This window comes from Mirounga angustirostris, unplaced genomic scaffold (assembly GCF_029215605.1).
Source record: "Mirounga angustirostris isolate CCGP_5_RB_7025 unplaced genomic scaffold, mMirAng1.0.hap1 SCAF_9, whole genome shotgun sequence".
In the NCBI taxonomy this organism is placed as follows: Eukaryota; Metazoa; Chordata; class Mammalia; order Carnivora; family Phocidae; genus Mirounga; species Mirounga angustirostris.
The window spans coordinates 60453208-60998941 of NW_026991717.1; the positions used below are offsets into that span (position 1 = coordinate 60453208).

At 39.9% G+C, this 545734-nt stretch overlaps 8 protein-coding genes, 2 non-coding genes and 3 pseudogenes across 42 annotated transcripts; 7 read left to right on the forward strand and 6 right to left on the reverse strand.

Annotated features, from left to right (window-relative positions):
* Nucleotides 1-5218: 5218 nt before the first annotated feature.
* On the forward strand, nt 5219-162541 carry UBR1 (ubiquitin protein ligase E3 component n-recognin 1). 6 transcript variants are annotated; one of them, XM_064570570.1, is made up of 48 exons: nt 5222-5635; nt 20235-20491; nt 22811-22889; nt 37397-37507; nt 51358-51488; nt 54010-54148; nt 55721-55783; nt 56029-56152; nt 56471-56578; nt 57193-57281; nt 59513-59611; nt 61408-61565; nt 63959-64058; nt 64607-64735; nt 68265-68445; nt 71227-71288; nt 71569-71679; nt 74195-74260; nt 74520-74621; nt 78291-78354; nt 80543-80667; nt 82793-82845; nt 85702-85804; nt 86658-86706; nt 87315-87469; nt 88863-88962; nt 89776-89885; nt 93364-93450; nt 94420-94601; nt 99373-99578; nt 101043-101136; nt 101910-102059; nt 105766-105863; nt 108504-108597; nt 109619-109767; nt 113291-113346; nt 114396-114492; nt 115731-115798; nt 124314-124464; nt 131469-131556; nt 133165-133298; nt 135646-135754; nt 136881-136937; nt 139355-139432; nt 145492-145662; nt 154260-154361; nt 160404-160471; nt 162011-162541. In XM_064570570.1, exons 1-48 carry the CDS (start codon nt 5555-5557, stop codon nt 162142-162144), a joined length of 5322 nt encoding a protein of 1773 aa, XP_064426640.1. In that variant the 5' UTR covers nt 5222-5554; the 3' UTR covers nt 162145-162541. The 6 variants fall into 6 exon arrangements, 5 of the variants coding, with proteins under 5 accessions (XP_064426639.1, XP_064426638.1, XP_064426640.1 ...); XM_064570568.1 differs by lacking the exon at nt 162011-162541 and having other exon boundaries at nt 5221-5635; nt 160404-161167; XM_064570571.1 differs by lacking the exons at nt 160404-160471; nt 162011-162541 and adding an exon at nt 155445-156816 and having other exon boundaries at nt 5230-5635.
* LOC123862559 (U6 spliceosomal RNA) lies at nt 39461-39564 on the forward strand. Its single transcript, XR_006795263.1, has one exon. It is a non-coding gene; the product is annotated as a U6 spliceosomal RNA (small nuclear RNA).
* Nucleotides 51799-52215, reverse strand: LOC123861998 (prefoldin subunit 6-like; annotated as a pseudogene).
* On the reverse strand, nt 72321-73943 carry LOC129046553 (cell division cycle protein 20 homolog; annotated as a pseudogene).
* A 15809-nt stretch (nt 162542-178350) lies between the features above and the next one.
* TTBK2 (tau tubulin kinase 2) lies at nt 178351-329012 on the forward strand. Of its 4 annotated transcripts, XM_054513569.2 has the most exons (16): nt 178351-178714; nt 187133-187233; nt 212431-212566; nt 216782-216929; nt 257749-257822; nt 262582-262722; nt 264235-264339; nt 277413-277478; nt 280863-280955; nt 281571-281696; nt 292851-293008; nt 300936-301152; nt 306060-306271; nt 308252-308834; nt 318669-319942; nt 323354-329012. In XM_054513569.2, exons 3-16 carry the CDS (start codon nt 212498-212500, stop codon nt 323814-323816), a joined length of 3729 nt encoding a protein of 1242 aa, XP_054369544.1. In that variant the 5' UTR covers nt 178351-178714; nt 187133-187233; nt 212431-212497; the 3' UTR covers nt 323817-329012. The 4 variants fall into 4 exon arrangements, with proteins under 4 accessions (XP_054369544.1, XP_045756213.1, XP_064426654.1 ...); XM_045900257.3 differs by lacking the exon at nt 187133-187233; XM_064570584.1 differs by lacking the exons at nt 178351-178714; nt 187133-187233 and adding an exon at nt 178734-179411.
* Nucleotides 221295-223841, forward strand: LOC123861293 (heat shock protein HSP 90-alpha-like; annotated as a pseudogene).
* LOC123861295 (uncharacterized) lies at nt 328993-346268 on the reverse strand. 2 transcript variants are annotated; one of them, XM_054513573.2, is made up of 4 exons: nt 346042-346268; nt 345106-345328; nt 344865-345021; nt 328993-340771 (listed from the first exon to the last, which is right to left on the reverse strand). In XM_054513573.2, exons 1-4 carry the CDS (start codon nt 346266-346268, stop codon nt 340593-340595), a joined length of 786 nt encoding a protein of 261 aa, XP_054369548.1. In that variant the 3' UTR covers nt 328993-340592. The 2 variants fall into 2 exon arrangements, with proteins under 2 accessions (XP_054369548.1, XP_045756218.1); XM_045900262.3 differs by having other exon boundaries at nt 328993-343246.
* On the forward strand, nt 332176-344495 carry CDAN1 (codanin 1). Of its 3 annotated transcripts, none has more exons than XM_045900260.3 (28): nt 332176-332286; nt 332514-333004; nt 333232-333438; nt 333637-333806; nt 333907-334020; nt 334103-334181; nt 334575-334695; nt 334868-334977; nt 335444-335533; nt 336223-336298; nt 336802-337007; nt 337324-337444; nt 337581-337727; nt 337836-338002; nt 338329-338416; nt 338644-338733; nt 338886-338940; nt 339157-339293; nt 339383-339486; nt 339733-339891; nt 340260-340323; nt 340530-340608; nt 340770-340918; nt 342061-342168; nt 342297-342360; nt 342528-342709; nt 342931-343038; nt 343693-344495. In XM_045900260.3, the coding sequence occupies exons 1-28, from the start codon at nt 332197-332199 to the stop codon at nt 343816-343818; spliced, it is 3702 nt and encodes a 1233-aa protein (XP_045756216.1). In that variant the 5' UTR covers nt 332176-332196; the 3' UTR covers nt 343819-344495. The 3 variants fall into 3 exon arrangements, 2 of the variants coding, with proteins under 2 accessions (XP_045756216.1, XP_045756217.1); XM_045900261.3 differs by having other exon boundaries at nt 333235-333438; XR_010405036.1 differs by lacking the exons at nt 342528-342709; nt 342931-343038; nt 343693-344495 and having other exon boundaries at nt 340770-340871; nt 342297-342314.
* Nucleotides 346269-346616: 348 nt separating the features above from the next.
* Nucleotides 346617-474658, reverse strand: STARD9 (StAR related lipid transfer domain containing 9). Of its 13 annotated transcripts, none has more exons than XM_064570574.1 (33): nt 474547-474658; nt 469135-469204; nt 467396-467512; nt 417150-417266; nt 415948-415980; nt 415797-415858; nt 414069-414181; nt 401502-401571; nt 400030-400102; nt 394644-394711; nt 393260-393357; nt 392638-392847; nt 392358-392455; nt 391166-391243; nt 390663-390734; nt 387670-387849; nt 384394-384445; nt 383925-384062; nt 383188-383270; nt 382949-383052; nt 377968-378155; nt 377037-377502; nt 365330-375562; nt 364946-365143; nt 364352-364535; nt 363609-363746; nt 350034-350151; nt 349722-349843; nt 349428-349492; nt 349051-349253; nt 348755-348834; nt 348413-348571; nt 346617-347865 (listed from the first exon to the last, which is right to left on the reverse strand). In XM_064570574.1, the coding sequence occupies exons 1-33, from the start codon at nt 474591-474593 to the stop codon at nt 347764-347766; spliced, it is 14139 nt and encodes a 4712-aa protein (XP_064426644.1). In that variant the 5' UTR covers nt 474594-474658; the 3' UTR covers nt 346617-347763. The 13 variants fall into 13 exon arrangements, 10 of the variants coding, with proteins under 10 accessions (XP_064426644.1, XP_064426643.1, XP_064426647.1 ...); XM_064570573.1 differs by having other exon boundaries at nt 348737-348834; XM_064570577.1 differs by lacking the exon at nt 467396-467512 and having other exon boundaries at nt 348737-348834.
* LOC123862750 (small nucleolar RNA SNORA31) lies at nt 471552-471685 on the forward strand. Its single transcript, XR_006795420.1, has one exon. It is a non-coding gene; the product is annotated as a small nucleolar RNA SNORA31 (small nucleolar RNA).
* Nucleotides 474659-484607: 9949 nt separating the features above from the next.
* On the reverse strand, nt 484608-497421 carry HAUS2 (HAUS augmin like complex subunit 2). Of its 5 annotated transcripts, XM_045900267.3 has the most exons (6): nt 497289-497420; nt 490273-490365; nt 489859-489928; nt 488465-488597; nt 487132-487240; nt 484608-485624 (listed from the first exon to the last, which is right to left on the reverse strand). In XM_045900267.3, the coding sequence occupies exons 1-6, from the start codon at nt 497379-497381 to the stop codon at nt 485415-485417; spliced, it is 708 nt and encodes a 235-aa protein (XP_045756223.1). In that variant the 5' UTR covers nt 497382-497420; the 3' UTR covers nt 484608-485414. The 5 variants fall into 5 exon arrangements, with proteins under 5 accessions (XP_045756223.1, XP_064426657.1, XP_045756224.1 ...); XM_064570587.1 differs by lacking the exon at nt 490273-490365 and having other exon boundaries at nt 497289-497418; XM_045900268.3 differs by lacking the exons at nt 489859-489928; nt 490273-490365 and having other exon boundaries at nt 497289-497414.
* Nucleotides 497422-497776: 355 nt separating this feature from the next.
* On the forward strand, nt 497777-515488 carry LRRC57 (leucine rich repeat containing 57). 3 transcript variants are annotated; one of them, XM_045900265.3, is made up of 5 exons: nt 497777-497909; nt 498016-498154; nt 498728-498996; nt 501974-502159; nt 502576-504114. In XM_045900265.3, the coding sequence occupies exons 1-5, from the start codon at nt 497826-497828 to the stop codon at nt 502615-502617; spliced, it is 720 nt and encodes a 239-aa protein (XP_045756221.1). In that variant the 5' UTR covers nt 497777-497825; the 3' UTR covers nt 502618-504114. The 3 variants fall into 3 exon arrangements, with proteins under 3 accessions (XP_045756221.1, XP_064426656.1, XP_054369549.1); XM_064570586.1 differs by lacking the exon at nt 502576-504114 and adding an exon at nt 513562-515488 and having other exon boundaries at nt 497810-497909; XM_054513574.2 differs by lacking the exon at nt 502576-504114 and having other exon boundaries at nt 497810-497909; nt 502020-502158.
* On the reverse strand, nt 507436-543097 carry SNAP23 (synaptosome associated protein 23). 4 transcript variants are annotated; one of them, XM_054513576.2, is made up of 10 exons: nt 542977-543059; nt 527919-528057; nt 523927-524030; nt 523352-523393; nt 522890-522938; nt 522027-522144; nt 517007-517039; nt 511360-511518; nt 509426-509570; nt 507436-508272 (listed from the first exon to the last, which is right to left on the reverse strand). In XM_054513576.2, the coding sequence occupies exons 3-10, from the start codon at nt 523981-523983 to the stop codon at nt 508207-508209; spliced, it is 669 nt and encodes a 222-aa protein (XP_054369551.1). In that variant the 5' UTR covers nt 523984-524030; nt 527919-528057; nt 542977-543059; the 3' UTR covers nt 507436-508206. The 4 variants fall into 4 exon arrangements, with proteins under 4 accessions (XP_054369551.1, XP_045756225.1, XP_045756226.1 ...); XM_045900269.3 differs by lacking the exon at nt 527919-528057 and having other exon boundaries at nt 542977-543097; XM_045900270.3 differs by lacking the exons at nt 517007-517039; nt 527919-528057 and having other exon boundaries at nt 542977-543097.
* Nucleotides 543098-545734: the final 2637 nt, after the last annotated feature.

Genomic DNA, 545734 nt, shown 5'->3' on the forward strand with positions numbered 1-545734 from the left:
AGAATTGCCATACATGTAAATGAAAGAATAACTAATATATATCTATATATATCTTAAGCATCTAGGTTGGACTGAAGGTTTCTTTTTGTAAAAGTTGTCAAGTTATTTTTGCAACTTTAGCAAGATTATATCCCAGTTTCCTCTTATTCTTTCATTTAAAGTGCAATGAAATTGCAGAGGGAACAATTTTGCATGTTGGAAAATGAGAGAATCAGAAAACTTCTCAGAGGAAGTCATATATAAACTGAACTCTAAAAAATAAGCAGAGGGGCGACTGGGTGGCTCAGTCGTTAAGTGTCTGCCTTCAGCTCAGGTCATGGTCCCAGGATCAAACCCCAATTTGGGCTCCCTGCTTGGTGGGAAGCCTGCTTCTCCCTCTCCCACTCCCCCTGCTTGTGTTCCCTCTCTCGCTGTGTCTCTATCAAATAAATAGATAAAATCTTTTAAAAATAAATAAAATAAAATCTTTAAAATAAAACATACATACATACACACATAAGCAGAAATCCCTTTATAGGAAGAGGTGTTGTTATCATTGCTCTTTTCTGATCTAGACCAAGGTGTGGCTTGACCTACTTTAGAACAGAATTATGAATTTCTTTGATTCTTCTGCAAATACATATTTCTTTTTAAATTAGCATCAGCTCACAATAACTTTTGTGAGTAAGTTGCAAGGTCATTTTTCAGATGTCATTTTACTGTTTGAAGTGTCATCAACAGCTAATATACATTAATTAGTTTTCTCAAAGCCACAGAATAACACAATTAGGACAGCCATACTCAGAACTATGTTTTCCTTTTTGTAAAAGTTGTCAAGTTATTTTTGGGGGGTATTCTAGGCCAAAGGACTAACCTATGCAAAACTACAGAAGTATGAGACTGAATGGGATATATGTGAAATATGGTGTGGATTGTTTAAGGTGAGGGGTGGCAAGGGAGATTAGACTAGCAAAAAGTGTTTCAAGCCAGATTGAGAAGGGCTTTGAATGCCATGTTTAAGAGTTCAGTTTTATGCTATAGGGCAGTCATCTAATTTATTTAGGTAAGAGAGTCACATGACCATATTTATATTTACAAATAATTCTGGCAGGAAAATAAATGATGGATATGAGCAAGAGAGTGGAAATAGGGAGACCAGATGGGAAGATTGCTCTTTGCTAATCTGGATGAGGAATATCAAGGATTTGTACCAGACAGGTGGAATCATGTAGGCACTACTATCATCCACATAAGAAAATATCCCAGAAAAACAAGTCTATTAAAATAGAATCACTGAGGGTTTCTCAACTCTGACTGCTCATTAAAAACACTTGGGAGAATTTTTTTTTTTTTTTAATGGATATTCAGGTCTTATTCCTAATTAAATCAGAATCACTAGAGAGACCTGGTATTGGAATTTTTTTTAAAGATTTTATTTATTTATTTGAGAGAGAGAGAATGAGAGAGAGAAAGAGAGAGAGAGCACATGAGAGGGGGGAGGGTCAGAGGGAGAAGCAGACTCCCCACTGAGCAGGGAGCCTGATGCGGGACTCGATCCAGGGACTCGATCCCAGGACTCCAGGATCATGACCTGAGCCGAAGGCAGTCGCTTAACCAACTGAGCCAACCAGGCACCCCTGGTATTGGAATTTTAAAGAAGTTCTCAGGTGATCCTAATGTGTAACCAGGGTTAAAAACCTCCAACACAATCCATAAATGAGGAGTCTAAGGAAAATATAGTTCTGAGTATGGCTGTCCTAATTGTGTCATTCTTTTTGAGAAAACTAATTAATGTATATTAGCTGTTGATGACACTTCAAACAGTAGAATGACATCTGAAAAATGACCTTGCAACTTACTTACTCACAAAAGTTATTGTGAGCTGATGCTAATTTAAAAAGAAATATGTATTTGCAGAAGAATCAAAGAAATTCATAATTCTGTTCTAAAGTAGGTCAAGCCACAACTTGGCCTAGAGCAGAAAAGAGCAATGATAATTCATAAGTTTATATCTATTTTATCTGGTTCATGTCCTATAAAAAGTCTAATATAAGCATATCAGGATGTTAAATGTGTGCCAGATACCTGATATTTTTGTTTATTTAACAATAAACATTTATATTACAACACATAAAGTGGTAAAAGCGACTCAAAAAAATTTTTTTATTAGAGGTAGGATAGTGAAATGGTTAAAGACACACATTTTGAAGCCAGATAGACAGGTCTTGAATCCAGGTTTTGTCACTTAGTAATTGTGGATCTGAACAGTCTCACTTGTTTAATCTATAATTTCCTTGTCTGTGCAATAGCGATAATAGGAACGACATCATAGGACTGTTTTCAGAATTATACTTTAAAATGCATCTAAAGTCTTTAACATAGTAGCTGACATTTCTAAGTTTGTGTCTTGGCTCCTGCACTCAAGGAACTAACAAATTAGAGAAGGAATTAAATTAGGCCATGAAAAACTGTAACATAAGGCAGCATTATAGGTTATTAATAATAATTTAATAGGTAGGAACCTAACAGCTTCAGATAATAAAAACCACCTTTAACTATCTTAAGAAAAAAAGCACATCTATTGAAAGGTTATCAGAGACTCAAAGATTCTGCAAGAAGCTAGGGACAGGCTTAGAAGAAAAGCAGAAACCCAAGGAACTGCCATGGACCAGGAAGCCGGAGGCACAACAGTTGTTGCTTTTTTTTTTTCTCCAAGATTTTAGTTATTTATTAGCCAGGGAGAGAGAGAGAGAACACAAGTAGGCAGAGCAGCAGGCAGAGGGAGAGGGAGAAGCAGGCTCTCTGCTGAGCAGGGAGCCCGACACGGGGCTCGATCCCAGGACCCTGGGATCATGACCTGAGACGAAGGCGGCCACTTAACCAACTGAGCCACCCAGGTGCCCCATCACATACAGAATATTTAAAAGACTCAGGTTAAGATTTAATAATATTTTTACTGCTTCATCAAGGACATTGGGAAACATGCTTTAAATTCTTTTTTTTTCTTTTAACTGCAAGAGCATGGTGGTCAAGAAATGACTTCTGGATCGCTTTGGTGACTTGTTGAATTTAGTGCCCCTGCTTTTATTTTGTGCTAAGGGGCCAGCAGTTTCACCCATCATTGCTTCTGCTTCAGTTAGTACAAATACCACATGGTTAAAAAAAAAAAAAAAGCACATAACTTTTTTATTACCACAAAAGTTTTCACCTCACAAACTTCCTAAATTTGGGGAACTCTCAGTCTGTGGACCACTCTTTGAGAATCAACGTTCTACAACATATTTAGTGGCTGTAGAAAATTACATTATATGAGTGACCACAGTTTATTTAGCCAATGTCCTTTATTGAGGGCATTTGAGTCATTTCTAATTTATCTCCATTACCAGTAATGACATAGTTTAAACTTCATTTGCATCCTGAATTATATCTTTAGAGTACAGCCTTAAAAATGGAATAAATGGGCCAATGAAAAGCATTTAAGAAAAAATGGCTTCTGAATATTGCCTTCCTATAGTTTTACTAATGTACACGCGTATTTTATATGAGTATCCTTCCCGCTTACCAACATGGTGGTTATATATTTTTTAAAGATTTTATTTATTTATTTGAGAGAGAGATCGTGCACAAGAGAGGGAAGGGTCAGAGGGAGAAGCCAGCGGGGCTCCATCTGAGGACCCCTGGATCATGACCTGAGCCAAAGGCAGACTCTCAACCCTCTGAGCCACCCAGGCCCCCTGATGGTGGTTATTATTATTATTATTATTATTAAAGATTTTATTTATTTGACATAGAGAGAGGGAACACAAACAGGGGGAGTGGGAGAGGGAGAAGCAGGCTTCTCACTGTGCAGAGAGCCCGATGCGGGGCTGGATCCCAGGACCCTGGGATCATGGCCTGAGCAGAAGGCAGGCGCTTAACGACTGAGCCACCCAAGCGCCCCGATGGTGGTTATTTTTAAGGAAAAACAAAAACTGACCAAATTTACAAGCAAGAAATGGAACCTCATTTTAATTTGCATTTATTTGTTTATTAGTTAGGTTTTTTTCATATGTTTATAAAAATTATTGAGTTGCATATTTATGTATTTTGTCCATTTTTCTATTGATATAGTCGTCTTTGGGATTTTATCCGTTGGTCTGTCATGAATGTTGCAGTCATTTCTTCCCAATTTTTGTTTACTTTTTAACTTTGTATAGTTTATTTTTGTATGTTTTAAATTTTGATTAAATTACCTATCAGTCTTGGGGCGCCTGGGTGGCTCAGTCGGTTAAGCGTCCGCCTTCGGCTCAAGTCATGATCCTGGGGTCTTGCGATCGAGCCCCACATCTGGCTCCCTGCTCAGCGGAGGGCCTGCTTCTCCCTCTCCCTCTGCCTGCCACTCTGCCTACTTGTGCTCACTCTCTGTCAAATAAATAACATCTTTAAAACAAATTACCTATCAGTCTTTTTATATTTTCTGCCTTTGGTGTCATGCTTTAAAAAGCCTCCTCCAAAAACTTAAACAAATTTAAAAAAGGCTCCTCCATCCCAATATTATACAAATATTTACTTTTTCTTCTTTTTAGTAGGTAACTCTTCAATTCATTAAGAATTATTTTGATATGTATACTTTTAGGTAAAGATATGACTTAATCTTTTCCCAAATAGTTAACCTTTAATTCCTCAAGCGTGTTAGATTTATCGTTATTTTTCCCTTTGTTAAAAACATACTATTAAATTACTGGTTTGTAAACAACTTAACACGTAAAACAATATAGATAAATCTAAAGTAGCTCTAGACCAACTTCCTCCTATCCTGAGAGCTATTAGCTTGTTCTTTTCCCTTTCAGGCTTCTTCCTTCGCATTTTAACGCATATAAGCGGAAATACATAGTTTGCGGCAACTTGGGCCCCCACCCCCCCGCACACACTTAATTCATCTTTATCTTTCCACGGAAGTCTACCTTGTTCTTTTCGACACCAACGCATGGTGTTCCATAATGAGCACGACCATGTTTATTTTGTCTTCCCTCGACCGATGCATGACTACAAGGTTTCAATTTTAATATTCACCAGATCTCCTCAAAGCGGCCGGGGCCCGAGCTTTCTTGTGCGCATGTGCAAGTGTCCAAGGGCTACATTCCTAAACATGGAATAGCTTTGAGTATTTTTTCATTCTGTGGGTTCTGGGGAACCACTGCGGGTACGTAGGGCGACAAACACCCCCAGACCAAAACCTGGCCTGAACGAGACGCAGAATAGGTACTCAGCCCCTGACAGTCTTCCTCCTTTCAAAATGGACGCTGAAGGTATTTTTTACCTCGCAGATGCAACAGTTCGCAGCAGCGAAACCAGATGCACAACCATTCAGGCACTGGGGACTACAACTAAAAAATTAGGGGAAGAAAAACCTCCAGCCACACCTGCCGTGACGCTTGCTTCCGGGAAGCGGACCGGAAGCCGCTCCTCGATTCTGCGTCAAACCCGACTTCAGGGGCCGTCGTAAAAGTGTCGCCCCTCGTTTCTTGGACCGGCCACAGGTTTCCGCTCGTCTCCGGCCGGGGGTCTGGAACTGCGGGTGTCAGTTTCCCTCAAGATGGCGGACGAGGAGGCCGGGGGTGCGGAGAGGATGGAAGTCAGTACCGAGTTGCCCCAGACCCCTCAGCTCCTGGCATCTGTAAGTCCTTGTAGGCAAGTTCCTTTTGTCCCCCCCAAGTCCTTCCCTACCGCGCTCTGGAGGATGTCGGGCTTCACCCCCTTTCGCGGCTCTGGGGAGGGGGAGTCGTATGGATCGGTCTGGAAGGAAGCCATCGAATAAAAGTTAGTCATTACCCACATTCCTGCCGACCAAGTCTACGGAATATAATGCCTTTGTCATTTATTAGTCGTGACGAGTTCAAGCATGTCTCTATCCTTAAGTAGAAAGAACTGGTGATGTTATTAGATGGTCTGGTGTGGGGGCTGAGGCGGGATTAGAGGAAAAGCCATTTTTCGATAGACGCAGTGCCAACCCCTCTTGATGACAGGAATCCGGGACGCTGCACCTAATGTTATATTGTATAGCTGGCTGGGTGGGGCCTGATAATGGCAGGGAATACTGCCACTGTCAACTCGTCAAGATATCGGGTGTAGGAATTGTAGTCCCTCATTCTAGTGTCTTGAGAACCCCAAGCCTAACCCCTCAATGGAGAAACCCGTCGTTTGTCGCTCCTTATTAAGGGTGAAGAAACTTCCAGACATTTCGAATCAGAGCAGTACCATTAATTAATATCGCAATCTATACTCTGCCCTTGTATTTTAGAAAGAATGGGAAGGCAGAGACAGTGAGCAAATTTGAGTCTATAGTCTGGCCACAGGGAGAAAGCAGATGAGGAGGATAAGAGCTAGGGGGCAATATTGGGGAATGTTCTGGATGTCTCTGGACATCTAGTGGGGAGATATACAGGAAATAGTCAAATATTGATTTCTGCATGATATTAAGTCTTATCACTTTGTCTTTATTGCTGCATATAGAAAAATGTGGGATATACACCTTTCTGAAGTTTTTTGGTTTGTAGTTTTAATAAAAGCATTTTGGGACTATTTTAATCATGCAAACACTTCAGCATTGTTTTATGAGAGAATAAAGTGAGCTCCAGAATTAAGAATCCACCCCAGGGACTGGGGAGACTGGCTGGGAGATAGAAACCAGGTAGGGAGGAAATTGGAATAAGGATTTGGCCAACTATAGCAGTGCGTGCAACCATCTTCTATCTCAAATAGTAGCAACCTCACTTCACTGCCAGTATTGAAGGAGGAAGCATCTCTTTGAAATGAGAAGGTAGGGAAAATTGAGAACCCCTGAAACATCTTAATGGTAGCTTGTGCTTTCTACATCTTAGAAGCAGTACAGAAATTGTGTGGATAGAAGTGTTATTGTAATTTTGTATTGCCAAAGATGGCTAGTGTTTATTTAAAGCTTTGATATATTAATTCCTTCCAGGTGGTACAGTAAAACCTCATCAGTCTAGACTCCACTTATTTTTAATTGGAGATAATGGTACAGAAATCAAGGTAGAATTAGGTTGCAAACTCATTAATTCAAGAAATATTGGATTTCTTGGGGCAAGGCTGTAGGTTTTGCAAAGTAATGGGTAGATGTCAAGAGAAGTGTAATCGCCTGAGGGAACTCACAGTTTAGTGACACAGATAAGACAAGTGCTCAAAGAACTTTAATACAAGATAGGGTGATGTAAGTGGATGAAGAACTGTGACAGGCCTCATGATCATTTTTTTGGCTTGGATCGTTCTATTTACTTAAGGATTCCAGATATCTCTTTACTTTCCTTTTCTTTTTAAAGCTACTGTCTTCAATTTTATTCTGACAGTGGAGTAAGATACTGGCTTTCCAGTTTACTACTTATTTGCTGTTAAATAAAATAAGCTCAGAGACTCTTTAACATTTGAATGATTTGTATTTTAAATCACTATTGGGAGGTAGGGAAAACAAAAATAATAAATATAGGACAGTTACAAGATTTTAGAAATCTCACCAACTCCATTAGAGCCTTGTCCTTGGTTATACTTTGTTATCCTTAAATCAAACTTTCTTCTTAAACCCCAGGTCATTTCTTTGTCATACTGCTATCAAAAGCATGAAGGCTCTCCAATTCCTAATATCACCTAACATGCAATTAAGGTGAAATAACAGATATGAATTATTGGATATTTATAAAAGTCATTGCTTAAGAATCATTAGAGGCGTTGATTTTGTAGGTCTGGGGTGGGGAATTTTCACAAGCATGCCCAGCTGATTCTGAAGTCCTGGTCTGTGAGCCACACTTTGAGTAAGACTTAACTAGACATTTGGAAATTCTCAATAGAGTTGACAGTTGAGATTGTGGAAATGAAGATCTTTGAGGAGAAGAGTGTGTGTGTGTGTGTATGTGTGTGTGCACACACGCATCAGCACATACACACAGGTTCAGACACACAGGGAGAGAGGGAAAGAAGAGAGGGAGAGGACTAGGGACAGGAATGATTGAATTTCAGGGATAGAAGATGGAGGAAGAACCAGAGAAGGACCTAGAAAGGGAGCAGCCAAGCAAGTAGGAGGTGAGAGTAGTACGGTGCCATAGGGTCTAGTTTCTAGAAGAGGGTGGTTTATTGGGTTCAGAAGATAAGGACTGAGAAAAAACTGGGAATTCAGAGAGTATATGGGGTGGTTTGACAAAACTTCTGCCTTCTGTCTACTTTGACTGGATTTTCTTTCCTAAGTCAATCTCAGAAGGTATCTCCTGGCTTGGTACTAAGGTCTTTGCTTTTTCCTGTCTACACCCTCTGCCTATGTGATTTCATCCAGTTCTTTGGCTTTAAGTACCATTGGTATGCATTCAGTTCCCAAATTCATATCTCTAGGTCATCTCACCTCTGAACTCCAGATTCACAAATTCAACTACTTGCCTACTTGACATAGCTACTTGGATGTCTGATAAGTGTTTCAAACAGGGGGAGCAATTAGGAAGCTACTGCTATAACCTAAGCCTTAGCTGATGGTGGTTTGTACTAGAGAGACATCACGGAGATAAAGAGAAGTGGATAGATTTGAGAGAGATTTTGGAGGTTTGGTAGAAGCAAAAAGATTTGCTAATGGATTAGGCATGAGGATAAAAGGGAAGAAACAAATCACATCTGGATCTTCAGTTTTTGGCTTAAGCATTCATGGCCATGGTTGGTCATATTCTGAGAGAAAGGACCAGGTTTGGAGAGGGGAAAGAAGGGAGGCTGATCAAGAATTTTGTTATCCCTGTCTCATGGCACTTCTATAATAGCTCTCGAACACAAACAACTCTCTCTGTCTCCACTCCACCTCTCTAGTCCTAGCCACCATCTGTTGCCTAGGCAACTGGAGTGGCCTCTTAACTGGTTCTCTTTGCTTCCATTTCTGCCCTCTTCCAGTTTATTTTCCACAGATCACCAGAGTAATCTTTTTAAGACTAATTCAGATCATGTCAGCCTCCTGCCTAAATCCTTCAGTGGCTTCCCATTTTACTTGGAATAAAATATAAACTCATTACAAGTCTTTCAAGATCCTGCATGATCTGGCTCCTACATCTCCCCCTCATTTTCCTGTTATTTCTCCTCATTTAGTGTTAGCTACACTGGCCTGTTAGTTTCTAAAACAAGCACAAGATCTATCTTGCTCTAGGGCCTGTGCCTTTGCTTGCTGTTCTTTTTTCCAAGAGTGTTTTTCCTCTGCTTTTTCTTGATACTTACCCAGTCTAAAAGATGGGTTCTTCTTATCCTTCTGTGTGTAAGCACCCTGTTTATTTCCTTTACTGCACTTATTACAATCTGTAATTACTTTGTTGTCTTTATTATTTAAATATCTGTCTCTCCCACCAGAATGCAAGCTCCGTGAAGACAAGGATAATGTCTGACTTGTCCACTGATATGTCCCAGTATGCGTTTGAAATAGCAGACATTTACATACTCTTAATGAATAACTGAGAATCAACATTAGTGATTTATTTTAACAAGATTGGTAGTGGTTGGGGGAGGGAGTTGTGGAGGAAGGATGGGAAGAGAAATGAAGGAGCATATTAGGATAGTACCTAACACTGGGGTCCAGGTGAAGGTGGGGGGTGTAGGAAAAGCCAAAACAGGAATTCGGTGGGGAATTGATGGGATTTGAGTTATTAAAAGTTATGATGTTGACATAAACGGAAGACCTGAACATTATGGTCAGTAAGGGGTTTTGGAGTTTGAGAACATGGAGGCACATTCAGGTTTTGTAATGGTAGAGCCAGGTTAGATGAGCCTCTGTGCATTCCTAGAGCACCCTTTTCATACTCCTGTTGTATGCAGCATGTCTCAGGCTGTCCTGAGCATTGCCTGTTTGCTGCCTGTCTTTTCTTCTAGACAAGAAACTCCTTGAGAGCATAAGCTGTTTCTTGTTCACGCCTGTATCTCCAGTACCTAACACATTGCTTCAAAATTTTTGTTGAATGCATGCACGAATGAATGAATGAGAAGACAATAACTGAGGTGGAGTGGAGGTGGAGGTAATAGGAGTTGAGGCGATTAGGCTAAAAGGTTTAAAATTGAAAGAGGAATTTAAAAAAATTAACATTATCGCGTTATATTTTAAGTACAATAAAATGCTTCCATTTTAAGTGTTTTGATTGATGAGTTTTGATAAATGTATACACCTATGTAACTATTACTAAATTGGGGGTACAGAACATTCCCATTACTCCCAATGTTATACTGTCTCCAAATGGGGGGATTTTAGGTTTTTTTTTTTAAGTTTAATGTTGTTATGTTTGTGCAATAATCATTATGAAAATCAAGAAAAAATTTATCTACAATCTCATATATGTAGTGGATCTTTAAAAGATAAAAATTTGTTTTGATAGTTGACCTTAAAATACTGAGATGGGGCACCTGGCTGGCTTAGTCAATGGGGCATGTGACTCTTGATCTCAGGGTTGTGAGTTTGCGCTCCACGTTGCATATACAGATTACTTTAAAAAAAAAACAAAAACTTAAAGAAAAAAGTAAAATACTAAGATATAGGAGAAGGAAGAAGAAGTTATATGTTATTTTCAGTGGTGGTGATATTTCTTAGAAATTGAAATCTATATCATTTTAGGCCAGAGCACAGCTTTTTTTTTTTTTCCTCTCAAGATTTTATTTATTTGACAGACACAGCGGGAGAGGGAACACAAGCAGGGGGAGTGGGAGAGGGAGAAGTAGGCTTTCTGCCTAGCAGGGAGCCCGATGTAGGACTTGATCCCAGGACCCTGGGACCATGACCTGAGCCGAAGGCAGACACTTAATGACTGAGCCACCCAGGTGCCTGCACAGCTTTCTATAGTAAGGACACACTTACAATGAGAAAACTAGGATGAAAACCAAGGTCTCTTGAGCCCTGACTGAAGTGCTTTGTCACCAGATCATAGCAGGGCCTACTGCCTGTTGTTTTTTCATCATCATCTCCTAATTTTGGTTGTGGACAGCTAAAGAAAATTCTGATTTTCAGTATCAGACTCTGTAGACCCAAATATGAAGTTGAGGTGTAAAACTGCAGATTAGAGTGATAGATTCAGTCCCACTACCTGTAATAGTCTAGGGAAGAATAGTAATTTAGTGTGGATAAGCTGGTGCTGAAGATGGACTGCTTATGTTTAATAACAGACTCTGTCCTGCAAATAAAGAGGTTTTTGTCCTCAATAATGCATGGAGAGACTGGGTAGATATGTGTATAAATCACTGATACAGGATGAACCAATACAGTGTCCTGACCTATTCTCTTCACGTGTGCTGGCCTTGAGGGTTATTTCAGATTTCCCTTGACATCATTTTACCCATTTCTCTACAGGTGCTAATCATACACTGTGCTCTGTGAAAGTTTCTTTAAGCTTTTAACTCATTGCCTCAGGTGACTTAAGACAAAATATTAAGACTTCTTTAGTCCCAGGTAATCTACTGTGAACTCCTATATGTTCCTTTAAGGTATTCTGAATTAACATGCCTCCTATTGAAGAAACAATTGTTATTTGATGAATTTGGTTTTTTTTAAAGCATTTGGTACAGCCTTTTTTTTTTTTTTTTAATGTTAAGTTGCACCCTATAATACACTAAGTGCTTATGGAAATATGCTGTACTAAATAAATGTTACTGAATGACTCTAGAAGAGTTATTGTGCTTCCCTAAGTGCCTACTTACTATCCGGGAATGATATAGGCCCTGTCCAGGATGGAGTCTACTGTTAATCACTTGAATATAATAATTCTCCTTCTAATAGTTTACTTAATGCCATTCTTCAGAACAAAGTCTATTTGACTTGTTTGGAGGAGTGGGGCTTAACCACTTAACTGTGTCTTTATGGACTACTTTTAAAAATGCCTTTGAACGTTTGGTATTTATGGGTAAGCTAGAATGACTTGAGAACAGGAAGAAAAATCTTTTAATTTATCCATTTATTTTTTTTAAAGATTTTTTATTTATTTATTTGACAGAGAAAGACACAGTGAGAGAGGGAACACAAACGGGGAGTGGGAGAGGGAGAAGCAGACTCCCTGCCGAGCAGGGAGCCCGATGCGGGACTCGATCCTGGGACTCCAGGATCATGACCTGAGCCGAAGGCAGTCGCTTAACCAACTGAGCCACCCAGGCGCCCTATCCATTTATTTTTATATACACACACACTCTACTTTGTAGTCTAAGAAAGGATTTTAGTCCATTTGCAAATATATATTCAATACAGTAGAAAGAGGATATGGGATATGTACTCCACACTTTAGGAAAGCAGATTTCATTGTTCCAAAGATTTCAAGGAGAGCTTAGAAATTGGAGCATGAACCTATGATCAGAGAAGAAAAAGGAAGAGAATGACTTAGGAGGAACAGAATGCTTTTAAAAACTAAATTCTGACAGTATGCTTATGTATTATCTTAAAAGAAAAGAGAGGGGACTTATTTGTCACATGACTCTATATTTGACCCTGGCTTATTTTATCAATGCCATGAAGACATAGTATACTTACTTATCATATTTACGAACAACACAAAGCTGGCAGGGATAAGAAATACGTTATAGGACACATATACAAAAAGTGTCCTTAGTCTGAATATTGCATCAAAACTAACAAAGTGAAATTTAATTGTGGTGAAAGTACAGTCTTATACCTCGGGCTAGGTATTTGTATATAGGACCAGGTCTCTTATATGTGATTGACCTAAGGGTTTTAGTTGTCTGCAAACCTAAGTCATAATATGATGTGGCTGCCAAAAAAAAAAAAAAAAAAAGAATGTGACCTTTTTGAGCAGTTAAGTACCCTGGATAAGGAAGGTAAGAAACAGTCCCACTGCTCTATACAGAGGCACATTGTGCATGTTCCATAAAAGAGTAATCAACGTAGAGAGTAGTCTGAATACCATGGGATTAGGGATGGCCAAATGTCATTTCTAGGGATGGACAGATTTCTTTAGTTTCTGTGTTCCAGTGTAGCTCCAGAATAAAGAGACCGATGAGAGACTTATTAGTTATCTTATTTGAAAGGTTGTTCGATGAAAGAACAGAGTAAATTGTATGGATTATTTCAGGCAATATAGGATAAAAATTACAGGAGAGTAGATTTTGGCTGAATTATGAGCTGTAAGAATGGACATTGGCTGAAAGAAAGTGTTCAGACAGGCTTAGGGAACCAATTATCAGATATGTTATAGATAGGATGCCTCATGGGGTATGCAGTGGAACTAGGGGTTTTGCTGTTATTGTTTGCTTGTTTTTATGAAACTTTATGAATCTGTCAGATAGTATTACAAGAAAACTTTGTGTAACCAAAAGATTTCTTGATGCCTGTAGATACTCCAACTACACTCATCCAGTACTTGCTATGAACGATCCTAGAGCCTCTAGATTTTGTTACTACTTTAAAACAGAAGAGTTGGAAAAAGAGTTTCAGGGAATCTGAAGCCTTGTAGATGTCAGCAGTTGTCTAAGGAAGTGTAAGTTGTGGTTTGAACAAAAAGAACGTTCTAAAAGTACGTTCCTTTTTCAGAATGGTGTTCCCAAACAGGCATCCAAGTCCCTGGGTCAGAATTGAGAACATATCTTAATCTCCATGGGGATGAAGAAAATGTTTGGAATGTTTGGGAATTTAAATGTTGTGAGAACTTGTTTTTACAGAACAGTCAATTAAGAAAACCTTCTCTGAACTCCAAATGTCGAAAAAAAATTTTTTTTTCCTCCTGGACATTGAAATTAAAAGTTCTTAATTTTGTGATAGACATTGGGGAGGGTATGTGCTATGGTAAGCGCTATGAATTGTTTAAGACTGTTGAATCACAGACCTGTACCTCTGAAACAAATAATACATTATATGTTTAAAAAAAAAAAAGAAGAAGAAGAAGATAGCAGGAAGGGAAAAATGAAGTGGGGGAAATTGGAGGGGGAGATGAACCATGAGAGACTATGGACTCTGAGAAACAAACTGAGAGTTCTAGAGGGGAGGGGGGTGGGGGGATGGGTTAGCCCGGTGATGGGTATTAAAGAGGGCACGTACTGCATGGAGCCCTGGGTGTTATGCACAAACAATGAATCATGGAACACTACATCAAAAACTAATGATGTAGGGTGCCTGGGTGGCTCAGTTGGTTAAGCGACTGCCTTCGGCTCAGGTCATGATCCTGGAGTCCCAGGATCGAGTCCCGCGTTGGGCTCCCTGCTTGGCAGGGAGTCTCCTTCTCCCTCTGACCCTCTTCCCTCTCGTGCTCTCTGTCTCTCATTCTCTCTCTCTCAAATAAATAAATAAAATCTTAAAAAAAAAAAAACAAAAAACAAAACTAATGATGTATGGTGATTAACATAACATAATAAAAAATAAAAAAAAATTCTTAATTTTATTCTTATCTGAAGTGGGTAAAAATATTAAAACAACCAAACAAAAAATAAGAAAATCAAGCCTACTCCAGGCACCAATAATTCCTGAACATGTCACCCAGTAAAATACATGCTGTGTAGTTTTTCTTATCTGGAAACAAAATTAAAATCTTAGTTGAAAAAGATTTTTCATAGATGTGGCAGTCATCTAGGAAAAAGTCTTCATGACAGAGTGAAATTATACTTTATATCCTATAAGAATTTTATAGTTTTAGAAGGCTTAATGTCAATATTTGCTTTGTTCTCTCTAGCAAGAAATCCATAACATTCAGCAATGACTGAGAACTTTTTTTCTTCAAAGATTATTTATTTATTTATTTATTTATTTATTTATTTATTTATTTATTTATTTAGAGAGAGCATGCGATTGGGGGGGCGAGGGGCAGAGGGAGAGGGAGAGAATCTCAAGCAGACTCCTCACACAGAGGAGCACAGAGACTGATGTGGGGCTTAATCCCACAACCCTGAGATTATGACCTGAGCCGAAATCAAGAGTCAGACACTTAACCAATTGAGCCACCAAGGTGCCCCAAGAGAACTTTTGTTAAGTATTTGTGGTGGGCCTGTGGTGATACAGGGATTTGGAAGGCAGTGGTCCTCCCTTCAGGGAATTTATAGTCTGGGTGAAGAGGCTAGGTGTACACATATAAAGATAATTAATGTTATCTGACAGAGGTATTGGTACTGAATGAGTACCTCCTTCAGTAAGTGCTGTATTGGAGTTACAGGGGAGAGAAATTTTCTTAGGCTGATCAGTGTAGTAGTCAGAGAGGAGTGCCTTGAGTTTGATGGACCTTAAGGAATAACTCCCAGCGGGGATGGAAGGATGGAGAGCTAGTGGTAAGATCACTGGAGAGAGCATTTAAGGCATCAATACCCAGACATTCTGCCCAAATCAACCAACAGTATAAAGATAACATTTTAAAATATTAGTTCACACAGGGACGCCTGGGTGACTCAGTTGGTTAAGCATCTGCTCAGGTCATGATCCCGGGGTTCTGGGATCGAGTCCCACATTGGGCTCCTTGCTCAGTGGGGAGCCTGCTTCTCCCTCTGCCTGCTGCTCCCCCTGCTTGTGCTCTATCTCTCTGACAAATAAATAAATAAAATCTTTAAAAAAATAAGAGTAAGGGGTGCTTGGGTGTCTCAGTTGTTAAGCGTCTGCCTTTGGCTCAGGTCATGATCCCGGGGTCCTGGGATCGAGCCCCCCATGGGGCTCCCTGCTCAGTGGGAAGCCTGCTTCTCCCTCCCCTACTCCCCCTGCTTGTGTTCCCTCTCTCGCTGTCTCTCTCTCTATCAAATAAATAAATAAAATCTTTTAAAAAAATAAGAATAAAATATTAGTTCACACCAAGACATGTAATGACAGAGATACAATTTAAGAATATTTAGTAGTACACAGGAATGTTAGGCAGATGTTAGTGAAGAGTCTTCATTTGGAGGAAAGAAATAAAAAGAAGACAAAACTATGTTTCTTGTTTTGTTTTACGATTGAAATGAAATTGATTAGTTAAAAAAAAGAAGATAGTAGGAAGGGAAAAATGAAGGGGGGGAAATCGGAGGGGGAGACAAACCATGAGAGACTATGGACTCTGAGAAACAAACTGAGGGTTTTAGAGGGGAGGGGGGTGGGGGGATGGGTTAGCCGGTGATGGGTATTAAGGAGGGCATGTATTGAATGGAGTACTGGGTGTTATACGAAAACAATGAATCATGGAACACTACATCAAAAACTAATGATGTAATGTATGATGACTAACATAACATAATAAAATAAAATTTAAAAAGATGAAATTGGGGCGCCTGGGTGGCTCAGTTGTTAAGCGTCTGCCTTCGGCTCAGGTCATGAGCCCAGGGTGCTGGGATGGAGCCCTACATCGGGCTCCCTGCTCGGCCGGGAGCCTGCTTCTCCCTCTCCCACTCCCCCTGCTTGTGTTCCCTCTCTTGCTGTGTCTCTCTCTGTCAAAAAATAAAATCTTAAAAAAAAAAAAAAAAGAATAAGTAAATTTAAAAGTACTGTGTACTTACATTTGGTTGAGTACAGTGAGCACTGAACTCTAGGAGTTAGGATATCTAACTTCTATTCCTGACTCTGATACCAATTGGTTATTCAGTCTTGGAAAAGACAATTTACTTCTCTCTGTGACTCATGTTTTTCATCTATAAGATGCGAGACTTGAACCAGAAGATCCCTTAGGTTTTGGTGACTGTCAAATTTCTCATGTTCTTCAAAGTATTCTTCAAAAACTTGAAAGGAACTAATTCTGTGCCTTCCATAATTAGATAACAGAGAAAAATTTTTTATTTGGTGTATAGCAGTAAACATATGGGATTTTTTTTTTATTTAGTGCTGTTTGGAGAAAAGAACCTTAGGTATACCATAGAACATTAGGTATTCTTTATTTCATAGTTACAGTTGTTGCTGGATTTGTGGAGGAAACAAGTTGTTGGTCTGTGCGTACCCTAGAAAAGTTGGGAGTTAGAATACTGGAAGGTATAGATGTTTTTTTTTAAGGTTTTAGTAAAATATTTTTAATTTTACAATTAAAAAATTCCCCCAAATGTGGAAAATATCAGTAAGTATTATTCATATTAGGTAAGCAAATGTACACATTCTGTGAAAATATGCCAAACTCTCACTACCTACTGCTGTTAACATTTTGGTGTATATTCCTCCTGATTTTTTCCCCTCATATAAAATATTTAGCCACAGTGAGATTTTATACATACTGCTTCGTAACCTGCTTTACCAAACTGTGTATTATTAATGGCTTTCTATATTAGTAAATGATCATCTTCAGTTTTGGTTCTTTTTTCTTTTTATTTTGAACTCATTTTAGACTTACAGAAAAGTTGTGAAAATAGCAGAAACAGTTCTCTTATATCCTTCACACCTGCATTCCCTAATGTTAGCATCTTACATAACCATAATATAATTATCAGGGACAGGAAATTAATATTGATAGTAACTAAACTATAGACCTTATTTGAATTATAATAGTTTTCCCATTGACATTAAATATTTTTCTGTTCCAGGATCCTATCTAGTATCTCACATTACATTTAGTTATTTCTCCTTTGTTGCCTCAGGTCTCTAATAGGGTCTTATTTTCTTCATAGTCTTTTCAAGTTTATAACAGTATCTTGTTTTTGCCTTGTTTTTCATGACCTTGACATTTTTCAAGAATATTGAAAAATTATTTTGTAGTATGTTCCTCAGTTTGGATTGATGTTTTCTCATGATTATAATGAGGCTATGCATTTTTGGCAAAAATAACACAAAAGTGATACCATAGCCTTCTCAGTGTATCATATTCAGGGATTTTTGGTATCATTATTCTTATAACTGGTGATACTTATGTTAATCACTTGGTTAAGTTGGTATCTGCAGGGTTTCTCTACTTTAAACTTTTTACCTTTTCCCTTATAGTTAATAAGTATCTTCAGGGAGATATTTTGAGACTATTTGGCATCACTTTTCTTTTTAAGATTTTTTATTTTTAAGTAATCTCTACACCCCATATGGGGCTCAAACTTACAACCCTGAGATGAGGAGTCACATGCTCCACCAACTGAGCCACTCGGGCACCCCAGTGACTCTCCTTTTTATCTTTTAAACTATGTACTTTGAAATTTGCTTTTAAAATTTACATAAATTAAATAACTTTTTATTATACAATTCTGTGAGTTTTGATATTTGCCAGCAGTTGTGTAACTATCATCATAATACAGGTATGGAACAATTCCATTGCACTCCAAAATTCCCTCACTTCAGGGGCGCCTTGTGTGGCTCAGTCGGTTAAGCGTCTGCTTTCAGCTCAGGTCATGATCTCAGGGTCCTAGGATCAAGCCCCGTGTTGGGCTCCCTGCTTAGCAGGGGAGTCTGCTTCTCCCTCTGCACCTCCCTCCGCTCCTGCTTTCTCAAATTAATAAATAAAATCTTAAAAAAAAATATCCTCACTTCTACTTTGTAGTAAACCCCTGGCAACCACTGTGCAATCCTCCGTCTTGCTAGTAGTTTTGCCTTTTCCAGAATGTCATATAAATGGAATCATATAGTACATAGCCTTTAAAATTTTAAATTATTTTTTTAGAATATAACTTTAATGTGAACAAATACAAGACTATGTATAAATGCTAGTTTTTACATAACTATGAGACAAACATGAAATACCATAGCTAACCCATTTCAAATGAATAATATTAATTTAATTAGAAGGATGTTAAGTGCAGGGGCGCCTGGGTGGCACAGTTGGTTAAGCGACTGCCTTCGGCTCAGGTCATGATCCTGGAGTCCCGGGATCGAGTCCTGCATCGGGCTCCCTGCTCAGCGGGGAGTCTGCTTCTCCCTCTGACCTCCCCCCTCTCATGTGCTCTCTCTCATTCTCTCTCTCAAATAAATAAATAAAATCTTAAAAAAAAAAAAAAGAAGGATGTTAAGTGCAACTAAATTGTCAGTGTTGGGTTGATAGTAGAGATCTGTGCACTCAACCTTCTGTTTCCCTTACCTCTGTTCATTTAAGCTTGCTGTTACTGAGTGCCATTGAAAATTGGTCAGGCTGGGCTGGTCGGACAGTTTAGGGTAATCATACCTCACATTTAAGCCCAAATGAGTAATCCCCAAATGTCTTTTTTTAACAGGGCATTTCTTGATACTTGGAAAGCTGTCTTGTTTGAAGATAAGAGTGGAATGGTGGTGTTCTTGAAACCTGCATATAGTGTCTATGAAACCCCATGATGGGAATCAGGAATTTGGCACAGAGATGAGCTCTGCTCAGTTCACACAGATGCTGTCACTATGAACATGTCCCCAATTGCTAAGAGGCAGTACATAGCCTTTTGAGTTAGACTGCTTTTACAATAATAGATTTTGATGTTGCATGTATTGATAACTTACTCTTTTTATTGCTGAGCAGTATTCCATGGTTTGGCTGTAGCACAGTTCCTAATTCACCAGTTGAAGGACAATTGGGTTATTTCTGGGTTTTGGCAATTTAAAGCTGCTGTAACATTCGTCTTTACTTTTTTGTGTGAACATAAGTTTTCATTTATTAGGTAGATTCCTAAGAGTTTGATTGCTGGGTCATAAGGTAATATATGTTTAACTGTAAGGAAACTACCAAACTCTTTTATAAAGTGGCTATACCATTTTCAGTTCCTACCAGCATTTTCCTTTTCCAGTTTTCTGGATCCTGTTGATATTGTTAGTTTTATATTTTATTTTTTATCTACACCTTAATATAATAGGTTGTGTAGGGGTATCTCACTGTCATTTTAATTTGCATTTCTCTAATGACTAATGATGTTGAACATGTTTTCATGTACAAATAAGCCATCTGAAATAGTTTCTTTTAAAGAGCAGAAGGGTTTAGGTGTACTTTTTGATGAGTCTAATTTACCCATTTTCTTTTATATTTAGTGCTTTTGGCATTCTAAAAACTCTTTTGCACTCATTCATTTTTATCTCTCAGTAAATGTTATGGTTCCTTAAAACAATTAAACTAAGACTGGGAAATGTTTTGTCTGTACAGCACCTGACTGGTAATAGAATTGTCTTCACAGACCAGGAGTTGCCCATTCCAAGAGGGAAGGGTAATTCTCATCCAATACAGCTGCTCTTTTTTTTTCCAGGTATATGTGGTATGTGGGCAACCACTTATTTCCAAAGCTATTTTTTTTTTAATTACCCACTTTCCTTTTACCCACTTTCCTTTTGTATTGGTGAGGGATAAGATAATATATTGTAAATCACTTTCTCTGAAGTTACAGAATTATGCCAATATTTGTCCCCCTACATCTTCAAGAGGAAACTTGTAACAAAGTCTAATTTTTGATTTCTTTTCTTTCAGTGGTGGGATCAGCAAGTTGATTTTTATACTACTTTCTTGCACCATTTGGCACAATTGGTGCCAGAAATTTATTCTGCTGAAATGGACCCAGATTTGGAAAAGCAGGAGGAGAGCATACAAATGTCCATATTCACCCCACTGGAATGGTACTTATTTGGAGAAGATCCAGATATTTGCTTAGAGAAATTGAAACACAGTGGAGCATTTCAACTCTGTGGGAAGGTTTTCAAAAGTGGAGAGACAACATATTCTTGTAGGTAAGAATTAGAAATTTTCAGGATTGGTTATAATTTCAATTTTGGTATTTTGTACTTATTTATGATGTATTTTATTTTGTGTATTACTATTTATAATATACTTAATCATACTTAATTTCCTTTTATTATGCACTTATAAATCTGTTTTTGCTTGTATAGCTTGTTTGTGAATATATGACTTAAACAGTTGTCTCACTTTTCTGTTCTCTAAAAGTATTTCAGAGATGGACTTTTGCCTTGTTTATAATATAGTCCACATACTCTTATCTGACACCCTAGGGCCAGGTGTATTTCAGAGTTCTAAACACTTTTCCAGGAGTGTCAGGGCAGGATCCTATCATCAAACATAGCATTTCTGTAAGAAATCTATGAATATTCACAGCAAGTGGTATAAATAAAGTCTAGTCTTATGTCATTTCAGGTCAGTTTTTGCTACCAAGTGAGATTTGGTGTCAAGGGATGGTGGACCTGTAGGGACAGTTGAAATTCAGTTGAGTAGAAAAAGCCATTGGTAGGGAAACTGGAAGCAGCTTTAGGCTTTTTGTCCTTTGTAAGAGCAGTTTTTTTTTTTTTTTTAAAGATTTTTTATTTATTTGACAGAGAGAGACACAGCGAGAGCAGGAACACAAGCAGGGGGAGTGAGAGAGGGAGAAGCAGGCTTCCCGCCAAGCAGGGAGCCCGATGTGGGACTCGATCCCAGGACCCTTTGATCATGACCTGAGCCGAAGGCAGACGCTTAACGACTGAGCCACCCAGGTGCCCAAGAGTAGTTGTTTTAAACATCAGGGAGCACACAGAATGTTTTTATTCCCTACTTCTGTCTGACGTTTTTCATCTTTTAGATCTTAGCTGCACTCTAGTTTTAGTGGGGTTTTTTTCCCCTTTTACTAGAGGTAGTTCAGGTTAGGAGTGAATTTTTATACTTTATAAATTCAGAGAATTGTTTTTGGCTTCACTATAATTCTAGGTTTCACTGGTTTACATATAGTTTTTTTTTTTTTTAAGATTTTATTTATTTATTTGACAGAGAGAGACACAGCGAGAGAGGGAACCCAAGCAGGGGGAGCGGGAGAGGGAGAAGCAGGCTCCCCTTGGAGCAGGGAGCCCGATGCTGGGCTTGATCCCAGGACCCCGGGATCATGACCCGAGCCGAAGGCAGATGCTCAACGACTGAGCCACCCAGGTGTCCTTGGTTTACATATAGTTAACAGTTGTTTAGAACATAGTATCTTTATCCTCTTCTTTTCTCAGGAAAAAAGGCAGCTTTTGTATTTTGTGTACTATTTTGCTACATAGGTAGTAAGGTTTATTTATCTTCTTTATATATATTTTAGCTGAAGCCCAATGAGTTTCAGTTAAAACATAATAGACATTTGCAGATCTCACTTCTCCAAAAGTGTCATGGAGACATTTTAAATTGTCACAGCTGGGGCAATGGTACTAGCATCTAGTGGGTAGAGGACAGGGTTGCTGCTGAAGCATCCTGCAGCACGGGACAGTCTCCTCTATCCGCAATAAGTAATTACCCAGTTCGGAATGTCAGTACTGCTGAGGTTGAGAAATTCTGCTCTAAATAGGTCAGTAGATCATATATATTTTCAAGAGTATAGTTAGGCAATCTTTATTTCCTAATAGCCTTTAAAATCATTTTTTAACTTGCCAATTCCATCTCTTTGACTCTTCTAAATCAGATATTTTAAAAATTGATTTTGCACTTTTCACCAATTTATGTTGCTCTTAATGTTTTCCTGAAAAAGTTAAATAAGATAGTGACTTTCAAGAGCTATTATTAGGGAAGAGATTAAGAGAGATTGAATTTTTTTTGTTCATTCAATAAATATTAACTGAATACCTACCATGTGCCCGGCACTGTTCTAGGTACTTAGGACATAACAATATACAAAATAAAGAAACATTCCTGCCCTTATGCTGATTACATTCTAATGAATTTTGTCTCTATCCAAGCCTCATTTACCGGTGAACAGTCAGTGTTTATGAAAATATGTTTATAAATGCAGGAGGGTAAGATGATGACAGATAATGGAAAAAACAGCTAATCATTTGTTACAAAACTAATTTTAATATGCAACTTAGCAGTCTGAAATCAGGTAAAAGCTCGAAGTAACGAGGATGATTTAAGAAGCAAAACCAAACCTATGTATTCAAATGTGGCTAAAATTATTTGGAATTTAGTTTTTGAGACATTTTCATATTCAGCTTGTGCACCATACAGAAACTCATTCACATTATATTATAGTCGTACCTTAAACATCATTGGCATCCTCTAAATTTTGGAATCTAATTTTTAATCTTTTTCAGGGACTGTGCAATTGACCCAACATGTGTACTCTGTATGGACTGCTTCCAGAATAGTGTTCATAAAAATCATCGTTACAAGGTATGGAAATAGATCCATAAAATCTCTAAATTAGCAGGAACCTGGTGGCCATCTAGTCCAAATTCCTACCAGTACTTGAATTCCTTATGCAGTAGCTCTGATACATGAACATTTAGCTTTGGTTAAATAACACGATAGGAGAGCTACTACCTCAAGAGGCAGCGCTTTGTAAATTTTTTGTGAGATACATCATTTTTATACAAAAGACTGTATAAGGCATATGAAGAACTTAGAGAATAACTATGAAGCGAACATCTGTGTAACCACTACTTAGGTCAAGAATAGGCATTGTCAGCTCTCAGAGGCCTCCTGTTTATCCCTTCTAGATCACAGTCTTTCTCTTTCCCGTTGGATAACTTTTCTCCTGTGTTGTGTGATAATGGTTTTCTTGATTTCTCTTTTAGTTTATCACCCAAATCACACTGAATAGTTTTATCTGTTTTTGAGCTTTATATAGATGGAGTCATGCTGTATCTTTTACTTGCTGAGTAGCTTCTTTCACTCAGTATTATGTTTAATAGCTGTAGTTTGTCCATTGATCTTATAGTGTTCAATAATCCATGTTGTCTTTATTCATTGTACTGTATATGTAGATTGTTTCTAGTTTGGGGCTGTTATGAACAGTTGTGCTGTGAACATTCTTATTTGTGTATTTGGTACACATGTCCAGTAGTTTCTTTAAGGTGTATATCTGGAATAGAATGCTGAGTTCTAGGGTATGTGAATCTTCAGTTATAATAAATAATGTCACATTGTTTTCCAAAGTGGTTATACTAATTTATAGTCTCTCCAGCAGTACATGGGAGTTCCCATTGCTGCACATTCTTGGAAGATTTGGTCTTGTCAGTCATTTTAATTTTAGCCAGTCTGGTGGGTATATAATAGTATCACATTGTGGTCTTAATTTTCCTAATTACTAATGAGGTTGAGGGCTTTTTCCTTACTTTGTTACATTTTAGACAACTTTATTTTGAGCTGAAATGTATTTCTCAAATATTTGTATTGGTTGTATACTTTGTATACTCTGGACTTAGACAGATGTTGTTGATGTTATTGATGGTTCTCTTTAACATCCTGTTAAACAATGTCTAAGGTCCTGTGTAAATGTATATAACATCTTGAAGTTATGTTTGTGTCTTCCATAGAGTTGAAAGCGCTATTCATGTTATGAGACTGGCCTCAACATTACCACTTCTATTTCAGGAGGTGATGGGCTATAGATATAAATTATAGGTATTATTATAAGAGAATAAACAGATAGAGGAACCTATGATATAGTGTGGAATAAACAGATAGAGGAACCTATGATATAGTGTGGTTAAAATGTTTTCCCAACATTGCAAAGCTAATCACTGATGAGATTTATAGAGTTAAGCATTTGTTAACTTTATTCCATATTTCCATATTTCTTCATCACCTCCATTAATTATAGTATTTCTTATGCTGGAGAACCAAAGAAGGAATGCCAGAAGTAGAGACAGGAGGAAGTTGTTAATTTCTTCTCATTTTTACTCTGGGAGACTAATAGGGAAAGATGCTAAAAGTCTTAAGACCCAAGTTTTCCAGTTCCTCAAATTTAAAGACTTCTAAGCTTATGCTTTCCAGGCTTTGGGATTTTGTGGGTCAGTACAATTTGCAAAAGCTTTGGATGAGACATAGGGTTTTCAAATTTTTCTTTGGCCATGTAAGTTCAATTTTAATTTTAAAAAGGACACAAGGACAGCAACCAAATATACCTGCCATTTCCTATCATTTTGTAAAGGAAAAGACATTTTAATTCCAAGAAAGTAGGATAATCCCAGAATAAAGACCAGTCCTTTAAATTGTATCCATGTAGCTCTGTGACACAGCTCACTACATTTCTTCCTTTTCTGGTTTTTCTGTAGACTGGTAAAAACTTGTTTGTTAAATTTTGGGAACCTTTTCATCAAGCTACCTTTAAGTTTTTAAAGCTTACCAGTTTACATCACCACCATAAAGCACTCTTTTATGGAACATACTTAGGTTTACCATCTTGAGTTTCTGCAGAGTTCTTCTTACAGAAGAAGGTGCTTACATGGTTTACTCAGGAACCTTTGAGTCATCAGAAGGATGGGCTATTTTATGACTAATAAAAGATGATGTCTATAAGCTTTAAAAAATATTACCCATCACATGTGAGTGTGAAGGGACAGAACACTTTTGATGAGAGAATATATTGATAGAATCTCTCTGGAATACCTGTATGTGTGATGAAATTTCTAAAGAAAAGCGTATGAATGACTAATAAGCATAATACAAGTGAGTAGTAACTTCCAGGGCAGGTAAGAGAATGGGACTTTGGATGATCACACAGGCAGTTTCAGCAGTATTCATATTCTCTTGGGGTGGGTGCTGGGTTCACGGGTGTTCATTTCATTGTTATACTTTGTAACTTACCTATACTCTGTGTATATTCTTTTGTATAATAAAACACTTCATAAAAGAAAAAAGCCATTAAAAAAAAAAAAGATTGGAAGAGGTAAGAAGGGATATGTGTTGCTCCAGAGAAGAGGAAGAAGAGTGTAATGACAGGGGACAGACGGAAGATTGGATACTATGTGAAGAAGACAGGACCAAGAAAAACTTTTAGTGGCAGAACAGTCCAAAACAACTTGAGAACAAGAAAATAACAAAGTTGAAATTTTGAACTGTTTGTTCTGCTGTGTGTAATGTGACTCTTCATGATCTCTAGGTTCTCCGTAGTTTATCCCTTAAGAAAACCTACAGTAAGATAAATAAGGTCTTAAGATCTAACATACAATGTGGTGACTATAGTTGATAATGCTGTATTGTGTAGTTGAAATTTGTTAACAGAGTAGAACTTAGAGGCGCCTGGGTGGCTCAGTCATTAAGCGTCTGCCTTCAGCTCAAGTCATGATCCCAGGGTCCTGGGATCGAGCCCCACATCCAGCTCCCTGCTCAGCAGGAAGCCTGCTTCTCCCTCTCCCACTCCCTCTGCTTGTGTTCCCTCTCTTGCTGTCTCTCTCTGTGTCAAATAAATAAGAACTTTAAAAAAAAAAAAAAAAGAGTAGAACTTAAACACTTGTGGACACATTAAAAAAAGTAGATATAAAAAAAACATAATACAGTACTATTTTTTTTTAAGATTTTATTTATTTATTTGAGAGAGAGAGAGAGTACAAGCTGGGGAGAGAGGCAGAGGGAGAAGGAGAAACAGACTTCCTGCTGAGCAGGGAGCCCGATGCAGGGCTCAATCCCAGGACCCTGGGATCATGACCTGAGCCTAAGGCAGACGCTTAATGACTGAGCCACCCAGGTGTCCCAGTACTATTTTTTAAAAATAACCTGAAGCTAACCTCTGCATTTTCTCCTCAAAATAAACAAGCACCCACTGTTAAAGATTATTTTTAAATAGATAAATGTTTCCTTTATCTAAAGCAAGGAAAGTGAGTTACAACAAACAATATATAGGCATACCTTATTTTATTGCACTTAATTGTGTTTTGCAGATACTGTGCTTTTTACAGTTGAAGGTTTGTGGCAACCCTGTGTCAAGTCTGTTGGTACCATTTTTCCAACAGCATTTGTTCACTCCATGTCTCTGTGTCACATTTTGGTAATTCTCGCAATATTTCAGACTTCTCATTATTATTTTATTTGTTATGGTGATCAGTGATCTTTGATATTACTATTGTAATTGTTTTGGGCTGTCACAAATTGCACCCATATAAGACAGCAAACTTAATTGATAAAGGTTGTGTGTGTTCTTACTGCTCCACTGACTGGCTATTCCCCTGTCTCTCTCACTCTCTTCAGGCTTCCCTATTCCCTGAGACTGAAATGTACTGAAATTATGCTAGTTAATAACCCTGCGATGGCCTCTAAGTGTTCAGGTGAAAGGAAGAGTCACACATCTTTCACTTTAAATCAAAAGCTAGAAATGATTAAGCTTAGTAGGGAAGGCATGGTGAAAGCTGAGTGAGGGCTGAAAGCCAGACCTCTTGTGCCAGTTAGCTAGGTTGTGAATGCAAAGGAAAAGTTCTTGAAGGAAATTAAAAGTGCTACTCCAGTGAACACATGAATGATTAGAAAGCAAAACAGCCTTATTGCTGATATGGAAAAAGTGTGAGGGGTCTGGATAGAAGGTCAAATCAACTACAATATTCCCTTACAGCAAAGCCTAATCTAGAGCAAGACCATACCGCTCTTCAATTCTGTAAAGGCTGAGAGGAGTGAGGAAGCTACCGAAGAAAAGTTGGAAGCTAGCAGAGGTTGGTTCATGAGGTTTAAGGAAAGAAGCCATCTCCGTAACATAAAGTGCTAAAGTGCGAGATGAAGCAGCAAGTGCTGATGTAGAAGCTGCAGCAAGATCTCCAGGAGATCTAGCTGAGATTATTAATGAAGGTGGCTCTACTCAACAACAGATCTTCAATGTAGACAAAACAGCCTTGTATTGGAAGAGGATGCCATCTAGGACTTTAATAGCCAGAGAGAAGTCATTGCCCGGCTTCAAAGCTTCAAAAGACATGCTGACTTTTTTGTTATGGGCTAATGCAACTGATGTCTTGAAGTTGAAGCCAGTGCTCATTTGCATTTCTGAAAATCCTAAGGCCCTTAAGAATTACATGAAAACTAGTTTGCCTGTTCTCTATAAATGGAACAACAAAGCCTTGATGACAACATTTCTGTTTACAACATGGTTTACTGTATATTTTAAGCTCACTGATGAGACCTACTGCTCAGATAAAAGATTCTCTTCAAAATGTGACTGCTCACTGACAGTGCATCTGTTCACCCAAGAGCTCTGATGGAGATGTACAATAAGATTAATGTTGTTTTGATGCTAACAGAGCATCCATTCTGCAGCCCGTGGATCAAGGAGTCATTTCAACGTTCAAGTCTTATTTAAGAAATACATATCATAAAACTACACCTGCTGTAGATAGTAATTCCTCTGATGGGTCTGGGCAAAGTAAATTGAAAGGTTTATGGAAAGGATTCATCATTTTAGATACCATTAAGAACATTCATGATTCATGCAAAGAAGGAAAAAACATGAAAAGGAATTTGGAAGAAGTTGATTCCAACCCTCAAGGATGACTTTGAGGGGTTCAGGACTTTGTTGGAGGAAAATAACTGCAGATGTGGTAGGAATAGCAAGAGAACTAAAGCTTGAAGACATGACTGAATTGCTGCAATCTATGATCAAGCTGTAATGGATGACGAGTTGCTTTTGATGGGTGAGCAGTGGTTTCTTGAGATAGTCTTCCTGGTGAAGACTGTTGAAATGACAACAGATTTAGAATATTCCATAAACATAGTTGATAAATTATTGGCAGGGTTTGAGAGGATTGACTTCAATTTTGAAAGAAGTTCAAGTGTAGATAAAATGCTATCAAGTAGCATTGCATGGAACAGAAGAATTGTTGATGAAAGAGTCAGTCAACGTGGTATATATGCTTCATTGTTGTCTTATTTTAAGAAATTGCTACAGCCACCCCTTCTTCAGCAGCCACCACACTGATCAGTCAGCAGCCATCAACATCAAGGCAAGACCCTCCACCAGCAAAAAGATTACCACTTACTGAAACCTTAGATGATGGTTAGCATTTTAAACAGTAAAGTATTTTTAAATGAAGGTATATACATCATTTTTTAGATATAATGACAATAATTTAGATACTTAATAGACTACAGTATAGTGTAAATGTAACTTTTATAAGTACTAGGAAACCAAAAAAGTCATTTGACTCACTTTATCATGCTGTTTGCTGTTTTTCAGTGGTCTGAAGCTAAACCTGTATGATCTCTGAGGTATGCCTATATTCATACAATCATCCCCTTTAATCAGAAATAAATGTTTTCAAATGAAGCTTAAAAAGTTATGAAAGAAAAAAATTCTCATGGTATACTTTTATATGGAAAAAGCAAAATATATAAAATTATGCATTCAGTTTTTGGTGTTTCTTTTAAAACATTGTATATATAATACTTAACCATAATTTATTTTAATTGTTTACCTATTATTGGGGGAATGTAATTAGGATTGTTATTTTTTTTTTATAGTAAGCAGTGTTGCTATAAACATCTTTTTTTTATTAACATATAATGTATTATTTGTTTCAGGGGTACAGGTCTGTGATTCATCAGTCTTACACAGTTCATAGCGCTCATCATAGCACATAGCCTCCCCAATGTCCATCACCCAGAACATCTTTTATAGATTAGTAGATTAATAGATTAATAGATTAATCTATTTTAGAGAGCATGTGTGTGGGTGGGGGCAGGGGCAGAGGGAGATGGGGAGAATCTCAAGCTGACTCCACACTGAGCGTGGAGCGCAACCTGGGCTCAGACTCACCACCCTGAGATCATGACCCAAGCCGAAATCAAGATTCAGATGCTTAACCAACCAAGCCACCCAGGCACCCTGCTATAAATATCTTTATGTGTGAATCACTTATCTATATGTAGGATTATTTCCTTAGGATAGGTTCTCAGAGGTGGAATTACTGGATTGAAAAATATGGACATTTCAGGAAATAGAAAGACCAGCCACAGATTAGGTGAAAGTCTGCAATACATGTATGTGATAAAGGACTGGTATCCAAAATGTACAAAATACTCTTAAACAGTAAGAAAATTAACAACCCAGTTAAAAAATGGGCAAAAGATCTGAAACAGACTTCACTGAGAAGATATATAAATGGCCAACGAGTACATGAAAAATGCTTAGCATCACCTGTTACTAAATTAATACAAGAATGAAGTACCACTACACACCTATTAGAATGGCCAAAATCCAAAACAGTGACAACACGAAATGCTGATGAGGATAGGAGCAACAGGAACTCTTAATTCATTCCTGGGGGAAATGCAAAATGGTACAGCTACTTGGGAAAACATTTTGGCAGTTTCTTACAGAAGTAAACATACTGTAACCATATGATCCAGCAGTTGTGTTCCTTAATATTTACCCAAATAAACGGAAAACTTACACCCACACAAAAAACTGCACAGGAATGTTTATAGCAGGTTTTTTCACATTTACCAAAACTTGGAAGCAACCAAGATATCCATCAATAGATGAATAGATAAGCCACTTTGGTATACCAGTACAATGGAATTTTTTTTTTAAGATTTATTTATTTATTTGAGAGAGAGAATGAGATAGAGAGAGAGAGTATGAGACCGGGGAGGGTCAGAGGGAGAAGCAGACTCCCTGCTGAGCAGGGAGCCCGATGCGGGACTCGATCCTGAGACTCCAGGATCATGACCTGGGCAGTCGCTTAACCAACTGAGCCACCCAGGCAGGCACCCCTACAGTAGAATATTTTTCAGTGATAAAAAGAAATGAGCTACTAAGAGATGGCAGGACCGTAAATGCATGTTACAAAGTGAAAGAAGCTACTGTGAAAGACTAGATACTGTGTGGTTCTAGCTGTATCACATTCTGGGAAAGGCAACACTGTGGAGACTAAAAAGTTCAGGACCTGGGGGATGGTGGTGGGAGGGATGGAGGAATGAATAGGTGGAGCACGGGGGATATTTAGGGTAGTAAAACTATTCTGTATGATACTGAAGTGGTATATACATGTCATTATTAATTTGTTAGAACCAAAAAAGTGTACAACACAGAGAACCCTAATGTAAATTGTGGACTTCAGTTAATAATAATGTATCAAAAAATAATGTATCAACATTGACTCCTCAATTGCAACAAATATATCACTCTAATACAAGGTGTCAATAATAGGGGAAACTGGTCGGGGGAAGAAGGGGTATATGGGAACTTGGTATCTTCTGCTTAATTTTTCTTTAAACCTAAAACTGTTCTAAAAAACAAAGTCTGGGGGTGCCTGGGTGGCTCAGTTGGCTAAGCGACTGCCTTCGGCTCAGGTCATGATCCTGGAGTCCCTGGATCGAGTCCCGCATCAGGCTCCCTGCTCGGCAGGGAGTCTGCTTCTCCCTCTGACCCTCCCCCCCTCTCATGTGCTCTCTCTCATTCTCTCTCTCAAATAAATAAATAAAATAAAATAAAAAAAAAAAGTCTGTTAATTTTTATGAATTTCAAAGGTTCTTAGTGCATTTTGCCAAAGTGCTTCAGGAAAGAATTATACCAAATGTACTACAAGTAGTGGTATAGAATCCCGCAGAACCTGCAGAAACCTTTAAATAGAAACCCTTTAAACTAAAACCTTTCAAACTGAACCCAACTTAAAAAAAAATTTTCCCCACTTCATTGAAAAGTGTATTCCTGATTGTTCTAATGTTGTTTCTCGTTGCTTATTCTGGAATGGTGAATATGAAATACCCTTGCATTGCTACTTTGCCATCTTCCTGGATAAAAGGAACAGGCTGTTTGTTTTGCCATCATCCTTGCTGACAGGGCCAAGGTCATTGATTTGATAAGTAGATTAAATTACAGAAAGCCACGATCACAGTAATGTAGCTTTGATCAAACAACCAAAATAGTGGCTGAGTTCACCTAACCAGGGTCTTCTTGTATCTTGGAAACTGATACCAAAACCAGGTCTGCTTCTAACATTGGTGTCCTTTTATTGAACACATTCCAGAGTCAATTACAATAAGTCTGGAGAAGAAAACAAAGCCCACTATGAGTCTTCTTTTTCTTCTCCCTTTCCTGTGTAATGTTTCTATCTTCATTTACTAAATTGCAATGATATGTCTATGTGTCCTTCATCCCCATCTGACTGTAAACTCTCTAGGACAAGGCCCAGATCTGACTTTATACCTCCTATGTCTTTCATAGTACCTGGGACATAGAGGCTTTCAACAAACGTCTCTTGAAATGAAGTGTTAAGGGGCGCCTGGGTGGCTCAGTCGTTAAGCATCTGCCTTTGGCTCAGGTCATGATCTCAGGGTCCTGGGATCGAGCCCCCCATCGGGCTCCCTGCTCGGCGGGAAGCCTGCTTCTCCCTCTCCCACTCCCCCTGCTTGTATTCCCTCTCTCGCTGTGCCTCTCTCTGCCAAATAAATAAATAAAATCTTAAAAAAAAAAAAGAAAGAAATGAAGTGTTAGGATCAAGAAGACTAGATCATATATAGAGCTGATATCTAACATTTAATTATAAAAATAACCATGAAGGTCTATTTTAACATCAGCCTGCTGTAATCCTACATGATGAGATTTATTCTTATATTGTCTTTGAAACACAACAGCACTAAAAAATAATTTACCCAGGGAATACAATAAAACTATCTTTTTAAAAATTCAAACAGTACAGAAAAATATAAATAAAAATTATAGTTGCCATTCTGTCCCATTGTACTTTCTTTGTTAAACTAAATACAATTTAATGTATGTACATCCTTACAAATCTTTATGTATTTACAAACATGTACACACATTTATATGTTTAGGAGGGGTGTGTGTATGTGTGTATGTATATAGATGGGATCTTACTGTATATCCTATCTTGCAATTTGTTTTCAACCTAACAGTATGTCATGGGGATAATTCTATGTTGATACATATAACAACAACTCCCCTGCCTTATTTAATTGTTGCATATATTCCTTTGCGGGATTATATCATCATATATATATATATTTTAAAGATTTTATTTATTTATTTGACAGATACACAGCGAGAGAGGGAGCACAAGCAGGGGGAGTGGGAGAGGGAGAACCAGGCTTCCCCTGGAGCAGGGAGCCCGACGCGGGGCTCGATCCCAGGATCCCGGGATCACGACCTGAGCCAAAGGCCGACGCTTAACGACTGAGCCACCCAGGCGCCCTATATCATCATATATTTAGCCCTCTCCTTTTTTTAGATAATTATGTTTCCAGTTTTTCACTGATCAAAAATATTGGAGTATACACATATACCTTTGTTTTCATATGAACCAATGTATATATATATTCAAGAATGCCTGAGGCTAGATATTTAGAGATAGATTTTCTGGATTGAAGGGTGTATGCATTTAAAATTTTGTTAGATTTTTGCCAAATATTTTCCTTGAATTACCATGAGCTACATTCTCAGTAAAAGAATATGAAAATGGGAGCACCTGGGTGGCTTAGTTGGTTGCGGGTTTGTCTCAGGTCCTGATCCTGGGGTCCCAGGATTGAGTCCCGTGTTGGGCACCCTGCTCAGGGGGAGTCTGCTTCTCCCTTTCCCTCTGCCCTTCACCTCCGCTTGTGTGCTCTCTCTCTCTCTTAAATAAATAAATAAAATCTAAAAAAAAAAAAAGAATATGAAAATGTTCTTTTTCCACAACTGTCCCCAATCTTTAGTCTTTTTTTACATTTTGCCATCTGTTAGATAGATTTCAGATTATTGAAGAATGTCATTATTTTAATTTGCTTATGTGTAGTATTAACATCTTTTCGTATTTTAAGTGTTTAATTTCTTCTATGTATTGTTTATTTCTTTACTCATTTTTCTATTGCCTTTTACTTACTGCTATGTTAAATACTTTACAAATATTATCTTATTATGTTTGTCTTTTAAAAACTTGTTTTTGGGGCACCTGTGTGGCTCAGTAGGTGGAGCATCTGCCTTTGGCTCAGGCCATGATCCCAGGGTCCTGGGATTGAGCCCCGCATGGGGCTCCCTGCTCAGCGGGAGGCCTGCTTCTCCCTTTCCCACTACTTCTGCTTGTGTTCCCTCTCTCACTGTGTCTCTCTCTGTCAAATAAATAAATAAAATCTAAAAAAAATAAAATTAAAAAAACCTTGTTTTTAAGTGTGATTTATTGAGATATAATTTATATAAAATGAAATCTACACTTAAAGTGTACAGTTTGAAGTTACTGCAAACATTATACAGTTCAGTGGCCATCACCACAATCAAGACATGTTTTGACATCTGCCAGATACTCTTTGCATTCAGTTGCCTTGCCTCCATACCCCTAGTTCCCGGCAGTCACTGAACTGTTTTCTGTCCCTATATTTTTGCCTTTTGAGAATGTAATATAAATGAAATCATATAGTGTGTAGTGTTTCCTGTCTGGATTTTTTTCACTTAGCATAATGCCTTTGAAATCCTCTCATATATCAGCATTTTGTTCCTTTTATTGCCATTGTATGGATCTGCTACAATTTCTTTTCATCAGTTGGTGCACGTTTGTTTCCAGCTTTTATTTATTTTTTATTTTTTTATTTTTAAAGATTTTATTTATTTATATGACATAGAGAGACAGAGAGAGAGAGGGAACACAAGCAGGGGGAGTGGGAGAGGGAGAAGCAGGCTTCCCGCGGAGAAGGGAGCCCGATGCGGGGCTCAATCCCAGGATCCTGGGATCATGACCGGAGCCGAAGGCAGACGCTTAATGACTGAGCCACCCAGGCGCCCCTGTTTCCAGCTTTTAAATAAAGCTTCTTTTAAACATTCATGTACAAGTCTTTGGGGAAATGTTTGCATTTCTCGTGAGTAACCTAGGAGTAGGATTGCTAAATCTTAAGTGTATATTTGATTTTATAAGATCTGTTTTCTATCTTTTAACTTGATCTATGCTATCATTTGTCTTGACATTTTAAATACATATATTGTTAAATTTGCCAGATTTTTTTAAGGCTTCTAGATTTTGTGCCTTGCTTCTATGCCATTCCCTATTCTAAGATTATGCTTTTACTTTTTTTTTTAAGATTTTATTTATTTATTTGACAGAGAGATAGAGCCAGAGGGCACAAGTGGGGAGAATGGCAGAGGGAGAGGGAGAAGCAGGCTCCCCGCTGAGCAGGGCGCCCAAACGGGGCTCAATCCCAGGCCCCTGGGATCATGACCTGAGCCGAAGGTAGTTGCTTAACCATCTGAGCCACCTAGGCGCCCCTAGTCTGTCAGTTTTAATGGTATCTTTGATTTCCTCTTAATACCTGTGTAATAGTTGATAATCTTATTTTCTCTTTCCCTTGTCCCAATTTTTAGTTGTAGCCCTTCTGATTGTTAGATCATATAATGTTTACGTTCTTCATCCATGTCCTTACTTTTGATTTGTATCTTAACTCTGCAATTAAATTTATAAAATGTTCACCATCTGTCCTTTTTCTGAGGTCTTCCTAGTCACCTCTTGATCAGATGAAGCTCATCCTCTAAGGGTTGGTGAACTAGTTTGTGGGTCAGATCTGATTCACTGCCTGTTTCTGTATGGCCTGCAAGCTAAGTTTGTTTTTATATTTCTAGGTGGTTGGGGAAAAGATAAAGTAGTAATTTATGATACATGAAAATTATGTGAAATTAAAATTCCTATTTCATGAAAATTATATAAAATTAAAATTCTAGTGCCCATAAATCAAGTTTTATTGGAACATAACCTTGCTCGTGTATGTATTTATTATCTGTGGCTGTTTCTGCACTACAACAGTAGATTTGGGTAATTCAACAGAGATTATATGACCCGAAAAGCCTAACATATTTACTATCTGTTCCTTTTTTTTTTTTAAGTAGGGCTTGAACTCATGACCCTGAGATCAAGACCTGAGCTGAGATCCAGAGTCAGATGCTTTACTGACTGAGCATCCAGGCACCCCACTATCTGTTCCTTTATACATAAAGTTTGCTGATCTCTGTTCAAGTAGATTTCTCAGGAAGGGCTCACATATACAGTATTCCCGATGTTCCGACATGTTCAGAATTGTATTTTTATAGCTTAACAACTGAGCCACCCAGGCGTCCCACCAGTCTAATATTCTTATACTGTGTTATTTCATCTTTTTGCCAGAAAGCCTCAGGACATTCATCTTTAAAGTCTTAGAATTTTAGTAGGATATACTTCAGAGTTGATCATATTAGGTGAGTTTTAGTTACTCATGGGTGCTTTCAGTGTGTAGATTCAGGTCTTCTTTTATTTTAGGAAATTTCCTTAGATTACAGTTTTAAGTATCAGCTCTGTTCCATTTTTCAGATTTTCTTCTTTGGTGACTCCAGTTAATGCCTGTTTTCTGTTGCAACCCCTTTCTCTCTGACCTTGTATTTCTTTAATTATCGCATTTTCATCTCTTGATTGTTTCTCCTGCTTTGTTTAATGTTATTTATTAATTTTTCATTTGAATGTATTGTCTTGGACACCTTATAATTTAGAATTCATTTCTGATAGGATTTTCTAGTTCTCTTCTGTTTTTATTTTTTTTTCCTGAGTTCAGTCAGGTCTCATTTATTCCTTTTTTGTCCACTTCTGTTCTTAGTTTATTTCTAATTAAAGGTGCTTTAATCTGATTAAGGGTTTTCATATCCCCCAAATGCTCGTTTGAGGCTATGTAATTAAGTTTGAAACATTAGATTACAGTTTTCTTCAGCTTTGTGATTGGGTTTTGGCTCTTACTGCATTTTTTGCCTTTCTTTTTTGGTAATAGTTCTGTATGAATATGGTCTACTTCTTTTTTATTTCATGGACAGTGTCCACAAGTGCTCTCTTCTATAAGTTTGGTCCTCTTCTGTGTAATTTCTTTTATAGATGATGGTGGTGGTAGAGGTGAGGTGAGGAGAGTGGCCCTGTGTTGTTTCTCTCATTTCTGTAGGATCCTTAATTTTCCCTTTTTATTTCCTTTTTTCATTTACTGCCACACTGTTAAGGTTTATCACTTTTTTTAAATGTATTTCATTTTCCTCCAAAAGCAGTGCTTCTCTCAGGTTGCCACTTCTGGTCATGCTCACTTTTGATCTTTCCCTGGGAACTGCCAAGTCTCAATCTATGTTCCTCAACATTGGGTGTGACTTTGTGTATGCTTCACTTAAGTCCTCTGTACCTCTCTGTTTTCTTTCATGGAATCTCTTAAGCTCCTCTCTCGTCTGCATTTGTAGGCTTGAAGCGATAGGCAATAGGAACTCTAATGGAACAAGTCATTTGAAGGCCGTGGCATTTATTTTTCATCTCTCAGTAATGCTGCAGACATAAATCGTGTGGTTTTATTGCTCTCCTTGTTTATTTTATGTTTTGGAGAGGGAGGTTTTGGGAAAGATTCAAAATCAGGCCACTGTCATCATCCTATATCAGGATTCATATATGTCGCATCATTTATTTTTTTGTTTGCAGGAACCCTGAAAGGAAAAATACATAGTAAATGATAATAATAAAAGTAAAAGTAAATAATTTTAATTGCAGTGGAACATCAAATAGATGTAAATACTGTAAACATTTTTTAACTATATAAGTATTATAATGATTTTTAGAAGTGTGTTTAAGCAGAAAAATGTCATTACTCAAGCATTCTAGGTGTTGCATAGTGGGCTGTTTTGTTTTGTTTTGTTTTGTTTTTGCATACTTCACAGTCTGTTCTCCATTAGTACACAATTTTAAAAACTATTATTTAAAAGTTAGATGTTTCAAAGCATATTTGTTTCAAAATTTTGTCAGTTTTGAAGGCTCATTTTTGTTGTGATTAAGTATTCAGATTTTTATTTATTTTGGTTAACTAAAATGGTTTTTGGTTTATTTGGTTTCTATTATATTAATGGCAATTAAGGTTTAAGTATTGGGGAGCATTTATTATTTGAGTCATCTTCATCCTTCTTGCTTTGTAATATGTTTGAAATCAAGACAAACTCATTTTTCATTTATCAGATGCATACTTCTACTGGAGGGGGATTTTGTGACTGTGGAGACACAGAGGCATGGAAAACTGGCCCTTTTTGTGTAAGTCATGAACCTGGAAGAGCAGGTACTACAAAAGAGGTAAGAATAGTATTTTTAAAAATTGCTAATTATTTTAAGCTTGATGCACTTAGATAGAAAGAAATGTTATGTGTATGGGTTAAACTCAATTCCATTAAAAAGCCTGCTTTTTATGTTCCAGTATTTAAATGTAAGGAGTTTTATTCCACTCTGTATTCTTTGTCTAAAGAGTGAATTTCTTCTGCTTGTTAAGCAGTCAATTTGATAAGTAAGAGTAAACGACATATAAGGCTAAAAGAGCAAATGGAACAGTAGAACTGACATGTAACTTCAGTAATTCCTTTTCTTAAAGAAAAAACAGTCAATAAATTGATTATCTGCTATATATCCTAATCAAGAAAAGTGAGTAAGCCCAGATAAAGGCTATTAGGAAGGAGAATGAGGAAAAAACAAAAACCCACAGATACAGAAGAAATTAAAAGGGTATAAAAGACTCTTGATAAGACTGTGCAAGTACATTTGAAAAATGAATTATTTTATCAGACTGTATAAAATTTCATGATTTTTTTCAAACATGGAGAAAATTTGAACAGTTAATAACCAATGAAGAAATTTGGAATGTTGTTATAAGAAAGTACTTCCTAATAAGTACTTCCTATGTTCAAATGGTTTCACAGAGTAACCCTTTTCAGAACTGTAAGAAATAGTTTTTGTACTCTTTAAACTGTTCCAGATAATCCTCTAGCATTGAATACCCCTAGGGCCCAGATTTTGATCTCTTTAAGTACTATTACCCACTAAAAGAACTCAGGGCTTGTAAAAATACCTGACCAGGTCTGAGTCAAGGAATAGGTAAGCTTATGAGGATGGGTTTGTGTCTAAAGAATCTAGGACCCAGCTTGAAAGAGCTGTCATTGATCGGAGTTGGACAATTGGAACATCAAAATAATAATAATAACTACTATAACTGATTGAATCATAATATATGAAAATTCATGAGTGCCTAATAAAACTTGCAGAGAACTTAAACAAACAAATAATTTTGCCATGGCAGTGGTTCGTTGCTATGGCAATGGTTATTATATTAATTTCTCACTTTAAAAACTGGTAATTAAAGAGAATGAACTAAGCATTTATTCTACCATTTTTTTTTATTTTTTTATTTTTTTTAAAGATTTTATTTATTTATTTGAGAGAGAGAGAATGAGAGAGAGCGAGTACATGAGAGGGGGGAGGGTCAGAGGGAGAAGCAGACTCCCTGCCGAGCAGGGAGCCTGATGCGGGACTCGATACTGGGACTCCAGGATCATGACCTGAGCCGAAGGCAGTCGCTTAACCAACTGAGCCACCCAGGCGCCCTCTACCATTTTTTTTAAAGATTTTATTTATTTTAGAGAGGGAGAGAGCGTGTGTGAGAGCAGGAGTGGGGGGAGGGGCAGAGGGAGAGAGAGAATTTGAAGCAGACCACGTCCTGAACTCGCTCTGAACTGGGAGCCCTACTTGGGGCTCTATCCCACGACCCTGAGATCATGACCTGAGCCGAAATTGAGAGTTGGACGCTTAACCAACTGAGTCACTCAGGAGGCCCTATTCTACCTTTTCAATAGGAGTTGTATTTCATGGTAAACAAGTCTTTCCAGTTTATGAGGTAAAGCTCTTCTTTCTAGGTGATTGCTAGCTAGCTAATAGAGACGGGATAATAGAATTAGAATAATCAACATTTTGCAAACCTTGAGGAAATATTTGATTCAGGCAAGGCTCATTAATGGATGCTAAATCCATTAAGACATGAGTTGATAAAGAACAATATTCACATAGTTCTAAATTGTCATGTCATAGATTACTTGCTAGGCATACAGAAAAAAAGTGAAACTTTATAATGGAGATACCATATTGTCATCTCCTGAAACTGGTCATCAGTATTAGCATCATTACTAATAGTGGGGTGATATGGCATAATGAGCCTCCTCACAGGATGTAAAATAAAGTACATAGGTTAACATCTAAAAATCAGCTCACTTGGCAGCACATATGCTAAAATTGAAATGATAAAGAGAAGATTAGCATGGCCCCTGTGTAAGGATGACACACAAACTGGTGAAGTGTTCCATATGTTTATGATTTCACTCATATGTGGAATTTAAGAAACAAAACAGATGAACATAAGGGAAAGAAAAAAAAAAGAGAGAGGGAGACAAACCATAAGAGACTCTTAACTATAGAGAATAAACTGAGGGTTGCTGGGGGCAGGGGGATGGGCTAAATGGGTGATGGATATTAAAGAGGGCACTGTGATAAGCACTGGGTGTTATATGTAAGTGATGAATCACTAAATTCTACTCCTGAAACTAGTATTACACTATATATGTTAACTACAAGAAATTTGAAATACTGGGAAAAAATAAAATTTTCTAAAAACTGAAAAAAACAAAACCGCATGATCATCTTAATGGATGTTGCAACAACGTGGATGAACTAGAGGGTATTATGCTAAGCGAAATAAGTCAATCAGAGAAAGACATGTATCATATGATCTCACTGATATAAGGAATTCTTAATCTCAGGAAACAAACTGAGGGTTGCTGGAATGGTGGGGGGTGGGAGGGATGGGGTGGCTGGGTGATAGACATCGGAGAGGGTATGTGCTAGGGTGAGCACTGTGAATTGTGTAAGACTGTTGAATCACAGACCTGTACCTCTGAAACAAATAATACATTATATGTTAAAAAAGAAGAAGAAGAAGAAGAAAAAGATAGCAGGAAGGGAAAAATGAAGGCAGGGGGAATCAGAGGGGGAGACAAACCATGAGAGACTATGGACTCTGAGAAACAAACTGAGGGTTGTAGAGGGGAGGGGGGTAGGAGGATGGGTTAGCCTGGTGATGGGTATTAAAGAGGGCATGTACTGAATGGAGCACTGGGTGTTATATGCAAACAATGAATCATGGAACACTACATCAAAAACTAATGATGTATGAACACTTCATCTAAAACTAATGATGTAATGTATGGGGATTAACATAAGAATAAAAAAAATTAAAAAAAAAACAAAAAAACTAATGATGTATGGTGATTAACATAACATAATAAAATAAAATTTTAAAAAAAGTTTATGTGGAATTATAAGGGACACAGAATAGCCAAAACAACCTTGAAAAAGAACAAATTTGGAGAATTCATACTTCTCTATTTCAAAACCTACTGCAAAGCAACAGTAATCAAGACAGTGTGATATGACAATGATAAACAGAGAGATTATGAGAATAGGTTTGAGAGCCCAGAAATAAACCCACATGTCTGTGGTCAACTGTTTTTCAACCAGAATAGGAAGGGCATTCCCTAGGAAAAGAATAGTCTTTTTATCAAGTGGTACCAGAACAACTAGATATCCACATGCAAAAGAATGAGTCTGGATCCCTAGCTCACAGCATACATGAAAATTAGCTCAAAATGGATCAAAAACCTAAATGTGAGAGCTAAAACTATAAAACTCTTAAAAGAAAACATAGAGGTAAATCTTCATTACCTCATATTTGGCAGTGGATTGATAGATATGACAGCAAAAGCCTGAATAATACAAGAAAAAATAGATAATTGGACTTCATCAAAGGACACTGTCAAGAAAATGAAAAGTATACAGAATGGGAGAAATATGTTTGCAAATCATATTTTCTGACAAGGGACTTGTATCTAGAGCTTATAAAGAGCTCTTAAGGGGCACCTGGGTGGCTCAGTCATTAAGCGTCTGCCTTCGGCTCAGGTCATGATCCCAGGGTCCTGGGATCGAGCCCCGCATCGGGCTCCCCGCTCCAAGGGAAGCCTGCTTCTCCCTCTCCCACTCCGCCTGCTTATGTTCCCTCTCTCACTGTGTCTCTCTGTAAAATAAATAAATAAAATCTTGAAAAAAAAGAGCTCTTAAAACTCCATAATAAAAAGACAACCCAGGGCGCCTGGGTGGCTCAGTCGTTAAGCGTCTGCCTTCGGCTCAGGTCATGATCCCAGGGTTCTGGGATCGAGTCCCACATCGGGCTCCCTGCTCGGCAGGAAGCCTGCTTCTCCCCCTCCCACTCCCCCTGCTTGTGTTCCTGCTCTCGCTGTCTCTCTCTCTGTCAAATAAATAAATAAAATCTTTAAAAAAAAAAAAAAAGACAACCCAATTTTTAAAACAAGCAAATAGTCATTTCTTCATAAATAGTCATTTCTGGGGCACCTGGGTGGCTCAGTCGGTTAAGCATCTGCCTTTGGCTAGGGTCATGATCTTGGGGTCCTGGGATGGAGCCCCGTGTCGGGCTCCCTGCTCAGTGGGGAGCCTGCTTCTCCCTCTCCCCCTGCCTGCTGCTCTGCCTACTTGTGCTCTTTCTGTCTTTGTCAAATAAATAAATAAAATCTTTAAAAGTAAGTAAAAGCTTTCATCAAATTAGGAATAGAAACAGTGAAACAAGCAGAATACAAAATGGGCAAAAGACTTTAATAGACGTTTCTCCACAAAGAAGACATACAAATAGGCAATAGGCACATAAGAAGATGCTCAACATCACTTAGGGAATCCTTAAGGAAATACACATCAAAACCATAATGAGGGCACCTGGGTGGCTCAGTTGGTTAGGCATCTGCCTTCAGCTCGGGTCATGACCCCAGGGTCCTGGGATCGACCCCACGTTGGGCTCTCTGCTTGGCGGGGAGCCTGTTTCTCCCTCTCCCCCTGCCTGACACTCCCCCTGCTTATGCTCCCACTCCCTCTCTCTCTCTCTGTCAAATAAATAAATAAAATCTTTAATAAATAAATAAATAAAATTTAAAAAAGGAAAAAAAATGAAGTCATTTCTTCAAAGAGTGTGTACACACACACACACACACACAGCCAATAAGCACATGAGAAGATGCTTAGCATCATTACTCATTAGGGAAATGCAAACCAAAATCATGACATTCTTTTTCCTACCCACTAATGGCTATAATCAACAACGCAAATCATAACAAGTGTTAGTGAGAATGTGACAAAGTTGGAGCCCTCATATGCTGTTGGTAGAAATGTAGAATAGTGCAGCCACTTTGGAAAATAGTCTAGCAGTTCTTCAAATGATTAAATGTAGAGTTATCATACACCCCAGCAACTCCACTTCTAGGTATATACTCAAAATAATTAAAAACAGTTGTTCAAGCAAATATTTAGACATGAATGTTCATGGTAGCGTTATTCATAATATTGTTATAACAGTATTATTATAGAATAATATATTACTCGTAATAAAAAGTAGAAGCAACTCAATGTCCATCAACTCAATGTCCATCCAGCTGTCCATAAGCCTCCTTATCCCTCTGCCTCTGCCTCTCTCTCTCTCTGTCTCTCGTGAATAAATAAATAAAATCTTAAAAAAATAAAAATTGTGTTTAGCCTGAACTTAATAAAACCTTGAGGTTTAACTTCTAGGAAATACAGGGGAGACATGAACATGATAAAGAAGACCACAGGGAAGATAAATATAAATTAATGTAGGACATTTCAAGGCAAATCTAGAAGATAGGAGTTTTTATAGGAAGTATGGCCTGGTTTCTGTCATGAAGAACAAAAGCTGGAAGTGGGGATGGGAGATTCATTTAAATGTAAGTGATGTTGACATAATAACCAAATGCAGTAGATATTTTGGGAAGAATTAAGGAAATTGAATATGATCAAGACATTAGATATTTAAAAATTATTAATGTTACTAGATATAATAATGGTATTATAAGTATGTAAGAAAAAATTTTTTAGAGATACATAATTAAGTATTTAGGGGTAAAATATAATTAATTTTTACCTTAAAATCCTTGAACAAAAAATACATATATGGAAAAATAACTTATTGAATTTAGGTAAAAGTGTCCTGTTTTTCTGTATTTAAAAAATTTTACTGATTAAAAATAAAAATCAGGGATACCTGGGTGGCTCAGTTGGTTAAGTGTCTGGCTTCAGCTCAGGTCATGATCCCAGGGTCCTGGAATCAAGTCCCACATCGGGCTCCTTGCTTGGCTGGGAGCCTGCTTCTCCCTCTGCCTGTCACTCCCCCTGCTTGTGCTTGCTCTCTCTCCCTCTCTCTGACAAATAAATAAAAATCTTGAAAAAAAAAATAAAAAGAAAAATCACTCAATTAAACACCAAGTAAATAACAAAAACATAGAAACTGTCCTTAAGCATAGAAGGGGGGAAAGAGAAAGTTTCCAAATTTGTTACATAAAGCCAACATTATATTGACCTCATATCTGACAAAATAGAGAATTTACAGATCAGTTTTATTAATAATTGTTATGCTGAAATACTAAATAAAACATTACTGGGTGAAATCAAGTTTAAAGGAATCATGTAGCACTATCATGCTTACATTCCTGGAATGACCTCTTGGAATTCACTTGTGAAACCATTAATCCTGGCACTTTCTGGGAAAGTAGCTTCTTTTTTCTTCTCTTTTTTTTTTTAATTTAAAAAAATTTTTATTTAAATTCAATTTAATTAACACATACTATATTATTAGTTTCAGGGGTAGAATTTAGTGATTCATCAGTTGCATACAACAACACCCAGTGCTTGTTATTTCAGGTGCCTTCCTTAATGCCTATCACCCAGTTACCCCATCCCCCCACCCTCCTCCCCTGCAGCAACCTCAGTTTGTTTCCTGGAGTAAAGAGTCTCTTATGGTTTGCCTTCCTCTCGGTTTTCGTCTAATTTTATTTTCCTCTGTTTTTGTCTAATTTTATTTTCCCTTCCCTTCCCCTATGTTCATCTGTTGTGTTTCTTAAGTTCCACATATGATTGAAATAATATATTTTTCTCTGACTTATTTTGCTTAGCATAATAACCTCTAGTTCCATCCACGTTGCTGCAAATGGCAAGATCTCATTCTTTTTTTTTTTTTTAAGATTTTATTTATTTATTTGACAGAGACAGAGATAGCAAAAGCAGGAACACAAGCAAGGGGAGTGGGAGAGGGAGAAGCAGGCTCCCTGCTGAGCAGGGAGCCTGATGCAGGGCTCGATCCCAGGACCCTGGGATCATGACCTGAGCCGAAGGCAGACGCCTAATGACTGAGCCACCCAGGCACCCCAGGATTTCATTCTTTTTGATGGCTGAGTAATACTCCATTCTGTGGAATATAGCTTGTATATACATACATACACACACTACACACCACATCTGGGCTCTTCCCATATTTTGGCTATTCTGGACATTACTGCTATAAACATTGGGGTGCATGTGCCTCTTCAAATCCGTATTTTTGTATCCTTTGGATAAATACCTAGTAGTGCAATTGCTGGGTCATAGGGCATTTCTATTTTTAACTTTTTGAGGAACCTCCATACTGTTTTCCAGGGTGGCTGTACCAGTTTGCATTCCCACAAACAGTGTAACAGGGTTCCCCTTTCTCCACATCTTCACCAACATCTGTTGTTTCCTGAGTTGTTAATTTTAGTTGGGAAAGGGGGCGCCTGGGTGGCTCAGTCGTTAAGCATCTGCCTTCGGCTCAGGTCATGAGCCCAGTGTCCTGGGATCGAGCCCCGCATCGGGCTCCCTGCTCAGCAGGAAGCCTGCTTCTCCCTCTCCCACTCCCCCTGCTTGTGTTCCCTCTCTTGCTGTGTCTCTCTCTGTCAAATAAATAAATAAAATCTTTAAAAAAAATTTTTTTTTTAGTTGGGAAAGTAGCTTCTTTGATAACATTCTCAATTTCTTCCAGGATTATTGACCTGAAATCAAAAGTCATTAATCATGTTTGATGATAAAACACTAGGGTATTCCCATTATAGAGAGAAGAAAAGGAAATCCACTGCTGTTGTTATTTAACACTGTTGTGGAAGTCAATCAAATAGACTCACAGAACAGACTGAAATACATCAGTATTGGAGAGGAGGCAAAATCATCATGATACCTGGAAAACCCAAGAATGTTAACTGAAAAAGAAATAGAAAGTAGAGTTTAGTCCAGTTATTGGTTACAGAATTCATATTAAAAACCATTGGTTTTTCTGTTTAATGTATTCAACAAATATTACTTGAATGCCTTACGAGCAATAATATCTTTTAGAAAATATAATGGAAGGGGCACCTGGGTGGTACAGTTGGTTAAGTATCCAAGTCTTGGTTTTGGCTCAGGTTGTGATCTCAGACTCGTGAGATCAAGCTCCATGTTGGGCTCTGCACTTAGCATGAAGTCTGCTTCAGATTCTATACTCTCTTCCTCTGCCCCTCCTGCTCATGCACGCTCTCTCTCTAAAATAAATAAATCTTGGGGGGAAAAAAAAAGAAAATGTAATGGAAGAGGGGTGCTCGGCTGGCTCAGTCAGTGGAGCATATGACTCTTAGATCTTGAGGTCGTGAGTTCAAGCCCCATGTTGGGTATAGAGATTATTTTTTTTAAAAATGTAATGGAGGAGAAGATCTCATTCATTATAGCATGAGAAAAAATATACTTATGGAATAATACTTTGGAAAAAAATAAATCTGCCAGGTCTATTTTAAGAAACTTAAAAAGTATACTCCAATAGGCATGAAAGAAAGAAAAATCAGGAGATAGGGGCGCCTGGGTGGCTCAGTCATTAAGCATCTGCCTTCGGCTCAGGTCATGATCCCGGGGTCCTGAGATCGAGCCCTGCATCGGGCTCCCTGCTCCGCAGGAAGCCTGCTTCTCCCTCTCCCACTCCCCCTGCTTGTGTTCCCTGTCTCGCTGTCTTTCTCTCTGTCAAGTAAATAAATAAAATCCTAAAAAAAAAAGTATCTCTTTTAAAAAAAAATCAGGAGATATACTTCATTTTTGGATTGGAAGATTCAATATTACAAAAAAATATACAGTATCAAAATTTTTTCTAGAGTTAATCCACAAAATCAGTATTTCCCCAACCAGAATAATAGCCAAATACTCTTTTGGAACTTGACAAAGCAGAAGTTCTTCTGGAGAAATAATCTGTGAGAATTGTCAGGAAAAGCTGAAATAAAGAGTTATGAGTGTGAGTAGGTCTAACAGACTTAAAATGTACTAAAGAGCTGTAGTAATACAAATAATGTGACTCTTGCTACAGGAATAGACAGCAAAGAATGGAATAGGAAAGAGAATCTAAATCCAAATTGGTAGTAAAGATAGCATTTCAGATCGGTGGTGGTATGTAACTGGCTGCCCATTTGAGGGGAAAAAAATATAAAGCTTGATCAGATAAATTCCAGAAATATCAAGGATTTTTTAAAGCTTTTTTGTAAAGAAAAGAAATTATGAACTTGTTAGAAAGAAATATGGGTAAATTTTTAAAAATAATCTTGAAGTAGATTGGGCTTTTCTCAGATTTTTCTTTAAATTTAGAAGCCATAAAAAGGAAAAGATAATAAATTGCTTCTGCAAATATTAATAACTTCTTTATAGTAAAAACTTTGTCATGAGATTAAATGACAGACCAGAAAAAAACATTGCAGTGTATCATAAAGGATAATGATCTATCATTAAGAAACCCCTGGTATTCTGTATGTTTGTGCTATGTGACCACTTGTGTGTAGTGTACTCCATTTTACAAAACTCAGAATGGAAAGAAATGGAATTATATTTGGAGAGGTAAAATGTGTTGTCTTCTCTTGAGTAGAAGCATCAGAGGGCAACAGTATGGGCTCTAGAACAGGTGTCCTTAGTTTGTTTTAGAACCCCACTGATAGCTCTGTGACTTTGGCAGAGTTACTCAACCTTTCTGCCTTTCAGTATATCTCTAAACTGGAGATAATACCATCCGCCTCACAGGGCTGTGAGGATTAAATGAGATAATACATGCAAAGTGCTTAGCTCTAGAATTTGCCTGGGAGTATTCTAAGGGCCCAGTAAATGTTAGCTGTCGTCATTAGTATTAGTATTGCAGCTCCTACTACTTTTCCCATTACCTTTCTTACTTCTGATACTAATAATACCTCACATTTGTATGTTTTAGAATTAACAGAAATCTTTGACGCGAATTATATAATTTTATCCTCATTACTACTTTGTGAGGTAGATACAGGAGCTCCATTTTATAGAAGTAGAAACAGAGCCTCAGTAAAGTGACTTGCTCAGGTTTGCATTATCTAGTCAGTGGCAAAGTTGGACCTAAAATTCAGATCTTTAGATTCTGCGTTCCAGACGGTTTTTTAAAATCTTGAATTTAGAAATAATTTCAAATTTATGAAAAGCTGCAAAAATAAAAATAGTACAAAGAATAGTCATATACTTGTTACCCATTCACCAATTGTTAGCCTTTTCCCCCATTTACTTTACTATTCAGCATTCGATTTTTAGATTGCCTCTTCCCTCTTACTCATTTACTTGTCCTAATCTCAGATGGCCATTCCTTCACTTGACAAATACTTATCAAGTGCCCGTTTCTTGATTAAATATTACCAAATGTCCATTACCTGGAATACCAGTGTAACCCTTTCAATTTTATTCTCATTTTTGTTTTAAGGAACGCTTTTAATTCTGATTATTTCACTTTTCTAATACGTCAAAATATTTTGAAATCTTTTGGCACGTAGAGAGTGATTTATAACCTGTTCATTCCATAACTAGTCATTCTGCAAAAACTGTCTTTGTGTTTTACTTATTTATTTATTTAATATTTTATTTATTTATTTGACAGAGAGACAGTGAGAGAGGGAACACAAGCAGGAGGAGCGGGAGAGGGTGAAGCAGGCTTCCCGCTGAGCAGGGAGCCCAATGCAGGGCTCACGGGGCTGGATCCCAGGACTCTGGGATCATGACCTGAGCCGAAGGCAGATGCTTAACGACTGAGCCACCCAGGCGCCCCTGTCTTTGTGTTTTAAATACCTGAAGAATCCTTGGGAGTTAAGTTGACTCAGAGTTTACAAAACTAGCTTCCCTCCCTCTGCCTCATGGATTTCCAGTCCGTTTGGGGTTTTCCTGAATCATAGTGGCCTCAGAACACTGAATTTAGTCTTGAACTAAGCTGATCTTGGATTTAGAATTAGATTCAAAGGGTGATTGGTCGTTCAGACTTATCCAAAAAGTAAACCTGGATATTCTGGAACTTACTGATTATCTGGAGGTGAAAGAAGGGCACCTATGGCTAGCATATAACTAATCAATTCATGCAACACGAACAGTCCTGTGTACCTAGCGTTTGTTTCATCTTTGCTTTGATGAATGTGAAAGCCATACTCTACCAGGTGCATGGCATTGTGCCAGTCATAGTAGGGATCTACCAAGTGTAATCTGCTCTGGCTGATACTAATCAGCCAATCATCCAGCTTTTGGCAATGTCTTTTGAAGAGAGGCCTCTTTCCTGTATATATATAAAAGCAGTTTCTCTCTAGTTTTGCAGTACATTTCTGGGTTAATAAGTTTTTTTTTTTTCCTATTTAGATTATAGCCCTTTTGTTTCCTCTCACTGACCTTCTTCTTTTCTTTTTTTTTTTTTTTTAAGATTTTATTTATTTATTTGAGAGAGAGAGAGAGAGCACATGAGAGGGGGGGAGGGTCAGAGGGAGAAGCAGACTCCCTGCTGAGCAGGGAGCCCAATGCGGGACTCGATCCCGGGACTCCAGGATCATGACCTGAGCCGAAGGCAGTCGCTTAACTAACTGAGCCACCCAGGCGCCCTGACCTTATTTTCTAAGCGTTAATGCTTTGCTTGAAAGTTTCTTATATACTTACCAGACCTCTTCTAAAGGACTTACTTCTGATTGCTATGGCATGGAAGTAATGAGTTGATTCTTTTAACTCTTCACCTCGGACTACTATTTTGAAGAATTTGAAAGGATATACTGAGCTAAAAAAAATACATATATGTGTGTATTATATGTATTATATATATGTATATATATATATATGAAATAGGAATGTAGTGGACCAATATTGCTCTTAGTACTTTGGCACTCTTTGTATCTCTCTCTAGTAAATGCTTCTGAAAAAAATCTCCAGAGAGAAGGTGACATATTGAAGAGAAGGTAAAAATTGAAATCATAAAGCATTGGAGAGTGAGAAAGAATAGGTGCAAAATAGTAAAAATGTGTAGGTTAAAAGTTTGGTGAATGCAGAATGAAACAGTTCATTAGAACAGTCTGTAGCAGGTAGGTTAAAATTTAATATTAAAATCTTATATTGAATTTCTACTGGATTTTTTTGTCTTAAAGAGCTCCTTTGTTTTTTTTTTTCCTGTTTACTCTTTGTTTAAACAGCTTATTGAGATGTAACTTGATACCATATTAAAAAATTCTCCCATTTAAAGTGTATAATTCAGCACTTTTTGGTGTATTCACAGAGTTTTTCATCCATCACCTCAATTATAGAACATTTTCATCACCCCCAAAAGAAACCCTGTATCTATCAGCAGTCACTCTCCATTTCTTACAGACTCCCCAGCCTTAGGCAATCACTATTTTACTTTCTGTCCCTATACATATGCCTATTATGGACATTTTATATAAATGGGATCATATAGTATGTGGTCTTTTATGATTGGCTTTTTTCACCAGCATAATGTTTTCAAGGTTCATCCATGTTGTACCAGGTACTTTTTGGTACAAGTAATATTCTGTTGTATAAGAATTCATATTTTAGGGGCGCCTGGGTGGCTCAGTCATTAAGCGTCTGCCTTCGGCTCAGGTCATGATTTTGGGGTCCTGGGATCAAGCCCCGCGTTGGGCTCTCTGCTCAGCAGAGAGCCTGCTTCTCTCTCTCCCACTCCTCCTGCTTGTGTTCCCTCTCTCGCTGTGTCTCTCTCTGTCAAATAAATAAAATCTTAAAAAAAAAAAAAGAATTCATATTTTATTTATCCATTCATCAGTTGATAGACATTGGGGTTGTTTCCACTCTTTGGCTATTATAAATAATGCTGCTATGAATATTTGTGTATATGTTTTTGTTTCAGACATGTTTTCATTTATTTTGTATAGATATGTAGGAGTGGAATTGCTGGGTCATATAACTATGCTAAATATTTTGAGCATCTATCAGACTATTTTCCGAATTGGCTGCACCATCTTACATTTCCACCAGCAGTGTATAAACGTTCAAATTTCTCTCCATCCTGGCCAGCACTTGTTATTATGTGTCTTTTTTATTACAGTAACTGTAGCAGGTATAAAGAAGTATCTCATTGTGGTTTTGATTTGTATGAAAATCAAAAGAGCATTTGAATGGATTTTTTAGCTGATTGATTTCAGCAAGCCTTTTGTTAAGGAGGTAGTGGTCTGGAATAAAGAGAACATGTTTTTTTGTGGGAGCCAAAGACTCAGGTTTTAGTCATTCCTGCTATTTATAGGCTCTTTTACCTTGGATGGGTTCCTTATCCTTTAAATGTCGCTAATTCTTGGACATCTGGGTGGCACATTTCGTTAAGCATCTGCCTTCTGCTCAGGTCATGATCCCAGGGTTCTGGGATCAAGCCCGCATTGGGCTCCCTGCTCAGTGGGGAGCCTCCTTCTCCCTTTCCCTCTGCCTCTCCCCCCCTGCTCATTTTCTCTCTTGCATGTGCTCTCTCATGCTCTCTCTCTCAAATAAATAATATCTTTTTAAAAAATGTCACTAACTCTCTCCCTTTCTTACAGAGTGGGTATGAGGATCAGTTGAAATAATGAGAAAAGTTTTTTGTAAGGTCTAAGGGATAACCAAATGTTCTCTGATATTACCATAATTAGGCTACTCAGGAAGGCAGAGAACATTCATAAGGGAGAGCATCACTAAAAAGGGGACTCTGTGTTCTGTCTCCTTTCCTTTCTATCTGTAGCACCAACTTGGCCACAAGGAATTAAGCTAAACTGATGTGAATAGCAACCCTCTTGAGCTCAACTTGAATTTGTTCCTGAAGGATGGTGTAATGAAGTCATTAAAATAATTACAAATTAATAACATTTTCTCAACCATTTATTTGTATACAATGTTAGTAGTTATATTTTTTCTATATTGTCTTACAGAATTTACGTTGTCCATTGAATGAAGAGGTAATTGCCCAAGCCCGGAAAATATTCCCTTCAGTGATAAAATACATTGTAGAAATGACTATATGGGAAGAGGAAAAAGAACTGCCTCCTGAACTCCAGATAAGGTGAGGACATTTTTCAAAAGGGAGAAGTTTTAGCAAAGATTATAATTTATCGGCATTATGACAATTATGTAGAGAATTCTCTTTTGGGAATACTTCCAAAATGTCCATTTATATGAGATGCTCTGCACAGGCACTAACAGAAGGTAAGCCAAAAGAAAACCCTAAACAGGAGCTGCTGACTTTTAAGAAAGAGCATTCTGGGGGTCTTTTTTTTTGGTCAGAAAACATGAGGTGTTTTCACATTTTATTAGCTACAGTATAGACCCTAGAGCTGCTTCATTCCCTCCCCTCCCCTTCCCCCACCACGGGGTCAGGCCTTCCCAGAAGCCCCTGCCTTGGGTTGCCTGGGCCCGCTGGAACTCCTGCTGCAGCTGAGCCAGGGTCTCCTTCTGTTGCTCTGACTGCCGTTCGAGGTCCTGGAGCTGGGATTCATATCGCTTAATTTCAGCTGTGATACAGTCCAGCCTCTTCCCCACTGTGGCCTGAGCCTCTCCCAGCTCCTGTTTGACCAGCACAGGACGCAGAAATTTAAAGACCATGTTGGACACATCTAGCAGGGCCAGCTCCTCCTTCACAGTATTACTTTCTGTTAGTTGTGCCTCAAGCTTTGCCACCCTGACATGGATTTACTCAAGTCCTTCTGTAGCTGCTGATATTTCTCCCCCTTTCCCTGTAGCTTCTTCTGGATTAGCTCAGCCCATGGCGGGGATAAAGGCCTTTCTTTCATTATTTGGGCTGGGGGTCTTATTCTAAATGATTTATAAGGACCTAATAGCTACTCATCCCAGAAGAGAAGTAAATTGCCCAGTTTGATCCTGTCCTAGACCAACATCCAGATTCCCCAAGAGGTTTGTGATGGTAATAAGAAGATAGCCCTTTACCATGTGCTTTGATACCTAGGATTATTTCCCTACTAGTTGTAGGGATTTAACATTTTAAAACTAAAACCCAGCAATTTTTAACAGCCATAAGTCTTTCAGTGACAGATTTGCTCTTAACTTACAAAGGTACAAGAGAATTCCAGATCTGATATGAAGATACAGTTTGGGCCTTGTGGGAATTTTTCTATCCATGTAATATTAGGAATTTCACAAAATTGCGTCACAAATTCAAATACTGTTGTTCCTTTTATGGATTTTTTTTGTTTTAGGAGGGGAGAGAATTAATTTTAATTTATAAAGACATTAAATGTATTGTTTTGACTCTTTGTGGGCCATAAACTGCTTGGGGAAATAAAGGTCATCAAAGATTGCATCCAAAAAGGCTTTAATTTCAGATATGTGATAATGTCAATTAAACTCTTTAAGAAACTTTGTGTTGTTGGGGTGCCTGTGTGGTGGCTCAGTTGCTTAAGCATCTATTTTCAGCTCAGGTCATGATCCCAGGGTCCTGGGATCCAACCCCCACGTGAGGTGCCCTGCTCAGCAGGGAGTCTGCTTCTCCCTCTCTCTCTCAAATAAATAAATAAATAAATAAATAAATAAATAAATAAATAAATCTTTAAAAAAAGAAAAAGAAACTTTGTGTTGGTAAACATGATATAGCAATCTGCCAGCATGAAAAGGGAGAGTTGCTTGAGTTTGAGTGTATGTATAGCAGCACCAGACTTCAGATTCATAGATCTGAGTTTGAGGCCTTCTAACTGCTTTTTGGCATTGTGACCATGGAGAAGTTTTTTTGTTTTTTTTTTTTTTGTTTTTTTTAAAGTAAGCTCTACACTCAACATGGAGCTTGAACTCTTGACCCCAAGATCAAGAGCCAGATGCTCTACCGACGGAGGCAGCCAAGCACCCCTGTTTCCTGAGCTCTAACAGGCCTGAGAAAATCTGCCTCTTAGAGTTATGAGTTGGATTGAGTATATTATAAAAGCATACTGTAAACTATTTAAAACTGATAATAACATCTGACATTTGTGTAGCCCATGACAAGTGCTTTCACATTTTTTATGAGATCCTCACACCACTCTTGAATGTAGATATTATACTCTTTTTAAAGATGGAAGAGGCACTGTCATCTCAGCAAGCTTAAAAGCTTAAGCAGCCTGAGGTCCCTCAATCACATGGTAGTGCAAGCACTTTCAATCTGTACACCTTTTTTTTTGTTAAACTTAAATGTTCTATAAAACCAGTATCACTTCAAGTAAGTAGAAAGTAAAAGCAAAAACAAACTCAATAAAAATTAAGTGTTAATAAAATCTTACCATTTATCATTGCCTATCTGAAGGTCCTGAGCCTAGGGCTGTCTCCCTTTGCCGCAGTAAGAGTAGTATTAAAAACATATTGCCACTAAACTGAAAGTAATAATTTATATCTGGAGGTAATAAAAAAATGAAGTGGTATCAGGGTTTTTAAAATTTCATGGCACTGTAACACTTAAAATAACTTCCTTTATCAGTATTGCTGTGGTACTTTCTCATATATAAGAAACTACACGGTGGTTATATGTTATATATTATTTTAGTCTATTTTTCACATTTTCCTTTGTTTCAGTATCTGAATATGTATCTTTTATTTTTTAACAGGGAGAAAAATGAAAGATACTATTGTGTCCTTTTCAATGATGAACACCATTCATATGACCATGTCATATACAGTCTACAAAGAGCTCTTGACTGTGAGCTCGCAGAGGCCCAGTTGCATACCACTGCCATAGACAAAGAGGTTTGTGAGCTTCATTTGAATTCTTACGCTCCCCCATATCAGCTTCCTGGGAGTCAGGTGTTGACTGAGTCCTTGACAAGTGCTCTTCTGTATTGTGTTAGGAACAATCATACTCTTCTTTTATTCCTTATATCCTAGGTAAATTGGTTAAAACTTGATTTTTCTGTGTATTGTAATTGTAGATAAACTATTAGCTTTCTTCTTTTATTCTAAATAATTAAAAGTTACTGAATATATTTGGCAAAAAGTAGTTAAGAATGTCTGCTTTAGTTTGTTTCTATAATTATTTATTAAAATAGCATTCTAGGGGCACCTAGGTGGCTCAGTCGTTAAGCGTCTGCCTTCAGCTCGGGTCAGATCCTGGGATCGAGCCCCACATCGGGCTCCCTGCTTTGCGCGGAGCCTGCTTCTCCCTCTCCCACTCCCCCTGCTTGTGATCCCTCTCTTGCTGTGTCTCTCTCTGTCAAATAAATAAATAAAATCTTCAAAAAATAATAATAAAATAGCATTCTGTAATTATTGAGCATATGAATAAATGCATTAATTTTGACATTTTTATATTACAACTATTTTTAGCATAATACTGATGCTGTGGTTCGGCTTTTTAAAAAATATCTATCCAGGGCGCCTGGGTGGCTCAGTTGGTTAAGCGACTGCCTTCGGCTCAGGTCATGATCCTGGAGTCCTGGGATCGAGTCCCGCATGGGGCTCCCTGCTCGGCAGGGAGTCTGCTTCTCCCTCTGACCCTCCCCCCCTCATGTGCTCTCTCTCTCTCTCTCTCAAATAAATAAATAAAATCTTTAAAAAAAAAAAAATCTATCCAAAGCAAAATGTGTTCCTCAGGTATATAGAGGGAATATTAACTTAATCCTTGTCCTTGAGAGGAGTGTAATATAGTGGAAGAAGCAGCATGGCATTAGTAATTAGTGTAGTGGTGCTAGGGCTTGAGGAATCAATATCCTGGTCACACCTGTCATCCACTAGTGGGTGCCAGGTGTGTTGTGGAACACATGTTGAGGAACTTGTAAATTCATTCATGGAAAGTATTTATTTTTTAAAGATTTTATTTATTTATTTGACAGAGAGAGAGAGAGAGAAAGTGAGAGAGCACAAGCAGGGGGAGTGGGAGAGGGAGACAGGGAGCCTGACACGGGGCTCAATCCCAGGACCCTGGGATCATGACCTGAGCTGAAGGTAGACGCTTAACCGACTGATCCACCCAGGCGCCTCATGAAAAGTATTTAAAACAGATAGCAGGATTTTAGTAAAAACCTAAATTATTATTATTGGATAGAAATAGAGTACACTATAGCAAGTGAAGAACTAACATTCTTGCCAAGCAGGAAATCCAGCATCCTAAAGTATATTCTCTGCTAGCGGTATCAAAAGTTCTGAAGTTTCATAAAGATGTTAAACATTTATGTTTATCGTCCAGGTATTGCCCATCTTACTACTTTTAGGCAGTTGATAAATGATTAATAATTAAGAGCTCATTAGGCCTTTGGGCTACATATTACTTATTGATTGGGATTGTCATTCTACTACTTAATTCTCATGTTTGTTTATAATTAGGGTCGTCGGGCTGTCAAAGCAGGTGCTTTTGCTGCTTGCCAAGAAGCAAAGGAAGATATAAAGGTAATTTTCTGAATTAGGGACAAAAGAGAATTGTAAGAGGAATTCACATTACAAGAGCCGAAGTAGAATAATCACATTGTTGAAGTGGTTTGGTATCCTAAGTAAAGGTAGGATTGGGCCATTTAGACCCAGAGATCTGAAACTGTAAGTGTTATTATATAAGATTTTTTCTTGAAGAATAGATTACTTAGTTAAAACGAATTTTAAAACTAGTGTTTTGTTTTTAATATTCCTTTCATTTGTAGAGTCATTCAGAAAATGTCTCTCAACATCCACTTCATGTAGAAGTATTACACTCTGAAGTTATGGCTCATCAGAAATTTGCTTTGCGTCTTGGCTCCTGGATGAACAAAATTATGAGCTATTCAAGTAAGCATATTGCCTATTTTTCTTATTTCTCATAAAATACTGGTTTTTGAAATAGCCATGAATTTAAAAATGTCATTGAGTATAAAACAAAATTTCTTTCTCATTTTTGGTTTATACATTTTGATTAATTTTCAGATTTGTATCTCAAAATGCCATAAATAATATTTTATCAGCTTTTGATTCTTTGATGTTGACAGAATTATTCTTGATATTAAGCTGGGAAGATTAATGTTAATTTTTTCACATGTTATTGTAGGAAACGTACTTTTGGGAGGAATATTATGAAAATAAAAGTTATGTGACTTCTTTTGTTTGTAGGTGACTTTAGACAGATCTTTTGCCAGGCATGCCTTAGAGAAGAACCTGGCTCTGAGAATCCCTGTCTCATAAGCAGATTAATGCTTTGGGATGCAAAGCTTTATAAAGGTAGGTGGATCTTTGCTTATGCTGCTTGCCATGAAGCATGACCTTAAAGTGGAGCTATAATCTTTTTTATTAAATCAGTGCTCTTGATTGATAAGATATTGTACATTAAGAAAAAGTTAACCAATCAATATGTAGTCTTCTGTGTTAAAACTTAAGGATACTTTTAATTATAGTGTTTTTTCGTTTAGTCAGGGCCAGTAAAAAAGAGTATGTGTATATATTCATTTGGTGCCATTATTAAAGCTATGTTAATTTTCATTTTTAAAATCCAAATGCAGAACATACAGTGAAAGGTGAGAAAAAGGCTTAAGGAAAGGAAAAGGGAAGACATAGAGTAAGAGTAATTTTGAATGAAATAGAATAAAAAGGAATGGAGAAAGCTTGGGCAAGGTAGAGTGAAGTAAGGCAAAGCGGAGGGGCAGAAAGAGAGGGAAAAGGCTTATATATATGTATTTTAAATTCTAGCTATTATTGTGATAAATGCTACTCATATTTGAGTTCTTGAGGTCTGTTAGTATGTGAAATATTTTTATAGTATTCTGCCACTTCTAATAGCCGGAATGTTTTTTTTGCCTTGGTGATACTCTTCCACTTCCCCCAAAAATGATCTCTAGGTGCCCGTAAGATCCTTCACGAATTGATCTTCAGCAGTTTTTTTATGGAGATGGAATACAAAAAATTCTTTGCTATGGAATTTGTGAAGGTAATTGCTCTTTATAAATAGATATCAATAATAGAAAAAGAAAACCATTTTGGAAATGAAGTTGTAGAAACAAAGCAGATAATTATGAATCAGTTTAATTTTGTGATGTATTTCTTTTTTTTTTACATTTTTAAAATTTTATTATGTTATGTTAATCGCCATACATTACATCATTAGTTTTTGATGTAGTGTTCCATGATTCATTGTTTGCATATAACACCCAGTGCTCCATTCAGTACGTGCCCTCTTTAATACCCATCACCAGGCTAACCCATCCCCCCTCTAGAACCCTCAGTTTGTGATGTATTTCTTTTTCGAAAGTCCATTCATTTTCACATTTGGGAGTATGGAAGCAGTAGTCTTGGAGAGGAGGTAGGTGGAAAATGACCTGTTTTTTGCCTGGACAGAGCAATAGGAAGTTATCACATTACACATGCATTCATTCTTCTTTATCATTTGTCTGTTTTATAATAAGTAAAATTATAAGAGTAGAAGTGACTAGTTGAAAGGCATAGCATGGGAAAGGAACAGATATGCATGCTAAAGGGAGGCAGGAATGAGACGAGCAAGAGTTTTACTTAACTGAGGCTAAAACATAAAGATAAAACTTCACAGTTTTTTAATATTGTTTTATTGATCTATTGTCTGTCCCTTACATTGTTTTATATATATATTTTGTGGAGAGAGGGGTGTGTCTCTCAAGTTAGGTAAATACATGACAGGTACTTTTTGAATCTTTTACTTTTCCTTGTACACAGGTATCCAAGGGGCGCCTGGCTGGCTCAGTCAGTAGAGCATGTGCCTCTTAATCTTATGGTTATGAGTTTAAGCCCCAAGTTGGGCGTGGTGCCTACTTTAAAAATAAATAAATAAATAAATAAATATATGTGTGTGTATATATGGTACATATATATAAAAATAAAGTAACATTAAAAGAAAAAGGTATCAATAAATACTTGTTTCCTCTAATTTTGAGTTGTAGGCAGTTCTGTAAAAATTAGAACAGGTCAGAGGTAGGATCCAGGATAGGATTAGAAAAAGAGAATGAAATAATGACTGTTGAAGGCAAATGATACTGTGGGACAAGATACCTGCACTTGCTGGATTTTACAAGTAGAGTGTTAAAAGTAACACATTTAGTTTCTTGAAAGATGGTAACAACTCAAGCTATTAACTCTATTTTTCTAAAACTCTTAGAATATTGGACCATATCTGTGATCTGAAATGAATTTTTTTCCTTCTACAAAAGCAGTTCTCTCTACTTAAATGAGATTATTTTATACCATGGTTACTTCTTTGTAGGAATTCTAGTGGATAAAATTAAATATGTAGGTCAAGGATCTAACACTCTGCTTGTACATGAGTGGATGTATTATTATTTTTGTTTCCCACTGTATCAGGGTTGATTTTTGGCTGGTATGCATCAGTATAGTTAAGAAGTTATTTGCAGCCAGCATCCATTCTGTTTAAGGTTGGTTTGAATCTGATTGGTTGGTTTTCTGGGTCCTATCAGTTTTTAAATACTTAGAATATTGCCTCTGCCGTATACCACTGCAGTAGAATCTGCTAAAGATTGTCCCAGATTCTGTTTAGAGAAAGGATATACGGAACCACCACAGTCCTCTGTGACTCTTACGTGTGTGTGTGTGTGTTTTGTTTTTTGTCTTTTTATAGTTTTCACTTACAACTCTGCTAGATTGGGTAGCTGAGTTCATATTTGGTCTTTCGTTTGTTATTCTCTGATATATTTTTGTTCACTATATTATCTTCCCTTTATTTTTTTTTTTAAGATTTTATTTATTTGACAGAGAGCACGAGACAGAAACAGACAGAGAGCACAAGCAGGGAGAACGGCAGGCAGGGGAGAACCAGGCTCCCCGCTGAGCAAGGAGCCTGATGTGGGGCTCGATCCCAGAACCCTGGGGTCATGACCTGAGCTGAAGGCAGCCGCCCAACCGAGCCACCCAAGCACCCCGTCTTCCCTTTAGAAATAGGAATTATAGGGGCACCTGGCTGGCTCAGTCAGTAGAGCAGGCAACTCTTGATCTTGGGGTGGTTGTAAGTTCAAGCCCCACGTTGGGTGTAGAGATTACTTAAAAAATACATCTTAAGAAATAGGAATTATAATACTTTTAATCATATGCATAGAAATAAATCAGCAGCTATTAAAATTGGGATTTTAAAAGTTTTCAGTAATTTATAATTGATTTTCCATTTACTATATTTTTCAGTATTATAAACAGCTGCAAAAAGAATATATCAGTGATGATCATGACAGAAGTATCTCAGTAACTGCACTCTCAGTTCAGATGTTTACTGTTCCTACTCTGGTATGTATTGATCATTTCTTTGCAACCTTTGCAAGTAAAACCTGTTTTGCTTTTTAAGAACTTTGCAGCCACTCTGGAAAACAGTATGAAGGTTCCTCAAAAAGTTGAAAATAGAGCTACCATACGACCCAGCAATTGCACTACTGGGTATTTATCCCAAAGATACAAATGTAGGGATCCGAAAGAGGTACATGCACCCTGATGTTTATAGCCGCAATGTCCACAGTAGCCAACATGGAAAGAGCCTAGATGTCCATCAACAGATGAATGGATAAAGAAGATGTGGTATACACACACACACACACACACACACACACAAAGGAATATTGTGCAGCCATCAAAAGGAATGAAATCTTGCCTTTTGCAATGACGTGGTTGGAACTGGAGGGTATCATGCTGAGCGAAATAAGTCAAACAGAGAAAGACGTGTATCATATGACTCACTGATAGGAGGAATTCTTAATCTCAGGAAACAAACTGAGGGTTGCTGGAGTGGTGGGGGGTGGCTGGGTGATAGACATTGGGGAGGGTATGTGCTATGGTGAGTGCTGTGAATTGTGTAAGACTGTTGAGTCACAGACCTGTACCTCTGAAACAAATAATACATTATATGTTAAAAAAAAAAAAAAAGAAGATAGCAGGAAGGGAAAAATGAAGGGGGCGTAATCGGAGGGGGAGACAAACCATGAGAGACTATGGACTCTGAGAAACAAACTGAGAGTTGTTGAGGGAGGGGGGTGGGAGGATGGGTTAGCCTGGTGATAGGTATTACAGAGGGCATGTTCTGCATGGAGCACTGGGTGTTATACACAAACAGTGAACCATGGAACACTACATCAAAAACTAATGATGTAACGTATGGTGATTAACATAACATAATAAAAAAAAAGTAAAAAAAAAAAAGAACTTTGCCTACTATTGAATCAAATTAAAACAATGTCAGTACTATATTGCGCTAATTTCATTTGGAAAACTGAATAATAATTCAGTGGTATCTGCATGTGAAGTATACTTTAGTGGGACCCAAGGACAAGATAGCTTTGGAGTGGTAGTGATGGCATGACCATTGTCCAATAGTCCTGATCCCTGAAGGTGAAGTCCAGAACTAGTTTCTCAGATTCTAGACTAACTTGAGAGCCCTGTCTGTTCAATACCCAAACTACTTTTTTTGCTATTCTTTTATTCTTTAGTTATTGTTTGGGGGCAGGGGTATAGATTAAGATAAAACAAAGCAGGAGGAGAGACTACTCTCAAGCATTTGCATGAAATAGGTGCTGACATGGTACTGTATAGGCTTGGGAGGAGAGTGGAGAATTCTGCTTTTTTTTTTTTAATACTGCTACTTTTCATGTTTCTTCTGGATAGTTTGGTTAAATATTTTTACTTTCCCATTTCAAAGGCCAGAGAAAAGGATGGAAAAGAGACAGTGGATTAGGAGTGACAGGGAGATAGTAACAGATAGTAATATGATAGAATAGATAGTAATATGATAGAAGTCATGAAGTGTATCTGTGTTCTACTTTGCTCATTGTGTGATTATCGATGGTGAACATTTATGTAGGTAACCTATGTGATGGGCTTGGAGTGTCCAGACAGGTGTTACTGAGGAGTAGGGAATTTTTACTTTTAGAAAATAACTTCTCTGAATTTACTGTTCTGTGAGACTAAGGACTGTGTTTGATGCATTTATTTGAAACATTTATTTAAAATGACTCACTGACCAACAAATGAATGAATAAATTAAGTCCATACTATCATGAGTTAATAATAAAGAATATTCTTGAAATATTCTGCAGGCTCGACATCTTATTGAAGAACAGAATGTTATCTCTGTCATTACTGAAACCCTGCTAGAAGTTTTGCCTGAATACTTGGACAGGAACAATAAATTCAACTTCCAAGGTTATAGCCAGGACAAATTGGGAAGAGTATATGCAGTAATATGTGATTTAAAGTAAGTTGTTCAAGTGAAATGGTAAGGGTACCTGTTAATTACAGTGTGCTTATATATTCCATTTTATAAATAAACTTCCGATCCTTTTGGTTATTTAGAATTCTCCTTATAGTGATGGCAAGTACAAAGAACTGTTAACTGTCTCATGTCAATAAATGTTTTAAGTGAGGGCTTCTTAGAGGGTTACAGCCAGGCTAACAAAGAAGGTATTGAGGAGGGGCCTGTTACAGAAACTTTGGGTCTCTTGGGGTCACTAAATGAATCTCCATCATAACTGCCATGCCTTCCACTCACTCTCACTCATGCACTTTGGTTCTGTTTCTTTTACATAGTCTATTTGTACATAGTTTCAGATAATCTTGTTGATCTGAGTTTCTTTTTAACTCCCTTTTTCATACATACAACCAAATTATTAATGCTCATCAGGGGTTTCTTAAGTTTTTTTGCTGAAGAGGATGGAATTTCCTTTTAAACTAAAATTGGAATCACATGATAGATCACTTTTGGGATTGTTGGACTTAAAAGGAAGTAAGTTTCCATTTATTTTAGAATTGGTGAATATTATAAGGGTTGTGATATATCAAGTATTCAATAAACCACAAGCTTCAAAAAATTCTTTTAAATGGGCACCTGGGGGCTGAGTCGTTAATCGTCTGCCTTCGGCTCAGGTCATGATCCCGGGGTCCTGGGATTGGGCTCCCAGTCGGGCTCCCTGCTCAGCGGGAAGCCTGCTTCTCCCTCTCCCACTCCCCCTGCTTGTGTTCCCTCTCTCACTGTCACTTTCTCTATCAAAATAAATAATTAAAATCTTGGGGAAAAAAAAGAATATATTAAAACAAAATACATTTCATTTAGTTTCCATTTAAAGATTTTTTATTTATTTATTTGAGACAGAGAGAACGAGAGAGAGAGAGCACATGAGAGGGGGGAGGGTCAGAGGCAGAAGCAGGCTCCCCACCGAGCAGGGAGCCCGATGCGGGACTCGATCCCGGGACTCCAGGATCATGACCTGAGCCGAAGGCAGTCGCTTAACCAACTGAGCCACCCAGGCGCCCTAGTTTACCATTTAAAGTAAAGAGCTTCAAGGTGTATAGGATTAATTATTTCTAGTCCCCAGGGGGAAAAAATCATTCTAATTTTGTCTACCTCTTTTAGTGACCGGTTAGGGCATAGAGAGGTGGAAACAGTCTTCCAAACTAACCTAGAAATAGTTTGGTTTGCTTAAAAATACATTTGACAGGGGCACCTGGGTGCTTAGTTAAGTGACCAGCTGTTGATTTTGGCTCAGGTCATGATCTTAGGTTCGTGAGATAGAGCCCTGCACTGGAGGCTCAGCGGGGAACCTGCTTCTTTCCCTTTCCCTCTGTCCCTCCCCACATGCCAACCTCCTCTCTCTCTTTCTCTCTCAAATAAATAAATATTTTTTAAAAAGTACATTTGACAGATTTCTGAAATTATGCATTGGATCCTTGATATTACTAAGGAGAAAGTTTCCAGACCTTTTCAAATTTCTCAGTTTTTAAATATGATTATAAATCTTTCTCTAAAGTTCAGCAAATTATTACATTACCACAATTTCAGTACAGAGATGGTAGATGAATTCAGTAGTGAATCACTATTTAGCCAGCGTGCTTCACAAATTATGCATAAATTACATGTATGCAAAAACAAAAAAGCACAAAATGCACAAAAATGCCAAATGGCTGTACTTAAACTTAACAAAGTTAAATCGGTGTATTTATTATTCCTTGGTCTAATGTACAGGAAAAATCTTTTTACCATGGGCCTCATTCCTGTGAAATATTCTTGTAGCTGAGTTATTTTTTTATCCAGGGAAGTGGTGCATAATCACCTCATTGTTTTATCACATTTTATTTTATTTTATGTATTTCTGAATATAGTTATTCTCTACAATGAATAATTTGGAGTTAGCACATCCCTAGATACTTTACCGTATGTTAAAATTTTAGGGTTGCTGGTTTAGATGTTAACTTTAAAGTTTTCCCAGTCTTTTGGTTGTTATTACAACTTCTCTCCTACATCCTTACCTAAACAGAGAAATCTCTAATGACAAGGAAAAGGGGAAATTCACATATTTTGGGCAACTAGAAAATCTGTACTGTGGTTGTCCATCTGTGATAGGCTAGGTTGCTTCCAAGGATCATTAAGCAGAACAACTTCTGAGTAGAGAAGTCAGGCTTAACTTTGACAGCCGCCTCTCATAGAGCCTTCACATTTTGCTGGTATAATCCTAGCTCTGCCCAGAGCGTCTAATTATTTTAAGAAATTAGAATCCATAATGTTGATGAATCAACATTGTCTGTAGCTTTGAGAACTTTAAAATTATCTCAGAATGGGAAAGTGAAATATTTCTTTGTCTTTTGAAATGATAGGTATATCCTAATCAGCAAGCCCACAGCATGGACAGAAAGATTAAGAATGCAGTTCCTTGAAGGTTTTCGGTCTTTTTTGAAGATTCTTACCTGTATGCAGGTATGATAGTTCTTCTGTACATCAGTAAAATAAATTTATTTTTAAAAATTTAGCCCCAGTCTTTGTTTTAAGCAAATTCTGTTTGTTATTTGAGGAAGACTATATCTAGTAAAGTAGTAATAAAATTTAAACACTGCCTCACTGATCCTGCTTTAATAGATCTTTAATAGGTATAATTCTGTTACTTTAGTTAACTGCTGCTATTACTCTTGAATGTTTATTGAATGCTTATTATGTGATATGGTAGTAACCACTTTACATGCATTATCTCTGCTGAGCATCATAGCAATCTTATGAGGCTGTTACTATTATTATTTTCATTTTCCATATAAGGGAATTGAAGTCTAGAAATAATTTGACCAGGGTCACATACAGCTAGAAAGTGACAGCTGGGATTTGAACCATGCATTCTGACCTTGTATAATAGCCATGTTAAAAAAGCTATGCATATATGAATATGAATCCTAACAATTTTATATTTTGACAGTAGAGGAACAAAGAAAGAGGGTCTACTATATACATATATAGTAATCACTCTTTTCTTATAGGGAATGGAAGAAATCAGAAGACAGGTTGGGCAACACATAGAAGTGGATCCTGACTGGGAGGCTGCCATTGCTATACAGATGCAATTAAAGAATATTTTACTCATGTTCCAAGAGTGGTGCGCTTGTGACGTAAGTAAAATTTGTTAGTAGGATCAGTGCCTTTTTAAGTGCTCTAATGGTTATTAGTAGTAGAGTTTTATGTAGCAACTTGCTTGATGTAAAATTTTATTATTTAAGTAGTTGTGTATTTGAATTTGTCTTATTAAATTTAGAAGGAAAATCCAGTGTTGGTTTTTTTTTGTTTTTAAAGATTCTATTTATTTAGAGAGAGGGAGAAAGAGCATGAGCAGGGGGAGGGGCAGAGGGAGAAGGAGAAAGAATCTCAAGCAGACTTCCCTCTGAGCATGGAGCCCAACGGAGGGCTGGATCTCAGGACCCTGAGATCATGACCTGAGCCGAAATCAAGAGTCAGATGCTTGGGTGCCTGGGTGGCTCAGTCGTTAAATGTCTGCCTTTGACTCAGGTCATGGTCCCAGGGTCCTGGGATCGAGTTCCGCATCGGGCTCCCTGCTCGGCGAGAAGCCTGCTTCTCCCTCTCCCACTTGCCCTGCTCGTGTACCCTCTCTCACTGTGTCTCTCTCTGTCAAATAAATAAATAAAATCTTTAAAAAAAAAATAGTCAGATGCTTAACCGACTGAGCCACCCAAGCGCCCCAGAAAATCCAGTTTTTATACTTAATTAAAAGAATGTGCTCCATAGTAGTTTCATTTACCTCTGGGAATTGTGGGGTTTAAACAATACAACAAAACACTATTTACATAAGCACTTATTTCCTTGGACATGAATATTAATATGAAAATTAGGATCACATAGACTTTAAAGTATTTCAATAATAAAGAAGGGTGGATATTTATTCAATCAAGAGCTCTGTTATGCGTGTTAAACCATTAAGAAAATTAATTTCAAAATATAGAACTAATATATTTCCTTATGCAATAATTTTAGAACATAACCCTCTTGAAACACACAGTCCTACCCTAGATTCCCTTTCGGGAAGGGTGACCTCATTTATTTCTGTTTTGAGAAAACTGACATTATCTGCATCAAATTCTTTCATTTTCTCTAGTTTCTCTGTACCTCTCACATGACATAGTCTATTCATTAAGTTTGTGTCTTCACAATTGGTCCCTTTCTTTTCATCTCTTTCTTTCTAAAACTAAGGTCTCTACCTAGGCTCTTGGTCCTGAGCTACTTCTTCCTGGAGTTGGCTTCCTCATTTGTCTCCTCTACGATTTCCCAGACTTTCATTCATCTGCCTGTACACCCACAGGACTCCCCTATCCTTAAAATCAATAAGAATAAAAGCCCCTTCATTGTCTCTGCTACTTCTGTGAACTTTCTTTTCTCCTCCTTTCTTCTGCTTCACCATGAACAGTTGGTCACAGGTTCAGAGCCGTCATACAGACATGACAATTTAATCTAGCACTGTAGCTTTGTAGAACAATAAGGACAGGAAATATTGTCCAAACAAATTACTCTAAGAGGGAGGAAAAAGAATTACAAACCACTGGGAAAACATATTTGTGAAAGCATTTTTGAGTGGGTGTAAAAGAATATGCAGAATTTAAGTATGGGGAAAGTGGCATCATGAGCAGAGATACAGAGTAAACAGAGAAATAAGGGGAAGTCCAACTCCTGTTCAGGCAGTGTGGAAGAATAAAAACTAGATAAATCAAAGGATTTATGGATGAAATTAATGAGCAATTAAGCTGGAAATATGCCTTGGCATCAGTATGTGAATACACTGTGTCTAAAGTGTAACAATGTCAACACACTGCTTCAGGAAGAATTAATGGGTGTCACTGAAGATGACAGATTGGAGAGGGTAATGTTAGGAGACAAGGGAACCAACAGAAAGATTACCATGAAGTCTAAATCTAAGGTGACAGGATCTTAACTAGGGTGGGGGCAGTCAGGGAAAAAGAGAAAGAACCCAGAGGAAGTAAGGATTATAAAATAAATTTAGGATAAGGAAAACTCAAATCGGGGTGGTATGCCAGGAAGAGAAGAGTCAAAACTGACTTTTCAAGATAGTTTTTCTCACACTATTTTTATCCCAAAATAGGAATTCTATGATCAAATAAATTTTGGGAATATTCCATTTAGAAATCAGCACAGTGATTAATTAAAGGGTTTGAAAAGTTCAGTGGCATTTAAAAAAAATCTTACTTGATCTTGTTCAACCTAGCATTTCTCAGTCTTATGTGAACACAGAACATTTTTCCCCTGAAAAATCTGTTAACATCTAACACACAGAATGCAGTGGCTCTGAGATTTTCTGTGTGGATGAATGTATGAATCATAGTGTCATTAACAGAACAAGGGAAGTTGAGAAGGGAAGTACACAATGAAGCAGAAATGATGACAAACCAATTTAATATATTCTGAATTTGAAATATAAGTGTAAGACCTAAGCAAGAATGTCTAGCACATAAACAGAAATGATATAGCTTAGGAGAGTCATCTCTGCAGTTTTAATTGAGGTGGTAGAAATTAAAGACCTGTAAGAAGAGAATATTGGGAATGTCTCATTTAGTAGGCAGAAGGAATTGGGGGGAAAAAAAAAGGAATCACTGACTGAAATCTTTAATCAATAACAGAAGTATCAGAATAAGTAGGTTTGTAAAAACCAGAGGGAAAGAAAGTTTCAAAAAGATTAAGGTACTTACTCATCAGGGGTGCCTGGGTGGCTTAGTCGGTTAAGTGTCTGCCTTCGACTCAGGTCGTGATCCCAGGGTCCTGGGATTGAGCCCCGTGTTGGGCTCCCTGCTTGGCAGGGAGTCTGCTTCTCCCTCTGCCTGTGCCCCTACCCCGCTCTTGCTCTCTCTCTCAAATTAATAAATAAAATCTTTTTTTTTTTAAGATTTTATTTATTTGACAGAGAGAGACACAGCGAGAGAGGGAACACAAGCAGGGAGAGTGGGAGAAGGAGAAGGAGGCTTCCCGTAGAGCAGGGAGCCCGATGCAGGGCCTGATCCCAGGACCCTTGGGACCACGACCTGAGCCGAAGGCAGACGCTTAACGACTGAGCCACCCAGGCGCCCCAGTAAATAAAATCTTAAAAAAAAAAAAAAGAGATTAAGGTACTCAACAGAATACAATGCCACACACATTTTAAGGAAGATGGGGACTTGGAAAAGACCCTCTGAATTTGGTTACTACATAGATCCTTTGAATTTTTTTTCAAAAAGCAGTTCCGATCAATTGGTAAGGGCAGAAAGCAGACCCTAAAGAAGTTTCAGAAGCTAGAGTGACAACAGCAAATGTAGATGACTTCAGAAAGTTTGGTAAATGTCCAGATGAGCAACGCATACTTTGACCTCATCTTGAATAATTATGCATGCCTTCCATAAGATGAGGGTTGCCAAAAAATATGTGATATGGCTAGTTGCTATACCATTTACATGGTACTTAAAATGTGTTACTTTGATAGTGCATGTGTGTTTGTCTGTCTGATATTTCCACCTAGTTTGCAGATCCTCTGCAGGTATCCCTGCTATACATAAAATAATTTTGTGCTTATATTGACTAAATATTTATTGAATGGTGTGGTAAAGTAGATAACTTAATGTATTTGCATTTTTCTTTTTCTTTTAGGAAGAGCTCTTACTCGTGGCTTATAAGGAATGTCACAAAGCTGTGATGAGGTGCAGTACAAGTTTTATATCTAGTAGCAAGACAGTAGTACAATTGTGTGGTCATACTCTGGAAACTAAGTCCTACAGAGTATCTGAAGATCTTGTAAGCATACATCTGCCACTCTCTAGGACTCTTGCTGGTGAGTGGTTTTTTGCATGTTTCTATTAGCTTTGTTTTTTAGATATTCAGGGTAGTGGAATTATTTCTATTTTTGTTCTGTGCTCAGTATGTACAGACATACTCAGATCAGATACTGCAGTTAAGAGCTATCACTGTCCTTCAAAGAATATCTAATTAAGAATGCTTGTGTATCTGGGCCTTTTTTTAATCGGGATCAACTAATGGATCCTTATAATACACACTTAAGGACTAACTTGGTAACTCATCTCCCACTCAGACTTAAATATAGCAAAATCTTGTTGCTGGTTTGTTTCTGTTTCAAATTTTTTTTTTTTTAAAGATTTTATTTATTTATTTGACAGAGAGAGAGAGCACAAGCAGGGGGAGTGGCAGGCAGAGGCAGAGGGAGAGGCAGGCTCCCCGCAGAGCAGGGAGAGCCTGATGTGGGACTCTATCCCAGGACCCCGGGATCACGACCTGAGCCGAAGGCAGTTGCTTAACCAACTGAGCCACCTAGGCGCCCTGTTTCAAATTTTTATTTAAATTCTCATTTGGGTTTTTTTGCTTTTTTTTAATTGCAGTATAGTTAACATACATTGTTACTGGTTTTTAACATTCTTCTCTGCCTGATTACGCCAGTGTGTTGTGTGTGTCCTTGTTCCTTTCACCACTAAAAGAAAGAAATCATAGATTTTCTTTAATCGTTCTTTGATTTGCATTTCCGTGTAAATTGGCCCTGTCAGGTTTTTTTAAAGCAACTTTATATAAGTGCATTTATTTATTTATTTATTTTTAAACAATATTGATAGCAGCTTTCTAATTTAGTTAGTTGGGAAGTAAGGAGGCTCTACTCCCAACATGGGGCTTGAGGCTCACTATCCTGAGATCAAGAGTTGCATACTCAGGGAGCCTGTGTGGTTCAGTCAGTTAAGTGTCTGACTCTTGATTTCAGCTCAGGTCATAATCTCAGGATCATGGGATCAAGCAGGGCTCCGGTCTCAGCAGGGAGTCTGCTTGACATTCTCTGCCCCTCTATCTCCCTCCCTGTCTGCCTCTCCCTCCCCCGCCCCCTGGTCTCACACACTTGCTCTCTCTCTCTCTCTAAAATAAATAAAATCTTAAAAAAAAAAAAAGAGTCGCATGCTGTACTGACTGAGCCAGCCAGATGCCCTACATTTATATTTTTAATTGTGGTAAAATATGCATATAACACAAAATTTATAATTTTACCATTTTTAAATGTATAGTTCAATGGCATTAAGTATATTCACATTGTTGTGCAGTCGTCACTACCATCCATCTTCAGAATTTTTCATCTTCCCCTACTGAAATTCTGTACTTACTCAACATAACACCTCAATCCCCACTCCCTGCAGTAGCTGGCAGTCACCATTCTACTTTCCATTTCTATGACTTGACTACTCTAGGTACCTCACGTAATTGAAATCATACACGTATCCTTTATAACTGGCTTATTTCACTTACTACAGTGTCCTTAGTTTATCCATGTTATAGCATGTATCAGAATTTCCTTCTTTTTTGAGGCTGAATAATATTCCATAGTATGTATATATCACCTTTTGCATATGCATTCATCCACAAATGGATGCTTGGGTTGCTTCCACCTTTTGGCTGTTGTGAATAATGTTGCTGTGAATATGAGTGTACAAGTATCTCTTTGAGCCCTTGTTTTCAATTCTTTGGGGTATGTATCCTAAGTGGAATTACTGGCCCATAAGGTAATTCTACTTTTTAATTTTTTGAGGAAACTCCATACTCTTTCTCATAGCAACTGCACCATTTTACATTCCCACTAGCAGTGCACAAGGATTCCATTTTCTCCACATCCTCACCAACACTTCTTATTTTCTGTTTTTTTAATAGCCATCCTAATGAGTGAAGTGGTAGCCCATTGTGGTTTTGATGTGCATTTCCCCAATGATTAGTGATTATTGAGCATCTTTTCCTGTGCTTGTTGGCTGTGTTTATATCTTCTTTGGAGAAATGTTTATTCAAGTCCTTTGTATGTTTTTTTAATCAGATTTTTTTGTTGTTGCAGTTTTCTGTATATTCTCAATATTAACTGGATATCAGATATATGATGTGCAAATATTTTCTCCCATTCTGTGGGTTGCCTTTCTACTCTTTTGATAGTGCCTTTGAAATTATTGCTAAATCTAATGTCTTGAAGCCTTTTCCTTATGTTTTCTTCTAAGAGTTTTATAGTTTTAGCTCCTATGATTAGCTTTTTGATTAATTTAATTTTTTTTTTAAAGATTTTATTTATTCACGAGAGACAGAGAGAGAGAGAGAGAGAAGCAGAGGGAGAAACAGGCTCCCAAGGAGCAGGGAGCCCGATGCGGGACTCGATCCCAGGACCCTGGGATCATGACCTGAGCCGAAGGCAGACGCTTAACCATCTAAGCCACCCAGGCGCCCTGATTAATTTAATTTTTGCACATGGTGTAATTGATGTGATTTGTATGTCACTTCTCTTTTTATAAGAAGAAATACTTAAATTAGTTTTCAATTCTTTTGATGCTTATTTAAGAGCAGGATAAGGATATCTTGAGAGGCAACATATTATTTTTACATAATGTATAAACACAACTTGCACAATGTGGGATCTTAAATGTATTAATACTACTGTGTTTCAAAATTAGAAATCAAAAGTTTGCATTTCTAATCTCAATAAATGTATATTAACATCTCACAAGTTCCTAAACTTGAGGAATTAATGAGACAGATTAACTGGGTTTATTCCTTTTTCATTTTTCTCTCTCTTTTTTATAACTGTTAGGTCTTCATGTGCGTTTAAGCAGGCTGGGAGCTGTTTCAAGACTGCATGAATTTGTGCCTTTTGTAAGTGACTCTATTAAGTGTTGATTTACTTATATCCTATTTCTAAATACTTCTTGGTTGATGAGAGGGAAGAAAAATTTTGAAACCCACCTGAATAATTTCCATTCAGTACTTTTATGTCTATATGTAAGAACATTGAAATCTGAATCACAAGAACTTGGAATTATCTCATTCAGGTCCATCCATTTTACAGATGAGAAAACTGAGGACTGTTTAGTGCCATAACTTTGAGACACATCCAAGCCCTCTGAAAAATAACAAAATTGCTCATTTGTTTCAGGAGGACTTTCAAGTAGAGGTACTAGTGGAATATCCTTTGCGTTGTCTGGTATTGGTTGCCCAGGTTGTTGCTGAGATGTGGCGAAGAAATGGGCTCTCTCTCATTAGCCAGGTATGGCAAGGCCTGTTCACATTTATGAGTGTGTTCTATTTCTGATCATTTTTTCTTTAATTTTACCTTGTGTCCCTGGATTTTGCTGACTATTTACTTTCTGTTCTCTTATGTAAACTCAGAAATGAAAGTTCTAGTAACCATTAGACATTTGTTGTTTTATCCTATTGAGTGGATAGATTAAGTGAAAGCCAGTAGAAACCTGTCCATTAATATAGGTCTTTTCTGAAGATTTCCTTACTTGGGGACCTGTAGTCTTTTTTTTTTTTAAGATTTTATTTATTTATTTGGCACAGAGAGAAAGCATGAGTAGGGAGGAGGAGCCAGGGGAGAGGGAGAGGCAGCCTCCCCCCCTGAGCAGGGAGCCCAATGTGGGACTTGATCCCAGGACTCTGGGATCATGACCTGAGGTGAAGGCAGATGCTTAATTGGCTGAGCCACCCAGGCGCCCCCCCACCATTCTTAATTGAAGGCTACCTGAACAATTTTTCCTTCCATTCTAAAGCAAATAAAGAGGAATGTTTTTCCTAAAAGGTGGGAAACTGGACTTGTAAAGCTACAACTTGGGAGATAAATGGCTTTATGATTGTAGAAATTGGTTTACTTTTATTGAAATGGGCTTTTTTTTTTTTAAGAGAGGGAGATATGACTTTATTAGGAAAAAAAAACAAAACAACTGAGGTGATGAGTTGGTCCTTAACAGATGCCTTGGTGGGTGAGGCTGCTCTTGCCTGCACTGGCCTTCTCCTGCTCCCGCCACCGTGCAGGGTCCAACTCAAAGCAGTGCCATAGCTGCAGGGTCTCATCTGCTGCTGCTGAGTCCATGGTGGCCCCATCTGGGCTCATGGTCAGACTTAGGACCCGGGCAGTGTGACCTTTAAGCTCAGCCACATTGGCCATGGTTGGGTACTTCCAAATAACCAACTGGTTCTGGGCAAAGCCATGGCCTGAGATGAGCTCCTTGTAGTGGGGAGACCAGAGGATGGAGCACACCTGGGATTGAGCATCCACAGCACTCGGACAGGCCCCAGAGCAGACATTCCAGATTCGAATATGTCGGTCGCTGGTGCCCCCTCCAGTTGCCAGGACAATGGACTGCCAGGGACACCGAGCTACAGCCTTGACAGCCCCTTGATGCTGGGTGAATGTCTGCAGGAGAACCTAGCCACCCTCTCTAGGAGCACTAGGCCACACATTGACCAAGTTATCGTTGCCACCACTGGCCAAATGTTGGCCATCTGGGGCCCAGCGCAGCCCACACACCTCCTGGCTGTGGCCACTCAGTGTGGCCACGTGGTGTTCTGCCACCCAAACATCATGGTGGTGGATGTGGCCAGAACGTGAGCCACTGGACACGATATAGCTATTCCAACACAGGGAGCCCACACAGGCAGAATGACTGGTTCATGTTTCGAAGCCACTTCTGCTGCTGCACATCCCACAGCTGCACCTCCGCACTGCCACGTAGTTGCCCTCTTTCATCCAGGCCACAGAGGATATATAGTCCCCAGCCTGCTCCATTTGCAGCAGCTGCAAGATGTCACCAGAGCTAGCACTCCACAAGTACACACTGTTGTCCAACGCCATAGCCAGTACATTCCCAGAGCTCCAGTCCACAAGGTTCAGTCATTCTGGATTTCAGGGGCGTCCACGATTCGGTCTGGCCAGGGAAGGAATGTAACCGCAGGTCTTCCGGCTGGAGCCAGGCATGGCCTTCTGGCTGTAAAGCACTTTCAGTCTGTTCTGGTAACCCTCTGGGGCATTTTGTGGTTTTCCACTGAGCCGAAGGATCTTGGCTTCCTCCACATCAAAACCATTCAGGTTCAAAGCCCAGGCTTTCTGATGTTCCTTCTTGGTGGGCATCTGGCTATCTTTAGGCTGGTTTTCCTTGCTCAGGAGGAAACTGGCCACCTCCATCTGGGAAGAAATGCAATGGGGGATATAGCAGTCACTGCCAGGTTTGCTGGGACTGGTCTGAGCCTTGGAGCTGGATTTGCCAGGAGTTTGGCCTGGGGTCCTGCCAGCGCTGCCCGCATGGGTGAGGGAGCCGGCCCCGCGGCTTCCTTAGCTTTGCGCTGCCAGCGCGCGGGGGGTGGGGGGGTGCATTGGGGATAGGTGCGTCCAGTTGTAGCAGCGAGTGTAGTTCACTCTCGAACACGAACTGCGCGGAGCATCTGCAGAGGGAGGGGTCCTTGAAGTGGGTGCCCACCGAGTCCTTCAGCCCCCAGCAGGTTCCAATCCCAGACCGACTCTGAAGTGGGCATTTTTAACTTAGAGGAAATAAATTATTTCATTGTTGAGTAATAATATAGAGCATTTTAAACTCAAGTATTTTCATGCATATTTCCTTCAAAATCTCATCCCTTAAAATAATTCATAGATTTACAATTTTTTTCCCACTAAGGAGTTCTTGGAATTTTTTAGTTTTGAGAAAGTTTTAGAAATAGTTTTTGTTGAGAATTCTGTTTAAAATAAAATAATTCTTGTAGCTTCTATTCTACCTTTTATTTTATAGGTATTTTATTACCAAGATGTTAAGTGCAGAGAAGAAATGTATGATAAAGATATCATTATGCTTCAGGTACCTATTGAAATTACTTTGGATATTTATGTCTTAACTTTCCTTCTTAGATCCCTTGTAATGAGAAAAGATACTATAATTATTTTTAACTTTATTTAAAATTTTCTCATTGTTAAAACTAGGAATATGACATCATAAAAACGGAAGGGACTACTACATTATCTTCTGCAGACTTTATGCTATTTCTGACAGTCCTACTAGAGACAAATGTTTCTTCATTTAATACATGTAGAACTGTGATGCTGCATTTCTTTCACAGATTGGTGCATCTTTAATGGATCCCAATAAGTTCTTGTTACTGGTACTTCAGAGGTATGAACTTGCTGATGCTTTTAATAAGACTATATCCACAAAAGACCAGGTAAGCAACAGAAACAGACATGTGAATTAATTCCAAAGGAAATATTTTTGTTAACAATTTTAATCATATTTAGGATTTTTTATCTTTAGGTATATTTCCAAAAATCACACATATACATACAACATGTATATATATCTACATATGTACACATATACTCTTTATAAAAATTTAGAATATATAGATTAATAATAAGAAAAATCACATGAAACAGTCTGCCTCCTAGAAATGATCACTTTTTTTTTTAATGTTGTTAGTTAACATATAGTGCAATAATGGTTCTGCAGTAGAATTCACTGATTCATCACTTATATACAACACCCAGTGCTCATCACAAGTGCCCTCTTTAATACCCATCACCCATCTAGCGCATCCCCCACCCACCTCCCTCCATCAACCCTTCATTTGTTCTCTGGCATTAAGAGTCAATTATGGCGGGGTGCCTGGGTGGCTCAGTTGGTTAAGCATCGGCCTTTGGCTCAGGTCATGATCCCAGGGCCCTGGGATCAAGCCCTGCATTGGACTCCCTACTCAGCAGGGGAGCCTGCTTCTCCCTCTCCTTCTGCCTACCGCTCCCCCTGCTTGTGCTTTCTCCTGCTCTCTCTGTCAAATAAATAAAATCTTAAAAAAAAAGTCACTTATGGCTTGTTTCCCTCTCTCCTTTTCTTTTCCCCCTTCCCATATGCTCATCTGTTTTCTTTCTTAAATTCCACGTGTGAGTGAGATCACACGGTGTTTGTTTTTCTCTGACTGACTTATTTCTCTTAGCGTAATACACTTTAGCTCCATCCACATTGTTGCAAATGGCAAGATTTCATTCTTTTTGATGACTAAATAATATCCCATTGTATATATATATATACCACATCTTCTTTATCCATTCATCTGTCGATGGACATTTGGGCTCTCTCCACAGTTTGGCTATTGTTGATAATGCTGCTATAAACATCGGCGTGCATATACCCCTTCAAATCTGTATTTTTGTATCCTTTGGGTTAGTGCAATTGCTGGATCATAGGGTATTTCTATTTTTAACTTTTTGAGGAACCACCAGACTGTTCTCCAGAGTGGCTGTACCCACCAGACTGTTCTCCAGAGTGGCTGCACCAACAGTGCAAGAGGATTCCCCTTTCTCCACATCCTTGCCAACACCCGTTGTTTCTTGTGTTGTTAATTTTTGCGTTTCTGACAGGTGTGAGGTGGTATCTCATCATGGTTTTGATTTGTATTTCCCTGATGATGAGTGATGTTGAGCATCTTTTCATGTATCTGTTAGCCATCTGGTTGTCTTCTTGGAAAAGTGTCTATTCATGTCTTCTGTCCATTTCTTAACTGGATGATTTGTTTTTTGGGTGTCGATATTAAGTTCTTTATAGATTTTGGATACTAACCCTTTATCAGATATGTCATTTGCAAATATCCCATTCCGAAAGCTGCCTTTTAGTTTTGTTGATTGTTTCTTTCGCTGTGCAGAAGCTTTTTACCTTGATGAAGTCCCAGTCATTCATTTTTGCTTTTGTTTCCCTTGCCTTTGGTCACTATGGCCGAGGTCAAAGAGATTTCTGCCTGTGTTCCCCTCTAGGATTTTGATGATTTCCTGTCTCATATTAAGGTCTTTCATCCATTTTGAATTTATTTTTGTGTATGATGTACGAAAGTGATCCAGTTTCATTCTTCAGCATGATGCTGTCCAGTTGCCCTAACACTATTTGTTGAAGGGACTTTTTTCTATTGGATATTCTCTGTTGAAGATTAGTTGACCGTAGAGTTGAGGGTCCATTTCTGGGTTCTCTATTCTGTTCCACTGATCTATGTGTCTGTTTTTGTGCCAGTACCATACTGTCTTGATGACTACAGGTTTGTAATATAGCTTGCAATCCGGAATCGTGATGCCTCCAGTTTTGTTTTTCTTTTCTTTTCTTTTCTTTTTTAAAGATTTTATTTATTTATTTATTTACTTGACAGAGAGAGGGACAGCAAGAGAGGGAAAACAAGCAAGGGGAGTGTGAGAGGGAGAAGCAGGCTTCCCGCTGAGCAGGGAGCCCGATGTGGGCCTTGATCCCAGGACCCTGAGATCATGACCTGAGCCGAAGGCAGACGCTTAACAACTGAGCCACTCAGGCGCCCCTCCAGTTCTGTTTTTCCTTTTTAGAATTGCTTTGGCTCTTCAGGGTCTTCTGTAGTTCCATACAGATTTTAGGATTGTTTGTTCTAGCTCTGTGAAAAATGCTGTGGTATTCGATAGGTGTTGCGTTAAATGTGTAGATTGCTTTGGGTAGTATAGACATTTTAACAGTGTTTGTTCTTCTAATCCATAAGCATGGAATGCTCTTCCATTTCTTTATGCCTCTTCAGTTTCTTTCATAAATATTCTATAGTTTTTGGAGTACACATCTTTTACTTCTATAGTTAGATTTATTCCTAGGTATCTTCTTGTTTGTGATGCAGTTGCAGATGGGATCGATTCCTTGATTTCTTTTTCTGCTGCTTCATTATTGGTGTGTGGAAATGCAACAGATTTCTGCCATTGATTTTACATCCTGTGACTTTGCTGAATTTAGAAATGATCACTTTTTAAGTTTTGGTGTCTTGTTTTTACACCAAAAATTGGATCATTTTGTATGTGCTTTTTTGTAATTTGCTTTCTCTTCTTAATGAGATATTTGCTATATTTTTTCTTGTCATTAAATACATAACCACATCATTTTTTATGTCATAATTTTTAATGGCTATATATTATTGCACTGTATGATTGCATTATACCTTAGTCCCCTATTGCTGAAGCGGTTTTCTAGTTTTTTTGGTCTCAGAAACATCTCTGCACTTCAGTTTAAACACTTGCCTAATTATTTTGTTAAGATAAATTTTTAAGAATGGATTTGCTGAAGAAAACAATGTGCTCTTTCTTAAGACTCTTTTTTTTTTTTCTTAAGACTCTTAAAAGTTACTCAGATTTACACTCTTTAGCAGTTTGTACATCTGGTATTTTTACCAGATGTACCAGTATGGCACTGGTATTTTTAATCTTTGTTGATGCAGTAGTATCCCCCTTTCTGATAATAAATTATCTTTCTAGTCCTTCATCCTTTTTCTCTTTTTGTCAGAATTCCTTATTTAGTAAGGATATTCTTCATTTATTGTATTGTTGCATTTTTCACAATTTATTATTTGTTGTCCTATACAGTTTCATCATCCTTCATTGCTTTAAAATTTGATATGAACTTATAAATTAGTCCTTACCTACTTTGAATTTACAAATTTATTTTATGCTTTCACATTAGAAGTTAGTTGCAAAGAACCAAAGAATAGAATATAAAATACAAAGCTAATTTTTAGTCATGTTTTATACTCAATGTAAAAATGAGTATCTGATTTGCTACGTTGCTTAAATAAGAGATGTGTTAAGGACAGCTCCTGTCACCGTAGCTGGTATCTATTATTTGAAGCCAGTGTCCCACCAACCCAGATAAGAAGGAAGTCATTAGAATTAGTTTGTTGACTTAAGGCTCTATGGTAATGATAGTGAAAACAATAATATTTCTATTGAGTAAATCTGCTCTAGTCTGGAGGAAAATACTGGACTGCATGGGCCATGAGCCTGATCCAGAAATGTATGTTTTATGAAAGCTTTTGGTTCATATGTAACTAATTTATTCTTTTTTGATTTAATAGGATTTGATTAAACAATATAATACATTAATAGAAGAAATGCTTCAAGTCCTCATCTATATTGTAGGTAAGACTAAAACATGTTTGAAATAGGATATGAGTTCTTTTTAGAGAGAACATTAATAAAAACTGTAATTTATCATTTTACTCTCTTCCCAAACATAGCATAGAATATTAATGTGACTAATATGATTGCTATGTTTAGAAACCCAGCTTTTAAAAAAGCACAGCTCTATTATATCTTTATTTTTCAGTACCTGATTTATAATTGTTTGGTCTCGTTTGTAGAGGTCTGGAATACAATTATCCTACTTAGAAATGTAAATGAAAAATATCTGTACGTTGACTGCTGAAAATCTTATTTATATATGAAATTTCAGGTCTAAAATATATTTTCATCGTGTCATTCTATTAAATTACTTTGTGCAATACTGGCCATACTTTTATTTTTTATGTTCATTTTATAGTCTTTATTGATTTTATCAGCTAAGTAAAAGTTCTTAACTTCTCATTCTGGCTGTTGTTTCTTACTTTACTGCAGCAGACATGGCTTTATATTAGTAGTTCCTAGTGAGGATTCTAGCCATTAGTTAAATCTGAAAACATGGGTTCATTTTACTTGTTGTGAAAGAATTAGTTACTGACTGGCTGCTTGTCTCAGCAGGAAGTATGATAAACCTTAATTGCTAAATGAGATATACATGTGTAAAAGATTTTTAAATTAATGCTATACTTTATTAAATTACAAAAACTTGAGGGGAATTTTAATGTTTGTTCTTGGAATACTATATGCAGAATTTCTAGTACTGTATTAAATTTTTGCTATTTTATATTTTTACTGTTTTATTATTGCTACTGTTATTTTTCTGTTATTGTGTTTATCCAGATTTATTGGGTTTTTCCTCCTATGTGATTTGATTCTTGGTTAATACTTGCTATATTCGGGCACCTGAGTGGCTCAGTCGTTAAGCGTCTGCCTTCAGCTCAGGTCATGATCCCAGGGTCCTGGGATCGAGTCCCACATCGGGCTCCCTCCTCGGGGGGAAGCCTGCTTCTCCCTCTCCTACTCCCGCTGCTTGTGTTCCTGCTCTCGCTGTCTCTGTCTCTGTCAAATAAATAAATAAAATCTTAAAAAAAAAAAAATACTTGCTATATTCTTGAGTATAATAAGTTCATTACTTTCAGGAGTCAACATTTAATATATATCATTAATATATATGTGTAAGTAATATATATGTAATTATATAATATTCTATAGTAATTACATATTGTATTGTTATACATTATATTATTATACTTCCATTATTTATAATATATTAACTATCAAGAGCATGCCATCTATATTCTTTGGGTCTCAGATTCCTGACTTGTAAAACTAGAAGCTAATCTGTATGATCTCTAAAGTTCCTTCTAGCACTGAACTTCTAGGGAATATTGTTTTAGGTGAAAGAAAATTGAAAGTTACAAAGTGCTTTACAAATGTTAAGAGGAATGATCTGTTTGAAATGAATTCACTTCACAAAAAGTCATTCTTTGGCTAATGTGTAGAATTTATCAAATCTCTTAGGCAAAAGTTTCCTATCTTTAAAATAACCTTGTTATAAATATCATAGGACTTTTTATACATGCTGTAGTATTGAAAATCAGTGGTGACATAAGGCCAGTTATCGTAGGCCTTCTTAAGGCAATTAGAATTAGATGATATGACACCAATGAAGTTCCCATAGTTAACTGTATTTTCTCTCTCCATTTGGCAGTTTATTGAGATGAAAAATGGAAATGTGATCATGTGGGCATTTTAGCAACACCAGTCATTCCTGATACATATTATTTTAAGTATTTTGTTTTTGAGTTTCACTTTGTTCTTTCTTAAAATAACAAGTAGGGACAAAATTGAGGAAGATCTTGAAAGAAAAGCTATCGTTCAACAATGGCCACTGCTTTTTCAATGCCATGTGCTTTGTTTTCTGATTTAGAAGCACATGCTAATTTAATTGAGGGGCCTTGTTTCTAATGTGTATGTGTACCTCTGTGTTTGTGTGTGTATAAATTACAAGAAAGCCTGTGTTTTTAGATCTCTTCATTTTTCTTCCTCTGGCTTTTACATAATTTTATTCATATTTTTGAACATGTGCAAATAATTTGGTCCCTTTCTCATGGAGTTACTGCATTGTTCTGTGTAATAAGTGTTCCTGGTAGAAGAGATTTGAATAGAAAATAATTGTTTTACTGTTTCTTTTCATTGTTTGTATTAGGAGAGCGTTATGTACCTGGAGTGGGAAATGTGACCAAAGAAGAGGTCACAATGAGAGAAATTATTCACTTGCTTTGTATTGAACCCATGCCACATAGTGCCATTGCCAAAAATTTACCTGAGAATGTAAGTCCAATAAGGTTTTTTACTCCATTCACCTTAAGATGGGATTTTTTTTTCTTTTTTGTTAATTGGAAACTACTTTGAAGTTTGAGGAAAATCTATTTGGCAAATTTTCCAGATATAAACTTTAATTCTGGACTGCGGGGCATTAGGAAACATTTAAGAAACACTATAGCTATTTGGAAAACATCTTAGAACAAGAAATTCCCTGACTTTTTGTTTACCTTAAAATAAAATTTCTCCAGAGAAAAAGGGAGCTCCCTGAAATACTATTTGGGTAGTGTGTTAGTCTGGATCTTCCAAGAAGCAGATGTCAAGCCAAAACATACAAGAATTTATGAGGAATGATGCCTATGAGAGAAAATGGTGAGGGAGTTTGGAAAAGCTGGGGGAGCCATGAGACTGCCAGGAGAGGCTGATTTCAGGTGAAGGAAGGAAGAAAGGTTAGATAGAAGCATTCTAGACCACTGGGTAATCTACTCTAGGCTTGATGTCTTCCCCTGTATCCCAGAGTGAGCCTGCGTTAGTATCTCTGCTGCCTCTAACTGAGGCCTGCAGGGTGCTGTCTCAGGGCCACCTCAGGTGATACTTACGTGTTTGTATATACTGATTATCGAAGTAATAGTCCTAAAGATTATGAGTCTCATATTTTTTCTCCTGAGAGTTAATTATGAATTAGAACAATGATTTTTAAAAGAGAATTAGACTTATCTACTATCAAGGTGTTCTAGAGAAGTAGAATAGAGATAAGCTTGGACTATTGGTCATTTTTCCCAAAAAATATTTGTATCTTTTTCCAGTTTCATTGTTAACTGATTCTCAAGCTAACCATTTGGCATAACACCTTCATAATTTCTGCATATCTATCTACCATTTATTTATTTATTTGACAGAGAGAGACACAGCGAGAGAGGGAACACAAGCAGGGGGAGTGGGAGAGGGAAAAGCAGGCTTCCCACAGAGCAGGGAACCTGACATGGGGCTCGATCCCAGGACCCTGGGATCATGACCTGAGCCAAAGGCAGACACCTAATGACTGAGCCACCCAGATGCCCCAAGATTTAACTTACTTTTTTAAAGATTTATTTATTTGAGAGAAAGCCATGAGCACAAGAGTGGGGGGAGGGGCAGATGGAGAGAATCCTCAAGCAGACTCCCCACTGAGTGCAGAGCCCAATGTGGGGCCCAATCTCATGACCTATGAGATCATGACCTGAGCTGAAATCAAGAGTCAGATGCTCAACTGATTGAGCTACCCAGGCGCCCCTAACTTATATTTTTTCTTAGCATCTTTCTAGGCAGTACTATCAGTGAAATAGTAGGTTTAGATTCTGGATTTTTTTTTCCTAATTCATATTAAAATAAGTGAGTAACTATTCAAGATTTTTAAAATATGTAACTGTGTGCAACCTAAAATAATTTCACATACCACTAGTGATACATATACCGTACTTTGCAAAAGAAATCTTTAGGGCATATCCTAACTTCATTGCTTACCCCAAGTGCATTATTTTTAAAGGAGGTTAAATATCATAATTTTTGCAAAACTATAGGAATCTGTGAGCTTGCTTTAGTATCTTGACTATGTTCTTATCCTGATTTGAAGTGATTACATAAAAAAATAGTATTTCTTGATTAAGGAAAAGTTCCAGCCAGTCAGAAAATTATTATAATGCAGAAGCCAGAATACATTTGGGCATCTACATGTGTTTTGCTGTAGATCCCATTTATTTTATAACCTTAGTTTTAGGTGTTGGTACAGCATGGATATGTGCTTAAATGATGTGGATGATGAACATATTACATAAAGGAAAGCTCTTTTTCTTTGAACTGTTGGGCAGGTATGTGTGTGTTTGTGTGTGTGTATCTATATGTATACATATATGAGGGCAAACTTAGATAAAATTTCTTCCATAAGTAGTTTATTTATAGATTTTATTTCTGTTTAGAAATTGATTCCTCAAAACAAAGCTAACTGGTTTCAGACCTAATTTTTTTATATTGGAAGTTGTTTTTTTTATTGCTTACAAAGTACTTCAAGAATGCTGTTGAAATGTATTTCAGTTCACAGTAAGAGAAGGAAAAGTCGTAACATGAAGGTAAAATGACAAAAATATTGTTTCAACAGGAAAATAATGAAACTGGCTTAGAGAATGTCATTAACAAAGTGGCCACATTTAAGTAAGTACTTAATATTTATGCTTATTCTGAGAGATAGACCAGTCTTTGCTCTTGTACTTTGGATACTTTGTAGAAGCTCTGAAGTCCTTGCCTGAGCTCCCAAGAATAAGAATGGAGTACCGATTAGAAAGAGTGAAAGTGAGAGGCACACAATAAGCACTTAGTATGTGTTTGTTGAAGAAATGAGTATCTTTAACAGGTGTATGAGAAATACTCATTTATGATATTAAATGACATAGATAGTAAGTACAGTTGACCCTTCAACACGGGTTTGAATAGCATGGGTCCACTTATACATCGAGTTTTTACAGTACAGTACTGGAGGGTATTTTCTCTTCCTTATGATTTTCTTAATAACATTTTCTTTCCTCCAGCTTTATTGTACGAATATGGTGTATAGTACATTTAACATACAAAATACATTTATTAATCAACTGTTTAGGTTATTAGTAAGGTTCCTGGTCAGTAGTAGGCTATTGATAGTTAAGTTTTTGATTGATAAAAGAAATAGAAGATGAACAAACAAATGGAAAGATATTCCATGCTCATGGATTGGAAGAATTAATATTATTAAAATGTGCAAATTATTCAAAGTAATCTGTAGATTCAGTGCAATCCCTATCAAAATACCAACAGCATTTTTCACAAAACTAGAACAAATAATACTAACATTTGTATGAAACCACAAAAACCCAGATAGCCAAAGAAATCTTAAGAAAGAAGAACAAAGCTGGAGGTGTTACAATTCCAGATTTCAAGACATACTACAGAGCTATAGTAATCAAAATTGTATGGTCAGATTGGTTAAAATAAAAAATACAAGAAACAGCAAGTGTTAGTGAGGATGTGGAGAAAAAGGAACCTTGTCATACTGTGGGGTGGGAATGCAATCTGGTGCAGCCACTCTGGAGAACAGTTTGGAGGTTCCTCAAGAAGTTAAAAGTAGAACTACCCTACGATCCAGTAATCGCATTACTGGGTATTTACCCAAAAAGTAGAGAAACACTAATTCAAAGGAACACATGCACCCCTTTGTTTATTGCAGCATTATTTACAATAGCCAAATTATGGAAGCAGCCCAAGTGTCCATCGATAGATGGACAAAGAAGAGGTGGTATATATTATACAATGAAACATTATTCAGCCATAAAAAAGAATGAAATCATGCCGTTTGCAGCAACATAGCTGGAGCTGGAGAGTATAATGCTAAGCAAAATAAGTCAATCAGAGAAAGACAGATACCATATGATCTCACTCATATGTGGAATTTAAGAAACAAAACAAATGAACAAAGGGGAAAAAAGAGAGAGAAACCAAGAAACAGATTCTTGAAAATAGAGAACAAACTCGTGGTTGCCAGAGGGGAGATTGGTGGGGGGATGGGTGAAATAGATGATGGGGAGATGAAGGAGTGCACTTGTGATGAGCACTAGGTGTTGTATGGAATTGTTGAATCACTATATTTTATACCTGAAACTAATATAACACTGTTAACTATACTGGAATTAAACTAATAATAATAATAAAAACCGGTATGCTACTGGCACAAAAACAGGCACATAGATCAGTGGAATAGAAAAGAGAGCCCAGAAGTAAACCCATAATTATATGGTTAATTAAGCTATGGTGAAGAAGGCAAGAATATGCAATGGGGAAAACACAGTCTCCTCATAAATGGCACCAGGAAAAAAAATTGGACAACTCCATGTAAAAGAATGAAACTGGACCACCTATTAACACCATACACAAAAATAAACCCAGCATGGATTAAAAACTTAATGTGAGACCTAAAGCCATAAAAATCCTAGAAGAGAACACAGGCAGTAATTTCTCTGACATTGGCCGTAGCAGCATTTTTCTAAATGTCTCCTGACAAGTGAAACAAAAGCAAAAATAAACTATTGGGACTACATTAAAATAAAAAGCTTTTGCACAGTGAAGGAAACCATCAACAAAACAAAAAGGCAACATACTGAATGGGAGATTTTATAATTCTTTGATTCTTTGAGATACATGAAATGGAAATAAGATTTTAAGTGGATTAATTCTTAAAATTCAAAAAATTCCTACTGGTAGTGAATTTCTACTTTCTATAGTATTATGGTCATAAATTAGTGGTTTTAAATAACTTTTAAAATAGGATATAGCTTTTTTATGGTTTAATAATACTCAGTAACCTTTTTCACTTAAAAATTCAAAAGAAACTAAAAGCTGTTTAGTGTGCTGAACAAATATGAAGTATTCCTTTTGGCTTTGATGCTTTTCCTTATAGTGCTGTATGAAGGATTCAACACTGTTTTTTTCTTTTTTCTTTTTTTTAAGATTTATTTATTTATTAGAGAGAGCATGCGTGGAGGTGGGGAGGGGCAGAGGGAGGCAGAGAATCTCAAGCAGACTCCCCGCTGAGCATGAGCCCAGCAAGGGGCTCCATCTCATGAGCCTGAGATAGTGACCTGAGCTGAAATTAAGAGTTGGACGCTTAATTGAGCCACCCAGGTGCCCCAACACTGTATTTTCATCTCCGATTTGATATCTCACTACTGTTTTAGAAAGCCTTAGCAAATTAAGTAGGGCATCAATCAAATGAGGTCTGTATAATATAAAATAAGTTTCCTCAGCTTTATTTAAATTTCTTAATTATGAAACACAACTTGGCTGTTATAAGGACTTTGAGCTTGCAGTATAGGTTTTTAGTTTTACTGTTGGAATGAAATTAGTCATTTCAGTTTAAGCAAGCTAATTGATAAATGATTGTATTTCTTCTAGATTTTGACAGTTTGATTAATTTTTAGGTTCTTATTTTCAGTATTTTATACTACAAGAACACCACAGTTCATCTCTATATTTTCTGTTCAGGAAACCAGGTGTGTCCGGCCATGGAGTTTATGAACTGAAAGATGAATCATTGAAAGACTTCAATATGTACTTTTATCATTATTCCAAAACACAGCATAGCAAGGTAGGAAAGATATGCTTTTCAGTAAATAAGCCTAAAATGCTTTATGGTTTCTAACTCCACAGAAAATTTCCTGGTTTTTATGTAGTTTCATACTGGTTCTCACTAATAGGGCCATTATCTCACCCAAGAAATTAAAATTGAATCAGTAATGTTATCTAGTGTACAGGCAGTATTTAAATTTTTCTGATTTACCAGAAATATCCTTTATCACTGTCTCATGGGGAGGAGGATTCAGTCAAGAATCTTGCACTTCATTTGGTGTCATGTTTCTGTAATCTTTTAATTTAGGGTAGTCTTTTTGCCTGTTTAGTCTCTCATAATATTGCCATTTCTGTAGAGTATGGACTACTGATATTTTAGAATATCCTACATTCTGAATGTGCCTGATTATATTCTCATGGTTAGATTCAAGTTAAACTTTTTGGGGCAAGAATATTATATAGGTAATATATTGTATCACATCAGTAGGCACATAATGTCTATTTGTCCCATTAAGGGTAATGTTAAGTTTGATCACTTAGGGTGATGTCTGGACTTGTCCTTATAAATGTGATTGAATAATTTCCAGCCCATAGTACGATGCCCTGAATATATAATAGGCACTAAATGAGTATTGTTGACCGAAAGAATGGGGAGTAAAATCTTGAGGAGGGATGTTACTCATCTGGTTTGCAGTTGCTTTTCCTAGGACAGTCATTTCATTTCTGGCACAAGGTAACATTTTGAATACATACTTAGTATGTATTTTGGTAGGCTCCTGGATCTTTCCTGCCTGCTTCAAACTATTCCATTTGTTTCATGCTTGCCAAGCAGTATATTTAAAGTTACTCTTTTTTTCTTTTTTAATACAAAGGCGGAACATATGCAGAAAAAAAGGAGAAAACAAGAAAACAAAGATGAAGGTAAAAAGTGAGATTCCGAATTGACTCATTTTTTTAAGATTTTATTTTTTTATTTTGAGGGAGAGTGAGCAGGGGGAGGGGCAGAGGGGGAAGGAGAGAGGCAAGCAGACCCCGCTCTGAGTGCACAGCCTGATGTACGACTCGATCTTACAACCCTGAGATCATAACCTGAGCTAAAATCAAGAGTCAGACGCTTAACCAGCTGAACCCTCCCACCCAGGTGCCCCTGAATTGACTCATTTTGACTATTTTCTGTGGTTTTTGTATCAGCAAAGCGTATAGTGTTTTTCATTTTTGTTTTTGTTGTTTTTTAAGAGTGGGCAACTAATGGAAGTGTAAAGAACCCTTTAATTCTTGCCCTCACATTAAGTTATGGCTTACATCAATCGGGACAGAATTTTTAAATTTATAGCAATTAGAGTCTATTTTGAGTGATTAATATAGTGACTTATATTTCCCTTGACATTGATGTGTTCACTGCTCTAAAGGTAACAAAAATCATGTGTTGTTGCGTGTAATATGATTTTGACATATGCAATTTAGCATGTAGGATAACCTAAATAAAAATATACTTGTCTCTTCTGCTATCCATCTTCCACTCACTACAGCATTACCACCACCACCACCTCCTGAATTCTGCCCTGCTTTCAGCAAAGTGGTTAACCTTCTCAATTGTGATATCATGATGTACATTCTCAGGATCATATTTGAGCGGGCAATTGACACAGATTCTAACTTGTGGACTGAAGGAATGCTTCAGATGGTATGTATACTTGAAATATTTTTTCTACTTCCAATACTGTCTCTACATCGTAGGGTTTGTGAGGAGCCAGGGAAAAGATCTTTGGTCTAACTATGTAACTTCAGTCAGAACCACACTAGAGCACCTGAGACCTGGGGGTCATTAAAAATAGGTTAGATGTGGCATAGACTTTCTTAGTCATACATTCTCATGTTTTTAGTATCCTTACTCTTGAGAACCATTTATACTGGAAAAATAAAATAAAATAAAAAGCCTGCCCTGCTAATAATAAATCGGTATATCCTTATTGCATTATAATTTTCTACATTTCTTATTTTACTTGTATTATGAGCAAGTAGTGATTTGAAGACAGACTTGAATCTTGGGTTACCCCACTCCTATTTAGGAGCAAAGAATAATTTCTCCATTTTACTGGTAAGTGGGTATAAGTATAATTATTTCATAGAGTTTTTATGAGAATTAGCTCATTAAGTAGAAGCAGCTATTTTTTCTTGATATTGTTATAGATAAATTACTTAGTAGTGTCATCTTTGGTAGCTATAACTCGGTATTTAACTTAATTTAAAATTTAATTAATTTAATTTAATTAATTTTCTTTCTTCCTTGGCTGTTATTGGTCTGGAGGTTCTAAATACTGGTCATACTGTAATGTGTATCTCAATTTTTGTTATAACAATGGTAAATACATGAGTAAAAAATTTCAGGCCATGGAGATATATTTGAAATCAAAGGTTAAAATTTCTCTCCCTACCCCCTAGTGTCCTACCTAGGAGATAAGCACTGTTAAAGGTGTGTATCTTCTGGAAATCATTCCATTTTAGCACATATAGGCCTATTTCATTCTTGATAGATGATTGCTCCATTGTGTGGATATGTATAGTTCGCTTAACCAGTCTCCTATTAATAGACATTTAGGTTATTTTTAGGTCTCCGTGTAATAACACTGAAATGAACATCCTTGTACAAATATCTTTGCATACTTGAGTGTGTTGTCATACTGATTCTTAATACTAGGTCTGTACCTTTACATTTTTGATAAATATCGTCAAATTGGCCTTCAAAATGTTACACCAGTTTACTTTGACATAACCAGTGTGGTGGAAAGTGCCTGTTTTCCTGCACCTCAGCCAGCTCTGTATTTTACTGAACTCTAAAAATTTTGCCACTGTAATAGGTGAAAAACAGGATGGTCTTGTTTCAGTTCACATTTCTTCAATTTTAAGTGAGGTTGAACATTTTTCATATGTGTATTTATCATTTCTCTTTCTGAGAACCGCTTGTTTTTAACCTTTGCCCCTTTTTTACCTATCAGATTGCTTATTTTTACCTTCATTTAAAATATATTTACCTCTGGAAGCACAGTTTTATAGATCTTTTCATATTCCCCTTTCAGGCATTTCATATTCTGGCATTGGGTTTACTGGAAGAAAAGCAGCAGCTTCAAAAAGCTCCTGAAGAAGAAGTGACATTTGACTTTTACCATAAGGCTTCAAGTATGTTTTAGTATTAATTTTCAGCATAGCTTCAGCTAATTACGAATTTGTAAGTGAAAGTTTAGCTCTTACAGAGTGTTAATCTACCACTCCTTAAAGTATAGACAGTTCTGAAATTAATACTTTTCCTAGCATCTTTAGTTTTTAACTGATGTTTTCAACAATAAAAATATATTTTCAATCCCCTACTACAATCTTTCTCACTGCTTAACCCCCCCCTTTTTTTTGACTGTAGACGTCCAAGTGAATGATAGTGAGTTTGTCTTGCACTGTTTTCTTTCTGGCAGAACAGGATAGGTTTAGATTAGATTTTTACTAAGATGTATTTAGATTTATTTATTACATTAAGACAGTTTCATCAAAGCACATTCCAGGGACATTGATTACGAAACCAATAGGAGAAAAGCATCTCATATTCTGTTTACAGACTGTATTCTTTAGGTCCTTGAAGACATCCTAAACCTATTCAGTTTATGGATATAAAAAGGCCCCACTTTCATATTTTTGGGAGCTTTGGTTCTCATTAACTACTTTTACTAGACAGTGAGCCAAGTGGAGGAAAGGCGGGAGACAGATCATTAAAGGTAGCTTTTATTTAGCAACCCCAGTGGAAAATGTATTAAGAGTTTTAAAATAATTCAAGTTTTTCAAGTTGTTGAATTAAGTACTGAGTACTTCATGTCATTGCAGATTTTCCCATTGAAAAATGGGAGTGATTTTGAACTTTGGTTAGCAATGTGAATAACATAACACTATAGATTATAATTATAAAGGTTTTTATTTATGATTTGTAACTTTTGTGTTTTAAAAAAGGATTGGGAAGTTCAGCCATGAATGCTCAGAATATACAAATGCTTTTGGAAAAACTAAAAGGAATTCCCCAGTTAGAAGGCCAGAAGGACATGATAACATGGATACTCCAGGTGAACCTGATAAATAAACTGTATCATATCTTGGTTTAAATATTGAAGAATCCTCTGCCTGTAATGTTAAACCACTATTCTCCAATTATAAAGTCATTTACTACTGATTTCATGGTCACTCACATATTTTCATGTTTTAGTGGAGGTTTTTTTTTTAATAAATTAAGATTTATTTATTTGTGTCATTATTCAGTCAGCATCTGTTGAATGCCTATTATAGTGCCGTGGTCATTTCTAGACTCAACAACACAGATAAGGTGCTTGCTATCATGGAGAATACACTAGTTGAGGTACAGTCAATGAACAAGAAAAGGATAATTCAGTAGATGAATAGAGGGTAACTTCAGATGGGTAGTCAGAAAGGCCTCTTTTGGGGTGCCTGGGTGGCGTAGTCAGTTAAGCATCCAATTCTTGGTTTCGGCTCAGGTCACGATCTCAGGGTTTTGAGATCAAGCCCCGTGTCGGGCCTTGCGCTCAGGGCGGAGTCTGCTTGAGAGTCTCTGTCCCTCTCCCTCTGCCCCTCCTGCTTGTTCGCATTCTCTCTCTCTCTCAAGTAAATAAATAAATCTTTAAAAAAAAAAAAGTCCTCATTTAGGAGGTGACATTGAAACTGAATGACATGGAGCCAGACTTATAAAAATCTGTAAGAGTATTCCACAAAAAGGAGACCACACTGCAAAAGCTCTAAGGTGGCCAGAAAGAAGGCCAGTATGACTGAAGCACAATGAGGGAGGGAGAGAAGGTAGGAAACAAGGTCAGAGGGGCAGCCAAGAGCCAGATCATATAGGACCTGACAGGTGAGGGTAAAATGATGGATGTTATTTTTGAGGACAGTGGGAAACCATTAAAGGATTTGAGTGACATAATCTGGTCTCTCCTTCTGTAAGATCACTGTGGCTCCTATGGTGTAAGTGGATTATAGGGGACAAGAGTAAAAGCAGAGAAACTATTACAATATTGTTGCAGAGGGGCGCCTGGGTGGCTCAGTTGGTTAAGCGTCTACCTTCGGCTCAGGTTGTGATCTCAGGGTCCTGGGACCGAGCCCCATGTCAGGCTTCCTGCTCTGCAGGGAGTCTGCCTCTCCCTTTACCCTTCCCCCCTGCTCGTGTTCTCTCTCCCTATCTCTCTCTCAAATAAATAAATAAAATCTTAAAAAAAAAAAAAAAAAGAAAAGAAAGAAAACTGTTGCAGAAATCCTGTTGAGAAATGAGTGTGACCAAGGCTCAGGTGCAGATGGCAAGAAGCTGAACTGATTCAGATGTAATTTGGTGGCAGAATATATAGGATTTGTTGATAGATAATGGTGGAAAGGATGAGGGAGATCACAGAGTCAAAAATGACTTGGATTTGAAGCTTGAACTGTTGGGTAGATGCCACTGCCTTTGGGGAGGAGTGAATAAGGGGTAGTAAGAGAAGCCAGGAATATTACCTTAATGGGAAACCCTCCACATGGAAACATGAAGCCAAGACTATGGAGCTTCCCCTCACTGTATTTATTAAAAAATTCTGATGTGATCAGCTAGATACTGTTTTGATAACTAGAATATGGAGTGGTTATTTTCCATATTTACATCAATTGGAGATCTTTGTATTGATCTGTACTTCAAGAAGTCACCTTTTTTCTTAACTAGAGATGCTCCTTAAACATGCTTGATATAAGATAATGATGTTATTATTAAGGTTTCTCTTGGAGTAGAATTCACAAGTATTTAGTATTTGTGTTAAATTTGCCAATATAATAATTTTAAAAATATAAACCAAAACAGAAACAAGGTAGATAAGTATTCAACTCTTATTAAGAAAATAAATTGAGGGGGCACCTGTGTGGCTCAGTCAGCTAAGCTTCTGTCTTTGGCTCAGGTCATGATCCTGGGGTACTGGAATTGAGCCCCAAGTTGGGCTTCCTGCTCAGCGGGGAGTCTGCTTCTCCCTCTCCCTCTGTCCCTCCCCCTCGCTCATGTACACTTGTGCTGTCTCTCAAATAAATGAAATCTTAAAAAAAAAAAAGAAAAGAAAAGAAATCAGGGGTACCTGGGTGTCTCAGTCAGTTAACCATCCAACTCTTGATCTCAGCTCAGGTCTTGATCTCAGGGATTTGAGTTCAAGCCCCACGTTGGTCTCTACAGTGGGCATGGAGCCTACTTAAAAGAAGGAAAGAAAAGAAAAAAAATAAATTGAACTACATTTAGTTCAACATTTATATCTTATAGATACAATATTATATATTGGAGATCTGTTTCCAAAAGTTTATTTTCTTTTAATAAAAATAGAAGTTCATTGTCAAAATAGACAAAAAGTACAAGTATCAGCTCATACACTTACTAGGTATTTTCCCCAAATGTTTAATATAAAGTTGTGTTGTAAGTTCCTTGTGGGAGGTTTTTACACATGAGAATGTGACTCCTTCAAAATAAAAATAAGTTTTGTGGATGTACCATCCTATTGCTAAAACTTTGATTTTTGTTAAAAAGAATGAAACTGATCTATATAAGCTATTGTGGAAATATCTCCACAGATAAATGTTTAAGTGAAAAAGAAAGATAGGAAACAGTGTAAATGGTAGGGTTGCTTTTGATGAGAATATATGTAAATATAGAAAAATATATATTCTTTTTTTTTTTTAAAGATTTTATTTATTTATTTGAGAGAGAGAGAATGAGAAAGAGAGAGCACATGAGAGGGGGGAGGGTCAGAGGGAGAAGCAGACCCCCTGCTGAGCAAGGAGCCCGATATGGGACTCGATCCCGGGACTCCAGGATCATGACCTGAGCCGAAGGCAGTCGCTTAACCAACTGAGCCACCCAGGCGCCTGAAAAATATATATTCTGATAATTTTTTTTCTGCAAAAAAATAGTAATTTTTTTTTTTTTTTTAAGAGAAAGCAGGGGAGGGGCAAAGGAGAGGGAGAGAGAGAATCTTAAGCAGGCTCCACACCCATAGTGGAGCCCGAAGCAGGGCTCAGTCTCATGACCCTCACATCATGACCTGGGCCAAAGTCAAGAGTTAGTTGCTTAACTGACTGAGCCACCAGGTGCCCCCTAATAATCTTTAATTTAGTTAATTTTGGGGAGAGCAACTGGCTTCAGGAAGAGAGGGTTTCACTTTCCATTTTGTATTTTTGTCTTTATATGTCTTTGTACTAAAAATGTTATTTTAAATTAAAAAAAATTTTTCCCCTGGCAAAAGTAGAGGTACTCTCATACCTGCAGATGGAATCACCTGATTTTACTGCCTGCAACCTCCTCCTTAGCTGTATTGCTCATCAACTAGGGGAGGTGTTTGTCAGAGTCAGGAGTTACTTTTTATATACTTAAACTAATTATATAACTATTTACATGTGTAACTATTTGTGTGCGTGTATATATGTCAAATTTAAGTCAAAGATATTTGGTGACATGATGACAAAATCAAATTACTGAATTTTTCTGTGTCTGGTCAGTCTAACCAAATCTTTTAACATTTCATCTGTTTCTCACAGATGTTTGACACAGTGAAGCGATTAAGAGAAAAATCTTGTTTAATTGTAGCAACTACATCAGGATCAGAATCTATTAAGAATGATGAGGTAATAACATAATAATGGTGATGTTCTTCTCTGTCTTTGAACTTTACTGGTGTAAGAGAGCTGCTGCTTTTTTGTTAGAAGGAACCTGTTTGTTGTAAAGTTTGAGATGTCCATCTTCTTTTGTTCGTTGTGTTTCTATATCACAGGGATTAGTGGTATTTGACATATAGTTATCCAGTATAACATATGTATTTTATAAAAGCAGAGGAAATTGATGTACAGTGGAGCTCTGTTGGAAATACCATAGTTTATTAATTTTTGAAATATTTTAATATCTGAAATTGGGATATATCCTATAATGACTTCTTATAATTTAATCAGCAGCATTCTTTTCTTAGTGGAACATAAGATAATGCTACATCTTAGATTCAATGAAATGCGGTAATATTTAGGTTATGAATTTCTATAATATAATGAATCAGGTTTTGATTATTCTAATCTTAAAATTATTAGAATACCATTGTGATTTTTTTTTATTGTGATTTTTAACTAACCCTCCTAAAAGAAAAACACTGGACTTAAGTTAGATATAAACAAAAAGACACCATACATCTCAGTTGTATGTTTAAGTTCTCAGTCTTAGCAGTGCATCTAGTCGTAACTGTTAGATATCATCAAATTGGGTAAAATTGATTAAATGTCAGTGATTAAATGACTGACATATGATTTAAAATTTTTTTCTTTCAATTTTATTTCTTAACCTACCTGCATTGAGTATAAAATGCAATTTATTAGATATTTAAGGTACTTGGGGCTTTTACATTGAATTATTAAAATAACCAAAAGAGCAGTTAGTTGTATGATATGATGGAGCCTGTATGCTCATTTTGAGACATTAGATTGAGTCTAAGCTTAAGCGGTAATCAAAGTTTATCAGACTCTTACTCTAGGAAATTTTGCCTGACTGAACAGTATATGTAAATTTCAACAATGGATCTTACCTAATTTTTGTGGCTTCTTAATACCCAGATTACTCATGATAAAGAAAAAGCAGAACGGAAAAGAAAAGCTGAAGCTGCTAGACTGCACCGCCAGAAGATCATGGCTCAGATGTCTGCCTTACAGAAAAACTTTATTGAAACTCACAAACTCATGTATGACAGCACCTCAGAAATGTCTGGGAAAGAAGACTCCATTATGGAGGAAGAGAGGTAAAACCAAGCAAAACTAGAAATTAGCAACTCAGTTTTTTGGAGGGAAAATGACATATTCATTTTATATAAAATTTTTCCAAAATATGTTTCATAGTAAGACAAATTACATTTATTTTTAAACTACGAAAGGCACAGTGAAAGCTCTTAAGGTACTAATTGAATGTAAGTTTATGTTCATAAGCAGTTCAAGTGCACAATAGTTTGTTGAGAGGCTTTATGCATAAAAAGATACAAAATGGGAATGGCACAAATCAAAATCAACTTCTGTTATCTTGTATGTACAGGCTCTTTTATTTATTTTTTTATATTAAAAAATGTAAGTACTAATTGTACTTTTTGTGTTTCTTTGAACTTATTATTTTAATATTCTTTTATATTGACATAATATATTGCAGAGTGTATTACATATTGCACAGGCTTTTTTAGATGCACATTTATGTATCAGTTCAAATATTCCACATCATTTTTATGATTTCTGGTAAAAATGACTGCAGTTATAACAGATTGGAAAAAAAAATCCTTCACTTGAAAAAGGTTTATATTCGTTGTTCATTTTTTCTTCAAGAGAAAGAAGACAATGCCTATAGTTGTGGTCATGGATACCACATTAGAAAATGGGAATCGGGGTGCCTGCGTGGCTCAGTCATCTGCCTTCAGCTCAGGTCATGATCCCAGGGTCCTGGGATGGAGCCCCGCATCGGGCTCCCTGCTCAGCGGGAACCTGCTTCTCCCTCTCCCGCTCCGCCTGCTTGTGTTCCCTCTCTCGCTGTGTCTCTCTCTATCAAATAAATAAATAAAATCTTTAAAAAAAAAAAGAAGGGGCGCCTGGGTGGCTCAGTTGTTAAGCGTCTGCCTTCAGCTCAGGTCATGATCCCAGGGTCCTGGGATCGAGCCCCACATCAGGCTCCCTGTTCTGTGGGAAGCCTGCCTCTCCCTCTCCCACTCCCCCTGCTTGTGTTCCCTCTCTCGCTGTGTCTCTCTCTGTCAAATAAATAAAATCTTTAAAAAAAATAAAATAAAATAAATTTAAAAATTTAAAAATTTAAAAAAAAAGAAAATGGGTATCAGTAAATCTAGTGTTCTGGGTCCCACTGTGATGTGCTCTTGGGGAAATCAGCTAACCTGTTGAGAGTCAAACTCTGTGGGATGTTATATAGATACAGTGAGAAAAGGAGGCAAAATAAGGGTACCTTTAAAAGCATTCCAATTAAAAATATTGTAAATACCTCCTATGCTTATTTTTAAAAACAAGCTTCCACTGCTGTTTAAACAGTGTGTGTTGTGGATAGTTTTAGGAAATTGTGCCTTTGCAATAACAATAGTAACAATATACATAATATATCTGTATTCCTGAAGTTGAATATGCTAACAAGTACCAATAAGAATAAAGACTATATATTTTAAAGATTAAAAAAAAGATATAAAGGTTAAGGTATCCTTGGCTGATGATAGTAATAAAACTAGAAATTAACACAAAACTTTAAACAACAGAAGTTCTAGCCCTCTAGATATTACATATTGGCAGCATACTCCTTAGAAAGTAATGAAAGAGATTACCATATATTTATCCAAACAACAGGATATAAGCAAATATGTGCTCAGAGTTAATTAATGGCCTTAATATTTTTATTATTTATTTTTTATTGCCTGATTGATTGCATACATAAAATTGTGTTCTCATTGAAAACAATTCAAATAATACAGTTAGTTCCCTTTGACCATCCTCTACATTCCTTATTATTCTGCACAGATAACCATTGTTAATAAATAACTCTGTTCTCTACCTCTTTCTGTGCATTTATTAATGTGCACATAAATGAATTTTGTTTTGTTTTTTTAATAGGTTATTTTACCATGCCTTTTGTTCTGCAGATTGCTTTTTTACTCAGTGTCATAAATCTTTTCATGTCACTGCATATAGATCTATGGTATAGATTCTACATGATTCTTTATGACTACTGCATAGTAGTCCATAGTGTGTATATATAATATTTTATTTATCAGACTTGGAGCATTTAAGTTGATTTTCCCTTATTTTCCATTTTTCCCTTATTATAAACAATGTGTCAGAACATTTTTAGCTATTTGCTTTCTTGTACAATTGTATAAGTACTTCTCAAGGATGGAAATAATATGTGAAAGAGCTAAGTCATAATTATTTGAAATTTTAATAGATACTGCCACAGTGTCCTCCAGAATAGTTTTACCAATTCCTACTCCCAACAGTGTTTGAGAGTTTCTATTTCTTTCATATTCACCAATAATTACTATTATCAGTACTTGAAAAAATTAGATATAATCAACATTATAAGCCTGTACCAGTCAGAATTTCCCTGATTACTAGTTAGTATTAGGTTGAGCATCTTTTCATATGATTGTTCACTAGTCTGTTGTGTTTTGTCTTCTGGGAATTACCTGTTACTATCCTTTGCCCATCTCTTTTGGATACTTTGCTTTTGTTTTATTGATCTTTAGAAGTCCTTTCAAATTATGGATACTAAACTTTGTTGCATGTTTCCCATATTTTGTCCCAATTCTTTTATTAATTATAAAGTTAAGCCATAGAGAAGTTTTCAGTGTTGATAAGGACAGATTTATCAGTCTTTTAGAGTTTTAATTTTTTGTATCTTAAGGCTTTCTCAATTCCAAAGTCACAAATATATTTTCTTATATTTTTTAAAACAAAATTTTAATTACAGTTATATTGACACATTTTCCTTTTAAAAATCAAATGTTAGACATAAAGCTAAAGTTCTGTTTGAGCACTGGCCTAAACCCAGAACCCCTTTCTGCCCTTCCTCAGTAGATATTCTGGTTATAAGTTTTATGTTAATCCTGTTAGAATGGCTATTATGCTATTACATACAAATGTATGTAACTATAGAAATTCTATTGTATCATTCAGTGTTTGGTTTTATTTGCATAAGTGTTATTATATGTGTGTCATTCTGCAACTTGTCATTTTCACTTGGAAATCTATGCAATATGTTCTTACATACAAAAAGAGCTCAGTGTTTCTCAGTCTTGACATTTGGGCAGCAGTTCTTTTTCATGCTCCATGAATTGCAGGACAGTTAGCATCTCCAGCTCCTCATCCACTCATTCCAGTAGTGTTCCCTAGTCTTTGATAACCAAAAAAATAAACCTTACCCCACGTCTTGCTGAACACCTCCTATGAGGTTGTACCACACTTAGCTTTTTAAACTGCACCTTTTAAAAACTGCATAATATGGCGCCTGGGTGGCTCAGTCGTTAAGCGTCTGCCTTCGGCTCAGGTCATGATCCCAGGGTCCTGGGATCGAGTCCCGCATCGGGCTCCCTGCTCGGCGGGAAGCCTGCTTCTCCCTCTCCCACTCCCCCTGCTTGTGTTCCTGCTCTCGCTGTCTCTCTCTGTCAAATAAATAAATAAAATCTTAAAAAAAAAAAACTGCATAATATTCTGTATTATATAATTGCATTTCATGGATGATAAACATTTAAGTTATTTCCAGTTTGTTGAATGATCTGTGACATTTCAGGGAGCTTCTTGCACAGGGAAAGAGGCAGTATTGCAGAGTAGTTTAGAGCATGGCCGATGAAGTCAGATCACATGGGTTAAATCCTGACTCTGCTACTTCATAGTGATGAGTCATTAGGTAAGTCTCTTACTGTCTCTAGGCCTCAGTTTCTTCATCTTAACAATGGAAGGTAATATTAGGACCTACCTCATAGGATTGTTGTAAAGATTAAATGAGTTAACGTAATGTGAAGTATTTTAAACAGTGTACCTCACATTGCAATTGTGCTTTATAAATATTTGCTGTTATTATTACACACATTTGAGTACATACTAAGAATTGCTAAATCATTAAGATGTAAGTCTTTATTTTAATGCCTACCAAAATAGAATAGAAACTTAAATGCCTAGTAAGAGGGAATGGATAAAACTATTACCGGCACATATAGTAAGAGTACTGGGCAGGATGTGAGGGCGATCTGGCTGCGACATCTGTCACCCCATTGATCGCCAGGGTTGATTTGGCTGATCTGGCTGGCTAGGCGGTGTCCCCTTCCTCCCTCACCGCTCCATGTGCGTCCCTCCCGAAGCTGCGCGCTCGGTCGAAGAGGACGACCTTCCCCGATAGAGGAGGACCGTTCTTCAGGCAAGGGTATACGAGTAGCTGCGCTCCCCTGCTAGAACCTCCAAAAAGCTCTCAAGAGTACTGGGCAGCCATTTAAAAATAATGTTTCTGAGGAGATTTTAATGACATGAGAAAACAACTAAGATACAAGTGAATAAAGCAGGATGCAAATCTGTATATGTAGTATGATCTTAATTATGTAAAAAGAATGTTATAAATAGAACGTGAACTGGATGGGAATATATGAATGGTTATCTCTAGGTTGTGAGTGTATAATGCTTTTTATTTTCTTCTTTATACTTATCCAGATTTTCCAAAATTTCTTAATAAGCCTCCATTACTTTTATAATCAGAAAAAAAACAATAACCCAGCTTCTTGGTACAATAAATTAAGTATAATTATACAGTTTACTTTGTGGTCTGCTTTTTTTGCACTTAGCAGCACACAATGTATTTTCTAATAAGCAAATTAACTGATAAGAGTCAGAAAAATCAAGGGGAAAGATTTTAAGCTAATACTGCTAAGTTATTTTATTTTACTATTTTTGTCCTTAAAGTTCTTGCCCTACAGTTACTTAAAATCTACCAAAATATAAAGACAAGTGACCAAAACATGTGTCCTCATTTCTGGTCGTTTCTCTTGGTAGCACCCCAGCAGTCAGTGACTACTCTAGAATTGCTTTGGGTCCTAAACGGGGTCCGACTGTTACTGAAAAGGAGGTGCTGACATGCATCCTCTGCCAAGAAGAACAAGAGGTGAAAATAGAAAATAATGCCATGGTATTATCGGCCTGTGTCCAGAAATCCACCGCCTTAACCCAGAACAGGGGAAAACCTATAGAACTTTCAGGGGGTATGTATTGTTTAATAAATATCCTTTTGAGCATTTCTTTTCATACTTATGTAATTAGAAAAAATATTGAAAGAAGTTTGGGATTGAGACTGTATTTAGCTTTATTTAGTCAGATCACATTTTATCATGTGTAAAATGGACTCTGGGTCTTTACATGCCATGTTGGCTCCTTTGTTTTATTTTTTAATTTTAATTTTTGTTACACTTGGCCACATTGCTCAGTCTGTCTCTATCTACCTGTCTATCTCCACTTCTCTTTGCTGAACCTTTTGAAGGTAGGATGCAGGCATATGGCTTTCATCCCTAAATATTTCCATATGCATTTTCTAAAGCTAAGGATAATCTATTACATATCTATCATACCATTATAACATTTTAAAAGATGAATAATAATTCAGGAATATCACCTAATCCATATTTGGATTTTCCCAGTTGCCCTCAAAATATCTTTTTTTTTTTAGCTAGACTTTTCTTTTTTCAGGATCCAGACATGTTTCATGCATCGCTTTTATTATGTCTATTTTAGTCTAATTTAATCTAGCCTTAGTCACTTAACCTTTTTTTTTTTCATGATAACTTCTTTGAACTTCTTTGAACAATGCAGACCTACTGTTTTGTACAGTATCTTACATTGCGGATTTGTCTGTTGCCTCAAGATTAGGTTCATATTAAATATTTTCTTGGCAGGAACACTAATTAGGTAATGCTTTTGGTTTTTGTTTTGTTTTGTTTTTTGGGTTTTTTTTTTTTTACATTGCATCAGAGTTAGCTGCTTTATAATATACTCTTGGAATAATAATAATAATAATGATTAAAAAAAGACTAACATTTATTGACTATGTACTGTATTCCAGGCACTGATTAAGTGCTTTTTTGTGTATTTACTCACTTAATCCTCACAACAACTCTATGAGTTCGGTACCAATATTGGCTCCATTTACAGATGAAGGAACTGAGGCACAGAGAAGTTAAATAATTTGCCCAAGGCCATGAGTTATACATAATGAAACCAGATTTTGAGCCACTTCGTCTTTGCTTTGGATTTTTCCAGTAGATTATAATGCCTTAAATATCCCTTAAAAAGTAATTGAAATTACTCTTAAAATTACAAAAGCAAATTGTGCTTCAATCATAGAAAATCACTTCAACAACTAAGACAAAGCAACTTAAACCTAATGTTCAGAATAAAAGTGCAAATCAAAAATAGAGGATGTCATTAATTCATACTAATTTTAAATCCTACCTGGAAGTCTAGCTTTTATTTTTCTCTAAAATTTTTATTTACTATTAAGAATATATTTCCTGCTATCAAGATACTATGGCAGTTTAGTTGGACATTCCTAAGAAAGCTTACGGTTAGAAATTTAGACCTGATAATCTCTCTCTCTCTCTCTTTTTTTTTTTCCATTTTATGACCATGGGGGAGATGAATACATACCTCCTATTTTTGTCCTCCTGTACCAGAAACCGTGGACCCCCTTTTCATGGATCCAGACTTAGCATATGGAACTTACACAGGAAGCTGTGGTCATGTAATGCATGCGGTGTGCTGGCAGAAGTAAGTTGTCCTTCTGACCTGTTCTTGAAAGAAACTAGGAATAATTGAAGTTCACTAAAGGACACAAAAAGGCATGTTTTCTCATGTCTTCTTTCCTTCCTTTTTATGTGAATAAGTGAAGCAGTTTTAATTACTAATTTTGTTTGCGTGATACTCATTATCACCTTTAGAAATGGGTGTAAAAAGTTATCAACTTTAAATTTTCACTACCCCTTTGTATTCCCTCTCCATAAGCTAGTTAGTTGCTCTTGATTAGTATTTGTGTAAAAGAAGCTGTAATCTTTCTTCCTAAAAAGTCTCATTTCTCTGAAAACAGAATAAAAAGTACCTTTGAGATAAAATAGGACAAGAAATTCTAGTTCCACCTCTAAAAGAGAAAGATTCAGAAATATAATTCCTAGGAAATCTTTTCTATAGGGTTCACCCTTTTGACATTATTAAAATACATAATTTTCCTGTAACAGCCTTTACTATTATAGTTGACCATTGGAAACTGAGGGAAGTAGCATCTACATTGTATTTCCATGCTTTTGAGTTAGGAGCCACGTTATGATTCAGTAGAATTATTTTAAATTTGTTTCTGGCATGATATGTCCTCCATTTTGCCGCCAAAAGAATGGGTATCCCGTTTCTTCTGTAATTGTAACTTGGGTATTGGGGCATATAGATTCTAAAGACGTTTATTGAAGCAAAAATTCCAGATTTTTGTCTCTTGGATTAGAACAAAGATAAATGCATCATTCTGAATGGACACATGCCTTGGAATTTTGCAGGTATTTTGAAGCTGTACAACTGAGCTCTCAGCAGCGCATTCATGTTGACCTTTTCGATTTGGAGAGTGGAGAATATCTTTGCCCTCTTTGCAAGTCTCTGTGTAATACTGTGATCCCCATTATTCCTTTGCAACCTCAAAGGATAAACAGGTATATTTCAATTCATGTTTTGGTTAATTTTTTTACGAGACCAGTGCTCTAACCCCTGAGCTACGGAGCCGGTTAATTTTTTTAAAAGCTATCTTTAATCCTTTCATTTGTATCTGTTTTGATTAGATTGCTAGTTTCTTTTGCTATTTAAAGTAAGTAATACTTTTTCTTTTCATAACTTGTATTCTACTTTCTAAATATGATGAAAAGCCCCAGTTTTTGGTCTTTAAAATAACTGTAATGTTCATTAACTCAAATCTGTTATGTTGTGTGTGTATCTTCTAACAGCCATGAAAGCAGTAGAACTTGGATCTCTACCTTAGCATTCACATAAGGAGAGAAGATGCAGAGAAGATTCATTTCTTTCATATAGTCCTTTGATACCTCTATAGAGTTACTTTTTAGAATTTGGTTTCTCTAAAATCTTCGTATTATTATTTTTAATTCTATTTTTTCAGAAGATCCAGTTTTCTAGTTGTAGAGATGTGGACAAAGTGTTAAAGTAAAAAAAACACTAGATTCATTGTGTATCTTTGGATAGCCTTTGAATTTTTAGACTAAGTTTTTAAACTTTTGTTTTGACCATTTACAAATGGAATTTAACAGCAAATTTATTCATTTGTTATGATAACTATAACACTTAATTGTATATTTCTGTGTTGTCACTGTTGTATATGATGATAACAGTATTATTATTGTTACTTTATTTTTTTTTTACTCAACGAATTTGTAATAATCAACCTAAGTTTTGCTAAGGAAAAAGATTTTGTTGATAAAAACACTTTTAACATGTTTCCACAACAAAAGTGCTCAAGGGCGATAGGCTTGGCAATCAGGGTCAATAAGTAGTTGTTCTGTCTCTACTATTCCATGTCATTAGAAAACCTGATTTGGAAATTGTCTTCTACTCAGCATATTGGGACATAAAATGTCATCTTTTAGGAAGAAGGTGGCATTGGAAGCATTTATCTTTTTTGAGTAATTGATATGTTCTAGGCACTCTACCAAGCACCTGCTACATTTTTTTTTTTAATACTCAAATAGCCTAACAAAGGCAGGTACTGTTATTCCCATTTAAAAGATAAGGAATTGGAGACTATGAGTAGTTTTTACTTGTCCCAAGACAGACTCAAGATTTGAACCCAGACCTGACTCGAAAGCCTTACCTAACTATTACACATGAAGACAAAAAACAAATCATAATAAAATTAAGTGACTTTTCCAACTTCTTGTTAGCCTGTATAAGCCTTTTTTTTACACAGTGGTTTCCCAAGTAAGGATTATTAAACATGTAAATAATTCTTTAAAGGAATGTTCAGCACCTACTTGCCTTGATATCTTTAAGAGTAGGATGCTTCAGGGGCACCTGGGTGGCTCGACTGAGCTTCTGCCTTCGGCTCAGGTCATGATCTCAAGGTTCTCCCTGCTCAGCAGGGAGTCTGCTTCTCCCTCTCCCCCTGTCTCCCCCCACTTGTGCTCTCTCGTGCTCATGGGCTCTCTCTTTCTCTCTCTCTCAAATAAATAAAATCATTAAAAGTAAAAAGAAAGAACAGGACACTTCAGGGCAGTCCTTTCTGAAGTTAGACCAATCCTTACAACTGGGTCTCTTTGAACCTGTGACACCTTTAATGTGTAGTAACACCTTTGTTACTTAGGATACATAATTATACATAACATTTTTTTTTTTAAGATTTTTTTTTTGACAGAGAGAGACACAGTGAGAGAGGGAACACAAGCAGGGGGAGTGGGAAAGGGAGAAGCAGACTTCCCGCAGAGCAGGGAGCCCGATGTGGGGCTCAATCCCAGGACCCTGGGATCATGACCTGAGCTGAAGGCAGATGCTTAACGACTGAGCCACCCAGGCGCCCCTATACATAACATTTTTATTAGGCACTTGAACTTACCTATGTATTTGAATATATTTGCCTTTTTTGTTTTTAGAAAATCAACATGAGTATAATCTAAGATGTGAAAGTTAAGGGTGTATAAAAAATTCTTAGGACAAATTTATGTCCAGATATGTGAATTTTGGCACAGTTCATTGTATAATTTCACTTCACAAGACTGTCTTTTCAACAGTCCCTTTTAATAACATTGTTTCTAATCTTCTTGGTTGTTAATAAAAGTTTGGATCAGGCCCCTGCCCTTATGGAATTTATATTACAGAAAGGAGAGAACAACAATAAACATATGAATACAAAATGATTTCTACTATGACAAAACTAAAGCAGCAAGGTGAAGGGCTAGAAACAGATGGGGTGCATGAGACTATGGACACAGTCATCAGGGAGCTTCTCTTTGGGATAATGACATTTGAGTGGGACCTGAATGAAGTGAAAGACAAGTAGTGCTAATTTCTGGGAGAAGAGAATTCCAAGCACAGGGAATATAAAGAGCAAATGCCCTGAAGTAGGAATGTATCAGCATGTCGGAGGCACAGCAGAAAGGCAGTATGTTGGAATGGAAGAAGCAAAGAACCAGATCGTAAAAGGGCTTATAAGGTTAGAAATTAGAATTTTATTTTTAGTATTAAAAACACATAGTATTTTATGTGTGATGGGAAACCATTGGAGTATTTTGAACAGAGAAGTTATATCAGGTTTACATTTTAAAAGATCCTTCTGGCTGTTGTATAATGAATACATAGATAATAATGAAGCACTGTTGTGGAAACTTTGGAAGGACAGTTAATGTATTGAAATAGTTCAGGTGAGGGATAATGTAACTTGGATTAGGGTAGTAACAGTGGAGGTAGAAAGAAGTGATCAACTTGGGTTATATTTAGAAGGTAAAACCAGCAAGACTAACTGCTGGGTTCGAAGGTGGGCTGTGAGAGAATCCGAGAAATCAGTGATGACACCTAGTTTTTTATTTGAACGACTAGAATGGTGATTCCATTTATTGACATTTGTTACTTCTAGGTGTTGGGCCTATGAGTGGTATCTTATTCATTGTACTTGTAAAATTCTCCTCCCTCCTCAAACTACATTTTTTCTTTTATTTATTTATTTTATTGAAATATAGTTGATACACAATGTTACCTTAGTTTCAGGTGTACAACACAGTGATTTGACAAGTCTATATGTTATGCTGTGCTCACTACAAGTGTAGCTACCATCTCTCACCATACAACACTATCACAATACCATTGAATATAATCCCCATGACTTACTCTTTCCATAACTAAAGGCCTGTATTTCTCACTCCCCTTAACCCCTTTTGGCCCATTCCCTGCCCCTCTAGTAGCCATCGGTTTGTCTTTGTATATGGGTCTCTTTCTGCTTTGTTTGTTCATTTGTTTTGTTTCTTAGATTCCACATATAAGTGAAATCATATGGTATTTGTCTTTTCTCTGTCTGACTTACTTCACTTAGCATAATACCCTCTAAATCTGTCCATGTTGTCACAAATGGCAAGATCTCATCCTTTTTTATGGCTGAGTAATATCCTGTGGTGTATATATACCACATCTTCTTTAACCATTCATCTGTCAGTGGACACTTAGGTTTGCTTCCATATTGTGGCTATTGTAAATGATGCTAAAACTACATTTTTAGACATATGTGTTACTGTGACCTAGGAAGTTAATCTGAAGGAATTTGACCTTTTTTATACAACCATTTATCCATAGAAAGACTCTACAAGTTCAGCTTTTCAGTTTGAGTTGGTGCCAATGGCTTAATAATTTTTAAATGTCATTTTTCAGTGAGAATGCAGAAGCTCTTGCTCAACTTTTGACCCTGGCGCAATGGATACAGACTGTTCTGGCCAGAATATCAGGTTATAATATGAAACATGCCAAAGGTTTGCTTAAAATTATTTTATATTTAGTTGTGTGAGATTTAAGTGTCAGAGTCTTTAATTTTTTCTCTAGTACTAACTGCTCTAAAATACGGTTTGCCAATACAGATTTGTTGAATATCAGGAAGTAAAGGTTTTCAAAGGCAAGACTAAGTTTGGCTTAAATCACTTTATTTGATTAAATAATTTTTATACTGGCAAGCAATATAGACAGTGGTTAATCTAGAGTCACACTGCTTGGAGCTCACTGTCTCTGTGATCTCAGACAAGTTATTTAACCTCTCTGTGCCTCAACTTTCTTATTTGCAAGGTGGGAATAATAATAGTACCTATCTCACTGATTGAAGGATTGAGTTATCCTTTGTAAAGTGAAACAGTGCATGGTATATAGTATAGGCATTAGCCATTACTGTTACTAATTTCATTAATATGTTGTTATTAATAACAAAAACAACATTTAAAAACTGTTACCTCATTTATATATTCCTTACAGTTGAGAGATAAGACTATCTAACAACTCTGAGAAGTAAACAACAGCAGGCAGATTGAGGAGGGAAGTCAAAATTTGAAGAATGCTTGGCAATGAGTTTCCTGGGTTTTTTTCCTCCTGTATTTCCCAGCTTTGACCCCAGGGTAGCCTGAGTCACAGAGCTTTGCAATGGACATGAACAGCAAAAAAAGTCAAGAGAGATCCCCTTTTTAGCCAGAGGATCAGGAAAAGAAGCCTCTCAGACCTGGAGAGTGTAAAGGGAATTCCTGTTGTGGTGTTTTCATCTTCTGACCCTCTCCTGAGGTCAGCCCCAGTCATGGAGCTACAGTGCCATGGTGGCCATATAGACACGTAAAATCCCAACAGAAAAGCAGTATCTCTGGCTGGAGGAACTGGAAAAAAAGGGACCTCTGTGTTCCAAAGAAGGCAGGGTGAATCCTCATTATTTTTTTCTGTCTTTGCCTCACAGCTCCACCCCACAGGTAACCCCAGTCGCCTGAATCTACTTAACAACAGAGGATACTAAAACTGAGGGAAACATGTCATTTTGGCCAGAGGAACTGGGGAAAAGGGCCCCTTGGAGCTAGAGAATATGGGGGAAATCCCAGAGAGGAGAGAGCCTATAGAAGGGAAATCTCCTGTTTTTGAGACCAGCACAAATCTTGGGCTTGCCTCCAAGATGCACTTGTGTAGAATAGGCCCAAAGGAACAGCAGCATGGTTGAGAATGAAGCTGCATTAAACCACTGCTTAAGTCTCAGACTGACCCGAGTAGTACATGTACAGGCAGACCCAAGCAGCATAGCAAAGGCTCTAAGACTAACACTGGAACCACCATACACAGTGAGATAAAACTTGTTGAACCTAATTGGGTGGTTTGCCTACTGAAACAAAAAGAAAGGTACATTTTCCCAGAGAATTTTAACAAGAACCAAAACCTCACAATGTAATATTCAAAATATGCAAGATAAAATCCAGAATTACTCAGCATACAAAGAACCAGAAGAATCTGACCAACTCTTAAGGAAAAAAAAATCAAATGCCAATCCTGAGATGTTTTAACATTGAACTTTTTTTGACAAAAAATTTAAAACACCTATATAATCATTAAACATAAGGTAAAGGTGAACACTTTTGAAATGATTGGAAAAATAGAGTTCTCAGCAGAAAAAAATAGAAACTATTAAAAAAAAAAAGAACCAAATGGAGATAATAGAATTGAAAAAGTACTGTATGAAATAAAAATTAACTGGATGGATTCAATAGTAGAATGGAGATGGGAAGGGTAAGAGTTAGTGAACCTGAAATTATATCAGTGGAAATTCTCCAATCTGAGGAATAGACAGAAAAGTGATGGAGAAAAAAAAAAAAGAACATAACTTTAGAGACATATGGACCCAATTTTTTTAAATCCAATATTTATGTCCTGCAAGTCCCCAAAAGAAAAAGGATGATAGAGAAAAAAAATTCTTTTTGAAGAAATAATGGCTGAAAACTTCCCAAATTCAGCGAAAAATATAAATTTACATATTTAAAAAGTTCAGTGAACCTCAAAGATAAACTGAAAGAAAACCACACCTACATAGATCATACCCAAACTGTTAAAAATCAAAGATGAAGGGAAAAAATCTCAAAGGCAATCAGAAAAAGACAACTTGTTTCATATAGGGGAACAACAATTCTAATTTGATGAGGAAATGGAACCAAAGTAAGGTTAGTGTTCACCCAAGGTCTTAGTAATGGTGGCAGAGCTAGGATGCAAACCTAGGCACCTTGGCTCCAGATCGTCTGCTCTTATTCACTAATGTATACTGCCTTACTAATAGAATACTATGCATCCATTAAAAATGGAACTATAGAGGGGGAGTTACCAATGTGGAAAGACATTTATGATCCGTTGGTGAAAAAACAAGATACAGAACAGTACTGTGATTTTGTCTTTATAAAAAAATCTGTATGTGTAACATTCATATGGAGAACAGAAGAATATCACCCAAATGTTATTAGGGTAGAGAAATTTTAAATGATCGTTTATTACTTGTTAACATTTTCTAAGTATTCTAAAATGGTCATATATAATTTTAAAAAGCTAGGAAAGTGTGTGTCACGCTAAACCCTCATGATTTTTCTTTCTTTTTCTTTTTCATTTATAAGGAGAAAACCCAACAATTCCAGTCTTACTGGATCAAGGAATGGGCGATTCCACTTTTGAGTTCCATTCTATCCTCAGTTTTGGAATTCAGCCTTCGTAAGTATCTAAATAGTTAAAAGAAGTTTGTAAATGGCTGTGAAAATAAGAATGAAGAATAATCCTTCCTTCCATCCTCCCATCTCTCCTTCCTGCTTTATTTGTAAAATTATTTCTTTACCCCATTTTTATCTTGTTTTCTTTCTCCCTGAAGTTTTATTTGTACAATAAAATTAAGTGGTTTGAGTTATTAAAGTCCTGCCTACAATAAGAACAGCATTTAAGAGACTTTAATTAAAGTCATATCTAACCTGCCCTCTGACTTCTGAAAAGTCTCCAGTCACCCACCTCTCCAATTCATTTTTCTTGTTGGTAAAATTGAAACAGTAGCCTATTATCTTACATATAAGATTATTGGAAAAATACTTATGTGAAGACACTTTGAAAAATATAATGTATCCAAATCAGGTATTATTATTTATTAGATATTATCTGATGTACATTTTTTTAGTTGTGATCCTTGTTTATATTGCATATCTCATTGTTATTGAAAATACTTGTTAGAAAAGGAAGTTCAGGAAACCAGAAATTACCACTCCAAGTACATGACATACTCTTTTCTCTCTTTCTCTGTGTTTCTCACTCACGCGCGTGCGCGCGCGCACACACACACACACACACGTGTTAACACTGAAGTCCTTCTTAGTCCCTTTTCCAGACACTAAAACTTGTTAAGTCAGATCTGTTTCCTCTGAATTTTATTCCTTCTCTGCAGTTTGTCCTTAATTTGGACCTGGATCCTTTCTGCTGTGATCATTTACTGCATCTTTTACAGGAACTAAAGTTATATGGGCCATTATCATTTTGTAAGAGATATTTTTCTGCCTCTAAGAGATGGAGTTCTGCTTTTCCCATTTTTTCCTAATGAATAAATCTTCAGAGGCTCTAATCTCTAATTTGACAAAAAGCAGTTTACTTTGTCAAAAGGAGTTAAATTGTTACTTCAATACCTAATTGGACTTCTGAGTAGGTAACCCCATTTACTAAATTATTATATAAATTTTTCTTGTTTTATTTTTAGGATAAAATATTCTAATAGCATCAAGGAAATGGTCATTCTCTTTGCTACAACAATTTATAGAATTGGACTGAAAGTACCTCCTGATGAAACGGATCCTCGAATCCCCATGATGACCTGGAGCACGTGTGCTTTCACTATCCAGGCAATTGGTAAAGCCTATGAGAGACTGCTTTAGAGGGTTCATAGAAACAGAATTAACATTGATTCACCAAATTTTTCCTCTTTTTTCCCCTGATGGCTTAAAATAGCTTGAATTGTTGGAGAAGTATTAGTATTTCAGTGTATTAGTGTGGCCTGATGCCATTTAGTCTGAGAATTTTTGTATCAATCCCTTTTTAACTACAGTATTGGCCATATGCAAAATAAGCTCAAAATATTTGAAAGGTATAGCATGAAGCAAGCTATATTCAAAAGCTGGCAGATTTACAACACTAGAAAATCAAGAAAAAAGGCAAAGGAAGAAGAATCAAGCCAGAAATGTTCAGTAATTTTTGTTTCTTTTACACCTTGAGAGAAAAAGAATGGAAACCAAAATCACCTAAAACATTATCAGGAAAAGGAAGGGAAGACTGAGGTAGTCTAGTGGGCAGGAACTAAGAGGTCAGAAGGGAAGCCCACTGACAAAATCCCAGCCATATTGAAAGCTTCTTATAGAAAAGTGTAGCAATCAAATCAACATTTGTGTTTTTTGTTTTTTTAAGATTTTATTTATTTGAGAGAGAGCACAAGCAGGGGTAGTGGTAGAGGGAGAGGGGGAAGCAGGCTCCCCACTGAGCAAGGATCCCGACGTGGGACTCGATCCCAGGACCCTGGGATCATGACTTGACCCGAAGGCAGTTGCCTAACTGACTGAGCCACCCAGCCGCCCCTCAAATCAACATATTGTACACCTTAAATTTACACAGTGTTATGTGTTAGTTATATATCAGGAAAGCTGGGGAGGGGAGAAGAGTGTAGTTGTGAAGAATTGCTTAGATTTTAAAATTAGCATATTTGCTTATTACAGTCATGAGATACAATATTATCTGAAAAAGAATAAGAACTGTAATACTTTTATGTCCCCTTTATCCAAGACAGTTTCAATTTCCCTTTCCATTGTAAATTTTTAGCAGTTGTTTTTAATAGAGTCTACCGTTTTGTCTTTTTTTTAAAGATTTTATTTATTTATTTGTCAGGAGAGAGAGCACAAGCAGGGGGAGCGGCAGGCAGAGGGAGAAGCAGACTCCCCGCTGAGCAGGGAGCCCAATGCGGGACTCGATCCCAGGACCCTGGGATCATGACCTGAGCTGAAGGCAGACGCTTAACCAACTGAGCCACCCATCCCAGTCTACCACTTTTTCTTGATTTACATATATTTTTGTAGCAAGACACTATTTTGTGATTCAAATTAAGTAGTGGGAAGCCACTTCTTTCACAAAACCTTCCTGCATACCAGCTTCAGCCTCCTAAACAGATTTTAGGAGTTACATCCAAACCTGTCAGACTTAAATCATGGATAAAAGATAATATACAGGTTTATATTTACTATGATTAAATAAAACGGGAAATAGGAAGAATGAGATTTTTTTTTTTAAGATTTTATTTATTTAAATCTTTTTTTTTTTAATTTTATTTATTTATTTGAGAGCGAGAATGAGAGAGAGAGCGAGAGCATGAGAGGGGGAGGGTCATAGGGAGAAGCAGACGCCCCACTCAGCAGGGAGCCCGATGCGGGACTCGATCCTGGGACTCCAGAACCATGACCCGAGCCGAAGGCAGTCGCTTAACCAACTGAGCCACCCAGGCGCCCCTAAGATTTTATTTATTTAAGAGAGAGAGAGCATGAGCAGGGAGGAGGAGCAGAGGGAGAGGGAGAAGCAGACTCCCCTCCAAGCAGGGAGCCCGGTTCAGGGCTTGATCCCAGGACTCCGGGATCATGACCTGAGCTGAAGGCAGACGCTTAACCAACTGAGCCACCCAGGCACCCTGGAAGAATGAGATTTAAATAGAATAGAATCTGGGCATCTGGGTGGCTCAGTTGGTTAAGCGACTGCCTTCGGCTCAGGTCATGATCCTGGAGTCCTGGGATCGAGTCCCGCATCGGGCTCCCTGCTGAGCAGGGAGTCTGCTTCTCCCTCTGACCCTCCTCCCTCTCGTGCTCTCTGTCTCTCATTCTCTCTCGCAAATAAATAAATAAAATCTTTAAAAAAAAAATAGAATAGAATAGAATCTAAAAATAGAATAGAATAGAATCTATTGATAAGAATTTCTTATCAATAGAATTGATAAGAAATATAACATATTCTTTTAGAGTCATGATCTACTACTAAGTATCATGAGACCTTCAACGAAGGCATTTTACACTTTACTGTCTTTGGCAAGACAAACATAAGGAATCAGAAGTTTATATTTAGAGAGTTAACATTTAAAAAGTTCCGTTTTTGGGCACCTGGGTGGGCGCCTCAGGACCCTGGGATCGAGTCCCACATCGGGCTCCCTGCTCAGCGGGAAGCCTGCTTCTCCCTCTCCCACTCTCCCTGCTTGTGTTCCCTCTCTCACAGTCTCTCTCTCTCTGTTAAAAAATAAAATCTTTAAAAAAAAAATAAAAAGTTCAGTTTTTGTCATAAAAGTGATGAGAAGTTCACTGGAGAATAGGACTAAATTTTTCTGTGTGGTTCTGTAACCTAGTAATTGGATTTTATTTGATTACTATAGTGTTACACTGTTTTCACAGTGCTTTTTCCATCCAGGGGACATAGTGCTCTACTTTATTCCTAGTGCATAAGCAGCTAACTTACTCATTCCCTGTGGGTGTGGAGTGACATATACAGGATGTGTTGGCATGGTTAGGAACTATCGTTAAGGAATCAATATACAACATCTTTTATTAATGTCCATTCCAACTTGGAAAAAGAAAATAGGAAATAAGCCTTCCTTACTCATAGATGTATCTGCTGCCAGAAAGCAATGAAAAAACAAGTTATATAGCAATAAATACCCTAGCCAGCAAGGCAAAATGTATATGAATCCATGGGTTTTGGTTTTTTTCTTATAAATGTAATTCTTTTTTAATAGTACCTATAAGAGCAATAGTTACTTGCATCTGCCTATGTATTTTTAAAAAAATAAGTTGTGGGGCACCTGGGTGGCTCAGTTGGTTAAGCGACTGCCTTCGGCTCAGGTCATGATCCTGGAGTCCTGGGATCGAGTCCCGCATCGGGCTCCCTGCTCGGCGGGGAGTCTGCTTCTCCCTCTCCCGCTCCCCCCTCTCATGTGCTCTCTCTCTCTCATTCTCTCTGTCTCAAATAAATAAATAAAATCTTTTAAAAAAATAAATAAATAAGTTGTGATTATACATAAAAATCACTTGTTTAAAAATTGTTGGCATAGAAGCAATGTTAAAAGGATGAAAAATGAACCAGGATGCTTTGTTTTTCCCAAGTATTCTCTATAGATAGCTGCAGGGGCTTTATTATTTATAATAACAGTTTGTAAGTGATCTACATTTGCTTCTATAATATCTTCTCACTCAAAAATTTGGAAATTTTGGCATAGACATAAACATGCAACTTTGAGGGGGAAAAGTGCAAATCATCTGGTCAAAAATAGAATCAGTTAAAGAACATCTGAAGCCAAGTATACAATTGTAGCAGTATTCAGGATTTATTATTTTTGTTTTTCTTACTCTTTGAGAAAACCTCTTGGGAGATGAAGGAAAACCTCTGTTTGGAGCACTTCAAAATAGACAGGTGTGTATATTCCAGCAGGGTATGTGTAATTCGTGGTAGGCTTTTTTTGGTATAGTCTACAGTTAATTTACCATTTTTTTTAAATCATTTTTTTAATTCACTCCTTTTTCTATAAAAATGAGCAAAATTCTTTTTTTTTTTTTAAAGCTACTTCGGTCTCACAGGAGACTGAATGGCCAACATTGTGCGCTTTAGAGAGCTTACTCAATCTTGGTGGTTAAATGTAATTCATAGAGAGATTTCAGATGATACTCAGTTACTTTTTCTCCCCCTACTCTGTTTATTGCCAAGTCAGAAACCTCCTGTCTCCTACATTTTCCTTCCTCACTAATTTTGCCGCATCTTGTAACATTAAGTATTAGTGTTGGCTTAACTATAAATGAATCATCATAGTAAATTCAAGAATAAAACTAAGCCATGGCTCCTTGATGGGCACATCTTGGCACTACAGGACTATACTCCTATCTCCAGGCCTACGCCTCATATTGTAGGGGACCCTGGAAAATAGTGCTCAACAAATAGCCCCACGAAAACAGAGTGGGCAACCAACGATTCCCTAGACCATCCCCTCCTTGCCATTTCCCTCTTATTTTCCTGACAGCTGGCACAGGGGACTTGTAGTCCACAGTGTGCTTCCCTACAGTTCCTGGCCTTCTGGTTAGGAAGCAGAAGATCTGAATTCAATGGAACGTTTGGGGTTTTTTGCCATCGTTTTAGAATTTCTGTAATATATTTTTTTTTGCCCAGGCCTCAGCAGAGTAAATTAGTCCAGACATTTAAGAAATTGATGGGGGGAAATGAGTACTTAAAGGAGAATTGAAATAATTAATAGCTTTAATACCTCTTTGTCATGGGAAAATCTGTTAAAAACTTGATGAGTTCATAAAACTTTCTAAAAGTACTAAAAATATTGTAATTTATTTGCAAGAATGTAAAGTATATAATAAGTCTGCATCTAATTCTTGCAGACTGGGATTGAGTTCTACAGTGAGTGACTTCAGCCTATCATCATCCCTTATCTTTTTATGTTTCCCTCTCTTACCGTCTAGCATAATGGTCTGAAAGCATTAATGCAGTTTGCCATTGCGCAGAAGATTACCTGTCCTCAGGTCCTGATACAGAAACATCTGGTTCGTCTCCTATCAGGTAGTATCTTCTGAATTATTATTAAATTATTACTTATATGTCTTTTTCCATTGCATTTCTGGCAATGTATTTCATTAGGAAACAACACACTGCACTAATTTTGAACACTCACTACAGCAGCTTTACAAAAGAAAAAACAAGAGACCTGGATGCCCCTATAATACCTGCAATCTTATTTTATTTATTTATTTATTTATTTATATATTTTTTAAGATTTTTATTTATTTTTTGACAGAGAGAGACAGCGAGAGAGGGAACACAAGCAGAGGGAGTGGGAGAGGGAGAAGCAGGCTTCCCTGCTGAGCAAGGAACCCAATGTGGGGCTTGATCCCAGGACCCTGGGATCATGACCTGAGCCGAAGGCAGACACTAAACGGCTGAGCCACCCAGGCGCCCCCCTGCAATCTTATTTTAAAACTCAGTTTATTTTCCAAATGTTTTTAACTTACATCTACCCACCTAGGGGCCTTATTGAACCAACGTCCACAACCGCTAACATGTTTGTATCCTAATCTGGTTAGAAAAGGGATCAATGATATGGATAGATCATTTAAAAATAGGTTTAATTTTGCTGGATCAGGGGGATATTCCTCGTCCTCATTTCACTTGCACTGCTTTGCAAGCTCTCTCTGCTCCCCACTCCAAATTCTTCACATATTTTATGTATCACAAGACATTTAGAGGGGCGCCTGGGTGGCTCAGTCGTTAAGCGTCTGTCTTCGGCTCAGGTCATGAGCCCAGGGTCCTGGGATCGAGCCCTGCGTCGGGCTCCCTGCTCCGTGGGAAGCCTGCTTCTCCCTCTCCCACTCTCCCTGCTTGTGTTCCCTCTCTCACTGTGTCTCTCTCTGTCAAATAAATAAAAATCTTTAAGAAAAAAAAAAGACATTTAGAAATGCATAGTTTGGAAAAAAGTATTAAGGAACATTGGATAAAAGTAATTCTTACTATTCATTAAGTATATACTTATTGAATAATCTCTGTTTCCTTTATGCTATTTACCTTTTTTCCTCCTGGATCTTATCTTTCAACTCTTAAATTATATACAAGGCTTTCTAGGAATTTTTTGTCAGTTTAACTTATTAATTATGGTTCCCATATCTTAAAGGTGTGATGTGCCAGTTTACCAGTTTCTGTATTTTATAACCCTGTTACATTTTTGTTTTAGGTGTTTTACATAATATTTAACTACATTGCTACCTTACTGAATGAATTACACTGTTTCTTTATTTCTTTTTCAGTTGTTCTCCCTAACCTAAAATCAGAAGATACACCTTGCCTCCTATCTATAGATCTCTTTCATGTTTTGGTAAGTGTTCAACAAAAGTTCTTAAGTCTCTCAAGTTTATGATTTCATGTATTTTCCCATTCAAATTCATGTTCTTTGTTCAAGATTATAAATTATTAGTGTTCAAACTATAAAATTTAGTCTCTTGTCCATTCTATTTACAAATAGGTAACAGATTTGACTGAGACCGTCAAAATGACTTTAAAGGGTGCTTAGGTGGCTCAGTCGGTTAAGCGTCTGCCGTCAGCTCAGGTCATGATCCCAGGGTCCTGGGATCTAGTCCTGCATCGGGTTCCTATTCAGCGGGGAGCCTGCTTCTCCCTCTCCTCTGCTTGTGCTCTCTCTCTGTCTCTCTCTCTCTCACAAAAATAAGTAAATAAAAAATCTTTTTAAAAAATCACTTTAAAAATGAAAGCACATTTACTCTTTATTTTGTGACAGGTATCATCCTAGTTGATTATATTTAGTTGGTATCTGTCCAAGCAGACTTTTTCTTTTTCTTTTTTTTTTTTTTAATTAACATATAATGTATTACTTGTTTCAGGGGTACAGGTCTGTGATTCATCAGTCTTACACAATTCACAGCACTGACCATTGTCCCCAGTGTCCATCACCCAGCCACCCCATCCCTCCCACCCCTACTCCACTCCAGCAACCCTCAGTTTGTTTCCTGAGATTAAGAATCTCTTATGGTTTGTCTCCCCCTCCAGTTTCATCTTGTTTCATTTTTCCCTCCCTTTCCCTATAATCCTCTGTCTTGTTTCTCAAATTCTTCATATCAGTGAGATCATATGATAATTATCTTTCTCTGATTGACTTACTTTGCTTAGTATAATACCCTCTAGTTCCAGCCATGTTGTTCCAAATGGCAAGATTTCTTTTTTTTTTTTGATGGCTGCATAATATTCCATTGTATATATATACCACATCTTCTGTATCCATTCATCTGTTGATGGACATCTAGGCTCTTTCCATAGTTTAGCTATTGTGGACATTGCTGCTACAAACATTGGGGTACAGGTGCCCCTTTGGATCACTACATTTGTATTGTTGGGGTGAATACCCAGTAGTGCAATTGCTGGGTCAGAGGGTAGCTCTATTTTCAACTTTCTGAGGAACCTCCATACTGTTTTCCAAAGTGGCTGCACCAGCTTGCATTCCCACCAACAGTGTAGGAGGGTTCCCCTTTCTCTGCATCCTCGCCAACATCTGTCATTTCCTGACCTGTTAATTTTAGCCATTCTGACTGGTGTGAAGTGGTATCTCATTGTGGTTTTGATTTGTATTTCCCTGATGCCGAGTGATGATGAGCACTTTTTGAGGTGTCTGTTGGCCATTTGGATGTCTTCTTTGCAGAAATGTCTGTTCATGTCTTCTGCCCATTTCTTGATTGGATTATTTGTTCTTTGATAAGTTCTTTGTAGATTTTGGATACTAGCTCTTTATCTGATATGTCATTTGCAAATACCTTCTCCCATTCTATCAGTTGTCTTTTGGTTTTGTTGACTGTTTCCTTTGCTGTGCAAAAGCTTTTCATCTTGATGAAGTCCCAGTAGTTCATTTTTGCCCTTGCTTCCCTTGCCTTTGGCGATGTTTCTAGGAAGAAGTTGCTGCGGCTGAGGTTGAAGAAGTTGCTGCCTGTGTCCTCCTCTAGGATTTTGATGGATTCCTGTCTCACATTTAGGTCTTTCATCCATTTGGAGTCAATTTTTGTGTGTGGTGTAAGGAAATGGTCCAGTTTCATTCTTCTGCATGTGTCTATCCAATTTTCCCAACACCATTTGTTGAAGAGACTGTCTTTGTTCCATTGGACATTCTTTCCTGCTTTGTCGAAGATTAGTTGACCATAGAGTTGAGGGTCTATTTCTGGGCTCTCTATTCTGTTCCATTGATCTATGTGTCTGTTTTTGTGCCAGTACCATACTGTCTTGATGATGACAGCTTTGTAATAGAGCTTGAAGTCCAGAATTGTGATGCCATCAGCTTTGCTTTTCTTTTTCAACATTCCTCTGGCTATTCAGGGTCTTTTCTGGGTCCATACAAATCTTAGGATTATTTGTTCCATTTCTTCGAAAAAAGTGGATGGCATTTTGATAGGGATTGCATTAAATGTATAGATTGCTCTAGGTAGCATAGACATTTTCACAATATTTGTTCTTCCAATCCATGAGCATGGAACATTTTTCCATTTCTTTGTGTCTTCCTCAATTTCTTTCATGAGTATTCTATAGTTTTCTGAGTACGGGTCCTTTGCCTCTTTGGTTAGATTTATTCCTAGGTATCGGGGCGCCTGGGTGGCTCAGCTGGTTAAGTGACTGCCTTCGGCTCAGGTCATGATCCTGGAGTCCCTGGATCAAGTCCCGCATCGGACCCCGTGCTCAGCAGGGAGTCTGCTTCTCCCTCTGACTCTCCCCCCTCTCATGTACCCTCTCTCCCATTCTCTCTCTCTCAAATAAATAAATAAAATCTTTAAAAAAAAAAAGATTTATTCCTAGGTATCTTATGGTTTTGGGTGCAATTGTAAATGGGATCGACTCCTTAATTTCTCTTTCTTCTGTCTTGTTGTTGGTTATAGAAATGCAACTGATTTCTGTGCATTGATTTTATATCCTGCCACTTTACTGAATTCCTGTATGAGTTCTAGCAGTTTTGGGGTGGAGTCTTTTGGGTTTTCCACATAAAGTATCATATCATCTGCAAAGAGTGAGAGTTTGACTTCTTCTTTGCTGATTCGGATGCCTTTTATTTCTTTTTGTTGTCTGATTGCTGTGGATAGGACTTCTAGTACTATGTTGAATGGCAGTGGTGATAGCGGACATCCCTGCTGTGTTCCTGACCTTAGGGGGAAAGCTCTCAGTTTTTCCCCATTGAGAATGATATTCGCTGTAGGTTTTTCATAGATGGCTTTTCTGATATTGAGGTATATACCCTCTATCCCTATACTCTGAAGAATTTTGATCAAGAAAGGATGCTGTACTTTGTCAAATGCTTTTTCTGCATCTATTGAGAGGATCATATGATTCTTGTTCTTTCTTTTGTTAATGTGTTGTATCACATTGATTGATTTGCGGATGTTGAGCCAACCTTGCCGCCGAGGAATAAATCCCACTTGGTCGTGGTGAATAATCCTTTTAATAGACTGTTGTATCCTCTTGGCTAGTATTTTGGTGAGAATTTTTGCATCCATGTTGATGGGGTCTTTGTCCAGTTTTGGGATCAAGGTAATGCTGGCCTCATAGAATGACTTTGGAAGTTTTCCTTCCATTTCTATTCTTTGAAACAGCTTCAGAAGAATAGGTATTAATTCTTGAAATGTTTGGTAGAATTCCCTTGGGAAGCCGTCTGGCCTTGGGCTCTTGTTTGTTGGGAGATTTTTGATTACTGCTTCAATTTTCTTAGTGGTTATGGGTTTGTTCAGGTTTTTCTGTTTCTTCCTGGTTCAGTTTTGGTAGTTGATATGTCTCTAGGAATGCATCCATTTCTTCCAGATTATCTAATTTGCTGGCATAGAGTTGCTCATAATATGTTCTTATAGTTCTTTGTATTTCTTTGGTCTTGGTTGTAAGCTCTCCTCTTTCATTCATGATTTTATTTATCTGGGTCGTTTCTCTTTTCTTTTTGATAAGTCTGGCCAGGGGTTTATCAGTCTTACTAATTCTTTCAAAGAACCAGCACCTAGTTTCGTTGATCTGTTCTGCTGTTCTTTTGGTTTGTGTTTCATTGATTTCTGCTCTGATCTTTATTATTTCTCTTCTCCTGCTGGGTTTAGGCTTTATTTGCTGTTCTTTTCTCCAGCTCCTTTAGGTGTAGGGTTAGGTTGTGTATTTGAGACCTTTCTTGTTTCTTGAGAAAGGCTTGTATTGCTATATACTTTCCTGTTAGGACCGCCTTTGCTGCATCCCAAAGATTTTGAACAGTTGTGTTTTCATTTTCATTTGTTTCCATTAATTTTTTAATTCTTCTTTAATTTCCTGGTTGACCCATTCGTTCTTTAGTAGGATGCTCTTTAGCCTCCATGTATTTGAGTTCTTTCTGACTTTCCTTTTGTGATTGAGTTCTAGTTTCAAAGCATTATGATCCAAAAATATGCAGGGAATGATCCCAGTCTTTTGGTACCGGTTGAGACCTGATTTATGACCTAGGATGTGATCTATTCTGGAGAATGTTCCATGTGCACTAGAGAACAATGTGTATTCTGTTGCTTTGGGATGGAATGTTCTGAGTATATTGTGAAGTCCATCTGGTCCAGTGTGTCATTTAAAGTCTTTATTTCCTTGTTGATCTTGTGCTTAGATGATCTGTCCATTTGAGTGAGGGAGGTGTTGAAGTCCCCCACTATTGTTGTATTATTGTCGATGTGTTTCTTTGATTTTGTTATTAATTGGCTGCTCCCATGTTAGGGGCATAGATATTTAGAATTGTTAGATCTCGGGACGCCTGGGTGGCTCAGTCAGTTAAGCATCTGCCTTTGGCTCGGGTCATGATCCCTTGGTCCTGGGATTGAGTTCTGCATTGGGCTCCTTGCTCAGCAAGGAGCCTGCTTCTCCCTCTACCTCCCACTCCCTCTGCTTGTGCTCTGTCTCTCTCTCTCTGTCTCAAATAAAGATAAAAAACCTTTAAAAAAGAAAATAAATAAATAAATAATAAAATTGTTAGATCTTCTTGTTGGATAGACCCTTTAAGTATGATGTAGTGTCCTTCCTCATCTCTTGTTATAGTCTTTGGTTTAAAATCTATTTGTCTGACCAGGAGGCTCCATAGCTCAGGGGTTAGAGCACTGGTCTTGTAAAATCTATTTGTCTGATATAAGGATTGCCACCCCAGCTTTCTTTTGATGTCCATTAGCATGGTAAATGGTTTTCCACCCCCTCACTTTCAATCTGGAGGTGTCTTTGGGTCTAAAGTGAGTCTCTTGCAGACAGTGTATAGACGGGTCTTGTCTTTTTATCCAATCCAATACTCTGTCTTTTGATTGGGGCATTTAGCCCATTTACATTCAGGGTAACTATTGAACGATATGAACTAAGTGCCATTGTATTGCCTGTAAGGTGACTGTCTATATTCCTTTCTGGTCTATGTTACTTTTAGGCTCTCTCTTTGCTTAGAGGACCCCTTTCAAGATTTCTTGTAGGGCTGGTTTTGTGTTTGCCAATTCCTTTAGTTTTTGTTTGTCCTGGAAGCTTTTTATCTCTCCTTCTATTTTCAGTGACAGCCTAGCTGGATATAGTATTCTTGGCTGCATATTTTTCTCATTTAGTGCTCTGAATATATCATGCCAGTCCTTTCTGGCCTGCCAGGTCTCTGTGGATAGGTCTGCTACCAATCTAATGTTTCTACCATAATAGGTTACAGACCTCTTATCCCGAGCTGTTTTCAGGATTTTCTCTTTGAGACTTGTGAGTTTTACTATTAGATGTCGGGGTATTGACCTATTTTGAAGGGGGTTCTTTCTCTATGCCTCCTGGATTTTGATGCCTGTTTCCTTCCCCAAATTAGGGAAGTTCTCTGCTATAGTTTGCTCCAGTATACCTTTTGCCCCTCTCTCTCTTTCTTCTTCTTCTGGGATCCCAGTTATTCTAATATTGTTTCGCTTTATGGTATCAGTTATCTCTTGAATTCTCCCCTCGTGATCCAGTAGTTGTTTATCTCTTTCTCAGCTTCTTTATTCTCCATCATTTGGTCTGCTATATCACTAATTCTGTCTTCTGCCTCATTTATCCTAGCGGTTAGAGCCTCCATTTTTTATTGCACCTCATTAACAGTCTTTTTGATTTCGACTTGGTTAGATTTTAGTTCTTCTATTTCTCCAGAAAGGGATTCTCTAGTATCTTCCATGCTTTTTTGAAGCCCAGCTAGTATCTTTATAATTGTCATTCTGAACTCTAGTTCCGACATCTTACTAATGTCCATATTGATTAGGTCCCTGGCAGTTGGTACTGCCTCTTGTTCTTTTTTTTGAGGTGAGTTTTTCCATCTTGTCATTTTGCCCAGAATAGATGAATGAGAGAACAAAATGCTAAAAGGGTAACAACAACCCCAGAAAAATATACACTAAACAAATCAGAAGAGACCCGAAACTGGGGGGAAAAGAAAGGGAAAAAAAAGAAAAGAAAAGAATATGATCAGGCTGGTGAATAGAACAGAGCCACACACTAGATTTTGGGTATATTTTGGTCTGTTAGAAGAAATTGTCTCCCAAAATTTTTAGGAAAGAAAAACATATATATACAAAAATAAGGGTAAGTACAATGAAGGGATGAAATATGACTGTAAAGATGAAAATTAAAAAAGATTTTAAAACAGGAATTGTTGGGGTGCCTGGGTGGCTCAGTCATTAAGTGTCTGCCTTCGGCTCAGGTCATGATCCCAGGGTCCTGGGATTGAGCCCCACATCAGGCTCCCTGCTCCGCAGGAAGCCTGCTTCTCCCTCTCCCACTCCTCCTGCTTGTGTTCCCTCTCTCCCTGTGTTTCTCTCTGTCAAATAAATAAAATCTTAAAAAAAAAATTAACTTTGAAAGACTAAAGAATCATTGGGGAATTCTATGTGCTGTATTCCCCTAGTGCTGAAGTTCTGCTGTTCTCATTGATTGGTAAACTTGGTCTTGGCTGACTGTTCTTGCTTATCTTCTAGGGGAGGGGCCTGTTGCAGTGATTCTCAAATGTCTTTGTCCGAGGCAGAATTGCAGTGCCCTTGCCCGGGGCCAGGCTAAGTAATTTGCTCGGGTTTGCTGTTGTAGCTTTTGTTCCCTGAAAGCTTTCCTTACAGCTTTGGAGGATGAGAAGAAAAATGGCGGCCTCCCAGTCTCCACCCTGGAGGAGCCAAGAGCTCGGGGCCTCACTCCTCAGTGCGCTGCCAGAGAAAAGCAGTTAATCATTCCTTTCTCCCTGGTCTCTGGCCGCACTCCGTGCGCTCACCCACCCGGTGACTGAGCGTTTCTATCTCTGGCACACGACCCCGTTTGGAGTCTCCAAACCCAGCAGAACTGCACCACTCCTCCCCGGGAGAGGAAGGGTAGTCTCCCCAGAGCTGCTGCTTGTTGGGTCCCTGCTCAAAGAGCAGTGGCCCGACTGTGCTGCGGATCACAGTTTATGGCAACCCTGAGCTGAGAGCCCACTCCTCAGCTCCATCTCTGCAGCCAGCTTCCCGGCTCTGATACCTGGGAACTCTGCCACGCTCAGACCCCCCCAGTCTTCCTGTGACCCCAAGGGTCCTGAGACCACACTGTCCCAGCGAGGGTTCCACCCCCCCCCGCGCCCCCCCTCACCCTGCTTAGCCACCAGAGTGACGTCCCTCAGCCGAGCGAACTTCTAAAAGTTCTGATTTTGTGCTCTGCTGCTCTGTCACTTGCTGGTAGCCGGCTGACGGAGGCTCCCTCCCCCAGTGGTCTATCTTCCCGTATATTGCCTCGGATTCGCTTCTCCACACATCCTACCTTCCAGAAAGTGGTCGCTTTTCTGTTCATAGAATTGCTGCTATTCTTTTCTTCAATCTCCTGTTGAGTTTGTAGGTGTTCTGAATGGTTTGATAACTATCTAGCTAAATTCCTGGGACCAGACGAAATTTAGGTCTCCTACTCCTCCACCATCTTGCTCTTCCCCCTCCAAGCAGACTTTTTCTAAATAAATATTATGCTTTCCTCCTCCACCTTTTTCTTGTTTACATTATAAGCAGTAAATGACAGTGTGAGCTATCTTAAAATCATTGATTATTTGGTGTTGGGGACCAGGCCATTGACACATCTAGGCTTCCCCCAAACACCTGTGGATGGGTGGCAACTGTTTTGTGAGTTTCTTTTTTTTTTTTTTTTTAAGATTTTTTATTTATTCATTTGAGAGAGAGACAAATGGAGCACAAGCAGGTGAGGCAGAGGGAGAGGGAGAAGTGGGCTCCCAGCTCAGCGGGAGGACCCTGGGATCATGACCTGAGCCAAAGGCAGACACTTAACCATCTGAGCCATCCAAGCGCCCTTGTTCTGTGAGTTTCTTGCAGAGGTTTTTCCTCCCTGCAGTGACTTCATTCCTTCAAAATGAGTTCTCTAGAGAGATCATTGATGAGGTTAGGAGCATGGAGTTTGTGGATACGGGTTAGCCAGTATTCTCCATCCCTCATTGCCCAGGACTCTGCCCAGTGGTTGTCACTCCTGTCTTTTGGACTCTTTGGGGAAACTTTGAAAAGAATCCCAGTAACTGCTCCCTATACCCTGAGATTCTGATTTGATTGGACTGGCCTGTGAATCAGTGTTATTTTAAGAGCTCCCCGAGTTATTGTATTGTTGAATCTTCTGAGCCACAGAGAGGATTGAGACCACTACCTAGAACAAGAAGTTTCAGCAAAGGGATAACCTGTTTGGTGATGACTTTTGTTCTCCATTTACGGTACACTATATTCTAAGATATTCTGTTGAATAATTAGGAAAAATATGGTGGTTATAAAAAGCACACACAAACACACTGCAATATCTGATACATATAGTTATAAGATTAGCACATGCTGATCTTTGTTGTCACCCATGTTGATGTCCATTTTCTCTCACAGGTCGGTGCTGTGTTAGCATTTCCATCCTTGTATTGGGATGACACTGTTGATCTGCAGCCTTCGTCAATTAGTTCTTCCTATAACCACCTTTATCTCTTCCATTTGATCACTATGGCACACATGCTTCAGATCCTTCTTACCATAGACACAGGTAAACCTCCCATCACTTGTTAACTGTAAATAATATTTACCCATGGTTTATTGGCAAAATTAATTATTGTGATTAATCATATATATATATATTTCTAAGTTGTATGTTATATCTCTTGTTGAATGATCTTTATAGATGTTTCTTTATAGATGCTATTTAAATAAAAAGTCAGAAGAGCTGTGAAAGGGATAATTAGCTAAACCACTTGATTCTCTAACTTGTGGCTGCTCTCCAAATATACAGGGAAACCATTTGGACCTGCTGTACCCTTTTTCAGATTTCCTAATTTCAGTGTTGGGGATTAGTGTCTCCAATATTTGCCCCACCTCAGTACTTTCAGTCTTTTGATAAGCCTGTTTTTGAAACCATTCTTGATTCCTCCAGCTAGAATGATAACATCATGGAATTATGATGTAGTTATTCTCTTAGACTCTGCTCTTAGTTGAAAGCAAGGTCTGCTTCCTAGGTATCAGTGATCAAGAAGGGCTCCTGAAAATTCAGGTAATTTAGAAAACAGATAATTAAAGTGACTTTAGAACAATGCCTAGCAAAACTAAATATGCATTTATTCTTTGACTTACCAACCCCACTTCTAAGAATCTATCCCAAAGCTATACTGGCAAAAATATGAAAGGATATATGCACATTGTGGTATTATTTGGAATAACAAAAACCCCAGAGATTGGTTGAATATCCTTTGGTATATGCATATAATGGAATGTTCTGCAGCTGTAAAAAGGAATGAGCAAGATCTACTGAAGAAGTAATCCCTAGGAGATACTTACTAAGTGAAAAAAGTGGGGTACAGAAAAGTAGTTGTAGTATAATATCTTTGTATAAGGTATTCTAGGTATATGTATGCATATATATGCTTACATATATTCATATTTACTTACATTTTTTATAAATGAAACAATAGAAGTATAAGCCAAAAACTGAAGAGTTGCCTCTAGGTAAGGTAGAGAGTCAGAGATTTGAGCGAAGACTCTGTGAATGTCTTTTTAACATAGGTTTTTGTTTTTGTTTTTGTTTTAAGATTTTATTTATTTAGGGGTGCCTGGGTGGCTCAGTCGTTAAGCATCTGCCTTCAGCTCAGGTCATGATCCCAGAGGCCTGGGATCAAGCCCCACATTGGGCTCCCTGCTCCATAGGAAGCCTTCTTCTCCCTCTCCTCCTGCTTGTGTTGCCTCTCTTGCTGTGTCTCTCTGACAAATAAATAAATAAAATCTTAAAAATATATATATATTTTATTTATTTATTTGAGAGAGAGAGAGCACATGAGCGCAGGAAGGGGCAGAGGGAGAGGGACAAGCAGGCTCCTCACTGAGCAGGGAGCACTACATGGGGCTCAATCCCAGGACCCCAGGATCATGACCTGAGCCAAAGGCAGATGCTTAACCAACTGAGCCACCCAGGCGTCCCTAAAACACGGTATTTCAACTGTATTTCCCTAATAGGATCTATTCTGACCATAAAAGAACTAGCAAAAAAAAATCATTAAACTGAATTCATATTAGTGGTACAAATGGTATTAGGTACTAGTATTGTTATTTTGAAATTAATTTAGGTAATTTTCAGGATAAACCAAGTAAGTGTTTGTGTTAATGTCACTGGGACCCAAGATTTTCAATGTAGGAAGGAGGAGACATAAGAATAAATTCAGAACTGTGCATTCTGAAGTATGCTTCAAGTAATAGATATTCTTATTGAAAAATAATTAACTGAGGGTACTCATTTAAAATAAAGCATATCAAGGACACCTGGCTGGCTCAATTGTAAGAGCATGCAACTCTTGGTCATGAGTTCCAGCCCCACATTGGGTGTAGAGGTTACTTAAATAAATAAAACTTAAAAAATAAAATAAAATAAAGGGGTACCTGGTGGCTCAGTCGGTTAAGCATCTGCCTTCAGCTCAGGTCATGATCCCAGGGTCCTGGGATTGAGCCCCGCATCAGGCTCCCTGTTCAGCAGGGAGTCTGCTTCTCCCTCTGCCCCTCCCCCTGTTAGTCCTCTCTCTCTCTCAAATAAATAAAATCTTTTAAAAAATAATTAAAGCATATCAGAGGGGAGGTGAGTGGGGGGAATGGGTGAAATAGGTGAAGGGGATTAAAAGTACACATATAAGGAGCACTGAATAATGATGTATAGAATGGCTGATTCATTGTATTGTACACCTGGAACTAATCTAACACTATGTTAACTATGTTGGAATTAAAATGAAAAACCTTTAAAAAAAGAATAAATTCAGAAAAGTTAAGTAAAACCCAATAATTTCCCAGCCAGAATTCTAGCAAGTTATTATGTGGATATCAACAAATTGATTCTAAAGTTTATATGAAAAGGAGAAAGATCCAGAATAGCCAACTCAGTACTGAAGCAGAAGAACAAAGTCAGAGGACTGACATTACCTGACTTCAAGACTTACTATAAAGCTACTGGAATCAAGGCAGTGAAAAAACAGACCAAAAGATTAATGGACCAGAATAGAGAGCCCAAAAAATCTATACACGTCAATACAGTTAACTGTATTGTGTAACTTTGATTAAGGAGCAAAGACAAATGGAGCCAAGATAGCCTGATTTTCAACAAACGTTGCTGTAACAGCTGGACACCCACACATAAGACAGAGACACAGATCTTACAACCTTTGTAAAAGTTAACTAAAAATGGGGATGCCTGGGTGGCGCAGTCGGTTAAGCGTCTGCCTTCGGCTCAGGTCACGATCCCAGGGTCCTGGGATTGAGTCCTGCATCAGGCTCCTTGCTTAGCAGGGAACCTGCTTCTCCCTCTGCCTGCCGCTTCCCCTGCTTGTGCGCTTGCTCTCTCTCTCTCTCTGATAAATAAATAAAAATCTTTAAAAAAAAGTTAACTAAAAATGGTTAATTAAAAAAAAAAATGGTTGGGGCGCCTGGGTGGCTCAGTTGGTTAAGCCACTGCCTTCTGCTCAGGTCATGATCCTGGAGTCCCGGGATCGAGTCCCACATCGGGCTCCCTGCTCAGCAGGGAGTCTGCTTCTCCCTCTGACCCTCCTCCCTCTCATGCTCTCTGTCTCTCATTCTCTCTCTCACAAATAAATCTTAAAAAAAAAAAAAAAAATGGTTGATAGGCCTGAATGTAAAACACAAAACTATATAAAACTATTAGAAGTTAGTGTAGGAGAAAACCTAGATGACCTTGAGGTTTGCAGTGACTTTTTAGATACAAAGCCAAAGGTACAGTCCATTAAAGAAGTAATTGATAAACTGGACTTCATTACAATTAAAAACTTCTGCTCTGCAAAAGACAATGTTGAGAATAAAAAGATAAGCCACGAACTAAGAGAAAATATTTGCAAAAGACACATGTGATTAACTGTTCTATAAAATATACAGTTAACAATTCAACAATAAGAAAATAACCTGATTAAAAATAAGTAAAAGACACCTCACCAAAGAAGATCTGCAGATGGCAAGTAAGCTTATGAAAAGATGTTCAATATCATAAGTCATTAGGGAATTGCAAATTAAAACAAGATATCACTATGCACCTATTAGAATAGTTAAAATCCAGGGCGCCTGGGTGGCTCAGTCATTAAGCGTCTGCCTTCGGCTCAGGTCGTGATCCCAGGGTCCTGGGATTGAGTCCACATCGGGCTCCCTGCTCCGCGGGAAGCCTGCTTCTCCCTCTCCCACTCCCCCTGCTTGTGTTCCTGCTCTCGCTGTCTCTCTCTCTGTCAAATAAATAAATCTTTAAAAAAAAAGAATAGTTAAAATCCAAAACACTGACAACACTGAGTACTGGTGAGGATGTAGAATAACATGAATTCTCATTTTCATTGCTGAAAGGAAGGAATGCCATGCCATTTTGAGATACAGTTGGGCACTTTCTTACAAAGCTGAACATACACCTACTGTGTGATGCAGCAGTCGTGCTCTGTGGTATCTACCCAAATGAACTGAAAACCTATGTCCATACAGAAGCCTACACACAGATGTTTATAGCAGCTTTATTCATAATTTCCAAAATTTCGAAGCAACCACATGTTCTTCAGTGGGTGAATGAATAAACAAACTGTGGTACATCCAGACAATGGAATATTCTTCAGCACAAAAAGAAACAAGCATTCAAACAATGAAGAGGCATGGAGGAAGCTTAAATGTGTATTACTTCATGAAAGAAGCAGATCTGAAAAGGCTGCATACTATATGATTCCAACTACAATTGACCCTTGAATGACACAGGTCTGAACTGAGAGGGTCTACTTATATGGGTTTTTTTTTTCAATAAATGCAGTATAGTACTATAAATGTATTTTATGATTTTCTTAATAAATTTTCTTTTCTCTAGCTTATTTTATTGTAAGAATACAGTATACAACATACAAAATAGGGCTCCTAGGTGGCTCAGTCGGTTAAGCATCTGCCTTCAGCTCAGGTCATGATCCCAGTGTCCTGGGATCGAGCCCTGCATCAGACTCCCTGCTCAGTGGGGAGTCTGCTTCTCCGTCTCCCTCTGCCTGCTGCTCATCTGCTTGTGCTCTCTCTCTCTCTGGCAAATAAATAAAATCTTTTAAAAAATAAAATAAAAAATAACATACAAAATATACAACATGTAGCATATATATATAAAATACATATATAAAATATGTTTTAATTGACTAGATATGTTATCAGTAAGGCTTCCAGTCAACAGTAGGCTGTTAGTAAGGTTTTTAGAGCATCAAAAGATAATAGGTAGATTTTTTACTGTGCCAGGGGTCAGCACCCTTAGCCCCCGGTGTTGTTCAAGGGTCACCTGTATATGACATTCTGGAAAAGGCAAAGCTTTGAAGACAGTAAAAATAACCATGATTGCCAGAAGTTAGGGGAGAGAGATGGGTGAATAGGCAGAGCACAGAGGATTTTTAGGGCAGTGAAACTACTCTGTATGATACTATAATAGTGGATACATGTTACTATGTATCTGTGAAAACCAATAGAATGTACAGCACCAGGAATGAACCCTAATGGTAACTGTGGACTTTGGATGATAATAATGTATCAGTATAGGTTCATTGATTGTGACAAATGTACCACGCTGGTGCTAGGTGTCCATAGTCACAGATGATGATGGATTTGTGGGGACAGCAAGTGTATGGGAACTCTGTAATTTCCACTGAGCTCTGTAATGAACCTAAAACTGCTTTAAAAAATAAAGTTTATTAAAAAAAATAAAGTTTATTAATTTAAAAAAATCTTGTTACATGGGTGTTTGCATTTATCAAAACTCATCAAATGGTACTTTTAATATTTGTGTATTTCATTGCATATAAAATTTACCTCAATCATGTACAAATATTGAACTATTATATTTAAATTTGAAATATCAATATGATAATATATTTTAATCTTTTTTAAAAAGGGGTGCCTGGGTGGCTCAGTCTGTTAAACGTCTGCCTTTGGCTCAGGTCATGATCCCAGGTCCTGGGAACTAGCCCCGCTTCGGGCTCTCTGCTCAGTGGGGAGCCTGCTTCTCCCTCTTCCTCTGCTGTTTTACTGCTTGTGCTCTGTTTCTGTCTCTCTCTCTGTCAAATAAATAAAATGTTTTTAAAAAAATAAACTAGCCATTTATATCCTTTAAAAAAAAATAAAAAATAAATTTAAAAAGTATGTATTTCCTAAAGAGACCCTAATTGGAAAGGAGAAAAACTAGCAATATCCAACCAAAGTAAGAACGGGGTAATTTTAATTGTTGTCTTTCAGATGAATTAATGTATATTTTTAAAAAGCATTTTTGAAGCAAGAGAGTGCTATTCAAATGGGATGTAACCATCTTTTACATTGAACTACAAGGTTGGCATTTTTATCCCCATTTTAATATAATAAAACTGAAGTTCACAGAACTTAAGTGGCTTAACCAGAGTTTTAACTACTCTGTTGGGTGAGTTAGCAATTGCTGGAAGGGTTTAGGATGGTTTCCTTAAGGATAGATTAATGGAGGAAAATTACCTTACAAGGTTTTTTAATTTTTATTTATTTATTTATTTATTTATTTAAAGATTTTATTTATTTGACAGAGAGAGACAACAGCGAGAGAGGGAACACAAGCAGGGGGAGTAGGAGAGGGAGAAGCAGGCTTCCCGTGGAGCAGGGAGCCCGATGTGGGACTCGATCCCAGGACCTTGGGATCATGACCTGAGCCGAAGGCAGACGCTTAACGACTGAGCCACCCAGGCGCCCCGCAAGGTTCTTTTTAATGTGTTTCATTGCTTGAGCATGAAGGCAGGACAGCAACCTACTTCCCTTTCTAGAGTCTGAATTTCTACCTGTTAGCTAAGACTCCTAGGAACCCAGAGCAGATGACCACTAATTTCTTTACCTGGTCATATTACAGTGAGATAAATATTTATTTATTTTTTAAAGATTTATTTATTTGAGAGAGGGAGAGAGAGAATCTCAAGCAGACTCCCTGCTGAGCATGGAGCCTGATGCAGCACTCGACCCAGGGCTCGACCTTATGACCCTTAAGATCACAACCTGAGCCAAAACCAAGAGTTGGACACGACCAACTGTGCCACTCAGGCACCTCTGAGATAAATATTTATTAAATATCCATGTGATTCTGCCCTATTTGTTTCTTCACCTAATATACTGATAAAGTTTACCTAACAGTTCTAATATTTAAAATCAGCTATTTATCCATTCATAAAAAAATAAAATAAAATCAGTTTTTTTTTTTTTTTTTTTTTTTTTATTCATGAGAGACAGAGAGAGAGAGAGGGGCAGAGGGAGAAGCAGGCTCCCAAGGAGCAGGGAGCCCGATGCGGGACTCGATCCCAGGACGCTGGGATCATGACCTGAGCCGAAGGCAGACGCTTAACCATCTGAGCCACCCAGGCGCCCTAAAATCAACTATTTAGATTGAGAACAAGGAAAAGAACCTCAGTTGAGTTGACATTGTTTATTATCCTGGAACCATGAAATTGAGGTGTAATTATAAATTGAATAGCAAATTCATAGATTTATCTTTCAGAATTTCTTTTTCAGATCTTCCCCTTGCTCAGGTTCAAGAAGAGAGTGAAGAGGCTCGTTCTGCATCTTCTTTCTTGGCAGAAGTTTCTCAATATACAAATGGGTGAGTAGCAGCCCATTAGTCCAACCTATTTGAATGTTGTTTTAATAATTCTACCTTTTAGTTCAGTTGTTTGGCAGAATAACTTTTGAATCATTTTAATTCCAGTTTTTAAAAATTAGTTGAGGGTTTTTGAAATAACAGGTACCCATTTGTTTGTTTCTGAGACTGAAACAAGTTTGGATACATCTTTACTCTTGTAAATTGTTCTGGGAACATTGGCAAAAAATGATAGAATTTTAACAAATGTCAGCATTTAGAATTTAAATAAATGTAGAAAATAGAAAATAGGTCATCCTTTTAAAGCAATCTATACAGTTGATGCACTTTACTAAATAGAGGTTTTTTGTTTGTTTTTTTTTAAAGATTTTATTTATTTATTTGACAGAGAGAGGGAACACGAGCAGGGGGAGTGGGAGAGGGAGAAGCAGGCTCCCCACAGAGCAGGGAGCCCGATGCGGGACTCGATCCCAGGACCCTGGGACCATGACCCGAGCCGAAGGCAGTCGCTTAACCAACTGAGCCACCCAGGCGCCCTAAATAGAGGTTTTTTAAGACTGTTCTCTAACATGTGAAATACCTTGGCAGTGCAGAAGCTAAAACCAAAAATATAATAGGAGTGCCCTGCTGAGCTTCACTTGCTACCACACTCTCTCATCTTTGTTTTCACCTTCTTCACCATTTTTTATTTAGTTGGGTTTTCTGTTTCATTTTGGTTTTTCGTTTAGGCACTGAAGGTTGGGGGGGGGGGTTGCAGAAGAGAGAGAGAAAAAGAGTGTGTGTGTGTGTGTGTGTGTGTTACTAGACTTTATTTTTTAGAGCTGTTTTAGGGTTACAGAAAAACTGAACAGAAAGTACAAAGCATTCCCGTTTACTCCCTCCCCTCACAGGTTTCTCCTGTGATTAACATCTTGCATTAGTAGATTTGTTAAAGATGACAAACAAGTATCAATACATTGCTATTAACTAAAGTCTATAGTTTACATTAGGGTTCACTTTTTTGTGGTAGCATTATAAGTATCATATAGAATAGTTTCATTGCCCTGTGAATCACCAATTTGAATACAGAAATCAAGAAAGTATTAATTTTTTTTTAGCTAACTTAACTCCTTTGGTTAGTTATTGATAAATATATCTGATTCACATTTCATCGTAAGGGTTAGGAAAATGAAGATAATAGTTATTTGCCTTAAAAATCTACATGGTAAAAGATGCAAGGTCTGTGGTTTTCTTTAGGAAACTTAGAAGATTTAAAGACAGAAGCTACTGCCAGTTAAATATTTTGTATTAAATGGATAAAAAATATTTAAATATTTAGCTGTGTTTTTTTTTTTTTTTAAAGATTTTATTTATTTATTTGACAGAGAGAGAGATAGTGAGAGCAGGAACACAAGCAGGGGGAGTGGGAGAGGGAGAAGCAGGCTTCCCGCGGAGCAGGGAGCCCGATGCGGGGCTCGATCCCAGGACCCTGGGATCATGACCTGAGCTGAAGGCAGACGCTTAACGACTGAGCCATTCAGGCGCCCCTTTAGCTGTGTTTTTAAAGGGGGATGTGTCTAGAGTTTTAGTCTGATCAGTATTCTGTTCTATTCTGGAATTATTTCCCCCCAGCTGCATTGGATGTGGTGTTCCTGGCTGGTATTTGTGGGTCTCATTGAAGAATGGCATCACCCCTTACCTTCGCTGTGCTGCATTGTTTTTCCACTATTTACTTGGAGTAACTCCACCTGAAGAACTGCTTACCAGTAAGTAGGAAAATGAAATCTCAAAGTAGCAAATAAGGGATTTTTTTTTTTCTTTATCTTCAGCCTCAAAAATATAAGGTGGGGACAGGCAAGAACCACTTCTCTATTCCCTATCTTTTTCATCAGCGTTCACTCCCGACATATGTGCCTCTGCCTGGTGTAGGTTAAAGGTGAGACCAAAAATGAGATTAGCCTCATAAATATGCAAAACCTACTCATGGCTCCTATCTATGTATCGTTCATGTACTTAAGCTTATAAGATGTCTGCACACACAATATAACTGAAAGGATATGCAGAAAATTAGAAACATTGGTTACCTTTAGGGAAGAGAATGTTTTGGCTAAGTAGGAGGAAAACTTTATTGTATACTCTGTTATTTGAATTTTGAACATATGATTATTACAAAAGAACTAAAATGCTGCTAGGAGAGGCCTGTTGGAACAAACCCAGGATACGTATATCTGAGTAACAACCATTTCCTTTCTTCTTTACTTGCCTTAAATCTAGATCAAAGTAGACAAAGCTTCCTTGTGGCCTTGTATGGGTAAAAATCTGAACGTTTGTATGATTTGGAAGCTTCACCAAAATTGTTCAGAGAGTTTTGCTTTTGTCCTTTGAGATTAAGTTGAACGGGTCAGCTTTACTGGCTATCACCTTCTTTATCTTGAACTTAGTTCGGTAGGGCTTATTTGATCAAGGTTTGTTCTGATTCTATATACAGGCATACCTTGTTTTATTGTGCATCACTTTATTGTGCTTTGCAGATACTGTGTTTTTTACAGATTGGAAGTTTGTGGCAAGCCTGTGGCAAGCAAGTCTGTCAGCACCATTTTTCCAACAGCATTTGCTCACTTCATGTCTGTGCCACATTTTGATTATTCTTGCAATATTTCAAATTTTTTCATTATTATATTTATTAGGGTGATCTGTGGTGATTGATTATGACTGGCTGAAAGCTCAGATGATGGTTAGCATTTTTTTAGCAATATTTTTAATTAAGGTCTGTACATTGTTGTTTTAGACCTAATGCTCTTGCACACTAAATAGACTACAATCTAGGGGCACCTGGGTGGCTCAGTCATTAAGCATCTGCCTTCGGCTCAGGTCATGATCCCAGGGTCCTGGGATCGAGCCCCACATCGTCCTGCTCCGCAGGAAGCCTGCTTCTCCCTCCCCCACTACCCCTGCTTGTGTTCCCTCTCTCGCTGTGTCTCTCTCTGTTAAATAAATAAATAAAAATCTTAAAAAAAAAAAAAAAGACTACAATCTAGTAGAAACATAACTTTAATATGCCCTGGGAAACCAGAAGTTCACTTGACTTGCTTCACTCTGATACTAGCTTTATTGTGGCAGTCTGGAACTGAACCCGCAATTATCTCCACAGTATGCCTATAAATGGGGGGCTACTTTCCAAGTAGTTGTCTGTACAGATGTGTTGTTTGCATTTTTAGAAAATCATGTATTAATTTATCTAGCCGGTGCTGTAATACAACAGTGAGTAAGATTAAGTCTTTTACTGGGAGGAGACTAAATGTATACAAACAGATAAATGTATGTAATACAACGTCAAGTGGTGATAAGTGCTACCAAGAAAAATAAAGCAGGTTGTGGGGATAGAGAGTGCTGGGCTGGAGTAATACTTTTAGTAGATAGTCATAGAAGACTGCTCTTTGAGGACACTTCGAGCAAAGAGATGTTGAAATAAAGATGGGGTTGAACTGGACAGAGAGTTAAAGGAAGAGTATTCCTAAGCAGAAGGAACACTAAATGCAAAGGCTTTGTTTGACATCATCAAAGAATAGTAAAGAGATGAGTGTAGCTGAAGCATAATGAGAGGACGAGGGTGGTAGGAGATGAGGTTCAAGAGGCAGCCAGGGGCAGATCATGTAGGGCCTTTATGTGTTTTGATAAGGACTTTGTGTTTTTTCCCTTTTGGTGGTGTGACATTGGAGAAACCTTATCAGGAGAATGAATCAGATTTGTGTTTTGAAAGAATCACTGTGTCTTATTTGTCACCCAGTTTTATAGAGTATAGAAATGAACATAAACAGGGACGCCTGGGTGGCTCAGTTGGTTAAGCGACTGCCTTCGGCTCAGGTCATGATCCTGGAGTCCTGGGATCGAGTCCTGCATCGGGCTCCCTGCTGAGCAGGGAGTCTGCTTCTCCCTCTGACCCTCCCCTCTCTCATGTGTGCGCTCTCTCTCACTCATTCTCTCTCTCTCAAATAAATAAAATCTTAAAAAAAAAAAAAGAAAGAAATGAACATAAACAATGAAGAAATTCTATTCACAGGTTGACCAGATAAGAATAATGTGCTTATTAAATGTATTTTTATTCTCTTGCAGATCCTGCAGAAGGAGAGTACAGTGCACTCTGTAGCTATCTATCTTTACCCACAAATTTGTTCCTGCTTTTTCAGGAATATTGGGATACTGTAAGACCCCTCCTCCAGAGGTACTGTGAGGGCAAAATATCATTGTTGGGTCATTATACAGTTTGGAAATTTTAAATTAAAATTATTTGCTAAGCTTTTAGATTGATTAGACTTGATTAAAGTGGGTAACAAAAATATAGGAGATTCCTAATTCACACACTCAATGAATTAGACATAAGTCCAGCAGCCATGGGCAGCTGGACTTTGTACTTGTCCCACCGTGATTACCATTCCTTGTACTACTCTTCCCTGCAGCTGCCATTTCTTGCCAGTATCCACTATTGACCCCAGCCCCTGGGCTCTAATAACACCACAATTTCCTTTTGTTCCTCCAGCCTGGGAGAGGTGGTGGCTTCCTGTTATTGGCTAATCTTTGGGTCGCCTTGCTTTTTTCTCTCCTTCTGTCAGCCCTTGGATTGGATTTGCAGCCCTTCTGCCACCTTTATTACCAATTCCTGGTATTAAATTCCATCTTCAGAATGGTTTCTGTTTTTCTAGCAAGACTTTGATTGATTAACCCTTTAAAAAAGAGATGAATAGGGGTGCCTGAGTGGCTCAGTCGTTAAGCATCTGCCTTCGGCTCAGGTCATGATCCCAGGGTCCTGGGATCGAGCCCCGCATCAGGCTCCCTGCTTCTCCCTCTTCTCCCTGCCTGTGCTCTCTCTTGCTATCTCTGTCTCCTCAAATAAATAAATAAAATCTTAAAATAAATAAAAATTAAAAAGATGAATAAAAGAAAGGGGGAAAATAAATAGGCAGACACAAAAACGAAGGGAAGAAAAGCAAAGGGGTAAGATGTGAGATAGAAGTCTAGCTGAGGGCGGGCGCCTGGGTGGCTCAGTTGGTTAAGCGACTGCCTTCGGCTCAGGTCATGATCCTGGAGTCCCGGGATTAAGTCCTGCATCGGGCTCCCTGCTCAGCAGGGAGTCTGCTTCTCCCTCTGACCCTCCTGCCTCTCATGCTCTCTGTCTCTCATTCTCTCTCTCTCAAATAAATAAATAAATAAAATCTTTAAAAAAAAAAAAAAGTCTAGCTGAAGGAACATGGAAAGAAGGGACAGAAGGATTTGGAATGGGTGGCTCATTGATGAACATTGCGCTGAAGTTGTGATGACCTGTTTGCTTTTCTCTTGGCTCCCCCATATAGGTGGTGTGCAGATCCTGCGTTACTAAACTGTTTGAAGCAGAAAAGCACCGTAGTCAGGTTGGTTTTACTTCTCAATCCTCCCCTCCCCCTCAACCATCTACAGGTTGTGTTTCCAAAAGTAGTTGGTTTGTGGAACATGCTTTCCAGTCTGTCTTCTTCATTCTCACTCAGTACATTGTTTCCTACGTTTCTGTTAGGTCTTTGCCAGAAATTGGATTCTTCCTACAGTTGATTTTTTTCTTGGAGTGGCTATCCTTTCCCTCTTAAATTGTTTGACCCCACCAGCTCCTCTTCCTTAAGCTCGTACATGCTTTTTTTTTTTTTTTTTAAGATTTTATTCATTTATTTGACAGAGAGAGACACAGCGAGAGAGGGAACACAAGCAGGGGGAGTGGGAGAGGGAGAAGCAGGCTCCCCACGGAGCAGGGAGCCCGATGTGGGACTCGATCCCAGGACCCTGGGATCATGACCTGAGCCGAAGGCAGACGCTTAACGACTGAGCCACCCTGGCGCCCCTCGTACATGCTTATTAAAAGGCACAGGAGGAGATGGCATCTTGGAGCTGCCGGTTTATTAAAGTCAGAAAGTAGTAACAGTATTCCTATACACCACTTTTTTCCTTTTGAGAATAGTAAGATATAAATAGAACTATTCCCTCTTCCCCTTCCCTTCCGATCTGTATACTTAGAGATGACCCAACAAAACTGTTCTTCAGCCCTCCTATCTCCCTTAAGTTATGTCTCAATCAAAATCCACCTCTCCCTCAAAGACAAATTCAAATGTGACCTCCTCCTGCAAGTCTGCTCTAGTAATATCCTCTCAGCTGTGTGTGTGCATGTGTGCCTGCCAGCTCCACAAAGCACTAAACAGTAAACTCACCAGGGACCAGACTGCATGCTTATTTTCTTTGTATCCTCTCCTGGGCCTGCTTTCTGTTATGTATGTGTCTGATTTTTATTCCAGTTGAATTGCATCAGTAAACAAGCAGAGCAATTGACCCCCAACCTTAAATGCTAACATCAGTACCATTTTTCCATGGCTAAAGCAAACATTGTGACACAATGTGCATTTGCCACCTTCTCTTTTCATCTTTCTTACCCCTTGAACTAACTTCCCCTTTACTGTAAATGTACATATGCTACCTACTCCTAACCCAACTTTAGTGATTTAGAGATTATAGATCGGCTTTTATAACTTAAATACAGTAGTATTCACATCACCAAGAAAAGAAAGAGAGAAAAATTTAAAAGATCAGTACTTATTTTAAAACTGTTAATCTCACACAGTTTTCCCTTTATTTCAGTTCATTGTGTGCCTTTTAGAGAACTACTATTTCCTCAGCATGGTGCTAAAATACTTAAGGAGAGTTAAAAGACCTAACACAGCTTTTTGGTCATGGGTAATTTACAACCTAATTATGTACATAAACTAAAGACATAAAATAGTATATGGAATATATTGTTAATGCTATAGAAATTTAAAGAGTAAAAGATTCTTAATGATGCAAAGTTAGTCTTAGAGGAGATAATTTTTAGCTGAACTTAGAAGGAATTATAGAATTTAAGTTGATCTGGGAGGCGCCTGAGTGGCTCAGTCTGTTAAGGATCTGCCTTTGGCTCAGGTCATGATCTTGGGGTCCTGGGATCAAGCCCCGCATCAGGCTTTCCCTGCTCAGCAGCATGTCTGCTTCTCCTTCTGCCTCTGTGATCTCTCTTGCTTTCACTCTCTCTCAAATAAAATAATAATAATAATTTTAAAAAAGAATTCAAGTTAATTGGGGTTTGAGGATAGAATTTCCACGTGATTGAGATGATGTTCCCAGGGCATGCATGCAAGGCTTTTACTGTATCTGTATTGTGTGGTAAGAATGAATAATAATATTTGCAAACATGTTTTCAACATAATACTAAGTGTATTATGTTCCACTTCAATATCTTATTGAGTCTTCAACGGCTGTGAGTTTCCTCCATACTATTATTTATATTTAACATTTCTTAAATCAGCATGAGTCTTTATATTTCTCTCTCCCCACCATCTCAAAAATGTGTTATTAAATTGATGGTATGCCTTATGGCTGAGAAAGTATAATATGTCCATCCTCTATTTACAGACCAGGAAATACAGGCTAGGGTTCAGTGACTTGTCAGATATCAGAGAATTTAGGATTTGTAGCGAGGTCTGTCTGATTTCAAAGGCTGTGTTCTTTATATTACCTTCCTAGCCATCATGGAAATCTAGCTAGAACAATTTAGTCTTAGGAAATAGTGGAAGTTGAGTTTGGAAAGGAAACCAGATGATGAAAGATTTGAAATTCTAGGCTGAAAAACTTGGATTTAATGTAGTCAACAGGAGGAATTACTGTGGGTTTCAAGTATGGATCCTTTTGTTATTTTTAAAATACTCTTTACTTGGTCAATTTTTGGCATGGGCTTATTTACTCAGAAGTAAAATTGTCTTTTAAATTACATTTCTAGATACCCTAGAAAAAGAAATAGTTTGATAGAGCTTCCTGATGACTATAGCTGTCTCCTAAATCAAGCTTCTCATTTCAGGTAAGAAGAAATATATTTCTAAAAAATTTTTAAGCTTGCAGTTGGTATGCACCACCACTAGTAGACTTTTTTAAAGTGACCACAGAGCATCCTTTACAACAGTGATTGTCAATTTCTTTATTATTGAGGTGAGAACCATAAAACAAACAATTAATGATGATAAAGTATACAATTTAGTGCTATTTAGTGTATTCACAGTGTTGTGCAACCACCACCTCTCTCTGGTTTCAAAACTTTTTCACCATGCCAGAGAAACACCTTGTATCCACTAAGTAATTGCTCCCCATTTCCCTCTTTCCCGATCCCCTGGTAAGCAATAATCTGCTTCCTGTCTCTGTGGATCTGCCTACTCTGGATATATCCTATAAAAGGAGTCATATAACATATGACCTTTTGTGTCTGGCTTCTTTCACTTAGTATAGCTTTTGAGGTCATCCAAAGTTGTAGCATGTATTCAGTCCTTTGTTGGCTAAGTAATATTCCACTGTAGGGACACCTGGCTGGCTTAGTCGGTGGATCATGCAGCTCTTGATCTTAGGGTTGTGAGTTTGAGCCCCATGTTAGGTGTAGAGATTACTTAAAAATAAAATCTTAAAAATAACAATGATAATGTTCCATTGTATGTATATACCAGAGTTTGTTTATCCATTTATCTATTGATGAGCATTTAAACATCTTTTCATGTGCTTGTTGGACATTTGTTTATGTTCTTTGGAGAAATGTCTGTTCAAGTCCTTTGTCCATCTTGTAATTGGACTGTCTGTTTTGTTGTTGAGTTGTAAGAGTTCTTTATATTGAAGGGGAGGAAAGAGGGTCAGAGTGTCCTTTTTGCACCTGCTGTTTCTTAGGTAACTTTAATTCAAAATAATCTGTATGCCAAAGTGGCATATTTTGAGGTGGCCTCTTCTGTTCTCTTTCAGTATATTCTGGATATTCAGCCCTTATCAGATTTTTATTTTGCAAATATTTTCTCCCATTCTATAGGTTGTGTTTTCATATTCTTCATAATGTTTTCAATACATAAAAGTTCATTTTATCTATTTTTTTGTTTGTTTCTTGTGCTTTTGGTGTCAAAACTAAGACTTCATTGCCAAATCTGAGGTCATGAAGATTTACCCCTTTGTTTTCTTTCAATAGTTTTGTAGTTTTAGCTCTATATTTAGACTGTGGATTTGTTTTTTAAGATTTGATTTATTTATTAGAGAGAAAGAGCACAAGCAGGGGGGAGCGGGAGAGGGAGAAAGAAGCAGGCTCCCCGCTGAGCAGGGAGCCTGATGTGGGCTCGATTCCAGGACCCTGAGGCGAAGGCAGAGGCTTAACCGACTGAGCCACCCAGGCACCCCTACACTGTGGATTTGTTTGAGTTAATTTTTGGAATGAGACAGGAGGTCCAACTTCATTCTTTCTTTCATGTGGTTTCCAGTTATTCCAGCACCATTTTTTAAAAGACTTTGTTCCCTCATTGGATAATCTCAGTACCCACATTGAAAATCAGTTTGTCATAGATGTTTGGGTTTCTTTCTAAAGTCTATTCTGTTGGTCTATATGTCTATCCTTATGCTAACACCACACTTTTAAATTACCATAGCTTTGTAGTAAGTTTTGAAATTTAACCTGTCAGCCTTCCAACTTTTTCTTTTTCAGTGTTGCTTTGACTGTGAATAGGCCATACTTTCTGCTTCTTTGTAAGCTCTGTTAGTTTTGTTGAGAATTGGACATTTTGATTATTGTAGTAGCTCTTTAAATCAGATTCTACCCCCTCCCCAAGAATTGCCACCATTGCTTGATAAAGGCTACGGGTGTCTCTTCAGTGACTTTTCCAAACTCTTTTTTGCAAAGACTGTATTTCGTATTGTGTGTTCACCGAAGTCTCTGTTCCATTATCTCTGCAGTCAGCCAGTGAACTGACAGATTTCCTTAAATTTCTGGATCCAGTAAGAAAAGTGAAGAGAAGAAGAAAATATAAAGAATATTCTGTCTCTTTAAATTCCCTCTACCATCACTGCCAAGAAAGTCACTTCAGCCCATAAGGGTTGAAACAATGGCCAGTCTCTGCATCAGCCCTTCAGTGAGCTGCCAGGCAGAACTAAACACACAACCATGATTTTTGAGGCCAATGTCTCTATTACCCATCCTGGCACCAGCAAGCCACCACCCCCATAGCTACCTGCTATAGGGCTGGGGGATAGGAGGTGGTAGCCACTACACAGAAAGCCAAAATTCATTGAAATTTTCCAGCCTCTTCGTTAAGCACTGCTGTGGATGCTGCAAGTGTTCACCTAGATTCCAAATTCCAAAATAGTTGCTTCAGACAGTTCTTGCCAGATCAACAGTTGTATTGGTAAAGGAAGCAATTCCTGGAGCTCATAACTCTACCATCTTATAGGATATCTCCCCCTCAACTTTTTTTTAAAGCTACAGGAGCCTTTTTTTTTTCTTTTAGCATTCTAAGAATCATCATTTATTCGTGTATCTTTAAACAGTGTTTTACGTGTAGAATTGTGGTCAGTACATCCATCCACTGAAATAACACTGTTCTCAACTTCATAAACAAGTAGTTCTCTTAGAAATATCTTTTATGCATATCTCTTTAGCACCATTTTATGTACATTACAGTGAGGTGACCATATCCTCACTGAAATAACGCTGAAGAACCCTTTTTCTCCCAAGCAAAATCTTATATGGAATCCCATAGTAACAGTAAAACAGGTAATAGCATTGTGGCTCAAGTTTAAGCCTGGGTACTAGAGAGAATAGTACACCTCCTTAGCCTTTTCTGATACCATGTTCCCCCCTACCTCAATCAAATTAAACACCACACTAAAGCAGTGTTTCTCAGACTTTCTTTCATCTTCCTCTTCCCTTTCACTGATTACTTTCAAATAAAAAAAAATCTGGATGATGACTAATAAGAAGTACAATAAACAAGTTACATTATATTCATTACTAATATCATGTATGAATTACCTGTTAGTTGCTTTTGTAAGAAAACAGCATGAGCTTAAACACATGATTCTATATGCTAAAGTAATATCCTATAAAGTTAACAGTTTACACTTACCTTGCTATAATATGATGTAAGTTATTCAAATAACATAAATTCATGAGCTGCACACCACCAATATAATGTCCCTGAATGGAGAAATTATATTCATACCCACCTTAGCCATTGGTGTGTGAATATTTCATATTTGAATCACAGTGCATCATGTCTTAAAAATAATAGGCTAAAATTACTATTGATGCAATTATGTATCCTTGACACTGAGGTGGCATCACACCACCACCCATAGCAAATCATTAATAATGATGACATATTAGCAGTAACTTGTAATTAAAAGGCAAGAATCTGGGGTGCCTGGGCGGCTCAGTTGTTAAGCGTCTGCCTTCGGCTCAGGTCATGAACCCAGGGCCCTGGGATCGAGTCCCGCATCGGGCTCCCTGCTCTGTGGGAAGCCTGCTTCTCCTTCTCCCACTCCCCCTGCTTGTGTTCCCTCTCTCGCTGTGTCTCTCTCTGTCAAATAAATAAATAAAATTTTTTTAAAAAATTAAAAAAAAATAAAAGGCAAGAATCTCAGCAGTCTGAAAATCAAAACCTATTCAAGACTTCGTTGATGATATACTGGTAATACAGCATCTCTTCCCCAAATTGCAGGAATTCCAAAGCTCAGTTAGGAGTTTTGTAATATTAAGTAAGCATCGTACAGCAGCCAAACTTCTTAATAAACTTAATTAGAGCTCTCAGAAAACATAAATAACTCTTAAATTTTGCTTTAAGGGTACCAGTTAGTAATTCTAATGAACTGCCTTGGCGTACAAAGTGACTATTGTAGTCCTTAGTCATATTGTAAATAACTTGCTGTCATTTGAAGGGGCAAAGAAAGGGATTGCAGTTTATCATCATTTTGAGGGTTTGAAGAGCCCTTATGTGGCCCATTCTGAGAATCACCGCCCTACAGAAGTCTAAGGAAATTCTCCTATTCTGTTATAACCATTGCTTTGAACCCTGAAGCCGGGGAGTTTAACGGGCCCAGCAGGGGCTTGGGCAGCCCATACTCCCACCTCTGTTACAAGATAGAATTGGTCTTGGTGTTAGTTCCCTTGCTGTTTGTCCCATGCAGATTAAGTTCAGCCACCTAAAGAAATGGCTGAGCCATTTACCTTGCAGCCCTTAAAACGTGAGCTAGATGGGGGCACCTGGGTGGCTCAGTCGTTAAGCGTCTGCCTTCGGCTCAGGTCATGATCCCAGGGTGCTGGGATCGGGATCGAGCCCTGCATCGGGCTCCCTGCTCTGCGGGAAGCCTGCTTCTCCCTCTCCCACTCCCCCTGCTTGTGTTCCCTCTCTCGCTATGTCTCTGTCTGTCAAATAAATAAATAAAATCTTAAAAAAAAAAAAAAAAAACATGAGCTAGAGGATTTCAGAGATTGCATCCAGCTCTGAATTCCATGATTCTCCTATTTTTAGGGCTGTATTGCAATCCCAGTGAATAGATGTTATCTTCCCAGGATTAAAGAGTATCACTGTGGGCTCTTAGGAGGATCTGAGAAGAGTGTTAGTCATTAATCACAGTGAAGAGCCCCTTGGATGATATTACTACATACTGGTTTCAAGTAAAGTGAAAATAAATCTTATGATCTCTTCCAGTTTTATTGTCACCACCAGTTTCCATTAAGACTGAGCCATTTCTACTGTAGGAGGGTAAGCTGCCCAGTTACTATACTTTAGGTATCACCCCTGTTTTCCTCTATAGGATATTAGTGACTAGGACTCAGCCATCCTGTGCGAAAAGTGAAAGATTTTGGCTTTATCCAAAAAGAGCTAAAATTATGTTCTTCCCCCTGGAAGTGAAAATAGCCTCCTCATCTCCAGGAGATAGGCATGGAATACCTACGCACTGGGTCCTTCTGCTCCTATGTGGACAGTGATTTTCTTATCTTACCTGAGAAACGAGGGATCAGAGAATAAACCATTAATACCTTACTGGAGATGGAGATTCTTTTGGTGCTCTTTCTTCTGACCCCATTATAAGCCACATTGGATCTCAACTTAGTGGTTGCATTTATTTATTACTCCCCAAATAAAGGAATTCTTGATGTTTCTAATATGTCCATTATAAGGCAGAGAGAGGAGTGTAGAAAGCTTCTTTTTTAAAAGATAGCCACTATCGCTTTAATTCAGAGAGTGATACCCCTCTTTGAGGGGCATTATAGCAAGGCTGTAGCATACTACTGTGTAAAATGGTACATCTCAGTGTACTACTTGGTTCAATTCAAGCAAGTCAATTCTGTCACTTTTTCCTTCCTAAAGACTTGCTTTGTTTCCCAGATAGAGGTGTATGAACTCTAAGACTACAGTCTTTCATTTCAACCCTAAAGATCTCAATACTTACAATGGACAGGAAATGTGTCTAAACCCTTACTGCACATTTGTGATTAAAAAAAAAAGTACACCTAACAGGGTCATATTCCTCTAATATTGAGGACTTTAAGCTCGACTAAACCAGTCCAGAGGAGGGAGTTGACTATAAATTGGTCATGTCAGATGAAGACTAGATTCTATCAAAGTATCTCAATCTCAAGGCATATTTAATTGCCAAACTATGGGAATTATCAGGACACTGTATATTTAATAATACATTTTCTTACTGTGGATTAATCAGGAGATTTTTTTTTTGTTAAGGCCTTATTAAAGGGGAATGATCTAATTAAATGTTTTCTTGTGTTTTGGGCTGCCTGGGTGGCTCAGTTCATTAGGCATCCGACTCTTGATTTCAGCTCAGGTCATGATGTCAGGGTTGTGAGATGGGGCCCTGCGTCAGGCTCTGCAATAGGCATGGAGCCTGCTCTCTACGCTGGGCATGGAGCCTGCGTGGGATTCTCTCTTTCTCTCTCTTTCTCTGAATGAATGAATGAATGAGTGAATGAATTAATGAATTTCTTGTGTTTTAAGAGCTTTCTTTGCTGCAAAGCAGCCAGTGATGAACACAATTCATTGCTAACTGGATATATCATGCTTTTATTGTTTCTCCACCATACTGAATGTTTTCTTCCCCTTTGAGGTGCCCACGGTCTGCAGATGATGAGCGAAAGCACCCTGTCCTCTGTCTTTTCTGTGGAGCTATACTGTGTTCTCAGAACATTTGCTGCCAAGAAATTGTGAATGGGGAAGAGGTTGGAGCTTGCATTTTTCATGCACTTCACTGTGGAGCTGGAGTCTGCATTTTCTTAAAGTGAGTAGTGAGTGTTCTGGAAGCTTATAATGAACTTAAGGAATCTGGATCCAATCTGGAGGCTATTATGGTGGGACACTATGTTGATAGGAAATGGTCTATCAGAAGTTAGAGTATAGACCGGTTATTTACATGAAATTCCATTTGAGAAGATACTACAGAATTACAGAATAAGCTGGGGTGGAGCAAGATGGCGGAAGAGTAGGAGACCTGGATTTCGTCTGGTCTCAGGAATTCAGCTGGTTAGGGATCAAACCATTCTGAACACCTACAAACTCAACAGATCAAAGAAAAGAATAGCAACAACTCTGAACAGAAAAGCGACCACTTTCTGGAAGGTAGGACGTGCGGAGAAGTGAATCCGAGGCGATATTTGGGAGGATAGACGGTGGGGGAGGGGCCTCCGTCGGCCGCTTCTGGCAAGTGATAGAGCCGCGGAGCACAAAATCGGAACTTTTAGAAGTCTGCTCCGCTGAGGGACGTCGCTCCGGTGGCTAAGTTGGGGGTGGAACCCTCGCGGGACAGTGTGGTCTCAGGACCCTCAGGGTCACAGAAAGACGGGGGTGCCTGAGTGCAGCAGAGCTCCCAGGTATCGGAGCGGGAAAGCTGGCTGCAGAGACGGAGCTGAGGTGCGGGCTCTCAGCTCGGGTTTGTCATAAACCGTGATCCACGGCACAGTCGGGCCACTGCTCCTCCAGCAGGGACCCAACAAGTGGCAGATCCGGGGAGACTCCCTTCCTCCCCTGGGAGGAGCGGTGCGGGAGTGCACCACAGGGATCTGCTGGGTTTGGAGACTCCACACGGGGTCAGGTGCCAGAGATAGAAACGCTCGGTCACAGGACGGGTGAGCATGGACTATATCCGGAGACTGGGGAGACGGGAGTGAGTGACTGCTTTTCTCTGGGGGCGCACTGAGGAGCAGGGCCCCGAGTTCTTGGCTCCTCCGGGGCGGGGATTGGGAGGCCACCGTTTTCACTCTCGGCCTCCAAAGCTGTACGGAAAGCTTGCAGGGAACAAAAGCTCCGGAGATCAAACCCAAGCAGATTACTTAGCCCGGCCGGCAAGGGCGGGGTAATTCCGCCTCCAGCAAAGACATTTGGGAACCATGGCAACAGGCCCCTCCCCCAGAAGATCAGCAAGAACAGCCAGCCAAGACCAAGTTTACCCATCGATGAGAATGGCAGAACTCCAGCGCTAGGGGAATAATGCACATAGAATCCATGGCTTTTTACCATGATTCTTTAGTTTTTCTTTAGTTTTTTTTTTTATTTTTCTTTTTCCCTTTTTCAACCAACATCTTATCAAACCCTTTTTTAAAAAACATTTTTATTTTTCATTTTTAGAGTCACATTCTATCCCTTTGTAGTAATTACCTGTATTTTTGGCATATATATATATAAGTTGTTCTCTCTTTAAAATTTTGAGATAGTTTCTTCTAACAGATCAAAATATACCCTAAATCTCTAGCGTATGGTTTTTTCCTACTCCCCTGCCTGATCACATTCTCTCCCTTTTTTTTCTTTTTTTTTTTAAATCCTCTTCTTTCTTTTTTCAAACAACTTCTTATCAATTCCTTTTATAAAATGTTTTATAATTTTCATCTTTACAGTCATATTCCATCCCTTCATCATATCAACCCTTATTTTTGTACATATATAAGTTTTTCTTTCTTTAAAATTTTGGGAGGCACTTTCTTCTAACAGACCAAAATACACCCAAAATCTAGTGTATGGCACTGATCTATGTACCAGCCTGATCATATTTGATCATATTCTGGTTTTTTTTGTTGTTTTGTTCTGTTTTTGTTTGTTTTTATCTTTATCTTTTTCTTTTTTTTTCTTTTTCTTTTTTGTCTCTTTCCCTTTCTTTTCCCCCTGCTTCAGGTCTTTTCTGATTTGTTTAGAGTATATTTTCTGGGGACATTGTTACCCTGTTAGCATTTTGTTCTCTCATTAATCTATTCTCCTCTGGACAAAATGACAAGATGGAAAAAATCACCTCAACAAAAAGAACAAGAGGTAGTACCGACTGCCAGGGACCTACTCAATATGGACATTAGAACTATGTCGGATCTAGAGTTCAGAATCATCACTTTAAAGATATTAGCTGTGCTTGAAAAAAGCATGGAAGTTATTAGAGAAACCCTTTCTGGAGAAATAAAAGAACTAAAATCTAACCAAGTCGAAATCAAAAAAACTGTTAATGAGGTGCAATCAAACATGGGGGTGCTAACTGCTAGGATAAATGAGGCAGAAGAGAGAATCAGTGATATAGAAGACTACATGATGGAAAATAAAGAAGCTGAGAAAAAGAGAGATAAACAACTACTGGATCACGAGGGCAGAATTCAAGAGATAAGCGGTACCATAAGGCGAAACAACATTAGAATAATTGGGATCCCAGAAGAAGAAGAAAGAGAGAGAGGGGCAGAAGGTATATTGGAGCAAATTATAGCAGAGAACTTCCCTAATTTGGGGAAGGAAACAGGCATCAAAATCCAGGAAGCACAGAGAATCCCTCTCAAAATCAATAAAAATAGGTTAACACCCCGACATCTAATAGTAAAACTTACAAGTCTCAGGGCGCCTGGGTGGCTCAGTCATTAAGCAGCTGCCTTCGGCTCAGGTCATGATCCCAGGGTCCTGGGATCGAGCCCCGCATCGGGCTCCCTGCTCGGCAGAGAGCCTGCTTCTCCCTCTCCCTCTGTCTGCTGCTCTGCCTACTTGTGCTCTCTCTCTCTCTGTTAAATAAATAAATAAAAACCTTTAAAAAAGAAAACTATTAAAAAAAAAAAAACTTACGAGTCTCAGAGACAAAGAGAAAATCCTCAAAGCAGCTCAGGAGAAAAGATATGTAACCTACAATGGTAGAAACATTAGATTGGCAACAGACCTATCCACAGAGACCTGGCAGGCCAGAAAGGACTGGCAGGATATACTCAAAGCACTAAATGAGAAAAATATGCAGCCAAGAATACTATATCAAGCAAGGCTGTCATTGAAAATAGAAGGAGAGATAAAAAGCTTCCAGGACAAACAAAAACTAAAGGAATTTGCAAACACAAAACCAGCCCTACAAGAAGTATTGAAAGGGGTCCTCTAAGCAAAGAGAGAGCCTAAAAGCAACATAGACCAGAAAGGAACACAGACAATATACAGTAACAGTCACCTTACAGGCAATACAATGGCACTAAATTCCTATCTTTCAATAGTTACCCTGAATGTAAATGGCTAAATGCCCCAATCAAAAGACACAGGCTATCAGATTGGATTAAAAAACAAGACCCATCGATATGCTGTCTGCAAGAGACTCATTTTAGACCCAAAGACACCCCCAGATTGAAAGTGAGGGGGTGGAAAACCATTTACCATGCTAATGGACACCAAAAGAAAGCTGGGGTGGCAATCCTTATATCAGACAAATTAGATTTTAAACCAAAGACTGTAATAAGAGATGAGGAAGGACACTACATCCTACTTAAAGGGTCTATCCAACAAGAAGGTCTAACAATTGTAAATATCTATGCCCCTAACATGGGAGCAGCCAATTATATAAGGCAATTAATAACAAAAGCAAAGAAACACATCGACAACAATACAATAATAGTGGGGGACTTTAACACCCCCCTCACTGAAATGGACAGATCATCTAAGCAAAAGATCAACAAGGAAATAAAGACTTTAAATGACACACTGGACCAAATGGACTTCACAGATATATTCAGAACATTCCATCCCAAAGCAACGGAATACACATTCTTCTCTAGTGCCCATGGAACATTCTCCAGAATCTATCACATCCTAGGTCATAAATCAGGTCTCAACCAGTACCAAAAGATTGGGATCATTCCCTGCCTATTTTCAGACCACAATGCTTTGAAACAAGAACTCAATGACAAAAGGAAAGTCAGAAAGAACTCAAATACATGGAGGCTAAAGAGCATCCTACTAAAGAACGAATGGGTCAACCAGGAAATTAAAGAAGAATTTTAAAAATTCATGGAAACCAATGAAAATGAAAACACACCTATTCAAAATCTTTGGGATGCAACAAAGGCAGTCCTAAGAAGAAAGTATATAGCAATACAAGCCTTTCTCAAGAAACAAGAAAGGTCTCAAATATACAACCTAACCCTACACCTAAAGGAGCTGGAGAAAGAACAGCAAATAAAGCCTAAACGCAGCAGGAGAAGAGAAATCATAAAGATCAGAGCAAAAATCAATGAAATAGAATCTAAAAGAACAGTAGAATAGATCAACGAAACTAGGTGCTGGTTCTTTGAAAGAATTAACAAGATTGATAAACCCCTGGCCAGACTTATCAAAAAGAAAAGAGAAATGACCCAAATCAACAAAATCATGAATGAAAGAGGAGAAATCACAACCAACACCAAAGAACTACAAACAATTATAAGAACATACTATGAGCAACTCTATGCCAGCAAATTAGATAACCTGGAAGAAATGGATGCATTCCTAGAGATGTATCAACTACCAAAACTGAACCAGGAAGAAAAAGAAAACCTGAACAGACCTATAACCACTAAGGAAATTGAAGCAGTCATCAAAAATCTCCCAACAAACAAAAACCCAGGGCCAGATGGCTTCCCAGGGGAATTCTACCAAACATTTAAAGAAGAATTAATACCTATTCTTCTGAAACTGTTGCAAAGAATAGAAATGGAAGGAAAACTTCCAAAGTCATTTTATGAGGCCAGCATTACCTTGATCCCCAAACCAGACAAAGACCCCATCAAAAAGGAGAATTACAGACCAATATCCCTGATGAACATGGATGCAAAAATTCTCACCAAAATACTAGCCAATAGGATCCAACAGTACATTAGAAGGATTATTCACCCCGACCAAGTGGGATTTATCCCTGGGCTGCAAGGTTGGTTCACCATCCACAAATCAATCAACATGATACAATACATTAACAAAAGAAAGAACAAGAATCATATGATCCTCTCAATAGATGCAAAAAAAGCATTTAACAAAGTACAGCATCCTTTCTTGATCAAAACTTCAGAGCATAGGGATAGAGGGTACATACCTCAATATCATAAAAGCCACCTATGAAAAACCTACAGCGAATATCATTCTCAATGGGGAAAAACTGAGAGCTTTCCCCCTAAGGTCAGGAACGCGGCAGGGATGTCCACTATCACCACTGCTATTCAACATAGTATTAGAAGTCCTAGCCACAGCAATCAGACAACAAAAAGATATAAAAGGCATCCAAATCGGCAAAGAAGGAGTCAAACTCTCACTCTTTGCAGATGATATGATACTTTATGTGGAAAACCCAAAAGACTCCACCCCAAAACTGCTAGAAATCATACAGGAATTCAGTAAAGTGGCAGGATATAAAATCAATGCACAGAAATCAGTGGCATTCCTATACACCAACAACAAGACAGAAGAAAGAGAAATTAAGGAGTCGATCCCATTTACAATTACACCCAAAACCATAAGATACCTAGGAATAAATCTAACCAAAGAGGCAAAGGATCTGTACTCAGAAAACTATAAAATACTCACGAAAGAAATTGAGGAAGACACAAAGAAATGGAAAAATGTTCCATGCTTATGGATTGGAAGAACAAATATTGTGAAGATGTCAATGCTACCTAGAGCAATCTACACATTCAATGCAATCCCCATCAAAATACCATCCACTTTTTTCAAAGAAATGGAACAAATAATCCTAAAATTTGTATGGAACCAGAAAAGACCCTGAATAGCCAGAGGAATGTTGAAAAAGAAAAAGCAAAGCTGGCGGCATCACAATTCCAGACTTCAAGCTCTATTACAAAGCTGTCATCATCAAGACAGTATGGTACTGGCACAAAAACAGACACATAGATCAATGGAACAGAACAGAGAGCCCAGAAATGGACCCTCAACTCTATGGTCAACTAATCTTTGACAAAGCACGAAAGAATGTCCAATGGAAAAAAGACAGTCTCTTCAACAAATGGTGTTGGGAAAATTGGATAGCCACATGCAGAAGAATGAAACTGGACCATTTCCTTACACCACACACAAAAATAGACTCCAAATGGTTGAAAGACCTAAATGTGAAACAGGAGTCCATCAAAATCCTAAAGGAGAACACAGGCAGCAACCTCTTCGACCTCAGCCGCAGCAACTTCTTCCTAGAAACATCGCCCAAGGCAAGGGAAGCAAGGGCAAAAATGAACTATTGAGACTTCAAGATGAAAAGCTTTTGCAAAGCAAAGTAAACAGCCAACAAAACCAAAAGACAACCGACAGAACGGGAGAAGATATTTGCAAATGACATATCAGATAAAGGGCTAGTATCCAAAATCTATAAAGAACTTATCAAACTCAACACCCAAAGAACAAAGAATCCAATCAAGAAATGGGCAGAAGACATGAACAGACATTTTTCCAAAGAAGACATCCAAATGGCCAACAGACACATGAAAAGGTGCTCAACATCGCTCGGCATCAGGGAAATCCAAATCAAAACCTCAGTGAGATACCACCTCACACCAGTCAGAATGGCTAAAATTAACAAGTCAGGAAATGACAGATGTTGGCTGGGATGTGGAGAAAGGAGAACCCTCCTACACTGTTGGTGGGAATACAAGCTGGTGCAGCCACTCTGGAAAACAGTATGGAGGTTCCTCAAAAAGTTGAAAATAGAGCTACCATACAGCAATTGCACTACTGGGTATTTACCCCAAAGATACAAATGTAGGGATCTGAAGGGGTACGTGCACCCCGATGTTTATAGCAGCAATGTCCACAATAGCCAAACTGTGGAAAGAGCCAAGATGTCCATCGACAGATGAATGGATAAAGAAGATGTGGTATATAAGTACAATGGAATGTTATACAGCCATCAAAAGGAATGAGATCTTGCCCGTTGCAACGACGTGGATGGAACTGGAGGGTATTATGCTGAGCGAAATAAGTCAAACAGACAAAGACATGTATCATATGACTTCACTGATATGAGGAATTCTTAATCTCAGGAAACAAACTGAGGGTTGCTGGAGTGGGGGGTGGCGTGGGAGGGATGGGGTGACTGGGTGATAGACACTGGGGAGGGTATGTGCTCTGGTAAGCGCTGTGAATTGTGCAAGACTGTTGAATCTCAGATCTGTACCTCTGAAACAAATAATGCAATATATGTTAAGACCAAAAAAAAAAAAAAGAGAAGATTGCAGGAGGAGAAGAATGAATGGGGGGAAATCGGAGGGGGAGACGAACCATGAGAGACGACGGACTCTGAAAAACAAACTGAGGGTTCTAGAGGGGAGGAGGGTGGGAGGCTGGGTTAGCCTGGTGATGGGTATTAAAGAGGGCATGTTTTGCATGGAGCACTGGGTGTTATGCACAAACAATGAATCGTGGAACACTACATCTAAAACTAATGATGTAATGTATGGTGATTAACATAACAATAAAAAATTAAATAAAAAACTAAAAAAAAAGAATTACAGAATAAGTTTTTTTAAAAAAAAGAATTCTGTTCACATTTTAATTATTTGTGGTATATTTTAAGCATGATAGAGTTTGTATTAATTACTCTGGTGTTGTGTAACACTCAGGTGTGGTGAAAGGGCTTGGAGTCTTAACATTTATATTTAAAAAGTACGTATACAAAGTTGTCCTTTGAATATGTTCATTTTCTTCATTTCCTCTATCAAGCAACCATTGTTTTCCCTGGTTTCTCAGAAAAAGGCTGAGAGTGGAACAATATGTTTATGAAAGAAGAGTACAAGTTCCCTGAGATAAATAGGATTCAAAGTGGAGACGTGTGCTTTTTCTTTCCATTCTCCCCATGTAACATAGTTTCCGTTTATGTAAGCAAATATCTCACTAACTATGGAATATATAATTATTGTTTGTAGGCTTCTGTTGGAACAATGGTAATGAATTCATAGAAGCCACACCCAAACACCTATTTTCTTCTTTTAGGAAATATACAGCATATAAACCCACTACCTATTCCAACTATTTATGTCATGTTACTCTGTGGTACTTATCCCTTCTGTACACATGCACACAAACATTCTTTCTATAGCTTCATTTCTAGGCAATGAGAGTCCCAAGTAACTTCACAGTGGCGGTGGTTCTTTATAATCTGCACTGTTGGAGGCTGGCTCTAACAGGAAATGGCTTGACACTTCCCTAGCTGACCTTCTTTCTGGCCCACCGTTATCAGAACAAGAGATGTTGTTCTGTCCTTCTGTTAAGCTCCCTCCCCACTCTAGGTTGTAGGTCAGGAAACAACAGAAACAACCCCGGCCATCATTTTCCAGGGTATCTATGGCTCAAGTAGGACAGCTTCCTTCCTCTCTTCAATATATTCAGTCAGTATTAATGGTCCCATTTCCCTAAATCCATTGATACTTTCCCATAACTTCAATAAAAATAGCAGTGGTCACTCTCTTTTATTTAGACAAAATACAATTTAGTCTATTTGTCTATGTTTATTGTCTTTATACTGAATTCCTAACAGTATTGGCCATGTCTTTTCTCTAGATTAACTTTGATGTAGTGCCTATCATTTGCATATATGCACTTAATAATATTTCCTGTTACTGTTTTGTCCCTCAGAATCCGAGAATGCAGAGTAGTCCTGGTTGAAGGTAAAGCCAGAGGCTGTGCCTATCCAGCCCCTTACTTGGATGAATATGGAGAAACAGACCCTGGCCTGAAGTAAGATTGGTTTGTTTTTCATTTTAGTCACATTATTGTACATGGACGGTAACAGTTCTTTAAACACAGAAACTGATGCTAAATATTGAGAGATATTTTTAAATAGGTGCAAATTAAAAATATTAAGGATGATACCATTCTAAATGTAGCACATAATTTTGAACAACTTTGTGCTTCTCCAGAATGTGAGGGTAATACTTTCCCAAAATGAAAGATACAAACCATCCAAATGTTTGAATGTTATGTTATTTTTAATCAGCCTTTCTTCAGAATTACTTAGAAGGTTTAAGTATGGAGATAGTCTTTGGATTAAGGGAGAAAATAGCTGAATGGTGCTTTGCCAATGACTGAGGATAAGATCTGGGTTGTTCCAGAAAGGTGAGAAGAAGCAGAATTTTTTACTTAATTAGGCACCTTGAAAATACCCAACCAGCTGAGACACTTGAGTGCCTCCAGAATGAGAATCTCATAGTTCTCCATAATTGGAACAGCCAAACTTTAGTCATTTCGGGTTAACTGCTCTACAGTGTTACAAACTGTACAACCTTAGGATTGATGTGGAGTAGTTTTGTTTAAATAGTTGCTAATCACCAGCAAATTTGTTATGTCATAAGGACAACAATAAGCAAATATTTCTGGGCATCAGAATATAATTTGAGGGCTTAGTGTTATACCTCAGACTTAATCTCTACTATACAAAGACCAGAAATCAAAGCTAAATAAACTGTATGAGGCCAAAAGCCATTAAAGCCCCATCAGACTACCCAAAAAAAGAATAGAGCTGCTTCATGTTATAAACCTCACATTCAAACGGGGTCTCATAATGCCTATGATATACTTTGCCTATTTTCTGAATAATCAAGGAGTAAATTTCTGCTTCATCAGCTAAGTAATCTATTAATTTCATGGTGATTAGTGGTGAAGGGAGAATATCCCTTTTAAAGCTCTGTCGTTGTGATTCCTCCCAGCTCTAAGAACATCTCAAGAGTGTGAACTAATTTAGGCAATAAAGATGTGGCAGTTATTTGATTTGAACTTACGTGTTGGGTTTTTTTGTTTTGTTTTGTTTTGTTTTTCCTGAAGGAGGGGCAACCCCCTTCATTTATCTCGTGAGCGGTACCGGAAGCTCCATTTGGTGTGGCAACAACACTGCATTATAGAAGAGATTGCTAGGAGCCAGGAAACTAATCAGATGTTATTTGGATTCAACTGGCAATTATTGTGAGCTTCAACTCTGCCTTGGGACAATCACAAATGAAGACAGTAATGAAGACTGATTCAAAATTATAGAGATCTTTCTGAGGGCTGGGAGGGCTGGAGGGTCTTTTGCTCTATGTCCAGATTCACATACATCAATAAAATATTCCTTAACGGAGTATTGCTTTCAATTAGTGAAAATATGCTTAAAGGAGAAAAAGGACATTGATTAATCTGTTTTATGTTCCAGAACACTAAAAATGCTTCTTTACCCCAAGTGTCTGATTCTATCTCCAGAAAACTCATTTCCCTTCCTAATCTGTCCCACTTCATTTCATTTCATTCACCTGGTAAATGTAGTCACATTAAGCAGTTGTGGACGTTTTTATATGTTGGTTAACTCTTCTACAGTTTTGTATTTGGTATTTCCCACACACACCCAGGTTTAGTTTAGCTGACGTTGGAACACTGACAGGACTCTAATCTGTGGTAGTCTTCCTTGCAGCTAAACAGGAATTGCAGAAACCATGCAGTATACTTCAATTGAGAAAGTTTCCAAAAGAGTAAATTTTTTTTATTATTTCTCTTTTAAGGAAATACCTCTAATGTGCCACTTACTGTTTCAGCCAGAAATTAAACAAATCTTTCTCTGGGCAAAGTTGCCATTTCTAAGGAAAATTTCTGCTAGTGTGGAAAAGCTTTTTTCGCACTGTAGACCTCAAGAACAGGATAGGATAGGATAATGTATTCATTATTCATCCCTCATGGGCCAAAGAAACTATAGTCCTCACCTCTTACCACAAATAGCTTTGCTGAGTTTTGAAACTATACTTTCTATTTTCCAAAGGCAAATTTCTAAAATGAGTTCACTTATCTCTTGTTTGTGGCACCATCCTATTTGACTCTTAAAAACCTGATGCAGTTCTGATATAAGCTATCTCTAGAATGAGGATAAGAAAATTCCCCCAATGAATGGAGCATGGCAGCTGTCAATTAGAACAATCAGACTGAAGCCAATTCTGTAACTTTCTATGTCTTTGTAAAAGATAAATCCTTCAATTGTTATCTGTGTGCAACCTTTTCATAAACTCTGGTTTTATGACTAGTACAGACAACCAAAAAAGCCATGTGATCAGTGGTCATGTGTCCTGTTATAATATGCTGTGGTTGAGCCATCTTGTTTATAAATAATAGAGTTCTCCAGAATGTGTGCATAGACTTCTTGATTTTTGGCTTTAACTTTTTATATCGAGAACTTGTGATATAAACAGCAAACAGAAGATTAATTGAAACCTTCCATTTTAGCTTCTGTTGTTTCTGGAGTAATGTTAGGAATTTGAAAGATGCATTCAAAGACCATCTGATTTTGCCTTTGGTGACCATCGTCCTATATGTGTGTGAATGTTTTCCTATCTTCTTTTTGCTCAGCAAAGGCAAACAAATAAAAATACATTTGCAAAGTGATGATGCACATTTGGGGTTAGATTTTTTGGTATTTTTATGTAAAGTAAAGAAAAGGTGGGCTTTGCAGTAAAGGATTGGCATGAACAGGCATCAGAATCACAATCATGATTATCTACTTGAATAATTATTATTCAGAAGGTATCAGGAAACAGATACAATTCCACTGAACAATTTGTAACAAGTGATGAGTGAGGATCAGAAAATTCAGTATTCAGCTTGTCCAATTTACCAGTATGATTAAATGATTAGAACATTTCCCTTATTTCTGATAGAAATAATGGGTGGATTGTCTGGGAAATCTGAGCCAGAATAGGCAACAGAAGATGCTGACTTCTGCCCTGATTGGCCCCGGTTTAGCAAAGATAAACTGACTTTTTATTTCTAGTCTTTTTATATTCACTTCATAAACCCTGGGGTTATGCTCTTAAGCTGCCAGAGGGACTACCCTGTAATGGCCAGTCAGACCTTTATTGCCAAAGAACACATTTCATATTGAGCTCCACTTTGGAGATTGACTCAGACCCCTGCACTGGAGATGAATATGTGTCTTAGTGCTGCCCCCAGCCCTAGGGATTTCTAATTATATTCAAATATCATAGTGGTTTGCCTTCATCATTGCAAACAATTTAATCATGCTTATGGAGTTCACTTACAAATGAGCAAAAAGTCACTTTATTTTCATTAGTGTAGTATGTGCAGGAACTGGTTCAACAGGATGACTCCAAACCTGTGTTTTTCTAATGTTTTTGGTGAGGGGCTGACAGGAATTTTAATGACAGAGTGAAGAAAAACATGTATCTGTATAATTAATTTATTTTGCTGGTGTATGGGCTGTGAGTTCACCTGTTAGTGGTCATTTGTCATTTCATAACAACTATGCATTTGGTTCACTGTGATGATGATCTATATCTAGTGACTGCAACATGTTTATACCACTGATTCAAATTCCATCCATGATGAAGTTATACAAATAATGCATATATTGATATCTTTTATTGCAAAATGTAAATTTAAAACTTGTATAATGTTCTTGTGCTTTTTGAAATAAAATATCTTATATGTGTATATTTACAAAGAAAAAAGGGACTTCTCATGTTTGGGGATTTGGGTTTGAAGTATAAAATTCTGTACCTAGAAAGGAGCTCTTAATTAAATGTTACCTCTGCCAGCCCAGACAAATTCTTTAAAACACATAGGTATTGGGGTGCCTGGGTGGCAAGTCGGTTAAGCATCTGCCTTGGGCTCAGGTCATGATTCCGGGGCCCTGGGATGGAGCCCTGAGTTGGGCTCCCTGCTCAGCGGGAAGCCTGCTTCTCCCTCTCCCTCTGCCTGCCGCTCCCCCTGCTTGTGCTCTCTCTGTCTCTCTGACAAATAAATAAAAATCTCTTTAAAAATAAAATAAAAGACATAGGTATTCAGTGTAATGGTCAAACTTTCTGACCATACATTCCATCAGTAAATAACTTTTAAGCATGCACTATACATATAGAGAGAGAATTTTTTATATTCAGTACAGTACTAATGTATTAAGTACATTATAAATGATTGCCCAAAAATGGGAGTTTAAAAAATCAGCCGAAAAATAGAATATTTCTATTTAAAAACTTCCAGGTGAATCTGTGCATCTCTTTGGGTATGTACACCCCATTGTGGACACAACTGTCTAGAGCAACACTGTCCAGGAGAACTCTGCAATGATGGCAGTGTTCTCTGTTTGCACTCCAATATGATAGTCACTGTCCCCATGCAGCTATTGAACTTTTTGAGATGTGGCTAGTGCAACTGAGGACCTGAATTTTTTATTTCATTTAATTTTAATTAAGCTTAAATCATCATGTGTGGCTAGTAGCTACTATATTGGACAGCATAAATCTAGTTAATGGTTCTCAGACTTGACAGTGTTAGAATCACCTAAAGAGCATTAACAAAATATAAATGTCCAGATTTCACCCTTGATCCTGAATCAGAATCTCCCGAGATTGAGCCTTTACAAAACCATTATGATCTCCTGTTTCTAAACCAGTACCCTTAAATTTTAGAGCTTGCTTTCTTTTTACCTCAGTGATTTTAGTCTACGTGCCAAAGAGCCTCAGAGAGAAAAGTACATCAGAGAGGGGGAAAAGTGCCAAACTTGGATAGTTGTGTTATTTCATTGTGAGTTTCTGTGTAAGCTTTCATTTAAGGAAAGGGTAACTAGAGTTAAAACAAAAAGTCATTGCTTTAGTTTTAAGATTATACAATATTCTGGGAGGGTAGTAGCACTGAAGGCAATGAAGAAAGTGTTTTGGTTATGAAAATACAAGGCACTTGGAATTAGCAGGAAGAGGTCACTATGGAGTCTTCTCCATACTTAGAGTAGCTGGGCACTACTAGGAAAAACAAGTCATACAACCAGGCAAATTTTCACAATTTGCTTTAAAATTTAAAACTTCTGGGACACCTGGGTGGCTTAGTCTGTTACATCTTGAGTCTTGATTTCAGCTCAGGTCAGGATCTCAGGGTTGTGAGATTAAGCCCCGCATCGGGCTCTGCACTGGGGATGGGGCCTGCTTAAGACTCTCTCTCCCTCACCCTCTGCTCCTCCCCACCCATGGGAGCGAGTGCTCTCTCTCTCTCCTCTCTCTCTCTCTCTCTTTCCCTCCCTCCCTCTTAAAATTAAAACTTATGTACAACAAAGAGCACCATTAATAAAAAGATATCCAGAGTTAAGTGGTATAATCACATCAAGAGTACAGCTTCTGAATTTCCTCAAAATTCTTCCTGAAAACCATGTACACTAACCAGGATAACAAAAGAAAAAACCCAAAGTTTAACAAAACAAGGCAGCGGGAAATCTCCATGAACTCCCAAGTATGGGCAGATATATTCAAAGCACCAACAGCAGCAAAGCTGTGCAGTGGAAGTGGTGGAAAGTGAAAGGGGAAACTGAGTAAGAGTTGCAGAACTGGCGGCACTTGGGTGGCTCAGTCAGTTAAGCGTCTGACTTCGGTTCAGGTCCTGATCCCAGGGGCCTGGGATTGAGCCCCACGTCGGGCTCCCTGGTCATCGGGGAGCCTGCTTCTCCCTCTCCCCCTGTTCCTGCTCTCTCTCGCTACCTCTCTCACTGTCTCTCTCTCAAATAAGTAAATAAATAAAATCTTAAAAAAAAAAAAAAAGTTGCAGAACTGAGAAATTGCTAACCACCCCTGAGTGGGAAGAAACCCATTCAATAGAAAAAATGGACACTCAGGACTGAGAATTACCAGCAGAACGAACTGAAGTCCTCACATGCTGTGAGCATGGGTGAAAAACTGCTCAGTCTTGAGAGAATCAAACAAGGTGCTGGCATTCTAAATCCTCTACATTCTTATAAATAACCATTAAATACTGCCTTCATTACAGAAAGAGCCTCACCCCATGGAAAACTGCTAAAAACGGAAACCAGACTGAGAGTGGCAGTAATACTGTGGGTAAGAGAAAGTTCAGATTGTATGCAAAATGGATGAAAGACCTAAATGTGAGATGGGAACCCATCAAAATCCTGGAGGAGACCACAGACAGCAACCTCTTTGACATCAGGTGTAGCAACTTCTTACTAGACACATCCCCAGAGGCAAGGGAAACAAAGGCACAAGTGAGCTATTGGGACTTCGTCAAGATAAAAAAAACTTCTGCACAGCAAAGGAAACAGTCAACAAAACTAAAAGGTAGCTTTCTGAATGGGAGAAGATATTTTTAAGTGACATTATCTGATAAAGGGTTAGTTTCCAAAATCTATAAAGAACTTATCAAACTCAACACCCCCAAACCAAATAATCCCATTAAGAAATGGGTAGAAGACAAAAAGACACTTTCCAAAGAAAACATCCAGATGGCTAGCAACACATGAAAAGATGCTCAACATCACTGATCATCAGGGAAATACAAATCAAAACCACAATGAGAGACCACTTCACTCCTGTCAGAATGGCTAAAATTAACAACATAGGAAACAACAGATGCTGACAAGGATACAGAGAAAGGGGAACCCTCTTAAACTATTGGTGGGAATGCAAACTGGTGCACTCTGGAGAACAGTATAGAGGTTCCTCAAAAAGTTAAAAATAGAACTACCCAATGATCCAGCAACGATAGAGAACAAGCTAAGGGTTGGTGGGAGGGAGGTGGGTGAGGGATGAGCTAGGTGGGTCATGGGTATTAAGGAGGGCACTTGTTATGATAAATGTAAGTGATCTATGCGTATTTATGATTTATGTAAGTGATAAATCACTAAATTCTACTCTTGAAATCATATTACTCTGTATGTTAACTAGAATATAAATAAAAATTTGGAGAAAAAATATATTAGCAAAATGCTGCATTTAAAGATGTAAGTACATGAGAGTACTATCTGAGTACTTGACATTAAAAATAGAGGAGGTAATGGGCGCCTGGGTGGCTCAGTCATTAAGCGTCTGCCTTCAGCTCAGGTCATGATCCCAGGGTCCTGGGATCGAGTCCCGCATCGGGCTCCCTGCTCCACGGGATGCCTGCTTCTCCCTCTCCCACTCCCCCTTCTTGTGTTCCCTCTCTCGCTGTCTCTCTCTGTCAAATAAATAAAATCTAAAAAAAAAAAAAAAAGAGGTAACTCTAAGCTGTGAAGCTAAGAACGTTTTCTTGACCCATCCCTGTCCATTTGACAAGCTCCTCCCCCTGATGGTCTAGAAAATCCATCTCATTTAAAAAAGAATATAACTGTGCTGGTTAATTTTATGTATTAATTTGACTGGCCTAAGGGATGCCTGGATAGCAGGCACAACGTAATTTCTGGATGTATCTGTGAGGGTGTTTCTGGAAAAGATTAGAATTTGATTCAATAGACTGAGCAGAGAGATCTGTCCTCACCACAAAGAGATCTGTGGGTGGGCCTCATCCAATCCACTGGGGGTCCAAATGGAACCAAAAGGTAGAGGAAGGATGATTTCCCTCCCTCTCTTTGAGCGGGGATGTCTATCTTCTCCTGTTCTCAGACTTCGGAGCTCCTGGATCTCAAGTCTTTGGACTCAGACTGAAATATACCACCAACTTTCCTGGTTCTCAAGTTCGCAGACTGCAGACAGTGGGACTTTTCAGCCTCCAAAACCACATGCGCCAATTCCTGTAATAAATCTCGCGTGGGGTGTCTGGGTGGCTCAGTCAGTTAAGCATCTGCCTTCAACTCAGGTCATGATCCCGGGATCCTGGGATGGAGTCCCTCATCAGGCTCCCTGCTCAGTGGGGAGTCTGCTCCTCCCTCTCCCTCTGACACTCCCCCCTGCTCATGCTCTCGCTTCCTCTCTCTCTAATGAATAAATAAAAAAATCTTTAAAAAATAAAAAAATGAATCGTGTGTGTGTGTGTGTGTGTATTCTGTTGCTTACGTTGAGACAAGCGTAATTTTTAAATGGGTAAAATATTTGGATATTTCTCCAAAGAAGATACACAAATTTCTAATAAGTACCTGAGAAGATGCTCGACGTCATTAGTCATTAGGGAAATGCAAATCAAAACCACAATGAGAAACCACTTCACACCCACTAGGATGGCTATTAATCAACAAGACAGACAGTAACATGTTGGCAATAGGAGGTAGAGAAATTGGAACCAAATACAGGCAGTCCTCACTTTGTATGGTAGTGCAAACTGAAACCATACAAAACATTCTTAATAATATGGGAGAGATTGTGATTGTTCCATGCAGTTTACAAACTGTGGTGGAAACAAACTCTTCTAAGTGTGTAGGGAAATGAAAATAGTGAAACTAACATTATTGAGCACAGTGTGATTTATAACATTAAAAACATTGAAAATTAAAGTGTTTCATTTATTTTTGTAAAAACTTACCAAGAAAACAACATGAAGAGTGCTTGCCTTCTTTGTGTAATTTATGATACAGAGTCTCTTTTTTATGCCTTGGCAAGTTGTCATTCTTCTAAATTTGAATCCCCTTCCAACATTATATCCTTTGTGTTTTCAATGTTGTGAAATATTTCCAGGAGTTCTTTTCATGTGAAGTTTTGTGCCAGTATTGTTTTTTCTGGGATGTTTGCCATAACCACTTATTTATTTCAAGGAGTGTGTCTCCGCGAAGTTCCTCTGACTGCATATGGAGAGTTTCTCAAGCAGCAACAGTGTCCACAATCCCACAGTGTACGATTTCTTCTATAACTCCTGTATAACTTCGATGACTTTTATATTTGGCCCAGATTTCACTTCCTGCATTATCACTTTAATGTCTTTATGGCACTTTTATCTTTGTTGGCCAATTCCCTCTTTTGATTATCAATTTTTGTCAAATGTCTCATGGGCTTATCACTGGGAGACAAGGAGACAACACAACTACATGCTTTGCTCCCTGTCCCTGAACTCAATAACAGACGTGCCACGCTGATCACCAACAGACTTTGAAAGTAGTGACATAATTGGCCACTGATCATGACAAGCGTTGTTATTTGGTGATGTGTGAAGGGAAGAGCTAGCTGCAAAGTTCACACTTTATGCAATTACAATTAGCATACCATCTTAAATGAAATTTGAATCATTGTTGTTGAGGGACTGATGTTAACTTAAGTAAAACCCGGTAACTGAAAATTTTGCATATAGGAACCATACAAGCTGAGGATGCCTTGTAAGAGAGCAGCAACTTTTATAAAGTTAAAAAAAAAAGGCTAAATAGACACATTAATAAAGAGACTTTAACAAATATCTCCCAAACCTAAATAAAGCAGGCAAAAAAATTGTAAGTATATCGTAGACCCAAACAACATCGTGAGTGTGTCAGTCGGGTTAAGTGGGTCCTACAGTAAGCAGACACTGCGACAGATTAGGGAGCACACAAGGATTGCTGCACTAATCCACTCAATTACAACTGGGCAAGGGAGTACCGAGAAGTGCCCAAGCAGGTCATCTGAATTCCACAAGTAGTCCTCTCTTTATCTAACGAAGCCTTTATACTTTCCTGCTGATCAATGCCAATTACCCCTGCCAAGATGGTGACTCTTCTTGCTTGCTAGTCCCTGGTTATATGCAGTCCCAAAGGCCCAAGCTGCAGCCATAGTTTGTAGTCTGGCGCGATCGTTGCCAAGTCCTCTGGCAAGGGCAAGCCCCTTTTGGGGACTAAGACTTCTCGATCTCTGAAGAGCTCGGAGTTGCTGGGACAGAAAGCATAGAAGCCTCCAAGGAACTATTGGGAATGATGATGAGTGGAGCCACTGCTTGGCCCCTGGAACCCAGATATACTTCCTATTGGAAACAAAGCACTGTGTAAAGGTTTCTGATTCAGTGCATATACTGCATCCTAGAGGATAGCACCCCACCCTCACAGAGCATTGCCTCTAAGCCGATACCTGAACTGCATCTTCCGCAGGCCATTCCAACATTCTGTCAGCCCAGCTGCTCCTGAATGATGCAGCATGCAATACGACCAGTATATCCCAAAGCCATGGGCCCACTCCTGCACCTCCTTAGCTGTGATGTGTATTCACTGATTGCATGCATGATACGTTGTGTGGAATTGCATTCTAATGGAACACGCACTCTATAAGTCCCCAGATAGCAGTGTTACCTGCAGCTCTGTGGACAGGAAAGGCATACTTAGACCCTGAATAGATGCACAATCATGTGAGAATGAAGCATTGACTCTTCTAGAATAGAATCATCCCAGTGAAATTAACTTGCCACCAAGTAGCTGGTTGATCTCCTTGAAGAAAAATACCATATCAATAGAGCAATGGACCTTGTTGTTGGCAGGATGGACATTCAAAGGTGGCAGTAGCTCTAATGGTCTTGTTAAGTGGAAGTCCATGCTGTTGGGCACATGCTTAACCTCCATCTCTCCATTCGTATGCCTACTGTATCAGCTGCCAAAGGATGCTAATGTCTAAGTTGTTTTGATTGCTTCCTTGCTCAGTATGTCTTCTGTAATAGATGCTTCCTGGTGGGCATCTAAAAACATCTAAAGCAAAAATCTTCACACTTTGTGCACATACTATGTCCATCCATAGTATCATGCAGTGTGTCCTCTTTATGTCTAGCTTCTTTTGCCTATGAGATTCATCCACGTTGTATGTACCAGTCGTTCTTTTCTTTTATTGTATTCATCATTACATGAATACACAAAAATATATCCCTTCTATTGATAGACATCTGCATTGTTTCTAATTTGGGGCTATTATTAATAAAGCTATTTAAGAACATTCTCATAGGGGCGCCTGGGTGGTGCAGTCGGTTAAGTGGACAACTCTTGATTTCATCTCAGGTCATGATCTCCAGGTCCTGGGATCAAGCCCTGTGTCGGGCTCCACACTCAGCAGGGAGTCGGCTTGGGGATTCTCTCTCTCTCCTTCTGCCCCTCCCTCCCCCACGTTTTCTCTCTCTCTCTCAAATAAATAAATATATCTTTTAAAAAATAAACCAAAACACTTGTATAAGAATGTTCTTTTTTTAAGTTGTTTTTTAAGATTTATTTATTTATTTTAGAGAAAGGAAGAGAGAGTACACAAGTCGGGGGAGGGGCAGGGGGAGAGGGAGAAAGTCTCAAGCAGACTCTGCACGGAGCGCAGAGCCTGACGTAGGGCTCTATCTCACAACCCTAGATCACGACCTTAGCCGAAACTTAACCAACTGTACCACCCAGGCTCCCCTACAAGTGTTTTGTTTTAGATATATGATGTGCATTCATTTCTCTTGGAGACTACATGTGTATAAATATGTATGTGTATGTGTATATATTTAGTGATATATAATGAGATATGTAATGAAATGTGTGTGTGTTTTGTGTACTGATCCATGTTTAACCTTTTAAGAAATTGTCAAATATTTTCCCAAAGTTCCTCTTACTCCATATTCTTGTCAACACTTGGTATTGTCTGTCTTTTCAATTGTAGCCATTCTGGTGGGTATGTAATGGTAGCTCACTGTCTCATTAATTGTAATACTTTTTTTAGATGCTTTTGAAATTTACTATGTAGATGATAAATATATTTTTTTCTCTTCCCTTCCAGGATTTATACCTTATTTCTTCTCTTACAGGATGGGCTGGAGTATAGAGTGTGGTGGCTTAGTAGCAAGAGTGGAAAATGATCGTGAAGAGGTTTTTGTTTTGTTTTTTTTTTTTAAAGATTTTATTTATTTATTTGAGACAGAGAGAATGAGAGAGAGAGAGCACATGAGAGGGGGGAGGGTCAGAGGCAGAAGCAGGCTCCCTGCCGAGCAGGGAGCCCGATGCGGGACTCGATCCAGGGACTCCAGGATCATGACCTGAGCCGAAGGCAGTTGCTTAACCAACTGAGCCACCCAGGCGCCCCCGTGAAGAGTTTTGTAAGTGATGCTAAGGGCAATGAGGAATCACTAGTATTTTTTCATAGATGAATAATGTGGTCGAATTTGCATTTAGCAAAAGCCCTCTGGCTATAATGTGGAAAAAATAAAGACACCAGGGAAGGCCAGTTAAAAGGCTCCTGAAGTAATATAGATAAGAGGTGAGTGACCTAAGCTAGGAAAGTGGCAATTGGAGTGGAGAAGAATTGATTTTTAAAAAATAAAGTATGTCCAGGGGCGCCTGGGTGGTAAGAGAGATGACAAAAGCAGAAAATTTGAATGAATTATGCAAAAAGCAGATGACTTTTGGAGGATGTAACTCACTGAGCTCACCTAAGGCCTCAATAGCCCGAGGACTGCCTCCTTCTACCACTTCCCACATTGCTCTTGGTTTTCTTTCCTTTTGCCCTGAACTCTCCCCTTGTCTCATCGCCTTAGTGGATACCCCATGGCTTAGAGCTATGATTTCATCTCTAGGTGAAAAAATTTTTAAATTTATGTGTCCATTCTTGACCTCAGGCTGCATTTCCAACTTTTTACCTGGTAGTGCTGCTGGACCTTTGAGCTCAGAGTCTAAAATCAAACTCACCCTTGGCCCCAAACCAGTTCTTCTTCCTGCTTTTTAAATTTCTGTTAAAGATACCACTATTCTCCAAGTCATGCAGTTTTGACATCGAAATTATCTTTGACTCTTCCTTCCACAGGAAATAGCTTGGCAAACTGGCCAAGTCTCATCAACTGTTTCTTCTGATTATTCTCTGCTCTGTACTCTCACCTCCCCATTTCAGGCCCTTCTTCCATCATTGCGAGAACAGTTGCAGTGGCCTCTTTGCTGGTCTTCTTTCTCTAGTTTCTCACTTTTGTGAATTAATTCTGCATATCATCACAAATTTAATCTTCCTAAGCACAGATCTGGTAATATCTCTGATTGATACAGTGGCTTCTCAGTAGCAACCCCAAAATCTTCGATGGCTCATGAAACTCAAGAGCCTCTAAAACATGGCTCCAGGTTATTCTGGTTGTTTTTTCCCCCTTCCTTTGCAACCAGCTATGCTCTGACTTTTAGCCAATTTGTAAGAATAATTTTAACAAGTACTTAAAATTTCCCATTTCATCTCTACTCCTTGAGTATGAGCTGTAGATAGTGACTTTCTTCCAAACAATACAGTATGAAAGGAAGGAAAAAAGAATACAGTGGAGAAAACTGATAAATCCTAGCTCAGCCAGGTGATCAAGGTCAGTATCAATAGTGATAAATCATGTTGGTAGTAGGTATCTTGGATATGATGTGATAAAAATGGCAACTTACGTGCCTTTCCTCCCAAAAACCCTTAATAATAGGAAAAACATCAGACCAATTCCAAAAGAGAGGCATCCCTCAAAATACTTGACTAGTACTCCTCAAAACTGTCAAAACCATCAAAACCAAGGCTGTCATAGCCAAGGAAACCCTAAAGAAATGACATGTAAATAGAATGTGGTACCCTAGATGGGATCCTAGAGCAGAAAAATAAAATTAGGTAAGAATTAAGGAAATCTGAATAAACTATTAACTTCAGTTAACAATAATGAATCAATATTTTATTAATTAATTTTACAAATGTGCCATACAAACATAAGCTGTTAATAACAAGGAAAACTGGATGAAAAGATACATGAGAACTTTCTGTACTACCTTCTTAATTTTCCTATAAATCTAAAACTATTTCAAAGAATAGTCTATTTTTAAATCTTATTTCCAAATAAGTATTACACAATCATCAAAAAGAATGAGGCAGATTTTTATGCACTAATATTGAAGAAACTCTAAGAAAATATTGAAAAAAGCAAGTTGCCGAAGGAGCGCATCAAATCTGCTTGCTGTTTGTATAAAGAAAAAGAATTGATAGCTGTATTTGTTTGCAGACGGGCAAGAAAGCTACACAAGAACCCAGTAATTAGAGTAGGTGGACTGAGTGGCTGGGAGTCATGCATGGGAAGGAAGCTTACTCTTCACAATATACTGTTTTACTACTTTTCAAATGTTGAACCATGTGAATCTATTTTCCATTAAGCAAACAAGCACACCAAACGACAAAACCAGGGGGAAAAAAGATGGTCTGCCAAATCCTCCCTCTGACATTTTTAGTCAGAGTGGATGAGCATTTTTCCTGTCAGGAGAGAATAGGGCGAAGGCAGCTGAGAATAAGCCTTTGTAAGATCTTTTCAAGAGGAGTCTCTCGGCAGGTTTGTAAACACTGTGCAGTGAGGGACGTGAAAGCTGAGCCTTTCGCTCAGGCAGGTTAAGTTGCCCCATCCAGTGGCCTCCCCTGGATCTTGTCCCACCATCTTCCTTTTAAATGTTAGCTTTTCACCAGGTTCCAATTTTGCCCTCTGCCTTCTTTCTGTGTATGCTCTTCCTTGTGGATTTCATCCATGAGAGACATTGATTCTAATTAGGGGCAGGATCAAATGACAAAAGAGAGAGAGAAACTAAAACTATGGGCTGAACAGCAGCTAATATTGTTTGAAGCTCAGTTTTATGGTCTATGAGGGCTTCACACTTGGGGGAGTTGGCGTACAGTAGTTTAAAGGTGTATTTGTTTATTCCTGGATTCCTGTCATTCTTTTGCTTAGTGTGTGTGCATGACTCTGGGCTAGGCCCTGTGCAAAGGTTAGCAAGTTTACTCCTGCTGAGTGGGGCCTTAAAATTTGGAAAAGGCCAACACAGTTAGTGACCAATGTATACTACGGTACAAAGTCAAATCAACAATTAGAGGAGTTTCAAAATTAGGCCGGTTTGAATTTTTTTAAGTTGTTGGTTATAATTCTTAGCAGATACGGAAGAAACCATGGGGATTCTTGAAGGAATCCTGAACTTCTAACATAAAATTAAATGACTGATGCAGAAAGGACAAAAGCAAGAATATATCAATGAATAATATAATGAATGCAAATTAAAAGTTGCAAGAAAATTTGAGAGTGAACTCAAGTGTTACTTTTTCCAGGAAGCTTTTCTTAACTCTCCCTGTGGTAGGCAGAATAATGTCCCTTCTCTTCACAAGCTGTTCATTACTATCCAGGAATGTACAAATATGTTACCTTACATGGCAAAAGGGTATCTGTTGATGTGATTGAGGTTGTGGACCTTGAGAAGGGGAGATTAGCCTGGCTTATCCAGGTGGGCCCAGTCTAATCACATGAGTCCTTAAAAGTGGAAGAGGAAGATAGAAGAGTGGGTCAAAGGGATGAGCCATGAGGACTTTGCCTAATGGTGGCATTGACTTTGAAGATGGAGGAAGAGGGTCAAGATGTGGGCAGCCTTTAGAAGCTGAAAAAAACAAGGGATCTGATTTTCCTCTTGAGCCTCAGAAAAGGAACTGAGGCCTGCTGACACCTTGATTTTAGCCCAGTGAGACCCGCTTTGGACTTCTGACTTATAGAACTCTAAAATAATAAATTTATGTTGTGTTAAGCCACTATGTTTCTTGTAATTTGTTGTATCAGCCTAGAAAACTAATACATTCCCCTCAGCCCTGGGTAGAACTGAACAATCCCTAAATTCACATCCCCAGTGGATCCCATGGAGACATCTACCAGAGAAGATCCATTTCCAAAATGGCTCACTAACATGTTTGTGAAATTTTTTTTCAAATAATCTATTGTGAATATTTTCAAACATACCTCAAAGTTGAAAGAACTTTACAGCAATCATCTATATACCTAGATTCTACCAATAAAAATTTACTACCTAGGGGCGCCTGGGTGGCTCAGTCATTAAGCGCGTCTGCCTTCGGCTCAGGTCATGATCCCAGCGTCCTGGGATCGAGCCCCGCATTGGGTTCCCTGCTCTGCGGGAAGCCTGCTTCTCCCTCTCCTGCTCCCCCTGCTTGTGTTCCCTCTCTCGCTGTGTCTCTGTCAAATAAATAAATAAAATCTTAAAAAAAAAATTTACTACATAGATTCTACCAGTAATAATTTACTATCCTTGCTTTATCATATATCTACCCATCTATCCATCCCTCTATTCTTCCATTGATCCAACTTATTTCTTAGATGCATTTCAAAGTAAATTGCAGATAGGAATGCACATCCCCCTATATACTTCAGCATGCATGTAATTAGCTAGACTTCAATATTTGTTTACAGTTTTTTCCTTTGGCTATAAAATTTGAATGCAATGTACACATCTTATGTGTATATTCACTGAGTTTCGACAATATGCACCTGTGGAACTCAAAGCCCTGTCAAGATATGGAACATCATCATCACCCTTCATCCCCTGCCAGCCAATCCCTTCCCCCATTTCCTCAGAGATTGTAATCATTGTTGTAAAATTTCTTTTACCATAGATTAGTGTGTCCTGTGCTACAGCTTTATGTAACTGGGAGAATTTAAACTCTTTTCTGTGAGACGTTTTCATATAAAGAGAATCGTGTGAACTTTTTTGTGTAAGGTTTCTTTCCTTCAGCCTATTACTGTTGAGATTAGTCCATGTTGTTGTGTGTGTCGGTTCCTTCTTATTGATTAGTATTTCATTTATGAATACAGCACAGCTTGTTATCCATTCTCTTATTGGTGGACACTTGGGCTTTTTCTGACTTTGGGCTCTTCTCAATAAGGCCGCTCTGAACATTCTTGAATTGGTCTTTTTGCAAACACACATTTTCATTTCTCTTGGGTAAATATCTAGAAATCAGATTGCTAAAAATAGGGTAAATGTATGTGCAGTTTTAAAGAAACCTCCAGATATTTTTCCCCAATGTGGATGTGCCATTTTATATTTCAACGAACAATGTATGGGAGTTCTGGTTGCTCCACATCCTCAAACATTTGATGCTGTTAGTCTTTCTTAAATTTTAGCCATGTGGTATGTTATTTGGCCCATTTTTTGTTCTCCCCCATAACCTGGATTTTTAAGGTTTTTTTTTAATATATTCCAGATATTAGCTCTTACAGGTGATAAACATTCTAAATATTTCATCTTAGTCACTTTGACTTTCTTTAAGCTGTTTCATGCCATGGAAAGATATTTAAAGTTTTTTGTAGTAGTTTTTCAATTTTTTTTCATTACATTTGGATTTTGAGTCATAGTTTAAAAGCTGCTTTTCACACCCAGGCTCAAAGGAATCCAGCCATTGTATAGTTTCATTGTTTACATTTAGATCTCTAATCCATTTGGACTTTATTTCTGACTGCGATCCAATTTTATTATTATATTTTTCAAGTCGCTGTTTGATTGTCTGAACACAATTTCAATAAAGATCTATCCTTGTTTCACCTCTTTGAGATGTTACTTTTATCATATATTAAGTGTACTTGAGTCTATTTCCAAACTCCCTATTCCAGTCAACTAGGATTAAAGGTTTTAAATTTTAATTTTTTCAGCAATGGATTTCTTAAAAATCTGTGTGAGCAAGTAAAATGAAGCTTCAATTTACTAAACAAACAAACAAACAAACAAACAAACAAAAACACACCGAAGTATAAGGATGGCATCTTTCTGCAGGAGGGTAGGCTAGAGCTCATCTTCAACTGAATCTAGACACCCCCCACTTCCTTGCAACCCTGAATTAACCAGAGCAAGCTTACGGACACACATTGATGGGATGCAGTGCTGAGAATAGGCAGGGACTCTATTTGAATTCTGTGTATAAAGACAGGCTGGCCCAGGAACCTACAAAGTCCAGTTTCTGGCTCTAGTCTATTGTTACTTGTTCTAAAGTAAATTTAGTAGGATTTTTCTCTTTTCTCTCTCTTCTGTGACCTCCGAACTGGGATTTTTTTCTTTGTCATTTGTTTTTTAATAATCACCCTTTGTTGTTTCTGGGTAGGAATTAAGGAAAATCAAAGAGTAATGTATAGTTATCTTCATACAAAAGATACAGAAAAAGGCAAACCGACAGGTGTTGATAGCACTTGTTTGGAAGTTAATAGCACTTGTATTTTTGTATTCTTAGTATTTTGTATTATTTTCTACTATATTTAACTTTTTGCATTGCATTCATTCATTTAAAAATACTGAGTGTGGGGCGCTGGGTGGCTCAGTCAGTTAAGTGTCCAACTCTCTCTCTTTCTGTTTTTTTAAGCAGAGAGAGAAAGAGTGAGCACAAACAAGGGGAATGTCAGGCAGAGGGAGAAGCAGGCTCTCTGCTGAGCAAGGAGCCCAATGCGGGGCTCAGTCCCAGGACCTTAAGATCATGACCTGAGCCAAGGGCAGCCGCTTAACCAGATGAGTCACTCAGGCATCCCTAAGTGTTGAACTCTTGATTTCAGCTCAGGTCATGATCTCAGAGTCCTGGGATTGAGCCCCGAGAAGGGCTCATCACTCAGTCAGTGGGGAGTCTGCTTGAGGATTCTCTCTCTCTCTCCCTCTCCCCCTTGTCCCCGTGCACTCTCTCTCTCTCAAATAAATAAATAAATCTTTAAAAAAATTAAAAAATAAAAATACTGAACATATTTAATAGATACAGAGTAAAGAAAGTATGGAAAATATGCAGTATAAGAAATGATTCTTCTATACTTACAGAAAGAAATGATATATGTACAAAAACTATGATTCAAAGTTATCTATATAGGAACCACATCTAATATTTTTGAATCCTCCATAGGATATCATCCAGCAGTATCTTTTTTGTAGATACCCAATAAAGTTTTGGAAATTTTATTTGGCATCTGCAAATATATTTTATTTTGCAGAACATACAATGACCAAATACCACCACCAGAAAAATATTTTTAAAGATCATCTTGGTCACCATCATCATCAGGTTTCTAAAAATTATAAAAATCCCTAGTCACCGGATAGTCTGCTTTGGTCCGTTAAGATAGGAGACGAGACCATTCAGGGCACCTGGGGGGCTCAGTCAGTTAAGTGTCTGCCTTTGGCTCAGGTCATGATCCCAGGGTCCAGGGATCGAGTCCCTGCTCAGCAGGGAGTCTGCTTCTCCCTCTCCCTCTGCTCGTGCTTTCTCTCTCTCAAGATAAATAAAATCTTTAAAAAAAAAAAAAAAAAGACCATGAAAGACAGGAGAGACTAAGGAACTTTGACAGACTGGAAAACACAAAGAAGACAGGAAACTAATGCATTGTGGCATCCTGGATTGGGTCCCTGGAGTGGAAGAAGTATATTAGTGGTAAACTGGTGACATCCAAATAAAACTGACAGTTTAGTTAAGAGTATTATACTAAACTTAATTCTCAGTTTTGAGAATTTTACTAAGGTTATGAAGGATGTTGGGGAGTTGGGGATTACTGGAAGTAATCATGGGAACTTTCTGAGTTAATTTTGTAACTCTTAATAAAGCCCAAAATTATTTTAATAAAAGTTTTTTAAAGTTGAAAAAAAAAAAAAAAAGACTGTTTGGCTTTATTTCAATACAGGGGCAGTGGAATAGTATGATCACTAGGGTGCGCTATTAGCATCCTCAGCCAGTCAGCCTCTGGGCAGCAGAGCCTGAAAATCATAGAAAGTTCGTGGTCCAGTGTTTCCAGAAGCTTATTGCTGGACCAGACTGAAAGTCACTGAACTTCTTCCACACTGTCACAGGCACACATCAGGAATCACAACATTACTTCGCCACTTTCACATTTGAAAATTTTAAGTATACAACCATGCTATGCTACTGAATGACCTTGCAACAAAGAAGAAACCTAGAAGGCTGAGCAAATATGTATAGAATTAACTGTTCTAAAGGGATAAAACTTGGAAAACGTTAACTGTTAACATTCAATGGTATAGTTGTTTCGTATTTCATAAAAGTTAGGCATAAACAGGAAGTAGATCAAGAAATAACATAGTAAATATTTTGTAAAGGCAAACATTTAGTTTCTTTTCTAACTTTACTAGTTTTTTTTTTTTTAAGATTTATTTATTTGACAGAGAGCGACACAACAAGAGGGGGAACACAAGCAGGGGGAGTGAGAGAGGGAGAAGCAGGCTTCCTGCCGAGCAGGGAGCCTGATGCGGGGCTCCATCCCAGGACCCTGGGATCATGACCTGAGCCGAAGGCAGATGCTTAACGACTGAGTCACCCAGGTGCCCCTAATTTTACTAGTTCTATTTTTTTTTTTAATTTTACTAGTTCTAATCAGGGTTAATCTTCCCTGATATAATGCTCTATTTTAATCATCATCAAACACACACTGATATTCAGTATGTTAAAAGATAATAGATACAGGGGCGCCTGAGTGGCTCAGTCGGTTGAGTGTTGGACTCTTGGTGTCTGCTCAGATCCTGATCTCATGGGTCGTGGGATCTAGCCCCACATCGGGCTCTGTGCTCAGTGGGAGTCTGCTTGGATATTCTCTCCCTCTGTCCCCTCCCCCGCTCTCTCTCTAATAAATAAATCTTTTTAAAAAAAGATAATAGATTCATATACTCAAAATTGAGATTACCTTGCCTTATGTCCCTACTCCCAGATTTCTCTTGCTTATTTCTTTTTGAAATTTAAAAAATTATAAAGCTTTTCACAACAAAATAAAAGTTGAAGTTTTCAAAAACACAAATACTTGATTTGGCGTGAATGTATCTCTGTCAAAATGAGAATGCAGCTAACACTGGCTTAAAGAGACCATGCTCTCAGAGGACCCCAAGGATTTGACTGACCTGTAGGCTATAGCTTACTGACTCCTGTTCTAGAGCATCTATATGTGCCACAGAATATTCCTCTTTCAGAGCAGTTATTGCAATGCATTGTAATAGGATTTACATGTTTGCTGACCCATTGTGAAACAGGGACTGAGTTTATTCATATTTGTTTCCCCAGTACCTAGCAGAGTAGTTGGCATTAATAGGTCCTAAAATTTTTTGTTTAGTGGATTAAGCAAGATTCAAATAGAAACTCATAAGATTGATGAAAAATTTAAAAAACAGGGCTGTTTCCTGGTTTGTGGAAACACTTGAGCACCGGTCCACTATTGTTCATGTTTCAAAGGACTGTGCAGTTTTAAAAAACAGATTTGAGATATATTTCACATACCATACAATCCACCCATTTAAAATACATAATTCTGAGATTTGTTGTTGTTGTTGCGGTGTAATTGACATAACATTATACTGGTATCAGGTGTACAACATGAGGTTTGTTTTTGAAGAGACAGCAAGCAAAAGGGAAGGGGTCACATTTCCTTGACTTGCACACTGGTTTATACTGTGGTGTTCATGTGTTGTCCTTTTTTTTTTTAAGATTTTATTTATTTATTTATTTAAGTGGGGGGCGGTTAGAGGGATAGGAAGGGAGAGGGATAAGCAGACTCCCCACTGAGCACAGAGCTGGACATGGGACACGGGAAGTGGGATTCAATCTCAGGACCCTGAGATCATAACCCTGAGATCATGACCTGAACCGAAACCAGGAGTCTGTTGCTCAACCGACTGAGCCACGCAGTCACCCCTGTTGTCCTTTCTTCTTTTTAATTAAAGATTTTAATTTTTGTCAGAGAGAGAGCACAAGCAGGGGGAGTGGTAGGCAGAAGGAGAGGGAGAAGCAGACTTCCCTGCTGAGTAGGGAGCCCGATGCGGGACTTGATTCCAGAACCTGAGATCATGACCCCAGCCGAAGGCAGACGCTTAACCAACTGAGCTACCCAGGCGTCCTGTCCCCTGTTGTCCTTTTGATAATGATGTAAATAACCCATTTAGATCGTTTCCTGTTTGGATTAGGGGTAAGTTAGAAAGTGGTAAATCAATGGGTGTCTAAAGATGGGTAGAGGTAGCCACAAATGGAGAAAAGGAGAAAGAAAAAGGTTCTCAAATATGTTATTTATTCTGTGCTGGGAGAAAAGAAGCAGTGTTGAAAGGGTATTATGCTCTGGGTGGGGAATCAGTATAAATCTGAAATTTGCTCATTATCCTTGGAGATGCTCTAAGACTGATCCTAGGATGAGGCTCATTCTTTTTTTTTTTAAAGATTTTATTTATTTATTTGAGACAGAGAGAATGAGAGCACATGAGTGCTCTCTCTCTCTCATTCTCTCTGTCTCAAATAAATAAATAAATAAAAATCTTAAAAATAAATAAATAAATAAAATAGTAATTCTGTGAATACATTAATCAAAACCCTTTTGGGGGTACCTGGGTCGTTCAGTTGGTTAAGTGACTGGCTCTTGATTTCAGCTCAGGTCATGATCTCGGCTCAGATCATGATCTCAGGATTGTGAGATGGAGCCCCCCTGTCCCCAGGCCTCTGCCGTGCTGAGAGTGGGGCCTGCTTATGATTCTCTTTCTCCCTCTCCCTCCACCCCTCCCCAGACCCCCCCCAGACCCCCCCCCCCCAGCGGGCACACACACACTCTCTCTCTCCCCCCTCTTAAAAAAAACCAAAAACCCAAACCAAACAAAAACCTTATCCATGATAGCAGAGATTATATCTGGGTAGCTTGAAGAGAACACTGTATTTGCTGAGTGAAAAATACTCTCTTTGAATAGGGAATAGCTATTTGAAATATTGCCAGGCATAATTTCAATGAATCTGGACTTTTTTCCCCCTAAAAACTTATTTAAAGAAAAGCATTTGCAGAAACCCTAATCCCTTCCAATTCAAATTACTTGCCCAGTCAATATTGTGAACTATAGTCTGTGAGACAAAATAATGGGAAAAACAACTTGTGGTTTTAATCAGTGGAAAGGAAATGATTTGGCATCTTCTTTAAGTTTGAATAGAACAAGATGAGCTGCATCATCAATTGCCTTTAATGTACACTTTGTCCTGTTTTTCATCCAAGGATTTAGACATGACAGACAGTCGAGGTATCTGCTGTTTTTTAAAGAATGTCGAGAGGCTGTGGCATTTCCTGAACAAGAAGAAACAGATTCTATAACAGTTCAGAGATTGAATATAGGATTTATATTTAACCTTTCCATACTCCTAATTAATCAGCTTTAATCATAATGTCACTTGAGTGAAGAAAAAGATTTAAAATAAAATGAAGCTCACAAGTCATTGCATATTTTCAGTCCCTTGATTATTAAGTAAAAAAAGCATTGGGCACAGGAGTAAACTTAAGAGACCTGAGTTTTGGTTCTGCCAGTAGTTAGTTTTATAGCCTTGGAAAGTTGTTAAATCTCTTTGAGACTTTTCTTCTGTAAACTGGTGGGTGAGGATGGGAGAGGTTTAATCTTAAGGTTTCCTCTTCACCAAAGAGCTTGACACAATCAACACCTAATACAAATTCATCCCACACAACCTCTTTGCTCTGCTCTCCTCGTTTTTCCTTGAAAGTCTTCGAGGGACTCCCGCATTCCCGCGCTTAGATTCCCAAACTGGTGCTCGCAGGGGATGCTCATTGAACCCTTCGCTGGGGTGTTTTAAAAAGGGAAGGAAATCTCATTCTTCATGGGTTGCAGAAACCGTAAGGATACTTCGGGCTCCAGGCTGGTATTCTTTTCTGGAGGTCTCCGTCTCCTTTCCTCCTTATACCTTTAGGCCTCTCCCTAGTGATTAGCTTCTTGTTAGGCGGTTCTGGGGACAGCGCCAATTTGTCAGATCCTGGCAGCTCCGGTTCTGAGGAGGTGGCATGGTAGGGCCTCACGATTTGGGGCCCTTCTTCGTGACTGTCTCAGTGTGTAAATTCGTAATGTAACAACGCATTTCCGATTTTTTTCCAAAAAGCCCAATCCTGGGGTCACAATCATGCCCCTATAAGCAAGTTAACTACTGAGCTAGGAGGACACCACTGTGCGCCAACCACTAGTCTCAGAAGCTCTACTTCTTGACTCGGGACCGGCGGGTAGTTGCGGCTGTGGCTGGAACTACAAGGCCCAGAATTCCGGCGCACATGCGCGCTGCCATTGTGATGCTCCTTTCCCGGTAACTCGCCCTCTCAGGCAAACCTGAAGATAGCGGCAATTCTCCGGTGGGGGGCGGAGACGCTCCCTGCCTGACTCTCCGCCCACTTCGTGATAGGCAATGGGACCAGCCAACCGACGTGGCGGGCCCGGGACGCGCTCTCCAATCAGCACCTGTGGTGGGGAGGTGGGCGTGCGTACTGGCAGGGCAGGTGGGCTAGGCTGTGTCGGGTTGCGAAGGGGGAGAATAACGTCGGGTCGGGTCAGCGGGCGCTGCAGTAGTCGCCGCAGCGGCGATGGGAGCGGTGGGGACGAGGCGGGGGCGGCGGCGGCAGGAGGAGGAACAGGGGCTGGCACAAGAGCAGCGGCTGGGGGCGGCCAGCAGCAGCATTAACAGCAGCCGCCGCCGCCGCCAGTAAACGCGGAGGGTACCCGAGGGGACTGCCAAGCCGGCCGGCCCTCGAAGCCGCGCTCGGGTCCCGCCGCACTCGGCGGCGGGGGATGGGCAGGCGGCGGCGGTCCCGCCTGCCGAGGGTTGATATCTGCGGGTCCTGGCCCTGAGCTGGATCCGAGCCCTCCGCCCGAAATCCCTGCGTCCGCCACGGCCCAGGTAGGACACACCCCCCCGAGCCCCCAGGTCGCTGCTGGGGCGCACCGGGCCCCGCCCTCCCCCAGTCCTGACCCCCTCCTCCGGCCGCACCTCTCGCGGAGTGACCGACCCTGGTGCGGAGGGGAAGGGTACGAGAGACTCCTCGGTCGCTGCCCACGCCCTGGGCTTGTGCCAGACCTAGTCACTCCACCTCGGAGACCTTCTGCTTCTGCCCCCTTTCCCCGAAGGCTTGTGCCCCGTTTCCCGAGAAGCTTTTGGTGTCTTCACTGAACTTGGGAGGGTCACGAAGCTTCGTCTGTTTCTCTCTCTGTGGGTGACCCACATATTACTTGTATTCGTGCTGTTTCTGGTACCAGGACTGAACACAGAGAATTCTCAGGATACACCAAGCGCTTCTTTCGCACTCCGCTTCCCCAAATATAGTAGAAGGGGGCATGGGACTCTACAGTGCTCGCTGTGTAGTAACGACGATGAAGGCCATGACTTTTTGGTACTTAAGGTTCGAAGTAATGACCTGAGGGACTTGCCCGTCATTTGCCTTGACTAAGATGATGTTGACACTCTGGGATGCTGTGGGAGGGACAAAAGACTCCACACATATGTAATGTCAACTCAGGGAAGTAAATAATCCCCTGGGATGCCAGGATACTTTATCGCACAGTGAAGTTAATTTTGTTTCAGCGTGGCAGCATTAGAGGTAAAAATGACATTGAGTTGTACTTTGCTTTGAATTAAAGTTGATAGGTGGCAGCAATCCCGGTATTAACTCTTCTCATCCTTAGCTTTAGAAATTGTTCTTGCTTTGAACATTAAAGAGGGCAGTTTTCTTTTAACCTGTGTATTATGTAAAGATGTTCTGGTATTCAATAGAAATTGAGATTTTGTATGCATGTGTGAGGATCACATTATTATGAATGGGCGCATGTACATACGCAGGGAGGATCCACTCAGTGTGTTTTGTTACAGTGTTTGGTTCTGAGCCATTAATAACAGTTGCAGTGGTTTCCAAACACTGATTTCCCAGAATAGACCACAAAGATGTGTTTGCTGTTTTCTTTTGGCTAAATAGAATAGAGTAACGTTCTGTTTGGGGGAAAGGGGAAATAGGAGATTGATTTTAAAGTATTGAGGAAATTGAATGCCATGTATTATAAAGAAGGAGTAATGATGACAAATATTAGTAATATGAATAATCTTGAAGAATTAATATTAACTCTAGAAATTTTTCAAATAATGAGGACTTCCATGGCATATTGCAATCTATCAAATTGAAAAGATACCAAAAGGAATATTTAATTTAGAAGCTTATGTTTTCCTGTATGATACATTTTTTTTTTTTTTAAGATTTTATTTATTTATTTGACAGAGAGAGACAGCGAGAGAGGGAACACAAGCAGGGGGAGTGGGAGAGGGAGAAGCAGGCTTCCCGCCGAGCAGGGAGCGCGATGCGGGGCTCGATCCCAGGACTCTGGGATCATGACCTGAGCCGAAGGCAGACGCTTAATGACTGAGCCACCCAGGCGCCCCTGTATGATACATTTTTATCAAGGCACTGAAAGCGATGTTTGAAGCATGGTTATGAAGGAAAGTTTCTCTAGCACTTTTCCTTTATGATAGAATGTTAAGAAATGTTTTTCCTCTTTCAGTTTTAGACATATAAAGGAAATTGAAGTCCCTAGCTTCTTTAACTTAACTTCTAATATTAAATTGAAACAAATTTGATCTTCAGTAGGGGGCTAAGAATAATATATCTCGCTCATCTTGTACTATGGTTAATACATAATTTAGTGAATTCTCTATTGTACTGCATAGGACTTCAGATTTTGTGTCTTTTTTGACTTTAAAAAATACTGATTATTTTAATGCCTTAGGAAATCTTCATGAGATTAGGCTCATTTGCTTTAGCAAATTGAACTCAATTATGTAGGACTTCAAATGTCTTTAAATGTAGTGTTGGAAGTGAAGTTTGTATAATGTAGACAATTTTGAAGGTATTTTACATTAAAAAAAATGCACCAAAATGTGAGGATTGTAGTGATAGATTGTTGGTTTTTCAATGTAAATGAATGTTATGGAACTGAGTTCGCTATGATCATGGAATTTAACTTTGGCAGGGGCAGTCAATTCTTTGTTTTATAACTTTAAAAAGTAATATATAGAGATGAGAACTTGACTGCCACTCGAGAGAGACTTTGACCTGGAGCCACCCAACTAAGACACTCTTAGATTCCTAACCCTTAGAAACTCTGTGAGTTAATGAATGTTTGTTGCCTTTAAAAAAAAAAAAAAATACATAAGGGAAAAGGTTTAATGACCATATTGAACTAGTGTGGGCTGAATTGATTTGCAAAATAAAACAGGCTTTGAGAATTAATGGAGAATGTAGCTTACTTCCTTCCCCACTTAAAAAAAAACTCCTATAGAAAAATTCTTTAGGGGGGCCTGGGTGGCTCAGTCAGTGAAACTTCCCACTCTTGATTTAAGCTCAGGTGGTGATCCTCAGAGTCATGAGATCCAGCCCTGTGTCAGGCTCCACACTGAGCATGGAGCCTGTTTAAGATTCTCTTTCTCCCGCTCCCTCTGCCCCTCTCCCATTTGTGCTGTCTGTCTCAAAAAAAAAAAGAAAGAAAAGAAAATCATTTTATAGACGTGTGGCAAGCAGCTTTACAATTTGAGCATATGGGGTGCCTGGCTGGCTCAGTCGGAAAAAATGCAGCTCTTGATCTCAGGGTCATGAGTTTGAGCCCCATGTTGGGTCTAGAGATTACTTCAATAAAACTTTAAAATAAAACCTTAAAAAAAAAGACAATTTGAGCATATGTTACTCAAAAATATTCTAGTAATGTATTCTTTTTTTTTTTCTCTCTTTTTGAGGTTTTTTGCGAAATACTCAAAATATGCTGGAGGTTTGTCAGTTTATTTGATTAGTAATATTGCAGGACATCTTCAATATTTTAAAATTTTTGAAATTAAATTTTTTTGTTATCCAGTATATGGTAAACAATAGTGATGGCAGTGGTAGATTCCCCACGCCCCAGGCTTTAGTGGCTAGAATCCTTGTGTTGAAAATACTTTTATAGCTTTTATTCTATAAAATACTTAGTGTTTCAGGTTAAATGTCTTATTTCCATGTTTGATATGAGAGCCTTTAAGTATATATGAAAAAGTTGAGGTTTTTAGAACTGAATTTTCAGCATATGTACAACACATATAGTATTACCACTCAAAAGTTTCTATCTTCCTTAATATGTGGTGATCTTTGATTGTAGATTTAAAATACAGGGCGCCTGGGTGGCTCAGTTGGTTAAGTGACTGCCTTCGGCTCAGGTCATGATCCTGGAGTCCCTGGATCGAGTCCGCATCGGGCTCCCTCCTCGGCAGAGAGTCTGCTTCTCCCTCTGACCCTCCCCCCTCTCATGCTCTCTCTCTCTCATTCTCTCTCTCAAATAAATAAAATCTTTAAAAAATAAATAAATAAAATAAAATACAGATTGAGGGGCACCTGACTGGCTCAGCTGGTAGAACATGTGACTTTTTTAAAAAATATTTTATTTATTCATTTGAGATAGAGAGAGAGAGAGAGAGCGTGAGCAGGGAGAGAGGCAGAGGGAGAGGGAGAAGCAGGCTTCCCGCTGAGGCTCTATCCCAGGACCCTGGGATCATGACCTGAGCCAAAGGCAGACGCTTAACTATCTGTGCCACCCAGGCGCCCCAAAGAGCATGTGACTCTTGATCTCGGGGTTGTGACTTTGAGCCACATGTTGGGTCTAGAGATTACTTTAAAAAATAAAAGTCTTCAAAATACAGATTGAAATTAAATTATTTACATAATGTGAATGTCAATTTTGCCAGACCATTTCATCTTTTAAACAGGGTGATTTTTAAGCAGATTTCTTGGTATATATTTATTTATTTTATATGACTATGGTAGACATAATTATTCTTCTTTTTGTAATTATTTTATATGTTCTTTTTTTTTTAAAAAAGATTTTCTATTTATTTATTTGACAGAGAGACAATGAGAGAGGGAACACAAGCAGGGGGAGTGGGAGAGGGAGAAGCAGGCTTCCCGCGGAACAGGGAGCCAGCTTGACGTGGGGCTCGATCCCAGGACCCTGGGACCATGACCTGAGCCGAAGGCAGTCGCTTAACCGACTGAGCCACCCAGGTGCCCCTATTTTATATTTTATATGTTCCTGATTCTTAATTGAACTTTGTAAACGTTTGCAAACATTCTGAAATTTTTCCCATGTTTTGTTTTACCTTTGTATATAAGATTCTTGATGTTTTGGGATGTTGATAGTTCTCTTAGGTTAGGTTAGATATTGTATTATGAAATTTGCTTTCACTTTGATCAGAGTAAAGCTTCCCATGGTAAAAATGAAGTGTTCTTTGAAAAGAATCTGAGGTGTTTTAGTGTCTTCTGAAGAAGGGCGGTGGTGGCTTCTTGGCTCCCTCTGGTAAGCTGTCAAGATTTAACCTAACCTTGTTTTGTTTTGTTTTAAAGATTTTTTATTTATTTATTTGACAGAGAGAGAGAGAGAGAAGAGAGAACAAGTAGGCAGAGAGGCAGACAGAGGGAGAGGGAGGAGCAGGCTCCCTGCTGAGCAGGAAGCCTGATGCGGGACTCGATCCCAGGACCCTGGGATCATGATCTGAGCCGAAGGCAGCTGCTTAACCAACTGAGCCACTCAGGCGCTCCTTAACCTAACCTTGTTTTAAGAATCAGTATTTTTTTTTTTTACAGAAAGTTTGCAACTTTATTGAAAATAAGAATCAGTATTTTTAAATGTTTGAATTAGAAAACTTATTTGCCGTTGTATGTGTTTCTACCAAAATGCTTTTTATCATTATTTTGTTTTGTTTATTCATTGACATATGTAGTTGATATACAATGTTACATTAGTTTCATATGTACACAACTCTATATGTTATCTTGTGCTCACCGCAAGTGTAGCTACCATCTGTCCCCATACAGTGCTATTACAGTACCATTCACTGTATTCCCTATGCTGAACCTTTTTTCCCATGACTTATTCCATAACTGGAAGCCTGTACCTCCCACTCCCCTTCACCTATTTTGCCCATCCCCCATGTGGCAATCATCACTTTGTTCTTTGTATTTATGGGTCTGTTAATGCTTTTTTGTTTATTTGTTTGTTTTGGTTTTTTGGTTTTTGGATTCCACATATAAGTGAAATCATACGGTATTTATCCTTTTCTGTCTGAATTATTTCACTTAGCAAAATACTCCCTAGGTCCATCCACGTTGTCACAAATGGCAAGATCTCATTCTTTTTTATGGCTGAATAATATTCTATCATGTATATATACCACTTTTTCTTCATCCATCTATGGATGGACACTTGGGTTGCTTCCTTTTATCCTTGTCTTTTTTTCTTTCTGCAGTTTCTAGGTAATTGCCTTTTTTAAAAAGTGATTTTGCAGGCGCCTGGGTGGCTCAGTTGGTTAAGCAACTGCCTTAGGCTCAGGTCATGGTCCTGGAGTCCCGGGATCGAGTCCTGCATCAGGCTCCCTGCTCGGCAGGGGGTCTGCTTCTCCCTCTGACCCTCCCCCCTCTCATGTGCTCTCTCTCATTCTCTCTCTCTCTCAAATAAAAAAAAAAAAATCTTTAAAAAAAAAGTGATTTTGCATGGTTTCCCTTGTTTATCTAAATACTGTATTTTGTCTGACATTTAGTTTTCCGCATGTGTTGTATATTATGTATTAAGTTTGGGAAGCCCCTCTTTCTTTTTTTCTTTGATCCGCTAAGGGCTTCAGTTTCTAAAATACTTCAGAAATGGTTTTATCAGCATTTCCCAATGGCCAGGAAGGCAGAGATGAGGGGGAAGAAATAGGAAAAAATAAATAGCTAAAGAGATTCCTGCCTCTCATGAAATCTGATTTGAAAAAATCATCTGGAAACTAATTCGTATGGTAGATAGTAAACTAGATTAGGACTTCGATTCTGCTACATTTATTTAGCACTTAAAAAATTCAACATGTCCAAGACAAAAGTCAGCCCTCTTTCAAGTGCTTTAATTCTACAAACGAAGGTATTACTATTTAATCAGTCACCCAAGCTCAACAGTCTCATTATGTATATATGTTTTGGCTTCCTCTTTCCCCTGGTTCTGCTTGCACAAAATTTCTCCTTTTCATTTCCCTTGCTACCACCTTAATGTAGTAGCCTCTCTGCACCTCATTATCTCTCCTTAGAACTATTTTAATAGCTTTATCCGTTCGTTCGTTAAATATTTGTTACGCATCTACTGTGTTACTCTGCTAGGGGTTAGAGATTTGGCAGCGAAAAGGGCAAAAATAATGTTACTTTTAGAGCTTACAGTAGAGGGAGGGCAATCTGTTGTAGAGTAAGGAATTACAGGTGTTCAAGCATCATGAAGGGAAAATGCATGAACGTATTTACAGACAGACCTAACAGTCTCGGAAGTGGGTTCAGGGAAGTAGTCTTCTGTTTTGTCACCCACAGTTTATTCTACATTCTCTACCAGATTCCGAGGTTAGTAGATAATATTATAGGTGTAAGCAGTTAAATAATTAAAAATAATAAATAATAATAATATTTTTGATAATTAAATTTTAATAAAAATTTTTAATAAGAAAATGCTCACACAACTTTTGAAACAGCTTCAGACAAAATCCTTTCAGAACGCCAGAACACTTTGAAAAATTTGGTCCTACAGAGTCCACGTCTTCCTCCAATATGAGTTTCTACTTTGGGTTCTCCCAGGCTTCAATTGCTTGAGTATTGACAGAATTCCTATGTTATGTTTCACATTCTCTGCTTGAACCTCAGAAATTAGGACTAGGCATTACCAGTAGGAGGGTATGTATGGTTATAAGAAAGAGGTCTTCCAGGTAAGTAGAGAATTCTCTCTTAGCTAGAATCTAGCAGTTTATAGGTGAGTTATTAAATGTATAAGTAGGGGCGCCTGGGTGGCTCAGTCATTAAGCGCGTTTGCCTTCAGCTCAGGTCATGATCCCAGGGTCCTGGGATCGAGCCCCGCATCGGGCTCCCCGCTCAGTGGGAAGCCTGCTTCTCCCTCTCCTACTCCCCCTGCTTGTGTTCCCTCTCTCGCTGTGTCTCTCTCTGTCAAATAAATAAATAAAATCTTAAAAAAAAATAAATGTATAAGTAATTAGGATATAATTTTAATATCTTTATAAGTTTAAAATATATAATGCATTTATCAGAAAAAAAAATCCCTTATCATATGCTGGCACCTAATTTTGGATTAGAAAATAAGGTTAGAACTCTGGAAAACTGTATGGAGGTTCCTCAAAAAGTTGAAAATAGAGCTACCATACGATCCAGCAGTTGCACTACTGGGTATTTACCCCAAAGATACAAAAGTAGGGATCCAAAGGGGTACATGCACCCCGATGTTTATAGCAGCAATGTCCACAATAGCCAAACTGTGGAAAGAGCCAAGATGTCCATCGACAGATGAATGGCTAAAGAAGATGTGGTATATATATACAATGGAATATTATGCAGCCATCAAAAGGAATGAGATCTTGCCATTTGCAACGACGTGGATGGAACTGGAGGGTATTATGTTGAGTGAAATAAGTCAAACAGAGAAAGACATGTATCATATGATCTCACTGATATGAGGAATTCTTAATCGCAGGAATCAAACTGAGTGTTGTTGGAGTGGGAGGTGGGGTGGGAGGGATGGGGTGACTGGGTGATAGACACTGGGGAGGGTATGTGCTCTGGTAAGCGCTGTGAATTGTGCAAGACTGTTGAATCTCAGATCTGTACCTCTGAAACAAATAATGCAATATATGTTAAGAAAAAAAAAAGAAGAAGAAGAGGGTAGCGGGAGGGGAAGAGTGAAGCGGGGGAAATCGGAGGGGTAGACGAACCATGAGAGACGGTGGACTCTGAAAAACAAACGGGGTTCTAGAGGGGAGGGGGGTGGGAGGATGGGTTAGCCTGGTGGTGGGTATTGAGGAGGGCACGTTCTGCATGGAGCACTGGGTGTTGTGCACAAACAATGAATCATGGAACACTTCATCTAAAACTAATGATGTAATGTATGGGGATTAACATAAGAATAAAAAAATAAAAAAAATGTATGTTCCAAATTATCACACACACAAAAAAATAAAGAACCAAAAAAAAAAAAAAGAAAAGGTTAGAGCCATTAACCTCTTAAATTAATAAATGCTTACAAAATAAATGAATATAAACTGTTAATTATGCATCAAGATGAGATTTGAATGTATTATCATTTCTACTGTAACATATCATAGGACCTTAGATTACTTCATCTCTTTTCACCACAGTTTTGCATTTTTAAAAGGGGAAATTAATATACTTAAAATATAATTACAATGGAGATCATTACAGGGAAGTTTTCTGTATTGATGTTTTTTCCTTTGTTTTAGTGGGAAGATCATAGGTATAATGCTTTGTTTGGTTGATACGGTTACAGAAGATTTTACCCAAGGAATGGTCTTGTTTCGTGTTTTCATTACAATCTGGACATGTAAGTTACACCGTACTTTCTATAGTTGTTAGCGTTGTAGTCAGGGAGAATAGAACTAGATTGTTTACACTTTTATCCTGTTGTCAGTAATTGTAACCATACTGACTTGTAAAGTTTCTCTTTAATAGATATTTTACTTTCTTGAATATATTTATTGAACCCAGTAAGATTCCATGCTGCTGGAAGTGTAATTTACCTCCTGTAAAAGTTTAGAAGGAGCATTTGAAGTATGGGTGGTAACTAAATGTTCCTTTCCTTTTGCTATCAGCAAATAGGGTTATTCACAAATCTTCATCACTTTTTTTTTTTAAAGATTTTATTTATTTATTTGAGAGAGAGAGTGAGTGAGAGAGAGAGAGCCCAAGAAGGGGGGAGCAGGAGAGGGAGAAGCAGACTACCTGCTGAGCAGGGAGCCCGATGCAGGACTCAATCCCGGGACTCCAGGATCATGACCTGAGCCGAAGGCAGTCGCTTAACCAACTGAGCCACCCAGGCGCCCTTCATCACTTTTTAATAACCCTTTAGAGAGGCTCTTGCTAAAACCTGTGGGGTAAAACAAAAACAAAATCCTGTCGGTTTTATCCAATTCTTGACTCTTATTTCTGTTGTTTACATTAATATTATTAGATGTCTTGAAAACTTAACCTGTTGTGTAGTCTCTGAAAATTTGTGTCTGTATTTCAGCTTGTTTTAATACATAATTGAGATTATTTTTTATAATGTGAAAAATATATTATTTTGCCTTTTGAGATATATGAGATAGCCACTCTGCATCTAACTATATTTTTGGAATATAGATTATGTATTTTAAATATTATTTACATAATAAATCATGATTACTTTGAAAGCATCTGATCTTTCATTTTAATAATAGCGGGTGTTTAGTATATTTATAGTTTTCATCAGATTTGAAAAGATTTAAGACATTTCTCTTTAGATTTTTTTCCCCCTAAGCATGAAATCTTTCTGGGCCCAATAAGTGTATCTAGAAATTAAAATATCTACTAAAAGTGGAGAGAAACTTTATATAAGACAGTATGGTTACAGTAACTGACAACAAAGTAAAAGTGTAAACAATCTGTTCTTTCCTTCTGGGACTCCAGTTACATGTATGTTAGGCTTTTTGTTGTTAGCACTTAGCTAACTGATGCTGTGTTGGTTTGGTTTTTTTCTCTGTATGTTTAATTTTGGGTAGTTTTTTCCTCTTTCTTGAAGTTCACTAATCCCTTTTTCTATGGTAGCTAATCTGGTGTTAATCTTATACAGTGTTGGGGTTTTTTTTGTTTGTTTTTTTATCTCAGATAATCTAATCTACTTTTCATGTCTAGAATTCCTTGTCTACCAGTTCTATCATCTGTATCTTTTCTGGGTCTGTTTTTTACTTTTCTTTTTTCTTTCTCTCTTTCTCTCTTTCTTTCTTTCTTTCTTTTTCTTTTCTTTTCTTTTCTTTTCTTTCTTTCTTCTTTTCTTTTTTCACCCTTCCTTCTTTCCTTTCCTTCCTTCCTTCCTTTTTCTTTTTTTCTCTTTCTTTCTCCCTTTCTTCCTCCCTTCCCTCCCTCCCTTCCTTTCTTCCCTCCTTCCTTCTCTCCTCCCTTCCCTCCCTCAGTCCCTCCCTCTTTCCTTCCTTTGTCTTGAAGTATAATTAATACACAATGTTACATTAGTTTCAGGTGTGTACAGCATAGTGCTAAAGCAAGTCTAGAGTTATGCTATGCTCACCACAAGTGTAGCTTCCATCTGTTACCATACAATGCTATTACAGTACCATTGACTATATTTCCTGTGTTTAACCTTTCATCTCTGTGACTTATTAATCCCATTACTAGAAGCCTATACCTCTCATTCCCCTTCATACATTTTGCACATCCCACCACCGCCGTCCCCTGTGACAACCAGCAGTTTGTTCTTTGTTTTTGTGGGTCTGATTTTTTTAGTTATCTGTTTGTTTGTTTGTTTGTTTTTAAGATTCCACATATAAGTGAAATACGGTATTAGTCTTTATCTGTCTGACTTATTTCACTTAGCATAATACCCTCTAGGTCTATCCATCTTGTCACAGATGGCAAGATCTCATTCTTTTATGACTAATATTCCTCATTCCATATTATTCCATATATATAAGTTCTTCTTTATTCATTCATCTCTTGATGGACACTTAGTTTGCTTCTGTATCTTGGCTTTTGTAAGTAATGCTTCAGTAAACATGGGGGTGCATATATCTTTTTGAATTAATGTTTTCTTTCTTTTTTTTTTTTTAGGTAGATACCTAGTAGTGGAATTACTGGATCGTATGGTATTTCTAGTTTTAGTGTTTTGAGGAATGTCCATACTGTTTTCCACAGTGGCTATACCAATTTGCATTACACCAGTTGTTTAAGGGGATTCCTTTTTCTCCACAAACTTGCTAACACTTGTTATTTCTTATCTTTTTTAAAAAATATTTTATTTATTTATTTGAGAGAGAGAGAGGGAGAGCAGGAACACAAGCAAGGGGAGTGGGAGAGGGAGAAGCAAGCTTCCCGCCGAGCAGGGAGCCCGATGCGGGGCTCGATCCCAGGACCCTGGGATCATGACCTGAGCCAAAGGCAGATGCTTAATGACTGAGTCACCCAGGCGCCCCTATTTCTTATCTTTCTGATGCTAGCCATTCTGATAGGTATAAGATGATACCTCATTGTGGTTTTAATTTGCATTTCCCTAATAATTAGTGATGTTGAACATCTTTTCATGTGTATGTTGGCCATCTGTATGTCTTCTCTGGAAAAATGTCTATTTAGGACCTCTGCCCATTTTTAAACTGGATTATTTGGGTTTTTTTGCCATTGAGTTGTCTAAGTTCTTTATATATTTTGGATATTGACTCCTTATCACATATATCATTTGCAAATATCTTCTCCCATTCAGTTGGTTACCTTTTCGTTTTGTTGATGGTTTCCTTTACTGTGCAAAAGCTTTTTATTTTGGTGTAGTCTGAATAGTTTATTTTTAATTTCCTGTTCCCTTCCTGCACAGACCTATCTAGAAAAATGTTGCTAAGGCCAATGTCAGAGAGATTACTGCCTATATTTTCTTCTAGGAATTTTATGGTTTCAGGTCTCACAGTGAGGCCTTTAATCCATTTTGAGTTCATTTTTGTGTATGGTATAAGAAAGTGGTCCAGTTTCATCCTTTTGCATGTAGCCGTCTAGTTTTCCCAGCACCATGTACTAAAGAGACCGTCTTTTCTCCATTGTATAATCTTGCTCATTTTGTTGTTGACTAATTGACCATAAATGTTGGTTTTATTTCTGGGTTTTGTTTCATTGATCTATGTGTCTGTTTTTGTGCCAATACCACACCGTTTTGATTATTATAGCTCTGTAGTAGATCTTGAAATCCGGGATTGTGATACCTCCATCTTTGTTTTTCTTTTTCAAGATTGCTTTGACTTGGGTCTGTTTTTATTGACTGAAATTTCTCCTTATTTGCATCCCTGGTAATTTGTTTGAGTGCTAGGCATTATGATTTTACATTGTTATGTGCTAGAATTTTTTTTTTTTTTTTGCATTCCTTTAAATATTTTGGGGGTTTATTTTGGGATACAGTTAATTGAAAATAGTTTGATGTATTCAAGGTCCTGGATGTTTTTGAAGGCCTTTTTCACCCTGTCTGGTGAGTATGCAAACTATTTGCAGCCTTATTTGAGCATCAGAGATTGTTCTGCCTGCCCATTTCCAGTGATTTGAACCTAACTTTGATCACTTCACTTCCTTACACACATACACTTTTAAGTACTCAGCCAGAGTCTCAAGGGGAATCAGTCCTCTTTAGATAGCCACAGCTCATTGTGCTGATCTCTCCTTTCCAGTGTTTTGTCCTGTTTTGACTTCCCCAGAACTCTGAATTTTGTCTCCTCAACTCAGTGAGACTGTTGGTCTCTCTTTGTTTTCCCCATTCCTGTGCTGTGGCCTGGAAATTCCGTCCCAAGTGGTGAGTTGGGGACAATTGTAAGACTTGCCTTACTTATTTCCCTTTTCTCATGGATCCCTGTTCTGTAGTGCCTGTTTTCTATAGTGTCTAAAATCCATTGTCCTGGGGCGCCTGGGTGGCTCAGTAGGTTGAGCGTCTGCCTTTGGCTCAGGTTATGATCTCAGGGTCCTGGGATCGAGCCCCGCATCGGGCTCCCTGCTCGGCAGGGGGCCTGCTTCTCCCTCTCCCACTCCCCCTGCTTGTGTTCCCTCTCTCGCTTTCTCTCTCTCTGTGTCAAACAAATAAATAAAATCTTTAAAAATAAATAAATAAAATCCATTGTCCTTTTCTCTAGTTGTTGAAGGTGGGAGGGTAAATCTGGTCCCTATTACTTTATTGTGGCCAGGAACTGCAGTGGTCTGGTGAGTATATTTAAATCTCAAACAAAGAGGAGTCATATTTCACAGCTATGCTGTCATTAGAAATCTATGTATTATCTTTATGCCCAAATATAGTTTCAAAAATATCTTCTATACCGTTTAGACACGTCATAAGCTCTTCTGATGATTAATGCTAGCATTCTTTCCATTGGGATTAAAATTGTAGGTAAAAATAATTTTCCTGAGGCACCTGGGTGGCCCAGTTGGTTAAGCACCTGACTCTTGATTTTGGCTCAGATCATGATCTCAGGGTACCAGGATCGAGCCCCGAGTTGGGATCCCTGCTTAGTGGGCAATCTGCTTGTCTCCTTTACCCTCTGCTGCTCCCCTGCTCATGGGCACTCACGTGTGTGAGGTCTCTCTCTCTCTCAAATAAATAAATCTTTAAAATAATTTTCCTATTTTTCTATTAGAGCAGAATCTAACATAAACTATATATGGCACTACTTATAAAAACCACACTGTTTTTCTTTTGTGAATTATCTAGCTTCCCTTCCAAATAGGAGAATTTTATTACTTTAGTGTATCTAGATAATAGTAGTTCTAACTGGACTTCCTTTCCTATTGCTTTATATCCTCCCCATGCTCTGAAGCCCTTCAGTGGCTCCCTTTTGTCTCCTGAAATAGAATGAGTTCATTTTCTTCCTAGCCTGATTTTTAGTCTGAACTTTATCTTTCGCACGTATGTATTCTTTCTCTATGATCAGAACTTTTTTAGACAAATCTTAGTCCATTTAGACTAATGTACACATTCATTTTTCCCATGCACTTGTATGTTGTGTTCGTTTCCTCTTCTGTGCCTTTGCTTAGCTCCTCAGTTAGCTTTTGCCTTCAAACAAACCACCCCAAAGTTCAGAGGCTGAAACAACAATTTGTTAACTATTCGGTGGATTGGCAGTTTGGGCCCAGATGAATGGTTCTTTTTTTGGTGTTGTTTGGGCTCACTTATGTGAGGCAGTCACCTATCTTCGGTTTCTTCACAATCTAGGTTCCAAAACCAGCAAAAGAGGGCAAGTTCAGTGCTTACGTGCTTTTCAAGTTTCTGGTCATGTTTGCTAATGTCCCATTGATCAAAGCAAGTCACAGGACCAAGCCCAGTTTCTAGGATGGAGAAAGAAACTACCTCTTGTTGGGAGATGAAGCAAGGTCACAATGTAAAGAGATGTGTATACAGGAATGGGAGCAATTTGTGGCTATTTTGCAATCTACCGAACCATTGTAAATCCTATCCACCTCCTTTAAGAAACTTTGTGCGATCATCCTAGCCCGTGTAAACGTCCTGCAGTTCTGATGTGTCATATGTACTTGGCTCATACAATTTGATGTTGATTAACTTTTTATATTTTTTACCTTTTAATTAAAACGTAAATTAATTTTAATTTAATTTTAATTTTTAATTAAATTTAAATTTAATTAATCCAGAGATTAATGTTAATTTCTGTTTTTGTATTATGTATTCTATTTCAAAGAATAATTTGTTTACATTTTCTTCTTTCCTTGATGAAACTCATTGAGGGCAAAACCTACATTATACTTCTATCTCCTCTTCTGTGTATTCATAGCAATTTATTGAATGACTATATGTTGTATTTTCAAATCAACTCTCAATTATTTGCTGGAGGATGACTTAATTTCAGTTAGCTCTAAAGGAGGTGAAAGAAGTTTCATTCATTCTTCCAGTAATTAAACATTTATTAGAAAGATTGTTCTGTGGTTGGTATTACAGTAAGTACTAAGTACAAAGATGAGAAGAATTCTGCTTTTGACCTCAAGAAATTTATAGTCTATTAGGAAGACCTTGTAAATTATGTATATGTTTCTAAGCTTGTTTCTTTATTGTGAACCTAGATTTCTGCTCTATGCCCAGCTCATAGGTTAACTGGCTTTTCACCATTGCGTAGTTGGAACAGTCTCTTGCTGGTTAGTCACACTGCTAGATGGTTGTTGCCTAATCTTTCCTGTTCTGGCTATCCTTGCCTCTGGTTCATATGACTATTATCTGTTACTCTTTTTATTATAAGACATATCAATCACAGACTACATAAAACTTAGTTTTCAGTTTAACACATAATTATAAATGGTTGAGAAATAGAACATTACGTGCATCTCAGAAGCCCCTTCCTGATCTCATCTCCCTTTACCCCAAAGGAATCTATTCTTGTGATTTTTGTGAAAAATCGTATCTGTGGTTTTCTTTATAGACTTACTATGTTTGTATCCTTATTTAACATAATTTAGTTTTACTTATTTTTGAACTTTATATAAAAGGATTTATATTGTATATATATAAAAGGATTTATATTGTATATATTATATTTATATAAAATAATTTATATTATATACTTTATATAAAGGATTTTTGTCTTGCTTGATTTTTTTTCAATGTTGTTTAATTTGTTCCTGTAGTTCAGTGTTGCAGTAGTTTCTTCATTTCATTTCAGTACAGTTCTTGTGGTAGGTAGAAAATAGTCCCTGAAAGATATTCATGCCCTAATCCCCTGCAGACTGTGAATGTGTGACCTTATATGGTGGAAGGGACTTCGCAGGTGTGATTAAATTAAGGCTTTTGAGGTGGGAAGATTATCCCTGATTATCCAGGTTGGTTCAGTATAATCACAAGGGACCTTATAAGAGGGAAGCATATATGAAGAGCTGTGATGATGGAAGCAAAGGTCAAAGAGAGATTTGAAGATGCTACACTACTAGCTCAGAACATGGAGGATGGGGCCATGAGCCAAAGCATCCAGGCAGCTTCTAGAAGTTGGAAAAGGGATTCTCCCCCATAGCCTCCAGAAGGAGCATAGCCTTGCTGACACCTTGATTTTATCCCCATTAGAATCCTGGACTTCGGATCTCTAGAACTATAAGATTATAAATTTGTGTTGTTTTGCCACTAAATTTGTAGTAATTTGCTAGAATAGCAGTAAGAAACTAATACTTTTTTTTTTTTTTTACTCTATGAATATACTACACTTTATCCATTCTTCTCTTGCTGGACATTTGGGTTGTTTTTAGTTTTGGTTTTATGGATGGTGTGGCTACGAACATATTTGTGTATATTTCCTGGTGCACATGAGAGAAGAGTGTTTTTAGGATATATACCTGGGAGAAGAGTTGTTGGGTCATGGGGTATGCATATTTGCAGCTTTATAATATAGAACTATTTTCCAAAGTACATTCCTACCAGCAGTGTATGAGAGTAAGTTTTTATTTTTAAATAATTTCTTCTTTGATAGTCACTGTGATAATGCTTCCTTCCTTTATGTGGGCGGGTTCTCAAAATTTGCTTCAAGACCCATTTAGGAACTAATTTATACTGTTGCCAATCTAGAAATAGTAGGTGTCATTGATTTATTTTTATTCCCTTTTTGATCAACTAATTTTTCTATTAACTTTAAAAGCAAAAATTGTAACAATGCAAATGCTGTGATTTAATTTGTAATCATAGTTGTAGAGTAATAATTTTCTCTTGCTGATAAAAACGTTTTTATTTGAATTTTTTAAGTAGTAGTTGTATGATACGTTTAAATTCAGGGCCTCCATGCAAACATAATTTCTTTTCATCAGCATTCAAGCAGTATACAGGGTCTGTTTTGGACAGTAGTATGTCTGTGGATATGACGATTTCTCCTTCTTTTGGTTAAGAAGCATACGAAATGGTTTACTAAGTAGTGACAACCATTTATTGAGCATACTTATTGTGCCAGGCAGTATGATAAATAAGCACTTTACATATATCATATATTATCACTTTTAATCCTTAGATAGCCGCCATTGTTATCTCTTTTTTATGGATGAGGAAATTGAGGCCCAAAAAAGTTAAGTAATAGGCCTTAGATTACACAGCCAGGACTTGAATCTAGGTAGTCTGGTCTTAATGTTTATTTTGTGAGAAGTCCCTGGAGTTAGAAGACAATAAACACAAGGCAGTATTATGTTAATTTCTCTTACAGGGAGTTCTCTTCATTAGGTGTGGTTTGGTTTGGCTTATGTTTATGGAATTCTTATACAATTTTTTTATCCATTTGCCATTTTGCCTCTTATCATTCTTATTTTCATTTTCCCTTTATTTCTCCTTTTCCTCTCATCTTTCTGTTGTATTTGTGTATGTGAATCTATATGACCTTTAAATTATAGCTTGATGTCTCATTTTCAGCTCATCAACTTCATCAACTATCTATTGATTAACTGCAAAGTTTATATTTTTTTGATTATGGCAGAGGGTATGTGATTATGATATGGTCTTCATCTTCAAGGGATTTATAATCTAGGGGATTGTCAGTGTTACTAATTTGTTGCCTACTTGCTTCTCAATCTTTTCTATCTAGCAAATGTTTCCAATGATTTTTTACCACATGTTTTTTGGCAAGTTGAATCTCCCATTTAGTATGTTTTGTCCATATTTTTATTATCTTTGGGTCTTTTTTTTTTTTTTAAAGATTTTATTTATTTATCTGACAGAGAGAGAGACAGGAGAGAGGGAACACAAGTAGGGGGAGTGGGAGAGGGAGAAGCAGGCTTCCCGCTGAGCGGGGATCCCGATGTGGGGCTCGATCCTAGGACCTTGGGATCATGACCTGAGCCGAAGGCAGCCGCTTAACCGACTGAGCCACCCAGGCACCCTCTTCTTTGGGTCTGTTTTGACAACATCTCCACATTTAGCATCATTGTCTGAATTTTAGTATGCTATTTACTCCCTATTTTAGGTCATTAAGGATATCGTCAAGGAGGAATTTAATTTTTTTCTTGCTGTACCTAGTTTTCTTGCGTCAAGATTGATAAACTTATGTTACTGAAAAAATGAATTTCAATTATTTGACAGCATTGATACTGCAGCCAAATTCCATTAATTTTTTTAGATATAATCGGTGATGTGGAATCAAAAAGAACTTGTGGTTCATGTACAACTTTGAGAAACTATTGCCCCATGCCATTGAAGTCTGGTGCAATTAGTTACGTATTGCTGCATAACAAATTACCCAAAATTTAGTGTTTTAGAATAACAACATTTATTATCTCACAGTGTCTGTAAGTCAAGATTTTGGTTTTTGACTCAGCTAGGTACTCTGTTTTAGGGTCAATCACAGGCTGCAATCAGGGTAGCCTGTAGTTGTCACATGGCTCAATTGGGGAAGGATCTGTTTCCAAGCTTAGTCCAGTGGTTGGTATGATTCAATTCATTGTGAGTGGTTGGACCAAGGACCTCAGTTCTCTGCTAACTGTTGGTACCTATTGTAAGTGGAACCATATAATTCTGCTAGCAGGACCTGCCCTCAGTTCTTTGCCATGTGGGCCTTTCCTGGGGGTAACATGGCAGCTTGCTGCATCAGAGTAAACAAGTGGGAAGAGCCAAAGAGAGAGAATGTCAGCAAGGTAGACGTCACAGTCTTTTATAATACATCTGGGAAATGACCTCCTATCACTTTTGCTGTATTCTATTCATTAGAGGCAAGTCACTAGATTCACCTACACACGATGGGGGGGCGGTGATCAAAAGCATCAGATGGGGCATCATTGGGAGCCATTTTAGAAGCAGTGTAGTATACCTTGGTAGCTTATAGGATTCTGGGCTTTTTCCCTAGGGTTCATTTCCTAATTGGAACAGGTGTATTCTTAGATTTATTTCAGTGTTCTGTGAAGGACTCCACAAAGGTACCACTTTGTTCCTGGCGGTTTAGCGTGGGACAGTGAAAATTACTTGGCTTTTGTAGTTATATCTGAGGGGTACCTAGTGGTCATTTAAAAAAAAATTTTTTTTTTAAAGATTTATTTATTTATTTGAGAGAGTGAGAATGAGAGAGAGAGAGTACATGAGAGGGGGTAGGGTCAGAGGGAGAAGCAGACTCCCTGCTGAGCAGGGAGCCCGATGCGGGACTCGATCCCAGGACTCCAGGATCATGACCTGAGCCGAAGGCAGTCGCTCAACCAACTGAGCCACCCAGGCGCCCCTAAAAAAATTTTTTTATTGTGGTAAAATACATATAAGATTTACCATTTTAACCATTTATGAGTGTACAATTCAGTGGCATTAAGTACAGTAACATTGTTGTGCATGCATCGCCACCTGAACTTTTTCATCTTCCCCAAATGAAATTCTGTACCCAGTAAACAATAAATCTCTGTTATCCTGTCCTTGCAGCCCCTGACAACCACCAGAGAGAAACTACTTTTCTGTCTCTATGAATTTGCTTACTCTAAGTGCCTATTAAGAGTGGAATCATATATTTGACCTTTTGTGACTGGCTTCTTTCACTTAGCATAATGTCTTCAAGGCTCATTCATGTTGTGGTGTGTTTGAGAATTTCCTTCCTTTTTGAGATTGAATAATATGCCATTGTATGTATGTACTACATTTTTTTTATGCATTCATCTGTCACTTGGGATGGACACTTGGGTGCTTCCACCTCTCGGCTATTGTGAATAATGCTGCTATGAACATTGGTATGCAAATATCTTTTTGACTCCTTACTTTGAATTCTTTTGGGCATATACTCAGAAGTGGAATTGCTTGATTGTATTTTAATTCTACGTTTTAGTTTTGGGGGAACCTCCAATACTGTTTTCTGTAGTGGTTGCATCATTTTACATTAACATCAGCAGTGCACAAGTTCTGGTTTCTCATCTTTGCCAGCAGTTATTTTGTGTGTGTGTGTGTGTGTGTGTGTTTATAGTTGTCATTCTAATGGGTATAAAGTGGTTAGTGGTTTGATTTGCATTTCCCTAATAATTAATGATGTTGAGCATCTTTTCATGTGCTTATTGACCATTTGCATATTTTTGTTGGAAAAATGTCTATTCAAGTTGTTTGCCTACTTATTTATTTATTTAAGTAGGCTCCATGCTCAGCGTGGAGACCAACACAGGGCTTGAACTCATGACACAGATCAAGACCTGAGGTGAGGTCAAGAGTCAGAGGCTTAACTGACTGAGCCACCAGGTGTCCCTGTTTGCCCGTTCTATTTATTTATTTATTTATTTTTAAGATTTTTACCTATTTATTTGAGAGAGTGAGAGAGAGAGAGAGAGAGCACAAGCTGGGGTAGAGGCAGAGGGAGAGGATGTGGGGCTCTATCCCAGGACCTTGGGATCATGACCTGAGCCAAAGGCAGACGCTTAACCGACTGAGCCACCCAGGCACCCCCACCTTCTGTTTGCCCATTTTAAAATCATGTTTTGTTTTGTTTTGTTTTTAAAGATTTTATTTATTTATTTGACAGAGAGATAGAGAGAGAACACAAGTAGGCAGAGGGAGAGGGAGAAGCAGGCTCCCCGCAGAACGGGGAGCCGGATGCGGAACTCGATCCCAGGACCCTGGGATCATGACCTGAGCCGAAGGCAGCCGCTTAACCAACTGAGCCACCCAGGCGCCCAAAATCATGTTGTTTGTCATTTTGTTGTTGAGTTGTAGTTCTTTATATACTCTGGATATTAACCCCTTATCAGATATGATTTGCAGATATTTTCTTCCATTCCATGTTCTTTTCATTCTGTTGATAATGTCCTTTGATGCACAAAAGTTTTTAAATTTTTATAAAGTCCAATTTATCTTTTTTTTTCCTTTTGTTTTGGTGTTATATCCAAGAAATCATTGCCAAATCCAATGTCATGAAGCTTTTTACCTCTGTAGTCTAAGAGTTTTGTAGTTTAGTTCTTACATTTAGGTCTTTGATCTATATTCAGTAAATTTTTGTATATGGTATAAATTGAGGGTCCAGGTTCATTGTTTTGCATATGAATGTCTTGCTTCCCAACACCATTTGTTATGAAGGTTGTCCTTCCCTGTGGAATGGGTTTTGGCACCCTTGTCGAAAATTATTTGACCATATATGTAAGGGTTAAAATTTTCAACTTTTAAAAATAGTGTTTTTCTTCTTATTGTAAAAATATATACTTGCTGTAGTAAATTTATAGAAGAGGAGTCTTCCCCAAGAAAATAATCCTATTATATAGAAATATAATTGTTAATATGTTAATAGTTGGTAAACATGACTCAGGTTTTTTCTATATGTAATTAACGTGCACACTTTTTTTTTTTTTTAAGACTTTATTCAAGGGCGCCTGGGTGGCTCAGATGGTTGGGCATCTGCCTTCAGCTCGGGTCATGATCCCGGGGTCCTCGGATCAAGTCCCGCATCTGGCTCCCTGTTCCTCGGGGATCCTGCTTCTCCCTGCTCAGCAGGGAGCCTGCTTCTCCCTCTGCCTCTGCCTCTCTCTCTGTCTCTCATGAATAAATAAAATCTTTTTTTAAAAAAAGACTTTATTCAAGAGGGAGGGAGAGAGAAGAGAGCACAAGGGGAGGAGCAAAGGGAGAGGGACAAGCATACTCTGCGCTGAGCATGGAGCCCGACACGGGGCTTGATTTCAGGACCCTAAGAGCATGATCTGAGCTGAACCCAAGAGCCAGATGCTTAACTGACTGAGCCACCCAGGCACCCCAGTGTGCACACTTTTTTTAAAATACAAATGGGATCATACATATATGCTGTTTTATAATTCTTTCACTTAAAACATAAAAAACAACTTTTCATGTTTAAATGTCTTACAAGTTGCTTTTTAAATTTATTTTTTACTTTTTATTTTTTTAGAGAGAGAGAGCATGCAAGCGAAGGTGGGCAGGGAGAGGGAGAGAGAGAATCTTAAGCAGGCTCCACGCCCAGCACGGAGCCCAACGTGAGGCTCTATCTGACAACCCTGAGATCATGACCTGAGCCAAAATCAAGAGTCGGATGCTTAACTGACTGAGCCACCCAGGCTCCCCTTAAATTTATTTTTTATTTTTAATCAATTTATGCATATGAAGTTGAATGATTCTCTACACTTCATTACAGAAAAGAACAGTTTTCTGTCCTCCCCACCCTGCCCTGTTTCCAACTCTGCAGATGTACTCAATTTGAACTTTTTCCTGATTCTTCCAGTATTTAGCTCCATATCTCCAACTAATATGCTGTATTGCTGCTGATTAATTTTTAATTTTTAAAGTCATAATTTGTTGGCTTTCTACTATAGAAGATGGGGATTTAGTTTTTTTACTACTTATCTTATTAGTTAGGTGCTATTTTTCCAGTAATGTTATATCTTAATTTTGGTTATGGCAGTATTCAGACTTTAAGTTATCTTGACTCTGTAAATGCTTTGACATGTAGGTGAAATTTACTATCGATATAGAGATAAAGGTGGTGAGAATCTTTTCTTTCCTATATTGTTTTTAGTTTTTCCTGGAGCTAATAATTTTTTTCATTTGTTTGTGTGTTTGGTTGGTTAGTTTCCTAATCACTAATTCAATCCCAAACTTTCCACCAGTTGTACAGGTCTCCTCTTAATGTATTTCTGTTCATGTAGGTATTCTTTCAATAGCATCATCTTTGAGAAGTCTTTCCTAGAGCCACTCGTGTCCTACAGGCTAGGGACTGTGACTTACTCATTTAGTATTTCAACAGTTTTTGTCAGAGTCCTCATCAAATGTTTATTGAAAGAATGATTGGGGGGCGCCTGGGTGCCTCAGTCAGTTAAGCATCTGCCTTGGGCTCAGGTCATGATCCCAGGGTCCTAGGATCAAGCCCCATGTTGGGCTCCCTGCTCAGCGGGAGTCTGCTTCTCCCTGTCCCTCTGCCTGCTGCTCTCCCTGCTTGTGTGCACGCACACTCTCTCTCTCTGTGTCAAATAAATAAATAAAATCTTTTTTTAAAAAAAATAATGATAAAAGTTCAGATTGTAGAATTTAAAAAAAAAAGTTTACTCATTCAGGCAAGATAAATAAAAGCAAAAACCAATGATTAGGACTACATCAAAACAAAAATTCTCTGAATAGCAAAAGAAACAATCAACAAAACTAAAAGACAATCTACTGAATAGGAGAAAGTATTTGCAAATGACCTATCTGATAAAGGATTTAGTATCCAAAATATATAAAGAACTGATATAATACAACACCCAAAAAACAACCCAATTAAAAAATGGGCAGAAGACATGAGTAGACATTTCTCCAAAGAAAACATACTGATGGCCAACAGACACTTGAAAAATTGCTCAACATCACTTATCATCAGGGAAATGCAAATTAAAACTACAATGAGATACCACCTTACACCTGTCAGAATGGCTAAAATCAAAAACATAAGAAACAACAAGTGTTGGTAAGGATGTGGAAAAAAAGGAACGCTGTTGCACTGTTGGTGGGAAAACAAACTGGTGCAGCCACTGTGGAAGACAATATGGAGGTTCTTCAAAAAATTAAAAATAGAACTGTGATCCAGTAATTGCACAATTGGGTATTTACCCCCCAAATACAAAAATACTAGTTCAGAGAGATACATGTACCCATATAGTCATTGCAGCATTATTTACAATAGCCAAACTATGGAAACAGTCCAAGCATCCATCAATAGGTGAATGGGTAAAGAAGATACGGTGTGTATATATATATCCACACACACGCACATACACACACACACATATATGCAATGGAATATTACTTGGCCTTAAAAAAAGAATGAAATCTTGCCATTTGCAATGATGTGGATGGAACTAGAGAGTATTATGCTAAGTGAAATAAGTCAGAGAAAGACAAATACCGTATGATATAACTCATATGTGGAATTTAAGAAACAAAACAAATGAGCAAAGGGAAAAAAAAAGAGACAAACCAAGGAACAGGCTCTTAACTATAGAGAACAAACTGATGTTTACCAGAGGGGAGGTGGGTGGAGGGATAGGTGATGGGGATTAAAGAGTACACTTATCATGATGAAAACAAAACAAAACTACAAAATGGTATATTAGAAAACATCATAAAACAAATAAAAATGAAACTCTAAAAAAATTTACTCATTCAAATAACTTTGTGTACCATAAATCAAGATTTTTAATGGGGAAAAATACAGATCTCTGTAACATAATTTAGCTGTTCTCAAACTTTTTGGTCTCAGGACCTCTTACTATTCTTAAAATTCATTGAGGACCATAAAGAGTTTTTGTTTTTTTTTTAGCATGGATTTATATGTGATGATACTTACTGTATTGAGATTAAAACGTATTTTAAATTTACTTATTTTAAAATAATAAAACTATTACATGTTAACATGTAATAGGTGTCAAATAGTTTCCAAAACAGAAAAGCAAATTGCTGAAATGAGTGGCATTGTTTTATGTTTTTTCATGTCTCTTTAATGTCTGGCGTGATAGAAGACAGCTGGATTCTCATACTTCTGTGTTCATTCTCTTGCAATATGTTGCTTTGGTTGAAGCATCTGAAGAAAATATGGCCTTTACAGAGACACAGTTGGGAAAGGGAGGAATATTTTACTAGCCTTTTTAGATTGGGATTTTCTTTTTATAAATTAGAAATTTTTTTATTTAAAAAATAATACATGATAAATGACTTTTGGGTTCTACAGTTCTATGAGTTATAGTACGTGTGTAGATTCATGTAACCCTCACCATAATCATAATAATCATAATAGTTCATAATAGTATTCATACTAGCTCCAACACGTCTTGTGAACTCCTTCATACTATTCGTTTATAGTCATACTCTCACCCCGCCTGTAACCCTTGGCAACCACTGCTCTATTCTCTGTCACTATAGTTTTGTCTTTCTGAGAATGTCATATACGTGTAATTCTACCATATGTAATTTTTGGAGACTGGTGACTGATGTCAAACAACTCTTCAGTTATTTATTTGCAACCAGTATATCCTCTTTGGTGAAACATCTGTCTTTTTCCTAGTCTTAAATTGGTTCTTTTGTTTTCTTACTGTTGAATTTTAAATGTTCTCTATATGTTCAGACACAAGCCCTTGGTTGTGATTTGCAAACATTTTCTCCCATTCTGTAGTTTGTCTTTTCATTTTCTTAATAGTGTCTTTCACAGAGTAAAAGTTTTTAATTTTGGTGAAGTTCAGTTTATCAGTTTTTTCTTCTTCTGTGAATTGTGCTTTAGTATTCTGTCCTAAACTCTTTGCACAAAGATTGGCTCACAAGTTTATTTCTAAAACTTTTATATTTTACATTTAGATCTGTGATACATTCTGAGGTAAATTCTGTATAAGGTGTGAGGTTTAGATTGAGGTTAAGTGTTTTACATCTGGATATACAATTGTTCCAACACTATTTGTTAGAAATTCTGTCTTTTCTCTGTTGAATGGCTTTTGTGTCTTTGTCAAATATCAGCTGGAATAGGCAAATCCATAGACACAGTAAGTAGATTAGTGATTGCCAGGGGCTGAGGGAAGGAGGGAATAGAGAGTGACAGCTAATAGTGGGGGTTTCTTCTGGAGCTGGTGAAAATGCTCTAAATTAGATAGTGGCGATGATTATACAACCTTGTGAATATTCTACAGATCACTGAGTTGTATATTTTAAAATGATGGATTTTATGGTATGTGAATTATATCTAAATTTTTTAAAAGTTAAAAATTTAATTGACCGGGGCACCTGCGTACCTCAGCCGGTTAAGTGTCTGACTCTTGATTTCAGCTCAGGTCATGATGTCAGGGTCGTAGATCAAGCCCTGCATTGGGCTCTGTGTTCAGCGGGAGTCTGCTTGGGGTTCTCTCTCTCTCTTTCCCTCTGCTCCTCCCTGCGTGTGCTCTCTTTCTCTCAAATAAATAAATAAGTCTTAAAAGAAATTTAATTGACCATATTTGTGTGGGTTTATTTCCGGACTCTTTATTCTATTTCATTTATCTCTATATATGTCCATTCCTTGCCAGTAACATACTGGCTTGATTACTGTAAACTTATATCGTTAAGTCCTAAAATCATGCAGTGTGATTCCTCTGACTTTATTATTACTTTTCAAAAATGTTTTGGGTATTTTAGTTCCTTTGCCTATCCACATAAATTTACAATCAGCTTGTCTATATAGGGCCTTTTGCTTGGATTTCAACTGAAATTTTGTTAAATCTGTTCATCAGTTCAAGGAACTTTTTTAAAGATGCCCTTTATCAGGTTAAGAAAATTACTTTCTAGGGGCACCTGGGTGGTTTAGTTGGTTTGAGCGTTGCACTCTTGGTTTTGGCTCAGGTCATGATCTCGGGGTTATGAGATCCAGCCCTGAGTTGGCTCCTTGTTCAGCAGGGAGTCTGCTTGAGATTTCTCCCTCTCTCCCTCTGCCTACTCCCCCACCCCCTGCACATGCACTCTTTCTCTCTCTCAAATAAATAAATCTTAAAAAAAAGAAAATTCCCTTCTATTCCTAGTTTACTGAGAATTTATATCATGAATGACTGTTGAGTTTTGTCAAAAGCTTCTCACATCAAATGATAGATTGTGTGGTTTCTTTTTTAGACTATGAATCTGATGGATATATGAATTGATTTTTGAATATTGAACCAGTTTTGTTCACTCAGGATAAATCACATGGTGGTTAGAGTGTCTTCTTTTTATGTATTGCTGGATTTAATTTGCTAATATTTTGTTGAGAATTTTTGTATCTGTGTTCATGAGAAAGATTGCTCTGTTATTTGTATTGTTTTTGTTTTTATTTTTTGTTTTTATTTTATTGTTTTTATTTATTTTATTTTATTTTTATTTTTATAAAATTTCCACACCAGGCATTACATTTTTTCCCCCTAGTTTTATGACTGGTTTTGATGATGGGGTAATGCTGGCCTCATAAATGATTTGGCAAATGTTTCCTTTCCTTCTTTTTCTAGAAGAGATTTATAGATTTGTTTTATTTTTTCTTTAAATGTTTGAATGTGGTAGGAGTGCCTGGGTGGCTCAATCAGTTACGTGTCGACTCTTCATTTCGGCTCAGGCATGGTCTCACAGTTGTGAGATTGAGCCCTGAGTTGGGCTCCAAGCTGGGTGTGAAGCCTACTCAAGATTCTCTTACTCCCTCTCCCTGTGCGCCGCCCCCAAATGTTTGAATATGGTAGAATTTGTCATTGGGGGGAAAAAAATCTCTGGGCCCAGAGATTCTTTTTTGGGACGGTTTTAAATTATGGATTCAATTTTTTTAGTAGGACTATTCAGGCTCTTCCGTTTATCTTGGGTGAATTGTTGTGTTTATGGTTTTTGATGAGTTGCTCCGTTGTTGTCTGGTTTATGTGTATAGTGTTCTTCATATGTCCTTCATTATACTTTTTTTTCCAATTTTATTTTGTTATGTTAATCACCATACATTACATCATTAGTTTTTGATGTAGTATTCCATGATTCATTGTTTGCTCCATTCATTATACTTTTAATGTTTGTGGAGTCTATAGTGATAATTCCTGTTTCATTCCTAATATTGATAATTTGTGTATTCTCTCTTGGCAGTTTTTCTTTCTTTTTTTTTTTTTTCATTTTTTTATTCTTATGTTAATCCCCATACATTACATCATTAGTTTTAGATGAAGTGTTCCATGATTCATTGTTTGTGCACAACACCCAGTGCTCCATGCAGAATGTGCCCTCCTCAATACCCACCACCAGGCTAACCCATCCTCCCACCCCCCTCCCCTCTAGAACCCTGTTTGTTTTTCAGAGTCCATCGTCTCTCATGGTTCGTCTACCCCTCCGATTTCCCCCGCTTCATTCTTCCCCTCCCGCTACCTTCTTCTTCTTCTTCTTTTTTTTTTTCCTTAACATATATTGCATTATTTGTTTCAGAGGTACAGATCTGAGATTCAACAGTCTTGCACAATTCACAGCGCTTACCAGAGCACATACCCTCCCCAGTGTCTATCACCCAGTCACCCCATCCCTCCCACCCCAACCCCCACTCCAACAACACTCAGTTTGTTTCCTGCGATTAAGAATTCCTCATATCGGTGAGATCATATGATACATGTCTTTCTCTGTTTGACTTATTTCACTCAACATAATACCCTCCAGTTCCATCCACGTCGTTGCAAATGGCGAGATCTCATTCCTTTTGATGGCTGCATAATATTCCATTGTATATATATATACCACATCTTCTTTATCCATTCATCTGTCGATGGACATCTTGGCTCTTTCCACAGTTTGGCTATTGTGGACATTGCTGCTATAAACATCGGGGTGCACGTACCCCTTCGGATCCCTACTTTTGTATCTTTGGGGTAAATACCCAGTAGTGCAATTGCTGGATCATATGGTAGCTCTATTTTCAACTTTTTGAGGAACCTCCATACAGTTTTCCAGAGTGGCTGCACCAGTTTGCATTCCCACCAACAGTGTAGGAGGGTCCCTTTCTCTGCATCCCCGCCAACATCTGTCGTTTCCTGACTTGTTAATTTTAGCCATTCTGACTGGTGTGAGGTGGTATCTCATGGAGGTTTTGATTTGGATTTCCCTGATGCCGAGCGATATTGAGCACTTTTTCATGTGTCTGTTGGCCATTTGGATGTCTTCTTTGGAAAAATGTCTGTTCATGTCTTCTGCCCATTTCTTGATTGGATTCTTTGTTCTTTGGGTGTTGAGTTTGATGAGTTCTTTATAGATTTTGGATACTAGCCCTTTATCTGATATGTCATTTGCAAATATCTTCTCCCATTCTGTTGGTTGTCTTTTGGTTTTGTTAACTGTTTCCTTTGCTTTGCAAAAGCTTTTTATCTTGATGAAGTCCCAATAGTTCATTTTTGCCCTTGCTTCTCTTGCCTTTGGCGATGTTTCTAGGAAGAAGTTGCTTCGGCTGAGGTCAAAGAGGTTGTTGCCTGTGTTCTCCTTTAGGATTTTGATGGACTCCTGTCTCACATTGAGGTCTTCAACCATTTGGAGTCTATTTTTGTGTGTGGTGTAAGGAAGTGGTCCAGTTTCATTCTTCTGCATGTGTCTATCCAATTTTCCCAACACCATTTGTTGAAGAGACTGTCTTTGTTCCATTGGACATTCTTTCCCGCTTTGTCGAAGATTAGTTGACCATAGAGTTGAGGGTCCATTTCTGGGCTCTCTATTCTGTTCCATTGATCTATGTGTCTGTTTTTGTGCCAGTACCATGCTGTCTTGATGATGACAGCTTTGTAATAGAGCTTGAAGTCCGGAATTGTGATGCCACCGGCTTTGCTTTTCTTTTTCAATATTCCTCTGGCTATGCGGGGTCTTTTCTGGTTCCATACAAATTTTAGGATTATTTGTTCCATTTCTTTGAAAAAAGTGGATGGTATTTTGATGGGGATTGCATTGAATGTGTAGATTGCTCTAGGTAGCATTGACATCTTCACAATATTTGTTCTTCCAATCCATGAGCATGGAACGTTTTTCCGTTTCTTTGTGTCTTCCTCAATTTCTTTCATGAGTATTTTATAGTTTTCTGAGTACAGATCCTTTGTCTCTTTGGTTAGATTTATTCCTAGGTATCTTATGGTTTTGGGTGCAATTGTAAATGGGATCGACTCCTTAATTTCTCTTTCTTCTGTCTTGTTGTTGGTGTATAGGAATGCCACTGACTTCTGTGCATTGATTTTATATCCTGCCACTTTACTGAATTCCTGTATGATTTCTAGCAGTTTTGGGGTGGAGTCTTTTGGGTTTTCCACATAAAGTATCATATCATGGCAGTTTTTCTTTTTTTAAAATATTTTTATTTATTTGTGTGAGAGAGAGAGAACACAGGCAGGGAGAGCAACAGGCAGAGGGAGAGGGAGAAGCAGGCTCCCAGCCGAGCAGGGACCCTGATGCAGGGCTCAATCCCAGAACCCTGGGATCATGACCTGAGCCACCCAGGTCTGAATGTTTTTTTTTAATTTTTTAAAAAAATTATTTATTGAGAGAGAGAGAACATGAGCCAGGGCAGAGGCAGAGGGAGAAGCAGGCTCTCCAGTGAGCTGGGAGCCTGATGTGGGGCTCCATCCCAGGACCCTGAGATCATGACCTGAGCCGAAGGCAGATGCTTAACGACTGAGCCACCCAGGTGCCCCTATAGTTAAGTCTTTTATGGTTTGCCTCCCTCTGGTTGTATCTAATTTTTCCTTCTCTTCCCCTATGTTCATATCTTTGTCTCCTAAATTTCACATGAGTGAAATCATATGATATTGTCTTTCTCTGATTGACTTATTTTGCTTAGCATAATACAGCCTGGTTCTATCCATGTTGTTACAAATGGCATGATTTCATTCTTCTTGATGGCTGAGTAATATTCCATTGTGTATATATACCACATCTTCTTTATCCATTCATCAGTCGATGGACATTTGGGCTCTTTCCATGCTTGGGCTATTGTTGATAGTGCTGCTATAAATATTGGGGTGCGGGCGCCTGGGTGGCTCAGTCGTTAAGCATCTGCCTTCGGCTCAGGTCATGATCCCAGGGTCCTGGGATCGAGTCCCACATCGGGCTCCCTGCTCGGCAGGAAGCCTGCTTCTCCCTCTCCCACTCCCCCTGCTTGTGTTCCTGCTCTCACTATCTCTCTCTCTGTCAAATAAATAAATAAAATCTTTAAAAATAAATAAATAATAAATAAATAAATAAATAAATAAATATTGGGGTGCATGTGCCCCTTCAAATCAGTACTTTTGTATCCTTTAGATAAATACCTACTAGTGCAATTGCTGGGTCATAGGGCAGTTCTATTTTTAGCTTTCTGAGGAACCTCCATACTGTTCTCCAGAGTGGCTGCACCAGTTTGCATTCCCACCAACAGTGTAAGAGGGTTCCCCTTTCTCCACATCCTTGTGCATGGCCAATGATTTAATCACACATGCCTGTGTAATGAAATCTTGATATTAAAAACCCTGAACAACAAGGCTCAAGGAGCTTCCTGGTTAGTGAACATGTGTACTGAGAGGGTGGCACACCCTAACTGCACAAGGACAGAAACTCCTGTGGTTGGAACCCTTACCGACCTGCCCAGTGTACCTCTTCATCTGACTGTTCATTTGTATCTTTTTTTTTTTTTTAGATTTTATTTATTTATTTGTCAGAGAGAGACAGAGCACAAGCAGGGAGAGAGGCAGGCAGAGGGAGAAGCAGGCTCCCCGCTGAGCAAGGAGCCCAATGCGGGACTCGATCCCAGGACCCTGGGATTATGACCTGAGCCGAAGGCAGACGCTTAACCGACTGAGCCACCCAGGCGTCCCCATTTGTATCTTTTATAATAAAATGGTAATCCTAGATATAACACTTTCATTAGTTCTGTGAGTTCTTCTAGCAAATTATTAAACCTGTGAGAAGCTCCACATTTGTAGCCAGCCAGGCAAAGCATGTGTGGCTTTGGGACACCCAGGACTTATGGCTATACTCTGAAATTTGTGCAATCTTGTGGGACTAAGTCCCTTAACCTGTAGGGTCTTCACTGATTCTGAGTAGTTAGTGTCAGAATTGAACTGAATTGTAGGATACCCCATTGGTGTCAGAGACCTGAAACAGAGCAACCCATCAACCAAATGAAATTAACACTTAAAGACACTCAACCCGGGGCACCTGGGTGGCTCAGTTGGTTGAGCAGCTGACTCCTGGTTTCAGCTCAGGTCGTCCTGGGATCTAGCCCCGTGTCGGGCTCTGCACTTGGTGAGGAGTCTGCTTGTGAACTTTCTCTCACCATCTCCCTCTGCCCCTCGCCCAGCTTGCTCTCTCTCTAAAATCAATCAATCAGTCTTTATTTTTTTTATTATGTTCAGTTAGCCACTGTATAGTACATTATTAGTTTTCGATGTGGTATTCAGTGGTTCATTCGTTGCATATAACACCCAGTGCTCATCATAGCATGTGCCCTCCTTAATACCCATCACCCTGTTACCCCATCTCCACATCCCCCTCCCCTCTGAAACCCTCTGTTTCCTGGGGTCCATAGTCTCTTATGGTTCGTCTTCCCCTCTGATTTCCCCCCCTTCAGATTTCCCTCCCTTCCCCTATGGTCCTCTGTGCTTATTGCCTATGTTCCACATATGAGTGAAACCGTATGATAATTGTCTTTTCTGCTTGACTTACTTCACTTAGCATAATCCCCTCCACTTCCATCCATGTCGATGTAAATGGTGGGTATTCATCCTTTCTGATGGCTGAATAATATTCCATTGTATATATGTACCATATCTTCTTTATCCATTCATCTGTTGAAGGGCATCTCGGCTCCTTCCATAGTTTGGCTATCATGGACGTTGCTGCTATGAACATTGGGGTGCATGTGCCCCTTCTTTTTACTACGTCTGTATCTCTGGGGTAAATACCTAGTAGCAATTGCTGGGTCTTAGGGTAGCTCTATTTTTAATGTCTTGAGGAACCTCTATACTGCTTTCCAGAGTGGCTGCACCAGTTTTCATTCCCACCAACAGTGTAAGAGGGTTCCCCTTTCTCCACATCCTCACCAACACTTGTTTCCTGTCTTGTTAATTTTTGCCATTCTAACTGGTGTAAGGTGGTATCTCATTGTAGTTTTGATTTGTATTTCCCTGATGGAGTCTGATTTCTTTTAATAGGAAATGATATTTAAAGTCCACAATCTGAAGGCAGGGGTATTCATTGCTACTGGGTTATCATTGCTATTAGGCCTTTTTAGGCCATTCCTCATGCCAAATCTCTTATCATAATTTCTTGATTGTCTGATACTTGTTACATGGTTCCTAGGGGCATTTCCTGGGAATACTGTTCTTTGAGTTCTGTTTTTCATAACCATTTGTTTCCTTTAGCCATGAAAGTTAGTTTGGCTATATAGAACATCCTTGGCTTACATTTTATTTCCTTGGGTATTTAAATATATAATTTCATTGTCTGCTGGTGTAAACTGTTTGTGCCAATGTCTGTTGTTGGTCATTGCCAATGTCTTTTTGTCTTTCCCTTCTAAGTTATTTGGACTTACTGCACAGATGCCAATGAAATGTTTTTCCCCTTAAAATCCAGTAGTTTTATGAGACTGTGTGTTGATGTTAATCTTCTGAGTTGTTTTCCCAGGTATGTGATATACCATTTCAATATGCAGATTTAGCCTTTTTTTAGATTTCCAGAAATTTTTTGAATTATAGTGGCTAGTATTTATTTCATAGCATGGGTTTTCTTTTTGGGGGCCTCCTAGAATATCTATTTGTATTTACTTTGCCTTTTATTTATCACTTTTACTTTTAAATTTCTGTTTAATTTTTTTTCTCTTTTTTTCTCCCTTATTTGTATGGTGTCTTCTCTCATGTCTCTTCTAGTTGAGTCTTCATTTCTGATCCTTTTCTGAGTTAGCTCAGATTTCTTTTTATGTCTTCCTGTTGTCTAGCTTTCTCATGTAAGGGCTTTTCTAATTACAATTTATGTTGTTTTAAAGCTTTTTAAAAAAAGTTTCTTTTAGTTTGTTCTATAACGTAAAGTTAAAGTTTTCATCTCCTTTAGGCCAGATTTTTCTGCTGTATTTTCATTTTCTATAGGTATGCTATTCATATGACTATCCTCTTTTTCTTAAAGTATTGGAATTGATCAACTGCCCTTTTCTGTGGCTCATGTTTATTTTTGTGCACTTGAATGCATTATGTACAATATGTAACGTTAAAATTTTATTAGCTCTGGATGATGTTAAGCTCTAAGTTACAACCTATTAAACTATAAGGTGTTGTAAGTAAGTTAGGCACCATGTCTTTTTCTTTAGCAAGATGTTGTAGTTAGGACAGTGGTCTGTCTTGGTCAGTTGCCATTGATACCATGATTGCTCTATAGTCTAGCAATCTCAGTGATTGAAATTATATCTTTGTTGTAACGTAATGTCTTTGTAATATCTAGCTATTTCAGGGGCATCTGTAATGGAAAGATAAGTACTTTTATATGCACTAAACAGATTTTGAACCTGAGTTTTGTGGGGTTTTTACCCGTCTTCCAACAAAGCAACCTAATTAATGTATAGAACTAGTAGTGCTACTTGGCCCTGGGAATGTTTGTGTTACTTAATGAGCCCTGATATGCTGCTGCTGTTTTGTTTTGTTTTAGGTTAAATGGAAACCATCGTTGGGAGCTGGTTGCTTGTGTAGCCGTTTTATCACATCAGTGAATTGCAATGAGTGGAGGAGGAGAGCAACCGGATATTCTCAGTGTTGGAATCCTGGTCAAAGAAAGATGGAAAGTGGTGGGTACACACCTTAGAGAGAGAGGGAGAAAATGTCAGGGGATAATTTTTGGTATAGAAAATAATACATATATTGCATATATGCCTAAAGCATATTTTCAGTTATTTTCCTGTGATTTAGTCCTGTTTACACCATAATTCTTGCTTTATATTGTAGTAAATGTTGCTAACCTCTGATAGCTAATATTGAGTAAAGTAGAAAAAAATGTACTTAGGGAAAGACAAACCAACAAAAAAAATAGCGTACAATGAACTTCTCTTTTTAAAAATTTTTGAACTTTTTATTAAGGAAAATTGTAAGCATACATAAAAATAGCGAGACTGATTTAATGAAGCTTTATGTACTCATGCCCCAGCTTAAAGTTATCATTTTATAGTCAATCTTGTTTTCTCTTTAACCTCCCTCTGAGAATATTTTGAAGCAAATCTTTTACCTTAGCATTTCTTCTGTATGTATTTCAGTTATGTATCTCTAAAGGATAAAAATTCTTTTAAAAATGTAATCATAATAATATCACACCTAAAAAAGTAATAATTTTTTAATATCGTTAAGTATCCTTTCAACTTCCACATTTCCCCTATTGTAAATTATTTTTAATGGTTTGAATCATATCCAAGTAAAGCCTGGGTATTGCAGTTGGTTGACATCACTTAAGTTTCTTTTAATTTCTAGATTTCTTTTCATCTTTCTTTTTTTCCTTGCTGTTTTTTTAATTGAAGAAAATAGGTCATTTGCCTGTAAAATTTCCCATAGTTTGGATTTTTCTGATTTCTTCCATATGGCATTAACATGTTTCTCTGTCTCATATGTTTTATGTAAGTTGATATTTATTGAGGCTCAATTAGATCTGAGTTCAGGTTTGTTTATTGAGGTGGCATTTTTTTTCCATAAAGGGTATTGTGAACTGTCAGTACGAGGCCAACATGTCTTATCACCCATTAAGACATTGTGTGTCCTTTTGCCCATTGTCATTTTAGCACTATTGATCATTTTCTAGGTTTATTAATTGCAGATTGTGACATTCTGTCATTCCTTCATTATTTAGTTGAAGTACATCTACAAAGAGAAATTTCCTATCATCAGCTATTTGATTACCCTGAGATACATTTCGATTAGGGAAATAGAATAAATATTTAATTCTGTTTCTTAATTTATCAGTTTTCAGAATAACGAATTGGCTCCCTAGCATTTTCTGAAAGTGACCAGTGAGATTTTTAAAAATATACAATTAAGAATTCATGGATTTAAACATATTTCATGTGTTTCAGTCAGTTGTAGTTATTACCCTTATTGATTCCCAGATTGTCTCATTTCACTGGGGGACACCCTTCACGTTGTCTCTTGAGTCTTTTCAACATGATCCTAATAATAGTCTTTTAAAGTCTTCCTTGCCCGAGACCTGGAATCTGCCATCTTTCCTTCTCTTAAAGGAACAAATTTTGTTTTAGATATATTTAAATATATATTTTATTGCTACCCATTCTTTTATTAAAGTTTTGTTCCATTAGCAGGTTTAGCAAAGTTATTTTAGTGGTGTCCTTACTCTATCACAGATTGGAAAAAGAAGATTCTTCCTTTAGAAATATAAATGTTGTGTCTGGGTTACAGTGTTTTACCAATTAGGCAAATCAGTAGGCTTTGAAAATTTACTTGAGTAAATATAAGAACCATGTTGCCATCATGGATTAATACAGAGAAATTCCAACAATTAGTAGTCTTTTATGTAAGTCAGGAATGAGAGTTTCTTCGGTGAGCGCTTTGTATTAAGTGCTGTGATAAAGTTTGGCCATTTCCAGTAGACATATCAAAAGGTGACAAATGAAACTAGGCCTGGCATAGTTGCTCTGTCCAGATAATTAGAGCTAATGTATGTATGTAACATGTCCCCCAAATTTGGGAGGCATAGTGGCATTTTAGTAAGAAATCACAGGCTCATTATTACGGATGGTGTTTTGGTTACTACCATTATGAACAAACTACCTCCAAAAACTCAACAACTCAACAAACTACCCTTTATAGGCTTAAAAGAATTTTTAATTTGCTTACAATTTTGTGGATTAGGAATTTGAGAAGAGTTTGCTTGGGTGGTTGGTCTCTTAACCATGTAGCACTTGCAGGATTGTGTGGGTTAGAGGATCTACTCCCAAATGGCTTGTTTGGTGACTCGGAGGCCCTTCGTTCCCTTACTCAACCCGCTTCATCCCTGGTAGCTTCTTTTCTAGGCCCTCTCCACAGGTCTGTGGCTTCTCAGGATGGTCAGACTTTTTACATGGTAGCTGGCTTTTGAGAGACTGGAAACAGTAGCTGCAAGGCTATTAAGGGCTATTCTCAGGGCTGGTGCAGAATTACTTTGCTGTGTTCTGTTGGTCAAAGCAGTCACAAGATTTACCCAGATTTAAGGGGGTGGGGAATGGACTCTGCTTCTTGATGGGTGAGCGTCAAGGTCAAACTGAAGAAGAGCAAAAGGGATGGTTGATATTGTTGTGATCATCTTTGGAAAAGAAAGTCTGCCATTTACCTCTATACTTTCCCTAATCTGCATACCCTTATCATACTAAACTGTCTCTAGCTCTTTGCCTTGTAAGAATTGATGATGTCTTAGTGCTTTGCCAAGTTCAATAAAAAATATTGATGTTCCACTATTGTTGAAATGACTTAAGAATAGACCAAGGAGCAAAATCATTACTTTGGTGTAGATTTTTTGTTCTGTCATTTGGTAAGGTTTTTTTGTGAGGTAAAACATGAAGTTACCTCGCACCACAGTCCGTAATTAGAGAGATGTCTCTTTTGTACTGTTTATGAGTTTTTAAAGTTACACTAGGCTTTGTTTAATGGATAAATGTTAAGAATCCTAAGTATCGCTCAGGGCCCAACAAAAAACTGTTTAACTGAAATGAAGTTCTGGAACTTTATTTTAATCCTGAGTTCATACTGGAGCTCCTCGGGGTATCTCTTCCCATCACCCAACTGGAATAAAGGATTATGGCTCTTTATACAAAGCATTGAATAGCTATTTAGCAATAATTATGTAGTTACCACTTAGCCACTTGCTACAGGGGAAACAAAAAAATAGAAAGGAGTGGCTCTCTCTGAAGAAGCTTAGTTTCACTGTATGGGGCTAGGACATTGACAGTGGAAAGTTAAAAAACAGTACAGTGTATTAATATAAGTAATATCTGAGGTGTTTAGCCTAGTGAAATGATTAATTAAATGCTTAAGCAAATAATTCCTATAGAAATTCAGAAGATAGATAAATCAGCCTGGAGGCAGTAATCAGTACAGACCCAGTGTTGAAAGAAGTAGAACTTCAGGTGAGTCCTCTGGGGTGGTTAGGATTTAGGACCTTGTGCCTCTAGTGATGACTTGTGCATTATATCACATCCTAGTTGTTTGATAATGTGGAAAAGAGAAGACTTTCAGGAAATGGAAGAAGGCTGATTCCATGCTGTATCTAACTTGAAGTATATTATCCACCTTGGTGCTTGTAGCCCTGTAGGTTCAGTTGTCACTGACACTTGAGAATTTGCTTATATTACTCAAAGATCCTGGTATTCTTCGGTTAAGCTAACACATTTTATCAGGAAGGATAGTAAGTGTTGGTTTAAAGTGTTTTATTTGATTAGAGTTCAGTATTTGAGCATATGGTTAGAAAGCAAACTCTGGGATAGCTTAGAACAGGAGGTTTCTGTCTCTTCTTTGGAGCCGGCTGGGTGTCTCAGGGGGAGGATGAGTGGTGCTGCGAGGGCTGGGCTCTGGTTGCCCCACTCCCATCTCCCCACATACACATCCCAGCTGGGTTCCAGATAAGATTTCACTTGGCAAAAAGACTTCATGGTTTAAAAAGTCTTCAAATGATTGCCTTAGAATTAAAATAACATGTGGTTGTTGAGGGACGTTTGTGGGAAGTGAAACTTTCAGATACTGCACTTTTTTGTGACCTTTTTGATGCTGGCTGTAGATTAAATTTTAAAATTGTCTGTGGCTAAAATAATTTCATTACCTTTTGTGGCAAAACTGGGAAAAGGTTTTGATGCTGTTTCTAGGCATTTGTTTTCTTCTTGGCATATGTATAATTAATTTAACAATATTGAGATCTTTTATCCTCAAATAGGGATAGTAAAATTATATATATATTTTTAATATAAGAGATGAATTGATTTCCGATTAGAATGTTCTAGTAATTGTATGTGTGTATGTTCTTATTTCCTGTGCAGTTGAGGAAGATTGGGGGTGGGGGCTTTGGAGAAATTTACGATGCCTTGGACATGCTTACCAGGGAAAATGTTGCACTGAAGGTAGAATCAGCTCAACAACCAAAACAAGTTCTGAAAATGGAGGTGGCTGTATTGAAGAAACTACAAGGTAAGCTGCTTTGTATGATATGCCAGACAGCTTATAATTTATTGTTATCTTTCTGAACCTCATTACATCCTTTCACTATTGACTGAATAATCAGGTGTCAGCTCAGTATAAACAATGCTTAGCATTTTTCTCTTTGAAATTTTCTCACTAGCTTGTAGTAGTAGAAATATTAATTGCTTAGGCTAATTGGACTGTGGGAATTCCTTTTCATGGTGAGTAAGGATGAGAGAGTGAATTAGCTGAAACATTCTACTTTAGAATGTTATGGTAAAAATTTGCCTTCTTTTATTAAACCACTAAACATGAATACCTCTGAGTTGTTTCTACCCATGTTGTTGGAGGTAAATATGCTTTATTCACATTAAGAAAGCTGCCTTCAAATCACACTGCAGGGTTGATTAAAAATAATAGTATTTGTTATGTGATTTCATTAACTTCAAATTCATAGAGTAACTTTTTCTGGCCCTGTTGTCATTTTTGAGATCTGTTTTACTACTTGGGTTCCTATTTTTTACTACAAGGATAAATAACTTTTTTTCTCACTTTAACCCAGTGATGTAAAACCCTGAATATATTGCTAGTTTGTATTCATCTTTGTATTTTCAGTTTAATGATATAATCTGATATTACTCGTATTTAAATATTTTATCTGAATCAAAATTAGATGATTGGCACATTAAATGATCTTGTTAAGTTCTTGAAGGTTTGATATTGTTATGGGACATTCATTAGTATCTAAAGAAATTTAATACTAACATAGAGCAAAAGAAGTCGCTGGATTTAGTAGAAATAACTGTAGCTGGTAGAAATAGCAAGCACAAAATGCTGTGTAGCCTAGGACCTTCAAATTCATGGCTGTGTAGTCTCTAGGGTAAATGTGCTCTCGTTGTGAATTACTGATGTTTGAAATTCTAGTGAACTAGTTTGTGTTAAGTTGATGAAATGTGTATTATGTATCCTGGCATTGTCTGTTCTTTTAATCATTGTCCTTTGCCTAAGCTTTCTCATTATCCAGGTTTCTCTACCAATTGGCTCATCATTTGATTAGAGCCTGATGCTAATAAAATTATAGATCTGTTTAATAGTTATTTTTAGCCCAAACTTAGGTTTCCCAAAACATGGGAAATGAGGAAGGCAGTGGATAGATCAACACCTATTGTCACTACTAGGAAAAGTGTAACTCGAAAAGGAAGAATAGGGGAAAAGATGGCGCTCCCTTTTTTTTTCACCTTTTCTCCTTACTCCGTATTTCTTTGGAGCTGTTCTCAGCTCAGTGACATAGAGGCCACAAATAGGTGCAGCTGGAGCTACCAATTCCTGGTTTGCACAGATCCTAGGAGATCTGTTTGACTCTCAGACGAGCCCGTAAGGGATATGTCAGCATCAGTGTGGCCTGGAGCATGCCACTTCACCTTTCTCCTGCTTGGCCCTGAGGAAATGCTTCCAGGTGAGGCAGGATACAGCTCCATAGCCCTTTCTGTAGGTTCTCTGGCCTATTTTGGCTTTGATTTACCCAGGATTCTATGGGATAAAGCTTGAAGATAACTCCAGTGGATGAATTGGAGACCTTAGGATGCTAAGTCTCTCCTTCTATTTTATCCTTCATACTATTAACTAAAATGTTTCTCCTACCTACTTATAACTACATCCTACTCCTCACAAGTCTTCACTTTTCAAAAACAAACAGGTTTTTATCTTCTGGTCTGTATTTCTTCTTCTTCTTTTTTTTTTTTAAAGTTTTTATTTTAATTCCATGGCGTGTATTTCAGTGAGGCAGCCCTTGACTCTTTTCTTGGCTTCCTAACTTATGCCTTCTGCATATTGAATGCCTCACAACTTATTTTGGTTGAGGGTGCTTTAGAATCTGGGTCTTTTTGAGAACATTTTATGGGACTGACTTAGGCTTGCCTCCTTTTGGCATAATGACTTCTTACTGGCCCCAATAAAAAGGCTAAGTGTGTAAGAGAAGATATATAACCAGAGACTAACTCTTTAAAGGATTGGTTTTATTTATTTATTTATTTATTTATTTATTTATTTATTTATTTATTTATAAAAGATTTTAATTTTTTATTTGACAGAGAGAGACACAGCAAGAGAGGGAACACAAGCAGGGGGAGTGGGAGAGGGAGAAGCAGGCGTCCTGCCAAGCAGGGAGCCTGATGCGGGGCTCGATCCCAGGACCCTGAGATCATAACTTGAGCCGAAGGCAGGCGCTTAACAACTGAGCCACCCAGGCGCCCCGATTGGTTGGTTTTAAACTGATGTTCAGGGCGCTAGGTGGTGCAATCAGTTAAACATCACACTCTTGGTTTCCACTCAGGTTGTGTCCTCAGGGTCATCTCTCTCCCTCTCCTTCTGCCCCTCCCCCTGTGCATGCAAGCTTGCATGTGCATGCTCACTCTCTCTCAAATAAACCTTTAAATTGATGCTCAGTTTTTGATAGGTGATATAAGGATTTGCTTCTTTACAAGATAAAAAGATATTTTATGATGAATTTAGCCAGAACCCTAAGTTTTGTTCTTTGTCTTTTTTTTTTTTTAAAGATTTTATTTATTTATTTGAGAGAGAGAATGAGAGAGAGAGAGAGAGCATGAGAGGGGGAGGGTCAGAGGGAGAAGCAGACCCCCTGCTGAGCAGGCAGCCCGATGCGGGACTCGATCCAGGGACTCCAGGATCATGACCTGAGCCGAAGGCAGTCGCTTAACCAACTGAGCCACCCAGGCGCCCAAGTTTTGTTCTTTGTAATAAATCAGTTTCCCTTTTCAAAATTCTCACTGTTTTTTCCTGGATTCCCTCAGTTCTCAGTTTTCTCTCAGTCATTCCTGTACTTGCTAACCTTAGACTGCCTCAGCTCATGTATAACTCTGATTACTAGTATGATCCTGTCTCATTGGCTTTGAAGTGTGATGCCTTATTAGCATTTTACCCCATGTTTTCTTCTAAATGACCTCCCCTATGCTGCTACCTCAGATTACTCTCTTATCACAACTTTCTGAACCACTCTGGATGTACCTACAATTCTCTATTGAATCAAGTTAGACTCCTGAATTATATTTGGTTTTTACAAATGTGTTTGAATGTGTTAGTCACTACTAAAGGAAACAAACAGTAAGAGACTCTTAAATATAGAGAACAAACTGAGGATTGCTGGAGGGGTGGTGGGTGGGGGGATGGGATAATTGGGTGACGGACACTAAGGAGGGCACTTGATGTAATGAACACTGGGTGTTATATGCAACTGATGAATCACTAAATTCTATCCCAAAACTAATACTATACTATATGTGAACTGACTTGAGTTTACATAAAATCTTAAGAGAAAAAAAGACAACTAAACCATCTGTCTGTAGGCCTGTTAGGTAGTATTTCTCCTACACTTAGTTATTATTTTCTAAAGTATCCCTAGTACATAGAATCACAAAACATAATAAACTTTTCTTTTTATTAACATACATCTCTATGTATCCATTTATTTGTGTTTCCTCCTTGTCTCCATTTGGACTATACTGTCTTCACACCTTTGTCTTTCAGTTCATTTGCTTTGAAACTTGGAGCAAAGGGGATAATTGCCTCCCTAGGCTGTTAGATTCTTTTTTTCTTTCTTCTCTCGATAAGTGTTTTATGGTGATATCCTGGCTATCTTCACTTCTCCATTTTAATGAACTCTTGAGCTGTATCTCACCACACTGCTCATTTTTGTCTTTTTAATAAATACAGTTTTATTTTCAGTGCTGGTGTAAGAGGAAAAAAACTTCTGTCTTATGATTTCAAACTGAACACTAGTAATTCTGCAGTACCTGAGGAGCCTACCATCAATGCTGTTTAAAAAGATTCTTTTTATTTTTTCTAAAAGATTTTATTTATTTATTTGACGGAGAGAGACACAGCGAGAGAGGGAACACAAGCAGGGGGAGTGGGAGAGGGAGAAGCAGGCTTCCCGCCAAGCAGGGAGCCCAATGTGGGGCTCAGTCCCAGCACCCTGGGATCATGACCTGAGCCGAAGGCAGATAGTTAACGACTGAGCCACCCAGGCGCCCCTGTATAAGAAGATTCTTAACAAAATTTGATACATAGCTAGAATGCTGCAGCAAGACAGGCAAATCTTAAATTTGCTATTTTCCCTAATTTTTATTATGAAAAGTTTAAATATACACAAAAATGGAAATAATGATACAAAGAACATTCTTTGTACCCAGTACTCAACTTCAGTAAGTTATCAGCACTTGGCCAGTCTTGTTGCAGCTATATCCTGCTCATTCAACACTTTTTCCCACCTTGCTGGAGTATTTAAAAAGAAATGCTAAGGGGCTTCTTTGTCCTGGTGCTGTGTCGTCACGAAGCCCATGTCGTCCCTTAGCTGAGATGCCTGAGGAAACCCAGACCTAAGACCAGCCGATGGAGGAGAAGGAGGTTGAGACATTAACCTTTCAGGTGGAACTCACTCAGCTGATGTCCCTGATCATCAATACTTTCTACTCTAATAAAGAGATCTTTCTGAGGGAGCTTATTTCAGATTCATCAGATGCTTTGGACAAAATCAGATATGAAAGTTTGACAGATCCCAGTAAGCTAGATTCTGGGAAAGAGCTGCACATTAATCTCATTCCAAACCAAGATCGAACCCTCACTATGGTGGATACTGGGATTGGCATGACCAAGGCCAGTTTGATCAGTAACCTTGGTATTATCGCCAGATCTGGAACTAAAGTGTTCATGGAAGCCTTGCAGGCTGGTGCTTATTTCTATGATTGGCCAGTTTGGTGCCTGTTTGATTGCTGAGAAACTGACCATGATCACCAAACATAATGATGATGAGCAGTATGCCTAGGAGTCATCTGCAGAAGGATCGTTCACAGTTAGGACTGATACAGGTGAACCTGTGGGTCATGGAACAGAGGTTATCCTGTACCTGAAAGAAGACCAAACTGAGTACTTGAAGGAAAGAAGAATAAAGATGATTGTGAAAAAACACTCCCAATTTATTGGCTATACCATTACTCTTTTTGTGGAGAAGGAACGTGATAAAGAAGTCAATGATGATGAAGCTGAAGAAAAGGAAGAGAAAGAGGAAGAAAAAGAAAAGGAAGAAAAGGAGTCTGATGACAAACCTGAAATGCATGTTGGTTCTGATGAGGTGAAGGAAGAAAGGAAAGACGGTGACGAGAAAAAGAAAAAGATCAAGGAGAAGTACACTGGTCAAGAAGAACTGAACAAGAGAAAGCCTATTTGGATCAGAAATCCTGATGATATTACTAATAAAGAATTGGATAATTTTATAAGAGCTTGACCAATGAGTGGGAAGATCACTTAGAAGTGAAGCATTTTTCATTTGAAGGACAGTTGGAATTCAGAGCCCTTCTTTTTGTCCCAAGACATACTCCCTTTGACCTATTTGAAAACAAAGAAAAAGAACAACATTAAGTTGTATGTTCTGAGTTTTCATCATGGATAACTGCAAGGAGCTAATCCCTAATATCTGAATTCATCATTAGGGATGGGGTGGACTCTGAGGATCTTCCTTTAAATATTTCCCATGAGATGTTGCAGCAAAGCAAAATTTTTAAAAGTTATCAGAAAGAATTTGGTCAAAAGATGCTTAGAACTCTTCACTGAACTGACAGAAGACAGAACTACAAAAAGTTTTATGAGCATTTCTTTTTTTTTTTTAAGTAGGCTCCACACCCAGCATGGAGCCCGGTGTGGGGCTTGAACTCATGACCCTGAGATCAAAAGCCTGAACTGAGATCAAGAGTCAGACGTTTAACTGACTGAGTCACCCAGATGCCCCTATGAGCATTTCTCTAAAATATTAAGCTTGGGGGCGCTCCTGGGTGGCTCATTCATTTGAGCCTCTGACTCTTGATTTTGGCTCAGGTCATCATCTCAGGTTTGTGGGATCAAAACTCATGTCAGGCTCTGTGCTCACCGGGGAGTCTGCTTGGGATTATCTCTCCTTCTGCCCCATCCCCTCCTCACCACCAAAATAAATAAATAAAATTTAAAAAACATATTAAACTTGGAATACATGAAGACTTTCAGAATTGGAAGAAGCTTTCAGAGCTGTTAAGATACCACACATCTATTTCTGGTCATTAGATGGTTTCTCTCAAGGGCTATTGCACCAGAATGAAGGAATACCAGAAGCATATCTATTACATCACAGGTGAGACCAAGGACCAATAGCAAATTTGGCCTTTGTGGAATGTCTTTGGAAGCATGGCCTAGAAGTGATCTATATGATCGAGCCTATTGACAAGTACTGTGTCCAACAGCTGAAGGAATTTGAGGGGAAGACTGTAGTGTCTGTTATCAAAGAGGGCTTGGAACTTGCAGAAAATGAAGAAGAGAAAAAGAAACAGGAAGAGAAAAAAAGTTTGAAAATCTGTGCAAAATCATGAAGGATATCTTGGAGAAAAAAGTAGAAAAGGTGGTCGTGTCAAACTGGTGACATCCTCATGCTGCACTGTCACAAGCGCATGTGGCTGGATGGCAAATAAGGAAAGAATCATGAAGGCTCAAGCCATAGAGACAACTCAACCATGGGCTACATGGCAGCAAAGAAGCACCTGGAGATAAACTCTGACCACTCTGTGACTGAGACTTTACAGCAGAAGGCAAAATGACAAGAATGACAAGTCTGAAAGATGTGGTCATCCTGCTCTATGAGACTGTGCTTCTGTCTTCCAGCTTCAGTCTGGAAGATCCCCAGACACATGATAACAGGATGTACACCATGATCAAACTTGGTCATGGAATCGATGAAGATGACCCCACCGCTGATGATAGCTATGCTGCTGTGACAGGAAGAGATGCCACCTCTCAAAGGAGATGATGACATGTCATGCACAGAAGTAGACTAACCTCTGCCCCAAGGAGTACTTGTACATGTATACAATACTGTGTCTTTATTCCCTCTGATAATATATTTTCAAGGATGTTTTTCTTTATTTTTGTTGACATTTTAAAAATCTGTATGACATGACAATAACTACTTAAGGGGAAGATAAGGTTTCATTCTCTTTCTGATACTGTGATATTTAGGAACTAAAGCCCAGCTAGTTTTTCTTCTCTATAGTTTCATGTGGGCTTACTTTAACAGGACAAGGTAAAATTTGTTGTAAGATGTACGTAACCTAATGTTAACTGTGTGGTCTAAAGTGTTTAGCTATTGGGGAGAGGGGTGGGGGGATGGGTAAGCCTGGTGATGGGTATTGAGGAGGGCACGTATTGCATGGAGCACTGGGTGTTATACACAAACAATGAATCATGGAACATTACATCAAAAACTAATGATGAAATGTATGATGACTAACATAACATAATAAAATAAAATTTTTAAAAAAAAGTGTTTAGGGACGCCTGGGTAGCTCAGTCGGTTAAGCGTCTGCCTTCAGCTCAGGTCATGATCCCAGGAGATCGAGTCCCATATCGGGCTCCGTGCTCAGCGAGGAGCCTGCTTCTCCCTCTGCCTGCCGCTCCCCGTTGTGCGCATGCTTGCACTCTCTCTCTCTCTCGCTGACAAATAAATAAATAAAATCTTTAAAAAAAAAAAGTGTTTAGCTGTCAAGCGGATTCTTTAGTAAGACCAAATTTTTTGTCCCTGAAGTGTTCTGAGCTACACCTTGATGTTTAAAAGAAAAATATTGGTTAAAACAACTTTTATTTTCTAGGATCTACTTTTTAAATCTTATATCTCCTGTAGTTATGAAGTGCATGCATCAGGCCTCTAGAAACTAGTATGTTAAACTGAACCAACTTGATGGGAGTAACTATCTATAATAGGGTCTGTTTTCCAAAGAGCATTGTCTTTTTTTTTTTTTTTTAAGATTTTATTTTTTTGACAGAGAGATACAGCGAGAGAGGGAACACAAGCAGGGTGAGTGGGAGAGGGAGAAGCAGGCTTCCCACGGAGCAGGGAGCCCAATGTGGGGCTTGATCCCAGGACCCCGGGATCACGACCTGAGCCGAAGGCAGACGCTTAACGACTGAGCCACCCAGGCGCCCCAAAGAGCAATGTTTAGAGTAGCGAAGTTATAAGCCTACTTAGGTGTGTTGTGAAGCTGTTCAGAAAGTAAGCAAGTTTTGTGAGTGGAAATGTAGTGCTCAAGTCACAGTGTGCTTTAAAAGATTGTAACAGATACAAATGAACTTAAAAAAGAAATGCTAGACATTATATCATGTATAAATACTTCAGTATGTATCTCTACTTAATAGATAAGGGCTCCTTTTTTTAAATGAAAATATTCTTTATTACAGAGAGTCATGAATTACCAGCCAATTAGGGAATCTTGAGGTGGGGGTATTTGGAGATACATCAAAATTTGACAAGATATTACTTTGCCTATGAGAGCTTTGTTGATGATCAGGGATTTTGCGAAACCATTAACTTGCATCTGTGGGAGCCTAGAAAGTCTTATACACTTATCCTTCAAAAAAGAAAAAAAAAAGGAATGCTGTGAGAATATATTAGAGGTAGTTTATGTTAAACGTTAGGAAAACTTGGGACATCTGTATAATTGAAAAAGTGAAATAATAAGGCTCTGGAAACTCCTCAGGTGACCAGTTTTAAGAATGGATTAGAGAACTCATTGGAGAGGAAGCCCATGCTCAGAGTTTTACTTTTTTTAACTAATAGACTTTACTTTTGTAGCACTGTTCTGGGTTTACAGAAAAATTGAACAGAAAATACAGAGTTCCCATATTCCCCCTCCCCACCTACAGTTTCCCCTGTTACTAACATATTGTGTTAGTGGAATATGTTTGTTATAATTGGTGAAGTCAATATTGATACATTATTATTAACTAAAGTCTATAATTTACATTAAGATACTCCTTTTTTTTAATAACATAAGCACAATAGTTTTAAAGACCTAACAAAATTATTTCTCAATGCCATCTAAAATCTAGCCATTGTTTAATTTCTCCCATTGTCTTGGAAATACCCTATTGTTCTGTCTTTGAGGCATGTTGAGACCTTGTCAGCACTGATGGTGGGGTAGGGAAGCAACTGGTGAGTGAGGAGGACTCGGGGGGCATGCTTTGGCTATTGACTGTAGCATTGACCAGTGAGAAGTAGCAGAAGTACAATATATAGAGAAACATAACTTGGTTGATACAAAAAAGTGACACCTGAGGAGTCAGGACTACCTCCACCAACTACTGCCCATGTGAACCTACTCAGCCCAAATTCCCAAGGGTAATACGGGAACATTAATACACAAATTATAGGGGGTTGTGAGAATGAAGTGATAAATGTCAAGTGTTTAGCACAATGCCCTCAATAAATGTTAGATTGATTGAAAACAATATCCCGTTGTTGACTTGTTCAAATCAAGATTCACATACACTGTAGGCCCATTGCATTTGGTTGACTTCTCTCTTCAGTCTCTTAATCTGAGAGTTCCACACTTCCTCCCTCATTCTCTCTGCCTCCCCCTTTTTTTGGCCTTGCCATTTATTTGTTGAAGAAATGAAGTTCTTAGTTTGATAGAAGAGTCCAGATTCTGGATTTGGCTAATTGCATACTTGGGTGTCTTTTAACATGTTTCTCTAGCCTCTGTGTTTCCTGTGAACTGGTAGTAGATGTAGAGCCTTGATGAGATTCATATTGTTGTTATTGCTGTTGTTTTTAGGAAGAGTACATGGTCTAGATCTGTTGTTTCCACAGGGTTGGCGGTATTGTGATTTTTCTGATTCTTTTATTCCTTCCAAATTTCTGAACTGGAATTATTCTACCAAGTAGAACTTTATTTCATCAGCTGTTTGTTTCCCCTGAAGTGTAGTTACTATAAGAAGGGCAGTATAAAGGCTTGATTTTTCTTCCCTCTTATTTACTGATTCTCAGAAGAATGAGTTTTGTGCCATATATGACCAGTGAATTTGTTTTTGTTTTTGTTTTCAGTATCACTATGAAGTCATGGGTTTTATGTATTTTATTTCAACTCATTGTAGTCACTGTTATTTTGATGCTCAAATTTTCATGTATTTGGCTAGTGGAAGTCTTTTTAAGTTGGTTGCTGTGTCCTTCTAACTCCAATGTTCTTTGATATCATATTTCCTTTTTGGCACAGTCCATATTTCAGACTTTCCTTGAATTTTCTCTGTGTCGTTGTTGGAATCAGGAACTCTCTTTCTCCAAGAAGCCCTGTTTCCTTTCATTGAGAAATAATTGAAACCCTGTGCCACAGTATGGGCACAGGGCACTAACTGTTATTGGGCCAACACATTTCTCTCAATAGGTTTTAATAACTACTAGATTTTGTCTGGTTTCTTCTTCTTCTTCTTTTTTTTTTTTTTTAAAAGATTTTATGTATTTAGCAGGACAGCACAAGCAGGGGGAGCAGCAGAGGGAGAGGGAGAAGCAGGCTCCTGGCTGAGCAGGGACCCTGACGCAGGGCTCGATCCCAGGACCCTGGGATCATGACCTGAGCTGAAGACAGATGGCTCAACCAACTGAGCCACCCAGGCACCCCTGTCTGGTTTATTCTTATGTGCACTTTTCAATTGTTTGAATTGTGTATTTTTTAAATATATTTTTTTAAGATTTTATTTGTTTATTTGACAGAGAGAGAGACAGCGAGAGAGGGAACACAAGCAGGGGGGAGTGGGAGAGGGAGAAGCAGGCTCCCCACCGAGCAGGGAGCCTGATGCGGGGCTTGATCCCCAGGGTCCTGGGATCATGACCTGAGCAGAAGGCAGATGCTTAATGACTGAGCCACAGGCGCCCCTGAATTGTTTATTTTTAATATATTTTGAGTCTAGTTTTTTTTTTTTTTTAAAGATTTTATTTATTTATTTGAGAGAGAGAGAGCACATGAAAGGGGGGAGGGTCAGAGGGAGAAGCAGACTCCCTGCTAAACAGGGAGCCTGATGCGGGACTCAATCCCGGGACTCCAGGATCATGACCTGAGCCAAAGGCAGTCATTTAACCAACTGAGCCACCCAGGCGCCCTATTTTTAAAAATACACTTGTGTTCTCTTTTAAATTGCAAGCCACTTAAAGAATTATGTACATTTAAACTTTATATTATGCTTAGTGGCAAAATGATAGCACAAAGTAGTAAGGAATATAATGAGGGATAAGGGGTTATCCCTAACCTCTTAGTCCCAGAGTTCAACTACTGTGCTTTCCCATAAAAGCAGTTATTAGAGATCTCCTAACACCCTTTGATGGAACAGATGAACCTTGATGAGGGCAAGCACTTTGGAGTAACTTTCATAGACAGTCTTCCATACTGAATAGACCAGTAGTCTCATCCAAAATGACATATGTCATTCTTATGATTGGGGAGAGGTAGTAGTTGTACTTTGCAGCAGTAGCTAGAGACTTCAAGCAGGAAGGCAGAAGAGTTGCAGTTGCTCTTTTTTTAAAGATTTTATTTATTTATTTGAGAGAGAGAGAGAGAGTACAAGCAGGGGGAGCAGGAGAGAGAGAAGCAGGCTCCCCACTGAGCAGAGAGCCCGACGTGGGGCTCGATCCCAGGACCCTGGGATCATGACCTGAACTGAAGGCAGACGCTTAACCAGCTGAGCCACCCAGGCGCCCATGCATTTGCTCTTCTGTACTAATGACACTTTTTTCCAACTCTCAGTTTGTGCTCTGAAGTTTTCCTTTAGTCTTTTATAAACCTGTCGTCTGTCCTTTGGTTTATTTCAGCTTGTACATTTTTTTCTCTAAAGTAATTTTTTGCTTGCCCTGGGTTAAAGTTCACCTGTTCCATCAAAGGTGTGTTAGGAGATCTCTGAGAACTTTATCTGTTCAGTGTGTTTATTTTAACATTCTCTACTTGAAAGATTTAACGTTAACTGCTAGTTTGGGATTTGTCTATTCATTACTTTGTTTGGATTTAAGAAAATGATGTATAGGAAATAGAATAGGTCTAGGTTATCTTAAGGAGCAGAGATCCATTTCCTTGAAAGAGATTATAATATATATATATATATGTGTGTGTGTGTCTTTGTATACACATATATTTCTATGTGCTTTATAAGCACAATGAAAGTCTGGAATCATACAGAGCTCAGGAAGCTATTGAGAATGGTTATGTTTGGGTATTGGCATTAGGGGGCATTAGGGGAAGAAAAGGATCTTTTAATGTTTCCCTTTATGCCCTTCGGTGCTTAAGAAATTGAAAAGAATCACACAAACATTTCTTTTATAATAAAAACGTATAATGGTAATAATGAATATCCTCAAAATCCATTCTTACTCTTTATTTTCTATTTAAATTTCTGAGTACTTGAAAACACATGGTAAATTAGTGAAATGTAGTATAGAGTAATATAATAAAAAAGGCTGTTTTGTGTTGTGAACTTACTTTATAAATGGTTAGTAATATTTGTAGGGAAATCTGTAGCAGTGTTTGAGTGCTGACTCTATGCCAGAAAATGGGTTACTGAATGCTAGGCTCATTCATACTTATCTTGTTTTAATGTATCTAATTCATGTGTAAGACCTCCCTCTATTTTTTTACAACCCTTTTTAAAGGTGTAAATATTCACGCTAAAAGATTTAAAAATCAGACAGGAGAATAAAGTGAAAAGTAAGTTTGCTTTCTCTTAGCCCCCACTCTCCTCCAAAACTAACCACTTACTGGTTTCTTGTGTTTTTTTCTGGAAACATTCAATACATATCATGTCATCTATATATTTTTACACACACATATATAATGATGATCTGATATATATCCTATATATGTAAATCATATGGAATCATAATCATGTATAAAATCATATGATTACATATGATGATTATGTGCATGCATATGTATGTGAAACTTCCCTCTTTCCCATATCCCTCAACAACATGTGCAATCACACTATATGTGTATATATATATATGTTTTGAAACTTGATGTGACTCCTAAGATTCACACAGTAAGACTCGTATTTTACATACCTTTATGTTCTGTAGTGATTGTTCAAACATACCAGTTGGATCATGTCACTCCCAACATTTGCTAAAACACTTCAGGCTCTTCCTTTTCTCAGGTAAAGTCCAGCCACCTTAACCTGGCATACAAGACCTTGAATTGATTCCTGCCTGCTTTGCTAGCCTCTTTACTGGAAACTGTTGGCTTACACTTGGAGTGTTGGTCATCCTGAACTTTTTTCAGTTTCTTTTTTAGTTTTTTAAGATTTTATTTATTTATTTGACAGACACAGCAAGAGAGGGAACACAAGCACGGGGAGTGGGAGAGGGAACAGCAGGCTTCCCACTGAACAAGGAGCCCGACGTGGGGCTCGATCCCAGGACCCTGGGATCATGACCTAAGCCGAAGGCAGATGCTTAACGACTGAGCCACCCAGGCGCCCCCTTTTTTCAGTTTCTTAAACAGTTTATGCCCTCTCATCTGCAGTCTACTTCCTCTGTCTCGTACTTTGTATAACTGCTACTTTTTTTTCTTCTTTTAAAAAATTTATAACAGTCCTAGTGTTTATAAAAGTCCACAGGTAAAATAAGATTTAAAGAAATAAAGCAAAGTACAGTTAAAAACTTAACTTTTTTCCTAAGCATATAATGCCCAAAAGAATATATGCTTAAAAAAATGTTATCCTACTGGCTTGCTTGTTCCCTTTTCCACAATAAGGTTAATACAGGATCTGCTTATTTTTAATTTTAAATTTCGTGTAGTCAAAGTTATATAAATAGTTTCAATAATCAGTTCGACAAAGTGTATTATGAAAAACAGTAGTCCAGGTTCTGGTTCCAGATAAGATGGAGTAAGCACACTTCACCCTGTCTCTCCCACTGAATGCAGCTATAAAACCTGGACAGAATGCTTGGAGTGGCTATTTGAGGACTCTGAAAAATAAATAGTAGGAGGCAGATTGGGGAAGAAGACCAGAATTCAAAGTACCACTGAACCGGCGGTGAGTTTACCATTTTTTTTCTTCCGGTATGCCCCAGCCTGAACTTAATGTATCCTGAAACTTGGAAGTGAGCATTATTAACACGGACAGAAAAAGCACCAGGAGAAGCCCTCTGGTTCTGACTCAAGGAGCCGAAAGGGATCTCCTAATGTTCAGAGAAAGTGTGGCAATCCCACATCCTTCTTTTTTTTCTTCTTTTTTTTCCCTTTTCTTCAATTTCTTGCACCCCAGGCCTCAAGCAGACCTTGGCAGAAGCTGCAGTGGCCTCAGTGGGGGCAGGCAGGAGCCTAAATCTCAGAGAGAGGGGAACCTTTCTCCCAGATTGGAGGAGCTTTGGTGTCAAAAGAATGCAAAGCAAATCCCATTGCTTTTCTTCTCCCTCTGCTTTGGTGTCAAGAGAATGCAAAGCAAATCCCATTGCTTTTCTTCTCCCTCTGCTCTTCTGTTGCTTGGCCCTGATGTGGGCGCAGTCATGGGAAGTACATTGCAGAGTGGGGTTAATGAAGCCCCAGCTTTCTGCTGGAAGGCTGGAAAAGGGGAGCCCCAGGGAGCCAAAAGATTGCAAGAGAATGAGGGGCTTGGGAAACTGACTACTTAAAGTTGCTTATGGACTCATGAGCTGACTTCCAAGCTGTACATGCATGAGTCTGATTCCTAAACAGCATACAGAAACATCGAGGACTGAATTATGGGATAGACCACCCCTAACCCCCAAACTGGACACTGCGTGGGACAGTTATGAAACACATTCAGTATGACCACAAAGGGTTTGCAAACTGAATTGTAATTGGAAATACAACCCACAGAAGGCTGGTCAGAACTTGAAATGTGAACCCAACTGGGTCAATTACTGGCTAAAACAAATACACCAACATTCTCAGTGGGACTTAAATAAGATCCAGAGTGTCATAATATTCCAAGTGTCCAGAATACAATCTGGAACTACTCAGTTTAAAAAAGAACTAGAAAAATTGAACTCACATGGGAAAAGACAGTGAACAGATGGTGATGCCAAGATCACACAGATATTAAAATTATCTGAAAAATAGTTTTAAAATCAGCTATTATGACCATGTTCAAGGATTGAATGGGAAGATAGAAAGTCTCAGCAAAGAAATAGAAGATATGAAGAACTAAATGGAGATTTTAGAACTAAGAAATACAATGATGGAAATGAAAAGCCCATTAAAGGGCTTAGTAGCAGAGTAGACATGACAATGAAAAAGTCTATTCACTTGAAAATAGATAAACAGAAATGATCCAATTTGAATAAGGGAAAAGGTTAAAAATAAAGAAGTATATAGCCTCAGGGACCTATGAAACTATGATAAGGTCTTATATTTGTGTCATCAGAGACCCAGAATGAGAAGAGAATGAGTGTGGTCCATCAAAAATACTTGAAGAAATAATGGCACAGAGATTGAAAAGGAAGAAATAAAACTACCCCTATTTGCAGAAGGCATAATCATCTTATGTAGAAAATCCTAAGCAATCCACAAAAAAATTTTTAGAGTAAATGAGTTTAGCAAGTGATTCATGGTCAGCTCACAAAAAACAATCATATTTCTATATACTAGTGATAAACAATTGAAAACTGAATTAAAGATATTTACAATAGCTTCCCCAAAATGAAACACTTAGGCATAAATGCAACAAAATATGTATAGGATCTCTATGCTGAGAATTATAGAACCCTGATTAAAAAAAAACAAAGGGGATTTAAGTAAATGGAGAAACATGTATTTATGAACGAAGAATCACAGTAGTAAAGATGTTGATTTTCCCCAAATTGATCTGTAGATTTAATGCAGTACTGATAAAAACAGTCCCAACAGCACTGCTTCTGCTTATAAGCTGATTCTAAAATTTATTTACAAAGGCAAAGGGCCTAGAATAGCCAAAACAAATTTTTTTAAAGATTTTATTTATTTATTTGAGAGAGAACGAGGGGAGGTGCAGAGAGAGAGGGAGAAGCAGACGCCCCGCTGAGCAGGGAGTCCGTGTGGGGCTCAATCCTAGGACCCTAGGATCATAACTTGAGCTAAAGGCAGACGCTTAACCGATGGAGCCACCCAGGCACCCCCAAAACAGTTTTGAAAAAGAAAAATGTTGGAAAAAATCAAACTACATGATTTAAAAAAACAGCATGAAGCTATCATAATCAAGACTGTGGTATTGGCAAAGGGAAAGACATGTAGATCAATGAAATAGAATAGAGATTACATAAATAGGCCCACACAAATATGGCCAGTAATTTTTTACAAAGTGGCAAAATGGAAAAAGAATCTTTTCAATAAGTGGTGTTGGAACAATTGGATATCCACATACAAAAATAATGAACCTTGATCTAAACTACACATATTATATGAAAATGAACTTAAAATGTACCACACATCTAACTTTGAAATATAAAACTACAGCTTTTAGAAGAATACATAGGAGAAAATCTTTGTGCCCTGAATGTAGACAAGAAGTTATTTCACATCACACCAAAAGAATGATTCATAAAAGAAGAATTGATGAATTGGACTTCATCAAATTAAAACCATTGCTTGCAAAGACACTGTTAAGAGAATTAAAGGCAGAGTATAGGCTGGAAGAAAATATTTGCAAATCACATACCTGCAAAGGACTTATATTTGGAATATGTAAAGAACTCTGAAAACTCAATGGTAAGAAAACAAGCCACTTAAAAATGTTTGATACGCTTTGGCAAAGAGGATATAGAGTCGCACATCAGCTCATGAAAAGATGTTTAGCATAACTAGCCATTAGGGGAATGCAAATTAATGCAAATGGTGAGCTACCACTGTACATCCATTAGAATGACTTAAAACTGGTGACAGTACCAAGTGCTGCGGAGGATGTGGAGCAACTGGAACCCTCACATATTGCTGGTGGGGATGCAAAATGATTCAGTTCCTCGAAAACAATTAAGCATATACTTATCATATGTCAAATATGGATTTACTGTGTGATCCAGCAACCCTACCCCTAGGCATTTACCCTTGAGAAATGAAAATTTGTGTTCATGTATTTATATCAGCTTTATTCTTACTTGCCAAAAATGTATACTTCAAAAAGTGAATGGATAAATCAAGGGTGGTATAGCCATACAGTGGAATACTATTTGGCAATAAAAAAGGATGAACTACTGATTTGCACAACTCTTGATATCCTCTTCTTAGGGAAGTCTCTCCAGGGACCTCCTAGTCAGCTCTAGTCCAGCTTGGTATTTTGTCTACTCACAAATATCATCCTTGTATCACCTTTCAGTGTCTTCCTGGGGATTCTCTTTGATTCTCTTTTATGTTGTATGCCTTGTTGAATCCCTTTCTCTTGTTTGTTTATTCTCATTTTAGTAAATCACCTCTTCTAATAGTTTCCTGAGTAAAGGATGCATGGGAGGTATGTCTTTGAGACCTCTCTTCCAAGTCTGAAAGTGTTGTGTTTGTTTTTTTAATTTATTTTTATTTGGGAGAGAGAGAGAGCACAAGCAGGGGGGTGGCAGGCAGAGGCAGAGGGAGAAGCAGACTCCCTCCCAGAGGCAGCTTGATGCGGGACTCGATCCCAACACCCTGGGATCACAACCCGGGCCGAAAGCAGATGCTTAACCAACTAAGCCACCCAGGTGCCCCAGTCTGAAAGTGTTTTTATCCTACCCTGGTGTTTAAATGAAAGACTGTCTGGATATAGAATTCTGGATTGAAAATAATTTTACTTCCATAATTTGTCTTCATACTCCCTTGTAGCGGCTGAGAAGTGTAATTCTGTTATGATTCATGTTACTTTGGAAATACCTAATTTTTTCTCTTTTCCCCCAGGGTTTTGCAATTTCATGATGATATACCATAGTATGGGTGTGTTTTCATCTAGTGTGCCTGTCTTTGTCTTTTATTGAAACTTGTGATTTGAAGGTTTTTCTCAGGAAGGTTTTTCTCAGGAAGTGTTGATGATTTCCACCCCCTTAATTTTTTACCCCTTCTTCTCTGCAACACCTGCTATGCAGATATTAGGCTCCTTGGAATGGTTCCCCAGTTCTTGATCTTTTCTCTCCTATTTTTACATACATTTGTTCATATATTTTTGTAATAGCCAAGTACATTTTTTAAATAGATAGGGTGATGAAATTGTGTTCATTTTTTTCATTCTAACCACAAAAACCTGATAGTTTTAAATTGGCCATTGTGATAGGGTAGTTTTGTTTAAATGATATTAATTCCCTGTGGTGGTTATCTAGAGTGAAGAGCTTGGAAACTTCTTTTGCCTTTGTCTCCTGGTGAGCTACTAGAACCTAAGGAATTATTAGATGGGCATCCTCATGAAAGCTAAAAGGAGCCTTTGTTCCTTAAACTTCTTGGCTCGATTTTTTTTCCTGGGGACTTGGTTTAGAGGACTCAGCATTCTTTTTGTTTTACCATCAAGTTAACTCAGTAAGTTCCAAGCTCTGTGCTCTAAGCATTCTGATCCACCTAATCTACTGATTTCTCACAGTGCTTATTCTTTGTTCTTAGAAGCTATCATTTGATCTTATATTGTCATATTATCATATAGTAAGTTCATTTCTTTCAAAAAGATAGTAAATTCTTGGGCGCCTGGGTGGCTCAGTTGGTTAAGTTAAGTGACTGCCTTCGGCTCAGGTCATGATCCTGGAGTCCCTGGATCGAGTCCCGCATCGGGCTCCCTGCTTAGCAGGGAGTCTGCTTCTCCCTCTGACCCTTCCCCCTCTCATGTGCTCTCTCTCATTCTCTCTCTCTCAAATAAATAAATAAAATCTTTTAAAAAAAAAAGATAGTAAATTCTTTGAGGACAGGACTTATGCCTTATATTTTTCTTCTTCCTTGGTATAACTATTTCATGAGCTGTTATTGTTAGATTGGGTGTGGTTTGTCTGTTTGGTGGTGGTGTGAGTGGGTAAATAAGAGGAATAAATGATAGATGGGTGAGGAAGCTAAGACTGGTTTTGTTGTGTCCTTAGCAGTACAGTAGTCCAGCTTTGCAGAATTTCCCAGTATTTGCTAGTTTGCCATTGACCTGGAATTTGTTCTTTGAGTTCCAGATCATCCCCATTAGTGGGTTTGGGATACTTTTAGCTAGCTTTTCACTTTATTACTAAGTGGCTTTTTTTATTTAAAAAGGAAAATAATCAGTGCTTCTTTCTGATTGATTTACTTTTTTCTGGCATATAAAAATCATATAAAATAATATATTTGCCTTTTGTGTGGCATTGTTATGCATTAATATATAATGCTGGGACGTAGACCACCATACCATCACTTGTCATATCTTCTTAAGCTCTTGGATCGAAAGCAGGGGAGTAGATGATCATTTGAAATTGTAAGAACAAAAAGATCCATTAGGTTATATGCATTTATTTAATGTTTTTATTTTTATTTTTAAAAATATTTATATAAGGGAGACAGTATGAGTTCGGGGGGAGGGAAGGGGAGTGAGAGAATCCTCAAGCAGACTCCCCACTGGCACAGAGCCTGACGTGGGGCTCAAATCCCAGGACTCTGAGATCATGACCTGAGCTGAAACCAATAGTCGGCCGCCTAACTGACTGAGCCACCCAGGCGCTCCATATGTATTTATTTTAGAGTATAGCTTATCTATTCCTTTAAAAAAAAGATTTTGGACAGTAAGGAAGCGTTTATCACTTTGTGCCTCAGATGAATAAAAATCCTTTTTTCACACAATTAAAATCTGTGTTTAACTAGCAAGATGCTACCTTGCCTATAATATCTGTAGATATTATCTACCTATCTAAATTAAGTCTACTTCTTATTGTCTTTTTTGAGTGGAGATATCACTGATTATTTCTTTTTTGCACAGTTTGGTGACAGACCACAAACATTCCCTATTGAGTTAGATTATTCAAGAGCTAGAAGATAAAAGAGAAAGCCTTAGTGGTGGTATTTGGAGTGATTGGTAAAAATTTGGTTTGTATGTTCACGATTCCTTTATTTATTTATTTATTTTAAAGATTTTATTTATTTATTTGTGAGAGAGAGAGAGAGAGAGAGAGAGCACGCACAAGCAGGGATGCTGCAGGGAGAGGGCGAAGCAGGATCCCCGCTGAGCAAGGAGCCTGATGCAGGACTCGATCCCAGGACCCTGGGATCATGACCTGAGCTGAAGGCAGACACTCAACCAAGTGAGCTACCCGGGTGTCCCATCAGGATTCCTTTAATCTTTAAAAGGATTTCTTTAACATAAGAGACAGATAAGCAGGGAGTTAAAATTGATTTGTTGTATGTTTGCATACTGTGTTTTCTTGAGGTCAACAATCTATGACTCTTAGTGATCAGTGCTACCTTGCTGACTTTCTTCTTTCTCTCCTTCCATCTTTGCAGCAGACTTGATCACTCTTTCTCAACTCCAGAAACTTATTTTAATAGTCTTGTTTATTTTTTTCCCTCAGGGCTTTGCTGAGTTTTAATTGGTTGATATTACTTCCTATAGGGATATTTAGATTTGAGAGTTGTATTTGATTTGAGGAAGTGAGGTTGAGGGGAGTAATGTGAGCAAAAAAAATAGCACATTTTCACAGGAGAATAAAAAAACAAACTGACTTCATCAGAGTGTATGATATATGTTGAAGAACTGAAGGAAATGAAGTTTGGTAAGTAATGTAGAATGAATCGTGAATTCCAGGTTCACCATTTTATTTCATTTATTTTTCCAGAAAGTAAATTAAAAAATTTTAATTCCAGTATAATTAACATACAGTGTTATATTAGGTGGGTGTATAATATAATGATTCAACATTTATATACATTACTCAGTGCTTATCACCTGTTTGACCCATCCTGCTGGCCACCTCTTCTCTGGGTAACCAGTTTGTTCTCCATAGTTAAGAGTCTGTTTTTTGTTTCTTTTATCTTTGTTTTGTTTCTTAAATTCCACATATGAGTGATATAATATGGCATTTGTCTTTCTCTGACTGCTTTTGCTTAGCATTATACCCTCTAGATCCATCCATGTTGTTGCAAACGGCAGGATTTTATTCTTTTTAATGTCTGAGTGGTATTCCATCACACACACACACACACACACACACACATCACATCACATCTTTTTCTCTTCATCTATTTAAAAAAAAAATTTTTTTTTAACATATATTATTTGTTTCAGGGGTACAGGTCTGTGATTCATCAGTCTTACACAATTCACAGCACTGACCATTGTCCCCAGTGTCCATCACCCAGCCATCCCATCCCTCCTACCCCCCTCCACTCCAGCAACCCTCTGTTTGTTTCCTGAGATTAAGAGTCTCTTATGGTTTGTCTCCCTCTCCGGTTTCATCTTGTTTCATTTTTCCCTACCTTCCCCTACGATCCTCTGTCTTGTTTCTCAGATTCTTCATATCAGTGAGATCATATGATACTTGTCTTTCTCTGATTGACTTATTTCGCTTAGCATAATAACCTCTAGTTCCATCCATGTCATTCCAAATGGCTAGATTTCATTTATTTGATGGCTGAATAATATTCCATTGTGTGTGTGTGTGTGTGTGTATATATATATATATATATATATATATACACACACACCACATCTTCTTTATCCATTCATCTTTTGATGGACACTAGGCTCTTTCCATAGTTTGGCTATTGTGGACATTGCTGCTACAAACATTGGGGTGCAGGTGCCCCTTCGGATCACTACATTTGTATCTTTGAGGTAAATACCCAGTAGTTCAATTGCTGGGTCGTAGGGTAGCTCTATTTTCAATTTTTTGAGGAACTGCCATACTGTTTTCCAGAGTGGCTGCACCGGCTTGCATTCCCACCAACAATGTAGGAGGGTTCCCCTTTTGTGCATCCTTGCCAACATGTGTCGTTTCCTGACTTGTTAATTTTAGCCATTCTGACTGGTGTGAGGTGGTATCTCAGTGAGGTTTTGATTTGTATTTCCCTGATGCCGAGTGATGTTGAGCACTTTTTCATGTGTCTGTTGACCATTTGGATGTCTTTGCAGAAATGTCTGTTCATGTCTTCTGCCCATTTCTTGATTGGATTATTTGTTCTTTGGGTATTGAGTTTGTAAGTTCTTTATAGATTTCAGATACTAGCCCTTTATCTGATATGTCATTTGCAAATATCTTCTCCCATTCGGTCAATTGTCTTTTGGTTTTGTTGACTGTTTCCTTTGCTGTGCAAAAGCATTTTATCTCCATACAAATTTTAGGATTATTTGTTCTATCTGTTTGAAAAAAGTTTATGGTATTTTGATAGGGATTGCATTGAATGTGTAGATTGCTCTAGGTAGCATAGACATTTTGACAATATTTGTTCTTCCAATCCATGAGCATGGAACGTTTTTCCATTTCTTTGTGTCTTCCTCAGTTTCTTTCAGGAGTATTTTATAGTTTTCTGAGTACAGATTCTTTGCCTCTTTGGTTAGATTTATTCCTAGGTATCTTATGGTTTTGGGTGCAATTGTAAATGGGATCGACTCCTTAATTTCTCTTTCTTCTGTCTTGTTGTTGATGTATAGAAATGCCACTGACTTCTGTGCATTGATTTTATATCCTGCCACTTTACTGAATTCCTGTATGAGTTCTAGCAGTTTTGGGGTAGAGTCTTTTGGGTTTTCCACATGAAGTATCATATCATCTATAAAGAGTGAAAGTTTGACTTCTTCTTTGCCGATTCAGATGCCTTTTATTTCTTTTTGTTGTCTGACTGCTGTGGCTAGGACTTCTAGTACTATGTTGAATAGCAGTGGTGATAGTGGACATCCCTGCCGTGTTCCTGACCTTAGTTTTTCCCCATTGAGAATGATATTCACTGTGAGTTTTTCATAGATGGCTTTTCTGATATTGAGGTATGTACCCTCTATCCCTATACTCTGAAGAGTTTTGATCAAGAAACGATGCTGTACTTTGTCAAATGCTTTTTCTGCATCTATTGAGAGGATCATATGGTTCTTTTCTTTCTTTTATTAATGTATTGTATCACATTGATTAATTTGCTGATGTTGAACCAACCTTGCAACCGAGTAATAAATCCCACTTGGTCATGGTGAATAATCCTTTTAATAGACTGTTGTATCCTATTGGCTAGGATTTTGGTGAGAATTTTTGCATCCATGTTGATGGGGTCTTTGTCTGGTTTTGGGATCAAGGTAATGCTGGCCTCATAAAATGAGTTTGGAAGTTTTCCTTCCATATCTATTCTTTGAAACAGCTTCAGAAGCATAGGTATTAATTCTTCTTGAAATGTTTGGTAGAATTCCCCTGGGAAGCCGTCTGGCCTTGGGCTCTTGTTTGTTGGGAGATTTTTGATGACTGCTTCAATTTCCTTAGTGGTTATGGGTCTGTTCAGGTTTTCTGTTTCTTCCTGGTTCAGTTTTGGTAGTTTATACGTCTCTAGGAATGCATCCATTTCTTCCAGATTATCTAATTTGCTGGCATATAGTTGCTCATAATATGTTCTTATAGTTGTTTGTATTTCTTTGGTGTTGGTTGTGATCTCTCCTCTTTCATTCATGATTTTATTTATCTGGGTCATTTCTCTTTTCTTTTTGATAAGTCTGGCCAGGGGTTTATCAATCTTATTAATTCTTTCAAAGAACCAGCTCCTAGTTTCGTTGATCTGTTCTGCTGTTCTTTTGGTTTGTATTTCATTGATTTTTGCTCTGATCTTTATTATTTCTCTTCTCCTGCTGGGTTTAGGCTTTATTTGCTGTTCTTTCTCCAGCTCCTTTAGGTGTAGGGTTAGGTTGTGTATTTGAGCCCTTTGTTGTTTCTTGAGAAAGGCTTGTATTGCTATATACTTTCCTGTTAGGACCACCTTTGCTGCATCCCAAAGATTTTGAACAGCTGTGTTTTCATTTTCATTTGTTTCCATTAATTTTTTTAAATTCTTCTTTAATTTCCTGGTTGACCCATTCATTCTTTAGTAGGATGCTTTTTAGCCACCATGAATTTGAGTTCTTTCCAACTTTCCTCTTGTGATTGAGTTCTAGTTTCAAAGCACTGTGGTCCGAAAATATGCAGGGAATGAACCCAGTCTTTTGGTCCTGGTTGAGACCTGATTTGTGACCCAGGATGTGATCTCTTCTGGAGAATGTTCCATGTGCACTAGAGAAGAATGTGTATTCTGTTGCTTTGGGATGGAATGTTCTGAATATATCTGTGAAGTCCATCTGGTCCAGTGTGTCGTTTATTTATTTTTTTTTTTTTAAAAGATTTTATTTATTTGACAGAGACACAGCAAGAGAGGGAACACAAGCAGGGGGAATGGGAGAGGGAGAAGCAGGCCTCAGAGGGAGAAGCAGGCCTCCCGCTGAGCAGGGAGCCCAACGTGGGGCTCGATCCCAGGACCCTGGGATCATGACCTGAGCCGAAGGCTGACGCCTAACGACTGAGCCACCCAGGTGCCCCCAGTGTGTCATTTAAAGCCTTTATTTCCTTGTTGATCTTGTGCTCAGATGATCTGTCCATTTGAGTGAGGGGCGTGTTAAAGTCCCCTACTATTGTTGTATTGTTGTTGATGTGTTTCTTTGATTTTGTTATTAATTGGCTTATATAATTGGTTGCTCCCATGTTTGGGGCATAGATATTTACAATTGTTAGATCTTCTTGTTGGATAGACCCTTTAACTATGATGTAGTGTCCTTCCTCATCTCTTATTATGGTCTTTGGTTTAAAATCTAAGTTGTCTGATATAAGGATTGCCACCCCAGCTTTCTTTTGATGTCCATTAGCATGGTAAATGGTTTTCCACCCCTCACTTTATTTATTTATTTTTTTTAAAGATTTATTTATTTATTTGAGAGAGCGAGAATGAGAGAGAGAGTACATGAGAGGGGGGAGGGTCAGAGGGAGAAGCAGGCTCCCCGCTGAGCAGGGAGCCCGATGCGGGACTCGATCCCGGGACTCCAGGATCATGACCTGAGCCGAAGGCAGTCGCCTAACCAACTGAGCCACCCAGGCGCCCCTCCACCCCTCACTTTAAATCTGGAGGTGTCTTTGGGTCTAAAATGAGTCACATGCAGACAGCATGTTGATGGGTCTTGTTTTTTTTAATCCAATCTGATAGCCTGTGTCTTTTTTTTTTTTTTTTTTAAGATTTTATTTATTTGAGAGAGAGAGAATGAGAGACAGAGAGCATGAGAGGGAGGAGGGTCAGAGGGAGAAGCAGACTCCCCGCTGAGCAGGGAGCCCGATGTGGGACTCGATCCTGGGACTCCAGGATCATGACCTGAGCCGAAGGCAGTCGCTTAACCAACTGAGCCACCCAGGCGCCCAGCCTGTGTCTTTTGATTGGGGCATTTAGCCCATTTACATTCAGGATAACTATTGAAAGATATGAATTTAGGCCATTGTATTGCCTGTAAGGTGACTGTTACTGTATATTGTCTGTGTTCCTTTCTGGTCTATGTTGCTTTTAGGCTCTCTCTTTGCTTAGAAGACCCCTTTCAGTATTTCTTGTAGGGCTCTATTCATCTATTGATGGACACTTGGGTTGCTGCCATTATTTAGCTATGGTAAATAAAGCAAAAAACTTTGGGGTGCATGCATCTTTTCGAATTAGTGTTTTTGTATTCTTTGGGTAAATACCCAGTGGTGAAATTACTGGATTGTAGGATAGTTCTATTTTTAATTTTTTGAGGAACCTTCATACCATTTTCCATAAGTTTGCATTCCCATGAACAGTGCAAGAGGGTTCCCTTTTCTCCACATCTTCGCCAACGCTTGTTTCATGTGTTGTTTTTAGCCATTCTAACAAGTGTGAGGTGATATCTCATAATGGTTTTGATTTGCATTTCCGTGATGGTTAGTGACATTGAGCATATTTTCATGTGTCTGTGGGCCATCTGTATGTCTTCTTTGGAGAAATGTCTTTTTATGTTTCTGACCCTTTTTGAATTGAATTATTTGGGTTTTTTGTTTTTGGTGTTGTATAAATTCTTTATATATTTAGGGGGCGCTCTGTAGCTTAGTTGTTCAAGCATCTGCCTTTGGCTCAGGTCTTATTCCGAGGGTCCTGGGATCAAGTCCCAAGTGGGCCTCCTTGCTCAGCAGGGAGTCTGCTTCTCCTTCTCCCTCTGCCCCCCACCCCCGCACACGCACTCTCTTTTTCTCTCTCTCTAGCTCATTCTGTCTCTCTTAAATAAATCTTTTAAAAACTTCTTTATATATTTTGGATACTAACCCCTTATTGGATATATCATTTGCAAATATCTTCTCCCATTCAGTAGGTTGGCTTAGTTTTGTTGATGGTTTCCTTTGCTGTGCAGAGCTTTTAACTTTGATGTAGTCCCAATAGTTTATTTTTGCTTTTGTTTCCCTTGCCTTAGGAGACATACCTAGAAAAATGTTACTATGGCCAGTGTCAGAGAAGTTATTGCCTGTGATCTGTTCTAGGATTTTTAAGGTTTCAGGTCTCTAATCCATTTTGAGTTCATTTTTGTGTATGGTGTAAGAATGTGGTCCAGTTTCATTCTTGTGCATTTAGCTGTCCAGTTTTCCCAGCACCATTTGTTGAAGAGACTGTCCTTTTCCCATTATATATTCTTACCTCCTTTGTCACAATTTAATTGACCGTATAATCATGGGTTTACTTCTGGGCTCTCTTTTCTGTTCTCTTGATCTATGTGTCTGTTTTTATGTGAGTACCATACTGTTTTGATTACTATAGCTTTGTAGTATAGCTTGAAATTTGGGTTTGTGATACCTCCAGTTTTGTTCTACTTTCTCAGTATTGCTTTGGCTATTCAGTGTCTTTTGTGGTTCCATAAAAATTTTAGGATTATTTGTTCTACTTCTGTGGAAAATGCTGTTGATATTTTAATAGGGATTGCATTAAATCTGTAGTTTGCTTTGGGTAATTTGGACATTTTAACAATATTTGTTGTCCCAATCCATGAGCATGGAATATCATTTCATTTGTTTATGTCATCTTCAATATCTTTTATCCATGTTTTATAGTTTTCAAAGTACCGGTCTTTCATCTCCTTGGCTAAGTTTATTCCTAGGTGTTTTATTATTTTTGGCACAATTGTAAATGGGATTGTTTTCTTAATTTTTCTTTTTGCTACTTTGTTATTAGTATATAGAAATGCTATGGATTTCTTTATACTGGTTTTATTCTGAGAGCTTACTGAATTCATTCATCAGTTCTAGTAGTTTAGTGGAGAAGTCCAGGTTCACCATTTTAGTGGTATTTCTGTAGGCATTATTGTTAATGGTTTCTTAAGTAGGCAAATGACATGATAAAAAACAGTATTTGGGGGGAGATTATCTTATGAATAGTGTGTGGCCAGGGACATTATGGGACATATTTGGCCTGAAGTACAGTCAGATGTGACATAATGGATGGGACACACTGGATGCAGTGTCCAGAAGAGACACTGCAAGTTGAGCTTGTCAATAGATAATAGGTGGTAATTCATTAAAGGAGTCGTCATCAGGGGAGTCCAGTAGGATGTTTATAAAAGGTAAGTGAGCACAGGACAAGGCAAGCTCATGCTTATCATTCTAAGGCGGACATTTGGCCCTGGGGAGGGGGGTAGGGAAAGGGGCAGTAGAGTGGAGAAGAAGGGGCAAATGACCTTAGCCCTAGAAAGTACAGGATACTAGATAGTTTATGAATGTTTGTTTTCATTCTCCCTTCTTTCCTTCTTAGATGCCTGGTAAATGTGAACCACTATGCGAGGAGCTAGGGATATAAACAGGGCATGGTCTTTGTCCTCAGGGGTTCATAATCAAGTCAGACTGACACTGAGAATGAATAATGACATTATAGAATGATAAGTTATAAGAAAAATGTATAAAATATATAAGAAAGAAGAATGTAAGGGTGCCTGGGTGCTCAGTCGGTTAAGCGGTCTGCCTTTGGCTTAGGTCATGATCCCAGGGTCCTGTGATTGAGCCCTGCATTGGGCTCTGTGCTCAGCAGGCAGCCACCTTCTCCCTTTCCCTCTGCCTGCTGCTCCCCCTGCATGTATGCGCTCTCTTGCTCTCTTTCAAATAAATAAATAAAATCTAAAAAAAAAAAAAAAAAAAGGAATGTATAAAAAGATCCATAGGAGCATTGACAAGGGAACAAAAGGGAAATTAGGCAGAAGCTCAGGTGTCAGAACCAAGGAGTTAGGTAAGGACAAGACTAGCAGCAAGGATGAATGACATCTAGAATACTGTGGTTCTGAGAGCTCCATAAATGTTTCCTGTTGAGCCTAAGGGAGAGAGGGAGTTGGTCTTGAGTCTTTAGGTGAGAGGTTAAATGGCACCAGTAATGTGGAGAGGAAGGATGTATTGGCAAGGAACCAGTGAGGGCCTTAAAGTATTTGGAGAACACAGAAGCTAAGGATTCCAAGTAAATACTCTATGACATAGTGATGTCCTAGGCCAAGGTAGGCAGTCACAGGAGTGGACAGAGGGGAGATGGGCAAAGGATAAGAACTGGAAATTCACAAAAAAGGAAACCTAAACAATAAATAGATGAAAAGATGCTCAACCTTACTAGTAACTAGAGAAATGCAAATTATATAGCAAGACACTGTTTCATACCCTTCAGACTGGCAAAAAGTCTGACAATACCAAGTGTTGGTGAAGATAGAGAAAAGAAAATTTCCTCATGTCCTGATAGCAGAAGTATAAATTGGTACAACCACTTTAGAAAGCAATTTGTACCTATTATGTAATGAAGAGGCTAGCAGTCATTTATTCTTTCTGTGTCAGGCTTTGTTTTAAATGTGTTTTTAAAAAATAGTATTTTAAAAAATAGTATTTAAAAAATAGTATATATAAAAATATATATATAATATATACTAAAAAATAGTATATATTAAAAAATAGTATTTAATTTTCATTAAAAAATGAAAAGTTGCCTTTTCATTTTGCTGATGGCTTCCTATGTTGTGCAGAAGTTTTATAATGTGATGTAGTCCCACTTGTTTATAATACTCAAAATAGTATTTGAGGGGCACCTGGGTGGCTCAGTCATTAAGCGTCTGCCTTTGACTCGGGTCATGATCCCAGGGTCCTGGGATCGAGCCCCGCATTGGGCTCCCTGCTCCGCGGGAAGCCTGCTTCTCTCTCTCCCACTCCCCATGCTTGTGTTCCCTCTCGCTGTGTCTCTCTCTGTCAAATAAATAAATAAAGTCTTAAAAAATAAAAATAAAAAATATTATTTGATTTAATTCTTACCACAACTTTCCCCTGATTTTATGGTTGAGGAAATACAGCCTAAGAGAGGTTAAATAATCTGTCCACAGTCACAAAAGTGGTAAGGTAAAGAGCCAGGATTTTAGCTTAGATCTGTCTCTTTCTAAAACTTGTGTTCATAATCACTAATGATAATAATAGGAAGTACATTTACTATGTGCCAGGTAGTATATTAAGTATGAGACATACCTTAGCTGATTTGCCTGTGTAATAACTCTTTGAGGTAAGTGCTTTTGTTACCCATCATGTGGCTTTTAGAGATGAAGTAATAAGCTAGGAAGTGAAAAAGCTGATATTTACCTCAAGTGGTCTTGAGGACATGTACTTTTCTTCTACACCAAACTGAAAGATCCAGAGGTGTAGAATAGATTTCAGGTATATTTTGATCTGAATTCTCTTTTTTTCCTCTCAGTTTATATATATATAAATATTTGACATACAACTTTGTATTATGTACAGGATAAAGATTTGATACATATATATTGCAAAATGATTACTATAAGTTTAGTTGGTTTTTTAGTTGGTTGAGTTTATCACCTCACAGTTACATTTTTTTTCCTGTGATGAGAACTTTTAAAATTTGTTAACTATCATCACCGTGCTGTACATTACATTTCCAAGATTTACTTATTTTACAACTGAAGTTTGTACCTTTTAACCACCTTTACCCATTTCCCCTACCTCTCACCCCCAACTTCTGGGAACCACTGATCTGTTCTCTGTTTCTGTGAGTTTGGTTTTTGTAGATTCCACATATAAATTTTTCCCTGACTTATTTCACTTAGTATAATGCTCTCAAGGCCCATCTATGTTAACACATGGCAGTATTTTCTTATTTTTTTATGGCTGCATAATATTGTTATGTATATAAATACTACATTTTCTTTATCTGTTCATATATAATGGATACGTAAGTCATTTCCATGTCTTGGCTATTATAAATAATGTTGCATTGAACATGAGCATGGGGTGTCTCTTCAAGATAGTAATTTCATTTCTTTGGGTATATACCCACAAGTGGAATTGCTAGATCATATGGTAGTTCTGTTTTTAATTTTTAAAATTTTAATTCCAATGCAGTTAACATGCAGTGCTATATTAGTTTCAGGTGTACAATATAGTGATCCATCAGTTCCATACATTGCTTAGTGCTTATCAAGACAATCGCAAAACTAATCCCCTTCACTTTCAACCATCTCTTACACACCTCTCTTCTGGTAACCATTTGTTTGTTCTCTACAGTTAAGAATCTGTTTTTTTTGGGTTGTATCTTTTTCCTTTTGTTCATTTATTTTGTTTCTTAAGAAACTATTTTTATTTTGAGGAACCTCCATACTGTTTTCCACAGTGGCCACACCAGTTTACATTCCTAGCAACAGAGCACAAGGATTCCCTTTTCTCCACATCCTTACCAACACTTGTTATTTCTTGTCTTTTTGATAGTAGCCATTCTAGTGGATGTGAGGTAATATTTCACTGTGGCTTTGATTTGCTTTTCTCTGCTGATTAATGATATTGAACACTTTTTCATGTATCTGTTGACCATTTTACTATCTTCTTTAGAAAAATGTCTCTTCAGGCCCTCTACCCATTTTTAAATCAGACTAGTTTTTTGCTGTTGAGTTGTATGAGTTCATTATGTATTTTGGATATTAACCCCTCATCACATACATGATTTGTAAATATTTTCTCCCATTCAGTAGGTTGCCTTTTCATTTTGCTGATGGCTTCCTATGTTGTGCAGAAGTTTTATAATGTGATGTAGTCCCACTTGTTTATTTTTGCTTTTGTCGTCTTTGCTTTTGATGTGAAATTCAAAAAATTATTGCCAAGATCAGTGTCAAGGAGCTTATTAATTGTTTTCTTCATATGTTTTTCTTCATATGTTTTCTTCTGTGAGTTTTATGGTTTCAGGTTCTACATTCAAGTCTTTAATTTATCTTGAGTTTATTTTTGTGTATGGCATATGATAGAGTCTAGTTTTCATTCTTTTGCATGTGACTGTCCATCTGACTTTTTTGTGTGTGATTATCTTTTCCATATTGTGGACTTAATTCTTATGCTGGTTTCCTTCATGGTTGAGAGATAGTTGCTGGTAGCACTGGAAGGGAGCTACATTCTTTCTCTTTAAAAATAACATCTTTTCGGGCGCCTGGGTGGCTCAGTCATTAAGCGTCTGCCTTCGGCTCAGGTCATGATCCCAGGGTCCTGGGATCGAGTCCCACATCGGGCTCCCTGCTCTGCGGGAAGCCTGCTTCTCCCTCTCCCACTCCCCCTGCTTGTGTTCCTGCTCTCGCTATGTCTCTCTCTGTCAAAAAAATAAAATCTTTGAAAAAAAAAAAAAGAAAAAAATAACATCTTTTCTCATAATTGTCATATGAAACTTGAGTTTTGCTCTGATTAGAACATCCCTGAAACAGTTATACTCGTCAGAGTAATATCATGCATAGGGTGCCTTATGTCTGGAATATTTAGTTTTCTTCCTATCAACAGATCGATCTCTATAACAAAAAATAAATTTCTCTATTATTCTGGTTGACTTAGAGCAATTAAGGCCCGATTTTGGGCCTGGCAGTGGATCAAGCCCATTGAGACAGTAGATACATGATAAAGGAAAATCATTGCCCAAGGGTAATTTGGGTGCTATTAGTAAGGGGGAATGAACACTGGATAGTTAATCAAGAAGATGCTTTATGGGGCACCTGCGTGGCTCAATCAGTTAAGCGTCTGACTCTTGATCTCAGGGGGAAAAAAAAAAGATCCTTTATAAATACACTGTGTCATTTAATTTTCTCAGTAGTTCTGCTGAGGAAACTGAGACTTGCTTAAGGTTCCATAATTGTTAAGTGGCAGAATTGAGATTTAACTCTAAGCTAGTACTTTTTTTTTCTTTCCATCAGTCTGTGTCTCCTTCAAAGAAAAATAATAGGCTGTTCCACATGGTATATAGCATTAATGACCCTATCTTCTAAGATTCCAAAGTGATTTTCTGTAGATTCCTTAATTACAAATCATCACAAGGTACCAAACATTTGGGGTTCTGTTTAAGCAGTGCTTAAATAGAAACTTATAACAGTGAACACCTGTATTAAGAAGCCAGAAAGATCTCCAATAAATTACCTAACCTTTCACCTTATGACCCTAGAGAAGGAAGAGCAAATTAAACCTAAAGTTGGCAGAGCAAGCCTGTCTTGGTTCAGTTGATAGAACATATGATTCTTGATCTCAACTTTGTGAGTTCAAGCCCCATGTTGGCCATAGAGCTTATTTAAAAAACAAAACAATCTAAAGCAGCAGAAGGAAGGAAATAATAAAGATTACAGTGGAAATGAATGAAATAGAGGATAGAAAAACAAGGGAGGAAACTAAAAAAAAAAAATTGGTTCTTTGAAAAAAAATTAACAAAATTAACATACCTTTAGCGAGACAGACCAAGAAAAAATAAAGAAGAATCAAATTACTAAACTCAGGAATGAAAGAGAGGGCATTTCTGTTGACCTTACAGAAATGAAAAGGGTTATAATAAGGGAAAACTACGTACATGACAACAAATTAAATAGCTTACATGAAATGGGCAAATTCCTGGAAAGATGTAAACTATTAAAACCAATTCATGAATAAGTAGGAACCTGAGTAGACCTATTACAAGTAAAGAAATGGAATTAGATGTAATAAAAAAACACCTACCCATAATGGAAAGCCCAAGCCCGGATGGTTCCACTGGTAAATTCTAAGAAGCATTTAAAGAAAGATTAATGCCAATTTTTTAGACTTCGAAAAAAATAGGAAAGGAGGGAACATTTCCCAATGCATTCTATAAGGCCAGTACTTTGACACCAAAACCAAGCAAAGACATTAGAAGAAAAGTGTAAACTAGTATCTCTTATGAATATAGATGCAAAATTCCTCAGCAGACTACTAGCAAACAGAATCCAGCGACATATAAAAAGGATTATTCAACGTGCTATATGTGACATTAACCCTGGAATTCCAAGTTGGTTTAAAATATGAAAATCAGTATAATACACTGTATCAATAGAATCAAAGACAAAAACCACATGATTATGTCAGACGACCTATTTAACAAAATCCAATACCCCTTTCATGATAAAAAATACTCACCAAACTAGGAATAGAAAGGAACTTCCTTATCCTGATAAGGGCCATGTGTAAAGGGCCATGTATAAAAAAATCCAGGGTGCCTGGGTGGCTCAGTTGGTTAAGCGACTGCCTTCGGCTCAGGTCATGATCCTGGAGTCCCTGGATCGAGTCCCGTGTCGGGCTCCTTGCTCAGCAGGGAGTCTGCTTCTCTCTCTGACCCTCCCCCCTCTCATGCTCTCTCTCTATCTCATTCTCTCTCTCAAATAAATAAATAAAATCTTAAAAAAAAAAAATCCAAAACAAAAACCAAAAAAGCCACAGCTAATACAATAAAAAACAACTCTTTCCCCTGAAGATAATGAACAAGACAAGGATTTCTGCAATTGCTACTTCAAGTCAGGAAGATGAAATAAAATGCACCCAGACTGGAAAGAAGGAAAACTAGCCTCTATTTGCAGATGACCTCTTATTTTTAGAAAACCCTAAGGAATCCACTAAAAACTTTTTAGAGCTACTAAACAAGTTCAGCAAGATTGCAGGAAACAAGATCAATATAAAGAGATGACTTATCTTACTAGACATTAACCATAAGCAATCTGAAAATGAAACTAAGAGAACAATTCCATTTACAGTAGCATCAAAAAGAATAAAATAGGAATAAATTTAATAAAAGAAGTGTAAAACTTATTTTCTGAAAATTACAAAACATTGTTGAAAAAATAAGACTTTAAATATATGGAAAGATATCTTGTGTTTGTAGATTAGAAGACTTAATATTGTTAAGATAGTAGTACTCCTGAAATTGATCTATAGATTGAACACAGTCCCTGTCAGAATTGCAGCTGCCTTCTTTGGAAATGGGTAAGCTGATTCTAAAATTAATAATTGCAAGGGACCCCCAGATAGCTAAAACAGTCTTGAAAAAAAAAGCAAAAACAATGAAGCTGGAATATTTACACTTTCTGATTTCAAAACTTGCTACAGAATTACAGTAATCAAGACATTATGGGACTGGCATAAGGATAGAAATATAGATCAATGGAATAGAATTCAAAGTCCAGAAATTGTCACATTACGGTCAATTGATTTTTGACAAGGGTGCCAAGACAATTCAATGGGGAAAGGAGTCTTTTCAACAAATGGTGCCAGCACAACTCCATTGGATATTGTAAGAGAATAAACAACACATATATTGGTCTCTGCCCCTAGTTCCTGGCACAGACCTCTTAAAATCCGTGTAATCTCCCACGTGATAAGAGCACTAGGAGCATCTTTTGTTCTGATATTTGGTCTTAGACCAGATTTGGCCAGAACAGTGGTTCCTGACACAGAGCTCCTATGTTCCTTAGAATTTCCTGGGTGATAGCAGTGTCTCATGTTCCAATGAACAAACTCTTGGTGGGCCCCTTAATAGCTTCAGGATCGTAGCAGGTCACCAGAAAGACCAGGTCATGATTAGAAGTTTGGAATTTTCAGCCCCACCCCCTATCCTCTGGGAAGTAGTAAAAATTCCAGAAGTGTGGGGTTCAGAGATCTTCTGAGTTGGTGAACACATGGAGGTGCTGTAAGAGTGGCACACTCAGAAAGAGCATGGAAGTTCTGCACCACTTCCCACGTAGCTTTCCCCATTGTGTCTCTAAATCCGGCTATTCATCTGTATTCTTTATTATATCCTTTGTAATAACCTGGTAAATGTCAGCATCTCCCTGAATTCTATAAGCTATTCTAGCAAATTGTCAAACTTAAGGAGGGGGTCATTTAAACAGGTAACAGCCTGGGACTTGTGATTGGCATTTGAAGTAGGGGCAGTCTTGTGGGACTAAGCCCTTATGGGGATCTGATGCAGATTCCAGGTAGACAGTATTAGAATTGAATTGAATTATAGGACACCCAGCCGGTGTCGAGAATAGCTTGATGTGTGGAAAGCCCACACATCTGGTGTCAAAAGTGTTGTGAGTGTGGTAGTAGTGTCACAGTAAAGGAGAAACACAAGGGGAGTCTGTCTTCCAACACAGTTACACACGTGCAAAAGAGTGAAGTTGGACCCTAACCTCGTACCATATATGAAAATTTATTGAAAGTGGGGGCACCTGGCTGGCTCAGTTGGTGGAGCGTGTGACTCTTGATCTCAGGGTCATAAGTCTGAGCCCCACGTTAGGTGTAGAATTTACTTACAAATTAAAAAAATCTTTAAAAAAATGTATTCAAAGTGGACCAAAGACCTAAACATTTAAAACTCTTAGAAGAATACATATGCGTAAATCTTCATGACCTTGGATTAGGCAGTGATTTCTTAGATATGATGCTAAAACTGCAAAGCAGCAAAATAAAAAATAGATTAATTGGACTTCATCAGATTTAAAAACTTTTGTGCTTCAAAGACCACCATCAAGAAAGTGAATAGACAACCCATGGAATGGGAGAAAATAGTTACAAATCATGCATCTGGTAGGGACTTTATCTAGAATATATAAAGAACTCATAACTCAGTAATAAAGAGATAAACAACCCAATTTAAAAATCAGCAAAGGATCTGAATAGGCATTTCTCCATAGAAGATAATACAGATTGCCAGTAAGCACATGAAAAGATGCTCAACATTATTAGTGATTATGGAAATGTAAATCAAACCTACATTGAGATACCAGTTCACTCTCACAAGGATGACTGCAATAAAAAAAGATATAGAAAATAACAAGAGTTGATGAGGATGTAGAGAAATTAGAAGCTTCATATGTTACTGGTAGGAATATAAAATGTGCAGCTTCTTTGGAAAACAGTCCAGCAGTGCCTTTGGGCTGCTTAAGATTAAACATGGAGTTACCATATACCCAGCAATTCTACTCCCAGTTATATATATACCCAGGATAAATGAAAGTATGTCTACACAAAAACTTGTATGTGAATGTTCATAGTAGCATTATTCATAGTAAACAAAAAGTGGAAACAACTCAAATGGACAATCAGCTGATAAGTGGCTGAACAAAATATGTGGTATAGCTATATAATAAATATTATTGACAAAAGAAGTGAAATATTGATACATGCTACAACATGGATGAGTTTTGAACACATTATGCTAGGTGAAAGAAGCCAGTCACAAAAACTACTTACTGTAGTATTCCATTTATGTGAGATGTCCAGAATAGGCAAATCTGTAGAGATAGAAAGTAGATTAGTGGGGCTGACTCTCATAGGGCTGGGAGAGTTGCAGGGGGAAATGGAAGTGACAACTAATGAGTATGGGTTTTTTGGTGGGATGGGGTAGGGCTGATGAAAATGTTCTAATGTTTATTGTGGTGGTGGTGGTTCAACTTTGAATATACTAAAAACAATTGAATTACACTTTAAATGGGTGGATTTGGTGGGGTATATTAGTAATGTTCCAATAAAGGTATTATAAAAAACTTATTCATTGTTTAGTTAGTGAGTATCCTGTGCAGAGCTGGGTACTAGAGTCCCTACCCTAGAAGTACCTACAGTCTAGGGGTCAGACAAGCAAACAAAGACAATATAGCCTAAAGATGCTGAAATTAAATTTATATATCTATTATATTCTGGTGCCTTTATGTACAATAATGAGAATCTATGGGAGTTAATTAAGTAGGAATAAAATGAGGATTGGCTTGGGTTTGACATCACTCCTGCTCTAGAGTGACATTAATATTATTTAGATGTCATGGGGCACTTGGCTGGCTCAGTTGGTAGCGTGTGCAAATCTTGATCTCGGAGTTGTGAGTTTGAGCCCCACATTGGGTGTAGAGATGACTTAAAAATAAAATCTTTTTTTTTTTTAAAGAATTTATTCATTTATTTGAGAGAGACAGAGCGTGCGCGTGAGTGTGGGGGGCGGGGCGGCATATGGAGAGGGAGAAGGAGACTCCCGGCTGAGCAAGGAGTCTGATGTGGGGCTCGATCCCAGTACCTTGGCATCATGACCTGAGCCATAGGCAGACGGTTAACTGACTGAGCCACCCAGGTGCCCCAAAATAAAATCTTTAAAAAAAGATTATTTGGATGTCTTTTATACTGGGAATTCTTAAAACTTGAAAGTTTATAGAATGGTTTACCTAGGGACTTTTGAGTTGTTTCTGTTATATTTCTGGACCTCTCCTCTAATCTTACTGTGCATGAAGTTGAATAACTATTTTTGTGAACGTGGAGCATGATTAGACCTAGTAGTGCATAGCGTGGGACTGTCTTTTTTGTTTGCTTACCAACTAGATATGACCTAGGAGACTGCCTAATTTACCATAAAGATTGCTATAGTTCTGGTATCTGGATTTTCCTCAGGACTCTTACCTAAATGACAGTTTATTAGGTCTCACCTGATATATTTTGGGTTTGGCAAGCTGATTTTCTGTTTCCCTTTCTCCACAGCAGTGATTTTGAATTATTAGAATTCTCTTCAAGTATAACCTACTCTGCTCCCTTCATTTTTAGAGATTATTTTGCTTAATTCTTCACACCTGAAAAATGGGGAAAATAATAATACTTAAACTGTGATGATTAAATGCATGTAAAGCACTTAATATAATGCCTGGCACAATATGCTTGCATATTATTCATGTTTTACTAGCTATCATTATTTATATTAATTTGTTTATTCACAGATATTGATTGGGCATTTTTTTTTAAGATTTTATTTATTTATTTGAGAGAGAGAATGAGATAGAGAGAGCATGAGATGGGGGAGGGTCAGAGGGAGAAGCAGGCTCCCCGCCGAGCAGGGAGCCCGATGCGGGACTCGATCCCGGGACTCCAGGATCATGACCTGAGCCGAAGGCAGTCGCTTAACCAACTGAGCCACCCAGGCGTCCCTTGATTGGGCATTTCACTATCTGACAAGTACCGTGCTAGTTCCAGAGCAAGATAGATATGGTCCCTATACTCATGGAGTGATACCTCAGTTTGTACTAGTTATTTTAACACTCTTTAAGTGGTGGTGAACAATTCCTGTTCCAGTTAAATTGTAGTTTCTCCATGCTTCTAAAAGTTTGTACATGTTATTGAACTAACTTTATTAAGGATTTTCATTAATTGCAGGTATCTAAAATATAAGAGCAGTAGCACACTGTGCTATAAAGTGTGAGGTAAGAACTCATTAAGCTCTAACCTAAAGCAGTGAAGATGTGTTGGTGAATCCTAAACAGTTTGCTACTGACTTTGTATTTTGTTTACCAGTCAAGGATCTACAGTTGATTTCTTTTTTCTTTTTAAAAGTAGGATGTTTTCACTATTGAGGGATAAATAGTATTTTGGTATAACGTACCATAAAGATATTTTTGAAAGAGCATTCCAAGAAGAGTTAAATATAGTATGGCCTTTTGTTTTTAGATGGTTGAAATGTCTTTGTAATAGAGATCCTTAATTTAAATGTTATATGCTAGGAAGGTGGAATCTTGAATGGATAACAAGAAGAAAATACTTCCTAAATGATTTTTAAATTGTTGCGTTGAAGCTGAGGGAAAGAGTAAGTTGCTAATTGGCCATCATTTCATCCTTTCATTCTTACTGCAATTTACTAAGTGACAGACACAGTTTTGCAAACATTTGTAAAATACATGTAAAGTGATGCACATGCATTGTACACATTGGGAATTATTGCTCCCACTTATTTCTTGCTAGTTCCAACCCTTTCCAACAGAAGCACAGAGAATGAGAGAATAGTGTAAAAGAAGTAGAATTATTAACTAAAATAAGTCTGGATTGTATTTATATTTTAAGTCAATCAGTAGAAAGTTTTTTTTTTTTTTTTTTAATTCAAGTTGAGATATATTTCTCATTCATTCACCAAATCTTGCCCTTCTAGCTCTTGGTGTGTGACTTGCTCACTTTACAGACAAACTTCTTCAAAGATTGCCCTCACTGCCTCATACTTGAATTACACTTTAATCCGTTAAAGACTGGCTGCCGCCCTTTCCACTCACTAGTGACTTCCTAATTTTTATATTAACCGGCGCTTCTCAGCCTTTCTGTAGCATTTGCCATTGGCTACTTTTGCATTAAAATGCTGCTTCTTCTTGTATTTCTATAATACCCCTTTCTCATATTTTCCTCATACCTCTCTGGCTATTACTTGATTTTCCTTCATGTGTTCTTTTATTTTTGCCCATGCTCTAGATGTTGTATTTTCTAAAACTCTGTTCTTAGGTTAATTTTCTTTTCATTCTTTATGTTCTTCCAACCTGGCAGTTGTCCATCTGTGTATGTAGTTCTGTCTACCTTCCATGAATTAATGATGCCCCAGTATATTTCTACTGAGCTGCTTTTTGCTCAGCAGCAGGCTTGAAATTACAAGTGTCTGCTAAATTCAACAGGTTGTCCTTAAACTCAACATTCTAATTTCCCTTACAGCCTATACAACCTACTATATATTCTCTTATTTTGGTACAACTTACCATTTAATTGTACCAGTTTCTAGTCAAAAACTGTCTTTAGTATCTCTCATATTTATCTTATTTTTTCCATCTCTCCTATACTATTTATAATTTAAACCGTGTTCTCTCTCTTGGGATATTGTAACTGTTCCCAGAGTGACCTTTCTGCCTTTAGAATTGACCCCTGTATAGTCTGTCCTCATTGCCACCATAGCAGTGTTCTAAAGTATGATGTTTTAAGTGTGTTTTACCTCATCTTAAAATCTTTTAGATGCTTCTCATTACCCACCAATAGATCCAATAGATCATATGTCCATCCATGGCCCATCTGCTTTTGGATCATTTAGAGAACTTTTGAAAAGCTCCAACCTGTATTTTCCCCCATTGATTTTGAATCAGTAAAGAGTTTAGGAATTTACAAAGCTTCCCAAGATGATTTTGTTAAGTAGCCAGGGCTGAGAAAAACTGACCTCTCCATGTGGTTCACTTTCCTTGTTACGGAGTCTAAGACCTTTCAGGACCTCGTGCCGCTTGCTTCTCTCCAGCATCTTCTCATGCTCTTCTCCCTTCATTCACTGTGCTCCAGCCAAAATGCCCTCTTCTCGCCCTGGAGCCACCAGTCTTGATCCTTTTCTAGGACCTTTGTTTGCTTTTGTTGAACCAGGGCAGACCCTAGATTGCTACCTGCTCCACTTCTGCTCTCCTCTGCGCCCTAGCCTGCACCTCCTTGGATTTCATAGGTAAAACTCAGATTGAAAACCACTGAACTACTCCAAATCAGTGAGGCCCAGAAAGATTAAGTGATTAAAGGACTGAAGTCATGTATTGGTGAATGGCAGACCATATCTAAAATTCAGGATTTATAATATAGATTTATTTATATTATAAATATAGTATTTATATCACCTAGGATTTATATTCCTAAGAGAGTTCTTATTTATTGCTCTTCTGTTTTCGTATGTGTAATGTCTGGGCAAAGTTGATCTGAAAGGACCTTTTAATTCTTTACTCCCTAAATAAATTATCATTGTTTATTCCCTCATTCATTTATTGAATGAATAAATTCAATAAACATGTATTTGACTACACACGGAGCAGTGTAGGGTCCAGGAGGAGGTGGATAGAAAATTTGAATAATACAGATTTCCTATTTTTAAGGTTCTTAAGACAGGTCCTTTGTATTCAATTATAAAATACTGTACAGAAAAACAAATTATTAATTTTTTAGAAGAGAAACCATAATGTAACCTTTTCCACTGTTTTCTTTCTTTCTTTTATCCAGGGAAAGACCATGTTTGTAGATTTATTGGCTGTGGGAGGAATGATCGATTCAACTATGTGGTCATGCAGTTGCAGGTAGGTTACTTGGAAATGTATCTTAAAATATTTCAATTTTGATCAAAGTACCTAATTGCAGTGGATATGAATACAAACAGAATTCTTGGTATCATCTCAGAATGTTTTATATTATGCAGATGGAATTTTATTTAAACAGATTTGACGTAGATTTTTCCAGAGATGGAAGGGTTGTTCTTGTCAGCTGTTTTAGTTGATCCATATCTTCATTGAGTGTCATCATTGCAAAGTTTAAATCCCCATGTGGATTGCTGGATATGAATCTTGCCCTGTCCCTCTCCATTCCTCTTTTTGTTCCCTTAAGGACTCTAGGTTTTTTTTGTTTTTTTTGACGGAAATAATGTAAATTTATTGAAATTGGTTTTGGGGAGGGTGGGTGGGTGGATAGTTGGGGATCTAATTTTTAATCTTTGTGCTCAAGAACCAACTTTGACTACTTGAAAATTTAAGAATTACTTGATAATATAGGAGAAATGCCTTCCTCTTGGTGATTCAGTTGTATAATATCTGCCTTAAAATTTTTAAGGACTGGGACGCCTCAGTGGCTCTTAAAATCTGGGTCTTAAAATCTTACGGGTTCAAGAAGTTGTACTTATTTCTTTTCTCATTTCTACCAGCAAGACCTGGGACAAGTCTCATGAAATTTCCTTTAACCATTGAGGCTTTACATGAGCAGCTTTAGTATAGCCTAAGAGTGATATTTTGTGAAAAGCATTATCACCTAGGGAGGGGCAAAAAAATATTTTGAATCTTGTAACCGTACAGATGTAGATCTAGTTTGCCTGACATCAGAGCTGCCATATTTTTAAAACTTTTTCTTATTATGAAAAAAATTAAACATACACAAAAATAGAATAGTATAATGAACACCCATGTACTCATCACCCAGCTTCAGTAGTTTTCAGTATGTGGCCCATCTTGTTCCTGATGTATTCTTCCTCTCCTCTCCCTCCCCAGATTATTTCAAAGCAAACTGAAGGCATATTTTATCTGGAAATACATGAATATGTATTCCTATGAGTCAGAGATTCCTTTTTTCTCCTCTTAATCACAGTACACAGTAATTCCTTCATAATAGCATTAAATATCAAGATGATCTTCAGATTTCCTTATTGTATGTGTTTTATTTTTTTTTATGTTTGGATTCCTTAAATCTGGTTTCACACAGGGTTCCACACATTGCATTTGGTGGATATAATTCTTAAACTTCTTTTACTCTATAGGTTCCCTCTTTTTTTTTTTTTTTTTACAGTTTTTTGTTCTTATTGTTCATACTGTCATTGATAAAAATGAAGTCATTTATCATGAAGTTTTCATATTCTGGAGTTTGCTGATTATCTCCCTCCTTGTTTAACATGTTCTTCTATCCACTGTATTTTCTGTAAACTGGTGATTAGCTCTTTTGTTTTAATTAGCCAGAGTACTTCAGAGGTGAGGGTATGCTTCCTCTTGCATCGCATCAGTAAGCAATGTCTGGGTTGTCTCTTTTTAATATTGTTAGGATTGATCCTTGAGATTCAGGGAGACAGCCTGATGCATCCTTTTTAAAGTTCCCAGTGGTTTTTCTCCTAAGTTTTATCAACGCATTAGTAATCATTGCCTATATCCATTACTTCAGTGGGGCTGCAGATGTACTATTCTAATTCTGTCAGTTTTCCTTAATTTATTAGCTGGAATTCTTTTTCAAAAAAGCACTCCAACTACTTAGGTTACCTGAGATAAATTTTATACAGGAAGGGCAGGACTAATACTTGTTTCTTTTCTTCTTTTTACTAGTTTTCAGAATAATGAGTTGGTTCCCTAATATTTTCCAAAGAGGACAAATGAGCTCTCTTTTAAAAAAAAAAATGAGTTCATGCATTTCACATATTTTATGGTTCTCAATTATTGCAGTTGTTTTTCTTTTTAATGGTCAAATTGCTCCATCTTTGGCAACAGGTGAAACAAGATTGGCTGTGAACTGATAATTGTTAATTCTTGGTGATGAGTAGGTGTATGAGGGTTCATTATATTATTTTCTTTTAAGTGTATGTTACATTTTTAATAGTAAAATCCACTTGCATTATTATTGGGATCATGTTAAATTTATAGAATTACTTAGAGAAAAATGAATTTGGTTTTTTCATTCAATAGTATTCATTCTATGTTATTATGAATAAGGATTCTTTTTTTTTTTTTTTTGGTGGCTGCATACCACTCAGTAAGATGAGTGTACCATAATTTATTTAACCTTTCCTTTATTGATAGATATATAGATTGTTTTCTATTTTTCTCTATAACAGATAATAACTACTTTTAGTTTATACTCTGAAGTATAATTTGGTGGATAAAACCTGCTTGTACTTACCATGTTAATAACTTTCCTCCCCCAAAAAAACAAAACAAAAAAAACCCCCACTTTCCCCCATACTCTTGCTAGCCTTATATTTTATCTTTTTAGATTTTGTTAATTGATACCTTAGATTTACATTTTAAAAGATTTGAAATTTTAGGGACACCTCGGTGGCTCAGTCAATTAAGCGTCTGCCTTCGGCTCAGGTCATGATCCCAGGGTCCTGGGATCGAGCCCTGCATCCGGCTCCCTGCTCAGTGGGGAGCCTGTTTATCCCTCTGCCTCCCACTCCCCCGGCTTGTGCGCTCTCTCTCTGTCAAATAAATAAATAAAATCTTTAAAAATTAAAAAATAAAAGATTTGAAATTTAAAATCATTACTAATACCATAAACCAAATTAATTGATTTTCTTTCAAAAGCTTTTATAATGATGGAAGTTGTTTACAAATAAAGTTCCAATATTTCTTAGGTATATTTTTGGAAATCAAAATACTGATTTTTGAGAAAAAATTATTAGAATGCTAATAAGTTATTCGCTACTCATGGGATTATAAAACTTGTTGTAGATTATCACTTACTTGACATTTGCTGAGATGTAGAGAACAATAAATTCTCCTAACATGAAAACTTCGTAATACAGAGAACTGCCAGTTTGTGCTGTGAGAATTTTTTTTTTTATTTTTTTAAAGGTTTTTTATTTATTTATTTGACAGAGAGAGACAGTGAGAGAGGGAACACAGCAGGGGGAGTGGGAGAGGGAGAAGCAGGCTCCCCATGGAGCAGGGAGCCCAATGCAGGGCTCAATCCCAGGACCCTGGGATCACGAACTGAGCTGAAGGCAGATGCTTAACGACTGAGCCACCCAGGCACCCCTAAAACTGCATTTTTAAAGAAGCGATGAAGTGGGAAAGGCTCCTGACTTTCTTGTACTTTTTTGATTCTTCAGTTACTTGAGTGCTAGTTAGTATTTTAAGTGGCACTGAAGTAATTTAAGAATTTATTACTTTTTCAAAAGTGAATGAGGTGTCTTCAGTTGAGATGATGGCATTGGTGGTATTAATCCCTAACATACACTACAAAATTTGGGGAATAGAGAGATTAGGCTATTTAAATTCTCTTGTGAGGGGCGCCTGGGTGGCTCAGTTGCTTAAGCGACTGCCTTCGGCTCAAGTCATGATCCTGGAGTCCCTGGATCGAGTCCCGCATCGGGCTCCCTGCTCGGCAGGGAGTCTGCTTCTCCCTCTGACCCTCCCCCCCTTCATGTGCTCTCTCTCTCCTCTCATCCTCTCTCTCAAATAAATAAATTAAAAAAAAAAATCTTAAAAAAAAATAAATTCTCTTGTGATGGAGGAGCCAGTTTCCATTCTTTGGGCCATAGAACTGCAGCATCGTAGCCCTGCTCTTCTCATCAAATTATTGGTTTGTTACCTAGGCAACGAAGAACTTTCCGGAGGAGCAGCACTGTGAAGTGAACAAAACAACAAGTTCAAATTCACACAGGTTTAGATTTGAAAAACAGCTTTACCTTAATAGGCTAAGATTGTTTAAACTTCCTGACCCTCAGTTTCTTCATCTGCAACATCTTCTATTTTAGGGGGCTGTGAGGATTAAATGCAATCATGATGTAACACGTCTGGCACAGGCTAGATACATTCATTGCTTTTATCTGTTGCTACAAGTAATTGAGTTTGTTTCATGTCATTTTTGTTTATAATAACAATCATTAGCATTTACTGAGTACTTAGTGTGTCCCAGACAGTATGGTAAACACTTTACGTGGATCTTCTTTAATCTTCATAAAACATTGCAAGGTGTAGGTATCATTGCCCTCATTTTATAAGGAAACCAGACACAGAAAAATTAAATAGTTTGTATGGGAGTATGTTAGGCAGTAATGAGGAATTACTGCTCTGGGTACATACATTTTCTGTATTTTCAAATAATCAAGACTATATTTTGTTATGGCATGAAAGACAAAGGGAAACACGATGACTCAAAAACATAATATGTTCAAAAACTTCTGGTTATTCTTAAATTTGTCTGAAACATTCATGTATTACCTTAATGGAATCTCTTCTCTTGAATGAGAGGATCATGATTTGGGTAAAATCCTTGCTCTTTCTGTCAAAACATTTTTTTAAAGATTTATTTATTTGAGGAGAGAGAGAGAGATCATGAGCATGAGTAGGGGGAGGGGCAGAGGGAGAGAGAGTCCCAAGCAGACTCCCTGCTGAGTGTGGGCCCAGCGCGGGGCTCCATCCCACAACCCCAAGACCACAGCCCGAGTGGAAACCAAGAGTCAGATGGTCAACCAACTGAGCTACCCAGGTTCCCCTGTCAAAACATTTTTAATGATAAATGAATAACTTCCCAGTCTTCTCTTATAACATAGTACCATATTTGGAAGTGTTTATTTGGTTTCCACAGGGTCGGAATCTGGCAGATCTACGCCGTAGCCAGTCCCGGGGTACATTCACCATTAGCACTACTCTTCGGTTGGGTAGACAGATTCTGGAGTCTATTGAGAGCATCCATTCTGTGGGATTCTTGCACCGAGACATCAAACCGGTAAGGGGCCATTTCAAGTCAGAGCACAGAATGAGTTTGCTTTGTACTCTTAATCTGATAATGGGATCCAATAAATTATGAATGTAGCATTCTGTATTTGCTTTCCATTATTAAATACAAGGTAATATTTTAATTTCAGTAACTAGAAGCAAAATGTAACTTACCTCTCAATTTTTTAAAAAAATTCTAATTACATAAAAAAAATTTCTAATTACAAACCACAATTTAACATTCAAGAGCTTTTCTCATACAATGAAAATGTTGCTCACAGCCAAATTAAAAATTATTAATGGTTGACTATTATGATTATGTGTGTTAACATTTCTAGTTACTTAGCCTTACATCTAAATTGGAAGTTATTCTTTAGATTTCTTTTTCCTGATACTGGGTAAAAATATATACATATGTTGCTTTTAGATGTATGCACTGTGTTCTCTGAACTATTTCTCAAGTGACAAATTGTACTTATAAGGAACCATCAATTATGAAAGACCTTATTTTTTCTTCTGAGTGCTACAGTGGCAATATATAGTATTTTTTTCTATTCTGTTTTTTCTTAGAAATTGTCATTTCCATAACTGAAATATGCTTTTATTTTTCCTTCTTGGTTTTTTTATTGCTCACAAGGGGAAATTATCCATTTCTGATATACTGTATTTACTATAAATATATCATGTGTTGGTTAGTGCATTTGAAAATTACACCCATCTGTAGCTACATGATTTTTAAAATTAAATAGTTTACATGAAAATGCCAACTAAAATTAACATTGTAGAGTCAGACTTAATGTAATGTAGATTTCTCTTGCACTTAATTCTATGCCAAACTAAATGTCACTACTTTAAAAGCATGGTGACTGAAGACTTTCCATTTTCATCTGAAAGCTCCCTAAGTAGAACAGTATTTTAAAATAAAAGCTAACAATTCTGTTGCAGTTTTGCTTTTTCCTTTATAAATTCTCTTTTTACATACCATTTTGCGAGTCTGTGCTCATCTAACATTACATTTATTTTTTTAAGGGAAGAATGCAAAGTATATTTTCCTTAAGTCTGTTTTGAAATGTTTCCTTAAATTGAATTTTAATTTTTATGCTTAGTGAAATTCAGCTTTATGTTGCTCATAGGAAATTCATTTAAATTTCTAGCTATGTATTTAATTTTGCTCACTCCTAGTTCCTCCCATTTTAAAAAGGAAGAATTGGGCTGTCTTTAAAGCACTCACTTAGACTAGAATTTCAAGGAACATAGAGTTACACTTAAGTCAGTGTTGTTGTATGTAACTTTGTATCATCACTTAAATTCTTTGTTTCTCAAAGTTACCTGCTCCTGGGCATTAATAGAACCCATAATGAGATTATGTATTAACATCCAGTAAACATCATGGATTAGAATAGTGTATTTGAGACATATGTATTATATAGAGAGAGTTTAAATAGAATTAAAATATAGGAAGGATAGATGTAAGGACTTAGTATTGTAAGAATATGTATATTTTCCTTCTTTGCTTTTCTAGTCGAACTTCGCCATGGGTCGCTTTCCTAGTACATGTAGGAAATGTTACATGCTTGATTTTGGCTTGGCTCGACAATTTACCAATTCCTGTGGTGACGTCAGACCAGTAAGATTTTTCATATTATTATTAAATATTCAAGAATTAACCTGTTATTTATAGTATCACTTTTTAAAAAAAGAAATATGAATTATGTATAGAATGGATCTTATCCAAGAAGTAGCATATAGATTTTATGATGAAATTATAGGATAGAGTAAATTAATTTTATTGAAAGTTGTGGCTTTAATAAAAAAGTACATTAGGGGTGCTTGAGTGGCTCAGTCAGTTAAGCGTCTGCCTTCGGCTCAGGTCATGGTCCCAGGGTCCTGGGATCAAGCCCCACATCAGGCTCCCTGTTCAGCGGGGAGCCTGCTTCTCCCTCTCCCTCTGCTGCTCCCCCTACTTGTGCTCTCCTGCTCTCTCTCTGTCAAATAAATAAATACGATCTTAAAAAAAAAAAAGTACATTAGACACAGACTTAGAGTGGATTTGTAGTAAGAACACACATTGGCCCTTTAGGATCAAGGGTCTTTTTTGCAGTCTGAGGCTCTTTCTAGATCCTGCAGTTCTGTTTTCATTGTTGTACATTTCCTATCCAGAATTTCCATTTGGTTCTTTAAAAAAATTTTCTCTTTATTGATATTCTCTATTTGATACAATGTTGTCATCATGCTTTCCTTATGTCTTTAATCAAGCTCTCCTTTGGTTCTGTGAATGCATTTGTAAGGGCTACTTTGAAATTTTTTCCTCTTAAATCCGACAACTGGTCACTGTCACAGGCGGTTTCTGTTGCCTCTCCCCACCCCCAAATGGATGGGTCATACTTCCCTGTTTCTTTGATTCCTTTTAATTTTTTTGTTGGAAACTGGACATTTTAGATAATATAGTTTTAGATATGGGTCCTCCTTTCCAGGGCTTTTTATTATTATTTGCTTGTTTATGTGTTTAGGGACTGAACTGGATTTGTTTCAGTGAAGGCTTTTCCCCTGCCACCCTCCCCACCCCTCCCCTTCCCCAACACATAGTATTAGGTCTCTGTTGTTGCTCCTGGGGCAGTCAGCCTGCGGTTGCCCTGGAATGGCAGTTGTATGGTAGGCCTCTCTTCTGCACTTGCCGTGGCCATACCCAGTTTTTAAGTTCCACTAATTGCGGGCTGATTGCTCTGTTGTTTACAGTAGTACCCTGGGGCATAAATTCCTGGACAAACTGATATAATCCAATCTCTGAGGTCAGAGTTTGGTTTTTTGTGACCTCGGGAGGCCTCCCGCCTTCCAGTTGTCTTACTCCCCCTGTTCTCTCTTACCTGGCCAGCCTGTAGTCTAGGCTTTATCTTCATTAGCTCTACAGATCTCCCAACTCCCTATACCACAACCTTCCGTATTTTTGAGAAATGCTTTAAGCTTAAACTTTACTGTTGAGAACAAGATAAGTTCCTTTGGGAAGAGATTAGGAGGTGTCTTTTTAAATGGCCTTTCTCCTGCCCCCAGGCAAAATCTCTGAGCCAGGGCTCTAAAGTTGGGCTGAGGACTATGGTAAGCTTCTGGATGACATCCTTACTTTTTGGGAGCTGAGATGGGGCAGTAGGTGGAGATCTCTCAGCTTGTCTCTCCTGCATGGAAACACTGCTTCCTGAGCTGGGGGGGTGGTGCTGGGGGGTGGGGCGGGCTTTTGGGCCTCGAGTATTGTCAACATATACCCAAGGTAGAGCTTCCATTCCATGAGTGGCGCTAGGTGCAAGAAAGAAGCTTCTCTTTCCACACTAACCCAGGACTTAGCCTCCTCCACAACAGAGAGCTGGAAGAACCTCAGAAATGCTGAAGTCCTGCTTCTATGGGAAGAAAGCCCTCCGGTTGGGAACTGGGGAATGAGGGAGTCCTGTGTCCTTGGTGGCAACAGTCTGGAGTGGAGCCACCCTCTCTGCTCTGGAAGAGAGGAGGGAGAGAACGGTTTGGGTTCAAGTACCATAGAATTTTCACTTTTCTTGAATAGATGTTTCTCCATTTGTTATTTGCCCTAAGGACTGTTTCCAAGAGCTTTAGTTTTTTAAAATAATTCTCACCAGTTTTACTGGGGATCAGGTCAGTGGAGCTCCTTATATTGTCCTACCGATAGTTCAGTTCTTCTGATGTCTCCTTTTTACCTTTAGTTTTGTTTTAACTTGGTACTGATTGTGATTTTCCTTTTCTAGCAAATTAGTTGCACAGAAGTTGAAATACTGACTTTTGAATGAGCTAAGTATATAATAATAGAGTTGTTTACATAAATGTAAATTATATTTAAAATATAGGCACATGAGAATTTAGGTGCCTAAAAATTACGAGAGAATCTTTCTGATTCTGGTGAAGATCTTGCATTAATAGATGCAAAGCAGGTAAATAATTTAGGTTCTGTGTAGCTTGCTAGATTAAATGTATTTCTAGAATCCCATTTCTTTTCCAGATATCTTTTATTTTTAAGGTTTTAGACTATTACCAGGTTATTGTTTATTCATACACATAACAGATATCTAATGAGCACATAATATGTGTGAGGCATGGATCTGTAGTGGTGAACAAGCTGACCAAAATGAGCCTCTTATGGAGGTTATATTTTATTGGCGAAGACAGATAGAAAACAAATACATAATTTTAGGTAGTGGTATATGCTATGAATAAACACAAAGCAGTGTATTTTTTTTAATAAAGATTTTATGTATTTATTTATTTGACAGAGACACAGCGAGAGAGGGAACACAAGCAGGGGGGGAGTGGGAGAGGGAGAAGCAGGCTTCCTGCGGAGCAGGGAGCCCGATGCAGGGCTCGATCCCAGAACCCTGGGATCATGACCTGAGCCGAAGGCAGATGCTTAATGACTGAGCCACCTAGGCACCCCGACAAAGCAGTGTATTGATGTAGAGAGTGATGGGCAATGAGAATAGGAGACTATTTTAGTACCAAAAAAAAAAAAAAAAGAATATTTTAGAAGTATTAGTTTAAAAAGACTTCTCTGAGGAGGTATCAAGTTGAGAGTTGAATGAAGTATGAGAACAAGCCATGTGAATATCTGGAAAGAGTTTTCCAGGCAAAGGGAATAGCAAGTTCAAAGGCCCCGAGGCATAGTAAGTTTGGTCTGTTCAAGAAAAAGCAGGGAGGCTACTGTGGCTTTGCACAACATAGCACAGCATGATGAGTTAAGGGGAGAGAGATAAGATGTAAGAGGTTGGTTGGCCCTAGATTGTGTATGATTTTGCAAAGATGTTTTATTCTAAACATGATAGGAAGCCTTTGGAAAATTTTGAGCAGGGTTCTTGCATAATCTGGTACATGATCTGTCAATAAGCTGATTACATAATGGAATTATATACAGAAGTAGATTATATTTAAAACATAGCCATAGGAGAATTTCAGTGCCTGGAAATTGTAGGGAGACTATCTTCAGTTTTATCAGTATTCTTGTGTAAATTAGTAGCCATGCAGAAAAGAACTTAGGTTCTGTGTAGTTTGTTATATTTAAATATATTTCTGGAATCCCGTTTCTATTCTAAATAAACAGGTTTTCAATTTTTAGAACATGTGTTTTTTTAAAAAAAAAAGTCACTCTGGCTGTGAAGAAGAGACTGTTGAGAGCAAGAGTGGAATCAGAAAGTTACAAGTGAGAAGGCTAATGCCATTGGTCCAGTGATCATTGCATGCGACTGGGATCTAGGGCATTAGGGTGCGCCAGTGAAGGTGGTGAGAAATGGTCATATTTAGGATGTATTTTAAAGATAGATTTAACAAGCCTTCCTTTTGGATTTGTAAATATCGGGATGTCAAGGAAAAAGAAAAGTCAAGATTGACTGCTAAATTTTTCTCCTGAATGAATGGTCATGCCATTAACCATGATGGGGAAGAAGGCTGAAGAGTGGATTTGATAAGGGAAAAACGAGGTTCTATTTTCTAGAAGTCAAGTTTGAGATGCTTCTTAGATTCCAGATGGAAATAACAAGAAGGTGATTTGATATGGTAATATGTAGCTCAAAAGAGAAATCAGGACTGGAAATATAAATTTAAGAATCATTTGATTGGAGGTGGGGGTATAGCCAGGGCACAGGGGTGCAAGAATACCTGGCTTTGGGGGTCCCAAGTAGATGAGGTTCAACTACTTGTCACTGAGAAAATCCAAAGGCAAAGAGACAAGTAGTGGTGAAACAAGAAAGGAATGTATTCAACGGATGCTCAATGGACTGAGCCACCCAGGGTGCCCTGAGAGCTGTTTTATTTTATTTTATTTTTTTAAGATTTTATTTATTTTAGAGAGAGAGTGGGGGGGAGGGGCAGAGGGAAGAGGAATAAGCAGACTCCATGCTGAGCACAGAGCTCAATATGGGGGCTCCATCCCACAACCTTGAGATCATGACCTGAGCCGAAATCAAGAGATGGACGATTAACCAGCTGAGAGGTGTTTTATTTTAAAGAAGATTGGTAAAACAGGGAAGTAGTTGAAAGGGAAGTAAAATCCTTTATTCCTTAGTTTATTCACTTCCTTATTATTTATTTTTTTAAATGGCAGTTATTACAGCATGCTTGTGTACTGATGGTAATGCTCCAGGAGACATGAAAAAAATGATAATGTAGGACAGAGCAGGAACAATTCTAGGAGACACATTCTTGCATGACCAAGGGAAGGAACCTGAGCACAAATGATGAGGTTAGCCCATTCTCTAAGAGCAAGAACACTTCTTCCATTGTAACTGAGAAAAGGCAGAATAAGTGGACACAGATACAGGTAAGCATTTAGATTTGGTAGTGGGAAGTTGAAGTTCTCTCATGGCTTTTATCTTCTTCATGAAGGTAAGACCTTTTGCTGAGAGTGCAGAAAGGTGCTGGAGGTTGACGAAAGAGGACAAGTGCAATAGTTACCATGGAGAGGGAGAAGTGAACTAGCTTCAGCAAAATAGACTGTAGACCTGTGCTGAAAGCTCATTTGAGTATTATGGTAATTTAAGGTGAGATTGTCAGTAAAGTTTGTTTTTCTCTAGACACCTTTAACTGCTTGTTTAGAAGTGCAGTTTGTCTAAGAGTTGGGTTTAACCTGGGTAAGGATCAGGTTAGCACTATGGAAGAGTGAGGGAAGAGAGTTGAGAGAATGTTATTGTGGTTGAACATAGTTCACGCTGTGTAAGGAATGAACTTTCCCTTTTTTTTTGCATATCACTAGCTAGTTCCTTTTAGAATTTCAGTAGTTTCATGGTTTTCTTTAAATCTCTTAAATCTCAAATAAAATTAATTTCATACTTTTTTGGATCATGATTATGATTGAAATCATTTTTTCATATTGCTCCACTAATATAAAACCAAAGTTGCCTTTGTAGATTTGTTTCATATTATACAATTTTGTTTATTTATTCCTTTTAAGAAACTTGAATTGAGTCACTTGAATTGTCTAGGTATGCCATCATGTTATTTGCAAAAATCAATATTTTTATTTTGTCTTGCTATATTATGTATTCCAGAAGAGTGTAAAAAACACATATCAAAATTTTAAGGAAGAATATTAAAACATCTATGGCCTCCATCTAGGTTAAGAATTAGCTCATTAGCACTGTACATCTCATTCCCTTTTCTTCCTCAAGCAGCAGTGTCTAATTGAAGTTACTGTGAGCATGGAAATGTTCTGTATCCGTACTAATACGGTAGCCACTAGCTACCTGGGCTATTGAACACTTGAAATGTAGCCAAAGCAAATGAGAGACTGAATTTTAAATTTCATTTAGTTTTAGGTTGCTATTACATTGGCCATTGCAGCTCTAGACATAACCTCCATTCTGAATTTTGCATGAATCAGTCTGTTTTCTGTCTTCTGTAGACCTGAGGGTACTTGTTTTGGAGTAGGGAGCAGATTCGGGGGCTTTTGTAAAATAGTACAGTTATCATGTGGCTTTCATCTAGCTTCCCCCACTGATAATAGCTTACATAATCATAGTACATTGTCAAAGCTAGGAAATAGATATTGTTATACTATTGCTAATTCAAGTGCAGACCCGAGTCAGCTTTCACTATAATTTACATGTACTTTTTCTTGAAGGAGGAGAGTATATGAAACTTTATCACATGTACGGATTCGTACACCCAACACCACAGTCAGTATACAAAACTATTCCATCACCACAAAGAAACTCCCTCAAAACAAAAATGTTAATTTATTTACCAAACTTAATAATAGTATTCTTAGTATAGGACGACCATCAGTCAGAATGCATTACAAAGGGAATGATGGATACTCTCTGTTACACTATTAATGAATTGTTTTTGTGGTTGGTTTTGAGAGCCTCTACTATTCGCTTTTAAGATGTATTAGTTACAATAAATAGGGACGTGAGGTACAAAGGAGTCCAGAGCTATATATATTTACAGTACTCTGTTCCATATGGTTTCAGAGTTGAACTTCTTTTTACTTAATGATTTGAATCTTTATGTTCATTATTTTGTCCTCCTGGTTTAAAGCATGCCCTAGTTTCCTTACTCCTTCAGCTGGCATTTCACATTGGCCCTTTGTGTCTCAGCTCCTGCAATGCCATGTTTTCTCCTGCTGCTTCTTCCTACCATTCAGCTGAAACTCCCAGTGCCTAGGGCTATAGTGACCTACTTAACAAAACTTTTAAGTCTTTTTCTCTGTTACCATTCCACAACTTCAGCTATTTTCTTATTTCCATTGGGGGCTATATTACATAGTTCTCATGCTTTCTGCCCCTTTCCAGAGCCCCTCCCTTTGATTAGCAATAGGCCTGGGCTCATGCCTACAGTCCTTCCCTTCTCCTGATAGATTTATTCTCCTGGGAGCTCATTTTGTCTCTGACATTCATCTCCTCCTTCACGTTCACACTGCTCTGTCTTTGTAGTAGTCTTGTGGCTTCTCGTTTGGATTATTAAAAGAGTTTCCTCCTTGGTCTCCCTACATCCCCTTCCAGTCTCTTCTTTTTACCTCCAGAAGAGTAAGCATCCCAAGCACTTTATCAATCATGTCACTTTCCTACTTAAAAATTTTTGATGAATTCCATTTCCCTGCATGTTATAAACCAAACACCTCAATATGACATTCAGGGCCATCCTTGCTTAACCTGATTCCAACCTACTTTTCCACTATTTTCTCTCAAATTTGCTCCAGCCATATCAAACACTTTCCCTAACACACACAGTACTTTCCTCCCATTTTGCATTGCACACAATGTTCTTTTTACTTAAAGTGCTTTTCCTTCTCCCTGTTGTAATTCTTTCAGTTTTCATTTTAAAAATTTATTTATTTGAGAGAAGCAAGAGAGCGAGCGAGCATGAGTGGGGGGAGGGGCAGAGGGAGTGGGAGAGAGAATCTCAAGCAGACTCCTGCTGAGCATGGAGCCCGACTCGGCTTGATTTCACAACTCGGTCATGACCTGAGCCGAAATCGAGAGTTGGACACTCAACTGACTGAGCCACCCAGGCACCCCCTTTTTCAAGGTCCAATTTATTTTTTCTTTTTCATTTTCACTTAAATATCTAGGTATTTATTTTAGTAAAATGTGCTCTTAGGTTGTTAACCACTCTTACTTTTTTTCTTTAAAGATGTCTTTAAATACAATTTTTGAAGAGATATTTCTATAGTGTGAAAATAAGAAAGTAAAAATTCATCAAAGTTGGGATACCTGGGTGGCTCAGTCGTTAGGCATCTGCCTTCAGCTCAGGTCATGATCCCAGGGTCCTGGGATCAAGCCCCGCCCACATCAGGCTCCCTACTCCCCCTGCTTGTGTTCCCTCTCTTGCTGTGTCTCTGTCAAATAAATAAATAAAATCTTCCAAAAAAAATTCATCAAAGTTAAATACTTCTTTGAAAGACACTATTAGGCAAATGAAAAGACAAATCACAGACTGGGAGAAAAATATTTCAAAACACACATCTGACAAAGGACTTATATCCAGAATCTATAAACAATTCTCACAACTCAATAATAAAACAAATGAATAAACATGAGCAAAAGATTTGTATAGGCATTTCATCAAAGAAGAGATACTACAGATGACAAGCACATTAGCAAATGGTGAACGTCTTTAGTTGTCAGAGAAATGCAAATTAAAACCACAGTGAGACATCACTACACAGCAATAAGCCTAAAAACACAACTCTGAATGCTTGTGAGGGACAGAAATCAGAGGTTGCCAGAGACTGGGAGTGGAGGGGAAGGGATTGTGACTATATGGGGCTTTACGAGAACTCTTGGGGCGATAGAAATACTGTATACCTTGATTGCAGTGGTAGTTACATAACTATATCCCTTTGTTAAAACTCACAGAACTGTGTATACCTAAAGTATGCATTTTGCTGTGTGTAAATTATACCTTAATAAGCCTGACTTGAAAAAAATTAACAGATAAGCAGTGAAATAAATCTCTATTTCACCCCTGCTATCCCAAAGCCACTCATTTTCTATACTGCTCTTATGCCTTCCTCCAACCTTTAGGTAGCTGTATTATTATTTCTTTAATGTATTCTTCCAGAGCCTTTTCTTGCATATATAATACATATAAATGTATATTCTCATTTTTCTCTTTTTGATTCAAAAGGTAGCATGATGTACATTCTGCACTTGTCTTTTTTCCACAGTGTATCTAGGAGATCTTTCCGTGTCAGGATATAGAGCTTCTTCATTCTTTTTTGCAGCTACAAAGTGTATTCCGTTACAAGCATGTACTGTAATTTATTTAATCAGTCTACTTATGAACATATTTGTGAACATATGGGTTACTTTCAGTCTTTTGCTATCACAAACATTAATGTAGTGAGTAAGTGTGATACATCCATTATTTTTGCACATATGCAAGTATATCTGTAAGATGACTTTCCAGAAGTGAAACGGCTTTGTCAAAGAGAATATATACATTTGAAATTTTGATAGATATTGCCAGATTGCCATCAATTAGGGAGGTTTCAAGAGATCACCTATTTTTTTTTCTTTTTCAAATTTTTATTTAAATTCTAGTTAGTTAACATACACTGCAGTATTGGTTTCAGGAGTAGAATTCAGTAGTTCATCACTTACATACAACACCCAGTGCTCATCATAACAAGTGCCCTCCTTAATACCCATTACCCATCTAGCCAATCCCCACCCATCTCCCTCCATCAATCCTCAGTTTGTTATATCTTTAAGAGTTTCTTATGGTTGGGGTGCCTGGGTGGCTCAGTCAGTTGAGCGTCCAACTCTTGGCTTTGGCTCAGGTCATGGTCTTGGGGTCGTGGGATCAAGCTCCGCGCTTGGCTTCATGCTCGGCGTGGAGTCTGCTTGAGATTCTCTGTCTCTCCCTCTCCTCCTCCCACTTGTGCACGCTCTCTCTGTTTCTTTCAAATAAATAAATATAATCTTAAAAAGTCTCTTATGGTTTGTTTCCCTGTCTCTCTTTCTCCCCCATCCCATATGTTGATCTGTTTTGTTTCTTAAATTCCACATGAGTGAAATCATATGGTATTTGTCTTCCTCTGACCGACTTATTTTCACTTAGCATAATACACTCTAGCTCTATCCACGTTGTTGCAAACGGCAAGATTTCATTCTTTTTGATGGCTAAGTAATATTCCACTGTGTACATATACCACATCTTTATCCATTCATCAGTCAATGGACATTTGGGCCCTTTCATAGTTTGGCTGTTGTTGATAATGCTGCTATAAACATCTGAGTGCATGTAACCCTTTGAACCTGTATTTTTGTATCCTTTGGGTAAATACCTAGTAGGGCAATTACTGGGTCGTAGAGTAGTTCTCTTTTTAACTTTTTGAAGAACCTCCAAGTGGGATTTATTCTTGGGCTCTAGGGGTGGTTCAGTATCCACAAATCAATCAACATGATACACCACATTAATAATAGAAAGAAGAAGGGGGTGCGTGGTGGCTCAGTTGGTTAAGCATCTGACTTTTGATTTCAGCTCACGTCATGATCTCAGGGTCCTGGGATTGAGCCCCGCATTGGCTCCTCACTCAGTGGGGATTCTGCTTGTCCTTCTCCCTCTGCCCCTCCCCCTGCTTATGCTCTCTTTCTCTCAAATAAATATCTTTTAAAAATAATAACAGAAAGGATAAGAACCATATGATCCTCTCAATAGATGCAGAAAAAGCATTTGATAATATACAGCATCCATTCTTGATAAAAACCCTCAACAAAGTACGTATAGATGGAACATACTTCAACATCATGAAGGCCATGTGTGAAAGACCCACAGCTGATATCATCTTCAGTGGGGAAAAACTGAGAGCTTTTTTCCTCTACGGTCAAGAGATCACCTATTTTAAGGCCCCATTAAATGTTGCCTTATTCTTTTTTTTTTTTTTTTAAGATTTTTTATTTATTTATTTGAGAGAGAGAATGAGATAGAACATGGGGGGGGGGTCAGAGGGAGAAGCAGACTCCCTGCTGAGCAGGGAGCCCAATGCAGGACTCGATCCCGGGACTCCAGGATCATGACCTGAGCCGAAGGCAGTCGCTTAACCAACTGAGCCACCCAGGCACCCAATGTTGCCTTATTCTTAAGACTTTCTTCTTCAGCAGGACTTTTCCTTTTTGCTTCTCACCAAAGGGAACTAATGCTTACCACTCCTAGGCTTTCATAGCTCATTGTACCTTGCTAATGATATTAATTATAATCTGCTTTAAATTAGAATTAGTTGTATATATGGCTATTTTCCCCAGTTGGGTTGAGTTGTCTTTTCTGCTTTATATAAGGTGGCTGAATTTTCTTGACCTGGCATTATTTCTTTGATGAGTCACATCAAGATCTTTCTAAACAGCTGGCTCAACTTTTCCATGGCAGAAGCAAAGTCAGGGGTACTCTTAACTGGAACAAGTCCCCTGGGTTTGTCTTGGCTAGAATCTATCTGGGGTCAGGGAGCATCTAGGTATCTGATTAATCGTGGACTGGGTTGCAGAGTGTGGTAATAGCTCTGGAGATTTTTATCCTGATAGTTACTGGAATGAAAATAACTGGGCATAAGTACATGCTATGAAAACATTTTTGTTAGTGAAGGCTCTTGTCAGGTAATGAATAAAAGTACAACCAGTGAAATGTTAGTGAAAAGGGTTGATAGCAGGCTTTCATGTATAATCTTGTACATTCTTTGTCAAGACAAGAAATCTCTGATCTCAAAGTTCCGTCAAATTGAGAATATTAGATATTCCTGTTAGTTGTGATATCTTAGGAAAATATTGAGATCTACTGACTATGATTGTCAATGAATGGCCCCTAAGAAAAGGGATTTAAATATATCACAGGAACTTTTGATTATCGAGAGTTGTCATTAAATACAAAGAGTATTTTTTAAATAGTTAAATCTTAAGACAAAAACAAAAAGGAGGCATTAAAAAGGGAATAGAAGGGCGCCTGGTTGGCTCAGTAGAGTATGTGACTCTTGATCTTGGGGTTGTGAGTTCAAGCATCATGCTGGGCACGGAGCTTACTTAAAAATGAAATGAAAAGGGCACCTGGGTGACTCAGTTGTTAAGTGTCTGCCTTCGGCTCAGGTCATGATCCCAGGGTTCTGGGATTGAGTCCCACATCGGGCTTCCTGCTCCGCAAGAAGCCTGCTTCTCCCTCTCCCATTCCCCCTGCTTGTATTCCTGCTCTCGCTATCTCTCTCTCTGTCAAATAAATAAATAAAATCTTTAAAAAAAAATGAAATGAAAATTTTTAGAAAGGGAAGACAGAATTTCATGAAAGAAGAAATAAATAGAAAACTAATTTGAGCAAATAACACATAAATTACAAAAATGATCAAACGAAGGAAGAACACATAGAATGTTTATCTTACAGCATATGACCAGAATGATTCTGGTAACTAAAAATTTTTAAAATAACATTTGTTATAGTCTTTTTCTGACTATAAAAGTAATACATCTTAATTGAAGATAATTAGAAGTTACTGGGGGAAAAATCTAATGAAAATTACTGGCTGTGATCATTTTCAGGTTTGTTAAATTTTCATATTGAGCTGTGGTGCCATCCATGAGTCTTTAGGGTACTGAATTGATCCTTGTGAAGCAGTAGAGTGGAAACAGTGTATGATTTTAAGTCAAAAGACCTTGGTTGATGCTTGGTTTTATCACATACTAATTCTGTGTGTTCAGATAAATTTAGTTACCTCTCAGAGCCTGTTTCTGTGTCTGTGAAATGAGCAAACCAGGACCTTGCCATCACAGAGTTTATATTTCAGTGGAAGAAAATAGGCAGTGAACAAATAAGTAAAAGTTCAAATAAAATAATTTTATGAGAAAAAAATAAAGCAGAGTAAAAAAGAATGGAGTGGCATTGAGGGGGTGGGTAGTATTTTAGATTAGGATGATTAAGGAGTACTTCTCTGAGGAGGTGACATTTGAGCAGAGGGGTTAGTGTGGGGTAGAAGAGCTAGCCATTGGAGGTATGTGAAGAGATGGCTTTTCACTGGGGAGAATAGCAGAATAAGCTAGAAACACAGTTGGTTGTAGGAGAAACCATAAGTAAATCCATTTTGGAATGAGGCCAATGCCAAATCATGGAAATCTTATAGGCCAAGTAAGAAGAGTTTGGACTTTATTCTAAGTTGAGCTCTCTAAGAACTGGGATCATGTATTATTCATGTTTGGATTTATTTCAGTACCTAGCATGTAATAGTTACCCAATAACTTGATTTATGAATATATGAATTGCATGCATAGGGAGGGATATAAGTTGCCACCATCGTCGAATTGAGTTTGAATGAAATAGCCAAGACATGAAGAGGTTGGCATCTTTACTTAGAGACTCCTTATGGTCTTACTGTAATTAAATGTAACCAGAGCCTGAATATTAGTGTATGTACTACAATGCTTGGCATGATTCTAGATATATGAAAGCATTTAGTGTTTTCTAATGTACAGGATTTATTTGTCATAAATGCCACTTTATTTTAAAATGTAGGTACAAAAAATGGGACTCACTGATAATTAAAATGTTAGTTTTTTTAACATGATTTAGAGATATTCTCTAATTTTCTGTAATTTCACAATAAAAAATTAGAAATTTAAGTAGTATTTTATTGTGATGGTAATGCATGTTTCTCCCATCTACTTCATGGGCTCAAGTGTGCTGAGTCTTTTGCTATTTGAAGCTTATTTTATTACTCTTTGCTTGGTTTTGTTGTAGCCTCGAGCTGTGGCAGGCTTTCGAGGGACAGTTCGTTACGCATCAATCAATGCTCATCGAAACAGGGTAGGTATCTGAACTAGAGTCATATCTACATAAGCATGCTGATTACTTGAATCAGAGTAACTTTTTTACATTAGAGTACACAAGTATGGAAGGTGCTTGGGAGCAGATGGTAGGGTCTTAGTAATACTAATGAACCATAGTATGTATAGTAGATAATAGATGTATACAGCTGCATAAAAAAAGTTTTATTTGCGAGAAAAGATAATAGCTGTGTGTGTGTGTGTGTAGGGAACCTTGTGTCCTTAATTAGGTATAAGTAGTAACAAATTTAATATTGAATTTTGAAGAAATAAAACATCTGTGTTCTAGTCGTAAGAAGTTCTTTTGGGAATATCATACTTTCAATACCTAATGAAATACAGGGGTCATCATTTTATCTGTAGTATGCATCTAATCTGTGATATCTCTTCTGCATTAAACCTTTTCTTTTCATGAAGATCTCAAGTACAAACTACTTTTAAATTTTCATCTTTGTAAATTATACCTTTTGGGTTAAATTTTAAAGTCTCTCTCTTTTTTTTTTTTACTTTGCTCCTTTTGTGCTTCTCTGATTTTTTTTTTTTTTTCTCATTCTGAACCTTAATTATGAGTAGGAAAGGTGGGTATTTTATGGATTCTCAATCCTTGAACTTGGCTGGTTGGAGGTGAGAAATTTAACGTGTGATTCCTTGATAAAATAAAGAGAAATCTTTTCTTGATCTTACCTTATTCTTGTTCTGTGAAGCCAAAATTGCCTTAATGAAAATTTGACTAATGCTAACTATAGTAGGAAGAGAATGCAGTGGTCTTAATATGTTATGCTCCAGTTAATTTGGTTTCTAATAATATGATTATAAATTGAAAATAGGAAAAGTATTTTTATCAATGTATAATGTAGCACTCTGCCAAGGATTTCAGCTCATTTGGTTTGATTCAGTGTAATATTAAATTATGGCATCCAGTTAGGGTGCCTGCCTGGCTGGCTTAGTCAGAAGAGTATGTGACTTGATCTCGGGTTTGTGAGTTTGTGCCCCACATTGGGTGTAGAGATCACTAAAAATTAAATAAACTTAAAAAAATTTATGGCATCTAGTCAATTATCCTGTCTTGAAAAGAAAGTACTCTTATTTTCCAGATACATTCTTAAAAACCTTTAAAATTACTAAGCTTTCTAATTCTATTTAAAATTTTGGTCAACATTGGAATCTTTGAGATAGGACACTCTTTCTGAGATAAGCATAAACATTTCCAGAGATCATAATAGCTGTAAAGGCATTTCCAAAATATCTAGTAGAAAGATTATATATTTTTACTTTTAGAAGAGATCTCCACAAATTAAAAAAAATAAAAATACACTCCATTTCAGTTTTTTGGGTACCTTAATCTTAAACTTTTAACATGAGTAATTCCCATACAGTATAGGACTTTTCAAAATACTTGAACTCTGTTCACTACATTGTTGTCCTACATTTCAGTCCTTTATTAATATTTGTTTTATCTCAATAATTTGAAGAAATTTTGTCTTCTGGTTCTGTGGTTGCTATTGAGAAGATCTTTGTCCATTTAATTGTTGTGATTTTGTATTTAATTTGTCCTTTTTCTTTGACTGTTTTAGATATCTGCTCTTTGTCTTTGCTGTTCTACAGATAAGTTTTAATGTGCCTAGATGTGGATTTCTTTATAATTATTCAGTTTGGGATTTGTTGTGCTTCCTAAATCTGAACATTCATGTCTTTCATAGATTCTGGAAGATTCTCAGACATTTCTTCTTTAAATATTGCCTTTTTCCCTTTCTTTCTATACCTCTTTTTTCATATCTCAAATTGATACGTTAGATCTTCTTGTTCTGTCTTCCATGCTGGAAGTTCACACTCAGATTTTTTTTCTGTCTCTGTGTTGTGTTCTAGATAATTTCTTCAGATCTGTCTTCCAGTTCATTAATTTTTTTTCTGCTGTTTTGATCAGCTTTCTAACCTATCCACATAGATATTGAATTTTTAATTTCTAGATATTCTTTTTGGTCCTTTTTGAAATCAAACTGGTCTTTTTATTTTTTTAGATAGGATATGGTTCCATTTTTTGCTTAAGCATTTTAAACATTTTAATTTTGTATTCTTTATCCTATAATTCCATATCTGGAATTCTTGGATATCTAATTCTGCTGTATAATTTCTGTTGTCATTAGCTTATGATAGCCTGCTTCCTAATGTATTTTATACTTTTGAATAATGAGCCTATATTTTCTGGGCCTTTATCTGTAGGACTTCCGTGAGGCCTGAATTTAAAGGTGCTTTTATCTTTAGAGGATTTTCATTTGCATCTGTCATTACTACGGGACACAATCACCCAGAAAACAATTTCTGGATTTGGTTTCCCAGACCACACGAGTGGTATAAATTTAAACCCCAAATCTGAGTGAGGGGCAGGCCTATAGTAACAAATTTTCAGGGCAAATTTTTTAACCACTTACTTTATCCCTTTGATAGTGGTTAAATTTTACAGAAAAAAACAATTATTGCAATATAATGTACATATCAAATATTGCACTAAAGATAGCCCTTTGAGGGTCCTAGCTATTTGGTGAGGGCCTAAGGGGAAGTGTCTCATTTACAACTCCTGTCTTGTGTAGGCTCAGTACTTTTACACCTGTCCCCTTCCTGATTGTTAAAACCCTGGTTGACAAAACCTGTAACAGGTGCCCCTAAAACCAAAGCTTCAGCATCAGCTTGCTTCTCTTGTTTCCAGCTTTCTTTTAATTTTGGCTCCTAGAATTTGCTTTCTTTTTTTTTTTAATTGTGGTAAAAAAAAGTATCACATTAAATTTACCGTGTTAACCATTTTCTTTTTCTTTCTTTCTTTTTTTTTTTTTTTTTGAGTATAGTTGACACACAGTGTTACATTAGTTTCAGGTGTACAACACAGTGATGCAACAACTATGTATGTTATGCTGTGCTCACCAATGTAGCTACCATCCACATTAACCATTTTTAAGCTCACAGTTCAGCAGTGTTAAGTATATTCACATTAGGGTGCAACAAAGTTCTAGGACTTTTTTCATTTTGCAACACTGAAACTCCATACCTGCTAAATGCTTCCCCTTTCCCCCAGCCCTTGGCAACCACTTTCCCTTCTTAATGAACTCATTTCTTAATTAACAGGCTGTTAATTACATTTCCAGCATTTCTGGGTTTTGGGGTTTCTTTGTAGCAAAAAGTACTTCATTATATCCATTCTGTTATGTAGATTGTTATATAGCTAGGTAGATATATTTACCAGATTTTATGGGAAATACATTAAACTTTTTAAGCCTAATAAGGTGAAACACAATGGTTAGGCCTTAGACAATGTAATATACTCAAAAGGAGTAGTAATGTAATGTGATTGAATTCTGTTTGGCTTATGAAGGAAATGGGAAGACATGATGACCTTTGGTCCTTATTCTACATGTTGGTGGAGTTTGTGGTTGGTCAGCTGCCTTGGAGAAAAATAAAGGACAAGGTAATTTTGGAAATGGAAATGGAAATAATCAGTTTTGGTAAGGGAAGGAATAAAATTTTCTCCTGGGTAGACATAATAGATGAGAATATACTTATATATAAGAACTAAAATTAGGGTGATATTAAAGATCTAATTAATGTTATGATTTTTTTTCTATGTACATGGAGAATACTCATTTAAGTATCTATTAAATCATCACTTCTAATTTGATTTTTAGCTTTCCCTCAGAGCTTTTCTTTTCCTGAGTTCTCCCTTTTTCTAAGTCACGTAAGCTTTTAAATTTTAATTGTTACATTATATTGTTTACTTTGAAAACTGTAAACATGTGTTGACAAAGAAAAGTAGGCTAGATTTAAGATCAACTCTTTATTTTGGCAGACTGTCAGTTCACTGATGCAGAACTCTTTGTTAGCATTTTTGTTATTCATTATAATCTTCCCTCCCTCCATAAAGCAGTGTGCATTAAGCTATTAGTAAGAGCTCAGTTCTTGCTTTATACTTAATTACTCACTATCTCATTCCCTAGTACATACCCTTGAGACTGTTACTGAGAGGCTGTTAATGTGTAGCTGCCAAGAGAAATTGACTTTGGTTCCTGTTCTCTTTACTTCCCAGGAGCAAGTAGGCTCTATTAAGGAGAGGTATGACCACAGGCTTATGTTGAAACATCTCCCTCCAGAATTCAGCATCTTTTTGGATCACATCTCCTCTTTGGATTATTTTACAAAACCAGACTACCAGGTAATCATCTTTCTGAGTTCTGTGGGTTAATTCTTCTCTCATTTAGTCTTTATCTTCACTTATTATAGCTTTGAGGGTATTATAAATGAGTATGGGTGGTCCCTAGAATATTATTTCAGTACATCCTGAGAAATGCAGTGAAATTGACTGATGAGGACAGTGTGTGTGTGTGTTTCCTCCCTTCTGGATGGACGTACTTCATTAGAGTTTTAGGTTTGTTTATTATTGAACAGATTTTACTGTTCCTGCTGTGATTCATTGGTGTATAGAACTGCTTATGGTTCAAATTATGTAAATCCTATAGCTAATTTGTTGACAAGAAGGAACTGTCCAGCTAGGTAATGTATCTGTCAAGGGCTTAAGGGCTGTAATATCATATGTTAATATGCTATGGAACAAAATCACTGAAGATTATTGGCTCCATTCTATCTGTGGTCAGTGAATGATTTCCTTAGGGTATCCATTCATAAGGCCTTAGAAGGAATGACTAGGTTTACCACAGATTGCACCCTTAACCCCAACCAACTATATATCAGAAGATTCTATTGCTCTCAGGGAGAAGTTAGAGCTTAATGCAAAATAATCACTACCTCTGAAGACATAAATGAAGCCACACATATATTAAAACAGGCATACGTCATTTCATTGCACATTGCTTTATTGCACTTTGCAGATACTGCATTTTTTTACAAATTAAAGGTTTGTGGCAATCCTGCATTGAGCGAGTCCATCAGCACCATTTTCCCTGTCTCTGTGTCTCTGTGTTACATTTTGATAATTTTTGAAATATTTCAAACTTTTTTCTTATTGTTATATTTGTATAGTGATCTATAATCAGTGATCTTTGATGTTTACTATTATAATTGTCTTGGGGTGCCATGAACCCTACCCATGTAAAATGGTAAGCTTTTTTTTTTTTTTTTTAAGATTTTATTTATTTGACAGAGACATAGAGAGGGAACACAAGCAGGGGGAGTGGGAGAGGGAGAAGCAGGCTTCCCGCTGAGCAGGGAGCCTGATGCGGGGCTCGATCCCAGGACCCTGGGATCATGACCTGAGCCGAAGGCAGATGTTTAATGACTGAGCCACCCAGGCGCCCCTAAAATGGTAAACGTAATTCATAAATGTTGTGTGTGTTCTGACTGTTCCACTGACCGGCCATTCCCCATCTCTCCCTCTCCTTGAGCCTCCCTGTCTTCTGAAACATAATAATCTTGAAATTAGGTCAGTTAATAATCCTGTAATGGCCTCTAAGTGTTCAAGTGAAATGTCTGTCACATTAAATCAAAAGCTAGAAATGATTAAACTTAGTGAGGAAGGCATGCCAAAAGCCAAGATAGGCTGAAAGCTAGGCCTCTTCTGCCAAACAGTTAGCCAAGTTGTGAATGCAAAGGGAAAGTTCTTGAAGGAAATTAGAAGTGCTACTCTAGTGAACACATGAATGATTGAAAGCAAAACAGCCTTATTGCCAATATGGAGAAAGTTTTAGTGGTCTGAATAGAAAATCAAACCAGCCACAGCAATCCCTTATCCAGAACAAGGTCCTGAGTCTGTAATTCTATGAAGGCTGAGAGAGATGAGGAAGTTTCCAAAGAAAAATTTGAAGCTAGCAGAGGTTGGTTCATGAGGTTTAAGGAAAGAAGCCTTCACTGTAACATAAAAGTACAAGGTGATGCAGCAAGTTATCCAGAAGATCTAGCTTCTGAAGGTGGCTATACACTAAAAAAAGATTTTCAATATAGGCAAAACAGCCTATTGGAAAAAGAGCCATCTAGGATTTTCATAGCTAGAGAGGAGAAGTCAATGCCTGGCTTCAGAGCTTCAAAGGACAGGTTGACACTCTTGTTAGGAGTTATTGCAGCCGGTGACTTGAAGCTGAAACCAGTGCTCATTGACCATTCTGAAAATCTTAGGGCCCTTAAGAATTATGCTAAATCTACTCTGCCTGTGCTCTGTAAATGGGACAACAATACCCAGATGACAGCACATCTGTTTGCAACATAGTTTACTGAATATTTTAAGCCCACTGTTAGGACCTACTGCTCAGAAAAAAAAGATTCCTTTCAAAATATGACAGCTCATTGACAGTGCACCTGGCCACCAACGAGCTCTGCTGGAGATGTACAATGAGATTAATGTTGTTTTCATGCCTGCTCGCCACTACATCCACTCTGCAGCCATGGAACAAGATGTCATTTCAACTTTCAAGTCTAATTATTTTAGAAATAACATTTTGTAAGGTGATTGCTGCTGTAGATAGTGATTCCTCTGATGGATCTAGGCAAACTAAATTGGAAACTTTCTGGAAAGGATTTACCATTCTAGATGTCACTAAGAATATTGATGATTCATGGGAAGAAGTCAAAATATTATCACTAACAGAGAAGTCTGGAAGAAGTTGATTCTCACCTTCAAGGATGATTTTGAGGGGTCCAAGACTTCAGTGGAGGAAGTAACTGCAGATGTTGTGGGAATAGCAAGAAAACTAGAATGAGAAGTGGGGCCTGAAGATGTGACTGACTTGTTGCAATCTCAGGGTAAAACTGTACTGGATGATGAGTACCTTCTTTCCTTCTTGAGATGGAATCTATTCCTGGTGAAGATGCTGTGAAGACTGTTGAAATGATAACAAATGATTTAGAATATTCCATGAACTTAGTTGATAAAGCAGTGGCAGGGTTTGAGAGGGTGGACTTCAGTTTTGAAAGAAGTTCTGTAGGTAAAATGCTATCAAATAGCATCACATGGAACAGAGAAATCACTTGTGAAAGGAATAGTCAATCAGTGTGGCAAACTTCATTGTTGCCTTATTTTAAGAAATTGCCACAGCCACCCCTTATGTTCAGCAACCACCATCCTGATCAGTCAGCAGCCATCAGAATCAAGGCAAGACCCTCTACCAGCAAAAAGATTACCACTTACTGAAAGCTCAGATGATGGTTAGCATCTTTTAGCAATAAAGGATTTTTAATTAAGGCATATATGTTGTTTTTTTAGACATAATACTATTGTATGGGATAATGTAAACATAACTTTTATATGCACAGGAACCCAAAAAAGTAATTTAACTTACTTTATTGCGATATATGCTTTATTGTGGTGGTCTGGAGCTGTGCCTGTAAAAATGATGAATTAGTTTATCATTTTTATCTACAAAGTACAACACATAGACTTTACTGTTAAAGAAAGTTTTACATTCTACAGTGTTGTCAGTTTACCCAGTCAAATGACTATAAACAGCAGAGTAAACTTAATTTGTATATATTAACTATTTCTGTGTGAAATGGCAGCTTTTGTATAAGATATAAATAGGATATAAAGCAGAGAGGCCGGGGGCACGTGGGTGGCTCAGTTGTTAAGCATCTGCCTTCGGCTCCGGTCCTGCGATTGAGCCCCGCATCGGGCTCCCTGCTCAGCGGGAAGCCTGCTTCTCCCTCTCCCACTCCCCCTGCTTGTGTTCCCTCTCTCACTGTGTCTCTCTCTGTCAAATAAAATCTTTAAAAAAAAAAGCAGAGAGGCAGCATACAGTCTTGGGTCCTTAGAGATCTTAAGTGAGTGAGTTTCTTTCCTTTATGGCTATTTGTGTTAATAACTGTGTTAATAACTATAGACTCTAACAAATGGAGAAAGTACATTGTATACAAGGCGTTTTGGAGTATGTTCTTATATTTACATTTCATATGTATTTCTGAAATGCACAGAGTTCATATTACCTATAATAAAATAATGAAATAAAACCTATAATGCTAGATTCAGGAAGAACTGGAAAATGTTCCAACTTTCCCACCTTAGGTGCAAAAAATTTTTTATTGATCAAGTATGCATGGGAGCATAAGAGTTGGGCAAACAAAAAATTTTTATCACATTCACCACTTTGTTATGTCTGTAATCTAAAGAAGACTATTGTGAGGGGCCCCTGGGTGGCTCAATTGGTTAAGCATCTGCCTTCGGCTCAGGTCATGATCCCAGGGTCCTGAGATTGAGTTCCAAATCCAGCTTTCTGCTCAGCGGGGAGTCTGCTTCTCCCTCTGCCTGCCGCTCCCCATGCTTGTGCTCTCTCTCTCTCTCTGTCAAATAAATAAATAAAATCTTTAAAAAAAAATAAGTTGCACATGGCCAACATCTCATCCAATAGCCTGCTAGTGCTCACTGTGACAGTAAATGTAGAGAGGAGCTGTTTTGCTCTTTACCAGGAATCTTTTATGCATGTCTCAATTAGAATAATGGTTGACACTTGCTTTTGAAAAGTGTTGACGGTGTTTTGGGAAATTACATCCAAGTTTATCAGTACTTAGTATTTATGTACAAGTGTGTCTTCCCAGCTGGCTTTTAAGTTCTGGAAGTACAACCATGTCTTCTTTTTTTATCCCACACTATCCTCGCACTGTGCCTGGCACCTAAATTTTCAACAAATGTTAGGAAAATTGAACTGAATCTTAGTTTGCCTAACAGTCTCCTACTGAGGAAATCTAAGAAAAATCAACTTGTGAGTGCATAAATACTGTTTTCTATCTGTTAAACTAAACTAGGTGAAGCTATCAGAATTATAACCAAGATTGAAACAGAGATCTTATTATGAATATTGTTTTTATGATTAGATTCTGAAAGAGTATAGCAACTATAAGAGACAAAAAGTTGCCAGGCCACGAATCTTCTCAGGTTAATAAAATTGTGTAGATTTATACACACGTACACGGAAGCACACACATGAGGGCATGTAAAACTGGTGAAATTTGATAAGCTCTGTGGACTGGTAGTGCCCATGTCCCTTTCCTGGTTTGGGTATTCTACTCTAGCTGCTTAAGACGTTACTATTGGAGCACACTGGGTGAAGAGGATTTCTCTTACTGTTTTTGTAATTTTCTGTGAATCTCTAATTTTTTCAGATTAAAAGTAAAAAAAAATGCTGGGCCAACATTTTCAGAAATGTGTAGATAGTGATTAAAAACATTAAATTCTGGGGCGCCTGGGTGGCTCAGTCGGTTAAGAGTCTGCCTTCGGCTCAGGTCATGGTCCCAGGGTCCTGGGATCAAGCCCCGCATTGGGCTCCCTGCTCGGCAGGAAGCCTGCTTCTCTCTCCCCCACTCCCCCTGCTTGTGTTCCCTCTCTCGCTCTCTCTCTCTCTCAAATAAATCAATAAAAAATCTTAAAAAAAAAATACAAATAAAAACATTCAATTCTGTTGTGGCCACCTTATAATTTAAACACTCCTTTTTAAAGTGTTTTGAGAAAGGAACATGTCTCTGAGGAGTGTGTAGGAAGATCTTAACCTTGAATTCCACCACAAGACTGCACTGGTAGGTGACACAGTTACTAGTTAATGGGAAACTAAGATAGCATCAGATTGGATAAAGAAGAACCCTTGGTGCTTTTGCACATTAATTGTCACAATAATGACACCCAGCAGTGTCACAGTAATACCTGGGTAGTGTTATTATTCCCATTTTATGGAGATGTAGTTTAGACCTGTTGCCTGGGAAAACTCGTGGTGCTGGAAGTGGTGTCTGAACCCAATTTCTGACTCATTCAAAGAAGTCCAAACACTTGCCATTTTTCACCATCTTACCTTTGGAGAGGTGGCCACAAACACAACAGCCATTGTGAAATAAATATTACCATGACTGGTTCATGAAAATGCAGTAAAAGAATTAAAGTTACATGAAGAGTTACTAGAAATCTTTGTCAGTGATTAATAGAATCATGTGATCCTGACGTAAGAACATAAAAGTATATTTACTGGAGTGTCCCAGTTATGTTAAGCATTGTTTAGCAAGTTGAGAAGACTAACAAAACCCATAAATACCCACAATGTTGGGGAGCCTGAAACTAAAATGTGTCTATCAGCCAGTTCATACAGTGTACCACAACATTGCTAAAATCAGAGGATATGATAGAGCAGAAATCCAAAGCTGACCAAGCTTCTTATTAATCTTGTTAATCGACTTTCCAGGTTTAGGAGTGGGACTGTTTAAGCAGAGGTTACATCAAAATGCAGCAGGTTTGCCTCTTGCTTCGGGGGACTTAGCTGTTGTAGGATTACCCTGACTCTGATGACATTGGAGTTAATTTTCTCAGAAGGCATAGCTGGGTTGTTAGGGAAACAAAAAAATCAGAGGTTGAGCTAGAGAGTAACAAGGGGGAACCTCACATAAATTAGAGGGCCAGAGGAGATCTCTCTATTTCTTTTGTTCTGTGCCTTCCATCCTTCTACCTCCTGCTGCTGGTCTCTGGTATCACCATCTCAGTAACACACTTTTTTATCTGAGGCCCAGTGGCATATGCTACATTTTCTAAGACATACAAAAATACTCTGATAAATGTAAGAAAATAATTCATGATAAAAGGACATCTGGCATAAGAACTGTTGAGGATCCATTCCCGTGGCAGCCCAGTGCGGGCACTGCACTTAGTGGCGGTGGTGTAAGGGCTCACACAGCAGGGCAGGTGCTGCCTCATGCATAGGGGCTCCCTCTTTCAGGGGGCATGCAACTCGCTCTGTGGGAACCTCCATTTCCAGAGTCAGCAGAGAAGGTCAGGGTCTGCCACTTCTCTTCCCATATGCTGGGTCTCAATCCATCCTCCTTTCTGGTGTGTTTTCTAAAGCCCTCTAATTTTGACTTAAGTCAACAAAAAAATGACCAAAACAAAAATTCCCCGGTTTTATAACCATGCCTTTTCCAATTCCTTTGATCTTTTTAGTTTCCTTTTCTCCGTTTATTATTTTTTTTTCATATGGAATGTTTCGATAAATATTTTATTTATTTATTTTTAAAGATTTTATTTATTCACTTGAGACACAGAGATAGAGAGAGAGAGAGAAAGCATGAGCAGGGAGAGAGGCAGAGGGAGAGGGAGAAGCAGGCTCCTTGCTCAGCCAAGAGCCCAATGTGGGGCTCGATCCCAGCACCCTGGGATCATGACCTGAGCCGAAGGCAGACGCTTAACCATCTGAGCCACCCAGGTGCCCTCTTCAATAAATATTATCACAAATACTTGTTCTCAAAATGTTTTTAGAGTCACTAAAGGTTCTGCACGCGTAATTCTTTTATTTTTTTAATTTAATTTTTTATTAACATATACTGTATTATTTGTTTCAGGGTTACAGGTCTGTGATTCATCAGTCTTACACAATTCACAGCGCTCACCATAGTACATACCCTCCCCCAGTGTCCATCACCCAGCCACCCCATCCCTCCCACCCCCCTCCACTCCAGCAACCCTCAGTTTGTTTCCTGAGATTAAGAGTCTCTTATGGTTTGTCTCCCTCTGCAGTTTCATCTTGTTTCGTTTTTCCCTCCCTTCCCCTATGATCCTCTGTCTTGTTTCTCTAATTCTTCATATCAGTGAGATCATACCATACATGTCTTTCTCTGATTGACTTATTTCACTCAGCATAATACCCTCTAGTTCCATCCACGTTGTTGCAAATGACAAGATTTCAATTTTTTGATGATTGCATATTCCATTGTATATATATACCACATCTTCTTTATCCATTCATCTGTTGATGGACATCTAGGCTCTTTCCATAGTTTGGCTATTGTGGACATTGCTGCTACAAACATTGGGGTGCAGGTGCCTCTTTGGATCACTACATTTGTGTCTTTGGGGTAAATACCCAGTAGTGCAATTGCTGCGTTGTAGGGTAGCGCTATTTTCAAGTTTTTGAGGAACCTCCATGCTGTTTTCAGAGTGGCTGCATCAGCTTGCATTCCCACCAACAGTGTAGGAGGGTTCCCCTTTCTCCGCATTCTTGCCAACATCTGTTGTTTCCTGACATTAGCCATTCTGACTGGTGTGAGGTGGTATCTCATTGAGGTTTTGATTTGTATTTCCCTGATGCTGAGTGATGTTGAGCACTTTTTGATGTGTCTGTTGGCCATTTGGATGTCTTCTTTGCAGAAATGTCTGTTCATGTCTTCTGCCCGTTTCATGTTTGGATTATTTGTTCTTTGGGTGTTGAGTTTGATAAGTTCTTTATAGATTTTGGATACTAGCCCTTTATCTGATATGTCATTTGCAAATATCTTCTCCCATCCTGTCAGTTGTCTTTTGGTTTTGTTGACTGTTTCCTTTGCTGTGCAGAAGCTTTTTATCTTGATGAAGTCCCAATAGTTCATTTTTGCCCTTGCTTCCCTTGCCTTTGGCGATGTTCCTAGGAAGAAGTTGCTACGGCTGAGGTCGAAGAGGTTGCTGCCTGTGTTCTCCTCAAGGATTTTGATGGATTCCTGTCTCACATTTAGGTCTTTCATCCATTTTGAATGTATTTTTGTGTGTGGTGTAAGGAAATGGTCCACTTTCATTCTTCTGCATGTGGCTGTCCAATTTTCCCAACACCGTTTGTTGAAGAGACTGTCTTTTTTCCATTGGACATTCTTTCCTGCTTTGTCAAAGATTAGTTGACCATAGAGTTGAGGGTCCATTTCTGGGCTCTCTATTCTGTTCCATTGATCTATGTGTCTGTTTTTGTGCCAGTACCATACTGTCTTGATGATGACAGCTTTGTAATAGAGCTTGAAGTCCAGAATTGTGATGCTACCAGCTTTGCTTTTCTTTTTCAACATTCCTCTGGCTATTTGGGGTCTTTTCTGGTTCAATACAGATTTTAGGATTATTTGTTCCATTTCTTTGAAAAAAGTTGATGGTATTTTGTGTCTTCCTCAGTTTCTTTCATGAGTATTCTATAGTTTTCTGAGTACAGATCCTTTGCCTCTTTGGTTAGATTTATTCCTAGGTATCTTATGGTTTTGGGTGCAATTGTAAATGGGATCGACTCCTTAATTTCTCTTTCTTCTGTCTTGTTGTTGGTGAATAGAAATGCAACTGATTTCTGCTGCACTCATAATTCTAAGATAGGTTCCCCACCACCATCACCTAGCAATGCTCTGGGCATCAGCCAGGTATCCTGCAATTCAACTTACATTTGGCACTACCCACCCAGAGATAGATGGCATCAAATTCCACAGGTTAACAACTCAATCCCAGAAGACCGCCTCCACTTCAGATGTCACTCCCAAGTCCTGGTTGTCACCTGTACTTCTGACTGACCTATGACTATAATTCAGAGGTTCCCACAACCCTTTCCTTGCATTTGATTAATTTGTAAGAGTGGCTCACAGGACTTGGGAAAACCGTTTTCTCACTAGATGACTGATGTATTACAAAGGATATAACTCCAAAAAAGCCAGATGGAAAAGATGCATAGGGCAAGGTATGAGGAAAGGGTGTGGAGCCTCCAAGCCCTCTCTGAGGGCACCACTCTCTCAGCACCTCCATTGTATTTACCATCCAGGAGCTCTCCAAACCCCATCCTTTTGGGTTTTTATGGAGACTTCATTATATAGGCATGGTTGATTAAATCATTCACCTTTGGTGATTGATTTCAACTTCTAGCCCCTCTCCTCTTTCCTGGAGGCCATGGGATACGACTGAAAGTTCCAACTCTCTAATCATAGGGTTGGTTCCTCTGGTGACTAGCCTATATCCATAGGTGCTTTCCAAAAGTCACCTCATTAACAAAAACCCAGTTGTGGTGGAAAGGGGCTTGTTAGGAATAACAAGAGAGCCATTTTACCTTTATGGCTCTGACGTGGTTTCAGGAACTGAGGACTACAGATCAAATATTATAACAAAAGAGGCTCCTATTGCTCTTTTTTTCTCAGGAAATTTCAAAGGTTTGGGGACCTGTGAGCCAGGAACTGTGGACAAAGACCAAATATATGTAAGAAATATATTTTGGTCATGCAGTTGACCAAACTTATTTCTTATAAATCACAGCACTGCACTCATATATAAGATACTGTGTTAGATACTATGATGAACAAGATCAGATGTGTGCCAGCCTCTTGGAGCTTACAGTCTGAGTGAAAGAGAGAAACCAATTAAATAATCAGAAATAACTATAAATCTACAATTGATAGCATTTGGCCATCTTCTTGTTGAGATGTTTTCTTCAGTTAGGCATCTAAAACAGCACACACTTTGTTTTTCTGTCTCACTGGCCACTCCTTCTTGGTTTCCTTTAGTGAGTCTTCTTTCTAACTAAAGGTTGGAGTGCCTTAGGCCTTTGCCCTTGGACCTCTTTGCTACCTACTCTGCTTAGATGATATCTGGTCCTAAGGCTTTAAGTAATACCTATTCATATCTATATGCTGATGACTTTCAAGTTTGTAGTATATCCTGTTCCACCCTAAACTCCCTAAAACTTTCAGTATCCCAGTCCTCAAACTCTCTGCTTTCCATTTCAGTAAATGACATCACCATTTATTTACCCAATGGCTCTAGACAGAAATCTAAATTATTCTTTACTCTTGGATACTAACAGGGTAAGAGAAACGATGAGGAGAGAATGAAGCCATAATCATAAAATTAAAAATCAGAAACAGTAAAGGGCAGTCTTTGTGAGATCATTATCTAGATCACATCAGAGTTTTGGAATTTAAAGGCAAAAAAATGAGGGATGCCTGGCTGGCTCAGTCTATAGAGCATGCAATTCTTGATTTGGGGGTTAATTTAAGCCCCATTTTAGGTGGAGAGATTACTTTAAAAAAATCTTTAAAAAAATAAAATAAAGACCAAAAATTGAAATATTTAATATAAACCAAATAAAGAGGCAGATTTCTTTGTGATAATTTGTGTATACACTCACACCACATACAGTTGAATTTTTCAAACTCCCCCAAATTGTAAGAAAGCACAATGAACTTCTATATACCCCTTAACCTAGATATAACAACTGTTAACACTGCTCACTTATTTAAGCTGAACCATATAAAAATACTCCTTTTTGACAAAAAAAAAAAAAAAAGATCATATAGTTGGTTGAAACTGAATACATATTTTCACATACAACACAAATTTCCTTTTGCCAAACCATCTGAAAGTAGGTTTTAGAGAAGATGCTTCATTATGTATCTTATAACAAAGACAATTTCGTACATAACTACAAACTGGTACCTCAACTGAGAAAAATCAGTATTTATTCAGTATCGTCATCCACATATAGTCCTTATTCAGAACCCTATTTGTACCATCTGTTTTTTTTTTTTTTAATCCTACTACAGAATTAATTAGTGAGTCTGGCGGCTTTCTCTTAAAGAATAAAATGACATCGTTTATTGTTAGCTTACTCTAGCTTTTTTCTTTATGGCCTAGCTTCTGACATCCGTGTTTGACAACAGCACCAAGACCCTTGGAGTAGTTGAGAGTGATCCTTTTGACTGGGAGAAGACTGGAACGGATGGCTCCCTGACGACCACCACTACTTCCACCACCCCCCAGCTGCACACCCGCCTGACCCCCGCAGCGATCGGGTACGTCCTGCGCAGATCATTGAACAGTGGCTTTCTTAGATGCACTACATTCGCAGAGATAGCTTTTATTTCCTGTGGCTCCTTCAGATGACAAAATGCTAAGACACAGGAGAAAGCCTATGGATTTCCTTGCATTAACATTGCTTTTATATATGTCTTTGTTCGGATTTACTTTTCTTAGAAAGTATTTACAGATCATACTTTGAAATGGGAACTTTGAGCTTGTATGACCTGTTGATGTCATATTTGCAGTGGGTTTTCTTTGAAATGAGGAGGAGTTGTTTGCATTTGCTTCTTTTTTTTTTTTTTAAGGTTTATTTATTTACTTGAGAGAGCGAGCCGGGGGGAGGGGAAAAAGGAGAGGGATAGGCAGAATCCCAAGTGGACTCTCCACCCAGCATGGAGCCCGTAGCAGGGCTCTGTCCCATGACCCTGAGATCATGACCTGAGCTGAAATCAAGAGTCGGATGCTTAACCGACTGAGCTACCCAGGTGCCCTGTTTGCATTTACTTCTAAAGAATATATGGGACCCTGGAAAGAATGAGCCAACTTTACTATGTTTTAGTATGAACAACACATGTAGCTTGTTCCTCTAAGAAAGTGATTTAGGGGCGCCTGGGTGGCTCAGTTGGTTAAAGCGACTGCCTTCGGCTCGGGTCATGATCCTGGAGTCCCTGGATCGAGTCCCGCATCGGGCTCCCTGCTCGGCGGGGAGTCTGCCTCTCCCTCTGACCCTCCCCCCTCTCATGTGCTCTCTCTCATTCTCTCTCTCTCAAATAAATAAATAAAATCTTAAAAAAAAGAAAGTGATTTAATTTACAAAGTGTATTAGGAACAGGTTATCATGTATTTCCATCATCTTGTGTTTTTTTGTTTGTTTTCTTCTATACATGTATTAAATACAGTTGCTTTTGTTTGTTATTAAATAAATTGGGGGGGGTCATCCTTTTTTTTTTCCTGGTCCATTTTTGCCTGCTCTGGTTGCTTTAAAATGTTTGGTTAATGAAGAAAAAAGTAAATAGGGAAAAATCATCATATAATTGGGGCAGTTTATCACTAATCCATTGTTTTGATTTTATATTGAAATTTGGGATCACTAGAGCTTATTGAATCAGAAAAGCTTACATGGACTTGTTTAACTGGGTATGATATCCTGATTAGCTAGTCTCAGAGTTCTTAAGTGAGGGACACTGACTAGCTATATTAGAATAGTCACATAGGTTTGTTTAAAGTACTCACTAAAATAAATAAATAAAATCTTTTAAAAAAACAAACAAATTAGGAGATAATCCTAACACTGGCTGAGTGAATCATCTAACTTTGGTAAATACTAGTAACAGAGCTGGATCCTGTCTAGAAATTTTGATTCTTGTTTTCGTGCCTTTGTCCTCCTCCTCCTTTGATTCTTGTTAGAAGTAGGTAAGTCTCAAACTTGTAGAAATCCAGGTGATAAGGACTTCAGGGTAACTGAAGTCAGTGAAGACAGTGTAAGTACCCATCTCCCAATGTTTCCTCCTAAAATAAAACAATAACAAGAAAGGAAGAGTAAAGCTACACAAAAACCATGTCCTCAACATAATTTGAAGACAAAGGATACCTAGCCTAAACTCCAAAATAAGTAAAAAGAGGAACCAAAACCAACTCTCTCATGCTCCTGCCTCACTCAGCTCTGCCCCAAGGCTTTATAAAGGCAGATCAATAAAAACCATGCAGAGGAAGCGAATTAGAAATAGGACTTAAGATTGATCTTAAGCCAACACCAGATAAACTAATCCCATCCTACAAATGTAATTATTAGAGAGTGTTTGGGTAGATTAGATCATGAACTACAGAGAGGTAAAAATAGGCATGATTCAAAATATATAGCTTCTGGAAGAAAGAAAGAAGAAAAAAGACAAAAAAGAAAGGAGAAAATGCCTTTTATCAGTTGAGCAGTGAAGGAAAAAACATATATGCGTTTGGGTCCGATCAGGAGAGAGAAACTACATAGTAATTTGAACAGGGGAAGATGATACAAGGAATTATTAGCTAATTGGAGTAATGTGGGCTAGACTAATAGGAGGAATAGCAAATGTAAAGTACAGCTCCTGCTCCTGGGGCTGAGATTAAGCATCCAAGAAAGAGCTCTGCTAGCCCGACCCCAGGGCTGAGGTCCTGACCTTGTTGGAGAGCGTATGTCCATTGCTCACTGGATGGCAGGGAAGTCACTCTGATGCCTGGTAGAATTTGCTGAAAATCTGCCCTCTGGAACTTAATGGAAATCTGTTCCCTGGGGTGGCAGAAAAAGCTATTTGCTTTCTTCTAAATAGCGGGGATTGCTCAGGGAAGCTGTTGATTGCTGCTGTCCTCGAGCTGCGAGAGCCAGGTGCTGAGGATGCTGGGATGTGGCAGGTTCCTTGTGCTGGGCAAACTGGCCAAGCTGCACACTGGAGCTCAGAGCAGAACACTGTCCTCCTGCAGTGTCTCTCCAGTGCCCTCTACTGATAGAGCTCCAATGCTAGCTGGCAAAGGAAAATACAGAAAGGGCTCAGGTCTGCTTTCACAGAACTGGCAAAAAGGATGAATTTCAAGCTGAAGGCGATACATCAGTAATCACAGAAGGGCAAAAGGGGAAATAAAATTTGCCTACAAAAGGGAGAACTATAAAATCAGAGGATACTGTGTCTCTCTGACCATAAAGACAAACAAAAATCCCCCAACTTGTTTGGACTTTGCTACATTGACAGAAGAGGGCACTAATTAAACTACAGATCTCATGAAATACTCTAAACCATAAAAATGAACAAGAAAAAGATTTCAAAGATCCATAAAATGTTATTGAAAAAAATCAGAAGAGAAAATCTAATTCATGCTAAGGAAATGTCCTCTCAGAGAAGCGGCCATGAAGGAGAAGAAAACTGTAAAATAAAACCCCAAATAGAAGTTAATATACTTGTGCATTTGAAGATAGGGATAACTACCTTGAATTGGACAGTTAAAAACTAAGAAATCGACCACAGAGTAGAGGGGGATGGGAGAAAAAGGAAAAGGAGAAGAGAGAGAGGAAGAAATGAGAGTTGATTGAGGTCGGGAAAAAAATGGAAGAAAAAGATGTCTTAGAAGTGAAAAAATTATAAAGTGCACAAAGGAGAGCAGGCTCAAATGAAGATTTAATAAAGGGCATTGAATAAAGGCAGAGGGGATAAAAGCCCTAAGAGAATGAAAATAAAATAAATCATTTAAAAGGGCTAGAGGAGCGCTGGGTGGCTCAGGCCAATAAGTGTCCGACTCTTGATTTCGGCTCAGGTCACGATCTCAGAGTGGTGAGATCGAGACCCGCATCCACATCCACACTTAGTGTGGAGTCTGCTTAAGATTCTCTCTCTCCTTCTGCCCCTCCCCCCCCAAAAAATAATTAAAAGGACTAGAGAGAAAGTAGTGTAAATGGAATGTAGAGAGAGGGAGGGGTAACACTCTTTTAAGTCCCTAAAGGAGGAAAACAAGACAATACCAGTTAAAGCTGAGAAACTCAGTGGCAAGGTGAAGTAAGAAAACGGGACTAAGAGCATTTTAAAAGGTATATGTCCAAAGTATACCATTAGAACAAACAGGCAAACCTAAAGTGCCCAAAAAAAGAAAGAAAAAACGTTTAGAAGTGAGAGTGTGAAGAAGATCCATCTTGTAGAGAAAGAAATATAGCAAATATAACAAAATACATATAATCATCAAATACTGTGTCACAGTTGAGACCAAACATTCATAGCAATAAATATACATGGGCTTAACTCATCTATTAAAAAGATTTTCAGTTTGGCTTTATAGTTAAATACATATGCTATATACAAGAGACACACCTAAAAATATTTCAGTAAGGGATGAATAAATATATATGGGAAAAATGGGAGCTGTAAGAGGAGAATTAATGATCCTGATATCAGACAAATAGAATTCAAGCCGAAATAAAACAAGTTACGAAGATGGAAGGATACTTTTTAATGCTAAATGCTGCAATTCACAAATGTTTATTAATATTTAGTCCCAAGAATTCCATTAGTCACCTTTAGGAAGCAACACTACAGGAGTTTCAGGGGGGCATAGCTAGAAACACACAAGTAATTGGAGATCTTAATATGTAACTCAGTACAAGATAGATCAAGTGAACGAAGAATAAGAAATAGACAAAAAATATGACCAATAAGATGGGTGTTATGCATATTTCTTTAACTCTACACCCTGCTGATAGAGCTTGTGCCTTCTGCTCAAGTGCCTCTGGAACATTTATAAAAATTGATCAGTTATTAGGTCACCAAGAAAGCGTATAAGTAGTTCCATAAAGCAGAAGTATTATACTATCTGATCACATTGCAATAAGAACTAGAAATTTCCAACAAAAACATGTCAAAGGCCCTTCCTTCTGGAAACTTAGAAACCTATCAAGCTACTCTTTTTTACATTTAAAGCTAAGATCAGAGGGAAATTTATGGTATTAAATAAGGAGTTCTACATAATGTCAGTATGTCCTATTACAGATGGTATTGATGTTGTTAATCTGGCTAGGGTGATGTTAGTTTCTCCACTGTGAAGTGACTATCTTTCCCTTTCTAAGTAGTAAGTATTTTGTGGGAAGATAACTTTGAGACAATTCATACAAGCTTTGTGTTTCATCATAATTTTGCCCACAAGTTTTAGCATCTGTCACTGTATCTGCCTGAAAAGTATTAGGCCCCCAGGCCTACCATTTAAGAAGTGAGTGCATTTGCTGACCTCTGAATCAAAGCGCTGATTCTTCAGCAAACCTGGTGTGTAAGGGCCAGATAAGTAGCTGCGGGCTCTGCTCTCTCTGCCACCACTGCCGCTGCCTGGAAGTGCAACCGCAGCCTCACACAGTGTGTAAATGAAGGAGCAGGACTCCGTGCCATACCACCTGGTTTACGAAAATAGGTGAGCAGCTGAGCAGGTCAGATTTGGCCCACAGCCCTAGTTGGTCAGCCCTTGCCTTAGAGTATGGGCAAGGGAGTGTGAAAAGGATGTCCGTCCGTTCTTCCTACTTTTCCTGACATCTCTCCAATTCTTCTGTTTATGTCCTTACTTTTTTCCCTTAATCTGCTTCTGTAATTTATACCTTATCTGCAAAGACCCAACACAGACCATGTGCTAATAATATTCTTACATATACTTAGGCACTCATTCGACTCCTGAATGTAATATAATTTTTCTGGGAAGGAATTTCTTTTTTTCCATATCTCAAACTCCCAGATTTGGATCAGAGTTATAGGAGAAAGAAGAAAATAGTAATTATGTAAGGAGTAAAAATGGGGGAATAAATGCAGAGAGGAACCTGAGTCATGTGGAAGCGAGCCCGTGTGGGGAAGATGTGAGAGCCCCTTGAAGTGTGTAGTATCAGAGAGAAGGGGGAAACTAGGAGAGAGTAAGAATAGAAGCAGTTCATAGGTAGGGGTGTGCTTTTATTTCCTCAGGAGTGGAGAAGGAAATGCCAAGGAATTGGCGTAGTTGGAAAGAAGCAGAGTATTAGCTAGGCATAGGGAAAAAAGGATTTGGAAGAATACTGATTAAAATGGGAAAAAATGTGGGGCTAGTAGACTGACTTTCCTGAATTCAGATATTGATTCTTTTGCCATTCCCTTTCCTCAGGAATAGAGGGAATTCTTTCAGTGAACATTTGGATTACTGTGTAGCACATCTATGTTAGTGTCCACTGTAATGCATCAATCAGTAAAGTATATTGAACTTCTATCTGAAAAATCTTTTAGTGCTCCTCACCGGCTCTCTGATCCAAATCTGCAGTTTGAGATATGGAAAGAAAGAAATTCCTTCCCAGAAAAATTATCCTACATTCAGGAGTCGAATGAGTGCAAAAGTATACATGAGAGTATTATTTATGAACTTTATCAACTTTATTTACTTTTGAACTTTAATTACTTTTATAATAAATCCTTTCACATGAACTATTTTAGGCTATAAACTACCTTTTCTATTTTTCTTTCTTCCTTCCGTCCTTCCTTTTTCTTTCTTTCTTTCTTTCTTTCTTTCTTTCTTTCTTTCTTTCTTTCTTTCTTTCTTTCTCTTTCTTTCTTTCTTTCTTTCTTTCTTTCTTCTCTTTTCTTTTTTCTTTTCTTTTCTTTTCTTTTCTTTTCTTTTCTTTTCTTTTCTTCTTTTCTTTTCTTTTCTTTCAAACTCCCTTTTCAGTATGTTCCCAGTGTCAGAACTACAAGAACTGCTTTACAGGGCTATAAGGGTTTTTTTTTCCCCGGGGGCTATTATCAGTGCTTTTCTAAATTATACCTATAACATATCAGTAAGAGTTTCATCTTCTACTGTTGACCCAATAGGGAAAGATGATAGTGAGGGTCATCAACTCGGGCGGAACAAGTCCCTGCAAAATGACTTGTCCTCACAATATGACATATTGATGATACCTGGGCCAGGGTGTAGCTCTTACCCTTGGAGTGGCTCACTGAGAAGATGCCTGTTTTACCACTCAGAATAATTGTGTGTGTCAGGATAGTCTACTGAAAACTGCTTTTTTCTACTTTTAGACATTCCAGATCACATCTAAGAAAATATTTCACTGTGTGGTAAATATTGTGTTCAGTCAGCAATATTTAAAAACAAAACAAACTAGTGTACAAAGTAGAGCTATAGAACATTAGAGCTGACGGGGACCTGAGCACTTAATGAGTGATAGCTGAGAACTGGAAAAAGCTCCTCACAAGCCAGAAGTCTAAGGGAGAGATGAGTTATATAAATAGGACATGAAATTACTTTGAAAGAAATATATCAATGAATGTCAATTAATATTTTTTTTATTTTGTTCCTGGTCAGTTCATGCAGTTCTGTATTTGTTCTGTATAGTTACAGTATTTCTAGTTTTTCCCAGAGGGCAAGAATTTCCTTTCTCCTCTTTATGTCCCTAAAGCCTTGCATATAGTAGATACTTGTCAAAAGTCTGTAAATGAAGAAGCAAATGTACATTTTACACTATTAAAAAAATATAACTGGGGCCCCTGGGAGGCTCAATCATAAAGCATCTGCCTTCAGCTCAGGTCATGATCTCAGGGTCCTGGAATCGAGCCTTATGTCGGGCTCCCTGCTCAGTGGGAAGCCTGCTTCTCCCTCTCCCACTCCCCCTGCTTGTGTTCCCTCTTTGCTGTGTCTCTCTCTGTCAAATGAATAAAATCTTTAAAATATATATATAACTGGTCTCATACCTGCTTATGTCATTATGACACTTGACATTTTTCTGTTTATAGTTTTTGTTACTCTTGCAGCAAGAAATGGGTAAAGAGTAGAAAATATTAAAATTGACAAAGACTTATTAGAAAATAGACCAAATATTTCTAACTTTTAAAGTGATTCTTAAATCAGTGAGTTACTGGATTAAAATTTGTATTTTTAGATCAGCCTGAAAATTTTCCTAATCAAAAATAGAAGTTTTGGGGCACCTGGGTGGCTCAGTCGGTTAAGTATCCGACTCTTGATTTCAGCTCAGGTCATGATCACAGGGTTGTGGGAGCGAGCTCTGCATTGGGCTCCACAATGGGTGTGGAGCCTGCTTAAGATTCTCTCTCTCCCTCTGACTCTGCCCCTCTGCCCCCCCAAAATAGTTCTATTTTGTAGAATTGGCATGGTTTAAGTTTCTGAGGTTTTGTTTTACTCTTTTTTTAAAAAAAAAGATTTTATTTATTTATTTGACATAGAGAGAGAGAGAGACCGTGAGAGCAGGAACACAAGCAGGGGGAGTGGGAGAGGGAGAAGCAGGCCTCCCGCTGAGCTCCCAACTGAGCCACCCAGGCGCCTTTGTTTTAGTCTTTTAATTATATATAGACTTGATCATTTAAGTCCAGAAACAAAATGTAGGATAGTCTCATAGTAATTTTTGATCCTGGTGTTTTTAAGTTCTACATTTTTTTCACCCCACATTTTTAGAATTGCCAATGCCACGCCCATCCCAGGAGACTTGCTTCGAGAAAATACAGATGAGGTGTTTCCAGATGAGCAGCTTAGTGATGGGGAGAATGGCATCCCTGTTGGTGTGTCACCAGATAAATTGCCAGGATCTTTGGGACACCCACGTCCCCAGGAGAAGGATGTCTGGGAAGAGATGGACGCCAACAGGAACAAGATAAGGCTTGGGATTTGTAAGGTGCGTATTTCTTGCATAGGAGGGGTTATCTTTCCTAAGTGCTTAATATTTTTCTTCTGTTGCTGTAGCAAAGTATCATGATTCTTAATTTTGAATGAGAAATAGTTAGAACATTGTATTGCTGGTGATTTATATATTTGTAGTTACAACATCTTGGCTAATTTTGCCCATACCACTCAGATATAGACACTGAACATTAATTTTCATTTTGTATTTTGGAAAAGATGAAAGCATTTAAAAAAAAATAACACTGAGACTAAAAGAAGAGACATCTATAGGTCAGAAGTTAATAGTCTTTCTAAATAATATGACAAGACTCTGTGGGCCTATGGAACTAGGAGTACCCATTCTGAAAATTGTCTGAAGTGGAGGTGGGGAAGTGAGAGCTAGAAGTAGAAAGCATCGAACTGATCACAAGCTGACAAAGTGGATGTTGAATAATTGACATGATTTTTTCTTCTTTAGGATTGTAAGCAGTACCACTTGTAAGGGGAGAGATACAGATTTCTGAATTAAATGGTTAATTTTTAGTAATCTTGGGCAGATTATCTCCAAGTTTCTTTTTGATTTTACTGTCCTTGTCATTTCCATTTTCATAGAAGATAAGATGAAGATAAATGGGAATGGAGGGGCAGTGAATTATGAACCAGTTAGCTTTTGGTGTTTCCTATGATTTTATAAAGGTTTAGTTGGGATGGAAGTTAAATTTATAGGTGTAAAATGAGACTTTGGGCTCATACCTTTTAACATGATAGAAAGTTGGCTAGTCATGCTTTATGAAATGTATCTTAAAAAGAATTTTCCATGATCAATTCTGAGGAGCTTGGCCTGTCTTCAGACAGTATATATACTATATTGTTAAACTTAATAATTAGAAAAATTAACAGTATATACATTCAGTCATGGGAGTCACTTTGTAAAAACATTCTCTGCATAGATGTGACGTGCTACACTGTGGTCTGGTTATTGAAAAAGCCCTCTCTGGAACCCTGTTACACTGTTGGTGGGAATGCAAGCTGGCGCAGCCGCTCTGGAAAACAGTATGGAGGTTCCTCAAAAAGTTAAAAATAGAACTGCCTTATGACCGAGCAATTGCACTACTGGGTATTTACCCAAAGGATACAAACATAGTGATCCAAAGGGGCACATGCACCCTGATGTTTATAGCAGCAATGTTCACAATAGCCAAAATATGGAAAGAGCCCAGATGTCCATCAGCAGATGAATGGATGAAGAAGATGTGTGTGTGTGTGTGTGGGGGTGTGTGATGGAATATTATTCAGCCATGAAAAAGAATGAAATCTTGCCATTTGCAATGACGTGGATAGAACTAGAGGGTATTGTACTAAGTAAAATGAATCAGTCAGAGAAAGACAAATACCAGATGATTTCACTCTTATAGAATTTAAGAAAGACGAGATGGAATAGAGGAAGGGAAGGAAAAATAAGATAAAAACAGAGAGGGGGCAAACCATAGGAGCCTCTTAACTATAGGAAACAAACTGAGAGTCGCTGGAGGGGAGGTGGGGGGGCTGGGGTAATTGGGTGATGGGCATTAAGGAGGGCACTTGTGATGAGCACTGGGTGTTGTATGCAACTAATGAATCACTAAATTCTACACCTGAAACTAATAATATACTATATGTTAACTAAATTGAATTAAAATAAAAAAAATTTTTAAAGAAAAATAAACTATTAAGAAAAAAGAAAAAGCCTTATCTAGACTAATAATAATTAGGAATAAGTAGTGAAAAGTAGGCAAAAAGTGTCAGTATCGGATTTTTATAATGTCAACTGTGGCTGTCTTTATTGCACCAGAAGCAAAAACTGTTCTTACAGTAAAAAATCTCGAGTGACATTCTCAGTTGCCAGCCCACATGGGTATCTGTGTGTATGAGATTGTGAAATGGCCCTTGACATGGAGCTGACTTTAGTTTCTTTTACCCATCATCACTATTTAATCTGTATTTCGTTCTCTTCTATATGTTAATTTCTTCCTTTTCTTTTTCTTTTTTTAAAGATTATTTATTTATTTATTTGAGAGAGAGAGAGAGAGGCAGAAGGAGAAGCATAGGGAGAAGCAGACTCCCCACTGAGCAGGGAGCCCGATGTGGGACTCGATCCCAGGACCCTGAGATCATGACCTGAGCTGAAGGCAGTTGCTTAACTGACTGAGCCACCCAGGTGCCCCAATTCCTTCCTTTTCAAAAACATTACTCAAATTAGATTATTAGTGTTGTTGGGTTTTTGGGGGGTTTTTTTGAGAAGGAGAGGGGGTGGGAGAGGGGCAGAGTGGGAGGGAGAGAGAAAATCTTAAGCAGGCTCCAAGCTCTGTGCAGAGCCTTATGCAGGGCTTGATCTCACGACCCTGAGATCAAGACCTGAGCCAAAACCAAGGGTCAGACACTTAACCAACTAAGCCACCCAGGTGCCCCGATACTGTTTGGTTTTTTTTTTTATATCAGTGATGTTTGTCTGGATTTTTCAAAGATGTTTACCATATCCTTGCATTTTTGGAAGTCCTGGGCTTGTCTTCTTCCTGAAGTATTTCTATTAGAAGTTCCTTTAGTTGAGGTCTTTTGGGAGGACTCTTTAAATTTCTACTTAATTGTAAATGTATATTTTAACATCATTCTTTTTTGGGGGGGGCAGCAAAGCAAGGTTTATTGAATGATAGCAAGGTGATAGTACAAAGCTTCCGAGGAGGGAGGGGACCTGAGAAGGTTGCCCAGCATCATTCTTTAAAGAGAGTTTATACTAAAGGCGCCTGGGTGGCTCATTCATTAAGCATCTGCCTTTGATTCAGGTCATGATCCCAGGGTCTGGGGATCCAGCCCCACATCGGGCTCCCTGCTCAGCGGGAAGCTTGCTTCTCCCTCTCCCACTCCCCCTGCTTGTATTCCCTCTCTCGCTGTTGTCTCTCTTTGTCAAATAAATAAATAAATAATCTTTAAAAAAAAATAAAAGATTTTAAAAAAATAAAGAGAATTCATACTAGATTCAGAGTTTTTGACTGACAGTTACTTTTCCTCTGGGTTCAATTATTGGTGTTCAAAAGTCTGGTACTCTTAATTTTTTTTTCTTTCTAGATGATTCATTGCCCTCTGTCTTTGCTCCCCAGCTACTTTTTAATTTTTCTCTTTGTCTTTGGTGTTCTGCGTTGTAACTACCCTGTGCGTCAGCTTACATTTCTTTTTATTTATCCAGCTTAGAATATCTTGTTTCCTGAATTTTTGATTCATAGTTTCGTATCATTTCTGGGAGATGTACAGCTATTCCCTACCAAAATATTGCCACTAATTCATTCTTTTTGTTCTCTCATCCTGGGAATCTAAGTAAATGTACGCTTTTTCATTCTGTTATAAATTTTTTTTTCATATTTTTCTTCTCCTTACTGTGCTTCATTGTAAGTAATTTCTTTTGCTATGTGTTCTAGTTCACTGATTAATAACTTTGGCTTTTTCTGGGTAATTTGATGTTTAACTTGTTAATTGAATATTTCATATTAAATTCATCAGTTAATTCCATATAATCCCTTGTTGATCTTTGTGATAATGACCTTTATTTATTTAAACATATTATGCATAACTGTTCTGTATTCTGTATCTTAAGTTTAATATCTGATGTCTTTGGGAGATTCTTATTTTTAAAGATTTATTTATTTGCAAGAGAGCGAGAAAGAGAGAGTGAGAGAGGAGGGAAGAAAGAGGCAGAGGCAGAGAGAAACCTAAGCAGACTCCACACTGAGCACAGAGCCCATGCAGGTCTCAATCTCATGACCCTGAGATCACGACCTAAGCCGAAACCAAGAGTCAGACCCTTAACTGACTGTCTCACCCGGGTGCCCCTCATGTCTTAGGGAGTTTTAAATGTTTTTCTCAAAGTTATTATTTCTGGGGCGCCTGGGTGGCTCAGTCGTTAAGTGTCTGCCTTTGGCTCAGGTCGGAATCGAGCCCCGCATCAGGCTCCCTTGCTCCGCAGGAAGCCTGCTTCTCCCTCTCCTTCTGCTTGTGTTCCCTCTCTGGCTGTGTCTCTCTGTCAGATAAATAAGTAAAATCTTAAAAAATAAATAAATAAATAAAAGTTATTTCTGCTCTTAGTCATGGGCATGCCTTCTTGTGTTTGACTATCTTTAGTGTTTTACTTATTAGTTAATAATTGGTAGCAGTCCTGTAGACCTAAATTGGGGATTGGGAAGCCTTCCTTCAGAGATTGCCTTCTGCTTCTGCTGGTAGCCAGAGTAGACCCCCAATTTGAGACCAGTTCGGCATCTTCTGTGGGTCTCTAATCAGAAGAGACATACCAGACTTCCCTCTCTCACCCCACTACTGGGATCAGGTTTAATTTCTCTGGTAAGTGTATTGCTGAGGGATCTGTCCTTAGGCAACCCCACTGCTCAGAGCTGCATCATGTTCAACCTCCTCCTTCTCTACCCAGCTCCTAATTTTTCTAGTTCCAGGTTTTCTTGTTTTTGTTTGGTTTTTCACTTTTAGAGAGGGAATAAGAGGGGATATTCAGGCTTGGTGACCCATCCTACCTCTTGTGAGACCACTTGTGTCTCCAAGAAAACCTTTCCAGGTTTTATTTTTAGTTTAGAGGAATGGAGTCCTGCAAGCATCTCATTAGACATAATACAAAAAGTCAAGGTGGGTAAACATTTTTAGACTGTTTATCTCTGTACCACAAATATAAAAAACTAAAATAATACTGAACTAAGAATAAATTAAGAAAACTCATTTTATGAAGGGTTAGTAGACAAGTATGTAATGATGTCAACTATCCAAAATATCATGATTTCTGAAAACACCTCCCAAGCCTTTGCTTATATTATTTTGAAAGACTTCAATGATTGCTACACATAGAGTCACCTGAATGTTTTTCATGGTTTTCTTTTATATTTTGTCTAGGCTGCTACCGAAGAAGAGAACAGCCATGGTCAAGTAAACGGTATTCTGAATGCTCCAAGCCTTGGTTCACCAGTTCGTGTCCGCTCAGAGATTACTCAGCCAGACAGAGATGTTCCATTGGTGCGGAAGTTACGTTCCATCCACAGCTTTGAGCTGGAAAAACGTCTTACACTGGAGCCAAAGCCAGATACTGACAAGTTTCTTGAGACCTGGTATAAAATACTTTTCCTTTTTCTTTAAAGCTACTAAGATACTGTAATTACCATCATCATCATCATCATTATGAATTTCTATTACATAGTCTTTCAAATAAGAAATTTTTGCATTTTTGTATTACTGATTTGATTAAATTCTCATCTCCATCCATATTTTTAATTATCATTGTGATTCTTAATGTGAATTGTCTTATAAAATTGTTACAAGTTCTGTAACAAAACCTTTGGCTTTGGGAGCTGAGCAGTGGGAGCTGGTAACTTTATGACACCAGGTATAAGTTAAATGAACATTTTGAATTCACTTTGTAAGGGATCTCTTTTATTGGAATGAGAAGATGCAGTGTAGAGTTGAAGAGTGCATGATGAAGAAGGTATGAGAGAGGAAGGAGGGGAGTATGTGAAGGAGGTAAACAAGTAATTTATACACAAGGGACAGGCAATTCGATTCACTTTAATGAAGGCCTTTTATGAGTTAGTACTGTAGGGAAAATAGACACAAATAAGTTTATCATTTCTTCCTAGAAAGAAGGAAAGGTGGAACTTCAGAGAGCTATACATAGGTAATAACTATAATTCATGTTTATAAGTCCCATTATTCCCAAATTTTGATAACAGAAGACAGAAATGAAACTTTAGAAAGAATTTGGGACATAGTTATGAATTATAGAAGGCTGCAGTAATATGAAGAGCTGAGTGACTAGTGATAGTCACCCACCCTTCAATGTACATCCTGGTGGCTGCTATTGGCAATGAAATGTTAGGGTTAGAAGGACCATGTATTTGACTGACATGGTAGTTACTGTGTCCAAGATAATTCAGCCTAATCTAATCTAGCTTCCATTTTTGACAGTCCTTCATATATGTGTATTCTTCCTTCCATGTAATCATTCAGCCTCACAGCTACATGATAGAAACTTGAATCTATACATTAATATGATCAAAAGAATGGAATCGAGTTGAGGCAGTGCTTAAACATTTCGAGCTGTGGCTAAGATTAGGAATTTAGGATTTATATAGTTATTTAAATGCAATAAGGAAAAAAGCTTAGTTTGGTAAAGAATTAGTTTAATAAAAGAATGGAACTAAAAAGAGAGTCCCTGCTGTGGGAAGAGCTAAGAAAAAAGACAGAGTTGAGAAAACAGAAGTTATCTAAGAAAATGAACTCAGGCCAGAACCTAGAATGAGTAGGAAACCGTTGAAGGAATTGAAGCACCTAATTACACACTTGGAAAGAAAAAAACCTATCGCTTCAAGTGCTTCCCTGACGATGAGGTCAGTTCGTAGAAGTAAGTGCAGCCAAATGGTCACACCACTGCCTGCCCCTCGGCTAGCAGGCAGATTCGTATACCGTGTCAACTGCCTTTTAATCCACTCCAACTGACAATACGTCTTGAAGCTTCCTGCACGCCACCGTGCCCACCGCCCCACTGCTGTGTGCCCCACTGTGTACATAGGGCGCTGGGCGCGCTGGAGCAGGTGTAGTAGCTTTTCTTAAAATTTCTGCCTTTGGAGTTTACTTGAATGAGTCTGCATTTACATACATCTCTGAAGACAAAACACATGAAGTATTTGCCTAGCTTCTCCATTTCCTTTCCTATACTAGCTTCTTCATTTCCTTTTATAGGGCTTCTGGTGAAGCAAAATCCCCTTGGCTCAATTCTGCCTCAGTCCCTCAGAGAGAGCAGAGAGCAGTGTGATTGAATTGGCAAAGAAAAGGTGAAAGAGATCCCATCAGGCAACCTGATGAGGCTTGTCCCCTGCCCGACAGCAGGAGAGCCATCTTCCTCCCAGGGGTCCCATCTTCCAAAACCAGGTTATAACAGGTGGAGAAGAACATTATCAGCCTGTGAAACTTTCCTTATGCTTTATTTATATATTCTCTCATCTGTGTGTGAATATTAGGTCTGTATAGAGCTTATAATTTATGTAATAAATATTTTCCTAGGGCAAATGAGTAACTTCTGTCTTTTTTTTAAGCCTGGAGAAAATGCAGAAAGAGTCCAGTGCAGGAAAGGAATCTCTTCTCCCTGCTCTGCTTCATAAGCCTTGTGTTCCTGCCGTGTCCCGTACTGACCACATCTGGCACTATGATGAAGAATATCTTCCAGATGCTTCAAAGCCTGCCTCTGCCAACACCCCTGAACAGGCAGATGGCGGTGCCAGCAATGGATTTATAGCAGTTAACTTGAGCTCCTGCAAGCAGGAGGTTGATTCCAAAGAATGGGTGATTGTGGACAAGGAGCAGGACCTTCGGGATTTTAGGACAAATGAGGCTTTAGGCCATAAAACAACTGGAAGCCCTTCTGATGAGGAACCTGAAGTACTTCAAGTCCTAGAGGAATCGCCTCAAGATGAGAAGCTCCTACTGGGTCCTTGGGCAGAAAGCGATCATTTAAAGAAAGAACCCTCAGGTGTGGTCCTAGCACTTTCTGGGGAGTGCCCTGCCACTGCTGCTTCGGAACAGTATACGGATAGGCTAGAACTCCAGGCTGCTGGCCCGTTTATTGCAGTGACACCCACAAGTCCGATGGAGGCGCAAGCAGAAGGACCCCTCACAGCGGTAAGAGATTTGTTCCAGTTATTTTTCTGTTACCTGCTCAATGTGCTGTTAAAAAAGAATGAACAGTTGATCAACTAAGATTGTTCAGCAGATGCCTAAGTTTGGCAGATGGGGATAGGGAGTGATGTCTGGACTAAGTTCTAGAGTCAGTCATCCAGTGTGAAATTTCTCAAAACAGGCGAGCTTTCCTGTCAGGACAACAACTCAACACATGAAGTGTCATTATAACCTAATTTCAGAATAACATCTGTAATTAGACCACACGAGCTATCTATCTAGGCATTTAGCTATGACTTTAAGGATTTGTAATTCTAGAGATTTTGAATCTCTACGTTATAAATCTGGTGAGGAAGGCATATGTGGTTTATACTTTATAGGGTACACTTGGCTAGGCTTGATTCTCTTTGCCTTTTTTTGTAATCTCCACACAGAAATTTGTCATATTTTACATTACTCTTTTTTTTTTTTTTTAAGATTTTATTTATTTATTTGAGACAGAATGAGAGATAGAGAGCATGAGAGGGAGGAGGGTCAGAGGGAGAAGCAGACTCCCTGCTGAGCAGGGAGCCCGATGCGGGACTCGATCCCGGGACTCCAGGATCATGACCTGAGCTGAAGGCAGTCGCTTAACCGACTGAGCCACCCAGGTGCCCCATATTTTACATTACTCTTAAACATAGTTTTCCAACTTTGATGTCTGTTGTTTAAAATACAGAGTTCCGGCCTCTCTTCCAGAACTTCTACTTCAAGAGGTCTGGGATAGAGTGAGCCCAGGAGTCTGCATTTTAACAAGTAGCTGAAAGCAATTGTGATAAAGGTCTTCTGTAAAGGAACATCTTGAAGAAACCGTCCTCTTTACTCTCAGTTTGGGCATTAAGCTAGAGACGCCTGTTAGCCTGTTACTGTCAGTGATCAGTGATCCCCCTACGACTGTGAGCAGCAGGATCCCCAGAAAAGCCAAACATGGAGGCAGTAAGGAACTGTGTACACAGATTTTGGGCACCAGCCAAAAAGGTACATCTGTCCTTACATGGGTGCAAGTACCAGATTTCCTTAAATTCCCTAATGATCTAGCAGCCATCTCTTCCAGCTCACCAGAAACAACATTGTTCCCCAAGCTGAAATGTTTTTTATTAGAAAACAATTCCAAATGCAGGTGTGAAACGGTGAGAAAAGATGACAAAATTTGGTTTTGTGTATAGCTCTGTAGGAATTCATCTGCACTTCAACATGGTAAAATAAATGCCTGCCTCATTCTTCATCAGAGTTAGTCTTTCCTTCATTTGCAGGACTGCTTTGTACAGTTATACAGGTTGTTCACTGAATAAAGTGGCCTAGCCAAGGGAACAAGTAGGGGCTGAAATCTTTTGAATCTTCCTCTCCAGTCTCTGCAAAAGAAAAGCTCCTCCAAAAGAAAGCTTATCAGCTGGACCTCTAGCCCAAAGGTTGCTAACCAAACTGCGTCTTCGTGTGGGTCTGTTTCCTCATTGAGGAGCATCCTTTTTCAAATTGTACACGGTAACCTATGGACAAATCAAGCCACCTCCCTCCCTTCCCCTTATCCCTTTTTCCTCCCGCCTTTCCTCTTCCCTATTTCATTCCCTCTTTCCCTCCTCCCACATTCAGTTTCTTCTCTTCTGCAATTCTGTCCTGCTGCGCACTCACTGCCACTCAAGCATTTTGCTCACCGCATCCTGGCATGCTTCCCTTCAAAGACGCTTCTACGGCCCTGGCTCCACTTCTCCTAGTATTTTTTGCCTTCTCCCATCAGCAGTATTTTGTCCACAAAGACTTTTCTCATGGTTCTCTTACACTGTCTGCAGCATTTTCTCTGTCAAGTTATTGAAAGACTTGTATTCATATATTTGATATTATGAGTTTGATCTTATTTTCAGATATCTTTAAATAAAAGCATTTTTCTTAACTGAAGAAGGTCTCTAAAGAAATAACAGCTACATCACTTGTATACTTAGGTCTAAGGTAATAAACCTACCATTGCCTTCACTTGGGCGGGAATTAAAAATATATTTATCTTGATTCTCTTCTTGAGGCTTAAATTCAGAGTTTACTTTTGCAAAGCAGACGTTATTAATTCCCTAATTTACTACAGACACATTAAATAGGGAGTACTGCCAATTAGCTTCTCCATATCTCTTGCAACTCTGAATATAATGTTCTAGCTTGGATGATATGCTAAACCATATTACTGGGCTATCTGAATATTTTAAATTAAGACATATTCTGATGGGAAACACTTTGTTAGTTTGTATCTTTTTCACTCAGGATTGTTTCTCTTTTATGAAGGGAAAGTATACTGATGTCTTAAAATATGTAAGAACTATAAAAATGGGCAAAGCAAAAGTTTATCTATATTACAGGCATAGTTGGCATAATAAACTAACCAGTGAGAACTTTAGCACCCCCTAGTTCTCTTTATTTCTTAGTGCAGATTTATGAGCCTTCGTCCAGACTTCCCTTATCCCTACACATGAAACTGCTGATTTTCAAATAGCATGTGTAAACTTTTTAGATAATATATTTTGAAAGATGGATAAATTTGCTAGATTTGAAAGAAATTGGTTTGGGGCTGTGTTGGAAATTAAATTTTTTTCCTTGGGTAAACAGTATTGAAATTTACCCACTGTCGGTCATTTCTAAAAAGAAGCTAAACAACATGGATTTACAGGGAGTAAATAAGACCAACTTTTGGCTTACAGGAGAAATATTAGATTATGTTTTGATTAGAAAATGAAGAGACAAAATTAAGCTAGCATAAACGAACAAGGGTAGAGATGAAAAAGAAAAGAAAATGAACTGCTTCCAAAAGAGGTCTAACTACTAGTCCAGAATGACAGGAACTGTAGGGAAGAATGTGACCAGTTTTATGTGACATTGGGTAATCACTGTTGGTAGGGAGAAGGTTGGATTTGAAAAGTAATGTAGAAGTGGAAGTGCTTCATTTTAATATTACCTTTGGAAGCAGTATAAATGTGACTGGGGAATAATAATACCACCAATATGTTACCTGTTGCTGGGTAACAAATTACCCCAAATTTAGCAGCTTTAAACAACACAGTTATTTCACCCTGTTTCTGAGGGTTAAGAGCGCAGGAGTGGCTCACTCTAATGGTTCTGGCTCAGGGTCTCTCATGAGGTTGCTGTCAAGCTGTCAGCTAGGGCTGAAATCATTGTAAGGTTCAACTGGGATGGGAAGGTCCACTTCCAGGCACACTCAGTGGCTGTTGGCAGGCCTCAGTTCCTCAGTAGCTATTGGCCAGAGGCTTCGGTTCCTCACCACGTGGGCCTCTCCATTCTTGACGTGGCAGCTGGCTTTCCCACAGTGTGAGGAGAGAAAGAGACAGAGATGGGGGAGGGGTGTGGTGGTAGCGTGAAGAAGCCTCCACCATGATGGAAGCCATAGTTTGTTTTATAACCTAATCTCAAAAGGGACATACCATCACTTCTGTTGCCTTCTGTTGGTCATGCAGACCACGTCTGCTACGATGTGGGACGGACTATACAAGGGTATGAATACCAGGAGGCAGAGGTCATTGGGGGCCATTTAGAGACTGGCTACCATATTATCTTACATTTATATTTCATAGAATACTTTGATATTTGATCCTAACAACAAGTCTATGGAGCAAGCAGAGGGAATATTGTCCTTTTTAGCACTGATGAGACCAAGCTGTAGGACAGTGAGATGATCTATAAAGAGGCAGGTGGCTGGTAGAGTAGACTCTGTTCTGTTCCCCACACCAGGGGATTATCAACATACTGAAGGAATTTTCTCATTGACTTGTTTCATAGCCATTGAGAAAAAGAAAGGGAGTGTATAATAATGCACACAGTGGGAGCAGGAGAGAAAGAAAGGGAGTCACATAATTTTTTTGTGTGATCTGTCTGGTAGTCAGCATCTAATAAGAGGATTCCTCTGACTATTTACAGGAGTACCAATGCCAGGCCTACAAAAATCAGATCAGCAGTGATTGCATTGCCTTAATTCATTCCTTCAGTTCTATTCAGTGTCTCTTAAGTTCCAGGCTTTATGCTATACCCCAGGGATAATCAGTTGGTACCACCCTGCCAGGTTGGCACTGAAGGCCCACGTCTAACAGTTACCTTAAACAACATGAAGCGATTCTGGTGGAGCTGTGTACACAAGTGAGGACACAGATGGATCTGCCTAGGACTGAGGAGTGTGATATTGGGGGTTTTATTGTTGAAACTTTTCTTTATTTTCTGATTTTTTTTTTTACCATGAAAGCTGAAATTTTAAAAATACACTACTTTCATAATTGGGGAGGAAATAAAAATTAAAAATCTTTTTCTGGGGAGATTAAGGTGCACTTCAAAAGTAAGAGGACTCTGAAGGATGAATTAGCTTGCCGGAAGAAATGCAGGGGCATTAGGCAGAGAACACAGTACGTGCAGAGACATAGAGGCTTAAAGCACCGGAGTTCAGAGTGTTTAAATGATCTAGAATCTAAGTGCCCTTTCCTTAAGACAAAGGAAAAAGGCTGAAGATGAGCTACAGAAGGTAAGGTGATGAAGGGCATTGGCCAGCTCTGCTGAGGTGTGTGGGCTGTGGGACAAGAAACTGCCAAGATAGAGGGAGAGGAGTAACATGCTGTTTGGGAGCTGAGTGGGGGAAAATGGGCTGTGGCAGCAGCCAGTGAGGAGGCTTTGGCATCCAAGCAAATACGATGAGGGACTGAACCATGACAATTGCAGTGAGAACTTGAGAGACATTTTAGTGGTACAACTTATTTGAAATAGTAGTTTCATATGGCTTTCCCAGTGAAATGTGTTCCACTGACCGTTTGGAGCCCTTGTATAAACTAGAGGGACTATGTGGAAGCTCATGGAGCTACTAAGAGCCTCCACTGAAAAAAGGAATGATCCATGGAAGGTATTAATAGTATACTTTAATCATGTGAAAAGGTAAAGACTTTCTGGAATAATTGCCACCTATTAACTTGAAAGGGATTTTGCAGGAGAAATCTGCATTGACTGCATGTACCCTGACTGGGGAGTGGCCACATGTCCTCCATCTGACCACGGATACCTATTTTTGATCTGGAAAATTTGGTCCTTGTAATGATAGAAAAGTTTTGTTTGTATGCGGTGACTTCTCTGAAATTATCTATGATAGTGTAATTCAGTCTGTGAACAGAAAAGATCAGAAGTTGGATGGTCTGATTTGGGAAGTAAAGAAAGCCCATTTGTGAAGTGTTCAAATAACGGACTGGACTGCCCCTTGGGAGAGGCTTCTTGGAAAGGACCCAAGCATCCAGTGACCAAGTCAGTCACGTGTTCAACAGTTATCAAGCATTTCCTATGTGTCAAGTACTGGACTAGGCATCAAAGAATTCAAAGCCCAGGGAGTCTCCTCACTGCTTTCAGGGGACTTCAGGCTAGTAGAGGGAGGAAACTCAGTTTAAGTGTTAGAGATGCTATGATAGAAATCTGTAGGTTATGGAAGTTGGGAATAGTTGAACTAGATTCAAACCTGAATTGTCTTCCAATATTGCATGAAGAGGCTTGAAAACGGACCGTGAAATCCTGTAGTCATGTATGTGGTGTGTAATCACAGACCAGCCAAAGATATTTTTGTTTCAGTCTGTCTTTTCTGTGACTTCTAATCTTTGGGTGTAGTTGTGGCTTGCCTATGATTTTTAGCACCCCCACAAAATTCTTAAGAGTTTCCAATCCCACTAAATACACTGTAACTATTAATGAGGAGTGACTGTCTCTGAGGAGTGGGATAACAGGGAAGGGAAAAAGCAACTTCTACTTTTTGTTTACTTAGGTCTTGAGGCTTCAGGTTTTCAGTTTTCCCCATCCGTGTAGCAGACTGCTGCCTGCCCCACTCCTCCTCCCGCCAGCCCCCCATCCATAAGCCAAGTCACACTACAGCACCGTCTTCAACAATAGTAACCAACACACATGTGGTCAGAAGAAGCAGTAGGGGTAAAGAGTGAGAGAGTGGGACATTGTGTTAGCATGTAGGGTTATTACTCACATGTTATCATTACTGTGCACTCTTTCTAGAAATAAAATTTGACATATTAAAAACATGGTTCAGTAATAGTGTTTTGGTTTTATTCATAATTTTCCACACTTGTATAAAGTATCACATAAAAATGCTTTAAACAAAAGAAGTCTTTGGGGAATTTGAATGGCCCAAAGAAATGTGAATGTTTAAAATTTAAGTTTTTTAATAGACCAGGAATGTGTTCATATAACTCCGTTACTCTTGGCAATAGTAGAAACCAATAAATTATTCTACGACCTATATCTCATAAAGTATTTGTCAAAAAAACAAAATGAGATCTAGATATTTCATATATCACATACCTTTTATTTGGAAGAGAGGCTATTTGGTAGGAATGTTGGATTTCCCAAAGTTTTTATTATCTTAATACAATCCTTGAATTAGGTGAAAGTTAAAGGGTAATTATTTATAAGTTAAATGTAAATAATAGTTTGCAGTTTATTGTCTCTTGCTATCTGGCCAGTTGTAAACATGGGATAACTATAAATAATGAGGCTGCTTTATCTGAACTAAACAGTAATGAGACTGATGTTAGTCAAACTGAGTAGTAGGCATTAGTAAAACTAACATTAAAGAAATGGAAAATACTGAGGTCATTTTCTAGTTCTGTAAAAAGGTGTTACCTTACACAGTTAGCAGAAGAAAGGACATGAGTGAATTCATGCCTTAATGAGATGTTTGTAAATTATAGAAATTAAAGATATAAAAGATGCATATGGCTTACTGGCGGATCATTGATTTAGTCTGTTTGTGAAGTGTCCCAAATATGGAAATTGCTTTTGTGTCTTACAGTGTAAGGTTAAGGAAGTTATTTTCAGCTATATTAGTCTTCCTTTTTCTACATCTGGCTATTGATCTTTGGTTTTTCTCCTTTTGTCTCATCAGATAATATTTTTGCAGACTCTTTTCCAAACTTCATTTGAGTACAGTGCATGCCAGTAGGCTGTGTTATGCCATGCATGATTTTCAAAATCCTTAAGTCCTATCCCTGACTTTTTTGGACCAGGTTTTTTTCTCATTTGTGACATTTGTGTAAATAATAGCACCCAATTAAAATAGATATGAAATGGAATTCGTAAAAATGGTTTTAGGAATATTTTAGAAATTTTAAGTGCTATAGAAATATTAATATGAGAGTATTTTATGCAGTTTATCGTTAAGTGCTCAGAATCTTTTTCAAGAAAATAGATTCTCCCGTCTGGTGGTTCCTATATCTTTTATGTGTACAAGATTGTCACCCCTTTTTTCATAACACACACACACACACACATCCATTTATATCCTGAATCTAAGATGAGTTAAGCTCAGAAGTGCATGGATTCCTTAGCTCTAGTCTCAAAAGAGCAGTGGACTGTTATTTTTGTAAACACTGCTGAATTTAATTTGGCTGATGTTTTTGGAGTTACATATAATAATGAAGTGACTATTGGTTTATTTTCAGTGTAGGTAGAATCATCTCCCTTGTTATTTGGCATTTTTATAACTTCTTACCTGATTTTCTTATCACCATCACTCTTGGGTCTTAAAAATTACATTCTGAATAGTAAGTAACTATACATTTTAGGTTTCTATATGATTTTTGATATACACTAGAAAATTGCCATCTGCCTGAATATGTTTTAGAATAATGAAAGAGATTCAAGTGTGAGGTGACTTCCTGAAGGGCAGCAGCACCACTAGAACTTACTCCCTTTTCCCGAAGGTCATTATAGGTCTGGGCTTATTGTAAGAATTCACATCTGAACCCAAACAGCCTGTCTTCATTCAATTAACCTGACAGATCCTCAGGATACTGGTTCTGTTCAGGAGCTATTTCAGGACATTAGTTAGGTGTTTTCTCCTGGGCTGGGCTCAGGACAAGCTTTACATGTTCTTAAACCTAATTGTATTCCTGACACACAGAGAAACAGATCCAGACCATTTCTCTGACTCTGGAACATCGATTTCTTGATGTCTTTGGACTAAGGTGGGGTCTAAGCATAATCTCCCACGACAGTTCCAAGTTCATTTTGCTTTGAATTCAGACCAATTTCCATAGTTTCCTAGAACTAAATTGGCTTCATTAAGTAATTTGACTTATTTCATTTCTCAGAAAGGCTTTTTTTCCATACCAGTTTATGTGGTTGACATTTGCTACCTCCTTACATGTCACTTTTGTTTTCTTACATGTTACTTTTAACAAATGTGGAAATGTAGAAACTTTAGGAGTCTTAATATAGGACCTTCTTATTAGACATTGAATCTCATTCACATAGAATTGAAATGACCTCAGTGGAGGGATGGTAGAATTTAATTTCTCATAGGCTTGACCTTAAAAAATTAAAGAAGATAATGAAACATTAGGGAACATCTTTGTATGTCTTTGTTTATAGGAAGATAAAATATTCCTAACATTGTTTGATTGATAAGAGTTATGGGGGAAACAAGATGGATGTAAATCTGGAGTTTTTATTTTATTTTTTTATTTTTTTAAGATTTTATTTACTTATTTGACAGAGAAAGAGACAGCGAGAGAGGCAACACAAGCAGGGGGAGTGGGAGAGGGAGAAGCAGGCTTCCCGCCGAGCAGGGAGCCCGATGCGGGGCTCGATCCCAGGATCCTGGGATCATGACCTGAGCCGAAGGCAGACGCTTAACTGACTGAGCCACCCAGGCAGCCCTAAATCTGGAGTTTTTAAATGTACAATAATTTGCCAGTAATTTTTTTCCTATAATCCTGTATCTGGAATCTGGCAGAAAATAGCTGGCACACTCAAGGGGACTTGGAGAGAATTTACTGAAAAGAGCTTTTTACAAATGTGTGGGAAGAGGGGCGCCTGGGTGGCTCAGTCGTTAAGCGTCTGCCTCCGGCTCAGGTCATGATCCGGGAGTCCTGGGATCAAGCCCCGCATCAGGCTCCCTGCTGGGCAGGAAGCCTGCTTCTCCCTCTCCCACTCCCCCTGCTGGTGTTCCCTCTCTCTGTGTGTCTCTCTCTGTCAAATAAACAAATAAAATCTTTAAAAAAAAAAAAAAAGTGTGGGAAGAGTTAAGAGAGCTAACAGGATCATCAGTGGAGGGAGCCATTTCTATCTTGAGTCCTGTAAGAGGAGGAAGAAGGAGCAAAAGCTGGGAGAAGGGCCATGCCATAGCAGCTCTGGCCAGAAGTGGTAGAATGTAGCCACCACCAAAGCTGCCGTCCCTTGGGCAGGAAGCAGAGAAAATTAATATCCAGACCTTGGGGTACCTGGGTGGTGCAGTCGGTTGAGCATCTGACTCTAGATTTTGGCTCAGGTCATGATCTCAGGGTCCTGGGATTGAGCCCCCATGTCGGGCTCCCCACTCAGCACAGAGTCTGCTTGTCCTTCTCCCTCTGCTCCTCCTCTCTCTCTCTCTCATAAATAAATAAATCTTTTAAAAAATATTAATAATACCCAGACCTTTCTCTCCTCCAGCTCTGATGCTCTGTTGATGCCCATTGAGCAAACCCAGCCAGAAATCAGAAGGCAAGGGAGCCTGGGTTGTGCAGTCTGTAGAAGTCAGTCTTGCAGAGCACAGAGCAGGCTAAAGAAAAGGCAGGGATGAGCCTTGAGGGAGACTGCTTTGTACAGCTCCTGAGTAGGAGAGCTTGAGCGTCATGTACTTTGATTTGGAGTTGCTCATTTTACGTAGGAGTTGGGCAGACCTGGTCAACATCTGTGTTCCTCTTTTAAATTAGAATTTGAAGTGTGAAATTTCAAGGGTTGCATCTTCATTATATTCCACATTATTGCCTAATATTTTTTCTCCTGTCTCTTCAGATTACAATTCCTAGACCCTCTGTGGCATCTACACAGTCTACTTCAGGAAGCTTTCACTATGGTCAACAGCCAGAGAAGAAAGACCTTCAGCCTGTGGAACCCACCGTGGAACTTTACTCTCCAAGGGAGAACTTCTCTGGCCTAGTTGTAACAGAGGGCGAACCTCCTAGTGGAGGAAGCAGAATAGACTTGGGGCTTCAGATAGATCATATTGGTCATGGCTTGTTACCCAATATTAGAGAGTGTAACAAATCTCAAAACCTGGGACCAAAAGACCTTCCTGACCATAACAGACTGGCTGTGAGAGAATTTGAGAGTCTCCCTAGGGAAACCGAAGAGAAAAGCAATCTTCTAGGGTCAGATAATGAAGATGAGAAGTTAAGCAAAGGGCAGCATTATATTGAGATCGCCTCCCTTCCAGGAGACTTGGTAACTGCGGAAAGGGATCACTCAGCTACTACTGAACCTCGTGAGGTGACAAAGACACAGACTTTTAGTGTAGTGGCAAATCAAGACAAAAATCATGAGATAATGAAGCTTCTGGCAGTTGGAACTTCAGAGATTTCTTCACAAGTCATTGACCCACATGTTGAAGGACAGATAGGTCAGGTGGCAGCAATGCAAAAAAGTAAGATATCTAAGGATGATGACATCAGGAGTGAAGACTTGCCAGGTCAGCAGGGGGACCTGTCTACTTTTTTGCACCAAGAGGGTAAGAGAGAGAAAGTGGCTCCTAGGAATGGAGAATTATTTCATTGTGTTTCAGAGGGTGAACATTGTCCCCCATTCCGGAAGGACGTGATTAGGTCATCCTTTGTAACTAGACACAGCCGAATCCCTGTTTTAGCACAAGAGATAGACTCAACTTTTGAATCTTCCTCTCCAGTCTCTGCAAAAGAAAAGCTCCTCCAAAAGAAAGCTTATCAGCCAGACCTCATCAGGCTTCTGGTGGAAAAAAGGCAACTCAGGTCTTTCCTTGGGGACCTCTCAAGTGCCTCTGATAAATTGCTGGAGGAGAGACTAGCCACTGTTCCTGCTCCCTTCTCTGAGGAGGAAGTCTTTGCTCCCTTTTCGAGACTGACTGTAGACTCGCACCTGAGCAGATCAGCCGAGGACAGCTTTCTGTCACCCATCATTTCCCAGTCCAGAAAGAGCAAAATCCCAAGGCCAGTTTCATGGGTCAACACAGACCAAGTCAGTAGCGCAACTTCAGCTCAGTTCTTGCCTCGGCCACCACCAGGGAAGCCTCCCACAAGGCCTGGAGTGGAAGCCAGGTAACCTTCTGTGTTCCTACTGTGTTAAGTGTGCAGCGTTCGCTCTGTGTCTGCTTGATTATGTTACGTCAGTGGCTTCATTTCTCTGTTGCCTGCTTCTGACAATCTGTTTCCTTCCCTGCCTTTCCCAAGTGTAGAAGAAGGGGTCATACTGATCCAAGTTCATTCTTAGCACTCCCGCTTTCTAGCAGTATGACCCTTAGTGGTTTGGGGAGGATCGAATACGGTTGCATACATGTAGAGCTTTGTGCAGGGCTTCATTAGCATGCAACCAAGGTTACTTCTCTTCTAGTCCATGTTAACTAGATACTCAATAATTTTCCAGCTTTTTCTAGTCAGAATCCCATTATAAGAGATGTCATTATGATGTCAAATTCTAGTGAAAAAGACTGTGTCCATAATTTGATGAATGGGTCCTGGTCACAGTGCTGTTTATTTGATTATAATGAATTAAACAAACACAAAAACCCTACAGGCAGTTTCCCTAGGTCTGATGACACAGCCATACATAATAAAAGTATTACTTTAATACTTACTATATGGTATATACTTGTTTACTGAAGTATTCTCATGTATAGTTGACCATAGGGTGATTATATTTTAAAGAAGAGGGGAAACGATTGGGAAGTGTTAAACCAGTTAAGAGTGCTTTCCTTGGAGAGTCATTACTCATTCCACAGACTAGAAAGGTCTCAACTCTTGGAGAAGAATGAGAAAAAGGATGGCCTTTGAACAAAAACCAGGTGAAAATCAAAGTACATGAAGACCATAGCCTGTTCTAGATAGTACAACAATATGGATTATTGTTATGGATTCTGAAATGTGTTAAAGTGAGATTCTATCTGTATCATTACCCAGCAGAACTTGCTCCCCTTAGCTAAGTTTAGTTCTGAGTTGCCATAGGGTTTCAGGTCCAATGTAACCAAACATTGGATTTGAAGTGCCGGTGGGACTAGACTTCCACAGGAAGAATGGTAATGAGTGAACAGCAGTCATTTGAGACATTTTAGAAAGGTGATTCCATGAGCAGTAGCCACACATCCCCTCTTCCTTCTGCTTGCCCTTTGTGTTTAATAAAGATGCTGCAAACTGTGGCTTGAGCTGCTTTGGACTACAGCAAACAGATCTGGATTATCACTTACTACTTAGCACTTCATGTGTCCCTTAAAGGTGGCACTTAGCAGCCAAGCCAAGCGGGTGGCGTTGTGTCAGATATTACAGAAATCACCAGCCTGGGCCTCATCTGGGAACTCAGAGGTCACTCAACTTTCCCACGTAGGTCCTGGCACAGAAGAATTCTTTTATTCCATTCTTCGTATTTTACTATAACGTCCATGAGGGTAGGCTTAACCAGAATGAGTTTCATCATGTTAGAATAAGTAGATAGTGGGAAAGGAGGAGGAGAGAAAATTCAGAGAAAAAATCAGTAGCTGTTGCTGACCTATGATGGAGATGATGGCTATTTATGCCCCTGCATCCTGAGGGACTAATACAGCCTTGGAAGTTCTTTTCCCACTTCCTTCTTTAAGGAGGGGCATGTCAGGAGTTTGAAGTTTTGTTGGTTTTTTTTTTTTTTTGAGAGAGTGAGCGAGCATGAGTGGAGAAGGGCAGAGGGAGAGGGAGAAGCAGGCTCCCCACTGAGCACAGAACCCAACATAGGGCTTGACACGGGGCCTGATCCCAGGACCCAGGATTATGACCTGAGCCAAAGGCAGACGCTTAACCGACTGAGCCGCCCAGGTGCCCCAGCAGTTTGAGGTTTAAATTCTTTAACTGAATGAATTTTAGGCTGAGACAGAAAGACATTTAGGGCAGAGAAGACACTGATACTCATATGGATATTCTCTAGATTTAGAATTCTAAGGCCCAAGCTCAGTTGCCAGTAAGACAGGGCAATCGGTCTCCAAACCCAGCTCTCTTGAATCTCAGACTATTGTCAGGGACAGAAACTGAGGCCCAGAGAAACCAGTGACTATGCTTTCCTTTTGCAAAGTGTTAAATGAGGTTGAAATATACTTCGATCTGTAGTTCCTGCTGTTGGTGAGTACACTTCATGTTGTGGGGTTTAATGTTTGCATATACACATGCCAAATTTCTGTCGTGGGAGCCTTAAACTAAATGGCTTACTCTCTCTCTCACTTACTAACATGCTAGAGACGTTTCATTAAGTTGATCCTAAAATTAGAAGAACAAACATGCCAGGGTGCCTGGCTGGCTCAGTCAGAAGAGTGTGCGACTCTTTATCTTGGGGTCATGAGTCCGAGCCCCATGTTGGGTATACAGATTACTTAAATAAAAACTTAAAAAAAGAAGAGCAAACATACCATAGGAGGAAAGGGACTAACAACACTTACGTCCTTCTGAATGGCAGTCAGCCAGCTAAATACTTTACTTGGGCCATTGTTCTTGGTTGCTCAGTAATCCTGGGAGGTAGATAACATTCCCATTAAAAGCTAGGAGCAGTTACATGCACTACTGCTGAGAATGTGATTTATGCAGCAACTATGGAAAACAGTATGGAATTCCCTCAAAAAATGAAAAATAGAACTACCATCCAATCCAGTAATTTCACTGCTGGGTATTTACCCAAAGAAAACAAAATACTAATTCGAAAAGATATGTGCACCCCTATGTTTACAGCAGCATTATTTACAGTAGCCAGGATATGGAAGCAACGTAAGTGTCCACTGATGGATGAATGGTAAAGATGTGGGGGAGGGGGGATATACATGTAATAGAATATTGCTCAGCCATAAAAAAGAATGAAATCTTGCCATTTACAACATGGATAGATTTAGAGGGTATTATACGAAGTGAAATTAGAGAAAGACAAAACCCAAATACATATAAGTGAAATCATACGGTATTTTCACATTTACATGTGAAATCTAAAAACACAAAATGAACAAGCAAGCAAACAGAAACAGACTCATAAATACAGAGAACAAACTGGTGGTTGCCAGAGGGGAGTGGAGTGGGAGGGATGGGCGAAAGAGGTGACGAGGGGGGCAGGGAGTAAGAGGTATGAACTTTAAGTTATAGAATAAGTAAGTCATAGGGATGGAAAGTACAGCAAAAAGAATATAGTCAATGATATTGTAATAACTTTGTACAGTGACAGTAACAAAATTTATCATGGTGAACATGTGTAATGTATAGAATTGTGGAATCACTGTGCTGTATACCTGAAATGAATGTAACATTGTATGTCAACTATACTTCACTCAAAAAAAAAGGTGGGGGGGAGGTTAAGTAATTTGTCCAGGCTCTTACAACTGGTGTGTGAAAGAGTAACTCTGTTTCCAGTGTTCACTGACTTGACTCGCATTATATACATTATCATTAGGACGCTGTGACTTTCCGGACACACTTGAATTAAAATGAAAAGAATTCTTCTCTGTTCTTTTAAAGGCTCCGCAGATATAAAGTCCTAGGGAGTAGCAATTCCGACTCAGACCTTTTCTCCCGCCTGGCCCAAATTCTTCAAAATGGATCTCAGAAGCCCCGGAGCACTACTCAGTGCAAGAGTCCAGGATCCCCTCACAATCCAAAAACGCCACCCAAGAGTCCAGTTGTCCCCCGCAGGAGTCCCAGTGCCTCTCCTCGAAGCTCTTCCTTGCCTCGCACGTCCAGCTCCTCACCATCCAGGGCTGGACGGCCCCACCATGACCAGAGGAGTTCATCCCCGCATCTGGGGAGAAGCAAGTCACCTCCCAGCCACTCAGGATCTTCCTCCTCCAGGAGGTCCTGCCAACAGGAGCATTGCAAACCCAGCAAGAATGGCCTGAAAGGATCCAGCAGCCTCCACCACCACTCGGCCGGCACCAAAGCCCCCCCAGGGAAGAGTAAGTCAGCTACTAAACTCAGCAGATAGGAGCTGGGCTGCATCTCTGTGAAAGGTGTGAGATCTTCCTCCTAAACCTGATGCATGTGTGGCCCTGTACTGTCTATTTAAAAAATCAGTGTTGATCTTCTCTTGCAAAGGAAAGTAACATGATAAATTATTTATAAGAAGACATAAATATATGATAAGGAATTACCTAAGGCAGGCAGCAAGCAGGTCAGGGATCAATGCCTTTGCATAGGAAGGGGCAATCCAGCAAAATCCACGGGGGAGATTAAATGAACTCTCATTTTTCAGCTGCCTTTGAAACAAAAGAGTTGATGGTAGGAAATGGAATGGAATTTTAAGGGGTTTGGCCTGTTTTTTTAAGGCATTGTTAAAGATTATATAGCAAAAGTGAAATTTCTTGTTTTAATATTTTCATTCAAAACTTCCCAACCTTAGAGAGTCAGAATTGCTCCAATAGGAGGATATGTAACCAGTCTGTTGCTGGGGAGCCAGTGCGCATATCCCCGAGGCTTGTGTGTGTTTACTGGTGTATTGAGAGTTCACACCTTTACTTTGCCTCACTCCTACTACCCTTCCTGGATTTCAGTTTTTAAAGTTATCTCCCCGGATGCAATCTCCCTTATTTTAACAATGCATTCTAATATGCTTTTAGCAGCACATGCTGAGAATTTCAAGTCCAGTTGTGTTTTTAGTCCCCTAATATTTTTCTGTGGACCAGAAAAAAGTAAGTTAACAGTTGTTAACTCGGTATATTTTTATTGTGAAAAAGAGCTACTGAAACTTAGGTAAAGGAAGGAGAAGTGGAAACAAAGCTTACTGCACAGGCATTAGAGCTTTGGGGACAGAGGGACAGGGTGGGGTGAATACCCTTCAAGACAAAAGAAACCTCTCCCCCTCTGTTTCCTCCTTGTGGAAGGAAGACCAACCAGAGTAGACCTTGCTTTCTTAGGTCTTCTGGAGACTGACTGTTTGCAATATCAACCTCCAAGATGATACCAGGGAAGTATAATGCTGTGGAATGTGACTTTATGCTCTTAGAGATTTAGAAAGAAAAACAGAAATTAGGTACGTTGTTGAGGCTTATAATCCTCAAACTTTGTATTTTATATAAATTTAGCCAATAAGGAATGAGTATCTGGGGAAATAAATTTAGGCTCAATATTTATCTTTTAATGTTTTATTACCTGCTTCTCCTGTGCTTTAGTTTGAATATTTGGGCTTTTGGACCTGATTTCCTTGTAACCTCAATTTATAAAGCTGCGAGGAGGAGCATATTTGTTCTAATTTCACTCTTCTGCCAAAAGGAATCCGGCAAAAGTAAATTATGCTAGATTTTTCAGATGGGCTCTTTTTTACTCTGTAGGTGTTTTGTGTTGTAAAGACCTGATTGAGGTCAGGTAAATTGGTCTGCTTGCTGTTGAAATTCGCCTTCTAGCAAACATCTGTGCTTTCTCTTTGACCTTGTGTTTGCTGCCAAATCTAATATGGTTGAATTGGAAAACAGGAAAAAAAACAAAACAAAACAAAAAGTATATTTCCTCACCAAGCAAATACATTCTAATGCTGCCTCAAAGCTGCCCTGAAGCTTCACTGAACTTCTCTTGTTCTCTTTATCTGTGTTGAGCTTTAAAAAAAAAAAAAAAAAAAAACCGAAACTCCAAACACTATCAAGTCCTATACAATCTCCTGTAAGAAATGTAGCATAGTGTGGAATCTTAATTTCTCTCCGGTTTCAAGCACTACAGAGGAATGCAATAGATAAGACATATTTGCTGTTTAACTAAAGCAACTGTAATATTGGAAGACCAGTCCTTCTGTATGATATTTGTATAATAGTTGCTGTAACACTACTTGCATGTCTTCATGGTAAATGATATAAATATTTATAAATATATAGAGAAACATATGCTTATATAAACTCATTCCTTCTCATTCTCCATTTGTAATTTCAAGATCACAGATGGTGAAATTCCTTTTTATTGTGTGCCTCGCGTACACTTGGGCCTTGCCTGTCTTCATTTTCTGAAAATATGTTCTTGGCATGGGACACTTCAGATTCTTCTTGCCTTCTTTGTGTATAATGCAAGGGTTGGCAGCCTTCAAGCCAAGATAGGTTATTTAATTTTCACTTTTAAAAGATGTTAATAGGAGAAAAAATTACCGGGTCAGGCTTGTGATACTGGCTCAAAAATTTGTCACATTAATCACATAATTCTGTCCTCATGGTTAAAGGGGATAAGCTGGGATGATAATCATGGGTCTGATATAAATTGATTTAAAGAAAAAAAATCTCTTAAAAATTGCCATTTTACATTCCTCTTTTCACCTCACTATTTTTTGGATGGTGAGGGAGTAATCTACAATTAAGGAATTAACTTCTTTTTTCCCTTGTATTAGCTAAATTGTGCTAAAAGTAGCCAGCTTTAAATCCTGACCCCTGTCGTCAGAAATGCGCCCTTCATAACCACTGGAAAAGCGGATGAGGTTATAGTTGTGGTGTGTGTGTTATTTCTTATTGGTATTTCTTTTCTAGCAGTCAAAACAGACAGTGATGGCAACATGGCAATTGAGTGTTTTCTCTCTCTTCGTTTCTTCTGTTTTTCTCCCAACTCTTCCACTGTGTTGCCCCCTTTTCTAGATGGCACCGACGAACTCCATATCCAGAGAGAAGGAGAGAAATAGCCTCGGTGTATAAGAATACTTTATTTTGCATGTAGAGGAAAGAATTAACCAAAGATGTTTCAGCTCTGATACTTTCAAAAGAAAACAGACTAGTTATATCATATGTATCAATAGGTCCACTTAAAAGTACTATCATATAGAGATTTACTTATGGTTTTTAAAAGCATAGTTTGTGCTTTTAGATGTTCAGTGTCTTAGGCTAGAAAGAGAAGTTGGCAGCCCTGAGCAAAACATTTTTGGCACAAGGATTTTTTATTATGTTTTATTTTAAGGTATGATACAGAGAATGAGTTGTTTGTTTGTTGTTTTAGTTCCTTTTTTTTTTTAATTTATTTTGGGTTTTTTTAGTGATGGCATATTTCAGATTTCAGTGACAAACATAGATCATCCAAGTAATTTTAAACCACTTTGGTTATTTTACCTAAGATGAGGGACACGGCCATTAATTAAAGTCAAGCCAAACTATACTAAAAGTAGTATGGGGCAAAAGTCAAAACTATCTTTTGAAAATCAAGTGCCTCCTGGTTTCTCCTCTCAAGGCACGATGGCAACCCTAGTCATACTTGCCTTTACCCTGCCATGTCTAGTCTCTGGAGTTACTTGGGTGGAGCAGAAAATGCATTCGCACCAGCTCAGTCCCTGTAGACAGCATTCTTCTTACATTATGCTGCCAAATCTCCAGGGTATACAGATGGGTTGGAATATTAGTATTTCACCCGGTCATCTTTTGCACAGCATCAAGGCATTTAACTTTAATGTAGAGTGAACAAAGGAAAATTGGATCATATCAAATGTAACCTTAAAGGACAGACTGTAAACATCTTTGAATGGTAAGTCTCAGGCGGGCGCTGTCATTCCCACCTCGGTGTGCAAGCTGGTCTTGCATTTCTTAAGTTGCATGGTGCGAAGTGAATGTTTTTTTGTAAAAGTTACCAAGTCAGTCCAGTCCTAGATAAGTAGCAACATGATAATTGATACCCACTGTTGTCATTATCCACTTTGTATTATTTGCTTTAAAATACTAAACAAATCCCAGCTGCTTACTGATTCAGCGAACTACTCGTGCAGTATCTCTATTCAGCTCCTAGCCACTAGGGGAACTTGAGGCTCTTTGATAATCATCATAGATTCCTTACAGGCCACAGATTTTTATGCAGATGTTTCTATGGTTGCATTCAGGCTACAAGGAAAAAGTGTACATTGGTGCATGTTTTATAAACCAACACACCGATAGTTAAAACTATAATTAGTTTTCCTGTACCCGATAGCTTTGAATTAAAAACAGATGCTTCTTCCCTAGAGGATTCTTTGTTCTAGGAACTACATTCTTAATCTAACATTAGAAATTGGCAATAGGAGAAACAGGATCCGGAATTCAGAGTTAGGCTTAGGGGAAAAAATGCATCTTAGTCTGGCTATTTGGAAATATATTAATTTGTAGATAAGTCTAGATTTAGTCTTGGAGATCAACGTTTTCACATTTTAAAACTTTGTTCATTTCTTTGTATCTATCAAAACATGGCGTATGTTAGAGAGTCACTTCTTCTGTCATGTTCATGTATTTTGGAATTAAGTTGTTTGCATTCACTTTTTTATATTCTGCCCACTTCTGTTTATGTGCATTTACCCCAGATGTGCTGGGACTTTGCCTAAAGGGAGACATATTTTGGCACCTGTATCACTGAGGAGAGCTAGAATGGTTGATGACAGCGGACTTACTCAACTTGCTTGAGTTTGGGTCTGTACAGTTTATTTGCGGAAGAGTTACTTATCTAGGTTTTCACACAAAAAGTATTACAGGATTAAGGTATGTAACCACTGTGGTAGTCCCCACAGGTCAATAGTCACCCGAGTCCCGAATCCAGAGGTGTCGATGTAGAACTTAACTTAGAGAAGGGAACGCGCAGCAGCTGCAGCTCCTCAGACCACACGGGAGGACGTGGTGCATGGAAACCCCCAGGTGGTGGTTCGGACACCCCACTCCCCTGCTGTCATCTAGGAGAGCTCTGGGGTACACTGGGAGGATGGGGGAGGAGTGTGGAAACATCTGTCATTGGATTTTCTCAATAGCTGGGCTGCCCCTTTGGAATTAGGAGAATGTTAACCCAGATAGTCTTGGGAGCCTGCAGAATCTGTTGTTGACAGTGCAAGGGAGATGTGCAGGAGGTGTCTGGGGCAAGTCCTGTAGTTCTTAGGCAACTCCAGGACATGGAACTAGGGTCCCTATGAATTTAAAGGGGAATCTGGATGCTGCACACCTCAGTCCCTGAGAAATCCTTGGCTGGACATGAAATGATGACAGAGTCTTGGCCCATCAGTACATTGTCTAATTGAGTTGTGATAATCTGCTCTGACTTTCAAAATGTAAGCTGGATGTTTAATTATTCCCCTTGAGCAAATCTGGATCAGAAAATGAAAGTATGGGACAAGATCAAGATCACTTTGTGGTTATACCACGATCTCAAAAAACTGAATAGCCAGCAAGTAATGATTTAGTCATGTAATGATTTGAATATTTCCTTACACTTTGCTGGATCTTTGGTCTGAGGAGACATGTAAAGGAGGTGAAGCCTTTTCCTTCATGATCCTGTGGAACTTGAACAGAGCCTGCCTGTTAAATTGGAAGTGACAGTGTGGGCATAGTACGTGTCACCAGTGATGCTGCCGTGTGTCTTCGGTACCCCTGGGCCAGTGGTTCTGGGTTCCTCGACCTAGAGAATAGGATTCCATGAGGCAGATCTTTGAGCCCGTGATAATTTTACACACTAATGATAGGAATTTTACCTCTCTCTTCAGTTAGTTTAATACTGTTTCATATTGTGTACAGAAGTGTTCACTCACCCAGCTAAAAACATTGAGTAAACCCTAGTTTTTAATATACACTATCCTTGCCATATGACTCTTTCTCCTCACCTTAGAGTACACAGTGTAAAATCCTTAACAAATGCATTCACAGCATTTCCCCGTATTTGGAATCTGGGCTTTGTTCGTCATTCACCCACGATACAAAAAGTGACCAGGGCTTAAATGTGATTTATCTTAGGGAGCAACCCAGGGAGGGGAAAGCCCTTAGGACTTTTCAAAACTATTTTCTTTTTAAATGATTCACAAGATAGATAAATTAGTTCACTAAGGTAAAAAGCATCCAGAAATACAGTTAAGAAGATGAAGGAAACACAACACTCTGCCACTTGGGGCTCCGAAATTGGACTGAGTGAATTGAACAAAGAAGAGAACTGATCAGATGACCCATGCTTGAGCCCACACACTCCCTCCTGCACAGTTCCCGTCCCCCTCCTGACTCCCATTCCTAAAATTGCCAGCGCTGATTTCACTGGGTCATTTACTTACCGGTTTGCAGCTTTTAGGAAAAAAGAGGGGGAGACATCTAGTTTTGACTTAGATACAATTCTTGAAAGTTATGAACTACTGGCAGCTGTTATAATAGATTGAACCACAAACCAGAAGTCTCTTGTTGAGCAAAACCAGTAAGTTAGGATAGAAGACTAGTAATCCCACAGTTTTTCTCCCTTTCTCCTCCTCTTCATGAAACCAGAGTGATACGAAGTTGCTCTTTGAAATACCTCCAAAGGTATTGTATTGTCGTTTTCCCTCCAAGCAGCCCTCTTTATGCATTTTTGCTCAGGCAACCAAGGACATAAGAGTATTGGCAGAAACATGGAGTGCTTTTGTATAGGCCATCTGTACATAAAAGTGTAATTATTTATTTAATTTTCCCATTTGTATCATATTAAAGCTTTGTACAGTGTTTTAAGTTCTGTTTTAAAATTATTTTGTATTTTATTTTTATAATCTAGTAATAAAATATTCATTCCGCATGCACACTCTAGTTCTGTTTGTGTGATGGTTTGCTTTCAAAAAGGGAAAATAATATTTTTCTAATTTAATAAAGTTACTGAATGCACCAGAGGTTACAAAATCAACAGGGAACAGAAGATGTTGCTATAAAATGCAGTTCCACATCCAGAAGTGACCTAGAAAAAGCAGCACTGGACTAAATAGAAGCTAGGTGTTCGGAACCCCTGCAGATAAAAGCCAGAGTTCTGGGATACCAGGAGATGGTTCCCCACGTAATAAAACTGAAGGTGAAGTAATAAAACTGCAAGTGCTAAGGGGTGCCTAGATGGCTCAGTTGCTTAAGCAGATTAAGGGTCAGACTCTTCCTTTCCCCTCAGGTCATGATCTCAGGGTCCTGGGATCGAGCCCCGTGTCCCGCTCCCCGCTGAGTGTGGAGTCTGCTTGAGATTCTCTCTCTCTCAAATAAAATCTTTAAAAAAAAACTAAACTGGGGATGCCTGGGTGGCTCAGTCGGTTAAGCGTCTGCCTTTGGCTCAGGTCATGATCCCAGGGTCCTGGAATCGAGTCCCACATCGGGCTCCTTGCTCAGCTCCCTCTGCCTGCTCTGCCTGCCGCTCCCCCCTGCGTGTGACCCCCCCACACACCCTCTGACAAATAAATAAAATCTTTAAAAAAAAAAAACTGGCAAGTGCTAAGAGCTCCCTTTAAGTCCTTCATTCTCTGGCTGAAGGTACTTTCTCCTCGGCAGGAAGCGCTAGAGTCATTCCTGTTCCCCACCACCCTCTCCTGTCCACCTGTGACCTTCTCTGAACCAGAGCAAGTCTCGGGAGGCACTCACATGGGCACTGCTCCCCCCCACCTCGTGCGGTTTGACCTGGAATGTTAGGGCCATCTGTCTTCCCCGCCTGGTTTCCCCTCCTTGATCTCTCAGTGAGAAGCAACATCCAAAGAGCTGCCTATCATGTGCTTCCAAATAAGAGAAATTAAGAAGTAACTCGAGAATGTGCCTCTTAACATTTCAACTGCAAAGCAGTTGAAATAATAACCTGGTGCAAGGTAAAGATACAGACAGGTGATTCTGTGGGCACCTGAGGCACTTTAAGGGTTGCGGCCCGAAGATTCTAAAACTCGTCCTTGCAAGAATTCTTAGGTCTTAAATGGTCGATCATTTGATGGTGGCTGCTGGAAAACCAGTGGATGCCCACGAGCCAGGGCACAGAAGACTCAGCCTTTGAGAAAGACAAGGTCAGAGGTTAGGCTAGTTTTATCCTAACTTCTTTAGGGTGGTGACGGTTGAATAGAGAAAACTTAAACTCTTGGGCGCCCGGGTGGCTCAGTCGTTAAGCGTCTGCCTTCGGCTCAGCTCATGAGCTCGGGGTCCTGGGATCCAGCCCAGAGCCGGGCTCCCTGCTCCGCGGGGAGTCTGCTTCTCCCTCTCACTCTCCCTCTGTGCTCTAATAAGTAAAAAATCTTAAAGAAAAAAGCTTAAACTTTTGATTGAAAGAAAAGGGTGTGCTTATTGCAGAAAAGGCAGGTGTCTTTCCCAACAACTGTTCACCTTTACCGTCCAGCAGCTCTCCCGGGCCCTCGGTTTCCCCAGTCACGTCCTCCAGTCCCCGCAGGTCGCCCCGCGCACCCGGGCAGCCGGAGCTGGGCCTCGCCGACCGCGGTGCGGCCGTACCTGGCGGGCCACGGGCCTGTGGTGCGGAGCCGCGGAGCAAGCCGGGGCCTTGACCCAAGGGCTGCGCGGAACCTTAGCCCCGGGAAGCCCGGGCTCCGCCCCCCGCCCCGCCCCCTCGCGCCGCGGCCCAACGGTCGCTCCGCGAGCCGGCCCCGCCCCTCCGAGGCCGCCCGTGGCGCGCCGGCGCCTGCGCAATCGCCCTCAAGCGCCCCGACCGGGATGGCGGCCGTTTTGGAGTCGCTGCTGCGAGAGGAGGTGTCGGTCGCCGAGGCCGTGCGGTGGATCGCGCGCAGCGCCCAGAGCTCGGAGGTAACAGCGACCGCACACCCCCGGGCCTGACCCGAGTCTGCTTTCCGCGGGAGCCTCCACCCCTCCGGTCCCTTTTCTCTCGGGTGCCTGGCTGTCAGCCCGGGCCGAGTGCGCTCCAACTAGGGGCCGCTGCCCGGGCCGCCCGCCTCAGCGCGCACTGCGGCCCCGGCTGCTCGTGGCGCCGGGCTGGCCGCTGACCCTCTCGTCCCCCGCCGCTTCTCCCTCAGGATGACCCCGGGGAGGCGGCCGCGCTGAGCTCCCTCCGGCCACTGCGGAAGGAATTCGTGCCGTTCCTGCTGAACTTCCTGAGGGAGCAGAGCAGCCGCGTCCTCCCGCAGGGCCCCCCAACCCCCGCCAAGGCCCCGGGCTCCTCGGCAGCTCTGCCAGGGAGGCCGGGGGGCCCGCCGCGGGGCGGCCGCGGGGCGCGCAGCCAGCTCTTCCCCCCGACTGAGCCTTCGAGCGCCGCCGCCGCCGACGCCCCTTCGGCCCGCCGCGGGGGCAGGAGGCGGGGCCCGGGCCCGGGTCGCGAGCGGGGAGGCCGCGGCCCCGGGGGCCTGGAGGAGGGGGTCGGCGGAGAGGGTCAGCCTTGGGCCGGGGGCCGGAGGCCCAAAGGCTCTGGCAGCCCCGGCAGCCCCAGCCGCGCGCGCTCTGATCCGCCAAACCTCAGCAACCTGGAGGAGTTCCCTCCCGTCGGCTCGGTTCCCCCGGGCCCTGCAGGGTGAGAATCCGCCCTCCCCCACGAGCGGGGTGGGCACGAAGGCTGTGCGAGGGGAGTCAGGAAATTAGGGCCGGGCGCTCCGCAGCCGAGCGTGGGAATGGCCCGAAGGTTGGGGGTGAGATAACCACAGTAGTGAGAAGGGCGTTTCGCAAGGGGCCCCCGCCCTTGAGGTGGTGAGGGGGACATGTTTGAAGATGGGAATTTGAGAAAAACCTGTGGCTACTTAGCAGGACGAAGCCTTCACGCCGGATCAACCCAACTCCGGTGAGCGAAGAGCGGTCACTCTCCAAGCCCAAGACCTGCTTCACCTCACCCCCAATCAACTGTGTCCCCAGTTCCCAACCCTCAGTCCCGGACACTAGCCCTTGGGGCCATGGCCTTCCCCCAGGGTGCAGAAGTCTGCAAGAGGAGCGGGAGATGCTCAGGAAGGAGCGGTATGACCTTGCCACTCCCTGGGTTGTCAGCTTCCTCCCACTGGGGGATCTGAAGGGCTTTTCCCTGAGATTGGTTTGCCCGCTCAGGGAGCCCTGGGCCTGTTTCCTGGGCTGTGGACGTCTGCTCTGGAGGAACCAGAGTGTGGCTGTTGGGGGGAAGCTAGGGGAACTGCTCTTGACATCTCTCTGTCCCCATAGCTCTAAGCAGCTGCAGCAGTCACCTACTGCCACCTGTCCCACCTCAGAATCGGGGTCTCCCCTCCCCAGCCGGACAGGAAGCCTCACAGCTGAACCCGCTGACCCTGCCAGAGTGTCTTCCCGCCAGCGCCTGGAGCTGATAGCCCTCGTCTACTCTTCATGCATTGCCGGTGGGTGAGAGCAAAGGGTGCTGGAGTGGAGATGCTTGCGGAACTGCGGGCTAGGATTCCAAATGGTGCCTGACACCCTGAGGTTTCTTTTTCTATCCAGAGAACCTGGTACCAAACCTCTTCTTGGAGCTTTTCTTCGTCCTTCAGCTCCTTACTGCTCGGAGGATGGTGGCCACCAAGGACAGTGACCTTGAACTAACTCCAGGAGCACCAGGTCAGCGGGCAAGCCTCTTTTTGGGAAATGAGGGCTGGAGATGAAACAGTTCTTAACTGACAGCTTGGTACTATCCTTCTAGATTCCCTGGAAAGCCCACTGTTCCAGAGTGTCCATGACTGTGTCTTCTTTGCAGTGCAGGTTCTGGAGCATCAGTTTCAGTGAGTTTCCCCAGCGAGGCATTTAAGCCTCATTGCCATTGTCCATTTGCTTCTCTGGCCACTTGGGGTAAGTGCTGTGCTTCACACGGGTGCAGTGACCCTGGGCCTTTTCCTACACGTAGCCTGTCATTTTGTGTCAAGGCTATGAATGTAACCCCTGAAAGAATCAAATTGCCCCCTGTGGCCTTGGCATCTGCCTTCGGGTTTGTGTCTGTTTCCCTGCTCCAGAGGTCTCTTTCCTGCCCCCTTGCCTCCAGCATCTTAAACGCTCGGCCCATGACTTTGCCTTACATCCTGCTCCACGTTCCAGATGACGTTCTCTGGGGTGTGCAGGTGCCGGCTCCTATGTGCAGCGCATCCCATTCTCAGTCATACGCGCTCTTGTCCCTGTAGGGTTCTTTCCTACCTGGACAAAGGGACCTTGAAGCTGTTGGCCGAGAACGAGCGGCTGCTGTGCTTCTCACCGGCTCTGCAAGGCCGCCTCCGAGCGGCCTATGAGGGCAGTGTTGCCAAGGTAGGGAGCCCAGCTAGCCCGGACCTGACCGTTCCCAGCCTCGTGCTTCAGGCAGCCCGGCGCACGCCACTCTGGTGTCATGTGGGCTGACCCCGGGCCGGAATGCGGGGGTGACGTTTTCTGAGCATGACCTGGGAGGGTTTCAGTCCCTAACGTCACTGCCATATTTTAGGTCTCTCTGGCGATGCCACCCTCTGCTCAAGCTGTCTCCTTTCAGCCAGAAACAGACAATCGTGCCAACTTCTCCAGTGACCGAGCCTTTCATACTTTTAAAAAACAGAGGTGATAAGAAAAGGGAACTTTTGGGAGGGAACGAGGTGGCATTTTCTCTGGGATAGGCAGCCTGTGTTGTTTTCATACAAGCTAGGAGTTTGGCACTAACAGGTGGTAGTTTAGCACCACCGGGCCCTTCCTTCCAACCATCAGAATGGGCACGTACCTTCATCCTGTTTCCTGCCGTGGACTGGAACCTCCGCCCTTAGGCAGCCTTCTCACAGGTGTATGACTTTAGTCACAGGGTTCTTCAACAAGACAGAACCAGATTTTGCTGTGCCCCGGGGTCTGTGAGGCGTGTGGCGTTCTGCTGCTGAGTCTGCAGCGTTGTCATCACCTAGAGAACTCTGGGGGGGGATCAGGAATGGGGCTGCGGATAGTCCTGTCCTCCGTCCCTCTGAGCTAGAGAAGGCACTGCTGGGAGTCGGTGAGGTCAGCTGCGCCCCCGTTGATCAGGCGTTCTTACGTCTGTCAGGGACGTGTTTTTTGAGGTGCTTCGAGAGTGGGAAGATCGGCATGAGGAGCCTGGCTGGGATTTTGAGAAGGGCTTGGGCAGCAGGATCAGGTAGGTGCTCCCACACTGGTCACCTTGTCTCTCTTGCTTCTGGCAGTGAGCAGCTTAGGGGTGCTCGGGTAGCTGATTGGAGGAGGCCTCTTCCCCCACTCCTAGCCCACGGACGTTACCTTCTGTGCACCTTAATCTCTAGTTACTGGCAGTTTTGCCCCCACTCAGAAGGGATTTGTTGGGCCAGCTCCTTGCACTCAGACGTGACCCAGACTTGTTCCGTGATGGCGAATGCTTAGATAAGTGCAAAGCCCTTTCTCCAGATTGCTTGAGTGCCAGATTACTTAGTCCAAGTCACTGGTTAGACCCTTTCCAACCTCCATTTTCTCCATCACCTAGTTCAGCAGTTCTGAGAACTTTGCATAGCTAGATGAGGCACAGAGAGAATATCCTCCGTCCAGGGATCTACCTTCCACTTGGGTCATGAAACTCACTGGAGCCCAGTGTACTGAAGATGAGAGGGGTGGTATTATTTCTTGTCGCATTAAGTGTATCTCTAGCTTTGAGGGATCTTGGTGCTGAGGAAGGTGTCCCTTACCTGTTTCTGTATCCTTGTGCTGGCCAGCTCTGGCCGAGGTCTGCTCGGGCCCCTGGTAAAGGACTGAAAGGCCCAGGGATTGGCTCGTTCTCTCAGATTTCTGCCCCCTTCCCCCTTCCCTCACATTCTCTTCCTGCCTCTTACGCCTCAGAGCCATGATGGGTCAACTCTCTGCAGCCTGCAGCCACAGCCATTTTGTTCGGCTTTTCCAGAAACAACTTCTCCAGGTAATAGCCCCAGCAGGAGATTACAGTGGACAGTAGATATTAAAGGCAGCCAAGTAATGGCTGGCACTTTGGGATGGGGCGGACAGCCAGGCAGGTCCTGGGCTGGAGTTTGGAGTTCTGCTCTTTGTGGGGGGTGGCCAAAATGCAGGCAGCCAGAGAGGAGCCAGAGCCTTCTGTCACATGCCCTGCACGCCCTGCCTTCCTTCAGCCTCTCACTACTTCCTTGCCTTCGATTTGTGCCGTGGTAGAGAGAGTACTGGCGTACGACTCAGGCCTGATTTCACATCCTAGCTCTGGGGAACCTAGGCACGTGTTTCACCTTGCAGTTTTAGCTTCTTCACCTATAAAACAGTATCATCCCTACCTTGAAAAACAGATCTGTGGCACCTGATGACGGGGTCGGCATTCCCTAAATGTTCATTACTTCCACCCTATTTTGTTCAGTCCTTCTTTCTGAACAAACTTACGGGTTTTCTGTTTGTCTCCTCTTTCCGCTGCCCCAGATGTGTCAGAGTCCTGGTGGCGCTGGGGGCACTGTCTTGGGGGAGGCTCCGGATGTGTTAAGTATGCTTGGAGCTGACAAGCTGGGGCGGCTGCGGCGCCTACAAGAAAGGCTCGTGGCCCCTCAGAGCAGCGGGGGCCCCTGCCCACCCCCCACCTTCCCAGGCTGTCAGGGCTTCTTCAGGGACTTCATCCTGAGCGCCAGCAGGTAAAGGTCCCCTGTGTCTTGCAGGGAGTGGGGCTGGGGCCAGGAGAGGTTTGTCTTTCCAGAAGGACAACAGTTGTTTCTCCTGTCCTGGAATATAACAGGGTGGGATTGGGCCATGGCCAGGCTCCTTCCAGCTCACACTTCTGCCTCCGTTTCCCTTCTCGTTCTTTTACCCACGTAGGTAACCTCACTGCTCCTTTGCCTCCCTCTCTACCCCACTGTGCCTTTCTGTCTGCAGCACCTCTTCTCTATTCTGGGTCTTTCTACACCTCTGCCAGTGTCTTTTTTTTTTTTTTTTTTTTTGTCTCCTTCCTAGCTTCCAGTTTAATCAGCATCTCATGGACAGTCTGAGTTTGAAGATCCGGGAGCTCAACAGCCTTGCCCTGCCCCAGCCTGAGCCTAGCGACGAAGACGGGGAGTCGGACGTGGACTGGCAGGTTAGAAAGCGGAATGAGGCAGAGTACAGGGTTCTGACCTAGGAGGGAGGGGCTGTTTTCAAGAACTTTGTAACAGATTCAGAATTATTCTAGAAGCCCTATGCTTAGGACCTTTTCCTTCCCTGATCCCTTGCAGGGTGAACGGAGGCAGTTTGCCATGGTGCTGCTCAGCCTGAGGCTTCTGGCTAAATTCCTGGGCTTTGTGGCTTTCCTGCCATACCGGGGGCCCGAGCCACCCCCCACCCGTGAGCTCCAGGACTCCATTCTGGCCCTGAGGAGCCAGGTGAATGGGGGCTCTGGTAAGGAGGGCTGGGAGGGGCCCCAGAGCCCTGGAGTTGGAGGGTATGTCCGGCCCCCGGCCTTGCCCCCTGACCAAGCCCTGCCCCGCCAGGTGCCCCCCGCCCTGGACGTGCGGGCTCTGCTGCAGCAGGGGCTGCGGGCCCGCCGAGCCGTGCTCACCGTGCCCTGGCTGGTGGAGTTCCTTTCCCTCGCCGACCACATCGTGCCCCTGCTGGACTATTACCGCAGCATCTTCACCGTCCTGCTGCACCTACACCGGTGAGTGCGGCAAGGGCGGGGCTGGAGCCGGGGAGCGGGAGGGCTGCTGAGGCTGCTGTCAGTGAGGAGGGCTGGGGGCCCGTGCCTCCTGGGCCGAGGCTGACCCCCAGCGGGGACGCAGGATGGGGTCCTTGCACTTTGGCCCTTTTTTATTCCTCCTGTGGCCCAGCTGAGAGGGAGTACAGATCTGGGAAAGGGCGGTGAGGAGATCCTGCTCGCCTGCACGACAGCCGTCCCCTTTTGGTCTGCTTTTGAGAATTACTTTCCCAGTGATAGCTTTCTTTCACTCCATTCCATTTCTTTCTTGGCACAAATGTACCTGTCAGGAGCTTGGTCTTGTCAAAGGAAAGCGAAGGGGAGATGTGTTTCCTGAACAAGTTGCTGCTGCTTGCTGTCTTGGGCTGGCTTTTCCAGGTTGGTAGAGGGAGGGAAGATCCAGACTGGGGAGGAGAGGCAGCCACTGTGGTGGAGGTGGGGAGTGGGGGGAGGTCTGAGTCTGAACGAGGTCAGGGCCAGAAGATGGAGGTTTAGAGCGGGCGTGGGAATCCCCATGGTGTTGCTTTGCTCCTGGAACCACAGGGTCTGTGCGTTGCATGTCTGTAGTGCTGACTGGCGCTCACGCTGCCCTGGTCTTTTGTCAGATTCCCACGGTCCCTGAGGACCTGTTCTTTCTGGAAGAGGGTCAGTGGGATGCCTTGGAGGTGGATACAGTAGCTTCAGAGCGTGGGCTGGTAAGTGTTGGGGTCCGGCCAGAGCCATGGGGGTGGCAGGAACAAAGGAGGCAGGCAGGCTGGGAGTTAGACTGTCTTCCCTGTCCCATTTCTGGCACAGTGGGAAGGAAGAGAAACCTGCCTACTTAGCTCTGCTCTCTTCTCTCCCGCAGGATGGCATGCCTGTGGTGGACCAGCACCTGCTCTACACCTGCTGCCCCTATATTGGTGAGGACACTGGTCCTCCGCCGCCCAGGGTCCTCGGTCTGCCCCTTGATGAGTACCCAGCAGGCATCCCGTAGGCCCGACACCCTAATACGCTCTTCTCTTCTTAGGCGTTCCCCGGGTGCTTCAGCATCTTTACTCCACAAATACTTAAAGTCCAAGAGGCCTGGGAGGGTAGGGGTGGCTCTGGAGCTAAGTAGTTGGGCTTCCCTGCTGCAGGAGAGCTCCGGAAGCTGCTGGCGTCATGGGTGTCGGGCAGCAGTGGGCGGAGTGGGGGCTTTGTGAGGAAGATCACTCCCACCACCACCACCACTGGCCTTGGAGCCCAGCCTCCCCGGACTGCCCAGGGGCTGCAGGTAAGGGGCCGGTGGAGGCAGGGGGCGCCCGGCAGGGAAGAGAAAGGGAACTCTTCACACACTGTTGCCCGCCTCCCCCGCCCCGACAGGCACAGCTGGCCCAAGCCTTTTTCCACAACCAGCCGCCTTCCCTGCGCAGGACTGTGGAGTTTGTGGCGGAGAGAATTGGCTCTAACTGCGTCAAACACATCAAGTGAGCGTGGGTTCAGAGGGTCGGGAAGGCAGATGTGGAGGGTGCCAGGCCCCGTTCCCTTATATTTTCCCCCTTGAAATCTCCTAACGTGGTGTTGCCAGGCTGAGGCAAGTTAGCTTGAGGGGAAGGATGTGGTGGGGAGGCTCAAACTGCTAAAGTTCTTTGAAGTTAGTTCTGACCAGATTTGTAGCCCCTTTCGGATTCAGCCCCCTCAGTTACCTCCAAGCCTTTCTGTCCCTGCTACAGGGCCACACTGGTGGCAGATCTGGTGCGCCAGGCAGAGTCGCTTCTTCAAGAGCAACTGGTGACACAGGGACAGGACGGGGGAGATCCAGCCCAGCTGTTGGAGATCTTGTGTTCCCAGCTGTGCCCCCATGGGGCCCAGGCATTGACCCGGGGGCGGGAGTAAGAGACCCTCGTCCCCACTCTCAGCTTTTCTTTTTCTGATTTTTTCACACTCCTCTCCTTTATTCCATGTGCTCGCCAAACCCCTCTTGTTCTTTTGCTTCCTCTGTAGGCTCATATCTTGGGCTTTCGGTCCCAAAGTCCGAAGTTGAATTGGAAGAGTGGGGGGTTGGGGGTCCCATTCCTCCCAGCATCGGGGATCAGGGGTGGGCCCAGGGCTGACAGTGCTTCTCTTCCTCCCCCCCACCCCCCCAACACCTCCCCAGGGCAGAGCCCTCCTAGCTCAGGTGATGGGTACGCTTGGCCTTTCCTTCTGTGAGCCAGGCTGAAATCTCTAGCCATCACTGACAGCCTCTGTCTCCTTTCAGGTTCTGTCAGAAGAAGAGCCCTGGGGCCGTACGGGCGCTGCTTCCCGAGGAGACCCCGGCAGCTGTAAGTAGGGAGGAGGCCAAGAGCCTGCAGACTAGTGTCTGGTGTGAGAGAGGTGCGCCGTGGGCCGTACGTGCGCGAGGGTGTGCGTGAGGCTGCTGGTGACAGGCAGGCCCATGGCTTGGTCCCGGCATTGGGTGCGCCTCACATGTTCATGTCATCCCCAAGCCTCCCCGGGCCCCTGACACTGCAGTTCTTCTGGGTCACAGGTTCTAAGCAGCGCAGAGAACATTGCTGTGGGGCTTGCAACAGAGAAAGCCTGTGCTTGGTTGTCAGCCAACATCACAGGTAAGGTTCGGGCCCCGGGGAGGGCTGGCCGGGTTGTTCCAAGGTGGACTGGCAGAAAGTGCGAGGCCCTTGGGGTAGATGGAACACCAGGCAGCTGGAAAGGGTGCAGGGCATGGGTTGATGTGGTGTGACCCCTTTTCTGTTCTCCCTTTGACCTGCAGCGCTGATCAGGAGAGAGGTGAAGGCGGCAGTGAGTCGCACACTTCGAGCCCAGGGTCCCGAAGCAGCTGCCCGGGGGGAGCGGAGGGGCTGCTCCCGAGCCTGTGAGCACCATGCTCCCCTCCCCTCCCACCTCATCTCCGAGATCAAAGTACACAGCTCCCCTCCTCCCTGCGCCCCTCCCCTCTGCCCTCTCCCTGCTCTTTTCCTGGTCTCCCTCCTTCCTTGCGTCCGCCGCAGTGTTTCATGTAGCCGCTTTCTGTGTTGTGCAGCTAGTCCGGTGTCCGTCATGACTGAATGGGGTTCGGTGGGGCAGAGCTGAACTGAATGGTTTTCCTCATTGCTCTTCTCGGACTTCTGGTACCTGAGTCACCCAAAAGGGGAAGAGGGCAGATGGGCAAGTTTGGGAGGGGCTGCATATTGGCGACGGGAGCCTGGTCACGAGGGGCTGTCTGGTGTTAACAGGTAGGAAAGTCTCTAAGCAGTCACCTGCTTTTGGGATCGGATTTCAGAAACGTTCTCCTCTGGGAGGTGATGCTTATTTAGTTACAGACGGTAAGAATAAACTACCATTGCTCTTGATCTGAAAAATTGAGAGCCTGTCTAGAGTAGGGGTCAGCAAACAGCCCAGGGGCCCAGTGCAGCCTGCCGCTGGTTAGTGTAGAGCCACACGCCACACTTGTTCACTTCTGAACCGTCTAGGGCCTTCCTGTGCTGCAGCAGCGGAGTGGAGTAGTTGGGGCAGAGACGTCATGGCCTGCAGAGCCTCAACTCTTTGCTGCTGGGTGGGGCTAAAGATTAGGACTAGGGCTAAGGAGGAATGACTGAAGAGGGAGAGTATCCACGAGGGAGAAGAGAAGGCTAAGTGGCCAGTAGCTACTGGTTTTCCCTGCTGAAGCCGGACTCTCCCAAGAAGATGAACAGAGAAGCGCGCGCGAGAGAAAATCTACCGTGTATGGAGCAGGACGGCTCCCCTAAGTGTTTTCAGAGTAAGGCGCTGTCTGGGAATTGGCTAGGATCGCCTTTGTCCCAGGACGAGGGACATCTTGAGCTCTCAGGCAGCATGTTGTTCCTCAGCTGGCGTCCACATGGTTGCTTCTCCCAGCTGTGCGGTCTGCCCGAGCCCCAGGTCTAAGGCACCTTGAACCCGCCACTTCATCCAGGGGCCCTGTCTTCCTTTTCCTTCTGCCTCTTTCCACTGGCTGATCCCTGCCCCAGGCCACGTTCTCTGTGGCCTCCTAGGTGCCAGCCAGGTATGCAGTCTCACTCTGCTTCCACCCCTACTGCCTCCAGGATGTGCTGTCTTTGGCTGTGGGCCCCCGGGACCCCGAGGAGGGAGTCTCTCCGGACCATCTGGAGCAGCTCCTGGGCCAGCTGGGCCAGACACTGCAGTGCCGCCAGGTGAGCCGCAGTGGGATGCTCCGCTGGGGGTCCTTTTCCGGTGCCCACGAACTGGAGCTGCAGCGGCTCGGGGCCACTGCTCTAAGGACGGTACTGATGCCCAGGGTCCCCCTGTCTCTTCCCCACAGTTCCTGTGCCCACCTGCGGAGCAGCATCTGGCGAAATGCTCTGTGGACTTAGCATCCCTCCTTGGTATGGCTCCTTTTCATGACATCACGCTCTTGCCAGATCCCCCAGATCGCAGGGCCGGGTACAAGCAAGATTTGATACACAGAGCTTTGTTCCCTTTTTCCTCCCAGGGGCCAGCTAGGGGACCCTACCTCTGTCTCTTAAAGCTGGGCTTTCTTCTCTTCCCATAGTGGCAGACCACATCCCTGTCCTTGGGCCCCCGGCCCCACGCAGGCTAGAGAGGGGGCAGGCTCGAAGGCTCCTGCACGTGCTGCTCTCCTTGTGGAAGGACGACTTTCGGGTGCCGGTTCCGCTGCAGCTGCTGCTGAGCCCAAGGAACGTGGGGCTTCTGGCGGACACTCGGCCAAGAGAGGTGAGCCGGGGGCAGTCAGGCTCCTTAGCCTCCGCAGTCCTGTGCTTATCCCACCGCCATGGGCGGGGTTCCTTTACTCCCCCTTTCTGGCAGCCATGCTCAGTTTCTTTTGACACGCTAGCGGGGCTCCAGGCAGCCTCTGCGGCAGTTTGCTGTCCTTTGGATCAGCCAGGGTCGCTGTACGGTCCTAGCCACCCTGACCACCTCCGTGTGTGTTGCAGTGGGACCTGCTGCTCTTCTTGCTCCGGGAGCTGGTAGAGAAAGGTCTCATGGGACGGACAGAGATAGAGGCCTGCCTGGGTAGCCTCCGTGACGCCCAGTGGCCAAAGGTAAGGAGTCCTCATATTCTCATACCTAGCTGGAGAACAGGAGTCCTATGCCCTTTTATCCTGAAATGAGGCAAGTGATGGGGCCCAGGCATTCTTAGGATCTTCCCAAATCCGAGTGGATTTTGTCAGGTATCTTCAGGACCGCCCTGAAATGGCATGGCTGTTCTGGAGGGCGTTTTTCACATTTGAGTGGGTGTTGTATGAAAGACTGTGTCCGTGGAGGGAGGGAGGAGGGAAGAGGGAAGGCAGGTAGTTAGTTGGAAAGCAGCGTGGCACAGTGAGTAGGAGTTTTTAAAATCAGAATAACCTAGATTTTAATCTCAGCTGGTACTTAAAGTTATTGTGATCTAGGGCAGAATGATTTATACCTCCTACGGTTTGTCAAGACGAAACATGGTGGTGGTGAAGTAGTCACTCCATGGTTGAGTCTGCTCTCAGATTTCACTCTCCCTGCTGGAACTTGAGCATCCCAGAGTACTCATGGGAAAAGGGGTCACATCCATTTCAGTGTAGAAGGCAGGTGGGAAAAAATAAGGTTGTCTGCTCACTGGTTAGCTAGGGCTTGATACTGGGGATTGACTTTTAATAGAAAGGATGTACCATCCAGAATTATGTATCAGTCAGTGTTGTCTGTCATCCTTCTGCTTATTCCAGGACTTCTCCGAAGAATTAGCGACACTGTTCCACCTGTTTCTAGCTGAGCCCCACATGCCAGAACTCCAGCTAAGAGCTTGTGAGCTGGTGCAAACAAATCGGGGAACTGTGCTGGCCCAGAGCTAGGGCTGGGGAGCAGCCGTGTCTTGGGTGTCTGACCGAACCCCGGCTGACTATGCCTCAGGAGGAGGCCCCCACGCCCCGCTCTGAGTGCTCACTGCTGACCCTTGCTGAGGAAGGAGTAGCTAAGTCTGTAGTCAGGCCTCCTGCTCATGTGTGAAGGAAGTGTGGGGCTGCCTGGCATCCCGACTGCAGGCTCACCACCCGAGTCCTACAGGGAGGAGAGTTCACCTGATTCAGGATTATGATGGCAAAGCCTAGAGAGAGACTCCAGTCCTGGAGCAGAAGAGTTGGCATTTATTACTTGGATTATTAAATGACATGTGTGGGCTTGACGACACAGGACTTGAGCCCCATTTGCTGCTACCCCACTGTCCCTTAAAACTTTGTGGTTTGGAAATCATGACAGAGGCAAATGACTTCTGCTTAACTTGTGGGTAAAGTTAACACATGAATCTTGGGAGTCGACATTTTCTTACCACCAGGAGCTGGACCGCCTGCCATCTCCTTAAAAATGCACAGTACGTGAGGTGGGGCTGACCCGCCAGAAACCCAGCTTTGACCCTGCACCTTCTCTGCCTTCAGCCCTGTACAGGTACTAACTCTCAGCCGTAGCTCCATCCAGGGGCCAAGCACAGGGCAGAACATTAGAGCTTTTTAAAATAAACTCTTTTCTTTATCAAGGGCTTCCTGTCTAGTTATTTTCACCTGACCCTTTCCTTTAGCAGGCTGCAAAGTCCCAGGTGCGCTTGAAGGTGGGCACTGACAGGGTAGAGCTCTACTAATGGCCTGGCCACTTAGCAATGCCTAAATGTTCCCTCATGTCAGAGCCTGGGGCCCTGCTAACTCCTTGCCAATAGTAGTGACTTCTGTACAACTCCAAGGTTAAGTTAATATGCAAAGTCTCCACTCACCAGCTACTCTCTAACAAACTAGATGGCAGGGCAGCCCTTGTTAGGCTTGTTTCGTTAGGGCTGGGGGTATGTGGTTTGGCTCAGAAGTATTCTGTGTGTCTCTAACTGATCCATTGATTTTTGACTAAAAAGCACTACCTTGATAATGTGCATGCAGTTCGCTCCTGTAAAATTCATGGTCTTTCTGCATCAGCAGCTCAGAGAGGTTCAGGCTGTGCTGGAAGAAGGAGACGGTACTCCGGGAACCCTCTGGAAATGTCTTGCAAAACTCCTGTCTGTTCTCCATGTGTACTTCCTGGGGGAAAAGTGCACAGCTGTCAAAAGAGGCCGACCCAAGGAAGCGTCAGGTTCTCTGGGCCAAGGGGGCCTGCTGCGGTACCTTAGGAAAGCTGGGGGGCAGTCCTTCCTGGTGGCCAGCAGCACAGAAGGATCCCTCCATCACCACCTGGTCCCGGCGCCTTCCCTCCCACCTCTCCTCCCAGTTGCTCCTTTCACAGGTTTTGGCAACTGAACCTTCCTTCCACCATCGCTTCATTTTCAAAGGACTATCTTTGTCCTTTAAATCCATTTGATACTGTAGCAAATTCAGAAGTGCTGAATGCCTGGGAACCAAAATCGTTTTAAGGAGGGTTTTATCTTTGTGTGCCCACTAGGTGTGGCTGAATGCAAGCACCACCCTGGGAAGCTGAGCCCCGAGGTAAGCACCGGCCACTGTAGCTGGGCAGCTCCCCACGGATTCGGGACAGGTGGGCAGGGCCGGAGGCAAGCCCGAAGCCCCATGGATGCTGGGTTCAAGCCCACTCAGTTCAGTGTAGCACGGGCCCAATTTGGGAAACTCACCAGGGGCCTGTGTGAATCTTAAAGGCAGTAAGAGAAACTTAGGAAGCACAGGCAGCTAATGAACTAGTGAACGAAACAGGTCCCTTTCTGTGTATCTGCTCTCTCTACGAATTGTCTAAAACAGTGGTCTTCAAAGTGTGGTCCCCAGACCAGCAGCCTCAGAATCACCTAGGACTTCCTAGAAATACACGTACGTTGGCCCCTCTCCAGATCCAGTCAGTCAGAAACTCTGGGGTATAACAAGTTCTCCAGGTGACTCTGATGAAGTCTGAGCACCACCCATCGAAACCAAAATTTGACTTCCTCATGATCATTTAGAGCTGGGTCCCTGGACTTTTTTGAATACAATATTCCTTAGATTGCTGACTCAGGCCAGGTGTGTGGCTCTCACAGTAAGGGGATAGGGTCGCCTCTGGGCAACCCATATGTTCAGATTCCCAATGGCGGCTCTGCCCAGAAGCCCAGAGGTGCTCACCTGTTAAAGAGCTTCCTTCCAGGGGGTTGTGGTCGCCAATGCAGGGCAGTGCCTGCTCTGGTATCCTCTCTCACGTGCATATCTGGGCTCCAGCAGGCTCCAGTTGGCCAACTGCTCGGGTTACTGTTCACAAGCAAAGTCCTGCTGAGCTCATGGCAAGAACTCAGTATATTAGTGTGAACCATATAGCTTGAAACAGGGCCATGAGCAGTTGTTGCCATCATCATCTCGTTGCCATCATCATACCGAGGCTAAATTCTGAGCTCAAATGATACAGTAGTCTTCACTAAATGAAAGGACACCACGGACTTCTAATTTGCAAGTGTTCTGACTTTTTCAATCAATAGTCTTAAGAGATTTATGTGAAAAGAGATGCGAGTACATAAATAGGGTGTTAAATATACCAAAAACATTAACCAGAAAAATACATTTAAAGGCAATTTAAAAAGCCTTCAATCAATCTTACATAAGTAACAATCTGAGGTAAAAGAAAAAAAATCCTGCAAACACTTCTAAAGAAATCTGTGCTGTACCATACAGAAACGGACCTTTTCACCACATCTTTTCAAACCCCATATGGTCACCCTCTTCCACCAAAGATTGTAGGCACCAGAATGGAAGCTGGGACTCTCTCCCACCCCAACCACTTCCACATAACCATACAGAATACTCAAAGCTCAAGTTCAGCCAGGCTGAGGTACAAGAAAACCAAGCCCATTCCCCACCCCCTCCTAGAATAGCGATCCTACCCCAGCAGCATGGATGCTCAAGAGACCACTGAAGGCTGGCGCCAAGGCTCTGAGGGAGGTGAGGAACGGAACTGAGTTTCCTCCTAACAAATCACATACTTCCTCTAGGAGTTCTAGTATCTTCTCTCCAGTCTTTGAAAAGCAACTTTTCAGCTTTTTGAAATTCCTCTTGCCCTGTCAGCAGCCAGCATCTTGCTGCCCACCCCCACCCCTCCTCAAAGAGCTAGATTCCCCTCCTTGACCCCAAATCTGTCCAACCTGCTTCTACCGTGGTCTTCCCATTCTGAGCTCTGGAGTGACAGCTCCAAGACTGAGCATTGCTCAATACTCTGAAGGAGGCAAAGACCCAACTGTCCTCTCCTGTGAGGGAAAGGAAGGGGTGGGGGAAGCAAAAATTAATAATAAAGCATTTTGTAAAAAACCCAAGGAGAAACGATTCTGAACATTGTTGTGGTTTGTGCAGCTGTTTTTTTAAACCATTTTTCTGGTTTGCTATTTTCCAATACTCCATTCCACAGTGGAGCTGAACGCTGGAGGCAGATTCCGAGGAGTCCTGGCCAATGGCTGCTTGCTTCCCTCCCTGCGCAAGGGCTGGGCCGGCAGAGCAAGGAAGCTTGGTGCCAGAGTCCCGCCTTCTCCCAGTTCGCTTATCCTGGTCTTCGAGCAGCTTGTCTGCCACAGGGTCCCAGGGACAGGAAAGAAAGGTGAGAAGTCCAAAACGGTGAGTTGAGCTTCTTTCACTCTGGCCAGCCAGGGCCAGGAGCTCAGGTCCCCTCACTCTGCAGAGGCGCCAGCTGTGACCCAAGTACTGATGGGGCTTTGCCGGCAGCTCGGTCTGAGTGCTGTCTGCCTGGTTAGCCACAGCCGGCAGCCTGGCCTCTCCTTGCATCGTGGCACAGTGACGAGAGCCACCCTCGCATCACTGGCGCGTCCTGGGCCTGCGTCTCTGCAGCATCATCTTGACGGGAAGATGCTAACTACCAAGGAAGGAAGCCAGTCTGGCTATCACCAGCGGCTGCTGTTTGATGAACGAGCTTAGGAGCTGAGGGGGGAGGCCTGGCGCGCCAAGTTCCACCTGAAATTAAGCAGAGAGGGAAGAGCTGAAGGTGTGAACGGACGTGGGAGAATGTGCCAGGCACCCGACAGGCACGAGGAGCCACCCAAGCTGTCGTGATGGGAAGAGCTCCTCCAACTGTCTGCGCTTCCAGAGTTTACAGGCCTCTGGGCTCTGCTGTTCAGATCTTGGCACGGGCTTCCCCTCCCGCTGATGAAGGTCACGGTGGGGAGCTGGGAGCAGAGAGGAAACAGACCGGGTCGTGCTCGCTCTGCTCTGCGGAGGCTGCGGCTCCTCCCTTGTCATGACTCCTCTATCTCCGGAGGACGCTGGCGACAGAGAGGCTAAAGGCCGCTGCGTGCTTCGGTGACTGAGCAACTCTGTCCCCCTCCTGCCTCAGTTCCCCACTGACCGCCCCCTTACTGTGACTCAAGAAGCCCGAGTCTCCGGCTCTTGGGACACAGGGCCTGGGCACTGAAGGGTGTCGAGCAGCTCAAGAGAAAACTCCCATGGGGTGCCGGGGCCAAACTAAGGCATTCCATGCCGCCAGCCACACAGGGAGGATCACCTGGGCCAAGTAGATGACTCTGGTGATCTCCTTTCCTTCCATGGTGTCGGGCTGTAGGACCCAGGCACTGGGCAGGATCTCGCCTCGGACCATCTCCCTGCTAGGTCTCGGCATGGATGTGTCATAAACAGACTGAGCTGCCATGACAGACAGATGCCCCTGGGGACAGAGAGTGGTGGCGGTCAGACAGGGACAGGCTCCAGTGCAGCCAGCCTCTAAGCCATCCTCACGCCCGCCCAAACCTCCTTTGCCCAGAGGACCTGATGCCCACGATGACTGCCTCTCCCAGCACTCCAGCCCAAGGTCTGCCCACAGTGTCTTTACCACCAGCAAGACAGGCACCTCTTTGGCTTCCACGCAGACGCAGCAGAAATCCCGCGGCTGCTTCAGGGCACACAGGGTGGTATTGCACACCAAGTATACTGGAGGGTCAGGAATGGGGAGAGTCAGGAGGTGTGTGGACGGACTTCCCAGCCCAGAAGCACCCCCAATATCCCACCATTCTGCAACCTGACAGGCAGACCTAGCCTGAGTGATCCGGAGGTTGTCGGAGTATCTGGCCTCCCAAGAGGGCTGCCTCCAACCCTGCTCCCTCTGTCCCGTGGCCACGGCCCATGGGAAGCCTTCCCTGGGCTCACCCAGGTTGATGCTGTTGGTCACTCGATGATGCAGCCTTGCTGTCTGGATGGGCTTGTGGTACAGCGGCCACAGGGTGGGGTCACTCACAGCTGCCCATACGTGCGACAGTGGCTGGGACACCAGGCTTGCCCCCAGGAAGCCATGCCGAGTAGAAGAAAACATCTTGTAGTAAAGCTGGACTTCCTGCTCCTCACCCTGATAGCTGGGGAACACCGAGGGTGGGGAAGAGGAAGAAGAGGTAAAAACTGGGCTCCAGGCTCAGAGAGTCGCAGCTCGGCGTGAGGGACTCAAGGAAGCCAGGGCAGAGAAGGGAAAGGAGAGAGGACAAACAGGACAGACAGCCGGCCAGGACAAGACGCTGGGCAAAGGCACTCACTTCCAGCCAGCTGCTGCCTGGTGGCTGAAGAGGTTGTGCAGATCATCGGAGCAAGCAGCCATTACCTGGAGACAGAGGGGTCACACCCACATTAGTGGGCACAGTACAACCCAGACCCTTGGATTAGCCATTCGCTCTGGCCAGCATGCACTGAATTCCCCTTCTGTCAACATGGAGAGCCGCTAGCAGCCTTGCTGGCCCTCATGTGCCCTGCTCGTTCCCTCATTTCCGCTCCTCCCCACCCAGCACAGGTCTGATAAAGGAACCATGGGGACAAGGGGAACAGTTCCTCACATCAGCAACAGAGAGGTCTACGATGTGCTTGGCCAAGTCCTGATAGGAGGAGGAGGAGCAGATCCCCAGGCTGGAGAGGCTGGACGGAGAAGTGCAGCAGCTGCCCAGGGAGGTTCTGTGGCCTACAATGAACGGGCAGAGGCCATGAGACAGCATGAGCATCAAGGCCTCAGGGCAGCAACAGCCTCCTGAGGGACAGTGACTTGGGGCTGGTAACTTCAGGCTAGTGACTCCCTAGGATCTAGCAGACCTCAGCCCCTGAAGTCCCCAAACCAGGCAGGTAGCTATGTGCCCTCACCCCGCTCCACTCACTGTAAGCTAAGCTCTTCCAGGTGGACCCGGCCAGACTCAGGTGACTGTTCCTCACTGTGGAACTGCCCCGAACATCCCCTATCCAGGAGTCACTGGAATCAGGCAAGTTTATGTCCCCCTGCAGAAAAGAAGATGCTCAGGATCAGATCAAAGGCAGATAAAGAGAAAAGCAGAGCACCAGAAAGCCCATGCAGAATTATCTCCTCTGCCTCTGAACTGTGCCAACAGTTTCCAACATAAAGGCTCAATCAAAAAGATCTTCCCCACCGGGATTACAGAAGGCTGGATGCCCCCAAGAAGTCAAGAGCAACAGAAACCAGTCCCTGGACAATCTCTCCTTATGCTTTAAGCCACAGGCTCAAAGACAGCTTGTAGGAGAGCTCCCAAAAGGGATCAGAACAAACAGAGCCTCAGAAGTCCCAGCACAGAGCATCAGTGGGTATGGGCTGGGGCGGGGGGGGGGGGGGGGGGGGGAGGCTCTCTACCACTGTGGCAACAGGAATGAGGCCATGGCTAGAGCTGGGATTTGTGGGATAGCAAACAAAGCCCAAGTGGAAAGCGGGGGTGGGGGGTGGGGAGAGAGCAATGGGCTGTGAGAAGCTTGACCCTTGGGCCTGACCTCCCAGAACCTCTACACCCGCCCCACCCCGCCATGCCCCATACAGCAGCTAAGCCAAAGGTCCTAATTTGGAACCAGATGGGGATGACCCTCTGGATCTGCAATATGTTTCTCCCACCTTTACCTCAGCCAGCAACTCAAGGACATGACCTTGACTCCTGCTTAACCTAACAGGTACCATCCATCCCACCTCTATCATCAGTTTTTAACCTACTGCTACTCTAGACAAGAAGAGGTGAACACAGACAGTTCTGCCTCCATCCTTGCCTCCATTCCTCCTGCTGCAACATTACAAGTGGTCTCTCCTACTTTAGGCAGGTCCCTCTGTCTCAGACTGAGGTCTTGTGCCCTCTTCTTGGGAACTTTCCACTGCTGATCATCTCCTTCACCTGTTGCCTCTGCCTCACCCTCTTCACTGGATGCTTCCTATGAGCACTGAAGCATGCAAAAACCTCTCCCACCTTTAAAAACCTTCCTCAAAGGGGTCTTTGCTCTTCCACCCACAGATATGCTTCTTGAAAGAACTGTCACCATTTGCCATCTCCCACCTTTCACTCCCTTCTGAACCCACTTGAACCTAGCATCTGCCTCACCACTCCGCCAAAGAGCAATCACCCACATCTCTGTGATGTCCATGTGGCTGGATCTGATCAGCAACTCCCAGTCCCCATCTTACTGAACCTCTCAGAGAACTTCCACTCAGCCAGCCTCTCCCTTCCACTTGAGATACTCGATTCCTGAGTTCCCAGGCTCCTCACTTCCTATCTCTGTGGTGCTCCTCCCCGATTTCCTGTGTTGGCTCATCCTCCCCAAACAAAAACTGCTATTCTGGGATTCTTTCAAGACTCAGGCCTAGGCCCTCTTTTCTCCCTCAATAATATAGTCCTAGGGGATTCCATCTGCTCCCACTGCTACACTGATGATTTCCAAAATTAAATATCCATGGATTGATCAATAAATATTGCTGAGACAACTGGCTGCCATGTGAAAAAAAGGTTACATCAGAGACCCATTTCATGCATCATGCCAATATAAATTCTTCATAATTTGTGGCTCAAAATATATGGAGTGGAGGAAAATTTATTATTACTACAAGAAAATATAAATTTTTAAAAATTATCTCATAGTGGGGCTATGCCTTCCTAAACAGGGCACAAATTCCAGAAGCCATGAAACTAAAGACTAATGAACACTAGGCAACACAGAATTAACATTTTCCAGGTAGTAATAAATATCATAAACAAAATAAAAACACACACACAACTAGGAAAAAAAACCTGGTATCTCAGATGACACAAAAGGGTAATTTTCTTAATATAAAAAGGGCCACCAAAACCAAGAAGTGGACATAATACAGGGCCCGGAGCACAAAGACAAAGGGCTCTGAAGTACCTGACAAGGCACTCGATCTCAGGCACAAGGGCAGAACCGAACTGCAAACCAAAACTAAAATGAAGTATGTATTTTATGTCTATCACTCTGACAAAGACTAAAGGAAATAATCATTAGCAGAGTGGTCAGGTACTATTTAAGAGTGTAAATTGGCATACTTTGGGAACATTTACTACATATTTTAAATTTAAAGTGTCCTTTGACCTAGCAAAGAACAGATGTTCTTTCATTTAAGTATAAAAGCAATAAACAAACATTTTCAAATATGAACTCAGAGACCCTAGAGAAAGTGCCCATGAGTCCTTCTTGTAGAAAGAATGCCAGGCCAATAACTGGAAGTGAGTAGAGTCCATTTAATCTAGCATAAGAACATCTCTATGCATGCAAACATTATAAACAATGTAGAAATACTGTATCAAAAAGACAAGGTGCAAATACACTGATTTCCTCATGTTTTATCACCAGGGTGAAAAGAAAACTGCTAATCCAGCAATAAAGACTTTTGAAGATATAAAAGTGATCATGAAAAGAATTTTTTAAAGACTTCCAGATTATCCGAAAAGACACACATATTCACCCTCAAAGTAGAGAACACACAGACATGATGATAAAAAAAATTTTTAGATGTCCATGGGAATATTCATAACCAAAAAAAAAAGTTTTTAAAAACTCTTAACAACAACTGGATCAAGGAAGAAATACAAACTGAAATTGCAAAACTGCTATAAAAAATAGATAAAAATAATTTATGGGCTATAACTAAAGCAGGGCTCAGGTAGAAATTTCTAGCTTTAAATATTTACATCAATGAAAAAATAATCAATGAATGCTATAACAACTATATATGAATAAATTAGATAACTTAGATGAAATGGACAAATCACTAGGAAGACAGGAATTACCAAAACTGACTCGAAAAGAAACAATATCTGAACAGACATTTAATGATACTGAATTAGTAATCAAAAAAATTCCCACAAAGAAAATTTCAAGATGAGATCAGCTTCATTAGCTTCAAATCTACCAAACATTTAAAGAACACCAATACTTCACAAATTCTTCCCAAAAACAGAAGAGGAGGGAATGCTTCATAAGTCATTCTGTAAGTCCCTGACACAAAACCAAAGACATCAGATAAATACCCCTTAGGCGTATAGACACACAAATCACCAACAGAATATTAGGAAACTGAATCTAGCATCACAGAAAGAGCAATATACACATGACCAAGTATACACCATTCCTGGGATATACTTAGTTGAACATACAAAAATCATCATGTAATACGCCATGTTGGTTTTTTTTTTAGATTTTTTTTTTTTTATTTATTTGACAGAGAGAGACACAGCGAGAGAGGGAACACAAGCAGGGGGAGTGGGAGAGGGAGAAGCAGGCTTCCCGCGGAGCAGGGAGCCCGATGCGGGGCTCGATCCCAGGACCCTGGGATCATGACCTGAGCCGAAGGCAGATGCTTAACGACTGAGCCACCCAGGTGCCACCACACCATGTTAATAAAGGAAAAAATCCACACTATCATCTCAATAGATGCAGAAAAAGTATTTGACTAAATTCAACACCTTTTCGTGATAAAAACACTCAACAAAGTAGGACTGGAAGGGAACCTGATAAAGATTATCCAAAAAAACCACACAGTTAACATCATACTTAATGGTGAAAGGCTGGATGGTTTTCTCCTAACGTCAGAAACAAGGATGTATGCTCTCATAGCACTTCTATTCCACAGTGAACTGGAGATTCTACCGGGGCAATTAGGCAAGAAAAAAACAACAATAAAGGCAGATGCTATGAGCTGGTGTACAGAATAACCTAAGGAATCTGCTAAAAAGCTATTAGAACTAATACATGAGTTCAGCAAGGGTACAGGAGACAAGATGAATATACAAAAATCAACTGTATTTCTGTCGAGTAGCAATGAACAAACTGAAAATGAAATTAAGAAAACAATTCCATTTGGGGCACCTGGGTGGCTCAGTTGCTTAAGCGTCTGACTCTTGATTTCAGCTCAGGTCATGATCTCAGAGTCCTGAGATGGAGCCCTGCATTGGGCTCAATGCTCGGTGAGGAGCCTGCTGGGGATTCTCTCTCTCCTCTCCCTCTGTTTCTCCTGTCCCTCCCTCCTTCCCTCTTCCTCTCTCTCAAATAAATAGATAAATCTTAAAAAAAAAGAAAAATTCCATTTACAATAGCATCAAAGGAATAAAATACTTAAGAATAAATTTAACAAAACAAATTCAAAACTCACACTCTGAAAACTATAAAACACTGTTGAAAGCAAAGAAGACCTGAATAAAAGAAAAGATACCCCATGTTCATGGATTGAAAGACATTGTTAAGATGTTTAATATATCCCAAATTGATGTACAGATTTGATTCAATCCAAATCCAAATCCCACCTGACTTCTTTGCAGAAATTGATAAGCTGATCCCTAAAATTCACATGGAAGTTCAAGGGACACAGAACAGTCAAACAATCTTGCAAAAGAACATAGTTGGACACCTCCTGACTTCAAAATTTCTACAAAGCTACCGTAATCAAGACAGTGGTACTGGCATAAGAACAGACATATAATTCAATGGAATAAAATTCAGAGTCCAGAAATAAATCCATACATTGATGGTCAATTCATCTTCGACAAGGGTGCCAAGACAATTCAGTGAGGGGAAACAACAGTTGTTTGAACAAATGGTCCTGGGACAACTAGATATTCACATGCAAAAGAATGAAATTTGACCCCTAATTTTGGCTCACTAGTATACAAACATTAATTCAAATGGATCAAAGACCTAAATGTAGGAACTAAAACTATACAACTATTAAAAGAAAATACAGGCATACCGTGGAGATATTGCAGGTTTAGTTCCAGACCATCGGAATAAAGTGAGTATCACAATAAAGTGAGTCAAATGATTTTGGTTTGTTTCCCAGTGCATAAAAAAGTGATGTTTACACTATACTATAGTCTATTAAGTGTGCACTATCATTATGTCTAAAAAAACAATGTGTACAACCTTAATTTAAAAATACTTTATCGCGGGCGCCTGGGTGGCTCAGTTGGTTAAGCGACTGCCTTCGGCTCAGGTCATGATCCTGGAGTCCCAGGATCGAGTCCCGCATCGGGCTCCCTGCTCGGCAGAGAGTCTGCTTCTCCCTCTGACCCTAACCCCTCTCATGTGCTCTCTCATTCTCTCTCTCTCAAATAAATAAATAAAATCTTTAAAAAAAAAAAAAAAACTTTATCGCTAAAAAATGCTAACCATCATTGGAGCTTTCAGTGAGTCATAATCACTAACCACAGATCATCATAACAAACACAATAATAACGAAAAAGTTGGCAATATTTCAAGAATTACCAAAATGTGACAAAAAGACACCAAGTGAGCAAATGCTGTTGGAAAAATAGCGTTGGAAGAACAGCACTTGCTTAACGCAGGACTGCCACAAACATTCAATTTGTAAAAAACACATTATCTGCGAAGCACAATAAAACAAGGCACGTATGCCTGTACAGGCATAATCTTTGTAACCTTGGACTGGGCAACAATTTCTTAGATATGAAACCAAAAACTCAGGAAATAAAAAAATAAAGTGAACACCATCAAAACATTTGTGCTTCAAAGGCCATCACCAGAAAGTGTAAAGACAATACACAGAATTGGATACAATTTTTACAAACCATATAATTGATAAGGGACTTGTACTAGAATATATAAAAAATTCTTAAACTCAACAAAAAGACAACCCAATTATAAAATGGACAAAAGATCTTAATAGACATTTATCCAAAGAAAACATATAAATGGCTAGTAAGCAAATGAAAAGATGCTCAAAGCCTTTAAATATCAGGATAATGCAAAAATCAAAACCACACTGAGGTACCACGTCACATCCACTAGGATGACTGTAAAGAAAGAGAAAGGTGTTGGCCGGGATGTAGAGAAATGCAGTGCTCATACACTGCTGGTGGGACTGTAGAGTAGTGTAGCTTCTGTGAAAAACAGTCTGGTAGTTGTTAAAAATGTTGAAATACGCAGTTACCCTATGACCCATCAACCCAATTCCTGGGTATATACCCCAAAATCATGAAAAAATACGTCCATATAAAACCTTTTTCTTTTTAAAGATATTTGTCAGAGAGCGAGTGAGCAAGAGAACGTACGTGTGCACACGGGTGCATGAGCAGGGGGAAGGGGCAGGGGAGAAGCAGTCTCCCTGCTGAGCAAGAAGCCTATTTCGGGGCTTGATCACAGGACCCTGGGATCATGACCTGAGCAGAAGGCAGATGCTTAACCGACTGAGCCACTCAGGTGGCCCCAAAACTTTTTTTTTTTTTAAGTCAGTAAGTTTTTATTTAAGGAATTTTACGTGTGATTCCTTCTAATGCCAACCACCATAATTCCTCCAAAGTCAGAATCATAATCTTCAAAACAGCCCTTTTAAAAAGAACTGTTGTTCAATCCACAGTTGTCACTGTGAGTCCAGAGTTCCTTCAGTCGGGCTTCTTTGATCTCCATTTGAATATGGACATACTTCAAAAATTCCCCACCTGTAATCTTTGGGATCCAGTTTCTTTACATCCACATTTAGGGTTGGAGTAGATGGATCTGCCTGGTTCTCAATTTCAGACACCCTCTAAACATGAATGAGTTCAAATCCTATTCACCCCTAAACTGTCACACCCTAGAATTGTACAGATTGTTGGGATACACCCATACCTACATTTTTAAAAATCTATTAGGTCTTTCACATAGTTTTATAGCAGATAGATAGATGTCTTGTAGCTCTTTCCCACAGACCTAACACACAGTTCCCACAGAAAAACTTTTATGTGAATGTTCAGAGCAGCATTATTCATAGTAGGCAAAGAGTGGAAAAAATCTAAATATCCATCAACTGACAAATGAATGATTAAAATGTGACCTATTCACACAATGTGTTGTTACTGGTCATAAAAAGGAATGATCGTCTGATACATGCTACAATGTGGATGAACCCTGGTGGGTTCAGTTACTGTCTTCCAAAAAAAGATATATTTTAAGTCCTAACCCCTGGTCTCTATAAGTGTGACCCTATTTGGATTACACTGGATGTAATCAAGTATAATGAGGTCATACTGGATTAGAGTGGGCCCCAAATCCAATGACTAGTGTCCTTTAAGAAGAGCAGTGAAGACAACCAAGAGATACAGAGAGAAAGCCATGTGATGGCAGGGGCAGAGATCAGAGTGTTACAGTTGCAAGGCAAGGACTGCCTCCAACTACAAGAAGCCCAGAGAGGAGCATGAAACAGATTCTTCCCCCAGAGCTTTCGAAGGAAGCACAGCCATGTCGATGCTATCATTTCAGACTCCTGGACTTAAGAAGTATGAGAGAATAAATTTCTGTTGTTTTAAGCCACCCTGTTATTTTTTACAGCAACCTTAGGAAATTAATACAACCCTGAAAACATTATGCCAAGTGAAATAAGCCAGTCACAAAGGACCACATACTATATGATTACATTTTATGAAATGTCCAGAATGGGCAAATCCATAGAGGTGGAAAGCAGTGCTTATCCAGGGCTAGGGGATGATCAGTTTGGGGAGTGATGACTAATGGCCATGGGGATTTTTTCTGGGGTAATGAGAATATTCTAAAATTGATAGTGGTGGGGCACCTGGGTGGCTCAGTTATTAAGTGTCTGCCTTCGGCTCAGGTCGTGATCCCAGGGTCCTGGGATCGAGTCTCACATCAGGCTCCCTGCTCAGCGGGAAGCCTGCTTCTCCCTCTCCCACTCCCCCTGCTTGTGTTCCTGCTCTCTCTGTCAAATAAATAAATAAAATCTTAAAAAAAAAATTGATTGTGGTGATGGATACATAACTCTGTGAATGTACTAAAAGCCAATGAATTATAACAACAAAAGATTAAGTGAATTAAAGGAAGTGCTCAAAAAAAGGAGGGACATATTATAAGGGCACAAGACTCAATGTGAAAGAACTCCAAATAAGGAAAGCTGGTACAATCTGAGCAAGGAAATTAATAATGATAGTATTAGAGGGGCACCTGGGTGGCTCAGTTGGTAAGCATCTACCTTCAGCTCAGGTCATGATCCCAGGGTCCTGGGATGGAGCCCCGCATCAGGCTCCCTGCTCAGCGGGGAGTCCGCTTCTCCCTCTGTCCCTCCCCCTGCTTGTGCTCGCTCGCTCTGTCAGATAAATAAAATCCTTAAAAAAAATGATAGTATTAGATTATAACCTACAGAATAACATATTTATGAGACCAAACTGAACAAAGTAAATGACTGAATAAATAGGGAGAGAAGAGTAATACATCCTTACAGAAAAATTCTAATTAATGAATGTAGAAGAGGGGCGCCTGGGTGGCTCAGTTGTTAAGCATCTGCCTTCTGCTCAGGTCATGATCCCAGGGTCCTGGGATCAAGCCCTGCATGGGGCTCCCTGCTCTGCAGGAGCCTGCTTCTCCCTCTCCCACGCCCCCTGCTCGCATTCCCTCTCTTGCTGTGTCTCTGTCAATTAAATAAATAAATAAAATCTTAAAAAAAAAAAGTATCTGCCAAATGTTTATTAATTATAAAGAGAAAAATAGTAACTTTCAGTGGACAGCTCCCAGACATCACTCTAACTTCAAGGTTAACACCACTAATAAGACATACTGACATCATGCACCCTCTGATATAAAGCACTAAGGGTAAGGCATTTGCAGGAGACATATTTACACAACAATATCATTTGTTGTTTGTCTAAAACTCTAACTGATGTCCTGTGTTTTTCTTTGCTTTATCTGGCAACCAAAAATGAGAAGGGCACATTGTTTCTGTGGTATTCTTGCCAAAAATGCATAACTTCAATCTAATCATTAGAAAATAGCAAACACATTCTACAAAACTACTGACCACAAGACACGACTTAGAAATTATCACAAGAAAAAGGAATTAACTTTTTAAAGCAGAAATTAACAAATTAGGATCAAAACTGACTCCAGAAGAAATGGAAAAATCTAAACCAGGGATTGGCAAACTTTTTCTATAAAGGTCTAGACAGTATTTGAGGCTTTGTGGACTATTTGAGTAGTTTCATCTACTCAGTTCTGCCATTGTAACATAAACACCATCACAGACAACACATAAATAAATGGGCAAGGCAATATTCCAGTACAACTTCATTTACCAAAATAGGCAGAGGGCCAGATCTGGCCAAAGAGCCTTGTTTATCAACTCCTGATCTCATCAGACCACTTCTTTTTTTCCTTTTTTCAGAGAGAGAGCATGCATGTACTGGGGCGGGGGCAGCATGGGCAGAGGGAGAGAGGGAATCTCAAGCAGGATCCAAGCCCAGGAAAAGCGGATCTCACAATCCTGAGATCATGAATGGAGCTGAAATCAAGAATCGGATGCTTAACCAACTGAGCCACCCAGGCGCCCTGTATCAACCACATTTTATCTATCCACTCTCCCAGTGATGGATTCTCAAATGGTTTCCAACTCTTTATCACTGCAAATAATGCCTTAATAAATAATTTCATACATGTCCCCTCATAAACTATGCAAGCACTGCTGGATCATAAGAACCTATAAAGGCTCCTATTTCCCCAAAAGTCCTGCCAACATCTGACTTTCTAATTTTTGACAATTAATAGGTATAAAGTTCTATTACTTTTTAACTATTCCTGAACATTTTATTCCTATAAAAGAAATATAACACTGATAACCATACCTGAAACATATTGCAAAAACATAAACTAAAGGGAAAAAACTCATAAATATTGATGCAAAATCCTGAATAGCAAATAGACTCTGACAGCACATTAAAATAATACAGCATATGCATAAATATACAGTGTATTATAGGATTGATTCCAGAATGCAAGAATGGTTCAATATTATCCCATCAATCAGATGATCATCTCCAAAGACTGAAATAACCATTCTATGTAAGAATGCTCTGTAAAATAGGAATAGATAGATACTTACTTAGTATTGAAAAATATATCTAGCTCAGCTCAAAAACTAGCACCCAGCTTACATGGAGAAACACTAGAAGCATTCCCACTAAAGCCTGGAAGAAGACAAGGATGCTCACTGTCATCACTATGATTTTATTTATGCTGGAAATACTAGGTAATGCAATTAGAAAAGAAGAAGAAAATAAAGAAGAAAGAAAAATTAGAAAGGAAATGGTGAAACCATCTCTACTTGCAGATTAGGTGGTTATATACCTGAAAAAAATCTAAGGCAGGGCTATACAGTATGGTAGCCACTAGCCACATGTGGTTACTGAGCATGTGAAATGTGGCTAGTGTGACTTAAGAGCAAAAGCTATGATCCAATTCTAATTAATTTACATTTAAAGTAAGATAGCTACCCATGCTAGTGGCTACTGTATTAGGACAGATCTACAGAACAGACCAAAAAGCAATATGGACACAAAACTAACACACATCAGTGCCTTTCATACATACAAAATAACAACCAGACAGAAGATATAAAGGCAGAACAACAGGAACCAAAAAAATAAAATAAAACACAGTTATAACAGCAACAACAACAACAAAATAAAACAGGAATAAATCGGACAAGAAATTGAGAGACATGTCAAGGAAATTTTAAACACAAAAAGGTGGCTGGCCCTTACGATGTTATTGGTTAGGAAATTCCACAGTGTAAGATGAGATTTCTCCCTAAGTCAGTTTAAAAATTTAACATGGTCCCATTAAAAACATGAACAAGTTTTTATAAATGAACTAGTTAAGCTAATTCTAAATTTCATATAAAAAGTAAACAAGAAAAAATACTCTAGAAAAGCTCAGAAAGGGCTTTTCTAGGGCCTGGGTGGCTCAGTCCGTTAAGTGTCTGCCCTCAGCTCAGGCCATGGTCCCAGGGTCCTGGGATTGAGCCCCGCATCGGGCTCCCTGCTCAGTGAGGAGTCTGCTCCTCCCTCTCCCTCTGCCTGCTCCCCTCACTCATGTTCTCTCTCTTCCGCTCTGCTCTCTCTCAAATAATCTTAAGGGGAAAAAAAGCTCAGAAAAAGAAGAGGGAGTAAAACACACTATAAGCCTTATATAAGAGAAGTTGGCATCTTAAGCTGGTGAAGCAGAGACAAGCTATCCAGAGGAACTATCAAATGTTAAAGGGACAACTTGATAGCCAACTAGGAAGAATACAGTTGGATCCCACCTTATACTGTGTGTGTGTGTGTGTGTGTATACACACACACAAAATTAACAAGGATTTATTTTATTTTTTTGAATCAAAGATTTAAACATGAAAAATAAAACCATATAATTTCCAGAAGAAATCACAGGAGAAATTCTTTGTAACTTTGGAATGAAGAATGCATTTCTAATTATGATCATAACATAGACACTGAAAAGGAAAACTGATAAATAAAACCTTCTGAATGGCTCCAAACACAATAAGCAAAGTCAAAAGAGAACCAAGAACTGGGACAAATATAATTCCTATCAGGCAAAGGGCTAGCTTGCCAAAGAGCTCCAGAAATCGATAAGAAAAAAAATAGAGAAATGAGCCAAAGATATGAACAGATAGCTTAGCAAAAACTCAAACATTTGATAACATGTTGGTGAGAGTGTGGGGGTAAGGGGTCTCTCTCCTATTGCTGGTGGGAGTATAAACTGGTATATCTGTGGGGTAAAACTTGTCAATATTAAGATCTCAAATACACATACTCTTTGTAGGAGTCCACTTCTAGATATATTTGCACATGTGTGGAATGATACATGCACAAAGTTACTTATTGCAGCACTGTTCATACATAACAGCAAAAGGCTGAAGTCAAGCCCCCCTGCACGGCAGCACTGTTCCCTTGGGTGGGCTAAAGGAGGAGGACCAGGTTCTCAGGCAACAGGAACAGGTACTTCCCTATCTACCTTCATAGATGTCTACGTTTTTTGTCTTTTCTACCACATGAATGGTAGAAATACCATATGAATAGATTATCTATGCAAAACATTACATTTAAAAACATGCAAAGAGAAAAAGGAAACACTACTTCAGCTGTTAAAAAGGATAAGTCAGCAGGAGATTTGCTGGTGTGCAGTGCTGTCCAAAAGACATTCTTCAGGATGTAAAGGGGCAAAGCAGGTACAGTATGCTGCCATTCATGTGTTTTAGAAATATACACACATTCTCAAAAAAAAAAAATTAAAAAAAATATATATAACAAAAATATAAGAAATAAAATTTTAAATAGAAAGAAAAAATATATATAAGAAGAAAATTTAAAGAAAAAGATACGTACATTCTTATAGATACTAAAACATAGAATGTATTCCAGAATGCCTCTGGAAATATACACCATGCTGGTGTGTGATTGCTTCTGGGGAGGGCAAACAGGAGATTGAACGATGAACTTGCCATCGTATGTCCTTTGCTACTGTCTGAATATTATTTTTTTTACTATGTGAAGTTTAATAGAAAACAAATTTCAAATTTTATATCCCCAGCCAGATCTTACCTCTAAGCTCCAGATCTATATTTCCAACTGCTCCCCTCAGATTTCTCACAGGCACTACAAACCCAGTAAGTGCAAAACCAGACTCACGATCTTCCCCACAAAACCTGTCCTCCTCCAATGCTCCACACACTGTCGCCATCACGGCCCCTTCAGCTGCTCAAGCCAGAAGTGTGTGTTGTCCCCGGATCCACCCTGTCCCCTCCTCACAGGCAATGGGCTCCTGCGTCTCTGTCCACGGCACCCTCTGTGCTCGTCTTCACTGGCAGGGCTCCTGGCTGGGCGAGGGGCACCTCTCACTGGGCTTTGCCATGGTCATCAACGGCTCTACCCACAGCTGCTCTGCCCCCTTCTCCTGTAATCTCATCGTCCTGCTCCCCTGCTTCAAAGCTTTACAGCAACTTCTGGGAAGTAACATGAGCACATGGATCCAAAAAGGGCCAGAATTCTCAATAGAGTCTATGTGATTTTCCCTTTCCTGGTCCTTCCTCAAGTCATTCCTGTCTCACTATTGTCCAGCCACACCAGCCTTCTTCCAGTTCCTCCAACTCTTCCTCCCTCAGGGCCTCACTTGCCAAGCCCTCTGCCTGGAAGACTGTGCTCCCACCCCCATCTCTCCTGACACCTGACACCCCAGCACTAAGCTCTTCCTCTATTCACTGCCTCTCACCCTTCCTGGTCGCAGTTTAAAGGCACCCTCTTCAGACCATCTTTGCTGACCTACCAGACTAGATCAGATCCTGTTTGATGTTGGCGTAGAACCCCTTCTTCATATAACTTACTACGATGATGATTAAATAATCACAAAATAAGCTGTACTTAGCCCTCTAACAGGCTTAAGGACAAGAATGGTTTTGCTCACTGCTATATCCCCAGTGCCTAAAATACTACCTACAAAATAAACACTTGTTGGATGAATAAACAGGAGTGGGAGACAAAACTAAAGGGAAAACCAAACGCTATCTATCATCCACAAGAAGGGCTCATGTCAGCAGCAGCCTCCAGGAGGGAGAACTTCCTGCCCCAACTCTTGCCTCTGGTCTGCCCCTGGCTCACTGCTAGCATCTGCCTACTCACCACACTGTCTGGGGACTGGAGCTGGTCTGGCAAGGCTGTGCTGCTATTGTAGCCGGACGTAACACCAGAGGAGAGGCTTCCACTGGAGCTGGTACACAGGGAGTTGGACATGGCCAGGGTGTGCAGCTTTTCTTCTTCCTGAGAAGGACAGGGGGCTGTCAACCAGCTTCTGGTGTACCTTACCCACTACCCACTCCTCCCTGAACACCACCCCTTCTCACCTCCCCAGCACCCATTACCTCCCGGCACCTCCCATCTCAACCTGAAACCCTCATGCCTCCCCACATGCCGACCCCAACTAAAAACCAAAGCTGCCGGGCGCCTGGGTGGCTCAGTTGGTTAAGCGACTGCCTTCGGCTCAGGTCATGATCCTGGAGTCCCTGGATCGAGTCCCACATCGGGCTCCCTGCTTGGCAAGGAGTCTGCTTCTCCCTCTGACCCTCCCCCCTCTCATGTGCTCTCTTTCTCATTCTCTAATAAATAAATAAAATCTTAAAAAACAACAACAACAAAAAAAACCAAAGCTGCCTCCTCCCAGACTCTGGCCTGGGGACAGGAGTGGTCGGAGCAGGATGATATGTAAAAAGAGTGAGCACAGCTTTGAGCTGGTACTAAGAGTCCAACACCTTCCTCCAAATGCCACATCCCGATTCAGAGGCAGCCCCAGTGAAGGCTGACCCAGTCTGACATCTGCCCCAGGCTCCAGGTCTACCCTGACATCACTGGCTTGCCCCACTCCCCACCCTCAGCAGCTGGGAGATGATCTGCTGGCGGATTCTCAGCTTCTCCTGCTCAGTCTGCTCCCGTAGCCGGGCCCGGGCCCGGGCAATCTCCACCTTGGCCTCCTCTCGGGCACGCTGGTATTCTTGCAGCATCAGTGCTATGTCAGAGGCGGGGTGAGCAGACCGCGATGCCGACCCTGGGCTCCTGAGGAAAACCATAGGGTAGAGAGATACCCTCTAACATTGTGGGTAGGTGGGTGACAGCCTTGGCCTGCTCATCCCAGACCTATCCAACACCATCCTCTCTTTGCCTACAGTTTCGTTTTACAACCCATTTTGAGACTCAGGCCTACTGTCTTACATGGTAGGTCACAGCCACTCTGCCCATCCTCTCCCATTACCTCTGCCCCCACTTATTCCCTCCCACATCCTCCTTTTTTCCTTGCCCCATTCTCCCATGGTCACCTCCACTTGCCCACAGGAGTGTGGGACCCACTCTTGGAATCACTCCTGTCAAAGGAAGCTGCACCTCCACTCTCCAGGCCCTGCTCCCCACAGCCCTCTCACCCTATACACAACCTGCTCTCTGCGGGGTTCTGGGTCCACCCTTCTTACCTGGTGGTCTCCACAACATCCTTCCTCAGTTGCTGCAGGTATTCTCTGCGCCTGCTGGGTAGGTCAGGGTCCCGGGTGGGGAGATCTCTGTTGGGCAGGAGGCTCAGGTGCTTCTGGGGACCGAGGTTCCGTGTCCAGTGGAAGTTCTGAAGTCGTTCAGCCCGCTCTCTCCGGAGGGTCTCAATCGTTTGTTTTTGCCTGAGACAAAATGTGATTGATTCACTTAAGCTGGCCCTGAATGCCCTTCTCCATCTTAAGATCTACCTCTGATCCCCAGAAGATCCCAGAGCTTAGCAGAGGAAAAAGGAATAGCCAGCTATTAGCCTTCTCTGATTCTCTTTCAGCCCAACTCTTGCCCTACCCCACCAGGCTGGGGGCCCTTACCGGGCATAGAGCTCCTCCCAGGCAGACCGCACAGGCTCTTCAGCAGCGAATGCCTCCCCTGTCCCATTCTGCAGCACCTGCAGCAGGGCATCTGCCTCCCCAAAGCCGTGGTGCAGTTTCGCTTCTGTGAGTTCCATGCTGAGTGAGAGGTTCTGGGCCCCAACTTGCAGGGGGATCGGCTCCCTCTGGGACCACTGAGTATCCTGGCTCTGGTCGTCAGGAGGTTGTAGGGGCTTCTGTTCCTGCTCTCCAGAGCTCAGATCACATCTGGTCCCCAGTGACTCCATCACACCTAGCCCCCCAGGAGAGCCATCCTGAACCCCATGCCAATGAGTAAATTTGTTATGCATTGGGAAGTCCCTCAGGCCGTGATGCTGGGGCTCAGGGGCCATGCACACCTGGGAACCGGAGCGCAGCAGCACCTCAGACTGGCAGGCCTTGGTCGGGCCCAAAGTGGAACCCTGGAGCCCTGCTCTATCAGTCAACTCAGAGGCAGGGCAGGGGCTGAGGGGCTGGAGGCCTCCCCTTGAAGGCGAGAAGTCCAGAGTGGGCTGTGGCTCCACCAGAGATGCTGAACTCTCACCACCATTTTCTGTCTTGCTCTGCCATTGACTTGGACCCCTATTCCTCACTGGGCCGCACTCTGAGGAAGCCAGGTCCTCCGGCACAAAGCCATCAGCCAGCCTCTGGCCCCTGCTCCTCAGTGAGGGTGGTGGCAGTCCGCTTTGGACCAAGGTGGTGGTCCTGGGCTGAAGCTGCGGAGGCGGCTGCTCTAACAAGCAGAATTGGAGTTTCGGGCCCTGTGGTGGGCTGCCTGGGGAGCTTCCCGCAAGGAATGACCTGCCATCACTCCTTTCTAAGGGATGCTTGCCTTCCCCACATGGAGCCCCCACTCTCTGGGAGCCACCTGACTCTTCAGTGGCTTGAGAATGATTATCCACTGGAGGCCTGGAGGTGTCAAGGAGAAGGTCTGGGCTGGAGACAAGCTCCTGGTGGCCTTCAAGAGGACAAGCTGAGGGGGCTGTGGCAGACAAAGAGTCTGCCGGGAACCCCAACCCCTGGGTGCTGGCACTAAGCGTGAGGATTGGGGAGGAGGCCCTGTCCACCAACAACATACCCATGGTGCCCAGCTCCGTCTCAACCTTAGGATCCCTGACGGACTCTGCAGCACTGGGGCAGGGCTCTGGGGATTGGGAGCCACTGAGGCTCGGGCTACCAACAGCCAGGCCAGAGGGTTCCTCTGGCTGGGAGGTGGGAGGTAGGGAGGCATCAGGAGAAGCCTGAGGGCTCACAGAAGGGAGGTTCTGCCCAAAGTGAGCTTTCTGAAACCTCAAGTGGGATGGGGGTGCTGGAAGGCTCTGGGGCCTGCAGTGGGTACTTTCTTCCTGAAGTTCTGAAGGCTCTGCCATTTTCCATGCTGTTTCCTCTGCCTCTATCTTCCGAAGTGTCCCCATGACATATCTCTGCTCTTGAGACATGGTGGGAATATCTGAGTCCAGCACTTCAAGGACCACATTGACCTCCTGAGGGTTGGCCTCTGGGGCCTGAGAGTGCAGAGGTGGTAAGGCCAGGTCAGTTTGGATACACTTGTCCATGGTGGTCTGAGTGCAGCCGTCTATCATAAAGGCCTGGGTCACCTCATCTGGGGTCTCCCTCTTGATGTTCTGTTCCTTTTCAGCCACACTTGGCTGTGAGAGACTCCCCAACAGCTCTGAGGTGCTGTGCAGCAGTTGTGAGAGGTGGAGAGACAGATTATGCATGCTGGTCCAGGAGACCAGACCAGAGACTGGCACTGCACTGGTTTCTGGCTGAGCAGAGATGTCGGTAGAGCTCCAGCAGAGACTACACCCCAGGGTCTGTGTGCCCTGCTCCGAGGTGTCCATCCCGGACTGTCCCACAGGACGACCCGCCTCTGATGGATACAGCAGCATAATCTCATCTACTGGATCTGCAGCACTTCCTTCAGCCAAGAGGGGCTCACTCCTCAGCCAGCCTGCTTCATCAGGGGTGCCCAGGAACTGGGCTCTCTTGTCAGGACCCTTACTGGGGCTTGCTCCTTCAGGGCTGTTCAGGATGTGGAGGTTCCCCAAGGCACGTGAGGAACCCCATACTTCCCAGGCCTCACGTGAACCCCGGGCATGTCCAATGCTGTGTGGGCTCGACAGGTCCCGGGCATTGGCACAGGTGCTGAGGTGGGAGTAGAGTGGAGAGTTCTGGCATTCTAGGCCATTGTCCATGCTTGAACAACGGGCCATGTTTGGCGGTATCAGGCCCTGGGGTGTCTGGCCAGAGGAGACATCCACTGCACTGCCAAACACATACTGCTTCCAGCCGATCTGCACAGGCCCCTCTGGACTGGAGGATAGGATGTAGGGATTGATGTCACTGGAGTCAAAGTGTAACATTCCTTTGTCCGCTTTGGAGTGCCACTTTTCTGGCCTGGCCTGGCCAACCGGTCTCTCTGGACTTTCCTGCCAGGCCTCTTCCCGGGTACTAGACGTCCAGCTGGTCATAAAATCAGGGGTTGGCATGCAAGAGAGAGCTGATGACCTTGGGTAAGGAGGAGTGGCAGGTTTCGGGGGCCAGTGACCAGCAGTGCTATTGTCCAAATTAGATGAGGCTTTCTGACCACAGCCCTCAGCTTTCAGAGATGTTCTCACTGCTGAATTACCTGAGAAATAGTCCCTGGGATGTGGAAACCACAATATGTTAGGCTCCTGTGTATCTTCATCTGTGGGGGAAGGAGGCTCCACACTCATGTTCAGCTCCTGAAGAGACCGGGAAGAGCTGACCACAGAGAACTGTGGTTTAAGGGAGGACCTAGAGTGTTTGGGGTCAGAGACAACTGCAATCACAGGAAGTGAGCACCCACTGGGGGGAGCCAGCTGCTCCCTGCCAGAGGCGGGCAGGCCAGGGCTCAGGGGTGTGGGCTGTGGGGCTCCACTTTGCCCCAAAGGCATGGTAGCTGAGTCTTTGAAGACTGATGAGAACATCTTAGATACAGAGGGCTGAGCTGCATGTGCCTCCTCTCTGCCTGCATCTCTAATCTGACAGCTGTCCAAACCACCTTCCTGGGAAGGTTGAGAATTCCTGCCCTGGGCAGGTTCTTTACCACCACCTGAAGCCTGGTCTTTCTGCTGCTCTTCCTCCTCCCAGGGACTGTCAGCTTGGTGCCTGGAGATGTGTTTTAACTTTGCTACAAACTTGGCTTGGGGATCCAAGCCACTGTGACCTCTGGACTTAGTGGAAAGTTGTGGCTTTTCTGGAAGGCATTGGATTGCATTTCCTAAATATCCATGCTGTGGTTCCCCCAGAAGCTCATTCTCAACAGACCCTTCACCTAAATCCAGGGTGTGTGGTCTCTCAGTTGTTAAAGGTGGTTCTGGCTTGGTTTGAGACTCTTGTGCATTCTGGCCACCTCCAGAGCTGTCCTGAAACATCCTCAGTGGCTCAGAGCACAAGCCTACAGAGGAAACGGCAGCCTCAAGCTCTGTGCTGGCTTTCTTCTCAGCAATCTTTTTCTCAGGATCCTCTACTGACCTTGAGCTTCCATTAGCCACTGAGTGGCTCAGTGAATTTGTCCCCACATGAGAGGCAGAAGGGGATGTGCCCCCTTGAGCCAGAGATAGGACAGCAGCAGAAGCAGAAGGCTCCTGAGTGCTGCTGTCTGTTGGCCCAAATTCTCCGTGAATGCCCGTGGGCTCAAGGCCAGGTGCCAAGAGCACTTCAAGTTCCCCAGAATAGCTCTCTCCTCTCTCATTCATTCCAAAGGGTCTGGAAGGCACTATGCAGGGTGGCTGGAGAGTGTGTGGGGCAGCCTTGGAACTCCCTTTTCCCAGGTCACCATCCCTATAACACGGCAAAGTGGAGGGTGGGGAGAAACAGGCAAGAGAAGCAGCGGGTTGAGGACTGCACAGATGTCGGCAAGGAGTTGTTCTGCTGTCTTCCTGCCCCCCAGATGGACTAAGAGTCCTGCTGCTTTCAATGTTCCCTAAGAAGACAACACAAAAGGAAGTCTGCTGTGGGCATCTGCACTGGGCCTCCTCCTGAACTCCCCCAGGACCTGGGCTAGGTCTTTGATCTGGCAACGGAGTCAGCCCGGGATGTTTGCTGCCAGCACTGCAGGCTCCTGCCAGCCCACAGCCAACAGTCTCCTTCCACTTCATACACTGCTGCAAGGGAGCTTCCGGTTCAACGCTTCTCAGGGCTCTAGGCAGGATGGTACCCTGTTTGGGACTTGCCCTCCCTTCTTCTAAGCCAGTGGAAGCCTCAAGGCATTGGGAGCAGTCTTGGGTACTCGCTGAGAGGCTGACAGAATTCTGAACGTCACAGGTCAAAAGCTGACTTTCAAAATAGGTTGTTTTTCCTCCCTGTGCAGGCACTAAGAAACTACCTGAACCTCCTCTACAAGCGGTATCTAGAATTCTAGGGTCTTGATGCGCTGGGCTGCGCTCCTGACAACCAGGACACATGGCCTCTGCAGTGTCCCACAGACCTAACTGGCTTCCCTGACGTGGAATCACACCAGGGTCATCATTAGGGGCCCAAGAAGATAAGGGAGCCACTACTTTCTCTGGTATTTCCCTCCTGTCTCCTACAGCCGTTGAAGGACAACTGCCTGAGCCCACAGGATCAGAAGAGTAAGGTGTTCTGGTTGCTTTTTTCTTTTTCTCTATGATTTCAGAACAAGAGTGACATACAAACTGTTCACCAGCTCCCAGAAAATGTCTCAGTTCTCCAGCACAATGGCTTTTGCCTAGAGTTGGGGCTACATGGGAGGAAGTCTGTGAGGGATGCTGTGGCCCTGTTTTAGCCTCCGTGTTGTGCAGATGTTGAAAGCTGAAAGGGAGGGGTGTGGCCTGAGGAACTTTCCTCTCATTAGTCAACAGATGTCCTGATTCAGCAGAGAAAGATGCCACCTGAAATCCTTGCGCTTCAGCCTCATTCCTCATCCTGTCTGATACTAACTGGTCCCTTCGTGGACACTGAGACCTACCCGGGGCCCCTGAAGAACATTCAGGTCCTAATAAAGTCTCATAGTAAGGAAGAATTTTACCTCCAGCCCCCAAGTCATGAAGCTGCTGTCCCTGGGCCTTTGCTTGTCTGATCTCCTCCAACACAGCCAGGCCCGTGGACATATGAGCACAGCGCTCTAGGTGAGGCACCCTTGGCAGGGACACAGGTGCTGAGAAAGTACCACTAGGAGAACCAAGGTTCTCGGCCTCCTTCTCTGCCTTCTGCCTCGCCTGCCGGCCTTGATTATTACCCTCTTCTAAGAGGCAGCAGGCCTTCTTTTCAAGTGGGCTAGAGACCCTGTTCAGGGAACTGGTTCTTTCTGTTCCTCTTTGTACAGCTGCCTCAGCTTCAGAAGCAAAACCCTCTCTGGGACTCAAGCCCATTGAGATGCTTCTGAGGTCCCCTCCTTGGTCTTGGGTACTTGCTGATCTGTGGCCCTCTGCCCCCACGGGAATGCCCTCTGATACATGGGATTGACCATGAGATCCCATGGCTGTGGATATCACAGACCCACACCAAGCAGAGTGTGCCAAGGAGGAGTCCCCTCTAACATCTCCCTGAGGACTGTGGCTTTGGGGCTCTCCACTCTGATTCTGACTCCCTGCTCCAGTTACCAAGGGACTGTTAGGCATTCTCAACATTGTGGGATCCAGCACATAGCCAACTGAAGAGATGCCTACAGTATCACGTGCATGAAGATAGTCTCTTGGCAGCCTTGGACAATTCAAGGACAAGGTATTACTCAGGTCTCCATGAAGAAACGCAGAGGAGTCTGGCTGGCTCAGCAATGGGTCAATCTCCTGGCTGGAAGATGTGCCCATACAATGCTGGCTTGGGCTAGGAAGTTTCTGAGTTGATGAGGCCACTGTGTTTTCCACCTGTAGGCTCCCTCCTCTTTGCACAGCCATTTCCTCAACTCTGCCTTGAACTTTGGGCTCCTCTTGCTTAGAACTATTTACACATTTGACAACTTGGCTTTCCCAAAAACTTTTCACAGTTTCCAGTTCCTCAAGACTTCCCAAGCCACAGGGCTGCCCTCTGGGGCTTGGGGATGCATTCCCCGCCTCGCCCTCCTTCTCAGAAGACATCTTGACACTCCGCTGCAATGGCAGAGCACTAGCTGATGCCTTGGTTCTTGGATCAGCACAAGTGTCTGCAAACTCTCTACAAGCTGTACATGTCCCTACATCATCACACGTGTCCCAGGAGGGTCTGTCTAATACAGCTGGGTGAGTGTGTTCTTTTGCAAACTTAATGTCTTGTACACATTCCCTTGACTTGAAGGGGTACAAGGTGATTTTCTGGACCTGGGGACTTTTCCCAATGCTACTGTTAACCTCCATTTCTCCAGCTTTGCTATCCCTAAAGGTAACATCATCTGTCTGTTTTGGAGAAGATGGCTGATCCTTCAAAGACAGGTGGTTTCCAAAGCTGCCTGGCCTCGGGACATGGTCAGCCATCTCCTGGTCCCTCAAGTTCTGGAATATAAACTCCTTACTGACTCCCAGTGTGTGGGAAGCATTTAGCTGCTTATTCTGCTTGGATTCAATTTCCAAGATGCCATTTTCGAGCTGTATTACACTCCTAATTAGCCTGGCCATTTCCTCAGCACTGTTGACTCTTTTATTCTGTTTCTTTCTAGAAGGTTCTTCTTTGGGGCTTACCATTTCTTGTGACCTTCCAGGGCCCTTACATTCACTCAGGTTTTTTTCCTGAGAGCATGTAACCGACTGGAATCTTTCATATGCAGACTCTGCCTGTGGAAGCTTAAACTCTTTGGAGCTGCCTTTGGAATGAAGAACTTTCCCAAGAAGACCAAATTCATTCTTCCTCTTACCCTTGTGGGCTGGACTCTCATCTGGGGCCATCATCTTTGAGCCACTTACTCTACGATGTACTGATCTGGACTGCAAAGAAATAGCAGTTTCCCCCAGCATGTCCTTGTCAAGGGCTAAATTGATGGTTTCATAGATGAAATCAGACCTGGGCCCAGAAGGAAACTGCCTGTTCATATCAAAGGCCTGAGTCTGTCTTAGGATTACATTGTGATCTTGCTCTTCTTCCTCATCTGCCTCAGACTCATAAATGAGAGGCTTCCTAGACCTAGAATGCCTTGAGCAAACATTGCAATAGGACTGTACAGTGGCCTTTTCTCCCTCCTTAAGCGCTGAAAGACTGTGTTTATTTAAAATTCCAACTTGATTTTCAAATTCACATACTTTTGTGCTAGTAGATGAAAGAAAATGTCTGTTCTGAGCAACAAAAAAGTAAACTGAATTACGGCTTTCTTCTTCAATATTTCCAGGGCACTTCCCTCTTTCTCTGCTAACTTCCTTGGTGTTCAGATCAAATGGCCCCGTTGCTGTGACCTGCTGAGATGAGGCAATCTTGGAATTCTGGTTTTGTAACAGCACTGGCAAATCATTCTTCAAATAAATATTTTGGAGAACCTGATGGTCATGACCGAAGCCCCAGGCTTCTCTGGGGGGTGGGGAAGGCACTCTTGATTCTCTGCAAGCTGGGATCTCTAAGGCAGTTTCTGTCAGGGCATCCCGGCTTTTGGTCACATAGAATGTCTCCAAGGGAGCTGGCTCCAAGGAAGTCGGGAATGGATTCCAGGCGGCAGAGTGGGGGTACCGCTTTGGACCAGATGGAAACACAAACGAAACACTTGGGTGCCTTCCAACCACTTCCCGGGAGCTCTCCTGATAGTCTACCTTCTCTTCCTGCAGGGGTGGGTAGCCACTGGGACTGAACTGCCCCTCCTGGTTTGCACTATTTGTCCTGAGAGGAGCCCAGCCCTCGGGCCAGTGGTCCTTTTTAGTGGCTATGGTGACATGACCGTGACAAGGGCTCTTCTGCAAAAAACATTCATCAGAGGAAGTCATCAGTCGAGGTTTCCCACTACTCTGAGAAGACTCTTCCAAGCTGTTCTGCTTGACTTCACATGCTTCAGTCATGGAATTTGCTACCTTGTTCTCTGCTGCAAAAACTGGTGCATTTGTAGTTCCAGAAGTCAATGATTCTACATCTGCTGAGTAAGTTCCACTATGACTCATCTCTTTCTCTCTAGTTGTAAAGAAATCTGAAGTACCTTCTAACTCAGCACTCAAACTGTCCTGTTCTTTCTCTGCTTTCAAATGCCTAATTTTGGATAAATGGATAGGAAAGTTGCTGAAATCCAGACTGCTAGATACCCCAGAACCAACTGGCAATAGAGTATCTGTTTCTTTGCCAGAAGCTTGGGTCAAGGAGGCAGAGTCCTCTTCGAGGGAGGAGAAAGCTGGCCTGGGTTCTCTTACAGCCTCCAACACAGGATGGGACAGTTCAAGAAGGTACTTCTGCTGAAGGGCAGCCCAGTCCCTCTCATGGGCACTGCCTACATGAGTGAATGAGGCAGCAGAGGCAGCCAAAACACTTGACACACTGGAGTTGTTGGATACTTCAGAGTTGGCCTCCTGGGCTGTGTCAGGGATACCTCTGGCCCGAAAGATGCCAGCAACTCGTGGCTGAAGAAGCCTGTAAGACCCCCAGAGTGACAGCCTGGATGTATCAGAAGCAGGGATTGTGTACACACCGCTTATGCAGCAGGGCAGCTCAGCACCATCTCCGGATAGTTTGGAGCTATAGGGCAGGAGTGTTTCTGCCCCTGATGGCTTTAGTTCTTCCCTATTTTGCCAGTGTCCAGGCCTCTCCCAACCATGGGGCTGAGATTCCTGGACATCTGGACTTGGACATAAAGAACCCATTATTCCTGAGGTGCTGCTGGAATTGATCTTAGAGTCACAGGAAAACCAGGAATCCATGGACAACAGAGGGCTCCCTCTTGAAAGTTGCAGGCCTTGGAGTGTGTTTGCCTGTTCAGAGGAGCTTGCTTCTACCTCTGACTCAGGTTGCTCACAGCAGGGCTGGGGTGGGGGACCAAGGTAAAATGAACTGCTCATTGGCAGGATGGCATCCAGCCTGGTTCCTGTTCCGTGGTTGATGGGACCAAGCCTGTACATTGCCTCCTGGTCGACTGTGGGCAGACTGGAGGTCTGTAGGTGCCAGAAAGTCTCTGTGGGCATCTCATCAGCTGAACTGAAGAAAGGCTCTTCTTGCTGATCTTCCCTCAGTTCCTCCTTGGCATCAATCAGGCTATCCAGAGAAAAGCTCCTGTGAGTTTGGGTGAATAGTCCACTGTTTGAGGATGTGGTGAAGCCCCTCACAGAGGCTCTAGTTCTGGCCCTGCGGTGGCCATGGCCATTGGGAAGATAACTACTCCTTGGGCTGTCTGGTGGGCTTTCATACCCCTTCTCAGCCAGCGAGTCCTCAGATATTTGGCCGTCGTCACTTTCAGAGTTCTCTGGCTCTGGGAGATCCTGTTCCTTCCCCTGGGGGTCCTCTGGCTTCAGTGGTTCCATTAGGGCTTTGGCATAGACACAGGAGAGAGAATCCACTAAGTAACTGCTATCTGCATCAGATAAGTCACCATCTTTATCTCTTACATGGTCCACTCTTGGGCTGACATCTGTAAGTGAGGATGTGGAGTCTGGGTCTCCCACACTGTGTTGCCCCCTCAAAGGGCTGCCATGAGGCAAACAAGAGGACTTTTTGGCAATGTCTTTGACCAGAACCCTCTGCTGCCTTTTTGATGCCCTGCTTGGAGGAGATGGTTTGGATTCCACCCAGAAAGTCTTGGCTGCCTTTCCATGCCCAGATGCCTGTTTGGGTCCACAGGGATGTGAGGAACTGCAACAGTCTCCCCTAGCAGGCCTGTGGGTCCCAAGGTTCCCTTCTTTTCGCCACTCTGCTCGTGTGTGGTCAGGGTCTGATAGTCCCCTACCCCTCCTGGTACAGGTGGAGGGGGTGAGTGCATCTCGCTCATCCCTTAGCTTTAGCTTGTTAGCTGAATGATCCAGAGATGCTAAGCTCTGGGACGCCATCCGACAGGGCTGCTTACCCACTCTTTCCATTTCCTGGACGCTGGCAAACTCAGAACTCACAGTGAGGCAGGTGCCTGAGGCTAAGGCTCCTTTCCTTGCCAAGGCCCCCTTGGCAGTGCAGAGATACCGCTTGCCTGAGGAATAGAGGGCATTCTTACTGAAGTGTCCTGTCCTTGGAGGGTAAGAAGCAGCCTGGGGCAAATACTCTTCTGATGGAATTTTCTCTGATATTTGGTCAGTAGGGTCAGGCATAGGAGGTAACATGGTGGAGGGATCCCGATTCAGGAAAATACTGTGGAGAAAAGGAAAGCCATTTTAGAAAAGTAAAAGGCCCCTATTTCCTGCTCACAGAGGGAGTATAAAGTCCCACTTATTTGCTCTGAAAGAGGTTAACAACTAGGCCAATGTCACTGTCCCTCTAGCCTTTGAGGTCAGAGAAAAGCTCTACAGGTACAAAAGGCAACTGTGGACTACAGTCTTAGCTTCAAAGAAGCCCAGGTACACTCTGCTGCTCAATTTCTTTAACTTATAAAAAGACGGAACTGAATCTGAATCTAATCATGCCTTTAGGGAAAACTTCCATTAACAGGCAGTATGAGGAATCTAAATGATACTGCAAGGAATCAAACAGGCAAATCTATAAAGTGGCATCTTCTACAGAACTGATCCACTTTTAACAAATCAATGATATGAAGAAATAAAAATGAAACAGAAAGTATTATTAAAAGGAACTTAAAAGACATAACCACATGCAATGTGTGATTCCTACTTGGGTCTTAATTTGAACAACCAACTGTAAATAGATATTTTTGAGGCAATTAGAGAAATCTGATATGGCCTAGGTTTTAGATTATATTGAATAACTGATCTTAATTTTGTTAGGTGAATAATGACAATGTGATTATAAGAAAAGTCCTTGTATTTTAGAAATAACATGATGTCTAGGAGTTGCTTTAAAAATACTTCATCAGAAAAAGGACGGAAAGAAGATTAATGCAAGCATAGTAAATCTTGGTAACTGCTGAATGTGGGAGATAGGCATACTATACTCTCAACTTAGTTTATGTTTGAAAATTTTAATAAAAAGTCTTAAAAAAAAAAAAAAAAGCCTGCCTAGTACTATGAAGACCAGAGAGGTGAGCAAACAACCAACAGACATGAACTGTATACATACTATGGGCAAGGCCCTGGGGTAGGCGTGGAGGATATAAAGAAGCAGACACAGTCCCCTACTCCATCCTCACCTTGACTGAAAGGAATGAAGGAGAAAAAAAAAAAAACAAGGAAGATCCCAAATTGGACCTGGGAGTCAGAAAGATAGTGTTCCACTCGCTTAGGGTCAGGAAGCTTACTTGAGGTGGCAGGACAGGTGGGAGGGAGAGGAAGCATGTGGGAACCGAGTCTGGGGTGAGGAGAGATGAGATGGAGGCGGTGGAAGGACAAACACAAGGAGATGTACATAGACAGCCACGGTCTAAAGAGCAGGTGAAAAATGAGGCTGAGATTCTCACTTGGAAGATATCACCAAAGCAGCAAGAGTTGCCACTCAGAATGGGAGAAGGTAAAAGCCTGAGTCTTAGAAGATCTCACCTACAGAAAAAGAAGAGCAGTCAAAAGAGGGAAGAAGTGGTGGAGAAGAGAGGAGTAAGCAAATCTTTCCATTTCACAGACTGAGAAACTGAGGCTCTGGGAAGAAAAGAACACCACCTGAGCAACAAGGCAGTAAACCTCAGCCAATGATCCCAGGTGACCACCGCTGGCTGTACCTGTGCAGCTGGGGCAAGTACTGGCTGCAGAGCCTTCGGAGGCTCAAAGAACTGTAACCTGTCCGTCTGTTTCTATGCTGAGGCCCTGGGGCCATGGCGTCAGTGCCGGGTAGCTGGTATGGGGGCTTCTGGGTGCAGTCATCCTGGAGCCAGCACAACGCCTTGGGCTGCGCCAGTCCCTTCTGGGCCCCCAGCAGCCCCTGCTTCCTGATGATTCTCTCTAGCTGGAAGGAGGCCTTTCTTCGCCAGATGTCCCGCTGTGCTGCCCGAAGTACGTTCCTGCGCCCAAGCTGCCGTCGCACCTCCCTCTTCTGGCTTCGGACCAGTGGGTTTAGCAGAGTCTCAGGATCTGCCTGAAGCCAAGCACCAGGTGGCACACAGGCCTCGAGTTCTTTCTCTACCACGTGGTCTTGCTGCTGCTGCAAGCCAGCCAGCCGGGTCTCTTCTCCGAGCAGCCACTGCTGGTCTGGGAACCAAAGACTCCCTGAGACAAAGTCAGCACCTCCCTCCCTGCCCGTGCAGCCTAGACTCAGACACCTCTGGTTGTGGCTGGACATAAATGGAGGGAAAGTGCTGGCGAGGGGTGATGTGGTGGATGAGGGCTACCGGGCCCCCTTACCACAGGGCTAGGGAAGGAAGCCCCCAGGCCTTAGCACATGCTGGGGCAGGCAGCAAAGCATGGATAAATGTGCACATGAGGAGAGAGCAAGGGGTCCATCACTCTGAGGGGCAGTAAGGAAGGTAGCTTCCTTATTCTTGCTTCCAGCCCCTCATAAGAGCCTCTGGTTTCTGAAAGAGGGGAGAGAACACCTAATACCGAAGATTCCATCATATCACAAAGAAAACAAAGGAGAGAATACGGAAGGATGTGGAAGCATGAAAATGAAGAGATGAGAAGGTGAAGCAGACACGGCGAGCAGTGGGCACCTACTGTCTTTAATTTGCCGGCTGATGTGCACCTGGTCCAACTCCAGATCCTGTTTGGCTCTAATCTGTCCCGCTAGGATTCGCTGCCTCAAATCCCCCACGTAGTGCTGCTGCTGAATCTGGGCCCTGTGGGGCGCCTCTCCAGCCCTCAGCAGCTGGTGGTCCTCGTCATTCTGCTCTTCCAGCACTCTCCTATCACAGAGGGGCCAGGGTTACCCAAGGAAAATGCAAACCCAGTTCAGGACAAACCAGTGGCAGTCTAAGCCTTTCTGAGAGCCCTGAAGTCAACAGGGCAGAGTGGGCTTTGAACTTCTGGCAACTTAGCACACACAGGCATGCTGTCACAGGCAGTTCATGATGTCACAGTGCAGGAGGGGAGAATGGTCCTTAGACTAGCATATTCTTAGACTGTGTGTTGACCAGAAACACAGATTCATTCTGGTTAAGGAAAATGACCAGGAAAGTAAAGCAGCTTTAAAAAACACAAACATTTTAGCTAAATCAAGAAGCTTTGTCCTTTAAAAAATAAAAAGGTCTGCTTAAAACCTGCTGGAAACAGAGTAGAACAGAAGCTCCAACAAACACTGTGGGAATGGAAATTCTCCTACATGTTCAGAGATTATGATTCCATCTTCATTTTGTGAAACAGAAACCCTCTGTGACCTGGGAGTAGGAGACAGCCAATCTAGAGGAGAGAGAATTTATATGCACACCACACCTGTGTGTGTGCCTGGAGACCCAGAGGAGAGCTGGTCTCCACTCGAGGGCAGTTCTCAGTGAATGAACCCAAGAATAGGGTTCAAGAGTTTTAGACTCTACCATAACTTTCAGAAATATATGCTGAAGTACCTACTGGTGAAACTCTCTGGGATTTATTTAGATCCAGTCAGGGGAGAGCAGGGGAGAGTGGAAAGGGAGTGGGGATATAAATGAAACAAGATTAGCCATGATTTGATGACTGGCTGTGTATTTGGAATTCTCCATAATACTAAGTTTAAAAAGAATTCTAGATTGCAGTCATGCTTTATTCTGCCATCAGGTTCTTGTGTGGCCATGGATGAGTTAGAGCCTTCCTCTGAAGACTGACAGCTTCTACCTGTGTGGCTTTTCCTTTGGTCACACATGGCCTCCTATGCAAGGACCTCACAGCAAGGTCTCTCCATCCCTGTCATTCAGGTTTCTAAAGGAGCCAAGTGCACGGCCATTCCAGGTGGTGGGAGTAGGGAGTGACTGGGAGGGATTGGGATCTGCTGCAAGCTAATAAAAAAGCCCCAATCTGCCCTCCCTTAGCCAGCCCTTAGACTTCATTCCGGTCCCAGGATGCCATGCCTCTTCAAGGCCCACTTAATGACTTACACTACATAGTCTGAGCAGTAGCACTCTAGGGGGTTCACCTGGCTTACATTTGCTACTTTGTAGAGCAGAATAAAATCACAGAGGGTATATCAAAGCAGAGGTCCATAAACGATAGCCTATAGGCCGAATGTGGTCCACTGCCTGTTTTTGTGAATAAAGTGTTATTGGAATACTCAATTTGCTTATGTATTATCTAGGCTGCTTGAGTAGCTGCAGCAGAGACTGTACGGCCCACAAATCCTAAAATACTATCTGGTTCGTTACAGAAAGTTTGCTGCCTCTGCCTTAGAAGAAACTGTGATTTCTTAATGCAGGCTTCAGAGGAGAGTGAAGGATGAATGGGGAGGGGGGAGTGTGGGTAGGAGGTGACACGATAGCAATTTCTTCCCTGGGAAGGAGGCTATGAGGTGACTCAATCTACAATGGGTCCGAGGACTTGGACAGGCCCAGATACTTGAGTATGCTCTGGGGAAAACTGGCGCTGACTGCCATGGGCAAAAGGCCAAATACACACACTGGAATGTACAGAAAAAAGGAAAAGCACCCTTTGTCACATGTAAGGCAAAAGACTAGGGACAGCAGTTAGAATAGAAAACCAGTTACACCGAACAGATAGAAAAGGCCATTGATGGGAAACATTTTATACATGCATTTATATGTATCATGCCTGCATTACTCCTCCAAATTTTGTCTGACTACAGACATGGCTGAATTACAAACATGACCATCAGAAGGTCTTAGACAAACCCAGCTAAAGTCCAGACCATCAGATGCAAAGAGCAGGAAGGGCATCTTTATTCTTAATTCCCAGAGAGTATTCACAACTTCCTTCTCTCCCTGTCTCCCAATCCTCAGATTCACAACTTGCTTCTCCAGAGTAGACAACTCCCTCTACCCTTCCCCCAGCAGCGAGCCAGTCAGCTTCTGCGGACCCAATGCAGCTTCCTTCACAGCACCAACAAGACCTGCAAAGGGAAGCTGTCTGGGATGATCACTAGAGACACAGCACATTCACCTGAGATGCCACATGCCAGCAGACTGAAAAATGGCTCCTTTGCTAAGCACATCAGTCAAATGTGTTTTCCACCCAGAAAGCAGGTGGAAAAAAAAAAAAAATACCAACATCATGTTACATATCTGGGTAGATTACTACTTGCAAGTCTTCAGTTAACCTGCCAGCCAAGGACCCCTGTTAGATGACTGCCCTTCATCGTGGGTGGCTCCAGCATCTCCCCGCTGCTGCCTGGTCGCCTGCTTGCCAGGACTCCATCACGCCCTCCCCAACCCTCTCTCCCAGGCCTCCCAGCTGCTTCGAGGCCTGACAGCTTCTGCAGCAGAATGCAGCAGTGTGTACTCACTAAGGCGGCAGTGGCAGCAGCAACAGGGTCTCCCAGGCTCTAAGCACTTAAGGTTAAGCCCCCCAAATTCCAAAGGGGAAATGCAACAGTTTTCGAGGACAAACTCCTCTCTGGTCTAGATCACTGCTGCAAAGGGTAAAAAGAGGCAGACTGGCCAATCTCCTCTGGCTCTGGAGTTAGCTCCAGCTTTGCAGGCTCCCCAGGAGTGCTCCTCCAGAGAGAAAAACGAGGGAAGAAAATTCTAGGACAAGGAGAGGCTTTAGAGCCAACCCCACCAGAACAGATGAGACTCTCATGGAGACACAGCCACAAACCCAGTCTGGGAGCCCAGCTGACAACAGGCAGTTTTCTCCTCTCTCACGGGTTCTCTCCCTGGTCCCTCTGCCCAATCACAGGCTTGAGCCCCACTCCACCCCACTTCCACCAGGGCCTGGCACACAGATGCTAGCTACGGGAGCTGCATAGGACCAGCCCAGCCCACAGGCTCCTGGAGCTGGTGCCAAAGAATGGAGGCAGTGAGTGGGAGAGGCCTTGATTCTCCAATCCCTCTCTGTCCTCCCCAAATGAAAGGATGCATTCTTGGTGTTGCTGAAAGGTCATGTCAATAGCCATGCGCTAGAGAGCTGAGAAGACCTTAAAAAGGCAGGAGAAGACCCATGTTCTCAAGGGTGGATGGGTCAGCTTGGACAAAGTGGGAGGCACAAAAATGAAAGGGAGGCTGTGTACCTGGGCAGCTCCCAACAAGGGCCCCCAGCAGCAGGGCTGGCAGCGTCAGGTAGCGGGCAAAGCACTCCACGTGTACTTGCTCTTTCAACCCCTATCACATGGATCTCTTGGAGATAGATGGTAATATCCTTACTTAGGCTGAGCCAACAGACTCGGAGTCTCAGTAACTTGCCTAAAGCCACACAGTTTTTACTTCAGAAATTCAGGACATGATGCAGCTTTATCCAACTCCAACGTGACTTTTCAGTATCACAGCTCATTAAGCTGCAGGGCTCTCTTCTCTGCACACCTGTGAACTCTGGAAAAGACAGAGCTCCAGTGCATCTTCCCAGCAGAAACCGGACCTAAGACAAGGCCTCCTTTCATGACTGCACTCTGACAAAACAAACATTCCAGCTGCTCCTTAATCCGCCTTGGCCTTGATACACTCCAGTTGTGTCACCTCTCCCACCTTCCCTGTCACTCCATAGAGTCCTCTGTCATGCAACACTGGGACCATCCTGCCTTAGACTCTGCCTCATCCTATGGTCCTTAGCAGCCCGCACGTGAGGACTTGCCTGCTGTTCATGCTCCCTGCATCACAGCACTTCTGCTCCTACGTCCAATGCCCCTCACCACCAAGGTCAGACCCAAGACTGTCATCAGCTGCCAGCAAATGCTCCTGGCCTGAGAAAAGAACAGCTAGATCCCTCTTGAAGGAACCAGGGGAAAGGGCCATCAGAACCCCTCCAGAACCCCGTGCTCATGGCGCTAGGCAGCCTCCCAACACCAGGGATCTCACAGACACTGAGTCTCCTGCTGACATTTTCTATAGAACGTCCCCAGGTCAGAGGCTACTTTGACTTACAGGAAGGATACCACTGTTCCCAGTATCCGACTTACAAGACATGTAGATCTGGGAAGAGCATTCTATGTAGAAATGGATCAAGAATGACTATGAAGAAGAAAAGTAGTTGCCACCAATCACATAGAAAACTCTGACTCCATGTTTCCATGGTCACAATGCAGGCGAAGTGGGTATGAGAGGGCAGAACCCCAAAATATTTGCATATTGTTCCGGGAGTTTCTGACCCTCTTATGTGTAGTTCTGGACCGTTGGTATTGAGGGAAAAAAAAAAGATTCCTAATCCCATACTCTCTTTAAAAACCTGGAGGAAGCCATAGTCCTGGAAGTTAACACACCCTATGAACTCACACACAGGCAGTCCAGAATTTAAAGGGGAACACAGGGAGGTAAGTTCAGAAGCAGTCTCAAAGATACGTATGGACACGTCACATTCAAATCTTGACAGAGGAGAGCGGCCATAGGAAACATCAAATGATATACTCCTTTCAGTGATGAACAAACTTACAATACTGAACAGGAAATGAATGAAGGCCAGGACCACTTCCTTGCCAACAACAAGCTAAGCAGCTAGCTCGGGATCCCTCAATCACTTGCACAGGCCTCACTCAGTCACACTCACCTCCCCCATCTGGCTCCATGTTGTAAGAGACTAAGTAAGAACAGTAGGTTCCACAGCAGAAGGAGCACATGTTTCTCACCTTTTCTTCCAAAGCAAAGGGCAGAGACCCAACCGGGAGGCAGTGACATCTCCATCCAAGTCCAACCATTCCAAAGAGCCACTGCCACTGACAGCCTCTCCGACCTGGGAACGAGGAAGAAAAGTGGTGAGCCTGCTGTCACCACCCCCAATCCAAGAGAACGAGACAAAGCTCAAACTTGTCCCTCAAAAAGGAGAAGCAGGGAGGCTGGCAGCCACTTGAAACCAGAGCACACTCACCTGCCTTCTCTGCCGCAGGACAGCGGCCTCTGCTGGGTGGTTGAATCGGAACTTCTGTGCTTTCCCCAGGGTTATGACTGCTCCTGTGACAGAGACGGGTGAGAATTAATCAACAGCTCACGTTCTGAGTATGTATTATGTGTAGGGCACCCTTCTGGAAAACAAAATCCTGCCCTCAACAAGTTGATAACTTAGGTGAGGCAGTAAGATTCACTGGATATCGCAGAGCGTATGTACTGAATTAACAAAATGAATAGGAGGAGTTCTGCTACTCCAAGGGAAAGCAAAATGAGTTCCCAGTGGAGTAGTGAGGGAATGTTTAACATTAGATTAACAATAGTAGTAATAGTAATAGGTTAACAATAGTAGTAATAGCAATGATGATAATGAGTATTTACTGGGTGCCAAGAACTGTGAAGAACATCACATGAACTAGGTCATTCAATCCTCACAACAATCCTCTATGGCTTTTTTACAGATGAGAAAACTGAGGTTCAGAGACCTTCCCAAGGACACAGGTACAAATTTCAGAGAGTCATTCTCCACCCTGGAACCCTAGAATTAAGGCTTCTTTGTTTATGGGAAGAGGGTGGTATTAGGAAATCTTCACATCTGAGTGCAGAGGCTGGGTGTCCCAACTTTAAAGCCTGCTTCACTGAGCTCTCTGGGTTTGTCCCATGAGAATGAAGAGAGTCCATCCCTCATCCTGGCATAAATAGAGCTATAAGCAGTCTTACCTTGGGTCAGACGACAGGAGGCAGTAACCTCCCGGCCATTGACTGTGCAGCGGGCCCCCCGGGCAGGTCGCAGAATGACTACCCCACAGGCACTGGTGATAGTACAGTGGTCTCTTTCGATCCACTGCCCCTGCAGGACTATACAGGAGATGGGGGTCAATGGGGTGGGGAGACAACCCAGGGGAACACCCTTTCTATGAGATCAGAATCCACATCTGTAAGATCTTCACATTACGACAAGAGAAGAGGAGCCACCACCTGAAACCACCCAGACCTGGATCCTCCCACCGTGTGGGTCTCCTCCTACCATGTCCCCGACCCACGACCACAACATAGAAGCAAAACAGGAACAGTCCCTTGATCTTCAGAGATACCTTCTTCTCATCAGGGCATCATCAGGCTCCTCTAAAGAGACTGGTCACGCATGACTACCTGCCACAGTGCCAGACCCAAATGTTCTAGCACTTACCAATGTCCTGTTCTTGGTCTGAGTCAATCCTTCCTATTTTTGTTGTCCCTTCCTAAAGGAAAACACAAAGCCCTTTTAACAAGAGTAGAAAGAGACACAGCCTGCCCCCAAAGCAGAGTCTACCTGTTGGAGTGTTACCACTGTCTTCCCACGCCCACCCTGGCATTTTCCACACCACTTTCCAACTTTGGTCTAGGCTGTTCTGACCGCTCTGCCCACTCACTGCAGCCCAGGAAGCCCCTGAGAAGGCGGTGGGCGGGGCGGGGGGGACATAAGAAAGCAGCACCAGCTCTTTGCAAAGTCAACAAGTATTGGCAAACTCCCTGCTGTCCCACAGCCTGATGTTAGGGAACAGCCATGAACCATTGGTCAGAGACTCTCTAGTCTGAGAAAGTGGGCACACAGGCAGAACTTTCCTCCAGGGACTAAGGTTGGTACGGTCCAAGTTTGGTCCATTTAGTCTCAAAGAGACACATATTCTATGAAGATGTATGGAAGCACAGGATTTTTACCTTTTTGGTCGACAGATAAAGTTCAACAGATACCAGATGCTAAGAAGGGTAAAGCACAAATAGGAGAAAAGCATATCTAGAATCAAAAAGGACTGGAAGAAAGTGTAAGAGAGGAAGGGAAACTGGAGTTAGCATAAACAAATCACTGGGTTAGTAGAAGACACGGCCTTTTGGCCCTTGGATTATGGCAATTCTTTTAAGAACACATACCTCTGTTTGGGGAAGGCAGCGACATGACAACAGAGATGCTGAGTTTAGATACATGTTTATCATATATTGAAAAACCAATCACTATGTCCCAGGCATTGCGCTGAGTGCTTTATAGACATCTCTTGCTTAATCCTCAAACAACCTAAAATAGTTATTATCCCCCTTTTATATAAGAGGAATCTGAAGCTGATGGGGAAAGTTGTCCAGGGAACCTATATACTAAATAGGAGAGCCATGGCTAGAATTGAGGTCTCTCTGGGCCTGAGCCCATGCTTATCCATCCTCACCATACCACCTCCCTGGTAGCTGATGTTTTTGAAGTGAGCAGAGAGTTCCCTACTAGGCTTCACTGTTAGCAGTCAGAAGTGGGCGGTCCCTGCAGCTCCCCTAAAATAGCTGGTATAAAGGCAGGCTCCTGGAAGTAATGAATGAGACTCTGACCTTACTGGGCTTGCACCCACAGACAGCCAGAGCCCAGCCTTTCCTGCTCAGCCACTGAGGACCACACAGACAAATGGATGCTGGCCTCTACAAACACCACCAAACAAAACTGAGGAAAAGGGGTCAAGACCTCTCCTGCCAATTCATGATCAGCCCTGATGATGAAATGCATTCCTTACTAAAAGATAAGGTCACAGCCTATCACAACTCCTACATCTACAGGACAGAAACCACCACAAAACACAATGGTATCTCATTTAACAAGGACTTAGTTGATGCCTGTGCTTGCTGCCCCCTCTGCTTATTTATGCAGGGAGAATTAATGGCACAAGGCAATTATGAGAATAAAGTCCAGGATTCCAGTAACCTGTGTTCCACCCACACTTCCCTCTGTCCTCTTCCCACCCAAGGTACTTCCCAAGGTGACCAAAGGGAAAAAAAGCTTCCTGGGCATAGACAGGGATTAGGTCTGTAACCAAGGTAGCAATGCAAACAAACACACAGAGATCCTTGAGCAATTACTGCTATACTATTACCCAAACCAGGATCTAAACAAACAAAAAGGGAGAAAATGGGTACATAAAATGCAGAATTCCAGGTTTAGAACTAGATTGAACCCTCATCCCTCAGGTTCACAGCAAACGCATCGAGGGAGCACCACCCTCAGTGCACACAGATTCTGCAATGAAAACCAGCACTCCTACATTCAGATGAGGCCTGCACTCATCTCTTGTCTCTGATTCAATCTCAGTCCTGTCCTTTAACCCTCTGATGCCACCCTGAGTTCTACCACTTGAATTCTACCTTCATCTGCTTGCTCCACATCCAACCAATACAGCAGATCAGTTCTACTCAGATATTAACCATTTTAATCCACCTGGTCTCTTCCTGACCTCCAACCTCTCCCCTTGGTTCTGACTAATAGAAGGATTGACAGCCTTTGGTATTTAGATCTGTTATTTAGGTAACAGCCACTTCTGCCTGAGGCATTTTCACTGAGCAAATTTACACTCACTGTGTTGAAAATAAGCTACTTTAACTTTCTGAGAGGCTTGGTCTCTGACAACTTCCCTAAGGGCTTATCCTAAAATGAGCGCCTTTTAACATCTCACTACCAGATGCATGACAGCATTAGAAGCCTGATTTCTCCAGGGATAAGAACAGCATTATGTATCCCCCATAAACTCTGTTGCTTTCAAATGGCAGCTGGGGGCAATTAGGAGAATGATGATTGGATTTTCAGTGAGCATAGGGATTTTGGCCACATAAAGTATGTTCTGCCAACCACAGAGACTGTCCTCCTACAGGGAGACAAATATTTTTGATGAGGACAGGATATGACTTACCTACCACTGGGGACTAACTCTCAAAATGCTTCATTTAGAAATGAGGACCTGCCTCCATGTGACAACCAGGTGATCCAGGTCTTTCTTGGAAGGCAGGAGCTTCATTCCAACTTCTAGATGGCTGCATGTTGTGCCCTGCCCCACCCTGCTGGCCCACCAGCTCTCTGGGCTCTCCCTCATGCTTTCTTTAAGCTTTCTGCATCTACTTTCATTCTCCTCTCTTCTTTCCCCGGTAAGCCTAGTAAAGGAGAAGCAGGAGGTGCACTTTTTGTTGACTTGAGAGTTGAGGAGTGGGGAGGTATTAGAAGGAAACTGTTTCAGATCTTGATCCCCTTTAGCCTCTGAAAGCTGTCTGTGAGCAGCCTGGATGTGCAGAGCTTGGGAGTGCCCATGGTATTCTGAGGTTAGGATTGCACTTCCATGTCTGCACTCCTGTCCTTCAGGAAGCCAGAAAAGGAATATAAGCAGCATCTTTCTTACTTTAAAATGAGATTAAATCACAGAGAATGAAAGTAAGTTATCTAAGAGCACAATGGCAGCCACGGAAAAACAAATAATTGTTTTGATTTCCAGTCTTCTGCTCTAATTATACAAAAGCAAATGAATCACAGTTGGTTGGCTAGCCCAGCTTCCTGAGGGCAAACCTGAAAGGCAGCTCAGCAGCAACTGGCTCAATCCACAGATGCATGGCTACTGCCCTCAACGTCTCTGTTTTTGACCTCTGGGGCCAGTGGCTCAGGAAGAGAGGGAATGCACAGCCTGCTCACCTTGAGGTGATAGAGCACGACACCTGTGCTGAGTACGTCATCCTCCAAGGCCATTAGATGTGGCAGGCTGGAGTCAATGACCACGCCAGCCCTCCTCCTGTTGATGTCCACTCTGTAATGTTCCACGAGGGCCTTCCACTCGTTCCACTTCTGGGTCCAGTCATTAGTCAGCTGGTCTATCTGCAGAGATGGAGGAGGCAGTTTTAGACACCCCGCCTGGGGAGCAGACTGAAGGTCAGCAGTCATCCTAGTCTGATTCCTCATGGCATTCCTTCCTCACTTTCCTCAGTGTTACTATTCAAAGCTCCACAGAGGCCTTTGCACCTCCTCTGTGAGCGGTTTTCTAACATCCCGTCAATAAGCAAGTATTACTTTTATAAATAGAAACTCCCTCTGTAAATGTTATTTTTAAAGTTTTCTGCAACAAGCGTGTATTGTTTCTATAACTTGAAAAAAAATGCCATAAATGTTATTTTTTTTAAATTGAGATGTTAGTCGTACATCTATGTCTATAATTCCCCTTTCCCTATCCCTCTTCTATGTGATCCATACTGGGAATAGTTTTATGACCCAACACTTCTTTCCCAAGGTGCAGAACCCCAAATCCTAATATAAGCTTATATGGGGCTCAAAGATACACAAAGCATCAAGAGGAATCTCCTCAGAACAAAGACTGTAAGAAACTGGTCTGACAGTTGTTTTAATAGCTGTTACCTTTGGAGGGGCACTGACTGCAGTGGGCCATGAGGGATCTTGGGTAGTACCAGTAGTACTGTATTTCTTGATCTGGGTGGTGGTTACATGGCTGTGTGCACTTTGTGGAAAATCCATTGAATGCTACTATGTTGTATTTTGTGTTTTTTGTATTTTGTATATTTTATGTTTCTGCATGTCCATCATATTCCAATAAAAATTCCATTTAAAATTTCTAAAAAAAGAGAAAAAGAAAAACTGGTCTGAAAGACCAGGTAATAATAACAAAATATTGAGGGCTTACTATGTATTAGGAACAGAGTTTAAAAAATATGTAGGGGCGCTGGCGTGGCTCAGTGGGTTAAGCATCTGACTCTTAATTCCAGCTCAGGACATGATATCAGGGTTGTGAGATCGAGTTCCACATCGGGCTCCACACTGGGCGTGGAGCCTGCTTAAGATTCTCTCTCTCCCTCTACCCTGCCTTAAAAAAAAACAAAACATGTATATATGTATGTGTGTATACATACACACACACACACACACAATACAGCAAGTTAGAGGCCTTAAGGTAAGGCCACCTGGGGAACGTGAATTAACAATGTTGAATGTAAGGTGCTTTTTTCTTCTTTTGGTGGAAATGGATGCCCAGGCAGGAAAGTTAAAGTTATCCTGGGAATGGAAGAACTGAGGAAGCAGGAAAAGGACCTGGATTCAGCTAAGTACTTGAGAAGAAACAAAGTATGACAAGTTTAGGTACAAGTGTTTTACATACCCTAGAAATGTTATTTTTAACATTATACTCATTGAGTTGAAGTTTGCAAAGAGTGAGACTTACAGGGTACCCATGAAGGACTGGGTTGGATGAGGACCTGGCAAAGGTGAGCAGCAGGGCACTCTGGCTTACAGTTTAGCCTGCCTGATTCAGCTACCTGGAGGTACCGCTGAACACACCTCCCCTTCTGGCTGGCTTTCATCACCTACCCCTTTACTGCATAAGGTCAAAGGCCAGCAAGTGGCAGATTCAAGTCCAGGTCTGCCAGAAATGTATAATGTAAAACTGCTAAGGAGCTTGGAATGATTTTGACTCTCTACTTCATCTTTTATGTATACAGCAGTAATATTTTCTGAACCAAAAATTAGAACGTATATTTAAGCATAGAATTTTTGAGAAATGCCTGGATGTGTGATGTAGTCCTAAAGTTTAGTTTGGGTAACAAAATATTGACATAGCCAGGATACTTTATAATGTATAATGATGATGCAACAGAGTACTGGGAATTGGGACATTTGGGTTGTGGTATCTAACTCTAAACTGTCACCAAATAATGCCTGCCATTTCTTCTTTGTAAGTGTCTCCAGGAATCACCATTTAATCTAACCTCCCCATATGTCTTGCCCTCACCCTCACGGAGTCACAAAATTAGTCTCCTTCCTGGTTGATCTCTCTGCTTCCAATCTTCCCTCCCTTCAGTTCATCCTACACACAGCTGTCATATTAATTTCCTAATATACACTTTTATTATGTCACCAAACTGGTTCAAGAAGCCGTGATTAATATTGTGAATGTAAAGTCCAAACTCCTAAACTGGCCCTAACCTTACCTCCACTACTCTCTGCCATGAGCATGTATTCTAGTCAGCTCAGTCTTCTCACACTGTGTGCTTCCATATGGCCTCCCACACAAGTTCATTCTTTCAGTTCCATGGCCTTGCTGAAATTATCCCACCCTCACCCCGAATGCCTTACCCTTTTCTTCCTAACATACTCTACCAATCTTTCAAGGTCTAGTTCAAGTTCTCTAGCCTCCAGCCCCAGCACTGTGATGCCGGCACTGAAAACTCCAAGCCATAATGATTTCTTCCTTCCCTAAGCTCTTTTCATATAACACTATAGTTCATTACCTTTACCATTCTCTAAATGTGTTTCCAATTGGACTGCAAGCCACCTGTGGGAAGAACTTCTTTGTATCTCTTGAAGCATCATGCTGAACACCTATTTGGTGCTCAATGAATACATGTCAGTCAGTTGATTTACTGACTGGAAAATAATTTTTTTCTCCCTATCCAAAGGGAGTTATCATTAACCCCTAAGAGAACAAAACAAAGAAAGCCAGTTACCAGCCCCTAAGGCAAACGCATTCCCCACTCAAAGCTCAGTGAAGACAAAAACTGTCTCTAAACTAGATAGAAACTCTCTGTTCTCACAAGGGAGCAGCCATGACTCAGGAATAATGGAGAGAGATGAGACCTACTACCAGGGTGATGCAGAGCATAACTGAGTCCACCCAATTCACCCACCTTCAATTCATTCTGGAGAACCAGCTCCTTCAGACTCTCATCCTTTTCCTCATTCAATAGACTGTAATTTCTCTGCACAAAGAGACAGATGTGCTTTGTGGGTCTCACCCTTACTCTTATGAAGGAAGAGAGGGGCAGATAAAGAAAAGACTTTATCATTAAAATCAGAAACAAATCAGAAGCTTAAATATTGGGGTTCACACTGGTACAAAGAAGGAAAATTCGAACGAATTTTTCTAGAGGGCCCCATTCCCTGAATCCACCTACACACAGAAGAAGGGCCATTTAGGCAAATGCCCTTTGGACAACAAAAATGATATAGTGGCGATGTCCACCCCATCTGAAACTACTCAGGTAATCAGAGTCATCCATGTCCTGTCTTTGTTCCTGCCTCTGTTCCACAAGTGTCCCTTAATTGAAAACATGGAATGCAGTAGGGCTCGGATTCTATGCAGAAGAAAAGCAGGTTTTGGGGAACAGAAAAGTTCTGATAGCCTGAATACCAGTTCGAAGCTCAGCAGCATGGCTTTGAGTCTTCTAATCTCCTCCCTGAGTTCTCTGATCAGTTTCATATTTGCATCCTGAAACACAAAGAACTTGGTTTCACAAAGACTGATATCAGGCCCCAACCAGCTCTAAGATGCTACACAGAACTAGTTTGGAAAAAGTGGTTTACTCCTTTGGAGTAACTTCTGAAGCAGTCTTCTCAAAGTATGGTCCCAGAACCACATCAACTCCACCTAAGAACTTGTTAGAAATGCTAATTCTGCTTCCCCACCCACCCACCCACCCACCACCTACCAAATCAGAAACTCTTGAGGGCTGGGGCCCAGCTGTGGTGTAACCAACCCTCCAGGAGGTGATTCTGATCTACACTCAAGTATGAGAATCGCTGCCCTTGAGCAGGAGGTGGACGGGTAACACAAGTGCCAGCACATGTGTAGGCAGTCGATGCTCATCTTCCTGTAATGTGACTAAACTTAGTAGCCACCTAATTACATTGCCTTTTAAAACAGTCCACAGGTAGTTCACTCTTAAAAAAATCGAAAATAAAAAAAATAAATAAATAAAACAGTCCACAGATGGGCTATATAGGCCTGGCCACCAGTTTGTGATCCCTGCCCTGAAACTTTTCACTGAAATTGCAAAGCATATTTTTAAAATTTCTCATTATTACTCCACTTTTCAAAACAAATTCCTTAATATGCCCCTTTTTAGCCTGCAACAGAGGTCACTGCAGTTTGCACAGAAAAGAAATAAAATACAAGCATACATCCACACAAACTCAAAATAAAAGCATAGAACACAGAAACTTTTAAATGATCTCCCTTAGGGTGGCAGTGGTACACCAGAGATCTTAAAAGGAATGGTCTCAGAGAAGTATCTAAAATAAATTATTCAAAAAGGCAACTGAATGAAGTCAGCAGAGATATAAGAGAAGGGTATGACACTGAAAGAAAGAATTCCACTCCATTTTCATTTGGCAAAGTCAGGCAAGTTGGGATGAGGGTGAAGAGAGAGAAAGACAAAGAAGGAAAGGAAAGGAAAGGGAAAGGAAAGGAAAGGAAAGGAAAGGAAAGGAAAGGAAAGGAAACAAGAAAGAAAAAAGGAAGGAAGGAAGGAATTTAAAAAATGAGAGAATAAAAGAACTTAGTGTAAACGATACCAGACCAAGACTTCAAATGAAGGCCTCACCTCATTTACCCGTGGCTTGTTGATGATGTGTTTGGCATTGGATGCATACCTCAGTGTGCTCATGGTCTCACTGTAGCAAGTGTGTGCAGGAGACACAGCTGAGGTAGAAGGAGAAAGTTAAAAACCACGCCAAGCCCTCCTGACCCAGCCTGTAACCACTTGCCTTACTGCTACCGTCCATGCTGTATTATGAAACTCTTAATGAAATGGGTGGTCATGGCCCTTTCTCTGAGGCAGAGTACCAGTCCCAACACAGAACCAGCTCCAGCATCCCACTCACTAGCAACCATGATAGTTTTGGAGTTGCCTCCAAGACTGTCCTTCAGCAGCCATGTCAACACGGAGTCCCGGTATGGGATGTAAGACTGCCTCCGGGAGGGCCCCCCTCCACTGCTGGTCCCAGAAGGAGAGATAGGGATCCCACTGTCACCAGCATCACTGGCTGTACTGTTGAAGCTCTGGCAGCTGCTGAATGCTTGGGAATTCTGGGCTTTAAAGACAACAAAATAATAAAAGTGGAAGAAGAAAGGAATTGTGAAACACATGCATTAAAACAATGGTGGGAGAACACAAATTTAAGTATCACACTTTATAATCCCTCTCTGCATGATAGAATGCTACAAGTTTGAATCCTGAATTAGACTTTGGACTCAGGACACAGACTATCTGAGCCACAAACGGAGTTTTCAGTCTCCCTTCTTCTTGAAATGAGAGGGTTGGGATTATGACCACACAGTGTTCTCAACTGCAGACAAATATCAATTTTTATGGCCTCAGTCAGAAGGTAACTTTATAAAAAAGAACCTTGTAAATGTCTACCCCATTTTCATAAAATGAAAACATGTGAGTTATTTTCCAAAGTCTCCCTCCCACTCTGATGATCCAGTCTATCAGCAAAATACCTAAGGTGGAGATGACAATTCCCAGAGTCACAAGAGACTTGTTGATATTGGCTCCTTCAGTAATGCGGTCCTTACAGTAACTGGGATCTGCTCTTTCACTAAAACAGTCAATGAAAACAAAAACAAAAGCAAAGAAGACACTGTCCTTATAATGTTGTTGAAAGACACTATCCATTATGTTGTACATTATATAAAAAGCTCACATGATAAATTCTTTTTAGAATTCACTACCAGAAAAAGTATTACCATCTTGTAATGAACTGGCATTCCTCCACTTCTTGGGCAATAGAAATCAAGTAATTCATTATATTTTCTTTATTTTGGCTGCCAGAGCAATTTAGCTAACTGTAATGCTCATTTACAGTAATGATATTAGCATCACTATGCCCAATCTTTGTTTTAATTTCATCTATTAATGGCTTTATCATTATTTGTCAACTGTCAATGGGAACTACTAAAAAGTCATACTTCCAGGTGCCTGATATAGTTTCTTCCAGACAGCACGTCATTTTTCCCCTCAAAATGCCAGAGTTGCAGCTGACAGAGACAACACTTCATTTTTAATGGAATGATGTACCATATTAATAATTTAGCAGTTTTAAAATAAGAAAATTTGCTTTATTTCATCTCACACTTTTTTTTGTGACATTATCCCCAAGACTTTCTTCTTTCTGGATATACATGTGACTACAATTCATGCTTTCTTCTAATACTTCAAAGGTCTTATCTTCTCATTGCCGCAGTATTTTTAAAAGATTTCTTTTTTTTTTTTCCAGTAACACATAGGGCTGCATACAATTAATATTAAGACAGAAAAAAGAGTATACTAACTCAGCTACTTCCACTTAGAGCAGTGTTTTTTGATCTTGGCTATACACTGGAATCACCTGCACAGCTTCAAAAAGTTACTGAAGCCTGCACTGCCTCTCACCTCACTGATAACGAGGTTTATTTGATCAGAGGTGAAACCAAGGCACTGAGAATTTTTACAGGCCCAGGTGATTTTATTTTATTTTTTTTTTATTTTTTTTTTTTTAAAGATTTATTTATTTATTTATTTGACAGAGAGAGACACAGCGAGAGAGGGAACACAAGCAGGGGGAGTGGGAGAGGGAGAAGCAGGCTCCCCGCAGAGCAGGGACAGGCCCAGGTGATTTTAATAGGCAGCTAAGATTTAGAACCCTTGACATAGAAGATTTTTTTTTAGCTCCTGGAAAACTGTAATTTCTTAACATAGCATTCAAAAATTTGGGGTTTTTTTGGTAATTTTCTCAGGATGATTGAAATGTGAAAAAAGATGGAACGAGTTTATTCCCTGTAAAATGGGCAAGAGCAAGGTCATTGTCAAGGGATTAATTCCCCTTGGCTTTGAAATCCTAATTACCTGCCTGCTAGGTCCACAAGGTTGATCTTGCTAGCAATTTCAGAGCGGAGGTTGTTCTCCAGGATTGCCTAAGGGAGAAAACACATTTAAAACTTGTCATTTTACATGAACAGACATTTCTGCAAAGAAGACATCCAAATGGCCAACAGACACATGAAAAAGTGCTCAACATCACTCGGCATCAGGGAAATCCAAATCAAAACCTCAATGAGATATCACCTCACACCAGTCAGAATGGCTAAAATTAACAGGTCAGGAAATGACAGATGTTGGCGAGGATGTGGAGAAAGGAGAACCCTCGTACACTGTTGGTGGGAATGCAAGCTGGTGCAGCCACTCTGGAAAACAGTATGGAGGTTCCTCAAAAAGTTGAAAATTGCACTCCTGGGTATTTACCCCAAAGATACAAATGTAGTGATCCAAGGGGATATGTGCACCCCAGTGTTTATAGCAGCAATGTTCACAATAGCCAAACTATGGAAAGAGCCTAGATGTCCAACAGATGAATGGACAAAGAAAACGTGGGGTGGGTGTGTGTGTGTGTGTGTGTGTGTGTGTATACACACACACACAATGGAATAATATGCAGCCATCAAAAAAATGCAATCTTGCCATTTGCAACGACGTGGATGGAACGAGAGGGTATTATGCTAAGAGAAATAAGTCAATCAGAGAAAGACATGTATCATATGATCTCACTGATGTGAGGAATTTGAGAAACAAGACAGAGGATCATAGGGGAAGGCAGGGAAAAATGAAACAAGACGAAACCAGAGGGGGAGACAAACCATAAGAGACTCTTAATCTCAGGAAACAAACTGAGGGTTGCTGGAGTGCAGGGGGGGTGGGAGGGATGGGGTGGCTGGGTGATGGACACTGGGGAGGGTATGTGCTATGGTGAGCACTGTGAATTGTGTAAGACTGATGAATCACAGACCTGTACCCCTGAAACAAATAATACATTATGTTAATAAAAAATAAATGAAAAAATATAAAAATTAGGGGCACCTTGGGCGCCTGGGTGGCTCAGTTGGTTAAGCGACTGCCTTCAGCTCAGGTCATGATCCTGGAGTCCCTGGATCGAGTCCCACATCGGGCTCCCTACTCGGCAGGGGGTCTGCTTCTCCCTCTGACCCTCCCCCCTCTCATGTGCTCTCTCTCAAATAAATAAATAAATTAGGGGTGCCTGGGTGGCTCAGTTGTTAAGCGTCTGCCTTCGGCTTGGGTCGTGATGCCGGAGTCCTGGGATCGGGCCCCGCATCGGGCTCCCTGCTCGGCGGGAGGCCTACTTCTCCCTCTCCCACTCCCCCTGCTTGTGTTCCCTCTCTCGCTGTGTCTCTCTCTGTCAGATAAATAAAATCTTTAAAAAATATGTATATATATAAAAATTTTAAAAAAAGCATAACCCCCATAATTTAACAGAGTAACAACTCCTTACTATTAGCTAATACCCAGTACACAGATGTCTTTTTTTTTTCTTTTGGTTTGTTCAAATTGTGATCCAAATTAAGCCCCTATATTGCATTTGGAAAAAAAAATAAATAAAGCTTGTTATTTGGAACAGAGTGGTTTCTTTCCCCTTAGACGCCCTCCTAAACAAGGTGATATTCTGGATTTTTAGGCAAATCACACAGGAAATCTGTATTTGAATGTGCTCTGAACCAGATGGGCTCTCAAAGTCTGATAAGTCAATCAGTAAGCCCTGGGTCCTTACTTCATTAAACATATGAGCAGGACTTGCACACAGTAAATCCACATACATTTATATTTCTTACATCTTTTTGATGTACAGACCCTTTGTCATTATGAAATGTCCCTCTGTCTATAGTACATAGGTGTCTTAAAATTTATTTTTTTGCCTGACACTAACATAATACTATAACTCTTATGGTTACTATTTACATGGTGTATATTTTTCTTTTTTAAGATCTTATTTATTTATTTGACAGAGAGAGAGAGCACAAGTAGAAAGAGTGGTAGACAGAGGGAGAGAGAGAAGCAGGCTCCCCGCTGAGCAAGGAGCCTGATGCAGGGCTCCATCCCAGGCCCCTGGGATCATGACCTGGTCCAAAGGCAGACACTTAATCAACTCAACCACCCAGGCGCTCCTACATGGTGTATATTTTCCTACCCCTTTTCTTTCAACACACTTGTATCTTTGAATCTAAGGGCTGTTTCTTAGAGACAGCATATAGTTGAGTTTTGCTTTTAACTATCCATTCAACTTAATGTAATTATTGACGTATTTAGAATTGTACCTATTCTTTTCTATTTATTTTCCATATGTCTCATGTATTTTTTGCACCTCTGCTCTTCCTTCACTGCCTATTCTGTGTTAAATAATTTTTACTGTGCCATTTTAATTTCTAATTTTGAATTATAATTTTGAGCTACTTTCTTAGTGGTTGCTCTACAGATTATAATATGCATCACAACTTATCATGAATCAACCTCAAAATAATACTAACTTAATTCCTATAAATATAGAAACTTTACTCCAATATATCTTCTTTTCCTCTTCACTCCTTATATGCATCACAACTTATCATGAATCAACCTCAAAATAATACTTACTTAATTCCTATAAACTTTACTCCAATATATCTTCTTTTCCTCTTCACTCCTTTGTGCTATTAGTGTCCTATGTATGACAATGTATATATATGTGATATATGTAATACAGCATTATAATTATTTTTATACAATCTTATTTTTTAATAACATTGGAAGAAAAAATAAGGAAGAATATATTTATGTAGCTTTTTATATTAACCCACATATTTCCTATTCTCAGAATTTTTCATTCCTTCCTGTAGACTTAAGTTACTGATACTGCTTTCTCTCAGCCTGAAAGATTTCATTTGGCTTTCTTGTAAGGTAGGCCTACTAGCAATGAATTCTTGGGTTTTTTTCTGTGTGTGTTTTTTTTATCCAGGAATGTCTTATTTCATCTTCATTTGGTAAAGTTAGTTTTGCTGCATATAGAATTCTTGGTTGACAGTTTTATTTTCTTTCAGCACTCTGTCTTCTGGGGTCCAATGTTTCTGATAAGAAGTTGACCATTAGGGGCACCTGGGTAGGCTCAATTCATTAAGCAATGCCTTCAGCTCGGGCGGAGTCCTGGGATCGAGTCCCACATCAGGCTCCCGCTCAGCAGGGATCCTGCTTCTCCCTCTGACCCTCTCCCCTCTCATGCTGTTTCTCACTCTCTCTCTCTCAAATAAATAAATAAATAAAATCTTAAAAAAAATAAGTCAACCATTAATCATGTAATTGTTTTCTTGTACATTGTGAGTCAGTTTTCTCTAACTGTATTCAAGATTTTCTTTTTGTCTTTCAACAATCTATGATGTGTCTAGGTACAGATCTTCTTATGTTTATTTTACTTGGAGTTCTTAAAATATTTGTATCTGACACTAATGATTTTCAACAACTTGGAATTTTTTTGGCCACTATTTTTCAAAATTTTCTTATGCCTATTTTCTCTTCTATTTCTGGGATCCCCATTACACTTATGTTAACACATATGCTGTGGTCCAATAGGTCTGTGAGACTCTGTGCATTTTTCTTTAATCTTTTTACTCTCTCTTCAAATTGGACTGTTTATTTATTTTTAAAGATTTTATTCATTTATTTATTTGTTAGAGAGAGGGAGAGAGCACAAGCAGGGGGAGTGGCAAGCAGAGCAGGCAGAGGGAGAAGCAGACTCCCTGCCGAGCAAGGAGCCTGATGCGGGACTCAATCCCAGGACCCTGGGATCATGACCTGAGCCGAAGGCAGCCACTTAACTGACTGAGCCACCCAGGCATCCCCCAACTGGATGATTTCTAACTGTCTATATTCAAGTTCGCTAGTTCTTCTGCCATCCTCATATGTGCTTGAGTTCCACTACTTTTTTGTTTCAGCTATTGTACACTTGAATTCCAGGACCCCCATTTTATATAACAATTTCTATGATTTTATTGAAATTCCCTAGAGTTACTGGCATGTTTTCCTTTAATTCATTAAACATGGTTTCCTTCAGCTCCTTGAACATATTTATATTAGTTGCTTTGAAGTCTTTGAATGCTAAATCAAACATCTGGAGCACTTAGAATCAGTTTGTTTCCCCCCTTCCCCACAACCATGGGTTGTACTTTTTAATCTCCTTTTGCATGTCTAATAATTTTTGGTTGAATACTAGACATTTTAGATAACATATTGTAACAACTCTGAATTCTGAATTTTTCCATCTTGAGGGTGGTAATGGTTGTTGTTTAGTTTCTCTGGTAACTTGCCTGGGCTAAAAATCTCTAAAATCTGCCTCCCCAGCAATATGTAGCCAAAGAGGTCTCCATTCAGTTTTTTCCTTCAGTTGTTTTTAATTCTAAGCTTGGCCTTTTGGGGGCTACCCTCTGTCTGCATAGGTGAGTGTTCAGCAAAAGACTGGTCAGAAGCTATAATCAAACACCTCAAGCCAATAAGATCTCTATTCTTTGTTGATGGATCAATGTGTGGACTGGGGAATGCATTAAAAGTTCAGTTTTAGGTTTAAGTTCTGCTCAATACAGGATATGTGAAGATCTTATTAAGCCCACTATGGCTGCATCATTTTCCAGAACTCCCTATTAAATCCCCAATCTGCCAGTTCATCTCTTGCCTGAAACAGACCCATAATCTCAGGCTAATGGATCTCCAAACCAAGAGCACCATTCTGACAATGGCCCAAATCAAGTGAACTCTTCCAGCAATGGTAGCAACAAAGTAGCTGGTTTTGACTGCCTTCCATTCCCTGATGAACCACCTCACTTACAGAGACAGGTAGGGATGGGAACAGCCCAAGGCAATATACCACAGATTTGCACCATTCTTACCTATAATTCAGTAGTTTTCTTGAATAAATGTCTTGGTTTATTATATGACTCTGGTCTATTTTTAGAGCAGAGAAATGGTTGTTTTGACAGTTTTGTCCAGGTTTATAGTTGCTTTTGGGGGATAGGATTTGCTGATCTACTCACTCCTAACTGAAGTAAATCTTCTACTTTTTAATAGGAGTAAATCTTCATAATAGAAGTAAATCTACTTTTTCATTTTAATGCTTATTTTCATTTCCATCTTACTTCTTGTTTTAATGCTCATACTGATCACATAGATATAAAAGTACTTTGAAATGTTAAAAATAAAATATAAGTTGAAGATATTTTGATTAGTCTTTATGAAACTGCCTCTACCCTTTCTGGTGTAGAGCTTAGTAGATTGTAATGTAGGTCCTCTTTATAACATTAGGTCATAGTAGAGGACCTATAAATGGAAAGGTAGGAAGAAAGGAAAAGAAACAAGAATACAAGAAAGCAGTCAAAAGGGACTAGGAAAGGAAGAAATCTAAGCAAATAAAGGGGCAACCAACCTGTGTATAGTAGATAGTGAAGATGACATGGGATCTGCTGCTGGCCTCATGAACATGAGTAGCTGCTGTGATTCTGTGTACATAAAGGAAAACAATTAGGATAAGTATTGTTTATGCATGGTGGATCCTTAAGAATCCATGGGGAACACAAGAAATGTTAGTGCCAAGGTTCAAAGGTGAGAATCATAGAACATCCATATTTAGACCAGTTTAGTTAGGAGAGTGGTCCAAAGATGGCAGAAGCAGCATTCTAGGTACTGATATCTGAGAATAAAAGGCAGTGTAGCTTCATATTAAACCACATTAAAACATTTTTTAAGCAATAGAAGCAAAAATCAGAGTTGAAAAGGGAATACTAGAGTGTCATCAACCTGGAAGAATACCCCTAAAACAGACCCATTTAAGTAGGACATATGGAGGTAGAGAGCTTGCTGGAGAAGTGTCAAAAACAGAGAAAGTAAAATGTGATTAAACACTAAATATTAATCTTACAATGTCAGAAAGGGATTTGAAATGAGATCTTGAATTGTGTCAATGTCATACTTAAGCCAGGTGATCTTTAGAAATTCATTGCAATATTAATCCTCAAAGTAAGAAGAGCCTTCCCTTCATCTAAATCTAAGTCAATCATTATTCAGTTTAGGATCATGTCATTGACTTCTGTTCTCAGAGGAGCTGGAGAATTGAAGAAGAGTCAAACTCCAAAGGCAGGTCTCATGACTCAAGGGTAGAAAAAGTGAAACCTGACACTTAAAGATCAAGGAACCCAGGATATCTGAAGATCAGAGGCAAGTGCCTCCAGGATAGTTCCATGAAACCCAAAGAGTAGAATGTTAAGTTTAAAGTTCTTCCTTTATGGTCAATTAACTTGGACTTGCTACTAAGAGGGTAAAAAGAAGACTATATCCCAACATTTTTTTCCAGGTAAAAAAGGCTATTCTTTCAGGCATCTACTAAACAGTCTGGGTATTTCCTAGTAACTAACAACATGGAATATTATCACCATTTACAATAGCTTATAGGAAAGTCTACAGTGCTTATTCATAGCAGATTCAAAACAGTCTTTTTTTGGGTAGCCTTTACAAGTATGCAAAACTAGAAGAAAAACTGTTTTCTAAAACACTTTAAACTATATTGGATCTTATTTTTATCAAGCCTACAGAGAGGACAACGCAGGCAAGAATCTTTTCTTCGGTCAAAAAGTTATCTATTATGAGACAAAGCACAGAGTAACTCTGAGCTTACTGCCTTATATTATTATATGCAGAACAAACTCCAGCTTCACTACTGAGAAATGCACAAAATCTCAGCCACTGCCCCTTACCCTGGGTACATTACTGTTCTGAAAAAGGCCTCCTGATTGTGAATGTGGGGAAGCTGCAGAGAGAGGTACAATCATATACTCCAAAGGGGAATGAGCACACAGGAAAGATGAATGAGACTGAAAGGACAGCAACAAATAAACCTGTTACCTGTTTGCTATTCCCTCCTCCAAGAGTTGAATTACTTGCTTATAGTTGGTAACTACATGTTGAGATAAACCTATCAGATTTGTGAGGGAGGAAAAAAGAAAATAAAATTTTTGGTAAAGTTTAACTTCTTCCTCTAGGTCATTAACTTTATCCTATTTTATATCATTTGATAGAAAAGAATGAGAGAACTTGACTAAATCCCTTAAGATAATAAATTAAATCAACATATCTGCATGGGAAGCCTACTGTCAGGCATTATGATAGGCTCTGGAAACACAGGTCTCTGCCCTCACAGAGAATGTAGTCCAGAATTCATTTAGTGGTTATGCTAACAACAACAAAAACAACGGTAATTCCTTACAATTTAGCTATATAGGGTATAAGAAAAATTCTTAGATTACCTCATTTGGCCCTCACAAAACTGCTGAGGTAAACAGATGCTATGTGCCCCACAATCTGGCATACAAAACATACAGCACACATGTCCCTATCCTAAACGCAGTTTACAATCATAAGAAGTTATACTATACAACATAAATTATGGCCAAATGCCACAGGAATAGAAGAGATAATAAATGCTAAGGTGATCAGAGGAGTGGCCAGGGCAGGCTCCATGGAGGAAGGAGACTTGAATTTAGTCACTGAACAATGGGCAAGCTTCATATAGGTGAAGAGGAGCTTAAAGACATGAAAGTAAGTTTTTGTGGGTGGTTACTGACCAAGTGAAAAAGTGCCTTCACAACTGAATCAGAGATAGAGGGACAAACTAACTTTGGCGGCTCATCGGTAAATATAATTACGCTACAAATTAACAAAGCAATTTCAACACTGACTGGATTTCTTTATATTAAGAAATTATTGTTAAAACCACAATGAGTTATCACCTCACAACAGTCAGAATGGCTAAAATCAAAAACACAAGAAACAAAAATGTTGGTGAGAATGTAGTGAAAAGGGAGCCCTCGTGCACTATTAGTGGGAATGCAAACTGGTGCAGACACTGTGGAAAACAGTATGGAGATTCCTTAAAAAATTAAAAACAGAACTACCATATGGCCCAGTAATTCCACTATTCACCCAAAGAATATGAAAACTCTAATTTGAAAAGATATATGCATCCCTATGTTTATAGCAACATTATTCACAATAGCCAAAATATGGAAGCAGCCCAGTGTCCATCAATAGATGAACAGATAAAGAAACTGTGGTATATATATATATATATACAAGTGAATATTACTCAGCCATAGATAAGAATGAAATCTTGCCATTTGCAACAACATGGATGGGACTAGAGAGTATAACGCTAAGTGAAATAAGTCAGAGAAAGAAAAATACCATATGATTTCACTCATGTGTGGAATTTAAGAAAAAAGACAAATGAACAAAGCAAAAAAAGAAACCAAAAAAACAGACTCTTAACTATTTAGAGAACAAACTGTTGGTTACTGGAGGGGACAAAGGTGGGGGAATGGATGAAATAGGTAATGGGGATAAAAAATTTCTTAAGATGATGAATGCTGAGTAATGTATAGAATTGTTGAATCACTATATTATACACCTGAAACTATTATAACACTGTATATTAACTATACTGGATATAAAATAAAATTTAAAAAATAAATTCTACACCAGAAACTAATGACACATTATGTTAATGAAATGAATTTAAATAAAATAAAAAATAAAAATAAATAAAATTGAAAATGAAATAAATAATAAATAAAATTATTATTTAGATGTTATAATAATTTTGTGGTTATGTTTTTTTAAAAATCATTCTTTATCTTTTAGGGCTATGTACTAAAATGATGAACTGATGTGACATCTGTAATTTGCCTCAAAACAACATAGGATGAAGGAAAGTGAACAGGAATATAGATACAGCAGAAATGGCCAAGGGTTAATGATTATCTTAAGTGTGTAATGGGTACATGGGGGTTCATTATATTAGCCTATTTTTGTGTATGTTCAAAATTCTCTATAATAAAAAGAGTTTTAAATTTTTTTTAAAGATTTTTATTTATTTGACAGAGAGAGAGAGCACAAGCAGGGGGAGTGGCAGGCAGAGGGAAAGAAAGAAGCAGGCTCCCCGCTGAGCAGGGAGCCTGATGTGGGACTCGATCCCAGGACCCTGGGCATGACCCGAGCTGAAGGCAGTCGCTTAACCAACTGAACCACCCAGGCACCCAAGAGTTTTAATTTTTTTTTTTTAAGATTTATTTATTTTAGAGAGAGAGCATATGAGCAGGGGGGAGGGGCAAAGGGAGAGAACCCCCAAACAGACTACCTGCTGAGCATGGAGCCCAACATGGGGCCCAATCTCATGACCCTGAGCCAAAACCAAGAGTTGGACGCTGAACCAAATGAACCACTCAGGTGCCCCAAAGAGTTTTAAAAATTTAAGCAAGAACGGAGATTTTCTGCTTTTAGTAATGGCAAATGAGATAACACAAACCAATCCTTCCAGTAAAGACTATTAGAAAAATCTGGATAAAATATTAAAGACATAAGCTTTAAGGCACAGAGTGATAACCAGATAGCAAAAATTTTCCAGGCCATATATTGGGGGAAAATGGAAGTCTAGAGAAATGAAGCCAGCATTTGAGGACACTTTTCCTCTGAAGTCATCTGCCAAATCTTGAGGGCAAGTGACTGACAGCAGTTCTCCTGACAACCTCACAGGTCTAGGAAGATACAGACTGAAGTCCAGAGCCTACTCAGAGTCGCCCTGTAGAACCCTACTTGAATTGGAAACCCAAAGGGCTAAAACACAGGAATAAGGCTGAGTTATAAGTAAACAGCCTTTGGGGCACCTGGGAGGCTCAGCTGGTTAAGCGTCCGACTCTTGATTTCCACTTAGGTCGTGATCTCAAGGTTGTGAGATTGAGCCCCACATCGGGGCTTAAGGGGCTTAAGCCCTTGCTTAAGATTTTCCCTCTCCCTCTCCCTTTGCGCCTCCCCCACCGCTCAAAAAAAGTGGGGGGGGGGGACAGTCTTTGAAGGGACTGCAGCTCAGCTTTGAATATTCTCAAACCTTAAATTGGACTGAGGTAATTCTGGATCACTAGCGAATGCAGAAACCTGGCACAAATAAAGATAGGTTGTCTGTATAGGAAGATACTACTGTCCTAGACCTCCAATTATTTCTATAAACAGTTTAGGAAATACCATCTGTAACAAAATTATAACAAACCAAAATCCAAGTATACCTGACAATAAATAAATGAAAATCAGTAAAAATAATAGGCAATAGAGATGCAAGAAAGATTCAGATATTGGGGTTACAGTAACTTTAAAGTAACTCTGCTTACCATTTTCAAGGAACTGAAAAACAAGATTATAAATTTTCAGCGAAAATTGGAAGCTATAATGAAAGGATCATACGGAGATCTGGAAAATAAAAAGTACTAAAGTGAAACTAAGTATTCAATATCTAAGGTTAATAGGTTAGACACAGCTGAAAAAAAGTAGTGAACAGAAAGTAGGTCAGAATCATATACCAAAAATAAAGCACAGAAAGACAAAATATAAAAAACAGAGATGGGAGGGTAAGAATCATAGCACATATAGGGAATAGTTCTAACACACCTGTAAGTACAGTTACAAAAGGAAAGAGTGGAGTAAAAGCAATTACTAGAAAAATAATGGTTTAAAAATGTCCGCAACTGATAAAGAGGCATTAAACCACAGATTCAAGAAGCCTAGCATGTGTGAGTATGTGCATGCATGCGCGTGTATACACGCACACACACACACCTCAAAATCTATACCTAGGTATAGTAAACTGGTGAAAACCAAAGACAAAGAGAAAAATCTTTTTTTTTTTTAAGATTTTATTTATTTATTTGACAGAGAAAGAGCACAAGCAGGGGGAGCAGCAGGCAGAGGGAGAGGGAGAAGCAGGCTCCCAGCTAAACAGAGAGCCTGATGTGTGGGGCTCAATCCCAGGACCCTGGGATCATGACCTGAGCTGAAGGCAGATACTTAACCAACTGAGCCACCCAGGTGCCCCGCAAAGAGAAAAACCTTAAAGGAATTACTGAGAGATTATTTCTTAAAAGAAACAATGGAAGGCAGAAGACAATGGAATAAATTTTAAACGGTGAAAGAAAATAACTACCAACTTAAAATTCTATACTTGAAATCAAGTATAGAAATCCTCTTCAAGAATAAAGAAGAAATAAAGATGATTTCAACCAACTGAAAGTGAAGAGAATTTGTCAATAGCAGATCCACACTGGAGGAAAGACTAAAGATTATTCTTAAGGCTGAGGGAAAATGCCAGAGAGAAGGTAAGACATTAAAAAAAAAAAATGTAGAGCCACAAAAATGACATATAAAGAAGGGATAAATGGAGTTCAAGTCTTCTAAGGTTCTCTCATTGTCTAGGAAGAAGTACAAGTACCAGCTAATACTAAACTTTAATTCAATGATCCATGTTGTAATCTTTACAGGAACTACTAAAATAAATAGTAAGACAATGTACAAATAGTAAGCTAACAGAGGAGAAATACAGAATTTTAAAAATTAACCCAAAAGATATGAAAGTAGAGCAAAAGGAACATAAAAGAATGTAAAGAAAAAACACATGGCAATAGATTTAAACCTAAATAAAATTAGTAATTATATTAAAAATAAACAGACCCACATACTCAAAAGGTCAAAATCATGATGCTACCTAAAACAAAGCAAAAGCCAAATAAATAATTTTGTAGGAAATACATCTAAAACATGTACAAAGGGGCGCCTGGGTGGCTCAGTCGTTAAGAGTCTGCCTTCGGCTCAGGTCATGGTCCCAGGGTCCTGGGATCGAGCCCCGCATCAGGCTCCCTGCTTGCCGGGAAGCCTGCTTCTCCCTCTCCCTCTCCCCCTGCTTGTGTTCTTTTCTCACTGTCTCTCTCTGTCAAATAAATAAAATCTTTAAAAAAAATAAATTTAAAAAATTAAAAAATTAAAAAAATAAAACATGTACAGAAAGGTTGAAAACATAAAAAAGATAAAAATGCAAATACTAACCAAAAGATGTCGACATGGATGGAACTAGAGGGTATTATGCTGAGTGAAATAAGTCAATCAGAGAAAGACAATTATCAAATGGTTTCACTCATATGTGGAATATAGGAAACAGTACAGAGGATCATAGGGGAAGGGAGGGAAAACTGAATGGGAAGTCACCAGAGTCACAACCGTGAGACCAAGAGTCACAAGCTCTAGTGACTGAGCCAGCCAGGTGCTTGAAAGAAGTCCTACATTTAAATGACCCCTTATACAAAAAGTGTAAGAGGATGGGATGCAGGGGTGGCTCAGTCAATTAAGCATCTGCCTTCAGCTCAGGTCATGATTCCAGGGTCCTGGGATTGAGTCCTTCATCAGGCTCCTTGCTCAGCAGGGAGCCTGCTTCTCCCTCTGCCTGCCGCTCCCCCTGCATGTGCTCTCTCCCCGACAAATAAATTTTTTAAAAAATCTTTAAAAAAAAGTGTAAGAGGATATTATACTTCATGCAAAATGCATTTATAAAATTTAGAGGGAATAGATTTTTCTTAGAAAAATACAATCTACTGGAATGCCTAGGTAGCTCAGTCGGTTAAGCACTCAACTCTTGATTTCCACTGGGATCATGATCTCAGGGTTGTAGGATCAAGCCCCCCATCTGGCTCTATGCTGGGCATGGAGCCTGCTTGGGATTTTCTCTCCCTCTCCCTCTCTCCCTCCACCCTCCACTCCATGCAGGCTCTCAATCTCTCTTGCTCTCTCTTTCTCAAAAAAGAAAAAAGGAAAAACACAATCTACCAAAATTGATGCAATAAATAGAGTATCTGAAAGAAATCAAATATATAATTTTAAACCTTCTCACAAAAAAAATCCTCCAGACCCAGACAGCTTTGGAAGGAAATTCTACCAAATATTTAAGGAGGAAATAATCCTAATCTTACAAAAGACCTTTCAGAAAATAGAAAAAGAGTATCTCTCAGCTCATTTTAGGAAACAAACACAATGTTTGTACCTAAACCTAAGGAGGGAGAAACAAAAGAGTAGGAAGAAGAGAAGAGGAAGAAGTAGAGGAGGAAGAGAAGGAACAGGACAAGGAGGATGATTAATTTCACTCTTGAATGTAGATGCAATAAGCCCAAATAAAATATCAAAAATCCAAATCCAGGGCGCCTGGGTGGCTCAGTTGGTTAAGCGACTGCCTTTGGCTCAGGTCATGATCCTGGAGTCCCGGGATCGAGTCCCGCATCGGGCTCCCTGCTCGGCAGGGAGTCTGCTTCTCCCTCTGACCCTCCTCCCTCTCATGCTCTCTGTCTCTCATTCTCTCTCTCTAAAATAAATAAATAAAATCTTTAAAAAAAAAAAAATCCAAATCCAGCAACATATAAAAAGGATAATATATCACAATTAAGTTGGGTCTATTCCAGGAATGCAAGATTGCTGTAACTTTCGGGACGCCTGGGTGGCTCAGTTGGTTAAGCGGCTGCCTTCGGCCCAGGTCATGATCCCAGGGTCCTGGGATCGAGTCCCACATCGGGCTCCTTGCTCGGCAGGGAGCCTGCTTCTCCCTCTCTCTCCCTCTGCTTGTGCTCTCTCTGTCAAAAAAATAAAATCTTTAAAAAAAAAAAATATTGCTGTAACTTTCAAAAATCAATCCATATATGGATGAAGAAGATGTGGTGTGTGTATACACACACACAATGGAAGATTACTCAGCCATCAAAAAGAATGAAATCTTGCCATTTGCAGTGACGTGGATGGAACTAGAGGGTATTATGCTAAGTGAAATAAGTCAGTCAGGGAAAGACAAGTATATGATCTCCCTGATATGAGTAATTTGAGAAACAAGGCAGAGGATCATAGGGGAAGGGCGGGGGGGGGCGGGGAATGAAACAAGACAATATATGGAATTTAAGAAACAAAACAAATGAACATAGGGGAAGGGAAGGAAAAATAAGATAAAACAGAGGGAGACAAATCACAAATGACTCTTTTTTATTTTTTTTTAAGATTTTATTTATTTATTCATGAGAGACAGAGAGAGAGGCAGAGGGAGAAGCAGGCTCCCAAGGAGCAGGGAGCCCAATGCGGGACTCGATCCCAGGACTCTGGGATCATGACCTGAGCCGAAGGCAGACGCTTAACCATCTGAGCCACCCAGGCGCCCCACAAATGACTCTTAACTATAGGAAACAAACTGAGGGTTGCTGGAGGGGAGGTGGGTGGGGAAATGGGGTAAATGGTGATGGGCATTAAGGAGGGCACTTATGTAATGAGCACTGGGTATTATATGCAACTGATGAATCACTAAATTCTACCCCTGAAACTAATAATACACTATATGTTAACTAAATTGAATTTAAATTAAAAAAAAATTTAAGTATTTCCTCATCTTTAGAAAAAACAAAAGACAACAACAAAAAAATCAACCAGTATAATTAACCACATTAGCAGGATAAAGGACAAAAGTCATATGCTATAGAAAAGCATTTGTAAAAACACAGTAATTTTTTAAAAAGATTTTATTTATTTATTTGAGAAAGAGAGAGAGCACAGAGGGAGAAGCAGACTTCCACTGAGCAGAGCCTGATGCAGGGCTTGATCCCAAGACCCTGAGTTTATGACCTGAGCTGAAGGCAGATGCTTAACTGGTTAAGCCACCCAGGTACCCCAAAACACAATAATTTTATTAAAACATTTTTAGCACTCCTTCTATTTCTCTTCCCTGCACAATTTAGTCCTAAAGTTATCAAGGTGAACAGAGCAAGGTAGGCTACCATGAGGGTGAGGGGCTGCAGTGATGCAGATCAGGATGAAGAGCGTGAAAGGAGGGGTACAGAATGCACCTGCATAGTGGGGAGCTAAGAGACAGGTAGCCCCACACAGAGTACTGGAACTGTGGTAATAGGGCCCGGCAGAGGGTGCTGAAGCACAGCCAGGCGAGGCAGGCACCCACATGAGAGAGAGGAGAGCAATGGCAAGGAGACTGATTACATGTAGGAGGGCAGATCAAAGAAGTATTTCCCCTGTTAAATAAAGGGATTACAGGGGTGCCTGGGTGGCTCAGTCAGTTGGGCATCCTACTCTTGGTTTCTGCTCAGGCACTGTCGTGGGATCCACATCGGGCTCTGTGCTCAGAGGGGAGTCTGCTAAGATTCGCTCCCTTTTCCTCTGCCCCTCCCTTCGCTTGTGTTCTCTCTCTCTCTCTCAAATATATAAATCTTTTTAAAAATAAAATAATTACAAATAGGAAAAGGGAGAAATTGAGAATGAACTCTGCTGTGTTGGACTGCAATTAGAGGTATTGGTGTGAGCACAAATTACCTAGCTCTGTCCACTCAGAGGGACTACAAGTGGCAACATCAATAATAACAGGCATGCCTAGCACCTACACCTTAGCTTTAGCTTCTAAATACTATTCTCCAGTAAAAAGGAACAGGTATGACAAATAAAAAGAAAAAGAAATGGCTGATTCCAAGACTGAGGCAAAGAAAGTAGAAGATGAGCCTGGAACACCTTTGTGCCAGAAAAGAAGGACGTGCTCAAAGAATAACAGTGATCTGTCAAAATGTCACAGAAGTGCACTTGAAAGGGATTCCACTGACTAAATCTGGAATAATTTGAGCATCAAAATAAAAGAAAATCACAGTAACAGAATTGAATAAAATAGATAAGCATGAACCTATACTGACAAACTGAAAATAAGATGAAGATTACAAAAGGAAAATAGCATTTTTAGAGCGAAGAAGGCTGGCAGATATCATCTTGAAAATCATGAGTAATGGGACAAACCAAAACCGTACACCACTTGATGGTTGTCAACTTCATGAACATTAAAGAGAAACCAAGGAAACTTTACAGACCAAAGAAGACCAGAGAGATGCCCTAACAACATGCAACACATGATTCTCAAATGGGCAATTATTGGGACAATTAGGGAAACTTAAATGGGCTCTAAGAATTAGATGGTGGTAACATGCCAAAGTTAATTTCCTGATTTGGGTGGTTGTGTTGTAATTATACAGGTATACAGGAGAACATTCTTGTTTGAAGGAATGGAGGGAAAATTCCCTAAATTAATCAGGCGAGATGGGTCATTAGATTGGCAATTCACTCTCAAATGGCTCAAGAAAAAAGTTCTTTATATTGTACTTGCAACTTTTTAAAAAGTTTAATTTGTTTCAGTGTTAAAAAAACAAAAACTCTTAGAAAACTAGGGAAAGGGGCCCATAGGTGGCTCAGTCGGTTAAGCATCTGCCTTTGGCTCAGGTCATGTTGGGCTCTCTGCTCAGAGAGGAGCCTGCTTCTCCCTCTCCCTCTGCACCTCCCTCTGCTTGTGCTCTTTCTCTCTCTCTCTCTCTCTCAAATAAATAAACAAAATCTTTAAAAAAAAGAAAACTAGAGGAAAAAGAGAATTCCCTTAGTCTGCTATGGCAATGTTTCTCAAAGCTGGTCCAAAGACTAAGGCCAGTTCTCAAACTATTATTGGTACATAATGAGATAGATACAGAAATTGAGAGTATTAGCAACCTTTATAACAATGTGACAGAGTGATTTTATATCTTTTCAACTTGTAAAAAGAATTTGGGTTTGTAATTAGGATGTCTTTTTCATTTTTCTAGTAATTCATCTTTATTTTATCAAAGTGTGAGTTTGCCATAGATTGGAATTAAAAAAAACAAAACAAAAACCTGGTCCTTTGCAGGGCACCTGGGTGGCACAGTCAGTTAAGCGGCCAGCTCTTCATTTCAGCTCAGGTCATGATCTCAGGGTCCTGGGATCAAGTCCCACATTAGGCTCCACGCTCAGCGGGGAGTGTACTTGAGGATTCTCTCTCTCCCTCTACCCCTTCCCCACTTGCACACATGCGCACACTATCTCTCAAATAAATAAATCTTAAAAAAAAAACCTGATCCTTTGCTACAGACATTTTTACAAGTGTGTGATAGAGAATATTTGTTAAAAACAAACGCTATTGCAAACATCATACTTAATGGCATAATGTTAAAGCTTTGCCCTGGAAAACAAGACTAAATACTGCTAGCACTTTTATTTAATATGGTACCAGAGGTCCTAGTAAGTGCAGAAAGGCAAGGGGAAAAAAAGGTTTAAGAATTAAAAAGAAAACAAATAATTAAAAAGAAAAGAATTTTTATGCAGATTGAACACACAGAAAAATACCAAAAAATTTTTTTGACAATGCAATTACCTACCTCCAACACCTCCTACTCTGTACCTATCCTTTTATGTTAAGATAAAGGCCAAGGCAAAAACACTATACTATCTTGTTTTCACTTAAATAACACCAAGACCCTGTAATCACTGGCCTTTTATGTGTGCTTTGGGTAGGCCTATGTATGTTTCAGATTTCAACCAGTCATCTAATTAATAAACTATTTAATGGAAAGTAATAGGCTACTCCCTTCCTTTCCTTTGATTTAGGCTACTATCAAGTTCTAGCTCACAAATCTGAACTAGAACTTTAAGTTCTTATATCTCCATTATTTCCTGGGACACCCTGAAGAGTATAGGTATCTAGCAGGTACCCAACAAATTCCCATAGAATTGGTTTCAAAGCAGAAACCACTTTCCACTTGGGAATCATATTCACAGAATATATGAGCCTGAAGATAGAGATACACAAAGATACAGGCAGGGAGGCAGATAATATAAATTAATGAATGAAAAAGCAAACATTTAGAAAACTAAAAGTTTGTTGTAGGGGTGCCTGGGTGGCTCAGTCAGTTAAGCATCTGATTCTTGATTTCAGCTCAGGACATGATCTCAGGGTTGTAAGTTAGAGCCTCATGTCAGACTCCACGCTCAGCAGGGAGTCTGCTTGAGATTCTTTCCCTCTCCCTCTGTCCCTCCCTCTGCTCGCATGTGCGCAGGCTCTCTCTCTCAAATACATAAATAAAATTTTAAAACAAAAAAGTTTGCTGCAATGCCACCAGAAGGTAGTAATGGAAATAATAGTTCAGTGTGACTATTCAGGGTCTTAGCTTCTAAGGACGGTTCTATACTACTTGAGTTCAAGGCTCCTTCACTAAGAAATTCGAGGACTGTTGACCTATATTTGTCATGATTTGAGAAAGTCCAGACCAACTTTCAAAAACATGTAACCCAAAGGACCTAAGAGACCTTTTGCTGGGTAGAATTATTTCCTACCAACCATCTTCTCTCCCAAAAAGGGTTCGCTCCATGAAGGTCCAAAAGAGCCCTGAGATTTCAGTCCGGTTCCTATCATTGGCCTTGGGTATATCACTCAAGCTGAATGACCTTGCATAAGTTCCACCTTCTCTAGGTTTCAAGTACTATGCCAATCAAAGAATCTATGATCACAGGTCTCCTTGATATACAGGATTCTCCCCACTCATCTCTTCCTATCCTAGGCAAGGTTCCCAGTTCCAATCCTGCTCCAACTAGCTGTGTGACTTTGGGAACACACTGTAGCTTCTTGCAGCTTCGTTTTAGCTTCTGTGCAATGGGGACACTTGGACTACATCTGAGGTCTCCTCTAGTTACTGCCCCTACCACACAAACACACACACTAAAATAAAATAAAGTACAAAGGTAAGAAATTTTGAAACTACTGCATCAACTCCTGGTCTGCCCTCAAAGTACTGCTTTACACAGAAATGTATATTCACAGAGTTTTATGAAGTAAACTCCACTGGCTTCCAGCAAAGCAAATGGTATTTTTTGTTTGTTTGTTTCCAGGCTGTTTATGATGGAACATTTGGGAAAAGACACAGGTAGCAGAATCAGTGACTGACACACTCCATTAGCCATGCCCTGATAAAGAAGAGACCAGCCCTTGATCTTTCATGTCCGTCTCTTTGTGAGAGGAACAGGAGCATAAAATTCATGTGTTGCCTTTATAAGTGGCCTGAAAGGGTAAAAAGTAAGACCTAGTCTAACAGAGTAAGACAGATGGTACCAAACACCAAATATCAGCACTTAATAAGGAAGCAGCTCAGACCCATGCACTGTGACGTCTCCTCATCTCCCTATCGCCACCAGTGAAACTGCCCTGAAAAGGAGATTAGCTGACCTGAAACTCAGTCCAGGCCCTCTGGGCCTGGCACGACAGACCCCACCTCATTCCATGCCCCTTTCCCCCTCATCCACCATGCTTTAGACACACTGGCCTCATTGAAACCACCCAGCCCTTCTCTCAGGGCTCTTAGGGGAAGAGAATCACTCTTCCCTTGCTACACCATTCTTCACGTGACTGGCTCCTGAATCTCCTCAGAGAAGCATTTCCTGCCCATGCCATGCAGATGGACTCTCTACACGGCCCATTGTTCTTTTCCATCATGACATCTATTTTTTTGTTAGTCTTTATCACAACTTGTAATTAAGTGTTTATTTTCTGCCTCACCCCCGTAAGACTATAAGCCCGCCTGTGAGGGCAGGACTGTCTTTTCTATTTACTGTTACTTATCCAACATCTAGTACAGTAGATGGCACATAGCAAGTTTCACTCTACATTTGTTGAATGAATCAGTGACCATTAGGAAAGCTTCCCAGAATTCAGTTTGGTCTCGGACCTCCAGGACCACAGTGGCTCACCTTGTACATAGGGCCCCATCTCTGGATGCTCTCTGACCCGCAGAGTGTAGGACTTTTTTTGATCAGATTGCTTCAGCAGATCCCGTACTCGTTCGTTATAGATTTCCAGGAAACTAGAGACACGTAGAACAAGGCACATAATCAGATTTTGGAAAATGGTGACATCTTTTCAAAATTACATTTTAAAAAAAGGCAACATAGTTAGATTTGGGAAAAAGTGGGGAAAACACTAAGCCAAGAATCAGAAAGCCCTAATTCTTGATCTAGCTCTACCTCTGACACCCTAAGACCTTAACCATGTCAGGGTTCCCCCTTGAGTCTCTTTCCATGTGTGCACAATTGTGTTGCCACATCAGCTGTCATCACTTCACAGTTGTAGGTTTACAATGTCAGTCCTGATTCAAATTTAGCCTTCAAGAGGCTATTTCAGCACAGTTTTGGGGTATGCTGTCCCCAGCCTATACCTTTATCAGGCCACCAGACCACAGAATTTACAGGCTTGTTTCTTAAGTGATTTTCAAACATGATCTTTGAGCTCTTACTGTTCTGTGAAGGCATCTCGAGGGCCACTGCTAAGCAATGAGGAAAGCTAAATGAGAGATTCTGGTCCCTACCCCTAATTTAAGTAGGAGAGTTCTCATTTTACCTGCTTTATACACTAGGATTCTTCTGTTTAAGATATGCTCTATCTTATAGGTACCTGCTGGCATTTTATTCCTTTTTAAAATAATAACATAGCTACAATTCTTAATTAAAATCAGCAAAGATTTTGTTAAATAAGAAAACAAACTTCTCACAGAAAGGTCTTCCTCATCAGAACACAGATGTTTGCCTGTGAAGCCACCGGCCATAAAAAAAAGGCTCCAGCTCAGATGAACTCTATGCACACTCCTCTTATAAACTGTTTCTCCTTCTTTCTCAGATTTGAACACAGGAAGCCCAGATGTCTCTCAGGATAGTGGTTCCCAGATTTCATGGATAATAAAACATTTAGTATATATGTACATGTTTACACACACACACATACAGGCCTACAAATTTTTACTTTGCAAACTTAAAAAATGTATAAATACTGTTTACTATCATTTAATTTTTAAAAAGGGCATTTATTCTTTTTGGGGTGATGAAAATGTTCTGGAATTATATAGTAAGGATGATTGGACAACCTTGTAAATATAAAAAAAATATCACTGAACTATATACTTCAAAAGCATGAATTTTATGGTATGTGAATTACATCTCATGTTTTTTAAAAAGGACACTGAACTCCAAAAAATAGAATACAGAAAATTAAGGGTAATTGGGCAATTGGTAACCTTGCACCAACATTTTCGCTACAGACTGGTTGAAACTTCACATCGGAGTAGACAGCACTGTCTCAGAACTAGAGCTTAGAAACTACTGACCCAAAGAACAACCCAGCAGGAGCTGGAAGAGAAATTCCAAACGCTAATATTAAACTGTAAGGAAAGTGAAGAAAAGGAAACCAGACAGGCAAGCTGGTCCACAGGAAACACCTGTTTCTTAAGCCTAGGAACAGGAATTAAGTTTCCTGCAACCCAAAGATCTAAGTATGTTTCTCATCTCCCTATACTGCAAAATATACTCCTGCTGTGGCTCTTCTCCAGTCCTCTGGATGACTCTTGAAACAGAGAGGACAGCTGAACATGCTAGAATTTGAGGTGGAAATGGAAATATTTTAGGCCCCAGAGCCTGAAACGTTCTTACCTTACTTTTATCCTACGAGAGGAAGGCAGTGGGGCACAGTCCTCCTCCCTGATGAAGAGACCCTGCACAAACCAGAGGGTTGGAGTTTCACTGAAGGGAGTGTACAAAGAAGGTCTACTTTGAGAGGATCTAGTCAAAAGAGAGTCTATACCTCACATATCCGTGGCGTCAGCCCAACAGAGGCCTGGAGAACAGAAGAAAGAAAAACATTACTGTTCATTCACAGCAAAACTCTCCCCCAACACCCAGAAACCAAGGTTGGCAAGGGGTGGACACATTGGCTGCCTGCCCTAGTCTCTTCACTTTAGGCAGTTTCCATGGTGGTATATAAAAGACTATTTGCCTGACTCTTGGGAGACACTCATGGGAGGAAAGTACCAGCTGAAAGGCAGATCATCACCATAAGAAGGAAGAGAGGAGAAGCTAACAAACCCAGGTAACTGCTTTCACACAATAAAGGTTACATCCTTCTTGGATAAACCTATTTACCACTCTGGTCCCTCCCAGAACCTTTCTATCCTTATACACACAGGAGAACTAGAATACATGGTGTTTAAAATAAACATTTAGGGAAAAGCAGCTTCTTTTTTCATGTTGGGTCCACTGCTAACTTGTACATAGGTTAAAGGTTGTATACCCTGGTTTAGTGGGCCTTTTCTTCTTTTAACTTCAAATATATAAAATCACACTAAACACGGACATAGTAAGCAATGAGTTGAGCACAAGGTAGCAAGGATAATCTTTCAGGAGGAAAAGTGTCCCAGAGAATGCTCCTGTGTAGCATTATTTGCCACCTGCCACACCAGTTCAACTCACCAAGATACTTCTAAACCTAAAACAAAGAGGTATGATTAAGGACCTCGACCCTTCCAATATTCCATGACAAAGTAAGGCTCTCATAAGTCCTTCACACTTTTTAAACCTCCATCCCAGTACCTGATTCTCCTGCTTCTTTCCAAAGTTCAGATCTAACACACATAGCCCCATTTCTGCACAGCCCTAAGCAACACTTCACATTCAGTCTGGGGCTTGTCCACACCAAAGGTCTTAAAAAGCTTCAAGTGATGAACTTGGAAATGATATGAGAAATTCAGGACTGACAAGGTCAGCTTTGTCAAAGGGAGTTATGTAATTCTAAGGTTCTTCAGGGTTTAATAAATAGGGGTTAATTAATCAAAGTTCACCTTTCAATTAAAGGGCTGAGAAACCCATTCTTAATACAGAAGAGAGCCCATTAAATCTTATTAAAGTTGACTACTAAATTCGCATTCTTTCTCTCAGTAACAAGGACAGTGTGAGATTCAGGCTTGCTGCAGCAATAGAAAGAGATCATACTCCAATACCAATACTCACTGGGGTCCCCAGCATGGTGTATGTCTTCCCAGAGCCTGTCTGCCCATAGGCAAAAAGGCATATGTTGTAGCCTTTAGCAGCACCAGACAATACTTCAGTCCCCAAATCCTGGAAAACCTGTCACAATGAAAGTAGAATACATGTCACTGTAGTCCTTCCCATACCAGATTGAGGGACCATATCATTTTAAAATTTATAATGTCTAGCATTGTGCCCAGCATACAGTAAGCACTTTAAAATATATTTGAATGAATAAATTTCCCCTAGCAATTTTTTTCTGAAACTGAATTGATTCTTGAGAAATTATAGGGAATTTATAGTCACGTGTGTTTGAAACACTTTATAATATTTTTAGATTAAAAATAACCCAAGGTGGGATGCCTGGGTGGTCAGTCGGTTGAGTAGCTGCCTTCAGCTCAGGTAATGATCCTAGGGTCCTGGGATCGAGTCACCCATTGGGCTCCTTGCTACGCGGGGAGCCTGCTTCTCCCTCTGCCTGCAGCTCCCCCTGCTTGTGCGCATGCTCTCTCTCTCTCTCTCCTGACAAATAAATAAATAAAATACTAAAAACCCAAGGCTCAGTCGGAAGAGCATAGGACTCTAGATCTCGGGGTCATGAGTTCAAGCTCCACATTGGGTGTAGAAATTACTTAAAGAGGGGCGCCTGGGTGGCTCAGTTGGTTAAGCGACTGCCTTCGGCTCAGGTCATGATCCTGGAGTCCCGGGATCGAGTCCCGGGATCGAGTCCCGCATTGGGCTCCCTGCTCAGCAGGGAGTCTGCTTCTCCCTCTGACCCTCCCCCTCTCATGTACTCGCTCTCTCTCATTCTCTCTCAAATAAATAAATAAAATCTTTAAAAAAAAAAATTACTTAAAGAAAACTTTAAAAAATTTAAACTATAATAACCCAGAATAGTGATGTATGGAATTGATGAATCACTATATTTTACACCAGAAACTAATATAACACTGTATGTCAACAAACTGGAATTAAAAACTTAAAAAAAAAATAATCCAGAGTTGTACTTACACTTTTTTTTAAATTTTATTTTATTGAAATTCAATTAACATACAGTGTATTACTAGTTTCAGACGTAGAGTTCAATGATTCATCAGTTGCATATTAACACCCAGTGCTCATTACACCACGTGCCCTCCTTAATGCCTATTACCCATTACCCCATTCCCCCACCCACCTCCCTTCCAGCAACACTCAGTTTGTTTCCTATAGTTAAGAGTCTCTTATGGGGGCAGTTAACTATCAGTTAAGCATCTGCCTTCAGCTCAGGTCATGACCCCAGGGTCCTGGAATCGAGCCCAGCGTCAGGCTCTCTGCTCAGTGGGGAGTCTGCTTCTCCCTCTCCCTCTGCCTGCCACTCCTCTGGCTTGTGCTCTCTCTCTCTGTCAAATAAATAAATAAAATCTTAAAAAAAAAAAAAAGTATTTTATGGTTTGTCTCCAAAGGTTGACGTAAGGTTAATACCATTTATGGATCTATTGACCCATCCTCTCTCCACACTTGTAACTGTATAGAAAAGTAGGGCTGGAGCTTGTTATTTAAAGAGAGAGTATTCATGTAAAATATATAACTTAATGGGGCCTGGAGTTGGGGAAAGTGCTTAAAATGATTTCTCTTCCTCTAAACAGCTATCTATAGTTTAATCATTAAGAACACATGTTTTGGAACTTTCTAGGTTCAAAGCTTGGCTCCTTGGGCAAGTGACCTTACCTCTGTTTCCTCACCTATGAAATGGATTTTAAAAAAGCACCTAAACCTCATTGGGTTTTTGAGAGGATTAACTGTTCTAATATATGTAAAGCCTTTAGAACAATGTTTGGGGGCGCCTGGGTGGCTCAGTCGTTAAGCGTCTGCCTTCGGCTCAGGTCATGATCCCAGGGTCCTGGGATCGAGTCCCACATCAGGCTCCCTGCTCGGCGGGAAGCCTGCTTCTCCCTCCCCCACTCCCCCTGCTTGTGTTCCTGCTCTGTCTCTCTCTCTGTCAAATAAATAAATAAAATCTTTAAAAAAAAAAAAAAAAAGAACAATGTTTGGAACAAAGTGAGCACTAATTAAATAAAAGTTTTTCTTGTTATTACACCTTATTTTTTCCATTTTTCTGTATAAGGACTACTCAGTCATCTTTCTTTCTGATACCCTCATCAATTTTAAAAAGAGCTATGTACTTATTTTGGAAAATAGATACCTGAACACAGATACCATAGTTAATACTTCCCAACTTCACACAGATAGACTTTTGAAAAACTTCTACTTTCTATCCTACTAAAAATTTATTTCAAAAAAAACCCTTCACACAGCATAATACCCTATTCTGCTGAGTGAAGTAAGTCAAAGAAAGACCTGTATCATATGACCTCACTGATATGAGGAATTCTTAATCTCAGGAAACAAACTGAGGGTTGCTGGAGTGGTGGGGGGTGGGAGGGATGGGGTGGCTGGGTGATAGACACTGGGGAGGGTATGTGCTATGGTGAGTGCTGTGGATTGTGTAAGACTGTTGAATCACAGACCTGTACCTCTGAAACAAATAATACATTATATGTTAAAAAAAAAAAAAAAAAAGAAGAAGAAGAAGAAGAAGAAGATAGCAGGAGGGGAAGAATGAAGGGGGGAAAACTGGAGGGGGAGACGAACCATGAGAGACTATGGACTCTGAAAAACAAACTGAGGGTTCTAGAGGGGAGGGGGGTAGGAGGATTGGTTAGTCTGGTGATGGGTATTAAAGAGGGCAGGTTCTGCATGGAGCACTGGGTGTTATATGCAAACAATGAATCAAATGAACCCTACATCAAAAACTAATGATGTAATGTATGGTGATTAACATAACATAATAAATTTTTTAAAAAAAGAAAAATACAACATGAATTCATAATGCTATTTCTGATTGATTTTTAAGATTGTAGGATTTTTAATTAACTTCCTTGATTTTATATTGTATCATTTTTATGCTGAAAATTATGGTACCTAATGATGGCAATATAGTCATTTAATACAAATATCAATACTAATCATATGACTACTGAATGCAGTTTATCATTTATTTCCATTTTTATTATCCATAGAATACTTGGGATGTATAGTCAAAATGCCGTGTTTTAAAGCCACTTCAAGTAATTGGTTTTTTTTATGTGGTTATGCCACATACTTTATATGCAGTTAGGCTCCTTCATTTAGATGTACTTTCAGATTTTAAGGGATTATTTGTTTTTCTTTTGTGACTAAACTTTAAAAAATTATGTAAGACATTTACAGTCCAAAATAAAAAGCATTTAATAAATTTAAAAAAAATCCTTCACAAACCATTAAAGTAATAAATCATTAAAACTCTTCACATCTTGAAGGTTTTTGCTGGAGCCTAGGGATTATTATTTCCCACCTATAAATATGAAAATCATGTCATTTACAGGAAGTTCCTATCCAACAAAATATATTAAGTTCTTGGCCCTTAATACTTTTCCACAGAAAGTCTTCATATATATATATATATTTTTTTTTCTGGCTTCTGTTTTCTATTGAGGTATATTTGACATAACACTATATTAGTTTCATGTATACAACATAATGATTCAATCTGATATTTACATATATTCCAAAATGATTACCTCAAATCATTAATATACATCAGCATACATAGCAACCAATTTTTTTTACCATGATAAGAACTTTCAAGATCCACTCTCCTAGCTGCTTTCAAATATGCAATACAGTATTATTAACTACAGTCACCATGCTGTCAATTACATCATCATTACTTATTCATTTTGTAACTGGAAATGTGTAGATTTGACCCACACGTTTCTATTATAAAATGAAGTTGCTATTATAAAGTAAGATTTCACACAGAAAAGAAATTCTTATTAGTTTTTAATTATCTAAAGGAATATTTATGAGAAAATGGCTTTAAATTCTACTATGTATTTTGTTTAATATTAAATATTACTTCTCTTGATCTATAAATCCATTGTTAAAATAAAAGGATTCAACTAGAAAACTTTTTCCCTTTTAGTAAAACTGCTATTTAATGCAGTAATAGATATCATCTTTACTGACAGGAACAACATTTGAGTATCAACTGTGAGAATTATTTTTATTATATAAATAATGTATTAAAAATAGGAAAAAAGGGGCGCCTGGGTGGCTCAGTCATTAAGCGTCTGCCTTCGGCTCAGGTCATGATCCCAGGGTCCTGGGATCGAGCCCCGCATCGGGCTCCCTGCTCAACGGGAGGCCTGCTTCTCCCTCTCCCACTCCCCCTGCTTGTGTTCCCTCTCTCGCTGTGTCTCTCTCTGTCAAATAAATAAAAATTAAAAAAAAAAAATAGGAAAAAAAAACAGAAAGTGCTGATAAACAAAAACAATCCCACTATCTAGAGAAAACCACTGTTAACATTTTGGCATATAGCTTACTCTTTCAGACTTTTGTTCTATTCCTAGATAATACTGAATGTCCCATCTAGGTCTTAAATTCTGACATACAGTAATTAAGAATACTTGAATATGATTTCTTTAGAATACTAAACTAAACCTAGTTTTTCATTTTTTTAACTTGTTACAATTCTTAATTTTTTTTATTTTAAAATTTCTCTTTAATTTTCCAAGTGGAAAGGCATGCTACAGCCCCACCCAACAGGTATCCAAGTCTATCTAAGCCACAGCCCAGGCTCTGCTGTCCACCTGGCAGGCGCTACCCAAAGTGCAAGCAAGGTGTCTAGGAAGGGGGGAAAAAAGCCTCATCTGTGTCATGTTTGCCAAAACAATCCCACAAAGTGTCAGGAAACATTGTCCTCTCTTCATAAATGTCAGGTAAATTCTGGGCTAGTTCTTCAATCCCACTGCAGGTCATTCATCTTTGGGTCTCTACCCAACATAAATGTTTACAGATGGTCCATTTCCATTTTAAGCCTGGCCAGAAGTTAATCATCATTTGGATCCTAGTCCAAGTAAGGACCAGATACCATCCCTGGTCTTTTGTAGCAGATTTATCCAAAGGAAACAGGCAACAGCCTGTATTTGACAGATGAAACTAGATTTCCTACTTGGCTTCTCCATATTATAAGGTGAAATATAGAGAGATTTATTTCCCATATTCATTCATACTGTAAATGTACACATACACTAACTACCATGGAAATTTTAAACAGTCCCCAAGGAACAGGAAGAGAAAGAAACAACAGAAGGTTTAAAATGCAAGTAAACACAAACAAGGCCAAATGAAACCTATGCCACACCCAATGAGAGAAAGAAGAATCAATATTCTGAAAGAAACTAGTCTTGACACAAGCAGGTCTCAGAAATAGATTTCTCTTCACCTTGGGAAGCAAATATTTATTAAATTCCTAAAAGGGCCCTACCACTGCAGGGGACACTGAGAGAGATTTGAAAGACATTTAAAACATTGTCTTGGTTCAAAATGAGCTTACAATATGGTTGAAGAGACAGACCACGCAGTTAGTAAAAAGTTCAATACTAGTACATAGTAAAATATGAATGAAGGGTGGATATAAATATATTTGAGAAGGGAAAATGATTATGGGCTGGGGAGTTAGAGAAATCTTCATAGCAGACATGGCACTTGATCTGTGTCTTAGGCATGTTTTCAGAGAAGTCCCTTCTTTAAATTACATCCCCAGATAAAGGCCGCCCCTCTTAATCGAGAGTGACCCCAGGACCCCACCACAAAATCTAAAATGTATCCTTGTCATTTTAATTCTTCAGAAAGTCAGAGTTCTGGCTGAAACAGTAAGACAACTACTTTACTCTGAAAAACCTTTGGACCTCCATTTGCCATCTCCAAATATCTGGCTGTCAACCTTGGAAAGTTCATGCTTAGGACCCAATATCTCCCACCACAGGAACAACAAACATCCAGGGAAGTAATCCCAGAAATGACCAAATAAATCTCTCCCCATTCCTTCATTCAAGTTACTTTATTTGAACAAGGAGGTATGGGTACAAAAGGATAGACATCAGCAGCTACATATTCTTAGCCTCAATGGAAGGGTCCCACTGGTAGTGGCAGTGGCCCATTCACATTATGCAACCCTTTAGTGGTATGAAACTATCACTTCCTAAAACGAATACTACGCAGGCACGTGGGTGGCTCAGTTGGTTAAGCGACTGCCTTTGGCTCAGGTCATGATCCTGGAGTCCCGGGATCGAGTCCCGCATCAGGCTCCCTGCTCAGCAGGGAGTCTGCTTCTCCCTCTGACCCTCCCCGCTCTCATGTGCTCTCTCTCTCTCTCTCATTCTCTCTAATAAATAAATAAAATCTTTAAAAAAAAATAAAACGAATAACTACTCTGTGGTGAGATAAAAAAGCATCTTTCTGGAGTTTCTGCTTGGGTTTTGTAAACTAGCCCTCTTCTCACAATGCCCTGTAAGATAACTGATCTATGAGATCCCTCCTGAAGAGGGAAGAGTAGGAGACAGAAGGGCTGCAATTTTCTCAACCATGACACAGGACTAAAGAATCTCCCAGAGTGGTCCCACTTAAAATTTCTCAGACCCTATAGCTACTGTCATCATTAGAGAACTAGGGGGCATTTGGAAAAGACCAAAGCATTCAGCCTTTATCTAACTGCACTCATTATATTGCTTTAGTCAGCAGAAAGAAGGAAAAATAAAGGCTGAAATATACATGCATTTCTATCTCACTTTCTTCTGTCTCCTCCAAAACTGTACTTATTATCTATAATGTAGACACTGTAATTTAATATCGCAATATATTATCAGCACTTCCAAATCAGTATCAGTCAACATCCCAAAAGAAAACTGGAAGAACTACCCAAATGCTACTGCTGTGCACAATATATTTTCATTGTAGTTTTCCATCTTTCTACAAATATTTAAGTTCTATATGGTTGCTACTCAGTATATAAGCTCTTGTGTACTGCTTTTCATTTCTATATTTTCTGAAACACTTAAGCTTATTTTAAACATTTCTGTTATTCATGTTCACAATTATAATTTTATAGATTCATAATTCACACAACTATCCTAAAGAGTTAACAATTGACTGTTTTCTTATTCTTGTTCCAACATGAATGAAACCCAAAACTCCCATCAAGAAATATTAGTAGTGGGGCACCTGGCTATCTCAGTCGGTAGAGCATGCAGCTCTTGATCTCAGGGTTGTGAGTTTGAGCCCCACACTGAATGTAGCGATTACTTAAAAATAAAATCTTTTTTTTTTTTAAAGATTTTATTTATTTATTTGACAGAGAGAGACACAGAGAGAGAGAGGGAACACAAGCAGGGGGAGTGGGAGAGGGAGAAGCAGGCTTCCCGCCGAGCAGGGAGCCTGATGTGGGGCTCGATCCCAGAACCCTGGAACCATGACCTGAGCCGAAGGCAGACGCTTAACGACTGAGCCACCCAGGCGCCCCCCAAAAATAAAATCTTTTAAAAAAAGAATATTAGTAGCAACTAGTGCTACCGGTTTATAACTGCGATTCAAGATCAATTGTTACCGGTTGTAAGAGAACACAGAAAAAAAACGCAGATTTCACAATTTTTAAGCCCTCAATTTCTAAAATTCTTTGAATTCAACTCACCTTAGTCAAGTACCCCCTACCCTGAAATAAATTTGCTTATTTGGGTGGGTTACTTTCTTATTTGAATAGAGTTGACACACAATATTACATTACTTTCAAGTGTAAAACAATTAGACAAGCTTATACATTAAGCTATGCTCACAAGTGTAGCTACCATCTGTCATCATATAATGGTATTACAATATCATTGACTATATTACTTATGCTGTGCTTTTTACTCCTGTGATTTATTCATTCCATAACTGGAAGCCTGTATCTCCTACCTCTTCACCTATTTTAGCCATCCCCCCAGCTCTTTCCCCTATGGCAACCATCATTTAGTTCTCTATATTTATAGGTATAATTATGCTTTTTGTTTTTCATTTGTTTTTTTAGGTTCCACCTATGAGTGAAATTATATGGTATTTGTCCTTCTCAGTCAAAATATTTCACTTAGCAGAATACCTTCTAGGTCCATCCATGTTATTGCAAGTGGCACAATCTCATCTTTTTTAATGGCTGCATAATATTCCACTGGATACACACACACACACACACACATCCCTACGTTTATTGCAGCATTATTTACAATAGCTAAATTATGGAGGAAAGCCCAAGTGTCCATCAATAGATGAATGCTAACTATACTGGAATTAAAATAAAAAAACTAAAAAAAAAAAAACTCATACAGATGCATATATCTTTTTGAATTAGTGTTTTTGCTTTCTTTGGGTAAATACCCAGTAGTGGAATTACTGGATCATATGGTAGTTCTATTTTTAATTTTTTGAGGAACCTCCATACTGTTTTCCACAGTGGCTGTACCAATTTACATTCCAAGAGTACACAACGGTTCTTTTTTCTCCACATCCTTGTCAACATTTGTTTCTTGTGTTTTTTATTTTAGCTATCCTGACAGGTGTGAAGTAATATCTCATTGTGGTTTTGATTTGCATTTCCCCGATGATTAGTGATGTTCAGCACCTTTTCATGTGTCTCTTGGCCATCTGTATGTCTTTGAGAAAATGTCTAGTCAGGTCTTCTGCCCATTTTTTAATTGGGTTATTTGGCTTTTTGGTGTTGAGTTGTTTAAGTTCTTTATATATTTTGGATATTAACCCCTTATTGGATTTATCACTTGTGAATATCTTCAACCTTCTATTCAGTAGGTTGCCTTTTCATTTTGTTGATAGTTTCCTTTGCCATGCAGAAGCTTTTTATTTTGATGTAATCCCAATAGTTTATTTTTTGCTTTTGTTTCCCTTGCCTGAGGAGACATACCTAGAAAAATGTTGCTACAGCTTATGTCATATAAATTACTGTCTGTGTTCTCTTCTAGGATTTATATGGTTTCAGGTCTCACACTTAGGTCTTTAATCCATTTTGAATTTATTTTTGTATATGGTATTAGAAAGCGGTCCAGTTTTCCATTCTTTCACATGTAGCTGTCCAGTTTTCCCAACACCATTTATTGAAGAGAATGCCTTTTCCTCATTGCTTGCCTCCTTCATCATAGATTAATAGGCCATGTAAGTGTGGGTTTATTTCTGGGCTCTCTATTCTGTTCCACTGATCTATGTGTCAATTTTTGTGCCAGTACCACACTATTTTGATTACTACAGCTTTGCAATGTATCTTGAAATAGGGCATTATGATACCTCTCTTCCAGCTTTGTTTTTCTTTCTCAAGATTGTTTTGGCTATTTGGGGTCTTTTGTGGGTTACATACAAATTTTAATACTGTTTGTTATAGTTTTGTGGAAAATGCTATTGGTATTTTGATAGGGATTGCATTGAATCTATAGATTGCTTTTGGTAGTATGGACATTTTAACAATATTAATTCTTCCATTCATGAGCATGGAATATCTTTACATTTGTGTCATCTTCAATTTCTTTCATCAGTGTTTTATAGTTAGTTATATCAGTTATATAGTTATAGTTATATCAGAGTACAGATCTTTCACCTCCTTGGTTAAGTTTATTCCTAGATATTTTATTATTTTTGGTATAATTGTAAATGGAATTGTTTCCTTTCTCTTTCTGCTACTTTGTTATTAGTGTATAGAAACAGTACCAGCTTCTGGGTATAAATTTTGTATCCTGCAACTCTACTGAATTCATTTATCAGTTCTAGTAGTTTTTTGGTGGAGTCTTTAGGATTTTCTATGTAGAGTATCATGTCGTCTGCGTATAGTGACAGTTTAACTTCTTTACCAATATGGATGCCTCTTACTTCTTTTCTTGTCTGAATGCTGCAGTTAGGACTTCTAGTACTGTGTTGAATAAAAGTGGTAAGAGTAGATATCCTTGTCTTGTTCCTGATCTTAGAGGAAATGCTTTCAGCTTTTCACCATTGAGTATGATGCTGGTTGTCAGCTTTTCATATGTGGTCTTTATTATGTTGAAGTATGTTCCCTCTAAACCCACTCTGTTGAGAGCTTTTATCATGAATGGATACTGAATTTTATCAAATGCTTTTTTTTTGCATCTACCGAGATGGTCATACGAGTTTTATTTTTCATTTTGTTGATGTAATATGTCAAGCTGATTTGCAAAATACTGAACTATTCTTGCATCCCTGAAATAAATCCCACTTGATCATGGTGAATGATTCTAATATTTTTTGAGGATTTTTGCATCAGTGTTGTTCAGGGATACTGGCCTGGAGAGAGAGAGAGTGTAGTGTTTTTATCTGGTTTGGTATTAGGGTAATGCTGACCTCATAGAATATATTTAGAAGTTTTCCTTTCTCTTCTATTTTTTTGAAACAGTTTGAGAAGAATAGGTATTAACTCCCTTAAATGTTTGATAGAATTCACCTGTGAAGCCATCTGGTCATGGACTTTTGTTTTTTAGTAGTTTTTTGATTACTGATTCACTTTCATTGCTAGTAATCTGTCCAAATTTTCTATTTCTTCCTGATTCAACTTTGGAAGATTCTGTGTTTCTAGGAATTTATCCATTTCTTCTAGGTTGTCCAATTTGTTGGCATAGAAGATTTCATACTATTCTCTCATAATCCTTTGTATTTCTGTGGTGTCAGTTCTCTCTGATTTTATTTGGGTCCTTTTTTTTTAAATGAATTTGGCTAAGGGTTTTATCAATTTTGTTTATCTTTTTCATTTATTTCTGTTCTGATATTTAGTACTTCCTTCCTTCTACTCAACTTGGGTCTTGTTTGTTCTTTTTCTAGATCCTTTAGGTTTTAAGGTGAGATTATTTGACCTTTTTTTTGTTTCTTAAGGTAGGCCTGTATCACCACAGATTTTCCTCTTAGAACTGCTTTTGTTGCAATGGTTGGGTTATTTTTAATTAACTCCATCCACACTCAAGTTCTCTCCTCCCACTCTCATCTTTGAGCTGTACAGTGTCAGATCAGAATCAGTGAGAACTCATGGCTTTCAAGAGAAAAAGATACAGAAATAGATATGATGTAACTCTGTGTGTGTGTGTGTGTGTGTGTACACAAATGTATCATCCCTAGCTTTGTCTAACTCTGCTGAGAGGACCTGGAAGCAGTGATACCCCCACAGCAATGACCACAGCTACCACCCAGATCTCAGCTTCTAAATATCATTTTCTACTAATAGGAACAATTTGAGCATCATAATAAACAATGATAATAACAGACTGTAATTCACTGAATAAAATGGGAAACCATGAATTAATACACATATAAATAATTTGAAAATTTGACAAGAAATGGGATATTTACATAGTAAGTACCCCTCAACAAAATATTAATTACAAAGAGGGGGAAAAGAGTAACTTCACAGAGGAGAAGCCTGGCAGATGCCACCTTAATCAAGTAATCAAAGTGAACTCTGTGATATTCCTACCAAAATGTATAATCTGAATCTAACCATGAAGAGACACTGGACAACCAAATTAAGGAACATTCTACAAAATAACTGGCCTGTAATCTTCCAAAGTGTCAAGATCATAAATATAAGGAAAAACTGAGGAACTGTTCCAGACTGAATTAAACTAAACATAAGACAACTAAATGCAATAAGCGATTCTCAAACACATCTTTTTGGTATAAAGGGCATTACTAAGACAATCAACAAAACATGAATGGGGTCTAAAGATGAGATGGTAGTAATGTAACACTTTAATTTCTCAATTCTGAAGGTTGTATTGTGGTTATATTAGAGAATGTCATTTTCTATAAGAAAATACACACGCAATTACTTGGGGTAATTGGACATCAGGATGACAACTTTCAGATGGCTCAGGAATAAGTTTTAAATGTACTTCTATCTTATCTGTTTTTCCTCGTTTCAAAAAAAATTTAAGTTTATAAAAAGATGTAAAATATGACATCATATACATAAACACGGAGGGATAGAAGAGTAAAGATGTAGAACTTTTAAGAATGTGTTAGAAATTATACAACCATCAACTTAATATAGAGTGCTATATATTTAATATGTTATATATGAACCTCATGGTAATCATAAACCAAAAACCTATAATAGATACACAAAAAATAAAGAGAAAGGAATCCAAGCATTATGCTGAATGAAGTCATCAATAACAAGGGAAGAGTAAGAGAAGGAGCAAAGGTAGACTACAAAAACAACCAAAAAAACAAATTAACAAAACAGTAATAAGTACATACCTATCAATAATCACTTTAAATGTAAATGGTCTAAATGCTCTAATCAACTGACATAGGGTAACTGGATAAAAAACAAGAGCCATCTTTATGCTGCCTATAAGAGACTCACTTCAGACCTAAAGACATATACAGACTGAAAGTTACAGGGATGGAAAAAGATATTCCATGAAAATGAAAGTGAAAAAAAGCTGGGGGAGCAATACTTTTATCAGACAAAATAGACTTTTAAAACAAAGACTGTAACAAGACACAGAGAATGCTATTACATAATGATAAAGGGATCAATCCAACAAAAGGATATAACACGTGTAAATATCTACGCACAGGAGCACCTAAATATATAATGCAAATATTAACAGACATAAAGGGAGAAGTTGACAGTAATATGCTAATAGTAGGGAACTATAACACCCCATTTGTAAGAATAGATAGATCATACAGACAGAAAATCAGTAAGAAAACAATGGCCTTGCATGACATATTAGAGCAGATGGACAGCTACATGCAAAAGAATGAAACTGGACCACTCTCTGACACCATACACAAAAATAAACTCAAAATGGATTAAAGACCTAAATGTAAGACCTGAAACCATAAAAATTCTAAAAGAAAACATAGGCAGTAATCTCTTGGACATTGGCCTTAGCAATATTTTTCTGTATCTGTTTCCTCAAGCTAAGGAAACAAAAGCAAAATAAACAATTGGGACTACTTCGAACTAATAAGCTTCTGCACAGAAAAAAAAAAAAATCAACAAAATGAAAAGACAACCTACTGAATAGAAGAAGATATTTCCAAATGATATAACCAGTAAGAGGTTATTATCCAAAAAACCATAAAGAACTTATACAACTCAATACCAAAAAAGCAAATAACCCAATCAAAAATGGGCCAAGGACCTAAATAGGCATTGCTCCAAAGGAAATATAAAGATGGCCAAAGATGATCAACATCACTAATCATCAGGGAAATGGAAATCAAAACCACAATGAGTTATCACCTCACACCTGTCAGAATGGCTAAAATCAACAGACAAGAAATAACAAGTTTTGGTGAGAATGTGGAGGAAAGGATGTGTAGTGCACTGCTGGTGGGAATATAAATGGGTAGAACCCCTGTGGAGAAAGGTATGGCGGTTCTTCAAAAAATTAAGAATAGAAATACCATATGACCCTGTAATTCCACTTCTGTGTATCTACCCATAGAAAATAAAAATACCGGGCGCCTGGGTGGCTCAGTTGGTTAAGCGTCTGCCTTCGGCTCAGGTCATGATCCTGGAGTCCCGGGATCGAGTCCCGCATCGGGCTCCCTGTTTGGCAGGGAGTCTGCTTCTCCCTCTGACCCTCCTCCCTCTCATGCTCTCTGTCTCTCATTCTCTCTCTCTCAAATAAATAAATAAAATCTTAAAAAAAAAAAAATTAAAAAAAAATTAAAAAAAAAAAAGAAAAGAAAAATACCAATTTGAAAAGATATACAAACCCATAAGTTCACTGTAGCATTATTTACAGTACCCAAGATATGGAAGCAACCTGTGTCCATCAATATATGAGTAAATTAAAAAGTGATATATATTATACAATGGAATATTACTCAGCCATAAGAAAGAATGAAATCTTGCCATTTGCAGCATCATGAATAGACCTAAAGGATATTATGCTAAGTGAAGTAAGTCAGACAGAAAAAGACAAATACCATCTAAGAAACAAAACAAACAAAAAACAGACTCAACAGAGAACAAACTGGTGGTTGTCAGAAGGAAGGGGGTTTAGCGGATAGGTAAAATAGGTGAAGAGGCATAAGAGATACAAACTTCCAGTTATAAAATAATTTACAGGGATGAAAAGTACAGCACAGGGAATATAGTCAGTAATACTGTAATAACTTTGTATGGTGACAGATGGTAATTACACTTATGGTGCTGATCATTTAATAATGTATATAATTGTCAAATCACTGTGTTGTATATCTGATACTAACAAAATATTGTATGGAACCCTACTTCCCCAAAAATAAAGATTTTGGCCAGTGGGGAGGGCAGGGGTCTTCATAAACACAAATGGATGAGGCCAGACCAAGACAACCCTACAGGATATCCCTCAGATCTCCTGCTAGGGCTTTCCATTGTTCCTCAAGCCAGAGGCCAAGAGAACCCATTATTTAGTCCAACGGGTCATCCTTGGGGCAGATAGTAAGGTGGAAAAGGTTTAAGAGTTTATCTTGAAGGGCAAAAGGAAGATATTCCAACAGGACCTAAAAGAGGAAGGGAATGCTGGATGAAGAACCTGCCCAGACTTTATGAAATAGGGAATATCTGAACTGAGTCTCAAAGATTTTCATGATGGGGATGATTTTCTAGGTGGCATGAACAACACATGTAAAGCTGTGAGTAACGAAAATGTGTGGCTGTTCAGGTGGAATTTGAAAATCAGATACGTTGGGAGATAAAACTAAAGTATTGGGGTCATGCTAAGGATCAGGTTTTATTTTCTTTCGTCTTAACATATACTGCATTATTTATGGCAGAATCTCAAGGAATATGACAGATGAGCCATTGCTACACCATGAAAAATCAGCAGCACAAGGACAACCAAGTGGGAAAGAAATTAAGAAACACATTTACAGATAACCCTCAAATCAGAGGAAATCAAAACTGAAATTATAAACTATTCACAAAGCAATAAAAAGAACTTATATCAATGAAATACAGCAAAATCCATGATTAAAGAACAACTTTTTGTTCATACATTTATTCATACATTTTTTCTTGACTTTCTCCACATCTTCCTTTAGTTCTTAGAGCATCTTTAAAACAATTGGTCTATAGTTTTTTTTTTTTTTAAGATTTTATTTATTTATTCAACAGAGAGAGAGACAGTGAGACAGGGAACACAAGCAGGGGGAGTGGGAGAGGGAGAAGCAGGCTTCCCGCCGAGCAGGGAGCCCGATGCGGGGCTCAATCCCAGCACCCTGGGATCATGACCTGAGTCGAAGGCAGACACTTAACCAACTGAGCCACTCAGGCACCCTATAGTTTCTATTTAGTATATCTGCCTTAGGTCTTTTTCAGGGACAGTGTCCACTGATGCATTTTTAAAAATATATATATATATATTTTTTTTTTTTAAAGATTTGATTTATTTATTTGACAGAGAGAGAGATAGCGAGAGCAGGAACACAAGCAGGGGGAGTGGGAGAGGGAGAAGCAGGCTCCCCGCCGAGCAGGGAGCCCGATGCGGGGCTCGACCCCAGGACCCTGGGATCATGACCTGAGCCGAAGGCAGATGCTTAACGACTGAGCCACCCAGGCGCCCTAAAAATATATTTTTTAAGTAGGCTCCATGCCCAATGTGGGGCTTTGAACTCACAACCCCGAGATCAAGAGTCACATGCTCTACCAACTGAGCCAGCCAAGCACCCTGATGAATTTTTTTCCCTCTGAATAGGCCACACTTTCAGGTTTCTTTGTATGCCTTATGACTTTTAATGTTGAAAACTGAACATGTGTCATCACTTCTCAGTCTCTTGGCTAAGATCAAGTGAAAACTGAACATTTGAATCTAATAATGTAGTAACTCTGGAAATCAGATTCTCTCTTTTCCCCAGGGTATGCTGTGTCTTATTATTTTTGTTTACTGTTTTTTTTGTTTTTGTTTTTTTTATTACTGTAGGCTGTCTCTGTGATGAGGATCAGCCTGCCGTGTAAACCTAAGGTTTTGGCAGGTCTTTTCTGAGCCTTTCCCTGGGCACGCATCATCACTTCCTAATCTTCCCCATGTATGTAGTTGTTTTTCTTTACTTTTTTTTTAAGATTTTATTTATTTATTTGAGAGAGCGAGAATGAGAGAGAGTACATGAGAGGGGGGAGGGTCAGAGGGAGAAGCAGACTCCCCGCTGAGCAGGGAGCCCGATGCGGGACTCGATCCCGGGACTCCAGGATCATGACCTGAGCCTAAGGCAGTCGCTTAACCAACTGAGCCACCCAGGCGCCCTGTAGTTGTTTTTCAATGCCCTGGTCTTCAATGTCTGATTGCCAAGTGGAGAAAAACAAAATGACGTTGGAGTGGGGTGGATCCCCAAATCCCCAAATCCCCAAATCCCCAAAAGCCACTTCGGCTGGATGGGAAGGGACTTGCAACAATGGGAATGGTGCAACAATGGTTGCCCAACTCTTTGTCTGCAACTCTGTGATCCAAGCAGGAATTAGCAATCAGCACAGATTCTTGATATTTGGAGGCAGGGTCTTTTTTGTCTACCCAACTCCTGCAAGCTGTGTGAAAGATGCGCTAGGACCAATGCACAGCTGCCTGCCATGTGGCTGGGGTAAAGAATGGGTAGCTGCTACTGTGCTAAGAGCTGAAATTGATGGAAATTAACTGCCATTTATCCTCCAAGTCTTCCTCTGGAAGTTGCAAACCCTCAATAAACTCCAGAATTCCAAAAACCATTACATCAGACAGATCTGGCCAGTGAAATCCCTGTCTAGGTCGGGAAACAGATTCCTGATGCTTCCTTACTCTGCCATCTTCCCAGACTCCTCTCCTCCATAATGATTCTTGAAAATACAAATTAGTATCCCCATATTCCCCTATTGAAAACTGTACCTATTTAAGTACATAGGAATCTCTTTTATTCTTCAATCCATTAACCATGATTCACCCAAATTATCACCCTACAGATGTACTTTTCCTTTTAATTTTCTGAAAACAAACAGAAATAAGTGAAATAATGTTAAACTAATCAGAGACTCTAATAAAATCAAGTGAAAGAAATTAAAATTATTTATTCAAACAATATTTGTAGAGTGCCTACTAAGGCAAAATACTGTGCAGGGTACCACTCCCATTGTTTAAAGATAACTGTTTAGGCTTACTTTGCACAATGAATACTTCATTAGAAGTGTTTTATTCAGGGGTGCTTGGGGGGCTCAGTCTGCCTTCAGCTCAGGTCATGATCCTGAGGTCCTGGGATAGAGCCCCGCATTGGGCTCCCTGCTCAGCAAGGAGCCTATTTCTCCCTTTCCCTCTGCCTGCTGCTTCCCCTGCTTGTGCTCTGTCAAATAAATAAATAAAATCTTAAAAAAAAAAAAATTGAGGTGTTTTACTCAAAGCCAGGGTTTTAGATCCAAATAGCCAGTAACATTTACTAAGCAATTATTTTGTGTTAGGCTCTCTTCTTAGCACGTTAAATGTTTTTAATTTATTACTTCTCACAACACATTTATGGGGTAGTTACTATTATTATCATTGTCTAATTTTTACAGGAGAAAATTGAAGTCCCACAGGTACTAGTATTTCTAAACTAAGCTCTTGCTCTTAACCGCTGTGATACCCTGTACTTAACAAAGTAACTGTGCAGAGTTACCAGTAACCGTTCAACTGGTAACAAGTAACTATTCAGTTTCGCTGCTGAACACTAAGCTATTACCCTACAATTTACAACTGTCTTCATGGCTTCCTTACATCCTGTTGTTTTTGCTCTACACTGGGAGAAACTTTACCAAGTCTCATTTTTAGTATTTCTGATTAGAAGTTTCAGTAATATTTTGTTATATTTTGGTCAAAAACAATAAACTCTGATCCTACTGCCATTTGTTAATCACTTTTGGAGTGTTCTGCTCCATTAACCTTTTCATTGTGTGTGAAGAGAATTATAATCTCATACCCAAATTTCACCCACACTGCCATTATTAAATGACCAGAATTTGAAGCCTTATTAGAGATGGGCACAATTATATTTTTTTCTTTGCTGTTTTTCAAATTACAAAGAATGCTCACTTTTTCTATCAAGTAAAAAAAAAACAAAAACCCAACAATGCATGAAGAAAAAGCTAACCCTGCATTCCTTTCCTCACCCCTAATCCCACTCATTCAGGTATCCAACAGGTAGCCTTCAGGTACTTAGGCAGAGAAGGATATATCTAACAGGTATGTCCTTCCGTACCTTTCTCCACATATAGAAAGATATATAGTTCTTTGTTTTTGTCTGTTTTCACTGAAATAGATACATACAATACACATCAACCTGCAACTTGGTTTTAATCACATAATATACCATGAACATTCAGGTTATTTTCCATAGATATAACCTTTCTTTTTTCATGCATACACACTACAGCCGCAGTTACACAAATAAAATTTAAAATAATTCAGGTATCACTCATGCTGTGGGGGAAATGCTTTAATTACTTTTTATTTATTTTCCTCTTCTCCCTTCCTCTTTCCTTCCTTCTACATTAACCCCATACCTTCAGGTAACATGTTAACAACTGACATCATTTCTTGTTCTTCCCATAGTCATAACACCTACACACATATCTGTGGGTTTTGGTTACTTCTTTTATTTTTTTCCTTTTTAAAAAATATTTTATTTATTTATTTGAGAGAGTGAGAAAGAGAGCGAGAGAGAGCACAAGCAGGGGAAGCAGCAGAGAGGGAGGGAGAAGCAGACTCCCCACTGAGCAGGAGCCCAACACAGGACTCAATCCCAGGACCCTGGGATCATGACCAGAGCCGAAGGCAGACGCTTAACCAACTGAGCCACCCAGGCACCATTGGTTAATTTTTTTTTTTTTTACGATTTTATTTATTTGACAGAGAGAGACACAGCAAGAGAGGGAACACAAGCAGGGGGAGTGGGAGAAGGAGAAGCAGGCTTCCCGCCGAGCAGGGAGCCCGACGCGGGGCTCGATCCCAGGACCCCGACGCGACTCTCGATCCCAGGACCCTGGGATCATGACCTGAGCTGAAGGCAGACGCCTAACTGACTGAGCCACCCAGGCACCCCGGTTAATTATTTTAAAAATGGGATTTCACTGGAGCTCCTGGGTGGCATCTGCCTTTTTTTTTTTTTTAATTTTATTTATTTATTTGTCAGAGAGAGAGAGAGAGAGAGCATGCACAAGCAGGGGGAGCAGCAGGTAGAGGGAGAAGCAGGCTCCCTGCTAAACAAAGGAGCCCAGTGTGGGACTCAATCCCAGGACCCTGGGATCATGACCTGAGCCAAAGGCAGATGCTTAACTGACTGAGCTACCCAGGCGTCCCAAGCATCTGACTCTTGATTTTGGCTCAGGTCATGACCTCAGGGTCGTGAGATCGAGCCCTATCCCCTCACAATTGGGCTCTGCACTGGGCATGGAACCTACTTAAGATTCTCTCTCTCCCTCTCCCCCTAGCCTCCCCAACCCCACAAGCGTATGGTCTCTCTCAAAAAAAAAAATGTTTTTAATAAAATAAAAATTAAAAAAATTAAAATGGGATGTTATTGTTATTATACACTGTTTTTTTTTCAGTCAATATCATCTCATGAAAATTCTTCTAAGTCACCTGTAATATATTCCATGGTAACCACATGTTAAATATGACAAATTAGGAACTGTAAGAAATGCCAACAGTGGATCAACTGCACCATATTTAATAACCAAGTCTTGGAAAACTGAACCATCACCTGCAATGTTTCCTAGAGCCCACATAGCTTGTGCACTGATGTGATGAGAAGATGCCAAGAGAGAATTAAATGCTGGGATAGTACTCTATCTACCACAGCGTTGGTCTGGCCTGAAGTCCTGGAAGCAATGTTTGTGAGCACTGAACCAGATCCAAACTGAAGGAGACTCCTATCAGTTCTGCCCAAGGACACAAAGTGTGGAATCAAACCAGCCCACATTATGTTGTCCATGGGGGGCTGTTTTTCCCTTGAAAGCCATTTCCTAGCAGCCTGAGTAGCCTGGAGCTGGCTTTCCAAATCTGTGCTTTTTATGCCTTGACAATGTCATCAACAGACCAATTTATAGTGCCCTGCTTGCTGCAGTTTACTTGCAGTGGAGAAGTAGCAACATCAAGAAAAGAGCTTACATGGTGCAGCCACTCTGGAAAACAGTATGGAGGTTCCTCAAAAAGTTGAAAATAGCGCTACCCTACAACCCAGCAATTGCATTACTGGGTATTTACCCCAAAGACACAAATGTAGTGATCTGAAGGGGCACCTGCACCCCAATGTTTATAGCAGCAATGTCCACAATAGCCAAACTATGGCAAGAGCCTAGATGTCCATCAACAGATGAATGGATAAAGAAGATGTGGTATATATATACAATGAAATATTATGCAGCCATCAAAAAAATGAAATCTTGTCATTTGCAATGACGTGGATGGAACTAGAGGGTATTATGCTAAGAGAAATAAGTCAATCAGAGAAAGCAATTATCATATGATCTCACTGATATGAGGAATTTGAGAAACAAGGCAGAGGGTCATAGGGAAAGGGAGGGAAAAACGAAACAAGACAAAACCAGAGACGGAGACAAACCATAAGAGACTCTTAATCTCAGGAAGCAAACTGAGGGTTGCTGGAGTGCAGGGGGGTGGGAGGGATGGGGTGGCTGGGTGATGGACACTGGGGAGGGTATGTGCTTTGGTGAGCATTGTGAATTGTGTAAGACTGATGAATCACAGACCTGTACCCCTGAAACAAATAATACATTATATGTTAAGAAAAAGAAAGAAAAAATAAAAAAATAAAACAGAAAAAATAAAACAAAATAAAATTTAAAAAAAAGAAAAGAGCTTACAACATTGCTCCTTTCAGCATGTGGTTATCCTTCTTAGCTTTCCTCAGCTCCACATTAACTTCTATTTGGCACCACCTCATTTCTATACTATCTTTCCCCTTGTTCTTTTTTTTTTTTTTAAAGATTTCATTCATTTATTTCACAGAGACACAGCGAGAGAGGGAACACAAGCAGGGGGAGCAGGAGAGGGAGAAGCAGGCTCCCCGCCGAGCAGGGAGCATGATGTGGGGCTTGATCCCAGGACCCTGGGATCATGACCTGGGCCGAAGGCAGACACTTAACGACTGAGCCACCCAGGCGCCCCTTTCCCCTTGTTCTTAATGTTAAGGCAGGCAGCTGGTGAACTGGCCTTCTCATTGCTGGACATGGTTATGAGACAAATATATCTCTACCAAATGCAATTCTTTTTTCATCTTTATCAAAAGATTAAAAAAGAAATTCCTGTCTGTCTCTAGGCAGTCCTTCAGTCTACTTACCTAGGGCCTTTTTTTTTCTGAAAAGTTAAAAAAAAAAAAAAAGTAAAGAAAAAGAAAATGGCACATAGCAGTACTCCTATAGAGGTAATAAATACACATACTCATTTATACAGACATACATGCATGGAGAAACATAAATTTATATTCCCAGTCTAAGCTCCTGGTTCCTGAAGGAACCAGGAAAATTGAGCTTTGAGATCACCAAAACACATGTCTTTGTTTATACAAGATTTTGCTGTTTCTAAAAATATTGTGTTGCTAAAGAATGTTCACATGGACAACTGTCTGAATGGCATGTGAGATCTGGTCGGTCCCATATGCAGTTGTCCTACCCTCTGGACATAAGCAAGGAATTCCTAGAATAGAAAGATGGATATCTAGCTCCTCTTTTCCTTGCAAAAAGATAGATTCATTAGACAGGATCTTGTGAGAAAAGATGAAAGATGGCTTTACTGGAAAAGAGTCCAAAGTTCTTTCCATTCCCACAGCTTCTTCTAAAAAGACAACCACAAGTGGCTCCTTGATCACAATTTGCCATGTTTTCTGTCATTTGACCCTGCTTTCCAGGCCCCAACTAACTGGACCCCAAGCAAAAGCAAGCACATTCAGCATGGGCCTAAGTGAGACTATCAGCATTAGGTGACCCAAATAAGAATGCTAATAAGGTGTGCCAAATTGGATAAAGATTAACTGGCATTATCAACTGTTAGGGAGACAGAGCTGCCATCAGCCTCTTATAGTCTGAGCCATAACAAATAATGTTCCGGGGTCATGTGGCCGGCTGTATGACTGCTGACAGTTTCCAGTTTCCTATTTCCCCACATAATTTTATATTTATGACCCATTCTGTGAGATAATCTGATCACCTCCTTCCATGCAGCCCGAGAAAACCCTATCACAATGGCAAGTTCAAATGTCAACAGCAACAAGTACAAAGCAGAAACAGTGAGCAGCAGTCACGTAAGTAGACATGTTAGCAGTTTGTTCAACAGTGGCCTGGACAAAAACAATGCCAGTGGCAATACAGAAAGCAGTTTGATTATCAAAGATGAGGGAGTCTTTGCTTAGTTACAGGCAGAATCCAAGAATAATAAGCTGTGTTACTGACTTAAGGATAGCATACAAAATAAAGGGGAACTGGAGATCCAGGAGAAGGCGTTCATTCTATTAGGTAGAAGCTCCAAAAGCTAGGATGTCTGCAACAATTGAGGCAAATCATCTGGAAATTAATTAAGAATCCTATAGGGCAGGGGTTAGAAAATTCTTTCTAAGGGTGCCTGGGTGGCTCAGTCGTTGAGCATCTGCTTTTGGCTCAGGTCATGATCCCCAGGGTCCTGGGATCGAGCCCTGCATCAGGCTCCCTGCTCGGCGGGGAGCTTGCTTCTCCGTCTCCCACTCCCCCTGCTTGTGTTCCCTCTCTAGCTGTGTCTCCCTCTGTCAAATAAATAAATAAAATCTTTAGGGAAAAAAAAAGAAAGAAAAAAAATTCTATTAAGGACCAAAGAGCAAATATATATATATATATATATATTTTTTTTTTTTTTTTTTTTTGACAGGGAGAGACACAGCGAGAGAGGAAACACAAGCAGGGGGAGCGGGAAAGAGAGAAGCAGGCTTCCTGCAGAGCAGGGAGCCTGATGCGGGGCTCGATCCCAGGACGCTGGGATCATGACCTGAGCCGAAGGCAGACGCTTAACAACTGAGCCACCCAGGTGCCCCCAAAGAGCAAATATATTAATTAGGCTTAGTGGGCCATATTGTCTGTCATAACTATTTAACTCCCTTCATAGTACAAAAGCATCCACTGACATTACATAAGCAAATAGGCACAGCCATGTTCATGTAAAATTTTACTGAAACAGGTGATGGTCCAATTTGGTCCACAGGCCATAGTTCGCCAATCCCTACCATAAGGTAAAAGTCCTTTTTAGAGCCAACTTCTTAAAAAATACAAGTTGGTTTGTGGGTTTCAAGAGAAAAAGGGAACAAAGCAAAACTAAAGTGAATCCTGCATATGTGAAAGTTCTTCTAATCCTTAGAAATACATAAAAATCATTTATCATTAAAAATAAAATGAAAGTACATTTACAGATCACCTTGTCCATTTTCTTATAATGACTGATACTGTAGCTAAGTTAAAGTCATTCAGTAAGCTAAGTATATCAGTCACAACAGGCTAAGTAACATTATTGCAGCAAAATACCAAAGCATGGTAGCTTAAAACAACTATTTTTATTTTATTATTTCTGGCTCATGCTACATGTGGGTCAATAGGGGACTCTTAGGGTTGTAGCTTCTCTAAGACCCAATGGACAGAACAATCTATTTCCAATGTTGCTTCATGGAGCTGGAAGAAAAGAGGGCTTGGAAGGTCATACCCTAGCAACTGAATGCTCAGACATAATTTCTGCTCATATAACACTGTACAAAACTAATCATATGGCCCCACCTCACACAATAGGACCAGGAAGTAAAATTCTATCACAAAGATGAAGAACCATGAATACTCAGTAAGCAGCATGAATGACTATCACATAGCAATAGTTAAGCCAGTTTTACCTAACTGATCCCAAAATGAGATTCTTAAAACATTTCTGATTAATTGGTTAGCCAGAAACCACAGTCAACTTCATTTAAATTAAAATTTTAACTTGTTTGGTATCTTTTTCCTTATTGTCTGAGGATTTTGAAATCACAGGACCTTGTGGTTATCACTGACCATGCGATGTAACCAGAAACTCCATGGGGAGCAGAGTTCTCCAGGAAGTATTGGGGACAGGATTCACAAAGGGTTTTGCCATATTCCACTCTGGGACCAATATATATATTTCACAATTCCTTAGGTTCCCTACTGTAGTCTTCTAGATCAATTTTGATGGTATAGCAGATATTAATGTTCCATTCATAGACACTTAGATTCCTTTACCATTTTAATGCACGCACATTGGGCAGCTGGTGTGCTTTAACTCCCCAAAACCAATACCGGTGTCTCTGTTTCTTTTTGGAGCACTGCTTTTGAAAGCCAGATGTCCTAGGAGTCAGCCTTAACCAATAGCTGACAGGTGCAAAAAACTGATCAGGAAGACTCTACACTGTCTTTAAAGCACCCCCGTGAAGCTGCTCAGCCTCTTTCCCTTGCTGGTCTCACTTCCCCTCCCCACCTACCATTTCTTTCCTGACAATACTTCCTAATAAATTACCTTCACACAACTTCCCTGCCCCATCTTGGAGTCAGTTACTGAGGAAGCCAGCCTGGAAACAGCCCACCCACAGCTTAAGAAAAAAAAAAGGCTAATTGATGCTATAGAAAGAGGTTAGGATTTGGACTCAGAAAACTCCAAGTGACAAAGTTCCAGCTCTACCACTTATTAGATAATGGAAGTCTCTATCAGCCCTTCCAAAATGTAGAAATAATGGTACCTACCACAACAATTTTGAGATAATCAAATACATGTGTCTATGACAACACATGTGAAAATACTTTGTGAAGTAGAGACTACACTATGAAGTTAACTTATTTAAGACAGCTGCTTCCCAACTTCCAGTCCCTCCCCCGCAACCTGTAATTATGACTACACTCCCACTTGCCTACAAATAGAAAATTTGTACAGCAGTGGTTTTCAGATTGTAGCATGCATCATAATCACCAGGAGGGCTGCTAAAAAGAGTTTGATGGGACTCACCCCCAGAATTTTTGATTCAGTAGGTATGGGGCAGAGCCCAAGAAGCTGCATTTCTAACAAGTTCCCCGGTAATACTGATGCTGCTGATCTGGAGACCTTACTTTAAGAATTACTGTTTTAAGAAAAACTTCAGCCACTCTCTGCAAAGTGGAATTGATAGAAGCTTACAATGGATCTGCCTTACTATAGAGAAAATTTTTAGGACAGAAAGACGACTTTAAAAAAAAACTTGTGAGAAAAAAAAACTTGCAAGATTTTCTTTCCCATGCTATGGATGTCCTCATTTCATCTTATGAAATAAACATGTGCAAGCAAAATTGCCTGTAAAGAATATTTCTGAAGAGGAAACTCTATGTTCCACTCCAACCCATAGGGACTTGCATTTAGTTAAAAAAAAAAAAAAGGTTCAGATAGTTGCCAGTCTAGTGTCATGATCAATGGTAAGGTAACAAGAAGAATATCAGTTAATTCACTATTTTTTTTTTAAAGATTTTATTTATTTGACAGAGACACAGCGAGAGAGGGAACACAAGCAGGGGGAGTGGAAGAGGGAGAAGCAGGCTGCCCACTAAGCAGATAGCCTGATGTGGGGCTCGATCCCAGGACCCTAGGACCATGACCTGAGCCAATGGCAGACGCTTAACGACTGAGCCACCCAGGTGCACCAGTTAATTCACTATTGAAATGTACCAGGAAGGTTCAAAGCACTTTACATGCAGTAATAATTTACTCCTCACAATAACTCATGAAATAGATACTATTATCATCTTAATTTTACAGATGAGGCAACTGAAGGTCAAGAAAGTTCCCCAAAGTCATATAGCTAGTAAATGTCAGAGATGAAAAGATGAAAATCAAACCTGGGCAGTTTGGATCTATAGCCCACAGTCTTAACTATAAAAAATATTGCATGATGGATGCTCTTCTAAAAGTCTGCCCTGTTTACAGAATTCTAATTCTATGATCCTTCTTCTTACTGACTCCCTTTCACACACACACACACACACACATTCCACTCCTCTGTGGCCATTTGATCAAGCATGGAGCTACCTCAAAGCACAGGCATGGCTCCCAAGAAGCTCGCCAGCCGCACTGCCAGCATGTGCATGATAACTCACAATTCTGGGCTATAATACAACTACTAAATATGACATGTACTCAACTTGGCCAGTACCAAAATGAGGAGGGATGATGAACACCAAATATACTAAAACCTCACTGATCTACTGTATTTTATTTTTTAAAGTAGGCTCTACACCCAGCAGGGAGCCAAATGAGGGGCTTGAATTCACGACCCTGAGATCAAGACCTGAGCCAAGATGGAGAGTCAGACACTTAACTGACTGAGCCCCCCAGGCGCCCTGGGTCTACTCTATTTTAAAGATGTTCTAGGGGCACCTGGATGGCTCAGTCGGTTAAGCGTCTGCCTTTGGCACAGGTCATGATCCCAGGGTCCTGGGATCGAGCCCCACATTGGGCTCTCTGCTCAGTGCAGAGCCTACTCCTCCCTCTGCCCCTGCTCCTCCCCCCGCTGTGCTCTAATAAAATCTTAATAAAAATAAAGGCATTCTACATGATACGCACATTTCATAAAGAAATGCACTTTTTGGGCGCCTGGGTGGCTCAGTTGGTTAAGCGACTGCCTTCGGCTCAGGTCATGATCCTGGAGTCCCGGGATCAAGTCCCGCATCGGGCTCCCTGCTTGGCGGGGAGTCTGCTTCTCCCTCTGACCCTCCCCCGTCTCATGCTCTCTCTCTATCTCATTCTCTCTCTCAAATAAATAAATAAAATCTTTAAAAAAAAAAAAGAAATGCACTTTTTGGCTTTCAGTATATTTTATAAATGTAACACAAAATAAGAACAAGGTAAAATGCATCTCTATAGCTAGAAACCAGCCCAGGGCTAGATGTAAGGAGGTTGGTAGGATACTGACAGCTCTCAGTCTATTCCATAAAAACTCCACATAAAGAAAGCACAATATAAAGAGAAACAGAACAGAAAGGGGGTGGGGAGAAGCATATATTGTCTTGGACCTTAGGTCTCAGCAGAAGGTTGTTCAAGGAGCCCACATACAGTCCTGAAAGTCAGAAAAAGAAGGGAAGGCTGAGAAGGCAGGGCTGTGTTTGGCCTGAGATCTTTTAGATTCACAGATTAGCAGGTTAGGTAATGACACTACTGATATCCAGAGAGAAGTAATTTGCTCAGGGTCACGTAGCAAGTTGATGGTAGAGGAGTACTTACACTTATGTCCAAACTTTCTATTTGTATTCTTAGACACCTCTATGAGATCATCCTGATTTCTCTTGCATCTATTTTGCACAGGGTCTCCACTTGCTGGTGTTTCATCCTCTCTTCGCCAGGCAAACTCTAAGACTGTATGTAAGAGTAACCCCTGCAACCAAACTCTATCATTGTGACACTGAAGCATTTATAGGGACTGAAGAAAGGCAGTGACTATTCTAATATTTACAAGACCCTCTGCCAGGTCCACTAGGAAGCAGCATGATGAATGTCACACTTGAACCAAGATGAAAGACCTGTCCTCAAACAGCTCACCTCTCAACATTTCAGAGCATTCACTAGAAAAAAGCCCCAGGAAAGAGCTTTAAAAATGTATTTTAACAGAGCACAGGTGGGACTTCTAAGGGGCTTGTTAGGTTCTATTTTTTTTTTTTTAAGATTTTATTCATTTATTTGACAGAGAGAGACACAGTGAGGGGGAGTGGGAGAGGGAAAAGCAGGCTTCCTGCCAAGCAGAGAGCCCGATGTGGGGCTCGATCCCAGGACCCTGGGACCATGACCTAAGCCGAAGGCAGACGCCCAACGACTGAGCCACCCAGGTGCCCCAGTTCTATTTCTTGAGTTGGATGCTGGTTATATGGATAAGCTCAGCTCGTGAAAATTCAAGTAGATAGAAAATTTGAGCTGTACACTTATAATACATGCATCCTTCTCTACGTATATTTCAATTAAAAGTTTTAAAAAGAGTAGTTCTGTTTTCTCACCAGCAGAAAGCGATGACACACATCTGCTAAAGAATTTTTTGACCACACAATCTCTTCTACGGCAGAAGCTTGTTCATGACACATCTACTGAGCCAGAATAAGGACTGTAAAGAGAGTCTGGGGTGACAGAATGAGCTCAGGTCGTGTTCACAGAGGGCTTCAGAAGCCTTCCTCAACACTGGATTATTTAGGCAGAGTGACATCACAGCAGGGGAGGAAGAAAAGAGCATTTCCTCCCTAGCTTTTAGCTTCCTCTTTGTCCCCACTCTCTTCTTAAATGTCCCTTGTCCACCCCCACTAACCTCAGCAGCAAATTATGCAAAAGAGCAGCAGTCCCAGAAGTTGGGTCCCTAGATCTAGGGATGCCCTGAGCTGACCATGACAAAGAAACCTGAGTGGGCCCTACGGTACTAAAGAGGGAAGAGAACATCACACTTCTAAGGCTGCAGGTGGGCCATGGCACCCATGCACAACACGCAATGCACATTCTGTTAAAACTGACTGAATAAATGAATACGTTATCTATGGACTGAAGCCAAAATGTGTGCAATAAGTGTGTGAATAAAATTAAATGATGGCTGTTCTCTAAGTCTCCTCTAAATCCTGCCTGCATTAATTCTGCATATTTGATCTTTAACCAAGATGAACATCAGCAGGTTAATATCTTCCACACAGCATTGTTTTCATATTTTTGAATGTGTTCACAAAAGCTCTTTACCACCTTTTGTAACAGATCCCACCAGGCAGCACTCTGAAGGCAGTCAAGTAGGATGAAGCCGCTTCAAGTTGTTTGAGTTGTTAATACTTTTATCTAAGAAGTAAGTAAGCCTGGAGGATGGAGTTTCTGTTTTTAACTCTCATTCCTGCCTAAGTGGAAAAAGTTTTCCTGCAACCATACTGCTAGGAACAAATTTCCTGTTTTTAGTATTGTTCAGTCTGAATAGGTCTCTAGAGACCAATCTTAACGCTGAGGAAGCAAATGAACTGAGCCCCCAAGACAGTTCCGGTTTCACAGTTGGGTGCAGCCAGCCCTGCTGAAGCCCATTTCATTCCCAGGAATCCAAGGCCTAGTTAAAGAGATTAGATTTGTGTTGATCTGCACAGCATCTGTCTCATGCATCCCACTGGCATGGGTCCTTCCCCCTCGAGCCACACTTCCCTCCTCCAACCCTGAACACTAGTTTGCAAAGAGAAGAGCTGCATGTTAGAATCACAAGATCTCGGGCGCCTGGGTGGCTCAGTCGTTAAGCGGCTGCCTTCGGCTCAGGTCATGATCCCAGGGTCCTGGGATCGAGCCCCGCATCGGGCTCCCTGCTCCGCAGGAAGCCTGCTTCTCCCTCTCCCACTCCCCCTGCTTGTGTTCCTGCTCTCTCTGTCTCTGTCACATAAATAAATAAAAAATCTTTAAAAAAAAAAAAAAATCACAAGATCTCAGGGGTGCCTGGGTCCTTCAGTCAGTTAAGCATCTGCTTTTGGCTCAGGTCATGATCTCAGGGTCATGTTAGTGGGGAGCCTGCTTCTCCCTGTCTGCCACTCCTCCTGCTTGTGCTCTCCCTCTCTCTCTCTGTCAAATGAATAAATAAAATCTTAAAACAAAAAAAAAAAAAATCAAAAGATCTCCAACCACACTGGTATGGGGCATTTGCTGTACCTCAACCCTTCATATTAAGTCACCTCAACCAAATTAACAAATCATAACTCCAACCTCAGCCAACAGCCTGCGACAATCTCAGGGTTACCACTGCCACTTACCAAAGTGTAGGCAAAAGACAAAAAAAGATGATGGAAGACAACCTGACAGTGGTGAGTGCTCAGTTCAACAATTACCTGCTGGTGACAACAAAGAGAGGAATTGACATAAACCTGGCCAGTGAGGAACTTGAGATTGATTTTCAAGGAAGCATGGTTAATACACTTTTAAAAATCCTAACAGAGCTGAAAAATGCCTAAGAGATTCAGTCTCTCTGGTGCATAAATGCTTTTATGTGAAAAATACTGAGATAAGGTTCATCTCTGCTGAATAATAAATACTTGAAAATTAAAGCTAGTAGAATTTAGGATAAATCTAGATAACAATGTAGGATATCATTTAATTCAAATATATATACATATTAAGATTTTTTCTTCTGGATTCAATTTGGAGGTCCTGCATTCATTCTTTCCCTCCCCAATATGAAAGCGGACACCGTAGGGTATCTTCACAGATAAGAAATCTACCCAAAAACAAAACAAAACAGGGGTGCCTGGGTGGCTCAGTCGTTAAGCGTCTGCCTTCGGCTCAGGTCATGATCCCAGGGTCCTGGGATCAAGCCCCGCACCGGGCTCCCTGCTCTGCGGGAGGCCTGCTTCTCCCTCTCCCACTCCCCCTGCTTGTGTTCCGCCTCTCGCTGTGTCTCTGTCAAATAAATAAATAAAATCTTTAAAAAACAAAAACAAAAAAAACACCAACAACAAACAAGTACCAGGAAATGCTGAGTTGTGCCAGGAAGGTAAAGGAGCACAATGGCTGAAAGGGTTAGTGCACACATCCCAGTCCCCTTCATGGGCACCTCTGGTAACACCTTATCACTTTTTTTTTTTTGATGTAGTGTTCCATGATTTACACCTTATCACTTTTAAAGTCCACTTAATAACCTGGCCCCTGCTTAGAAGAGGTGAATTGAAGTATCTCTTTGCTATGAAGTGTGAGCTATTTCTTTTGTCTCATGGTTGGGTCATTTATGGCTATTCAGAGGATTTAGAACAAAACACCTTGACTGCACCTATAGGCAAACACTTGCTTCAGAAACAAAGTTAAAATAGGTGGGGTTCTCCATATCTGAGAGAGAGGCATCAATACGAAGGCTTGAAGACACATGTTCCTTATTCATAACTTTGGGGTTCTTTCCTACAATAAATGCAAAGTTTAACAGCCCAAATTTTTCTATTTGTCAGCTAATTCATATCATATTTCAAATATAAGAGGTAGGCACGTAGGAGGAGTTATCTCACATAGTGGGCAGCAGGGTGTAGTGGAAAGAACAAGGGCTTTGGAGGCAGCAGATCGGGGTTTCCATCTGGGCTCCACCTCTTAGTAGTGTGGTCATGGTAGAGTTACCTAACCTCTCTGAACCTCAGTTTTCATGTCTCTGCAGTAGAGATAATAATCCACTTTACAGGGTTGTTGTGAAGAGTATATGAGAAAATAAGTCAGGCACTCAGTACCTAGAACAGAGTAGGTTCTCAAGAAATGGTATTTTTGTGGGGTGCCTGGGTGGTTCAGCCGGTTAAGTATCTGCCTTTGGCTCAGGTCATGATCCCAGGATCCTGGGATCAAGCCCCATGTAGGGCTCCCTGCTCAGTGGGGAGTCTGCTTCTCCCTCTGTCTCTGCCCCTCCCCCCGCTCATGCTCATGCTGTCAGAAATAAATAAATAAAATCTTTAAAAAAAAAAAAAAAGAAAGAAAGAAATGGTATTTTCTTTTCTCACTTCCCACTTAAGCAAGCTGGTCATGAGAATGTTTTCCAAAATTAAATGCAACTTTTCCAAACCCTGAAATCAAATCTCTAAACTACTTAAGAATATTTCCAGATGCTTACTGAAGGAGGAAGTTGCTTCTATTTTCTTAAAATCTCTGATGTGGGAGAAAAGGAAAAGCAATACCAACCAGAAACCACATGTTTGTGCTTTAAACCATACCACCACCACAAACAAGACAGGGTTAGTTTAATAGGTGAGGAATAGTAAAGGGAAAAAAGTAACTAGGGGTTCCCATTCCTGTCAGATCTCTTCTCATCTGAGCAGAACCACTATCTCTACCAGCTGTAAGGAAGCTGTATTAATTCTTCCTGCTACATCAGTTCAGCACATACCCCATCAAACATTTGTATTTTATCTGTATAACTACTGAGATAAGAGTCAAGCAATGAAATGACTGACAAAGGAATATCCCCCACTTCTAGGGAAAAAAAGCAAGAAAAAAAGTTTAATATACTCTTCTGTTTACCTCTTCCACTCCTGGGGACCAGATGTAAGGGGCTGTTTGTATATAGAAAATTATCTTATGAGTGAGTCCATCTGCTTCTGCCCAGAGACCAACTCCCCAGGGACTCTGCCTTTTCCAACTTCTAAATACAAACTGAAGGATGCCTGGGCACATCTGGTCATCATCTGATTTCAGGCTTCTATTGTGTTCAGTCTGTGGGGGGAAGTAAGTCTATAAATAGCTCATGCTGTTATGCCTTACACTTGAAAAATCAGAAACCATCAACTGCCTTTCCTGCAGAGAGAAGAGTTCTTCACCGAATCCAGTTCCCTCTATAATAGTCATACATCAAGTTAGTATGCTAAGTAGCCAGGTTCAATCAACTAATTCATACACCTATTTTATTATAAGAGTAAATGGTATCTAGAAAGAACTCCAATTAAAATTAGTGAATGATTTTTTTTTTAGAGAGGAGGAGGGGCAGAGGGACGAGAGAGAATCTTAAACAGGCGCCACACCCAGTGCGGAGTCGGACATGGGGCTCGATATCACAACCCTGAGATCATGACCTAAGCTGAAATCAAGAGTCAGACACTTAACTGACTGACCCATCTAGGCACCCCAAAATTAGTGAATAATTTATATGATGCCTTGAGAAGTGTTTGATCCTCGGAAGAATAAACATTGTTAAAATGTCTATGCTACCCAGAGCAATCTATACCTTCAATGCCATCCCGATCAAAATTCCAATGACATTTTTCAAAGTGCTGGAACAAACAATCCTAAAATTTGTATGGAATCAGAAAAGACTCCGAATCTCCAAGGAAATGTTGAAAAAGAAAAACAAAGCTGGGGGCATCACATTGCCTGATTTCAAGCTATATTACAAAGCTGTGATCATCAAGACAGCGTGGTACTGGCACAAAAACAGACATATAGATCAATGGAACAGAATAGAGAACCCAGATATGGACCCTCAACTCTATGGTCAAATAATCTTTGACAAAGCAGGAAAGAATGTCCAATGGAAAAAAGACAGTCTCTTCAATAAATGGTGCTGGGAAAATTGGACAGCCACATGCAGAAGAATGAAACTCGACCATTCTCTAACACCATTCCCAAAGATAAACTCAAAGTGGATGAAAGACCTCAATGTGAGACAGGAATCCATCAAAATCCTAGAAGAGAACAGGCAGTAACCTCTTTGACATCGCCCACAGCAACTTCTTTCAAGATACATCTCCAAAAACTAGTGAAACAAAAGCAAAAATGAACTTTTGGGACTTCATCAAGATAAAAAGCTTCTGCACAGCAAAGGAAACAGTCAACAAAACAAAGAGGCAACCCACAGAATGGGAGAAGATATTTGCAAATGACACTACAGATAAAGGGCTGGTATCCAAGATCTATAAAGAACTTCTGAAACTCAACACCCAAAAAACAAATAATCAAGTTAAAAAGTGGGCAGAAGATATGAAAAGACACTTCTCTGAAGAAGACATACAAATGGCTAACAGACATGAAAAAATGTTCACCATCATTAGCCATCAGGGAAATCCAAATCAAAACCACATTGAGATACCACCTTACACCAGTTAGAATGGCAAAAATGGACAGGGAAAGAAACAAATGTTGGAGAGGTTGTGGAGAAAGGGGAACCCTCTTACACTGTTAGTGGGAATGCAAGTTGGTACAGCCACTTTGGAAAACAGTGTGGAGGTTCCGCAAAAATTTAAAAATAGAGCTACCCTATGACCCAGCAATTGCACTACTGGGTATTTACCCCAAAGACACAGATGTAGTGAAAAGAAGGGCCATATGCACCCCAATGTTCATAGCAGCAATGTCTGCAATAGGCAAACTGTGGAAAGAGCCAAGATGCCCTTCAATAGATGAGTGGATAAAGAAGATGTGGTCCATATATACAATGGAATATTACTCAGCCATCAGAAAGGATGAATACCCAACTTTTACGTCAACATGGATGGGACTGGACAAGATTATGCTAAGTGAAATAAGTCAAACAGAGAAAGTCAATTATCATAGGGTTTCACTTATTTGTGAAACATAAGGAATAACATGGAGGACATTAGGAGAAGGAAGGGAAAAATGGGGGGGGGAATTGGAGGGAGAGATGAACCATGAGAGACTATGGACTCTGAGAAACAAACAGGGTTTTAGAGGGGAGGGGGGAGGGGGGATTGGTTAGCCCGGTGATGGGTATTAAGGAGGGCACGTACTGCATGGAGCACTGGGTGTGATACGAAAACAATGGAGCGTGGATCACCACATCAAAAACCAATGATGTATTGTATGGTGACTAACATAATAAAATTTAAAAAAATAAATAAAGAAATTGGGAAAAAAAAAAAAAGAAGTGTCTGATCCTTTTGGAAACTCACCAAGCTATGTGCTCTCTGTCAAATAAATAAACAGAAAGTTTAAAAAAAAAATTTATTTATTTGAGAGAGAGAGAGAGAGAGAGAGCACGCACAAGTGGGAGGGGCAAAGGGAGAGAGAATCTGAAGCAGACTCCACACTGAGCATGGAGCCTGAAGCAGGGCTCGATATCAAAACCCTGAGGTAACAACCTGAGATGAAACCAAGAGCCAGACACTTAACCTACTACGCCACCCAGGAGCCCCAAGAACTATGAATTTTTAATGGATAACTACAGTATCCAATTCTTTTTTTTTTTAAGATTTTATTTATTTATTTGAGAGAGAGAGAGTGCACACAAGCAGGGGGAGTGGCAGGCAGAGGGAGAAGCAGGCTCCCCGTCGAGCAAGGAGCCCAACATGGGACTCCATCCCAGGACCCCGGGATCATTACCCAAGCTGAAGGCAGACGTTCAGCTGACTGAGCCACCCAGGCGTCCCTTCAGTGTCCACTTCTTTTTGGTTATTTCCAGTGCTTTGCACAATTCTTGGAATATTTTTTAGTAGATATACATTGAATAAATAATGGAACAAGTTAAAATAATCACATATTATATGACCTTAATGAGCTTTCACAAATAAAAGAAACATCAAATTGAATGTTGGTTTAAGGGAGAGGTAACAGAAAAGGGGGCCAACGAAGTAGAAATGACAGAACAAAGATATAAACAGATTAAACTCCAAAAAGGCCATTTTTGCTGGAAGCTGAGCTTATGTAAATATATGTAAATTAGAACAGACCTGTTCGAGACAGATTAGAGCCAGTATACTGTAGTGACCACCCCTAACTTCGGATCCTGAAAAAGAAAATATGAGACCAAACTCCTGTCCCAAAAAATGCAGTTCAGAAAGGAAAGCAAGTAGCAACAAGGATGTTAGGTAGCCAAGATCTACAACTGGAAATGCTCCAAAATGTTACATAGTAAATTATCAAATTTTTTTGGCTTTAGAATATATGGAAAAGTCTTCTGTCCATGCTCTAGAAGCCACAGCGTATTATCACTGTGCCTGACAAAGGCTCTGGCTGCCTTTGATTTAGGAGACAAAGGCTAAGTTAAAATTTGCTCTGCTAAAGTCCATAGAGCAAATCACAAACCAATGTGGATCATGTGCTGACACCAGTCATACTGTTATATAGTCTGTGGGATATAAATCAAACAAAGTCTCCATCTTTGCAGTATCCAAAATATGATAGCTACAATAAAGCTGAAGAATATACTAATAAACAGATGGAAAATGACACCAGATGGAAATATGGATCTAAAAAAGAAATGAAGAGCACCAGAACCAGTAACTACATGGATAAATATATAAGATTTTTTTTATTTAAAGATTTTAAATTCTTTAAAAGATAATTTACTGTCTAAGCAAAAATATTAATATATAATAGAGTTGATAACATTCATGTAGACATAAAGAATATGACTTGATAGGATAAAGACAGAGAGAGGAGAAATAGAAGTAATCTAAGGCAGGTGAAGTAGTATCTTATCACTTGAAGGTAGACAATATTAAGTTAGAAATGTATACTATAAACCCTAAAGCAACCCCTAACAAAACAAAGAGTTATAGCTAAAAAACCAACAAAGATAAAATGGAATCACAAAAAATATCCAATCCGAGAAAAGGTAAAAAAAATATATATATAAAACAAAAAACAAAGAACAGATGTGACAAATAGGAAAGAAATAAGCAAAATGATTGTCATAACTGTATTGGTAATTACACTAAGTGTGAATGGTTGAAATAGCCCTAATTAAAATGCAGAGATTATCTGAATAGGAAAACATATATGCTGCCTACAAGAAACTCACTGTAAATATAAAAACTTAAATAGTTTAAAAGTTCATAGTAGCAAATATATTATGGTTAACCCACACAGAAGGTTACTATGTGGCCATCAAAAAAATTGAGGTAATGATATAAATGGATATGAAAATGTCTCCAAGATATATTAACAAGGCAAGATGCAGAATATATGTGTTCCAATTTTTTAAAGAGAAGAAATATACAATTATATGCTTATATTTGTATAGAATTCTCTGAGAATATATATATATACGAGAAATTGATAACAATGGTTGCCTCAGCAGAGGGGAAGGAGGTGGCTGGAGATAGAAGAGACATTTAAATTTCACTATATATCCTGTTGTACCTTTTTTTCTGCCATATGCATTTATCACCTATTGTTAAAAATTAAGACAGTATTTTTAGAAGAAAAATATTTTTATTAAAGAATTAAAAGCAGAAGATACTGCATTGGCAACATATAGAACTCAGCAGAGACTATCCTGTTTGGTACAGAAACAACAGAGAATAAAATGCAGTAGTAATAATAGTAAGTGATATTTAGGGGCACCTGGGTGGCTCAGTCAATTAAGTATGGATGCTTGATTTCAGTTCAGGTCATGATCTTAGGGTCATATTCCATGCTCTGTGGGGAGTCTGCTGGAGATTCTCTCTCTCTCTCTCCCTCTGCCCTTTCCCCTGCTCACACTCTCTTTCTCTCTCTAAAATAATAAATAAATCTTTAAAAAAAGAAAACAAGTGATATTTACTTAATGTTTCTACTCTTTTCCAAAGTCATCTCAAGCCTAACACTTCCTTTTATTGTAACAATATTCTTGTAATGTTGGTAGGTGGAGAATTATCACTGCCTCTTAAAAGTTAAAAAAAATTGAGGCTATTTAAATCACATAATAAAAAACTTGTTCCAGTAGACCAAAAGCCATCAAGGTTTGCCTGAAATGGCAGTTATGTAAGTGGATATGGGAAAGTCTAACACAGCTTCTTTCTTGAGTCAACCAGACAGAGAAATTTCAATCAGAAAATCATCCACATTGGGGCCCCTGGGTGGCTCTGTCAGTTAAGCATCTGACTCTTGATTTTAGCTCAGGTTATGATCTCAGGGTTATGAGATCCAGGCCAGAGTAGGGCTCACACTCAGCAGGGAGTCTGTTCGAGATTTTCTCTCTCCATATCCCTCTGCCCTTCCCCCCACTGTGTGTGTGTGTGTGTGCGCGTGCGCACACACACGCTCGCTCTCTCCCAAATAAATCTTTAAAAAGAAAATAATCCACATTTTATAGCCAAAAAAAAGCAGTTAACTGGGCCTTGAGAAAAGCAGTCATCAATTCAGATTTCTATAAATTACAGTGGGATGTATCACATACTCTACAGTCTTGTTACTAAAGTGTAGTCCTCAGGCCAGCAGCATCTTGACTCCACCTCAGACCTCTTGGTTCTAAATCTGCTTCTCTAACTTGAATTACTTTCAGGTGTATATGTATCACCTGGTGATCTCTTTAAAATGCAGATTTTAATTCAGTACCCTTGGGTTGGGTCTGAAAATACACAATTTTTTTTAAGATTTATTTATTGGGATGCCTGGGTGGCTCCATCAGTTAAGCATCTACCCCAGAGTCCTGGGATCAAGTCCTGCATTGGGCTCCTTACTCGGCGGGAAGCCTGCTTCTCCCTCTGCCTGCTGCTCCCCCTGCTTGTGCTCTCTGACAAATAAATAAAATCTTTAATAAATAAATATTTATTTATTTGGGAGAGAGAGTGGGCATGCAAGTGGGGGGGGTGCGGTGGAGAGAGGGAGAGAAAGAATCTCCAGCAGACTCCTTGCTGAGCAAGGATCCTGATGTGGGGCTCAATCTTACAACCTTGAGATCACGATCTAGGCTGAAACCAAGAGTCGGGATGCTTAACCAACTGAGCCACCCAGGCGCCCCTAAAATATACTTTTCTGACAAGCTCTAGGCAATACCAAGGTCCACACTTTGAGTAGCAAGGCAGAATAATCCCAGGCTCTCTACACCTGTGTTCCCAGAGTAGGAAGCAAGTCCTCTTCCTCCCATGGTAAGGAGGCATCTGGATATGCATGGTCTTTAGTAAAGCTCAATAGGCATATCCAGAAGGTAAAACCAGCAATGTGTTCCTGGGAGGCTATTTTTCTACAAGAAAGTAGCTTAAATAATAAAATCAGAACACTTCTACTATTCCGGAATAAGAACAGATCTGTTTGATGCCCAATGGGCAGGCTGCTGAAAAATCAGTAGAGATGGAGATACCATAACCCCAAGCTCAGGATCTGGAAACAAAGAAAGGCAGTGGTGTCCAAGCAACAGTGGGGTGGACAGAAAGATGATACAGGCATGATAGCCTATTAGAACCTCTAGAAAAGGAGCTCTGAATGAGACATTAGATTTGCTCAAAATCTGATCTGCAGAAAAGAAGCTGTATCAAGTGAGGTAAAAATAAAAATAAATAAATAATTTTAAAAAAACAAGAACAAAAAAAATGAGCAAAACTCTGTCATAAATACACACACTCACAATTTGTTTACTCAACACCTAGCATATGCCTGACATATAGTAGACAAATGTTTGCTGAGTGAGTGAATGCTGTTTCTGCAATCTTGTAACCCAGGATACTTGGCCTCCTTCCCTCAGGTTGAAAATCTTCATGGTGCCCAAATTATCTAAAGTGAAAGTACCTACCCTCCCCTTTTTTGCTTCTGGAATGGGAATGACGACATGGCTTATATCTGCTGGACTCAGCCGAGTAGCCAGGATACTCTTGAGGCCACTCTGCCACTATGCCAGAGAAACTGTGATTAGCCTCCATATCCCTTGGAGTCTGGAGTAACTAAAGAGGTGGAATATGGGAGTCTGGCCTTGGAACACTTGGAAAGATGGGCACTCTGACATCCTCTTAGATTCACCCTGGACTGGCACCACCTAATCCACTCAAACACATCTTGTGTATTCTTATTCTTGCCTTGCAATCTTTGTCTTTCCCTCTGACTGAAATGAACTCCCTTGAACTTATTCAGAGCAATCTATTATTATTGTTATTCCTCTGGATTCCTGAAGTAGTTACCATTAAGTACCACTCATTTAACAACTTGAATGCTCGGTATTATTGATTATTTTTATATATCTAAAGCCCTAGCATTCCCAATAGGACTGTAAACTTTCTGAGGGCAGGGATCATGTCTTGTATCACTCCATATTCCATATTCTGCACAGTACTCAACCCCATTGTATTGCAAATGGTAGTTGCTTCCTAAATGCTCACTGAATGAATGAAAGAAATGTCAGTGTGCTAGGGAACGTGGGGTATTAAAAGATGGATGAGGCCCAGTCTGCCTTCAAGGACCATAATCTATTGAAATATGTAAGTCATGTACCCAAAGAGCATTAATTGTAATACACAGGAAGTGTCAGAACAGAGTAACAAATACTATGAGAACCTAAGGGATGGCAACCTCAAGGACCGAGTACCATTGTAACTGAGTCTTGAAAAACAAGCAGCATTTTGAATGGCAGGAACTGAAGAGGTGAGATATTTTAATATATTTTAGAAAGAGGAGCCAACAAAAGCAAAAGCAAGAAAATACAGGACATTTTGGGGAAGAGTAATAACCAAAATAACCAGGATGGTCTGAGAAAGGGGAAAGGACTAGCCCTATCCAATATTAAAAAATAGTGAGAGGCACCTGGCTGGCTCAGTTGGTAGAGCACATGACTCTTGATCTCGGGGTTATGAGTTCTAGCCCCACGTTGGGTGTAGAGATTACTTTAAAAAAAAGTAAAATCCTTCAAAAAAAAAAAAGTAGCGAAAAATTGTGGTATATACTTTTATAAACATCTGAAAATTTCTCAAACAGTATGGTTCTATCACAAGACTATGAATCAATCAATTAAACAAAATAGTTGTAAAAGAGACCCAAGTACAGACAAGAATTTAGTAAATGATAAAAGTGGCTTTTCATATCAGTGGAGAAAGGCTGGGTGTTCAATAAATGGTAATGGGACAGATGGCTAGCTGAGAAAAAAAAAATAAACCTGAAGCTCTACCTCATTTCTTATACCAAAAAATTTCAAATGATAGAATATTAAATATTGAAAAGATAAATCTGTTAGTATACCATGAAAAAATGGTGATTTTTTTTTAGAGGTGGGGAGGGACAGAGGGAGAGAGAGAATCTTTCTAAGTAGGCTCCATACCCAGTGCGGAGCCCAACTTGGGGCTCGATTTCACAACTCTGAGATCATGACCTGAGCTGAAATCAAGAGTCAGACGCTCAACCAACTGAGCCACCCAGGCACCCCAAATTCGCCTATGTTTAAAGACATATACACACAGAGAAAAAAAATTACCATGAACAGAGCCAAAACGAAAGTAAAAATGTGACATATTTCCAACATCTGAAACAGGGGGATTAATTTCCTTAATACACTAACTGCTCTTAAAAATAAGAAAAATATGTACAATACAGTAGAAGAATGGGGAAAATATATGAACACATAATTCACAGAAAAGATACAAACGGCCAAGAAAACATGAAAAGATGCTCAATTTCAATTACAATGAAAGAAAATCAAGCCAGTAAGATACTATTTTTACCTGTCAGATGGGCAAAGATTAAAAAGTTTGGTAATACTTAGTATTGACAAAAGGGGCACCTGGGTGGCTCAGTCCTTAAGCGTCTGCCTTCGGCTCAGGTCACGATCCCAGGGTGCTGGGATCGAGCCCCGCATGGGGCTCCCTGCTCGGCGGGAAGCCTGCTTCTCCCTCTCCCGCTCCCCCTGCTTGTGTTCCTTCTCTCGCTGTGTCTCTCTCTGTCAAATAAATAAAATCTTAAAAAAAAAATATTGACAAGGGATATAGTGGGTATTCTGATAAATTATTGTTGAGGGTATAAAGTGGTATAATCTTTTGGAAGGCATTTAGATAAAAATCTATTGAAATATAAAATGCACAAACTTGGGCACCTGCTTGGCTCAGTCAGTTAAGCATCTGCCTTCAGCTTGGGTCATGATCCCAGAGTCCTGGGATCAAGTCCCACATTGGGCTCCGCAGGGAGCCTGCTTCTCCCTCTGCCTCTCTCTCTCTCTTTCTCTCTCATGAATAAATAAAATTTTAAAAGAAAAAGTTAAAAATAAAATGCACAAACTCTCTGAACATGCAACAGCACTTCCAAAAAATTTGTCTTACAGTTATACTTGCAAAAATGCAAAGATATTTATTCCAGTATTCTGTATTATAGCAGAAACCTGGAAATATCCCAACTGTCCATAACTAGAGAACTAGTTAAACACTAATATCTTTATACACTAGACTTCTTTTTTTTTTAAAGATTTTATTTATTTATTTGACGGAGAGAGACACAGTGAGAGAGGGAACACAAGCAGGGGGAGTGAAAGAGGGAGAAGCAGGCTTCCCGAGGAGCAGGGAGCCTGACGCAGGGCTCAATACCAGGACCCTGGGATCACGACCTGAGCCGAAGGCAGACGCTTAACAACTGAGCCACCCAGGTGCCCCTATACACTAGAATTCTATGTAGCATTAAAACAATGAGGTAGAACTACATGTATAGCAAATAAATTAGGGCCAGGATAAGCTGAGTAGAATGAAGCACATTGAAAAATAATATGTACAGTGTAAACCCCTTCACATTTTTTTAAGGACATATATGCTTCTTATGTTTAGAGAATGTCTGAAAGGATACTAATGAAACTGTAGACAGTGGTTACCTCTAGAGAATGAGACTTGGGGGGAGGTGTGGAAGGGAAAGGGTTTTTTTTCCCACTTTTTACATTATACTCTTCTGTACTGTTTGCATATGTTATAATTAGCTTGTATTGCCTTTATAGCAAAATATTTTAATAAACTAATTAATTTGCTGACACTTTTTATAGGGACATCTGCTTTCTGCTGAGCACAGAACTAGAGAGAAACCCGTCCCATTTCTTTCTCCACACTTTCTGAACCCTTTTTAGAACACAGTACTTAGAAGGGGCCTTTTGTTGGTCAGCTGGACTGGCTTCCCCAAACAGAGGACCATTGACATGGTGCTGAGAGGGTGCTTGGACACAGACTTACTGTGCAAATATGCGGGAGAGAATTTAGCACCTGGCGAGGCAGACCAGGTGGCCTCCTCTGGAGAGGTCTACCGTTATTGGTCTGCCTGTGCACACATGTCTACTGTGGTAGACACATAGACCTTTTGTTCAAAGGGCTGCTCTTCAGTTTATATCCCCTTGTTTAGATGACTCTGTAAATCAGTTTTTCCAGACTCTCGAAGTAAGCATCACCATCATCACACTTCTCTTTTTCAAGCAATTAATTGGCAATCCTTTTAAACCCAGGACAAACTCACATGTAAAAGGAATGCATGTATAGGGCAATTTATCAGCATTGCACATGCAAGCAAGAGAACTTCTGGATAATGTCAAGGACAACTGTTTCGGGAACCCTATTTATATTTATACTTAGGCTGCCCCAGGTCTGCAACTGACTATGGAGCTTCAGGCATGCCTCCTCTACAGATAACCTCCCTCACTGGCCTAGATCTCAAGGACCCAGCTAGTACCAGAAATTTCTGTTAGTCCTTGGCTCACAGGGGAAGGAAAAAAAGTCCAAAAGGGCCCTTCAAGCAAGCTTTTGCATTTTAAAAGATTTCTCTAGTTTCTGCTGTTCATTTCTGTACAGGCATCCAGCACCAGCAGCAAATATTAAGTTTCAAGGACCTCAGTTCCTCAGACTTTTATGAGTCTGAAAGCTACTCTTTAAAGATTCATAATCAAGTTTCTAGAGAGGGGAAAAATGTGTTAGATGAAGCCAAAAGAATGACCTTATTCCCTTAAAATCCAGCCCATGGCCATGCTTATGTAGCTGAGCAGCTGTGCTGCTGGCAGAGAGAAGGAACATACTAAAATGAAACACTCATGATAATCTCCCTTCCCCCACTCGTGCCTGCAGAGCCCCATCCAGTTATTGCACAAAAAAGGCTTTTTCTTACAAACTTCTCTCCGTTCTACTTCTGTCTCCATCTTGGTTGGGAAGAAACAGCACTAGTGATGGAATGTACACAACTCTGCAAATATTCATGAAAAAATGCTTTGACGCCCACACGCTCCCCAGCTCCCCTAACACATACATGCATTAGGGAAAAGGGATGCACAGAGAAACTGATAGGCGTCTGTGGTTCTCTAACTTAAGTAAACTGAGAGGCTTTCTCAAAACAGGCAGCAAGATTCAAGAAGGCAGAGTCCTAACTTGTCTTTCATCCACTGAACCATAAATTGAATTGATCCAATAACCATTAATTGGTCATTTAAAATGTATGGCACCGGGGGGCACCTGGCTGGCTCAGTCGAGGGAACATGTGACTATTGATCTCGAGGTTGTGAGTTTGAGCCCCACACTGGGTGTAGAGATTACTTAAAAATAAAATCTTAAAAAAAATAAAATGTGCAACACTGGAAATACAGAAATAAACAGAACTCTGTGTGGTGTGCCATTTGAAAGCTGAGTTTGAATACTGGGTCTGTGACTTGGCTGTATGACCTTAAAGCAAGCTACTCAAAATGCCTGAGCCTGCTCCCATCCTGAAAATGGGGATAATAATAATGACTGTAGAAAGTGCCATAACCCTAACAGCATCTCCCCCTCTGTGAACTCTCAGATTTCTTCCCATCGTAGTTTCCTCTTCACGCTCCCCTCCTCTTGCCCCTCTAAGGTCCTTCTCTCAGTTTCCGTAACTCTTCCACCTTCTCTACTCTTTCCCCAAAGCCTTCATTCACATTCCAAGCTCAGAACACACAAAAGAAATGAGGGTCTCAGTCCGTTTCTCCACCTCACTCTACTTACTTTCTGAGGAAGTAATAGATCATTTGTCTTCATCTTATAATGGGTTGGGGTCCTCAGAGAGAAACACTCCTTCTTCGGCAGCAGTATCTAATCACAGCCTGGTCATGTATCAGGATTCAAAAATTCTGCACAACTTACTCTTCATGTCCTAATTACATATAGTCGTCTGCAATTTCCTCTATTTTATCCTAATGGAACAGAAGACCAATTGGTTCTAATGCTCCATAAACTGTTAAAATCATCATGTTCTGTACTTGAGCATTATTACCACCTGTCTTCTTGTCTCTGAAACATTTCTTCATTAATCACTATACTGATAGTGGCTTTCTTCTTGGTTCCTGCAGTCAGCCCTTCCATCATTTTTAGGGGTATGTGGGGTTATCCTCTGAAGACTCTCGGAGTTCCTAACATCCTCAAACTAAAGTCTAGAACTGAAGAACATATTCACCAAAGAATGTGTGTGTACACACACACACACACACACACACACTCCCCACCCCTCTTCAGGGCTCTTTGAGGGTAGGCAATGGATGTACTGCGTGTTGTTTGGCGTTCAGTGCATGGTGGAGATTAAATAAATATTATAAAAACAAACGCACAATCACATTGCTGCTATAATTTCAGTTTTGGATTCAGTGGTTATGGGAAGGAAATCTCTTGCACACTCACACGATTTTTTGTCTGGAAAAGATACAAGTGTTTTAGGTATTGTGTTTCAGCCAAATAACTGACCATTGTAAAATAAAGATTCCCAGGAGAATAGAAGCAATTGCTTTCCACAAAGGGCTGGGTAGCTTTTTGTTCCTGGACGTGTTTTCTGTTGACTCAGTCTGCACTTGTTTTGACAGCCAATTACAGCCCTTCTTAGGTAAAGCTGAGCTAATGCTCTTCATGGAAAGTTTTACAAACACAAAATTACCCAAACACAATACACTTAAGCAGAGAACTCTGGCTCCAAGAGATATTCCTGACCAGGAGGAAGGGAGGGAGCATGATGATCCAGAAGGGATCACAACCAGATTCAAAGAAGAGATTTTCAAATCTAGTTCAGCTCTTAGAAGCATGGGCCTCATTTCTCTAGTACTGTGATAGGGTAATCACAACACGGAACCAAGCCACAGTACTCAGGACCTCCCTTATCAACTCCAGTTGCCAAGTCCTGCTCTGGGAACTTAATTATTTCACTTCCTCCTCACAGGAACTCAAGCTCAAGAAATGAGGACTCAGAATTTAAGTAACTTGTCTAAAGTAAGCCAGCTACTAAGTGGCTATGCCTGAATTGAAACCCAGGTCTAACCTCAGAGGAGAAGTAGATTAACATTAATACAGATTATAACCAGATAAAATATAGGCCAATTTTGAAGAAAAGCCTTGGCTGCAAGTCCAAACATTAACAAAGACTAAAAACACAATTCAGATGAAGAATGAGCTGCCTTAAGAATGGGAAGCTAGTGACACAAGGGTCACAGGGTAATGGACAAGACAGGTGGTATGATCCCCTGCCCGCCCCCATTCACTACAGTCTTTTCTCTGTCTTTCCTCTTCACCCTCTCTCCTCTTTCCTAATTTACCATCTCTTTCTTTTCTTTTATCCCTTTTTTTTTCCTTCTTAAACTGTAGCATAGCAAAGCATATGAACTTTGCATTCAGATAACCTGTGTTCAAATCTAAGACTCATTTCTTATTGTGTGACTTTGGGCAGATCACATAACCTCTCTAAGTCTAAATTTTCTTCACTATAAAAGGATAAAATCTCCTACCTTTTAGGTTGTTGAAGGGATTAAATCAGACAGTATGTATGAAGAGATGACCAGGTCTCCTAGAGACTAAGTGAGATTTCTTTTAACTTTGAGGGTCTGTGAGGCTTCTTGGTATACAATTTAGAATTTGACAGTCTTGGATTTGAATCCCTGCTCCAACACTTACTGGCTAAGTTATTTGGGCAAGTCTTGTAACCTTTATGTACCTCAGTTTCCTTATCTATAAAATGGAATAAATAGTAAGGACGTAATAGATTTGGGAGATGATCAAATGGAATGATAAACATTTAGAATCTATAGATATTTAATAATATATTAACAAAGAAACCTGCCTTTCAGTAGAACTTATAGTAGCTGACTTGTTCTCTAGTGGCCCATGTTTGCTGATGCCTAATTTATGTATCATGTGTGTCGCCACTAAGGACTGGTAGTGCTAAAGCACGAAGAAATACAAACCTTGAACCTATCTTCTGAGGCTGTAAAATAAATATAAAAAGAGGGAGGTAGAATGGTACAATGCAATGAAAAACCACCACAGGAAGCATGGGTCCAGTCCTGCTTGGGCATTAGCTGCCTATATAATGCCATATAAATCAAACAGCTATCTCTGGAACATGAAGGGGATGGAAATATTTTTTATATTCCTGATTGAGATTGCTACTGGCATTTAGTGGGTAGAGGCCAGAGATGCTGCTAAACTTACTACAGTGCACGGGACAGATGCCCACAGCAAAGAATTATCTGGTCAAAATATCAATAGCATTGAGGTTGAGAAGCTCTGGCCTAGATGACTGCTAAGTTTCCTTTGAGCTCTAACATCTTAAGAGACTATGATGAGGCAGCACCAACACCAAACAGATGACATTCTTGCTAACATCTATCAAGCAATGGCTTATGACGTTGCTCAAAATCCCCCTACAGCCAGTGGGGAAAAATTTTCCCTCCAATATTTAATATTCTAAAATCAGTGCTGTATTTCTAAGGGTGAGGACAGCCTTTCCTCACAATAGGAAGAAACCCAGAGGGACGCCTGGGTGGCTTAGTTGGTAAAGCATCTGCCTTCAGCTCAGGTCATGATCCCAGGATCCTGGGATCTAGTCCCACATCCAACTCCTTGCTCAGCGGGGAGCCTGCCACTCCCCTTGCTTGTGCTCTTTCTCTGACAAATAAATTTAAAAATCTTTTTAAAAATTGTTTAAGAAAGGGGGGGCGCCTGGGTGGCTCAGTTGTTAAGCATCTGCCTTCAGCTCAGGTCATGATCCTGGGGTCCTGGGATCGAGCCCCACATCAGGCTCTCTGCTGGGGGCGGAGGGGAAGCCTGCTTCTCCCTCCCCCACTCTCCCTGCTTGTGTTCCCTCTCTCGCTGTGTCTCCCTCTGTCAAATAAATGAATGAAATCTTTTTTAAAAAATAAAATAAAATTAATTAATTAATTAAATAAAGTAAAAAAGGAAAGAAACCCAGGGATGAAGGGGGCACAGTCCTCCAGGGACTTGGTTCCTTGCTCTTTGCAGTTAGAATCTATGCTTTCAAAGCCATCAGTTCCTTCTGGCCAAGCAGCTGATTTAAGTAAGTCTGAATGAAGGCCAGAGTAAGATAATACACACAACAGCAGACGTGAATCTCAAATACATCATGCTAACTGAAACAAGCCAGGCCCAAAAGACTACATACTATTTTATTATATTTACATGATATCTGGGAACAGGCAAAACTATAGGGACAGAAAACAGATTAGCAGTTGCCAGGGGCTGGGGGTAAGAAGAGTTTGACTGCAAAGGGACATGAAGGCATTTAGGGAATGATGCACTGTTTTACTTATATACTGATTATAGCTATACAACTGTGTCAAAACTCATAAAACTGTACACTGTACATTAAAAAGGTGAATTTTACTGTGTCTAAATTATACTTCAATAAAACTGCGCCTTTCACCCCACCCCCAAAATATGACCACAAATGCTATAGAGAAGATTGTTGTACTTCGGGAGAGGTTGAACTGGATGACATCAAAACTCTTTCCACCCCATGTCCTGTGATTTTATGACAGTCTGCTTCTCCTACCCTGGTGACCTCAGAGTTAAGTCTGGGCTGCAATTTCGGTGTTAAAGCGATGAGTCTCTCTGACCAAATCATGTGTACATGAGTCCTGCCATCATTCAGAGATCTCTGGCCCTACTTTAGCTTGTGACAGAGGCTCCTTTCCTGCTGTCTCCTATCTTAACTCCTCTTGGGACTGATAAGGGCCTTAGACAATTAATAAACAAGTGAGAATAAACCTCAGGGGACACAGGTTTTATCTCTCTGTACAGGCTTCCTGTCTAAATCCTATTTGATCTTTCCATTGAACTCCAAATCGGGCAACAGAAGAATAATCATATTTATGAACTCCCCTCCACTATGGACTTTTGGGCTTCCCACTATATTATATTTATACACTTAAGCTATATAAATGTAAAATGTGGGGCGCCTGGGTGGCTCAGTCGTTAAGTGTCTGCCTTCGGCTCAGGTCATGACCTCAGGATCCTGGGATCAAGCCCCGCATAGGGCTCCCTGCTCCGCGGGAAGCCTGCTTCTCCCTCTCCCACTCCCCCTGCTTGTGTTCCCTCTATCGCTGTGTCTCTCTCTGTCAAATAAATAAATAAAATCTTTTAAAAAAATAAATAATAAATAAATAAATGTAAGCCTCACACCAAAATTATACCCAAGTTTGTTGAGACATAAATAGATATGTAATTTTCTGTTTACACACATTATTAACCCAGATTACTGATCTATCAAATGATATACAAAATGGTTAACTTTTCTGGTATCCAGGATAGCCCTAGGGCACCTATGTGGCTCAGTCGGTTAAGCGGTGCACTCTTGATTTCAGCTCAGGTCATGATCTCGGGGTCCTGGGATTGAGCCCCGTGTCAGACTCCCCGATCAGCAGGGAGTTTGCTCCAGGATTCTCCCTCTGCCCCTCCCCCCATTCATGCATGTGCACACATACACACACACGCTCTCTAAAATAGATAAATATTAGAAAAAAAAAGAATAGCCCTAGATAGGCTATGGCCAGGGAGGACTAAAATAGCCATTAGAATGCTCTCACTTTCTACTAATAAAGACCACTGTGTTTTATGACACATATACAGTCACAACTGTGACCTACTGTAGGAGTCCCATTCTCTTATTTGAAAATCAGCTCCTTTTTTGGTTATTCATGGAGGATCTCAAAGGAACAGATACAAACACCAGGAACCAGACACCTCATATATGCTTGAGTGCTAGGATAAAAATCATGGGCCAAAAGACAAGCCTGGACCTGCCAGTGCCTCCATATTCCAAAGGACAGAAAATATGGTAGAGACGAGGTAATATCCATACTGACCTTTTCTGCTGAGCATTTACAGCAAACACACTGTCACTACAAATATAGGGTGCTCATATTACAACAGAAGGAGCCCACAACAACAAATCCCACAGTGGTCTAGGGTCTTGTTTCCACATGATCCCCTCAGAAAAGAAGAATGGGGGAATTACACTTTCATGATTTAAAATTATTCAATCATCTTCAGAAGTCTGCAGCAGCAAAAAATCAATACTGTCCTCTAAGTCGCTCAAACTTGGTAACGTTGCTTCTTTGGCATAATCAGAAAAAGTTTCACAAAAAACTGAAACATTTAGCAGAAAACATATGTTAGCTTTTTATTCAAAAGTATATAGACTGACTTGGGTGCCTGGGTGGCTCAGTCGGTTAAGCATCTCCCTTCAGCTCAGGTCATGATCCAGGAGTCCTGGGATCGAGTTCCCACATCAGGCTCCCTGCTCAGCGGGGAGTCTGCTTCTCCCTCTGCCCCTCCCCCTGCTCGTTGTCTCTCTCTCTCAAATAAATAAATAAAACATCTTGAAAAAAAGAAAGAGCGAGAAGTCCTGTAGACCCACCTGGCCAAACCTGCTGCCTCAGAAACTTGTGAGAGAGCTAAGTAGAACTACCAGACACAAGAAGGGTGACAGCCTTGCTGGGAAGGCCTTGGCTGGTCCTCTCAATCCTCAGCACATCAACAGAGTTCACCTCTTACATACCTTGCAGACTGCCAGACTAGTCATCTAAGCCTTTTGCGTTCAGCTGCGGACCATAAGCACAAGCCTAAGACTCAAAGATACTAGCCTCTAGGATGCCTGAGCCCTTCTGCTGTATATAACAAAGGCCAACTTTGAGATGAACCCATTTCCCTGCCTTAGGAGTAGAACACTACCTGAACTAATGTGTACCCACCTGAATCATGCTGAGGCCCAAGCTTAAGTGGACCCTAGCCAACTTCTATGCCCTAGGCAAGCAGTCTTTTCTCATCTCCTTTGTTCTTTCTGCAACTGATGGCCTTTCACTACTACTTCTCAGATCAAAACATTATTAGTTTCTGACCAAACTATTAAAGTAAGAAACAGCCAGGCCCCAACTGCATGTTAATTTCCTAATAATTATCCAGTTATGGAACACTGAGGAGAGTGAAGGAAAAATGACATTACCACATCCTGAGATGCATACTCAGGGTCCTCTGGGTTGACTGACCAGTAGCAGTAATCAAAGCCAAATGCCACAACCTTCTCCCGAGAGTCTCCAAAGCCATCTGGTTGATTGTCCATCTAAAATCAAACAGAATAGAGTCTTCTCTATCATAATGTCAGAATCTAGCCAGTGCCACTTGATTCCTCCCTACTATAGCTAGAGAGACCCAGACTGGTCATGAGAATCTTTACGTTATCTACCCAAAAAAGAAAAAAAGTAAACTCTGTCCTCATCTCATCAAATAAAAGCTCCAGAGAATTAAATTTGTCTCTCATACTATCACCTATCTGCCTACATATGAACCAAGCTTAGGAAAGAATGCCTTTCCCTCTCTGACCGTCATGGGCCGTATCACTATCATTTTTTCTGCAAGTATTTCTATAAAGGATACCGGAGTGCATGAGTAGTTCAGTCCCTGGGCCTGACAGAGTCTATCAACCTAGGACTTTCACAGAGGTCCCTGGGTACCCATCCCCAGTGAATTAGAAAGCACATTGGATAGAAGAGCGAGGACCAATCCAACTGCTCAGAGTAGATGAGGGTAGAGTCAGAGATTGGAACCGCACTGACCTCCAGGTACTGGGGAAAATGGTATTACTGCCACAAATGTTTTATCTTACTATTTAATATTTAGACTCTGGACAGGATAGACAAACCCTAGCACTAACCATCATAAACTACAGTAGAAAGAGGCTGTCAGAATAACTAAGAAATTCTTAGCGGATAATTGACCTCAAGGAAGTAAGCAGCTAAGCAGGTGTGCAGGGGGCAGATTAGAGTTTGATCTTGGCCAGGATTTATTCTTAAAAAACCAAAACTCTCAGCTCTAAGAACAAAGCAACAGAGATATAAATAAGAGACAGCAGAGAATAAAAGGTCTTTGGTCCCTAGGGAGCGCCTATTGAAAGTCTGGCAGGTCCCATTCTCTTTTAGCAGAGAAGTGCTGACAAAAGGAAACAGATCACATCACAGGGGTGGGCATAGCCAGTAGGCCTGGGGTCCAAAGAACGCTCACTCCTACCAGTCAGCTTCCTCAGCTCTCAGGGATGCTGAACACCACCTGCAAGCTGTCTACAGCAGCAGGCACAAGGCCAGTTTCCCTGTCTCTCTCCACTCCCCAAGGCCAGAGAGAAAGAACTCCTTCCACTTCCGCTGTTCGGGTAAATGGAAGAATGAGATGGAGAAAACTAGCCCTGGGAGGGGGGTGACGGGTAGGGGAGGAAGTTCCCAGTGTTTGCCCAATTGTGACTCAAAGGTCAGTCAGATCTGTGAAAGAAAATCTGCAGTGCAACTCAGGATAGTGACTGACTCCCTTCTGGGATCTGATGCATACTAAATCTGTAGTAATGCCTCTAGATTAAGTGACATCAAATGAGAGGCCTGGGACAAAGTCTACTGGTCTGGTGAGTTAAATATACCCATGGATGTACCCAGCATGACTTACACTAGCCATGACGCCCATAAGCTGTAAATGACCAGTTTCCAAACAGCTGCACCCTGTTTGACAGGACTTGGGCTGCAGTGGCCACAATCTCTATACTTCTTTCCTGCTTTATTCTTACACTTGCTTTGTATAAAACTCTTCCTTCTCCCAAACTGCCACCCTAAACCCATTCACATACACACCTTCATCCCAGAAGCCCCTGTAATAATATAAACTCCTCAGTGGAAAGAGAAAGGAAAACAATTTCATGCTTACCTTTAAATTTCTGATTTTTGCCACTTTGCCATCAACTTCCACAATAATTCTTCCCCCTTCTTTGGTCTCCCTAGAAAGAAGACCCAAACCCATATGAAAAGAAACATTGCTTAAAAAAAAAAAAATCAAGAAAAGAGAAGCTGAGATCAGCGCTACTGGGACAAAATGTTTCCCTACTGCTGTCTCTATAAGTAGCTGTCCCTGGCTGACACACTTCTCTGGATCATTAGAATTTGGCTCTGAAACAGCTAAGAATTACCACTATATAGCACCCTCCATGTGCCTAGCTGCTGTATTAGGTACAGTACATATTATACTTCATCTTATGCAATCTTCCCACTAACACACTCTCCTGACATGGCTTCCTACCATATCTTCATTTTTTCAGATGGAAGACTGAAGCTGAGAGAAATTATGTAACTTGTCCAAGGTCACACATCAAGCAGTGGCAGAGCTGGGATTTTAAACCCAGATCTGTCTGACCACAAAGCCTGGGCTCTTAACCATACCCTTAGAAATCAGGCTTGAAATTCTGGACAGTATCCTTCGCTCAGTGTACAAGGCATCCCCTCTCACCTTCTCTGGGATTTTGAGCATGGATAGTAATGAAAAAGGTTTTGGAGTCTTCTCTGTTGAGATACTGAGAACATATTTCCCAAATCCTTTCCTTTTATCTTCCTAAATTGGAATGAGAGCCAAGATCCTCAAGAATTTTCCTATGTTGCAGTTACATAGTAACACTGCTAGCAACTAACCAATCCCTAAATTTACTTTAAGGGGCTTAATCCAAGTGACCCATATACCTGAAGCCCAAAAGGAGTGGAATATACTCCATTCTATCGATGAAATCTTTTTTCATAACATAAAAACCTTTAGTGAAAGTACTCAAGGCCAGAATGTTAAGAGGTAAGAATTAAATTCATTAGCATTTCCTCCACTACAATGAAAGTAATCACTTAAATTACTCCTAGCCCAGGACCTTAAAGTTAAGAAAATATGTTCTGTCTCATTTTTATCCTTCCTCATGGTTCCCAGGATGTGACCTTGAGAATTTGGGGAGGGGAGGACAGGCACAGTGAGAGAGGGGTCTTTACATTTAAGATTTTTTTTTTAACCAGTAAGTGAGTCTGGGATAAAGCCCTGTATAGGAAATTTCCCTCTCCCATGTAATAACATTTGTTACTTAAATTTCCTCAAGGCCCAGGGCGCCTGGGTGGCTCAGTTGGTTAAGCGACTGCCTTCGGCTCAGGTCATGATCCTGGAGTCCCGGGATCGAGTCCCACATCGGGCTTCCTGCTCGGCAGGGAGTCTGCTTTGTCCTCTGACCCTATCCCCTCTCAGGTGTTCTCTCTCTCTCAAATAAATAAATAAAATCTTAAAAAAAAAAAAATTTCCTCAAGGCCCTAATGCTCTTTATCTCGCATTTCATGCTAGATAGTATTCAAGGCAGCAGAGATATTCTTAGTCCTTGAGGATCATAAACCACACACCCCCGCACATACACAGCCCTCAACAATTCTGAAGAAAATCTTTCATCTTTGCTGTTAACATTTTACAAGATAACATTTTTTTTCCTTTCTCCATTTTAAGGTAGATTTTCTTATCTCTCCTCCCTCTAAAAAAGTAATACAGAGATTGTAGTAAATTTGGACAATAAAGAAAATAAAAAATTATGCAATAATTTTTCCAAATCTATTATCTAATTTTTTTTAAAGTATGCCCCCCCTTTTTTTTAAGATTTTATTTATTTATTTGACAGAGAGAGATATAGTGTGAGAGAGGGAACACAAGCAGGGGGAGAGGGAGAAGCAGGCTTCCCATGGAGCAGGGAGCCCCATGTGGGGCTCAATCCCAGAACACTGGGATCATGGCCTGAGCCAAAGGCAGACACTTAACGACTGAGCCACCCAGGGGCCCCAAGTATGCTCTTTCTTGAGGATTCATCTAAGACCCTTTCACATAAAGCAGCCTGAAAAGAAGTGTCCTGAATTTGACTTCTTGGAAGAAAGATACAAACTATAAGGGTAAGATGCTGCTCCTTCCTGGCCTGGAACACTGCCACTGGTAACCTAGTGATTCCAAGCTATTCTAAAACAAAATGAAGGAGAATTAAAATTGAGCAGAACAGAAAGAAGGGGCACCAACCTCAACTGGGGAGCTGGCCACACAGAGTTCAATGAAAGTCTGCAGAGATGGAGCCTTACCCATGGCAGAGTGGCACTACTACCACTTGCCTCGGGGTCCTGAATTCTACCAACAGGCATTCATTCCTTAGGATGAATTTCCCTTTGCACAGGGATAAACCCTCAGTTACACATTTACTCCCAGAACAATGTTTCTCAAAGTGTGGTCCACGGGCTACCTTCATCAGAATTACATGAGATGGTGGGGCTTATTCATTCAAATTCCTGTTAACAATGCATCCGTTTGACAGACCTGGAGCAGTTCCTGTCTGCTGCTAAGGTTTCCACTAGAGATGCAAGAAAAAAGTGTCCTCGCGTTTTCTGTCTGTCTCATTATGGCAGTCAAGATTGAATGGGGGAGTACACGGAAAAACCAGAAGAATTTCTGCAACTCAGAAGTAACCTTGTCAACAATGAAATCTTGTTTTACTCCAAAAAAAAAAAATTCCTGTTAACAAGTTGCATTATGGGGGGGGGGAGGTAAAAAAACAAAACAAAGCAAAATTGCATTATAACAAACTGCCTAGGTGGACTGTATGCATACTATAACTTGAGAATCACTGTCCAGAAGGGAAAATAAGCAAGCCATGACCACTTATTATCTATTCATTTATAAAACTTAAAAAAAAAAAGACAGCTACTTAAGTATAAGCAGTAATAAAAATATATAGCGAACACTTTGTTGGACACTTAAAATGAGCCAAGCCCTAAGTATTTTTAATGTATTCTTTCATTTAATCTTCATAAAAAACTATTGAACTAGTTCTCCTACTTTACAGATTAAAAAAAATTTTAAAAACCCACAACACACACACACACACTCTCTCTCTCTCCACAGAAAGGGAATATAGTATAGGAACAGTAAATTTTGACAGGGCAGTGAGGAGTGTTCCAAAGCCTACAATATTGGCTGAAGAGAACATGTTCTTTTAATGATAAATGATTTTGGATAGACAAGGGACAGCATCACATAATGAGCTACAGACTTTCTAATTATGGGAAACTATGAGGAGTGGGGAGGCAATCAAAACCATGTCCCACGTTGCCATTTTACTGATGGTCAGTTCTAGTCCTACTAAGCAAACAGGCATTTGATCAAGAAGTACAACTTTTCTGTAATCTCAGGAAGGAGCAGCTGGGTCTATTGAATGGAAACTTGGCTTTACCTACTTTTAGATATTAAACAAGACCATTTTCTCATCTGGAAAAACAAAAAATGTAAGCTTAGACCAGATGATCTCTAAGATTTTTTCCCTAGTACAACCCCAGATCCAATGATTATTAACTGAATCTCTGCCAATAACTCATTTGAAGGGTGAACAAACCATATAATTAGCAGAGTCCCTACATTCAGATGAGCTTCAGCAAAGATGGTGGAAGTTAACAAACCCTGGAGTATAGTAGTATAGTAGCATCTCTGCAGGATTCTCTGAGGAGACAGGAGTGGTCTTGACTTCTTAGCTCGGTGGGGCAGGGGGGGGGTGTCACACTGTGTTTATCCAAATTTGCTCCTAAATCTTCAGCTTGGTACAACCTACTCACACCTGGGTATCTGCAGTATTGGCATTCTACCTCTTGATGCTGAAGGCTCTTAACCTGACTGAAAGTAAATAAGCTTTTGTGTCCTTTTCCCCTCACTTTTGTTTGATGAGATAAATTACTCTCTACTGTGGCTGCAAGCAATTCAATTTCAACAGCATTTTCTTAATCCAATCCACACTATTGTAAATTCCTAGCTCTCAAGGAATGGAGAAGTTACTGTTGGGAGTGGCCAAGGTAATTATCCTGAGAACCCTAAAAGAACAGTTTTGCAAAAAGATCTGCTAGAGGCTACCTCCAAGGTGGCATACTCCTATTAAACTACTCAACCCTAAGTAACCACATCAAGTAATGTAGAAGCCAGATGTCATAAGCCACTTACCAATCTAAACAGCATTTTGGGCATATGCTACTTTCCTTCTTTCTCCATGTATCTCTTTTGTCTTTTTCCTACTTTCTTTTCTGTTATTGTTTCCTTCCTTCATCCCATTGCTCTTCTCATTATTCTGTCCATTGTATGACTTTGCAAAACTACCACCATATCAGGGACAAATATAATCCCTGCTGGTACCAAATTATGTTAAGGGAGACAATGCATTTTTTGATCCTTCTGTCCAATTTTCAAGCCATCTTATGTCCTGGAAATTTTTAAACCTCCCAAATAATTCCATTATATGTCTTCTGGTCCCAAGCTACACTCTGCCAGCTTTGTCTCCTCTCACTCACCTCCCTCTACACACCTTCTCACCAAACAACCAAAACTTTTGTTTTCTAACAGCTGAAGTCCTTTATTCTTAGTGTCCTTTCTACAGAGTGCTCTCTACACTTTCTTCACCTGTCAGCAAACTCTAATAGCTCTTTAAAAAGCAATTCCGGGACGCCTGGCTGGCTCAGTTGTAGAGCATGTGACGCTTGACCTAGGGGTGGTGAGTTAGAGCCCCACATTGGGCACAGAGATTACTTAAAAGAAAAACAGTTCAAATACCAGCCCTTCCCTGACTTTCCAAACTTGAGTGGAAAATCAGTGAAAACAGGAAGAAACTATGCAGCTGGACATTGGATGCCTCAAGAGCTGAGAGGTGCTGCATCAGATTCACCCATGAGGAAATGCGCACTGACCACGCTGAGGAAAAGGATTAGAATAACTTCCTTTTACTTCGCAGTTCTGCTGTTAATGAAACCACGATCTCCCTGGGCCTCAATTTCCCTCTCACACCTTACAATCTAGCTCTCTCCACATCTCTGCAGAGACACCCATGTGCGCCCAGGAACACACGCAATTCTGCCTCAATCCCCACAGGTACTCCAGAGCCACCAAGGAGAGGAGACTCCCCATCCCTCTCCCCGCGTACTTTCCCAGCCCTGCTCAGGGAACTCAGTGAGAAAGGCCCAAGTCATGCATCACGACTTGAGCCGCTGTACCCCAAAACTCCTCACAGGACTCCAGGGACACGGACACAGCGCACCCCACCCCTGACGCAATCCAGGAACCGCTGTACCCCAGGACAGGACCCGTAAAGCTCTACGAGAGGCTTTGTCCCGGCAGGCCTTTAAGGTTTCCGGACCCTGGCCCCCTGGGTCACTTTGTGTCTGATTTCTCCGCGCCAGAATCACTTGAGGGAGAGGCGAAGACCTCGCCCTCCTCTCAGCTCATTTGACGCTTCAGGCGCCCCTTCCCTCCCAGACTCACCTCTTGCTGAGGGGCCGGACCCTCACGGCCACCCGCACATTCGCCATCCCTCGGCCACCACCCAAGCAGCAGGTCCGCCCAGGGGCAGCACCCCCGGCCCCAACCCCAACCCGGCCCCGCCCGCCCCACGCGCTCACGGGACGACCCCGCCCATGCGCGCGCTGTGGGCCGGCATGGGTGGTGCCTGCCGTGCCTCAGCCAATCATGAGCCCGATGGGCGGGAGGCCGCGCGTCCCGGCCCCGCCTGCCGGGCCCGGTTCTCTCCGCCCCGCGTCGCCCCGCCCACGCACCTTCCGGCACGGCCCCGCCCATGCGCGCCTCTGTCCCACGGGGGCGGTGCCTGAGGTGCCTCAGCCAATCCCGAACCGTGAGGCCGAGAGGGCGCCAGTCCCCTCCTGGTATGGCCGGGTCCCACCCACCAGGAACTAGCTTTTGTTCTCGGACAGTGCTCTACCGAGTCAAGTCAATACGTTTAAGTTTCGGTTAAAGCGAAGTTTACAACGGAATTTGCTAAATACGTGAATTCGCTGCGTTGGCCTGAGTTGTCAATTCTGTGCTTAAATTTTAGGGGCAGAAATGAAATGGGGAGCACCGATGTTTTTGCAGTTACTGGAAAAGAGCAGTGTCTCTTTGAAGAGGCACTTGGAATGTGGAGAAGTTTAGAGTGCTCCAAGCTTCTCTGGATTGTGATGAACTTCAGGGCCACTCTAGCTGTGTTTGTGATTGTGGAGAGAATGCTGTCAGACAGAAATGGTTCATTAGGGGCGCCTGGGTGGCTCAGTTGGTTAAGCGACTGCCTTCGGCTCAGGTCATGATCCCGGAGTCCCGGGATCGAGTCCCGCATCGGGCTCCCTGCTCAGCGGGGAGTCTGCTTCTCCCTCTAACCCTCCCCCCTCTCATGTACTCTCTCTCTCTCATTCTCGCTCTCTCAAATAAATAAATAAATCTTTAAAAAAAAAAAAGAAATAATCGTGTTGTATACCTTTAACTTACACAGTTAAATATGAATTGTATCTCAATAAAGCTGGATAAAAAGTATTGCTGTGTTAATATATTTCTATTTTCAGGTTGGAGAGGTTGCCACAACAATATTCTGTATTTTCAAAACTGTATATACTCATAAATATTTCAATATGGGTTTTTAAAAAATAAGGGCTCCTTTTTAACATAACCATAATACTATTATCACAACCAAGAATATTAGTTCCTTAATACCATAAATATTCAGAGTTCAAATTTCCCTTATTGTCTCATAAAGCTGTTGTTTCTTTTTTTTAAACAATCTGTTTAAATCAGGATCCAAATAAATTGGGTTGATATGTCTTTCACTTTTTTTTTCTTTTTCTTTTTTTATTTTATTATGTTATGTTAATCACCATACATTACATCATTAGTTTTTGGTGTAGTGTTCCATGATTCATTGTTTGCATATAACACCCAGCGCTCCATTCAATATGTGCCCTCTTTAATACCCATCACCAGGCTAACCCATCCCCCCAACCCCCTCCCCTCTACAACCCTCAGTTTGTTTCTCAGAGTCCATAGCCTCTCATGGTTCGTCTCCCCCTCCGATTTCTCCCCCTTCATTTTTCCCTTCCTACTATCTTCTTTCTTTTAACATATAATGTATTATTTGTTTCAGAGGTACAGGTCTGTGATTCAACAGTCTTACACAATTCACAGCATTCACCATAGCACATACCCTCCCCAATGTCTATCACCCAGCCACCCCATCCCTTCCACACCCCCACCACTCCAGCAACCCTCAGTTTGTTTCCTGAGATTAAGAATTCCTCATATCAGTGAGGTCATATGATACATGTCTTTCTCTGTTTGACTTATTTCGCTCAGCATAATACACTCCAGTTCCATCCACGTCGTTACAAATGGCAAGATTTCATTCCTTTTGATGGTGCATAATTGAGTAGCTTCCTTGTTCCTCTCTTTCTCTCCCTGGCATAAATTTATTTAAAAAAAAAACCCAAAACACAAAAACAGGCCATTTTCCTGTAGATTTCCCACAGACTATATTTTGCAAATTGATCCCTGTGGTGATATTCAAGTATTTTTCTATCCTCTGTATTTTCTGTAATTGGTAGTTCAATCCAGAACCTTGATCAAATCAATCAGCACCTGTCTTTTTTTTTGTGCTATTTGCAGCCACTAATGATTATCATCTGAGCTCACTGGGTCATCAATTCATTAGGGGTTTGAAGGTGTGTGGAGGGGTGGTGTGGATCCCCATACCACCAAGCAATTCTCCAACATTAGCTGGATGTCCTACAATTCAATTCAATTCTGATACTACCTACCCAGAGATAGCATCAGATTCCAAAGGTTAAGGGCTCAGTCCCATTGGACTGTCTTCCACTTCCAATGCCAATCACAAACCGACGTTGTTACCTGTGCTTCAGACCCACTGGCTACAGAGTGGAGGTACCCACAAACTCCTCCTCTATTCAATTAATTTCCTAGAGTGGCCTTCAGATGCCAGTCAAAAAATCTAGGTTGTTACCTGTACTTCTGTCATAACTGGTCATAGACCAAAAGCTCCCCATGAGCCCCTTCTTGGGTTCAACTAATTTGCTAGAAAAGCTCACAAAATTCAGGAAACCCATTTACTCACTAGATTATTAGTTTATTACAGAGAAACTAAAGGATACAAATCAACAGCCAGATGAAGACATACACAGGGTGAGGTCCCAAAGGAGCTTCTGTCTTCATGAAGTTCAGGACCCAACATGGTGGCACATGGAAGTGTTCTGGTTCCCCAGTCTGGGGAAGAAAAATTATTCTCTTAGCATCTTTCTTTCTTTCTTTCTTTCTTTCTTTCTTTCTTTCTTTCTTTCTTTCTTTCTTTCTTCTTTCTTTCCTTTCTTTTCTTTTCTTTCTTTCTTTCTTTCTTTCTTTCTTTCTTTCTTTCTTTCTTTCTTTCTTTCTTTCTCTCTCTCTCTGTCTTCCTTCTTCCCTTCCTTCCTTCCTTCCTCTTGAGGTTTTATGAAGGCTTCATTACAAGGGCATGATTGATTAAATAAGTGACTGTTGCTAATCGATTCAACCAGCCTTCCTTCCTTCCCAGAGTTCAGGGAGGTGAGAAAGTTTCAACCCTCTGTTCACATGGTTGGTTCTCCTGGCAACCAGCCCCCATCCCTAGGTGGGGTCAAAAAGTCACCTCATTACCAAAACAAGTAATATCTTTAACAGTCTCATCACTTAGAAAATTCCAAGGGTTTTAGGAGTTCTACACCAGAAATGGGGTGAAGACCATTATACATATTTCTTTTTGTAAATCACAATGTCACAGGATTGCAAAGTGATGATATTCTAATTTTATCATTCTTCATCTATTTTATTTCTTTAAAAGATTTTATTTTTAAGCAATCTCTACACCCAACATGGGGCTTGAACTCAGAACCCTGAGATCAAGAGTCACGTGCTCTACCGACTGAGCCAGCCAGGTGCCCCTATCATTTTTCATTTATGAGTTGAAATACTTCTACACTGAGTAACTTTTCCTCATCAACTATTTGGTTATTCTGAGGTACAGTTTACATTGCAAAGGCAGGACAAATGCTTGATTGTTTCAATTACCAGTTTTTAAAATAAGTTGGTTCCCTAGCACTTCCCAAAGGTGATTAATGAGTTGTTTTTTTAATATTATTATAAATTCATGGATTTAAGCATATATGATTTGCTTCAGCCTATTGTACTTACTATTATTGATAACCAAATCATCCCAACTTTGGCCAGTGGGACATCACTGAATTCTGACTCAGCTCCAGTAGTCTTTGATAGCTTCTTTTATTTCTGATATGACAAGAAGTTCCAAGTTCATTTTGAACATTTCCTACTCCAAATGTGATATCAGCCATTTCTTCAAGGATTTCTGGTTCCTTTTATGACTCTATTATTTATTATTTTTTATTTAAAAATTTTTTTAATTGAGGTAAAATTGACATACATTATATTAGTTTATCCTAGGCCAAAAAACAAGTCTTAATAAATTTAAGAAGGTATCAAACAATGTTTCTAGCCACAACATTCTTTTTTTTTTTTTTTAAGATTTTATTTATTTATTTAAGAGAGAGAGACAGCAAGAGCAGGAACACAAGCAGGGGCAGAGGGAGAGGGAGAAGCAGACTCTCTGCTGAGCAGGAAGCCCGACACAGGACTCGATCCCAGGACCCTGGGTTCATGACCTGAGCTGAAGGCAGACGCTTAATGACTGAGCCACCCAGGCGCCCCTCCAACCACAATATTCTGAAACTAAAAATCAAACAAGAAGAAAACTGGAAACTCACAAGTGTGTGGAGATGAAACAACATGCTACTGAACAACCAGTGAGTCAAAGAAAGAAATCAAAAGACAAAAAAAAAACCATGAGACAAATGAAAATGGAAACACAACATACCAAAATTTATGGGATGTAGCAAAGCAGTCGTAAGAGGGAAGTTCATAGAAATAAATGTGTATTGCAAGAAACAAAGAAAATCTCAAATAAATAATGTAACCTCCTATCTCAAAGAACTAGGGAAAAAAATGACAAAGCCCAAAGTTAGTAAAAGGAAGGCAATAACAAAGATCAGAGCAGAAATAAATAAAATAGAGACTAAAAAAACAATAGAAAAGATCAATGAAACTAAGAGCTGGTTCTTTGAAAAGCTAAACAAAACTGACAAACCTTAGGGTGCCTGGCTGGCTCAGTAGGTGGAGCATGCAACTCTTGATCTTGGGGTTGTGAGTTCGAGCCCCATGTTGAGTATAGAGATTACTTAAAAATAAAAACTTTAAAAAAACCCAAAAAACTAACAAACCTTTAGCCAGACTCACAAAGATAAAGAGAGTAGTCAAACAAAATCAGAAATGAAAGAAGAGACATTACAACTGATAACACAGAACTACAAAGGATCATAAGATACTACTGTGAACAGGGGTGCCTGGGTGCCTCAGCTGGTTAAGCGTCTGCCTTCAGCACAGGTCATGATCTCAGGGTCCTGGGATCAAGCCCCACATTGGGCTCCCTGCTTAGTAGGGAGCCTGCTTCTCCCTCTGCCCTTCCCCACCTCTCATGCTTGTTCTCTCTCTCATTCTCTGTCCCTCTCTCTCAAATAAATAAAATCTTTAAAAAAAGAGATTACTATGAACAATTATATGCCAACAAATTTGACAACCTTGAAGATAAGATAAATTCCTAGAAACATACAAACTACTAAGACTGAATCATGAAGAAACAGAAAATGTGAACAGAATAATTACTAGTAAGGAGATTGAATGTGTAAATAAAAAACCTTCCAGGGGTGCCTGGCTGACTCAGTTGGAGGAGTATGTGACTCCTAATCTCCCGGTGGTGAGTTTGAGCCCCACATGGGGTGTAGAGATTACCTAAATAAACAAAACTTAAAAACAAACAAAATCTTCCAACAAATAAAAGTTCAGGACCCAACAGCTTCACTGGTGAATTCTACCAAACATTCAAAGAATTAATACCAATCCTTCTTAAACTTCCAAAAAATAGAAGAGGGAAAAATCCCAAACTCATTTTACTAAGCCAGCATTATCCTAATACCAAAACCCAGGCAAGAATGCCAAATTACAAGCCAATATCTCTGATGAATATACATTCAAAAACCCTCAACAAAATATTAGCAAACCAAATTTAACAATATATTAAAAGGATCATACCCCATGATCAAATGGGATTTATTCCAGGGATGCAAGGATGGTTCAACATCTGCAAATCAATCAATGATTAAAATCATATGATCATCTCAGTTGATGCAGGAAAAGCATTTGATGAAATTCAACATCCATTTATGATAAAAAGTCTCAACATAATATAGAAAGGTATAGAAGGAATGCACCTCAACATAATAAAGGGCATAAATGACAAGCCCACAGATTACATCATATTCAATAATAAAAAGCTAAAAACTTTTCCTCTAAGATAGAGAACAAGGAAAGGATGTTCACTTTTGTCACTTCCACTCAGCATGGTTTTGGAAGTCATAACCATAGCAATTAGGCAGGAAAAAGAAATAAAATGCATCCAAATTGGAAAGGAAGAAGTAAAACTGTCACTACTTGCAGATGACATATTATATATAAAAAACACTAAAGAGGGGCACCTGGGTGGCTCAGCGTCTGCCTTCAGCTCAGGGCATGATCCCCAGGTCCTTGGGATTGAGCCCCTCATCAGGATCCCTGCTCAGTGAGGAGCCTGTTTCTCCCTTTCCTTCTGCTGCCTGTACTTTCTCTTGCTTTCTGTTAAATAAAGGAATAAAATCTAAAAAAAAAAAAGAAAGAAAAAAGAAAAAGAAAAGAAAACCTTAAAGATTCTACAAAAAAAACTATTAGAATAAAAAAATTCAGTAATGTTGCAGAATATAAAATCAATTTACAAAAACCTGTTGCATTTCTAAACATTAATAATGAACTATCAGAGGGGCACCTGGGTGGCTCAGTCATTAAGCGTCTGCCTTCAGCTCAGGTCATGATCCCGGGGTCCTGGGATTGAGCCCTGTGTCAGGCTCCCTGCTTATCAGGGAACCTACTTCTCCCTCTCCCACTCCCCCAGCTTGTGTTCCCTCTCCTGCTGTCTCTCTGTCAAATAAATAAATAAAAATATTTTTTAAAAATAATGAATTATCAGAGAAATTAAGAAAGCAATCCCATTTACAATTACATCAAAAAGAATAAAATGCCTAGGAATATATTTAACCAAGGAGATGAAAGACTTGAAGTTGAAAACTACAAGACATTAATAAAAGAGATTGACAAAGACACAAATAAATGGAAAGATATTATGTTCATGGATTGAAGAATTAATATTGTCAAAATGTTCATACTGCCCAAAGCAATCTATAGATTCAATGCCACCCCTATCAAAATTCCAATGGTATTTTTCAGATAAAGAAGAAATAATCCTAAAATGTATATGGAACCACAAAAGGCACTGAATAGCCAAGGCAATCTTGAGAAAGAAGAACAAAGCTGGAGGAATCACACTCCCTAATTTCAAACTGTATTACAGTTAGAGTAATCCAAACTGTATGGTATTGGCATAAAAAGACACATGAGTATAAAGAGCCCAGAAATAAACCCATGCATATTAGTCTATTACTGCATGGAACCAAGAATATATAACAAGGACAGCATCTTCAATAAATGGTGTTGGGAAAACTGGACAGCCACATCCAAAAGAATGAGACTGAATAAAAAGAATGAAATTTCAGGGAATCCAGAAAGGCCTCTTTAGCTAAGTTCTATATCCAATTCTTGCTTGTTTAATTCAGTGTCTGAAGGAATAAAAAGAATAGCCTGGAAAGGGAAATGGGAGTTACCAAAGTCATCTACTCTACTTTGGTTAAAACTAATAACAGCAAGGACTTTCACTTATTATTATGTACTAGGAACAGTTGTTCGTGTATTATCTTATTTAATCTTCCCAAGAATCCATGAAGTAGGCACTGTTATCTCCATTTAGAGAAAAGGAAATTGAGACTCATATTTAAGAAGTTAGAAAGAACATATAGTCATAGATCAAAGGAAGGAGCAAAATAAGAAAAACGCTAGAAAAACCAGGCAGCATCTCAATTCCTCCAGAATATTCTTCACAGTGACATTTTTTTTTTTTTTTTGAGAGGAGGTGGCGGGGAGGGGCAGAGGGAGTGGGAGAGAGAGAATCTTAAGCAGTCTCCATGGCCAGCGCAGAGCCTGATGCAGGGCTCGATCTCACAACCCTGAGATCATGACCTAAGCCAAAATTGAGTCAGACGCTTAACTGACTGAGCCACCCAGGAGCCCCAGAGTGGCATCATTATTATGCTGGAAATGAATTTACACATCTCACATACCTCTTAGTGTTGGTTCACAAACGCCTCAGGAGTTTTCCAGGTGCAACTTAAAATTGGCCCCTGTATTTATTGGGCAGGATGAGACTGAAGAAAGAGGCTGGCTCCTCCAAGTTGGTAGGTGGCAGATTTAATAAGCAAGGGAACTTTATGAGGGTTGTCTTGAGAAGCTACAAGATGAGTAGATCCCCAAATCCATCTAGCAAATCTTAGAAGTTTGTATGTGGAGGCCTTAACTGGGTTCAGTCGTGTATACCATCCAGATGGTCTCAGCACATCGCTATCTCAAGGCTATGTCCTTGGGGCAGCTTTGGGGAGTGGGGAAATCAAGTAGAACCCACATTCCAAGGATAGGGGAGAGGGTGAGGAGCTTCTAACTGCTGGGGTCTAGCTCACAGATCAACTGGTAGTCACATCTTCTTGATGACCTTCCCCCACCTAGACATTCCAGAGTTTTTTTAGTATCCACATCTAAAAGCTAAGTAGTAATAAAAATTGATCAGCACTTATCGACACTACTGTAGTACTAAATTAGCTTTTCTCTTTGAAGCAGACCCATCTGTTTTATTTTAAAGATTTGAGAGAGAGGAAGAGGGGTTGGGGGAGGGGCAGAGAGAGGGAGAGAAGCAGACTCCCCTCTGAGTGTGGAGCCTGAGGCAGGGCTCAATCCCATGAACCTGAGATCATGACCCAAGATGAAATCAGGAGTCAGATGCTCAACCAACTGAGCCACCCCAGCACCCCTATGTAGACCTGTCTTAACTCACCTCAAGCTTTTGAGTCAGACAGCCTGAAGGCCTATGCGCCTATACGTTAATGGCACTATATAGAGAATCTATCCCATAGGATTCAGACAAGGGCCAGAAAATTTTAGTTACAAATTACAGGTTTGTTTTTTTTTTAAAGATTTTATTTATTTATTTGAGAGTGAGAATGAGAGAGCATGAGAGGGGGAGGGTCAGAGGGAGAAGCAGACTCCCCGCCGAGCAAGGAGCCCGATGCGGGACTTGATCCCGGGACTCCAGGATCATGACCCGAGCCGAAGGCAGTCGCTCAACCAACTGAGCCACCCAGGCGCCCCCAGGTTTGTTTTTTTATTTTGAAAAAGATATACTAGACAAAAAACAACCAGGAATATCAATGACATGATATATATATAAATATAAATATATATACACACAAATATAGGAAATCACATGAAGAAAAAACATCCTACGATGTTTGAAACCAAGGCTGGGTTTGAACAAATTTCTGATGAACTACAACTAAAACTTTAAATGACTAGACAATATTAGGTAATGTTCAAGATATTATGGCCAGTCTTCTATATCCAATTTACAAAAGTCAGCAAAGGAGACTTCAAAACATGATCCCTGGTTGTTCTGGCAGTTTTTTGGCAATGATCTTGCTTCCTTATGAACAACTACTTTACTCAATCACTGTGTTGAGGTCTTCTTGTGTTAAGGAGTGTGATGAATAAAAGGATCGGTGAACCCTGGTGATAGAGAATGCAACAGCATAAAAATAGTCTGAAAATAACCAGAGGTAGTTACAGTACTGATACAAATGAATACATACTGAGGCTTAGTATTAGGAATTGTTATTGTACCACTTTTTAAAAAAGATTTATGGGGCGCCTGGGTGGCTCAGTCGTTCAGCATCTGCCTTGGGCTCAGGTCATGGTCCCAGGGTCCTGGGATCAAGCCCTGTGTGGGGCTCCCTGCTCTGCAGGCAACCTGCTTCTCCCTCTCCCACTCCCCCCTGCTTGTGTTCCCTCTCTCGTTGTGTCCCTCTCTGTCAAATAAATAAATACAAAATCTTAAAAAAAAAAAAAAGATTTATTTGAGAGAGGGAGTGCGAGAGAGCACAGAGGGGAGGGGCAGAAGAGGGAGCACGGAGCCTGATGCAGGGCTTAATCCAGGACCCTGAGATCATAAGCTTAAACGACTGACCCTCCCAGGTGCCCCAATGTACTGCTCTTTTATATATACAATAATCTCGGGTAAAATATCTGAGCATTTTGTAAGGTAAATGTCTAAAAGTTTTACTATAACGTGCCTTTTTCTGTTCTTGGTTCTACCTTTCTTCTTTGCCTATCCTTAAGGCTGCCAGTGAACACCCTCAGGAATTTCTTCATGTCTCAGGGTTTTGAAGACCACCCCACCCCCACCCTGAGGTTTGATGTTTTGAGGATTCACAGGATTCAGTATATCACTGTATCCATGACTATGATTTATTACAACAAAAGCATACAGAGTAAGAGCAAAGGAAAAGGTGCAAGGGACAAAGTCCAGGGGAATCCAAGCACAAGCTTCCAGAGTCCTCTGCTAGTGAAGTCACACAGGATATGCTTAATTCTCACAGCAACTAAGGTGTAACATGTGTGAAATGTCTTTCATGAAAGCTCATTAGAAATGCAGTGCCCAGGGTTATTATCATGGGCTAGCCACATAGGTATCTTCTGTTTAACATGTACCAAAATTCTAGACTCCCAGAAGGAAAGGTGTTCAGCACAAACCAGATTATACAAACACTTCAGGCATAGTGAGCAATTCATCAGTAATAGCAGAAGGAACCCTGTTGAAATCTAAATTCCTAGAAGCCAGGCAAGGACCAACTTTGTAAGCAAGCCTTTCAAAGGATAGCAGTCAGGCCTGTTATGTTTGCTCTTTTCTATACACTTAGTAACTATCCCACAGGAAAAATCAACATACTTTCACTTGCAAGAAGACTCTTCTAATTCAGAAACAAGCATTTAAAAAGACTATTATGTCTGCTGTCTGAGATATGGCTAATGCATTCATGTTAATAAACTGTCATAGCTGTATTTGATTTTCAAGAGTTTTACTGCAAAGAATGAAAATATATGAAAAACAAAGGAAAACTCAATTTGGTCTCAGTGAACTTGAAATCTTAGTACTTCAATAGCAGCAGAGCCTCTAAATGCCCGTATTACAACTGGCTAGAAATAGACTTCACATGACTACATATAATTAGGCAAAAACTAACAGTTGACAATCACTTGGCATTAACAGTTTGGACATGAACTTCAGAAGCAAAAGGTAAAGAAGGCATTATAACATCATGTTTATGAAGATAATTTTCTTCTGCTAGTATTTTGGGGATACAAGAAGAAACTTCCTTTTGTTGTTCTCGCCACTTGAGTATATTCTCTGCCAGTTCTTCTGTTTCAGTCACCAACATATCCATTTTTGCTAATGCCATGCTCTGTAGTGTTTGAAAGAAGGGGAAAATAGGAGAAATTACATGTCATTAATACATCATTATTATATCATAAATGGTTATGACAGCAAAATGGTTATGATACCAAAAGTTCACACCTGACCTTTTCTAGCCCCTTAATACAAAGGCTTCTTAAAATTGTGTTCTCCCCACTTATTACAGAACATGCTTTTTATTTATGAGTTTACCTCTCCTTTGTCTTCAATTATCATCTCAAAGATAACGACCCATAATCTATATTGTAAAACCTACCTGCTTCCTAAAATTCAGTCCCATATTTGTCTATTGAATATCTCCACCTGAATGTACATTCAGTATCTCAAACTTTATTTTAATTTTATTTATGATTTAATTGCAATTCAGCAATGATTGAAGATTTACTCTCTGTGGAAGGCATGTCAGAAAACAGTCATCAGCTTTTTGATTTCTTGATCCTACTCACCCTCAGGTCACCAAGGCTAGCTACTTCATTACTTTGGATGTGTCCCTTGTCCAAAGAGTGGACACATTCTAGAAATTTGACATCCCAAATCTCAAAGTTTACATAATCTTTTGTTTTCCTATGCTTTAAATCTTTTATCTGAATGCCTGTATTTATTCTCCAAGTTTCTCTGCCTTTGGTTCATTTGCCTAGTCCTCTAACCTACAGTTTATCAAACTTTAATGGGTGTAGGAATCACCTGAGGCCAAAGTGGAGTACCACTCTTCCCCAAAACGGCCAATGCTAATTTTCATGTCTTTCCTCACATTGCTGCTTTGGGCCAAACTATTCTTTCTGATGCAAATTTCACTGATTTTTCAAGATTCAGCTCACTACTAACCTCTACGTAAAACTTTACTGAAGTATTCTTACCCCCATTCTACTCCCAATTTCCCTAAAGTAGAAGCAATCCCTCCCTTTTCTTTGCTTAACAGACAGCATCTTCTTTATAATTCTCTGCTATATCCATTGCACAAAAATATTATAAAATAGAGAGTATCTCAGAGCTCACTAAACCTTGAGAATTTGAGGGCAGGGAGTAGTCGTATCTGTTTATCTCTCCTGATACCTATAGCATAACCCCTTGAACAATAAAGAGAACACATATTTATTAAATATTAGAATAAAACAATATAAAATGACTTCTAGAAAAGCTATAAAAAAGCCATCTTAATTTTAAAAAATAATTCATTTAGAATATTTACCATCAAAAAGTTAAACAAAGGGGCACCTGGGCGGCTCGGTTAAACGTCCAACTCTTGATTTTGGCTCAGGTCATAATCTCAGGGTTGTAAGATCAAACCCTGCCATCATGCTCTGCACTGGGTGTGGAGCCTGCTTAAGATTCTCTCTCTCTCTCTCTCTGCCCCTCCCGCCTTCTCCCTCTCTTAAAAAAAAAAAAAAAATTAAACAAAGAGATCACACATTTGAGATTCTAGTATAAAAGAACTAAAGACAGCCAAATGTAATGTGAAGTAGTTGAGACACTTAAATGCTACTGTTAATACTCACCATTTTCTTTAGATTTTCATCTAAATGTGGGATAGTTTTAATTGTTTCAAGATGGTTTTCTAATCTTTCAATGAAAGTTACTGCCAATTCCAGCAAATGTACCATGTCGCTAAAAGAGGGAGAAAAAAGTCAACTATTTTTTTTAGTTACTTTGTGTTCTCTTTTTTCTTTTCAATTAGGACTTTTAATACAAGATAAGAGAATTACAATCAACCCAGGGAGCCAATAATAACCTTTCTGCATTTATGGAAATACCAGTGATAAAAATGTCATTTTCTTTCACTTTAAGCAGAAACTAATTCATCATCCAAACAGAAAAAGAGAGACAACACTAATCATATCTGGTATCCAACCTAATATTAGACAAAACTTAATGTTAATCATTTTCTCATACAAGTAATTTCCCTAGATTAAATCTCATTCCATTTCCATCTATTCATTCTCCATGAAAGGTGAATATAATAAGGATAATGTACTTGACTGAAACTGCCTACACCTAAAACCACTTTGAATCTTCGCATTTGCAAAATGCTTTAAAATCATTACTCAGTTCTTCTGATATATATAATGTATAACATATACATTAATGGTATTTTACTATACTGAATAGATAACTGAATATATCCACAAGAATGGGATTTTTACATTTATTCTTTTACTACAAGATAACAAATCTGACACTTAAGAGAGGTACTGATTTGCTAAGGGTCAGCGAGTGAGGCACTGGTGGAGAAAGTTAGCAATCAGATCCCCAGATGTTTGATTCTTTACTATTGTTTATTATTATACTTGCAATATTGTATGGGGAAAAGAGCAACAGAAAGCATGCCCATTCTATGGATTGGGGGGCTGAGGTTAAAACCAATCATTTGCCCAAGGTTTTGAGGCATACAAACAGCAGAAATGAGAGTACAACTCGGTTTTTTTTCCTTTAGCTGACATGGTTTTCATCTCTCCCTGCTTACACTCCCTAAGAGAATTTTTACATATAGGCAACATTAACACAAGTTTACTTCATAGAAAATGGTCTATAAATAATAAAAATAATTTTACCCATCTTACTATATGTTATTGATCTGATTTCTTTCATTGAAGCCATTATATCATTCCCAAAACACACTGGGCAAAAGGCATGTCTTTTTCTTCACCACAGCTTAACTCTTTAAATGCAAAAGATTTTCTTTCTGGTTGTATGTATCAGCATTAAAAATGTTAACAGATACAGTCACTAATATATTGTTTAATGAATTACACTATGAAATAACTACTAGTCTAAACAAAAAATACCCTCAGGAAATATGTGTAACCATTAGTTTCTACTGTTTAGTTTAACCTGTGATAAACAGCTTCAACAGGCAAGTTTTCCTGGCACATGGGTTTCAACAGTCTTTGCCTGAGGGACCTCTTCTCTTTTAGCACTGCTTCCAAATGATTATTCATGCTTTGCAGAGTATGACACTTCTGAGCTATACAAACCAAAAACAGTAATCATAGTTAGCAATATGACAAGTTTCAAAATCACTAATTATTTTTTGCTTGGGTATGACACTATCAGTGTCAAAAATTAATCCATTTCCCTCCTAAATATCTCCTTTGCTATCTTTAATATCAAAACCACTTTGCTTTCGATGATTTTTCTCTTACTTTGCTTGCTGACACCAAATCCAGTGCTAAATTCTTTGTCTACATTATTCAACTCTACTCCTAGTTCAGTTTTTATTTTTTAAAAGATTTTATTTATTTATTTGACAGAGAGAGACAAGCGAGAGAGTGAACACAAGTGGGGGGAGAAGCAGGCTTCTCGCTGAGCAGGGAGCCCAATTCAGGGCTCGATCCTAGGACCCTGGGTCAAAGGTAGAGCCAAAGGTAGACGCTTAACGACTGAGCCACCCAGGTGCCCCCTAATCCAGTTTTTATCGCCATAGCCGTATTCTTCACATAAAATCTCTTTTCTCATCTCTGCCTCTAACATTCTACATGAAATTAAAAAATAAACATGTCTTACAAGCTATTTCTGATTATTTCAATATTTTGCCTAGAATTCAGTTAATGGCTGCCAACTGACTCTTCTTTTAAATTTTTATTTTGAAAAATTTCAAACTTACAGAAAAGTTTCATTGAACTCCCACATACATTTCACCTAGACTCACCAACTGTTAACATTTAGCTACATTTTTTTTCCCACATACTGAATACATGTATTTTTGCTGACCCATTTGAGAGTAAGTTGTAGATACCATGAACTTCTACCCCTAAAACTTCAGCATGTATTTCCCCACATAGGAACATTCTCTTATGTAACTGTAAGTATCAAATTCAGAAAATTTAACAATGGTACAATACTACCAGTATTTAATACAGTCCATATTGACATATGACCAAGTAACTCAATAACATCCCTTATAGTAAAATAAATCTGTAATCAAGTATTCAATCCATGACCACATTGTGCTTTGGCTGTTGAGTCCCTCTAGTCTCCTTTAATCTGGAAAGTTCCTCAGCTTTTGTCTTCAAGCTTTCCTGAATTGGAGGAGCTCCTACCTGGGTCACTTTTCATGCTATTTGCACTAGTCAAACCAACAGGACTTCTATTTGAGCACAGAATAGAACACTTTATTAGCTTTGGGGCAATACCTGAAAAAATTATGGTATATCATAATGTATGATTAAGGTAATCCAAGAAAAAGTTGAAATTTCAATGATTACCCATTTCATCCAATTACTTACCCAAAAAGGAAGGATGAACAACATCTGCTGTATCTTTTTCTAGTCTTAAAAGTTCAATTTCCAGGTTTTTCTACATTAAGAAGAAAAATAACACTCAGCTCACGTAGAATGCTGCCCGAAGGCTTAAACTTTAGTAAAAAAGGCATAGTCTTTAACCCATGAATATTGAGGCGGGGAGAGAGGAGGATTCGTTATGAGAGCCCAGGGGATTTATTGAAGATTTTCATTTTGGTGTTCAAGCCCTATTGCTGCTACTGCTACTACTACTAACTACTACTATGACTATTACTACAAATAAGTAAAAACTTATCCAGCTATGTGCTAGACAATGTTCTAAGTGCAAGAGAACTGCTGCTGGAATCAATTTTTTTTCGTGTACTAGAAATAGAAAGTAAAAAGTCCAACATAATTTACCTGGTAGATTTCAGCTTGAATATCTGTGATCTGCTGTAGTCTAGAGAAGTTCGCAAAGTAAGAAGCTGATTTCTTGGATATATTTAACATCTCCTATTGGTAAATGAACAGAGAAAGCAGCAGTGTGTCACAAAAAGTTTCTGTGTGCATTGGAATAGCATACCCATGGGCTTAAAACAAAAGGATTTATTATGTCCAACACTGCCCTTAAAAAATGATGTACAGAGTTTAACAGTAGCAATGTATATTTGTTTTTATGTTTTGGGTTTTTTTTTTAAAGATTTTATTTATTTATTTGACAGAGAGAGACACAGTGAGAGAGGGAACACAAGCAGGGGGAGTGGGAGAGGGAGAAGCAGGCCTCCCACCAAGTGGGGAGCCCAACGCAGGGCTCGATCCCAGGACCCTGAGACCATGACCTGAGCCGAAGGCAGACACCTAACGACTGAGCCACCCAGGCGCCCCATATTTCCTGTTTTTAAAATATTCACTGTCTGGGTACCTGAGTAGCTCAGTGGGTTAAGCGTCGGACTCTTGGTTTTGCCTCAGGTAGTGATCTTGGGGTCCTGAGATTGAGCCTGGCATTATCCTCTGTGCTCATCGTGGAGTCTGCCTGGGATTCTTTCCCTCTTCCTCTCCCTCCCCCTCTGCCCCTCAGCCTGCACATGCTCTCTCATTTTAAAATAAATAATCTTTTTTTTTTTTTTTTTAAGATTTTATTTATTTATTCAAGAGAGAGAGACAGAGTGCAGGGAGCCCAATAGGGGGCTCGATCCCAGGACACTAGGATCATGACCCCAGCTGAAAGCAGACACTTAACTGACTGAGCCATCCAGGTGCCCCTAAATAAATCTTTAAAAAAAAAAAAAAAGAATTATGTTCTTAAAAAAAAAAAAGGCACTAAATATTCACTATCACAAATCCTTTGGCCAAATATTTAAAAATTAGAAAAACAAGACTTAATCACTTTGCCTATTTCCTAAAGTACTATGCACAATACATCTGAATTAGTGACAGCTATCAGAGAAGGCTAAGGTTAAGAAGGATAAGCTTGAGGTTGTTGGAGAATTACCTCTACACAAATCAACAAAACCTGGTTTCTGACCTTCCTGGGGCTAAAATCAAATACTTTCCCACCATGGAATCATTTATCTGATTCATTAAATGACCTCTATTGGCTATAACTCATTCATACTGTCTCTTTTCACATACTCTCTTAAAGGAATGTTTTGTCCAGGTGGAATTATTCTTCTAAAAAGCTTACCCGCTCCTTTTTATCCTTTAATTCCATGCAAAATATTGCTTGCAAATATTGCCTCCTTAAATTGCAGGTTACTTCAGAATAAGAATATTGTTCATCCCCTGGCTTGATCCATAATTTTCTGTAACCTCTTCTTTTTTTCAAGAATATTAGCACATTTAGAGATCTTTAGAGATCTTATAGGCAAAGGGTTGGGAAATGATAGTCCATGAACTAAATGCAGCCCACTGCCTGTTTCTGTATAGCCCATAAGCTAAGAATGGTTTTTATATTTTTTAATGCTGGGTAAAAAAGAAAAACAGTGTTTTATGACACATGAAAACAACATGAAATTCAAATTTCAGGATCCAGAATAAACTCAACTGCTCCCATTCATTTACTTATTATCTCTGGCTTCTTTCATACTACAATAGACTAGATGAAACTATATTGACCTAAAAGCCTCAGATACTCACCCTCTGGTCCTTAATAGCAAAAATTTGCTGACCAAAGATAACCAATTTTATAAGCGTTTACTGAGTAAGACACTCGAAGATTGAAGAATGGATGGGAAGGAAAAGGTATTCTAGTACTAACATATATGTGAAAAGGAGGGGAAGATGAATCTGAAAACATAGTTTCCTACATAATCGTGAAGATCTTGATAGCTGTGACAAGCAATTATAATGCAGGAAATGAGAGTAATTCAAGGTTTCCTGGTGAAGAAGTAACATGATCATATATAATACATATTTTAGAAATGTAAATGGGGATAGTATGGAAAATAACACTAATGAGGCTGGGGGGGACAGTAAGGAATAGGGAGTGACTACTTAATGAGTATGGGGTTTTCCCTGGGGATAAAGTTTTGAAAGTAGTTTCACAACATTGTGACTGTACTTCATGCCACTGAATTGTACACTAAATTTAAGATGGTTAAAATGGTAAATTTTATGAGCATTTTACCACCAAAAAAACTCGCCACTGGGGTGCCTGGGTGGCTCAGTCATTAAGCATCTGCCTTCGGCTCAGGTCATGATCCTGGAGTCCTGGGATCGAGCCCCACATCAGATCAAGCCTCCCATCGGGCTCCCTGCTCAACAGGGAGTCTGCTTCTCCCTCTGCCCCTTACTCTGCTCATGCTCTCTCTCTCTCAAATAAATAAAATCTATTAAAAAAAACAAACAAAAAAACCCATCACTCTGGTAACTAGCCAACAACATAAAACAAACAAACAAAAATACTAGGTGAGAGATAGGACTGGAGGTTGAATATTTAGACAAGTGGCTACTACAGCATTCCAGGTGAGAAGATGAGAATGTGGACTAGGTCAGTAGCAGTTAAAAAAGGAAAAGGAAGGCAGAGATGTGAATCCCTGGAGAGATGAAACGGATAAATCCTGGTTGATACGGGGTACTAGGGATAAAGTCAAGTCAATATTGACTCTGAGGGGACGCCTGGGTGACTCCGTTGGTTAAGTGTCTGCCTTCGGCTCAGGTCATGATCCCAGGGTCCTGGGATCCAGTCCCGCCATCGGGCTCCTTGCTCAGCGGGGAGCCTGCTTCTCCCCCTGCCTGCCACTCCCCCTGCTTGTGCTCTCAATATATCAAATAAATAAAATCTTAAAAAAAAAATATTGACTCTAAGGATCCCTAGTGACTGGACAGAAAGATACGCCACGCATTGAGGAAGATAACACAAGATACTTTACTGATGGCAAAATTGAGGTCTGGGGGAGAAAAGTATTAGTTTAATTTCATTCTATAAATATATATCATGGCTGAAATGAGGATGAATCTAATCTACTGAATTTCCATCATATCAGCATAACTCTTTCACTCTTCTTTTCTGCTCTTAGGTAGAAGGTAAATAAAAAGTAAAACATCTCCCATTTCTCACTGTAACTTACTCATTCTCTGGTATCTCTTCATCCCTCCTGTGTATATGCTAATCTTAACCACACACATGGAAACTAGTAAACTGTTGGGTTCAACAGCAGGGTAATGGAGCTTAGCCAAGAACATGTAAGAGAAACCAATGGAAAATAACAATGTTCAAGGGAGAGCCAAAAGGAGAGAGGAAAGAAAGAGTAGCCAAATTTCTCTAATAAATAGAAATTCTAACTACTTGAGGATTGTGACTTAGCCTTATATCTTAAAAAAAAAAAAAAAAAGCAAGGATTGGGGAATACAGAAAAGTTTTTACTGTTGACTACTGCTATTATATATTATATACTTTACATGCCAGTAGGGTAAAGGGACACTGAAAATGAAAGGATCATGAAAAGGGAGTCTGTTTAAGGTATTTCTGTTCATTCTGTTGCTAGGCACAAGAAGCTGAAATCCAAGACTTTTATGTATAATATAAAAATCCTGATAACACTGTGTACAAAAAATATATATGTATAAACTTGTGTCTTTGGGCATCCTTTCTTCTTTTTTTGTCCTTTCTACTTCATACTGAATTCTAGCTGAGGGACATTAAAAGGGAGATGTATAGCAGAGAAATTAAAAGCAGAGGCTTTAAAATGGGGGAGGGGATATAGAGGTGGGCAGGACACACTGAGAAAATAAGATTTATATATATAGATGTATAAACATACATATAAATATGTAAACTATATATATATGTCTATATATATCTCTATATAGTGTATGTATATATGTATTTGATTGAGCTATCATGACTCACTAAAGCTTGCCAGAAAAATAGCTAGGATGTAAGGCCAATAAAGCAGTCCTAGGGCAATCAAGGGCACCTGGGTGGCTCAGTCGTTAAGCGTCTGCCTTCAGCTCAGGTCATGATCCCAGGGTCCTGGGATGGAGCCCCGCATGGGGCTCCCTGCTCCGCGGGGAGCCTGCTTCTCCCTCTCCCACTCCCCCTGCTTGTGTTCTCTCTCTGTCTCTCTCTCTGTCAAATAAACAAATAAAATCTTAAAAAAAAAAAAGCAATCCTACGGCATAAACAAAAACAAATACCCCATTTATCCTACAGAGAGTTACCTATAACTTTCTTTCACTAAATCATTCCTTAATGGATATAGATCAAAACAAAATAAAACTCAAACAAGCTATATTTTCTGGAAGAGTTGCATCATATCACAATTTTAAGCATCACTTGATTTTTTTAATGCAAATGGGATGATGTGCACTTAAGGGATAGACTAAAGAGATCATAGAACATTATTTTGAAAGAACCAATGCTAAATCCTTCTAATAAGAATAGATTTTCATATGTAAAGTTTGCTTAAAGTAAAATCATACTACAAATCTGTGAAGTTTCCTCATTGGGACTAGTTGTGTAGTAAGATTGTAAGATGGTCTTAAAGAGCTATGGATTGGCAGATTTTACCTGAGGCAAAACAGGTAACTGTCTAATGAATGCCAGTTGGGACACTAGGAAGAGCCTCTTCAAAACAACTTCTACCCCAACAAACAGCTGACTTATCAATGTCAAAATTCTCTTAGGTGTTTATTTCTCAAACCAATACACTCTAGAGGGATAAGTCCCAAATGTCTTACCATATGAGTTTACCAAATTACTTTGTTACAGAACTAAACAATGCAGTGAGACTACCAGGTGATTTGGTAGGAAGAAAACACATAAGAGAAGGTGAGAACTGAGGGAGTGCTGTAGTTATGTTTTGCCTATTTTCCAATGCATTCATCTGTACCCCTCCCCCCAAATCCTTAAATTCTGGTTACTAGAACCTCGACTAATCTACAAGAATTCTTCATCAGAAGTTTAAACTCTCAAGATAGTGTCATAGTATCATCTACCACAGTTCATCTTAGAGATGATACAATGTGTCAGAAAAGGGAGCTCTGTGATCTATTTCACTGGTTGAGTGACCTTGGGTAAATTTCTTGGTCTCCGGGCGCCTGGGTGGCTCAGTCTCTTAAGAGTCTGCCTTCACAGCGGGAGGGGAAGAATGAAGCGGGGGGAAATCGGAGGGGTAGACGAACCATGAGAGACGATAGACTCTGAAAAACAAACTGAGGGTTCTAGAGGGGAGGGGGGTGGGAGGATGGGTCAGCCTGGTGATGGGTATAAAGGAGGGCACGTAGTGCATGGAGTGCTGGTGTTATACACAAACAATGAATCATGGAACACTACATCAAAAATTAATGATGTAATGTATGGGGATTAACATAAGAATAAAAAAAAAAAGAGTCTGCCTTCAACTCAAGTCATGATCCCGGGGTCCTGGGATCAAGCCCCACATCAGGCTCCCTGATCGGCGGGAAGCCTGCTTCTCCCTCTGTCTCTGCCCCTTCTCCCCACTCGTGATCTCTTTCTTTCTCTCACTCTCAAAAAAAAAAAAAAATTTCTTGGTCTCCTTACGCCTTAGTTCCATTAAAAAAAAAATTATTTATTTATTTGAGAGAGAGAGAGCGCGCGCGCGCAAGTGAGCAGGAGGGGCAGAGAGGGAAAGGAGAATGGTAGACTCCCTGCTAAGCGCGGAACCCCAGGTGGGGCTCCATGCCAGGGCCCTGGGCCAAAATCAAGAGTCAAGAGTCGGAGGCTTAATCAACGGAGCCACCCAGGCGCCCCTTTACTTTCTTCATCTTAAAAATAGTGTACAGTAGGGGCGCCTGGGTGGCTCAGTTGTTGGGCGTCTGCCTTCGGCTCGGGTCATGGTCCCAGGGTCCTGGGATCGAGTCCCACATCGGGCTCTCTGCTCTGCGGGGAGCCTGCTTCTCCCTCTCCCACTCCCCCTGCTTGTGTTCCCTCTCTCGCTGTGTCTCTCTCTGTCAAATAAATAAAATCTTTAAAAAAAAAACATAGTGTACAGTAGGAGCGCCTGGGTGGCTCCCTGGGTTACGCCTCCCACTCTTGATTTCGGCTCAGGTCCTTATCTCAAGGTCCTGGTATGGAGCCCCACCCCCTGCTCAGCTGAGCAAGGAGTCTGCTTGAGATTCTTTCCCTCTGCCCCTCCCCACCCTCTTTCTCTTTTATAAATAAATAAATCTGTAAAAAAAAAAAGTGTAAGGTACAATTCTCTAATGACTCTTCTAAGTATACAAAGTTATGTATTTTCCATAAGTCTTCCATCATGTTCATACAGCTAATCTCTCCGTATGATTTTACCTTTCTACTTCTCCGTTTCCTTTTTAGAGAAAATCCTCAACTTGCTCGTTATCTCAAAATTTCTTTCCCTCCATCTCACTTTCCCCCATTCCCTCGTCACTTGGATTCCATTATTCTCTCATATCTTTAATTTCTCCTAAAACTACAACCGCTGGGACTAATCTGCCTCTTCTCTGATAATTACTCCCCTCCTGCATTCACGTTCCAAGGTCTTTCGGGTCTTTCTCAACATTTTTAAAAATTTCTTTATTTTCTGCCTTTAAAGTTGCATGCTTCCCCTGACGCTCTCCTGTACCCAGCGTCTCCCGCCCCAAACACGCTTCAATACCTCACACAAACAAGCGTTGTTTGGCAACGTTTGTGTTTTAACACTTACCCGTATTTCCCAACCCCGCACGCATTACAATATACAGGCGGTATCACTGGGTGAGAAAAAAGCGGGGGAAGACTGATCTTTATTGTCTCTCACGAACTGACCCAGGATAACTCGCCCGCAGACACCTGAAACTCGTCTGCTCGGAGCCCCGCTTTGGCACAACCACTGCAGAACCGTCGCTACTGCTGCCTGCAAGGGCCTCCACCTGCCTCCACTCCGGCACAGCCCCCACCCAGCACCACCACCTCACAGCCATCTTCTGTCGCCACCGCCGGCACCCCCTTAATGACGCCATCGCCGCCCACGCACCTGAGTGACCATCCCCGAAGCTACAAAATGGTCCAGCAGCAGCCCGGCGGCACTCGGCGCGGACGCGGGATCCCAAGGGTTCGCAGCAGCCATGGCTGGGACCCACCTCCCCGGCCGGCGCGAAAAGTGAGTGTGAAGCACGGAGAACCCGCGGCGCGGGGCGATGACGTCACAGGGCGTTTCGGCCCGGGCGGAAGCGCGGCGAGCGCATCCCGGGGGAGAGCGGGCCGCGGCTCTTCCCTTGCTTAGCCGGCTGTGAGCTGAGGGGTAGGAGACGCGTCCGGCGCTCCCTGATTGTTCGTAGGCTCCGGCGGCGTCAGGCCTCGGAACAGCTGTAAAAGCTGTTGGCCCCGGTGGTCTGGTGGTTCTTCCCTTTCTTCCGTGCGACTTTTAGTTGGTCCCCAAGATCTGGGCGTCGGCAGGAGGTGACAGCTTGGGCACGAGACCAGCCGAGAGGCGGATGGGATGGCTGGATGCCTGGACTGAGCGGTGACAGCTGCGCTTCCTTCCTGCAGGGACCTGAGCCGCGGCCCTAGGATGGGAAACAGTGCCCTCCGCGCTCATGTGGAAACCGCGCAGAAAACTGGTGTCTTTCAGCTTAAGGACCGTGGGCTGACCGAGGTGAGACCGGGAGGGGGCCGACCGGGGAAATTAAAGGGAGAGGGACGGCGGGGGTGGTGAAGTTAATCGGTGAGGAATTCTCCGCGCTGTGAACCCCTTTCTCCAGTTCCCCTCAGAGTTGCAGAAGCTGACCGGCAATCTAAGGACCATCGACCTGTCCAACAACAAGATCGAGAGCCTACCGCCTATGATTATAGGAAAGTTCACTCTGCTGAAGAGCCTCTCCTTGAACAACAACAAACTGAGTATGGCTTTTGCGCCTGGGAAGCTTTTTGCTAGTGATCAGCTGTTGAGAAGGGTGGTTTTCTCTTACAAGCTGATTTTTGTTGTTGTTATGAAACCGTACTGAGAGCTCAAGACGCAGGAGGATATCAGAGTCCTTGAAGCTATCTCTTGTAATTACATCTACCCGCCTCCTCTGGTGGTGTAATGATTGGTACTGGCTTAATTTGGACTTGAAAGGAAAGACCATCTTTGGGATGTGATGTAAACAGAGCTAATTTTGCTGCCAATTTAGAAAGGGGGATGGAATGGGATGGGGAGGGCCTAACAAATGCCACAAAATTGCTGTCGGATCCTGCAGAGGTCCTTTTACAAGAGGAGCCCAATATACACATAAATACTTTCCTGTATTTTGATGGCACCCTCACTTTCTGAAGACTATGTTGGTAAAATGCAATACTTAAAAATGGCACATGTGGGAATTTTATGTGTTATCAGTAGGAGGCATATAAGGTGGCCATATAGTTTTTCTAAACTTTGTCTAAGGTATGTCTCAGCTGTATCAGATTCAGGTTTTTAATTTTTTTCTTTGCCAGCTGTTCTTCCTGAGGAGTTATGCAATCTGAAAAAACTAGAGATGCTAAGCCTAAACAACAATCACTTGAGAGAGTTACCATCTACCTTTGGGCAACTGGCAGCCCTCAAGACCCTGAGCCTCTCTGGGAACCAGCTACGAGCACTGCCACCACAGCTCTGTAGCCTACGGCACTTGGATGTGGTGGATCTCTCCAAGAACCAGATTCGGAGCATACCTGACTCAGTGGGGGAGCTGCAGGTCATCGAGCTCAATCTCAACCAGAACCAGGTCTAGAGCTTAAGGGTTTTTTTCCTACATCATGTGGATTTACAGTCTCCTGTTTAATCCATTCTTTGCTAAACTGTAGTCATGGAGCTGGGTATCAGGCTAGATGAGCAGTATAGTCCATGGGCTGGACTAATTTCAAAGCTAAAAGTGCTATGGAATTAGTTGAGACACTGCGTGTTTGTGTGTTGCATAGGTGTTTTTAGGAGAGTGGGATGCGTAATGGGGTGAGATAATTTCAAAAGTTAAACTGTCTCACAAATCTTGGAGAATTCAGATCCTCCACAAATATGCCTCTAATCACCTAGCAAGGAGCTATGTCGGGTGGGGTGGAAAAGAGGCTTTAACTCATAGGTTCTTGGAGTTGGACAAGAGATAATTAATTGTCCCTTTTTTGACATCTTTGTCCAGTGTGTCCTGCTTATACTGAAAATTCATAACTGACAGGCTTTCTGGCCCATTTCATTGTTGGACAGCTTTAATTGAAATATTTGAAATTTGTTTCCATTACTTTGGAAGCTCTGGTTAATATGTATCTGACTGGAGAAATAATCCTTGGTCTAGACATAAGGCTTAAATGATGAAACATTAAACATAGTGAGACTAGGTGGCCTTTAATTTTTTAGTGCCTACAGTTCTAGATTTGCACGGTCCAATACAATAGCCACATATGGCTGTTAAAATTCATTTAATAAATAAAATCTTAAAAAATATGGGCGCCTGGGTGGCTCAGTTGGTTAAGCGACTGCCTTCGGCTCAGGTCATGATCCTGGAGTCCTGGGATTGAGTCCCGCATCGGGCTCCCTGCTCAGCAGGGAGTCTGCTTCTCCCTCTGACCTTCCTCCTTCTCATGCTCTCTGTCTCTCATTCTCTCTCTCTCAAATAAATAAATAAAATCTTTAAAAATAATAATAATAATAAATTAGATTTAAAAATTAAGTTCCTCTGTTGCCACTAGCTATATTTCAAGTGCTCAAAAGCCGGATGTGGCAACCATATTGAACCACAAAGATATAGATTTCAATCACTGCCAAGTTTTATTGTATAAAACTGTTCTAGATTGTAGTAATCTTACATTATGATAAAATTCAGTCTGTCTTGAGTAGATTGCCTCACCTTTTCCATGAAAGTGGATATTCTTGTATGTTGAGCTTTTGGGGAAAAAAAAATGTGAATATTTGAAAAAAACTTCTGGGAAAACATTGTTCAAGAAATACTAGCTGCACACTCACCCCATTCACCTAGGCTGCTGCCCTATAATCACTGGTTCTGATTTTAGCGTGGACCACATTAACCAGAAGAGCTTGTGAAGAGATCACTGGGCCCCTACCCTCCGTGTTTGCGATTGAGTAGGTCTGGAGTGGGGTCTGAGAATTTACTTTTTTTTAAATTTTTTAATTTTTTATTATTTTTTAATTTTTATTATTTTTTAAAGATTTTATTTATTTGACAGAGAGAGAGCACAGATAGAGTGGCAGGCAGAGGGAGAGGGAGAAGCAGGCTCTCCGCTGAGCAGTGAGCCTGATGCGGGGCTCAATCCCAGGGCCCTGGGATCATGACCTGAGCTGAAGGCAGACGCTTAACCGACTGAGCCACTCAGGTGCCCCTAAAATTTTTTTATTAACATATAATGTATTATTTGTTTCGGGGGAGAATTTACATTTTTTAAGGTTTTTATTGGGATGCCTGGGTGGCTCAGTTTCTTAAGGGTCTGCCTTCTGCTCAGGTCATGATCCCAAGGGCCCTGGGATCAAGTCCCCCATCGGGCTCCTTGCTCAGTGGAGCCTGCTTCTCCCTCTGCCTGTCCCTCCCCCTGCTTGTGCACGTGAGTGCTCTCTCTGACAAATAAAATCTTAAAAAAAAATTACAAGATTTTTATTTTAGAGAGAGTGCGTGCACGTGCACACACAAGCATGGGGAGGGGCAGAGGGAGAGGATCTCAAGAAGACTCCTGGATGAAGGTGGAGTCCAAGGTGGGGCTCCATATCACAACCCTAAGATCATGACCGGAGCCGAAATCAAAAGTCGGACACTGAACCGACTGAGCCACCCAGGCGCCCCTGAGAATTTATATTTCTAACAAGTTCCCAGGTGATGGTCTGAAATGATACCAGGTAGAGTAAATATAATTTGGTGACTTGGAGCATTTAAAGGGCAAAAGAAGTGAATGAATCAAAGATAATTGTTCAAGGGCCTAAAAGAGTGGTGCTACTGAGTGGACAAGCTGAGTCAATTATGATGGTGACTCATCCCAACAGAAATGTTTTATTAAAAATTGGAGACATGGGAGTGGAATAGACATGAGTAGATATGAATATAGATACAGATTTTCAGGTCTTAACAATTGATAGCTTTAAGAAAGGATGAGCTTTTTAGGAGGAAGTTTAGAAAGAAGATCCAATATTAGAGACTGCTGCTTGAAAATGTCCATAGGAACAAGGGGGCGGGGGAGCCAAAAATCAGCAATAATTCAAAAGAAGAAAAGTCCAATATTTAGGTACAAGGAGTTTCAAAAAAGTGGTAGATGATAGTCAAATCCAATAGGGAATGAGGACAGTGAATCCTTGACTTTGGCAGTATAGCGGTCAGCATCTATGTACACATAAAAGATAGGCAGTAAATGTAAATGCACCAAAATGTTTATGGTGGTAGATAAGAGGTAACTTTTTTCTTTAAACTTATGTGATGCTCAAATTTTCTGTAATGAACAGTGCTTTTATTAGGACACTTCTGTTTCTAAAAAGCCACCAGTAACCTTCAAACAGCATCTTTTTCCAAAAAGTGGAGGAGTAACAGAAGCTAGATAGCATAGGCTTTGGAAATGGGTAGGTGGTGAGAAAATGGAGGCGGTAAAAGAAAGAACTAGGACAAATGGTCAAGTTTTTGTTTTAATTTAGTAAAAAAAAAAAAACAAAACACATAAAAAACATTATAGTAGTGCTTTTACTTTTTCCTATGATTCTTTTTTGTTGTTCAATAGATATCTCAGATCTCAGTAAAGATATCTTGTTGTCCTCGCCTTAAAGTTCTTCGCCTGGAAGAGAACTGTCTTGAGCTCAGCATGCTTCCACAGAGCATTCTCAGTGATTCCCAGATCTGTCTGCTTGCTGTGGAAGGCAACCTTTTTGAAATAAAGAAACTTCGAGAACTGGAAGGATATGATAAGGTATGTATTAGTGTACTTCATCATTGTTCCAGAGATAATGGTGAAGTAACCCACATAAACATTTATAGCTACAGGATATATGCATAATCCTGTTTATGTCAACAGGATTTGTTCCCCATTTTGGAGGTGGATTCTAAAAATTAGCCACATGGTATTGTGCCAAGGTAACTTTTCCTCCAGGTAGCTTATTGTAAAGCATTTTGTCTTTTGATGGGTGTCTTATTAAAATATAAGGGAAAAACCCCAAAGCTATGTGCTTTAAATCTGCATTTAGAATAGGTCGATTTTTAAGGAAATGAAAAAGACCATATCCAATAAAAATCTAAATGAAAAAAAAATCACAAAATCCTAATAAAAAAATAGGCTAATATTTGCTTGTGCCAAAATACCACATATTCTTCTTTTATGATTTTTAGTACATGGAGAGGTTCACAGCCACTAAGAAGAAGTTTGCATGATGTTCTCCAGGAGCACGGGAACCTTACAGGACACTGACATGGAATCTCTTGCAATCTGGCTGAATCAAAGGGTCCTGTTGTCAAGGATTATCTGCAGTAAGGAGATGATACTCCTGCAGATATTTCAATGATCTTTTCCCTTTCCAGGGCTCGTCTTAAGCAAGCTAAAAAATCAAGGGACAGTAAGACTCCTCCATTTTGAGTCATGGATAAGGGTAAAGGACAGTGTTGATCATCAAAACCTCCATTAGTCTGGCTTTAAGAAAAACAGTAGCTCATTGTTATTTATACAATGAGGGGATGCTGCTTGGTCACAGAATCACTCCGTATCACAGCTTGAAATTTCATGTTTAGTTTCAGTGTATGAACTTTCATAAAGTCAGTTGCCATTCCACCTGTGTTAACATTTCATATTTTTATGAAATATAGTTTGTGAGAGGCTACTATGGTTAATCTAGGATTTATGATTTTATTTCAGTCCATCAGTTCAATCGCAGTGTGTATACTTGGAATTTAGAATGTACATAAATATGTGACTGTCTTGATTAAAAGTATATTTTGTCAGAGAAGCACCAACACACTAAGAGATGTTCCCCAAGGCTGCAGTAGCAAATTTTTTACTATTGCATGTGCCTTACTGGTAGAGGGCTCTGAAGAGCTAAAACCATATATGCAAAATTTGTAAGATACAAAGGGTTGTAATAATCAAGATTTTCCTGAAGCTTTTTTAGAAATAATGTCTTATTTCTGGTAATCCTTTTCCCTTTTTGTCTTTATAATTCTAATCAAATTACCTATCAAAAATCTCCTACAATATTTTAAAATAACCTATGTTTATAAAGTTTATTCTCTGGATGAGAGAATATACTAAATAAAGAATTTTTAATGAACTTCGGCTGGAAAAAGTGCTAATCCTCAAAGGAAGAAGACAGGAGAACTTTAACCTGTATGTGGCCCTTTGTTTGAAAGTAAACTGATTAGAAAGAAATGTTTCATAAGGTGCAGGAGTACTGAAATGCCTTCATGTGACTGATAAGCATTTTGCAGTACTAAAACCATGCTTATTAAGAGAAACTGAAAGTACAAAGGTAGATGATGTCAGGTTGTTACTGACATGAACATTTCGGCAACTACCACTCTCAAATATTCTGAGGTTTTGCCTTTGGCGGGGCAATTTAGCATGTATTGTCAGTTCTTGTTTTATAAACCTAGTCTAACCATTAAGTCAGTAGATCACAACAGCTTAGTGTTTATATGAGGAAGTCTTTCTGACTTTAAATCTGATCCGTATTCTAAATCTGATCCATATTCTCTATTTCCCATGTTATTTTCTGTTTCTCAACATGGGGAGGGATGGGCTGCCAGTTTATTGTTAGCAACTGAGTTTTGCTTTTTGTAAACTTCAATGCTTAATCTTTTTGGTCTACTAAACAATGTTTCTCTAGATTTTTTATCAGTGCTTAACATCTAATAAATCAGAGCTTCTAAAGTAAACAACTTAAATGTCCCCAGACATTTAATTAATTGGAGTTAAAAATATCCCCCATCTCTGAGAATCAGTGACTGCTAGCTTTCACAACTTGTACCTAGCCTTATTTCCAGATACCCTTTCTTCACTCTTATTTAACCTGCCCAGTCATACCAGATTATTCTCCTTAAATCCACAGTGCAGTGTCTCCCCTGTAACTGCCTTTACATTGTTTGCTCAGTCAGGAATGTCTTCTCTCACTAACGTGCTCCATCTATCTAAAACCCATTTTAAGTCTAAGCCAAATTAATTGCTCCCCCATCTTCTCACATTCTATATTCATCTGTTTCTTACTAGAATGAGCTACTTGTGTGCAGGAACTATGTAAAGTAACATGCCCAGATTTATAACACACAAGTATTTAGGCTTGCCTATGAGCTAACATAACAAAGTTGGTTAACTTGTGTGTGGTCTGGAGACCCATATTCTAGTTTGGCCACCAGCCCTAAGTCACCCACATTCTTTTAGAGCTTGGTTGGAAGTCAGTGTAGTATATTAAGCTCATGGGCCTTGGAGTCAGAAAGATCCTGGTTTGAATACACAGTCTGTCATTTACTAGCTTTGTGAATCTGAGCAATTTATGCTCATCTGTAATATGGTGAATACCTCCAACCTTTCAGATTTGTTATGAGGATATGGTAAAAAGATACATAAAGGCATTTTAGCAGGGTGCCCACAATAGAGTAAGCAATCAATAAATGGTGCCATTTATTTCATCTGTAAAGCATTAAAATAGAAGTTAGCAAATCATTATAGAAACGGAAGGCTTGGAGCAAATACTACATTAAAAAGGATGAAAACAAATGACTAGAGAGTAAGGAACTTGAATATCATCAATCTGAGAAATACAAATCTGATTAGGAATGTAATTGGGATAACCTGGAATTTTGATAAGACAGTGACCTAAAGAAAGTAACATTTAAGGAAACTAATTCTAAGTGCAATTGAGTATAAAATGGCTGGGTTAAGAGGAAATTCATAATTCACACATGACATGAAAAGATCTAAAGTGTGGTAACAAGGATGAAGGAAGGGACGCCTGGGTGGCTCAGTTGGTTAAGTGTCTGCCTTTGGCTCAGGTCGTGATCCCAGGGTCCTGGGATCGAGTCCCACATCGGGCTCCCAGGGAGCCTGCTTCTCCTTCTGCCTGCTGCTCCTCCCTGCTTGTGCTCTCATTCTCTCTGACAAATAAATAAATAAATAATATTTTAAAAACCCCACAAGGATGAAGGAATTGTGAAGGAAGAAAGAAACAGGCATAACTATTGGGGATAAATACCATTTGTCGCTCTAAGACTGGAAACTTGAAGAAGGAGCTTACCGTTAAAAAATTAAATTCAGGGTGATTATTTTGAACTCCTTAGTTATAGGTTAGTGTTATGCTCAAGATCATACAAGTAAATGACTAAAGCAAAATTTGAAACCAGGTGGTCAGACTCTAGAGCTTGTGTTAATCACTTTCAGTTACTACCTTTCAAAAGTAATGGAAACAAGTTTCCAGACAATGTTAACCAGAAAAATCAGAAAAGGCTTTAAGTCAACAGCTTGTATTTCTAGTGCATTATGGACCTAACTTCTATGGCCTCATCCCTCTTCTTTCTTAGTAGGAGAAGCTTTGGCAGAGTTTGTAACCTGGGATCCATGGATTTGCTTTCAAGATCCACTGATGCGTGATTCTTATGCGTGATTCATGTTTGTGTTAGTATCTATTTCTCTGGGGAGATAGGCTATGTTGTCTTTCATCAGATTCACAAATGGATTCTTGACCCAAAAAGCTCCACCCAAGAAAGAATAGCAACTATAATTTATTAAGCTCTTATATTTATTGGGTGCTGCGCTCAGTTCTTTACATGGCATCACCACACTGACTTTTCGTGACAACTCTATGGAGGAGGAATTATTAATCCCCATTTACAGACAAGAAAACTGAGGCACAGAAATGGGCTTACAGTCTCAGTTAGCAAGTGGAAGAGTAAATGCAGATAGTTGAGTGCCTTAGCTTATACTTCTAACCAATTATAATGTGGGGGCAGCATTTTGGTATCCTCAGAACTATTACCTTTAGCCATAAGATAAAAAATTTTTTTAATGTTCTAAGCAAGGGCATTTAGGTATAGCACAATCCCCAATGTTTTGTACTTTCTCTCTTTACACATTTACCACCACCTACCAAACTACTCCTTCTGGCATGCAGCATTTCTATTCCAGAGGGCCTGATTGAGTCTCACTCTAAATATTTTCCACTAAGGCCTGTGAAAGTCCTCATGTTAACAGTATCTTCAGTAAGTGGGTTGTAGTTCTAGTGCATAAACATCCTTTCAGTCATTAGTGTATTAAAGCTCAAATGAGTAAGAGACTAATAATAATTACAATGAACCTCATGACAAATCGTAGGAAGAAAAGTCCTGTCAGTACTTCCGATAAAAATTGGGAAAGGTGCTGAAGGCAGCTTTCCATCAGAGTGCTTCTTGATTTATGGACCTTTGCTTTATTCAATTTAAGAGCTGATGAAATTATTGCCCCCAACCCTTGCCAAATAGTCACAGAAACACATTACCTATTTGAAAGAACAATTCCACCAGTTAGTTATAAAATTTAATTGTAAAGAGCAAGCAGTGGTTATCGGTCAAACCAATCCACATTAATAGCTTTGAAGTGTGCAGACACTAGTTTTTTTTTTTTTTAAAGATTTTATTTATTTATTTGAGAGAGAGAGACAGAGAGAGAGCATGAGAGGGGGGAGGGTCGGGAGGGTCAGAGGGAGAAGCAGACTCCCTGCTGAGCAGGGAGCCCGATGGCGGGACTCGATCCAGGGACTCCAGGATCATGACCTGAGCCGAAGGCAGTCGCTTAACCAACTGAGCCACCCAGGTGCCCCAGACACTAGTTCTTAAATAAAGGTGACAAATACCAATCAGATTCTTATAACACTGTTCAGGATCTAAATAAATGTGATTCTGGACATAATTCAATCTACAAGGCTAATTGAATGATAGTGCAATCATCAATAATTAAACCAAAGGCATAATTTTCCAAATCACTTTTAGTTAAACAGAATAAATTCTAGCTTTTTTAAGGTCTAAAGCTACAAAAAACTCAAAGCAATCTATTTTTCTACCTGAGATCAAAATAAGTTTCTTTTTCCCCATCTAAACATAATTCTTGACATTGAGGTAAATCTGAATTCACGTAATATACTTTGTCAAACTTTTCCAAAAAATTTTAAGCCCTGCTTTAGAGAGAAATGCTCATGTTACACATACATATTTACATATTTTTTTCTTCAAAGACTAATGACAAATTTAAGAGGTTAATAGGCATGTAATGGGACCATAATACTACTAATAATGTGAAAATAAAAAGTCATTCATTTATACAAAGTGTTCCTGTATGGTGCAGAATGAAATGGGATCACTGTCTATGTACATACACAAATCACCAAATGTTCAGAAACTAAGCCCACTTTGAGAAAAGTCATTCTATTTTTTTGGAGCCGAGGTTGCCAAGTTGTGATGATTAACAAAAATATTGTGTATAAAAGCTCCCAAACCAAGTATTAGCCTAAATTGGCAATAACTGCAACTTAAATGAAAAATTAAACCCAACTAGATCTTTACTCTGGCCATGCAACTTTTGCTTTGTGGCCTGCAGGTTTTACTGCGGTAACAACCTCTTCTCTCTCGCCTCTCCTCCTTGTGCTCCCCCTGCCTCCAACTTCCTTCTTCATGGCTGTCTTTGGCAATGCTTCCAAATCTTGAAAGCAAAAGAACCTGCTAAAGTAAATGAGGAGGATGAAAAATAACACTATATATGATGTACAAAAACCAGTCTAAGACTATGGACCGAGAAAAAAAAAAGGTACTAGAAGGAAGGCTGAGCAGTAGTGTACCCTCAAGGGAAAGAGAACGTAAAAGAATAGGGGGTCTGTACTCCTGGCCTTCTTGCACATTATCTCCTGATTTAGAAGAGCGTGGAACCAAAACGTCAAACTCTGAAAAGATAATGACTTTGAAGGAGGAGCTAGAGAAGTGAATACACGATAAAGAAGTACAGCAGCAGCTTTAGCTGTCAATGAGTTTCTTTGCTCTGGCATTGGCAACATCAATACGATCTTTGTTGGTGTCAGCCTGAAAAAAAGAAAAAGGTACCAGCATTATGTTACAAGGTAACTTGCTCTAATAAAAGTTGAATTTCATACACCTGGAGTAAATGACACACTGAGAAAATTCAGGAAACATACAGTCACATTACAAAACTCATTCCGGGCAAGAAGAGAGAGAACATGAAATTCATTTGGGAAAACCGGGAATATAAAGGTTTAACAGAAGGTTTAGCAGAAGAACTTGCCAGTATTTCATGAATTCTGTAACATTTTCTCATAGTTTAACTGGGATGCATCTTATAATCAATGCCATTTTCGATGCAATGAAATTAAGAATGCTTTCTGCTATAGAGGAGGACATTGTGGGAGTCCCCTGAACTGAATCATAGAATCTTATCTGAGACTACTCTAGGTCTAACCCAGAGAGACTGAAAGAACCTTCCCCAAGATTTTTGTAACAGATGTATTATCATCCACATCAACATCTGACCACAGGACAGCTTTGAAAGCATCTTATGAACCACTGTTTGCCTCCATGAAATCCACCATTAAGTGACTCAATAGAACTAAGCTTAAAAACTCATCCCATCCTTTAAGGGACCCTGAGATTTTTAATGAAATAACAATAACAAGAATGGCTTTTAGCCATGGCACATCCAAACACTGAATACAATTTCATTTTCAGTATCTTTTATATCATGTGAAGAAAAAAAAATAGCAATTCCATCTTATCTTTACCCATAGAACCCTGTTTTGTGTGTCCACTCCACAAGAACTATTCTGCAGAACTGATTTTCACTTAATGACTCATGAGATGAGGATTTAGGAACTTACTAATTTGTTAGTAACAAAATAAAACTCCAAAAGCTAACTCATTCACTCAAGGGAAAAAAAATATAGCCCTCCCAAAGGTTAGAGTAGACTCTAAGCTTCGTGTGTGAAATTTTAAATAAAACCACTTCATTCTAAGGTCTTGGTTTCAAAATGAACCAACTGCCATGAACAAGAGATAGGAGGACCTGGCTATAATTTTTCAATGTGTTAGAAATCCCATCTCATCAAAACTGTAAGACCTGTGAGGACAGGATCTTCTCTATTGCCCCCCCCACCCCAAGTATCAAGCACAGATGTCCATTACTAAAGTGTCTCAAATTCCTATGGCATGAAGGAGCATTTACCTTTTCTGTGATCCGGTCTATTCGTCGATTTTGAGCCTCGATCTCATTGCCCATGTCTAGGGCCATGTTCTTTAGGTTTCCTAGGATACTGCCCACTTGAGTCAGGTTCTCTTCCATCTCATCCTCTCTGGCATCGTTAGTTATACTATCACAAAAAGACAGTTAATTCAGTACTTTTTGGTGAATTATAAAAATGGACTAAATCTGGATTTAGTTTTCATAAAAATAAGTAACCAAAATGACCTCAGCAAGCGTTAGACCCATGGGAAGGTAGGTTACCATTCTCAGAAAACATTCTGTAGTAAAAATTGAAAGACTGACCAAGAGAACGCAATGTCTTAAAGCCATGTAGGAGAAGAAACAACTCTAGAACAATGGTTCTCAACGAGTGATCACAGCGTCACCTGGGAACTTATGAGACATGAAAACATGCAAATTCTCACACTCTACTACAGATCTACTGAATCAAACTGGAAGTGGATCCTAGGATTCTATGTTTTAATAAACCCCCAGGTGACTCATGCACACTAAGTCTAAAGAACCACTGCTGTAAAACAGGTTGCAAAACTCTGGCCCAAAGGTCAAAGCTGGCCTGCCACCTTATGGAGTTATTCTTAGAAAATATATTATAAACCCTAAGGAGTGAGTGTGGAAGCAGCTGAAACATCAGCAGCATTCCTGTTCTCGGGCTTTTGAACACAGGGGCCCGGTAGGAGCAGGACCCCATGATCCCCAGGAGCAGGGCGTTTAAGTTAGGAGCTATGAAAGAATGTAACCCTCTGTCCCCCCTTTCTGTACCTGGCAATTGCCAGCCCAAACATCCCACTCCTCCCTTATCCCATGACTGACTCCCTGCGTGCCTACGTGTAGGGGAAAATGCAAGCCTGCTTCAAGATATTTGCCATCCCTTTGTACTCCTTTCCCATGCTCGGAAGCATCTGTCCTTGCTTTTCTGATAAAAAAACAAAATAAAAGCTATGTGCAGGATTCAGCAGCTGCTGCTCTCCCTTGCAGAGGCAGCTCCGCATGGCCACTCAGATTGGTGTCTGAGAACTTTATTTCAGTGTGCGACACCACCACCTGATTCTGTAAATAAGGTTTTATTCAAATACAGCCACACTTATTATTTGCTTACATATTGTTTATGGCTGCTTTCACCCTACAACAACAGAGTTGAGTAGCTGCAATGGACACCAGCCTGCAAAGTCTGGAATATTTACTATCTGACCCTTTACCATTATTATTATTTATTTATTTATTTATTTTTAAAGATTTTATTTATTTATTTGACAGAGAGAGACATAGCGAGAGCAGGAACACAAGCAGGGGGAGTGGGAGAGCGAGAAGCAGGCTTCCTGCCAAGCAGGGAGCCCGATGTGGGACTCGATCCCAGGACCCTGGGATCATGACCTGAGCCGAAGGCAGACGCTTAACGACTGAGCCACCCAGGCGCCCCCTTTACCATTATCTTTATAGGGATCTGGCCAACCGCTATCTGCAGATGAACATTTTTTTTTTTTTTTTTTTAAGTAGGGCTCCACACCCAGCATGGAGCCCAACATGGGGCTTGAACTCACAACCCTGAGATCAAAACCTAAGCTGAGATCAAGAGTCTGACGCCTAACTGACTGAGCCACCCAGGTGCTCCTGCATGATACATTTTAAAACACATTCTCCTATTTATAGAAGTAAAATATGCTTACTTGGGTAATTTTGAAAGTACTGAAAAACATAAAGAAAAGTTAATCCATCAATGAAAGTCAAGTACCACAGTCAACATTTTGTCAGAAGGCAGATTATAAAATGCATTTTTCAAATGGAATAAACACTGTTTCTAACTGATGAATTAGGGCTCATGTACAACACCCCCCATCCTCCTGAGTGAGCCATTCATTTAGGAAAGGGATAAAGAGCATCAGGAGGAGCCGGCATACCGTTTAATGTAGCCACCGCTAGCTGCTCCAGTGGCTGGTGGTTGAGGCTGACCATTGGTCACTCGGCCTGGCTGCTTAGATACGACACTGCTAGGAGAGTTGTCTCCACCATCTCCCCATGTTGCCTTGTAGGCCTTACCAGACTCAAAGTTCTTTGTCCTGTATAAGTCAGGAGTGTAGAGAGATACGGAAAAGCAGGAGGGGAAGAAGTGTAATTATTAGTGCTTTTTACCTTCAGGACGACTCTAGCGCCCTTAGCACAAAAGCTACCTACAGCTAGATCCACATTAGCTCTACTATGCTCCGCTACAATACGGTATATGAAACAGATGAATTGTGTAAGCCCACTGACATTAAACACTTTTTTAAAGGTTCAACTATTTCCACAAAATGTTCACTAAGCAGTTAGCAAGTAGCAAATTATTTGACTTTTCAGGTTCCCCTAGCCTTTGACAGGCTTCAGAAAAGAAAATAGGGGATACCAGGACCAAAAAATTCCTTAGGAAAGGTGTTCTGGCGTTCCGTGGAGGGATCTCACAAGTTGATGAGGGATGGAAGAGAAAGAAGGCTGAGTGGGCAATACTCAGACCCCAGGTGCCCACTTATTTGAACCAGAGTAGATCCAGCTGATTCAGCTTTTTAAAGTTAGAATTTTGCATTAAATTAAAAAAAAAATCATGAAAGAAAGGCATGAATTATTTCCAAATTGAACAGTCAATGATAACCATCTTGACCACATTGGTACCAGTTACAAAGCCTTTGATTTAGGGCTTTTTCATTTAAGATTTTACTTTTCCTCCTTTAAAAAAAGATGATCCTAAATCCAGGCCTCTTAAAAATAAAAGTACATACTTTAGATGTAACTGATATAGTCAAAGTCAGAATTTTATCTAGGGATTTACTACTCAAACTGGTAATAATGGCAAGGAAAAAAGCCTTGTAAAGTGACTTTTAAATGACTGTTACAAAAAAATAACACAAAACTTTTTTACTGATTATTTGGCTAGGTACAATTTTCACTCACACAATTTTAATTTTTACTTTTCTATAAACAAAAAGGAGTATATAGCTATAATATTGGTCTCTGATTTATTCCACATAATGTTAACAAGGAAGTCTCAAAACTGCAAAAACAGAGGAGATTTTTATGAAAATGGTAGTTCTTTCCTTAATAGATATAAGGATTCCTTTTTGGCAAACCTAGAATCGGCTCTTAAACCTTAATCATTAATGCTACAGAAAGGGTGCTACTACCTTTTTTATAAGAGGTACTGAAAAGGTAAATATATCTATGAACACTGAAAAGCTAATCAAAGTGCCTTTCTTGGTTCCACTTTAAGTTCTCACAGTTTCCTACTTGTGCTATGTTTAATTAATTAATCAATTTATTAACAAGCCATGTTAAATCTGTCCTGGAACAAGGTGGGATATACCTTTTCTAAACGAATATTTATATATAATTATCTGTTAGTTTGGTGAAACCCATTTACATGTATTATTTTTTTAACAAGGTAAGTTCTCAGACAAAATTCTAAAGCAGAGGAATACCTAGTAAACAGCACGTAAGTTTATCAGAAAGTGAATAACCAGATGTAGTAATACAAGTAATATAAGACAAGTGCAGCTTTTATTGGGATGTCAGATTGTAGAACAAGTGAAAGAGTGAGGGCTGGAATTCAAAAGTCACTATATGAATGATATTATGTTTCTGAGAGTCATAGTACATAAAGAGTAGACTGGGACAGGACCTGCCAGCTCCTGGTCTATCAAGGAATATATACATGCTCCAACATCCTTCTCAACCTTAAAAGATTTGAAATTCCTTTAAGTTTTTGAGAATTCTTCCTTCCATAATTAGATACAAGGGGCTTAGGATGCAAATGAATTGTTTTAACATGATATTATGAATGAGTTCCAATTAAATCATGGTCTGTGTTATAAACAAAGAATCAGAATGGTTATCAAATCCTTCTCCCTTTAAGAGAACTGGATCCTAGAAGATGTTCTTCTAATATTAAGGGGAAAAGGAATAAAAAGCTGACACTGAATTTTTCCTTCTACAGCTTTGCATTGGGTTGTCATGTTTACTTTCAAATGAGTTGGGGAAAAAAAACTGCACTTTTCTCATGCAGTTATGACATATTCTCCACGTTTATGAAGAGGTGATTTTTTTTTTAAAGATTTTATTTATTTATTTGACAGAGAGAGACACAGTGAGAGAGGAAGCACAAGCATGGGGAGAGGGAGAAGAAGGCTTCCTGCTGAGCAGGGAGCCCGATGCGGGGCTCAATCCCAGGACCCTGAGATCATGACCTGAGCCGAAGGCAGACGCTTAACGACTGAGCCACCCAGGAGCCCCTGAAGAGGTGATTTTTAAATGGTGCTCATTTTGTATCTTCATCCACATGACTCCTCCATGTCTCTTTCAGCACATGCACTCTAGGTAATGCCTTCCAGTTTACCCTGCCACTTGCCATCACCCTGGATGGAGTTTGTCCCACAAGGTGGAATACCCTTGAAAGTTACCTGTTTTTAAGGAATTGTCAAGTAGCTGCCCATCTAATAATAATGATGATGATAATGGTTTTAATCTTGTTTGTCTTCCTTCAAAGGGTCTTAAATGCTTTATTTTTTTTTTTAAGATTTTATTTATTTGTCAGAGAAAGAGAGAGATCGCAGAAGCAAGGGAGCGTGGCAGGCAGAGGGAGAAGCAGGTTCCCTGCTGAGCAAGGAGCCCAATGCAGGACTCAATCCCAGGACCATGAGATCATGACCTGAGCCGAAAGCAGATGCTTAACCGACTGAGCCACCCAGGCATCCCCAAAGGGTCTTGAATGCTTTAAAGGCAATATTTCCCAAACCTGACTGAACACAAGGCAACCTGGAAGCCTTTGAACACAGAGATGCATAAGTTACATGCTAAAAATTTTGTTTTAGTATGTATGGGGTAGAGCCTGGGAATCTTTTATTGTTATTATTGTTTTATTTAAATTCAAAAGCTCATATAGCTTCCCAGCCAGGGAAAAGAAACACAGTCTAAGGGACTGCCAATCTCTTGTAGAAAGAGTATTTCAGTTACTCCAGTAGTCTACCTTAGTATTTCTGTATATTGGGACACTGAGAATTAATCTGGACAAAGCAAAAGTACACTCCAAGAATTTTTCTTTTTTTAAAAGGCTACAAAATTGTAATATATTGACCTGAATCCCAATCCTAGACCTGTCATTCTATTGCTGTAGAACCTTAAGCAAACTTCCATTATTTGGCTCAGTCAGGTTTGGGAAATACTACCTTTAAAGCATTTAAGACCCTTCGGGGACACCTGGGTGGCTCGGTTGGTTAAATATCTGCCTTCGACTCAGATTGAAGGATCCTTATACATCCATATACATCCTTATATGTAAAACTAAGATAAAACAACGATACTGTACTAATATTAATAGTTCACAGGACTGTGAAATAGATAATAGATATAAATGGCTTTGAAAAGCATTTGTCAAATATTTTTATTATTTGGCTTTGATCTCAACCTGATCCTTACTTAACAGTTCATGCCTTTAAGTGCACAGATTACCAAATGGCATGTTTACTATTCTGGCCCATTAATACTCCCTAGCTTTGAGATCTACAGGAGCTGAATATAGTTGGAATATGGCTACATAAAAAGACAACTAGGCCCAAGTTGTTTTGGCCTACATTAAGAAAAGAAATGGTTCTGATCTGCGACTGAACTCTTGCTTAATAAAATTTACAGCCCTTCTGAGAAGAAATTAGACTTTATGATAAAATGCTTAAGCAAATTTGTGACAGAATTGCTATTAAGAACGCCATATGGAAAGTTAGATTTACCCTGTCAGTTTTGAGGGGTCTAATAACCATTACCACTTTTTTCTATATAAATATCTCATTCAAAAATGGCAAGTTTGAGGGCTTCTGGGTGGCTCAGTCCGTTAAGCATCTGCCTTTGGCTTAGGTCATGATCCCAGCGTCCTGAGATCGAGCCCCACATCGGGTTCCCTGCTCAGCAGGTAGTCTGCTTCTCCTTCTGCCCCTCCCGCTGTTCATGCTCTCTCAAATAAATAAAATCTTAAAAAAAAAAAAAAATTGAAGAAACAAAAGAAAATGGCAAGTTTGAAATAAGAATTTGAAATATCCCTTAATCAATTCAAGAAGCTGCTGTAAAAGCAGAAAACAAGTATCAAGATATGATCACAGGATGCCTGGGTGGCTCAGTCAGTTAAGCATCTGACTCTTGATCTCAGCTCAGGTCTGGATCTCAGGGTCTTCAGTTCAAGCTCCATGCCCAGCTTACGTAAAAAATAAATAAATAAATTTTAAAAAGTTAAAGAAGATATGATCACAGTAATTTTAACTATTTAGTTCTGGTTGTCAACATTAATATTAACTGAATAAAAAGAGCAAAAAGAAAGCCCAATATTAGCTATAATTCTTTCATATCAGGAAAAGGGACCAGATAAATACCAAATGTAATGAGCGTGTGTGTGTGTGTGTGTGTGTGTGTGTGTTGGGTGATCAGGCTACAGGAGGGAAGAAAAAGGAGGTCAAGAAACAAAGGGTAAAAATCAAATGCTTAATTTTCTAACATTTAACCATGGTCTTCACAGTTCCTTTAAAGATCCAAAATTAAGCAGTCAAACATTATACTAAACAGTAGGCAGACTATAGGCTTAACTTTCATAAAAAGTTAAGATTAGTTAGCTCCGTATTAATTCAACATGAAACCAAAGCAAGCTAACACGTGACATAGTAGGAATTATAGAGCAAGTTAAGAGGGAAAATCCTTATTTAAAGGAAGAAAATACCAGATAAGGTAACATTCTAAGTTTATATCCAACCTTGTTCCAAATGGTATTCAAGATGACTAGATTGGCAATTAATTCCAATTTGGTAGTGGCCTAAATTATGGATAATCCAAATCATTAGAAGCAACTCTTTTTTTTTTAGTATATGTGCTGCCGAAGCGAGCACTAGAAGCAACTCTTTAATAGAAAAATCTTGATTCTGGAACCGGAAAGGCACAGGGAGTAACAGAAGATAGGATGCTGAAATCGAAGTCCTATGGAGAGAGGTGGATTTAGCCTAAATTCCCTTACCTTTGATCAGAACTAGGATGAAGCAATTCTCTACAAAGATCAACTTAATTAAAACGTCTTTAGAAACTTCAGGGATGTTTTTATTTTTATCTTAAACGTTATTTAGCAAAAACTTAGTTATCAGAACCATTAGTCAAAGGCTGGCATTATAAATTAAGAACATTTCGTCAAGTCCATCTTTTTGGCATACAGCACCCAGAACAAACTCACTTTACATTACACACCACAGCACCATTTTAAGGACAGTCTCCACCATTCACAAAATCCATGCACATGCACAGAAAAACCATTTGAAGCATCACCTTTAGATAGCAGATTAACAGCCCAAACTGCGCCATAAGACTGCATCTTAAAGTTCCCTTTGACCAGTTACTGAGCTCGGGTCCTGATGTTAATCTTCATTTTTAGTAAGCAGATTAGAAAGGAAGAGATTTATTAAGTGAGAGAATGACATGCAGAAAAGAGTGAATGCCAGTGAAACAGAACAGAAGCAAGTTTAGAATTCTAAAAACATAATGCATTTAAATTCCTGCCTGGTTTCATAGAAACAACGAACATCTGAGAATCTAGATGAAAAGAAAAACAGGAAAATGCTTTAAACCAGAGCACACTTCATTTTTCTTAAGAATGTCTGGGTGATGATATTCTTTCCCAAAATTATAAAAATTAGTATGAAGAGAAGGTAAAAACTAATGGAGAGGTTCTTTTTTGTTTTTAATATTTTATTTATTTATTTGACAGAGAGAGACAAAGTGAGGGAACACAAGGAGGGGGAGTGGGAGCGGGAGAGGGAGAAGCAGGCTTCCTGCTGAGCAGGGAGCCCGAGGCGAGGCTTGATCCCAGGACCCTGGGATCATGACCTGAGCTGAAGGCAGACGCTTAACGACTGAGCCACCCAGAGCCCCTAATGGAGAGGTTCTAAAACTTCTTCATTCTTTCTTGGTGATTACAGATTTCTCCTAGATATTTCTGTTATATGTCTCGTTTGCATTTAACTTAAAAAAAAAAAAAAATCTTTTTACATGTCTAACTCTCCCATCAGCCAACAAGTTTCTTAAGGATATTCAATCAACAAGTATTTACTGAACACCTACTATGTCTCAGGTACCATGTCAGGCACAAAAAAAATAAAGAGTAATGACAAATGAAACAGTGCCGGAGCTACGCCTTACTAATCTTTGTATCTCCAGTGAGGAGGGCGGAGGGGGAACTCAAATGTTGACTAAAATATAATTCAACATTTATTTTAACAATCAGAGCTGAATTTTTACATCTCAACATAACATAAGACTTGAGTAGTAGAAAATCTGTAGTACCAATTTTGAACTTCTCTAGTAAGTGGTCCAGAAATACCAATTTGTCTTCAAACTATGTATTTGACATTTTAAGTACACACTGAAGAGAGGCAAGTTCAGAGAGAGGAATACCTTGTCTGAGAATAGTTAAACTGGGACACCAGAGAGTTTACTATTCTGAGACTTCCCATTTTAAGTCTGCTTCCTTTTAAACTCTTGTTAATTAGTTTAACAATTAGAATGACAACTTAGGGCGCCTGGCTGGCTCAGTTGGCTAAGCGACTGCCTTCGGCTCAGGTCATGATCCTGGAGTCCCTGGATCGAGTCCCGCATCGGGCTCCCTGCTCGGCAGGGAGTCTGCTTCTCCCTCTGACCCTCCCCCCTCTCGTGCTCTCTCTCATTCTCTCTTTCTCAAATAAATAAATAAAATCTTTAAAAAAAAAAAAAGAATGACAACTTAACAAAGTTACCGTCAAAGATAATGACACCTATTCACAATTTTAAAGTTTAATCCTGGTAGTCTGTTTAAATTCTGGTAGTTCTTGGGGCGCCTGGGTGGCTCAGTTGGTTAAGCGACTGCCTTCAGCTCAGGTCATGATCCCAGGGTCCTGGGATCGAGTCCCGCATCGGGCTCCCTGCTCTGCGGGGAGCCTGCTTCTCCCTCTCCCACTCCCCCTGCTTCTGTTCCCTCTCTCGCTGTGTCTCTCTCTGTCAAATAAATAAATAAATAAAATCTTTAATAAATAAATAAATAAATAAATTCTGGTAGTTCTTTAAAAAGAATTAGCTTAAGTTAAAATTCTCTTCTAATACAGGGTTCTATTAAGTAAAGCTATTTTCATGTCTGTTTCATTTGCTGACCTGGCTTCAATGAATACTACCGAACAAAAAAAATCTCAAAGAACAAATCTACTCAAGACATTTTCTATATAGCAATACATCTAACAACAGCAACAACAAAAGGTTCATTCTTTTCCTGCCAAAGTCAAGCAGTGTAGCTATATAGTTAAAAACTGAGACTCTGCCTGGTTTTGAATCTCAGCTCTTCCATTTCTTTGTGCCTCTGTTTCCCCATATGTAAAATGGTGATAAGAAAAGAGTCTAACTCATATTAAGGTTACTGTTAGGAATAAATTTAAAGTGCTCAGAATAATAAGAGCCTAAATTAACATATAGGCCCACAAATTTCATCCAAACCCTTGGATGTGAGACATTTTGATCAGTACCATATAATCAATAAATACATGATTATTTCTGTAGTGAAACAAATTAACATTTACACTAAGTGGGATAAAGATTATAAATAGCTTCAGTTCATGTTACATTTTATGGCCTAATTAATGAGTTGTGGCTCATCATGGGGAAAAAAAAAAACCCAAACCTAAATCCTTGGTTTTCAGAGTTTTTCAGATTTCTAGTGGCAGAATAAGAGATTGTGGACCTGGGTTTTTATTACTACCAGAATTAATACTAGCCTTATATGATCCTGCATCTGCATTTGAGAAGCTCATGTTATGGCTATTTATACAATAAGCCTAACTAAAACCCAGATTAGCAGATAAAATTAGAAAGGTCAAGACAATAGCAGGAATAACAGTAGACAGAGCTGAGGACAAGGATACCATAGAGGCCAAAAAGTCTATGTTATAAAGAAGAGATAGACGCCAAGGAAGGCAATTAATATACAACATCTTTAAACTGCAATATCACTCTTCTCTCCAGGGAACAACTGTTCTCTTATAGGAACCCCCTGATTCCATCTGCTAAGAAGTACCTTCTCTGGGCCAACTGAGAAAGGGTTCTTCTAAGGTGAGAGGCTGCAAGCTGCCTCAGGACCATACTCTACCTTCTCTCTCACCAGTGTCCCAGAAAATCCTGCCTATGCTTGGCTGGGATATACAAAATGAAATAGTAATACTTAACTAATAATTAATACTTCTGTAGTTCCATTTCCCACTTTCTAAGATATTAGACCATCTTAGGATTCACTGCTTTTCCCTGATGGACAAGTCATATTTAAATTTATTTTATTTTTATTTTTTTTAAAGATTTTTATTTATTTATTTGACAGAGAGAGAGACAGCGAGAGAGGGAACACAAGCAGGGGAAGTGGTAGTGGAAGAGGGAGAAGCAGGCTTCCTGCCGAGCAGGGTGCCTGATGCGGGGCTCGATCTCAGGACCCTGGGATCATGACCTGAGCTAAAGGCAGACACTTAAAGACTGAGCCACCCAGGCGCCCCAAGTCATATTTAAATTTAAAGTCATTATTTAAATATGCACTTTTAGAGAGTCAACCAGGTCTAAACAGGCCAACAGATTTGTCCTAGAATAGAAAGCCAATGGACAACACTAGGAAGAATACTGTCAAATTTTAACTTGTTATGCTCCAAATAAACACCAAAGTTGACTAATAAGCAACTTAACTCTATTTTCTCTTGTAGAGAGATGGCACAGAGAATGCTGTCACATGAAAACACCTATCTAAAAGTATGACAATATAACAAAAGTTCCTCCATTCCTAACTCCTTGAGAAGTAAAAATGCTGAGAATATGTAAACCCTTGTATCCCACTCTTGGTTTACCATACCAGCTGAGACAACTAGATGAAATGCTAATGTTTATGAAACTCTTCTCAAATGAATGCTCTCAGCAGTAAGGATGGTCATTCAATTTCCAGATGTTGTCATTTCAACTAAGGGGAAAGTTCAAAGTTTTTGTTCTGTTAATAACAGACAGAAGGGAAGATAATGGTTAACTGCCTCAGCCCAAACCTTCTCATGGTCGAAATACATAAAATATTTGTCAACATGGGGTGCCTGGATGGCTCCATCGTTAAGCATCTGCCTTCAGCTCAGGTCATGATCCCAGGCTCCTGGGATGGAGCCCTGCATCAGGCTCCCTGCTTGGCGGGAAGCCTGCTTCTCCCTCTCCCACTCCCCCTACTTGTGTTCCCTTTCTCGCTGTGTCTCTATCAAATAAATAAATAAAATATATAAAAAAAAATTTGTCAACAACATGGACTTTGGTTTACCTAAGAGTACGCAGGGAATTTAAATATTCATAATGAAGTCACCAAAAAGAATGAATCTCTTCTGTCAACCATAATTTTATACACTATACACAAAAAGTTTGAAGACTTTTCATCTCCTAGTTTAATACAAACTTCAAATTTTCAGAGACTTCTTTGATTTTCCCTTGTTTGCGTTTGACAATCAGTTGCTTTAAAATAAATTTCCTTGGGGCGCCTGGGTGGCTCAGTCGGTAAGCATCTGCCTTCGGCTCAGGTCATGATCTCAGGGTCCTGGGATCGAGCCCCGCGTCGGGCTCCCTGATCAGTGGGGAGCCTGCTTCTCCCTCTCCCACTCCCCCTGCTTCTGTTCCCTCTCTCGCTGTGTCTCTCTCTGTCAAATAAATAAATCTTTTAAAAAAATAAATAAATAAAATAAAATAAATTTCCTTGACTTATACTTTTTTCTCTAATCTCAATAATAAGGCCTCACCTCACAGGCCTAGATTACAAAAGGTTCCTAACTAGTACAGTTATGTACTCTACTGCAATCCATCTACCCCTTAGCCCGCCTACTTATGTCTTATTTTTCACTTCTCAACTATATGAATCATGCAGTTCAGTTAAGTCAAGCTCCTCTATAATTTGTTTACATTAGGAAATGCCCCCCTAGTTCTTCCACATCCATCCAAATCCTTCTAATCACTGAGTTCAACGCAAGTGCTCTCTCTCCTGTAATATTTTTCCAAACCAAACTTTATCAGTTCTGTTCCCTTATCCTCAGTTGACATATGATCTAGCATTAGATTTATACATTCTACTTTTTTGCCATTTTTCCTCATATATCCAACCACATGGTAGGTCTTTCGAAGATAGGATCCAAGTCCTTTCCTCCCTCGGCCATTCTTCATGTGCCTACCACAGAATATGTATTTTTTTAATATTCTTTGTTTGAAAGGAAAAGACACTCATTCCATCCTGCTCTGTATTATCCAGATGTATATTTCCTATATTATATTTCATGTATAATTAAAAAATGAAATTGGGACTTGATCCAAGGACTGACCAAATGGAAGCCATGGCTTTTGGTGAACATGCCCATTTACATGAAAAACTTGATCTGCCCAAAGGAAAAACAGCTTAAATTTTTCTAACAAAGTTCCTTATTTAGGCCCAGTTACACTTCTGACCTTCCTGGAGGGTGGAATGTTCTCACTTTAGTTTTAAAAAGGTCTTGATTTCTCAACTCACCTATTACATGGGCAGACGCAGAGGCCACAGCACTTGTTGAGTTCCGTTAAAGTCTTCTCTGCCTCTTTCATGTCTTTATTTATCTGGTCCATGCCTTCTTCTATGCGGTTTAGTTGTTCTAAGAATAGGTTGTGGAAGTGACATTTCGTGTTATATTCACAGTGCCAGTGAGAAGATACTATTATTATGGAACAGCAAACTTTAACTCTGAATCCACCAGTAATCCATCCCAGTGACTGTATCAGTGCCAGAAAGTACTACATAGTGTCCAACATGAAAACAATCTTTCACAAACTGATCCTGAGGCACCTGGCTTCTTATTGTGGGAAGATCTGTTCTAAAGAGATCTGTATAATAGGAGCATGTGAGGGCTTATTTAGAGATCACCCTTGCAACCAAATTAAGTGTACTTTGACCAGACTGTATCCCCAGCATTTCTCTCTCCGAGGAAGTTCAAAACTTGAAGGCTATCATAAGTCTAATCAAATCTAGGCCGGATTGCTCAGGGGCAACTCAAATGGAATGTTTCCAAGCTCACCTGAATGTAAACCTGTTTAAGGACTTAAGCTTCATTTCTGAAAATGATGCTAGAATATCATAGTATCTAATGTACATATGACAAATACACACAGTAAGTCCTGCTGCCTGACAAATACTTGGTATATAATTGGGCATTGTTGCTCCCACCTCAAATAGGCAATGAACATGATATAATTCAAATCAGAAAAAAGAAGTAAACGTATCACTCTTATCTTACATAGGGAAGGCACTCCCAAGGCTTAATTTTAGACATGGCTGATTTGGAAGGGCTTTCTGTCGTCGTTACGTCAAATCAAGAGTTTCTGCCAATGCCTGCAACTCACCCCCTTGTTCATCCAGCATAGTGATAGTCTTGATTCCTGCATCCTGAGACTAAAAGAGAAAAAAGCTGATAGCACTACAAAACAATACAAAAGCAACAGAAACAAAGCCTGTAAGGCCTAAGAGCAAGAGAGAATCATTTAGAAACCTAAGTTCTCAGAGGATGAGAGTTACAGAGAAAACTAATATCCCAAAGCAACAAACTTTAACATATTAAACACCCCCATATAATTAAGTCACAAATTCATGGTGACTTGATCTTCCCTGTCATATTCTAATAGTGTCAATGGGAAAAACAAAAAAGGCCCATCACTGCATGGTTTGACAAGTTCAGCAACTGCTGGTTTCAAATAATAAAGCTCACTGATAACATATACTTCTGACTCTTAACACAAATTCCAGCTTGTGCTATTCAAGATCCCTCTTATACAATTTTTGTACTTAATGATTAAACACTGTCTTACCTCAAGAGCTAAACCCAGGATTCTCCTTGTACTTTCCAGAGACTAGGGAAAAACACAGGCTTTTAGTATTCTAAAATATGTAGTCAAAAAAAAAAAAAAAAATCTGATCACATAGTCATGATGCTACTCTATTTTTAATTGCCAGCCCAGCCATCCCTCCCCTCTTTAAAACAAAAACAAAAAAAGAAAGTTGATCACTGTAATTTAGTTATTTTCTTCCTACCAGCTGCTCCTTAAGAGAAAATTTGGAGGGTAAAGTTAATGGTATTTATAAAAGTTTAATGTAAGCAGAAAGCTAGGTATGTTACACAGATGTTTCCAATTCCTCAAATCTAGAGTATCTGTTGTAACTGTGTTTATTAAACAATGACTTAAAAAAAATCATACAAGCTGCTTTCGCTTACTTAGTTTTTGGTGAGCTGACAAACTAAGGGGCCGGCAATGGCACTCTGAGGCAAATGCATTCTTAGACATAAAGGGACAGGGAGGAGGCCAAAATGGACGTCTAAGAAGGTCCTCTCAATCCTTCCACTGTGAAAACTCAGAGAATTACTTATTCGAAGTAAAATGTTTACCTCATCAGTAACCTGGTGGGCTCTCAGCTGAATTTCTTCTGATGACAGATTATCCATGATGAATTAAAACTTTTGATAAGCACCGAAAGTGAAACGTGGATATTCTGTAAGAATAAGGGCACAAAAGGGTTTGTTTGAACAGAGTGTGGATTTATGGAATTCAGGATATTTATCTGGAAAACAGGATAAAAAAGCCTATCTATATCGTTAGCTAACTAGCTAGCTATCACAGGTGAAGAAATTAAGGCCAAGAAAGGATAAATGGATGGTTAAATGCTAGTTAGTACCAGAGGTGAACCTGAAACTCAGGTTTCAGGACTTCTAATGAAGTGCTGTTTCAGAGAGAAAGTGGTCTCTCTACTCTGAGGAGCACGAACTAGAAGACAAGCTTTAAGAGATTATTAAAATGAATTCTTGGTTGTACAATGTTTTTCATACATTATTTGAATATAGAAAAGCAATGAGGTGAAGAGGTCTAAGTCAGGTTGTATTCCATTAATAAAGTAACAAAATTCAAAGTCGTGTGCCTGAACAACATAGGAGACATTCCAGACATGGGCCAGTTGTCCAGGCTACTCATTGGAGAAAATGAAATATTTTCATTCTTAACAAGAAAAGGATAATGTTGACACAGAACTCAGAAAAAAACCCTGAAATTTTTCATAATGGACTTTCCCTTTCCAATTATTTTGTATTTTAGTGAAGTTTTAGTGAAGTCCCTAAGAAACTATAATTATTCTCCTACACATAGTAACTCATAACTCAGAGAAGATTCATGGACATTCAAACTAAAACACTACACATTTAGAAGGTGTTATTCAGGACTACCGTTGTGTATTCCTCTTTGAAAAGTCATATGAAGTAATAAGTACTGTGTGACACTCTAGGTTGCTTTCTTTTCATTACATTTGCTAGCTTTTTATTACTTTTTTTTGTATTACATTTTTTATTTTTTTTTATTTTTTTATTTTATTTTATTTTTTATTTATTTGACAGAGAGAGAGATAGCGAGAGCAGGAACACAAGCAGGGGGAGTGGGAGAGGGAGAAGCAGGCTTCCCACGGAGCAGGGAGCCTGATGTGGGGCTCGATCCCAGGATCCTGGGATCATGACCTGAGCCGAAGGCAGACGCTTAACGACTGAGCCACCCGTGCGCCCCTGTATTACATTTTTTAAAAACTGATTTTATCAAGTTCTTTGTCAGTGACACAGCTAAAGTCTGGTTTACATTCTGAATTTACCCTCAGGAAACACCTGGCATCTAGTGGGTAGGGGCCAGGGATGCTGCTAAATATACTATAATTCTTCCCAGGACAGCCCTTCACAACAAAGGATTATCTGACCCCAAATGTCAAAATGCTGAGGTTGAGAAACCCTGCCATGGAGTAAACTTACTGACCAGTAGGGAACCTAGTTAACCAGGAATATACTAGACTAAACCCTTGGAAGGCAGAGATTTTGTTCTATCTTTTTATCTCTAACACCTAATAGGATCTGACAGTTGGTACTCCAGCAAATGTGTGCTGAATGAACGAACAAATAAGTAGAAAAATAAGGGTATTCTCAAAATATTTAAGTGGATCTTAGAAACAAAGCTACATGTACCAGCAGCAGAAAGCCTGCAAATACCCACTAGAAACACAAAGCAAAAATTGCCATTACATACATATAATCTGGAATGGCCTGCTGGTCACACACAAATCTTTTTAGTCACATCCATAGCTAACCATCACTTTTAGTAGAATCATCATCGATAAAGCAAAAAGCAACAATATTAGATTCTCAGTACAAAAAGGCATTGCATTTAGAGGTCTGTTTATTAACTCTACTGCCATGGCTGTTTTAGGTTTAATTAAGATTTTGAACATTTATTAAAGTTATTAATGCTCATGAAGAAAATTATTAATTACTATTATTAATAAAAAAGTATTACTACAAAAAGTTGCAAATTTAATTTAATATCTTGCTTGCCATTGTAGGACTCTGGCTCTGGCAAAAGGTTCATACACAAAGCTATAAAATCAAGATATAAAGGTCTTTCTTGAATTAAGAACTGATCATTCATTAGATAGAAGCATAAATAGAACCACATGATTTATTCCTTTGCTAATCATTTGAGCCATTAGATTTATCATAGATCTGTTCATGCTACAGTTTCTCTTGTTAGTATTTCATAGTTACAATTATGAAAAATTGTTTTTGTAACCTCTCACCTCCAGATTTCTGTATACCTTTTCTTTCTGTAATACCCCAGGTAACTATGCTTCTCCATTACTTTCAGAGCCCCAACAACATACTTATAAAAGCCTGCCCTTCCCAGCATGCTCCAGTTGTCTATACCTCCTCAATGCCCAACAGAGCAGAAAGTGGGGAGAAAAGTAATACATGCTAATCAAGTAATGCCTGGAAGTGTCAGGTTTTCCAATATGGTATCCTGTGGGTAGAAGACATTTTGGGCATAAGGATGCCCAGATCTCTCAAATTGTATAATTTTATAATTCTACTCCTGGACCTAATTCCTGCTAGGTACAAGTCAGTATTTGCTATCTTCCCGTCCTAGTGAAAATGAGCAAAAACTTCTCATAGATTCAAAGAGAGGCTTGAATATAAAACTGACCTCTGTCAAACAAGAAGATTCCAAGAGTCCTACCTTCTAATGATAAGAAGGAAGAAAGGAAGGAAGGAAAGAAGGAAGGAAGGAAGGAGAAAGAGAAAGAGAAAGAGAAAGAAAGAAAAGAAAAGAAGGCAGATACAGCTGGGAGGTGTGTATGAAGAATCAGTCCTGGCATGGCCATGGGCTCATTTCAAGGGACACACCCACTGGTGAACTCAAAGTGCTGCCTAGTACTTCCTTTTTTCTCTCTTGAGCAGATGGCACAAGACAAGAAACAGACTGTAAAGTTCTCACATACCTGACAAGCTGACATCAGAACACAGCTGCCTAAGACCTCTACTCTGGATTCTGGAGGGTGTTGAACACATGGTTACAGTAAATGGGAGCAAGAGAGACAAAGCAGAACTGTAAGGGGGAAGGACAAAGCTAACAATACTCCCCAGGCTGTTATTAGCCTTTACAAAACTGCTCAGAAGTGTCGGGCAGGGTGCAACCTAGAATTAGCTAGCTTTACTCATATTTATTATTTTCTCCAGAAGTTTTTCTTATAAAGTCAGGGAAAGGCTATCCAGAATGTTGTAGTAAAGAGAATTAGAGGTGGGACAGGGGAAGGAAAACAAAATGTCATTTGACGCAAATATCCCATTAACTTACTGTTCTTAGATATAACCTAATAGATTAAATATCTGTGTCATTCTTTCAATGCTCCCAGAATCTAATATACTATGTTAATTGTGAGAACAGTATATGCTCCTTTTGAGAGGTAACTGCAATATTTTTCCCAATGCTTTTACAACATATCTTCCTTACTATGGTTCATTTGGGCTTTCTAGAAGACTCCAAGTTTACCTTAATTTCTTGTTATAAACTTTGGGGGGAGTGGGGAAGAAGAAATATTCAATGAGTACCTACTATGTGTCATATACCCTATTAAGTACTTATATACATCATTATCTTTATTATACCAGTTTATAGATGGGGGAATTAAGGGTCCAGTAAGTAATTTGCCCAAGGTGACTGAGTCAGTAAAGAGCAGATTTATCATCAAGTTTGGATATTCTGAAACCAAAAATAGCTCATGGTTTAGTAACTAGTCTTAACTGTTGGATGCATCTTCCCTTAACAAATATCAGATGACAAGAACTGCTGAATATTGGAAAATAGACTAAGCACCCTACCTGACAGCTCATTTCAAAATTTAAGATGCCTTTTTTTTTTAAGATTTATTTATTTATTTGGGGGAGGAGGGGCAGAGGGAGAGGGAGAGAGAATCTCAAGCAGACTCCCCGCTGAGCGTGGAGCCCAATGTGGGGCTCAATCTCACAACCCTGAGATCATGACCAGAGCCAAAATCAAGAGTCAAATGCTTATGGGGTACCTGGGTGGCTCAGTTGTTAAGCGTCTGCCTTCAACTCAGGTCATGATCCCAGGGTCCTGGGATCCAGCCCCGCACTGGGCTCCGTGCTCCGCGGGAAGCCTGCTTTTCCCTCTCCCTTGTTCCGTCTCTTGCTGTGTCTCTGTCAAATAAATAAAATCTTTAAAAAAAAGAAGTCAGTCGCTTAAGCAACTGAGCTGACAAGCTGACGTGCCCCTGAGATGCCTTTTTTCTTTTTAAAGATTTTTTTTTTTAAGATTTATTTATTTGTCAGAGAGAGAGAGAGAGAAAGCACAAGCAGGGGGAGCAGCAGGCTCCCCACTGAGCAAGGAGCCCAATGCGGGACTCAATCCCAGGACTCTGGGATCATGACCTGAGCCAAAGGCAGATGCTTAACGAACTGAGCCACCCAGGTCTCCCCCTAAGATGCCTTCTATAATAAAACCATAAAAACTCTTCAACAGATTCAAAGACAGTTAAATTAAAGGAAGAACTGGGGTACCTGGCTGGCTCATTTAGTAGAGCAATGGACTCTAGATCTCAGGGTTGTGAGTTCAAGTCCCACACTGGGTGTAGAGATTACTTAAAAATAAAATCTTAAAAAAATAATTAAAGGAAGAACTACACAGACAAGAGTAATCATGGTTTTCAGCTGTTTTATTTTTTTCCAGCTGTTTTAAAATAATTTAGAATCTGAAATTATTTAAGGGCAGTTGGCTTGCTCAGCCCGTACAGCATGCGACTCTTGATCTTGGGGTTGTGAGTTCAAGTCCTATGTTGGGTATAGAGATTACTTAAATGAACAAAAAATACAAAAAGAAATTGCTTTCCTAGGCAACTAAGCAAAAAAAAAAAAAAGAATATCTTGTAGAATCTGAAATTATCTAAATTTAGAAAATGAAACTAATACTACTGGGAAGAAGGAATACAAAGAAAAAGGCCTTGGAACTGAATCAACAGGAGATCCATGTTTTCACTGATAAAAATGAAGATATGTAAGGAATAAAAGAAACAGCACTTTAAATCACCACCAATTCCAGTGTCTTGCCTAGACCAACATAGGAGTGATTTTATAAAATAATTCATTTTATACTGGAAAGCAAAGATTTTGCATTAAAATATTCTACTAAGTTAGCTTCATGACTTATTCCTTCTCTTAAAATTAATCCTAATTTAAAAAATTAATCCTAATCCTAAAATGCTCTACAAATTACACCCATATAGTTTATTACTGTAGGATAAAAATTTGTGACTCTCCTTGATATATTTTGGTTGGACTTTCATGGTAATCAGTGTACTGACAGCAAGTGCAAATTTCTGTTCATAGCAGGCTAGCATAGTGGTCATTAGCAGGAACTCCAGCATTCAAATTCTGACCCCAAAATGTATTGGTTGTCTGACCTCAGGCGAGTTAGCTAAATCCACTAAGACTCAGTTTCTACATTTGTAAAATAGAGATAACAGGCCCTTTTTGTGAGGATTAAAAAAAGATGATCCATACAAAGTGCTTGTTATTAGTGCCTGATACATGGCTAATATTCTAGTGTCAGCCATTATTTTAATATTATTAGGGAAGCAGAAAGAAATAGGCAAAAGAAAAGCAAAACAAAAATGTTAAGTATATGTGACATTAATGTAAATGATACTAAATATTAATTGTTCCATCTGTAAGGCTAAATTTAAATATTAGAGTTGATAATACTGTGTGAGCTACACATCTGACCTATTTTCATGCCAGCCATGAGTCTGCCCATGTCAAGACAGATATTAAACAGGTTTAAATCAAACCATTTCCGGTTGATAGGTACTTTAATCTAGACAAATATATATATATAGCTTTGCATGTCTAAAAAATTAAAGACTGCCCCAAAATGTGTTTTTTTTCCCCCTGGCTAAGGCTTAGCAAACACAAAACCACACAAAATGGTGAAGGTCAGTATATGAAGTGAACAAAGTAAGACTTAAAAATAGTCAAATACTTGCTATAAAAAATATGGGTAGAAAAAAGTCTAGAAGGGAATCATTAAAATATAACCAATAGCTATGGTGGTAGAATTAAGAGTGATTTTACTTCTTCTCCCAATTTACCAAATAGTTTGCAATGTAGTTATACTACTTTTAAAATTCATACATTTATTTTTATCATAAAATATGATAGCTTAGGGGCGCCTGGGTAGCTCAGTTAAGCATCTGCCTTCAGCTCAGGTCAGGATCCCACAGTCCTGGGATCCGAACCCTGAGTAGGGCTCCCTGCTGGCGGGGGGGTGGGGGGGGCCTGCTTCTCTCCCTCCCCCTGCCCATTCCCCATTCCCCCCCACAGCTTGTGCTCCCTCTTGCTCCCTCGCTCCCAATCCCTCTCAAATAAATAAATAAAACCTTTAAAAATATATGATAGCTCATGACAACCAAGAAAGCTGATTTATAAGATTGGAGAAAATAAAGACAAGGAATTAATTTTAGACCCCATTTCATAAGCATAATTATGAATTCTTGGCCTCTCTTGAGAGAAATCTTCTGTTGGCATATAGTCACAGTAAATATAAATTTGTAGGAACATTTTCATGCATTAACAGATGATCACCTTTCCAAACCACAAAGGTATGGAAATAATACAGAACAATTGGTCCAAAACATCCTGCTAAGAGATGGTTAGAGCAAAGGCCCTTGCTAAAGTTTGGCTGGGACCTTACTTCATTCACAGTAGATGGCAGAAATAGGTTCTAATGAGTTCTGAATAAGTTCTTAATGCTTTCATGGCAAAATACTAAGAGGTGGATAAAAGAGGGCCCCACAAAGAAGCAGAGAACTTAGCTGGAATAGAGAATTTACAACTCAGTCCTGGAATACAACCAATCTCCTGTCATGGCCCTTCACCTTCAGTGTATTCTCTTTCTCTAACCTTCCTACCAATAATCAACCTCCTCAGGGATTCTAAGAAAATGACTGAAATTAGAAGCCATTTAAAAGGTAACCTGTAGGTCGTGCTTTAAAATAATTCAGAGGTGATATGATAGCTTAGGGGCGCCTGGGTGGCTCAGTTAAGCGTCTGCCTTCAGCTCAGGTCAGGATCCCACAGTCCTGAGATCTGAGCCAGGGTGGGAGTACAGAGGAAACAAGATTGGCCATGACTGTTGAAGCTGGTGAATAATACAGGAAAGTGTCATCATGCTACTTTCTCAACTTTTTATTATGAAAGAATTCAACATATATGACAGTTCTTTAAAATGGCAAGTAACTTTTTAATAGTCGTTACCATTTTGTAAGTCTAAATAATGAGTAAGGGATTGAGAAGAATCACAGGAACAACTACAAGTTAATACTTACAAAGCACTATACACAGAAGGCACTATTTTTTTAAAGATTTATTTATTTGAGAGAGAGAGTGTGTGTGTGTGTGCATGGGGGGGTGCAGCGTGGCAGAGGGAGATGGAGAGAGACTATCTTAAGCAGGCTCCACACCCAGCGCAGAGTCCAAAGCGGGGCTCGATCTCACAACCCTGAGATCATGACCTGAGCCAAATCAAGATAAAAAATCAAAATCAAGAGTCGGATGCTTGGGGTGCCTGGGTGGCTCAGTTGTTAAGCATCTGCCTTCGGCTCAGGTCCTAATCCCAGGGTCCTGGGATCAAGCCCCGCATCGGGCTCCCTGCTCAGCGGGAAGCCTGCTTCTCCCTCTCCCACTCCCCCTGCTCGTGTTCCCTCTCTCGCTGTCTCTCTCTGTCAAAGGAATAAACAAAATCTTTAAAAAAAAAAAAAAAAAGAGTTGGACGCTTAAGCAACTGAGCCACCCGGGCGCCCCCATGCAAGACACTATTCTAAGAAATGAAAAACATACACATACACACACACACACACACACACTCACTCATTTAGTCCTTAAAACACTCTCTTAGTCTGTCCAGCTGCTGTAACAAAAAAACATAGACTTGGTAGCTTATTAACAACAGAAATTTATTTGTCGCATTTCTGGAGGCAAAAGTCTGAGCTCAAGGAGCCAGCATTGGTCACCTTCTCATCAGGGCCCTCTTTCTGGTGCAAAACTGATGCCTTATATGGTGGAAGGGGCGAGGGAGTTCTCTGGAGCCTCTTTTATAAGGCACTAATCACTTCCATGAGGACTCCACCTTCATACCTTAAGCACCTCCCAAAGGTTCCACGTAATACCATCACACCAGGAATTAGGATTTCAACATAGGAATTTTGGTAGGAAGACACAAACATTCAGACCGTAACAAACACTATTTAATTCCACATTTTACAGATGTAGGAACTAAGGAACAGTGAGGTTAAGCAACATTCGCAAGGTCATATAGTAGAGCCAGGTTCAAACCTAGGTAGACTGATCCAGAGTATGTGCTTTCAATGACTATTACATACATTAACAAGAGAAGAAAAGAAAGACACATTATCAAGTCATTCAAATGTATAGCAGCTTTGCCAAGAAAAGTATATATATGAAGTTCCTGCCTTCCCCTTTTCAAGTAGCAAGTCTAACTCCAGTCAGAGTTAGAACAGTAGTTCCCAGTCTTGGCTACACATGATCACCTGGAGGCCCAAGCTGCACCCCGGACTAATTAAATCAGAAACTCTGGGGGTGAGAGCCAGTTGATTTTAAACCTTCCCAGATGACTCCAATGAGTAACCAAGGTTGAAAACCACTGTTTTAGGTGAAAGTTGTTTTTTTGGTTTTGTTTGTTTGGTTTTTTTTTTTTAGGATTTTTATTTATTTGACAGAAAGAGAGCAAGCGAGCACACAAGCAGGGGAAGCGGCAGGCAGAGGGAGAGGGAGAAACAGGCTCCCCTCCAGAGCAAGGAACCTGCTGTGGGACTCGATCCCAGCACCCTGGGATCACGACCCGAGCTGAAGGCAAACGCCCAACTGCAGGCACCCTGTTTTGTTTTGTTTTTTAATGTATAGCCAAGTACTAACTGATGATATCCTACCCCTGTTATAATTCTGGTACCTAACGGAGGAAAAACATACTATTTAACAATGTAGGACAAGAACAACTTAGGTTTCAACAGGTTAAGCAGTGAATTACTACATATGACCCAGCAATTCTATTCCTACGTACATTAGAGAGAAATGAAAACATAGGTCCACATAAAAACTTGTACACAAATGTTTAAAGCAGCATTATTGCTAACAGCCAAAAAGCAGAAAACACCAAATGCCCAAATGTCCATATAATGGAATATCATTCAGCCATAAAAAGGAATGCTACATGCTACAACATGTTTGAGGCTTGGAAGCATTATTCTAATTGAACAAAACCAGACACAAAAGACCCCATATTGTTTGATGTCGTTTATGTGAAATGCCCAGAATAGGTAAATCCATAGAGACAAAGAGTAGATTAGTGATTGCCAGAGGATGGGGGAAAGTGGGGACGGGACTGACTACCAATAGATATAGGGATTGTTTTGGGGGTGATGGAAATGTTCTGGAATTAGTAGTGATGGCTGCACAGCCTTATGAATATACCCAAAGCCACTAAATTGTATAAATGGCGAACTTTACATTATGTGAATTATGTCTCAATTTCTAAAAATTGAAAAAAATGACTTAAGGATGGAGAAAGAATATTTAAAAGAAGAAAACAGTTAAGGAAAACAGTATGAGTAAGAATGAAAAGGAAGATGAGAAGGAAAACATTAATTCTGTAGCTTTTCCTATGCCAAAAAATTTTCTGCCACAGTATAAAATGATAGATTTAGTTAAAATAAATGATAGTAGCTATAGAGTAGGCACCACTGAAATATAAAACTTGTACTTTTTTTTTTTTTAGATTTTTTTAAAAGATTTTATTTATTTATTTGAGAGAGAGAATGAGAGACAGAGAGCATGAGAGGGAGGAGGGGCAGAGGGAGAAGCAGACTCCCCGCCAAGCAGGGAGCCCGATGCGGGACTCGATCCCGGGACTCCAGGATCACGACCTGAGCCGAAGGCAGTCGCTTAACCAACTGAGCCACCCAGGTGCCCTAAAACTTGTACTTTATATTCAGTGGATCCCCTCCTTTCTTCTCCAAAAAGAAAAATGGTGGTTGGAAAACAGGATAGAACGTGCCATTCCATATCTTTAAAATGGAAGAGTCCAATTTTCTTTCTCACAATGAGAGAAAAAAATTCTTTTAACTGGCACTTCTGGCTATTATTAATAACTAGTGCAAGAGAAAGTAAAACCTAAATAAGGCAACATCAAGGTCATAACTTTTATGTTAGTGTATCTGAAAATGCTGAACTGTTTTTAGAGCTTAAAATGGTCATTATAAAGGTTATATACTACTATTTTCCAGCAATAAATCTTAATGCCACATTAAAAAATATGTATAGTTTAAAAACTAAAGGCCAAAAATGTAAATGTCTACCCAGCTTAAATGAGATGGAATGAAAACGTTTTAAAAAATTTTACAGACGGGGCGCCTGGGTGGCTCAGTTGGTTAAGCGACTGCCTTCGGCTCAGGTCATGATCCTGGAGTCCCGGGATCGAGTCCCGCATCGGGCTCCCTGCTCGGCAGGGAGTCTGCTTCTCCCTCTGCCCCTCCCCCCCTCTCATGTGTTCTCTCTCATTCTCTCTCTCTCAAAATAAATAAATAAAATCTTTAAAAAAAATAAAATAAAAACTTAAAAAAAAGTCCTTTTAAAGAAAATTTAGAAAAATACATTATTGTGTAAGACAAAAATCGTCTGTAAAATTTTTTTTTAAAGATTTTATTTATTTATTTTGAGAGAGAGAGAATGAGAGAGAACACATGAGAGGGGGGGAGGGGCAGAGGGAGAAGCAGACTCCCTGCCGAGCAGGGAGCCCGATGCGGGACTCGATCCCGGGACTCCAGGATCATGACCTGAGCCGAAGGCAGTCGCTTAACCAACTGAGCCACCCAGGCGCCCCTAAGTTTTTATTTTAATTCCAGTTAGCTAACATACGTTTCAGGTGTACAATACAGTTTCAGGTGTACAATACAGTGATTCAGTACTTCCATAAATCACCATAAATCACCAGGTGTTCATCACGACAAAAGCACTCCTCAATCTCCATCACCTATTTAACCCAACTCCTTACCCCACTCCCCAAAAGTTATAAACATAGACTGGTTGGGCGCGGGTGGGTGGCGCAGTCGCAATCGGTTGAGCATGCAGCTCTTGGTTTCAGCTCAGGTCATGATCTCATGGTTGGTGAGGTCCAGCCCTGCCTGCAGCTCCAGGCTCATTGGGGAATCCGCTTGAAGATTTTCTCCCTCTGCCCCTCCCCCGACTCGCACGCTGGCCCTCTCTCTAAAATAAATAAATAAAATTTGGGGGGAAAAAGAAAGAACTCAAAGACCAGGACTTAAAAAATTTTAAATTAATAAATCTTTTTTTAAAATTAATAAATCTTAAAAAAAAATCCATACACTGGTTTTGTAGATAAGTTTCAGAATACTCTGTTACTCTATAACTTCATTAACAGCAAATTTATGCAATAACTATAAGCTTTTGATAATGAAAAACTCTAAAAGATAAAAAATGTTGCAAACTCCAAATGACACAAGAAACAGTGATATAAACAGTATTTTTTTTTTAGCATTCAGGACAGTCTGTGGGTATTTCAATTCCCACTCCTATAAAATTAAAGTTTTCTTAACCAGTGCTTAGGAAAGTAAAATGCTGATTTTTAAAAACCAAAACTCTGCAGCGCCTGGGTGGGCTCAGTTGGTTAAGCAACTGTCTTCGGCTCAGGTAATGATCCCAGGGTCCTGGGATGGAGCCCCACATTGGGCTCCCTGCTCAGCAGGGGGCCTGCTTCTCCCTCTCTCTCTGCTGCTCTCCCTGCCTGTGCTCTCCTGCTTTCTCTCTGTCAAATAAATAAATAAAATCTTTAAAAAAAAAAAAAACTTTCAAGAGATGATGTAATATATACAAGAAAATTTTAAATTATTCCTACTCTTTGACTTTTTCTTTCAGAAATCCAGAAGAAAATCACAGATACAGACAAAAATACATTGCTCCCAGTATTTATAATGTTAAAAAAAAAACTGAAGCAATCTAAATAACCAATGATGGGATTTAACTGAATAATTATGGTACAACTACATGATGGAATGTTATTCAGCCATTTAAAATTATTTTGAAGACTTTATATTCTTCCATATTTAATTTTAATCAAAAATATATATGTGTGGGGCGCCTGGGTGGCTCAGTCGTTAAGCGTCTGCCTTCGGCTCAGGTCATGATCCCAGGGTCCTGGGATCGAGTCCCGCATCGGGCTCCCTGCTCGGCGGGGAGTCTGCTTCTCCCTCTCCCACTCCCCCTGCTTGTGTTCCCTCTCTTGCTGTGTGTCTCTGTCAAATAAATAAAATCTTTAAAAAATATATATATATATATATGTGTCTGTATATATAAGGATCTACCTTCGGCTCAGGTCACACATATACAAACTATGTATATATACACACAGTTTGTGTATATATACACTATGTATATATACACATACACATATACAAACTATGTATATATACACATAGTTTGAGATGTCAAATAGTTCTACAACAGTAATAAATAGCAATTCCCCTGCCCTCCCTTGCGCCCCAAACCAATTCCTGCTTCCAGGAGCCCAGAGGCAAAATTTTCAACAGTGTTAGTTGTTCCAGTGTTTAACCTCAAATTCCTAAATCATATGCTTATAGTGTTGTTTCTTTATATTTTCCAATTTTGGGTATCATTCATGAACTTTCTACAATGAAGATATTTAGCTCTTATACCTCCCCATCTCCTATTTTTCTTATTTGTCCTTGGCTGGCTGGCTAATTAAATTCTTGGCTGGAAATCAGAAGTCCTGAAGCAGTGAAGAAATCTGTTTAATTTTGGCTATCCCAGTCAAATAGAGATGACCATAAAATCTTTCCTTCAAAGAACATTTTTATTAATCCCAAGGAACCAAGGTTCCATGGAACATGACTTGGAAACTACTAGCCTGAAGAAATTTCTGCTTAATCAATCAGTTATCTGGGAACAAAGTTTCTGCTCAATTCTTATCTCAGAGAATAGTCTCTGAAAATAAACCTCAGAGATCATCTAGTCCAACTCCTTTATACTAAGAGAATAAAAAGCAGCACTTCTGGCTCTTAGGCTCTTTCCATAATACATAATCTTTTTTGGGGGAGGGGGGTGGTCCTTCCTGGAACAGACTTGATGGTAACTGAGGAAAAGGCAGTTGTTTGCAGAGGCCTGTGGTCTTAGAAGGGCATGCCAGACCAGAACCCAACTGAAGAGGAAAACTAGACAAAGGTTGTCAGAAGAGAATGTGGTGACATCTAGCTATGGTGACTGCCCCCAAAGAGCTGAGAGTTCCCTTATGCTGATGGATGGAGAGTCAGCAATCTGCCTAGCCTGAAAGCTTAGCAGAAAAAGATTCTGGTCCCAGAATACATCCCTCTTAATTCATTCCAGAAACATTTTTCAAGAATCTGCTATCAAGGGGCACCTGGGTGGCTCAGTCGTTAAGCATCTACCTTCGGCTCAGGTCATGATCCCAGGGTCCTGGGATCGAGCCCCGTATTCGGCTCCCTGCTCAGCGGGAAGCCTGTTTCTCTTTCTCCCACTCACCCTGCTTGTGTTCCCTCTCTTGCTGTGTCTCTCTCTGTCAAATAGATAAATAAAATCTTTAAAAAAAACCACAAAAAACGACCATTAAAAAAAAAAAAGAAAACTACCCTCCTTCCTTTTTAAATGTGTATTTTATGACACATTGTAGTTAGGACATGGAAAATAAAGCACTCTTCTCTCCTGCCTCTAAATATATAGTTTCCAGTTTTTCAGTTTTCTAGTTGTTTTGTGTACACAAATCCTGCCTCTCTACAAGACTAAAGTCTTCTTAGCTTAAGGCTAAAACCATCTCAACCAATGTCAAGGCCAAGTTGGGCTGAAAATGATTTCAGTTATTATCAATTCTCCTGTGACTAAGCTTGCTACTTTTAGATTAGGTGAGATAATTTAATAAATTGTGTTGAACGAACATAATGTAGTGGTTAATAACACAGACCCCGAGGTCAGACAGACCCTGAGTTCATCCTAGCTCTGATACCCAGGCAATTTACTCAACCTATTCAAGTTTCAGTTTCCTTGTTCATTAGGGTAACAGTTCTACCTCCCAATGTTGTTTCAGAAATGAATTAATGTATGTAAAGTGTTTAGCACAGTGCTCACGTTATTTATGTTCTCTATCTGTGGTATTTGACTGTTTGAGAGGCTAATCAAAAAGTTACTAGGTGAACTTAGAATCACAGCCAAAATACTTTGGATGGTTGGGGTGAATATTTTATTCAAGCAGGGTGAGCCTTGTGTCATCCCCATCTCACACCTGTGTATCTAAAGATGAATAACGGAGAAAAAAATGGAAAAAATAGAAGAAAGGATAATAGAGAACAAAGTAGAAATTCAGACATGGACCATCACTTATGGGGTAAAAGAATTTAGTTTTTCTTTAGGAATATATTTTTTGCTTAGATCCCATTTTTAATATGAAACATTAAAAATGTTCACACATGGGGGGCGCCTGCATGGCTCAGTCAGTTAAGCGTCTGCCTTCAGCTCAGGTCATGATCCTGAGGTCCTGGGACTGATCCCTGCATCGGGCTCCCTGCTTGCGGGGAGCCTGCTTCTCCCTCTCCCTCTGCCGCTCCCCTTGCTTGTGTGCTCTCTTGCGGTCTCTCTCTCAAATAAATAAATAAAATCTTAAAAAAAAAGAAAAGAAGGAAGGATGTTCACACACACAAAAAGTACAGGTGCACAGTATTCTAAAATACTCAAAATACTCTAGGTCACGCCAAAAAGAGCCCCTGCTCTGGTTAGAAATTTAATTCTTTCTAAAGACATTCAGATGAGAGCTTTATCTATGTCAAGGCTAGTTTCCTCCTTTTACTTCCTGTGTTTCCTTTCTACTTCCTTCTACAGGAACAATTTTAACCATTTTTTTTTTAAGATTTTTATTTATTTATTTGTCAGAGAGAGAGAGAGAGAGAGCACAAGCAGGGGGAGCAGCAGAGGGAGGAGAAGCAGGCTCCTCACTGAGCAAGGAGCCCGATGTGGGACTCGATCCCAGGACCCTGGGATCATGACCTGAGCCGAAGGCAGATGCTTAACGACTGAGCCACCCAGGCGTCCCCAATTTTAACCATTCTTATAAAGCTCAAAAACTATGCAAATATAAGAAGTACACCACTGAATCATATCTATTAAACATCTTGTTTCAAAGAGCACTGAAGCACAGGATTCCAGACAGAAACCATACTGCTGAGAAAATACCACTAAAAATCAGGAACCGAAAAGATCAAGATTACATTTCAGCTTTATAGAAGTACTGTTTATGACTTAATTGCTGAAGCCCAACACCTAGTTTTCAAGTCCTGCTCAACCCTGGAACTTCCACAATTCTACTCTAAGTGACCAGAATATAATCTTAGGAAGGTAGATCTATATGTGATTATAATCAATTGTATTGACATTGTCTAAAAGAAAGGGTATGGAAACAGAAAAGGGATGCTCTATAAGAGTTAAGAAAGAGGTTCAAGAATGCAGCATTCATTCTCTAAGTAGGAGAGACGTACAATCTGGCAGACTTAAGTATGGTATCTGCCAAGGAAGACACCAAGTGTGAGGTAGGGACAATTAGCAAGGATTCACCTTGCCTGAATGAAATATTTACCCAAGTCATCCAAGTATTTTGGCTCTGATTCTAAGTTCACCTAGAAGCTTTCTGGTTAGCTTCTCAAATATTCTGATACGATGCCAGAGATAGAGAACATAAGCACTCAGGACCCTGGAAAAGAATATCCCCCACAGTAGGTAAAAAGAGTGGCATTCTTGGGGCGCCTGGGTGGCTCAGCAGGTTAAGCATCTGACTTTAGCTCAGATCATCATCTCAGGGTCCTGGGATCAAGCCCCAATCAGGCAGGCTCTGTCCTCAGCAGGGAGTCTGCTTGTCCCTCCACTCTGTCCCTCCCCCTGCTCATGCTCTTGCTCTCTCAAATAAATAAAATCTTAAAAAAGAAGAAGAGTGCCATTCTTGTTTATACAAAGGGCAATAGAGCGTAGTGGTTAAGTGCCCAATACTTGGAGGCATGTTTTAAAATCCTGACTATTGCCTAATTTACTTCTCTGTGCTTCAGTTTTTTTCATTAAATGAGAATATAATGTTTATTTTGAGCATTATAAGGACTGAGTTAATTCATGCTAAGCATTTAAACCTTGACTGGTATATAGTGCTCAATGAAGCTATCATAATCTTTCATAATTATTAAACATCTCTTGTGATTTTGATTTGAGAATCAAAATCCAAGCATGATCAACCCTAAAAAAATTGTGATTTTAGACTATCAAAGAAGTGTCATAATGTAAGGCCTCCGTAGTCATGCCAGAATATACTGTTATGTGTATTCAGAGTGGGTAGGGTGGCTTTAAAAGGCAGACACAGGAGACAGGTTTTGAAGGGCTTTGTGTACTCTACCAAGAAGTTTGGATTTTATTTTAGAAGTCTCAAAAGGCCATCTAAAGGTAATTTCAATTGTCAAAGCATTGTTCAAATAAATTTAAATCCAAGTTACACATCTCACAAAAGTCAAGACGGATGGGGGGATTCCAGAAAAAATATACTGATAAGTATACAAGTATGAAATTGAAATCAAAACCAAAATGTCAGTGAATTTAACTGAGTGCAAATGGAACACCACTTCCACCACCAATATTACAAAATGAGCAGTACATGCTGTTTCCTGGCTCTATAATCCACTTCCTCCAGTTGCTGGAGGCACTGGATCCATCTGTTTCAAGTCTCTATTCACCACAACAAAGAAAAAGACCAGTCCTTGTCATCTAGTCCTTTCTCAATCGACAAACCTAGAAACGAAATATAGCACTAGAATAAAAAAGTTCAGCACTCTTGAATTCAAGCAACATCATATATTATAAATGCTAAAATATAAATAACACTGAGTACAAACATAAAAAACAAACTTCCAGAATGTTTTAAGACATAGCACCTTAATTTAGAAGAAAAAAAAAGGCAGCTGATTTCACAAAAATGTCAAAGAGCAAACATCCTCTTTTTCCCTTTTGCTATTCTAATCTACTTTCATCTGGTGAAACCAGATAAGTAGGTGTGCTAGAATTGTGTCACAATAGTGAATGCCATCACTGAGTTCACAGAATTTTGAAGTCCACTGGCCTAGTCCAATCTTCACTTTATTTTAAAAATGAGTAGGTTAGTTCCAAAGCAGTATTTTCCAGAATGCAGAGCAAGAACACGAGATGATTTCAGTTGTTATATAAACAAGTTACATACTGAAGTTATTATAATGTATACTAGAAAAAGGTATACATAAAAACCATAATTTCACAGATTATCACTTTGGAAGAGGGTAGTGCTGAAAACAAGTCTATTAAAAACATGAAATAAAATAACACAGATGATCTTCTAAAAGGCAAATTTTATTATAGTGGTATGGTTCAAGAGGAGTGAAATACAGCTGTCCCATGAACAACAGGGCCTGTTTTTTTATTTATTATTTTTGTGTATTTGCTTCCTTCTTGGTTCAAGGTTGTGTTCTGAATGATTAGAAATGATGTGACCTTTAGTTATCCTGTTACTATGCTTAAGCTCATTTAGAGTAAAAGAAGCAAACACTAAGATGCATACAGAAATACTACTGTTTATAGGAAAGAGTGCCATACTGTTAAGAAAATAATGGCACAATAAGACTTTGTTATCCTGGAACTAGAATAACAGGAATTTTCTAGTACATATCCACATACAAGCACCTTAAAAAAAAAGAAAAAAAAAGAAGCCTAGAAATACGATAAATATCTGAGCTGTAGGCTGTTACATGATTATTCTATTTACTGTCACACTTACTGTCAAAGGAGCATGGTAATGTGAGCAGAGATGTTTCTCCTAATATTTGCTAACATTTATATGAATGTGTTCTTTCTCGTTACCTCTTGCCAAAGGAACGAGTGACAACTAACCATTAGAATGCCTGAGGCATCAACTGTGATGGTGGAAGAAACATTAATTTTTAAAAAACCTTACTATGAAATAGTTTGTTTAGATCTCAACGTGTTCTAGCTAATGATGTGCCATGAATGTCAAGTGTGGTTTTCCAGGCTAGGCAAGAACGCTGGAGAATCATTTCTATTTGGTCTTATCTGCTGTACTTTTTACTGGCACATCTGAAGCCAGTCTTAAGGACATAAGGGCAGAGGGAGTAATATTCCTCTCAGTTCTTGAAATATCTGCTTCTGTGAAGCTACGTTATTTTCACATGACTGAGGGAACGCTGTCAGAAGCTAATATCCAAGCACCCCTCGCCAGTCGTCCCCCTACTTCCTAAAGGAGATGACTAGCAAAAGGCAAAATGATACTCCCTTTTCATCTTCTTTTCCCAACTTTGATGTCTTTCGGTTTCCTCTACCCTCGTCTACCTTTCCTAACATTGTGGTGACTAATGATGAAAAAAAGGATGAGCTGAAATAGCACTTTCCGGTACTCCCCCTGCCCACCCCCGCAACCAACAACTCCAGCCTGGAATTGTAAAATTCGGTGTTTTACAGATCCTTCGTTAGTCTACAGTAAAGCCGCGACGTTAAGGATGGACTTTCCTAGAGAGCATGGACTCTCCAACGCCACGAACCTTAGACACCTTCACACAACTAGTTCAGAGTTATCTGATCACTGTGGTCACCATACAGTCAATTAAGCCCGATCACAGGAACACTGGAGGGGTAGAGGCTGAGGAGGGGTCCAACGAACCACCATCCCGCCACCCTTCCTCTGCTTGGTTTTTAGGAGGGGTCCGACGAACCACCATCCCCCCACCCTTCTCCGCCGGCCCCAAGGTAGTTTCCCGGTGGCTCGAGTCCTTGCTCCGGGCCCAGCCTGCCCAGTCCCGGCCAGAGCACCTCTACTCCTCCCCTTAAGCCCGGCCACCCCAAGTTTTAAGCCGTCACGATAATACTCTTCTTCCTGGGATCTGATCCCAAATCTCAACCGGGCTAGCTCCCTCAACCCCACTCCTGAAGGCTCACCAAGCAGTTCCGGCCACTCCTCTCGCGCCGCAGCGGCTCGGACACCCCCGGCCGGACCTGAGGGTGAGTCCTCCTAGCGCCTGCGCGCGCCGGAGCCGCGCGCCTGCGCACTTCCCTGGCCGCGCGGCCGCGGACACACCCCTGCATCTAGAGCCAATCACAGTCTGAGGGGTTTAAATCTCCCTGCCACGCAGGCGGAGAGTCTGCGGACTCACCCGTTGACCGGATAATTCGAATCCCTCTCAAAGGTGGGAAGTATTTATGCAACAAACATTTGTCAAGGGTAAACCGTTTGCTGGATGATCGCTGAAGAAAAGAGGGAGAAAAAAAATGCCTTCCCTGCCTTCCCGGGTCTTTCCACCTGTCTAGATTGGAGATCGATATGTAAACAAATTATAGTGGATAGAATATGGTGTATGGCGTTGGAAAGTCCGAGGCGAAGTTGGCGCACAATGAAAGCAGCGCCTTATTCTTAGAGATGTCAGAAAGGGTTCCCAGAGGAATTGACTTTTCAGTCAGGAAGGCTAAGTAGGAGTTCTGCCAGAAGTCTGGGATGGAGGGAAATAGTTTTCCAGCCTGTGGGAACAGCGTATGCCATTAAGAACATAGCACCTTCGGTAAATTCCTTGTAGTTCATCCTGGTTAGAGGCTTGCAGCTCATGGTGTATCTCCGGGTGAAGTGGGGAATAAGGTTTAAATAGTCAGCAATGGGCCAGATCTTGGAAGGTTTTGCACTTTTGGACTAGTGAGCCTGCACTTTATGCTATGAACACAGCCATTGAAGGGCTTTAAACAGGTCCAGGAACTCTTCCTGAATAGAGCACAGTGCTTGAAATTAAAATAGATAGATAGATAGATAGATAAATAAATAAATAAAAAGTATTTCAAAGAAGAAGAGGGTTTTGGAAGAGAGAAGGTATCTCAGTTATAAGAGGAAGTATGTGTAAGTTTTATGTTTTATGTTTAGTAACAGGAAGTTAAAGAAGTTCTCATCTGATGACCTCTGTTTTCTCTGTGAAGTAGGAGATGAGGTCATCTGCTAATAGAAAAGGAGCTGGGAGCTTTAAGGAAAGTGGAGAAGTTTTGGAATATTGTTACAGAAAGTGAAAGAACAAGTTGACCCCAGACAAGTAGGACTGTTAAGCAGTGTGGGCTTTTATAAGATTGGTAAAAATGAGCTTCCCAGCTTCTACCCTCCTGTGTGACTTTCTCAAGTAGCAGTCACTTCTTGTGCGCAGAAGTGGACAAAATGTATGGTTGAGTTTATTTATGGTTGGGATAATGCCATGGTATAATGCCATAGTTCTCAACCAGGAACATTTTTGCCTTTGAAGGAATATTTGGAAATGTCTGGAGTCATTTTTGATTGTCAAGATGATGGGGATTGAGTTGGGGGATATAAAGGCACGTAGGTGTAATGTAAAGGATGTAATGTAAAGGCATGTGAAGGACGTAAAGGTGGGGGATACTACAGGCATCTAGTGTCCAGGGATGCTGCTAAGCATCTTACAATGCACAGGACAGCACAAGAATTATCTCCAAAATAGGGGCACCTGGGTGTCTCAGTCCGTTAAGTGTCCAACTCTTGATTTCAGCTCAGGTCGTGATCTCAGAGTTGTGAGATGGAGCCCAGCATTGGGCTCTGTACTGGGCGTGGAGCCTGCTTGAGATTCTCTCTCTTTCCTTCTGCCCCTCCCCACCTCTAAAAAAAATTATGTTCAAAGTATCATAGTACCAAGGTTATAAAACCCTGACCTAGGGGTGCCTAGGTGGCTCAGTCGGTTGGGTGTCCTCCTTTTGGTTTCCGCTTAGGTCATGATCTCGGAGTGGTGGTGTCTGTACTCAGCTGGGAGTCTGCTTCTCTCCCTCTCCCTCTGCCACTCCCCGCTCCCCTGCTCTCTGCCTCTCAAATGAATAAATAAATCTTAAAAAAAAAAACAACCCAAAAAAACCCTGATCTAGGATTACCTTGATGCTCACCAATGGCTGACTTTGGTCTTCTACAAGCTTTTTCTTGGACTATGGCCCTGAGCTTATAGGGCAACATAGTCCTTCCATTGCACCTTTGAAGGAGAGTAGAATGAGCAGTGTACCTCAGACTTTGAGTGTTTCAAGAAATTGTGATGTCACAAATACAGAATTGGAATAGCTCCTCACTCCTGTAGATGCAAATCTGGGCTTATACATAGATGAAGATGAGTTGCTTACTTTGATTTTAGGTATTGAAGATCTTGTTGAACATAGACATTATTAGAACTTCAATAATATAGGAGTAACACTTCACACCATTATTAATCTTAATGTAACTTGGTTTATCTGATTAATTGTAGTCACTAAAAATAGGATCCTGAGGGAATGAGTATGGACTACATTTAATGAAGGAAATAAATACATTCAGTATTAAAATATAATCATTGGTATTCATGGATTTTTTTACTTTATGACGGGCACCCATTCATGGATAGGCACTTGACCCCTGTTATGTCATTTAATCCCAGCAACCCCCTGAGAGATATCACTATCCTAATTTTAACTGTGCAGAAACTGAGTTTCCGAGAAAACTTGTAATTTGCCCAAAGTCATAAATTACTAGTAGCTAGGTCAAGATTGAACTCAGATCTGTCTGCCCTCAAGCTCTTGCACCTTCCATTAAACTTCAGTAAGTTTTACAAGGCAAAAATGGTTCGAAATTTAGCTTAAACAATTGCCACAATATAAAAGGAATGCTGGGGATTTAGGAAGAGAGTAGAAGCAACTG

Coding starts and splice junctions, on each gene's coding strand:
- LRRC57 (XM_045900265.3), top strand. CDS start 497,826: ATGGGAAACAGTGCCCTCCGCGCTCATGTGGAAACCGCGCAGAAAACT. Junction 497,910..498,015: donor AGGACCGTGGGCTGACCGAG/GTGAGACCGGGA, acceptor CCCTTTCTCCAG/TTCCCCTCAGAGTTGCAGAA. Junction 498,997..501,973: donor TCAATCTCAACCAGAACCAG/GTCTAGAGCTTA, acceptor GTTGTTCAATAG/ATATCTCAGATCTCAGTAAA.
- SNAP23 (XM_045900269.3), bottom strand. CDS start 523,983: ATGGATAATCTGTCATCAGAAGAAATTCAGCTGAGAGCCCACCAGGTT. Junction 522,145..522,889: donor TATGCTGGATGAACAAGGGG/GTGAGTTGCAGG, acceptor ACCTATTCTTAG/AACAACTAAACCGCATAGAA. Junction 508,273..509,425: donor TAGACCGGATCACAGAAAAG/GTAAATGCTCCT, acceptor TCTTTTTTTCAG/GCTGACACCAACAAAGATCG.
- STARD9 (XM_064570573.1), bottom strand. CDS start 474,593: ATGGCGAATGTGCGGGTGGCCGTGAGGGTCCGGCCCCTCAGCAAGAG. Junction 384,446..387,669: donor TCGTGCTCTATCACCTCAAG/GTGAGCAGGCTG, acceptor GTTTTCCTTTAG/GAAGGGACAACAAAAATAGG. Junction 384,063..384,393: donor AGACCAAGAACAGGACATTG/GTAAGTGCTAGA, acceptor TCTCCTGTATAG/TCCTGCAGGGGCAGTGGATC.
- UBR1 (XM_064570568.1), top strand. CDS start 5,555: ATGGCGGACGAGGAGGCCGGGGGTGCGGAGAGGATGGAAGTCAGTACC. Junction 64,059..64,606: donor AGATTCTTACCTGTATGCAG/GTATGATAGTTC, acceptor CTTTTCTTATAG/GGAATGGAAGAAATCAGAAG. Junction 114,493..115,730: donor TCTGGTTCGTCTCCTATCAG/GTAGTATCTTCT, acceptor TTTCTTTTTCAG/TTGTTCTCCCTAACCTAAAA.
- HAUS2 (XM_045900267.3), bottom strand. CDS start 497,381: ATGGCTGCTGCGAACCCTTGGGATCCCGCGTCCGCGCCGAGTGCCGCC. Junction 490,366..497,288: donor CTTCGGGGATGGTCACTCAG/GTGCGTGGGCGG, acceptor ATTTACCAATAG/GAGATGTTAAATATATCCAA. Junction 487,241..488,464: donor GTTGAAGCTGTTTATCACAG/GTTAAACTAAAC, acceptor TCCCTCTTTTAG/CGACATGGTACATTTGCTGG.
- TTBK2 (XM_054513569.2), top strand. CDS start 212,498: ATGAGTGGAGGAGGAGAGCAACCGGATATTCTCAGTGTTGGAATCCTG. Junction 277,479..280,862: donor TCAATGCTCATCGAAACAGG/GTAGGTATCTGA, acceptor TGGCTTATGAAG/GAAATGGGAAGACATGATGA. Junction 280,956..281,570: donor GGAGAAAAATAAAGGACAAG/GTAATTTTGGAA, acceptor TTTACTTCCCAG/GAGCAAGTAGGCTCTATTAA.
- LOC123861295 (XM_054513573.2), bottom strand. CDS start 346,268: ATGATGATGGCAACAACTGCTCATGGCCCTGTTTCAAGCTATATGGTT. Junction 345,329..346,041: donor GGAAGGAAGCTCTTTAACAG/GTGAGCACCTCT, acceptor TTTGGTTCCCAG/GCATTCAGCACTTCTGAATT. Junction 340,772..344,864: donor ACTGCATGCACATTATCAAG/GTAGTGCTTTTT, acceptor TCTCCTGATCAG/CGCTGCAGGTCAAAGGGAGA.
- CDAN1 (XM_045900260.3), top strand. CDS start 332,197: ATGGCGGCCGTTTTGGAGTCGCTGCTGCGAGAGGAGGTGTCGGTCGCC. Junction 334,182..334,574: donor GTTCTGGAGCATCAGTTTCA/GTGAGTTTCCCC, acceptor TTGTCCCTGTAG/GGTTCTTTCCTACCTGGACA. Junction 338,734..338,885: donor TAGCTTCAGAGCGTGGGCTG/GTAAGTGTTGGG, acceptor TCTCTCCCGCAG/GATGGCATGCCTGTGGTGGA.